Source organism: Apis laboriosa, unplaced genomic scaffold, assembly GCF_014066325.1.
Source record: "Apis laboriosa isolate Shangri-la unplaced genomic scaffold, ASM1406632v1 scaffold11_cov152, whole genome shotgun sequence".
Taxonomy (NCBI): domain Eukaryota; kingdom Metazoa; phylum Arthropoda; class Insecta; order Hymenoptera; family Apidae; genus Apis; species Apis laboriosa.
Genome location: NW_025221020.1, coordinates 3,360,517 through 3,866,608, shown reverse-complemented (window position 1 = coordinate 3,866,608; position 506,092 = coordinate 3,360,517). Strand labels below are relative to the sequence as shown.

The following is a 506,092-nucleotide window of genomic DNA, read 5'->3' as shown; positions in this document are numbered from 1 at the left end:
TTTTTTTTTTTTTTTTTGAATCATTATTGATTATCTTCTTCCTCTTGTTATTGAAGATTGCACATTTAAATACCTCGCGTGTACGTAATAGAGAACAGAAGAGTGTGGACGGTTAGGGTGAAATAAATTGGTACGACGAATTCTACAGATCTAGTGAGCGAGACAAAGTCGCCGAAAGATTCGAAGCCGCCACTGCCAAAGGTCCATAGCACTCCAAAGAAAACGTCTACACCGAAATCGGCGGAGATGAAGAAGCCGACCGAGAAGCTGGTGAAAAACGCGAAGGCTTCGCCCCGGATAACCCCGAAAGTGACACCGTTGCAGAGTCCTGGCGCCGAGAACGCTCCATTGATCCGCGGTAGTACCGGCGAGATAATAAAAAGCGAAGGGAAGGAGGATAAATTGGAGGATAAGCACGAGGAGAAGAAAGATCAAGGCAGCGAAAAAACACAAGTAATTAATTTTCTCGTTCGTTAACGAGATGAAATACGTGGTGTACGACGCGTTCCCCGACCAATGATCGATCGCCGTTTATATTCTCGTTTCGTTTAATTAATTGCAGCAGGAGATAAGCGCCGCGGAGCAGGGTAACGACGAGGTGAAGAAGCCGACCGTTATAGAACAGTCCAATATCGTGTCCAAGCAGGCGAAGGACGAGACTAATTTGAATCAGGAGAATCAATCGGCTGTGCGATCTCAAGAAACGCCTAAAGCTGCCAAGAAGGAAGCCGAGGCCAAGTCTGAGAGCAATGTCGAGGAGCAGGTCGATATGTCTGGTAAGCTAAGTTGTGAACCCTTTGAAAATTGGAATATGAGAGGATTGAGGAATAAATTTTTTCTTTCTTTTTTTTCTTTTTTTTTTCCTTTTTTTCTTTTTTCTTGAAATTTCTTTTTTCCAGCATCGATGATAGCAAAGATCCGGATCACTACGGAAGAGGAAGCTAAGGCAGCTATAGCTGAACGTAGAAGATTAGCCAGAGAGCAGGCTGAACGGGAAGCCGAACTTGAACGCCAACGACAGGTGAGGTTTTAAATAGATCCTCCGTATGAAAGATCGCATTGTTCGTGGACGGCGAAGGAAGGAAATTTCATAAAGAGATTTCTGTATCCTTTTACAGGAGGAAGAAGCCCGTTTAGAGGCCGAGAGATTGCGCGCCGAAGAAGAGGAACAGCGACGTTTGGAGGAGGAAACGCTTCGTTTGGCTAACGAAGCTCGAGAAGCTGAAGAACAGAGACTGAGACTGGCGATAGAGGAAGCGAAACGTCGCGAGGAAGAGGACAGGAGAAGAAGGGAAGAGGAGGCTCGTCAGAAACAGGAGAAAGAAGAGGCTGAGCGGAAAGCGAGGGAAGAAGCGGAAAGGTCGGATGATTTCTTTGAAGTGACACTGTTTTGTATTATCCACAAAGTGTTTATCGATTAAATGACGATCCGATGTTACAGACAACGGATCGAAATGGCAGAACGTGTTAAGAGAGAAGAGGAAGAGAGACTTGCTAGACGTAAACGCGTCGAAGCAATTATGCTTAGAACTCGTGGCAAAAATCAGAGTAACACACCTACGAAGGTGAGATTGTAAATTTATTTGTAAAATTCTTGTTGATTAATTTTTTTATCGATGAGTAAGGGATGTTTATGTAAGTGTAATTCGTAGGGTGAAGGTGGTGATGGCGATAAGTTGAAAGAAGACAGTCCTAACGATGAAAATAAAACAGCACCAGTTAATAAAAGCGAGGATGTTATGACAGCCAGTCTGATATCCGAGGCGACTCAACAATTCATTAGCGGAGAGCAGCGTGCTCATCATACGGAAAACAATACTACTACGGACATTGTGCATAACGGCACGCATAGTAATGGCATTAATGAAAATAAAATTGTATTGGATAATAATCAGGGTAATGTGGAAGGAGAACTGAATGGTCATCATACAAATCATGGAAACGGTATCAACAGTCAATCAATTACACTGGATAATGCCACTGTGTAAGTATAACAACTTCAAAGTTACAGATTCGTAACGAGCATTTATATTAGCGTAAGAGTTATATACTGACATTTACCAACCACCATTAAAAAAAAAGAAAAAGTCCAAGATATAACTGGATTTCTCATCGATAATAAAAACTGAAAAATAACATCGAAGAGCATCTCAAAGAATTGTAAGTTCATTTGGTTTTTAGATCATTCGACAATAATATAAATATTATGAATGCCCGTACAAGGCTTATATCAGTTTAGCGAACGTTGCTAAAAACTCCTTACACAGTGTACACCCACGCATTAGAAATTTTCATAACATTTTATGAGAATATATTTATTTCATTTTTTAGTTTTTTTTTGTCGCATAGAATAAGAATATTTTTTCAAAAAAAAAAAAAAAACAATCTTTTTAATCCGAAAAATAAATAGCGAATATTTTAGAATATCATTTCTACGAAATGCATATTTTATCTAGAATTTTGTGCGAATATGATATACAAATATATATATATATATTTACTAAACTTAATTGTAGTTTCGTTTAGAAAGCAAAATTATGGCTAATATAATTAATATAATATAAATAATTGCACAATACTAGCCATTATAAAAATAAAAATATTGACTGATTTTTAGTGCCGTTCATAAATATGTATGAACGTATTCGTCGTATAAAATATAATTGAAAAAAGAAAAAAAAAAGGTTAAAATGTGTTGAAATCATTAAAAAGGAAAGAAAAAAATCAAAATATAATAAATCTGAATCGGAATACGAATCATATGTAACACTACAAGTATCATGAACGTACATGCTAACATAGAATAATATGTGAAAAGTGCATTCGTAATCATTAATACTAAATGTATTCTTAAATCTTGATTTAACACGAATATAGGACAGTTCACATAATGAATGATTCAGGGTACCGCTCTAGTCATTTATAAAAAAATAATAAAGTTGTTTATAGACTCACAAGGAATTAATAGACACGCACATGCATACAATGTGAACTATAAATAACAACAATTTTTAAAATTTATTTAATCAGTTATTCTATATTCAAATTACTGCGTAATAATAATATTGCTTTTATCTATGTAACTCTATCATTGTTGTTGCAGATTTAATATTATTATTTTTTATCATAACCTTCCCTTTTTTCAACTAGAATGTTAAACACTGAAAAAAAAATGGCTAGAGTGTGAACATTGTTTTCTAAACGAATATATATATATATACATATACATAATAATAAAAGTAAAAAATGTGCCACATTAAATACACACATAATAAGCATAACGTATGATTTTTTGACCATAAAACAAAAAAAAAAAAAAATTAATAAATGCATTGTTTGATTGTTCTAGAAAAGAACAATTAAGAAATATATGTTGAAAAATCATAATCCTGCAATATGATTATTCTGAATTATAAAGGCACATGGTATGTTGAGAATTAATATGAGAATCGTTAATATGTATATAATGAATTTTGTTGTTTGAGATGTTTTTTGTGATACCCGTATGATAACGGAAAAATTAAGTTTGAGAATATATCTACGCTATATGTACACTATACATAGTTATTTAAATAACAAAAATTTATTGCGCTTTATCCATGAATCACATCGGAAGGAACTGCTTATAAAATTCCATTTAGCTCGGTAAAAATTGCTTTATAATAAACTATCATTATAATGCAAACGACTTTACATACTATATTGTACATTGCAAAAGTAGTCAGAGCAATGGTTGACAAATATAAAAAAAATATTTATAGCAATTATATATTGCTAATGAAAATTCACCTAATCGCACGACTATATTAATATAACTAACAAATTATATATAATATTATAATCATCGGTAACTCGAGAGGTATGAGGAATGTATATTGTGTATTATCTATTATACTTATATATATTTTATAATTTATATTTAATCGTGTGCTAGTTTAAAAATATACTATTTTTAGGTAGACATCTAAAGGAATAATGAAAAATTTAACTTATATTGTACGCCGATTCTTTTTAGTAATATGTTAATGGCATAAAAAAAAATGTAATGTTATACAAAGCATGGAAATGTTAAGAAACTAACAGAGCTATAGCGTTAAATATCAATTAATCAATAATAAATTCAGTGTACATAATGTAAAGAAGGATAAATAGTATAAATTTGACTCATCTAAAAAATTTTGTCTATAATTTTATCACAAAAGTTCATCAAAGATACACTGTTTCTATATATTATTATGTTTTCATATATTTTTATATTTACAGTGTGTAATCTTTGGTGAGCTATTACTTTATCTTTCCTCCACTACTAGTTACCACTCAAGCTCAACGTGTATGCCTTAATTAATGTTCGTATTAACATTTCTTCTTATCGACTTTATTACCACCATTGCATGTTGTGAATTAATTGTATCAATATGGTGTGGCTTCTACTTTTCTTTGCTCTACTTTGTACTTGTTCTTTATGTTTGCGTTGTATATCATCCAGCAGTACGTGTCAACTTACTGTCTACTTTTGCTATGTACTATCAACCTCCACACATTTTAAAGTTATTTTTTTGTTGTAAAAAAAAAAAAAAAAAAAAAAAAAAAATACATATATATACATATATATATTTCACACAATCCATTCCACAATCCCTATAGGAAGTTAACTATGCTGGGCATGAATGTTTTTCATCTTATTCTATCTATGAATAAGAGAAAATAGGAACTACATGATTCAAAAATCATTATCGATAAAACCTGCTGTATGGTAATCATCTATTTATATTACTTACTGTATAATTTTATCGAAAAGAGAAATTCTTTTCTATGTTAATTGTGTTTCTTATACAATTTACGTTATGCCATAAAATTTTTTTGTAAATTCTCAAATACATAGAAATGCTTTTTTTTATAGCTGCTTTACAGTATCAAAGTAGCTGCCTTTCAAAATATTAGTAAGATATAATAGTGCTGATGCAAGATTAAATATTATCGCAAATTAAATCGATTGTAAGATAAGTTTTCAGGATTAATGTTTGCTTTCAAATTTTTTTTATAATTATAATTTGATACGAGACGAATAATTTGAAAAGATTCAGTACATAGTCTGTTAATTCTTTATTTCTCCTTCATTCGTTCGCTAAAATCTTTTAGACGTATTAGACATTTAAAAAATATATATATATATAAAACTTTTAAATTAAGATATAAAAAAATAGTTATTAACAAATAATTGTACGAGTTATTGCACATATTAATATTAGCAAAATAGTTTCTCGAACTACGAATCGCCTATGATTGGCTTGATCAATTATTAGTGATTATAATTTTTATCTTAGAAATTACGATAACGCTGATGCGGTAGTATCTAGTATTAATCGCCTATTATTTAGTATTTGTATGTTTCCTTTCGCTGATTTTATAGCAAACAAAACAACGTGACCAACAACCTGTTAGACCTAACGGAATTCGACTCTCTCAGTAATAGCAGTAGTGGTCCAATACTCCAACTGACATCCAATTTGGCCAATGAAGACACCCTCAACTCGAACCTAAATCCAGCAGCTATACCTTTCACTCCAATGGCAAACACGTATATGCCTACCGCTGCTAATGCCAATGTAAATCCGTTCCAGGATTCTTTTATGAACAACAAACCACAAGATAATAGTCAAGTACCAGGTACGTTTGCGTATTATTATCGCGATACTGACCTCTGATGTATACGATGTGAATGTAACACACTGTTCTTGATCTACAGATCTTTTATCATAATGCGCGTATTAATCATTCTGGTGAAAGGAAGAAGAGAGCGATTGGATTGAAAAAAAGAATTGAAAAAAAAAAAAAGAATTAAAGAAATAAAATACCTGTGCTTTGCAGCGAGCAACGGGTATATAATATTCGAAACGATGTCATTTATGAAATAATGTAAATAAGCGCTATCGATGTGTAGAAATGGAGACCTAAGTAGAGAAAAACGGGGGGGCACTACGTCAAAAAGAAAAAGAAAAAGAAAAAGAAAAAAAAAAAAAGACTACTTTGTCCTTAAACGTCACGAGAAATGTAAAATAATATATAATGTTAATTATTAATATTATGTAACAGCAAATAGGCAACTCAGTCCGTTATCGTATGCTATTAGGTATAAATCTTTTTAGAAGAACCTTTAAAGGGAATAAGGCCTGTTTATAAAATTATTGATTTGAAATACGCGTATATATTTTATTGTATTAAAAAATTTCATTAAATTAATTTCACGCGTAATTACAATTCGCCCATAACGTGTCGCGTTTAGAAAAGTTTTTATCGAGAATTGTAATGGAACGAGATTTTATCGAATTTTGACGACGCGAACAATCGGTACAATGAAATCTTTATACGTAAACGAACGTGTAAAACGGCTTGACAAACAAGATAGCACAAGATATGATGAATTGGTTGAAATATTTTACTGAAACTTATATCTGCCAAAATGACGTAGGAGGTAAGCTCCAATGATTGTCCTTATATAAGAGATAGTATAATATTACCTATAGAATTTGAGTATAGAAAACGAATATATATTATATACATATAGTCATATCTAGTAAGATCTTCTGCAGATATGATGTAAAGAAAAAAAAAAAAAAAAAAAGAACACATTTCTTCCATATTACATTTTGGGGCGTGCGCTCACTAGTCAAGCAATTTTACTGTTTTTATCATATTTTCCTTTTTTTTTCTTTATTATTATTATTTTATTATTATTTTTTTTGTTTTTTTTTTTTTTATATATATTAGAAAACTCACCTAATATTGGTACTTTAGGTATCCACTAGATTTCATTACTGTTACGTTTTCGCGAATCTAACATAAATTTTCTAGCTGTGATGATGACGACGATGACGAAGACGACGATTGCATTGTGAAATAGCCACTGCATACGTTTATAAAATAAGGAATCGATAGTATCGTTACTTTGTTTGTAAATGATGTTTTTGCTAGTTACGATAGAAAATGAAACACAAATCTACGGTAAAATGTTTCAATAAAAGATGATACATTAGCATAATCATGATAGAAATTTTTTAGCAAGGAGCTCGAACATTCGTCGAATATTTCGTGAAAATTGTGTGAACAAAATTCCAAGCTCATATTGCGTTATTCCATATATATCCATTATCGTAGTGGCTATTCATTCTAGTGGTATCATACTCTAGTATACAGATAGAAGATGATAATTTTAAAGCCTGATGTTATTGAGCAAACATTGTAATTGGTGTCTATGACATGAGTTTATTTGTTACTATTGTGGCATATTATTATGAAATCAATTAGCATGCTTTGTGTTTAACACTTTGCAAAAATTGCAAGTGCGTAATATTGTCCCATATACAAGGTGGTTTATACGAAGGATAATAATGAAGTATAAATTTGAGTAACTTGGTTTTCAAGTAGCAGAGATGAAAGAAAAAAAAAAAGTCATCGACATGAAAGGATATCACGATATATCACGATCTATATCCATGCAAATATCCATGTACCGTTTGTTTTCTCTTTCTTTTCTTCTTTTTTTTTTTTTTTTTTTTAACCTTTTCATGTTTGTGCTACGTACAATATTAAGAGTTCTCTTATGAATTCTTTCCGCATACGTTCTATTGCGATCGATTTAAAAGAAATTTCACGCTGCATGCTTGTTACCGATTTTTTTTTCTCCCTCCCCCCTCAAAATTGTTTAATTTAAGAACGTCGAGCACATACATATATATATATATATATATATATATATATACATATATATATGTATGTATGTAATGCCGCAGTGTTTTGTATCCCAAAATGATTTCTCTTACGCAAAACCTAAGAATTAATATTTTAACGATAATGAAAAAAAAAAAAATATATATGTATTTTTATCGAGAAATTTTAGCACATTGCTGTACAGAAGCATTACAATCCTAAGACACTTTAATCGCCTAAGCTTCTTAAGCGCGTAGTTAACGACATCGATACGAGGATTCAAATCAGTTTTACGTATCATAACTCGATAATCCACGCGGATTATTTTTAATCATAAAACTATGTCGTTGCTTTCCGAGAAAGAATTTACGCAATGACTTTATATTATCGAGTTTATTTATTCAAACTATTCTATTCGGTCTAACTAAAACTATTCTATAAGGACACGTAATAATAATAACTATAATAATAATAACAATAATAATAATCCCAATACATACGAACAAATGTTTCTAAACATACAAATACTGAGAATGCTAAATATCATCAGTCATGTCTAAAAATACTTCGTATTGTATAAATGCTTGTATGTAATAAATACTTAATATTGAAAATAAAGGAAATATTATTTAATAAACCTCCTTTGAACATGTTCCATTGTTTCGTAGCTTTTATATTCGTGTCAATGTTGTTCTCGCATTGTAAAAACTGTAAAATGTGATTGTTCTATCGTACATTCGCACGTTTCATCCCTTTAAAAATCGTTATTCAAATTCAAATCGGCGTAGAATATGTTAAAAGTCGCACAAGTGTCTCGTATATATTTTTCTGTTCATTGTTGCCGTAAAAACACGTGCGACATATATTTTAATTTTAAAGCGTAAGAACTAACATAACCCTCAACGTAACGTATCCGCGTGTTGAAAGCAACAGGGTATGAAATATGGAGCATACCTGCGAGCATACCTGGTGGATGAGATTCGTCTCTGGGGTGTCACAATCGTAAAAAATAATACCCCCTGTCTGTGAACATTTTCTTCGTAGTTATCTGACTGACTGGCTACTATATTTGACTCGTTTTCGCGTCAACGAATCGAATCCATAGAAACGTTTTTCATCGAAAACTTTCCAACCCTAATCCCACGTTATTTTCTTTCTTTCTTCACGTCTATCTCGACCTTATTTTTGCCCCTCGGTCTCCTTTATTTTTTTCGAAATACGAAAAATATTTCCACGGCGAAGCGCGATCTACCGTTTCTATCTCAATTTTAATAAAACCTTTCGTAATTTTTATTTTTCCACGCGAACGAGCAACAATTTAGATATCAAATTAGAGAAAAATTTACGTTCCAATTAAAATTATGACTCACCTCCGCGTATGGTCCTACTTAAGAGTTCCCATCAAGTTCGTACGTAATTTTATACCGCTCCCCAGTAAGGGGGCAAGTAAGGGTCGGAACACACACATACACACACACACACACACACACACACACACATTTTTTTCCTTCCCTCCAGGCCCGTTACGATACCTTTTAAGACGAGGTCTACTCGAGAAGAACGAAATCGTTCGTGAGCCCGGTAATCCAGTGTTGCGCCTGGTGTAAATTAATTAATGAAACAAGGTAATACCGCGAGTGCTCTCCGTGCCGCGTTATTACGACCGAAAAGGCGAAAAGGATCGCCGGTGGAAAATGAGGATTTCAGATACGCGCGCATTTCCAGCGGGTGCATAATTCCGGAAAATTAAACCGCAGCGCGAGATTACACGGCAAACTTTCCGCCTTTTCCTTCCCCGCGCTAATTTTTGGCCAACAACTTGACTCCCTCCTTGCCCCCTTCGCCTTAACGCAACTAGCCTGGCAAACGTTTAACGAAACTCGATTCTTTACGATGCTTTTTTCACCGTGGTGGAAACGCACCACTTCCTCTCTCTCTCTCTCTCTCTCTCTCTCTCGTGCGAAACGCGAAATTTAATCGCCGGCCGGTGAACTCTAAATTCAACCGGTCCCCGATCTATCCTCATTAACCGGGGAAACTTGGAAATATTATTCGCGTCGCGATGTTATCCGGCCGATTAAAGGAGAGCCGCGGAGCGTAGTAAATCATCGTTTGGGAAATCCGCGGGTGTAATTCCGTAATGAATTTCCGCCAACTTTCCGCCGACGTGAACACGGATCGGCCAAACGGGAAAGGACGACCAGTCGGACGAATAAGGCGTAATTTATGAACGGAACGGGCACACACGCGAGTCAACGTTTCACGTCTTGTTTAAAGCAAGTACGTTAAAAAAGTATTTCCTGTCCAGGTTATACGATCACACGATCGTGGAATCGTCCCTCGTACATATATTCGCTACGAAAGAAGATTTTCGCGCTTTAAGAGCTGTCGATGATCGTCTAACGCCAAACGGCAGTTAATATCCTTCTCCCTAATTCATCCGTGGAAACCCGGATCGTTTCGTTTTCGAGAAGGGGAGAGCGGTATTTTCTGGCGGAAGGTTTCGAACTGTTGGTGTAATCCAACGGTCTTGGGCTCGCACATTCACGTGGCAGGAAAGGGTGGTGGTGTAATTTGCGGCTTGTAATACCGTGGCCGTCGTTTGTAACCTGTTCGGGATACGCAAGTACGGTTGCGGGGGAGAGAAGGAGGGAGAGCGAAAAGAGAGATGGGCACAAGGAGGAAACCGACGTAACCGCATCGAGGGGGATGGTTTTCCACGACTGAACGTGGGCAAAACTACCCCACGTTCATTTTCTTCCCGTCTTCCCGGAAGATACACTCGTCCATCCCTTCGTTTCACAGGTTTCCTACAGGTTTCCGCGTCCCCCGCATCACCTGACACGCGCGTTTTAATCGCTCTGTACTCGTTCTCCCGGTAAATTTCCATTTGCCTCCTCCGAAAGAGGAGGAAGAAGGGAGAGGAGGAATTCTCTTGACTTCGGTGCAATCTCTATGTAAATAAATTTATCAAGCCCCGTTGCTCCCTATTTCGGTAAAGATAAAGAATAAATAACGGGAATGGGAAAAGGTTGAAAGAGGTGGAGAGGAGAAGGAAGAGAAAGGCGAAAGATTCAAATGAAATTTCGTATTTCGTTTTTACGGATACGCTCGATTTAGCGGATGGTTCAATAGAGGTGAACCCCACGAACGCGGAGGATGAAAAGGATGCAGCCTGTGAGGGGATGCATTCATTTTGCACGGGTCATAAGACCTTCTTGCGATGTTAGAGAGAGGGTCCGAGAGACTCTTGTGCCGAGGTTACTGCACTTCAGGGACGAGTTATCCTCCTCATCGACCACCAGGAATTCTGGCAGAACAAATTTCCCGACAAATTTTCGTGGAAACGTACAATTTCCGAAGGGTTTCTCGCCGGTGAAAGCGGCCGTTGTTCCCTGCCGATTTATGCCTGGAACGCGATTATAAATTTTTGCCGCGCGCAAAACTCGGTTTCTTCGGGGTGGGCGTAATTTCTCAAGGTATCGTAAATAATTTCATCGATTTTACCACGATGTTTCGACGAAATTTTCGTGCAACGATCAGGTCTCGTTTAATAAATATTCGTTGGAGAAACGATCGACGATGCGAACGATGTTTCCCTGAATATATCCCATAATCGATACCGAAAGCTGATTTCACGTTTCCCAAGAAAGTGGAACGGGCAAATTAATAAAAATCCAATTCTGGATATATATATATATATATATAACGTTGGGAAAATAGCGCGCGAAAGCATTCCGCGGACAAATTAATTTTTTCACAGAGGTGCACGATAAGATAAATAATGAGGTTGAAAAAGCGACGAGAGAGAGGATCGCGAAAAACGAAGCTGGAAAAAAGCAAAGCTGTATCAAAGAACTTTTTCCTATTACGTGTGGATTCATTCGTTTAATTATCTTTCCGGGCGGCATCGCGGTTGGCAAAACATTAATTGTTCGGTTGATTGAAATGTCTAACGAACCCCTTCGAACTTCTCGCTTTATGAACGTGTCTAAACTTTTTAATGGATCCGCATTTCATTTTTTCTCCCCCGCCCCTCTCTCTCTTTCTTTCTCTCTCTCTCTCTCTCTCTTCTTTCTCCTCTCCCATTTTCATCAAGGTAATAACGAGTTACAATACTATCTCTCCTTCGTCCAGAGACCACTCTCGCCACCCTCTCTTAAACACGGGCCCGTCTCTATCGCCCACCGTCTATCGATCGCCGGTTAAATCGGCGACAAAACAAGCGAACGTGCCGATTCAATTTGCTCCCGGGGAAATATTTTAATCCTTGAACCGTCCGGATAAATTAATTCACCGCCACCTCTGGGGTCACGAATCACGCTCCATTTCGAGCATTCTCCAATCGGTTAGATCTCTCTCTCTCTCTCTATATATATATATATACATGTATACACATATATATATATATATATATATATATACATATATATACGTTCCATCGATTGTCTCGATTTGACGGATTTCCGGATAATCCGGATAACACGATCGTACCCGCGCAGAATCGACGAGGCGGGAGGAGGATGGGGGAAGAGAGAGAGACAGAGAGAGAGGGGGGAGGGAACTTAGTTGTATTGGATGGAAGCCAATCCGGACTACTGGCGATTGACAATTGGCGGTGTGGGAATGATTTCCGATGAGCGAGGAATCGAGAGAACGATGGTCGATCGAAGGCGGGCCACACCACGAAAGAGAACAATGACGCGGAACAGCGCGGATATTAAAGGGGAAAAATATGAATAGGTTCACCTTCCTGCAAACTGGACCGCCGGCTCCCTTCCCTCTCCCTAAAAAAAACTCCCTAGCCCTGGTTTCGTACCTCGCAGAAAGAGAAAGAGAATGGAGAGTGAGTGAGTGAGTGAGAGAGAGAGACAGAGAGAGAGAGAGAGAGAGAGAAAGAGAGAGAGAGAGAGAGAGAAACTTTTCGAATAAAACTACTTGTAGGATGCGCCTTCGGGGGGAACGGGATCGTAAACGACACTGCGTCATCGGTGTATTGAAAAAAAAAAAAAACGGCTGTCGGTGACTCGAATATAATAATACATTTGGATAAATCGGGCCACGGGAACGATTAGACGTCAATTATATCCATGTTCCAAAAGATAAAAAAATATTACGCGTAGCGGTAAGGCGCGATTAACGAATTCGAAGTTGGAAAATGTTGTAAATGTCGGACTGGGGGATTCGAAGGAATTCCTTTATCCGTGATGCTTTTCGAATAACGGAGATAACGCGTTTGCGCCTGAGCCAATCCGGTGTACCACCGGCTGACAATTGGCGGCGTGGCAATGATTTCCGATGAGCGGGTCGAGAGGAACGAGCGAGAGGGGGAAAGGGCGAGGGGTGTAACCGAGGAAATTTGACGGGAGGGGAGGAGGGAGAGGAGGAAGACACGCGCGGATAAAGGGAAAGAGGAAAGGGACGAATATATTCGTTCGGCATTTGCGGTTAGCCGCGCACGGATTGCACCCGATTTCCCTCTTTCTATCCAATAATTTTGCGAACGGCCATTCAACCTTCGTTTGTCTCGCTTCTCGCGTTCTCCAACCCTCTCCCCAGGCCCAGCTTTCCGCTAGGGCGTGATGTTCGCGCGCTCGGTTCGCAGCCGTTTAGGGAGGGGGGGGAGGAGGAGGAGCAGAGAAAAATTCTGTGAGAAGAGAGCGTGGAAATTTTTTTTTTTTTCGCGCTCGCGTGTTTGTAGCGTTGTCGCGTCGATACCATCGGCGTGTGGTTAAAATCGGAGATAAAAGCCTGGTTGATAGTTTGCAAAAGATTTTTTCGTACAACGTGCAGAGGGTACAGAGCGTTGTTGGTGAACGCGTGGTGGGATTAATCAAGCGTATATTCGCGGATCGTGGGTTCGTTCTCCTCCGATAAAACTGAAATATACACGCAGGATACATCAGCTACGAATCATCTTGCGTGTTTACAGTACGAGTTTCAATTAATCGTGCAACATTTATCCTATCCTTTCGTTCGGAGGAGGAAGAAATTGCGTCTACTGAATCATTAACTCGCCTTTCCGTTTCCAATGAATTGCGCTATGCGTAGGATAATAAATTCCAAAATGAATTCTTAAATTCATTCGGAAATATGCGATTAATCAAAGCGAATTGTTAAAACGTGAACGATTCGATAGTTTGAATTGAACATGTTAATTTTGAATATCGTGTTGGATAAATGTCATGATGATAAAATCTCGGCCAAGATATTATTATTGTTGTTGTTGTTGTTGTTGTTGTTTACGATACCGGTGAATTATAAAGGAATTATACCAATCTTGTATATCAGACGGCTCCAATTCGGCGGGGGTTTCGAGATAAATCCATTTACGGAACAAAATGGGTCACCCTATGCGCAAAACAAGCAGATCCGTTGGCGTAATTACACGTCTAAATCTTCCTTCCCGGCTAGATGTTGGCAGTCTTTGTAACACAGCGATAAAGCTTATTTCGAATCGTGGGCCGGAAATGAATAGTGAGTGGAGGGCGAACTCGTCTTTAAATTACATTTTTTGCATTCTCATCGTGGCCGCCGTAGGGGTTTAAAATAGGATTGGCCGGAATGATAAATTCATATCTCGGCTTCCGCCGGTTACTTACAACTGCGGGATAAAAGCGGGATTGGCAATTAAGCTCGATGGCGCGATAAAAAGATCCTGACTGAAAATTTGACCTGTACTTCTTACTTACTCTCCCGACCGAATGATAATATCTCGCGAGAGATCGAGGCGGCGGACGAAGAGAGAAACGAATCCGCTCGAATACGCGTGAAATAAGTAACGAGACATCGATTGGGGTGGGAAAACGTGGCCGTAAATTTAAACGCGCGTTCAAATCCAGAGCTAGAAGCGGCGGAAATAAATTCAAACAAAATGGCCAGCCTGAAGGCGCGGGATTGGAGAGCGAAGGTTCGACGAAACTTTCTCGAAGGGAAAGTTAGTTTCTCACGATTAGACTTTCACCTCCCCTTCCCCTTCCCTTTCCCTACTACCACTACTTTCGTTTCCTCTAGCTCTAAACCGCCTCGAGGATCGAGATAGAGGAGCTCGGTCTGGCCGAATGAAATTTTAATTTTTGATAAGACGCTCCCCTTACCAAACTTGTCCCTCCACCCTTTCCGCTGTAACAGCAGTACTGTTCCCTCCGACTGTTTCCTGCCTCTTTCTCGCTGTACCAAGGGTCGGCATCGGTTTAGAGATGATATTAAATATCACCTAGACGCGCAACGATTTAGGCGAAGGAGATATTCTCAGAGAAGAGAACAAATGTTGCGAGTGTTTTAGATTGATTGCCGAGGAAGGGATGTCAGGTTGCGCAATTATGCAGAAAGAGATATGCATCTATGAGAAGGAATAAATGGGTACGAGTAGTGCCGCGAAGTTTAGTTCAGAGAATTAATTGTCAAAGCTATGCGCCAAAGATAAAGCGCTTTTAATTAAAGGAATAATCGATAATTTTTTTGGCGTCTAGAGTTTTTAATGAACGAAATTGTTCATTAACGAAGTGTATTTCGAGGAGATATTTTCGAGATTTTTGCGCAATATTTTTAAAAATAAATAGTTCGTTCCGACAGCTTTTTGATAAATTAAGACACGATAAGCCGTCACAAGACAAGTCTATCCATCATTGTTCGCGTTCCTTCCTTCATTTCAACGTAACCTCTTAATGGGGCAAACTCGGGTCGACACTTCACGCGTAGACAACGGATAAACGGAATTCCTAATGTCGATCACCCTCGAGTAAACGACAACAAATCTCGCGCGCAGGCCTAATTTCTCGCATCACCGAATCTCTTAGTTATATCCGCCAGCCTATCAATGTCCTCGAATTCAACCGAAAATTCCAATCAGTCGGTGACTACAGGTATGATTGCGGTTCCATGAAGGAAAGCTGGTGTAAGGTGAAACCTGAGACGTAATGAAAGAAGAAGCTGCGCGGAATGCTGTCTGTTAAATTAATGGAGCAAGAAACGAGGAGACGACAGAAGGAAACAAAGAGGCCAAATGAGAAGAATAAAGAGAGAGAAAGAGAAAACAGAGAATTTTTCATAGATTGTGTAGAATAGATATGCGTATGCTGGAAGGCAAAATACATACGGAGAAGCGATGTGACGTAGAGGGGTGGTAGAAAACAGGGGTGGTAGGGGGACATGCGTTACGTCATGTGTGAAATTACAATCACCCACCCTTAATGCGCTTGCCTTGACTCATCCCATTCTGTTCAGGTACAATGGTGTGAGCGTGCACAGTTACATCCGGGTGTTAGGTCTATTTCTATAAATATATATATATATATATGTTATCATTGCACACATGCAACGAGGCACGTACGTATATGCACGTGTCTCGTATACGAGTTACACGTTCACGTTGTTTGGTATTCCGGGTATAGGTCTTTATACGCGAGATAATGAACACAATGTCTGCGGGAAAGTGTACGCCATAGGATGGGAAGGTCCGGTGCATCGGCCCTGAAGAACCTTTGGTAAACTTTGACGTGTAAACTAACTAGGACCCCCCCCGATCAATGTGCTCGCTTGTACGAACCGACTGGAAAATATAATCGTTTAATGTCCGTGGACGGTTTCGAGGCGGGCAGGTGAACCTAATAAATTGATAGGCCGAACGATACAATGGTTGTTAATTCCCTTGTCGAACACAACGGGACGTTAATTAATTATGTGCAACTTTAATACACTCTATTTGCTTGTTTATGTAATTATTCATATAATGTTTACAAAGTTCTTAAGCGTTTTACATAATGGCTCACAACGATGCACAATTTGTTCACGACAAATAATACGGGCAATCGCCAAGTATCGGAAAATTGAATTGACGATAATTTAAATCAATTTGTATATTTTTGTTGGATAAAAAAAATTCTTGGGAAAGTTTTAAATTGGATCGATAAATATTGGATCGAGAAAAGTGAATTCGATATCACGCTCGGATTGTAACTAACTGAATGTAAAGTATATGCCAAGAGCGGTCAGCACGGATGAGATTAATAAATATTAGAGGGACACGGAGATACTCGAGGGATGCGCGTGATTTAAAGAGGTTCATGCCGTTGAATGTTTTAATAAATAAACGACCGCCGAAGTAACAGCACACAAAATTGCTTGGGAAATTGTATTTTTTCACGAGTCGACGGGTAATCGTTTCTGTCCGACCTACCGACTTGGTATAATTAACACGTCTGGAATCCTCGAATGTTTGTAATGCCAGAAGCAAAGATAGCCGTACATAGTAAAATATAAAGTAGAATATGGTATTATTTCAAATTTCTACGTGTTTTATATTTATGAAATGTGACGTGTTCTATGAAATTTTTTTTTTTTTTATTTCAACGACGAATGATAAAAAGTAATTTTAAATGACCTACTCTATACATCAAACGTACGACTTAATCACGATGAACCAAGCGTCGAGTATCTCGAGTTCAACTTTCCACGATATTGCGAGTAATTACAAAAAAAAGGGGGAAAAGATGGAATCATTTAAATTAAACGGGCATACACATGTATATATATATATATATATTTGTGTTAATTACTTCATGATATTTTCTCCTGATGATCTAATGAAAATTTCCAATTTAATTCAACGTAATTCTAATGTGAGTTAACTAGCCTCGTTATTTTTATGGTGTTTGAATTTAATACAGTTTAACCTCAACTTCTGAAGATTCGCGGTCGGATTTGCTTAGCGAATAACTACGTGATATCTCAAACCATTTCCTAGTTCATACTTATATGAAATATTACATGATGGTTTTATGTAAAAAAAAAAAAAAAAGAAAAGAAAATGATGCAAGATATGCGCAAATTGCGAGTACACGTAACCGTTCGTATTGATTTTTGTACGCCTGTCGTAGGAAACGTGTGCCACGACCCTGCAACTCACTTTTGTAGCCCTCCCTTCTGGCAAATACACAATTACACATACTGCTCGTGCCACGCTTCCTGAATCCATTGTCTATTATAATCATTAACGGGATTTCGATTATCCGGCAGAACGCCTTGCCAGAACGAATGCACACGTAAGCTTTTTCATTTTCTGATTGTTAAAGATTTTATCGATTATTCGCTCCCTCGTCAAAGGTTCATTCTGTGCTGAATGCCTGATACAAATTATCATTCAACGATAGCGATATCTGATTTTATTGTATTTAGCGAATCATTCTAAAAGTTTTTACAATTTTAACTTTCATCACTATGTTTCTAATATCTTTCTTAATATAATTTAATTTTTATATTATATAAATCAGATTATAGAATTATAGCGTTATTAATAATTTTGATATAATTTTGAATAATCATCAAATGACATTTTTATCTTGATGTTTTAACATAACCTTGATTTGTTTTCGAATAATCTTAAACGACATTTAGCCTTAGTCATATTTATAAAAGTACATTGAACTGAATAAAACGTTTGATATAAATAAAATATTAAAGTTCAGGTAAAAATAAAATGGGCAATTCAACAGTAAGAACTTTCAACATGATTCCATATAATCGCATGAGATACGATTAAATCGGAGCAATCAATAAAAAACATTTGAAATTACTCACCCATTTTGAAGTTTTCGTTTGTTTTCGTGAAGTAAATAACAGACTATTTTTGAGAAAAACTTTATATAACGAGAAAAGTCTTGTACACATATTTTAATAGATGTATTCAATCCTTTATGTTGAGAAATCGTAAATTTGAATACATCGAACAAAATTTTCGAAACAATACTGAGTTTACATTTACTTAACAATATCGAATATATAACATATAAGTACATATCATTGTTTTCGTTAAAAAATCATAATTTATTATCACAAAATTTTATTCACACGTTCACTATTTTACACAATAATTTAAACATTGATAAATGACATCGATCTATTCTATAACGTACAATCGCCATTGCGATCAACTAACGCTTCAATTTTTGAGAGACTAAATATATTTTAAACTTTTCAAATATTTCAAAGAAAATATGAAATTGAGAAACAAAAATAACTATAAAAATTAAATTATCTATTTTATCGAATAATTATTCCTTATAAAAGTTGTATTTATTCGAATCAAATCAATTAACAATACTGCATATGACTAACGAACTTCTTGTTTGAACTTGCATCCAATTGGGAGCTAACTTCAAGGATTGCTTTTCTAAACTAGTGTTAAAAACAATGGTAGTTAATGAGTACGTATTCTCACGAGTAAAGTGAAGTGTATAGTGTATATGCATAGATATCAGTGGCCGAAATTTCGGAAAATCGTTCCGATAGTTGTTACGAGGGCAATCGTAGAAATTAGCGAACAATACGGACGAAAACCAACATTCCTGGATGTTGCTTGTTGGTGGGGATTGGAGGGGTGGCCAATAGCGTTTGCGCGGGAGAAAGGTACAAAACGGGGGACATATTCGTAGGGGGATCATAGGAACGCGGTCGTATCGTCGCTCGGCAGCGCCGCGACGCCCTCGAGGCGAACTAGACGTAACATTCTGTGCTCGACACTACTGAGACTTTTCGACGTTTCTAACCTTGTCTTGGCGCTGTGTGCTGTTCCGTTCGTTTATACAGTAATATAGTGTCGTGCGTTTTCTTTCACACTCTTCTTTTACAAGTCAGTTCTTTTGGTTTTGTGATTATCAGTTCGAGGTGAATCATTCAATTTTTGGACAAGAAAAAGAAAGAAAAATCTGGTGACGCGAAACGATTGTACTCGTCTTAGGAACGAAATACTCTAAATTTACACGGTAAGTGTCCTTTCTTTTCTTAAATACGAACTTTTCGAAGGTCAATTGCATCTTTCGCAATGGTTTTAAATTATTGTCAGTTGTCCGCGTCTTCAAACATTTAAACGGAATTCTCTTTGAATCAAATCGTTCCATAGGTCCATTCGCATGCTGCCTATTTCGCGCGAAATTTTTGAAGAAAAAAATTGTATATCTTGCAATATTATAAATTATATATCGATAAATAATTGTGTTTTATAATCGGTACTTTTGGTGAAAACGATAGTTTGTTCGTTATTAGTTTGTTAGGTCAACGAGGACATTAACGTCGCGCGAATTCGTGTTTAAATTCTATTCGAATGACGCAGTTGGCAATGTTGTGTATTGTAATATTTCGCTCGTAATACTTATGAATAACAAAACATTGAAGTATTATATAAACAAGATACGAGTTTAACGTGCCCTGAGATAATTTACTATTTTTATATTACGTACACGTTACAAAGATAAGAAACTAGTTGCACTTTAGATGAGCAAATTATTTTTCTATAGAGGGCAATAGTGTAATTTTCTGTGCATGGCCTTGACACAGTTGATTTGCCTGAATAGTCGATAAAATAAACTGTCTATAGTTTTAAGAAAACACATCGAAAATATTTCTCGTCAAAAATTTTCCGAATAGTTAGAAGATTTTATATTATATTTTATATTATATTTTTATTATATAATTTATCAATTTTACAAGTACTTGCAATTTATTTTTACGATTAAATTTTACACGAAACGAGGATTCCACAAAGTGACGATCAAACGACGATCGATCCTCTTGAATAATATTTAAAGACATAGCTAAAGGTCGGCCAACTTGGCTGTTAAATTCCCTGACACGCTTTTCTCCTTGAAATTCTATTGTATATTATAGATTTTACGGTTCATGAAACAATATCTTCGTGACTTTATGTTTATTATTTCTCATTTATATTCTTCGATCGTATTATTCTTGGTATTTAAAGATTTACCATCAAACATCTATCCCCAAACGCGAGACTAAATAAATCGTTTAGAAAATAACTAATGACGATGCCGACAAAGCGAGAGAAGCGACAAAGGGAATATAACCACAATTTCGTATCCCACCAATACACCTCTTTTTCTTTTCATTCTTTCGTTTCCATTCTTTCGTTTCCATTCTTTCGAAGCATCGAACGTGTTCCTTGCACAAACGACAAAACCTCGCTCTCTCCGTGCATTATTTTTTGCTTCTTCCCTTCTTTCTTATTTTTTTTCTTTCTTTTTTATTTTTTCTTCTTTATCGCGACACCAAGGGTGAAAAAATTAGCCACGGATGTTTTTTTTACCTTGCTCATCTCCATCATTTCTTCTCCCGTTCTCATTCTCGTTCTCGTCCTTCGCCTCTCGCTTCCCATCTTCTTTCCTCTAAGCTTTTCCTTTGTCTCCCTGGAAACCTTGCGGTAGTTATGCGACGTTCAGCCCAGCCGCTTGGCTGGTGGGGTTGGAAAAAGGGGAAGGAGGTGACTCGAAGTTGCGTGGGTGGGGGGCATCGGGGTTGAGGGTTGAAGGAGGAGAGGATACGGTCCTGAACGTGACTTGGATGCAATATTTAAAAGCGGCACAACGTCAATACTCCACTCTCTCTTTCTCTCTCTCTTCTTTCTCCTTCTAGTGCTGTTTCCCTTCTTTTTCGGCGACATCTTTGCGATCCCCTTTACGATCGGTTACAACAAGACGATCCTGAATCGTGGTGGTTCGGTCTGATCTTAACCCGACATCCTCCCCTTACCACTAAGGGGATCGTTGTTCGGTCTGAAGGGAGCTGGTCTAATGTTTCCTGAAATTCGTTACTTCGTCCCTCTTCGGTACACCACTGACCGGTAGCCGTTTCTCCAACCAAATTCCTCCGTTTAACTTTCGCATTCCTCGAAAATCTTATCCCCTTTGCATCGGTAACAGGAAATTAGCCAAGGGTGCGTGAAGAATTCTCGTATATTTCGCGATAAAGAACATGAAATATAAGAATGAGCGCAATTTATCGTCCGGTAATTCATTCGGGACGACGGTTAAATTTTAGATCACTCCGACCGAGAGTTATTGCCGTACTCGTCTTTCCTAATATCGCTAAAATATTCCGCTTCGGGAATATTTTATCAATTTTTGACGCTGCTCGATAATTTATTTCTAATGTCTTCCTCTGTGGCGGACGGGGATACGGGGGGAATACGGGGTGGCGAAACGGAGAAAGAAAGAAAGAAAGAAAGAAAAAAAAAGGAACGAGCGGCGTGATATAAAAGGGCGAGAAAATGCAGGAAGTTATGACAATTATGAGAAGGGGAGGAAGAAACGTCTAGGTGTGCGACGGCTCGTGAAATGAAATCGGGGACGGGAGACGATCGTTTATAAGTTCGACAGATGGAATTTCTCTTTTCATCCGTTTCTTTGCTCCTTATATTTTTTTCCTCCCGCGTGGAACTACGGATCATTCGATAAATGGGCCCCCTATGATCCAATTAAGACGAGGGAAAAATGGAGGAAGCGTACATTCCATTTGATTTTTGGGAATGTTATTAAGGGAAACAAAAATCTTGCAGTTCATTCGATTATATCGAATTCGGTTCGACTTCTTTTCTGAGTATTTTTCCCTTTCTTGACTCGATCACTCACAATCTCACCAGTTCTTTGCCAGTAAGTCCATCGGGAAATTTTCAAACGACATTTCCCGTCGCATGGAAAGTCATGAAAGGAAAGAGAGTTTTAATTAAAAGGAAACTAGACAAAGTTCGATCGTTCTATTCTTACATACGTATTTTTCATTCTTTATCCTTATTCGAATTTTTATTATTTATTACGATATATTCGAAGATTGTATAGAATTGATTTTTCGTTTCATTTACGATTATTCGATTAAAGTTTTATTAATCATATTTCCAATACTATGATTTATTCACGAATTATGTCAAGCTTGATGCAGTTTCATTTCATTTCATATTATTTCGAAGGAAGGATACGATATGTTTTCTCGCGTATTTATTAAAATAAAATGCACTTTATAGGTAAAAATTTTTATTTTGATTAATGCTGTTAATTTAATATCAGTAATATTAAATTTAATCACGGTATATATCGAATAACATTAAAGTAAGGCTTTAACATTATCGTATTCTATCATCTGCATAATCACTTTATTAGATATTATTTGTAATTACCAATGTTCGATATCCAGATTTAATTTAGATTTATTTGAAAATCTCGTATTTAAATATTACTTAATTTAAAAAATATTCGAATTCCTTATCGAGTTTTAATGTCATTATCGTGCTAATCAATAACGTAAATTTCAACAAATATTTTGAACTTTTGTTCTTTCAATTGGCGATACTTAACTATGATCGTAAAAAGTAATTATATCATAACGTGGATATAGCCAAGGGTGGAATAAATTTACGATGACCTTTACGAAACTCTGTTTCTCAGAATTCGTAAAATTTAAAGGCTTATTTCTTTAGCGAACCGTTAGAGAAAGCGAATTCTCCGGCAGAAATTGGCGAAATAGCTGGTAAAACGCTAACACCCTCTGTTCGACCTTACTTTGCACCCTCTTGCGCTCGGTTCGCCATTGTCAGTAATTCTCGGATATCGTTTTATCTGAAATTTAATCCGAGGTCAAATCCCCTTATTTACAAAGAAAACACGGGAAACGAGAAATTATTTTCATCCTCCGGGGATATCTGGAAATTATTCGGAAAATTTATTCGAATAAGAAGGATGGAAAAACGCGTAACTAACACGTGATGCAAAAATTGCATCGAACATTGAATTACTCTGATCCCATCGAATTTCTCTCGGTGGATAATGGAACGTGTTTGAACTCCATTCCCATTCTACGACCGTTTTTTTTCTTATATTTCGTTTTATTCCCATGCTCTTGCCCTTGACTTTCTCACCCTTACCGTCTTCGAATATCTCCTTATCCCGAGCTTAATTCGCGAAAGGAACGGTCGATGGAGGGCGTGTCTGGATGTTCAAGAAGAGCAATTACGAGGAGAGAAAAATTTCACGCTTCACACGGGAGGGATGCTCGCTATAATAACAACATATTCCATGATTTTTTTTAAAATCAACTCGACAATTTCCAAAGGGACGTAACGGAATTTAAGGAATTTATGTTCTCGAGGTATTTCTATTTCTCGAACTTTGTTAACTTTTTACGTATTCGTTTTTTTTTCAACATGATCGTATTAAGTTTTTTTTTATTCGATGGCACAACTTACACCCTCCGCCATTATAAATGATGCATATTCCAGCTTATTCGCGACGCTTTAGCCAAGGACTATCTGTAATCAATATTTGCGTGTCGCTTTCACGTACAATACTAACTGCTATTGACCGAAATGCCACTTGGTCTTGAACGCCGCGCCGTTTCCTTCGATAATGACCCTATAAGGATTCCGAAAGGGATCCTCGAATCTATAGATTTACACTTAATTCTGATACGTTCCCCATTCTGGAAAACCCGTTTAGATAGTAACTGTACCGTGATACCGGATTTATGAACTTGCCACTCTCCTATTAAATTCAATAATGGCGCGAAGGGTGATGATTTACGAATCCTTTTGCACCGATCGAACAGCCTCGATCGAGAAAATTTAACGGAACGGAAATTCTAACAGAAGAAGTGGGAGGGAAAGAAATTCGTTCGTTTTTCCTTTAAAATCGAATCTCGGCGTAAATAAATTTCGTACGTGAGATCGTTAAGCGTAAAGAGTATAAGACAGGACTGGTAAAATATTTATTTTCTAATGTAATTACGTATTGCGCCCCAGCAACGTTTAATCGTTGAACGTATATTTATACGTCACAGCGAAAGCTTTACGAGCTTGTTCGTTCGTTGCAACGACTCGCAAGAAAAATTGTAGCGAAAAGATGATTTAAAGTTAACCGTGTACGGATATAAGTTCGAGTAATGCAGAAATCTTAAATGAATGAATAAAAAAAATAACATCGCGAGAAGAAAAGAAATCCAATCGTGACGCTTTCATCACCGCAGAAACGTAATGAAATTATTCGTGGCGCAAAGGCGAACCGATTTTCATCCACGTCAAAGATACTAATTTCGCGTAACTCATCTCGTAACTCGCTCCATCGACTCGCGCAGAGTTTGTCTCCTTGCTTCTTGGTTTACCAAAGAAACCATTCTCTTCGTTATATAGCGTTACAACGTAACGGTGGAAGTCTCTGGAGAACTTTCGATCTGGAAATTCAATTTCCATCGCGAGGTTCGTAGTAATGTTTCGCGACTTTCTCCCTTTTTTTTTTTTTTTTCCCCCTCTCTTTATTTCTTCTTGCCGCTTATTCGCGCCCCCACCCCCTCCCCTTTCACGGATCTTGTCTCACTCACGGAGAGACGTGGAATACCTAGACAGACAATTTTTGCATCTTTTTTTTTTTTCCGCGTATCAAGAATGAAAAAGGGTCGTGGGGTGGGGGGGAAGATATTCGAGGATGTAAGGGTAGAAAATGTGCATACGTGGGCGATAAGAGGAACGACAAAACGAAGAAGAAACAGCCCGCGTTTCATACGGGCCTCGAATCGTTTGAAAAATTCAGAAACATTGCTTCTTATGGATTTTATTTTACGATTCGTTCCTAGGTAACGGAAAAGGAGAAATCGATTTCTCGCGTAACTTTATGGTTGGTGTAATACAAACTGGATGATAGTAAGCGTTGCCACCGACAGCTGTCAGACGTATAAAATGCCTTCGACTGTTGCATTCGATACATCACGTATATAAGTTTTAAAGTCGCGACCGTTCTCCTTGATAGTATATACACACACACACACACACACACACACACACACGTGTGCTCTTTGAAACTCGTTTCTCGTAATAGCGTAATGTATCGATCGCCTCTTTGTACTTCTATTATCCGGATTACACGATAATATTTGAACACGCGTATCCACATGTTAATATCTTAAGTTAGATTGAGCGGAAAGGAAGGTCGTATCTCATACACCTGTTACACCGTCGAACGGATCCCGTCCACCCGTAGATATGCATATGCATGTCCGCAACTCGCAACAATATAATCGCGAACGATACCTCGCACGTTCACCTCCAAACAAGAGAGAATCGCGAATTTTTTCGTGCCCTTTTCTATTTCGAATAATTTTCAAAACAATTTTAATGAGACGAGTAAAAGAGTTTCGCGCAATTTGGACGCTTTCATTGAAGGAAAGATAGCGTTGCAGGATCGCGGTTTATCCCCCTTTCCACCGACAATATTGAGGTTTGTACCGTCCACGGTTCAAGGGTGATGCTTAAAGGCTGATGTCCTATCGCTATCCTAGTATCTCGGCGAGACTAACTGGCAGAAAGGGTCGTGGCAGCGTCAATGTGATGCGGTTGTACGCATATGTGTTGGTCGCATAGATGTGTGTCACGCGCGTGGGTGTGTACGTACACCATCTTTACCGGAGAACCAGCTACAGAGGGATAACACCACTTTATGTCCTTGGGAGGTCGTAAAGATACCTCGGCAGACATGCTTTCGCCGTTTTCTCCCTCTTTCTTTCTCGTCGAGGCTAACGGACGGAGGAATCCATCCGTTCGTATATACGCGAAGAAAACGTGCGGAACACAAAATCAGACGCAACGAAATTGCCTCCCCCCTTCCTCCCCATCGACCCGTCTGTTTCTTCGCGCGTATAGAAGGAAGATCGATCGATTCGTTCATTAGCCAAGCCAGAAACGCGATAAATAAGAGGAGGGAAGCGAACGGTGGTGTATTAACTTTCGAAACGAAATCTAGCGTCTCGAAATCGAATTTAAAAGTAAGCCATCGTGATCGATTAATGTTATTTAGGGATAATCGCGAGACCGTTGAATTCGCCTTTTTTTTTCTTTTTTTTTTTTTGCGCTATTTTTCTCACTCTCCATCGTCTTTCTTCTCCCGTTATCCGAAAGCTGGTGGTGGTGGTGGTGGTGGTGATGGTGGACGATGCCGCACTTTATCAGCTAGGAAACGCCAGAGAGTCGCGCATTGTGACCGGTCGAGATTAAAAGCTATTGTTTTTCGCGCTTGCTCGAAATCGAACGATGATCGAAAGGAAGGGCGAGAGAGAGAGATAGAAAGTTTGTTTCCGAGTGTTCATTTGTTACCACGCTGCTATCGTATACCACACGTATACGCGAGCTTCGCTAATCTCTTCGGTAATAGAACTTTTCCTCTTATATCAACGAGCTACTTCTGTTAGTGGCCCTCTCGGCGATGATAGGATTTTATCGATGTTTGAACAGTTATCCGTTTCATCTCGTTATTGTTCGAACGATTCATTTTATTTTTGCCCCACCGCTCGGTCGAGTGATCGATACTTTGCCAACTGATAACATTTAACTGCACAGACTTTCCTGGTTATTACGAGTTTCATCCCAGTCGCCAGTGTAAACTGTGCAAAACGGATAAAAACGATCCGCTTTCTATTGAAACCTATTTTCGTTGTAAAAACGAGAAGAGCGAGGATCCCGCGCGTGCACACCGTTTTCGTAATGGCATCCCCACGGACGGGGTTGCGCATTTTTCAACGTTACAGCGGAGAGAGAAGAATACGTGAAAAAAAGAAGGAGAGAGAGAGAGAGAGAGAGAGAGAGAGAGAGAGAAAGAAAGGAAAAAAGAACGAGTGAAAGAGCAATTTGCGAGGGGATCGTTCACGATGCGGATACCGGTGTCACTAATTCACGGATTGACAAGAATAGAAATGACTTATTCCCTATAATCTGCCAGGGATCCCTACGCTCTCTCGCGAAAGTTTCGCCGGCTAAATGAACCCTTAAATCACTCGGACACGATTTATTATCGTTATTACGCGTCGTCGCGAAGTGGGAGGCCGCCAGAAGCGGAGAAACGGACAAAAATCGAAAAACAGACGGACAGCGGGAAAAAGGGGGGGAGGGGCGGGATGGGATTGGCGTTAGTGTTTACCGACCGTTCCCGCGGGAATCAACCGTTGGTAGCACTGAATGGCACTATTTACTTCACCCCGTTCGCAGCGGCAATGTTTCAAACTCCTTTTTTTCTCTCTCTCTCTCTCTCTCTCTCTCTCTCTCTCTCCATCTCTCTCCTCTACCTCGCTGCCCGCTCTCCACGTTTCATACGTTCTTGTTTCACCGACGTGACGCAATCTCAAAAAAATTCTTTAATATAAATCGTGTTAGATGGTTGAAATGAAATTTTCCATCGCCCCACGATTTGCATTACATTCGCATCGCCGATAACTGTGCATTACAAGCGATAGCTTGACGATCTTCGAACGAGAAGCTTTTATCCTTCGTATGAATTCTCTACCTTTAGATAAATTTGGTAATAATTCCTCCGTTATATTTGAAATCATAGTTTTCGGATATCGGCGAGGGGAAAAGGTGTCAAATTTTCGAGCTATGATTCGAGCTATGATATTTCCTATAGTCGTTATTCGCAGTGCGCGCGTGTGGTATTCGTGTGCGGACGTGGCGCTGACGCGGATTATAGGAAATTGTGCAAGGGAGAAAATCAGTGTACGTAATCGAACGAGCGGCGGAACGAAAGAGACAAAGGAAGAGAAAGAAAGGAAGACGCAAAGCTTGTGGGAAGAAAGAGAAGGATGACTCTAGCAGGAATACCGAAAGAGAGGAATCCTTTCCAGGGCGATGCCTAGCTCCTAATTGCATGCCAGAGAGTGACTGCATCTCTTCCTCTCCTTCTCCCTACCATTTTCACCGTCTCTATTGCACTCTCGTTCTTCCTCTCTCGCACGATGAGTATTTGCAAGCTCCAAGCTCTCCCTGCCCCCAACAGTACGCCACTCCGGAAACGTGGCATAAGAAACGTTATTGCGCCACTCCGTGAAATTTCCTGCTACGACCCTGTCGCTATCCCCCTCCTTTCTCCATTCCTCCTTCCTTTACCCTCGGCGACGTGCATTCGGGAAAGGCGGCGAGCAAGTATATTACGTTCCGGGTTGACGTTCTTCCGGTATCCTTTCAATCGGGACGCTAATATCGTCGAACAAGAAAGAAAGAGATACACGGAGAAGAAGAACAAAAGTAATCCGAGAGGGGTCGTTTTCTTTCTTTTTAAACTTTTTACCTTTTATATCCGTGTTGAAATTACTAATCGAAGCTTTATTTTTCTTTTTCTATGTATGTCCTTCAGTCAGAATATACTTTTCGTCGAATAATTGGTGATCGAATGAAAATTTCGATTAAAAAAAATGAAAAAGTAAAAGCGAGAAGAATCGAGTTAGTCGAGAAGGGGATTTAGACGACAATGGTGGCAAGTATTGAATGTCTATTGAAGGGGGTTTGATTTATTGCCGTAGCTCCAGTCAAAAACAATCGAATTCGTCGGGTATTCCGCTGGTAATATTCCATTTAAGAGGATTAGTTCGCTCCGTAATTTTCAATTTACTGCATCGTTGTTATCGCTGCCCGTTTTAATTAAATCAAATCCAACTTCCGCCTCGCCTCTTCCATTCCGAGTTGTCGCCCGTTTATATACGTATACGCGAGATGTTGAAAACCATCAGTTTTCCCAAAATTTTACCCTCGATGAATAAAAAAAACTTACTCCCTGTGAATTCTTACACGTTCGTTTTACGTCCGACACCCCGATACGATATTTCCACCCGCGTTAAAGAACGACGGTTCTTCTCGACGTAGCCGAGGGATACTGGTCGCCCCCCCTGTACCTGTTGATCCCTTCCTCGTCCTCGATTCCATTCCGCTCGTCCTTCCATCCATCCGAAGATGGAAGGGAGTAAATAACTGATGGCGGTGGGGTGGAATTATGCTAGCTTCTCGAAAAGCGATAAAATAAATCATGCCACCGCGAGGACACGCGCGTTACACGACGCGTCTGTGTCTGCCCACTCCATCCTTCCACCTATCTTCTCAGTTCGATTCTACCTTCGATACGCTGGAGAAGAAAGCCGGCGAGCCGACTTCTCCCACGGGAAATCAGAGAAAGATGCACTACGACGCGAAGAACTCTTTCCCCTCGTCCACCACCCTCGAGCCACCCTCTTTCTTCTTTATCGTCACCCCCCCTCCCCTCTCGCTTCCTTCTTCTTTTTTTCTTCGAACACACGTGTTCGCGAAAAACGACCACGCACACCATTTTCGTGTCTCGCGCGCGTCTTCTTTTCGTCTTCTTTTTTTCTCGCCAGTGGAACCAATCGGTCTTGAATCGGTCGGGATAAGAGAAAGGGAACGAAAGAATAGGCGATGTCGATCAACAACGCTTCCATGGGGAAAGAATTCGAAACGATTTATATTTGAATCATATATAATCAACCATACTTATCGCGGAGATTACACGGATAAAACAATTGGAAAATTGATTGTTATCTAATTGCCTCGTAAACCGATAAACACCGAGTTTATACATCGGGTTTAATAGTTAAAAGAACGTAATATCTGATATCGAGAACCGGGAATTAATTATGATTATTTACATAGCGAAGGTAATTTTGAAATACAGAGAGGTCCATTATTGAACTTGTAACTAATTAATTTTCCGACCTATCCAAACCGGAATGTGAACAAATTTATACAATTTTTGTAAATATTTTATTATTTCATCGCGTCTTCTCTTTGTATCACGAACGATGGACCACTCTGTAACGAATTATACATTTATTTATCGAAAACACACACGAGCCTTCCATCACCGGTTTATCGTTTCTTTCCACACACGTTATAAACGATACGATATACATATAAAATATAAAACGTGTATACACACACACACACACACACACACATACACACAATTTGACGCAGTTATGTGTACATAGCAATAGTGAACACGGGAAACCACTCAGGAAACTCGTTCGAGTTCCTACATTCTGAGACACGTGAAATAGACCTGCACTCGGCGCACTCCCATAAACGCTATTCGTCTCCTATTTTTCTTTTCATTTATTTATCTGCTCTTTATTTTTACGTAACGGAGACGATCAATCGAAATCAAAGAATCATATACATGTATATATATATATATAGATATTTCTCTCGCGCTCTTTTTTCTATCGATTCGTTAACAACAAATATACTCCGCTGTAACAAGATTCGATTGAAATGAAATTAAAAAGTAACAGCAAAATTTTATTACCACTTATCTCTCGAAGATAATGTATCGGTAAGAATATTACGTAAACGCAAACGTTGCTCCTTTGCCATATCGAATTTTTCTTAAACATAAGTAATAAAGATCGCAATAATAATCAATCTCGAGCTTTGACTCGACGTGTAATTTTTCGATAAGGCTTCAGGCTTCCGAAATGAGTACCCAACCACCACCAAATGGCGCCGACAGGAAATAAGACGGCGACAATCTCAACGGTAGTTGCATTTTCGGCGAAACTTCGAGTTTGTAGTCTTTTATCAATGTAGCCAAACAACTCTTCATCTGCAGCATAGCCATTCTCATCCCTACGCAAATTCTTGGCCCCTCGCCGAAAGGAAGGAACGCCATCTTTTCTATATTTTGCTTATTCTCATCGCCGAATCGTTCCGGATCGAACACCTCTGGATTTTCCCAGTATTTCGGATCTTTGTGCAACCCACAGATCGGTATCACTATTTCGGTGCCAGGTTTCGCGCGATAATTCAATCCATCCGAGCCTTGCAATTCGAACTCGTTGGTGCACATTTTACCCAGAAAGCCTAGAGCCGAGAAACATCTTTGGGATTCGCTGATCACTTGATTCATGTACGTCATGTCCTTCACAGCCTCGAACGTTAACGCGCCTCCGTGTTTCTCGATCGTCGATCTCACCTCCTTCCTCAACTTTTCTTGGACGTCTTGGTGAATGGCCAATTGACATCCAATGAAATTAAGCGTGACACTGGACGTTTCGACCCCGTCGAGATAGAAGGAGACCGCGTGAGCCGCCACACTCTCCTCGTCGATCTTCTCTCCCGTCTGCTCCATGTCGATCATCAATTGGATGAAATCGTTTCTTGGTATCGGATCGCTCCTCCTCAGCTCTAAATTTTTCCTCACCACTGTCCTGAAGAATCTGTCGTGCTTCTCAGGTAGGAATTTTATCTTCAATATCTTGGTAAGAAAGGGAAAATGCATGAAGATCCCGATCAAAAACGTATCCAAGAAATCGTTATCGTTGAAGTTGGTGAACATGGATTGTACTTCGCCATCCTCGAAGCAGAAACCTTCGATTCCTAAACCGGCGTTCGCCACAACCTCGCTCGTAAATTTTAAAAACAACGACTTCAACTCGACTTCGTATTTCTTACTCGATTGCAGCCGCCTGTTCAAGAAGTTATGAAATTTTGTACACACCTCGTTCACGGCTGCGAAAAGGATTTTTAATCTCGCGTTGCTGAACGCATAAGTCAAACGTTTCCTTCCGGTCTGCCATAATTCTCCGTAACAGAAAAATGGATTTTTCGCTAACAAAGGGTCCAATTTTGAATCGATTTTAAGCGCATTTTCATGGAATTTCGAGAAATTACTTTGCAACACGATTTTAATCAAATTAATATCGCGAAGAACCAGCACTGGTTTCGTTCCTTTGTACATTCCAACCATACTGTGATCCGAATAATCGCGATATACATGTTCGATCACTTCACTGTAACTTTGTTTCTTGATTATCACGGGTAGGAAATGGCCGATTATCGGGAACCATCCTTTACTGCACGGAATCCCATTTCTCTTCCAATACGTGTATTTTAAATAGAGGTAGAAGCACAATAATAATAACGCGCCCGTGACGAGCGTCAAAAACGCAGAAGCCATTTTCTCAGAAGCGCCGAGAAAAAAACTTGTTAAGAAAGAAAAAAAGAGAAAAGAGAAAAAGTTGGCTATTCACGATTATCCTGATAGTTTCGTACGCACGACACGAAGTGGTGACCGTGTGGAAGAACAATCCAATTTAAACTCTCATATCATCCCACTCTACTTGTTATCATTATACGCAGTTACACTTGTCAGTAACTATGTAAAAATATGAAACGGAGGTCATATTAGATGGATCGTGTTCATCTCTTTTTGCTCCTCTCTTTTCCGCCTTTCATAGCGATAATAGATGTACAAAGAACGCAAATAATCCATACAAATAACACGTTAGCTATAATATATTAATATATATCAACACGACTTAGTATCAATAAAAATGACGCAACACGTTATATTAATATAATTAAATATTGTTTACGAGACTATAAGATAAGTGTATCAACTTCTCTCGATAATTAATACGTATTAATTAAAAAACGAAACTTTTATGTATTGATCAAAAAAATATTCGCTCAAACATCTTGTGTAAACATGGGAGATAAAACGACTTGACCTTGAAAAAAAACGATCTAAGCTTTGAAATGATCGTAACGATATCAACGATTATTTAATCATTGCTCTCCCTCGTTCACGTTCCATTTTATTTAAATTGTATATCGCAGTATTTCCTGTTACAGCTACACTCTGTTTAATGCAGCGGCCTTCTCGAAGCGGTAAACTTTATGAAAACTTTGGTAAGTACTGTAGAGATTCGTAATTTATCCTCCTTTCGCAATGATACATCCAGAGAAAGAGAGAGAGATAGATAGATAGATAGAGAGAGAGAGAGAGAGAGAGAGGGAGAGAGAGGGAGCGAGCTAGCCTTACCTTTAGACTAATGGCTAGGCTCTACGAACTCTGTTCGTTTTCACACTAGCCAAACTATCGGAAAACTGTTTTGTTTTCCGGCAAACTCTTAGCCTGTTCCGTTTCGTGATGCAGCACGCGCGTTATGCGAGAGATAAGTAACAAAAGTACATCAACGAGGATGCTCGAACTTTGCGAGCAATTTACCCGGCAACCAGTGTTTTCTACTTCATCGCGGATCAATCGATACGAAAAATACATATAAAAAAAAAAAAAAAGAGAGAGAGAGAGAAACGTGCGTCGAACTCGTTCGTTTCGACTCCTACTCTTAAAATTCACGATTATCGGAATGACTTTGAACCGTGAACCATGTTTCTCGGTAAAACTTCTTGGTGTTCGTTTCGACGAAACTCTTAAATTCACGATTATCGGAATGACTTTGAACCGTGAACCATGTTTCTCGGTAAAAATCTTCTTGGTGAAAAATCAAATATCGCGATAATAATAAATTAACGGAACGATTAAAAGCCACGAACGATTTCTCGGCGAATTTTGCGCTTCCGTGGAAAAAGCCTGGTAAATGGAGCTTAGATGTAGACCGCTTCCGATAAGGTGTCCTCTCTTTACCTCCCCGCTCTCTGCCAAAGGCAGCCTCTGGTAATTAAGTCGAGCCCACAGCAACGTCGCTTCCATTGTGCGAGGCAAATGGGCTGTTTAGCCCGGATAGGTACATGACTCCATCCCCCTGTTATTGTGCATGTACCGACGCAATCGATCACCATCTCTGCTTTATTCTTGCTTACCTTCTACCTCCTCCTGCCCTCCTACCATTCCCGTTTCCCATCTCCCGTCTTCTTTCCACTCTCCACCGATTTTCTTCCATTAGGCCATCTCTGGCCTAATTCTGACTTTCTCTTTCCCCTTCGACCTCCCCTTCGTCTCGGTGGATCTTCGAATCGCAAATCGCGTCACATTAGATACGAAACCTGTTTCAACGAAAAAAAGCAATCCGAAAATTTGTTCGCGTTGAACGTGATATCGCGATACGAAAGAGACAGAGAGAGAGAGAGAGAGAGAGAGAGAGAGAGAGAGAGAGAGATACTCGTTTCATGGCGAATGACAAAAACTGCCGTGTCGGTCTTTCGTTCCGAAACCTTAGAAACATCCGGGAGGAGGATTTGCAAGAGAACGAGTTTCGAGTTCGAAGCGAATCTGGCCAAATGAAACCCGATTCCGTCTGTAATACGTATCCACTCGCGCGTGTGTGTGCGCGCTGTGTGTGTATGTTTTCTCTTCTGGAGCGTGGTATATATTCGGGCAAACAGAGCGCGGGCATCGGATCACGCGAGATAGGAACGAAAATATTGTTCCACGAAGTTACATTTCGTTTGTGCCGTGAATGCGTGACACTCTTGTCGTCTCTCTTTATACATACGTACGTACACGGGAACGATCGTGTCGAAGCGCGGCTGACTCGAGGATAGGAAATCCAGTTGAAACGAATTCAGGAAAATCCTCTCTGGGGAGTGGACGACTCGTGCTGCTTCCCCTTCCCCGGAAGAGTTTCTGCGAACTCTTTGACACCGGGACACTTTAAAAACGTGCGAGGAATATCTGAAGCGCGCCACTTTAGCGGTAACTACTTGCTCGGGAGGATAGAAGGAGAACATTTTTACCATCCCTCCCTCTATCGAGATGGAATTACCTCTCGTTCAAGATCATCCCTTCTTCTTTCGACCTCTCATTCCAATCTCTCGTGCATATTTATATCGTTGTCACTCGGTCTCTACCAATTTTACGTGAGTGAGTTTAAATGTTCCATTGGTTCCATTCGACGAATTTTTAATCCTCTCGTCGAAATTTATTCAAATTTGTTCTGCGCAATTACATTGTGCAGTTTTTTGTTTCGCCTTGACTTTCAAACTTGTATGTATATATATATATATATATAGAGAGAGAGAGAGAGAGTAGAAATATAAGAAACCAGTCAGCTCGTAACTTTCGTACCTTTCGAATTTAGTTTCACGGAAAACTTGGGCGACACTCGGGTGAACTTTGCCGACACGTTGCGAATATTTCACACACGCGAAAAGAATGGAGAGACGCGGCTGATTCGGGTGTGTACCCCCCTCGGTCGACAAGGGTTGAATCGGCCGACTCGATGACAAACGATTATCAATTACGATCGACCACGTTCGATTGTCCTCGTGTAAGACGGATATTGGGCGCCTTCCCCCCCATCCCCGAGTCGATGGTGCCCTTTGTCATTAAACCGCGTTTCTATCGATCAGGCGTGGTTTGGGAACCACCTGACGCTTCGAGGATCTGCCTCGTTCCTGAGGAATTACACCATGTTCACCGCAGATGCACCGATCCTTCCGTGAGTAATGGCTTCCCGAACTGCGGAAACCTTGTCACGGATTCTTAAGGCGATAAATCAACCGAGGCGGAATGCAATGTTTCGACAACGTGAATTCGTCAAAAGGGGATGTGTCGAAGTGGATATTAATTGGGAAGGGAAAAGAAGAAAATATTGTTTTTCTGTAAAATGAAGTATATATCGGTCGACGTAACGTCAAAATCGTTTTTCGAAAATTGTTTCGATCGAAATTACGCGATTTTAGGATTAATAATGGAATTATTCACGGTCGACGATTTGTGTCACGCTCTTCACAAAATGTAATAGAGCAGACAGATGGTTTTCAATGAGCGGTGGTGAAATGTTGGTGACAGAAAATAAAGGCTAGATGGCGCTTGTATTTAATTTAATATCATTTATAACAGGAATGTTTGTGTACGGGGAATAACATTTCGAGCGAAATATCAAAAAATATATAAAAATTGCATTTTTTGATAAAATAAGTAAGATAATCGTATTCCTTCTAATAATCGATCGATAAGATTTCTTCAATTTGCACGTTTTTTTTATATTATTACGATAACATCGTATAATTAATCGATTTCTTTGCCATGTTTGAGAAATGTCAGCGAATGTTGTTGCATAAATCTTATTATGTAGAAAAATCGTTATTTTTACTATCTATGTATAAGTATAAGTATTTATGTTATTTTATATATTCTCAACACTTTATCGCTTAATTTCAAACATTCGCAGAAGAATATCGTACTTTGAGATACTCGTTGGAAGAATTATTGAAACATCTAAATCTACATGGAAAACGAAATTAACTCGAATGGAATTTTCTATCAAATTGAGGATCATTGCTCCACATTATTCGCATCGAATACATTTGCATTCCTCGGACAAATGTTTGCATGTTTGTACTCGGCATCCTCCTCTCGAAAATTTCGAGAAACGATTCGATAAATTCACATCTATCCCTCATACAGATGATTGCATATTCCAATTAAAATCGATCAAAGATTGGATCAATGAAATACTTCACTTGCTGGAATCAATATATCTCGAGAAAGACGCTTCAAAACCTTCTTGGCGATTTGACACGCGGGCTTTAATTTTCCTACATCCCGTTCAATGGCTATTATTATTATCCTAAATAAAGGCACAGATTGGCGAGCAGCCTTCGAAATTTATTCCGACAGACAATTCCGTGACATTTTCGGGGTTGGCCTCTTGGCCACGCGAGACTCACGGTTCCTGAGTTTTCCCTCCACGTACGTTCTGAGAACCGTAAACTAGAACAAGCTGCTGTGCCCTCTCTGTCTTCCCTCGAGTGTGACGAAGTGGTCTAGAGTTCACTCCTCTCCTCTCTTCGCATTCACAAGTCTCTCTTTTTCTTCCCTCTCGTCCCCTCTTCTTCCACGACCGTCCTTCTCCCTCCGACGGTCCACGATTTTTAAAATTACACCGAGGTCATCTCTCGAGTGGCTCGCGCTCGCAACAAGTTCTCCGCTACTCGAAAATCGATCGGTTAATTCCAGAGGTGCTCAAACGACGACTAAGGAGCTAAGAATTGGTAACGAACGGAAGAGGGGAGAGCGAAAGAAAGAGAAATGAATTTCCACGAGAGGAAAGGGAGGGAAAAAACGGATCATCGGAGCTCGTATGTATATATAGGAGCGAAACGATTTTCGAAAGGCACGGAGGAGGGGCGGAAGTTAAGTTCGAAAATATTATCGTTGGCAGGCGCGACGTCGTATCGCGCCACAAAAGGGGTGGACGAGGGTCGAAGGGCGCAGGAAGTGGGGTCAGTGCATTTTATCGGGGCGGTATTTTCACGGAGTGGGAACACGAGCTCGCGGCCAACGGCATGAATGTTTGATGGAGCGAGTCGGATCGCTCGGAAGTAGCGGCGTCGCCTCTCTTTCCGATATTAGCCGTGATAACGTCGCTCGTCGATCAAATAAAAGGTTCACCCCGATGGAAGCCGGTGGAAAGGGAAAAAGATCGAGCGAATAAGTGATTGACGGGAAAAAGGTGGATTAGGAACGATGGGTTGAACCCGTGATTCACAGCGGTGCCGCTGTTTTCAACCGTTGAAAATTCGATTGTTTCCATATCGAATTGTTCTTTTTTTTTTCTTTTTCTTCTCTTCGAACTCGTCGCGTTCGAATCGAACAAAGAGGGAGAAGAGAAAAGAAGGAAAAAGAAAAAAACGAGCGTTAATGCGAACACCGTAATAATAGCAATGAAAATTCATTCCAAGGCGCATTTCGTTTCCTCCCATAATTACTCCGGATGTATTCGTGTACCGTACGAAGAAATTACGAAGAGTAGTAATTTTCATGGCCGTCATGTGAGATAAGTAAGCGAGGACAAGAGGCGCGTACCTTGGTGGCGCCAGGTTGAGAGACTCTGTGCTGGCGCCAGGTTGGCTGGAACCTGACACGCGATCAATCAACCCGCTGCCCTGTCCACTAGCAGCCGGGTTTACCTGCTGGTTTACCTCATCACTTTAGTTTGAATTCGCGCTCTAAATGCGCTGCATAATTTCTGCCTGCAGAACGGAACTAAACAGAAACTTTTAATTAAAATAGCGAGCAGTTTGTTCGTCCAGAAGGCACGGCGAATTTAACGAACGTAATTGTGTACGAACGCCCCCTCAATTAAAAACCGTTCTTTCAACGATTCTCGAACGAATGAAACCGTTTACGCGATGCGTTTATCGGACGAGCATCAACGATCGTTATCGCTTTACCTTCCATATCTTATCGCAACAGCGACTGGTAAAAAAAAAAAAATTTCCATCGCAACTCGTTTCTCGTTCAAAAGAACTACGTATAAATATTTATCCTCGCGTAAATTCTCCTTCCGTGAGAATAACCTCGACTCATTGGTAAATCCTATCGCGCAGGTATCGAGACCCAGTTGCGTGTGACGGGCCGTTGTTGTTGGTCGTCGATCGAAAGTGCGTTCGTTCCTGTATTCCTATTAATTCCTCGGATATTTGTCGTTGTGCTTGGAAGCAAAATGGAGTCGTGCGCCAGCACAGCCGTATTCCATTCTTTCGTTTCGTCGTCCTGTAACGTTCTTACATTCTCGCTAACTTGTTTTCCTTTCTGTTAACAAGAATCCCCTCCCCTCTTCCTCTCTCCCTCGTTTCCCGCGTCACAGGAATGTAACGTTAGATCGGATAAAGGCAAGTTTTCCGTGGCAACGTCTTAAAGAAAGTAAAGAAAGTAAAGGGGGAGGAGTGAAGGGAAAATGCAGTGGGGAATATGGTTTATGCGAGTTAGATCGCATAAACCTTTTTATTTTCATCGGCGGCGTAGTTAACGCGTGTCGCGAGACGAACATCTACGCATGTAACCTACGTATGTAACCTACCTGTCACGAGGGAAAAATCTCATTTGGCCGAAGGAACGAAAGGTGTATGTGTGTGTGTGTGTGTATATATATATATAGGCGCGACCAGACGGGATAAAATTACATCGAGTTTGTCGTCTTTACGAGGTACGGCACGGCGACAGGACGTCGTACGACCGGTGTAACAAGCAGAATCCAGTAAATTACGTCTCGCCTTACCTGGTTGTGTTGCACACGGGCGAAATCCATTTCGGCTCGGTGTGTCCCTTGACCCGAAAGCTTCTCCCGAACCTGAAATCTTAATTCGAGTAGAAAGCTTCGAGTAGAAAGGCGATGGGATTGAAGGTGCCTCCACATGTCGTTGTCGTCCCCCGACGAGATTGGTAACGGTAACGGGGAAAAAATTGAAAGGACAAAGGAAGAAAGGGGGAGCGAGAAGGTGGATGGGTCTTATTATCGTTTTACACGAAACTGATTACAAAAGTTCGAGAAGGATTCGCCTCGTTTTCAAGTTTTTCTTCATCCTCGCCTTTGCAGGGAAATAAAGTCGATTTACATTTACGCGAAAAACATCCCCAAGGGATGAAAGCGCACCGGAGAAACTAGCAGCCTATTTGCATTCAAATCAAAAATCTTAATGACGAGATTCTTCTGTCGGGGAGTGGGGAGGGAGTTCGTCTTCGATTTGGAAGATTTCGTTTCTTCTTCGAGTTCAGGGGGAGGAAGGAGAGAAAGCAAATGACGTTCGTCTCTTTTCTCTCCCCCTCCCTCCTCTCTTAAACTCGGTGTGCAGCGAGATAAAAAAATTCGTTCAACTTTCTCATCGCTGGAATTTCTATATCTCTCCCTTTTTCCTTCTCTCTCCTTCCTCACCTTCCACCCTTCCCCACCTCTATTCCCCACGTGCGTTCGCAAAGTACGCGCGCGATATCGCGCGAAACCAACGGGTTCGAAAACGACGCGTCGCCTTTTTTACGGTCACACGCGCGCGTACTTACCCGTATAAATATTTTAGCATCGTATACGTTTGATATCCCTGGTTCCGCTCTGATTGATATTTCCGTAGGTGTATACACACGTGTGCAAGCCTCGTAAGCCACGTTATAAAACGTACGGAGTCCCTATCCTAGAGCCTCGGGGTATAGTAGACTCGGGGGTTGCAGAGGGTTGCATGGAACGAGCGTCATCGCGATATCGAGGCCGAGTTTGCCACCATATATGTGTGTGTGTGTGTGTATAAGCTCGACGGTTCGACGACGTCACGATTTTCCGCCAGGTGATATCGAGTCCCGCCGGATTTTCGCGGGCACAGGCGAGATTGGAAGCCGGTAACGACGCGTCGACGATGTTTACCCAGACACGGAAGGGAGGGGAGAAAACGATGGAGCGGAATTCGATGTATACACACGTGTGTGTACGTGACGCTCGCGAGTGACAACTCACCGAGTCCTGTATCGGGGAAACTTGGTACTCGTTTATATGACTATCGACCCCGGGCGCGAGAACTTGGACTGGTACTTTGCGAATGCGGCAAGAGTTCAATGGCCCTTGGGAATCGAAGCGGCGGGGAGGGGAAGAGGAAGAGAGATTCGTAAGCTGGAAACAACGTCGTCGAGTTTGAAAATTCGCTATCCCTTTTCCGGACCGACGACTTAGGGGATCCAAGAAATTGGAGGAAATTGGGACGCGAAATTGGTCGACCGGTCCGGCGCGATATCCTCGTTTCTTCGTGTATGTGTGTGCGTGGCACGCGAATCGTGATTCAAATTCGATCGATTCAAACGGATATGATATGAATAAATCGTGGGAGGAAGTAAACCGAGGCGGCGTCAAAAATAGCAAAAATGCCATGCGTTGACCGATCGTAGTCCCCCCTTACCTCTCGAGGTTTAACGATCCGTGAAACGAGCCACGGTGAAGATACTGCTATAAATCACCGCGTATTTAGCGGCTAAAAGCTGCGTTTAAGGTTGTTTTATGAATGGCCACGAAGGTGGAACGAATATCTCGTGCCCGGTGCTCATACGTTTCGTGCTTTAAAGCCGAGCAAGGGGTTGTTCTAGTTTTGGATAAGCCGTTGAATAAAGGGTGGAGTGGCGAGGGTAGGGGTGGCGATGGCGCCCGTTCGTCTGCCGCTCCTGGTCGATGGCTTCCTTCAACCCCCTCCTGCTTTCCCGGTTGTTGTTATCTCCCAACTTTTCTCTCTCTCCCTCTTTCTCTCTCTCTCTCTCTCTCTCTCTCTCTCAGTATCGGTATCGCGATATTCGTAGCCGGCCATGATTCATTTATACCGGTAACGGTGTAATTCGACGATCATGAAACGTTGCTCGAATCACGTGCAATCGGAGAAAAAGGAAGTCGAACGATCAAGTTCCGCGAAGCGAACGCTTCGACCGCGTAAGTTTTAATGCCGATATCGATTCGATTTCGTATCCGCGTCGTTTATCAATTTTGCACGTCTCGATCGTTTTATCATCCCCCTTTTGACGCATCGTAATGTAACGACGTATTTTATCATCCGACGAGGAGAGAAAAAAAAAAAAAAGGAAAGAAGCGGAATCGCTTTGTTATTCGTTGAATTATTGTTTTTTTGCTTAAAAAAAAAAAACCCACAGGAGGAACATTTGTTGATCGTTATGATGCTCGGTGAAACACGAAGGCAAACATGGAGCAATGCTGACAGAGAAAATGCATTGTTAATATTTGCACCTATCGCGCTATTAGCGCTGATCAATTCGAAACTTGTTACGCGATTGCAATTGAAACGAAATTTAACGTAGATGATGGAAAGTTGTGGATACGCCCTTCGAATATTAACGAACGGATTTTGCAAATTAAAAATATTGGAGAAGGGGAAAAAAAAAAAAGAAATATCCTTTCTCGAACATACGTATATCACCTATTAAATTCAGTATAGATATCGTATATCTGCGTTATATGCGCATGATCAATTGGAATATCGTTTCAATTTTAAATGGAGGATATAAGCTACACGGTTCATTAATCTTTATAACGATATCATTAAACGAATTATTGAAATTTATCCATACGATGCGTCACTCCCCATCGAACGGAACGTTGTTTCTCTCTCGAATGATTTTCCGAGTATAAATTCGCGGATCGAATAGGTCATTGTCCAAGATTTCGTAACGTTATTTTCGAACGAATATTCCGTTCGCGTATACAGTAATAATGCACACGTTCAAAAGATCGTTCTTCCTTCCATGAAATCCAACAGTTCTTGCAACAGCTTTTTTTTTTCTTTAAAAATTAAATCGTTTCTTCGATACCAATTCTTTTCCATTCTCTCTCTTTCTCTTCGTCCCTACGTTCTAATAATCTTTACGATGGAACGTTATACTTCCGTGAGATCGAACGAAGCTGATGCAACGTTAACGAAAAGTGAACCGACGAATGTATATTCCAGGTTGTAACGCCTATTCTATTTCAGTCACGCGTTCCACAAATTGCGTTACAAGTTTGCCCCTCGCTCTTATAATTTTCAAAGCAACGATGATGCAGATAGAATCCCTTCTCGTTTTCAACCGTTTCAATCGGCTCGGCTACGGATAACACTGAATTTACAAGGCGCGAAACGAGAGGAACCGATAGGAATATTCAGTGAACATTCCCCCCCGATGTTATTTCCGAAAATAGACACGTTGAAAATTGGTAATCGATCTTGGGTATATATTATATATATATATACAGCCAGCGCGCTGTGTTACGCCAATGCACGCTGCACACGCTCGAAATTCCGATCAGGAATTTCTGGAACTCGAACTCTACCATGATTTCTCGCGGTGTAATCCGAATTCCCATGAAATATGTATGTCGCGGATAGCCAGATACACACACTCGATCGAATTAACGGCAGATCATTTGCCTCCGCTATTTCTCGCATCTTCGATACCACAGCTACAGTTCGAGAAAGAGATCGGCGCGCCACGGCCGTATCAACGTCACGACACCACGTTTCACGAGATATTCACCGTTTCATCGAGTCGACTCTGTTCCCGACAATGAAATCGTATTAGATATTATCGTCTCTCTTTTGTATTCCTCCCCCTCTCGCGTATATTTCAGCGATCGACTTTGTTTACGCCGCGAGCTACTTCCCAGTTTTTCGAGCTCGGTTTCGCGATGATTTACGGCCGCGATAACGCACGAGATCGAACGCACGGCGGCGGCCGTGCGACGTAGGTTGGAGGAAATTGTTGATGCGGCGAACGTGAGATCATCCAGCGTGTCCACGCCCACGCGATTCACCAGTGACGTCATCACTCAGACAGCACGAGCGGCCGGCTCCACGGGAATGCCTTCGTTGCCTGTTGGATCGCTTCTGGTTTTCTCCTCGTCACAGTCCATTTACGCCGGCTCTCGAGCTCGATCCACTCCTTCTCGCCAGAGTATTTTCACGCTTCCTTCTTCTCGAATTTTCCAACATTCGAACGCGGAGTGAAGCGCGGAGATCGTTGCGCGGTGGGATGGCGCCGGTGAGTCTTCATTTTCGCCGTGTGAAAATCGAAATGAAAATTTTACCATCGCACCACGTGTCACCGCGGAAGAGTCGCCGAATTTCCGCATTTCCCCCGCGCGGATATAATAATTTCGATGTGAAACCGTGTCGAATCGAAGCGCTCGGTCTTTTCTTTCTTTTTTCCTTTTTCACGAGCGAACCAAACTCCACCTTCGAATATTATGCGTGGTACGGTTCGTATCTCGGCGGTGTGTGTACATGTGTGTGTGTCGCGTACACGAGAGAGAGAGATATACGGGCGTATGTGCGCGTGGCATTAATTTGCGTGCATTTCGCGATAATTGTGCGGGATCGTATTGTTGTCCGAGGCTGTGTCCAGCGTTGTTGTGCCAACTCTTTTGTTATTCGAACGGTGTTCGAGTTTTGTTCTGAACGGCGTGCAACGTCTTTCGTCACGGCGCGTTATTCCATTTTTCGTGGTCGGTTCCTCCCGAAAGAGTAACGACGTTAAAAGTTACGCGACCACGCCAACGCCGATTCCCGTGTTTCTTCGAACGCGATGCATATATTCGCATTACTCGATTATTCTCTTCTCTTCCCTTCTCTTCTCTTCTCCTCCGTTTGATTCGAAGAGAACTGGAATCGTTCGAGATATGGTTTTAAAAGGAAAGGAAAGTTGTGAAAAAGGTGGCGATTTAAAACGATTACCTCCTCCTGCCCCCTCTTTTTAACTCGATCCGGGCCAAATCCGCGTAATCCCGCGACTTGGTTTAATCCGCAATCTCCGTTGAATCTGTTGACGCAGGTAGTGGGCATCGAGGCGTTGCCAAGGTCACGAGGGAGGAGCTGAGGTCATCGCTGCACCTATGTTGTGCGGCGAACTCCTGAACGGTGGCTTCGTGAGTGGTGGAGCGGTACCGGTGATTCCCTACGGTCTCCTAGGATTCTGGTTGCCCGGCTGTTTACGCGCTACCAGCCCAACCTCTCTCAACTCGTCTTATCTGACCCTGTTGGCCGAACTTCTGGCCACGGGCCACCAGGATCGTCGAAACGAGCCGATGGACCTCGCAAACAGGAGCCACCAGGCTCCCACCAACGGGGCGCTCGACCTCGACCTCGACCTGCACGCCGACGACATCGACGAGAACGTGTTTCTCGGTGAGTAATCGCCCTTTTTCTTCTTCGAAACGGGCGACGGCGTTCCGTAACGGGAACGTTACGTTCCCCGTAAAAATATCTTTTTAACGAGCCTCGTCGCGATGAAACGAGTCGAAACGAATCGATATAGGACGAGTCGGTATAATTAACAGTTTCGAGGTCAAGGAGATACCGTTCCTCGTAAATGCATGCATTTTAACAAAGGCGGCTTGAATATCGAAACGCGGACTACTTCCAACGTTATCGCGATCGAATCGATTCTTTTTCTCGCGGAACGTCGGATTTCTTTGTCTTCTCGGCGCTTTCAACCGACATCCCCTCTCGAAACCTCGATGCCTCGATACGAATATTATATCGAATTCCGTTTCTGCCCGAACGATTGTCCGAACCCTTACTTCGCTACATACATATATATATACCGTCGCACGAAATACGATACACAAGTTATATCGCGATCATCGCGATCCCTTTCGAACATTCCTCCAGTAAATCGACGTAATTTCTCTATTGCGTTAACGGGCAATACGCCGTCGTGACGAAAGTAGGCGTGCGTTGGCAGAAGTGAGCGGTGGCGCGGCAGGGAACGCGATTACGACTACGGATAAGCGTGTCGGTGTTTGGAACACCGCTGTAATACCGCTCGTTTTTCATCCAATCTCTTGGCACGAATGCGCCGTCGAGCGATCGACGTTGCACGACGAATATTTCGAAGCTCGCGTATTAAATCCGTGGAAAGAAGAACGTTTTCGCGAGATGACGCTGCTCGCCCATTTGAAATCGAGAAAATATAGAGAGAGATATATAGGGAGAGGTTTATTTTAAAACCGCGACGTATTCGAGCCGGGACGATGCATTTCAATCATCCCGGCGACAAAACGTTCGCGGCGCGGCCCCATCAACGATCCAGCTTTTTGGCGATCGACGGCATTCAGAGCGAAGAAAACCTTCGAGTCTGGCCGGCATCCAACCTCTTTTCTTTTCTTCCTTCCCTTTTTCCCCCCCTTCTTCTTCTTATTCCTCTTCTCCAACGTTGCTGGCCCGCGAGAAACTCCACCTCTCCTCTAAATAATGGAGGAACGTTAACAATCTTTGCAGCTGTTTATCAAGATTTAGACCCTAACGGGTCGTTAGGCGAGTACGTTGCCGCGCTCTACGTTCTCCTCCCGTCCTCTTGACGAGAATTTAAGGATGCCCCCGTATTAACGGGAGACTTCCTTCTGGCCAGACGGATCGTGATTCTTGCCAACCTCTTCCTCCCTCCGTTCATTACGCCCGTCTGTCGTCGGCGGCGCCACTTTTAATTCCCTCGATTCGTCTTCGAGAAGAATCGCGCGCGAGGAAACTTTTCCTTCCTTCCCGCGAACGAAACGGGTGGAAAGAGATTCGTGATGGGATCCGTAAATCTGGATTTTCTCAGAGAGCAACAAGTTCTCCATACTGTAAACAAAATTTTTGTCGATCCTCCGCCTCGAGATTTACGTCCGTGTACGTGCCCGCGACCGAACGCTTCGCCTTTAGCCGGACTCTGCGGGGTATTTCAAGCTTCCGGGTCCATCCTCCTTATCGGTTCTCGGCTGAAACCGTGCCTTTCGATTTTTCTCCCTTCTCCTAAGCTTTCATCTTATGGGGATCTTATAATAAATCGTCCCGTGACTCCAAACTCTCGAGATGGTTGGTCTCTTCTCTGGAAGAGAAAGATGGACTATCGATCTTCCGATTGAAAATTATTCGATCCGGTATTTCGCTTCTTATTTTTTAATTCATAACGCGCTTTTATCGAGTTATATCGTTTCACGACAAACGATAAAAATTTGTTCAAGAGAAGGAAAAAACGAGACTGTTCGAGTATCCATTGCTCTCGCCAAATTTTCGTTCGACTTGGAGTACCGTTTATTAAATCAACTTATCGAAAATCCTCTTTTCGCAACTCTCTTCGATAATTTTACGAGATCGTCCAAGGAAATTTCGATCTTGTACGGTTCGCTGCAGTTACAGGCTTGACATAATTCACGTAACAAACTCGTGGGCCCATTACGTGGTGGCGAGCAAAGTCTCCTTTGTGCTCCACGTTCCTAATTGGAATACTATTCCCCATCCGTCTTATTCGACGGAATAATGCATTATCGGGGATATGAAGCCCAGGCACCAGGCACGAAAGTGGATTTTCGCGGCCGCCCCGAAACCACTTGTCCTCCATTGGCTGCAAAGTGGATGCGAGTTTGATGACAACGTCTCGTTTCGTCATCGCCGCCCCAAACTTGGCGAAATTGAATCGAACTTGCCGGCTACCAAGTCGTTTCCCACTTCTTAAGCTTCGATTCGGCGGCGGGAACGATAAAAAAGAAAAAGAGATACGATTCTGAATGAAAGAAATTGTTGACTGGGCAGTGAAAACAATAAATAAAAATGTACGGGTTTTAATTGAATGAATATATTTAAGTATACGTGATTGCGCGTATCTGTTTACAAAACATTTGAAGTACGCGTATCGAAGAAAAACGAATAGGTACCATTTATGAAATAGTGATGTTGGCAACATTCAATAATAAAACCACGTATAAAATTTTAGTGAACTTTAAATATATAATAATCTTTATAACAGAAATAATTGTTATTCGAAGATTTCTCACGCGATATTTCGCATTCCTCAAAATAAACTTGAATTAAAAAGAAATTTTTCCGTGGATCGCGATGTGATCGAGAAGATCGGTCCTTTATAGAAAAGATACGCAAAAAAGGATGGAGCATAGCGTGGTTAATTATATCCAGAGCCATAGAATAATAATTGAAATCAGAAGAGAAACAAAAGCGAGAGCAAAGAGCGGGTCCTTTTCGAAAAACACATTCTGTGCGAAGCGGTTCCGAGTGTATTCGAAATATAATTTAATTATACGGGAAAAATGAACGAAAAGGATAACCATTTGGTGGAATATATATCTTGGCATTCTCTGGCCATTCATCTTTGAGAAATATTATTTTATGGACCAAATAAATTTTACTCGGTGATAACAGAAATCTCGTTAAAGGGAAATAATAATCGTACTGGGTTTTTCAATTAAATTTCGATCTTGCGATTCCAAAAAAAAAAAAAGAAAAGAAAAAAAGGTTTCTTATTAAGAGAGATCGAATCGAACTCGCGGGTTTGTTAACTCTTATCGGTTGAACCGCGACAGTTTGCGAGCAGACCTTGGTCACGAGAGGTCGTAACGGCTGATAAAAATACGACGAAACGTGGATGACGCGGCAAAGATATATATTTCTTGATTATCTCGAGAGTTCGGGTGAAATAATAAACGCGAAACGGAACGAAGCGGGAATAAAGAAAGTGGAACAAAAAAGAAACGAAGTGAAATTGAATCGAATGCTTCCCGATACGAATATTACTCGGCAAATTAATTCGTTTGACGAGGCACCATCACGAGGGTATATACCATTTCGCTGATGTGATCCGCGCGGCGACAGATTGTTCTCCTCCTATCGATCGAACAAACGTTTCGATTCTATCCAAACGGTTCGTTGGTTCGTTTTGTTTTTTCGCGCTTACACCTCGCGAAGAAGGGAGGGAGGGTGTGATTGAACGCGTAAACGAACGAAGAATGGAAAAAGAAGAGAGAAAAAAAAACTGGGTAACAAAGATAAAAAAAAAAAGAAGAGAAAGAAAAAAGAGAGAAAAAAAGAAAGGAACCAATTTATAAACATATATATATATTTCGTGTACGGGGTTAACACAATCACGCGATTCGAGGTCGCGTGCTCGGCGGGGGATAAAATTGAGAAACGAGTCGGAACCAAAGTCTTTGAAAGCGGGAATCGAAACATGTAAATAGAATTACAAGTTTTATTACACGAGACCGATCAAAGTGGGAACGAAACGCGTTGACTGATGTTGCAGAAAAATGAGAAGGATATCCGGCTTGATAAGGCAGTTAATAAAATTGATCTTCCCTACATGCGATACCAAACGAAAGCCGTGTAAACGCGTTAGAATATTTTTCATCGATCTCGAGGGAGGAAGGGAGAGAGAGAGAGAAAGAGAGAGAGAAATCGAAATTTTTATTCGATATATCGGATATATCCGAAAGGTGGACGAGGGTTTGTCGAATTCAAACGTCCCACGCGTTAACGTCAAGGATGAATGCGCGGGATGCGCGTCGTATCGTGGAAAAGGGGGAAAAAATTGATTTATTTCGGCGAGAAAAGCGTCGCGACACAAAGCGGTATTACGGCTCCCTTTCCCAGTGCCGAATAAATACTCCAATCTGTCGCGGATAGCGATTCTCCTTGTTCCACTCCGAGAGCCGGCTAAAATATGTGAATACGTGTGCCGTTCGAGGACGACGACCACGACCACGACCGCGACTGCGAGGACGGCTGCGTGGAGAGAAAGGGTGGGAGGGTGAAAAAAGAAAAGAAAAAAGGAAAGAAAACGAAGAAAGGGGAGGGGTGGTGGCGGGCGAGACAGACGCGCGGGAAAATGCGCGGGAGAGGAGAAAGAAAGAAGGTGAAGGGAAATGATGAGAAAGGTAAAAGGGAGCTAGCGAAACTCGACAATGGGGAAGGGTTCCTAGAACAGACCCCCGATGTTAACGGGAGGGGGGAGTGAATGAAGCGAGACGGAAAAGCAAAACGGGAACAATGGCCGCGGTATTATTTTCTGTTTGCTGCGTCAGACCAACTACCACCCGCACCCCTCCCCTCCCCTCTCCCGACTCGTCGGTGCTCGTCCACCCCCTCCCCTTCCTTTCTCTCCGCCATTCTCTCCCATCCTCCCCCTCCCTCCTAATATTTCTCCGTTCCCTTTCCCTCCGTCCTTTCCCTGCTTCCCGTTTCCGCTTCTTCCCACGTTGTTGCAACGCCACTATTCCAGAATCCAAGATTACGGGCTCGATATTTGCCAAATAAAACGAATAATCCCCGCTTGGCTCGGCCGTTTCGTTCGATAGACCGGAATAAATCAACCTTTGCTTAATTTCTTTCTGCCCGACTCGATCCCCCCTATCCCGGCAAAAAGGACGTGCTTCGTTATCGTATTTATACCCGAACGTCGTCGTCGCGAACGTGTCCCTCCAATTAAAAGAAATATCTACTCCATTAACTCGTTGCGTTCGAACTTCACCGCGTTATATATCCTCCGTGGAAATCATCGTACCGAATAGAAAATATTTTCTCCGGTGAAGAAGAATTTTTTCATCTTTCGACCGAAGCGTTAACAATTGTTAAATCCGCGTTACGTATTTTTTAACCGCGCAACGTTGATAGATCTCGTTACCCGTTTAAGGCCTGGAATATCGTATTTTTACGAGGTTCGTGGTACGCACGCGAAACATGGTTGGTGGGGTAACGAACGCGATGTTTGTCGAATAAACGAACGATAAATCCCCTCGTATCCCGATCGTTTAATCCGTGGGGAAGGGACGGCTCGTAAACTACTCAGGTTTATCGACAAACTTCGTCAAAGCGGCTGTATCTCGAAATTAGTGGTACGTACGTGTCGCGATCGATCTCCTCGTCTTCTTATCTCGATTCCCACGGTGAAATTAGATATCGCGTGGGGCGCAACGACACGACCAATTAATCGGCCGATCGATAATTAAAATGTTTCCCATCCGAAACCCCCGCCCGTTATTCCTCCGCTTTCATTTCGTTCCAGATTTATTTCTCCTTTCGTTCGTCCGTCTCTGTCCCGATCGCGGTGGATCCAACCGAGACGCCTTTTGTCGTTAATCATTTCCGTGCTCCTCGTCAGGGCCGTCTGCTCCTCCCTCCCTCCCTCCCTCCTTCCTCCAAACGAAACTGTTCTCGCAATTAAGCGCATTCAAAGGAAAGACCCCCAGCTTCCTGCGGAGCTCTCCGGTACACGTGCTTCCGCCATTCCTCGTTTCGCGGCTAATTCTCGGCCCTTTTCCTCCATCGATAATATCCAAAGTAGGACGCCCCTTTCCACCCCCTGTTGACATCGATATTTTAATATCCTTGGCAAAACGAGTGCAAAGACCGGTCACGCATTATTCCATTTTCACATTTATCGATATCGAACACTCCACTTTGCTTGTATATTTTTCTCTTCTTGTACATTATTGACGCGTTCGCGGATAGACGAGTATTTTTTTCATAACGAAAACTTTTCATCCCGTACGCGACGTTCGTTTCGTTGGTCGGAGGAACGATATTCCCGGTCGTTTATTCGTGAAAAATAGAGCGTGGCGCGTTTAAATATTCGACTTCCCCGCCGATATTTTATCAATTCCGGGAAAAATCATTCCCGATGGAAGGAATGGGTGTGGAAGATGCGTGTGTACGTGTGTGATCGCGGGCGAGGAAGAGTTGGAGGGGAGTAAGAGGGCGGGATTCGGGTCGAGTTTTCGTATAGAAACTATGACTCCGGAAATCACCGGTAGGCTTTAAAACGAGGACGAGCATGCAAATTGCACCTCGTGGATGGGTATATGTACGTACATATACATATGTATATATATATATATATATATACTCATATATATATACGTGTATATATAAATGTCTAGATACGTAGAGGGTGAAGAGACTCGTTCCGTGCCAGTTTTGCCGCGGGGCTTTGGAAACGCGGCGCAAAAGTCCTGTCGGGGGATCGAAGTGGCGTATAAGGTTTCCCTGAAAACTCTGCGAATACGAAGCGAGGAGAGACGAGAGATCGAGCTCGCCTCGCTTCCCTCGAAGCGAGATTTTCAAAGTGCGAGTAGAGGCGAATGGCGAGGAGGCATTCACCGCTCCTACCTCGCCCCTACCTCGTTGTCGTCTCGAGTCCTGTACATTTATCTTGCTCTCGTTTCGCTCGTTCCATTCGTTCTAATTTTTCTATCCTCCCATCGGTCCTCCTCGTCCCGATACACTCGATTAACGTTTCGTTGAACTTTCGATGTTACTCTCGATGCCGAGAGGAGAAGCTTTGGGAAAAACGAACGAAGAAATTTTTTTCCACGCATCGATCGAGAGCGAGTTGCCTCGCGTGCAGCTTGAATTGCGGCGGGAATCGCAAATTGATAGCTCCGGATAAGCTAATTAATGCTTTCGGAAGAAATTACGTTCGATGTTATTCGGCCGGTGTACCAGCTGTTAGAGAGGAGAGGGAAAAGGAAGCACGAAGGAAGAATCGAAAACGGGATAATGGACGCGGATAATGAGTGAGGGGTGGGAGATCGAAAGCCTCCATTTCCTCCTTTATCCTTTTTTTCTTTCTTTCTTTCTTTCGATCCATTCCAATCTTCTTCTCCGGGGCTCGTCATTTACGCCACGCGAATCAACTATTCTTCCTTGTAATTAAATATTTGTCGTTCGCGGATTCGATGGATAGGTATTTACCCTCTCCATTTACCGTCCGTGATTTTAACCACTCGTGGATTCATTTTCGAGAAAACACAGTCGCACACGGTCGTACACGGTCTTACACGCCAGATAGAAACTCGAGGATATCCAATAATTATCCCTTCGTTCGAATGGGATTCGAAAAGCGTGGAAGAAGTAAGTAAAGACGTCAGACGTAGGTCGGTTGAGATTTCGTCAAGTTGTCGGATGTCGAGGAGGGGAGATGGCATAAGAAGCAATTCTCGTCGGATGAATTTATGGGTGGTGAAGATTAACACGGTCGGTTGTTAATAAAAGTCACGAGATTTGGCCAATTCTTTGGCCGACCGTGTTTTATCCCCCTTCCCTTTCTTCCGTTCTTCTCTTCCGTTCGTTTCCTTGGCTCGAAACGAAGATCCTCCATCATGCTCGCCGTCTTTATCCCCGCTTCAACCCTCTCTCGCGCAAGTTTCGGCGTTCAAAATGATTCTCTTCTTTATTTCACGATTTCTTTGTACCACCCCATTTCTTCGTCCGCCTCCTCATCCCAGACTCGGAGGAGAGAAAATAAAGAGAGGAACGAATACTATCTTCAAACCCTCTTTTCGCGGCGAAAGAACACCGCAGCCAGGCATTAAACCACCGGAATATTCCTGTTTTCGAGGCACTCCGACTCGCTTCTCGTTCGCTATTATCTCTTTCTTCTCTAGCACTTTTTTTCTTGACGCATCGGATAAAAAAGGCTGGTGGGCGTGACACAATACGTCCTTACGGGCGGGATTGGTTTCGTACGAGCGGCGAGAACGCGAGCATTTACCGCGACAAAAGGCGAGGAACAAAGCAAGAGCGACGATTAACGAAATGGAAGTGGGAATGGAATGAATGTATCGTAATTTACGATCGCGTTATCCGTTAAACGAGGACGACTTCTCCGGGGTAAGAACAATAAAAAATACGTCCAAGATGTAATCATCGATGACGAGCGTGATAAATGAACTTTGACGATCCAATCGGATGAAACACCCTAAGCGAGATCCTTTTCTTCCTTAACTATTTAATTCCACGGAGAATGATTCATCATCGATCGAAAGATTTTCGTGAACGAGCGATTCCCTCGATAAACGTATATGTCGGCGAACGCAAATTCAATTCTCGATACCACTCGGCCCGACCACTTTGCGTCTTATTCTACTCGAGAGTTTTCCACGCAACACCGTACGCCCCCCAGGAAGTTTGGAGTTTCCTGCAAGGAGTTGGTACGCCGTTAAAACCGGTGTACGCATACACACACACGCAACACACGTCGGCAAGTGTATGTCGAAGACATTCGGATCAGCGATTTCCTAGGGAGGGAGGGAAGGATGGTTGCATTCTGGTTACCCTGTTCTCGGTCCGCGCAAATCTTCCTCCTTCCTCCTCCCTTCCCTAACGTTTTATCAGAACGAAAGCCGGAAATACCGGCGCAGACGGAAATATCCAGGCCGCATTCCTCCGTATCGGGCCGTCGCTTTGCGAGAACGCGAAATGGAGTCCCGGAGAACCTCTTTCAGTCGGATATGTGATCGCGTAATGGACATAGTTCCTTCCCTACGAGAGGAAGACTTCTTCGCTCTCGACCCGGCCGATCGATTTAGTTCGATTTTTCCTTTTTTTCTTTTTTTTTTTTTTTTGGACGAGACGAAACACGAAATAGGGGTGATTAGACGAAAGGATTAGCAATTCGACGTTTCGTCTCGGTCTTCATCCTTGACACTTCTCCTCCCCGCCGAATAATAGGCCGAGTCCAATCCATGGAAGACGTTGGTCTCGTTGTCGCTCCTCTCCCTCGAATTCCCCCGTTTGCCTCCTCCTCGGTTTCGTTTCATTTCGTCGAGCAGCGAAGTTGAAATCGCATTTGGGACAGGACAACGGGGGACATAAGACAGGGAAGAAAGAGAGAAAGGGGTAGGGAAAGGGGTGGTGGACGGGTAACCGGAACGCGTCGCTAACGTAATAACATTTCAATTCGAGGACGGAAATTGCCAGAGGGCATGGCGGCACGTCCCCCGTAGTTAGGAGATGGGTGAACAACCACCTCTCTTCCTCCTTCGCCTTCCTTCCTTCGTCCAGCCTCGTCTCCTTCGATTCTTAACGGAATCTCCGCGAGCGAGTGGGAGAAGAATTCGCGTTGCGTGGCGAATCGAAAGCGAAGCGATCCTCGGATCGATGTATTTAATCTTTTCTTTAAAAGAAGGTATCGAAGACTCGCGATTTTTCTTGGTTTCTTTTTTTTTTTTTTTTTCAAACTCGCGCGAAAAAATTTCCACGTTTAAATACGGCGGGGCGTTAATTACGGCACTGGCACCACCCTCGGCCTGGAATAATCCCGAAAGAAGCGTGTCACGATTTTTCCGAAGTCGCGACACGCGAACCGAGAAATAGGAAAGAGGCCGCGCGATGGGGGTAAGGAAACGGAAAAAGGGAACAAAAATAAGCGAAAAACAGGTTGCTCGGTGAAAACGCGAGGCCCCAAATGAACCCACCGCGTCGCGCAACCCCCGTAATTGCGTTCACTGTCGGCGTCGCTTTTAATTAATGCGACATACTTTTTTTCATCGCTAAAAAGTGCCACATCCTCGTAATCCACACTTGCCCCTTGCCCCCCTGCCTGCAGAGAGTACGACCGGTGGGTGATCGTTAAATGGATGAAAAAAAAAAAAAAATATGCAAACCCTCCAGGCACCCTTCTCTTTTTTCCCTCTCCCTTTACCTCCTTTCTTCCTTCCCTTCCCCTCCCTCTCCTTTTCTTTCCTTTCACCGTTCTTCTCCAACTCTTCCCAGTTTTCTCTCCCTCGCTCCCCATCTCTTTCTCCCTTTTGTCTTCCGCCATTTCTCTCCGCCACACCATTCCTCCTTGGGGCGGGGAATAAATCCAATCGAATCGACCCCGCTCTTTTCCTTCTCTTCTTTCCGACTTTTCGAACCTATTTTTCTTTTTTTTTGTTTCCTTTCTCCTCCTCGCCCGCTTTCTCTTCCGTTTTCGTCACCAAAGTTCCATCGTAACTCCACTCCCTCTCGAGAGTATTAATCCGCGTAACCTACATGCGACTGGGGAAGGCGTTGAACGAACGATGAAAAGGACGACGATAAAAAACATCCGTAGAGGACTGTAGATGCAAGACTCGTGCCACGATCGTTGTCGTTGTACGGCGCGTGTCGTAAAAATACGATGGCCGCCACGCTACGATTTCTTCCTTTTCTCTCTCTCTCTTTCTTTTTTTTTTCTTCCCCTCCGGTCGGAGAAAAATCCTAGAATCTCTTAGCCGACGTACCCGACAGCTTGATCGTTTAATTCCGGAATAAGTCCGTGGAGACGATTTCTTCTTGGAAGAGAGAGAGAGAGAGAGAGAGAGAGAGAGAGAGAGAGAGAGAGAGATGAAATATCACCCCCCTTTTATAGCGTGAATTAACGCGGTTGACGTTTACGCCTCACTCGTCACTTTTATCGCGTCACTTCTCTCGTATTTACTCTGTCCCCTTCGAATCGGCAAACATCTCGAATTTCAAACAGTTTGTACACACGTGTCCCGCGTGTTCGTTCCACGATTGATACAGTTTCTTGATCGGTGGACCAAGTGTACTCGGTTATTGCTCCATTGACACCTACACACGAGTCGATTTTTTTTTTTTTTTTGCATTCCTGTCATCCACAGACAGCCGCCTATTCAACGGCTACGCGATACCGTTCCTAGGGATGATTTGTGTGGGCCATCGGCACGGCAGATGTTTCGGTCGGTGCAAACGACGATGAACAGATTCACAACTCGTATTTTGCAGCGAAAGTGTTGTTCGATCGGAAGATCATTTGTTCACTCTATTTTTTATTAGTAATAGTCTCGATTCCGCGATATCGACTTTGATTTATCGATTGATTCTTATCTGCGTAACGAATTATCTGCGAAACGCGCGTGTAACATGTAAGAAGAAACATAAATTCGCAATTTCTTTTTTTTTTTTTTTTTTTTTTTGTTTAAAACCTTCGAAAAGAAAGGTTTCGCTTTTGTAAAAGCGGAGTTTATTATCGATGAAGCGCGATTACGTTTTTCATCACGATAGGGGGTGGCCATTCCGAAGGGATCGTAAATTTATAACTGTTCCCGGCCGAGCTGGAAAATCGCGGATATTCGCGCGGAATTCACGTGCAATGACACCGAGATAGAGCAATGTAAAAAAAAAAAAAAACGCCTCCCCTCTCCCCTCAAAAAACAGTTATATAGTTGGCAAAAAAAAAAAGAAAAAAGAAATAGAGGGAAATCGTGGCGCGTAAAAAGGTTGTATTACGCATCGATGATTCTTAACGCGATGGAAACAGCAGGGATATCGGTTGTCGAACAAACATGATTTGAGCAAACTCGACTCGATTCTCCTCGAAAGAGATCCTCCGTTCGAGGATCCTGGCCAATCCGTGAACGATCGCTCGAGATGAAACGTAATGAAAACGAAGGGATGTTTTTCTCCTGTCTCTCCTCGAAGAAAAAATGATTAATCTCGTTACAAGCGCGCGCGTCTCTACTCTCCTTTTTCTTTTTTCTCGATCCTTACCCCGTTTCACGTTCTCTGCGATAGAGGGCGGATTCGAGCGGGTCTGGAAAAACCAATACATTTGCAGCGGTGGGAAACGCGCGGTGAAAAGAGCGGCGCAAAATGGATTTGAAATTAAATTGCGGCGCGCGATTATTAAGTGCTGGAACGCGCTTTTAATTACGCGTCTTTCCCCGAGTTTGCTGCTCGCTTTTGGCGTATCCAGGTAGAGAGAAAGAGAGAGAGAGGGAGAGAGAGAGAGAGAATCAAAGGAATGGCAACCTCCATGCCATTGCCCCGGTTCTTTGTCCCGAGGAAAGCTACCCACTGACCGAATGCTAGTTGCAAATGAAACCTCGAAGACGGAAAAGAACAAGGAGAGAGTGGAGGCGCGAGAGAAACAAAAAGAAAAAAATAGAAGAAAAAGAAGAAGAAGAAGAAGAAGAGACGAAGGAGCGCGTGTTTTTCGTTCCCATTTACGTTTCACGCGGCGAAACTCACGCTCCGTTTCCCCGCAAACGTTGATTACGCGGCACGATGCCGGAATTTAATTTGCTATATGGATTCGATGAATCAATTTCATTAATGCGAAAATTACGAGGTGCAGGGCGCATCCTGCTCGGTTAATAACCAATAATTACGTTCTGCTTATAAACGTCAAGTTTAACCGGTGGGTGGGTCGGCCGCGATCGGCCACCATTCGCCACGCCGGGCCAGCGGCAACGCTCGCAAAACGCGTATCACGCGTATCGTTCCCGGGGAATCGAAGAAACGTTTATATTCCCAAAACGTTTCTATCTCCATCCATAAATCAAAGCGTATGCGAACGGACGTCGATATATCGTCAGATTATACAGATTTTTCCCGATGCTATCGCGTTCATTGCCCTTATATAAAATAATCCCGATCATCTCTATTCACGCGAGAATATCCCCTGTTAATGGAGTCATCGATCGTCCGGATGACGTTTTCGAAACGGTGGGAAGGCGAGAAGAGAGAGAGAAAGAGAGAGAGAGAGAGAGATCGTCCAGTTCCTTTCTTCCCGTCCCTTTGCCCCGATCGCGTTATCAATCGGTTTCGAAATTCGAAATTGGGGAAAAAACTGGATCGAAGCGAACGAGCCGAATTTCATAATCGATCATTTTCACGGCGAATAAGCAAACAATTTTGCGAAGCGAAAAGCGAAAAGCCGACGTGTCGATTGTTCGTGGCCGCTCACCTCGTTTATTCATCAACTGTTTACGCCGCGGATTAACGCTCGCGTTATGTCGAGCCGGGAGGGGCGAGGGTTAGCCGGGGAGAAAAGTCGGTGGAGAAAAGCAAATAAAAGAATGAGGAGGAGGAGGAGGAGGAGGGAATGGAAAATTTTTACGACGTACGTAAGATTTACGGACGAGTTTTTTTTTTTTTTTTGGACGCACGTAAAAGTTTTCCCGATAAATCCACATCTGGCAGCGGTACCGATCCACCGGGTGACGGTTGGAATCGCGCTGCCCGCTCGGCGTTAAGGCGATTTTCCCGTGGAAATTTTTCGGAGGAAAACACCTACACGGTTGATTTACCACCGGCTTCACGCGCGCCTCGTCCATTTCCCTTCTTTCTTTCCTCGTTTTCTTCCTTCTCCCTTTCAATCCCTTTTTATGGTTGGCGGAATTTCATTTCAACTAGAACACGGCCACGACGACACCTCGTGGCGTCACGTTGGAAAAACCTTTCCCCGAGCGTGGAATACAAAGAGGAAAGTTTTCGGCGCTAACCTATTTCCCGGGGAGCAGGGAAAAATGGTGCTTGGCATGCGTTGCATCGTGTCGCAATTTATAGGGGCGCCACCACCGTGTCACGTCCCGTGATCTCTTTTAACGAGTCGAATCGAACGTTTCCAATACAAACGCTCTCGTTCCGAGAATACCTCTAAACGGATCATCTTCTCTACGTCGCGTTCTTAATTCTCCACGTACTCCACGCGAAAACTATACTTACCTTTTTCTTCTCTCTCTCTCTCTCTCTCTCTCTCTCTCTCTCTCTCTCTTTCTTTCTTCCTTTATATTTCTATCATTATATCACTCCCGCGAGCACGTAACAGCGTTTAAACGGTCGGATATCGAGGGGACGCAGAGAAAAGAGAGAAAGAGAGAGAGAGAGAGAGAGAGAGAGAGAGAGCATCGCGGAAAACATGAAAGGCTGTTTTGTTCGTGGACGTGGTTCCCCGGTACTTTAATCTTTCCCCGAGGATCGGAAGGATCGACAGTCCTGCCATTGCGTCACACATCGTCCCGAGATCGAACAGACCGCACCAACACATCCATCCCTTCCACCAACGTCTCCCGAGATCCGCAAATACGCGTTCACGGCTCGTTGCCCGTTACTCGCTGTGAGAACCCCTGCGGATGACGTCACCCGGCGCATGATTGGCCGAGCTAACGATCACGTGACCACTCGCTTGGCCAGCGTCTGGGGGGTTGTAGAGCGACTAAGGGAGAGGGTGGAAGCGGGAGCGAGCTCGACGAAGGAAAGGAAAGAGAAGTGAAGAGGTGGAGCGTGGGAAAAAGGGAGAAGAGAAGGAAGAGGAGCTAGGAGGAGGACGGTTCTCTCGCGTGTACGAGGATCGGGGGAAGAAAGGAGGAAGAAAAAAACGGACAAACTTAGGGAAAAGAGGAGAAAGAAGAGGAGGAGGAGGAGGAGGAGAAGAAGAAGAAGAAGGAGAAGAAAAAGAAGAAGAAGAAGAAGAAGAAAGGGTTGGAAGGAAAGGAGACGCGAGACGAAACGACGGAGGGATGATATTTCGAAGCGCGAGAAAAAGAAGGAGAGGAGGATATATAGAGGTTGGGGGGCACATGGTGGGAGAAGCGTGGGGATGCGAGAGGGTGAAAGAGAATCGTTGGAAGGGGTTAGAATTGGTGGGGGTAGCCGCGAGTCTCGCCAGTCACTGCGACGACCGCGACGCCCCAACGTCTCGGGGTGCCATTTGTCCGCTACTGACCTTAAAAATCGTCGTAATTTTCCTCCACACCTACTTTACCGATTCTCGAAGTCTATACTACGGGACACTCAACGCGTTTCGCGGTGTTGCGGTGTTTGTATTTTTTTTTTTTTTTTCGAAACGGATGGTCGTCGGATGGAATCGAACTAAAAGCGCCGTGTTTTCCAGTAGCTGTGGCGAGTTTCGTTTGTTTCTCTTCCGTCCTCTGTGATTTGTTATTCGCGTCCCTATCGGTCCCACCGATACACGCGAAAAAATGTGTTAGAAACTGTTCGCGTATTTTTTTCTTTTTTTATTTTCCCTCCGTGCCAATCGAACGGGGATTACTTGCATCGCTTATCGTTCACCCGTCCGTGAATTTCGTCCGCGAGGAAAAAAAAAAAAAAAAAAAAAAAAAGAAGGATGAGTTAACCTCGTGAGAGGGTGGAAAAACACCGAGCCGTTCGTGCACGAGTTTCGCTTCGGGAACCAGTGGAGCTATCGAGGACATTTTTTATAGTTGCGTAAAACACGACCACGATGGTCATCCACGGAGTGAATCGTAAGTTATGCGTCCCCTGATGCGTCCTCCTTTCGAGCATATTCCCTGACTTTTTTACAAACACCGCCCTCGCGTAATCACGAAAACTCGCGTCAAATCAAATAATCACGCGCAACGCGCGACCCACGGATCTACCCGTGCTACACGTTAACGGGCTGATTTAAAAGTCATCGAATATGCTTCGCTCGTCTTTCTTCCTTCCCAGTCGTCTGTTGTCGATTGTGCGTTGTAAATGTGCAATTTAGCGAGCGAATGAACAACTCCCCCCCCACCCCTCCTCCCATCCCGACCAGCCGCTGCTCGTTAAAAAGATAATGCGTCCCTCCATGTGTCTGCATTTAAATGTGATCCAGCCGAACGCATTCTCGATAAGCCTGAAGCAAATCCCCGCGCTACTAGTTCGCTTGACAAACCGCATCCCATCACTCGTCTCAATTATCCCAAGATTATTCGTAGCCCCGATTAATCGCCTTGTTTCGACTGATCGACATCGCATCAGGTGTTAACAGCTTTCGTTTCCACTCGAACTCGAGCACGATCCCTCACTTTTCCGTGTAAATTTTCCCGACACTTTTTTCCTCGTATCGACCCTGACCAAACGCGCAGCCAGGATGGAAACGCACGAAAAAAACGTGGGACGCGCATTTCGCGTGGAAGGGTCGAGGAAGGGCCAGGCCACGGCTCGTTGCAATCTTCGACGATGACGAATAACGAAGACGTTGGCTGGAAATCACGACGATGTTTGATTTGTATATACTTTGATATATATATATATATATCCGGGCGTAGTTATCGAGAAGAGAAGCTCGTTAAAGACGCAGATGGAGATGACCTCTCGACGCGTCCACGCGAACGCGTTGTCGGTTGGACGAGGAAAATAGTATCGCTGGTCGATGGCGACGACGATCGTGGAAATTCCTCCTCACCTGGTCGCGGTTCGATGAGTTTCAAAGGCAGCCAGCGTTAAAAATACTCGAGAGGCTTCCTTCCCGATCGATTAACGACTGACTTTTACTAAGAATTTACGAGCCGTTGTTGAACCTGCCCGACACGCGATCCGACCGCTCGTTTCTTTTTCATGGCTATCGATCTCGTATCGGACGACCGATTGGTGAAAAAAAAAGAAGACTGTCGAGTAGAAGACGCGAGTGTGTAAACTTTATTACGAACCTTTCGTTCTCGCGTCGAAAAGAAAGGAAAAAAGAGAGAGAGAGTTAGAATTATCGACGGGACGAGGACATCCGGGGAAACGAATTTTACGCAGCTCGTAAAAATTCGCGACCATGCACATTAGCTAATTGTCGTATCGATACCCGATCGATCTTCTCGATTCGTTCTCTCCGTTCTTCCTCCCTCTTTGTTACCGTGGATTCTGCTGCTCTTTTCGTATATAGATGTCACGATGATTCAACGCGAAGTCTTCTTCATCGCGATATTTTGATGCCTCGATAGATAATAAGATAGCCAGATTGCGCTCGTTTCCAATTCTCTCGATTTCGAGCCTAGTAAAGAGGTGAGAACTAACTCGTGGATGACTAATCGAGCGAAGATACGATTTTTCTTTTTTTCCTTCTTCACAATTTCGCGACACGGTGAGGGGAAAAACTAATCTTTCCCTTGGAAAATTGCGTATACGCGGTGTATATGGGTCGGCGAACTCTCTCGCCTATTTGTTAATTATCGTATCCAATTCGTTACTCATTTCCGTTCGACGCGCAATTCCCACCGAGAATTGGTCCCTGACCGGAGATTGGCGTAAGTAAATTTGCCTTCGTAGTAGATATCGACGCACTCTGTATCGGAGGTTACAGCTTACTCGAAAAGCTATTTCCATCGCGGGAAATATCGCAGACGCAATTAACCGAGTAATAATGATAACGCGTCTCGTTATCTCGTTCCTGAAAAAAAATCATTAAAAGAAAAAAAAAAAAGAAACGGAAAGAGAGGAACTCGGGCGATTTCGTTGAACGTGAAAGGAGAGTTTCGCCGAGAAGCTTCACTGTTGCACACGTGGCAAATTAAGTTCCTATCTGGTAACGCAACCGTGGTAACGTGACTCGTGGATTATCTCGATTCACAAACAAGAATATGGGTTACGAAATAATGCACTCTTATAGGATAAAAGAGTTTCGCAATCTGCATACAATCTGCGAACAAGGTCACCCATCTTGCGGATCTAAACGGATCGTTACCGAAATATATCGTTATAAATCGAGACGTTTTTTCTTTCTTTTTTCTTTTTTTTTTTTGCTTGGCCAACTCGTCGCCAAACGATCCGAGTTGGATCGTTTTAAAGGACGGTCGTTTAAAGTTGAACGGGAAAGAGTGTACTCCCGTGGCGAATTCCATCTAAACGTCGAGTCACGAATTTCCAATGGTTCTCTTCTGTTAAAAAGCAGGGGGGAGGGGGACGATGGTGGCGGTGGCTCGAAAAGCTATCCCGGGATGGCGTCTTATAAAACACAATTACGAGTCTTAACCAAGTTTCGACGCACTTAATTACTTGAAAGTTAGTACTCTGTTTCGACTCTGTCTTATCCCACCCCTTCCATTCGCTCCATCAGCCGTGACATCGTAGTTCCTACGGTGGTTGGGCCTTTTCAGACGCTATAATAACGAGAGAGATGGCTCGCATAGTCCGTCTGTCAACCTGCTTTAGAGGCTGGCCGCACCCTCGAACAGAGATATCGCAATATCCATGATATTTGGGGAAAAATTTGAACGTCTGCAAGATATAATCTTAAAACTCGCTATAGTCGATCGAATTTTTTCCTCCTCTGCTAATTAATTAATTGATTGTACTTATAAGAATCCGGAGAGAACTTTCATCAAAAATCTTTTAATATTCGATTGCACATATTTTTCACCTATTATTTTTGCGCAAATTTCGTTAAATCTTTCGATGTGCCGAGAAGGAAAAATGGCTTGCTCTCTCTCTTATCTCGTCTGAAACAAGCTGGAAATTTCTCCATCTCCATCGCTCGTTGTACGAAAATGGCGGGCACAGGTTGGGGAACGTCTCAACGAGTCGACCTTCGAAGGTCTCGGACCCTAAATTTCCATCCCTCACCGCCCGTAAATCGTCCGATGTAACTGGAGGTATCATGGCGGCGTCGCAACAACGATACCCTCGTTGAAATACGAGCGGCGTACGCTGGCAACGGATCCGCGTACATGCATCAGACACGTTGTAACGCCTCGTAGATTTGTTCTGCGCATCGCACGACCGCATGCAACTCGCATTCCGTGTATAATGGCAACCGAACCGGATTCCTTGGGATGCATTCGCGATGAGCCGCCGCGATTTCGATTTTGTTTCCCATCCTCGACGAGGATCGATCGATCGCGCCCACCGTGAAAAATTATCAACATTGCTCGACCTTATTTACTCCGCTCTAATAAAGTAAATATCGACAAAGTATCGCTTCGTCCACGTATCGAGACGAGAAGCGTTCATCGTCGCTTCGAACGCAACGGAGTTAGTAGGGTTAATTCGTATTAAATTCGGGCGAAATGCGGGCACTGCGATGCTCGAATGGGAGCAGTCTTCACGCATGATAGAACGATTTCACGGTATATTGTGCACGCTTCCATTTGTGGATGCATACCGGTTTCATCACGCTCAAGAATGAGATTCCTGAGGCGTATCCACGATGAATAGTTGCGCTCCTACTTCTTCCAGCCAAGCGTTCCAATATATTTTCCTGCAACTACGATTCATTCGCGTGATTTTTCGCGAAATTTTCGTATCCTCTCCTCGCATCGATGTCGAGAAATTTCAACGAGAAATTTACCAGATCTCTCCTTAATAGCTCGTTCTTTCCACTTCCACATCAGAAAATAACCATCACGAGGGTCGAATCTGAACAAAAAAAAAAAAAAAAAATTATTCGAAATTTCGCGCGAAGGATCCGGAGAGAATGGATTCGCGCAAAGGGGATGAGGCAGAAGAGGTAGAACCGACGAAAAAACGACGCCTGTATCGTGATATACGCGAGAGAATGGTCCGCGGAACGGCATATGGAACGACATTCCCCCCATTCGCAATATCCGACCGGGCAAACAAAAATCTAATACATATTTGTGCCGCGGCTGCAGCTCGCATAACTGGCTACGGCCGTGAAGGGTGAATGGAAATGGAAGTCTGGAGGGGAGGGAGGGCAGAGGTCACGATGGCCGGGCCTCGATCTGCCAGCGCGACGACATTATCGGTTTCGCATCAACCTTAGTTTACTTCGACTGCATGTGTCCTTCTCTCCCCTCCTTCTCCCGCCATTCGCTCCTTCCGAGCTTACACGTGTATCGATGCGGCCTAAAGGCGCGTGTGTCGCCTATAAATTCGCCTCTCTCTCTCTCTCTCTCTCTCTCTCTCTCCGCCAGAAAGGAACAACGTTAACCGGTCGTCGAGGCAAGATTTGTTCTCCTATGGTGGAGGAGGAGAGGGCTGGAGAAGGGAGATGATCCAAGGGTGACGTATACGCGGCGTAAAAAGCGGGGAAACGGTTGCATTTAAACGGAGAGTTCTCGGGAAAGGTCGCGGTTACGCTTTTACGATTTCCATTCCGCCCTTGACACACGGCCAAGCCCTCGAAACACGAGGGGCTACTTATTCAATATCGTGCCCGTGTTTGCCCCGGGGCCAGTGTTTGCGCTCGCGAATCATATTCCGCTTTTCATACCGCGATAAAGCACACACGGATCGCAGTCCGAGGGTCACACTGCGCCCTGCCGAGGAATCGCCAGCTCGAACACGTGCATGGGAGGATGAAAGGAGGGACGAGCCTTTATTCGATGCGTCGACTTATCTCTGCCTCCCTTAATTCTGGGTGAGCGAGGATTACGCGTTATTCCGACCTTCACCCCAACGCCGACCTCGTAAGTTGACCCGCTCCTATCTTTGAATCATCTTTCGGTATTATAGGAGAGGAAAGCTGTAAAAATACTCGTTTCGGTTACTAATATCATTCCACTTGTCCGCCGAGTGAACGAGCGTGGTTCTCTTCTTTACCGCGCTCTCTTTTCTTTCTTTTTCTTTTCGCTGTTTCCTGTTTCCGTCGAAAGGAGGCGTCCGAGTCGGCCGTTTGACGGCTTGACGTAAATTCCGGGCGAGCTCTGGAAAAATTTCCGCGATACTGTCGCGGTAATATTCGAGAAAAAAGAGGGATAATAATTCGGTGGTTGGTGAATCTCTGGGCGACGTCGCGGTAGAAATTCGGACGAGGACGAAGAGAAGCGAAGAGATGGGCGGGAAAAAAAGTCGAAAGAAAAAGGAGGAAGAGTATATATATATATATATGCGGAGCGCGAGACGAGTCGAGTATCTCGACGACTTACTCGACGGTTTTTCAGAATGTGAGGAGGATACGAGGAGCACGATGGGAACGAACAATCTTGCAAATTAACGGATCGCCCCGGTGAAAACAGCGTTTACGCTCGGAGCCGTCACTTGATTTCCGGAGCGAAGTTCTTCAATTAACGAGACAAATTGGCTAAATGAAAGAGCTTCCGCCGGGTTAACGAGTGACGGTACAATTTGTCGCGCTTTATTCGTCCGGTTTCCCGGGGAATTCCAAGAACGAAGGCAAAGAAATAGCAGGGGAGGGGGAGGACGGGGTTTCCTCCGTGAAAGAGGAGATTCATCCGTTAACTCGTTTGCGTTAGAGAGTCTATCGGGCTGAACTGGAGGTGGGCAGGTGGCGCGGGGGGTAGCGATTTTTCGAATTAATAGACCTGGGTTAAAGAGAGGGGAGGGAAGGAGAGGGGAGGGCGAAGTAACAGAGCCATGGGCCCGGCCTGTTCATGCATAATACATGCCACGCGCGGCAATATGTCGCCCTCGTTGCTTCCCTTGTTTTATGAATCCTTCTTGTCCCTTCAGACCGGCTACTTTCAACCGTTGCCGCAGTTTTTTCACCGCCCTAGGCTTTTGGGACGAGATTCGTCGTCATCGTCGTCGTCCTTGTTTTCTTCGCAGAAGCACGCTTCTCGAGATCCATCAACTCGTCTCCTTTGAAGATTATTTCTCCACTTCCGTAATTGCGCAACTCGAATTATTATTTGAAATCGAGGTGAAAACATTACGAATACGAAAAAATAATACATATAGGCGGATCATCGTTGAATTCTCGATCCGTTTCCGCGCACTCGTCTTCTTCCTTGGGAGACTTGCCCTCTAACCGAGAGAAAATTTATGGCAAATTGTTTGAACCGTCGGCACGGTGGTAGCACCTGGTGCACGAAAATATATACCGTGTTGGCGGAAGCAGGCGTGGTTGTGCAGCAGATTTTGCGATGTCCCCTTTTTTCGCGCGGCGCCGCACGCCAGGAGAATTCGGCCGAAACAGGAAGGGAAGGAGGGGGGAGGTCTTCCTTTATTAGCCGACTTACACCTGGTATTTTCTCCATCTATTAAATTCCGAAGCTGGGCGCTCGCGCTCGACATCGTAAGAGGAGAAGACTCGGACAATTACTGGAAGCTGGAAGCCGTAATCCTATTTACCGGCTCGCAAAATTATGATCGTCGTAAAGTTAACGCCGGGGTAAGGAAGCAAAGAGAGCATCGCGGAGGAAAATCCCGAGGAAGAAATGAAGGAAAGCTCGGGTTGCGCCGAGGACAAAAATACTTTCCGTCTTCTCCGTGGGAAGGAGAAGAAAAGGGGCCGTACGTTTCGCCACTTTATTACGAGGCTTAGTCGAGTTTCCTACCTATTAACTTTTGTGGACAGAGAGCCAGGAGGTAGAAACGAAAGAGAGCCTGCATCCGGCTTCAATTCCTCTTTTTCCCCCCCTCTTCCACCCTCTCTTCTCTCTAGCACCGTATCTTGAAGTTGAGACGAGAGCAAGAGGAGCGGTTGGAACGAGAAACAAAAGAGGGAGGTAAAATAGGAAGAAGAAGAGTAAGAAGAAGAAAGAAACATGCTGGCGCGGAACAGAGCGGGCAGAGAGCGTCGCGTCCCCCTCCCTCTCGCCTATTTTTCTCTCTCTCTCTCTTATAACAACGGGCGAGTTGTTGAGCGGCGCTACCGCGGGACAAATAATTATAATTCGCCTAACGTTCGAATTAATGCGCGCGTTTAAAATTTTGGCACGCGTTTCGAACTGCGAGCGCGAAACGGAGGGGAGGGAACAACGGCAATGCGTCTTCGAACGCGATTTTTAATTACGTTGAAACGCGTTGTTGAAACGGTGACGCGCGGCGGAGTTTATAGCGCGGTCGGCCCATTATTTCTGGAACGAGGCAAACTTCATTGTCGTCGGGAGGCGGAGAGCGGCGGCGATTCCCCGCCCCGCCCCGCCGTTCCAGAAGAGCATTGTGCGATCGCCACGGCTGCGGGAGCGTCGCCGTTTCAATTGTTGAGACAAAAACCCGGATTCCTCGAGAGTCTGCGGAATGTAAAGCTGTGCGAGAGCGGCACGCCGAAACGGAGAAAATTGAAACGCTCGGAAGTTCTCGAATGACAAAGATTCTCGAAGAAATTGGAGCAGAAAGTGGTGGCGCGGGAGGGATGTACAAAGCGTGTTTAGCCTGGATAATTGTAAAACGAGAGGAAGAGAGAGAGAGAGAGAGAGAGAGAGAGAGAGAGAGAGAGAGAGAGAGAGAGGGAAGAAGAAAATCGTTTCCGCATTCTTATAAAGCGTCCATTGCGCTCGATGCGTCCGATATACGATACGTGTACGATCGCCTCTTCGATACCATTTGGAATATTGCGCGAATATTGGGGCGACGAGACGCGAGTTATTTACGATTTATTCGCTCGGTGTGGCCGGATAAACCGACATTAAGCGTTGATTTATAACGCTTAAGAGGATAAGAAAACGCACAGGCGAGCTCGTATCTAGCTCATTGGAAAGAAAAATGGACGGCGAAACTGCGAAGGAGAGGGGTGGTAACGTTTGTTCGTTAGAAGCATGGCGTCGTGAATGGAATGCGTGTTTTTAGGAAACGAGCGACGAGTTTCAACAAATCGCTTAACGAAAGTGATCCTCGAGATGTGGTTGCTCGGTATTGGTCCTCTCAGCAGAAAGGTTACGCAGCCGTAGAAAGATATTCGATTCGTGTATCTCGAGATAGACTACAAACGTATCTATATAGGTAAATTATACATGTCCGCATATATATATAGTATATTGCACGCGTATACGTATTACCTCGAGAATTTGGTGGATTAGAGAGAGGAAATGGAAGCCCTACGCGAGTGTGTCGGGACTAGAAATGTACCCTTGGAGGGTTACATCGACCACGGAATATTAATACGCTCTTGCCTGGTTCGCGTCTCACCCACGCTTGGAAATCGCTCGAGCTTTTTCTATTCGAAGACGAATTGCGGCGAAATTTGTGCTCGTCCGCGTGACGTGTTGCGGTAAAAGGAAACGTCGGTAAAATAAGGACAGGGCGCTCGGTTCTCGGAAGTGCCGTTGGATCGCGAAATAAAAGGGAATAAAAGGGCCGCGAACGAGAAGGAGAAATCGAGTTTAAAAGGAAATTCAAATTTTTCTCCTCGCTTCGGATATAGAATGCATCGCGAGACGTACGCTGTTTACTTCGTTACCCGTATACGTAATAAGAGCGTATTTTTCATCTCGGCGAGGCGCACGAGTTTAGGATGTTGGAGTGACCCCCTTCGCTCCTTTATTATTCCGCGTTTCCGCGGAACGAGAAGGCTGAATATGCAATAAAGTCCGGGAAGAGCAGGTCTCGTGACAGGAATGACGTCCCGATAGGATTCTTCGGGGAAACGAAAGAAAAAGACGAGGAAGAGAGGACGGCTCTTGTTTTCCGTTTTTTCACGCCTCTCCTTCAATCGACAATCGACTTTTCCCCTGCCTTCGTCGCCTCCCTCCTCGACGTCGCGCAGTTGGCGCAATCCCGTGCAAATGAAATTACCGCCCCACTTTTCCGTTGCATCCACCGAGATCATCGGCCTGGTGGTTGGTCGTCACACTGCCTCTTTCGTCTCTTTCGTGTAACGCAGAGTTGGTCACTGAGGTAGATACGCGCGCGCGTGGGAGAAATCCGCACACGCGCGAGGTAAAAGCTTAACGCATCAAATGGAAACACGTATTCGCTCTCCGCCTGTCGCGTGCAAACAACCACGCGTGAACGTGCCTGTAATACGCGCACCATCCCGATTCCTCTCTCCGCTCTATCTCCATCAACGCTCCTCTATCTCCCCTGTCTTCCTTTTGCGCGAGTTCTCGCCACCGAGTATCCGCATCCCTTCCTCTCGAACCTTGCCACCTTTGTCCACTCCTGCCCGGCCTTCATCTGATTAACCCTCGACGAAGGGTGCGCCGACGAAACACGCGTCCCCCCAAATCCTGGAGAATTAGTCAGGCCTCGAGATAAGAGCCGTCGACTTTGATCTCTCGATCGACTCGGCTCGATTCCCACGCCCGCTTCTTCTCTTTCAACGAGAGAGAGAGAGATCGTTTTTGACGTTTTCGAGTTCGAACCGGCGGTTTATCGAAGGCTCGTCGATTAACTTGTAAGGGTGGTCGGAAAGGTGAACGCGGGGTTTGTCGGGACAAAGGAAGTGGGCCGTTGGTGGAGGGGACGAATTCATCTTGGGAAATTTGCTGGAAAAATTTGGACGGGCGGTCGGGGCTCCATTGTCATTTCGTAATTACCATTCCATTGTCGAAATGGGCAACTCACGGGGCCGGGAGCGGATTCTAGTTAACGCGGTTGGCCCGCGGGCTCCCCAGGGTTTCGCCAAAGTATCGGCCGAGCGTTTCAGCGTTAATTCGAGACAGGTGGAAATCGGGTCCATTGTTTGCGCTATCGTGGCTCGGCCAAGGGAATGGAGAATGGGGACGGCCATCCGCCGGTTAACATTCGGTCCGCCGCATAGATTCGCCTCGAGGGTCGCGGACTCTATTAAAGCGGGGATAGTCTTTTGAATTCCTTGTCGGCGGATCGAGAAACGCGAAGCTCGAATGGGAAGGGAGAGATGGGCCGATCTCGCGTACGATTACGTCGCGACGCGAAATTGCGCCGGCTGGAGAAAAGTATCTCGTTCGAGGAACGAGCCATTCTGTTATTACGAGAACGTTCGTTTTTCAAAGACGAGAGATAGTTTCTCTAGAAAAGTATTTTTCTACGACGCTCGTCCTTTTGTCGCGTTTCTCTCTTTCTCTCCGAAGAAATGGAAGATGCCGGTCGAACGAACGACAAGAACGAGGTCACCGATCCATTTATAATAAACGCGAGTGAAACAAGAGACAACGCCTCTTCTCGTCGGTTTCTCGTCATCAAAATGGAACACGGTCAAGCTGATTCCTTAATGGACCAGCTCCCAGACTCGCGATTAAGCCAGTGAATAATATATAGGAACGCCTATTCCCGTCGCTTTCTCGTGGGAGCGTTGAACAGGTTGCCTGCCCCTATTTGTCGGAGCTAATCGTAACCAATGGAGCACGGAGGCGTCTCTCTTTTCTTGCGTTCGCGCAAAGGCCAGGGACTTTGGTCGGAAACTTTAATTCGAACGATTTCTTATCGATAATCGTCCCGCCGGTGGTGGAGCGATAGGTTAACGAGGCGGTTCGCCGCCCTCGACGATCGATAACCCAGAAATCAACTTTTCATCCTCGAAATATCCGTAATCGTCCGTGAATAAATTAAACGCGTGGTCGAATTCGAACGATCGATCGAAACCGAATTCTTAACGCGCGATTCTCGTTTCGTATTTGATTTCGTCGTAACGCGAGCGTAATAAGAAGAAGGGAGAAGAGAGAAAGGACGTCTCTCGTCACGAATAAACTCACCCCTTCGGTAATTCAAGGCGCTCCTTTTTTTCATCCGCCGTTGCACCGCCCGATTGGGGATGGAGAAGGGATTAAGGTAATCAGATTCGGCCCGTTGATCGAAAATGCTTGCAATGTGAAAAGGAATCGTTGCTTCGATACGGAGGAAAGGAGGTCGGGCTGTTTTCTCGAAAGATTTCCGCGTTGGAGATAGAGGCGGGGGTTCGGTGAACGATTAGGTGCTCGTTCGTAGACAAGCTCCTGCGGATTAAGAGGGGTAGGTATCGCTTGTAACAAGATTATCCCGAAGAAGAAGCACGAAGTGGGCGAGGGAAGGGACAGGGTCGAGTATAGTGGTAGACTGGCACGAGGATGAATGTTGGCGAGAGGGTAGAACCCGGTGGTGCTCTAGTTGAAGCCCTATCCGTATAGGTGTCTACCGTATAGAAACGGTACGCTGATCTCGTTACCGTCTGAAAAACGCACAGGGAAGATTCGCGAAAGCGCGTGGAAGGAAGCGGTGAACCCAGCTGTTTCCGTTCTCGCCCCCGATTTCAATTTGCTCCTCGAGTAGGGGCTCGAGCGGATTCTTAGAAAAGTAGATCGCGATAAAGAGGGGCGTTAAACTTAGATCTCGTCAAGTTATTTCGAAGAGCGTTAGAAATTATTCGCGAAGCACCAACGTTGATTACGATACTAAAGTTCTAACTTATCGACCGAGTTTTTCAGTTTCTGCCGCTCGCGAGAATCGTGACTTTTTTTTTTTAAATTTTTCAGAGGATTTTAAGAGACCGTATCGTCCGGCTTGCTACATAATTTATCCGCGAGTCGAATTCCACGAGGGGATTATAGACTGCGCTTCGTCTCTTATCCTCTCTTTTACATTCTTTTTTCTCTTTCACCGTCCTTCTTTTCCGCGAAACTTAATTCGTCGATAATAGCGCTCCCCCCAAACTAATTTTCTTCCCTATTTGCTCGATCTCGTTTACCGGCCATTCCGGTTATCATTTTCCCTCCCAGCTTCGATATCACGATCGTCCGTCAGCCATTTCGCGAAACGATCGTTCGGAAACGTCGTTTGGTAAACGATTCTTCGACCAAGTTTCCGTCGATGGACGCGGCTCGAAACACACGTTCGACCGTGAAGAAACTTTCGTTCCCAGGAACAGAGAATACAAACTTCCTCCCCGTGACTGGGAAAGTCGATATCGAGAAAGGATCTCTCCAAGCCTTCGAATCGCGACTGAAACTTCCAACTTGGAAACCTCCCCACCCCGCGTCTATCCTGGAATTTGCGTGTATCCATTCTTTTTCTTTCCTTTCCTTTCCTTTCCTTTCCTTTCTTTCTTTTCTCTCGCCTCGAGAAAAAAGTCTCGCCCCCCTTTCGCCTCTTTCGTCTTTATCAAGCAACGCGTTCAAGACATCTCCTTACGAGCGGTGCTCGCTCGAAAGAACAATTTTCGACGGTGGACGCGAGGCGGGTAGGCGAGGTTCCTTTGTGAGAAACTCTCGGTTCGTTCCCTCTTGCCAAAGGGTTTTTTTTTACTGGCCTTGTTTCTTTAATATAGCCGGTTATACTCGAGCCTTGTGGAACAATCCGCACTTTCGTACGCCTACCGGAGCTCGTTCACCCACTCGACGAGAACAAGGAACGGAACAAAGTTCTTGCTTGTTCCTCTTTCACGGCCACTTATTATAAACAAGGGGCGGGACTGGGCAGCGGAAATATTCCGCGAAATATTCCCTCGACTTTTTCCTTATCGCGCGATTCGAGTCGCTGGCCAAACAACGCCTCTGATCTTCCGGAAACGAGCCGTGGAAAAATTCGTCGAATCGTTGTTTTCCTCGTCTCGTTGAATTATATTATTTCGTCCTCGAAACGTTTGTGTCGTTTAAAAGGCAACAAGATTCGCTTTACTCGTCGTCGTTTCATTGTGTTTCGCGACACGAGACGAACTCGTCGAACTTATACTTCTCACTTACTTAATAGATATTTTCGCGATTTATCACTGTTATAGAATTTAAAGTTCATTGAAATTTTATACGCGGTTTAATTATTGAATGTTGCCAGCAACATCACTATTTCATAATTGGTATTTGTTTTTCTTCGATACGCATACTTCAAACGTTTTGAAAACGGATACGCGCAATCACGTGTAATTAAATATATTCATTCAGCTAAACCCGTGCATTTTTATTTATTGTTTTCACTGCCCAGTCAACAATTATAGTACAGTTTAGAAAATGTCGAATAAAGAATCGAGATAGGCGCGAAAGGACAAATATAACAGCGGGGTTGGGGGATGTAAACGGGTATAGGGACGCCCACCGGTTTGCCCTTTTCCTTTTTCTCGTTTCTCTTGTGACCGAGTTAGTAGGGAAACGGTTGGGATGGGACGAGACGAGGCCCATCCGGCACGCAACGAAGAATCCATCGCGCGTCCCATCGTCCCCGAAACGGAGGAGGGAAACGCGACAACGCGAGCGGAATTAATTAACAACAGAACAGGTAATTTCCTCGGATTTCAATTGCACGGATTACAGAATACGGGGCAAACCCGTGGAACGGCGTTTACCGTATTTCGGTAAACATTGGTGGGGGCATCGTTGTTGCCACGGTTAACAGTGCATTACGCTCGAGCACACGTGGGACGACGCGCACGTACCGTGCTGTACCGTGGTCGTGTGTGCTCGACCTTCGACGCGTGCACACACGCACGCTCGCTTATAGGTGTACCGTGTAAATACGGAAAGGCGTATCGGGCCTGGGCCATTTATAGGCGAGATCGAGAGAGAGAGTGTTACTTGGCCTCTCCCTCTTTATATACCTCCCTATTAACCCGCCGTAATTACGATACAGGCTTGGGCGGCCGTAAACGGAGGGGAGTAACGAGGCAAGGGTGCTCGTGTCCGCGATGCTGACAAATATCGGCGATAAAACGCGCTACGATACGATGCCCGTCTCCCATCTTTGGAGAAGGCGCAATTATCACCGACCGTTGTTTCATAAATTCGACGGAGGAGGACGTCCCTTCGTTATTTTCATATCCGCCGACCTTCTTCGATCGACCCTTCTGCGCCCAACCGACCATACGGACCAGATTATCCCTGTTTATTCCGGCGTTAGTCTGCGAATCGTGGTGGTGGATACGCGTTGTATCGTAATTGGTTGCTCTGTCGTTGCGCTCGAAAATCGGACGGTTGGTCGCCACAACGGAAGAAAATCTTCCCTGGGAGATTTCCCCGTGGGAGTAGATTCTCGCGAAATATTCAGGGGCAAATTACGAGCGCGGTGCATAATCGGCGGCCGCGAAACGTCGGTGATATATCATAAACTACGTGAATTATTAGCGCAGAAAACTCGGCTCGGTGAATTAACACGCAACGCGGTTTATCGTTTTATTGAATTATTCATAAAGGAGGGGGGGACGAAGCGATAGGAGCGTCTCGTCCCTGTTCCCGTTCCTATACGCGATATTTAACGCGTCGGTGTCCTTTAACGAATTATTCATTAACGACCGCGCCAATTCCGTTAACGCTCTCCGAAGGCTTGCTCTCGTCTCGCGGCGATCGACAGCTCTCGAAAATTCGTTCGGTTTATCGGCGGCGGGGCGATATGTTTCGCGCCAATTTTACCCATTGTTACCCGAGTAACAAGCTATATCTTGTCGTCGATACGCTCGATAGGACGGATAGAGGGACGATTTGATGGATACTCGAAGGTTATCTCGCTCGAATCTCCCGAGACAGGAGGAGGAGGAGGAGGAGAATATACACGTTCATCGGATAACACGGGGTTTTGGTCGAATCGGAGGGAGATTAGACGATCGAAAGGTGGAGGCGAGGCGAACGAGGAGGGTAGGGGTGGATAAAAATAAAAGAGCACTTTTCTTTAATGATCGGGAGGCCCGTCCATTAAAATCCTGCTTACTCACCGAGTGCTCCCGCCATTGTCCTAATTACTCACGAATTCCTCGAGAGCCACTTTCCCTTCTTCTCTCTCTCTCTCTCTCTCTCTCTCTTTCTCTCCTTCTCTCCGTCCTCTTTTTTAATCTTCCCCAGAGCCTCTGTCGCACGTCGTCTCGGTCGCCGACTAGGATATCCTGCCAATTATTTCTTTCCTCTTCGTCTAATAGACCGGGGATCAAATTGCTGCGAACGAAAGGTATGATAATCCGGTTGAATAACTCGTTCCCTCTTCTTCCACTCTTTCGACTCGATTCGAAATCGTTCGAAAGAGTAATTTTTCTTTCTCTAGCGGATCTAGAAATTTAGAATCTTTATCTCGGAATTTCGCTTATCTTCCTTTCTTTTTTTTATTTTTCTCTCTTTCTCTTGCCTTTTGAAGTTTCAGTGGAGCGCGACGACGTTCGTTTCCGCGTCTCTGTCGACGCGATTCACGGTCGAAACGACGACAGACGGTTCCCTTAAATCCCATCCGGCCTCGTTTTCACGAGCCCACGCTGCAGCTTTCGCTCTCGTAAATGTCTCTATCATCCTCGTATCGCTTTACGCTTTTTCATACTTTTATCCCAACGTAGGACCCCCGTCGGTCTCTCCCCCTTCCCACCTCCCTGTTGTACCGCGACGTCGTTAAGGGTTGCTTGTAACCGGAACTTACGAGATCCGTAGGCGAAGATGATGGCTGTTCCATTCCTAAGGGGAGGTTGGATATCCGCCTACCAAGTGTCTTTTAACTATTTTCGTAAATGGATTTACGCGCGTTATCCCCGTCGCCTCCGTATCGGAAGTGATTGTTCCCGCTTTCCCTTATCGTTCACCGCCACCCTCCACATTTTCCCTTCGCTCCCTTCTTTTTCCTTTTCTTCTTTTTTTTCTTTTTATTTCGCACGGTAATATTTCGTGGAAGAGCGGCAATAACCTGCTCTCATTACCACCGCTTATTTATAGGCCTCCTCTTTTTCGCAATGTACCCGATCGTATCTCTCCATTCAATCTTCCCGCTTTTATTCCCCGTTATCGCGCGCGTGTACGCACGCGCCTCTCGTTTCCACCGCTACGAAATTTCCAACGATTAATTCCAAGGTAACACGCGTCTGTGTCGAAAAGAAAAAGAAAAAAGAAAAGGATCACGTCGTATGGATCGCGCGCGCTCTCTTCGAAAGCGTGGAGCTTTCGAAAGGAGGGAAGTTTTCGAAAAACGAAAAAGCTGGAAACGAGAGAGAGAGAGAAGCAACGTATTGAGAAGCAACGCTAACGATCACGACGACGTCGTCTCGTGAAAACGAGAACGGGGGAAGGGGAGAAGTGACGGGGCGCGCTCTTCGCTCACTCGCGATTCGCGGGGAAATTCGCCAAGTTGGCCGCCGCGTCTGGCGACGTCTTGGCACAAAGAGGGAACCGCGACTGTCGCGTGACAGCTCGTAGGTATTAAATTGCGGAACGAAAGAGCGGAGAGGGAAGAGCGAAAAAATGGAACGGGCGAGGCGAGACTTGCGTCATATTTCAGGTTGCACGTTTCGCGCATCACAACTTGTCTACGTGAAACGTAAATAACCGATATGACGTTTACTCTTGCGCGCTCGACTTTTGTGCCCGAGATATCTTTTATCTCGATATGTATATATATCTTGTTGCTTTTTAAATCGTTCCGTTAGATTTTGAATAGAAATTTTATCTTACTCTTATTTTTGAGATGAGAAAATCTGTCGGATATCCGATGCTATAAGAAATTTTCTTTTCCTTTCCTCCGTATTATCCCATTTTCGATCTCGACGATACGTGATCCGAACAGATTACTATTAGGATTTAGCCGAAAATTTCACTCCCTCGGAGAATGTTTCAACCCCTTTTCCCCCACCACTTGTTTATTTATATCCCGATGTATCTTATTCTTCTCTCGAGAACGCTTCCTCTCGAACATCGTATTTTCTCGATTCGTCTTCTCTTCCGATTTTCCACTATTTACCATCCCCTTCGATTCCTCGCTCTCCTTCGCCCTCTTACGCGTTCATCTTCGACGTAAAAACGGCGAGGTTAATCGCCGAGAGGGTGGAAAAAAAAAAAAAATAAAAAGAGAAGAAAGGAAAGAAAACGGGTCCGCGATATCGTAGTTGAAATATTGAAATATCACCGCACAGGGAGAGGATCGTGGGAACGTTGAACTATATTAATTCGAGCTAATTAATTAGCGGCTGGCAAGGGCGCAGTTCGCTCTTACCGCGGAGCCGTCTCTACTTATCGGAAATAATTAATTGCTTGGCAGGCGATACGAGGTACCGTCAAGTAACCGTTTGTGCGTCTGTGCCATCGCATATAAAATTTTCAACAATTAATTACCGGGAAATTAATACGATTGATTGTTATTTACGCGACGTAATATCTGGCTCTCGCTCGAATTCCTCTCCTCCCCCCACCTCCCGTTTCGACCACGCGCGACAACCTCGTCCGCGCGTGCACACGCCGCGTTCAATTTCGAAAATTCGTTTTCAATTGGTTCGAAAGGACGACGATAGTTGTCGACCATCGAAAATATACGAATTCCCGCCCCGTAATGCGTAATAAATACGTCGCACCGCGTTTTAGAGTTCGCGATTACATATTTAATTACGCTTTCGTAGCTGTGTATACCGTTGGACGACATTGTGGTTACCGTCGCGTTTATAAGAAAATACGAGACACGAGTATTCCGAGTTGCCGCGACCGGCTAGCAATAAATTATTAAAAAAAAAAAAAAAAAAAGAAGGAAAGAAAATAAAGAAAAAGAGAAGGGAGATGGCGGAGGACGTAAGAGTTAGAGGGGTGGAAAGAAAGATCTCTCCGGATAAATTTACGAGGAAATATAGCCGCGAGCTGGTAGACAAGTGGCGCGTCCACCTCGTAAAATCTATGCCTCTCTTCCCTCTCCCTCTCCCCCCAACATTCCCCTTTCACTATTTCCATCGTTCTCGCGCCACTTCGGAGTTCTCTCTATTTTCGACCAGCATATAAAGTCCACGGTGGACTTTAGCGGGGCGCGTTTACAACCCTTGGACTCGAAAGCCAAAGCGAGTGTATGTGCACGTTGATTAACCCCCTTGTAATTCCACCCTCGTAGTTACGTTAACGCCACGTACCATCCCCTCCTCCTCCTCCTTCCCCGAGTCCTCTTTCACCCTCCTTTCGTTGTTGTACCTCGTCGTGGTTGTACCTTGTGCTAGTTACCGACCGGGTTTTTTCGCTTTACCCTGTCCTCCTCTCGCCGACGCGAGAGTTAAACGCGCCGATTTTCTCCTTTATCCCCCCACCTCCCCTTCCTCTTTTCTGCCCTCGATACGCCTTCTTCGATTCCGAACGAACGAAAACCGAACGAACGAACGATTTTCCATCGACTCGACGCTCGTCGACCTAGCCTCTGCCACCTTGCGTATCCTCGTCCATCCCTCTACCGCTCTCGCGCTACCAATATCCCCCCTCGACGTTGCTTTCGCTCAGCAGTTTTCTCCCCAGTTCAAGTTATTACCTCCGGCTACGGATACGAAATCGTCGACTAAACGCGCGCGCATCGCGTTTAATCGCGATGCTCAGCCCCGTTCCGCTCGTTCTCGTCGTCGATGTCGGGACGAGAACGATTAATGGCACTCGAAGAGAAGCGACAGAGAGAGAGAGAGAGAGAGAGAGAGGGAGAGGGAGAAGTTTGGCGCGTTTCAGGCGAAATTTCAGGCCGGTCTATTAATTAACGCCGCGTCGCATTTGCATATCGCTCATATTTTATTTAACATCTCGGCTGAACTCTCCCTGCCCGAATGCACAGCGATTCGCGGGGGACGCGCGCTAATAATTCTCCATAACGCGGCAACTTGGTTTTTCTCCCTGCCCCCCCCCTCCTCTCCTCCCCCTCTGGCCAGGGAGGAGCAACGTTAAGAGAGACTTACGCGTGCACTTACCTCATTACCCTCGGCTATTTACGTATTCCGCTACGCGCGATTATTATCGCGACGCGATTTATGAAGGTTTTCGCGCGGATGGAAACGGCCACGCGATTCGCGCTAAGGACCGCGAATAATTTGCGAGGCACGGTGTTTTGCGTGTTTCGCAAGAATACGCCCTTCCCTCCCTCTTTACCCTTCTCTCAAACCGACAATTCCCTTCTCTGGCAAATCTCTCTCTTTCTCTCTCCTCTCTCGTTCGAAACCCCCTTTGCTCGTTTCCCATTTTTTTAATACGCACGGTTGGAAGGCGAGGGTGACGGGAAGACGAACTGTTTCGTTTAGTGTTCCATCTTGGAAGGTTGCACGATGGAACAAGCGTGTGTGCGTCTAGCGAGCTTGAACAACCGCATAACACCATCGATCGATCGGGGAACGTAGAGCCGTTTCGTGACTGGCCGCGGGAAACTCGCCGCCCGCTTTTCGCCGCCGCTCGGCCTTATTGGCGGCTGGCCACCAGCCAGCAAATCTTCTCTGCAATTTCTTCCTCCTCCCCCTTCCCCCCTTCCGGACCGGACCAAACACACATAGTAGTCTCCGTAAGTCAATTATAAGGTGCGAGAAAACGGGGGGGGGGGTGAAGGGAGGGAGAGAGGTGTCTCGCAATAACGGAACGGGTGGCCGATATAAAAGGACGCGCCGGTTTCGTGACGTAGTTACGGAAACTTCGTTGCTTGGGGAGTTTGCCAGAATGCTTTGTCTAGGTATCTCTCTCTCTCTCTCTCTCTCTCTCTCTCTCTCTCTCTCTCTCTCTCTCTCTCTCGAGTATCGATAGAACGACTACTTTATGAAATTCTGAGGGGGCATCGAGGTGGCAAAAGGCATCTCGTTTCGTGGCTTCTTCGATGCGAATCGTTGGACTTTTCGACTTTCCAAGTTTCTTCTTTTTGTTTTTATCACACTCGCGAGAGAGAATACGCGAAACGAATTTGGGGAGGGGAATAAAAATCCTTGTTGCCACCACCATTGATCTATCTCTAAAGAAGGAAGGCGTTCGAAAAGGAATATCGGAGCATGGTTGGCTAGCGGTGAAAACCGCTAAAATCTCGCCTGCTCCTCCTATTGGCGATTGGCGACTAGCCAACGATACGTCTCCACGATTCTGAGAATTGTTCGAACCCCGAGGAAAGGCAGTCGAGAGGCGAAAGGCGGGGGGATTGGCGGTTCAATTAAAAGAGACGGCGAAAGAGAAACGGCCGGTTGTTGAAGAGGTATCGGGAAGGGTATACGAAGAAGGGTATAGAAGAATTAAACGACTAGCAGCTAATATCGCGAGAAATACTGTTATTGCAGCTAATATTTCTCTCCACCGGAGGGAAATCTCTTTATAACCCCTTCCACAGCGAACGGTACAGGCGTCCATATTGCACCTCGTTTCACCTGTAACGCCTGCTTCTCCCAACGAAGAACAGACAATTCTCCCCAGATTAAACGGAATATCAGAGGCGCCGAAGCGGAGAAGTTACCCTTCCCCTTCCTTATGTTTGCGTAAATTTTCCACGATTCGAGCGAGAATACTGCTCCATAACTCTGTAATTTCGGGATGCGAATCTTATAACACACACACATATACATACACACACACATATATATATATATATTCTCTAGAAAAACAATCCTAAATTAATAAGAATCGGGTTGCCACGAACTGAATGAATTCCGTCCTAGATATTCCCTCTTAAAAATAATATTTTCCTCGATATTTTTCCAACCTCTGCTTCGTAAGCGAACGTAAGAGCTATCGCTCTGCGTATCCCCAATATCGCTGAGAGACACAGTTTATTATTGCGGATGGTATCCGCCTCGGGAAATCTCCTTGTAACCGGTTCCTTCCGCTCGAGCGAGGGAAGGGTTGCGAGCCGTGTATACCAGCCCACCTTCTTCCATCCGCGCGTAATTCATGAACCCGCCAAGCCAGACAAAATTCACGGCGAAGATCCGGAGGGAGGATATTTTTCACGCGCGAGCTTGTTATTGTCTCGCCACTGAAATTTCATACGAGCCACCACCACCCTGGCTACGCCTTTTCAAGCGTCGCCCTCGTGCGGACAATACGGAAAATCGGGGGAAGTTTGCCTCGTTATCCCCGATGCGCCGCGTTTTTAACCGGTTTAGAAACCTTCGCGCAAACTTTTTTAACCAGCGTCCGTTAGCGGAGGGGAGGAGGGGGAAGAAACGGAACCCCGCGCATTTTTCGATTCTTCTCCTCCTCCGAGCATCTCCGCCGTTAATCGAGAAGTTTTCCTCCCCTTCCGGGCTAAAACTTTCCCCTTACCTCGAGACCTCGAGCCGCGATAAACCGCGCGGTTTATCGCTACGCGTATCACCCTTGGTAAACGTTTAAGAGACGGTAGCGCGATGGTAAAAATGAAATTTTACATTATATATATGGAATTTTAAGTTTATCGTATGTAGGGGAGGATCACCGATACTATTTTTCCGTATTTGGAGGACCGCTACTCGCGATCAATCGAATTATCATTGTATCGTTCATTGTTATCGTCCAACAGAGTAGTTGCAAGTTTTTGGAAATTTGGCGAAGCATCGAATCGCTTCAATCGTCCATTGTGCAACTGAGTAGTCGCAAGTTTTTGCAAATTTGGCGAAGCATCGAAGTCGTTTCACGCTGGCGAACAATCGAATTACCATTGTATCGTTTGTCCAAGCAACAGGGCCGAATAGTCGCAAGTTTTTGCAAATTTGGCGAAGCATCGAATCGCTTCAATCGTCCATAGTTTATCCAACTGAGTAGTCGCAAGTTTTTGGAAATTTGGCGAAGCATCGAATCGCTTCAATCGTCCATTGTTTGTCCAACTGAGTAGTCGCAAGTTTTTGAAAATTTGGCGAAGCATCGAAATCGCTTCGGCCAGATGTTATCGCTGACGAACAATCGAATTACCATTGTATCGTCCGTTTGTCCAAACGACAGGACCGAACATAATCGCAACGCTTACGTAATTCGTTAAAGTGTGCGAGATAATCAAAGTAGTTTCGGTGAAAGCCGCGTGTTGTAATCCAGGGATAGTTTCTTCGTCGAAGCGCGGCCTCGGTACTCGACCCGCGTTTCCCCCTGTAATCCCGATAATCCACCGGTCCCAGAGTCTATTACGTTCTCTTTACATAATCTATAGGATCGGGCGTGCCGTGGGGACGGGCCATAAACAAACGCCTAATACGTGTACGAAATGAGTTGTTGCCGGGTTTATCGGTCGTTCGAGGTGGCGCACTTTCGAAACGACAGAAATTATTTCGCGAAATTGATCGTAGAGGGAAATTCTCGAGGGTGATGGTAAACCGTGTCCGAGAAGAGGGGGTGAACGGGAATCGATAAAAAGCGACGTGTCGTAAAGGTGGCGGGAAAACTCGGCTCGCCCCATAGTTAAGAGGATTAGCCGAGATGGCATCTCGCGCACGGATATCGGTTCCCCGGTAAAAATTTCAACCGACGCAATATCGGTTTTACGGGCGTACTGTAAAAACTCGAAAGACGCGTCTAACCTGTACGACGCGTACGTGCCGCTCGATGGACGTCCAGGGTTTAAGGTATACGTACAAAGGTTGGGGAACCGGACGAGAACCGAGTCTTTTCCACCTTCCTTTCTTTCGTTCTTTCGATCATAGAGAAGAGAATACGAGAAGTATTCTCTTCGAAATAACTCTAAATGGATAGAGGCCATTTTTATTTACTCCGATAATAAAACTAAAAGTATCGCGTATTCACACGCGCAGAGAAAGTTTAATACCGGAGAGCGAGAGAAAACGGGCGGATTTCGGTACGTAAAAGGTTAAAGGCGAGTTGATATATGGGCGCGCGGGGGGGCGTTTTGGGTGAAAAACGGCGATCGAAAGTACTACGGTAGATATATCCTTCTCCCGCTCGTACGTAAAAATGGCTCGATCTCGCGTCGCTTAAGTACGTGTGCCAACACGATATTCCCCGTGGACGGGATCCGAAACTGTATAACCGCGACCGCGAAACGCGATAAAGCTTGGAGATCGCGGAGCGAGCACGTATCCTCCTCCCGTTAAAAAAACGCGTTAAAATCGCGATCGAGATTTATCGGTTTCCGTTATCAAATTAACGGAAACGCCTCCCCTTTGATCGTATTTTTTTTTTTTTTTAACTTTCGAAACTCACTCGAAATCGAGACGAAATCGGTCGATTTGACGTTTACGCTAGATTTAGATCTTCATGATGGGTAGGATTTCGTGCCCGAAGAGAATCTTGGACATACTTTCGAATTTCGAATATCCAGCAGTTGGCAACGCTGCGGTTGCTCGAAATCGGGGCCGCGCGGAATTACGGGGCGGAGAGGAGTTTTGCCCCGCGATCGCGGCACCGGGGAGGAAAAAATGATGACCAAACTTAGGTTATTACCGCGGCACCGAGTTTAATCTAAATGCGAATCTAACGAGGACGAGACTCCCCCCTCCTCGCTCCGCTCACGGCGCACACTCCAAGTCGTCGCCCTGCATTTCTACTTCTCTCTCGTCTACGCGTTCCTGGTTCGCTCTCGTGGCGCCCGTGTACATGCGCGATTCGCGCTCGCGCGAGACCGACACCTTCTCCCGTCGCCGGCGACGGTATATAACCGTTCTCTCCGATAACCATGCCACCACCTTTCCAACTTTCCAGACCATCCTAAATAATTGCACGAATAATTCAATTCTTTTTTAGTATCGTTCGTTTAAGTGGCCGATTCCGGAATCGAGTAAATAAATAAAAAGAAGACGTCGAAACTCGGATACTTTTCTTTTCCATTCGAATAACTGGGAATTATCCGCCTCCTCTATACTCCATCGAACAGATACGAGTTTTATTCGACTAATCTAGGCTAGAAAGACAAAAAAAAAAAAGTTCTCGCGATGTTTTCCTCTCTTTCCGTCCTTGGCCACGATCTTCTTTGATCCTACTACGCTGGTTAATTATTTTACCGTACGACGGTCCGTCCTTGAAATATCGATTCGCATCCGTCGGATACTCGGAACGGTTTCAAGATGGCGGTTGACGAACGTAGCAGGCGTAGAGAAAGACGTAGCGGGCAAATTAGATTATCTCTACCGTTTCCGGAACGTTCCCTCTCTCTCTCTCTTTCTCTCTCTCTTTTCTTTCATCGCGCTCGACGAATGCACGAGGACGGGCAAACTTGGATTCCTGACTTTCGTTGAAATGCAGCTACGCTTAACTTGGACGCTCTCGCATAAATTTGTATAATTCGTCTTAATAGCGATAGAGCTTAGGAATCTTTAAAAGGGGATCCCTTCTCTTCGAGGATTCGTCTCGATGGGGAAAAAAAAAAAAAAAAAAAGAAAATCTCCATCGAGTCGAATCTTCGAAAAAATTGTTGCCACGAAATTTAATATTTTCTTTAAATATATCCGTTATCGATCCAACGAAAATAGAAGCGGGCGAATCTCAAAATTATTTTCCACCTGGTAACACGATCATCACACGGGGTAAGCTATTATTATCCCGGGAAACGTCAGAAGTGGCGAAAAATCTTGCATCGGACGAAATTGCACAGTGGCCTGTCACTCGCCACTCCGATCTTGATCGAACGTCAAAACTGGCGGTCGATCGGAATTACCTCGCGCACGGAAACACGCTTCTAGACAGAAGAGAGGGAGAGAGAGAAAGAGAGAGATCGATAGACGGTGGAGCGACGTATGGCTTTGCGCCAGACTCGGCTCACTTCTGTTTTGTTGCCGTTTTTAGACCGGCCGGTGTACAGACTCCGCACACCGAGATACACACCACGTCCCTTTTTTCCCCTCTGTCACGGTGTGTCCTTCCACGAGCCAGCGAACGGGATGCTCGCCTATTTTCACCCCTCGAATCGAACGTGTGACGAAGCACCCGTCATTGTCACGAAGAAACCCATTTTGTCACCGATCCTCTCGCCGTATTCCGAATTCCCCTTGTCCCAATCTCGCGTCACGACTCTCGAAACTCGAGACCCGCTCGATGCCCCGCCGAGATATCCTCCGTTCGCTTCGTTCACCGACCGTGTAAGAGATATTCAATTTTTCGACTCGCCGCGTCTCTCGAATGCTAAATACGAGGCAACGCTGTACACGCGCACGTATACTTACATATACGTACGTTTCGAGAGCGAGAGAAGAAAAATATTCCGTGAGAGAGAGAGAGAGAGAGCATTGGTTAAATCGCGCGCTAACGCATCGGCAAATAGCAATCTGGAAAAGTAGCCGTCTGCGGTCGTAAACAAGCAGGTTGGACGAGATAGCAGAGAAGGACGGATTGAAAGAGATAGCCGGGATCGCGGTGGTGTATACTTTGCGAATTAGACTCCTCGCTTATTCATATTCATCGGGCGTCCCTACTTTACACGAGTCATAAACCAGCGGCGAAGTTTTAACTACCGACCTTTCACCCTCCTAGTGCCGCTACGACGTTTAAGTGAAAACGGTCGACGTCTGGACGGACCCGTCTTACGACCTTTGCACGCCCTTATCCCCATCCATTTCGAAATTTCGATCATTTTCGCGCGTGAAAATACTCGTTTCTCGCTCTCGCATTATCGATTAACGAGCTGAGAGAACTCGCACGAGCTGCAATAATTCGATGCGATTTAAATTTTCATCGGTCGCTCGTGCCGTGCGGTGGTTTCCCGATCGCGTTGGTTTTATTTAAAAAAAAAAAAGAAAAAAAAGAAACAGTTGACGTTTTCCGCAGCGTTGCACGCAGAAGCGAGAATGATATATCGTCGGTCAAGAGTTGTGACACCCATGCGCGTCCAAACATCGTCGACTATCGATCGCGATTATCCGATAATAACGCGATCAATTTTATTTTTTAAATTTCGAATTCTCGAAGAAGAAGAAGAGAAAGATGCTCGATCCGATCGTCGTTTTTTTTTTTTTTTTTTTTTTTTTTTAATCTCGTAACGCGAAAAAGATTATTTGTATTCGGTCCATCCCTCTCCCCCGAATGAGCGAGCGTTGAACGGTATCGAGAAGCCGGATAAGATCGCGCGGAAGGGGTCGATGTTGTTGTTGGTGAGCCAGAATCGGAGAGAAGTCAGAGGTGGCACGACTCGGCTAACAGCGTTCAAGGGTTGCGTGCGGCGCCGTGAGCGAATGGCGCCAGGACGTCTAAGCGGCGACGGATCGTGTTTCGATCGCGTCGTTGGGTGGGGGGAAAAAATAGGCATAAGCATCCTTCAGCTCTACGTAACATCTACGTCCAAAGTTACCTACGAGAAACGGTGGATTGTGGCGAGAAAAAGCCTCGAACGAGATCGTAGGTTGTTCGACGAAAATGAACGGGGGGGAACGGGAGGAGGCTCTCGTTCTTCGATTCTTTTCTTCTCTTTTTTTTTTCTCTCGTCGTTCCTCTTTCATCTCGAACAACCTCTACTAAAAATACGATGGGACAGTAGTCCTCGCAGCTGTTTGCATTCGATCTTCCGCTCTGAATATATCTTGACTCGTCTCGCCTCGTCGAATCGGCCCGTATCGTATATGTATACGTGTATACGTGTGCATGCATGCACCAGCGTTCGAATTTCGAGCAAATTTGCCTTTTCAAACGGTTCCTTTAACGAACACTCGGGGGAGCGCCACTTTTCGTCACTTTGGCAAAAAAGCGCGACCGTGAGGATGGTGAAATTCGAACGATGGAGAAGGAGGGGGGAGAGAGGGAGGGAGAGAAAAAGGCAGTGTCGGGCGCCATTACCTGAAAAAAATCTTGACCTTTTCGAAGGGCCGCCAACATTTTCGGACCGCCGTAAAGCTTAACGGCCGGTTTTCAAATTGTCCCTTGCCTTTTCTCGCCGTAACGAGACACGGGGTGCTTGGGCTCTTCGCACCCCATTCTCTATGGTCTCCCGTGCGAGAGACATTTAAGACCGTAACTTCATTGTTACGGAGGGGAGGAGGAGGAGGAGGAGTAAAGGAAAAAGCTTGGGAGAGAGGGTGGCGGGCAGCATCGACACCCGGCCTGGGGCATGATCGCAAGACCGGGCTCGAATAAACGGGTTGAATTCCGTAAAAGGGGTGACCATGGGGAAAAGGGAGAGGGGGGAGGACGAGAATCGCTTTATTTCTCGGCCCGTGAAGAATCTTATCGCGGTGAACCGTGAACGAGAAGAATGGAACAACGGTCCGCCAACGATTTCTCCGCTGCTATTTTGGATTACGTAGCGTGAAATATAACGAGAATCTATCTTCGAAATAAAATAAATTCGCGTTACGTATTCTGCCTCTCTTTCTTTAATCGAATTTCGTCTATCTATCGGGAAAGGATAGGAACTGGAAGGATGTTGGGACGAGGCGTTGGATATTTAAATTACAACGTCGATCGATCCGCAAAGAAGATTAGTTCGCATGGCGTAGCTCTGTTAAAAAATGACTACCACCCCCGCACTAGAATGCTCGACGGAGTTGGTCGATCGCCTTCGGTACTTATGAGATACGTGACCTCCGCAATTCCACGAGTAGCGACAGAACGTGGTCGAAGAGGTTGCTCTGCGCTCATGAAAGTTAATATTCCGTGGAAAGGACTTACACACACACATACACACATATATACATATATATATTGTACACACATATATATATATGTAAAAGGACGTCGACGAAAAGAGAGGGGTAAAGATGAAGAGGCCAAAGAATAGAAGAAAGAACGACGAAAGAAAGGACGAGAAGAAGAAGAAGAAGAAGAAGAAGAAAAGAAAACGAAGAGAGGTACTCGTCGGTGGTAAAGAGCCCCTTCACCCCCTAGACTTCATCTAGACTCGGCCGAGGAATCGATAGGGTGACTCATCGAGGGGCGGTGACGGAGTTCTCTCCCTCCCTTCCCTTTATTCCCTCCTGTCCTCCTTGTTCAGCCTTCCCACGCCCTTCTCCTTCTCTTTCCGCCAACCTTGCTTCCGGTTCTAACGCCGAAAGCGTGTCCAAACTTTCAAACTCTCGTGCACGGCCTCCGTTCCTCCTTCCTCTTCTTCCTCTACTTCCAGACTGCTCCCCACACCCCTTCCCTCCCAACCGAAATAACGAAATGCGCTGCTCGGTGGCCTTCCTCGCGCCACTCGTACTCGCCCGCCCGCGGAATTCGCTGACTCGACGCTGCTCTCCGGCTTAAAAACTCGCAAAAAAGGTGAACTTCCCCCTTTTCCTGCCCTTTCCTCCGCAGTGCGGTCTCGTAACCCGAGTTCGGATCGTTTGGAAAGCATCGAATCGATGCTTTTGCCCGAATTTTGGGGCAAAGCACGAACAACATAACACGTCGCTCTTCTTTCCTCCCTCTTTCCTTTCTCTTCTCCTCGACTGGAAAGTGGAAGCACGAGAGAGAGAGAGAGAGAGAGAGGTTGCTCGTAAGTGTAAAGTTCCAAGTGTTCGGATATACTCGTAAGACGGAAAAGTTTCTCGCGCGAAATAACGAGAATCCGTTCGAAAAGAAGCAGCAGCTCGCGGCCGCGAGCATATCTATAACAGGAATGCGGCAACACGAGCACGTCCCCGGCCAATTTGTCGCGCACGAACGATCCACCCTTCTGCTGACTCATCCGGCCTTCCCTCCTGAATTAACGAAATCTTTCCATCTTCCGTCTTACCTACGAATTACGCCACCCTTCTTTCGCCGTTTCCACCCTCTTTGATCTTTAAATAATTAACCGTAATTTCCAAGGCAAATTGATAAATTATTCGCAAAATAATTCGCGGAACAAGTTAATGGGATCGAAACGGAGTACAATCTCTCTCTCTCTCTCTCTCTCGTCGACTCGGACACCGTCGTAAACTCGATCCGAAGCTTTCAATTATTCGTCTCACGTTGAGCGAGAAACCTTTCTCCGTTATTTCCGCCGTTTCTTCTTATTTCCTTCGAACGAAATAACGAAACGCATTCACCAACTGAACGCACCACTACCGTCACACGTGTAACGAGCGCACGATCGCGATTCGTCGCCCACGAACGCGTCGCCCCTTCGCCGATTCGTCCCTCGGCCTCCCTCCCTTCCCCCGGAATCATCCAACTTTCGTCGAATTCCAGAATAATTATTATGAACTCGAGTGGGTGGAAAAATTAACGAACCCGTTTTTCCCCGTCCCTTCCGAAACCAGACGTACTACTCTTTGAGCGGCGATCGTGGTATTCCCGACGTGGCAGCTCGTAAAATTCGTACGAGAAACCGAGGGAGAATTACCGATTACCCTTTTTTTGTTCGATCCGGAAATCAGCGTCGATGGCCGATGGTCGACGGTGAAAGCGATTGGCGAGGGTCGCGACAAACGTCGAATTAATCTCGAAAGAGGTAGCGTCAAAGGGAGGACGGAAACAAGTTTGGTTCGCGTAATTCGATCGATTAATTACCTCTCTTCTCTATTTCTCGTGGATGAGCCTGTTGTTTCGAAAGAACAACCGTGTGCCGAGGAAAAGACGGGAAGGGAAAAAACGGTTTGATCTCTCTCTTTGGAATCGTCCTTTCGAACAGACGCGTCGTTAAATCCACTCGATTAATCCGAATTTTTTCGAATCCGAATTTTATATCCTTTGTTTTCTCCTCTCCTCTCACCCCCTCCCCCCCCCCGTCGTTCGTAAATTTAATCCAGAGATAAGTCGAGGAAGAGTAATGTGACGCGGATCGTAGCGATTAATCGCGGTTTCTGACAAACGACTCCGGTCGTGCGCCAACTCCGCGTCCCTTTGACCGAAAGAAGCTCGAAGCAGGGGGGAGGGGGGAGAGGAGAGCTTAAAGCTCGCGGTTCTTGAATCAATATCAGGGGAGGGAGAGGGACAGAAGGGAGATAGATACACGGTGGAGGAGATAGGAGTGTCAAGGATAGAAGGAAGGAAGAAAGGAAGGAAGGAAGGAAGGGAGGGACAAAGGAGGCCAAGGAGATTCGTCTTAGACACCCTCGCGTACACACACACACGTACACACGTTCCTCCGTGTATCACGATCTCCTATTTACACAGGGTGTATATGTATATACATACCGACGTAGCTCGTCGTTGTCGATAAGTACATGGAGTTCTTCTCTGTCAACGTTTCACGATTATCGGCCGAGATTTTTTTAACAATATGACCGGCGTCAACTTGGCATGGATGCGTTCTTTCGATTTCTGTACAACGTTCTTCTAATGATTGTCGTCTTGCTGAGGATCATCAGTGAGTAGCGTACACCGTGATTAATCAGTAATCATCGTAATCATCGATATCTGTCTCTCTCTCTTTCTCTCTCTTTCTCTATCTCTTTCTCTCTCTGTGTGTCGCAAGCTTGAATTTCACTCATCTGCGCTTTTCAGCTGATACGAACGGTCAATGTTTTCAATCCTCTTCTTCCTTCGAGAAGAAGGAATTCCACTTCTGCTATCTCCTCCCCCATGAGGATTCCGAAACTCGGATCGTCTCAAGTCGGATGACGTCTCCTCGCGATTGATCCACTCTGCTCTTCGTGTTTGTCGCTTCGTGGACTTTATTCTTTTTCTTTCGCTGCTTTTTTCACCTCGACGTTAGTATCGCGTCGACGATTGGCTTTCGCATTATTTTGACAAATAGTTTTATGTAAATTTCTTTGTCTCTCTCTCTTTTTCTCTCTCTATCACGCTCCATAGCTATTTTTTCAAAATAACAAAGCGCCTAGTTTCCCTACACTACTCCAAATATTGTGCTTTTGTATTATCGTCGCTGTTCGCCTATCCTAAACCTATCCTAAACTATCACGAGAGTGGTAGTGAATCTTGACGTCTGCTTCGCTTTATCCACCAAGACAAGTATTTCATTATCGACGACTCACGACAGCACGATAAAGTAATTCTGCGAATTCGACTTTAACCATTCCTTTCGCTCGCGTCGAACTCGATACGACTCTTAAAAATACATGAATCGATCCGAATGTTAGGGAAGGAATTTTTACCGAGGCTGAGAAACGAATGTTTGTTACAGAAAACGGTCTGCTCTCTTTCGAGAATCCGAATTACCACTTGGACCCGGCTCGCCTGGACGATGCTCTGAACAGCAACGAGAACGGGAGTTCCCTGTACGATGAATTGTACCAAGAATTGGTCGGGAACGGTGGCAGAAGCGGCGAAGTGACTGGCGGCGGCGGCGGCGGCGGGGGCGGCGGCACGAGGGTTCAAGCGCGCAGAACGTATGCCACGTTGGATCTGGGCAGCATGGGGGTTGACGTCACCCAAGGTCCTCTCACCCAGGACTCCGTGACAGAGGACGCGCAGGACAACACCGACAACCATAACCTAGGGTGAGTAGACTAGCCACCACGTATCGTTAAATATTCACTTCGTTGTAACAATTACAACGCGAATAATAATCCGTCGAGCGGATCGCGATACGCTTCGACTTTGAATCGAAAAAAAAAAGGAAAAAAGATGGATTAGAATAAAATAGAATTTGAATAGAAAAAGTTTGGGAAAAATTGAAAGGTTCGGATACGAGCGACGCGTATATACGATCCAGCGAGAAAGAAATCAAATGATGACTTTCGCACGACTTTTATTTTCACCGGGATATTATTAAAATTCTGGTTTTGACCGAGTCGAACCGAGTCTCGGATATTCGGAATTTTTCCCATACGTAATATACTCGGGCGGAGATCGAAAGGGGAGGTCGGTATAAAGGAGAAATCGGCTTGGAGAAGCGAAATCGAGGAATCGGCTCGCCGGGAATGTTCCTCGTTCCACGTAATATAAGATCCGGCGAGGCGGAGTCGTTGATAAAAGTGGTTGGAAGCTCGGACCTCATCGGACTAGCGCATAAAATTTCAATAAATCCGGGCCCGTGAAAGAGAGGTTGGACAGAAGGAACGAATGGCCTGGATGGTACGAGCAAGTTTCCAACTTATTCCCGACTGTTACACGGAGTCAAGTGGGAAGAAGAGATATCCGTTCGATCGGTCCGACTTCCCCTCGTTCGCCTCTCCCAAAACTCCTTTGTCCTTCCACGCCGTTATCCACGTCTGATAAACGTTCGTCTTAAAGGGAATGGCTCCTTTCCCCTATTTTTCCAAGCGAGAACGTTCCCTCGGATCGATCCTCCGAATTCTCGCATCCTTTTCGAAGAATTCTTTCGAATTCTTTCGAAGAATCGGAAGAATTAATTTTTCCAAACTATAGAAGCAAGAATAAGACGCGAGTCGAAGGAAGCAGAGTTCGCGAATTACACGAAACGCTCAACGATCTGGAATTCTCCTCGTCTAGTTCGACGCTCACGCCCCGCGTTCGCCTCCGTCTCGAGGACCTTTTGTCGGCGATGTTTGGAATTACCCAAGTCTCTGCCCTCGTTAATCTCGCGAACGAGAGCTCTCCTCTCGTCAACCTCGATCGAATCTCCTTTCCCTCCGCGTCGGAATTAGATTCCAGATCGATTCCATCCGCTCCCTGTGATAAATTAAAAAAAAAAAAAAGAAGGAAAAGGAATATGCTTCCTTATCTCCTTATCCGCTTCGTTATCTGCTCTCCCCTGTCTTCCTCCTCGTTCGACGTGAAAATTCGTTCCCGAATCCCTATGGATAATTATCGAAGACGGAGTTTAACGAGACGGAAAAATCGTAGCACTGCGCGCGCGCACACGTCGATCCCACACACAGGTCTGGGCCAGGTTCAATCGAGACGCGCGTTAATGGAGGGGCTTCTTCTCCAGGCGCGGGGATAATAAACTGCTCTCTTCTCGCCGTTCCATTTTCCTCCTTTCGTCTTTTTTCCGCAGCTTGGAAATCCGGGCGAGCATAAAAATGCAATTAAGGAAACGCCTGGCGTCTGGCAGAGGGTGCATACTTCTGTTCTGCGCGGTGAAAGGTGGCTTCTTCCTCCTCCTCCTCCTCCTTCTCCTCGTTCCAAAGACTTCCTTCTGTCCCACCCTTCATTACCCTCTTCTCCTTTCCGCCGCTCTTCCTTTCGACTTGCCTAAATTCGGTCTGCGATCGAATGAACGCAGTCCCTGGGATCCGCCACCGTGGTATCGTTGCCTCGGAACGATCGAGTTCAATTAAAAACTTTTATCGCGAAAGGGTTCAATGGGCGATTAACTAAAGAGAGATCCTTCTTGATCGCCGTTGGTATTTCGCTGTCCTTTCACCATTCCTTCCCGCGCTATTATTTCGAACGGGACAAAAGAAGGAAGTTCCCTTGGAAAATTGAAATAGATAGTAGCCACAAAAATGAACTTTCTTTCCGCCTCGAATAGTTGGGCTTGGTCTCTGGAAAGAATAGAATTTAGAAAAGCGAATCGAGATCTTTATAATCGCGTAAAGAGACAACCTCGTTTCCGCGAAGTGAACAATACGACGAGGCAAATATTTGAATATTTTGGGTAGTTATTTCAGGGTAGTCGGATCATCGGAGGAGCGAACAATTGGGATGCTCGGTCTCCGTCACCGACGACTCCGTCGTAGCAAGGTAATGAAGCCATCGACGAACGACAATTCGTCGCAGCTGATCGAATTTTCCGCTCGATGCATAGTGGAAAAGCGAATTTGGGCGGGTGCGGGGCCGTGGTGCAGCTTTCATCGTGGTGCAACGTTAACCTCGTTTGCGCTGATGCGCCTGAAACGTACGCGGCGTTACGTTGTTAGGCACTTGACGTGCCCGTATAATTCCATGCATGCATCCGAGATGGCTGCGCCGTCATCGTCGGGAAATCGGTAATCCAATAACGTACTCGATTATTCGTCAACCGGTCGCGGTAATTGCCGCTCGTCAAATCTTTTCCGCACCATCCTTTCCTCTTAACTTGGTTTACGCGCGGAGTAGTTGTCCCGAGATCGGTTAAATGGATTCGAGGCGAACGATGTACCGGTACGTCTCGTCGGAGAGAAAAATTCGCCGATCGAAATTTTTCGAGGGTGGAAGGAATCTCGTCGCGATGTAACTTTCTTTAACTTTCAAATCGATTTTTTTAATCTCGATTTTTAATAAATCGATTTGATTTTTGAGTTTTGTAAATTTGAGATTTGTAAATTTGTAAATTTTGTAAATGGCAAGCGTTACATGATAATTTTGATCTCGTATGTTTGCTTCCGTTATCCCCCAGCGAGAGTTGCAACTAGTTGGTAACTAGTCAGAGATGGCGCTACTGTCTGTTAAAGGTTAAAGTTAGAAACAGTGGCAGCCGCTGTAGTATCGTGATAAGTAAATTGATCGTAGCAGTATCCGGACGAACGAGCCAAGTTCTAGGTTTCTCGATGGCGAGTATGAATCTCAACTTTTAGGTGGAAAATCCGTCGGTCGTCGTCGCGATTGGGAAAGTTTAGCGGCGAAAAGTTTGCGAGGTATGGATCTGGCGACATCGAATCGACAAAAATGTGTTGGAAGACAGTCCATGCAATTTCGAGGGACGGCGGTCACTTTGTCAACGTGAGAGAGAGAGAAAGGAAAAACGAAAGTTAGCCGAAATGGACGAACTCTCTTTCTCTCTCTCAAAGAAATAGGGAAGGGAAGCCGGAGGACGACGGGTCTAGACAGACGAAGCGTGCCGATATTTCGTCCCAATCTTGTGGATATTAGACGATAAGTCCGCGAAAAAGGGAGGTCTCTTCGTTTGGACGGAAGGCTAGGATTGCAACGACGATCGCCTCGCTTCGAGATTGAACTTCATCCAAAGTTGCGACGAACTTGGCTCCTACTCTCGCCGCTATCTCTCATACTCGTGTCGAATCTCCGCCTACAACCCTTAATCTTATTCCGCTTTGATGGGACGAGTGTTGGAAAGGAGGGAGAAAGAGAGAGAGAGAGAGAGAGAGAGAGAGAGAGAGTTAGGTGGCGAGCGGAGAAACCGAGGTCGCGTCTTGGTGCCGCCGGTTCAGAAGGATGTTTCCCGTCGTCTCTTTGAAGCCGAGGGAAGGACTCAAAGGATATAATTCGCTCGCGAAGGCGAAGGAAACGGAAGTTGAGGGAATCTCCTTTAGGTTGCTAAAAAGAAATCGAAAGCTACGTGTTTCACCGCGAAACGAGCTTGAAAACCGTCAAAGTACAAATGAAGGGTCAGATCTAAAAGGAACGGTATCAATTAACGATCGTTCTTTCGTCTTTGGCATTTTGGCTCTAACGAGATTCCCTTTGACGAGCTCGTTTTCTTTCTTTCTTTCTTTCTTTCTTTCTCTTCTTTTTTTCCTCTCGAAAGAGGAAGAGACAGGAAAGAAGAAAAAAAAAAATAAAAAAGAATCGATACAGACAGGAAAAGATGAAATTCGACGCGTTGGAAATTCGAATGAATGGCGTTCGAATTGGCAGACGCGCGAGCGGACGGAAATTTCGAAGCGGACGGAAGGAAGAGGCAATAGCGCGGACTGGAACAGAGCCGAGCCAGGCTGGACCACGATTCACCACGGATTATACATTTTCCAAAAGCGTGGCGAAAGCTGGAAGAGAATGGGGACTATCCGACGCGCTTAATAACATCCGCATTATTCTTTATCCTCGGTCATGGCGCGCGTATTCGCGATGAGAGCGATAAGGACAGACAGGGCAAATAGAGGAATAGATTAATGCGATCCGCATCGATCTTCGTCCATCGGTCGATGGGCCGTCTTCCCTCCTCGAGGAAAAGCAACGGGCTCCCCGTTATTATGCGTCATTTTGCTCTCGTTTTTCGGTCCTCTCGTCGCCGAGCCAGCGCTCCGTCAAATCGACCGATTATCCTCGAGTGGCTGCCGATATGAAACATCCATTGCTTGCCTCCGTAATTCAATTTTCATTCTTCTTCCTCGAGCCGGATACGATTATCCTTGGTCCACGTTATTAGAAGTATAATACGAATTCGATCTCGCCGAGAGACGATTATCATTAGAATCATCTTTTCATTTTTACCATTATCGGTCGCGACAAGTCGACACACGTACGCATAATCGCGGCTTGGCGGGCACAACAGAGCCTTCCGCCTCGTAACTATGCTCTGATAAACTCGCCCCCGCGGATCCTACCCATTCAGGAAGCGTAAACCCGTAAGGAACGACGGCCATCGCCGTCGTTCGCAGCGAATCACGAGTCCTCGTGTACAATAACGTCGTCTCGAACGGAGGAAGAGAGGAGGAACGTCTTAGCGTCGTAAGCTCTCTTATTATCCGGTTATCGCGGCGACGATACGTTTTTCAAAGAAGAAGGGAAGCCATCTTACGAGATATTATTCTACTTCTATATTTTTGTTGATCGTCGAGTTTTCAAACGATGTAGAAATATCGGCCGATACTCGATAAAATGGAGGAGAAAGGAGGAGCGAAGATAAAGAAGTTTTCGGATAATTCACGCGCGAGCGTCGGAGGAGCGTTGTAAGTCACTCGGACAACACCCTCCGGAGTAGTGAAAGGCGCGCACCCGTGAGAACGAACCAACCATTTTTCGAGGGTTTTGCGAGAGGAGAAGAAAGGAAGGAGGAGGGTAGAAGTGGCGGAACTCGCACCTCGCAAGGATAGGTATCTTAACGATCGTGTCTGAGGCGGGAACATATACATTGGGCGTGAAATAAGGCGCCTTTGTTAGGGCAGCTTTTCTTTACAGCCGGCTCTCGTCCCCCTCCCCAAGCGTGCGCCTTTAGTTTCCTCCGTTCCCACCCTCGCGAACCGCAACCTACGTCAGGATCAACAGGGAACAGAGGGTCCGCGCTCTCCGATTCCGTAGTATTTTCCCTACTTTTCGTCTCGCGCGAAAACAAAAAGATGAGGAACGAGTGAAACGGCGACACGCCATCTTTCTTCTCTCCTCCGGCCGTTTTCGTTGTTTCGGAAAAAAAAAAGAAAAAAAGAAAGGAAAAAATATCGTTTGATCGAACATTCCTTATTTCTTCTAGAATATTCTCAATGGATGAAGATCTGTTACTCGACCTTCAAACGAAATCCGATCGACGAGATATCGTATGCATTTCGCACGAGACCGTCAACTGTATCTCGAAACCCGTCACGTCTCGCGCTCCCCGCCATACGCCATGGAAATTTACGATAGCCCGCCATCCTTCCTCTAATCCCTTTTACGGTTACAACACGCTCTTACTTTCTTTATTTCTACGGGATCCGGGGAATTTGGAGCCGCGACATTATCGTCGATCACGCGTCGAATAAAGAACGCGATCTGGAGCGGAGAGGACGTTTCACGAAAACTGGAGCGTCCCTCCTCCAAGATTTCCAATTGATATCCGCGCATAATCTTGCTATATATATATATATATACCTATATCCGTTCCCTCTTCGAAGGTCACGCGCATTATTCTATCTTTGATCCTGATTCCGTATGTTTGCTCTAACCCTCCCCTCCTCTTCCATCGATATAAAGAAAAAAAAGAATCACAATCGTCCTTACATAGCAGATAAGCAAGGTTTCTGAAAACGGGGAAATAATGAATTTGCTTCGAAATTTACTTCTAACGTATCGGGGTGAAAGGGGATAGAGCTTGGAAGACGGTTTAATCAGGTAGTTTGCTAATGAACTCGTAGGGGCGCGCAAGTAGTAGCGGTCAGTACATAGCGAGACGGCGCGGAACTTGAGAAACTTGGTTAATGAGAGAGCAGGGCAGGGGTAGGAGGGGGGATTGTGAAACGTAAACATCGTGGACGGCGGCTAACGAAGAAACGTCCACGGCGAAGCGTGATAGAGCAAAAGGTAAACGACGCATTGTTTCGCGATGCTGGATGGGAATATCGAGTACGAGGTGATATACTCGGTCGGTAGAAACCTAGTGGGCAACTATATAATGCCAAACGTTTAAATAATGCAACGAATGCATCCATAGACCGCGCATACGCGGCTCTGCATTTCCACGACGCGGTTTCACGTTGGCCGAGTTTTCTCCCCCCTCCCCTCCCCCAGTTAAAACTTTCACGACTATCCGCGGATCGAACTTTTATTGCGGCTTATCGATTATCTGCCATCGACCGTAATTGGATGATTTCTCTGCTCGGGACGTTGATGCTTTCCTCCATCCGGCCCGTTTGACTACGATGAAATTGAACTCTCTCTCTCTCTCTCTCTTTCTTTCTTCCTTCTCTTTTTTAATCTTGCCGCGTTCAAATCGATCCCCGATCGTTTTGACGCTCTTAAATCAAATCGAGCGACACTTTTGTCGAGCCGTTCGATAAGGACGCTTCTAAAATTTATCCCGTGCCGTGGCCGTCCTCGAACGCGATTTTAAAAATTAACAACGCATCGAAGTGGAAAAATTCCAGCCTGCTTGTTGCTCGAAAACAAATTTTCACCGGATCGACGCGTTCCATGATCGGAGACGTTACCAAAATTTACCGTCGACCGTGTGTGTGATATACTCGAGGATAAAGAGAGAGAGAGAGAGAGAGGATGGAATTTGCGGAAATAGCATTTAACATCGAGATCGAGGTCGTGCAAAAGGTTTCTCTGGAAACGTTGAATACGCTCGATTCATATTATAATAGCGCGAAACGAGAAATTGCTCTCCTCCTCCTCTCTCTCTCTCTCTCTTTCTCTCTTTCGTCTAGGAACGCTGCATTGCGGAACACCGTATTGCGACGCGTTCTCCATGCGGTTCGTTGGAGTTCGTAGATGGATCCTCTCTCTCTCCTACACCTACTCCTTTTGTTACACCCGCTTTATACGCGTCATACCTGGCCATCTTACAATAGCCCGACGTCCAACTATAAACGCGTATCGATTCCACGCCCACCGAGATAAATACGGCGTCGCACGGGGGGACGGAATGTCGCGCTCACTCCCCCCGTCCCCGATACAAATACGATCTTCGAAGCAGCCGTGGCGAGAATGTGTGGTGAATGCATGACATGTATTTTTTTTTTTTTTTTTTTTTTTTTTCCCAATCAGATTTAATCTCGACGAGGCGCGTTCGACGACGATTCGACGGTATCGAGAGGATAGGAAGGAAGGTAGAGGAAAGAGGAGGGAGGAGGGGAAGAAAACGAAAGCGTATCGCGTAACGGGATCTCTCTCTGGAGGCGATACCTCCACCGTGAAAAGCTTCGATTCCCACCTACGTGAAATATACCTATATTACGCCTCTCAATCTCGAAATTTCCATCGGGAGGATCGATAATTATTTTAAATCCGCGAACGCGAATCGAATTTCATTCGATTCGAGAAATTTTTAACGACGAAAGTAGACAAGCGAGAATGAATTCGAATTATTTGTTTAAATATGAATAATATCGGTGGTATACATATTTGAATATATGTTTATACAAGAAGATGAAACAAAATTGAAACAATGGGAAAAAGAGAAATCCGGGATTGCATCGAGAGGATAAGGATTCGAATCGTAGCGGATTTGCCGAATCACCGATATTTCTTCAACGGTGGTGGGTGGTCGAGCGGAAGAAGAATACTCCCGACCCATCGATCTGGGTGGCCGGAAAAATGTAGCCGGTCGCGGCTTATTCACGCACGAGGAGACGCGGTCGGTCTCTGAAAATTTCAATCCGCGATTTCCATTCTAACGAGAGGCGAGCGTCGATCGCGGCGCACCGCCAAGAGGCTTTCAATTTCATGCAAATCGACGACGGGCATCGCTGCAAGAGGCGCGCCAACACATCCCGAGGCCGGTGCGCGCGTCGCTTGCTTGTTATTAAAATGCTTACACCGGCCGTTGGCTCGCCGAAATGCACCGGATATTGCGGATTTTTCGAGCGCCGCAACACGAAACGCTCGGCCGTTCGCGAAAATTTTCTGTCTCCGAATGTCTTTTTTCTTTTTCTTCTTTTCGACGTACAATATCGCTCCTCGAGCTTATGAAAACCGTCCTACCTTTCTTCTCTTTTTTTTTTTTCTTTCTGTCGGCCATCTCGATAAAGGAGAACGATTTCGAGCTCGAACGTTTCTTCCCTGCTCTGCGATTTATTCTTTGTTACTCGAGAATCTCGAGCTGATTCAGGGATCGAGACGAGTATTTACGTTACGTAAATATTCGGGATGTTGAAAAAAATCATTCGAGATTCATAGGGCATGTCGTACTGAATAAATATAAAGATGGCGTTTACGATCGTTCTTATGTTGGCATCAGTGATTGATTTGGTTCCTCGATATTTACGGAACAAGATGTTCCGCGTGTTTCTTCTTCTTACGTTTCCGCACATCTTTTCTTCGAAAATTCCAGATCTCCGGCTGAAATTTGATATTCGACAAACATGGAATAGATTTGATTTGATTTGAAATCGTTTGTATCGATAAAGTATCGACAGTTCGCAAAGTATGAATTGAATAAGAACGAGTGGAGAAACAGTTAATATTAAGGAAAATAATTCGTGTATAAAAAGCAATAGTAAATCGATTATAACAAATTAATAGTTTTTTTGAATGTTCCATGTATTGGATTTCACGAACACGAGAAAAAGATTGCTCGAGAAAATTTCGTTATATACACGGCAATAAATACCGACTTTTTATTTTATGCAAATTACTAGTTACAGGCGCGAAACTGACTGGCTTCCCTTCAACCCCGTATAAACGCGCTTCCGACGCCTGTTATTAAAGCGCTTATGGCGGACCCGTAGTTCCGCCAAAAAGAAGCATGTTTGAAAAGATGATGAGGGAGGAAGGGGGAAAGAGGAAAAGTGAAAGAGGATGGGGAATCATAACGGGCAGAAATAGGGGTGGGGAGTAGAAATTTTAAACGGACCTCTTCGCGAACGTTTCTCCATTTACATTCCATACATTTATAATCGCGCTTAGTTATTAAATTATAGTAGAAAATATCGTAAGATGGCCTCTGCGACGAGTCAGCTTTAAATACTTAAAATAGAACGATAGGTCTTTTCGCGGATAGGAAGGACGGACTAAACGACTTTTCTTCTCGTACAGATAGAATATAGAACGCTTCTTCAAGTAGTTGGAACGAATATTAATATTTGATCCCGCTTGAACGCGTTAAGCTTTTCAACGATCTTTTCACCTTTTCACTAAAAAATAAAATCTTGCGTAAACTTAATTCACGTACAAATGATTTTGGTTCTTACTTCTTACTGAAGCTTCGTAGCCTATCGCCATCCATTTTTTCACGTCGATTCTTAGTTATTAAAAAATTTAAATCCATGATTTTGGTCCTTATCTCTTTGCATCTAATCATTTCTCGATATTGATTCTGAGTTGCTAAAAAATTTAAATCCATCGCCATCGATTTTTAATTACCGAAGAATAAAATCTCGCACGTATCTAATCTGAATCCATAACTTTGCTCGTTATTTTCACGAGTAGATGTCGCCAACGATTTCTTGGCATCGGTTCTCAGTTACTAAAAAATAAACTCTCACTTTGTATGTCTAATCTAAATTCATGAGTTCGATTCCTATCTCTTTATACTCGATCTATTATTATGTAACATACAAACGCGAACATAAATAAAAGAACTGGACGCAAATTGGATTCACAACCTGGCGAAACGAAGCGGAAGAAAAAAAGAAAACGAAGGATCCAGCTTGATAATACTCTTTCTTTCTTCTATTCCAACTTGTTCCGTATTCGTCGACAATTTTCGCCGCACTGCGCAAAATGTCGATAAATCGCATTATCCCGGGCCGCCACATTTCTCTGCCAGATTTCGATTTATTCGGCCACGCGTTAAACTCTCTCTCTCTCTCTCACTCTTTCTCTCTCGTCTACCCGATTTTTCCATCGTGGCACGATTTCCCCACTTTACGTCCAAAAAAAAAAAAAAAAAATATTTACGCAGCGGCGCGTTTATTCGAGCTTATTAAATTTGAACGCCTCCTCCGCCTGTCGGAGGCGTCAATAAGTCGGTGCTCGTCGGATCGTAAAAGAAAAATTGCGTACGGCGCGGTAAACATGCCTGTAAAATTTTCCGTGATAACAAGAAATTGGCCGCGTAATAGACACGCTAGTGCGGTCCAAAGAACCTGTTTCCTGAATAATTAAATCGCTACCACTCGGTCGAAATTCGTGCCTCCTTTTTTCGGGACTCGGTCGATGTACGAATGTCCGCCACTGTGCTAATTTGGCACGCGAAATAGCCGAGTTGTCGAGAAATTAGTTTGCCGTCGGAGGGGGTCGTAAAACGGGAAAAATTCTTGAATGGGCTCGTGTGTTTAATAAAAAAGGACGAAGGCCTTGATAGAACGTTTCGAAAGGGAAATTTTAAAATACAAGCCTCGTCTCCTTTATGGGAAAATTTTGTCGAAGAAAATAACTTATCTTTTCAAATATTCACCACTCGTCGCGATAAACATTGGATAAAACTAATTGACGGGAGAAAAACGAAATTGGAAATCCTCCCTGTTCAACGTCTACGAATGGCGAGAGAGAGAGAGAGAGAGAGAGAGAGAAAGAATAAAAAGTTTAAGAAGGTCGGCACAGTGGAATACGCTCCGAGTCAGGCGTAAAGTTAGAGCGTAACGTTTGCTGCGAATCTCTTTCCATCGATGCGCCTTAATTGCGATTGCGCTCGTCGAGAGAGCTCTCCTCGAATTTATGCGGCGGATAACAGGAGCATCGCGAATGTTCCACCAACCATCGTAAATCGAAGTTCATAGTTCGACCGACATCTCGAAGAGTTCTTCGAAATTCACCAGGAAGACGAATAACCTCGAGAGCACCCTCCTTTCAAAATTGAATTTCCTTCCTTCCTTCTTTCTTTCCATTATTCCTCCTCCCTTACAAATTACCGAGTACCATTGCCTTGGCGAAACTAAGTACATGCAAACATCCGGTTTCCCCCCTCCGGTTGTTGGAAGAGAAGAATCAAGATGCAGGACGGATAGAGAAAGGGGTGAAAACGCGACGGAGGATGCACTTGGCACGAATCGGTTTCTCTCCTCTCCTCGCCGGCCTTAATTGTAGTTACTGCTCCGTCCAGGCTATCGTCGAATTTGCCCGTTAATGCCGATAATGGGAGCACCGACTCGGGTAGAAGTTGCGGCAAGTGAATGTGCGGCCGGCGCGCATCTTATCGCCGTTCCTGGCACCGTGTAAACGCCTCGAGATAACGGCCGATCCCGATAATTATTTTCCGGGGATGGCGTTTAATGTTCCGCCGCGGCGGCAACTTTCACCTTCCTCCTCCCTCGCCTCCGACCTTGCCATCAACTTCGATAAGTCGTCCTCAAAGGTCCTCTCTCGTTAATTTCTCTCGTCTTACGACCAATTTCAATTTTTCGCGCTTTATTACGCGCTTCTCACGTTCTCTTATTCCTATTATTTCTTTTCCATTCTTTGCCCGCTCTTCGCCAACCAAGAAAAAAATCCGTTAATCGTTGGCACCGATAAACGCAAACGTTTTTTTTCTTCTTTTCTCTCTCTCTCTCTCTTTCTGCATCGATCGATAAAAAACCACCATTCAACTGCCAGTCACTCGATTGGAGAAAACCGAAGCGAGTTCATCGGGAATTTCGTACCTCCACCCCCTTTCCCTCCCTGGAAAGAAACACGGGAGGGCGGATCGAAATCGGCTTTGGTAACACGTTGGCATCGTTTTCCGGGCACAATGCAGAGCGACGCCGGGGCAATCCTTGGGAACGGCGAGCGCATTTCCCCGGGACACGTTATTTCGTCGATAAAACGGGCTCGGGCTCATTGACATTCTGGCAACGGTGCCGGATTGTACCATTGCTCCCGCTACTTCCTCTCGGCGGGGTCCCGTATCGGCCATCGCATTGTACCGACTCAATTAACGACGCCATAAATGATTCATACCGATATATTACACGGAACGGAAATTACGAGAGTGGAATTGCCCGGTGTACGTCTGTCCCTTTTACCCCTCCTCCGCCCCCGCTCGTGAAATAAATTGGCCGGGAAAGTTGCAACTAATGACGCACGGCCGCGATGAAATCGCGCCAACGCTTCGATCTCGCGCCGATCCATGTTTTCCGGATTACCACGCAGCAGCCACGCGATCCCCTATAAAACAGAAATAACAGAGGAGGTATTGCTGCGTGTCGCCGGATAAAATCTGTTCGAATATTTTTTTTTTTTTTCAATCTCGATAATTTTTGGGGAAAGAAAAGAAGGGAACAGAAACTACGTGTAATAAATAAGTTTTCACGTACGTTCAGAGGGAAGAAAATATCGAACGTTGGAATTTTAAAAACACGAACGCTTACGCGAAGAAATCGTATCTATCTATACGTGGTCTGGTATCCTCTGGTATCATATCTACGGGAGCAGGGAAAATTTGACTTGGAGAAGAAGGGGAGGGGAGGAGGGCGCTGTTCGAATCGATACAAGGAAGAATCGTTTCCGCGAACGAAGAGTATTCTCTCCTTCCCCAAGTAAGATGTAATCGTTGGGAGGAGGAGGAAAGGTAGCGTGCACGTGCTATACTCCCGTAAGGGAAGAGGATTCCGCGTGTTGCACGTGCATGCAACACGGCCGAAAACCCTCGATTGGCATTCACCGGACCGCCGGTGAATTTCATTTATATGCTAACTCAAAGCCACGTTGCGATCCCTGTTTTCCACCTTGAGATCCCTGCGAGACGTGTCGACCCTATCTCCCACGTTTCCACGGGACCACTTACCCGCCACCGCCCGTCGATGTCGTGAACGCGCCCCCACGAATAATTGATCCATCCTCGTTTTCTTATCTGCCGGGGACAGCGCGAACGATTGATCAACGCTGAATTCGGACGAATAAGATCGAACGTATTCGTTTCGTGTTCGAATACGAAAATCTTCCCCGATAGATAATTTTAGATAGAACAGATGTTCAACAATCGTTGGACAATCTACGTTGTCCAATATACAATTGTATCATCTTTCGAATTATTTTTAATCATTTTAATCGTTGAGCGAGGAAGCGGAAAGGTTGTTGCAAGATGGCGCGGCGCGGGATAATTTGAATCGATCGGCTTAATCGCTGCCGTAATTAACACCGCGCGATAATTAAACGGCCACGAGAGAAGGACATCGTTATAGCGTAGAGACGCGCCTCTCTCTCTCTCTCTCTCTCTCTCTCTCTCTCTGTCTGTGCGTCTCTGTTTCTCTCCGAGAGCCCCCTTAAGCGCGATAATTCGTCCTGACGCGGCCGTCGTCCTCAGAACAGGCGTCGCCGCCGAAGAGGGACGACGACGACGACGACGCCCTCGTATAACGAACGTTGGCCGGGCACGGCTCGTTAGTGGACGACCGGCCGTTAATTGAGAGTTAAATTTCTGTTCTTCGCGGCCTTTGTTTATCGCGACGGAAGGTGGAGGAACGCGCAATACGCTCGCGCGAGGAGGAGAGCCGGTGAAACGCGTGAAACGAGTCGTTGCTTTAATTAAAATGATTACGCGAGTTTGCTTTCATGCAAAAAGTCGAATGTATTTTCGCCAACAAAAATTGTCATATCTGTTTTTCGTTAATTATTCGGAATTATTCGGAAAATCTTAACCGGGGAGATTAATCGGGGAGAAACGAACGATTTTGGTGGATCGATCCTGTTGGCCGAGATTTAATCGATTAAATTTTCAAATTACAATTTTATCTATTCGCTTATTATTTAATCATCCTTCTTATTTAACTGATCATCTATCAATTTTGGAGCGTATCCAAAGATACCTCCAAAGATGAATATATTTTAACGCGAAGATATATTATTAGAAAGGAAATGCATGGATAAAGATAATATGGATAGATATTTTTATTCCTTTAATCCTTTTTAATATTCGTTAATTCGTTTGGATCGGATAGTTAATGCGTGACGCGTGTCGCGCATATTGAAACGGAATAAGAAACGAGACGGTTTATCACGCGAGACACGCGCCCGGTCGTAAACTTTTCTTCTCCGTCGTTCCACATTTCCTCGGTACACACTCGAGAAAGATAGGTGAGGAGAAAAGAAAGTTCTCGGTCCCGTGTCGGCGCGTGTTATGAGAACGAATCCCACAAGGGCTGCTTTTCCGCCTCCTCCAACTACGGTTGGTCCAGGAGGAGAGGTGGTGAAATCGGCCAAGTTTTCAACGAAATTTTCTCACTCTTGAAAATATGGAATTACAATCTCCTCGGGGAGGGGGATCATTTTTGCGTAACGCGCAATAGAAACTCGGGATAATCCTCGATATTTCGATGGTAATTTTCCCGTTAGGCGACATCGAAACTTTTCTCTTCGGTTTCCACCGTTATTCGAAATGAGAAGAGACAAAGCCAGATATTTTTTTTTTTTTTTTTTTATTGAAAAGCGTCTACGCGAGATTAAAAGAAGAAAATCGGTAGAGATAGAAAAAAATGTTGCCAGTTTCCAGAGATGAAAGTCGATGATGCGTGAGTAGCTTGATGTGTAGTGTCCACTGGCATGGAAGGGCAGCGTTTTTTCTACGAAAAATCTACTACTATCTATTTTGCAAAATTCTAGCGGAACAGGAAACTGTTTTCCGAAATGTATGCAGTAAAAACGCATATCCCTCCCGTAAGAAGGGTAAACGAGATGCGCGCGTAAAGACGGAACGGAAAAAATATGAAAAGCGAGAGAGTTTTCATCGGAGGATCCGCAATCTACTATACGTAAACTTGCTACACGCATGGACAAGAAGGCCGTAAAGGGTACGAGGGAATTTTGCAATTTCGGGTTCGTTCAAGCCTTTGGCTTTGAAATTCTGAGAGGGGGGGAAAAATTTGGACGGGACTCGGCGTTCCTTCGAAATTCGTGTGCGAAAGAACAACGATATATATTTCAATAAACTCGGCGAGGTAAAAAAATTTCGATACAAAAATTTTAAACGAAAATAAGGGAATCCATCCCTTCAAGGTTTTTTTTCGCTCGAAACAATACGACACGTACTAATATTCGCTCCGTGCAACGAGATTGAAAACGAAAAGGGACAGAAGGTGACGACTTCCGTAAGGCGTAATCGTGGATCGTCTGGCGAGAAGGAGGGGCGCGAATGGAAAATAAAGTGGCGACTGAAAGCTGGCTGGTAGTAGGGGGACGAGTTTCAACCGCAAGTAAACGCATACGGACAACGCAGGTTGATAGTAGGTGGCTGCACGAGGGGTAGGGGAGTTGATCGAGGGCCAACGAACCCTTCTTACCCTTTGACCCTTTCGTACACCCTTCTCCCCCCCTCCCCTCCCCCTGACTGGTAGGGAGTCGCAACCGGGAGGATCCTCTCGGCCGGAAGTGCTTTGCAATGCAAGTCGCCGCCACGAGTGCGCGAAGGTCTTTGTAGCGCGGTGCATCACGATGCTTGTAACCAAGCGTAGCGGGGAATCGATCGACGAGGCGAAAATCCAAGGAAAGAGCGAGCGAGAGGAGAAGGAAGAGAGAGAGAGAGAGGAGACACGACACTCACGCGAACAGCTTTTCATCCTTTTCCACGTTTAAATAGCGTAGACTTTAAACCACCCACCTTCGGGGTTAGTCGATACCTTTCACTTCGCATCGAATACGCAATCGTGTTCTTCTTCTTCTTACACGCTTTTCATTCTTATCGATTTTCCCTCCAACCCTTTTCGATTTTCGTTTCATCAAGAATCTTCCCTTTGTCGCCCGTACGATTCGTTCGTTGGGGCAGAAAACGTTGGTTGGGAGGAACAGGTTCATCGACCGTTGTTTTCATCCGCTTTCGCGTCGAGACACGAAACGGCGACAATCTTCCGGTTAATAAATCGCCTCGCTTACATCGCTTCTCGAATGGAATCACGAGCGATCGCGTCGACGAAGAACGCGTCGCGTCTGATTGTGTTTACGTGCGCGCGCGCGGGCGCGTGAATTATTCGAGCGAACGAACGTTGTGTAGAAGCCGGCTGCCGATAGTTCACGAGCACCCCGGTATTCGGGATGAAGTGGCCTCTCCTCTCCTCCGGTCCGACGATTCGCGCAAGTCTGAGTGGAGGAATCGAGTGGACGCGGGCCGTGGCTGAAAAAACTATGAATAAATATTCGAGCCTCGTCTACCCTCCCCCCTCCTCGTTTCTCCTTTCTTCGAAAAAGAGAGAAAGGAAGCGGAGTGGATCCTCGAACGCGGCACGAACTTTCTTTTCTCTTTTTCCCCGCTTGACGAACTTGCCTCTCTCTCTCTCTCTCTCATCCCGAGAATCTCTCTCGCTTACACCGTTACCTTCGCTTCTCTTTTCGTAATATTCGATCCGCGAAACAGAATCGCTAAAAGACATCACGTTCTGAAAAAAAAAGGGGGTTGGATAATCGTAAATGTTATTTTCGTTGAGAAAGGATGGGTATAAATACACCATCGCGTTCCATATATCTATGTATAGGACAGGACGTTTTCGTGTCTCTCGTTTTATCGTTCTATCTTATTCAAAGAGTTAAACCAGCGAACGAATTAGCCGATTAATCGTGACGCATGGCTCGAGCTCGATGAACGGAGCCAAGGGGTGAAAATTTCGCGGCGAGAGAAATATTAATCGAGCGATCGATACCGGGCGATGGAAATGTAGGTCGGCTGTCGCGTCCCCAAGTATATTTTTACACGTCGAACACGGGTAACGAACTTACGAGGGACAAACGATTCGGAAACATTCCGCTCCTTGACACGACGACGATAAACCATGTTAAACGATTTACGCGTCATCCCTTGTTCCGTCCATCCTTCTCCCTTCGTTTCTCTCTCCTTTCGTTCTCTCTTTCTCTCTCTCTCTCTTTCTCTTTCTCTCTCTCCGTTGGCCAGCGCGATAACGAAATTTCACGAGATCCAGCGGCAGCCGCGCCGCTTTGAACCGTGATAACTTCCGGTTCAGCAATTTCATTGCTCACGCGAGTCTGCGCTTAGCCCCCGGATTTAATTTATCGTCTTCGTTGGAGCACCACTCGGGGGATCCTGTTCCGTTCACCCTTCCCGTAATTTCTCTATCCATCGTTATGGACGTGCGCCACACTCGTTCCCTGCCTGCGAACTAATTCTCCCGACCGATTCGTCCGACACCTATGCATCGCGTCCGACGTATAAAATTATCCTTCCTTCTCTCCTCCGTGAAACATTATTCTGGAAAGGAGAATTTCCATCCGCTCGGCCATCGTCGATCGACTCGCATCCCTCCTTGTGTCTCGTTTCCGAACGATCGCGAGGAAAGAATATAACGAATATATTTCGTGCAAAGATCGAAATCGTTATTCCGACACGATGAGTACAAAGTTATTACCGCGTGTAAATGAAAGGGGTGTCGTTTAATCGACCTTGAACCGACCTTAACCGACCTCCATAAAGTCGATCGTAAAACGGTATCGTCTAGATGGTCGAGGGTCGTTCAACGTTCGACGAAGTGATTTCACGCGGTGACCACGGGGAGAGAGAGAGAGAGAGAGAGAGAGAGAGAAATTTTGGTGGCTAGTTTGGAGAGCGACGCGCCGCCACGGGCTTGCGGCGATCCAAGAACCGCGAAACTTGGGGCCGGGGGGAGAACTTGTCTCGAAAGCGTCGATAAACCTGGCAGGTGATTAGAAATTCGATCTCGGGACTCGAGGCCGTCGTTGGACGCCCTTATCGAGTTTGCAAGGGTTCTCCAGGTCGCGTGAAATGATTAACTCGCGCAGTTATACGAAAATGATACGCTCGATGATTCGCGAGGCGTGCAATCGCGATAATGGACGTTATCGAGGAATCATCCGCGACGTTTCCATTCCAATCGAATCGAATCGAAATTTTGAACGTCGAGATTGTGGAGCAATTTACATACGAGCTCCCGAACACCGATTATCGGCCATTCGTGCAAACCTACTTTCCAAAAATAGCGGGGCAACGCTGAATAAACGTGGTGGAATTAAAGGGAGTGGCTATCAATTACAGAGGCGGCGGAAGCCAAGGTGAATATCACGGTGAAACGTTGCTATCTACGAGCGAACCGGGGGGGTTGGTGACGAATGAATCCATAAAATTCCACCCCCGGCGCAATAGCTCCGACGGGATAGCGATAGTATCTGCAATTATGCTTACGAAACGTTCGAGCTATTTTACTCGTACGTACACACCATCATCTTGGCCACACTCTCTCTCTCTCTCTTTCTCTCTTTCTCTCTCTCTCTCTCTCCACCATTGGTTAGTTTCTTTTTCTCGTGTGTCTCGGTTCACGCACCAGAGAAGAATGTCGCCAATAAAAATGCTCGTCTCGACCATTTCGCATGCAATAACGTTTCTCCCTGTATCGCTGTTCAATTTCATTCCGCCTCTGTAATCGACTCAATAACGAAGCGACTCCATCGAGCAACAATTGCAGTTACGTTGAACTCCAGCGGGGTGGCGTTTCCTAAAAAAAAAAAAGAAGAAAGAAAGAAAGAAAGAAAGGAAGAGAAAACCGCGCGCGGCCTGTCGATATTTCTCCCTCGAACGCATTGTCTCGATAACAATATCGTTATCGCGGAGCGAGGGTCGAGGGGAGGAGTCGATACGCGGTGAGATTGCTGGTCGATGGTTGGTCGCTGCTTTATCGGTGCGGTAATTTTACAACGGGGCGGACAATAACAATTCTCTCCCTCTCCGGGAAGGGAAGAATATCGGAAGGAGAGAAGAGCGGAAGAAGGAGCGAAGAAGTCGCGCGCCCCCTCCCCCTCTTTTGGCCCCGACGAGTCTAGCCAGCTCTCTCCCACGGGAGAGAAACGGGTTGGCCCCGTTCGCGTTATTATCGGTTCGTCATCTTTGTCTCGATCGTCGTTGCCAACGACCGCCACCAGCCACCCTCTTCCTCCTCCTTCTTTCCAACCGTTCCGTCGGCTAGACGAGGGTGGAACAACCTCCCTCGCCGTCGTTTCGGGGCGAAAGCAAGGACGACGGAGGAAGGATGACGAAGCGGCCGGCACTTTGGTCACGTGGACGAGAATGCAGCTCGTTTCGGAGGAGCGGCGGGAATATAATCTGGCATCGGGAGAATGCACTCGATAAGGCCGGGGCCAGTGTACTCTATTGATTGGGCTGCGGCATTCTGTGTCGAATTCTGTGTCCCGTAATCTCCGCCCGCGTTGCACGCACACGTGCGTTCCCCCTCCCTCCCTCCCTCCTTTTGTTCCAAACGAATCTGTTAATTCAATAAATCGGGACGGGACAAAGGAGAATAACCAAGTATATATCCCCGACTATATGATTCGTTTTTGCCTCTGCTACGCCTTTCCTTTCGATCGACTCGCAGCACCCACTTACGGATACACAGAGTGAATCACCGAACGAGAGGATAGAAGGGGAGGGGGGAAATTTTATTTTTTTCTCCTCTCCTCTTTCCCCTTCGCGTTCATGGCTTCGTTCGTATGCGAGGGAGGTAATGGAACAGGATGTAAATAACATTTTCGAAGGACGCTGTTGTTCTACAGGTTTTTTCCACGGCAAAATCGCCCTCGAATTCTCGCACGCACGCGATATTTTCTCCCTGTTTTTTTTTATTGTTTCGCCGTGGAAAATATTTAATCCCCACTTTGGTAATGGATTCGATGCGATGAACGAATAACTTGTTCGCGTGTATTTTTATATCCGCGTTTTTCCTCTCGCTGTTTTCCCGAAAATATTTATTTTTCCGCGTTCGCGGTGCGCGATTGGGAAAAATTTCGCGTCCGAAAAAAAAAAAAATCATCCCTTTTAAATTCAATGGATTTCGATCGACATCGATATAATCCCGATAAAAGGTTCATCCTATCTGAAGATTTCCGGGCGTTGCACCGCCAATCACAGTAGTGGCTGTACAGTCTCGTTTCTTGCGTAAACAAGTCGTTTCTACTGTCGGCAACTTCCATCTTATCTCACTCAATTAGACAAACTACTACTTGCTCGTCGGCAAACAGAGTCGCATTTGTTCGCGTTTCTCCGTTTCGTTCGTCCATTCCGTTCGTTCGGCCGGAACTCGGATTCGTGGCACGTTTTCGTGTGCGTGCGTGCCACGCCAAACTTTCGAGCTTAAACTTTGCCGACTTTTATACCCTTCCCGAAGGTAGCTCGCGTTTATTAAGAGCAGGGTGAAAAGTCCCGTGAAAGTGGGAAAAATTGGAAACCGATGCTTCGATGCTCGTTTCTTTCTTTTTCTTTTCTCTCTCTCTCTCTCTTTCTCTCTCTCTCTTTCTTTCGAGATTTCTTCTTTTTATCTTGCTTTCAAATTTTTTTCTGGAAAATCGTATCTTTGTCGTAATTGAAAATCAAACTTTTGAAAAAGTTGATTGAAAAAGTGAATGATGCAAGTGTTGAACGAGCATGCGATACGTAAGGATTACGCGTACTCGTTGTTCCACGATTCCCTCCCGGTCATAGATCACGCTATCGTGATTGAACTGATTTAAAATTCGCGTGATCCTGACTAATGTCACCAGCTCTTGTGCACGTATCGACCGCTTCCGCCATAGACAAAAGGTTCATACGAAAAAAGAAAAGGAAGATTGCGCTTTACGCTTCGCCCCTGTATACTTTGCTATACTTTTTTTATATATCGCGTGTTGACTGGGATTTAATACATCGGTGATTTTCGGTACTTTATTTGAATATTTTAAAATCACCATGATTTTAACTCGAACAATCCCTTAAGCACGGGAGGGAGTAATTTGTAGTGTGTTTGGAAAGGAAGTAGTAAGGGTCAGCCGAGTAGCCGACACGTCAAACGTGGCTTGATCGTAGGCGTTTCGAAAGTATTCCAACAACGGCGGAAGCGTCTAATTCGAATGCAAAGTTTTTACGGTGTTTTACATTCCAACTCGGGCGGGGAAAATTCCAAGAAAAGTGGTAAGAAAAAGCACAGAACATTTGCAACTGAAAAATATATCCACCTGCGGCGACCGCAAGGCGCCAGTAGTATGGGCACGCGATGGTACGGCAGAATGACGTCATGGCCCATGCCGAATATCGCCGAAGAGACACGAAGTTGCGCGAAATGTACCGCCTCGTTCTCGAGCGCCGCTCAGTCTATCGTCGACCGTCGCGAGGTTGTGACGTTTTCGTCGCCGTGTTTTCTTTTCGTATATCGCATCGGGCTAATTTTCTCTAACTCTCTCTGTCTATCTTTCTCTCTTTGTGTCTCGTTTCTCACCCTTCCTTCCCTCCCCCTCCCTTTCTTTGCGCTCTATACATATGAAATATCCCCTCGATGAATCGTTCGCGTGAAAATCGAACGGTAGTTTGTCGACTGGTTGCTCCGGCGTTCCGGTGCCGGTGAAGCGGAACGTTTCCCCCTAAATCGTAACGAACTGGTACTGATAACGACGCGTCGAAAATTCGAAATCGAAATCCGACTGCGGTGCAACGACGGAATCTCCCTGGCCGAATTAGAAGGAGGAGAGTATTGATTGCACGCTTCTAAATGAATAACAATCCCAGCGCGGTGGAGGTCGAGCTCGTGCCGCGACTACCGTTGCACGCTGATCTTCGTGGCAGCTGACTGTAAGTGGTTCCGATGCCCGTTTTAAAGTTCGTTGCCCTCTGTATTCATAGTGACGAACTCGCTCCCCCTCCTCCCTTTCTCTATCCCCCTTCTCTCACTCTCTTTCTCTCTCTCTCTCTCTCTCTCACTCCTCGCTCCTCTTCGCCGTTGCTCGTCGCACCCGTTCGCCACCCTGCTCGCTAGACAACCCTGCCTATTTATTCGCGAACGGGCATAAGTAGACGACGTGGAAGCGTCTGGAAGCGAGTGGCGGCCGGTAATCGAAGTTTAAAGTCGGTGGAAGAAATATTGATTCGCTCCACTGCCGTGCGAATCACGACGCTCCGCTGGATCCCCCGTCCGACCGGCCCCGTCCGAAGTTGCATCGACTCGTTTCTCAACCGAGGACCGTGTCGTTAGGAAAAGGAAAAGCGTCTCGGTTCCTCTTTCTTTCGCGATCACTCTACGTACGTATTCAACTCGTATGCTTTCTCTGTCGTTTCTGTGTTCCGTGAATGCACCGTAGAGTTGTCACAAGCGTCACAAGAACGAGCAACAGAGCGATGATGAAAATGGATGCACGATGGAATTTTTGACACGGATCGGATCGCGATCGAACGACGCGGACGATTGGAGGATATTCGATTCCTGTCGATCGATCGAAGCGCGCCGTTCGGTCAGACGCGATCGATCAGAGCTCGGTCGAGCAATCGTCGACGACGATGCGTCCTCCGCACACGCACACGCTTCGCTTGGCGGAGTGCGTGTCTCCGTTGCACGGCGCAAATTCTCGTCGGAGGTTCGCATTTTGTTCACCATTGCGTGAAATGGATCGGTTGGCGGAAAAAAAGTTATCGAACATACCCGCTGACCCGCTACCGTTTTCACGTTCAACTGTCTCTTTATTTTTATTTATTTACTTATTTATTTATCCATTTATTTTGTTTTTTTTTTACGTTCCCTCTCACGCGAGCGAGTTTCCATCATTTTTTGGCCACTTCTTTCAACGAACGTGCGAATCGTTGGAAATTCGTGCGCGATAATTTTCGAAAATTCACGGATTCTCGCGAAACGGGAGAGCGAGAACGGGAGATTCGAGTCTCCTTGAAGAAGACGACCTCGGTCTCGAGAGAGTTCTTCAATTCGAACGAAGAATCTCTCTTTCTCTCTCTCTCTCATCCTCGCCGCGCGGCGACACTTTCGGCAGAAAGAGAGCCACAGAATTTTCCATCCACTTTTTCTTATCACTCACTTAACGCTTTGCCGCCTTTCAAATCTCGCACGGTCAAATTTTCACCGCGTCACTAGCCTGTTCTTTTTTCTCTTCTTCTTCATATTTTTTCATTATTTTCTTTTCATTGTTTCGACGAAGCGACTGAGGGGGAAAATAAAGAAAAATACGCGATGCGATATCGTTAGATCGATCTAACGCGATGGTTGAATACATTATAAAATTTAAAGGGGCAGCGGTCCGTTCGCGCGAGTTGAGCCGATCCGCGCCGTTCCTCCGCTCGAACGTGTTAGGGGAGGTCGTCAAAGTGTGTTCGCCCGGAAGCCTAGCCGCATGAAAAAGAGGCTGTCGGAGGATTCTAGGGACGGATAGAGCGTGCAGGGGGCAGGCTAGGAGTTGTTGAGTAGACGCGAAGGGGTGGTCGATAAAAGCTACCCTCGCGTGGCTGCGTTATTACGTATAAAGCGGGGGATCGCGCTCGATGACTGCACTTCGCTTCTCGCGTGCACGCGCTTCGCTTCTCGTTTCGAGCGTCGCCCGCTCGATAATCACGATCGAACGAACGATTAAAACCGCCGTAATCTCGCCCCCGCATCGCGAATTTTCGCGCTGCGCCGTTGTTATGCGAATATCGATCGCGCCGCTACCGAGAACCGCGATCCCCCAACCCCCTTTTCTTTTGGCGCAGCCTTCAACGCGCGCGCTCTCTCCCCGACCCGAACTACTACTACTTGATCTTTAAACTTGCCTCGACGAGTCTCTCGCCAGGCGTATCCGTCATTTTTACGGATCGTTTGCTCAGCGATGGGTCCACGTCCGCGATGGACTATTTGTACGTATGTATGTGTACGTACGTACAAATAATATTTTTCTCGAGGAGGATTTCGTTCGGGTTTAGTGGAAATATAAATCGTTCGTGGATAATGCCTCGCGGACGGACGTGATCCGGCCTCGAAATGCAAACAGAGGAGAATTTATATAACCCAATTTACGAATATAACTCTCTGTACGAAAGATATATCTAACCGATAACGACTGTTTTAAACCGATTCCACTTATAAACACACGAGGGTAATAAAGTTACCGTGAATTATGCCGAACGAACGAAAATTCGAGGATGGAACAAGAAAGAACGGGGAATGCGAATTATTCACGCTCCTCGATACGAATCGATTGGCCGTGTTTAGAGGTCGATTCGATACCATTAACAAACGTTACCTTTCTCATCTTTTCCAAGGTAGATACGTGGTCAACTGAGGGTTGGGTTGGAATTTAGAGAGAAAGGAAAGGGATCGAAGGGACAAAGAGTTTTTTTTTCAGGCGGAAAGCGATTCTGCTGGCACAGTTGAAAGGGCCTTTTCCGCCACTCCTCCGCGACAATCGTTAATCAAAGCCGAATATCCAGCGGAGCACTTGCACTTGCACTTGGGATCAGCTGGCTCCGATCCGCCGCCCTTTTCCTCCCTTTTCGCAGCTGGAACGTTCAATGCCTCGTTAATCGCGGCTCGCCGCCGGTGAAATGGATTTTATACCGGGGAGAGGCCGCGATTCGAGTATAATCGCTTTCAAGGGGGATCTATAAATAGAGGCCGCGTGGCATTCCGAAGCGGAACGCGTGAAAATAAATTTTCACGCGGCGTTCTCGGATACGAGCCGACGCCACGTGACGCGTATTCCAAATCTGTGGATACTTTTTATCTCCTGCCGAGTTTATTCTCGGATTAATTAGTCGTCGACCATTTCGATTCCCATTCGGTATGAATAAATTGGACACGTAATGATATTCACACCGAACATCGTCTACGGTTCGGCTGCAATTTCGATCGAAAAAAAGAATTCTGTCCACGAATTATCAATGGAAAAACGTAAAAAAAAAAAAAGGGACGATTTCCAGAACGAGAAGTCGAGAAGAATTCCGGTGTTGTTTGCACGGTACTCGTGAAAGTGGCGAGCATGTCGTAATCGTATTTCATTGCAAAGCTGTACTTGAACGCGCTTTCGTATCATCAACGGGCTGGCTCTGTGATCATCGAGACACACGGTGTCTCTCTAAAATTAGAATCCACTTCGCCCGTCCTGCTCTCTCCCTGCCACCTAATCATCTCGCTCTTCGCTCCTCTTTGATCCTACCTTCTCTCCCTCTCTCTCTCTCTCTTTCTCCTTGTCTATATCTTTCACCACCATCAAGAGGATACATCGGGTGGTGGAAAATTCATGCGCAGGTAAACATTGCCTCGTTGTGTCCGTGAGAATTTCAAAGAATCGAGCCGGGAGATGTTTCGTCGAAACTGTTTCCCTCTTCTCCGCGAACTCGTCTACTTCTCTACCAGATGATTCCTCCTCTTCCCCTTTCTTTTCCCGTGGTTGTTTGCGATCGCTGTTCGCGCCAACGTCTCTTCTTCATTCTCAGGGATCAATTCTGGACGAGCCACTCCTCTTTCCAAACTTATATTCCCCTGTCAAGTGCTTTAGGAAACAATTTTCAAACTTCTCTCGCGTTTTATAACCACTCCTTGTTTTACCAGTTTCCACTTATTCTTCGAAAAAAAAAAAAAAGAAAGAAAGGAAGGAAGGAAGGAAGGAAGAACTCGCCAACCTTCTTCTCCGACTTGCGCTTTTGTAGCACTCTTGGAAAATTACGAAACGATGATATTTCTCGAGGGGTTCTGTAACGCGTTAAACAGTTTGCAGCGACAACGGAGTTTAATTGTACGATCTTTCGTAGATAGGTAGGATAGGGTAGGTAGGTGGGTAGATTCGACAAAATTTAACGGTCGATCGATCCGAAGCAAAGAAGAGCCGGCGATTACGGAATAATTTTATTCTCCCCTTCCGTTACGATGTTGGAATTCACTTTGCCCGTCTAATTCCGCTGCATCTGTTCCACCCCCTCCCCCAGCCACGCTTTCGTTACACCCATCCCATTTCCATTTGCTCGTGAACACGATTCCAGCTTTAATATTATCCGGAAAATAGTTCTAAGGAGTAAGGTTGCGTAACATGCTCGATACGAGGAGAATTTCACCACGCATTTTCGCCACAGCGAATTTCTCGCCCCGATGGCGTTCGAAAGAGAGGAGGCCTCGATAAACAAATCGCGATTCGAAATCAATTTGGACGATGTAGTCCCGGAAATATCGTTAAACAGGAGAACAATTCCTGCGGAGTGTGTGGACAATTCGCTAATTGAACAATTCGTGCAAAATGCCGTTAATCCCCAGGACCAATTATAAGTTATTTCAACGCAATTGTTGCAACGAACGAACGAACGTTGGAACGCATAAGTTTTTCGTCCTCGTTCGATCGTCGATAAATAAAAAGTGGACGACGTAGAGTTCAAAGTGTTTAGAAAATGGTAGACGATTCTTCACCTTACCTTGATCTTCGTAACGTTGCAAGTTGACGATTTTCCTCGACCCATTTGTACCAGCTTCTAACGCGTCCATTTTCCATTACCATCCACCAGCGCCGCCCGTTTTAATGGTAATAGTAATGGAGCTCGTTCCGCGCTTAGATAACACAACGTGCTCCTCCCTGTGTACCTGTCCTCGGTTAACCAATCGTTTTGCAGGACATTCGTTGAATCGCTGGCTTCGAATATACCGCAAGTTTTCGCGATTAAAGATGATGAGCGATTAATTGCGCTCAATTGCGTGACGATGACGAAGTAATATTGATTTATTCGTAAAATTATTTTTTCGTAAAGAAAGATCATTTCTCTTCTGTCTAATTAATTCGTGAAATCGCGCGCAGTAACGTCCAAAGAACTTGCTCTCTCGTGAACCTCTCAACGCTATGACAGATTTTAATTTTTCAAATTCGTGGATGAAAAATATCCGTTTCTTTTTTTTTTTTTTCTTTTTTTCTTTTTCATTGTCTTGACGATAGTTGGTCGCAAGTAGAGCATCCCAGTCGAGGACAGACACTAGGATTCTAAAGGCCTCGCCGGCAGCATGAACTCGTTTCTTTCAACTAGCTCGGGGCGGGGAGGAAGCTGGCTCGTTACACCATCGAAAACGTTTCGCCTAAAAATATATCCTTTTAAGACCCGCGATAGAGAGCCACCACTCGAGCGCACCAAGTATTTTCGTCTGTCTCTGTATTTTCGCCACAGACGTGCTTTTAATGATTCGCGGGAGGCCTTCCAGCCATTCGAAAAACGAGCAAAAAAATTCGCACGATATCCAGACGCGTTTCGTAGAAGAACGATCCTCCTTCAAGAAGGAGGAAACAAAAGTGTACAGAATGGGAGGATCGGAGTTATGTCGTCGTGTCATCGAAATATACGCAACGTACGACGATCATGTGCCCGATCGTTTCTTGGAAATGTTACATCCACGATAAAATTTTATCCGCGTTGAAATTCTCGAGATCATCCGCATCGTGAATGATATTCGCCATTTCTCGCACTTCTCGTCCCCAAGAGACAATGCCAAGAAATAATCTCGAGAAACAGTCGACGACTGATCGTTCCACAGACGATCCTCCGCGTATTCTCGTCGCGGATCGTGAAACGGATGGACAGTCGTCGTTTATCACGAAGAAATATATTTACGGATGTAGATTGTTGCACCGGAAATTACGTATTCGTGCGTCGTTCGATCCGAAAAGAAATCCGAAACTCTCGCACCTGCGTCGACAATGGCAGCTGCGAGCTGCATTCCTCGAAAAAAGAACACGCGAGAGAAGAAGTTGTTCGCGCAAGAAGCATCGATCCACCATCGTATCCACCGCGAGGTAAAAATTTATATCTCGACCGACGAAATGAATTCTCGACCAACACGTAGATAAAAATTCTTCGTATTTATAGTATCCACGCTTGAACGACAACCCGAAATCTCTTTATTCCCCTTGGAAAAGTATCCTTGTTCCAAACACCCACCCTGTGTTCCAAGTGAGACACGGTCCTGGAAACGCAGAGATAGGCTCTTTCATAAGGATTCGTGGGGCTGGCCTCCGACAAACAAGGGACGAAGGGAAGGGGGAAGAAGAAAGCGGGAACGGGGCCAGCCGGCGCGGGACAGCTGGCTCGCAAACGTCCCCGTTTCTGGATTTCAGTTTAGCCCGATAATCTCGTCTCGGTTGGAATCCCAAGCAAAGGCTCTTTCCATTCTATTATATACTCTTTCTCCTGTCCTGCGAGAGCCTCCATCCCAGTGTCCTCCTCCGCTTCCTCCTCTCTCCTCCCCGCGCCACGCGAGAAGACTTATCAAACACTCCGGCCAAACGGATCACCGATTACTACGTCCACCGAGAGGAAGAGGATTCGCGCGAATAGGGGGAGGGGAAGGGAGGAGAGAAGGGAAGAGAAGGCAAATGGAATCCCATCCCGAGGATTTATAAGGGATGCCACGCGTGTATTCGCGCCGTAGTAATTTCTCAACGTTCCGCTCCCATTTTTCGAATCTTCGAGTAATGGGTGTTGATCGAATCCGTACATCCATTGTAAAAGATGAAAAAGACTTTTTTCTCTTTTTTCGTTAGCTAGAGACGTGTTACGCGTTTTTTTATCATGATGGGTGTATGGATAAGGGAAATAGATTTGTTTGTTTTTTTTTTTTTTTTTTTGCCTCTATTAACGACAAAGATAAGTTTTAATCTGATATTTCCATCTACGGAAATCAGTCGCAGGTTGAATTTTAAGCATTGGAACGTTGGTCGAATATTGATTGTTGGGAGGGGAGGCATAGATTACATCTGAAATATTCGATACAGCGAACACGCTGTCGATATTCCTTCCGCTCTTTTACCTTCCACTTTTTCTCATCTCCGAATAAAAAGCGCGCACGATAAACGCGTGCGATCGACGTGTAAAAGCTTTAAATATTCCCCTTTATATATATAAAAGTAACTCGGAATTTTCATCGAATATGTTTTTTTTTGCGGATGATCGTAAAATCGACGAGGTCAAAAGAACACGATCGTCGTACACCATATAGCCGCGTCGTTGGCCGATTTCTCCCCATTTCTCGAGCCCGTACGGTTGGATTAAAATCTCGTTTCAGAAAGGATGCGAGGAGAGGATGCGAGAAAATTGTCGGGGAGTGTTTGGGGAAGACGGCGAGGGTGGAACGCCAAGCCTCGTAAAAAAATGAGCTCGTAAACCGGAGGAGCGGAGGGGCAGTGAAGCTATCCGAGGTTTCACGAAGCTGCAAGTTTATTAACCGCGGTGCGCCCGCGTCAATCTCGCGATGGAAGAGAATGCCGGATTCGGTGCCGCTGAAATCATAAAGCTTTACGATCGATGGCGGAAAACTTCTCGCGCTTTTAACCGTGACTTTGCCGTTTTTTTTTTTTTTTTTTTTTTTTTCTTTAGAAACAGAATACTTCGTCTCGACTTCAGCTTCGACAACTTGGCGGAGAATTATACAAATTTTAAACGAATCAATATTGGTTTTAAATATATTATTTGTCATCGATATCGCATTCAAAATTTATAAATTCGGTTTCACCGAATTATTTTCTTACCTCTTTTCTTCGTAATAAATAAATATAACGAATGTGATGTGACAATGGGGAAGGATATAGGAAGGGAGGGGAAAGTTGCATAGCTCGTAACGACGTCCGGCCACGCTGCTTCGTCTTTCTCACGGATATGAGTCACCTCGACCAACTTATCGAGCTGTTTCGATCGTTTATCGAAACTTTTTTGATTACGAAACTGTCGTAACTTCGCGATCGTTTCGACCCGTAATGACCCTCTCTTCCGCTCGCGTGGTCCCTGCAAATCCGCTTATTAATATCTCGCAACGCGTGTTCGACCTGACCGGCTGCATTGTTCTCGATTTAACCCGATCTCGTCGGACGGAGATCCCGTTTCGCGACTCGAATATCGTAGTTGAAAAGTAATCACGGTTGCCGATTTACGCGGAGATGAGAAATACTCTCTTGCAGAGTTTAAATTCGAGCCACGACTTCCGTCCCTCCCCCCATACAATATTTATAGAATTTAATCTGAAAACGGGAAGGAAGAGGGGAAGGTCTTGCCTCCTCGGCAAGGGGCAAGCAACCGTGTTTCCGAACTTCACAGCGGTTTCCTTCCACGGCTCTAAACTTAATTACCTCGGCTCGCTTGCGTACAGAACCCTCTGGAAGGGTACCCCGCAAAATCCGCGGGGGAATACGTTAATCGGCTACCCTTCTTGCATCATCTATTCGCCTGTATTGTAATTGTAATTGGCAGGACGGTCGCGTCTTTCTTTCTATATCAACTCCTTTCTTCGAGGAAAAATTTAAAATTTAATCAAAGACATCGACGAACGAACAAAGAGTTAAACGAAAATGTTCGAGCGCGCGACATCCCATGATGCAGCGATCCCAACGCTTTACTGTCCGTCGATATAATCGATACCTAACTCTCTCGTTTACCCTCGTCCAATGTTCCGACACTCTTTCAACGCGAACTGGTGAAACGCAACCATCTACACAATCTCGAGAACCGAAGCGAGCGTTTCATCCGAACAAACCGATCCCGAAATCCAACCCTCGTCTGTTCGAGTAGAATAAATGAAAGCGAAACTCTCCCTCTCTCTCTCTCTCTCTCTCGTAACAAAGAATAGAGCCCTCGACGAAGAATGGAGAGTTGGCCTCGAATACGGTGAAACTCGCGCGCGTGGGCTGATCGGTATTTTTGGTGGCGCGAGGCGATAAGACGCGTACAGCTAAACGACACCGGTCTCTCGAGCATCTGAACCGACGATAGCGGTAGGGGTGGTTCGAAATGGAATGGGGGGAGGGATATGGTGTCAGGGGTGAACGAAATGGACGAGGGACGGCGTGGGACGCGGAGGGGTTGCCGGTAGTGTGTATTGATCGAGCTAGAAGAGCACCCTTCCCCCCCCGACTCCGCTGTACTTCGTACGAACGCCCACGTACGCGGTGTTTCGCTCGTGCACCATTCTTTCTTCTTACACGTCGTCCGTTTCCATTTCGCCCACCTTCGTTCCTCGCCTCTTCCTCCTCCTCCTCCCTCCCCCTTTCCAAAGCTTCTTCCCTATCTGCGAATCTCGACCCCTGGCGGAACGTGTAACGGATTACGCGACCGCGCGCTCGATTAATGGTCCACCTGTGTAATTCTATTTGGCATTCTCTTGCTCGAGAAAATTGATGGCTCCGTTGGCTCGCCCATTCGTGGAAACGACGGACTCGGATTTCCAGATCGATGCGCGTATTTTGAATCGAGTCGTGATTGGCCGAGAATGGTGATTAAATCTTGTGGAGAGGGGGCACGAGGGGGAGGAAGAAATCGTGGGGTTGAAATCGACCGATTCCAAGTTTTGAATATTTTTCGTCGCAAGTCTCGAGTAGGTCGAGGCTCGTGACGATCTTTTTCACTTCAACCGTTTACCGTAGCAAAAAATTCGTGACGAGATCTGCCGCCCCATTGCAAGTTCGCTCACGATCGATTTAAACCGATTTTCCTTCCCTGAACCGCGCGAGTTTCGATCCTTTTTCCCCCCCATCGCGCTGTTTAAATAACAGAGACGAATTCTTCCACCGCTCGAAAAGCTGTTACACCAGCTTTTGTGTCTATTGGCTACGAGATTTATCGAACGATTTCACGTTCAGGAGGGAATCGCGCGATTACCAATCGAGTCACGATTCTTTCCGGTGGAAAGAAAGAGAGAGAGGTTTCTTTTTTTATTTAGCTAATCCCTCGTTGCGCGAGATCACCGCCTAATCACCCTCTCTCCTATATCGGGTGCCCGTTGTTCAGCAGCCAGAAATTGCGAGGTTCCGTATACCGTGATCGCGGTTGCGGTACAGAGACCTGGTGTAATTTACGGTTCAGCCAGGTGCGTCACAAGTTGCTCACCTTACGACCTAATTGGGTTTAATTACAGCTCGCTGAAAGTTACGGCGGCGTCCTTATACACAGGGTGGGTTACAATTACGGAGCCGCCGACAGCTGATTTCAGTTACCGCGATCGGCCTTATTACGCCCTGTCCGCCTATGATTCCCTCTCCCCTCTTCCCACTCTCAGCCCGCCCTCGACCGGCTTCTAGTCTCTGCTACAATTTTCTCACCGTCCCCTCCCCGCCTCCTTGTCTCCTCGACACCCCCCTTTCGATAACGAGGCGGTTAACAGTCGCTTCTCTGATCGTCCGCTTGTCTGAACGCAATCACAAGCGGGGCAAACAGAGCGGTTAATCGATCATCAAACCCGGCCTAACGTGACTCGATCCGCGCTTTGATTAGAAGGATACCGTTACGAGTCTCTGCAAACGAGTCCGCAAACGAGATGGTGGAAATCTCGCGATATGTATCCCTATCGATTCGATTAACATCTCGCCTCCTCTCTCTTCGCCAAGATATCGTCCCGCGACGTGTCTAATATCGGGGGTAGCAGGCGTAATGTTTTGGAGGGAGGAGGGCAAAAGGCGCCGCGAGAATTTCCCTCGAACAAAAGAAACTAAATATTGACCGTGGCGGTGGCGGAAACGTTCTCGTCGGCCCTCTTCACCACGAGCTGCATTTCCGCCTGGACTTAGGTTCTTAGAGCCGCACGCCTCGATTAAGAGAAAGAGGGAACGTAACAAGAGAGCTCTGAGCGCGCAACTCGTTGCGCTCGGAAGTCGCGACTCGCGGAAGAAGAGTTGTTTCCCCTCTGGTGCGAAGTGGTGAGTGGAAAGTGGAGAACGAAGGTGGATTGAACGAAGAATCGGCCGCGTCGCGGAACACGTCGTCGCATCGACGACGATCGATAGAGAATTCCCGCAAAGGTATTCGGCTTAATCGATCGCCATCCGCGGTCCGACCGCATTTATGCACGTTGCCTTTCTCTCTTTCTCTCTCTCTCTTTGTAATTTTTGGCGAATTTCCAACCCTTTGCTAACCCACATACTTGTTTTAAACGGTGTTATTAACTTTCTGGACAATGGATCGCGCGAAACTTTCCAGAAACTCTCCCCTATCTCGCTAATTTTCATTGTTTTCCTCTAAGACTAACCGTTAGTTCTTTTTCCTCTGTCTGTTATTCGTAGCTCGACAGAAAAAAGTCTCTCTTCGAAACGTACGATAAAAGGGAATATCCACGATGAATCGATGCTCTTTAAAAAAAAGTCCTTTCCTCCATATGTATATAAAATTATGATTCTATATATATATATATATATATCCCTGCGAAACGAAATACGTCAAGATTCTTTCTCTGTTTTTGGCGGTGAAATGGCTTCGTTTCCATATTTTCGATTGAAACGAGCCGACGTTCAAAGAGCCAATTAACGACGCGCACGAGAGAAATTGCTATGCTCGTTGGAGGCTGTAATTAACGGTTACCGGTTGCGTCCAATGAAACCGGGAATTAGCATTGCGCAATCCGCGCGATGACGTTTCATACGTACGTTCCGAGGCACGCCGTTTATTAGAGTTCGATGGCTGGTCGCGGATAAATGGGAGTGGCGATCGGAGTAACGTTGGGAAATTTAATATTCCGAGCCGGGCGAGAAGACCGTGACAGGCCGTGTCGTCTTAAAATATGGTCGAACTGGAGGGAGGGGGAGGGGGAGGAGAGAGGGATAAGTGTCATTCAGGGTCAGCCACCCGGTCCCCGGATAAAGGATCGAGTTTCTGGCTGTCAAAAGGGATCGCGAAACCCTCGAATAATCTATCCGTCCCTTTGCTCCCGCATCTTGATACGCGGTGAATTAATAACCTATTGCCACTCGATAAGAGATCATCCCTCGACGTGAAAAATTCAACGTCGAACGGTACCTTTCCAATATTTTCCCACCGAACGGTTTGTTACCACGGCGAGACGCGTGGTAATGGATCATGAAGGGGGAGGAGAGGGGGAGGGAGAGAGTAGAAGAAAATGTTAAATTGGTATTTCAGCAAGAAGTGCATCAACGTCGCGTTTTAAAGATCGAAGACCACTTTTCTCGAGCTGTATGATGGATAACCCATGATCCATACGAAATCGTATCGAAGCGGTATCGAAGGCCGCCGCGCAGTTGCAAGAAAATATAGTGATACGTCATCGTTCGCGGGAAGAAAATTCATCGATTCGAAATAAATCATTGGAAGAGATGGTTACAACGAGTTTTCTACGTTCGCGATAGATCATCAGAAAATCTTTTCGCGAAAATGAATATGAATATTTTTCAGAGACTACTAATAATATTAATACATTCGAAGGGAAGAATTTAAGAAAACGAATTATAAATTATAAATCTAATGTAAAAATATTAACGTTTCTTCGAGAGATCTCCCTGAAATGGAATCGGCAAGTAACTGGTCGATACATTTGATCTGAAAATGTACATTTGATCATGCCCTCCGTTTCGAAGAAAATTGGAATCCGTGTGGCGAGCCGGGATTAAAAGTTGACCGATTCGAGCTCGAAGGAGACGACGAAGACTGGGCCGAACGATGGTGAGGAGAGGCGAGCGGCGTTAGTCGGCAAACCGCTCGGCTAATCCCCTAATTACTTCGACATGGTTAGCGACCCTGTACTAACCACGTCGGTGCCTGGCTCCGTTCCCCGATCGTTAATTAAAATGGCATTTCCTTGCAGCCGCGGCAATTTCCAGCCAACGCGCCGCGCATAAGTCACGACGGTCAATCGAGCTCGTCTCCGAACCGTTCTCGATCCTTGGAAAATTTATCACCCGCTCCCCCCCGCCGAGAATAATTTCGTTTCCGACGTTTAGAGAGAGAAGGAAGAGCATTTGTCAAATATCAGCTTGTGTCGATTCTTCCAAATGGACGGTGAATTTAATTATTTAAACTGCGATAATCGTTTCTGCCGGTAAGTTATGGACCAATATATTTTCGCCAAAGTGTGACAATTTTGGAAAACATGGTTTCCAATTTCTTTCGATTCTCAATCTCTAAGCTAGAAGCTAGAAAATCGCTAAGTAGAATCAAATGTTCTCGGGGCGAGAGTAAGAGTCAGTTTTAGGGAAACGAGGTCGATTTCCAAGAATTTCGTTACGCTTTTTCGCAATTTTGCAGAGAAATTGAATTCCCTGGCGACTAGCTACGTGGTAAACTGTGTTTTCCGAAACATTTATACGTGAAACGAGAAATACACTCGATTCAATTTATTCCGCAACACCGTATTAACGGTCGATTCGGGGCAAAAATATCGAGAAAATATCGCGAAAAACTTATATATAAATACTGGCTCGCTTATATATAAATGCCACTAAATTGAAGTTTAATTATGCAAAATGCCGCCGGCCCAACAGTTATCCGCTCTGATCATAATTATCCCCAGATTCATGACTTCGTAATGATCGCATCAATATGATAATGCGAACACCGCCATTCGTCGACAACGAATGCGCTCGTTAAAAACCATGTTCACGTTCGATTTCGTGCCATTTTCGTGCCTCGAAAATTCTCTTTTTTTTTTTTTTCAAACGTCTTAACGAAAAATCCATCCCTCCCCTTCCGATATTCGAGATAAAAAGAAATTTACGCGATAATAGCGGTAACCAAGGAGCGATTACGGACCCATGACTCGAGCCACTCGAATTCGCGATTTTTATCACGTGGAACACGAGAAGTATGAGAGAGAACGAAACGAGCGTGGTCATCGACTCGATCGATTCTCCCCCTTAAGTAATGCGCTCGGCGACGTGCTGATTCAGGTACAGCAGCGAGGGTGTTGCGGAGTCTGCTCTGGTCGACGACACCCTCAACGGAAATCCTCGATCTTCGTCGTCATCCTCCTCGATTCTGGCTCCCGTACAGTCAGCATCCGCGGACACGGTCGACGCTGCGAATCTATCCGATTCGAGAAAGTACGTACGATAGAATTACTCTCGTCGTACCATCCTTCCCCCACCCTTAAATCCCCCTTTAGATCGCTGCACAGTTCTTTATTATCGAACAAATTATTCTCTTGCTTCACATCTTGTTTGTTTCATGTTTCTCTATATTTATATACATATATATATATATACGTATTATATATGCTGTTGTTGATTGTTGTTGTTGTTATTATTGTTGTTGTTGTTACTGTTGCGTTACCGCTGCTCAGCTGCTACACCATTTCGTTCACCATTTCGTCCAGCAAGTAACCGCTAGCCTCCGGTCACTTGTTTATATCCCGAGTAATTAAATGGATGCGATTTCTAATAATAACAATTGTAATCGCGACGCTTTTACTTAGTAGGCGTTTTACGATGCTCCTCGCTCCTCGCTGCTCCGTAGGAAACTCGGTAAACCCGAGTTGTTGTTGCTTATCTTTCTTACCTTTCTCTCTCTCTCACTCTCTCCCTCCCTTCCCTCATGTATATTCCGCTGTACTGTAAAGTTGTTGGCTGTTGGACGCGTTCGCATGCTAGATGCAACCAGCGTAGGTTTTTGAAAAACGTGGAACGAAACGTGATCGATGGATCGTGATTCGAGACGACTCGCTCGATCTCTCAATCTTCCAAAGGTATACAAAGTTGGTTCGAGCAAGAAGGAATTAAAGTTATGTAGTGAATTGGGATCAAAGTTTTTATCTATCGATCGAAGGTTGATTAACCAAACACGGAGGGATTTCCTCGACGAGGAAAGAAAGAAAAAAGAAAAGAGAAAAGAAAAAAGGGAGGAAAAACACGCGGGGAACGAGTAAAAATTCCGCAGAGGCAGACTCGTATCCACGTTCTTCTCTCTCTCCACGGTTCTTGCATTAGAAAGTAAAACTAACTTTTCCTCGGGTGCGCGTCGATCTTTCGGCCTCGCCTTTGGACGCGGTAGAAAGTGGCCGCGTCTCGACTGCCGCGTCACCACGGCTCAGAAAAAAAAGAACAGATTTTATTCGTTCACGGAACGAGAACTTCTTTTCGATGAAGATTCACCGCCGTTCCACCGTAATTTTAACGCAGCACTCTTCGAGCATCCGTTTGTGCGTCTCTCGTACATTATTATATCGCCATTGAATTGAAACCAATGAATCGTCGTAAATACAGGGGAAAGAAAAAAAAGGAAAAGAAAAACATCAGCCTGCGCGAGAACGAATAATTCGTTGGATCGATTTGATTCGTGGTTATTCCTCGTGGCAGTTTCTATCCTCTCTCTAGCAGTAACATTGATCGCGAATCACGGGCCGCAGTCAGTAAGTTCTCTCGATGACGCTGGCAATCAAGGAGAGCGCGATTCGTCATTGTCGAGTCGGGCGATCGATAAAACTTTACGAGCCACTCGATGGCCAATTACGCGATCCGATTCATCATAACGCGTACGCGCGAAAAGCATAAGTAAATGTTAACGATGCCCATCCATCCATAGCTGGATGGATACACGAGGCTGCCACGCTTAACGTCCAATCATTCCACGATAAATCGTTGCGGAATAACGTGGAGTCGCGCGACGTTATCAATCGTTTTCGCTCGCGTTTTGACGCAGGCGTCGAGTAGACAATGTCGAAATTATTAGCATCGTTGCTCACCTCTCTGCTTACCTAATCGTCTAACGTATCGTTGGCGCGATGCGAAGAGGGTGATCAGAGGATCGCAGGGGGGAGGATAACAACGAGGATAACCTTGGACGATGGGATATTACAGTTATTGCGAGAAAGCGGATAACGAAACGACAGAGATGGGAGGCGTTCCGCACGTGGAGGGTGGATTGAACAGCGAGCTGTACGCGGTCCCTGTGAAGCGGAGGCAGCCCAAGGATCAAAAGAACAATGCCGCTGTGCAGAACAATAGCCAGGAGAAGCCCGCTGAGGTAGATACCACCGATTCCGAGGACAAAGATGAGAATCTGCCACCGGGATGGCAGAAACACGAGGGTGAGTATCCGAGGGAATCGATATCGTAATCTATAGACGGCTCGCGGTGTCACTGTAATCCGTGGCGGCAATAATTGAAATGAACGAAATGACTTTCCTACAGACGAGAACGGACCTTATTACTGGCACGTAAAAAGCGGGAATATACAGAGAGAGCCACCGGAAGCGCCACCGCATTCCAAGAGGGAGTCGCGTAGAAGCCTGATCAAAGACAACGATAGCGTAAGTGAAAATTTCGAAAAAATCGAAACGCGACGGATGGATTTTGACGCATTGAGACACTTTCACGATTCGATGATGCAGATAAACAACTTCCACACGTTGAGCGGCATGGTCAATACCGTCACCCGCAGTAACACGAGCTCGGCCTTGGATCAAGAGTTGGAAAACAAGAGAAAAGTGGAGCTAGCTCTCAAGTGAGACATATTTATCGATATATATATATATATATTATCGTATCCAATTTTTCTTCGATGCAACGCTTCACCCTCTTTTTTTTTTTTTTTTTTTTTTTTTCGCGTTTCAGGCGAAGAAGCTATCCCGCACGAGCGGACTCCGAGGGCAGGGACAAACCTATCAGATTCGCCGTACGTTCCCTCGGGTGGACCGAAATCGCGGAGGAAGATTTGACGCCTGAAAGAAGCAGCAAGGCCGTCAACAAATGTATCGTAGACTTGTCCTTAGGAAGAAACGATCTTCTGGACGTGGTTGGGCGATGGGGCGATGTTGGTATCGATCGAGTGAATCACTCGATTCCGATGCGGGATGGGAAGGATTATTAATCGGAACGATTGTTTGAAATTTTTCCAGGGGAAGGACTTGTTCATGGATCTGGACGAAGGCGCGTTGAAGCTAATAGACCCGGAGAATCTTACCGTGCTCAACACACAACCGATTCACACGGTGAGGGTGTGGGGCGTTGGCAGAGACCACTGCCGGTGAGTGAATCTTAACCAACATTTTGAAAAATCAATCGTTTAACTCGATTCGATTAAAATCAACTCGTTTATGATTTCATGCCCCTTCTTCGATCCCTCGATCTACTGAAACAGCGAAAGGTAAGGTACTCGTTCCTCAACAATGGCGTTCATCTGTCTTTCGCGATCTGTGTTACGTACACGCGTGCGTCAATTCGTGTTCTTTCAGGGACTTTGCGTACGTGGCAAGAGACCGATCCACTCGAAAACACATGTGCCACGTGTTCCGTTGCGACATTCCGGCGCGCACCATCGCGAACACGCTTCGCGACATTTGCAAGAAGATCATGATCGAGCGATCGCAACACCAGAATCTGGCGAAACCGGTGGACATCAATGGGCGAACGAGCCTTGCCACCAGACCGACCAATCTGCCCACGGAGCATCGACGTTTCCATAGAAACGGACAAGCGCTAGTCAGTAAGTAATCGAGAGTAAGATTTCCAGAGATGGAAGAGAGGAACGAGTGAAACCGTTGACCCGTTTTCAGCGCAATCATTCCCAACACCGATGGAAGAACCGAAGAAGGTGTTGCGAGCACAATATCTCGGATCCATGCAGGTTTCTCAAGCGACTGGAATGGAGGTTCTCAACGACGCGATAGATCACATCGTTGCCAACACGCCTATCAATCAATGGCGAAACGTGAACGTGGCCGTCGCGCCCAGTATGATCTCCATCCTTACACCGAACGTAAGTGGGTCGATTAAGTAAATATCCTTTATTCGTCGGCAAATAGAAATGACAACGTGTCCGTTTTAGGAAGAGAAACTTATCACCGAGTGTCGAGTGCGTTATCTGTCGTTCCTCGGAATTGGTCGTAACGTGAAACAATGCGCCTTCATAATGCACACAGCGCAAGATCTTTTCATCGCACACGTTTTCAACTGTGAGCCTAGCAGCGGAGCTCTTTGCAAAACTATTGAAGCTGCTTGCAAGGTGGTCAATCGTTAGATTTTTCAATTTTCTCCATTCTTTGGTAGTTTACTTCTAGATTAAGTTTTTATATAAGTAATTATGCGCGCAGCTGAGGTACCAGAAATGCTTAGACGCACATCCTCAAGGCTTTAGAAACGCTAGCAGCCTGAACACCCCGAGCGGAAAAGGACTTGGCGCCACCTTGAAATCTTTGGTTGGCTCTCTGACTGGGCGTAGAAATAAGCAGGGTGAGTCCTGAGACGAGGCTCTCTCGCTGCAGGTAAATGAACATTCATAATCGTTGAAATGTTATCCGTAAAATAAAATAAAAAAAAAAAAAAAAAAGCAAAACGATCAAATAATACATTCTTTCACGTTCGATGAACGATACGATCGCCAATCATAGAACACTGTGTTGTAGTTGATTCCTTCGCTCGTTCCTTCACAGGAACTGTGGCCGCTGCCTGCTGAGCGAGAAGTGATCAGACACAAGCATCTACAGTCACCTCTGACCTTGAAATACTTCAGCGGATCGCCACCCAGTGCATCTCTCAGGTCACTCCTTTCGCCCTCTCTGGACAACAGGCGCATTCAACTGGCCCGTTGGGAGAGCAATCCTTAAGTGGAACACAGCCGCCACAGGTCAAGCCAACTAAAGAAGAAGAAAGAAAGATGAAAAGAAGAAGAAGAAGAAGAAAAAAAAAGAAACAAAGAATCGTATTCTTACGTTAATCGACTGAATCGTGAATTCTGCAGAGTGCTATACTAATTACCACAGCTATAGTGGACTACGCTTACGTGTGTCGATATGATGTTATGTATGTTACACGCAGTGTCAGACAAAAAGAAAAAATAAAAAAAGATAAAAATATATCGCCGGAGAAAAAAAGGCGTGAAAGTTCGTGGATTGGGGCCACGAAACTGGAGGCAGGATTCGCGTCCCTTAGGCGAATCCCTTAGGCGAACGGGATAATCCTTAGAGAGGAACAAAGATCAGCGTAGATCAGCGTCTAGATCGTGTTGCGAAAGTACGTTTCAGAGAACAGAGGGAATCCTGCAACGATTTGGGATAGAGATAGAGCGAATATCTGTATATATACGGAATGGTAATTTATCGCGCTAAATTTAATAAATTCGCTGGATTTAAAGGAAGTCCAGAGGAGGAGTGAAAGGGGAACGACGTGCGTGAGTGACGGAATGACTGAAGTAACGTTCTAGCGTATCCACGAGGCATTCGAAGATTGAAAAAGAGAGACAAACAAGCTATAGAGAGCTTAAATGTATAACTTAAATGTGTATTCTCGGATGTACAGATTAGAGAAACGAGACGAGGATGACCAGACCACACGAAATAAACACGTAATACACGCATTATATAGAAGAGACACGTATAGGAATTCACGCGATGGAACACACGAGTACTTACACGTGTGCATTATGTATATGCATACATTAACACAGACGCGCGTACAGATACACGGACACTTACTTACACGAGCAGGTAATAGGAAGTTTATTTTTTATGGTGAATTATAGAAGAGTTTGCACCTTTTTGAAACGAAGGCGATTAAATGTATTAGCGCGACCGTCCTTTAAATCCACGGGAAAAAAAAGATCGAGACGAATCTACCAAGCTATCGATTTTGAGATCGCAATAAGAAAACAGTATATATAATATATACATATATTTATATACATACATATATATATATACATATATATCTGTGTGTATATAAGTATATATTATTGTACGCACAATCGTTGTGCAATAACGCTAATGCCTACACAAAACGATTAACAATTTCATTCTGTTGAAACGGTGTAACGACTCGTTATCGTCATCGTTGCATCGTTGTCGTCGTCGTTGTAACGCGCCTCGCTGAACAAATTAATTATCGCTGAACTCCATCATACGCCCAGATACTGCAATGGCGTGAAAATTTTTAACGATAATAATAAAATTCCGTGTTTGAGAAAAAAGAATGAAAGAAAGAAAGGAAGGAAGAAAGGAAGGAAGAAGAAGAAATAAATACAACTTGCCAGCAGGGAGCTTATTCACCGCCACGACGATATCCCGTTCTCCGGAACGGTTCGAACGTTGACGCTTTGACTCTTGCACGCGTGTGTCACGCGATCACAGAGAGAAATAAATATATTGCGTACACGTATTTATTATCCGCAAACTCATTATTCGCACGTGCACAGCGTCGAATGCATATTTTTCACACGCGACGAACGTTTTCAAAGATACCTGAAAACTTGGAACCGACAGAGTTTTCACTTCCTCTGCACGTTCTTGTCAACGGAAATCGTATCACGTTTTCATAAAAGTTACGCATCAACGTATCCTGCGAATCATTGTGACAATTCTCGGAATCATTGTTCGCGAGATATACAAGACCACACACACACACACACACACACACACGAGCACGACATTCGAAAGGATACTCCAAGTTTGTACTCGCCACTGGGTCGAACGTCGAATCGTCGTCGACGAAGTGCTCGCGATGCCTAATGTCAATCAGTAGCTTAGAGAAACCCGTGAATAATAATTAATTACCCGTATGTACGTGTATCATCGTGCGCCGTTCGGTTCGTTTTCTATCGTATTAGCTTTAGGCAATTTTCCATACCAGCGCCGAATTTTTGCAGCAAATCGCGGCGAATTGTACAGAAGAAGAGAACGAAGAATAATGTCTACTTCGTCCGATCCTTGATTATTTTCGTACGATTACCTCGCGATTAGACACGTGACGATGTCGCGAACCGACGTCTCATCCACGAACGATTATATACGCTAATTGAGAAACAATGACCATCGTCTAGCTTTCATTCGCTCGTTCAATCGCGCTTCTCGCGTTTCACCGAAAACGTTCCTAAGAAAATAGCGCTACTCTGGTTTGGCTCTACGTTTGGTGCAAAAGAAATATCGCGACGAATAGAATAGGAGAAAATATGAAGGTGTTCGACAAATTGCTGTGCAACGATCCGGAACGAACCAGAGAGAAACAAGACGAAACGGGACAAGAAGCGGCAAAAACCCGTCGGCCGTTTACGTAACGATATATGTACTGTCAGTAAGAAAGTTAGCAACAGTAGGTCAGTGTTAATGTCCCGGAACGAGAGATTATTTTATTCGAAGGGAAAACGTTTCCGTCAGGCAGAATAAAAATCTCTCTCGTTGTCTCTCTTCTCGAAAGAGAGAGAGAAAGAGAGAGAAAGAGAGAGAGAGAGAAAGGAAGAAAAGAGAAAAGTTCTGATGACTCTCTTGCTCGCAGTGCATCTTGATCGTCCATCGATGACGGCCACACGTCGTGGGAGCCATCGTCATTGCAAAAGATACAAAGTTGTGCGGGACCCAGAACGAAGAGATATTTCTATGTAGCGTTTAAATAAGAAGGATATAGGGAAGAAGGTTGAGTGAATAGAGCATGAATGTGTAGAGAGAGGATGTAAGAAAGAGGAACGCGTGCGTGATGTAGAGTTGCTTGATGAGGGATTTTCATGTGACAATTATATCTAGATGAGGATGTAAGAGATAAGGGACAGAATCGCGAAGATGATTTTCATTCTTTGTATATAAGAAAAAAAAAAAAAAAAATACACGTTACGAGGATCACCTGCCTTTTACTGTAAAGAAGATGAGGAAGGAAGAAAAAAAGAAAAAAAAAAAAGAATGTGGAACGTTAACGAATGTTATTAAACGAGAGATGATAATTACTGCGTTCACTGAAACGCCTCCGTCTCTTGGCTGAATGTTATAAATCGGAAGAGAAAGTCTCCAAAAAGGGGGACAAGTATTATTGCACCGTGGCTCTTTTCGGAAAATTCCCTTTCGATCTATCCGCAGCTTCGAAATTTCCTTTCACCCCTTATATCTTTTTTGCATTCCTTCCGTTATCTGGTCACTCTCAATCTCTACGCGGATAGACTTGAGAACCATGTCACGAACAATAATTGAACACGGAATATCGCGCGACGAGGCCTCCCGTGCGACCCTAATTCCGGAAACACGGATCCCCTATTTTACAAAAAGAAAGAACCAGCAACGTTTCTTCTGCTATTGATATATCGTTGATACGATTTCTTGCTTTGATATACATATAAATATATATATATAAATATATATATAGTTGTTGAATTTATATTATCGTAACGTTAGATCGAGCGAGCGATCGAGGGTGGCACGAGACAGCCTCGAGGGCGCGGCGTGTGAAGATATAATGTGGTATGGATGTAAATATTATTATACATTCTCGTATAAAAATGTAATAAACCAAAGAGGCGAAAAGAAAGATCGAGAAGAAAGTTAAGGTTAGCATCGTTGCACCTATAAAAAAAAAAAAATTGAAACAACTGCATATTATTCAGGAGTATACTTACATACATACATACATACATACATACATACATTCATGCATACATACATATACACGCAACACACAAGCACATGCATTACACATAAAAGAAAAAACACATATTCACAAACTACACGTAGCTTAACTGTCTCCTTAATATAGGTGTTGACATGTCGCCAGGAAGGATACGAGAGTATCGTTGAAAATACCACTCGAGGATTGAAAGAAATGAAAAAAAAGGAGGTGGAGGAGGGTAAAGGAGAAGGGAAGCCACTTATAACTGACATAGAATAGTGCAAACCTAACTATATTTACTGTGACATGTAATATCCTTAATGACAAAAAAAAAATGCGATCTACTTGATAGGAGAGTTGTTCTGCACAAACACGATGCTTCATTGATAATTATAGTGTCTCTCTCTCTCTCTCTCTCTCTCTCTCTTTCTCTATCTCTCTATCTTCAAAAAATACGTACCTCTCTATACCTTATGGCAATTAAATGTATCCAACACGATATTTTCGATCGACAATTCGTTTCGGGAAATCGAGAACGAACGCTATCCGCGTTCGAACGCGAACGACTATCGTTTTACTCGATTCGAGCTCATCAAAGGAATCACGCATAGACACGCATCATCGAAGGATCATTCTAATTGTAATCACGATCATTATCATCGCCTCGATACAAGTATAGGGAATTCACAGTCATCGTCATGTCGCGTTAATTAATAAAAAAATAAATTCTAAAATGGAAAAAGAAGATATCACTATCACTGACTATCAAAAAAATGGAAAAACGAAGAAAAAAATATGAGAATAAGAGGAGAAGGAGAGGAAAATAATATATTCGTATAATAATGCTCGCGTGACGATCGGCTTTTGGAACCGTCGCGCGATCGATTAATTATTGTAACGTGGACGATAAAAAACGATCGATTTTTCCGTCGACGTTACGAAAAAATCCCAAGCGAGCGTCGTTATTAAGAGCAAGCCAACGAGATTCTATTTGGAACATTTTAGCCAACTATTTTACGTTCTTTCGTTTTTCCTTGGAATAGAATCTTGGTGTGCGCGCGTATCTTGAAACGAGAACAAGTTCTAAAAGGAGTGAGGAGAGAAAGAAAAAAAAACTGAACGACGCGTTTCGTTATATTCGACGAGTCCACGTGTCATTTTTAGAGCGTACGAAAGAACAAAACACTTTGTATGCACCTCCCGCCCCCCTCCCTCCCCCATTGTTCATGCCCATTTGTATTGCGTAGATGGACCGATCGATAATTATAAACGAACGTGAAAATACTATTATATATATAAATATATATTATATATATATATATATAAATATATATAAATATAAATATATAAATATATATATATATATAAAATATATATAAAAAAGCGACAGAATGAAACACTACTGTAACTACACCTGCCTCTTGTGAATAAATGCCTATTTGTTTCTTTTCAATCTCGTTGTTACTTACGCATCGATCGAACTTTTAAAAATTCGAAAAAAAAAAAAAAAGGATAATTACCTAATGGATCTAACTTAGCGGATATCATTTATTAGGAGACAATATAGATCCGTAAAACAGATTTTTATTAAATAAATATGTTGTCATAATCGTTCAAATGGAATCATACAACTATCGTACAATCTCGACGAATACAAATCGTCGATTACTAATTTACAAAGAAGGCTACTTGCGCGCGCGCGAATTGCGAGCACATATGCTGCGCAAGCGCGTTAAGTGATCCGCGAGCAACCGCTTCGTTGTTACTTAACACCGATCGTTAATTAAAGCTAAGCGTTCAGACTGGTTATGAAGAGAAAGAATGTCGAGGAACATCGTTGCGGTTGACCGACGTAAACGCGGGTGAAAAAATTTTTCTAGCATGTTATTGCACTGTCGTTGTGTAAAAGAATGTTAGAACTCACAGATTTATGATCGATTTCCATCGCTAACTGAACAACATCTTATCTTCTTACAATTTTCGAATCGTGTTAATTGGAATTTTCTGGTCCATTTGGACGGACGGACGGACGGTTGATGAATGAACGGTAAAAAGGGTTTAAAGCGAATTAAATAAGAAAAAATAAAACTCGAAAATATAAGCTTAAAATTCCCTTTCAAATTTCCAAAGTTCAATTTCATTTTCTTTTTAGTCGATTATATTATCGCCAATAACGATAGTGCCATCTTATATAAAAATTTATCGTAACAATGATAAAATGTACATATATATACTATATATATATATATATCCATATCACAATCAACGATAAAAGAAATTTCATTCTCGTAAAATCTAACGTAAGACACACGATTCTATCACAAACGTTTTAATATATTTACAACCACGAATTAAAAAGGATAGACTCCCTTTAGGCCGTGCCATTGCATCTCGCCCGATAAAAAAGAAACGGGAACGAGAATGCCGACTATAGTTTCGCTTAAACGTATCGCTCGGAATAATGATAAGTTTGTACCCGCGAATCCGGAGATCTTTACGAGAAGACGCCACTAGAGATCGTTCTTACCGTGGTAACAAGTCGTTCCACGATTACGGGAATGACGAGACGTTCACCCAAAGGGAAAAGAAACGTTCGCTAAGATATACTAAGTAATTTAAGTTTAAGTTTGCCGACTGGCGCTATTCTTCTTTTCTCGATCGTATGAACAATCCAAGAAGAAGAAACTTTCTTTCGTTGTTTCGAACACATACCGTGATATTTTATTTTTCGAGATTTAAATAAAACAAAAAAAAAAAAAAAAAGTAAAGCGATATATCTATCAAATATATATCTGTCAAATACATTTAGGAAAGGAAACATAATGCGAGAAAATCTACGCTAAGGAAGATAAAAGTCTCGAGATCGAAACACGATCTCGCGATCTTGCCAAGTAAGAGACGAGTTTTCTCATAAACTTGTCAGTTGATACAAATCGTCGTGAAAAACGATGCACGCAAAGCGCCTTTTATGGCGTGTTGCCGCTCGACTACGGATCCGATCTATCCGTTTCCAAACACGACGAAGAAATGAGCGGACGAATGGTCCCTGATACGCTAGCGCTACGATGAAAAGTATTGGAAAAGATCCCTTTTCGAGCGCAGTCTTCTTCTCTCACCGTGCAACGGCCTTTCTTTATTTCCATTTCGCGCGACAAATTTTTACGCGAATAGTCATTTTCGTCAAAAGAGACCGAACATCTTTTTCGACGAGCCGGTACTCCGTTTTTTCCTAGCTGGTGCCACAATTTCTGAATTTTCAGAGTTCGTAGCAGTGATAGAGCTCGTGACAGGCATCAATTTGCTTCGAACGTGTTCGTCGAGAAGAGATTGCATGTCCATCTGCCATTGTTCCAACTGTTGACTCAGTTCGATCTTCTGTTGGATAGCTTCCATCAGTTGGCTGTTAGCCTGCAGGACATCTATCCTCGTCTTCGCCAACTCCACCTCGGCCCTGTTCTTCCTGGCCACAGCTTGATCCCTGACCTTGTAAGCCTGCGTCAAAATTTCGTCCTTCGTCAACTGCGAGTGCTCCATATCGTCACGAGCTCTATCGCGTTCCTCCTTAACACCGCGCAATTCGGCCTCGCTCACGCTCAACTTGCTCGTCACATCGAGCAAAGCCTCTCCACGCCTTTTAAGTTCCTCTTGCGTCTGCTTCTGTTGATCCTTCGCGTTCTCCAATTCTTCCCGCACCCTGTGAAGTTCCACGGCCAAACCTAGCTCGCCGGGTGCCCCTCTGCCGGATAGAGCCAAGTTGTATACCTCCTCGACTATGTCCAACAAAGCACCGGGACAATTGGTCTGCTAGAAAAAGAAAAAGAAATGAATAAATAAATAAAAGAACCACTTGTGAGCATAATGCGCATTGAAACTCGGATCGATCGTGGAGAGATATCTCTGTCTCCCGGCAAATTGCAACGAATCTTATCGGAGCAGTGCAAATGAAAGCGACCGTGTAAACGAAATAAAAATACAAAAGCAAATATAAAGCGTTTTATAACGCTCGGAGGCTTGACTATCCGAGAAACACGCTCGATTCGTTATCTACGATCAGAGCGGGTGTTCCGATCGGTGAACCGAGCACGTCTCATCGAGTTTTCGTGGGCGTTCGACAGAGGTTCCCTGTAATGCGTTGCCGGAAACCGGAAGTCGGAACAAAAGGAGCGTGTTACGCGAGTCCCTTACCGAGCTGGGGAGAGTCTCTTGCCCGTTGGTGTTCGCCTCCTCCGCTTCCGCAGTGTTGTTGTTCACGATCACGAGCATGGACTCGTCGCAATCGCTCTGCAAACCCGAGTCGTCCTCTCCCCGCCTCAGATGGACGCACAACTCCTTCAACCGCTTCACCGCCCTCGCCACCTCTGCACGCAAATCCTCCTGTTCCCCCAACGAACTTCCGCTCTCCTCGCACTCCATCTCGGCCTGCAGGGACCTCGGTGGTTTCCGTATCGAGCCGGATCTGCCTCTCCTTTCCGCCTCGATGACCGCCAATGTCGCCGCCAGTTCGTCCCTGTGGATACGATCCATTAATGATCGAAACGTCGATCGTCCGCGTGATAAATCCGTTTTCTAAAAACCGAGCCAACTGATTCGATCGATCCGCCCTTACGTTTACACACCGATGTTTACCGCATACGGCGAACGATAAGCTCTCGTAAGCCGACGAAAGAGACAAACAAACGCGATTAGCTTAGAGAAAAATCGATCGCCCGCCACGACGAAGGTATAATATACCTTCCTCTGTTTCCTGGGAATATATTTCCTAGTACACGAATATTTTTATCCTCGAAAATGAGAAAAATTGTCGCTTGGAAATAAAAAGAAAAAATGCTCGCTGGATCATTATGAAACGAGATACGTATCCGAACGGATATCCAACTACTGTATACAAATATCGTGCATAAATTACATGATAAATACTTCTAGAAGATATTAAGTGAGAAAAATATTAAACCTCACCTTTCCCTTTCGGCTAGCTTCGCCCGGTGTTCCGCTTCGTGACCGAGCCGCTCCAAGGCCGTGGCTCTATCCTCGGCTTCTTCGAGGGCCGCCATCGCTCTCGCCCTCTCCTCCCGCAGCTCCAAGGACCTCCTCTCTAATTCTGCTCTTTGCGCGGACACTAGCTGTACCTGGAACACGCCAAAAACCCGTTGCGTTTATCCGACTCACCTCTTGTTCGATTTCCCTATTACGTATATCGTATATCGAGCTCTGCCAATCACCTTACCCGTTCCGTTCATAATTCCGCATATCTCTACTGTACACGTATCGCCGCATTCGCTGACGCTGCGCCACAGCGTCGTACACGTGACACGGCCTTAGAGCGCGTGCTTCCGGTTCTTTCGTAAGAAGAAACTGAACTGCGTGGCGCACGTACGTAATCGACGACGGTGTGGGATTCAATAGTATGTTAATTAACGGAATAGAGGTTTTGGGAACGGCTGGTGGCTCGATATCGGTAGCGTCACGTGTGCCTCTCCTTTCTGTATATACTTTCGACCTTGTAATAGATACGTGAAAGGGAATAACGAATCCTTCCTTCCTTTGGAGGAAAAGACTTTTTAACTTCCTGCGAGATTGAACAATTCCAAGGTCATCTCTCTTCTCGACGCGATCCAATTTTCCTCACGAGAATCGATATCAATCGACACGAATCGACAATAACGCGGGTAACGAGTAGACGGTTTTACACCGTCCAATGAGAATTGGCGAGCGAAGGGCATTTCCTGAAATTCGAGTTCGCGCCGTAAGTAAGAAGAGACGAAAGGGCGCAGGAGCGAAGGACGAGGGAAGTTAAGTCGATCGCCCAGGGTCACGGCTCGTTGTTATACGTTACTGCTCCCGTGACGCGGTGCATCGCGATCAACTTCTCACGATCGAATCGAATTAAGCGTACACGGTTCATTGATAATCGCGAGAATCATACATATTCATATACACGTTCCTTTATAACCGCCGGCGAACAATATCCATTAACCATAATTGGAACGGTAGAACGAGCAACACGGTTCCCAGAATAATTATTTATCCAACGACGATTCGTTAACGATCTTGGGGAAAAAGAAAAAAGAAAAAAATAAACAAACGAGGTTCGGATAATCAATCGTTGGACACGGATACACGTCAAAGTTAAGGGGAGGGTGGTTGCGTAATGAATGGCGGAGAACGGAAGGGAAACGGAACGATTGCGAGAGAGTGGATCCGCCGCTTAACCACGCTGCCAAGGAAACTATTAATTTACCTCGTCCCTGAGAACCTCCAAGCTACTGACGTGATCCTGGAGCGTGGTACTTCGGAGGGCACACTTTTCCCTCAGCACCTTGACCTCGATGAGCAGCTGCTCTTCCTGCTTCGCGGCTTCTCTCAGCTGATCGGCAAGCCTCGTGTTTTGCGCTGTGAGCTCGGCGACCAGGCTCGCCTGATCTCGTTCCGCCCGTCTCGCGCGCTCATTCTGCTCCTCCAATTGACTCCTCAGCGTCTCCACATCCGCCTGCAGCTCTAAATTTCTCGCCTCGTTTTCGCTTATCACCTCCTCGAGCCTTCGACGGAGTAGATGCCTCTCTTGTTCCAGACTCTGCGACACAACAAACAGCGGGAACGTTAAGACTATTATACGGGATCGATGAAAGCCAATTAGCAGGATATCCCGGTGTTTCGTCGTCGAAACTTTTTTTTTTTTTTTCTTTCTTTCTTTTTTTGTGTCACGTGTCGAAACACTGGAGCAAGTTTACGCTATACGTATCCACTAATTATCTCGGATACCTCGATACATCATTTCGTATACATCGACAAAAAATACTGCTGTACTTTCTCGATATCCTCGAAAGCTGCCGTTTATTCACGCAGGTTGATTCACGTAATAACGGAGAGAATATACGGAGGTTTTTTTGTGCAACTTATGGTTTCTTGCATATTTTCTTCATTATTCACTCTTCGTCTTTTTATCTAAGTCAGTGTTTTTTCCTCATCTTTTTCCTACATTTTCTCAAAATCTCTTTTTCCTCGTTATAAAATCGATCAATCGAATTTTAATTATATCGATGATCAGATGACGAATACAACAAGGTTATTTTCTTAAATAAAAAATTGCCTGTCGAAATATTCAAATTATTCCTCCCTCCGTGAAACGTTCACCGCAAGTTGGGAGACACTGAGTTAAACTCTCACGGACGTGGAGCTTCCAACTCCAGGAGACCAAGGGAAGAAAAAGGCATAAAAGCCTCGACGATATTGAAATGATAAAAAGGAAAGAAAGAAGGAAACAAACTGCGACGGCGGTCTACCTCAACGCCTGTTTGTAAAATCGACGACTGGAATCGCTTGGTTACCTTCGACCTCGAAACATCTCGATCGACCTACGAAGGCTATCCGCAAACGTCCCTGAGTAGAATATCGAGAAAGAGAGAGAAAAAGAAAAAAAAACAGGATTCTGTGGCGGCGTCTCCTTTCTCGAAATTCTCGTCTCGTTTCACCGGGTCCGCGTCATTCGTCGAATTTTAAAAAGATTGGCGATGATTCACCGTCTCGAACGAAACTCTCTCGCCTACTTCTCTCAGGTTCACTACTGCATGACTGCGGTGTGACTCGAGACCTACGAGGAGATCCGTAGGTGAAAGGACGATGTTTGGCTGTTTCGTAACGGAGCAAAATCTTCAACACTTTCATCATCGCGGACGTCGAAATCGTTGTCACGAATCTTTTCTTTCCTCCAATTACTTGATAATTCGATAATTTTCTCCGTCCGAGAGATTAAATTAATAACCACGAAATCGTATTATAATCGAAATCATTCTACTTTAACGATAAAGTAATCTGATTTATCGATTGGCTTCCACCTAAAATCGATAACGAATTAATTAAACGCCACGCATTTTGATTGATTTCCCAGCAATTACGAGCCATAATTCGAATTCTAATTACATTATAATTATCGTTAATAGATGTTTGATGCGCTTGCGTTTTTACGAAAAAAAATTTTAATTTGACTGGATCCGCGCAACGGTGGTGTATAGTTTTGCGGTACAAAACGCTATTGAGAAGGTAGCCGTAATGCAGGCCTGTACGTAACAATCGCACGGTTCGATGTCAGTGGGGTTTATCGAGCTAGAAGGTACGGCCTTGGTCTCCCGTGGTTATTCATCGACCTATCGTCCGTACAGCCACGTTGCTGCTCGATCGTTCAAAAATTGTCAGAGACTGGGGAATTATTATCGCCAGAATCAAGTCGTTAAATCTATCTTCGTAATCATCAATTCGCACGTGTTAAATTTATAAAAAACGACGTCGATCGTTTCGCGAACATTAATTGAGACTTTAATCTCAATTGTATCCATATCGAATATCTCAAAGTATTTTTTTTCTTTTTTTTTAACACACGTTGATACGTATATATATATATTATATATAATGGATTAACGATCAATACAACTCGACACAATTCAATTCGTACCTGGAAATTTGACAAGCATTCCATGGAATGTTTGATACAGTAATGTCGCTGTGAATGCCATTTTAACAATGCCCATTAGAGGCTATGTAACATACACAACAATTTTATTGTCCTCTCTTGTGAAATAACCTTTATCTTTTCCGGTTTTAACTTAAACGGTCGAAGCCCCACCGATTATATCCGCCTCGAGGTGGCTAAACTCTCTTCTCGAATGCGCAAAGAAAAAGAGAGAGAAAAAAAGGAAAGAAGTGGAAAGACGAGATAAGTGCATGCGCGGAGAGGATACGGCAAAAGGGACAAAGCACGGACGGGACTGAAAGGCAAACACGTGTGTGATGCATATAGGAGACGCGTGTGCACGTTTTTTTTTCATAAGGTATGTAACAACGGCCGGAGGCAACTAGCGGAGATCCATGACTCACGGATCTCCATCCCGTTCCCTGCGAGTGTTGCTCCGATTGCGCTTTTTTTTTGTCGATCACGCTATTAATAAACGTTTTATTTGCTTTCGCGCAATTTCATTTTCTAAAATATTTTTATTTTAGCCGAAAATATTCTTCGCTTTTTTCACTAGTCTTCAAGAATTTTTCCCGCTCCAGATACGCTATATTATGTACATTTAATATTGTATCTTATCGTAATTCTTTTTTGTATATGATATTAAGAGATCGATAACATCGATATCCAACGAGTACGCAATTTATTAATATCGCGTGGGATGAATCATAGATAAACGGGAATTACAAGTTTTATTAGTTATCCATCTTGCAAATTTAAACATCTATTACTTTCGATTAATTCTATCTGTTTGATTGCAAACTACACGTGTACTATTATCCTCGAGCATACCGGCATGGATAATTGCAAACACCTTGTCTATCATTGTGAAAACGTACACGTGACACGTGTGTACGTTGAATCACGAACCACGTTCGACGTTTCAATCCTTCTCGTTATAGACGTTTCTAATGTTAACTAATGTCGTTATCGATGAGATACCATCCTTGCGAAATATTTTTATTAAAACATAAAATTAATTGACAGGAGACGCAAGAATGATTGCTTCGTCTCTTAAACGCGTTGCATCTTGTGTGAAACATTTTTAATCGAGTAGAAAATTCTGATTAAAACGATCGAAAACGCTTGCGTGTAAAACTTGCAAGAGTGTACGACAGAGTCTTATCAATAACCTATCTCGATCGATTAAAACGATCCAAGATTTCGTTTCAAAACGAAAAATTCGATTTCGAACTTCTAGATAAGAAATTTTGTCGAACAAATTTTGTCTCTCCGAGGTATAAATAACTCGGAGTTACAAGTAATATCATCCACGAAAAGATGTTCTAATTATATACTCCATGGCCGAGCAATACATCTTCCGGCACACTTTATCGGACTTCTAATTTAATGGCTGAGCTCCTGTCGCTTTCTGCTCGAAGAAACAGACATCCGCTCCGATGGAAAAGGAAATAACCGAAACGAGGAAGCAGAGCGAACAGCGACTGGTACGAATGGACGCGAATCTTCGATTTATCGTACCTCCACCCGAGGTATCACGTGCTCATCGTTTCCTCCCTTATAATATGGAACGACAACCGTCCATCACGTGGCGGAAACAATTTCGTCGATCCTTTGAGAAGAAAAAAAAAAAAAAAAAAAAAAACGTGTAAAAAACACGACTCGGGCAAAAATTTTGAAATGCTGAAACGCGCACTTGCACCTTCTCGCCAACGAGAACATTAACGATCCGCCAATTGCGAAAACGAAATGACGAGCCGTGTTTTTCAGCGTGTGGCAATCCCGCGTATTTCCTTCCTCATTGCACAGGTAATCCTCGCACTGCGTCTAATTTAATTACACGGGTAAGGCCTTCCCCACGACGGGACATCCTTCGTCCCGCGTTTCTCGGTTCCGTTGTACCGTTGTAGGAAATAAAAAAATTAAAGAAAGAGAAGGAGGCAGGCAAACCTCGCGACATAATTGCGACGTGATCGTCGAAAGAAACGAATCGTGGTGACACTAATCGTGACTTAATTACAGGAAGGAGACAAAAGGTTTAACAATTAACAACTGTAATGTGTTTTTTTCCTTTTTTTTGTCAGCTATGATATCGATACGTGTTTTATCAAGAAAATTTTATTAGTTTTATCGTTAATTTCGCGATGGAAAAAATAGTTTGAACGGAGTTGAAAAAAAAAAAAACTTTTTTTTGCATTTGGATTTTCTTTCCTTTGGATGGAAAAAAAAGGAAATCATTTTCTTTTGTCATCTAACGCTTTACGAGCTATTGCACTTCCATAGATAAACAATTCTAGATAAATATCGATGGACTTGGTTCACGATTAATCGAATATTATCGATATTTTCTCGCTCGCATGCCACGGATATAAGTCACGTTTTATCGGGAAAAAAATAGCTAGATTATTTCATAATCGCGATTTTCATTGGTGGAATATAAAGCAGTGAGAAATATCGCGATAATCGCGATTTAATTGGCATTGCACTTCGCGGTGACGCATTGTCGGCTGGCTTTTGGCGTTCACTTTCCCTCGGAGAAGAAAACGATTATGCGAGTTGAACCTTCTCGGAAAGGAGGAGGAGAGGTAGGAAAAGGCTTGTAATAAAGAGGCAATGGCCCGTGACGAGCCCGGCAATGATCGTACGTAGTTAGTCGCGCAACAAAGTCCATCCACGTGTTGCGCGATCTGCTCTGGGCCGGTGAATTGAAAATACGTAAAAATGGAATTGGATAAGTATTACGCTATTTAAAAAATCGCCGCCTTCCTTTCACCGTTGCCCTTTGATAGACTGCATTGACCTTTTACGCTTCGAGCGGAATGTATGACTAATGTTTCTATTAAAATTATTTATGAGATCTCGTAAGTAAAGCGTCCCGTTTAAATCGATCCAAACGCACTATATTAGCTTGGAATCTAAATAAAACGAAATTAAACGACGTGAAATTCAATACGATAATCCGAACGATTATTTTTTCGATATCGTCGAGTAGATTCGAATGGAACACCCTGTACATGTGCAACAACTTGCTCGATGGCATAACCGGTTTTCCGTGCCTAAAGAATTTTTTTCAAATTTTGTCAACCGAACTATCGTTTCAATTTGGCGCGCAAGAAGGCGCAGTCTCAATTTCGAAGAAATTAAAAAAGAAAATAAAAAAAAGAATGGAGGATGAAATTAATAAACGGTCGCGATTCTCGCGTGACAATGGCGGCCGGATAATACCATAGCCGGATATGTCCATAAGCATTAACACGGACGAGAGGAAAGGAAACCCGTGGCGATCGGTGTAAAGCGTTGTGTAATTTCTCCCGGGTCTATTGCGGTCGGAATATCGGTTCATCAGAGAAAGAGCGGCTAATTGGATCGAAGCGTGACTCTTGTTCGATTGCATTCGACCGCTCTCTCAAGAATGTTTCCACAGTTGTTGCTTCAATTCCTTGGTCGCGATTCCTCGCTCGAAACCTCGACGGCAAGGGGCACGCGATATATTTTCGTTCAAGACGTACGCGGACGCATACGTTCTCGACGTGTAAGGCGTCGTGTAATTAGAGCCACGTGAAAAACAGAAGCAGGTGCGATGCGTCGTTCGAACGTAACGATTGCTTCATCGACACTCGATAATCTAGGTGGAAACATGGCTCGACCCGTTGCGTTGTTTAATTGCGCGCACAATGTACCTAACCAACTTTGATATCGCGTTATCGTTTTACGTAAGCGACCGCCTCTCACCGATCTGCTCCAAGGTACCACGAAACTCGCCTCCAATATTCACGATCGAATATTCAATCCGGTGTGACGAATCGCGGTAAAATTTTACTATCTCTTAAAACATTGCGCAATTTTACTAGAAATCGTAGGTAAGTAGAAACGATGAAAGTGGATATATTTGGCGAGTTTGAAATATAAGTTGGAGGGAAAAATAAATTTCCAATGTTCCGTTTTCTGCTTTGCCTCTCAACGAGCTCGTATCTATGTATCTCGAAACTAGATACACAGTCGAAATTCTCGATATCTGTACGTCTATTCGGTGGCGAGGAAAATTAAATTTCGCGTGGAAGGAAAGTGGATCACGAGATCATTGCGGGAATGCGAGCACAATGCTTTATTAACGACTATATTCAACACAACAGTGGCGAACTCGTAGCAATCTGCGCTCGGAATCGAGGCTGTTATTAAGTCATTACTGGAAGAAGGCTCCCGTGGAAATTGCGCAAACCGCTTGATAAAGGACACGTACGAATAGCAGCGCGTATTACGCGAGCTAAATTGCGATCGATGATCGAAACTCGTTGGAAATGATCGAACAACAATGTTTGAAATTTTCTTTCTTTCTTTCTTTCTTTCTTTCTTTCGAAAAATTTCACTCCGTTAAATTCCGATTAATCGAAGATATTTCGTCCAGCCAGATTGGGATCGTGATCGAGGCTGGATTCGAGGTTAAGAAACACGATGTCGGTGGTTTAAAACCGCTTTGGAGTTGGAAAAGTAAGAGTGGCGATTATCTGCTATGGAATTCGTGAAAGTAGAAGGTAAGTATGCGATTAATAAGATTAGAGGTAGATTACAAGAAACTAAAAGAGGCCGGTGTGTCGTAATCGCGTCACCGACGGTAACTCGCCGCAGCGTCCTTTCGCGGCTATTATTATTGTTTACAAAACTTATGTGACTCACCGGCAATTAAAACGATATTGAGTAACAAAGAGTTTGCGGTTCGTGCACCTTTCGAAATGTATCAAGGCTGCCGCGATACTGGAGTACGTCCGAAGCTTTTATCTTGATTCTCTCGGATCGATTCCCTCAGGTTTCATCAACGTTTGAAATTTTCCGAGAATTTTCTGCGTTTTTTTTTTTTCTTTCTTTCTTTCGAAAAATTTCACTCCGTTAAATTTCGATTAATCGAAGGTATTTCGTCTGAGCCGATTTGGATCGCGATCGAGGCTGGATTCGAGGTTCAGAACTAAGTCAACGATGGTGTGAAATATCATCTAGAAGAAGAAGCAAGACGACACCTGACGCTTCTTAGGTTCTTTAATGCCACTCGCAAACTATGTGATCGTAGATAAATCAACCGCTCGAGTAAAACGAAATAATCGATACGATGGTACGGAAACAAAAAACAAAAAACGACGACGAGAAGAATAATTCTCCATTGAAATTGTCAATGATCCGTTATTCTTTCACGCGTGATCTACACGCTTCTGTATGCTCATCTGACGTGGTGGCGCCATCGATTGAAATCGTGGGAAATGAGGAAACAGTCACAGAACCGAAGCGACACTTCCACCGAGAAAAATCGGTCTTATCTTATTTTACAATGGTCCCTTAAGCGGTAAACCGCGTCTCGAGAAACGAGCGTACCGATCTCCCGTTTCAAATCGTTATTCGACACCGACAGGTGAGAGTGCACGCACTTTATAATACACGCATCGTACCCGTGCTACTATATTATGAGAACGAAGGAAAAACCGACGCGATCCGAGCATGTAACCGCTAAATTTTCCCTGTCGTCAAGTTGGAGCGCGCGCGCACAATTGAATTAACCTAGAATACGAAGAAAAAGGAAAAGAAAAGGCGATAATTAAGTACCACTTCTTCCAGTCCAAGCTTTCAGAAAATTTCTACCGTGACTGTTCGTTTTTGGAGAGCATCTGAAACATCAATATGATTTCTTATTCAATGATCGATTTTCCTTGTAATAATTTGCTTTCTCCAAACTTAAATATACATAATCTACCTACTTATTATCCACGTTGATCCTGAACCAGGCGTGAAATTCATAAACCAAAATAACGAGAAACTTATGAAAGTTCGTCTAAGTTAAAATCTTAGAGGAGACATCGACCTACCATCGCTCCCGTCATTTTCACGTAGCCTCCAAACCCGTGTGCCTTGTTAGAACGTCACGGTACATTTGTGGTTTGGCGCAAATTCACCGTCAAATCAATTTCACTGCATCTCGACTCGTTTGCAAGGAAATAGCTCGTGGAATGGGCGCGCAACCACGCACATTCGCTCACAGTTCGCTCGTTCCCCGATCTCTACGAGCACCCACTCCCGAGGAACAATGGGGAAAGATAACGAACGAGGTGTAACAAGATTAAAAACAGACAATTGGAGTTTCCGACTAACGGTAGAAGAAGCTCTTAACTAGCCTATTTCGTGACAAACAGCGGTGAACTTCTTCTTCTTCTTCTTCGCTGTTTTAATCTTGCCTCTATCCGTGTCTCTATCCTCGCCTCGAGTTTGCCTTCTCGTGCCAACCAATTGTGTTCGATTTGTACTCCTGCTAAATTCTAAAGAACAATATCGTTATTTTATGATCCGATATATAAACGCAATTGATTATGCCAGCTTGCAACGAGGAATCATCATGGACGAACGAGAAAAAGGACGAACACGAATCCACCTAGATATCAAACTAACGGTATTTAATGTTTCTCCAACGATTGCGTGATATTTCTTTGAACGATATTTCGACGAAATCCTTTCGATCCCGTGGAGATACAACGTTAGAACGTTAACCTGATTCGAACGAAACGCCTACGATACGATCGTTTCTCGAAAAAAAATTTCTTGATCGTTTAGTTGAGTGTTTTCTTCGGACAGAGAGCACGCGACCGAGAAGCTCATTTAAAACGAGCTGTTGAGAACACGAGTGCCCTTTCGACTCGAGTTTCAATGGTGTCGTTAAAAAAAACTTTCACTATACAATCGCGCCGTTACTCTAAATGCTCGAAAACTCTAAGACAATGTTCGTCTCGCTGGAATTCATGGGAAAAATATGTAATATTTATCGATGTTTCGAATGAACATTAATAACATGAATAATAACAACGATTATGGATCGCCCCGAACGAAAATGAATTATCGTTTTTCGCGTGCATTTGCACAACGAGAGATAACAAGAGAGAATTAATAATACTAACAACAATTTATTTACGTTCCTTTTCATGCGCCCGTAGGTAAACAAGCCGAGGAAAGAGGGTAGAACGTTCCTCCAAGTCACCAAGAAGTAACGGTTCGTTTTTTCGAGGACTTCCGGTTCTTCGCGTCCTCCTAGGTTTCGAATCGCACAGCTGCAAACGATTTCTTCTATTCTATGGCAATTTCTGCCTGTGATCTGGGAACCATCATTGTAACGCAATGGATATTTATTTTTCCCTTCGTGAAAATTATACGTATCTGTCTTTGAAAATCACTCCGCTACGAGTTGGTTCAATGCTATCTCTCGGCTGCTAATCTCCTCATTTGAAACTAACTTCTTCGCCAATCCCTGCTGGGTCAACCGTTCGGAACAAAGCTGGAAATACCCTTACTTAAGAAGGCTGGCTCACGACTTCGTATGAAAAATGAGTCCTTTGTCGAAAGCGAGTTTTCCTCGAGTCATTTAGGCAAAGAAATGGTCCCGGATCTTAAACAGATATATAAGCAGTCGTAGCAATCTACCTGAGAACGCAATTGTTGAAAAGTTGGCCGACGCCAGCCGTACTCGGCAAAGGGAAACTCATCGAACTTTCAAAGGGAATAAATGGGATAAATGTTTAAAGGGAAAGGCAATGTATTCGCGTATAATCGTCAAACAACGACGATCTCACGACGCATTTTCCTGCCAATATTAACCTTATAGTGCTAAATTCTAAAATACTCGACGCCTCTACTAGGAGCGGAGCCGTGGCTACCTTCGTTTCGCACTTTCTCACACGATTCTTGAGGAATTGTATAATGGACCGTTGAAATTTCCCATCGAATCGGGGAACAATGAGGCTAATTATGTTACGTTGTTGGAACGAATTATTTTTAATGTTTACCATTTAAAGAGTTTCGTTAAGATTAAATTAATTTACTATCTGTCGATAATTACGTGTCTAGACAAATTGTGTAATATATATATATATATATATATATACATATATACACAGTTGTTACAGACGATGTACGTAGTATATTTTATTGTCATGACTTCTATACATACCATTAAGCGTGCAAATTAATTCGATATTGTTTAAGAAAATATTAATATTTTATGTATGGATCACGGTAATATTATTAGTCGTTGCAAAATATTCTCCATTATTCAATTCTAATCGCGTGAAATTGCGTAAAGGCAAATGACTTTCCTTCAAAATTATCATCGCTTAAAAATATCTCGGTTTAAGATGAAAACGAAATGAATCTAAAAATCTTTCTCGTTTATTCTTCCATCATGAATGCATAAAGGATAAAAAAATGTCTGGTATCGAAAAATCACGAAGGCTGGAGAAACAATTTATTCATCTCGCGGGATGAATAAATCTTTAACAGATAGAACAACGCCACGAGTAAACAGTCGGATCGCTTAATTCGCGCGAGCACTAAATTCTCGGATCACCGGCTGCGAGGAGCTCGTGGAATCTTAGCTTTCTAGATCTTGGCTGTGCCAACCGTGTAAGTGGCGTTTTTTATTGTCGACACGGTGCCGCGATTATTCTGCCACCGCTTTCAGACCACCAATTATACAATAACGAGAGGTAAACTTAATGGCTCGATTTCATTGCTACTGTAACCCACTTTTTTTTCTTTCGACAGTATCCGTTGACAATGGATCAAAAATTCTGTCCTTGAATTATCACACCATTCGTTTTTTTCTTTTTTTTTTTTTACATATATTTTTAAATTAAGTTCAAATTCTTTAAATTTCTACTCATATATATTTGTGATTATTTATTACTATAAGAGTGAATTGTTATATAATTCTACTATATATAACACAATATAATATAATTCTTGAATCAAATTTACGATGTATCGTCTGACCAATTAAAGTGCATATTAAATTCGTTAAGCGAGCTCATTTTAATCATTCGTTAATAAATCAATTTTTTTACCATTGTCTTTTAAAGCGTAATCGTGGGTAAATTAACGAGACTAATTGGTATTTGAATTTCAAAATTTCAAAAACTCTTCCGTGACTAAGTGGCGGCGTTTCAACGCTTCTTCAACCACACGCATTCATTACCTCTCTTTTTCGCTATTAAAATTCTTTTCCCTCGATTATTATACTATTTTTCGTTGTTCAGACACGGAAAGATTGCCATAGAGTTTCGAAAGCATTGTTATTGAATAATCGCATACCTCAACGCATCGACTGCCAATTGGTCGTCGAATTGTGGATAATTATCAATCGTATATAATTATATACATATATATATATATATATAAAACTTCATATATATATATATGAAACTAATTGATAAGATTTCGAAAAACCAATAAACGGGGATTAAAGTTGAGAAAGTGAATTGATCAAAGAAATCGTCATCCGATTATTAATTACTAGTTAAAATGCTTTCTAGAGGCTTTACATAATCGAACTTTAACGATACGTGCGATAATACCGGATACAATTGTACTCTACACCTGTAAAAGTAACATGAACGAGTCTAATTAAAGTATCCGGAAACGCAACATCATGCCCGTTCGATCAAACGCATGCCATATAGGGGCGTCATGCGAATCTTTTTTTTTTTTACAATTCTTAAGCACACTTGTATACCTACGCCTGAACGTATTCGCACGAGTTTGTGTACGATCGTTTACAAACGAGAAGAGAATCGTGAAAGTGAAACTATTAAGGTGGCGGAGAGTTAATGAAAGAAAAAAATTGGAGAAAAAGAAGAGAAAAAGGATTGATGCATGCACGATTTTATTTTCTCGACTGAGTATTCCTGAGAATGTACTTTAACATTGTTAATTTGTGGAATATTCGTTGACGTGTATACGTTAGCATAATGAAGAGAGAATAGGCGGACAGCCATTTAACGATACGATACGATTGTTTTTTTACAATGATGACGATGTTTCTTTGTCGCGAGGCCTTGTTACGTTTGCATAATTATCGGCACATGAAATATCTTTTGAATATTTTTTTCTTATTTTGGGGAATGCAAATGCATCTTCGCGGAACTTTCTGGCGCGAATAATAATTATATCCGGAAGGAAGGCGGAAAACACGTAGATCCGTTCGAAAGGAAGCACACTCGTTTCTGGAATGCATCACGTAAAAAAGAATCGCGAAGAATCTGTACTGTTCGCATGTTTTGTCTTTCTCCAAGCCCCCAAAATAACTGTGATTTCCTCGAAATAAAATTGGAACAAAAAAAAAAAAAAAAAAGAAATCGCATTCCGATATCGAAATTTTCCTAAAAATATTTCAATAAACGAAATTCTAAATCCCTTGTTTTAAATCATTCGACGTTATAGTCGTTTACTTTTTAATCTTTTAAAAACGTTCCTTCATTCTCAATCAAGCGATCAAAAAAATTTCAAAATTCCAAAACGACGAAGTTTTGTAGTAACCCAGTGAACTGGATCCCGGTTTACAAGCGTGAACAAGGCGCCATGTATAACCGAAGCATTGTAACCAAAGACAAAAGAAAAACAGAGGAGTGCGCTCATGGCGTGTTCTCCGGAGGTCAAAAATACGGTGACAGGTAAAACGCGGAAAGATAGGCGAAGAAGCGGGTACGCGGGCAGGCAGAGCGTGATGCCGGGCATTGTCTTTGACGTTACGTTGCCTAAGTGACTTGTTTCCACGCTTTCGTGGCTTTCTGTCCACGTACGACTACCTACCTACTTATTCCAACTCGGCACGTTACATGTCGTCACAACACGCGGAGAACTTATTTCGAAGAAGAAGAGGATTAATAAACTTCTTAAAGATAATTGGAAGAATTGATTAAATGAAATATTATGTGTTCTCGAGTAATTCAATTTTATATTTTTTCGATCTCAAAACGATTGCGTATAAATGCAACGATCACGCGTTGAATATTTTATGCAAAAAGATTGAAAATGATATTATAAAATCAAATAAGATGCTCTAGAAAGTAATAAATATAATATAGAAATATTCGTGATTATAATATATTTTCAACTACTTCGCGAATATTCAAGTTTCTTTCCTCAACTTTTGATTGCTCGAGCATTATTTAACAGAGTGATGTTAATGAAGTTTTCACAAGTAATGCATACGAGAGGGTGATTCAACGATGAATAAAACTATAAATAATGAAGAACTTTTAAATTCTATTCTGGAATTTCCAACGATGTTATGACAATTCGTTGTAACATACTGCGAATATTTTTTTTTTTTTTTTCATTTTTTCCTCTATATCATATCGATCACAGTTATCGAAAGTGAAAAGTAACGGCATTAATTTCAAAATAAAAGCATCGTTTCGAACGTGAAAGCGACGAGATGAAAAATGAAATCGGGGAACGATGTAATTTTACCAACGATGATACGATTCTCAGTGTCAGCGTTCCTATTATTTTTCGCGGATAAATTTATCGTTGCCGCGATCTGGACCCCATCATGACGCTTGTAAAAAGTCCATTTGTAATTCAGAACCGTGCCCCGTGACCCGATTCCAGCGAAATCCGTGGAGAAACGTCTGTTCGCGAGCGAATGTACATTTCGACTTTCATTTTTCTTCGTTTTTCTTTTTTTTTTTTTTTTTCCTTTTATTTCGTTTTATTTTTCAGAGGACAAAGCATGAAAACTTCCTAGCAAAGTGAGGAAGTGAGGAAAACTTTCAAGATGTATACACGCAATACGAATCAGTGATTATAAATAGGTTAATAAATAAGTTATCGCTTGAGTCGGCTACTTCAGGAACTCTAAACGTTTCACTTGGTTGTTTCAGATTAAAAATATACTTCGAAACAAAATAAATGATTATCAACACAGCCATTTTTTACTATCAATTGTTGTTATTGTTACACATTTGGAAATAATTTTCATCCAAAATCTATTTTAAAGGTTTACTTATATTATATTATTATATTATATTATATTATATTATATTATTTTATGTTATTATGAAAATTTGTTCTAAAAAGTTTTTATTTTATTTTCAATAATCAGGTTAATATTACACGTTTATCGTAAAAATACGCGCCTTTTCAAAATCATACGCAATGAACACAAGAGTGTTAAGGTCGTTTTTATGATAAGAATTAGTAGTAAAAGATTACTACTTTTTTAGAATGATCTGGACTTAGTATAACTGAGATCTTTTTTTAACGTTCTACGCGTTTACTCGCATCGTCATATAATCTATTTATAGATTAATTAAAAATCTTTTTTTATTCTATTAATACGAGATGATACGGTGACTCCCTTAATGCGAGTTTTCAACGTAATGAAACGGTGTGTAACCAGTCCGTGTGAGAACTATAGAAGCAAACCACGCCTCCATGATTAATCTAATAAAATCTTTCTTTACGCAATGCGAATCTGCCGTTAATCTTTCGACGAACTGTTATTAGTATTACTTTCAATTACCGTCGATTTCATTGAAAATTAATTTATCAAAAGAAAATAAATTTTTCATCCTATATAAATTCATTTTCATCAAGTAAATTATCGTATATTCATCAAGTATCTTAATCGTATCTAATCGATTATCAAATATTTTATTTATCTTTCACGACGCAAATTGATATAATAGATAACAAATTATGTTGCGTGTATTGCTCAAAATTCTGTCTAGCAAATATAATGGAAATAAAATAATAGATTAATATCAAAATGAAGAATCGTAAAAACTTACCTCTAATTTTGTCGAGTACTCTTCAGTGAGGACTTCGCTCTGTCTAGTTAATTCTTGATTTCTTTCCAAAAGTGCTTTACCCAATTCCGCAGCTAAAACAAGATCTCTGTCGCGTTTTTTTAGAAGTTCCGCTGGATCTTCGAGATCTTCTTGATCTAGGGAATTTCGTCGCGCCTGGAGATCGGATATCATATCCTCTAAAGCATACGACTCGGGATGACCGTCCTTTTTTGGTAACATCGTGCTCGCGAATTGTTTCACGTTTGTCAATTATCGTTCTAATGTCACGTGTCACGCTGACGCGTGACTTTTATTATTGTTCGTAATAATGACCCATGTGAAACCAGGTGACTAAATGTCTACACGTCAGAATCATTTATAACGTTCGAATGTGAATACGTAACGTTCGAATTAACATGGATAACTCGAAAAAACTCGTAATATGAATTGAAGACCGCGATATTCGACTTGAGATTGATTGATATTAATAAATAAATACATATCTAAGATTTCATTTGAAGCTTGGCGTCATCAAAATATGTTCTTTCTATCGAAATAAATCGAGAATAGAAACATATGGTATTCAAGGTTGAACGTGTATCAAGTTCTCAACAAATGATATAAATTGTTTAAGCAAGATTTTTAATTCTTTTTTTTTATATGATTAAAGATAACGCTTATCGATTGAATCAAAAATATTCGGTTATACATCGCTTGATTATTACGCACATTGATTTAAAATTTGTTTCGAAAATGCAATTAAAAGAATAAAAGAATTGATCACTCATTCGTAATTCATAACGTTCACTTTTAAATGAATTGCACATCATGTGTGATAATAAGAGCTATGTAAAAAATCACTTTTTCTCTCGTCCCAACTCGTACGCATTATCCAAACAGGTTTTCTTGTCAATCGGTGAAATCTCATAACCGGAAACGATCAGCTGTGATCACACTCAGCAATATAATCGTTTATTGAATATGTTACTTTCATAAATTGTATCCGATACACGATTCAACGCATGCACGCACATAAAATCAATTCACTTGAAAATATTCAAAGACAGCGTGAAATATGTTGCGACAAAATTGCAGGTTAATATCGATCGATTTAATAATTGTTATCAATCGATTGTCAAATTAATATCTTCTAACATGAAAAACTAGGAGAATTGTTACGGGACTAACTAATTCCGTTGTTCTGCTCCGTTTCCTTGTTACACGCAAACATAAAGACAGCAACGATTCCTTCTTCTCCGATAGAAAGTCAACAATGTAACCATGCTTCAAAATTAACAACATGGATATAATGTTCAGATGTAGCTTCTCTATTATTTTGTTTACGATTATTTCCAAGTATAACATACATATAGAAATTATCGCACTATTCACTACAAACACGTAAATAAGTGATCGCTATCGATGCACGAATCGCACTTGACTGCTAATAAAATTTTCGATTTAACTTGCATTATAGAATCCAATGCTACACTGATATATCAAAGTCAATAGTGGCGTCTGTTGATTGCACATATATATGGATATCCATGAAATCTTCACAACGTAACAAATGCTGATACTTGTTTTGAGTTGTCCTTATATAAATGTGACGTCAATGATTGTGTTTGAAATTCGAGATACATTAAATTTGATGAAATTTTCTTGTATTTCGTGCTCAAATATAAATCGATCGAACGAAAATGATTTTCTTTTCAGCAATAATTATCCTTGAATTTCCTTTCTGTTCGGCAATCTTGACTGGTTCAAAGCGTCACTGTAAACTCACTTTTGCAAGAAACACATGTAAAAGGACACAGACACGCGAGGCGACCAGCTCGCCGCACCGTGGTCGGCCAGGTAGTGACTCACTAGCCGCCAGTAGAAAATAAATATTACGGAATCGTGCGCCGTGCTTCTCAGCCAGGTAGATCCTCCCACCTCCGAGGCTTCGGTTGAAAGTTCTACTCGTTCCGCTATGAAAACGTTCGCTCACACTGTTAAATTCGATCCACGATGCAATTATCTCAATTTTGGTCGTTCATATTGCCACCGATGCGATTAATTATCGTATTTGATTTATCTTTTGATTAATTTACGTATATCTCGCATAACATACAAACGATATTCACTTTTTTGAAAAATAATAAGTACATAAGCAAAATAAAACGCGGGAAAATAAAAAAAAAGTACAACGATTTACGAACACGAAACAATCAACCTATCGACCTTTCCTTCTGAAAGCATACTAACCTCTCCTTTGACTGTACCCACCACTAACGTTATCCCCACTACTTGACCCACCTGGTCGAACCGCCACCTGACTCGATCTCATGAAATCTATGGATCGTGTTTAACATATGATCCTCCTACATTTTCTATTGTTATCGATGTATTATATTAAAATAAATATTTTTTAAAATTCTTTTAAATTTTGTCCATTATATTATTTATAATATATATATAATAAAATGTCATATAACAAAAATACAATCAAATTGTACTATATACAATTTTAATACCACAATATAAATTGTCTATATCTTTTCGAGAGTTAGAAAATATTCATTTCGTGCAAAATCATTCAAATTTCACTATAATTATATAAAAAAAAAAAGGTATTTTTACGAAAAAAGAAGACAATATTATTATAAAGCATTTTACAAACTGCATAGTAATCAAACGATTAAAGAAGAAGTGTACATATAATAAAAAATAAGTAATATTAGAAGATGTGCGATATTAAATATTCTAAGTAAATATTTATCAATTTAAATGTATATACAATATAATAAAATCACTTATCATCAAACGACATACATATTGACTAATATCAATGATTTTCCAAATAATTAATTTTATGAGGAAAAGTAAATAATTACATTAACAGTTAACATTAATTTTTCCATAAATCATATTTTTCTCTCTTGGACATTTAACAATTTTTTGCAATCATTTTTATACAAGTTATATTATATAAAAAAATCATTTAAAACATTTCATTAAACATGTAAAAAACCAAAATCCTTGTTATTATACATTGAGAGAGTGCTTGGCAACCGAAAGAATCAACAAGAACGCACAGATGGTAGAATTATACAGGGTGGCAGATGTCTTTCTCAAATGTACTCGTTGAACGTCATCAATAGTTACATTGGGAAAGTGTTTTCCACTCCTCCATCGATCCTTAAGATTATTTATGTGAACAGTGAGGAAGATATGAACGAAGACGTTGGCATCTTCCGGAAAAATCTCTAATCCATTGATCGTAACTTTTCATAAATGTTTAACAAATAGTGAGTCACATTAACCTTTATACTTAGACCTCAATCGATAAAAACAATCTTATACAACAAGTAGTGTATATATATCTAATTTGTAAGAATTTATAAATTAATTGTTCAATAAATAAAATTTGAAAATATAGAGGATTAAATATAACATGTCTTTATTGCATTTTGAAAAAAAATAAAATTTAAAATTTAAATAAGAATGATATTTGAACAAAATTATAAATTATAATTTAAAAATTATAACAAAATTATATTTATATATTTTAAAAGGTTATAATTAAAAAAAGTAAAGCTTAAAAATGGCTCGTAAAATGCAACACATGTTAGACGAGACTGAGCTTGAGACGATAGCTCAAAATGAACTTTCAAGATTAAAAAGACAATTTAGGATAATGGAAAATGATCGAAGTGTTTGTGCAGAAGATGCAAAATTACAACTTCGTAAACAAATAAATATGATTAATCGTTTGGAATATGAAAAGGCAGAACTTGTTCTTCGTATTAAAACTGCCAGCGCAAAAACGTTCACTCGTAAAGAAGAAAAAATGGAAGAAAAGCTAAAGTGTGTTTTAATATCGCAAACACAATATGATGAAATGATAAAGAATGAAAAACAGGAAATAGGAGAAATCGATGTTGAAATTCGCAAGGTTTATTAATTTATATTAATTTCAAGCATTAATATTTCAAGATAAAAATTATTATTAATACTAATATTGTTTTCAGTTATCAAAAGAAATAGAATTCATAAGGAGAAAAATTAAAACAGACGTTCAATTAAAAGAAATGTACATACGAGATGAAAATATAGTTTATATGTTGGAAAATCGGCTTGAAGTAGCAACAAAAAGATTTAACATTGCTGTTGCTCTTAATACAAAACTTCGAGATGAAATTGAAGATAGACTCAAAGAAAGATTGCAGTTTACAACACTTTGGAATAAATTAATTCACCAATTAAATACTGGAAAGCAAATTATAAATGATTTAGTAGAACAAGCTACTATCGCATTCAATCAAAGGGATGAAGAATTAAATAAAATTCAAGCTCTTCGTGAAAGGTAAATTTGAAATTTTTAAATTAATTTAGATAATAAATCTATAATTTATACTTCCAATTATTATAAAATAATAAATTTAAAACTAATACTATTATCAAAAGTTTTATGACATTTTTGTGCTAATCAACAAATAATTGGAAAAATTAGAAAGATTGAATCGTTATTCCTATAATTCTGAGAATTACATTAATAATTTGAAAATTAATCATATTTTATGCAAAATAAGATATTACATTAAAATCAATCGAAATCGAGGATATGATTAGAAATCAATAGTATATTCGACAATCTTGCTTTCAATGATTATTTAATATTTTATTTGTTAGATCATTAATCGATTTACATTTTTGTTAGTGATTAACAATATGTAATTTTGTGAATACAAATGAATGTTTATTTTTTTTAAGGGGATTAAGAGACTTAAGAAATCATATCTCAGAAATGTGTGAATTACAAAGAACAATGGATAATGAAATGAAATTACAAGAATTTCTTGGTGTAAAAGGACAACATCGTGAAATGAGTGATTTAAATGAAAAACGTGCAGCTGAAAGAAAAGCTTCAATGGAATATAAACAATCCAAGATTGAAACTTATAAGAATATTTTACATACGATTAAAGAATTTATTGGTACTTATAGTTTCTTTATCTTTTGTACATACTACATGTACCGATACATTTCTCATTTATATAAGATAATTAATATTATAATTATTATGTTTTATTTTTCTTTTTAATTTTATGATTCGTTTCTTTGTTTTTTTTTTTAATTTGATCCTTTAAATTTTTTTAAGATAAATAAAAATATGTAAAATAGTAATTTAATCTGAAATCTAAAACTTCATAATAAATTATAGGTGAACAAAATAATGATAAACTTATAGCAAAATTTATCAAACAAGAGGAAGAAAATTTTGCCTTGTTCAGTTACGTAAATGAATTAAACGATGAATTGGAGAGTCTTAATTCGAGAATTGATCAATTAACAATAGCTATACAAGAGGCACAAACTTTAAATGATCGTATTAGTTACGAACAAACTCAGACATTAGAGCAGCTCAAAACAGAACTTGAACAGCAAACCGCACTTGCTGATGCGGCTGAAGAAAATCTGGCACAGGTTATATTTTATTAATTTTCGAATACTTAAAATTTACAGTATCAAATTATGAAATGAATTATGAATGAGCTATTTTTATTTAAATAACTAATTTTTTTATTTTTATATATTTCAGTGTGATGATGTACTAGAAAAACTATTAAAAGGAATAGATTCTCTGTTTAAAGCAATTCGTTGTGATAATTCTCCAATTTTACGATTATTGGGCGATAATGAACAGATAACGATGAGTAATGTAATGCTATATTTAGGAATTATTGAAAAACAAATTACACAAATGTTCCACAAAGTATATTGGCTGGATAGAGCTACGAAAACGCAACAATTGCGAATTGACGAAGAAAGAAGACCTAGATTGAAAGTGCCTCCTATTGAATATATTGCTCCCACTCAACCTTGTGCCTTGTAAGTCCTTTCATTCCATCTATTTTTCTCTATTTCCTTTTCTTATTATCCTTCTTTTTCCTAAAAATATTTTTAAGTTTCTTTTTAATATTTTTTTTTTCAATACAATGAATACCTGTTAAAAAAAATCATCAAATCGTATAGATGCGTCGAAAAAGAAGAATTACAAATTGTATCCGAAGGTTTGGAACAGCCATTGACGCGCGAAGCAGCTGCTATAAAGTTAAAGCAAAGACTCGATGAAGATTACTCAGAACTTTTGCATAATATATCTGGTTGTCATTTACCGGCAGCTAGAAAAATCATACAAAAACGATATCAATAAAATAGTAACACAGAGTCTGTAATACACAATCATTAATATTTATGAACTACATACAAGATAATCGGCTGAATCTTCAACATAGTCATGCAATTCATAAAACTGGTAAAAATACTATAAAATAAGTAATAAGATATTTATCAATATATTTTATTTCTTTAGAATATTATTTACACATAGTTGAACAAATAATTTCAAATAAACTGTGTTTCTTATTTTGTTACACGTTTTTTTGCAATTTTCATGATCGATTTTAATTCAATAATTGTTCGTTTAATTTGATCTAATTGTTGTTCGATATCGTCTTTGCTCACAGTTACGGGAATATCCTTTTTCTTGCAGATTTGTTGATATAGATTCCAGCAACATGTTTTCACTTGTGTATGCTCCAAATTTTTTTCCATCGCAGTTACTTTTATTTCAGCAACAATTGATTCCCATTTACGAGCTTGTACTTCTGCTTTATCGCGTCTTGCTTGTAATTGTGCCAACGTGTTATTCAATCCTAGAATTTGTTGTGCTTTTGATTCTGTCATATGATGCTATAAAAAAAATGATATTCATTTTTTTCGTTGTATTATTATAAGTGAAAGATTAATAATATATATATATAATAATATATATATATTAAAAGAATACCATTTCTGTTCCTCTTTCTTCTAATAATTGAAGATTCTTATTTTGATGTTCGGTTAAAATTGATCGTGCTTCTATTAATGTTTCGTATCGATTAAAAATCTCAGAAATTGATTGAAATTCTCCTGTTTCGATAATAACTCTGTCTAAATAATGTGAATATTTTTGATATTCTTGTACATGTTTCTTCATTCTGTCTCGAACATCATACATGTGTTTTAAATTTTCATTTATCTGTTTTATCTGAAAAATATGTTCTCTGCTAAATAAATAGAATTATATTTATATATTATATATTATATATTATAAATAATAATTTTTTATAAATTTTTTTATGATATATTACTTCTTCTTGTCTAATCGTTTGACGTTCACGTTCTTCTTTAATTTTAATATCAGCACGATCACGTTTCTCTTGATTTTCCTTCACGAATCTATTGAATTTTATAAATGATTCCCGGAAGATCAATTCCTGATTTCTCATCTGCTGCCATTGCTCGTCCATAAGCTTTCGTTTTTTTTGTTGTTCCAACCATTTCGCATGTAATCTAGCTTCGGTTTTTTCTAATTCACAACGCGCTCTTACTACTTCGAATGCTGGGTAAACTCTTGGCTTATCCCATTCAGGATACTTTCTAATACATAAAACACACAATTCACATATCTTTGGAGATATTAGCTTTTTTTTTTTTTTAAATTATATAAAATAAAATCATAAAAGAAAAATACTTTCACAACCTTTTTCATAGAATTTTACATCAGTTTCCTAATTGTTATCGAACTGAAAATAAAAGAATAGACAGAATATACTTGTAATGTATCAAAAAACAATTATATGAAATAATTTTTTCGTTACTTAATATCACGGTCTTCTTGCTTCGACAAGAAATATTCCTTAACAGCTTCTTGCGGATCTGTTGCAATAACAGCACGTCGAACAAAATCTTTTATTTCTTCTTGTATGGTAGTCATTTTGATTCTTCAAAATGGATTTTAATAAAAATAAGTATTTTAATATTTAATGAATTTTTAATCTTTAAAAAGACGAAACGATAGTAGATGCATGTATAATGCATTGATCAAACAATTTGAAATACAAGTTTGTCTCTTTAATATAAAAAAATCCCTAGATTTTTGTAATATATATTTTAATTTAATATTCGAATTTCAATCATATAATAAATTTAATGATAGGTTATATATAATTAGAAAAATTATATCTAAAATTAATTAACCGTATTTTATTTATTTTACATTTTTACAAGGAGCCAATAACAGTAATGTAAAAAATTACTATATACTATAAGAAAGTAGAAGATTAATATTTTTTCCAATATTCATCGAATAATTTATAAATTTTACGAATGTACTTCTTGCCCCAAAAGAGAAAGTTGTTTAAGTAATTGTTTCGCATTTATAAATGTTGTTGAACCATATGTGATTCGTTTATTAATTCCAGTTCCACTTTTCTGTTTTACATAGTCCACTAAATTTTGGTATTCTATGTAATTTCCACCACCAACAATAAAAACAATTACATCTTGGAATATTGGCCTGTTCTTTGGCATTTGTTCTGTATGTTTTAATTGTTTAGGATCTAAATAGCAGTAATCATCTGTTTGAGATGATTGCTTTGATTCCATTAATTCATCAACTATTTTTGTAACTGGTAAATTATGTTTTTTGACAACTAAATTTTTTACTCCTTCCATTACAAAAGATGATCCTTGATTCATTAGTTTTGAAAACATGCTAACTGTTTTTGTTCCACCACCTTCATAGTTGTTCTGAATTTCTGCTATTCTAGTATAACTTCTTAATCTTTTTATATATATCAATGGATTTAAATCACATCCAGCAGTAGATAATGCTGACTCAAGTTTACTATAATCATTATCTGACATATTTGTACAAATATAATATATAATAGCAAGACGTAATTTATCTTCTGGAGTACCACAATCTGGATCACTTATTGTTTCTATTACACTCCTATCTAATGTTTGCTTGCTCATTATCTTTTCTTCTAATTCAAAAAATGTATCAAGTCTTCTGGATTTTATAAAATTTAAAATACCTGTTGCAATTGATGTATGCATATCTATCAATCGTTTCATTTCTAATAATTGTGGTAAATTATTAACAGCATTTGTTAAACGTGCTGTATTATTAGAAACCATAGATAATGCTACTTCACTATCATTGTCAATACCCATAGATGATTTGAGTTTTTTAACATCATCTTCAAAAGTACGATACTGTTCTAATTCTTCTTGAATAGCTTCGGCTACTCTAGGAAATGGACTACCTTTATGTTGACACCAAAATCTATCTTTATTATCTAATTCATAAGCTCTAGTCTTTGATCGTGTTCCTCCTGCAGGAGATCTTCCTACATTTTCTTCAACAACAAGTCTGTTTAGTGCCATTTCTAACACATCATGTGCTAATGCTTGATAAGTCCAAGTATGATGTAATGGTGTGGCCATATCTATGTTACGATCCAATATAATTAAAAGTGGTCTTTGAAAACTATAATGCCCAGTTGTTTCACTTTCAAATAAATTATTTCTTGTATCCCAAACATTTTCTCTTAGTTTTTTATCAATCATTTTGGCAACCATTTCTGCAGCATTTCCTCTTGGACATCTTATAACTGGAACAGTACCCAAAGTAACAAATACAGAAAAAAGACAATCAACTATAATTTCCATTACTGATTCCATTTCAGTATCTTTTACTTCACCCCGATTAATTGCATGATATGATATAACATCACTATTCTGATGTCTAAGAATAAATAGATCATCTTCTAATGATATAAAATTTAAATATTGATCAAATACTTTATGAATATTTGACACAACACCTCCGAGTAATGCTGCAGCTGCTAAATCTTCCATTTTTTGCCTAGTTATTGGTGATATAAAGTTTAAATGATAAATATCATATAATCCATTTTGTAAATCTTGACCAATTCTAACAAGATTTTCATCTGTTGGTGCACAAAAATAAATAGCTGGTACCTCAGGAATAGAATCTCTATCAGAATGTAATTGCATATGAAGTGTAATACCAAGTTCTCTGAGTTCTTTTACAGATATTAATGGTGAAATAATATCTTGTCCAAGTCTATCATAAATTAATACTTTCCACACTGGTATTGCTTCTTCCAATTTTTGTTCTGATTGATTCAAATTTAACATTAACTTTAAAGCATTTATTTGCCTATCACGAAGACTCGTCATGGTTAACTTGATTGTTGAAATCCTTACTTTTTAAAACTTTCCTCACTTTAATAAATATTTAAAATTTCATAAATATAAGAAAAAATTTTTTAAACAATAATGATTAATATTTTGAGACTACATAAGAAAATAAAAGATTTAAAATACTGTGTTACATATAAATATGTCAACATTCGATATTTAATTCTAAATTGTCAAAAAATACCTATACACTATATATAATACTACTAGAACTTATAATATAGGACACATCAATAATTCTTTGAAATGACGTAAAATCTCTAGATAATTGTTAATAACTTGTTTGACAAATATTTAAAAATTATAAAGTTATAATAATTTAATTATAAACTTACAAAGTATATCAATACATAATATATCATAAAAAAATTGTAATTATAAATTTTTTTAATTTATATGTAACACATTATTATATAAAATAATTTTAAGTTTCTCATGGCCTTTTATTGGTAGCATTGGCCGGCAACAAAATGGCGACCTCATTTTACTGGGAAAGTAAAATCAGAGAAAAGTTCGATGTTAATATCAGGCTATTGTGAGTGACATGTAAATAATAAACGAGATTTTGTTTATATAATACTGAAAAAACTAATTTAACCTTTAAAAGACAATATACATTGAATATTCGATGAGTTTTCGGTGATACGTTTCTGACAGCATGTCGACAATGGCCGATGACTCTACTTCTCTGCCAAAAAGGCGTCAATTGGTAAACAAACCAAACATAACTTTTTAATTTAATTTTTAAATTCAATAGTTTAATATGAAATTTATATATAATTTTGCCAAAAATTTCATATTTATCGTAAATTTTATTATAGCGGGAGAGAACTCGAAAATTATATACAGATGATTGGACTATAGGCGATGAAGAAATCGAGGGTCGTAGGACTTTTCAACTCGATGAAAAAATCGAGTGTGATAGGTATAATCTTAGCAATTTCACTGGATTATTTCGTGAAATGGCTGGTTCTGAACTAAATTTAGCATATTTGCAAAAACATGGTCTTAGCATACCATTACTCTTCAGAGATAAATCTGGATTGGGATTACGAGTTCCCAGTTCAAATTTTTCTGTCAATGATGTCAGGACTTGTGTTGGTATGTTTAATTTGTAATTGTGTATTATAATTATTATAACAACATATTTGTTTTCTTCAATATATGGGATATTGAAAAATATTCATTATCTATGATTTATTAGGTTCAAAAAGAATATTGGATGTAATGGATGTCAATACACAAAAAAATGAAGATATGACAATGAAAGAATGGCAAAAATATTATGAAGATTCTAATAAAGAACGATTGTTAAATGTAATTTCATTGGAATTTAGCCATACCAAATTAGAAAATTATGTACAATCACCTGAATTAGTACGACAAGTTGATTGGGTAGATGTTGTATGGCCAAGACATTTGAAAGAAGCACAAGTAGAATCTACAAATCTATTGGAAGATATGATGTATCCAAAAGTGCAAAAATATTGTCTCATGTCTGTAAAAGGTTGTTATACAGACTTTCATGTTGATTTTGGTGGAACTAGTGTTTGGTATCATATTTTAAGAGGTGGCAAAATATTTTGGCTTATCCCTCCTACTGAAAAGAATTTGAGCCTCTATCAAGAATGGGTATTGAGTGGTAAACAATCTGATGTATTCTTTGGAGATATGGTAGACAGATGTGGTAGAATAAGTTTAACAGCTGGTATGACTTTATTTATTCCAACTGGTTGGATTCATGCTGTGTACACTCCTCAAGATTCTTTAGTATTTGGTGGAAATTTTTTACACAGTTTTGGTATTGAAAAACAATTGAAAGTTGCACAAGTAGAAGAACATACAAAAGTTCCACAAAAATTCAGATATCCATTTTTCACAGAAATGTTATGGTATGATAAACTTTTTAATAATTCTAAAGAAATTTTTTTTATATCATATATATAGAGATTTCTTTATTACAGGTATGTTTTGGAGAGGTATGTTCATGTTCTTCTAGGCAGAAGTCACTTGGATATTTCTGAATCACAACGTCAACATTCAGTGCCACAGCATCATCAACATATACATCTAACACCATTTGAGTTGCATGGTTTAAAAGCAATAGTTATGTATTTACATTCATTACCTTCTACTAAGAAGAATGTGCCTGAGCTAATTCGTGATCCTGTTGCCTTAATTCATGATGTTCGATGTCTAGTAGAACAACATAGACATGATAATCCAGAAGCAGCTGTGACTGGGAATCCTGTTTTACCTCCTCCACCTGCTTTAACAATTGCTGAAAGGGTATATAAAATATTAAATTTTATCATATTAATTATCTATTTTTTGTTTAATATTTATACATATTTTATTTTATTGTTATATAACAGGAACGAATGAGGATAACTAAGAAGAGTTTTACAAAAATACAAAGACATCACTCCCAAGAAAAGTCTGAAAGAGCTTTCCCGCGACGGAGGCGTACTAGGTGTAAGAAATGTGAAGCATGTACAAGAACTGATTGTGGAGAATGCATATATTGTCAAGATATGGTAAAATTTGGTGGAAGTGGTCGTGCCAAACAAACATGTTTAATGAGACAGTGCTTGAGGCCTATGCTTCCAGTTACTGCAGCTTGTAAAGTCTGTCGATTAGATGGCTGGGGCCAACCACCTGCACCATTAATGGGTATTAGTTTATTTCAATGGATTTATTCATTATTAGTGAATAACTAGAAATATGTCATTTTTCTATTTTTGATATAGGAAAACCAACACCTACAGCTCCATCGAGTTTAGTTGAGTGCTCAATTTGTTTCGACATTGTACATCCTGAATGTATAGGATTGGACCCCCAAACTATAACCGTTAGCGATGATTTACCGAATAGTTGGGAGTGTCCCCAATGTTGTGAAAGCGGTCGGAATCTAGATTGTAGGCCACGTCAACCTAAGGCTCGTGCTCGAAAACTTTCAGTATCTAGTGCAGCTTCGTCAGCACCTACAACAGATTCTGAAAGGGCAACTACACCAAGTAAACGTTCAAGACCCGATCCCAGCGATGTAAGTCCCCAAATGGAATCTGAAACGGTCTAAGAATACGAATCATTCATGGTTTATATACAAAAAATTCCAGGCATGGAATGACAGAGAACCGGCTGAGGGTGAACAGCGAACAGCTTTGCGTACACAATTAGCTGTACAATTAACTGGTTCAAGTAGTAAGTCATTGAAGAGGCCCCACGTGGTGGTTAGGCCTGTTTCACTTCCGCCTGTTCAAAGACCAGGGCCCGATTTTAATGGACAATCTTTAGCATATGACAAGACAGCATTACTTGCTATTTTTAGATTTTTAAATGCAAAGGACCTGGCGAATTGTGCCTTGGTTTGCCGTACATGGGCCAGATATAGTATAGATCCTAGTTTGTGGAGAAAATTGGATATGTCTCATTCTCATCTAACAGCTTTACATTTAACTGGTATAATACGCCGCCAACCGGAAAATCTGTCTCTTGACTGGACAAATGTTACTAAAAGACAATTAGCTTGGCTATTAAGTAGATTACCACAACTCAGAACATTATCTCTACAAGGTTGTACGTGGACTGGAGTCTGTGCTTTAAGAACTTGCACTTGTCCACCACTTGTTACCTTAGATTTAAGTCATGTATCTGGACTAAATGATTCAAGTTTAAGAGAAGTTCTCAGTCCACCTACAGATTCGAGGCCTGGTCTAATTGATAAAACTTCAAGACTAAAACATCTTAAAAATTTGTCTTTGGCTGGATGTGATATAACTGATATAGCTTTGAGATATATAGTTCAACACTTACCCTATCTTGAGACATTAGATCTTTCTTCTTGCGGTAGAGTTACTGATGCTGGTGTAGCTCAATTAGCAACTCCACCAGCACAGGCAGTAACAAACTTGGCATCATTGAATTTGGCAAACTGTAGATTACTTACAGAAACAACATTAGATCATTTGGCAAGATGTAAAGTGCTTAAACGTTTAGATCTCAGACATACAACTCAAGTTTCAACTCAATCTGTAATTAAGTTTGCTGCAAAAAGTATCCATAATTTGCATGTAACTGATGTTAAGTTAGTAGAAGAAAAAAAGTTTAAAGTAGAAGTTAAAGTTACGTGAAAAAATATTTTTTTGTTTCATTTTGTTTTTGTATTTGTTACGAAGATTTTCGGCAAGTGCAATTCGGTTACCATATAAAATATGATAGACAATGCATATAATATCGGATTTCAATTAATAATTATATTATCATAAAGATCCATTAGCACTGTATCGCTTCTTCATAATATAAGAAAATGGACCTGACTAGTATAGGATTTCTATTTGATAACATTCAGTTTTACCAATGTCACTGTGCGGTCTGGGCAGAAAAAAACTGCTTGTATATGATTTGAAATGACCAAGAAATGTTTTACTTTTTGCTTTTTGTTATGGTAGACGCTGTCTTCCTTTATGCCTGGATAGCTCTGTGCATATTTCAGAAATATTTTAACGAATACAGGATATTAAATAAGTAATGCAGATTCTAAAATAAGAATATCTAAAACAAAGCTGCACTAGGTGAATCTAAGATATATCGAAGTATAGCAATGGTTAGCATCCCTAATATTAAAATTGTATAAAAACGAGATGTTAGGTTTCACTAACCTTGCAACCAAAAAAATCATTACTCGCTTAATATTCAGTATTCCATTAATTTGAAATGTAATACTTACATCGATATGGAAATTTTTACTGTTGCATTGCTAAAAAAAAGCAAACGTACAGTATTTATTTTGTAATTCTATATGGATGTAAAAATATAAATGCGGGTAAAAGAAATGAGTATTGACGTGTTTCGCGAAAGTCTCAGCAGATTATTATATCGACGATATTATTTGCCGATATATCAATACAAAAAAGAGTATATTTATTTGTATGTGTGTTTGGATAAATTTCCAACATAAAGATTATTAATTGACTTGAAAGTCGCAAAACTAAAACAGCCTATTGACCTTGTAAACTCATACCCTAATTATAAAATCAGAAACGCGCAATGAAATATATTCGATTATACTATTTCATAATATTAGATAGATAATTAACGTTATACTGAAAACATGTATATCATACAAATGTTTTAATTTTCGACCTAAAGTATGTTAAACGTAACGTCGAATGTTTTTATGTAAACGAATGTACATATGACTTTTTTTTTTATACAATTACTTTTCAGTTTTATTTTGTTATTGTACGTAATTTGATAATAATACCAAGCAATAAGAATTTATTATCTGCACCTTGAAACTAACGTTAGTATAATTCAAATATCTCACATTATTTGTATTATCTCTGTGAAAATGTATCTTAGAGAACATGATCTGCTCGTATTAAAATTCAGCATATTTTTCCAACTGTCAGTGTAATCAGTTTCGTTACACTCGCTATTAAATTGTTTATGGCGAAAACATTTTTATAATTAATACAAGGTATTAAAAACATTTAAGATACAATTAATGTTCAAAAACTATGACGCTACTGTATAGAATATGTAATTCACAGGAAACGATAGTGATATTCTGATTTTCAAATATAATTTTAAATTTTAAAAATACCGCTATTATATTCGCTCATTTATTTTCGAAATATTTTCGAAATATTTCGGTTCCTTTTTTCATTGTATTATCAATAATATCGATACAGCAAAAAAAAAGAAAATTATTCAATAAACATGTAATTACAAAACAAAGATTTTATTATTTGTTAACAACGATAAAAATATACTCATAATATAATATACTATATGCAAATAAAATGTTTGCGACGCCAATGTAAGAAGCATTACTAGGGACTTTATGATACGTCATATGTGCGTTTCTTTTCAAACTACTTTAACGGGTAGTTGTAGTATTTTTAAAAACGTAATAAACATAGTTACTTATGTTATTGTGTATTCTATAATAATAAAATAAGATATCGTCGTTGAAAAATAAAGCTTGTACATTCTGGAAAAATCTGTTCGTCGATTAATTTCAATTGCAAGCATGTGAGTGTTATGTTAATAGTTTTAGTTTATATAATAACCTATTAGAAATTTTATCATTAAGTAATAATTGTCTTTATTAAAAAATATTTAACAATATATTTAGCAAAAAAGCAATATTGATAATCTTATACAAAATTTTTCACTTTTGCAAAAAATATTAGATAAATATATGAAGCTTGTGTAGAAAATTTATGTTCTGTCTTTTGTTTTAATCGATAAATATGTTTTGATGTTTCCGTTTTAGTTCGTTACTCATGTAAAATATTTACCATAGATACTAAAAGAAACAAATTAGCGTGTTTACTAGTCGATACTATAAAACAATAACTATGTATCTTGCAGTTGATTGAATAAAAATTCTGTTTAAGTGTAAGATTTTCTACAAAAAGCGTTTAGGTAAGTGTGCGTGTATATAGTTTACGTCTGGTTTTTCAGACATAAAATTTTCTATATTTTCATATGTAATACTTATATGTGTATGTATACAATTATTCATAATAATTCTTAGATCTCTTTACATGAACTTAACCTAATTCTGCTAACACGGAGTCAAGATCTTCTTGAAGAGTAAGACTTTCTTCTCGTTGTTTTGCTAAATCATCTTTTAATCTATCAACTTGAGCTTTAAGTAGATAGTTACCCTTCCTTAATGCTGCTAAACGTCCTTCATGCCTTTTAGATTGTTTCTGTCAAAACATATATAAAATAAAGACAACTTCATTTATCTAATTTTTTATATATGATATGTGAATATTTACCTGTAAAATATTTCTTTGACCTTCCAAAGATTGATCTTCATCTTCTGTTTCAGTTTCTTCGTCTTCAGATTCTTCAGATTCTGATTCTTCAGAATCTGTTTCTTCTTCTTCTTCTTCTTCATCATCTTTTTCATCATCTTCGCTTTCTGACATTAACTTTGCCATTTTGTCCACTTCTTTTTGAAGCTGTTTAAACTTCTTTTTTTCTTCTTTTAATAACTTTTGTTGCTGCTTAATTTGATCTTTTAATGCATGTCTTTCCTTTCTAGCATTAATTGCTTTATCTCTATTAATCAAAGTATTATTAATTTTCATTATATATAATATTATATTTTATAAATTATTACTTACTTGAAATTTCTTATCTTTGTTGTCAAAAGTTTAATTTCTCTTTGTAACCGTTTCTCTGATGCTTTTGGATCTTTATCATCTTCTTCTGAGCTTTCTTCTTCTTCTTCTTCTTGTTCTTGTTCTTCTTCTTCATCACTTTCACTTGGCTCTTTTTTATCTATATTTTTTTGAGAAGCAATTTTTGCTACATCTTTTGCACTTGGACATCCAGCCAGTGCCATTCCTGAAACATTGTACCAAGCTGCTTCGTCGCCATCATCTGCTAGTTCAATTATTGGCTCAGGCTCAAGCTCTTGCTCTAATTCGCAAAGCATTTAATAAAGAAGCAAAATTAGTATAAGCATAAGCAATTCAATACTATTAATGAAGGACTAAAAACACATTAAATCAGAAATCCTTCATTAAAGTTTTTGTTATTTGCATTGTTAGATTGATTAAAATTTTTCATATTTTTGCATATATGACATATGCAAATAATTTTTGAATAGCTGCATATTTTAATCTGTTCATACCAGCTTTCATTCGTTTTTCTAAAGCAGCATACATCCTTTTCATTTCTTCCAATTCATTTTTGAGTTTATCTCTTTCTTCTGACACATTGATATATTCTCTCTCGAATTTCTCGGCATCCTTTCTAGCTTGTTGAGTTTCTTTTTTTAATGATTCTGTAATTTTCTCGTCATACTTCCTTTGTTCTTGCACACTTTTTTGGGATTTTTCATGCTCGAATTCAGCTTCGAGATTTAAAATTCTTGCCTGCAAAAATCATTTGAGAAAATCAATAATAATTGTTATTTTTATTAATCTTAACAATGTTTCGAGCAACATACTTGTAATCGTTTGTTTTCTCTTTCCAAAGCTTCCTTATTTCTAAGTTCAATAGCAAGCATTTGTTTAGTACTTTGTAAATCATCTCTTACTGCATCAATATCATCCATGTCATCAGAAATAGAGTCATCCGTGGGTTCTTCAGCCTTTTGCATTTGTTCCTCTATTGTCAATTGTCTTCGGAATTTTCTCAGACCTTCTAGTATCGGTTTCGATCGATCATTAGTTTGCACTTTCTTTAATTTTACACCTTCCTGAATTTGTTTCAGCAATTGGTTATGCATGTTCGATTTTTCAGATTCGAACACAAAATGTGCCTTCCCTAGTTAGAAATATTCAATCAATATAACTGATTATACATCACATTATAAATCATTTACAATATAATACAAGTCGGAGACAATTTTCAAACAAATCTTCATGATTCGTTTTGATCATTTAATCTTCGAAGTCAAGTATTCAAAGTAACAAATTCTAAAGTTCATTTACAGGAATACAGGAATAGGAAAATAAAAGAGGATGTCGATACCACTAAACACGAAAACAACAGTTAATTCAACGATAATAATATTATTTAACTACAAACAAGGAAGGTTCCCTCGTAGGAAACTGGGGGATCAGAACAATAATGATTATGTGTACTACAAACAGGTCATATCACAGTTCAGAAACAAAAGGTGATCGAATCAAAGCTCATTAACAATTTAATTAATTACACTCGTTGGCCCTCCCCCCCCCCCTTTGGATCGACATTCACAAGGGTAGAAAGGTTGAAGGGGACGTAACAAAACAAAAGGTTTTCTAATAGCGACTAATCGACCAATACGATGAAATCGGTTCCTCCTAAGAGTATTGCCCAAGGGAAATCTGAGTAGGATCGAAGTTCGATCGACGATCACCTGCTGGATCAGCTGTAACCTTGTTCACCCTTTCGATCAAGGGCGCACTCCTATCGTTGCACTTCACATGCTTCAAGGTCTTTCCGCTTTCAACTTCTTTCATCATACTCGCCCAATCTGGACGTTTTCGTGGTCTCTGTTTCAGCATTTCGAGCTTTTCTTCTTGGCTCTTGTTTAGTGGCGGAAGATCCTTCAGGATTGTTCTACTCGGAGGTGGTGGTGGAGGTCTTGGAGGTGGTGGTGGCGGAATCGCTGCTCTCGATGAGCTTTTCGATAATGTCGGCGCTCCTATTTATAAGAAAACTTTATTTTTATCGTGGTCAAGTGGTATCATGAATATTTGTGTTTCTTTTATGTTTTTATTAGAGGATAATTTACCATAAGTAGAGGTAAGTAATTTGAAATATTTATCAAGTAATTATTATTCTGATAAGATTAAAAGTATCAATTAGATTCGAGTAAGAGAAATTTAATAATTTTATAATATTTATACGTATTACATTCAACATTTTTATCTTTTTAGGATTTGTTTGGGAAGGTTTTGCGGAGAGATTGTTACCTGTGGTGTTCTCACTCTTGGAGAGTGGTATTGTATCACCTCGAGATCGAGACCTCTCGATTCGAACCTGTCGTTCGAGCTGTGGCCTCGAATTTGGCTCTTGTCGTCCATTCTCGCGGAGCTTCGCCGGTATCGGTTGACTGTTCGTATTCTTTTCGCTTTTAGGCTGTGACGGGATTATTGTGATCTTGCTCTGTTTACGCGGCTGTGCATCTGTCGAGGATTTCGCTTCTGGTTTCGCTACACTCTGTAAATTGAATCACAAACAATCTTATTTTAACTTCTTTGCATTTTTCATACATCTATTTTATCAATGTTATTTTTTTTATTATTTTTTTCTATTTTTGAAACCATCTTTTATCGTTTTATATTTTCGTAATATTTTTTTTCTGTTTTTTTTATATTTAAAAATTATAAAAATAATTTCGATCTATTTCAGGTGATATTTCTACGTTCATCGTATTAATATCATTTTCTTGCCAGTTGTTCGCTCATGTATATTCAACTATAATCACTTCATTGTTTACGATCAACGAACACTTACATCTACAATTTTCATATCTTAGATCAGGCTGTTATAATCGTAAAACTTAATTACAATGCGTGTTAAAGAAATAATATTTTTTTGAATAGTATTGTGAAAGATAGTTGTGCGAATTGAAAAGTGAATAACAGAAAAAAAAGACTGTACACCCCCACTTAGTATCCTTCGATCCTAAAGAAAGAAAGTCTCGAGAATTCTCTTGGCAAGTATCAATGTTCATGCGATCATCTTTAAATAATCTAAATCGCATTTCCTTTGCGATCGTTTTAAAATTATAAACTTTGATTTGTTATTTTTACGATATTGTGTTCCTTTTTCTCTTCTCTAAAAAAAAAAAAAAAATATCATTTATTCGTTAATTTATTGCTTTAGGAGAAAAGTTACGGTGTGGAAAATTTATAATATGGTTATCGATACATTCAGATTCTTTTAATTAGAATTTGCAAATCCAGCATAACTTATCATTTGCGCGAAAGCGTATGTATAAACTCGTTAAGAAACTGGCGGAAGACGCAACTGGCAAGACATTTGAAATAGAAACTCGTGTTCTTTAAATAATCGTGACCCAGAGGCTTATATGCGAGAACCTGAGAGGCTAACCTTCTGTCTGATCTCTCCCGTATCGAGAAAGTGATATTAATCTAATCTTTTGTTGCAACATATACAAATAATTCGATAGTTTTAATCAATATTTCTTCTTACGATCAAATTTCATAATTTACGGCCAATTCGTTAAAATCAAATCATTATTTGTTCATTGTTAAAAAAAAAATTAAACAATATTACCAGAGAGAGGCAAAAGCATGCTCCCCATATTAACTTAATTCGAGATTCGAAAAAAGTTTAACGCATGATTTGCAGGGGAATGAATAAAGTGATATTTTTGGAAATTTTCTGGATTTCGTATTTGTTGGAAAACTTTCAACTATAAATTCTACTTTAAATTATTGATTCGAAAATGGAATCACGGATCTCTCATAAATTGCATTCAAATCAATCGATGATCTAACTGAGCGCGACAGTTGTAAACAATATCGTGACGTGAATGTTCATGACGTTCCCACGTGTCTTCGGAACTTCGAAGTTTTCGCATTTTTGTCGAATCGAGGAATCCATTCGCGTTCACCATTTTCGCGTGGCTCGTTGCCAAAATATCGAAAGTATGCGTTTTCGTATCGTATTGTCGTATGACGACAAAAAAAACGCAAATAAACAAAACAATGACAAGAATGAGTCGAATAAGTGACGTAGATGATTTATATAAGTAGAATCAAAGGGTGAATGATAAAAATTTTCGTAAATTAAAACGTTAAAACATCTTCTCGAATCGAAATTTCGTATTTTTAATAATAATAATCGCTCGATTAAATATAATTCGAACGCAACGCATTTGCAATCTTCTACTGTCGAAATGTTTATAACGCAAGAACTTGTTACATGACACCCACGCGAGTTATTAATAGTGAAGTCTCTGGTGACTTTGAAACCTAATATCTGAATGGAAAAAGACTGCACAAGCATCCTTCGATGTTTCTAGTAGAACAAGTACGCATCGGATCGGACAATGAGTTAGTATCTCTAAAGATTGAGAATAGGAATGAAAGTAAATTTATATGGAACGAAAGTAAACAAGTAGCGAAAATATAGAACATATTACATACAAAATAAATTCAAATTTTGTTGTTTCAGCAAGCAATTGTTATCGCATCATCCCTTCAAAATATCCCCAAATATGATTAAAAAATTTTCATCACTTTTGAGAATGTATTGAACACGAGCATGATATCAAATAGGAGGAGAAAAAAAATAAAAAACTCACTTTGAGAGTAACTTGGGTAAATGGAGGCGGTTCTTCAACTTTTGGTTTCGAATCTCTTCTCGAATTGAGGGCCCAGGGTGCACTAGGCATAGGTAAAGGCGAGGGACCATCCTTGACCCAGGGTGGTCGGAAGGTGGTCCTTTGCGGTGGTTGACCACCGGCACCAGGCATTCTTCTTTACTCTTCTCACACAACTCTCTTCTCTTGTTAATTTCGACTTTCGTATCGATATCCACCTGCCGTGGGTGAACGTGGACACAAGAGGCACAAGGTGTTGCGTACAAAAAAAAAAAAAAAGGACCACGAGAGCCGTGCGAAACGACGAGGATCCTCTCGAGGACGTGTACGATGCGCCACTGACGGACTCCTGGACGCAGAAATGAAAAAGGTGGGGATCGGTTTTACGTGGGAGAGAGCCACGACCCACTTCTCTCGAGATGTTTCACGCACACGGGAAATCTTCCGGATTGTCCACGCGGTTCCGTTGGATCAAAGGAGGAGAGCTGTGACGAGTCGGGATCCCCTTTTTCGATCCGCGAACGATCGATCGTGGAGAACTCGTGGAGAGGAGAGTATTATCGAAGAGCGAAGTGATTGAGAATTTTTGGGAGTCTGGGAAAGATTGAGACCTGGACCACACATCAGGGCCACACGACTGCACCTCCCTAACCGCGTGATATTTTCGTCGGCGTGACGTCATAGAAAGACGAAAGCTCGAAATAGAAGACGGTCCTCTTCTTCTAGGATGCTTTCGGTGACTCTCTCTTGATTGAAACGCCTCTTCTCTGATGATCCTACGACGTATCCCACGTCTGTTTACGATGCACTTGTGCGCCGATCGGATCGGTGCGCACGAAGGTCGGATCAATCGTCACGCGAGAAAGAAGTTGACGAATAAAAACTGGTCGAATCTCTACGATCTATTAACGATTGATCATGGATCGGTGATATAATAGCGACGTGATATATGCATAAATTGTTTCTAGAGAATATTGTATCAATAATAAAAATATGATTTTCCGATTAAATAATAATGAATAAAGTTTCGTTGTCGTAGTCAATGTATTTATTTAAAATTTATTTGAATTCTTCTCATTTCTATCAGATTCAAAATATAATCAAGAGATCATCAACGAAGCTTGTCATTTAAAGGGTGGGACGATATCGAGAGAGGCAGTACCAGTTAGCGGCGCAGAAACACAATCGGCAGTGTCTCAAGTACGATTATTATCAGCAAATTGCCAAATACTTCGAGCGCGAGTGTCGAATCGCCAAGCACTATGATTCGTGGAATTACAGGACTTTAGATCGCGAAAGCGAACTCGAGAAGACTAAGAAAGCGGAAAGGCTAGAGGCCAGGAGGAATAAATTAAGAAATCTTTTGAAAGAGGAAGATGAAACGTATAGAAGGGAGTTGGAGGAACGAAAAAAAATAAAAAGTCGGCCGGAAGAGATTTCTTTAGAGGTATTAAGACGAAAATTGAGAGAAAAAAGGGCGGAACAGAGCTTATATTTGCCTAGAACTTGTCGAAGATATCAATCGTATTTTGTCTGTCCCACAGAAACTAATGCGCCAGGTTGGAATACGCTTAGAGACACCAATCTTCAATATTCTCGTGCCTGTAGAGAGTCGACAAACCTTATTCGACAAAATTCTTATAATAGAAATACGAAAATGAGCGAAAGTAGTAGTAAAACTTCCCAGGAACAAGAAAATATAGACACGCGGCAAGAAGAAAAAAGTCTTCTATCGTCGCAGAGCTTTGAAAGTGAGAGGCCTAAATCGAGATATTCAGCTCGTTATGCTCGCAGAAGTTTGGAGAATACCAATGTGAGAAACGACGATTTTGTGGATTCGCCAAACAGAGCAGCAAGTACGTCGTCTTTTACTTACGGCTCTACTGCCTCTACTGAAAAGTTGGTGAACGAGAAAATTCTTCTTCGTGGGGACGATAAAGAGAACAGGACAGAAGATACGAAATCAAACGGTTCTCAAAATGGGAGAATAACCGAAAGATCTTCCTCGAGCGATGGTAATCCAAAGAATCTTGCTCAACAAGAATTTATTCCTCCTCAAAAAAATGATGAAAATGATTCCTTAAAACAATCGGATCGTTTAAGCGATAACGCGTATGATACACGTAGATCGGAACACAACGAGAAAGAATATCAAGACACAAAAAAGAACGACACTCGACAGTTCGAAATTGAGAAAAGTTTGCCTTGGCTGCGAATGGATCCTAGCGATAAGAATCTCTCAAAAGAGATGTTTTTATACTTGACTCACAAGGAATTGAAATGCAAGATCGAGGATCTTGCCAGAAGAGAAATGCACGCGTGCAACAAACAATGTTGGGACGAGGCTTTACGGCTAAGAGATATGAGAAATAAATTGGAATTAATTCGCGAAAAGAGATTGTACAATATGGAAAATCTCGAATTGGACGAAGAAGCGAGAAAGATAGGATTGGTTAATATCGATAAAAGAGAAGCGGAACTTATTGAAAGAGAGAAGATTTGTATGGATTCGATGATGTATAGGTGAGTTTTAAACAACTTATAAATTGCAAGTTAAAAATATCACGTTTATAGCCACGAATATATCTATATGAATATATTGAATCGATTTGTCAAGTTTAATTTAATATTCATGACTGGTCGGATTCGTTGCAATACCGGTATGCGACCGTGAGCGATGTTAAGGGTCTAGGACGACGAACAGCACCTCCTGGTTCTCGAATTAGTCGAGATCCGTCGATGTTGCAACCGAAAGTCATGAGTCATTCACGTCTCTCTCGGTACATCTTACTCGCATCGAGTGTTTCGTAAATACACGCCAAGATGTTCGTCATCCTGCACGCCCTACATTCGTTCCTCTATAGATCGCAAATAGGAATTTCTGAGAATGCGAATTGTATAGGTGACAAAAAGAAAAAAAATTAGAAATTTCTTTACGTTAAGTATCCTTATAAGCAATCCTTATAAGCAATCTTGAATTTTAATAATCTTTATAAAAATATTTTCAATATAATATAATTTTTTATTGATTCTTTTCTTTTTATTGTTTTTAGCGAAGAAGCAAAAGCTTTATGGAAAAAATGGGTACACGAAGATGAAAGATTCGTAATTAAGGATGCTCGCCAAGAAAGGGAAAAATTGATGAATAATTTGGAGAAAGAATGGCAGAATCTCGCGATTCGTGAGAAAGAAAGAATCTCAAGATCATACCAGAATGTAATGAATGAATCTGCTCTGCAAGAAGAGCACAAATTGGCTGCGGCTATTAACGCGGCAAGAATAAAACCCCTTTCAAATTCCTTAAAATAAGTCTAAATAGAATTTCAAAAATTCGCGTGCTTGATTTTATTATATCAAGCTTAATAATTGTTTGCATTTCAATGTTTTTAGAATACAATTTTTTGCAAATAATAATGTTGCAACTGTTGGATGCATTTCAAAAAAATTTAGAGAAATGTTTAGATCTTAGTAAAATATAATTTAAAAAAAGAAATAAAATAAATAAAAGAAAGAAATATATCTAACAGTTAGTAGTTGTTAACCGTTATGAAAGACTGATTATATTCTAATTAAATTGGTATTTAAAAAATGTTACCGAAATTGTTTCAGATTAATTACTGTATTTTTCATTATTTTAATTGCTTGTTTGTATAATTACTGAATTCGTACTCCAATTTTATAATTCTAGTCGTTTTCTAATAACAATCACGATATCGATTGTTATTATCACGATCACGATTGTTATTATCTATTATTATATTAATTTTTCTATTCACCATTAATTGCAATTTATTTAATTGTATCACAACTGTTTATAATATTTCATCAATGAGATTACTATATTTTATATTATTAACTTGGAAATAAAGTGATCGCATTGAATATTCTTTTTTGTGGATATATTTTAAAGTTGAAAAAAACTTTTATTATTTTATTTTTATTACTTATGCGTATAATAATGTAAAATAATTTCAAATTTACCGCGAAAGATTATACGCCGATAAAATTTGAAGTCGTTTCCTGTCTATTACGCAAGATGGCGCGGCAAGGTTAACAGTTGATCTGCGCAGATTGCGCGCAAAACTTGTGCTTATTCGTAGAAAATCATGTTTATTCATAATTATTAGTGTTGTCAGGTTGTGTACAAGTAATAATTAGTGTATTAATTATCGGAAATACGAAAAGATTAACTGACTACTTAAATACATCCATTTAATATTCATTTTTATACTTTACATAAGTATTTATGACAACTTCTTCAGTTTTTCAAGTAAGTGCCTATATTTTTTTTTATTTTATCATACGATTTCATATATATCATATAATAAGATTTCTGCATATCATATAATTCATTATTATTGCTGTTGTTAAAATGTTTAATTATATGATATAGTATTATATTTTTTGAATAAACATTATTATGTATTGAATATATAAGTACATATAAATGCGTATAATGTAATATTTTATTTTATTGTATATCAACAATATCTAACCTTAAAACAAATATATACATATTATAAATATCATATTATCTATACTAAAGTACGAAAGTTACGAGATGTAGCACGTGTCTCGAGAATAGTATATATGTATCAACAAAGTTCATAATACTGGGAATTTTTTTTTTTTTTTTTGATATATACTTTCAATTACGAGTCGTTTATACGAGTGACAAACAAATAGAGAATAACATTAGCACTTTATTATTGTTTCTATTCGAATCTGTTAATTAAGAGAACACTTATTTTTCGTTTCGACGAGAGTTCTGGGAAAGAATTTCCAAGGAATTTGCAGTAGCATAAAGTAGGTGGTCGCCATTTATTCTCGAGCATACCCCATGACAACGACCAAATTAGTCGACCGATCCGTCAAAAAGAGCATTTCCGTGGTAGGCGTGCATTATATCCGCCGTGGACAGAACACATGGCACTTCACGCGCAGACACGCCTGCGCATTCACCTTCGGAATATATACATAACGGGAAATGTGTTTACATATAGTACAGTACTATTTAAATGTTATCACGTTAACGCTTCATTTTTTAAATTATTCCAAAATTATTCCAAAAAAAAAAAAAAAAAAAAAAAATACAGTTCAAATTATTAAAGTAAACGTTTAGTGCGATTATATTTTTCAAGTTTAGAGTTATGTTTGATATTTTTTCCTTAAAAGCTTTAACTAGATTATCATAAATATTAACTAGATTTATCATAAATATTTAAAAAACATTTACATTTACATTTTTTTTTTAAGTTATCCATTCATCCATGTATATAAACAATTATTAGGAAGGATAGAATTAGGAAGTATTAGAAAGGATTTTTATTATTTTTAGTCAAAATAAGATACACGTTCGTAATATGATTTTGAATCACAGTTTCATTATGAATAGAATATAAAATGGCATCAGATATTTATACATAAATTTAAAACTATAGGTCAAAGAAATCCAGTTATTATTCGCTTTCCAATATCTTTCTACCGAATTACACTCGAACAAAAACTCGGCAAATACAAATTCGAAAAAGAATATATCTCTCAGAGTGATAAATCCTGACTCGATCCACAGGCAAAATGGATCAAGTTCAACAAACTACCCATCATATGTTCCCATGTATCCTTAACGACCGTACAAGATGCATCCGCGTTGTATTTTTCAGCAGGCCATCGATCTCGAATTTTCGTGTTAACATTTAAATCACACCCACACTGTACATCCGGACCAAGCTAAGTCCAAACCAAAGAATAAGAGAGAAAGAAAGAAATATATATATATATATATATTTGTAATACGTGTATCGTGTGCGCAATGGCCCGTGAAAGCTGACTGTCTGCTCGGCACCCAAGAGAAGAGGGATGCAGCCATGCCAGCTATGTTAATTAAACGCGTTTCTAGCCCCCGCATAGGAAATCAGAGAAAAAAGGAGATGAGACGAGCGATGCTCGAGGAGATGGGGCAACGTGAAAGAGGGTGCCGGCTAATAACACGTCCCGTACGACGAACGCACGCCACACGCCCGTCTTCTTCTTCTTCCTTCTCCTCCTTCTCCTGTCTTTCTATCCTCATTCTCATCCTCCACCTTCTTCTTTCTCCACCTCTTTCTCCGCGTGCTTTTTCTTTTCTCGTTCTCCTTCCAGTATTCTTTTTTTGTCTTCGTCCCTCACTTGTCTTCTTGATGCTCGAATGTCGTAAGTCCGACCACCAGTCCGACAATTATCTTCCTTGATATTTTCGAAGATATAAAAAAAATTGCAAAGGACAAGATGAAGTTATGTAACGGTATTCTTTATCCAGTAATTCAGTAATTCATTTCTGAAGAAAAAGAATTTTGCATTTATTTTTCAAAAATTAAGCTTCGGATAACGAAGAGTCTCGACGCACGTCGAATTTCTCTTCCAAGTTTCAAACTTTTATATTCGCGTTAACTTTTGGGAACGCCTCCGTAGTAAACAGTGATTTCCTTTACAATGATAATCTCTCAACAAGTTTCAATTATACTGTGAATCTCATTATGCTCTTAATCGCTTAAAAAAAAAAAAAAAAAATAGGGCATCGATAAGAGGCTGTCCCAACAACGATTAGCTGAAATCGCGATAAGATTATTGGTTACCACGGTTACACGGAAATTACGCTCGTCACGGTTTGACGCGTGCACGTGGAAAAAAAAAAAAAAGAAAGGAAAAAAAGAATAGAATGAAAGCAGCGTCGACTAGACGAAAGGAGGGAAAAAAAAAAAAAAAAAAAAAAGAAAAAAAAAGAAATATATAGTTACTTTAAAGGGACAGCTAAAGTTGCTCCAGCGACAAATTAGTCGGCCAATAACGGGTGTGAGGGGTTGGTCGGTTTCACGGAAACGCATACACGGACCACGTGGCTCCCTATACATAGGGAAGCAATGAAGACGGCATATGTCTGACAAGCGTTTAATCATCGGGGAAAATTTTCTGTCGTCGACAGATTAGCCTTTAGCGGAAACTACTTTTCGTTTCGGCTCGACTTCTAACGCTTCGATCGTTCGCCCGTGTTTCGCACCCTTGTTTCCCTTCCGCGATCGAACCATCGCTCCTTTACGATCGGATTCCCCGATCGCAATTCCCCGATGTTTCCTTGTCCTTTTTAGAAGTTCCGCTAACTTTAATGTTTCCGAGAAGCGTCGGGTGAATGGGAACACCGTTCGCGTGCAATTAAGTATCGATTCGCGGCCGCGGAGAAAAAAGCCGGAGGAACGGGTGGTGGAGGGGAAGGGGGAGATTAAGGGAGCAAATTGTGGTATAATCGTCCGGAGCAGTTCGAGTAAAAATTTCGATCGCAATTTCGGCCACTTTAAACTCAATTTGCACGCGTCCCGGGTAAGCGAGGACGAGTCGAAGAACTCGCGGAAGAGTGTAACGAAACGCGTATAAAGTTGTTCGAGCATGCACGTCGATGATGCGTTAATTCTTTTTTTCTTTTTTCTTCTTTTCTTTTTTTTTTTCCCCCTGCCCCTCTCCCTTCCTTCTTCTCTCACCTTTTTCTCCCTTTCTCGCTACCCCCACGCCTCTGTCCCTCTCTCCCTGGCGGGTACGTACGTACGCACAGGGACGGGGGGGAAAATTGATTCGATTATTCGCGACGAAACGAAGTGAACACCGGTGGTATTATGTAAATTTTTGTTCATTCGATGTTTCTGCCCGGAAAGTTCATTATACGCTCTATGAAACTTGGCCGAAATGCGAACAATAAATCGCGATTATTGGCCAGCGGTATTAAATAACCGTTAAATAAAATAATATATTATACGCGGCCTGTTTACGCGGTTCCTAGTTACTCGGTGGATTTTAATCGCGTTATCGATCCGATAATTGAATACGATAAACGAGTCCGATGAAATCGATAGAAAATGACACGGGGTCAGTCAGGATGGTGGATCGTGCCTTTGAACGCGATATCCTCGCGATATCCTCGTTCGTTATTCGACGGAATCTCTCTCTGGGCGATCGCGAACGCAGGAGCGACGCAGTTTTCTTCGATCCGAAGACGAAACAGAAGAAGGCGTAGTACGGTTTCTTCTTTTCTTTTTCTTTTTTTTTTTTTTTTTTTTTTCTACGACAACGTAACAACGAAGCAGTTTTGCTGAAAAGTTGCCAAGACCGAAGCTGGATGATAAATCTTCGTAGGAAAAGTTTGCACGCGCGTCGAGTTCCGTAAAATCTATTCCCTTCGTTATCGTAAAGTTTCGCGTCGGCCTTGAACGTTGATCGCGATCCTTTTGACCCCGAAAAACGACCGTAACGATAATCTTACGTTTACGAGAATGGAAAACCGTATGCTACAAATAGCTCGAAACACATCGAGATACGAATAATACAATCTCGAACTCGAATAACCGAATGGTGTAAAATATCGAACGTAAAAACCTGTGCTCTTCCCTCGAGCGAGGTTTTCAACATAAAATGAACGTTCGTTGCTTTGAAACGCTTCAAACAAGTTAACATTTCGGTGTTTTAATCTCCGTTTCGGTGGCGATACTTTGGCAGAGCAGCGGAAAAGAGAAAAAAGACAAACTCTTTCTGTCTGTTTCGCCCAAAAAGATTTTCTCACGGTGCTCATACCGTGATAATTAAACCGTGTCTTTGAGGACACTGGAATGGAATGGAACGGAATGGAAATCCATGCAACGTGATTTTCGCGAAACAGTTTGCGCTCGGATGGATCCGGTCGATACTCCTTTTTAAACCGACCATTTTTTTTTTTTCCGTTATTATTATTAGAAAGATTGGCTGTTGGTGTTCGTAGCCTCGAAATTATTTTCCGAGCTAACGAGTTCGAGGACGATTTCGAGTACTCGGTGGTCGCGCTCCCACGCAACAGAAAGATTTTCCAATCGGTTTCGACGAATAACGGACAGGAAACAAAAGCTCAATTTTTCCTGCGTATTCGCAAAGATTATAATTACACTTGGAGGATATAAAGGACAATTAATCGTAGGGATTATGATTAATCGCCGCATCGATAATGATTCATTGTCATCTCATCTAACGATACTTCACGGATAATATCTTTCTCAAAGCGGAAAGCTATAATTACATGGATGAACGCGGGACAGTGACCCGCACGATTTCGAGACTCTTTTCAATTTTCGGATAAAGAAGCCTGTCGTCCACGCGACCCGAATTATCCGAAACGGACGAAACAAGTTAACAAGTTGATTTTTTGAAATAACACAAATTAGAAAAATATTCGCTATATTATATTTCCAATTGGGAAATTGAAATTCCCAAAGAGGGAGAACAGAAGAATTTTAGAGTCTCGTGTCGTAAAGAAATATCGCGCTCTGAATTTTTAAAAAAAACATTCGTATCAAGTTCAAAATTCTCTTCTAAAACTGGGCACCACGAGTATAAAAACACCGAGAGGAAATGTCCCGATCGTTACGTATAAACTTTAACACGAAGCTACCTTCCAGGATGTACCTCGTACGCAATCAGAGTTGGTACGTGCAGAAACGCGGCGTTACGTGCAATCTCATCAACTAAAATCGTCGGAAAGCTGTGGCGCAAAAGGAGAGGCAATAGTGGTTGCGCGTATATATATATATATATATTTGTATACATATATATAGAGAGAGAGAAAGAGAGAGAGAAAGAGAGAAAGCGCGCGCTCAAAGAAAATATATTTATAAAATTCATGGCAGACGTCTGGCTCGGTTAATCGGTTTCCCGAGGACGTTGATCAATTTCGCCTAGAAAGAGTGGAGAGATATAACGCGCCCTCCGAAACTTCTCTATCTCACCTTCACCCTCTTCATCATCGCCTCTATCCTATCCCCCATTTGCAACGACCGATCTCTTTCCCTCGCGCTGCCCCCGTTTTCGTTTCCCTGCGCACCCTTCTTCTCCTCCTCCTCCTCATCCTTCTTCACGTCCCTCCTTTTCGAGTCGCCAAAAAAAAATGCCCCTTCGGGCAGAACTCTCGTAGCTTCCGCCGTTCCGAGATACTCGCCGCATTCCCGCCTCCGCTTCGGCCCCGAATCCCCACGTCAATGCCGCGCCACCGCCACCTCCGCCTTTTCTCTCTCGAGCGGTCTGCTCTTTCTGCTAAAGACACGGGGAACCAAAGTGAGCGCTCTCTGGAACTCTCTCTCTCTTTCTCTCCCTCTCTCTTTCTCTCTGTCTCTCTGCATGCTCGTGTGCAAAACCACGCGCTTCGTCCTCTTCGTCGTACCTGGAGCGCAATATCGGTGTGCATGCATATGCGGGGAGAGAACGATAGATAGATAGAAACGATAGAAACGCGGAGAGGAAGGTGGATGGAAAACAGGGACGGAGCGTGGCGGCATAATATACGCGAATATACGGATGCATCGGCATTGCACACGTACGGGTATAGGCTTGTACGGGTTTTCTTCTCTCGCACTCGCGAGCCTGTTATATAGAAAAATAAGTACATGGAGCCACCTAGGCACCCAGCGTGAAGAACAGAGGGAGGAACGGAGAAAAAGGGACGCGGCATCGATGGAAGGAAGAAAGAAGGAGAAAAAGAGAGAGGGGGAGAGAGAGAGAGAGAGAGAGAGAGAGAGCGGAGTCCTGCACTCTCGGCCCGTTCACCACCTCTCTCTCGGTGTGTCCTCTGCCGTGGTTCATCCGTGTGTTCGCGTGTATCTACGTGTTTCATGTTAGTGGCCCGTACGCTCGTCTTCGTCGCCCGGCTCGCGCCTCTGTCTGCGTGCACGTACATTAGGTACCTGCACGTATATATAGGTACCTATCTATAGGTACCAAATGGTAAATGAGAGGGTAGACGCGAGGTCCGGACGCCCGCAGCTAGCGGCGACCCAAAGCTTCGTCTACCGCGGGGCTGTATGTGCCACCACACGTAACGGGTGAGCTTGAAATCCCGACTTTTTATCGCTCGTCATTCTCATGCCTCGATCATCGTCGCGATCATCGATTTCTCGAACATTTTATCGTACGAATGAACGACGATTATTCGGGATCGAATCGAAGGTAAATAAGGATCGTGAATTTGGCGTAAAAGGAACGAAGTACGAGTGAATTTTTGCCAATTTTTTCGAGTAGAAAAGTTATGAATTCATTTTTCTTTTTCTTTTTCGTTTCTTTTTTTTTTTTTTTTTCACGTATTAATATTACACGATGTGATTAATAATAAAAGGAATTCTTTCTCGAGAAGGAGAAGAATCTTTAGCCTCGATAGTCGATCGGTTTTTTTTTTTTTTTCTTCAAATTGAATTTCCCTCCGAATCGTATAAATTAATTCCACGTGATAATAATATTCGTCCGTTCGAATTTATTGGTTCGTACGTTTTAATAAGCGGCTGGGAAATATTTTCTGGGCTGATTCATAAAGCCGTTCGAATTGATGGTTTATCGGCCGGCGTGAAACGTTTTTCGAAGGCAGCGAATAAAAAAAGACGACGGCGACGACATAGAGGAAAAGAAAAAAAGAAAAAAAAAAAAAAAAAAAGGAAAGAGAGGGACGAAAGGTGGAAGGGCGTGAGAGGCGCAGGAAATGTTGTAAAGTTCAGTTCTCTCGGTGTACATCGCGGTGAGAGATGAAAAATTTTCTATATCGCCAACTATTATCGTTGCTTTAACTGTATTCGGCCGCCGCGCTTTTTCAATCGCGCCGCCGGCTGTTGAGTGTATTTTGTTCGCAAATCGGAATGAAACTGATGGGGGACGGGTGACGGGGGAGGGGAGGACGGGGGAGAAAAATTGCTACGGTTGCACGAAATTTCATATTTTCCCGCCGTACAATAGGCGATAATTCAGAAGCAGACCGAAAGGTGCATCGCGTGATAACGATAACGTGATAACTCGAGGAAAATGGAGCAGAAAGTGCATTTTAAAAAAAAGTTATGTACTGGGTGAACGGAAATTATTTCGCGATTACATCCTATTTTCGTCGAGAAAATATATCGTGCGCGTTATCATTTAGCATAGGCGAACGGTATCGAACGGTTTCAAGTTTTGCCAAACTGTTTGAATGTCTATTGAAGAGGCTCCTCCGTGGCGAGTCCTCCGTGGGCGTTGATATTTGCGAAGTCGTACATTCGAGACGACGAAGCCCCGGAAAATTTCTCCGGCAATCGGCATTGTCGCCATTCTACACGCACACGCGACAGTGCCGAGGGGTTTTCTCTCGCGCGACCAATGAAACCCGTTGTCGAAGCACTAACGTGTAATCTGCTCGGCCGATCTTCCGAATCGCCCCGGTGATTCGAATTGATTAAGTTCTCCTACTGGTTTCTGATCTCTGCCGTTCGCCACGTTACGGTAAAACGTTTGTCATTGAATTCCCATTGACGATGGATACCGTGGCTATGTACAGATATACGAACGAGATCAATTTTCCTTGCTCGAATGATAAAAATAAAACATTTTCATATCATTATTATTATTTCGATTCACGAATTACGACAAGAGTGAAATTAAAACGTTTAAATTTCCCCGAACGTAAAATGAATTTAAACGGTTAGATAATTATTGGACGCGTGTGATCGATTCGTTGATACGAGATAATTATTTTCTTTCTCTATCTCTCTCTCCCTCTCTCTCTCCCTCTCTTAATTAACTCCTAATTACAAAACCTGCACACCCGTTGTGCATCGTTTTTTCCCCTTTGTTACGAAGCAAACGCGTCCGTACCGCGATGTAACGTAACGATGACTCGAGTCCTTCGAGTCGAGATCTCGGCAGCATCGTCGGGACGTTGCTTAGAGAAGATCCTTTTTCTCCTACTCGAAACGGACGGTTCGCGGTGATTAGCAAGAACTCATCACTCCGCCGCTCGGCTGTGACGTGCTCCTCGCACGTGCACCTCGATTTCGCATTCCCGGCTATTCCAGCGTCGCTGACTTCAGCCTTTGGCGTTTCAGAATCCGAAACAATTAACGACGAATAATAAACTTGCCTCGTCAAAGGAAAGAAGCGAAGCTAACGATGCTTCATCCGCAAGCGCTTCCCGCTCTCGCTTACGTGATTCCAATCTTTTATAGTCACGCGAAACTTATCAAAGGAACAGATGTTCCTTCCTTCTTTCCGATTCTGCTTGTATATATTTTTCGAAACGGGTATAAGTTTCGTTTTTCTCTCTTTTTTTTTTTTTTCGATTGGAGAGAAGGAAAAAAATAAATAAATAAATGAACAATCGGAAGATTTTTAAAAGAATGACGCGTCGCGAGGCACGATTCGCGCGGAAATTCTAATATTCCTCGGAACACGGTTGGTGTTTCCGCTGACGGCCACCAGCTAAACACCTGTTATCAGTGGTTCCGCACTGTTCGACTATTGCACAGGCCTCTGTTATCAAACGCAATGCTAGGCGAATCTCGCGGCACTTTAAATCCTTGCATTGGACGTACGTAGGGTTCGTCCGCGTGTAATTTAAATTGCGACGCGGACGAAAGGCGAGGCGAGGCTACCCGCGACAAAAAACGCTCCTGCGCTCGTTCGTTCATCGTGCATCGAATCATTATATTTTTGCGACAATCAAACGCGGGGCGAACAAATTCCCGAAACCGAAGCCAAAAACACGAGCCTCCCGCACGAAAAATCCTATTCTTCCCTTCCTGAATCCTGTAAATAATAGTTCAATTTCTGTTCAATTATAAATCTTTTTCGCGCGAGTAATCCGGACCTATGCGAACCGGCGAAGAAAGCAATTAATCGGTTATTCCTTTTCGATAACTCCAAAACTTTCGTTTCGCCGTTAAACATCTCCGATCCAATGTGTCTAAATTTCGATCGCACGCGATGGAATCGAGAGAGAGAAAGAGAGAGAGAAATTGGGCAATGCACGGTAGACGAACGTCTCCGATGTCCTCGATAGAAAGAGGAAAATCCACGAGTCGTGAGTGCGGTTCTCGAAGAAACACCCGGTATAGAACGACCCGTGTTCCCGTCCACGAACACAGCCGAGGCAGGCCGCGGACTATATCGGTGTAAGAACGGTCGGTCGATGGGATGAGAGAGAGAGAATCGTCGTCCGGAGCTCACGTCTACCCACCGAGTTGATAGGTTGTTCGAGCGAGAGAGCAAGAACGAGAGGAAGAGCGACAGAGAGGATGGAGAACGAGGGTGGGACAGAGAGCAGTGACCGCGGATGCCGTCGGTGCAAGAGAGACGCGGATAGAGCGCGAACGAACGAGGCTGGGAGTGGGAGCGAGAGGGGCGAGCAACGAGATAGAATTAGAGGAAGACGGAAATACCTTTGCCTCGCCGGTGTTCGAGGGTTGAAGAGAGAGAAACCGCGAAAGAGCGCGAGATATTACGGAGAGAAGAAGCGAAAAGAGAGAGAGAGAGAGAAATCGAGAAGGAGCGTCGGAGTAAGAGGAGAGAGACTCTTCTTTCTCTCATAGAGGAAGAGAGGCCGCGAGAAAGAGCGGCAGCCGAGTGTGCGTATATGCAAGAGAGGTAGGAGGTGGAGCGAATAAGAGAGAACCGTGTTTCGTTTCGTTCGGCTCCGGCTTTACCTCGGCTTTCGTTCGGCACGAAACCTAGAAGGGTGGAGAGGATGAGGTGTACGTGGTGGAAGAAAGAGAAGAAAACGAACGGAGGGATGGGCCACGTAGAAATCGTCCTACCGTACCCTGCTACTACCTGCGATCCTGCGGTGAATCCGCCTTCCAGGATCCCTTCCTTCCTTCCTTCCTTCCTGACGCGCTTCTTCCTTCTTCGCTTCGTATCTCTTCTCGTCCTCCCTTTGTCGCCGCTGCTGCTGCCTGCTGCCTGCCGCTGCTTCTTCTTCTGTTTTCTCCTCAGTTCCATCGACAAAGAACAACCCTATTGCTTTGCATCTCCGTTTCGTCGTCCGACTCGGCCGTCTCCTTTTCTTTCTTCCTCCTCCTCCTCCTCCTCTTCTTCTTCGTTTTCTTTTTCCCTTCTTCCTCCTTTCCCTCCTCCAACTTTTAAATTTCGAAATTGGAATTTGAATATCCGTCCATTGAAAATTGAATTTTCCTCGCCCGGAGAAGATTTTTCCACGCCCCAGTTCCCACTTTCTCGCGGTATCCCTTTCGCGCGTTTCTTCTTTATCCCCTCCCTCTCCTTTCATTTCTTCCCTCATTTCTTCCCTTCCTTTTTTTCTTTACTTTTTCGCGCTTATAACTTCAAAGCTTTCAGATCCCACTTCCCATGGTGTATCCACCGGCATATCCATTTTTTCAAGATTGAATTCGCGCAACCACGCCATTCTCCTCTTCGCCGGGTTTTCTCCTTCATTTTCTCTCTCCCTCTCCCTCTCTCCGTTTGAAACGACGCGTTTTTCCGTTGCATCTTCGCATCGCACCCTTTGAAATCTCGTTCCGCGCCAACCTCTTTGTTCGCGGAGATTTCAGCTGGAAATAACGGCCGTGGAAAAATCCTGTCTTCCCCGCGAAAATAACGTTGCTCGTTTCCCCGTGCGAGATTTCGAGTGAAAACGATTTTCATTCGCGTATTTTCCCTCCCTCTTCCCTTCCATCCTCGCTCCTCCGCGACTTCATTCGTATGCCTATCCCGTGCCAAGCGTCGTTTTTTATCGATACCTCTAATCTCCAGTCGCGATATCGAGGACAACGTCGACACAACGTGACCCAGCGCGCAAACTTTATTACAGCCGTCTTTTTTTTTCCTTTTCCTTTTTTCTTTTCTTTTTTTTTTTATGCCCGTCCACCGTGGTCTCGTACCACTTACACCTGCCTCCGAATTTCGCCCTTTCGTCGGGCGATCCGCTTCGAGAGATCCGATCATCCGCTCTCTCTCTTTCTCTCTCTCTCTCTCTCTCTCTCTCCTTTCGTATCCTTTTCTCGACATCACGATTTTTCGCGCCTTTTTTCACGTCGCCCTTTTTGTCCTCGTTGAGAACAACAAGAGAACAATCGTTGAACGACGCGTGCCAGAAGAAATCCCGTTTTCCTTCTCCTCTCTCTCTCTCTCTCCGTTACCGTTCCCTGCTTTTTCCGAACTTTCTCCTCCTTTCTCCTCCTTTTTCCTCCTCGAGATCTCTCCTCTCTCTTCCACTCCCCTTTAATCGTCGTCCCTCCCCTCACCCAAAACGATTATTCCATCTTCGTGCGTTCGAGTAACTGGAGTAACGATCTAAGTTTCGAGCTTGACCGAAAGCTAGAATCCGGAGGTGAAAGAATCTGGAGGTCGAACGAAGAGTTTCGGTGGTTGGTCGAAACGGTGCGCCTATTTCATCACGAGGACTCGGCCGGCCGGCCGGCCGGCCGAGTCGACTGTGAAAAACGAGATAAAAAGGGTGGAGCTGTTTTGAAACGATCGAATCGCGTATACGTCGAGTTGAAACTCCGCATGCCTCCGCACGATTAATTGTCTTCTTTTTTTCGGCGTAACACGTCCGCGCCACGAGAAACAAGAAGCGAGAAGGTGGATCGGTTCGGAAATAGTTTATACGTAGCACCCGATCGAAAGGAATCGCGTGAAATCGAATTCGCACGCACGTACGACACGCAGGAACGCGAGGAAGGGAGGGATGCCGGGGTTGGGAAGGGGAAATAAAAACGAGCCCCGAGGGGGAACGGCGTTGGAACGATCAAAACGCCCTCGATCCTTCGCCCGTGTATACGTCTCCTCTCGATCCTTTGCCACTTTGAGATCGCCGGTTGCCACGATGACGAGGCTGTTGCCCATCGAAGAAAGCAAATAACGCCACCTCTTATCGAACTCTGTGCAAACGTGCATCTCGTTTGCCCGATGATTTATCTGAAAAATTTCATCGTCCGCGAACCAGAAACTATTTGCGTTTGTCAAAGAACGAGCGCGTGTCATTTTTTTGCCGAGTAACAGCCAGCCGCTAATGCGACGGTCATGCTTTCTCGAATTGATCGAATTGTTTCGCTCCACGTCGAGAGACACGAATGCGCGAGACAACGACAAATTTTAAATATGTATATATATACATATATATTTCGTAATATATCGACCACTCGATTTTATTACACCGGTATTTCCGATCGCGGTGATCGCGAGTCAGTTCGAAATATCGAAAAGAAAGATCGAGGCGAAGGAAAATCGTAAAATCGTAAAATATTCTTCGGGTCCTTTGTGGTTCTTCCTGGTGGTGTTCCCTTCGAGCCCCACCCTCGATCATTTTTCTCTTTTTTTCTTTTTTTTTTTTTTTTTTCCTCTCGTTTCTTGGCTCAAGCCCGAATGTTCCTCGAGCGCCAATTTCAAGCATTGCGTAAGACGGTCGTTCGTAAAGTTAAAGGCGGCGAGGCGATAATGATTATCGTTAGCCGCAGATCGGACCACCGAGTTCGAAAGGTAAAAAAGCGACGCGACTCGTACGGGATGCCACGGGATATCGCTATCCCGTTCGCTGCTTATCGGCTAAGGATCGAATGGAATCTCAAATCGTGCGCTCACTTTTATATTCGGTATTCGATAATTGGTGAAAAATTAATAGACGTCAACCATGTTACCGATAACGGAACACGATCGTCAGATTCCACGGTTGATTTGATTAGAATTAGGGACACGGGAAGCGACGCTAATTACCACTATCCCCTCCCCTTTCCCCTCCCTTCTTCCCCTCCACTTCTGATCATACGTTCAGTAAAACCGATGTTTACACAGTTGCTCGCGAGAATCGAATTGAATAGGAATTCCTCGAGTTTCGAACCGAGGCCCTTTTTCCAAATGCCATTTTAATAATCGTCCACCCTTTTCTAGAAAAAAAATCAATCGGTTGGCGAGGAATCAAAAGATCAACGAGACGCTTGATATTTATGCAAAAGTAATCTCCGCTTCCTCCTCGCGCTCGGATCGCTCGATTTCCGGTATTGCATAAACCCGAGACGATTGTTCGAAGCCAAAATGCGCGGCACCGATAATAACGTTAAATATTATCCTTGGGCGAAAGGGCGCAGGGCCAATGCGCAATCGTCGTTCGTCCCGATCCGCTCTTCCCCAACAGGGGAGGAGGAAAAAAGCACTGTCCGAATATTTACCGAAGTTTTCCTTCGATTGAAATCCGCGCGCGCCCGCGGCTTAATTTAAAATTTCGCGCAATTATAATAAGAGCCGGGGCGGCACACCGCGATTAATTCTCTCTCTCTCTCTCTCTCTCTCTCTCTCTCTCTCTCTCTCTCTCTCTCTCTCTCTCTCTCTTTCTTTCCACGGGGAAATGTTGATTTTTCGGGGTAGGCACGGAAATCGTTCCTCCTCCCGTAGGCGGTGGAAGAGCTATCGTTGATTTTTTAATGACGCCGGAAAATATTTTCGCTCCGCTGCGAAGATTACGCGCGGAATGCGCGCGGAGAAAATTGGACGGCGGCTTTCTTCGAAATGCAGGAAACGGTGGAGGAGGGAAAGAGGATTCTATCTGCGTTTCCTCGAATGTCGAATCGTGCAGAAATCACGACGAACGATGCAAACAATCTCTGTCGTTTCTGCGAAACGTTCGCCGCGCGTTCGTCTTATCGTTCCCCCGTCACATACGTTTCGACTCGACCACGAGTTACGCGATATCGCGTATGATGTTATCGCTAATTGGTATCCTCTCAATTTCTCGATTCATTGTTTTTTAAATCGATCAACGAGCACTCTTACAGTTAGATTCGTAGAGTTCGAACGTAACAATTTAATTCGCACCCGAATTGTGCCGAATAATTGAACTCCTCGCGAATTTTGTACGGACTCGATAAAACGTCCCTTAATAATTTCACAAGTCGATCGATCGAATCGATATAATCGATACTCGCCGATACGATCCTAGCGGATTTTTCACAAAAGTTTCGAAGCGGAAGAATGTTTCGAAATTATGCCTCGAACGATACGCGGCATAATTTCGTTGGCGCGTAAAAACTCGATCGTATCGCGCGCACCCATGGCGGAACTTAAGCGCGGAACTTAATTCACACTCCCCCGAAGAATCCCCCGCCGAGTGCACGCGCTATGCGTACCTACGACGAGGTCGGTTTTCCGTTGGCGATCGTGTAGGGCGATAACGATCGTGGCCAATTTGTTCTCTCCGAGGGAACGCCTCGGAAGATGATACGATTGATACAATTACGTTGCCGTAATTATGATAATGATTGTTGTCGTAAAAAAAACGCCGCTTGCGATTTTAGCCACGAGTTAATTAGGCCGCCAAAGGCGGACAGGATTTTTCCGATTTTTTTCCCGACTTTCGCCACGGTCGAAACGGTTTGCTTTTTGAATTTGCTTTCAAATTGAAATGTCAAGAGGTTCGCGGCGTTAATTGCGAGCTTCTGCTAGACGCTCGTTCGTTATCACCCATAAATAGGATATTTATGTACGAGCACGAATTTACTTATCGACGTGATTTTAATCGATCGATTTCAAAAGATAGAAGATACAGCCGTGTATGGACAAGTGCATGCACGTATGTATCGAAACGCCGATGATCGTTAATCGATCCTCTTCTCCCTCCCCCCGATAAAGAATCGTAACCGCGTAGTCAAAGTCGGTGGACGGATCGGCCGATTTTTGGCGATGTTAATTTATTCGATTAATTAGAATACGGCCGCGTCGTGTCGCGTCCATCTCCAACCGCAGAACGTTGAAACGTTACAAAATTCCCTCCCCCTCCCCGAAATGGAGGAATCCCGCCTCAACGCGTCGGAACACCAATTTATTTTTCCGGACGACACGGCGTCGTTGGTTGGCATACCGTTTTAATTATTTCAACATTACGAAGGGAAAGCATTGAACATTATTTAATGCATTCGGGACACGCGCGTATGTAACCGCATAAAATGTGGCTTTGTAACCTTTGCAAAAGCTTCGCTCCCAAATATTGGGTAACGCGCGGGGCTCGCATTGGGAGCGGAGGAAACAGTGGCAAATGTAGAGAAGGAAGGGTGTAGGCAGGTTATTAATAATTCTGAACGATTTATGCTGCTTCGAAAACGTTCGTGCCTACAATTTTCAATAGTTTCGGGAGGGGGGGTTAAAACTCGAATGCAAACGGTGTATATCGGAGGGAGGGGGGATGGGGGAGGGGGTAAACTGTTTAGCTTAGCGCGAACAAGCAACGCGGCTGACAAACGCGGTTGAATTCAAAGAGGCACAATAGCTTGGACGAAAACGGCGTACAAACCAATTCGTATTTTCGTAGTCTCGAAGGATTTAAGTTAATCGTTTCGCAACGTTAACACGGAGGACGAAGATCGATGGGTGGACAGATTGGATGGTGCGTCTGTTGGCGGCGTGGCGAGTTTTGGATCGGGTTTTTTTGGATCGGGGAATCGGCGATTCGTCTTCCTTCTCCCTTAGAAAAATCTAAGTCGACGGCCCGATTTTAATTATTCCAACAAGAAATCGCAACAAGTGCACGAAACGTTATTTAATCTATTTCAAAACGGGGCGTGTGGGGACACATAAAATATCGCTTTGTAACTGCCAAAGGCTCGACTCTCGAAACGAGGAGGGCGTTAATGATCGTGACCAATTTGTTTTCTGCATGAAACGCTTTCCCGCGGCGACTCCGCCGGTCCCGGGCGCAATTTTTTTTGTTTCTCCCGTTGCGCCGCATTGTTCCACGCCCGTGTGTATCCTCCGCGAGCGTGTACGCGCAATCCACGTCGCGCAAACGCCGTGAACACACGCGAATAACGCTTCGCCGCGTTAACATATTGTTAATCATTAAACGGCTTGATTATGAATTTTCCACCACGCACGATATAATTTGAAAAATTCCAAGAGTCGAAGGATTAAAGTGAAGCTCGCGCCAAATTACGTAATTAATCTCTTCTTTCTTCCGCTCCGCATCTTCCGATCTTGCCGCGCCCAACATCTTCCATTCCTTTCATCCTACACCAATCTACGCAACTACTGCTAAACTCGAAAGTATTATTTGCTTTCCACCGATTGATCTTCGATCGACAATCACAAGCGCGGTTTACTTTGAAGTTTTCACCGTGCCAGTATTTTCCGCCGTACCGCCTCTTTTTACTTCCACGCAACCCTCCGTACCGAAATACCGATACTCGTTTGTCGCGCGTTCGGTGAAAAAATTTTTTCCGCGTCGAAAACGCGTACGCGGTCGTAAATGGTCCTCGCGTTTCGTGACTTTCACCCCCTTTTGAACCACCGCTCGTGTCCGCAACCGTAATCGTAATCGTCACGAATTTCAAACAGACCCAATCTTTCCCAGATTCCTCACGGGTAATATCAAGCAACCGTTCGAGGATAAATCTCGACATTTCTTCGAGCTATTCGCGCGTCCTCGTTTGTTCATCATCACTCTCGGTTTCTATGCAAGTGTGTGCGATCGTAGCTAAAACCGTTGAAATACATTCTTGGTTATTTATGATCTGTTTATGGTATTGCGATAAGTGCGTTTGACACGTATTCCAACTGTAATTCCCATGGCTGACTGAACTACGACCATAAGTCTCCTTTAATGTGACTTTCTCGAGTTCTCCTTTCCTATCGAGTCGATATTTCCACCAGAACTATTCCAATACACGCGCACGCACACACACGTGTATATACATATATATATTCGTCTTCTTACAAATATACAATATACAGAGGAACATCTATTTCTTAGGAGTTCGAAACCACACGTGGACAAGAGCTACCAGGAATTCCGGACGCGTTTCAAGAACGAGCACGGGCGACACACCTAACAGCCGTTTCGATCCTAATCTCGAGACCGTTCGAGGCTGCTCCTCTTCTTCTCCTTTTAAAACGGGGTATCCTGGTTCGTTCACGTGGGCAGGATTTACGCGCGTTACACCCTAGAACGCGTAAGTTTCCACTGTGGTAAGCTGCGTAGAAATACCAATCGTAGGGATTCCCGCGTAAATTACGATACGTACCGTAACGAGCAATAGATGGACGCGAGGATTAATCACGAGACGCGAATTTTTTCACGTATTTTCTTTACTCGTACTCGACGATCGCGCGAGATGAAACGGAAGAATCTGAAACGGTCGTGGTAATTTTCGTGGAGCGAAAATTTATACGTAGCTAGGGACGAGTAGTTGGGAATAGGAAGTGGTCGAGCAGCAACAAAGTTTCCTTCGATCCTCTTCGAACTTCGTTCGCTTCCATTCATTTCGGTCCCCCTCTCCGTTCGCTCCTTTCCCTACCGGTAATAGCTACGAAATTATATCCTTTCAAACGGCAAGGCTGCCGGCCACCCAGTATAATTTTCGTACGACCAAATCGTCACTTCGCATTCCATTCACCGGATACGAACGAACGGCGATACCGCGGGATACTTTTCCCCTCCTCCTCCTCCTCCTCCTGCTCCTCCTCCCATTCCCTCCCCCCCTTCCCTCTTCTAAAACGGACGAAAATATGGATTTCGTTATCTTAATGAGGCCATGTGAACGAGACCACGAGTTGCACGAACACGGCCACGGTAGCATTTCGAAGCCAATCTTAGGAACTCGAGGCTCGCGAGCGTGACATCCCCGATAAGATTACGGTTTCTTTATAGGCGCCATCGGTCGACTCGATTTAATTAATTCGACATTAAGGAACGACAACCGGTCAGATAACCGGCGCTGTTTCGAGATTCGTCGATGATTCTTTTTCCCCTTTAAACCTGCCCGTTTAAAGGATTATCGGCCCCGCCACCGATGTAAATTATTTCTCATTACGATTTCTAAGTTCGGGACCGTAAAGATAACCGCGAGGAGCGCCGGGCAAACACTTGGTTGCTTATCGACGGGTTAGGAGGAAGTAACACTTGTAAAATATATTACAACACCGTTCTCGCGTATATTGAAAGATACACCGATAGATAAAGGGGGAAACTCAAGTTCCAAATAGATTTTTTCGCGGTTTACGAGAGAAGAGAGGAGGAGGAGAGGGAGAAGAAGAAGAAGAAGAAGAAGAAGGAGAAGAAAAAAATATGAGCGGACGATCGTAATCTAGGAAAAACGTAATCGAAGTTATACGAAGAAGTGGAGGGAATCGGTGGTACGTGTATGCAACTCGGTTCTGTTTCTGCCGACGCCTCTTGGTTTCGTGCTCGATCTACGCAACACGTTGCTGCAAGTCTATCTGATAACGCAAATCGCGTATTTATATGACGTTGTAACAGTATATAATCCGACAGCAGGATTGCCTAATAAAGCCTTCTCGTTGATGGCAGTGGGCAAAATATATTGCCGTTTTCATAGGTATTTCAGAATTTATGTGTAATTTTCAGAAATCTTTTCGAAAGATAATGCCTCGTTTTGATAGAGTTGTATTTACCTTCGCTATACTCCAGGTCTTGATCTTTAATTTAATTGTTCGTGATGCAATATAATCGTGTTATACAGTCGTTTTTTTTTACACGTTTTATTATCAGCAACCAATAGCTCCGTAGCTAGCTTACTCGTATACTTTACTTTAATAGGAAACGAAGAAAAAGATAGCCCAATATATCTTTAAGTTGTCGTACAATAAACATAAGCAAGAATATGATTACAAGTAGCATAGGGGGGGGAGGAGGGGAAGGCTTGACACCTTTCGTCCGCGTTTCCGCTAACTTAAGTATCAATTTTTATTTAAAAGTTCGTTCGTAATTCCATTCACCGGACAACTCGAAACCATTCCGCTTTATGATCAGTCCCCTTTGCGAACCGATTCCTCGTAGAGAAATCTCAACGTAGAGAAACTCTATTGGAGCGTACGAGTCACGACTCGATGCGCGAAACGCGAACGCGTCATCCCTCGAACGATATACATACATTATTATTCGTCGATGGGTAGGCTTTATTACGTTATCAAAACTCGAAAATGCGAGTAGATCGCGGAAGGGTGGAACGTAACGAGTGAAAAAAGGGAGGAGGAGGAAAAAAGGAAAAAAAAAAAAAGAGCGCAACGACGGCACATAATTGTAGGCACATAGGTAGATACGTTGCTAGGTTCGCGGGTCACCGACGACGTGGCCACGATAAAAAGTCGGTTTTCGTTCCTTTCTCTCTCTCTCTCTCTCGTCGATTTGCCTCGAGTCAAAAGTTACGAACGGACTGACGGACAGGTGACGCAGACGGATGCCGCTCATTTGTCTCGCTTCGAGATGAACGACGAAAGGAACGAGAGAAAAGGTGCGCTTGGCGGTTGGCGCGAAAGGGATGAAGATAGAAGGTGCTCGGAGCGAGGGATCGGGACGGAGAAGGATAGAAGATTTTTTGGGCAAAGAGGACTCCCCGTCGCGTTCGGCTTCCCGCTGGCACCGGTCAATTTGCTGCTCCTTTTTTTCCCCCTCTTTTTCTTTCATTACGCCAAACTCTCGACCGCGAGAATCTCTCTTTCTTTCCCTCCCCATCTCCCTCCTCGTTCCACCATTCTCGTCCGCCCATACCTCTCTCTCTCTTCCTCCCTCCCTCCGTCCCTTCTCTCCCTTCTTTCTCCCGATATTTTTCTCTCATCCCGTATCTTTTCCCCTCGTACTCTCCTCGTTCCCGTTGTCTTTTCATTTTTCGTTGGATTTTTTCGAAAACGCGGCGCCGATCCATCACCAACTGCGCAACCATAATAATGCAACCGGTGCTGTCCGACCGGCTCTAAAAAATAGATCCCTCTTCCAGAAGCATTCGTCGTCGCCGCTCCCCTGGAACTCACCGTTCCAGATTCTACGCTCGACGATCGAGTTTCTTCGCGAATCGAACACCGGCCGATCGTTACCGGTTTCCTCGAGTTTCTTCGACCAAAACCAGACAATTTCTCTTCGAATTTCGACTCTCGAGCGATAAATAAAAATGGCGTACGTTCGTTTCTCGTCCAGATCGATCCGGTCAAAAGAAAATCGCGACAATCTGCTTTTGTTGTTTCGCGGATGGAAAGAAAAAGAATCGCGGAACAGAGATCCTAACGGTCCGATAAGCTATGAAATTTCTCCTCCCTTTAAAAAAATCCTCGGTCCATAATGTCCTTAATCCGACCACGGGAAAGCGCTTTCCCGCAGTTCCTTCTTCTCCTCCTCCCCCAATCCCCGTTCGACTCCCCGCTCCACTTCTTGAATTTCTTTTCTTCCGCGCGAAACGACACGGCCGAACTTGGTCCTCGTTATTGCGGTACGAAGGAAGGAACGACTCTTTTTTATTATCGCCACCTTTTCAAAGGATTCCCTAATGGCGTCTCGTCTCGCCGATAACACCCCCGCCACCCGTTCCCTTGTTGTCGCAACTTTTTCCTCTTCCTCGGGTTAAGGAGAATGGAAATCTCTCGCGGAATTTCAAAATGGGAAAAGTGACGAAAACGCGTCGATTCGAGGGAAAGTTTCGCAACCGAGCCTCTTCGTCCTTGACGAATCGTAAAGCGTTGTCGATAAATCTTCTTACGAGATGCACCTTCGCGGCGGATATTAAACCGTTTAAATGGGAAGTTATTCTTATCTCCAGGAATTTCATCGACGTTTCTCTCGACACGTTCACCTACAGTTAGACACGATGTTTTTAAACGATGTTTCGATCAATCGAGCTCGCCGCTTCTCCGCCGATTCACCGATTCGAAGAATCGGTACGGGGATAGAATCGCCCGAAGAATTACCCGTACCTGTTTATATATTTTATAGATCTGGATATTCGTTTATCTCGGATAAACACGGATGATTCGTGACGTGGAATGGAAATCGAAATCGATCCTCGATCCCGCGCAGCCACGAAATCGAAGACGCGTTTGCCCACGTTCCGTTTCTCTTTTTTCACGCGATCAACGCGGCTACTCGCACGTGAAATCGCTCGCACAACCGTGGCCCACCTTCTACTCCTGCGTTTCACGAGTCGAATTAAAAAAAAAAGGAGCGCGCGCGCGAGTGAGTTCCTCCCCAGAGGAACGTATCGGACGTTATTTCTCCCATTATGTTTACACACACTTATTCTTCGCCGCTCGTCTCTCTCTCTCTCTCTCTCTCTCTCTTTCTCTGTCTCTCTCTCTCTCGGTTCACGTGGCTCGCACCGCGAAGAAGGCGTTACGAGCAATCCCGTTTTCTCGAATACACACCGCGGCTCGCCGCTTGACCAGGAAACTCGTCCCGATCTCGTCTTCGAGAACGGGTTCTCGATTCTCCTCGGTTCGTAAAGATCCTACCATCCCATATATCTAACACCACGCACCGCGGACGCCTTTTCTTATCGATTTCTTCCATTTCAACGTAGCCGGCTATTTCTATTTACCCTAACTCGGTTAAAATCGATTCCATCCTCCCCTATTGGGCCGCTCCGATTTTATTTTATCGGTCACCTCGATCGCCATCGCTAATTAGTAGTTGAAACGGATTAATGTCGGGACATTCTCGTTGCGCGATTATCGTATCGGCGGAGGTTGGCCACGGTGGCAACGCGTCCCTAATCTAATCGGTCGATCGTCGCAGCGATTCCATNTATATATATATATATAGTGATCGGATGATCTTGGATATATCGGATCGGGATATCGTTTTTTTCCTTTCCTTTTTCAAAATCGACGACGAATCAACGACACTCGGGCGTATACCAACCTTCTCCCCACTTGCCCTTTCTGCTCTTTCTGCCTTTTTCTCGTGTTTCACGTCCTTCGGTCCAGCAGCGGGTCCGGGGTCCGAGAGAAGGAAGACCGTGGCGGCGGTCTCGTCTTTCTCTCCCTCCCTCCCTCCCTCCCTCTCTCTCTCTCTCCCTTTTTCTCGCAGGCCAAAGACTTATGGATATCCATAGCAACGAAGTCAAAGCCATTAATAACTCCGGTGGGAACGCCCATCCTCATCTCGTGCCTTTTCTTTTAAAGTCGAGCGTGTGCAACAAACGCTCGTCTCACGTGAACGCGCTCGCCCGCTCGGCTCTCCGCCGCGCGTATTTGTACGCTATTTCGCGTTAACCAGAGAGAAATGGAGAAACGGAGGGAAAAAGGGGAGGAGGGGGGGGGAGGTGAAGGAGGGAAGGGAAGGGAAACTGGGAGCACGGAAAGGGTGTGCGTGCGTGCGAGAGCGAGAGAGGGATAACGGGCGAGGGTATCGAAGAAAGGAGGGATCCTCCTCGGGAGACGTTAGGTCGAGGGAAAAGGCGGACAGGGTGAGAGAGAGAGAGAGAGAGAGAGAGAGAGAGAGAGAGAGAGAGAGAGAGAGAGAGAGAGAGGAGGCGCGGAACAGGTAGATACGCGGCGCGGAATATATTGGAATACCTGAGAAATTTAGTGGCGGGGCACTAAATTTCACTGCCGTGACTTTGCAGGAGGCGATGCTCGCTGCAGGCCAGCGAGCCACCGGGCGAAACATCTCCCTCCCTCCCTCCCGCCCACCCCCTCGGTAGGCCTCGTGGCGCTCACCGTGGATCGGTCGGTGGACCTCCAGCGGCCAGCCCAAGGAATCGTCCGGGATGCGAAATTCGCTCGCGCATTTTTTCCACTAATTGCACGGCTCGAACGAAAAATGCCAGCAAACCCGATGACATAAATCATTGCCTTGGTTTATAAGATTTTTCTTCACGTGGACGCGTTTTTAAGCTCTCGCCAACACCTCTCTTATCGCATGCCGACGATCCGCGAGAGAAACTGGAAGTCCCTGGTAACCTATACCAGATTTCCATTCAACTTTTCTAGAACGTGCTCCTCGGGACCGTCAAGATTATTAGAAAGCGAATTTTTCCCATTTGTCTCTGAAGGATTTCCATCCCGATCCACGTTAACGATCCCGACTCCCTGCTTGCGAGAGATATCCTCTTCTCCCTCTTTCTTTTTCTTCTCCTTTTTTTTTACGTAAAATATCCCCGTTTCATACGGAAGTTGGAAATATCGGGGATAAAAATATCGTCTGGAAATATCACGATGTTGTCGACATTTTTTTCTCTCTCCTTCTCTTTCTTCTCTTTTTCACGGTACGATCATCACGGGAGGCGGAGTAAGTAGAAAAAAGGGGAAGGTAAAAAAAGAAAAGAGAAAGAGAGAGAGAGAGAGAGAGAGAGAGGAAATTGACGGGGGAGGTAAAAGGAACGAAGTAATCAACGGGGAAGAGTGAAAGGACAGCATCGCAAGCACGGAAACGACGACTCGACGATGTCGAAGGAACGAATTTTCATGGAAGCGTTTTCGCTCGCTCGAAATGAAAGTGGCGAGGAAGCCGGAGGTGGAGGAGGAACGTGGGCGCGCTTGCACTCGATTACGCGTTCGATAGACGTTGATTATCGACAAAACACGTTGGTTCGACAGCACCCCTGACGATGACGAGCGGCCCTCTACGTGTGTTTGCGTATTTCACGTGGGTGACGATGCGTGGCGCGACTTCGCGATAAATAAACTCGTGTCTCCGTGAATCGCTATTTTCATCTCCGGTGAAATATTACAGAGAAGGAAATTCGCCAAATTCGTTCGTGCTTCGTGGTCAATAAGTAGGTCGTTTCTCTCTCTCTCTCTCTCTCTCTCTCTCTCTCTCTCTCTCTCTCTCTCTCTCTGGAACTACCTACATTGCATTTACGGCCTATTTATCGAATTGGGAACGAAAGAGAATGAAAAGAAACGAAAGAGACGAGTTCGAATAATTCTTAGTACAATTTACGTAGTATTTAGTACAACTTATCGCGCAGGAAGTTGACACGAGGCCATTGACTCATTTACTCACGTCGATAATAAGAAAGCGTATGGGATATTTCCCATAAAATTATCATTACGAGGCCAAACCGACATTAATCACCGATAAAACTCGTCAATACGAAAGCAGCGAGGATGACAAACGTGAACGTGGGTGCCGATGCATCGTAGGGGGTCGACACATCGATGACGCGTATCGTTCTTTTTATGGGGTGTCAAGATGTCTTGTCGTTGCAATCATTGCCTCGCATGGGTCTCACGGGGCAGGTGTTCCGGGTCCCCCACGGTCCTCGCTCGTTTTCTTCTTCTTTTTTCTTCATTTTGCCTCATCCTCGGTTCATCTCGTTCATCTCTTCAATATCTCGCGTAGTAAGTACGAGATTTTTTTTTTTTTCCTCCCCTTCCCATTAGGAAATCTCGTAATTAGAAGAATGATCCCGGAACGAAGAGCGAAGAGAAGCGTTTAACGGAGAATCTAAAGAATGGAAGGAAATATCTCGCGATGTGGAAACGGGGCCGACTATTTATTGGTCATCGAAGTGTAAAAGAAACCGCTTGATCGCGAGAAAGGCGAATGAGAAAATCCCAAGACCCGATTCCCAGAAATCTCTCGCTTACCGGTTAATACGATTCCGGATTGTCGCTGCGGGCCACGGCTTCAAACGCTCGTCTCCCTCCCTCCCTCCCTCCCTCTTGTTTAAAGGCCGCGTGCACAGTGTCAAGGGGAGAAAGGAGAGCGGCGCTTTCGAGAGAGGCGCAATTCCGATTTCATTAAAAAATGGAGATGGAGCAGCTTCCAGGTGGAGAAACGGACGGAAACAAAGAAAGGAAGGGAAAGAAAAGGAAAGAAAGAAAGAAAGAAAGAAAGAAAGAAAGAAAGAAAGAAGGAGAAAAGGTGGGCCGTGAGCAATAGAGAAACGAATGGGAGGGTGGGAGTCCTAGGAGGCAGCGTGTGTCGTGTGGCGTGGCCTATCGTGTGTAAAGGTAGCCGGTCGTCGTCGAAAGAGCCCGCAGAAGAAGAAGAAGAGGGCTCAGAGGCCAACTGATCATCGCATGCATTTAAATTGGTTCATTAAAGCCCCACGGTCCACCCCTCTCACCCCCTCTTCTGCCCGACTAACCCCCTCCTCGGGAACCCCTCTCGCTCCCTCGTGACGGCCAGCCTCCAACTCGCCACCGGACGACCCTATGGAAACCCACAACACACGCTTCTCTTTGAGTATCCGGGCGCACCTCTGTCTGCATCCACCGACTGCAACCACCAAAGTGCGCCATCCTACTTATCACGCCGACACCGGACCAGATCTTCCGCCGTACGTGTTAAATCGTCGATGCAATTACTACTACCGCGTCCTCCCCTTTCCCTCCATTTCTAAACTTTCGCCACCTTGATATCCGAAAACAATTTTTAAAAAATTTACAATCTTTTTCTTTTTCTTTTTCTTTTTCTTCTTTTTTTTTTCTTCTTTTTTTTTTGAAAAGAAATAGTTCTTTCTCTCTCTCTCTCTCTCAGAACTCTTTTTTTTTAAGCGATTGAATCATCACCGATCACGGCACGGCTGAGTGAAAATCGCAACGACGTTCGATGCTTCTTCCGATTCACATGGAAAAAGCGTTGTTGTTCCTCCCCTACGTGTCCACCCCGAATATCTAATTCCGTCGTTCCTCGTAGAAATTGTAAATAATCCTACTTTTTTTTTTTTTTTTTTACGCGATTCGAACGAAAAGTATCCGCGAATTCGCGGTATTGGCGATGACGTAAAAATCGACGGGCAAGATTTATTTTCGCGTGTTCGCAATCTGGCGATCTGCGATCGAAAGGTTAACGCACCCCTGCAGCACGTCTGATTACCAACTGGAAATGTGCGTGCGTGCATCACGCCCAACACGTGTGTTTTCCACGCGTGTGCACGAAACCGCCGTGGTGAATTTTTCAGTAAACCACCGATCGGGTTAAGCCCGATTCACAAGGTGCAAAACTATCGGGGGATGTCGGTTAATTCCAATTCTTGGAATTGGAAAATTTGTCCCGAGGATCAATCTTTTACTCCCTTAACTTCGTCGCTGCGCGATTACTCTCGTAATTCATGCATCGAAAATGGCCGCGATATCGATTAATAAAACGGCAAACGTTATTAAAGCGGCAACAATATTCGTTCCGCGCGTACGAGAGCAAACGTGGAATTTATTTATACGCGGTTTGTTTACGCGCAGCAAATATGACAAATATTTTGTCGCGGGTTGATGATACGAATACCCCCTTTGAAGGGGTGTTTTGAAGGGAAGGAACGAAAAACGGTACGAGACGCATCCTGTTTTCGTGGTCAACGCCATTGCCCGCCGCAATTTGTTAAAGATGGTTAAGGACGAACGCTTCTTGTACGTCTCTGCCTCCACGTTCCTTCGTTCGCTTTCCCATTAAGATTCCATCGGGATCGACGAAACTTTTTGTATATATATATATATATATATATGTATACAGGTCTGATGTATACATATGTACATATGAAAAAGAAAGGTCTAGGTGCTTCTTCAAAACCGATTACACCCGAATTGATCCTTCGAACCGTTCAAGGTCGGACATAATTCGAGCAAATTAGCATCGACTCGTCCGATGCTCCCCTTTTCGGGAGCACGGTCGGCTTTCAGCAGCTCGTGCATCGCGTTGACATTTTACCGTTGCTTAAAATCGTTAACTTTTCCTTTTTCTTACCTTTAAAATTCCTATCTTCTCTTCCTTATATAGAGATCGACTTTTGCGGTATATTACAACTAATCGAAGCACGATAAAATTTGAAACGATTTGTTAAAAATACGAAGATTGGGGAGGGGAAAAGAAATAATAATCACGATGAACATGTGGCCAGGGAATAATTTAACGTATTACAGCGTATTGTCGGATAAGATTGCCAGGAATATCGGTCTTCCTATGTGTCGAACGGTGTGCGCGAACAAGAAGAAGCATTTGCCACTTCATCGCGGTTAATTTCGTTGGAATTGCCTTTTCGATGCAGTCAAGGTCGCGCGTAATTCGCGTACATTAGTCCCGAATTCGACGATCGATGACCGGGAATGGGTTTAGAAACTGTGTCGACGTCAATTTCCGATATTACGCGTTATTACGGTCTGGTGAATCAAAAAATGGGGAAGCGAGAGAGAGAGAGAGAGAGAGAAAGGAAGGTAAAAATATGATACAGTTCGTGATACGTCGATCATGTTTATGCTCACCTCGCGGAATCGACGATGAGGTAAAAGTTTCTACAGGCTGCTCGCATTATCCCCTATAAATCACGCAACGAATGGCCAGGTGTGCCAGGTATGGAAAGGAAAAAAAAGGATACGATACGCTTATGTTAATACCCGAACGAAATTATGTTAGTGGGTCCCGAGGAGAGCGGGATTTTTCGATCGACGTGATTAATCGTGTCATTCGTCATCCTTGTACGCGGCCAGTGATAACATTATCGCGTTACTTCGCAAATTCAATTTATCGGATTGAGAGTGGGCAGTAAGCAGGAAAGTGTTGGAAGTACGCGATCGGTGGACCGCGGAACGGTGATGTTGATGATGATGATGATGATGATGATGATGATGATGATGATGATGATGATAATGATAATGACGACGACGACGACGATAATGATGATTGTGATGATGAAATCTTCGCAGGGGGTAAATCTATTATCTATCATTGGTCGGAAATCGCGGGAGAATCATGCATCACGTGCCACGGCTATCATTATTGTTCCATGAAATATCTGTTTCGTAAAATGAAACGATGGTATCGGTCAGCCCAAGGCGCAACATCGCATCGCGCACTCGATAATTGATAATAATTGACAGTTTATTCATCGATCCCGGGCTACGGGTACTACGCGTACCGACGATCACCGCCGCCCGTTCTATTCGCCTGCCGACCGGCCGTACGTCACTTTCGAGAAAGTAGGATCGGAACGAGAGACTCGCTGCGTTTCCTCGCCCGTCTTGGACGTCGGCCGCGGTGCACAAATTCGTGAATCGCGGTCGCGTTTGACTCGTGATCGGCCGAAGACGGATCTCGTCGCTTATCGCGGCTGGTTACGATACAAACGCGGCTATAATCTCGTTTGCCTGTAAATCGGAGGCGAGCAGATCCGCCCTAACACGCAAACAAATAGGATCGAGCGTGTAAGGTGTCACGTCACAAAACGATCGCGCGACGGTAGGTGGTTATCCCTGCCGCTAGGGTAGAAGAAGATGGAGCGGATGGAAAGGAGAGTTTTCCAAAGAGACAGGCGCGTGACCGTGGTGTGCAGGCCGTGTGCCGTCGGGGGGCTGTCCGTCATGCCAAGCCCCAGTAGTTACCGTCACGCGGTCGTCCCTGCGATCATCCACGGATCCACCACCCCCGTCGCTATCGCCCTCTTCTCTTCCTCCCTATTGTAGCCAACCCCCTGACTAATCCCATTCCCTTTCGAGAGTGACGGTTGCACGTATAGGTGAGCACGCGATGCACGACGTTTGCACCGAGCAGCACGTGGGAAACACGAAGTGTGCTCGTCCCCCCTCTCTCTCTCTCTCTCTTTCTCCCTTCTTCCAACCCCTCCTACGCTCCACCGTGCTTTCCTTCTTCCGTTTCCGCGGTACACCTACGCCTTTCCTCGTCCGTCCGTTTCCGCCTACGACTCCCTCTCTCTTTCTCTCTCTCTCTCTGTTTTTCGCGCTCTCCTCTTCCTCTTCCCCCGTTTACGGGGGCAAAACATCAACGATCGAGCTAACCACCCTAAACAACGAGCACAGGGCCTCCCCTCGACGCGAAGAAGGAGGAGAAGCGTGTAACTGCCGCGAGCTGGCCAAGTGTCGGATCGGGGGTGGAACGATGGGTGAATGCGTGCACGGGACAGGACGCATTCCTGGTCGGCGTGGGGTCGCCGTCCAAGCCGCAGGAATGGTCTTACGGTGTTTGTCCATCACCCTCCGCCAACTTCCACCCTTCGTAATCGTGACGCGGAGTAGGTTGCTTTTCGTTGGGATACGTTGGTTTCGGTGTTAGGGTCGCGTGGAAAGGAAAGAAACGATCGGAAAGTGTATTTGGGACTCGAGACTTGGGATCGGGCGGGTTCTTCCTGGATTTGAATTTAATTAAGGTAGCTCGTTCGCTAACGCGATATCGCGAAAGTCGAAATTTCGATCCTCGATGAAAAATATTTCCCCCTCCAGTGAAACGGAAAGAAAAGTTTTTCGGGTTAGAAAAAGTTTGACGAGTCAGCACGGAACGATCAATCGACTCCCTTCCTTTCGTTCTCTTAGTATCAACAATTGATCGTCGCAACGTTGACTCTCAATTATCGCAATAGCCTGCTCCTAGCAAGTTACACTTGCCGCTCCTCGACAACGAAAATATTAGTAAACGAGCAAAGATAGAATGGTTGGAGAGAAAAAGGCAGAGAGAGAGAGAGAGAGAGAAAGATATTTTGTGGGTCGATCGACGAGCAAGAAGGGACGAAGAGGTGGCCGAGGAGGAGGTCGAAGGGGGCTCCACACCGGACCCCTGCTGCGCAGTTTTGTACCAGAAGAGGCCTTGCGCCCGAAAGGGGAACCCCCGTAGTGATAATTAGGGGGCCAAGCGAGTGTTTCTGGCCTTCGTGAAGGTCCTTGAAGTTTCGCCGCCCTGATCTCGAAAAAACGGATCGCCAGTCATCGTGTTTCACCATCGTCTACGTTTCTCTCTTCCATCTCTCCACCGGTCCGCCCGCTGTCCACCACCCCTTCGATCCTCCGGGGCGGGTGGAACCAGCGCGGGAACATCAATTTTTCAGTGCCTCGTCCGACGTACGCCTCTCAAACTCTCTCTCTCTCTCTCTCTCCTTCCTTCTCCGTTTCGTGGGATTTCCTAGGTCATGGCTCTGTCATCTGGTGACCGACGTTCCACTTCTTCTTTCTTACGACTTTAAGAACCGTCTCGGCGGTGTCGGTTCCTTCCCATCCGTGCATCACGGCACACGCCGTGAAAACGCGCACCATCTGTCTTCATTCGCGAGTATCGACAGTCTCTGGCAATTTCCCTGCTTCCCCTGGACGGATAAAGCCCTCCTCGCCGAGAGAAAGAAAGAGAGATCCGGGGATTGGAAGAGGAGAGCTGCAACGCAGATGACGTTACGTTACGAAGATTGAAAGGGGAGGGGGAGGCGGTGAAAGTTGGGGATAAAAAGATTCTTCGACCTTTCGAAAATCTCGAGATTCTAAGAAAATACAGCTCGAGCTTCGCTGCCAATCCATCGAACGAGCATAGACAATCTATATATCTAATAGACGGAACACGGTGACGAGGTTGTCGTGGACGTGGTATCTCGACGAAATAACGAGAACGCCAGAAGGAACGGCGCGGCACCTGCACGCTACTATCGCGTAGGTGCCGTCCGTCGCTCACGCAGCCAGTCTGTCTTCCGCGCCCTTCGCAATAACCGGCAGACAGTTCCACTTGATTAACCCGATTCATGCGTGCAACGTAGCCCGGCGTGCCTTCTACGCCCTATAATGCACGATCGAAACCACTGTTGCGCGCAAATGATGTACACTTATACATACGGCTTATACGCGACGAGGCGGTGCCGCCAAAATACGGCACGCACCGTGCTCTATTGTCCCGCACGAGTTTTACGCTCGTTTGCCGGTGACCGACCACCGATACGCACCGGGTGTTACGAAAACAAAAGGGATCCACGCTCGACGCGATACGCCACTCCAAGCTGAAATCCAGACCGGGGCGGGAGAGGAGGAGGGGGAGACTCTTCCTCGAAAATTCTTCCGATCCGCATTCGTTGTTTCCATCATTTTTTCGTTTTTCTCCTTTCTTTCTAATTTTTCTTTTTTTTTTTTTTTTTTTTATTTTTATTTTTATTTCCATTTTCTCGTTCTCGGCCAACGATATTTTTTCTCACGGCTCTCCATCTTCTCCGCGCGCGCACGGTACGAATGTGTCACCACCGAAGGTATATTTTCCCGCTTCGGAGAGAATCGATAAAGGCTGTTGGTATCTGTTCCAGTACGAGTATCTTGTTTCTGTATCGAAACTAACGCTCGAGACGTCGTTGCATCGCATCTTGGACGACCACGCTGACGCCCACTCCAGGAACGTGCCTGCCTCCGAATAGAATTTCTTATTTGTACCATCGATGACACCGTGAAATTATTATTATACCGTGCTCCTCGTAACGCGTAGCGCGGCTACTTTCGCGAAAGGCCAACGACACGTGACCAAAGTAATCAGGCTGCGGCTCGACGAACCCATTTCCTTCGTTCTGTCCCATTAGTTCGAGGCAGCGCGAAGGAAGAATAATCGTAGCGTTCGTTACGAAAACGCGTCCGGTTGGAGGAGCGATCGACGCTCGGCAGCCGTCTTCGATTCGAAAAATTTTCCTTCCCTCGCCCCCTCCCTTCCTCGAATCGGTGACGGGGCCAGTCGAAGCCGGTGGAAGTTTGGAAATTCGTGAGGGCGATCAGTCACCAGTCGGTGAGATAAATCTGACTCATAAGTTATCGGGGAGCTCCCGTAGGCCAAGGGTGGCCGTATCTACGGGGGTTAGCGCGGGAGAGGAAAAGAGAGGCGAAGAGCAAGAGGGCCTCGATGTAGCCCGTATCAAGATCTCTTTGCATCTCTGCCAGGCGGAGGACGAGGGAGGGGGAGGGTGGGCGAGTGGGCTACGGGGGTGCTTATCTCCGCGTTATTCCCGAAGGGCGAACCCCGTCAGCCTGGGACCCGACAGATAACGTTTCCCCGTTCCGTGCTACACCCCCTGCCCTATACTGGGTGTCGAAGTCGTCGAATTCGCTGCGTGCGCTCTCGCCCTTTGGCCGAGATGGAAAGAGAAAGAAAGAAAGAAAGAAAGAAAGAAGGGGAGGGGAAGGGAAGTATGTATCGAGAAGAAGGAAGGGAGAAATCCGGTGGCGGGTTTTCGAAGCGAACGATTTTTTGCCGCGGCAAAGGCAAATATGAAAAGGAAAGAATGGTCGAAACAATGACCTCGAAGGGGATGGAGGGAGGGAGGTTTATTGTCACCCGTAAACGCGTCTATTGTACGATCCACGGTACAACCTGGACGCGTTCCGTTTTCAGCGGGCGTAGTGAAAACTGCTGGCGCTGTCACTGGCTGATATAAGCCCGTCACGAGCTTAGACCGGCGAAAATGCGAACGGATCGGGGAGAAAGATCTCGCCTATTCGGATAATTGGCGCGATATCGTTCGGATGCTCGGATCGAGCGGATGCAGCACACCCAGTACAGGATGATCGAGTTTCGCTTCTGTACCGAGCTGCTCCTCTGTGCTGGCTGCTTCCAGATAAGCCAGTTTCTCCGTCTCTTTTTCCCGCGTGTCTAAGAGGGGCCGCTGCGGGGGCGGTTATGGGAGGGATAGGAGAAAGCGTGTGCGGAGACACGGAGTCGAGTAGGGTGGCCGGTCGTTCGTGAAATAAGCTCCGCAGGGTTTTGGTGGTCGCGCTTTGGGGCGGCTTAGGGGCGCCTACACACTCGCCTGGAACGACCGACCGCCGTTGCTCCCTTCCATCCCCCTTCTATTCGCCAAAAATACAGGCTGAAAGGGCCCCCGCGATCCCAGCTGCCGATGATGTTTCCACATGGGTACCCGCGAGGTTCGCGTGTTTTCGACGTTACCTCGATGATTTCGATTTTCAGCTCGTGCCACCCCTTTTCTTCCGCGCTCTCCCCCTTCCTCCTCCTTCTTCCTCGGACGCGCTTTCCACCACTTTCCGCTTCTCCAGCGGCGAGAAAGTGCCGTCGTAGATGGACGATTTCGCGCGATTCGTCGAACGCCACGCCGTGCGACGCGAGAAATCGAGAAGAGAGGGAGAGAGAGAGAGAGAGAGTATCTTCTCGGAAGAAGAAGAGGAAGATCGGGAGGAAGCGGAGAAGAAGAGCGCGGAGCATGCGGAGAAAGCGATTGTTGGCGAAACGTGGCGTGGATTGGTCGCGAGAACCGTGTCGATCCGGATGGACGACGCGACGAGACCCGTCCGTATCATCGGGGCGATCGATCGTATATCCCGGCGTAGATCGGTGGCCGATATACACGTGCACGGTAGCACCACCTCGGGCTCAGGAGGATCGCCATAAGTGGTCCTCGACGAGACATTCGGAGGCCTTCCACGCTGCAGGGGTCCCGGCTACGAGATATGCATCGACACCCACTCCTTCGACACCAAGTCGAATTTCTAGCGGGCGCAAGAACTTGTCCTCCGTGCGGTGGCGACAAGGTGTGGTTCGTAGGGACGTAACCTGGCCCTGTATATATATATATATACGGCCGCCGCGCCGCTCTGCCCAAGCGGTTTCCGGCTTTTTTCGATTTATAATCGGCCAACGATTACCCGAGGTAGCGTTCTAGGGCTGGACTTGGCCGCCTACTGTTGAGCCTTTCGGCCCGAGGGGATGTTCGATTATATATACCCACCTTGCTCTTTCCTCTCCACGAGGCCTCTCCCCCTCCCCCCTCTCCCCCCAATGATGATCTTTATGGATCAGACATCGTCCGCTAAATTAGCACCTCTTACGAGTCAAGGACAGGCGGGAGGGGGAAAAAATAAGAGGATATATACCGTCTGTATATCCAGGAAGTGCGGCGGAGAGAAATATCCACGACGCGGGGGAAATTTCTCCCTCTGTCTTTTCGAATAACATATAACGAACTTTCCACTTTATTTCGCGTTTAAATTAAATTAAAATCCTCGAGAACGTGTACCTACATATATTATGCGGTATGAAAAGATTAGCATCATAATTAACACCGGTGAGAGGCAAAATTTTCAGCGGGTATAATAAATGTTTTTTAACGTATTTTATTCAAAGCGGTGAAGATATTGACATTTATATTTCTCCAACGGTGTTGGGTCGGACGAGACAATCCATCCGACGTTGGCAAGGTGTGGTTTCACCGACATAACTGCCATATAAACGCCACACGGTTTCGGACGTAAGTGGTTTCCGGCTTTTTCGGTTTATAATCGGCCAACGATTACCGAAGTAGCGTCCTGGGGCCGGTCCCTGGGTGCCTACTGTTGGACTTCCCCCCCTGATTCAGGCCCGACGGGGGTGTACGATTAGAGGTGTAGGTTTCCTACGCTACAGGCCTGTTCAGCGATGATCAGATATCCACGATCCCGTATACCCACCGCGACAGACACCCACCTTTATCCTCTGTATCTGGAACGGTGCGACACTTTCGACCATTGACAAATCGGGCTCGATCGAAAGAAAAGAGAAATATTACTAGGAAGGTGTGTCCTGAAATTCGCTGTTATTCGTCGACGACGAGCGAACCACACCGGATCAGGAATCGTCGCGTTTACGCTGGAAATGGAGAATGAGAACGGTCCGTCTTGAGTTTTTCTTCCAGTTTTATCAATTTTCTATTAAAAAAAAAGAAGTCGCGAATCGTGTCGTTGAACGACATTATCCGAATCCGAAATTTCGAACGAGCGAAAAAATTCGGCCACCGCTCGAGTTTCCCTCGCTACTTTTTCCGACATTTCAACTCAACTCGTCCACCGTCTACCATCGTTAGATGGAGTTATTGGAGAGAGAGAGGGAGAGAGAAAGAGAGAGAGAGAGAGAGAACGGGTGGACGGAGAAATCATTGCGACGAAACGAAATGTTGCCGCGTGGCGAAAAAAAATCGGCTTTGATCGCTTTGAACGGTCCTGTACCGACTCCTAACCGCGTTCACCCGTCGGTTACCCGTGTAGGTGTACAGTGGGATAGAAAGAGGTGGGGGTAAAGGTCGGGGGAGGGTGGTTTAATCACGGGGGCTATCACAATCCCTAAGTGGGCTTCCTGCCCGCTTCGGAATTATAGATAATGTCAGATAATAATAACACACCCTGTAGGGGCAGGCCCCGGAGCCCACCAGAGGCAATAAGTATAAGGTAACCCGTAGAAGAAGAAGAAGAAGAAGAAGAAGAAGAAGAAGAAGAAGAAGAAGACGAAGAAGAAGAAGAAGAGGAGGAGGAGGAGGAGGAGGAGGAGGAAGAGGAAAGTGGGAGGGGAGGGAGAGGCGGTGGTGGTGGCGACGGTGGTGGTGGTATTAGTAGGAGGATAAGTATAGGCTGTGAGAAGGCAAGAAGTGGGTTGAGGTGGACGGAGAGGAGAAACGAGAGAAGAAAGAAGGGACCCGTAGAGAGAGAGTTCGCTTCTTCAGGGTTAGCCTTCTGGTAGAAGCTGGGAGTCAGGAGTCGGGCCCAGCAGTCTGGGGGCCCCATACGTGCCGGGCCATGGGGTCATCCGGGACCCCCGTTTCCCAGCCCCACCCCCCCGCACACCCCCTTGCTCCACCACCTTTTTCTTCCTCTTTTTCCGTACACCTTTCGCGACCCCACCTTTCCAACTGCAACGCGGGATATCGCATAACGTACTCCCTTCGCACGCTCCGTCCCTTTCTTCCTTTCCTCCTTTTGTTTCTTCCTCCTCCTCCTTCGTACCCCCTCGATATCCCTCCACTCCTCTCCTCCTTCCCTCGTCCCTCGGATACGAGATTTCAGCCCGCAACGTTTAGTACACGCACGGGGCCCGTTAAGAACGCCTCTCACGCTCGAATCCCATTCAAAGAAACAACGTATCGATAACCCGTGGAGCGAGATGGAGGAGAGGTCGCGGCGATATCGCGTTATTTTCGTCCCACCTTCTCGTCCCTCCTTTCTCACCCGGCGCGGCCCCGCATGGGAAAACACGGGGCGAGGATCGAAACGAAAATTAGTTCACTGGGTACGTACCCCGGCGGCACTCCCCGTCCTTACCAACCACGCTAGAATCCGCGTCCTTTTCGTTCCACCATCGTCACGGAGATAAACTTACCTCCTTCCATTAATTACCACGCAGAAACGTGATTACGCCTTAGAGCCGTGACGAATCCCACGCGTACGTCACGTTCCACCCTTACCGACCATGTAACGCTACCATAACATGGCGTGAAGAGGCGATACGACGTTCATCCTTTCCCGAAACACCCACTTCTCCGCAGACACCTGTTCCATCTTTTTTTATTTCTTCCACGCGCGACCAAATACACACACGCACATATATATATATATATATATATACATGTATATGCGCGCCGCGTGTATAAACGAGTTAGAATTTTCAAAGAGACGACCCCTCGATCGCACCCCCTACGGGTTGACCCCGTTCACCCCGTTTGAACGCGTGCCATCGCCTCTATCGAATGGGAGGGAAGTGTTGCATTCGGCCGAGGGATCGGATCCGAGAAGGGTGGACAGATGGGGGGCGTATCTTCGTCGACGCCTCTCCGCATATCTCCGCAACGCTTTTCCAACCCCGTGCACGCGTTTACGTAAGTGCCTGTATGACCACCGGTGTCTTCCTTAGTTGCGCCGATTCGTTTTCTGCCTCCTCCCATGCGAACACCGCCCACTTCATAGGGGGAGAACCGCTAAAGAGAAAAATTATAGCAATAAACCAAACCGGTGCACCGTGTCACGCGGGGGTAATCGTCGCGGAGTCGGTGTTACGTTTGTGGGATGGGCCCAATAATAACGTATTATTATTAGCCATTGTCGTTACGCGACCAGTTGCGCGACCATAAAAAATGCTTTTATCGGCGAGCTCCGCTCCGATGTGTTTTTCTTTTTTTCTCTCTCTCTCTCTCTCTCCATCTTCGATAATTCTTCCCTCGAAACCGTGGCCAGAGAACGCCACTCCCCCTCCCTCCCTCGCCCTCGTCCTTCCCCACGCGGAAAATAAACGCGTCGAAATCAGTTTTTGATAACGAAAATAACACGAGAGAAACGAGGTTCGTGGTTCGAGTTTGAATTTGAATTTCCTCCATCCGGAAATTCCAGCAGCATCTCCCCCCCCTCCCTTCGCCCGACATTCGGCAACACGCTGATGAAATATTTTTCCAGTGGCGGTGACTGGTTCGGTATATATATATACCAAACTCTGGCAAACTATGTTAATTCCCCTATAAGACCTGCTAACGCAATTAGGACAACGCGAAATGTAATTATCCACGGGCGGAGAATCAGCCCGTGGCGCGGCATCCTGGAATTACGGAATCGACGGAACACGAGGGCGGGAGAGAGAAAGAGAAGCGAGAAGCCGACACGAGGGAGGAAAGGAAGAGATACACCGTCCGTCTCGTCCGGTCTGACGCGATCTAAGGCGATATCGCGGCGCGGATCGCGCGCGAATCGGACGGGGAGGAAAAAAAAAAAAAAAAAAGAAAAAGAAAAAGAAAAAGAAATTTCTACTGCCCGATTTCGATTGCTTCGCACGCGCCGAGAGTCGATCGAAATATATACGCGTGTATAACCCCCCGTTCGATGATCCCACGGCAAACTGAAATATCAACGCGTATAATATTTACCTAGAAACGTGCAAATAAATGGACGCTCGACATTGAAATTGCTTGACGCGAAATCAAATTATTTGACATCAAAGTTAAACGAACGGTTTGAAATATCCATTGTGCGCGCGAAATTAAAAACGAAAAGGAATATTAAACGAGAGCGGCAAACAAATTTATACGTGGAAAAAAAAAAAAAAAAAAAAAAAAAANGGAATATGGAAGGAAGAAACGAGCGGGGCGGGGAGGGGACATTTTAAAACAAAAAACGGCAAACAAAAAAAGGTAGAAAATTCGTCGCTACGTTTTTTTTTTTTTTACCCGGGGAGTGAATTTATTTTCGGCGGCGAGGTCCGATCGAAATCACCTTCGAGGAGGGATAGACACACACGGTCGGTGATTTTCGACCTATCTATCGACGACCCTAAGGGCGTCGGTCCGCTCGGGAATCGGCGTCGTCATCGTACCGATGGACCGTAATAGTAGTACCTGTTGTTAATAAAAACACGAGGTCAAACGTGGCGTAACATCATCAGCTAGGGAGGGGATGGGGATGGGGATGGGGGAGGGGGAGAGGAGTTCCCCGAGCGAAGTGTGATTTCACTGGAGTGTACTCTGTCATGCGCCAGGTGCCGGAGGATGGATCCTCGTGTCCACGGGGGGTGGAGGAGGGCGAGGGCGGTGCTGATTGCAACGCTAGGAAGTTCTAACGGGTGTTGGCGAGGTTCATCGCGAGATGAAGTCAAGTGGGGAGGGGAGGGGGGGGGGCTTCCGTGAGGACCGCCACTTGTAGCTAGGACGTCGGAGGTGTGCAACCCGGTTATTTTTCGGGCCTGGGTTCACCCCAATCGGGGTATTAAAGCTCGCTTCAACCCCGTTTTACGGTTTCGACCCTTTCGACCGTGAATTCGACCCCCGTGTACGGGGTCGGCTGGTGGCCCGCACACAGGCGCCCCAGTGAATCGAGACGCCGCCACCCACCAAGGATTTGAGAAGAAATATGAACGGAGAATGTTTTATGAATGCGCCCACCATGGTAAAAAAAAAAGAAAGAGAAAAAAAGCGGAGCAAACCAGCCTGCCCCTTCTCCCTTCTTCGTACGCGAGAATATTTTGCAAGAGCGCGTGAACGTGATGCGAAAGGAAGCGATAAAAGTAAAAGGAAACCGAGCGATCGATGTATCTCGGAATAAATAAATTCTCGACGACGAAGTTCGATCGAAGAAAGATCGATCCTCGGATCGCGAGAAGTTATCGCGAACTTTCGATCTTAACCATCCACTAGAGTTACGATCGATCTCGTAACTCCTAAGTTTCACCCTCAACTTCTTGACGCTCTTTCGTCGGATTTCGTCGTCGTAAATCGAAAGAGTGGAAGAAAGAAGCGCGAACAACGATTCCTCGGGAACGAACAGGTTCTCCACCTGTTCGCTCGCGATCGCATCCTCTCCTTCCTTTCCAAAAATCGAACGTTAACGAACACGAGGGCCTATAATATTAGGCGAAGGGAGAGAGGAGAGGGTGAAAATCTAGCGAAGGAGAAGAAGAAGAAGAAGAAGAAAGGGAGAGGGTGACTGGTCGAGATTGCGTGCGTTTACAAAGCAAATGGCTTGAAAATAACCGAGCGGTGTGCCCCGTGGGCTCCGCGGGGAGAAAGCTTTCGATAGACGTACGAGAGGGTGGCCGAGAGAAAAAGACGGGGAAAATCGAGAGAGGGATGGAGACACGTTGTACGACAGAGTCAGGAAGGGGGAGAAGGGGGGGAAGTTGAAACCACCCACCGGTGGCAGAGAATCGAGAAGAGGCCCCCCCCCCTCCTCCCCGTAAGGGGTGAGAGAAACGAGAACGAGATGGAAGTGAGACGGAAGAAGTGGAGGGGGAGGGGGAGGGGGGTCAGGAAGGGGTGGTATAATCGATGCGGACATGTGCAGTTCCCTCGGGGGTAGCAACCCCTAACTCGCCAAACCTATTTATACAACAATACCCGGTACAACCCCCCATAAACCACCCTCACGCTGGACCGCCGTGGCTGCTGTTGCTGTTGCTGTTGCTGCACACTCCACCGCCCTTCACCCTCGTCCTTCCCCCCCCACCCCCCCCCTCCTCCTCTGCTCTCGGTTTATAATCAACCCCTCTTTTTCCCTCCCTCTCGTTCCCTTTCACGCCGTCTTTCACCCTCCTAGATGCACGAACAGTTTATCTTGGGGCCCACGCGGCGAGGACTGGTATTTTAAATAGCAAATACTTATCTCGCTCCCGGGCCAGGGGTGGAAGTACCGATAAGCGGGTTCGAGAGGGTAGATACGCGCACGCGACCATATCGAAAAACGCAAGACGAAGAAACGCGCGACGGGAGAGAAAGAGAGAGAGAGAGAGACTCGGTGTTACATTCAAACGCGGAGGGACAAGGTTGAACGATCGTATTTATAATCTATCCGATTAACGCGGTATCGCGATAGAGAGAGAGAGAGAATTGAAAGGTTCGTCGCGGGTGTCGAACTTTCGAAAATTCCTCGCGTGTTTGAAATTGACGCGCGTGGAAACGCGTACACGCGTTGGGTACAGAAATACTCGTACACACCTACGCTTCGCGCTACGCGCGAGATAAAGCGATCCATTCGGTACGTGTTATTTACATACGTCGCCGAGTGTCTCGGTAATAGGAATGCCATAAGAACTTCCGTTCCGTGCAGACGCTCTTATAGACGCGTGTATATATTATTCTCGTGCGCGCGTGATTCAGCAGATCCATCGGATCTGAAACCGGTGGTGGACAAACCGGAGCAATTAGCATAAGTATATTTATGAGGATCGTTCCTACTTAGAAAGAAGGAGGCGAGGGAGATAAAGTTGGGAAATGCGAACGGAGGGAATCGAAACCTTGTTTTTCCTCGAGCCACGTAAATTCGTACGGATCGAGGGATCGAGAGATCGTTAATGCGGCGGAAAAAATGCGCTATCGCTGTTACACGACGGTGGCCCGGTAAGACTGGACCAGCTGAGGCACGAGTAATCCGGATTTCGGATTAGCCTAAGCCCGGCCTGAACACCGGGAGGTCGTTCCGGACACTTCTGCCGTCCGCCCGGTTGAAGCGAGACAGTGGAAAATAAGTTCTTGCCTGCTACACGCCACGAAAAGACACGTTCCATCCGTGCTCGTCGTTCTTCTCGATCGGTGACAACGGCCGGTAGACGTTTCCATTGTGCGCCTGGTGTTGGTCGTCGTCGTCGTCGTCGTCGTCGTCGATTCGACCCCTCGTCGAATTTATATGGTTCCAGGAACGGTCGGTTCGCGGAACAAACGAGCCACGCGTGTTTATACGACAATACTTGGAATCGAAAGGGTTTTTCCACAAAGGAGCAGAGAAATAATGCCGCGCTTATACTCAATTACACGTAATTAAGACGTTGCAATTGCTTCGGTCGCATCGTTCCTCTTATTAAAACGATACAAAGGGGAATGGGGGACGGGGATTGAGGCGAAACGTTGCGGGAAGCTGCACAACGGTGCAACAATCGATCCTGATTTCCCGAGGAAACGACGGCGATCAAACGGCAATGGCAAGGGTTAATTGGTAGCTTTGCCACGTTGATTCGAGGCAGCGACGAGCGGTAGAGTTGGAACGTGCGCGGTAAGCCGGCCACGATTTGTAAGGCCTCCTTGCGTAATGATAGGAGAAGAACGAGGGGTTTGCGCGACAGGGGCTTGTCTCCCGACACGTGCTCCGCCACGTGAATGTTCGAAACACGCTTTCCACGCGATCCCCTCTTTCGGATTTTCAGCTTCCGAACGCATCTCGCATCTCTCCCTTCCAACCGGACAAATCTCTCGCCGATAAATAAATCTCTCTCTCTCTTCGAAACATTTTTAAACATCGATAAAAAACGAAAAAAAGAAGTATCCACTTTATGGTCGAGAAAGGATCGATTAATTTGTCGATTAAGCGCGATTATCGAACGTATCGAAATGGAATCGTGACGCGATTCGTTGCGCAAGAATTCGTCGATGGGTTTAAGAACGCTCGTTGAGCGAGGAGGGTAACAAAAATGATACGGTAGGGTGTATACCGACCCGCTGGGACGGTTTGTCTCTGCAAGACTCCCGCGAGACCCCCGTGGTAGTTCCTGGGGCGCGGAGGCGGGCACGCATCTGTCGAATCTCCCGATGGATCTTCTGCAAGAGATCCGTCAGGACACGTATTACACGCTACACCGACGCCCTTCGTCCTCCCAATCACTGTTACAATGTACACACGGTGTACTCTGGTCGCCACTCTATCCGGTTAAATTCCACGATAAACTCCCGCGAGGACGCGGCTCCGTAGCTCGTCGGGGGATCGAGCCGATTTAGAGGAAAAAACGATCCCAACGATCGTCCGATCTTCTCATTCTCGTGGAAAATTTCAGCGCAGATCATAGACGCGATCGAGAAAAATTAATAAATAATAATCATCGAACGATAATTTTGATTTTTCGAATATCGATTTTTCTCGCAATAATTGGTTCGAAACATAGACTGAGAAGGATTGTGCATCGAATGAAAAAAAAAAAAAAAGAAAAGAAAAAGAAAGAAAGATAGATAGAACACGTTCAAACGCGAGGAGAGAATAAAAAAAGAAGAGCGGGCGATCCCGAAAACTCGTCAAGAAGACAAACGGGCGGGTGCAATATTAAAAAGGTGGTCGGCCACGTTTTCGCGCCGTTGAAAAATACACAGGTATCTGGGGACGCAACGGTAAACTGCGAGGCAGCGCTACGTACGTACTTAAGGGAGGAACACTTGTCGGGAACGATCGTCGAGGGTCGATATCGCGTGTGTACACACGGTTGTATCACGCGTGTAACACACGTAGCAGAGAGACGTAGGCAGCATCGTTCCTGCCCCCAGCGGGACTGTCAGAGATACGGGAACGGCGATGCTGAAGCCCCGAGGAAGCGTGCAATCCCCTTCCCCTCCCCCGTAGGGCAGAAACACATCAAAATCGAATTCACCAGATGTCCAGGAAAACGAATCTCCCGCATCCCCCCCCTGCCGCCGCCGTCGTCGTGGAAAACGACGTTGCACCCGTTTGTTAACGATGTTAGGCCAGCGCCCCGAGTCGCAGATGCGTTTGCGGACACCGATTCAAGGGGGCGATGGGGCGGGCCAAAGGACTCGTCGAGTACATATCGATAGTCTCAGGTGTTTATCCCCGCTGGGGGGATGAATGAAAGAAACCGAGATTTCGACTTTCGGGGATGGGAAACGTGTCGGGAATAAATCGGTCCCGATTTCGAAGGAACAGAAGCGCGATAAATAAGAAAAAAATAAGAACGTTATTAAAAATACGAATTTCGCGCAATTTTATAAATTAAAATGAGATTTACTTACCATTTTTAATGATGATCTTGATGGCGTTGGTTTAATTCTTTTTTTTTTTTTTTTTAGCGTGTGGAAAAAGAGAGATAAAAAACGAGAGAAAAAAAAAATGCACACAACTGTACGTATACGGAAATACGAGGTGGTTTATTATAATAATATTTATAATCATTATGCATCGAGGCGGCGTGTCTCTTTCTCTCGTGTGTGACGTTTTTTTTTAATGCAAGTTACAATTACAGACACAGTTCGGTGACAGAACTCAGCCAACTGATGGTTTTTCGCGCGCTTCTCTCGCAAAAAAAAAAAAGACAGATTTATTTACATCGATCGCCACCTTAACAGTTACAGGTTACACATTCCTATTTATATTTATACTTTATTGATAAATAGTACAGCGGTTTCTTTAAATGTAGAATTTACGCATGTGTACTGAATGTCGCCTGTACGTGTACCTGTTGTATTCTGTTTCGTATTGTGTGTTTTTACGTATTTTAGATGTAACGTTATGCCTTTTCTCTTTTCCGATGATCTTTTTTTTTCTTTTTCTTTTTTTCCTTTACGTGTTTCCTTCGCATGTATTTCTCGGGTGTAGAACAGCAGATATCTACAGGATTTCTCTTAAAATTAACGTCGAAAATTAATCAACAGGGAGGGTATAATATTACACGATAGGACATTTCGAAATTTTATACACAATAATATTAATAATAATATTTAATAACTCATAATAATAATAATAATAATAATAATAATAATAATAAAAATAATAATAATAAAATAGTAACGTTGGCGTTGGCCAACGACAATAATAATAATAATAATAATAATAATAATAAAATAATATTATTAATAATAATAATAAAGATAATAATGTTAATAATGACAATGATAACCGTGAAAGAAACGAAGCTAAACGATCGATCTTCTTATCGTATGCGTATCTTACAGAAACGTACAAGATGCAAAATCGACCTGGCTCGACTCTCGCGCCACGTTCGCTTCGCGGGCAAAAGTCTTTGAAGCCGGAACAAAGTCGTACGATCTCCCCATCGGGTACGCGCGATTCTTCTTCGTAATTCGATCGATTTTTCGCTCGGTCGATGGAAAGCAACATAAACACGAAGAAAAAATAAACGTTAATTAAAACTCGTACTACCAGGCCAGCCCTTCGCTCTGCATCTGGTGCGGCTCCAGGAACCCACCCCCGCCGCCGCCGCCACCTGGACCGCCACCATTCCCACCGGCACTGGGATTACCCTGTGCTCCACCTGAGAAATACCAAATCCATCGAAAACTATTACAGAGAAATATTGAGATTCGAAGAAAGAAAGGAAAAGAAAGAAAGAAAGAAACCAATCGTTCCTTCGAACACGTACAAGTTGTTAGAAAGGTTTCGATCGCACGATAATTTTGTGCGCGAAAACTTTCTACCATATCGATACTCCGCATACACGTTACAATTTGTCAAAGTTTCCAACACCCCACACCATTACCCCCCAGAGTCTCGTTAACGCAATTTTAGCGTATTAAATGATTAATCGTGTACATCGAGGAAAGAGAGAGAAAACGATTGTTGCGAAAGTGAGGTAAAATAAAAAGAAAAAAAAAAAAAAAAAAAAAAAGAAAAAGAAAACGTTCTACCGACAGAAAGGCGGTAAAACCTTTTTTCGAAAGAATTTGGTCCGTACCTGAAGGTGCTAGGAACTCTCCAGGACTGCCGCCAGAAGGTGCAGGGGGCCCCTGTCCAGGAGGGCCCGTGAGAAATTCCGGAGGGCCGCCTCCCGCACCCGGAGGTGGATATTCCCCTGTCACCGCCACTGCGGCCGCCATACCCGCTAAACTCGCCGGGTCCAAACCTGTCAGAAACAGATTACGTGTACTATTCAGAGAGGATCGTATCCGGCCAGCTATCTCCGAACCCGGCTGTCATAATTATCGCGACCTACCTACCCGCTACGATGTTTATTATAGCCGCGATAGAACTCGAGACAAGGTTCTGCTATTCGATATAGCTAATATCGGATAGGATCGCGTGCAACCGAGTTTGAATATCGTGTACACGTTGCGTTCCGTTTTAACAATTGTTACGATCGTTTCGAAATTCTTGGGTCTCTTCTCTATCGCGATGATGAAGGGGATCGAAAGGGATCGAAAAAGGAGTCGAAAATCGGGAAGAGTTAAGAGTTCGGAGAGAAGAGATCGAATTCCAGAGACTCACCAGGATTGCCTGGTCCGCTGAAGGGCGGTCCATGTGGATGAGGGGGCGGATGAGCACCAAAGAATTCATGGTGAAATGCCACGGGCCCGCCGTAACCGAATTCGAACTTCTCCGCGCCGAAATATGGAAAACCGGGCGGCGGTCCGTCCTCGCCGCCCAAAGCACCGGGATTCAGGTTCAAGGGGAAGCCCCTCATTTTTCTAGAGCCGCCGAAGAACGGGCTCCTGCCCATCGACGTCAGTTGTTTTAACCTACGCTCCTTGCTCCTCTTATTTTGAAACCAGACCTGGGAACACCGTTACGCCCGGCTGTTTTTCATTCCGTTTAATTGGCCGCCTGCTTAGATTAGGATTAGCCTTAACCAATCTCTCTTCGATTCGATTTAATTAATTTCGCTCGTCGAATATAAGAAGATAATTCCGTCCCTACTACTCGGTGAAACAGAGGTGAAGTGAAGTAGTGGTGTAATGAAAAACGTGTTATAAACCTGTATCACTCTCATCGGCAATCCGGTCTCTTTCGCTAATTGTTCCCTGATGTGCCTCGTTGGTTTCGGGGTAGACGAAAACGCCGACTTGAGAATTTCCAATTGTTTCGCCTTTATGGTAGTTCTCGGCCCCCGCCTCTTGGAACCGGCACCACCGTCGCCGCTACCACCACCGGCACCACCGTCTGGACTTTTGTTCTCCGTTTGGCTATCCCTCGTTTCGGGATCGCCGTCCAGGGAACCTTGGACCAATCGGCAAACAAACCAGTTTAATAATCGATCCCTCACCGCGGGGGTAAACGCACTTGTTTCGTGAGAAACAAATGCCCCGAGCAAAGCTTCCCCTCCCGACGCTCTCGACTTTGTTCAGCCTAATTTCACCGCGCGTCAATTTTCCAATGCACGCAGTCGCGCTCGATTAGAATTCAGAGGTAACGAATATTTTTCCATCCACGAAATCCCCGATGGGGAATTTCGCTTTATACACACACACACACACACACACACACACACACATATATATATATAGGCCGAATAAATAGCGAGCGTTTTTTCTTTCTTTTTTTTTTTTTTTCCCTCTCTCTCGACGGACGGTTTCTTAACAAGCTCTACACGCAGACGCGCGTGCATGATATACATATCTCGGAATCTTGATCGGCTGGATCGAGGTAACAACAATCGAAGCCAATCCCCCGGAAGCGATGCGAAACCCCCATCGGATTATCGTGGCTGGTCTACGCTCGAAAGCTACACTCTACAAAGCACGCGTGTGCGTGTGTGCGTGTGCACGTACACGTAATGCAACGTATACGCGCGCCCGCGCGTAGTTTTGGATCCCAACTCTTCACGATAATCTATATATATACCCGGGGAGGTCTTAACCACGGGACAAAGAAAATGTTTGGACAGTGTCACACCGCACTACAGGGGCCACCCTTCGCGAAGACACCCCTCTTTTCCTCTTTGCCGAATAGCATGGTATAGATGCTTGTATACCCGGTGTATAGCTCAGTTCGAGAGAGGTAAAAGCGAGGGGTCATTGTGTTACGCGCGCTCGTGATAAAAGAGCAGAAGCGAATAATAGAGCGGGAAGACCTGACGCGCTTAGTAATTCGTGGTGACGTTCCAGGTCAAGCCACCGAATTTCCTCCCTCGTTTCGAGGAGGGGTTCCACGAAAGGGCAAGATTGGCCGTGATTAAGTCGTTGGTCGATCTCAGTCAATCGTTTCTAAATCGAGTTTGTGCTGGCGACGATTCTTTTTTCTTTTTTTTTTTTTTTTTTCTTTCTATGTCTTATTTGAAAGTTCGATTCAATTTTTTTTAGCGAGATAATCGATAATAATATTTGCGTGAATCGTTTTTCGAATTTTCGAAACGAAAGGTAAAGGTGTATAAAATTTGTAGAAAAAAAAAAAAAGAAAAAATGTTAAACGTTAGAGTTAGAGTTCAAAGTAACGTGGACCTACCTTGATCCTCGGAGTCTTCCTGCTTACAAGGATCGCTTCCAAGAGGTAGATCGCCAGTATGACCGACCGTTTGGTCACCGGGACCACCTGGACCCAGATTGTGAGGCCCCAAGTGAGGGCCACCGACACCACCGTGATGATGGTGAGCACTACCGTCCTCGTCCTCGTCTTCCGATCCTGAACCCATCAACGAGTCTCCTCCTGTCGACAGGTTGGACGATTCTGCTCGTGAACGATCCGAATCGTGTATTTTAATCACATCGCTCGTCGAATCATTGACTTCGAAAAGAGCACCAGTCACTTTTCTGTTCAATGATTTTGTGTTCGTTACAGGCTACTCAAAGCTTCGAATCGCGAAAAGAAACCCCTGTTAAATTTTCAGGAAAAGGGAACGAATTTCCTTTCGAAATCAGCGATTCGATCAGGTGGTCGAGACATTCGTTCTCTGCTTTCCTCCTCTTCCCCTTCTTTTTTTTCCCCTTCCCCTTAGGAAAAGACCTACGTTTGTCTACGAATCGTAGACAATTTTCCTCGAAACGGACCTCTCGTCGAACGACTTGTTATGATAATTATGGTAAAACGACGCGAGAAACGGTATTATCGCGTGGCTAGAAAAATTTCGTTGTAAAATAATTGCATCGATCAACGTCAACTTTAGATGTACGGAGCGGCGAAAATATCCGCTATAGTAAATAGAATATAATTTATCAACGGAACGAGTGAATTTGTCGATGTTCCATACGAAATTAGCAATTAAACGTGATTACGGTTATTCGCTCGTGGATCTACACCGCGTCATACCGTGTTCATTTTTTTTTTTTTTCCTTTAAATTTCGCAATTTCCCTCCCCTCCTCTCTATGTCCGATCTACGCGCGTTTCCGCGTCGCAATTTCGCGACAAAAGATTCTAAAAGTTTTCAATAAACGTTGCTGATTAATCGACACTCGTCGCGTAATTGCTGCGCTTTTCGCATACGCCGCAGACGATCACCGTGAATTCGACAACTGACAAATGGCTGCACGGTGATAGAGATTAATGTCGGAATACGCGTGGAATATCCAGACGTCACGATGTTTGATCATCGAAACGAGTAATCGTTGTCCTCCTCCTCCTCCTCCTCCTCCTCTTCCTCCTCCTCCCCTCCCTTCCTCGTTCTATCTATACTTTTCGCGAGCCTTGGTTCCGTCGCCTCTTCGAATTCGTCTTATCGAAAGGAATAGGAGGCCGTTGGAAAAATGGCGCCTCGGCCGATAGTAGATGTACGATAGATGCCGAGATAGATGCGTTCGCCGAGTCGTCGAATATTTTTTTCGCCCGAGTCTCTTCCACGCGAAAAAGAGGGGAGGAGAGGGGGAGGGGGGGGGGGAAGAGGCAGGCGGGCGGGCGGGCGAGCGAGGGGTGGTCGCGAGCATCTCGAGACGTGGAAGGGAAACGGTCTGACGCCGCGTCGCGTCGAAATTTGCATTTGGAAGGAGAAAAAGGAGAGACGCGGCGCGCTCCCGTGGCGAAAGAAAAAGGGAAAAGAAAACGAGTCGTCGGACATTTTGCGGTTTCGAAGCGTCGGCATCGAAGCGACAAAAGGTTTGCCCCTGCCTAACGACCTTTCGGTTTTCGTTTCACGGCTTACACACCGGCGAGAGATCCTCGTGAAACCGAGCTGCTGCTCTTTTCCTTCCCTCTCGCTCGCTCTCGCGCGCTTTGCCCCTTTTTTTTTTTTTTTTTCACCTCCTCCTCCCTTTCTCTGTTTCTCTTTCGGCTGGTGGCTGGCGGTCGGTTACATGCGCGCTGTTTTCACAGCTTGTGCCGTTCCAACCGGGATAAAACCTCCGTGAAAAACCTACCCCCGGCCTCCCTTCTTTTTTTTTTTCTTTCTCTCTCTTTTCTTTTTTTTTTAAACCTGACTTCGTGAAATCTCGGACGCATCGGGCGCGTCGAACCGTGCTCTCCCTCCCCCGTGTGACTCTTCCAGCCTCTGCGATCCCTTATTTGTCTTCGAAAAAAATTAGAAGAAATCTCGGACGTTCCGTGATCGCGCTTTATCTTTTTTAAGCGAATTTGACGTCCTTCCGACCAGGCGTGAATTATTCCCTATCTATATCGGGAGGGCTAGTCGGAGGAAAAATGGAAAGCGAGGTGAATCGCGGTGGAGTTTATTTTTTCGAAAAAGATTCGTTTTTCGGAAAAAACGATTGAACGTTGAGGAGGTTGGGTTGGCTCGAAGGACGTAGCCTCAAATACGATGCGAATTACGGAGCGATCGCGAAACGAATCCGTAACAACGATTTGGTTTACGCGCAGGAGCACATGGATGGGCATCGGCTCGGTTTCCACGGCTAAAATTACGATCGTTTTAAATCGCGCCCGTTCATAGAACAAACGAGTGGGTATACAATCGATAACATGCCGCTAGCCGGCAATACCAGTATAGTTCCGCAAATCGGATTCCGGGCAAACGAACGGAACAAAGCGACACGCGGATTGTCTCTGTCTCGCGGTGGTGTTTCTCTTCGCGGTGGATAACGAGGGACAATGACACTTGTAACTCACCATGATGACCGTGCACGTGATGCGTGTCCGGCAGCGGCTTGCCCGACAGGTAGTCCTGCTTGCAGACGAACTTGTTGTCGTCCAGGACATAGAGCTCCTCTCCGGTGCTCATCTGCTTCCGACACACCAGGCAGGTGAAGCAATTCAGGTGGAAAACCTTGTCTCTCGCCTTCCTCACGAGATCCTGCGGGCTTATCCCCTGGAGGCAACCGCTGCATTTCGTCCCGTATCGCCTGCAACAGAACGCCGCGCAACGAACCACGTGAATAACGACAAACGAAGCAAGCAAGTTTTTCTTTTCTCTCTTTCTCTCTCTCTCTCTCTTTCTCTCTCTTTTCTTTTTTTTTTTTTTTCTTTTAAGTTCGTCCTCGACCAGGAAGCGCTGAAACATCGGATAACGAGCGCACGCGTCACCTCGCAATGATTAATCGTTCGAAGAGGTTTTTCCGTTCGTCGCGAGTTTTCGCGCCTTCTCGAATCTTAGCTTTTTCGCCTCTCTCTCTCTCTCTCTCTCTCTTTCTCTCTCTCTCTCTTTCTGCTTTTTTTTATCTTCGTTCAACGCCCGATATGACGTAAACGCGAGGCGATACATAAAATTCACTTTTCTCCCGATTTACGTTCGTTCCAATAGTCATAAGTCTTCGCGTTCTTTTATTTTTCTCGCTGCTCTTTTTCCTCTTTTTTTCCTTTTTTTTTTTTTTCCTCTCTCCTCCCTCCGTGATCAACAATCGCGAACACGTGGACACTCGTCGACGCGACTCGGAACGAAACGAACGAAAAGGAAAGTCAATGTTGTACGTCGACGACGTTTATTGGACTCGAAACTTACAAGTCCTGTCATTAAGCCGCTCCACTCGCAAACGTCGATAAAAGAAATATGGCGCTTTTAAAGAGATGGGACTTTAACGTCCCGATAGGGCATAAAAAGTTAAAACCCTTCGGTGCTGTAAAAGCGCAACGTGGTAACCAGCGCCAGCGCCTGTTCGATTTTCCTTTTTCTTTCTTTTTTCTTTCCTCTCTCTCTCTCTCTCTCTCTCTCTCCCCCTTTTATTCCTTTAATTCCGCCGTTAATTTTGTATTAGCCGTTCTTTCTTCTCCCTCCCCTTCCCCTCTCACTTTTTTCTTCTTTTACCTAATCGTTCGTTGAACGAGATCGTTTCTTTGTCGTAAACCGCTCCGTTTTCCCCAAGATCGATCGGGGGGAGGGAAAAAAAAGCAAGGAAAGAAGGAAGAAAGGAAGGGAAGAAAGAAATTACGAGGCGCAAAATAGCCGACGATTCGCGCGAAAAAGGAACGGGTACGCGCCCTTTTCTTTCTTTTCCTTTCCTTTTTTTTCTTAAAAACACGCGTCGTAACATCCCAACGACACGGCCGCAACACGTTTCACGCGATAAATCTAAACCGAAAAGGATTCGTCCGTCCGATCCTTCCGCGGCTGTGTTATTACGGAAGCACCGCATACTTTCCACCTAGTAATCCCGTAATCTTTTTAATTACAGGAATCGCGCGATTAATTATAGCAATTACCCCCGTGGTCCCTTTAGGGCTGCTGCTGCTGCTTTCGAAAGTAAATATACATCTCAATCGATGGCCGGCACTCGAGGTAGGCGAGGTTGCTCGCGGCGCGAGTTTCACCTCCGGCCGAGCCGCGACCACGCGCTGCCTCCGAAACGCGTGTTCGCGTTCAAATCCCCGGTGGGGGTGGATGCTGCTCCCTCCCGGAGAGCCAGAATTTTCCCGTTGCTCGCGCGTGCAATATCGGTTCACCGCTATTTTATTATCCCGCGCGTTTCCTCGACCGGAAACTCGCCGTCGAGTTTACTCGCGCGATCACCTACATCGCGCCAATCTCGTCCATTCTTACTAATTTCGTATTATTCCTTCTCCCTTTCGAATCTTTTCGTTTAACACGAACGAAGAAAATTCGCAAGATTCCTCGCTCGTCGTTCGTGAGAAAAATAAACGAGGCAAGCGTTTTTTTTATTTTTTTCTCTCTCCCTGTCTCTCTCTCATCGTCGATCATTTCTACTCGACGACCGATCGTTTCGTTACAGTGGAAACACGACGACGGGCGCGGAACTTTGTTTGCTTAGAGCAAGGGGAAACAAGCGACGAGGATCGAGAGGAGGAGGGGGGGGAAAAAGAGCGGTACAAATTACAAGGATTCCGTTTTGTCGATCGACGCGATCATCTATAGATATTTACGCGGAATATCCTATAATCAACCGGCACACTTTTTCAAACTATTCATCAACCTGTCCAAATTAGCAGTCCTACTCGCAGTTCCTAACAATCTTCTCACGGAAGCAGAAGCCGGAGATATTTCTCGACCAACGGTCATTACGCTGCCAGAGCTTCTCCCTCCCTTCTCCCTTTCTTCGCACTCTCCCTCCTCTCCCCCTCCCGTACCATACCTATCCTTCCCTATCCTCCGCCTTCCTCCTCGCGCGCAATCCCCCTAAGTCTAATTACAGGAATTATTTAATTAATTATAGCAATTAGCCGATCCCGTGTCAACTTCCCCGAATGCATACGTCACCGAATCACCGACTCCTCCCTTCCCCTCCCTCCTTCCCTCTCGTCCCACGCTTCTTCGCCGCCCTTTCGTCGATGGACGCGCGTCTGCCCCGACCGATTTTCTCGTTTTTTCGAGGGCGCGCGAGGGGCAGCAGCCCGGTCAGGTCCTTTCTTCCTCGTGGAAGAAAAAGAAACGGAGGCCGGCCGTAAAAATCATTAATAGAAAGGCTTACGTGGTGCTTTCGTGGCTCGTTCGTGTGTGAGAAAGCGGTTCGATGAGGGCGACCCGCCGTCCCAAGAAGAAGGGGGTGTGGGCTTCTCGGGCTCCCTTAAGGAGGAGAGCGTAAAGAGCCAGGAATTCTGGCGTGTAGCAAGAAATATAGGACAGCGGGCCTCGGATAAGAAAAAAAAAGAAAAGGGAAAAAAAGGGGGTGGGTCCGGGCCACGATTTGCCACGGAGCCTCGAGTTTATGTATGCGGTGCGTGCTCGGTTCTCCGCGTCGTCCATCCGTGCTACGATGCGCGCAGTCCCTTTTTTTCGATACAACTATGTGGAAGCTGTTCGTTCGTCGTCGCGACTTCTATCCCAAACGCTTTTTCACCTTCGATCGAATCCATCGAACGAACGAAACCGGGAGAAAATCGTCGACCGCGATCGATCTCGCCTCGCCGAGAAATCGACGATGAATTCTCCGATCGAAACGAAAGAAAAATCGGGAAACGAATCATTTTTTTTTCGAGTGGAAGCTCTCTCGATTTTTCGCGTTTCTTCGCGAACTTCGATCGTGATCGCTCCCATAATTTCCATCTCTCGAGTTGGTTCCCATCAGCGCACATGCGCCTACGCCTCGCTATAAAGGATACGCCGATAAAGGAAATAAACAGCCGCGAGATCGCTCGGGCGGCGGAAGTCTAATTAACCGAATCCAATTAGCGGCGCGGGAGAACAAACGCTCGTTTCCGTTTCTCGAGACCGATCGATTTCTTCCTTCTCGCTCGATTATTATTCTCTCGTCGGAGAAGCGACAACCTTGGAGAGCCGACACCTCCTTTCCTTCATCGCCGACTCGAGCGCGACTCGCCGGCGCGATTTTCACTTTATCGCGCGGAAAGATCGTAACCCGGTTGCAACCCGGTTGTCGGGACCAGTTTCGAGCTGGCGCCGATTAATTCCTGAAATATCGCCGATTACCAAACGGGGCGAAGAGAGGGTGAAGGCATGGCTGAGAAAACGGTTCATAACAGTTATGCTAATGGGTCGGCGTTGGCCGTGCGACACACCGTGAAACGCAGCGCCGTTTGCATAAAGTCCTTTTCCATCTTCGTCCTCGTTCCTCATCGAACTTTCGCGGTATCGGTCCGGTGTCCGTGCCACTTTCTCCACGATTCGCGGCTAAATACCAAGCGTAACGAGATGACAAACGATCGTTAAACGAACCCGCGCCACGACTGCGCTCGCCACTTACGTAATCCCGATTAAACTTTTGTCACGAGGACCCGAGTGGATAATTGATAAAAAGATTGAAAAAGGAAAAAAAAAAAAGGTCGAGAGAATGAGTAAGAGTAAAAGAAGAAGAAGAAGAAAAAGAGGAGGAGGAGAAGGAGGGAAAAAAGAATAATTCGACCACGTATGGGCCGCGTACGACGTATGACAGAGAACAGGGTCCTGTCTCGAGAGTATGACGCAAGAGACCGGTGGTTGGCAAAAACGTTCCCTACGTATGAATACGCATCGCGATATATACTATTGCCGTACCTTCCTGGAAGGGAAACAACTCTGTACCCCTCTCTCTCTCTCTCTCTCTCTCTCTTTCTCTCTTCTTCCCTCTAACCCCTCCTCCCTCCTCGCTCCCTCCCTCTCTCCCTCTCTTTCTCTCCCCCGTTTCTCTTTCTGTTCTCGACCGCGCCGGCCCCGTCACGCCCAACAAACTTCTCCTACGGTTCGTAGCGGGCGTCACGCCGCATTTATAATGTTTCCACGTTCGAGTTTCGACGGGTCTCTACTCCCGAGGAGGCCAACACCGCGGGTGGAAAGCAAGGACAATGGGAGAGGCCGCTCTCGTCGGCGCCCTTTCGAACTCGAGAGAAACCCCGAGAAAAGCTACGCCGATCTATGATCGATTTCGATCGTTTCCCCTTGATTTCGAGCCGGCGTCCATCGCCCAGTTTCTGTCTTCCGCGCTTCCCCTCTCTCCCCGCGGAACTTGGCTCGCACCAGGCTTGGAAACAGGCCACCGTGGCAACGGCAGATTCAGAGATTCGGACTCCAAGCGTGTTAATTGATCCCAACTTTTCCATCATTTTCCTCGTAGAGGATATCTATTCTCTATCCTAGATACCACCCTTCGAGAGATCGAATTTCTTTCGGAACGGAAAAAAATGTAGGCGAAATTCGATTCGAATGGGGAACGACGAATCGTCGTGATCGCGTTATTAAGATTATTAAGATTATTCGTTTATCGCTCGTTCTATCGACGAGAATCGAGATCGAAATGCACACGGTTGCAACACCGCTGGTTATGATTTATTTCGACCGAAAGAAAAATGCTCGCGAGCCGGCGCCATCGATGCCTCGATAAATTATTCCCGCGTGTAATTGGTGGAATATCACCCACACAAGGCACTAGAGATCGCGAGAGAACTTTTTCGAAAAACTGGGGAACAAGTTGGAATAAGCGAAAATCCGGTCCCTAACCGACTCTTGGCGGATTATTATGGCGACAAGGCGCTAGGAGTCTCGAGTCTCTCTCCGTTGACACCGCCACCATCCCCCTAGCCCCGAGTTAATGTTTTCATCGGGCGTATTTCGACGACGTGGTGGACCATATTTTAAGGTAATAATTTCTTGGTGGGTACACAGAGGGCCATCGACCGCAAGCTACGGCAGTCGAGGCGGCGCTGAAACGGGGACATCGGTTCTTTTGATCCTGGACCCTTTCGGGCCCCCATGGGCCATTATCGACCTTTAAGGACCTTGCTGCGACTCGTAGAGCCGGTTACCATAACCGTGCGTACCGTTCCTTCCAACCATACCGTGGACCTCCCGGAGGTGTTACGCTATATTCCCAACGGCGATTCCCTCGTAGCGGGAGGGGGATAGTTCGATCCGAGAAACGACATCGATAGATTCGTCCCTCCCCGTCGTCGTCGTCGTCGTCGTCGTCGTCGTCGTCGTGGGAATCGATCGGCCTCTTGCCCTGCCTACCGTTTCTCTTCTCCGTAGACTTCGTTTCTACGGCTAGTTTCGCGTTTTTTCTCCCCCTCCCCCTTCTCCGTTACGCGAAACAAACTCGACGCGGACTCGAGATCGACCGATTTGAACGCACTCCCGATTTCCCGCCGCGTGACGCGCGAGCGTTAATCCCAAGAGGCGATTTAAAAGAATGCGTGATTGCCGATCGACTGTTCGCGCCGCGTGTAACGGTAGCAAAGAGGATAACGCTAATTAACGGGACGCCGGGGATCGAGTTATTTTTGACCCGAAAAGCTTTTCTACGCCGCTCGAGCGTAGCCAACCGTTCGTCTTACATCTAATGAATTTTTCATCGGGATGAAATGCAAAGTGGCTCGTAAAGTATACAACACGTTCGTTATACACTCGTTCGTATAAGTATCAAAGGGCCCCCCTTTAAACACGCCCTCCCCACTTTCCGCGTGTTCTCGGGTCCTTGGCTACAAAGGGGATCGTTCATCGCTTCCAGAAGTCGCGAAAGGAGAGACGACGGAGAATCGGGAAGGTGGATGATTTTATTTCGTGGTAAACAAGAACAGTCATCCCTATTGTCGTTTCAAATTTGTCAATATTGAGATATCTCCATACTCTGTCCATTTCTTATCGTGACATTTTAATATTATATTTCACCCTCTCTTTTTATCCCTTCACTCGAATCTGCCTCGAAACACCGTTCACGTCAATTGCAATATTTTCAAATATCTATATACGATTAGAATAATGAAATTAATTGTTTCTACGCAAAATCAAAAGTTTCTTCCTCTAACCTTTGTTTTTAACGCGACTCTCGCGTATAATCGAGATGCAAGCCCTTCGTCATTCGTCACACACTTTTTGCAATACTTTTTTCCCCCCTCCCTTTACGATTCCACGATTGTACCCTCCGTTAAATATTATTTAACAGATATTTACATCATTTTCAACTTTATAATTGCGAAAGAAAGAAAGAAAGAAAGGAAAGAAAGAAACGAAAATTGGAAGTAGAAACGATCAACGCGCGGATCAACGATGAAAAATCCAACATTTCTTGATAATTTAATTCAACCGATCGACGCTATTTCTTACCACTCTTTAATCGCTTCTCTTTACCTCTTCCTCGAATCCCCACGACAAAATCACCGGGCACCGGCTTGAAACGAAGCGGATCTCGACCCATCTTCACGCTCTTCAGATCGGTTTTTCACGCGAATGTCAAGGTCCAGCTGGACGAGGGGCGCGGACGACTTCTCGCGAAACCGAGAAGACCCGAGAGAAAAGTTTCCCCGAGGATCTCGCTCGCTTAAACATCGGATATTTCAAAATCACCGATCCGACTTGGTTCCCGAGTCACTTGGGATCATCAATTCAAACCGCATCATAAATATTCCATACCGAACCACGTTCGTAAATCAATACGTTCGCAATAATCTTCCACGACGTGACTGACGATCCTCCTTTAAACGTTCCCTCGTTCCTTGTCACAAGGGGGGAAACAAATAAGAATCGTTAGTTAGTTTACGATTTTGCACCGTTTATTTATTTTTTTCTTTTTTTTTTTTTTTTTTTTTTTTTTTTTTTTTTTGCTTTTTATTTTTCAGATAAAGACGTAACGAGAATCGTATCGCATCTCGCCCGATCGAATAGATCGAAAGGGCGAATTATTGAACGGGCGAATTCCTTTTCAACGCGGTCTCGTTAATTAGAATTTTATTTCCCGAGTGATTTATACCGAAAACTTCTCTGCGCAAAAGGGCAAGCGAGAGAGAGAGAGAGAGAGAGAGAGAGAGAGTGGGCCGTTCGAGAGGTTGTTTCCATTTAACGCGTCTACTCTCGGCGTGGAAGGTGGAAGGTGGCAAGAAACCGGAGTCTCGAAGTCTGTCGAATCGCCACCAAGAAATCGACTCTCCGGCCATAGGATATACGATACGACTAACGTCGGTGGAACCGCGTAACGAATCGCGATAGCGGTGGCGCGTTTCGTTCACGGAACGGCTTTCGATCGAGCGAGAGATTTTTGCCTCGGAAGCTTGATCGAATGAAATAACGACGGGAGCTGTCTGGGAAAATGTCAAGGCCCTCCTTTCCATTCGTCGCTCGAAATGCTTTTTTTTTTTTTTTTTTTCTCGCCTCGCCTCGCCTCTGCCTCACCACCACCGACCCACCTATCAACGTCTTCTAATCGTAAAAAGCGACGAAAAAAAAAAAGAAAAAAAAAAGAAAAAAAAAAAGAAAGAAAAATATCGACGGACAACAAACGTCGCCGCGATTGTCCCCCTAATGCATCGTAAATCTTTCGATTTCTAGCGGTTCGTCGCCTGCTCGGTACCAGTTGTGACACAGCCAATTATTTAATTATGCAAACGGGAAATAGTCGCGATGCCGGTACACGAGCTTCTGCTCGATGGAAAGGGGAAGGGGAAGAAAAAAAAAAAAAAAAAAAAAATTCCGCGACATCTCTCATAACGAGGACTGATTTAAGTTTTATCGACGAAACGAGCTCGAACGATAATTATTACATAGAACTGGAGGGACAAGTTCGTTTCGATGAATTACTAACTAATGGCGTTCGTACCTGTTCATATTGTTTCGACCAGTAACTTTTTACCCCCCGCATCGAGCGCACTCGTATATATAGTCAAAATAGTTGATCGATTTTCGACTGTTCGGTTTGAATTGCAATTACAACTTTGATTCGAAATATCTTCATAATGTTTCAATTTTAAATTAAAGTATTTGGAGAATGGCGAGAACGATAAATTCTCGTTTCCTCGATTTTTTATGAAAAAGTCAATCTCGAATAGATGAGAATCAACGTAACGATACGTTAATGGAAGAAAATAATGTCATTCGTGCGGACAATCGGTATCCTTCGAACGCGTCTCTAATCATCATCCCTGGCCAAACTCGGCAAACTCAAATAGCCTATAATTCTTCCTAATCTTTTTTTCAATCTCAAGGAAGAGAGAGAAAAAAAAAAAGAAAAAGCAAAATGCAAAAGTTGATAGGAACGATTACTTACCTGAAGAAATCCTCTCTGCAAAATAGCTTCGCTTCCCTTGAGAAACACTTGTCCTGCAACGTGGTTCTGCAATCGAAGCAGCGGACGCACTCGACGTGCCATGCTCGGTCCAAAACATTCAGCAGGTACTGATCCATAATTGGTTTCTCGCATCCTGCACATGACAGGAGCATCGCCAAACCACGTCTCCCTGCTTCGAAAAGAAAGAGAGCATCTGTGAATACAGAGGATTTAAACGAGACCGATTAACGTAGTTTAACATTATAAAACACAAATATAGATATATACATATATACAACAAATATAAATATATATATATATATAACAATTTTAATAAATACGCTCGCGTTCGATTTATCGCGCGGGGGGAAGGGGATGGGAGGAGGCAGAGGCAGAGGGTTTTCTCGCGGCTATTTATACGATCGGTGGGGGGAGGGGAGAAAAAAAAAAAAAAAACGAGCGAGTTTGAAAAATATCCATAGAAGCGAAAACGTCGAGCGTCGAGAAAAGTTGATGGAAAGCGCGCGGCTGCGACCTGACGAGGCGTTTTAATTTCGCGCACGTTCGAACGCGCGCGTCATCGTGCGAAAAACGAAACGCGGAAAACGAGGAAATTTCTGCGACATTCTGTGTATTTCAACTGTACACAATAGTTTCGATCGTGTGTATATATGTGTGTGTGCGTGCTTTGAGATTGTCCTAGTTCCGCGTTGCATAACGTTCTCAAATAAAAACGGAACTACAATGTTTCGATCGATCCCCCTCTTTCGAAAAGGGGGAGGAAAATTTTTGAAGAAACTCTCTCTCTCTCTCTCGAGCGTTGAGAAATTTTCTTGGCGCGAACATTTTAATCGTAGGATCGTTAAAAAAAAAAAAGGAAAAATCCGAACACGCGCGGATTCGATTTGAAACATTCCTGATTATCGATTAGATTATGAACTGAAAGGAAATCGGCCGTACCGGCGGTGATTACGCACGTGCATAACGAACCGCGTATTGTACAGACATTTTTTTATCATTCAAACGCTTTGATTACCGTGCAGCCTGTCAAACTATACGAAATACGAATCGAAAAGAAAACGTAATACCGCAACAGAAATGCAATCTTCTTATTGTTAATGTCGAAGCAAGCTCGTCCAAGTGCGTATCTCGAATAAATGAATTTCCCCTTTGAAAACGAAAAAGAAAATTAAACGTTTCAAGATGATCGATAATGCGATGCAATAAAACGGAAAGAATACACGGTAAGATAAAAACTTAAGCTTGTCGTGCACGTAACTGTGTTATCCACACCGTTCGAAACGAATTTTCTTTTTTTTTTTTCTCTCTCAGAAAAAAGGAACAAAAAAAAAAAACTAAAAATGAAAAATCATCCCAAAGTTATAATAACACGGTTAAGGTTGACCGTGTATAACACTTCTGTTTCAAGGAGCAACATAATCTATTATGCCATCAAATTTAATGATCGCGCTTGTATCTTTATGGTATCATAATTGTTTGTCAATAGCCATCAAGCGAGTGTGTGCTCCGTCGAACGAGCCGCTCGATGATTACAATTCGTTGTTAATTAACATTCGTGGACGAGATTGCCCTCTATTACGTTTTCTTCGCCTCCCCGTTTGCCTCCAGTTACCCACGGGTCTATCTCCGTCTATTTCTACCTCTCTCGCACCCTCCGACCTCCGACTTCTTTTTTCGCCATTGCTGAACCCTCTAGGGTTCACTCCTCTCTTTTTTTCGCGGTTTCCGCCAATGGGCGGAGTTCCTCCCTGCTAGCAGGGTTGTCAACCTAGCAACCCTTCTCCCACCCCTTAAGGTCTGACCTTGCGCATCTCATCTCCCTCCGTGCTGCGGGAGGGCGAGAAGAAAAAGGAGAAACGCGACTCGACCCGAGACCCGAACCACCCCGCGGTTACCTCGAGATTTAAATCGTTCCACGCGAAATCGACTTACGAGTAATTCCTACGGCGAAATTGTGTTTCCCACGGAATATTTTCTAGTTGGACACTAGGATCGGTCACGTCGCGTTCAATTCGCGATAAAGACGCGATCCACGTTTCTGATAAACTTTAAACTTTCATCCTCGAAATCTATCGCAACTAGATAAGATTAATAAGGAAAGAAAAGTTGACGAAGTTATAGTACACGTTATAGTTATAAGAAGTGAAAAAAAAAAAAAAAAAGAAAAAAAAAAATATCGAGATAAAGAAAGAGATAAATCTGTCTCTGAAATACGCATCCTTCTAACGGTGGTCGACCTTCCATTCGTTAAATCAGATATCACGAGAACCGATTTCACGGACGTGGCGCGTGAAAAAGAAGCGGAGGACGCAATGATTTCCCTTGAATCGTTCAAACCAGATTAGACGTACGTGAGACGAAAATCTGAACGATCGAAAACGAGGGTTGATTAATCCGATTCATTTCCATCAATCGTGCGACGCGTGCCACACTTTCCTCGAAAATCTTTCTTTTATTAAACCGATATCCGGATACTTTTAATTTTCCTTTAATCGCAATAAATAATGCTTTATATAAATATTTAACATCGATATAAATTTAATCGGGCAAATTTATTCAATTGAAAAATTTTCATTTCGAATTTATAAGCATTTCTTAGTCGAAATGTAAAAATTCATAACTATCACGTGAACGTAAGTCATTGGATAGGTAGAATTATAATGGGAACAGTGGCAAGAGGGTAATTAATCGGTTCAACAGTTAACATAAAACGTTACGTAAAGTCACGGTGAATTAGTAATCAATACGATTGCGGCGCTACGCAAATCCACCAAGTCGAACAAGTGATCCGATACCTTTAGTGTCAATATTTTTCTTCCAGCCACCCTTCGGAATATGTTAATGCGCGTTCTTAAACTCTTCCGCAGTTTTGTTTTCTTGCATTGTCTCTCTGCGAAGGATAAGAACAAAGAATGTGCCTAACGCATAATGACCTGACGGATAAAAAAAAAAGAGTTTGAGGAAGAATTTCAAAAGAAATTGAATTAATTAACGGCGAAGAAAGAAGAAACGATATGGGACAGTTATCGACAATTTTTTATTTTCATTCGATAACGCTGCGTTGATACTAGACTTAATAAAATATTGTTATTTTATCGCCTTGTCGTTAATATGTTAACGCACGATGGATATTACTTTTCCGTCGCTACGATTCGATATCCGTATCGGCCGCTTAAAATCGATCATACTTCCATGATTTGTAGCGGATATTTCTCACAGAAGTCGTTACTTTTTTTCTTAGCTTAGCACAGTTTGATTCCTCGAGTTCGTCATCGTTCATTAATTTTTGCGAGTAACAGTGCGTTTTTTTCCTTTTTTTTTTTTTTTTTTTTCTTTCAACCTCTATCATTTTTTCACGGTTAGAAGAAGGAAAAATCCGTCGAACAATCGGCTGCACGTATAATTCTGTTTACATTTGCATCGAGAAAGATGACGATTTTCTCCAATCCGATTATTCGTTACGCACAATGACGCGTATTTCGACGAGTGTTCAACCCTGTCTGAGGTAAATTTATCCTCGTTAGATTCGAAACGCGGGACAATCCATCACTACGGATAAAAAACGCGCATTCCAATGACACCCAAATTACGGTACGATCAATCAAGATAAGCGAACGAACGGCATTTCTTTCTACTGTCTACGAAAAAAGAAAAGAGGAAAAATATTATAAGGAAGGAACCGATTTCTCTCGATTCGAATTGCGAGGAATCCGAAAAGAAAAGCCTTCGATCTTTCGCGATATTATACGTGAAGCCAATCTGGCGCCGGCGCTTATGAGATGTTAAAAACCAATGTTACTCTTTTATTGTTTACAATCGAAATATTTCCTCATAATAGAACGCGAAATGTTAATTACTCTTAAAAAATAAAATTTCTATTCTTAAAAAAAAACGCAATCGGATTTACAATGGGATTGACGAACAATCCCATCAGTTACAAGTAAAACTTAAATTTGTATCGCTAAATTTGTATATACTATACGAAATAAATGAATCCAATAAAACTATCTCTTAACAATCACGTTAAGAGAAATCTTAACCTCTTTCGCACTTTCAATCTTGGTCTTATATTGAGTGAATAATTCGGGTAAACTCATCTCGTGAAATATGAAAAAATCATTTCTCCCAAAAGGAATTTGAATTTTTCGCAGAAATTTCCTCGAAAATCGCGTGGAAAGGAATTATGAAAAATATAATGAAAAATAGATTAAAAGTGAAATATGATCTACTTACCTATGTTACAGGCTTGGGTGACGGGCAGGGGTGCGCAGCAGGGCCCGCTGAGGGTCGCGACCCTTATCCGGGGGGTACCAACCCCCCCGGGGCCCCCTCCCCCGCCCCCGGCGCCCCCGTAGCCCTCCACCTCCCCAGCCGCGACTGCGGCCACCCCTGTCCCCACTCCCTTGCCGGGCCCGGGACCACCACCAGGCCCACCTTCCACGGGCCCGTATCGGCCGAACGGTCCCGAGGGCCCCAGTGCACCCACTTTTACTGCGGTGTTATCCCAACGGCCGTTAAATCGCACTTCTCACACTTCCCCCCTTGGCTGCCAGTTTTTTTTCGTCAGCACACACTCGATATTTTGACAATTCGCTCCTCTTTTTCCTCTATATTCTATTTGCCTCGAGTTATCTCGGCGTTCGCGTTACTCTCGTTTGTATAAACCACGTTTCAGTTATCACTTTGTTATGGACGATTTTTTGATGTAATCTTTTCGCAGTTAGTACGGTTTTTTCTTTAATTTTCTCAACTCTCCGTCTCAATGTTTTTCTTGGTCAGATTCTATGATAGAATCACTGATCATTTGAATTCCCAATTTTGTATTTCGATGCCGTTTTATCACCGTTCGTGTATCTCAGCTGACCAGCCGGTACCGCCGGCACATCGTAAAACTTGGTCGCGTTAAAGTCGTTTTCCTTTGGATCTACACACTCCGCGTTGGATCATGGCGCCGATGAGACCGGTATCGCGATAGATCTTTCAGACGCGACGTGCGCGTCCGCGCGACGGACCACATTAAGAGATGTCTGCTTCTTTTACTTCTCCGCCAAAATCTCGTTACTATCTATTTTTCGCCGTACCAACAAAACTTTACCCAAATTTCTATAAACAAATTATAAGAAATCCGCACTCTTTCTCTTTCTTTTTTTTTTTATTTATCTTTCACGAATCGAAGTAAATTGCAACGGAAAAATATAACTCGAAATGATGAAGCGACTCAAGGAGAACGCGAACGAATCGAAGAAATAAAACCGGTTAAAAACGGTGTGCTTTACCGAACAACACGAAACATGAAACACAACGATCCCGAGCACGCTCGCCTCGAGTTCGCCAGCCAACTGGCTGCACCTGTGACAACCGCGAGGGCCCCCCTCTACTTCGACCAGACGTCGCGCGCCTCGCTAGAACGGGCTACGCCCATTGGACACGACCACGGCGCGGGACCTTCCGTGCTCCGTTTCGATTGGCTGGCTAGGCCCCGCTCGGGCGTAGCCAACCCCGTGCGCCGGCAGACATGGCCGTGGAATGGCTGCGGATCTCTAGCGGCGGACGGGACGCTTCTGTCGTTGCTACTGCTTCTGCTGCTTCTGCCGCCGTGTTGTTGCTCGAAATAGCCTGCCGCCTGATTCTCCTCGTCTCTGACGCGCTATCGATCCCCCTTCGGCGTATACCGAAGAGAAGAGTGCCTCGCGAAATGCCACAGGTTTCAGAGAATCTTTACCACTCGCGCCCGCGAAATATTCCTCTTTTCTCCTCTCCGCCCTTCGCTTCTCACTTCTCTACCTTCTCCTTTTCCCTTTTATTTCCTTCTCTTGCTTCTTCCCATTTACCTGATCTCAGGCCATGGCATCTTTCTTCTTTCTTTTTATTTGCCGCTTTCCTTTCCGCGAACATACGTCAATCTTCTTTCTCGCTTCCTCTGTTATTCGCGCCGATAGCATACATACCTATCTGTGTACATGTATTTATGCGCCCTCTGTCCGATTCACGAGACATAACCTTATCGCGAGGCTCGTTTTGTGACGAAGGCGTATACCGAAGCAACGCATTGCTTTCTATCGATTAAGGACTTCTTTGCGCTATTGTTCGATGTTTGGTTTTAAGAATCGATATCAATAAATTTTTGTTTTATATATATCATGAAATATCGTCAATGTCGTTCTCAAGATAAACATTAGGCGATTAGTATTTTTTTAATACGACTCAATTCTGATCCGGATTCGCGCGTGACTTTCATATTGTTTGACGAGTATTATTTGTTCACTACACAGAGAACGATTCAAAGGAATTATACATATATTTCACGGTGAATTTTTTTTTAAATATATACAATAACAATTTTAATTATATTTTTGCATTAATTATTTTAAAAATTCTATTTAATTTTAACATACGAAAATGTCAAAAAAAAAATAATAAAAATAACGGTCATCCGCCACCATAATTAGCCGTAAACAAGTAGCTTCTATAAATTACATTGGACTGGTTACAAGACTATTACAAGACAAACTTATTACAAGACTATAGACTATTGAAAAGCTGCCAAGATTATTATAGGGTTTGAAAAATCCGTGAAAAATCTACCGTTCTCTGAATATGACAATTTGTAACATGATATTTGAGTAAGTAGATATTCCATTGATCGTGTATTTTATTCTCTTTTTATACATGCACATTCTAAAAATTTCCTAAAATCAAAATTCCTTTTTCTTATTCTTGCATTCTTATTTATCGAACGATTAAAAGTTAAAAGAATAAATTCAAAGAAACATCGATTGATAAAGTATAAAAAAGTAGTTTGAATCTGTTATATAAAATTATTCTTATTATCTAAAATTATTCTTGACAACTTTATCAATTTCAGTACATGAAACTGTTAATGATCAATACGATATTCGCGATAAAATGTTATTAGTTTTACAAATTTTATTGTTACACAATTTACACAATTACTAGCTGTTGATTGTACATTATCATTGGTATCAAAATGCTTCCGTTTCGATACATTCCGTTATTATTATGTTGTAAATTTTACAAAATAGATACATGAAATTTCACAATCCCGAAAAGCGTTGTACTTTTTTACATGTTTTATTTGCAGCTCGACTAATAATAAATCGTATTGCATTAATATAATATGCAGTAAGTACATAAGAAATAATTAATGAAAAATTGATATCCTTTCTCAAATTAAATTCTACTTAACCTCTAAACATTTCGATTGTAACACGTTTCAATAATGTAAGATTAAATGTCATTCAAATTTAAGATAATAATTAGAAGGTAATAATTTTATTTTAATTTTTATATGTAATTTAAATAGATATATGATTAGCTGGAAAAAAAAAATAATCATAATCAAAAAAAAATTCATTTCAGCTTATATATATATATATATATATATATATATATATACTTAAAATCATAGTTTGAACAAAATATCTTACAAAATCACGATATTAGTTCCGCGAACAAAGAAATACGATCAGTTTTTCTTCTTGGTTGACATGGTGATTGTACTTGTGACGAAAAAAATATATGTCACAGGTATGACAGGCTATTCGTTCCTACGCAATGTCGAGCTATTGTTCTGTGGTTGGCTCGTCTGACCCGACAAGACGATAAATGGGAAAATGAACATGGCTATGAATTACGATCTTCCATGTAATTATTATTGATTTTCTAACGAGTCATTTCGGTTTATTTATCTTATGATTAATTGAAGGAATCAACATTTTATAGAAAAAATTATCAAATACTTACATTATAGATATTTTAAAAACTTTCAATGTTAATTCATTTTCGTATTTTTTCAATTATATTTTTAATATATATTAAATTATAATTTATTCTTTATTATATATGACAATTTGATATAATTGATATTTGAATATATGATAATTTGATATAATTTGAGAATAAGCAATAATGTTTGTTATTTATTTAATTCAGTCTTAAAGGACGTCTGACTATATACTTGACAACTCTACTTCGCGCATTCTAATTTTGAGCTACAATACTGACATTAGGATTATAAATGTATATGGGAATAGATTATTAAAAATTTTGTTGTGCGATATTGAAAAAAATTATAATTATGTAATTAAAATTTTAATATTGAAAAAAATTTATATATTTACATTTATTTTTTTTTTTATTGTGAACATTATTTTTAATCAGCCTGGTATATATAAAGGATAAAATTATAAAAGAAAATAAAAATATTAATAACACATTTTATTTTTTCTTTTTTATAGCTATGTTTTTAATTTAAAATATATGTTTCAAAGCATTTTCTATATATGTGTATCAAAATAAAAATATTCAACTTGTACAATAGTATAATAAAATAGATATAATTGTATTATAATTTTTGTACATATATAAGTGCAACATTTTTTATTTCATTTGAAAACTGAATCAATTCTCAGAAATATTTGATCTAATTATACTAATTATAATATAATTTTTGATTGATGGTCATTTTGGATAATAACGTATCCATTTTCTGTATGTAATATTCATTATTTCTTCTACTAAGTTATCTATAGGATGTATTATAATAGGTATAGCTGCTAAACCAATTAAAGTTGGAATCCACCTATTTTTTAAATGCGTATTATTGCTTTTCTTTTGTATAAATTGTACAGCAGCACAAACTCTGTTTATTGTGTAACCAGGAATAATTACAGATGCAAATGACTGCCATAACAAAGTGTCTGTCATAGAAAGTAAAACATTTTTTGATTTTGTAGTAACAGTGTTCTGAAATATAAAATGATTTATATAGTAATATTTTTATTAATATTATATATTCAATATATAAATATTTTCTTTTACATTTAACTTACTGAATAAGTGTTAAAGCCACTGTTTATTGTATCTGCAAGAACATATCCACTGGCTACAGTATAACTAAACCATACAATTGACTGTGGAATTATAGGCCTAAAAGCTTCTCCAATTTCATTTGCATATCCTAAAAAAATAATTAATAATTAATAATATATAATATATAATATATAATATATTACATTTTTTTTAAAATAATGTATTATTCAATTTACTTAAGAGAACAAAAATTATTTACGAATAATAAAATAGATAACTTGATTTTTTTACCTAAATATCTAATAGGAGTATCACGATATATATTTATTTCTTTTATTTCGTTCATGATATAAATTTTATTTATAAAATTTCATAGACTTATTAAAGATAACCTACGTCAATTATTTATATCATGTTATTAAATAATATACATAAATGACATAGAATTGATTTATATAAAAAAAAAACAAAAATTTTGTAACTTAATGCTCTGATAAATTAAAATAAATTAAAATAAATAATAATTATAATGCAATAATTTAACAATAAAAGAGAGAAAAGATTCAAAGAATTTATGATCAAAATTTTGAATATAGGGAATTTTATTTCTTGGTAATTCTGTTAAAATATCTGCAATTAACTTACGATATTTAAAATAATAAAAAGATAAACTTTCATAAATCAATTGTATATTTTTTTTTATTTATTTATAACAAAAAAACAATTTTATAAATAGTAAAAAGATCGTTTAAAAATTTATTTTAAAAAAGGAACTTTTTTAAATATTACATGAATTTTTGTAAAACGTAATCAATTATGTCCTTGTTAAATAAAATCTAATTTTATGAAAGAGAATGATAAGTATTGCATTAAATAACAAAAGTTATATAAAAATGAATTAAAATTCAAGCATATTTATTATGCGATTAAAAATTATAAAAAAATTCAAATGTTTGATATAAGGAATATCAATAGTTACATATACATAGGAAATAAAGAATGTTGAAAAAGTAAAGTATTTTAATAGTAAAATAAAATAAATAACGAGCATTATAATAGTGTATTTATAAAGAAGCATGGCGTCCAATCCTATTATTTCGTTTGTGTATAACATAACCTATCTAAGTTCTTTAAATAAAAGAAATATTATCTCAAATTTTAATGGAATAGCGTGTTTTTTCAAAAATATGACAGGACCATAATATTTGTAAGTGGAAATACTTTGTACATCATTCAAAATGATAGATTTCAATTTAATTAGGGAATATTTAAGTATGCAAGTTAATGAAATAATTTGTTGGTGGTGGTTTTACATCAATGAAATTTCATGGCAGTTATTAATAGCTATTACTGCATATCTTTGCGTTTGTATTTTTCTCTATTCAATTTTGAAGAAAGTTAGCCACATAGCGTGGCAGCTTCCAGGTCCACCTGCCAGAATATTGTTAGTCACAGCACATCCTGATGATGAAGTCATGTTTTTTGGTCCATTGGTATACTGGGTTACAAAATCCAAGGCTAGTGAAATTTATCTCCTCTGTCTTAGTAATGGTATGTTTATTGATCTCTTATAAAAATATTTCAAGAATTAGAATGTACATGTTGTTTTAGGTGGTGATAAGAGAAGAAAAGAAGAGTTATGGGAATGTACAAAAATATTAGGAATTCCTGAAGATAATGTAACTATAATAATGTAAGAAATTACTTAATTTATTTAATGTACAAAATAATTTATTATTAATTATTTGAATGTACAGTTAAATATTATCCTTTTAATCTTCTATCTTAGTTCAATAAATACATGTGTAGGAGTACAGAGTTACCTGATGATCAAAATGTACAATGGCCAACAGAGATAGTGGCAGAATTTATTTTACAATATGTAGAAAGTTATAAAATCAATGCAGTTATAACATTTGATAAACATGGTATAAGCAGACATAAAAATCATATTTCTTTATACTTTGCCATAGCTGCATTATGCATAGAAAAAAAAGTACCATATTGTAAGTATTATTATTTATTGAACTATTTGATATTGATAAAATTTTAAATAATTTAAATTTGTTTCAGATTGTAAACTATATGTTTTAGAATCTGTAAATATATTTAGAAAATATGTACAACTTTTAGATTTACCAATTAGTTTATTGACTGCTTCATATTGGTATTTAATAACATATAATCAAAAAAAAATTATAAAAGTAAATATACAATAAATATAAGTTCTAAAATATGTGTTAATAAAAATATATTTATTTTGTTCATAATTATTAACATAATTTAATTATTTTTACAGAAAGGTATGATTGCACACAAATCTCAATATGTTTGGTTTCGAAAGTTATACATGATATTTTCGCGATATACATTCATCAATACTTTTCAAGAAATGAGTGCTCTTGATCTGGAATTGGATCTCCAATTTGATGATGAGTAATCCAATTAATATATATTACTGTACAAATTGTAATTAATTGTACATATTAAAAAATAATATTTGTCTATTAATATGTAATAAAACAATTACAGCATTCTCAAAGTAATTTTTAAACTATTTTTAAAAATTAAATATATATGTTGTATTAGAAAATATTTTTTATTCAATCTTACAGACATATATAAATAATTAAAAATAAAAATGTATCTAAAAAATTATAATTATAATAAATTCATTTTTTATTATATTATTATATTATATGTAATTCGTGCGTCAACTTTTATTATAGTATTATTTTAATTCGTGTAAAATAAAACGCATTTTTTAATTTGATATGTATTTTTTACATATAATGTGATTCGTTTTTAATTTATTGCATGCTCAATAGAACTTTGAACTATTTTCAAACAATTTGAGCAAATATGAAATTATTGTAAATTAAATTTATTTTGAGAATATAATTTAAAATTTGTCTCTCGGCAAATAATATATATTATATGTAACAATTTTTTTATTGTTTAAGTCACATTAAATTTGGCACATTTAAAATTTATGCATAAAGTATAATTTGAACTATTTTTCTATTGTCTTTAACATTTTACAATAAATTTGATTTTTTTCAAACAATTATATAGAAAAAATAGATTTGTGATATAAGATAATTATTTATGCTGAAAGAAATCATAATTATTTATTACAAATTCAATTAGAAATAAGAACATAAAAAATAATAATTCTTAATTTTTCCTTCAGCATAATTAGAATTTTTTAATAGCAATATACAATATTAATAATTTCCTTATCTTATTTTAAAGAGGTACAAAAAAGTTGAATATTTTAAAAATATGCTTATAAAAATAATATTAAACACAATATAATAATTTGTGTTAATAAACAGTCTTATGAATATAATATTAAAAAAATTTGTAATATAAAGTAATATATTACTGCAAATAAAAATTTGTTTATGAATCAAGTATACAATATATATCTTTATATAGCAAATAGTTTATAAAGTATATTCTTTGTGCGTTTATATTTTGCACGTTTATAGTACTATACAATTTTATTTGAAATATAATAAAATATATTTAATTAACAAATATGTATGAAGAATGAAATGTTTTTATATAGTTTTTATATAATTATACACTAATGCTAGAAGTTCAACAAATAATCAAAAGAATTAATGTTACAAAAGATGAAATATTTTGTTTTAGTCATAATAAATTCATAACTTTAAAAAAAATAAATGCTAAAAACAGTCGCAGAAAATGGACGGCATAAAGTGTTCCCGCAAGATCCTCGATCAGTAAACTACTATCATATTAATTAATTAGTAGAATACTGAGTATAGGTACGTAGAGAAGAATAAGATTAAATAGTCAATTTTTATAGATATTTTCAATGTTTTATAAAGGATTCATCGCGAAGATCTCGCGGGCCGTATCCTAAAATCTATCCTTAGCACGATGCGAACTCAAAGTTCCCATACCAGGTTGAGGAGAGTCTGGATCCCCTGGATCTTGCAGGTACTGAAGTTCTTGTAATTCTTGAAACTTTTCATGATCTCTAATGTGTGCATAATTAGCAGATAAACACATCAAATAATGTATGAGACTTAATACAACCAACATAGCAGCTATTGTTGCCAAAATAAACATAATCACTGCTTTTTCAACAAAATCTTTACAAAATAGTTTCACTTCTTGTGGTCCACATACTTTCATATCCTCTATTCTTGTATTATTTGGGAATATAAAACCTAAAAAAAAAATTTAAGTATAATTATATAAATATAATTTTTTTAAAATCTCTGATTAATTAAAAAATATATAAAACTATATATTATAAAAACTAACTATACAAATTATTAAATAAACAATAACTTACTAAATTGAGTAAAATCAATACATTGATCAAGTGATTGGACACGAGGATTGCTGCATAAACCCCAGAATATAGTAAAAATCCAAGCAATTATAACTAAGAATGCAAATATTAAAAGCCAACCTAATTGTAATATATAAGTAATTGTCATGAACTAAAAAATATAAAACATATCATTTTTTTATAATCTTTCATACTATGATAATATAACTAATAACAGAAATTACATACAACAGCACAAGAAATACGTCCACCAACTCTAGATCTCCAAGCTCTATATACTTTATGTCTTGTAGCTCCAGTTGCAAGACAACCAACGCATAATATCATAAAGCCTAAAGCTGCCATACTAGCACCAATTGTTGCAAAAATCAATTGAACAGCTTCTAACCATCCAAGTCGTAAATGAAATACCTTGTAATATATGATTATTAATAATTATATTAAGAAAATAACTAACATATCACAAAAAAAGTTATATTGATGATTTACCTGATCCATCATTAAAGAACCTAATGTCACACCTCTATACATTGTACCACAAAATATACCTACTCCTAAACAACACATTATTGTTGCAATAAGAGTTGCATATGGTACTCTAGCCATACAATCATTACATATACTTCCTACAAATAATAAAAAAAATTTATTAGTGATTTATAATATATTTAATAGTGATTTATTAATATATGTAAATAAATATTCTTATATTAATTTATAATGTAGAAGATTACCGATTGTTTTAATCTTTATTGTTACATATAAGTTTATATTAAAAAACTTACTACATGATCGATTATCAAAATAAAGCCCGTGAAGACTTTTTTCGGAAAATCTATCAACACTAATATTACTTTCAAACCGTCTACGTAACGGTAATATATCACCTATGTCTTGTTGATTTCTCATTTTTAATTAAGAATTTAATATTCAATATTCATTTTAAGTCTGCCGTAAAACTATGATTGAAACGATGAATGAGTAATCTTATATATGATAGATAAGATTACGATGTGTATCTTATGTGATTATCCGGTGTATTGAATCATTACTAAGAAATATTACTATTCGAAAAAGAAACCTTTTTTCATTTTATAACATATGTAATAAAAATATTTTGCAAATTTTTTGCTTACCCATTTTTTAGTTTTAATGTTGTTCAAGGTTAAGTTTATTTTAATAAATATTGTCTGTTGTTGATTTTGAAACTACAACTCTAGAATTCTCTCAATTAATGTCGTAATTGAATGTCATTCTATTGTATTAGTGAATAACATCCCACATACTTCTCATAATTACGCATCCGCACATTATATACCACTGGTTTATAAAGACTATGAAACTAACAGACTGATATTAAATCGTTCATTAAAATTAATTAAAATATCTTTTATTTTATATATTTAAATAATTTAAGTTAAGAAGATCAATATACTTTAAAATATTTCATACAACAATCATTAATTTTTATATTAAATATTCTTTTTCTCGGAACATCGCTCGTTTTATAGTAATTCTTTAAAAGAAACCAATATGGCGACAAAAGGTAAAAGCAAATGGAATCATTGTTTTCTTAAAATATAGAATATAATAAATTATAACACAATATTTTTTTTTAGTTAATAAAATTTTATGCTGAATAAAATAATGCTATAATAAATTAAATAACTAGCATTACTAAGTTAAATAGTTTTATTTTAAATTTGATGAAAAATCACATTTGAATTTAAATTTCACGTGCGCGGGCATACACACATAATAATATAAAGATATTAAATTGTTTACATTATAGAATTTTATAAATTAAAATTAAAATGTAAAAATGTAAAAAAAAAAAAAAAATAAAATAAAATATATCCATTTTATTATATTCAAAAAATCCGTTATATAATTCATAATTAAAAAATATGTAGTAGATAATTGTATAAAAATTATTTTACTATTATTATAATTATACTACTTTAAGTGGTCCAAAAAATATTTCAATTCATTTTCTTTAAAACTAATGTAAATATCATTTTAGATTTTATGTATTTAAAAAAAAAAAAAATTAAAATTAGTATTTGCACTGATTTTAAAGAAAAACTGTTTGGAATACATTCGAACCACCCTATATATTTTATACAAAATATTTTATGTCTAAATATATAGTTAAAAAATTAAAACTACCGGATATTCTTATGTTTCGGTTGAACAAGATATTCAATAACTGTTGGCAGATGACGTAATTTTTCTTTAATAATATGTGGTACTTCCACATTTTGCTGATAATGCAGATTATATCTTCTAGCAGTACCATTACTACTTTCATAAATTATATCACCGCCATTGTTGACCTAAGAATAATAATTTTTATTAAGTCATATTCTTAATAATAATATTTTTAATAATATAATATAAAACATTTTTATTTACAATTAAAGAAGAGCCATCTTTATAATTAATATGGATATCTCCAGAAGATAATTGTGTTGCGGTACATATATCTGGAATAGCTATTTTACAAATACTATTATTACTAGTATTTCGTACAGAATTCATTTTTCGTGACCGTGATGCTACTGTTGAAATAACGGAACTCGCATCAAAAGATGGCATCTGAAATATTAATAAATTGAAAAATATCAATATACATGTAACACATTATATGAAAATTTTATATTAATTATTTACTACGGGTGTATTATTTGTTGCATGCGAAATATTTTCTTTCCCTTGTAAACAAGGAGAATCACTTAAGGCCGAACTAGGCCTGCGTCCAATAATGATAGGAAAACACGAATGATCTGTAGCTGCTTCCAAAGATGTAAAAGTAGATTCTATCAACAAACAACGTTTATAACATTCTGAATAATGTTCGTAATAATCGTCTAAATACGGTGGAAATTCACCCTCGATATAAATCGGACCATCACTTCTTTCTGTTATTTTTACAATACCATCAATACGTTCAACCTGTAATAATACAAATTTTAATTACTTTAATATTTATTATAATTCATTTTATTTATCATACCTTCACTCCATTATAAAAGTGAACTTCACAATTTGGATGTGGTCCATTTTCCATAAATAAACATTTTGATCGTTGAGTATATAGAGTTATTTTTGGAGTTTTTGCTCTTACAAGTTTTATAAAACGAGAAGCGTATATATATTTTTTATGATGACGAGAAGGTAAATTTTCATATGAATAAATACTGTCTGCTCCACGAGCTGGTAATGGGAGTGGTTGATTACCAACATCTGTTGAAGATGTTGGTTTATAAAGAATAACTCTTAAACCATCATTAGATATTCGACACACTTCACTTATTTTTTCCTAGAAAAAAGATAATTATATATAAAAGATAATTAAAATTTATATTTTTTATACATACTATGCCATTTTTACGTTTAATAAATTCAATGCAAACTTCTCCATTATCTAAAATGGTAAGAATTGTATATTTCGTTTTATGTCTAGTAGGTTGTAATCTTTCTGTAGACAGAGGTGAAATTTGTAATTTTCCTCCATTGTCGGTACTTTCAAAACAATTTTCAGTCTTTTCTTTTTTTCTATACTTATCATTTTTATGTTTGTCAATCTCTTGATTTGTATCACAATTGCTATATTGTTCATATTGAGAAAAGATTTTGCTCTGTGGCGGTAATGGTATTCCGGCTAATACGGAATTTTGTTTAGCGCGATAATCGATACTATTTGTTTTACGTGAATACATTCTTATAATAGGTTCAGATAAAGGTTCGCTTTTTGTACTAATCATAGGTCCAAAACCATTAGACATAAGACCATTAGGCATTGTTGATGTTCTTTCTTCCGATCTAGAACGTATTCTTGGTCTCTCATATGAAGATAATGTTCTTCCAACTCCTGAATCAACAATACCATCTCCTAACAATCCTTTATTCATATTCTTTTCCTATTAATATAAATATTTACAATAAACAAATGAATAACTTTCTTAATCATTTTAGTTGTTACTTACACTGTGTAATTTATTTTTTTTTAAATTAGCTATAAATGGATGTTTTGGAATATCACGTAAACGAATTCTATCTTTTGGATTTTTTTTTAAAAGTTTATCTATTAGATCTTTAGCATTATCTGATAAATGAGCTGGCATAACATAATCAGCCATAACTACACGTGTTAAAGTACTTTTAACAGCATCTGTATCAAAAGGAGGTTTGCCAACTAATAAAGTATATAACATGCATCCTAAACTCCATACATCTGCTTCCAAACCATGAGATGATCTTGTTGCTATCTATAATGATATAAAAAATTCAATAAAGTAATATGAATATATCTTTCTAAATGTTTATATATTTCTAAATCATTTAACAGACCTCAGGTGATATATAATTAGGAGTACCACACATAGTTAAATGTTTTTCATCAGGCCTTGTTAATTGAGTAGCTAGTCCAAAATCTGCTATTTTCTATCAATAAAAAAATAATTGTTTTTAATACATTCAATTCAATTATAAAATTAAGAATTTACAATTTTACTTACTACTTGCATATCTCTGGTTAAAAGCAAATTAGATAGAGACATATCTCTATGAAGTATGCGATGTGAATGTAAATATAATAATCCTTGTACTACTTGTCTAATTATATGACCAGCTAAAAATAAAAAATATTGAATAATAATAAAAATCAAAAATTTATTTGTTAATACCTTGTTCTTCAGGCAATGCACGAGATCCTTGTAGCTTAAGAAAACGTTGAAGTTCTCCATTGTGACATAATTCTAGTACTAAATAAACATAGTTAGCATCTTCAAAAAAAGTATATAATTCAAGTACAGCTGGATTTTTCAATTTTGAATGAATTGCTACTTCTTGATGTACTCTATCCACCATCCCAGCAGCTTGCATTAATTTTTTGTCGATCTAAAATTATTTATAATTATTTATAGAATAAATATATATTCATATATGTATATATATTTAACCTAAAAAGTTATCCAAATTACCATTTTTATTGCAACTTCTATACCGTTGCGAAGACATTTTGCTCGATATACACTTGCAAAACCCCCTTTTCCAAGTAAATTTAATACTTCGTAATCCTAAAAATAAAAATTATTAATTAAATATTATATAACAAAATACTTCGGGTGACAAATTTGAAAAGCTAACCTCTATCTGTTCACCGAAACCTCCCGATAGATGTGGCATTACCAGCGTCCGAGTGATAAAACTGTATAGATGTCTCAATCACCACAGTTATTAAATTGCACTTTTTTAATACATTTAATCTTTTTAACATTAAATATATTTACAAAATTTGTAAATAGAAATGACATGGCGTGTTTGCCACATATAAATTTATTATATTTTTCAGATTCAATAGATGGCGTCTTAAAAACGTACCTCAATTGTCAATTTGAAATGTTTCCAAGATGATCAATTTTATTTGTAACGACATATATAAGACTACTACTAGATAAAGAATTTAGTGACATATTTTAAATTATTAGTGATATCATAATATATATAAAAAGATATAATAAAAATTTTTTTTTATTAAAAAGAACAAATTTTTTGAACTTACCATAAATGTTTAAATTTCTTACATTATAATATTTATTCTTTTATTCTTTATTCAATCTTTATTTTTATCTAATGTAATTTTGTATTCATATTTCAAATTTTTTTTAAATTTCACCACTATCATTTAATAATGCTTCATATCAAAATTCGCATATATATTTTATAATAATATATTAGAAATACATTAAAGTTGAGAATATGACATGTGATATATATTTTTTATATTAAAAATTAAGATATTCTGAAAAAAAACGATAAAAATTGATTATTCGTACTTCATCTGTTACGTATTCAAAGCAAAGAAAACTAATATTAGAAGGATAGAAATAAGATGAAATATTGAAAAACATTATCATTTTCAGAATGTCGCAAATGAAAAATAATATAGAAAAAATAGAAAATAATAGAAGAAAAATAAAAATAAAAAAAAATAAGAATAGACTATCAACACCATCTTCTGAGTATCAAAAGAAGAGGCTCAATTTTCAATTTTTATTCTATTTTATCTTTGAAGAAATATCTCAGGCATTCAAGAGATAGTAGTAATTAATTTTTATTTTATCTCTATTCTTCTTCTATTTTGCTCTCTTTGTTTAATATTTTTTCATTTATAGTACTCTATAAATAATATTAATTCCATAATTTTATTCTATACCTATTCTTCTTTTATCATTTAATCTTTTTGCTTTGTATGTGATCACAAACCGAGAGAAATTAATTGAACATATTTTTATCATTTTCTTTTAAAATTATTTAAATATAAAAAAATATATGTACATTAATATTTATTCTATTCTATGCTAATTATGTACGTTTGTTGTATAACTTAAATATAGATAAATAATAAGCACTCATTTTTTGTGAATTTAAACGTGTTTTCGTTTTTCACAACTGTAATTCATTCTAAATAACTGTAATTACAAATTAATTACAAATAATATACAGCACAATTTTTACATTATGCATTTAAATTGTATTTTGTTTTAGCGAAATTGGACGAAATATTGAAATGCTGCACAATCTTTTGACATTAGAGCACATGATTATTCTCTATAATATAAATACTTTGATGTTTCTTATAATAAATATCTTACTTTTACATTTTTTATTATTAATTTCACTTTCACTGTGTAAGGAAATAATTCATACTATAATTGTACATTTATTACATTTTTCATTTATGAATTATTTGTGGCACAAAATTCGTTTACATCACGTTTTAATTGATTGACCTATGATATAAATTACCATACATGAAAAGTATGGAGTATTTTTTTCTCATAAGGTCAGTCTTTAAAAACAACACAACTACAGTTATTAAGTTCAGCATCATTCAGTACTTTTACTAAAAAAAAAAAAAAAAAAAAAGAAAAAAAAAATGACTGACAATACATTAAAGTATGGAATTATTTTGAGTATTTATAGGCATAGAATTCTGAGATCGTTGAGCCGGAGGTTGATAAATAGGTTGTGTGCTTCTTTGTTGATTACGTTTTTTATTGTAAACAGCTTTATTTCCAGGAACAACACCACTTCCGCCTCTTCGAAATTCCATACCTACTATGGAAATTATTATAAATAACTTGTATTTTCATATATTTCATATAAATAATCATAAAAAAATTATAAATTTACCACTTATATGATTTTGAGTTTGCTCGTATCGCATCTGTCTATTATTGAATCGTTGATCTGTTTGTTTTTGATCCATAACATAATCTTGAACAACTTGATTCTATAATAAAATATAATTTTTAAATATTATTTTTAAAATACTAAGAATATATGTATAAATTACATACATCGTCTGTTATAGGTAAGCAATCCACTTGAAGCACTTCTTCATAATTTTCAAATCCTTTAAATTGAACAACACATGTCCTGTCTGATACTCCAGTTACTTTCGCATTATAATACTATATTTTAGAAATATTAATCAAGATTAAACGTAAATATTATAGTACAAAGTTTTATTATAAACAATTGTATTATCTTACTCTATTATCTTCCCAATATTTAGCCAAACATTTGTCACCTACGCGCCAAACCCAAGTGCCAGTAAGAGAAACATGTGTATTTTGATTACTATTATACTGACTTCTTTGGCTGTTAGGTCCTAAAGTTCCTTTGCCACCAGAATTCTCATTTGGTTGAAATCTGTTCAGTTGGTTTTTGTAATTTTTATCAGTTGTGTTTGCAGGATAAGCTCTATGTGTTCCATCTTCTTGTGCTCGATTATGCCTACCGTAAGAAGCATCATAAATTTGTCTATTCCTGACATCAGTCTCATAGTGATTATAATTCCTGCCACTGAAGTGTTTTCCTTGTTGATCTTGTGGAGCTTTATAATAATTACTATTCATAATGTTCGTTCCTTCTGTACGTATTTGTACATTAGAATTTCGAGTATCATTTAATTGAGATTTTTGATAAGTTTTATGTAAAGAATCTTGTTGTGTATAACTATGATTATCTTGATTTCTTTGAAATCTCGGTGGTCGATTTTGTTGAGAATGATTTCCTCCATTATATTGTGAGTATTGAGTTGTAGGATTATTAAAATTTGATTTTTTACTATTTTTATTTTCTTCTAGTCTTGGAGGAATTTGATATCCACGATTTCCTTTTTGAGATCTACAAAAAAAGTTTTTATTTTAGTACATATTATAATTATAATTATAATTATAAAAAACTTTAGTAAGAATAAAATTTACCTTCCACTTTTCCCACTTTGTGATTCGTTATTTTTAAGTTCAATTTTTTCATAATTATTTTCTGTATTTTGAGTGTAATTATTTTGGGATAGATTGCTTGATTCCGTAGATTCAGATTGTAAAGGTAATTTATCTTCAAGAAAATCAAAAAGGGAGATTTTTCCGCTACTTGGTTTACCTTCTTCGGTTTTTTTATCGAATCGTTTATTTCGAGGTTCACGCGATTCTCGTGATTCTTTAAATGTACTGAAATAATAGAAATAAAATCGATAATCAAAAAGTCACATTAATTTAATATATTGAAATAAAAGAAAATAGATATACTTATGCTTATTATCTGCTTTCTGTAAACTTTTTAAAGCTTTATCAACATTATTTCGATTAACTTTTAAGGCATATTCTGCTTGATCTATAGAAAAGCCTTGATCTACAATTTTTTGTACACTATGATCTAAGAGCTGTAAAATAATTATATTAGAATAAAATTCTTTTAAATTTAAATAATATAATAGATAATTAATAGAATGTACTTGTTTATTTCCTCCTCCAAAAACTTTTTTACTGCCTTGTTTAGAAGCTTCTGCTATAGCATCTTTACGTTGAGCTTCAAATTCAGCATTCTCTTTACTAGATTTTTCTTTTTCTGCTAAAGCTTTAAAATTTTTGTCTTGTTCAGAGACTTTTATAATTTTTTTTCCAAATGGTATCCATGGTGGTGGACCACCTTCTTCTGCAGACCTCATTCTTATATGTAATGCTAATTTCTATTACAAAGAATATGTTTCTTAGTTCTATACATACTAGAATGAAATGATATACATACTTTGTTCAATTCCCATTTTTCTACAAGATTTGTTACTTTTCCTCCAAGTACTTGTGCTATATTTGAAGGTCTTAATAAAATAATTCCATGAGAAATTGGTAGATTTCCGCAACCAATTAATATTTTTGTACCAGGAGGTGTATTTAAACTATAAACATATAAATTCATAATATAAATTGCTTGTGAAAACTGGAATATAAGGATAATTATTATTTATATGTAATTAGTCAAATTTTGAGGTACCTTAAAAATGAAATATGTTCAATTTCTATAGCTTGAAAATTATTTTTACCATCTGTTAAAAAGAATTTTAATAAACGTGGAGCTGCACGAGACTCTTCATTATTTTTAGGAGCAGCTACATTACGTATTTTTTGTATTTGTAATACAATATTACCCTGAATTATATCTCCTTGACCACTACCAATCTCTCTTAAATCAAGCTATATAAATAAAAAAAATTAAAATATAAAAATATCATTTTTCTTTTAAAGAAAAAATTATAAAATGCTAATCTTACATCCAATAATCGTTTAATAATTTTTTGTATATCAATAACACTTCCAGAATCACTTGCACTATTGTAACCATGATCTGTAATATACCTAATTCAAACATTTATAAATATTTATATGTTCAAATTTAAAATAATATTTGTTTTTAAAAGACATTTATAAGTGTGACGAAATACATCTGTTTGTATACGCACCACCCCTTATCTTTTAATTTTTCCATAATATGCAACGTCATTTTGTTCTCGAACGAGATTTTTCAGAATGACCGTTTTGATTTGGCAATCTTTTTGGATAAAATTTTATGCACGTTACATGCGTACATTCAAGTTGTACATAAACATGTGTCAGCTGACGTGTAAACCAATAGAAAATAGATCATAAAAGTATCAACAATTTCAAAATCGAAATCAGCTGTTTTTATAGATATTTAAAATCGTTTATTATGCGCTACAATGTCACTTTGCCTGTCCAAATAACGAACAAAAGGAACCGCGCCTATTAAACCTTGAATTCTTTGCCACCATCTTGACGATTTGGTGTACTGTGATTTTAAGATCGATATATCGCTACTGTGTATGTAATAGACTAGATATCGATATATCGTTCATTATTTGAATACAATAATATTACAAGTATATTTTAAAAAAATAAATTATTTTGTAACATTTTATTTTATTAGATACGATATTTTATTACATTCTTAAATCCTTAATATATATCAAAGGATTGTGAATATTCGTTTACTTATATTTTATTTATAGATTGATAAATAAAAGTAATACATTAATTTTATTTATTTATCTATAAAAAATATCAAACATTAAAGTAATTTATAAGTTTTAAATCACAATATAATAGCATATTATGGGATAAAATAATTAATTTTTATATCATAAAATAATTATATTTAAATAGAATAGAATGAAAATTATAACATTTGTATATATAAAAATCTTAAAAGAAATTTATTAAAAAAAGTCAAGTATTAAGATAAATATATAATATTGGTTAATGTATCATTATTTACAAAAATTATATATGAATTATGTAGAATTATGTAGAATATAAATATAAAAAAAAATAGATTCAACCGTATATTATTTCAGTGATATAAACTTTAAATAATCTAATAAATAATTTAACATATTAGATTGTGATTTATTTTCTATTAATGTATATTGTAATATTAAATAATAATCAATAATCTAAATATTTATTCAAAATTTTATTTTATTTTATATAAATTTGTAAAATATGTTATGTGATTTGTAAATTATGACTAGTGAATTTTATTATTTAAGTTTATTATCACTTACAACCCTTATGGTAGCAAAAAATAAGAAAGGTCTCAACTGCTGATCGGTTCAATTTGAGTTGATGATTATTACTCGGGTGGAGCCATCGTTTGAACAAACGATGAAATTAGATCAGGCAAGAACTAACTTTGGAGATGACAAAATGCTATAGATGAAGAATATGTCCTACCCATATTGCCAATAATTTTGCAAGAATAGGATCTATACAACCATAATTGTCATAAATTATTCATTCAATTTTTTTATAACAAATATTGACTAAAGATAAATTATTCTTTATAAGTTTATTTAAAGTTAAATCATTCTAAATCATTCCATTTTTTTAAATCCATCAAAAATGTAACGATTATATATAAAAATGATTATATATAAAAATTCTTTTAAAAATATTTTATATTTTAATTATATTGCACAAACACGAAAAATATTACTTTTGCATTATTAAATCATGTTTATTAAGTAAAAAATAATTAGAATGTTAAAATGCATCAAACTAAATATAAATATAATTTCTTGCGAAATGAATTTATCATTAATAATCTTTGTAATATATCAAATTAATTATTCGTGTTACTTAAAATTCCAAATATAAGTCATTATTTGTAATATTACATTCTACACTAATTGGTATATTTCATGAAATTTCTAAGAAAAAAAAATATGTATATATATATTTCATTATCACGAAAAGAGATATAAATATTCATTCGGAATTCTAATAGATTATAATAGACGGTTCATAATATTATTCAGAAATTTCATATACATAATGACCTTTCTTCTATTAAAGGAGAAGAATTCATTAATTAAATCTAGTAATTCTAAGAATTCAATTGTTATATTGTGTTATTCGATCGTGTATCGTGCATTCATGTTTATTTGTTTGTTGTATCAACTTAGGAATGATACACGACTATTAAATAAGTTTAAATAAATTGGACCTAGATTACATTGACGTATATGGTAATAATCATACATACTAATAACTGGTGACACAAAAATTTATTGAATCTTGTTTCTTGTGATTAATACAGGTTTCTGTAAATATACATATATATATATATATATATATATATATATATATATATATATATATATATGTATGTGTAGCATTCCGACATCATACTCCATCTGGCACGATGTGATATAAAAATATAGGATCTATCTCATTGCATATACATATATCTGCCACGCAACGGTCAAAGACGTAGTCGTACCCTACTTTCGGTAGCTCTGCCCCTCTCTTTGAAGCATGGATTCTCCGAGCATCGAATCGCACGATACACGCAGCATATGTAGAGACAAGGATTTGCGTTGAGTATGTCAGGTATGACACAAGGACACTATAAACGATAGCTCATGGTGGAAAAGAGAGATTTAACTAACACAGAAGAGGAATGGAATAAGAAAAGAGAGAAAGAGAGCAAGAAGAAGAGAGAAACGAAGAAAGAAATAATATGAAAGAGAGAGGGAAATAATCAGGGAGACTGAGCAACACGGGGAAGGAGAGAGAAAGAGAGGGAGAAACAGAAGGGAGCAAGAGAGAAGTCTTGTCGGTTTTACCATTTCAGTTTCACTCAGACCCGGCCTGAAATCGCGCGTGTCCACGCCGATACTCGAGCCGTAACTTCGTGCCTGAACTAAAAGCGATAATTATCCAAGTTATCGAGTGATTATTATTAGTAAATTATTTAAGAAAATTGTGAAACTAATGATTTTTGCATTTTACTGTTGTCAAAATAATATTATTTGATCGTGCTACGTGAAACGGTGTCACGTTTCATTGGTGAAAGAAATTGTTTATTTTTCGTTTGCTGCAAATATCGGTGACAACGAAGGAAAAAGACTAACATACGGTAAAATCAAGTGAGTAATGTTCTTTGATTATCTTTCCCAATGTTAATTGTCAATTATGATCAATTATATGTGATTTTAAGCTTTACCGAGATAAAATTGTATTTGATTGTCAATCTTATTTTTAATTATGAATAATCAATTATTATTTGTGATATTTTTCTTAATTTCAATCACAATATATATTTAATTATTCGTCATAAATTTATTTTATCACAGCTTTTATTTTATGATGAAAAATAAAATATAGTAATTACAATGTTTCATATAAATGATAAATGTGAATCTATCAGAAAATTCAATTTCATCTTATCTAGCCAGTTGATGGTAATATTCAGATTAATTCATATTCACAAACACGAATTCTAAAAAATTATAGTGATGTTGCAAGTAGTGATAGTTTGAATTACGATTATGATTGCGTTTCGCCATATCGCACGAGCAATTTCGATTTCGAATGATCGATCGTGATGAACGATGTTTTCTCGCAATGGCGCATGCGCGGTACATACGTTTATAAATTTATACGATAATAATCATAATAAAATAATTATATTACATAATTATATTAATTGAAATACATTATTACAGTATTATATATTAAATAAATTCATCTCAAATCAATTATGACAGTCAGGAATTTTCCAGTATCCATATTGTTACAAAGCATGGCATTGTTGCGATCGTTTGCTTTATGCGTCGTTGCAAGGTAAGCCAAGGAAAGAGCGCGTAATTGTAGACGCGAGAGCATCGTGAATGCGAGTTCTGCTTATCGTAGAAATACTCTGTAGACTGTGTAAAACCTGTTGACCTCGGTTACAACATAACTTTCGACCAACTGATCGAAAGGAAGCCTTCCTTTAATTTTTTTTCGATCCTATTAACTTTTTTTTTCTTTTCAAGTTCGATAGTATATGTGACGTATTGTGATGTATTTCGATATCGCGTGTAACTATTCGATTCTGTATAATATGTATACAAATGTCTGATTTAATCTTTATTGGCAATGTGCCAAATCTTTGAACGCTGACTCATTTCTTAGTAAATAACTAACCGAAAGCTACAAATTAATTCGTAATATTGTGACGCATGAATTCAGTATAAGAAACACGTTTTTAATTGTTGATTTAATCTTCGGTTTTATTCGCTAAAATACGCTCAACGTTTTACCAACATTTTACATTCTTAAGATTCTTCATTGTCGCTTCATGTTTTCCACATAAATCAACAAATGTTTGTTTCGCCACTGTTTCCGAAGAAAAATGATAAATAACGACTCCAGAGTGAAACGCATTGCTGATCACTTAACATAATAGTTTTAATAGATTAAAATTTCGCACGATTCCTCGATTAAAATTTAAAAAAAAAAAAAAAAACTAATTACAATGTGAAGAGGATGTTTTAACTATTACCATGAAATTATTAGTAATTATTCTACATCAATTATTAGAATAAAAAAATTTTTTATTTCTTCTATTATGAATATTTAAATAAATTAGCATCGATTTATACATTGTTATATCATAAAAAAAAAACATTCTATTTTTTGATGACGAGGGCGATGAGACTCGGACGAAATGTGATCAATACGCATTGAAGTCGTTCAAACGGTTGCAATTACGACGCGGAAAGGAAACTACACGTCGTCCTAATTAAGTTAGTATCGCCCGGTTACTCGTCCAGGATGAGGAAGGAAGCATTTCGATGACGTCATATACTCTTTAGTTGCTTTAGGTATTATTTTTATGTTTTATATTGCTCGTGGATTACTTAATGCGAAGGGAGACGGAACTTTCTCTTTCGGATAACGTGTCTTTGAGGCAGTATGTCGATGCGTGACCGAGCCTACTACTCTCGAGAAGTAGTAGCTTTATAGCTTGTTGCAAAACCGGTGTTGTCCTTCCAGCTCACGATATCGTAGCACTACATGGTGTCGTTACATAACACTTACGCGTTTAAGTTGATTCTTAATTGTTGTTCATCGAATCACGTCCTGTTGTGTCAAGTTCAAGTAAATTATTGTCGTGATTGATCATGGATTATTGGATCTAAGCTATAAAAGAAATACGAAGTTAAAATTTTAAGTTACAGATCAAGTTACGTGGCATATTACGAAGTAAAACAAAGTAGGTTTGCCCATGGTGACTGGTAAAATATAAAATCTATAAAAAATATCGATAAATGCGAGCCTAATTATATATGTATAGTATACACGCGATATTACGTGATTTTTTTTCATGATGATAAACATGTATTAAGATATAAGTTTAATTAAATAAACAAGCGTGTACTTATCTAGTTACCAGTTAATAGCACGAAAATATAATATAACGTAACTTCCAAGATTCACTTTTATTATCTTCAATGAACAATGATCGAAACGCTATTGACAATTGTCAAAGCTTTCGTGCGATTCTATCAGGACAATCTCTTGAATCGAGTTTTGAAGAGAATATTATTTGTTGATCCTCTGAATAACCTTCTTTCGTATAATATCGGAATGAATAGCTTCTATGATGAATGATATAGGTACCAGCATTCTCAATCAGCATTAGCTATTACATCATCATTATAAAATGCGCGGTATTTGACTGTAATAGCCGATGGAAATAACTAATTAAAAATTGAGAGAAAAAAAAAACAAGAAAAATAATACAATTTCATAATGGATAAAATGAATAAAATGCTTTAAAAGCACCAACGTCATTGTTTCCTTGAAACACGATAAGAATCGCTATAAAGAATATATGTAATTAGTGAAAATTTAAATATTCCTGCGCACGCATGTGCCCAGGAAGATGTGGATTTACGTGTAAATAATGTTCTTCTTTTTCCTTACATCGCCTTTGATATTGTTCGAGTTTTCTTCATTTAGGTCAAATCCGTTGAAGGAAATTGCGCGAGATTACGTGTAATAATTGAATAATTCTCGTGATCAGCTAAGAATTCACTTCCTCAAGATTCAAGATTGCGTGCCTTTGAAATGCCACGATAAAAATCATAAACAGAAAAAAAAAATATCACAGGGGATATAATGAGAATTTGAAAGATTAATCCTATCTTAACGATTCTATCTTCTCTTAAGTGCTTATCACGAGTATATTAAATTCCCTCCTTCTCTCTCTATCTTTTTCTCTTTAATGCATTTTCGAGTATATAAAGCAGAATCTAAATTAGCTTCGTATATAATTTCCATATCGATATACACGATAAAGAATAATAGAATATTAATCACCGACTTGAAATGACCTATTTCTCTTGGCCTCAAGAGAAGTTACCGATATACCCTCATCTGAACGAAGGTCATCATTCATAGCGGTTAGCAGGTGCGAAGAGAACTCGACCGATATTCCATCGTCGAGACTTTTTCGAAAGGTTGAAACATTGAGGAGAGCTCAATGCTCACGACATACAAAATCGATCGTGTGATCTCTTACGTCACGTGAAATAAATTCATGAGTTAGTTATGAGAATAATGGCGGGCGTGATATAGTACCATGTTGATTTAGTACTATATGATTTCCTTAACAATAGAAGGGAATATTAGTCATTGTATCAACGTATGATCTTGAAAAACATGACGCATTTAACTGTGGGGGAGGAATTTGCGCGGTTTATTTAGAAATTAGTTGTATCTAGATTATTTTTTCTGAATGATTCATTCGATAATTTTACATAAATGAATAGGAGTATGATGGAGTAAAGTTTTTTTTTTTCGTTTTGAAATTTGAAATTACGTATTACATACGATACAAGCAAATATTTCGTTATAAAGTGTTGAAACAAAAATATTTAAAAATCAGTTATATTCAGATTCGCTGAAAAAATCATAATATTGCATTTGCGAATGTAGCAAATATATATTCGAAATGTTAGATTATATCGATTTCGAATACAATTTTACCTTTACACATACTTTTCAAGTATACATAGTGGCATAATTACGGTCAATGACAAAAATGTGGGTCGACGGAAGGGAAAAGTTGAGGACGAGTTTTATGAAATTATAAAAAATATTTCTAAGATACTGCCGTGACATCAGTGTGGAAATAATTACTAAATCGACTAGCCAACGTCTGATCAGACGTCTTCGAGAATTATAATGACTAAGATTACGCGATTGTTCCTTATACAGATATAGAATCACTGTTGCACTTGCAAAATAACATTCCGAGGCTTTCCAAGTATCACCACCTTGATGAATGCTTTGCATATTTTCAAAACGTTTATCTAATCATTGATTCACAGTGTCAAATGTATAGTTTTGCAATTATATCCCAAACGGATCGCATTCGAAATTACACGTAAATTAGTCGGTAAAAGTAATTTACACGTCGATAATTTACGATTTCTACGTCTCTTCTTTGTGTTTATTTTAAAACTTTACATTCACAGTCTGAGTATTTAAATTGATATTTATTTATTTATTTTTTTTTTTTTTTTTGATCGATTGCAGAATCGAAGAATAAGGAAAAATGGGATACGGCACGGAAATGGATGGCTGCGGTCGTTGTATGAAATATTCCTTGTTTTTTATGAACTTGGTAATTTTCGTAAGTATTTGAAATAATTAAATTATGGTTAAAAAATCTTTCTAATTAGAGATGATAATAATGTGCAAATAACTTTTTAGATCGGTGGAGTGGCGATAATTGGATTAGCAACGTGGGCTCTGTTGGACAAAGTACCATGGATAGGCGAACTAGTAGGAAACGATTTGTTAACAGGTGCTATTTACGTTCTATTGGTCGCTGGGATCATCGTTGCTCTAACATCGTTCTTCGGTTGCTTAGGTGCATCTCGAGAAGTTAAATGCATGCTTCTCACGGTAAATTTGATTATACCATGCTCCTACGCTTTTTTAACAAACAAAACTTTATTGATTGAATTATGTAACGCGTAATCAAAAAAATTGATTTCAGTACTTCATCATCGTGTTCCTTCTGTTCGTAACCATATTAATTGGCGGAGTACTCGCGTACGTGTTCCGTGAAAAACTAATGAACACGCTTGAAAGGGAAATGTCGAGTTCGATGAGACTTTACGATAGTCGTAAAGCAGTTAGAGAGGCCTGGGACATGACACAGTCGAAGGTAAGCGCGAGATAAGAAATACTCTTGACTCGCGACAAATTTTGAGTATCATGAAAGATATTCATCTGATTTAAGACTAATATATCTTTTCCTTTGCTCTCATAATTTTTTAGCTCCATTGCTGTGGTGTAAATGGTTGGAGAGATTGGGGACTCACTATACCGCAGAGTTGCTGTCGCGAGATTCAACCTGGACAGGTAAAGATTAATTTTCTTAACGAGCTCGTTCTCGGAGTCGTCGGCGAATCCGTGCATATGTAATTGCAGTAATTAGTGATTTACGTGGGATACTCATCGCACACGAGCCATCGTTATACGAGTCTAGCGTTATTACCTTGATGAGATTCAATGATATTTCAAGAATCAAGGAAGAAAAAAAATGAATCTGTCTGGCGCTCGAATATAATTGCTTTCAATTTGCGTCTATTTGCATAATTCATGAGCGAATGGTTTACAAACAACGGTGTTCACGCTCTTTGTCGCGTAAATCATGTATTCTTCGCTAAAAAAAAAAAAGGGAAAATCAGAGAAAAACAATTTTTTATATTCATTTTTATTTAAATCATATTCGAAAAACAATGGAGAATACCAACAGTCGATTCGGTAGATACCTACCATTGTATCGACCAACGATAAAAATTCATCGACTTCGAATCTCAATACCTTATATTTGCAATTCGAAATGGATCGTTAGGAAAGCCCGATTCAAACGATTCTCTACGGAATTTCGAAACATCGGCCACGACTTATCGATTATATTCAGAAATGCAATAACCATTCCATTGGTAATCTGTTAATCGGACCTCGAGTCTGCAGCTTTGCCTCTCACGCTTTCACATCGATTTCGATCGACTTTCTCAAACCGAATTGTTTCTCATGGTGACCCGATCGATCTTATGTTGCAGCGATTCAACTGCAACGCTGGACCAGACACAGTGAACCCCTCGAATGCCTATCTCGTCGGTTGCATCAATGGAACACAGATTTACTTGCAAAAGCATGCGACAATCATGGGTGGCGCTGGTATTGCAGTCGCGTGTTTGATGGTAAGAGTTTCGCCGTTTTCATTTGCATTTTAATGCAATTTTGACGCAAGTGAAAATCCATTAACAAATGCGTTTCCATTCAGTTCTGCCAATTCGCGAAGAGAAACGCTTTTCCTTTCTTCTTACTTTCGAATGTTGCGATAATTATGATTATGAACGTAACATCGATCTAATTACATTCGATGTTCGAGAACACCCGTCCTTTTCATTTTACATCTTTCTTGGTAAAAATTAGATATATGGTTATTTTTTTTTTATAATTTCTAATATTATTATTTTTAATGTTTCTTCATAGTTTTTCGGCATGATTTTCTCGTGCATTCTCTTCAAGTTGATAGAATGACAAGAGAGTAGTGTGCTTTAAAAGACAACTTCATTCTTCGTGTCTAAACTAACGAAGAGGAAGAAGTGGATGTCAGCCGTCCTCGACCAACTCATGAATTCATAATCAATGTCATCGTCATTGAGTGCATCTAAGCTGAAGTAAGCTGAGAATCAAAATGCATCTTCACGCGCATCTTTCCAATGTACAGTTCTCATTTTTTCTTCTTTTCTTCTTTTTTTTCTTCTTTTGTTACATTTAGTATTACACTCGATGTACCTTTATTTCCAATTTTGTAAATTTTTAAGAATAATGCGTTGAGTATTTCGATATATTTAATACATAGTGTATTGTATGGTATATATATATATATAATTTATATGGTAATACACTATGTACCTTATACGCGTAATAAATATAAAATCTATATACAAATATTCGTATGAGTTTATATTTCGATTATTTCATTGTTATTTTTAAAGGAAATTGTGAATTATTTTGTTGATTTCTAAATCGATCGATGATTGTACACACTGGTACTTTTATTGGAATAACAAGAAATTCGATGAATTTCGCGTCGGATAATCGCGTGTCTTTCCTGAACGGATATTCAATCGTGTTTTTAAATTCGATTAGAGGAACGTGCATGCGTCAGAATGTTTTCTCCTTGGAAATCCTATTCAAACGTCCCCTTTCGCATTCCCCATATCCTGTCTATCCAATAGCACGCATGAAATGGTTTATAGGGATTTGTCACCAACTTCTGGTTGGTCGAACGAATGTCGAAAAAAAATAAATACACTTAAAAATCGAAATGGATTTTTAAATATCCTTAAAATAAAGCAATTTTATCTCTTCGTGTCAAAACACTTCATTCTCGTTAATTCAAGTTAATTTAAATAATTTGAAAGAAAACCTTTGTTAAAGATCAATTTGCGAATTTTCATCAAAATATAAAAACACGATGGGCCAATTTGTAGGAGAGCGATGCAAGCTGCGCGTCGATATTCCAGACGGTCATTCGACGTACAACGGAGACAAGAAATTTTTGTCCAACACGTTTCGATGTTTCTCCCCTTTCGTTCAAAGAACGTATAATTTTTTGTCGATAATTTAAATCGAGTTGCAATACACGAAAATCGAATAAGTATCTCGATGAGTTTGTTCAAATCGAGGAGTCGAGTGACAGTAGTATACGCACAAGACTTGCAAAATAGAATTAAAATGGTAAACTAAACGGCTCGTCCAACCATTGTCCGGACGCTCTAATCGAAGTTTAACGTTTGAAAGTCTGCGTGTTCAATAACGGCTGCCTTCCGCTATATGTTTGCCCACAGCTTATTCACCCCTTTATTGTCAGGCTGCAAGCCTCCTTGCATTAAAGCACGACGGGTTCCCGTAATCCAGGCGTCTCGCCAAAATAAACCTTCGTCGCATTCTATCAGCCTTGCTTTTTATCTTCCGTTTAATTATCGAACGACGGTACAGTCTACGACAAAAGAGGTCCGCGATGAAAATACACACGATTTATGAAAATACGTATCGTATCCAGGCATTTTTCGACGTTTCTATATTTTATCCGCCAACCGATTTTACTCGGCGAAGAAATATCCGTTTTCCGTTGCGTTTTAAAATATTCACCAGAGCACGTGTGCGGATAGTTTCTGCCAAATTTCCCATGGCCCCAGGGCAAACCGTACAGACGGAGGAAAAATTTTCACGGATTGGAGACAAGGTACAATCCTGTGGAAAATTTCTTCTACGGTTTCAATGTCTATCGCATTCGATCAAATTTCCATTATTTATTGTCCAATTGTCCGTTTCTATATATATATCTCGCGATTCTAATTATTCGTAATAAAATTTTCCACTTGTGTATATCATCGTACTCACGTCGTCACGTCCTTCCTTCCCTTTAGGTTTACTCACCCGGCCAGTGTGAGTGCGTCACCGACCCTTTGCGCCAAAGCGTGACTGGCTGCCATTCCGAAGGCGTTCCAACGACCCGTATGTGCGTCCCGTATACTTTTCCATTTAACCATCCTCCTTATTTTATACCTTCTCTCACTTCCTACGTATCGATCTTTCCAATCTGTTGCATCGATTGGACATGTTGTGGTCAACAGATAAATTATTTTTTTCCTTCTTGTTTTTTTTACGAGAAAGAAAAAAGGAATATCCTTTCTCGAATATCGTTTACCCTCCAACTGGGGTAAACCCCTGGTAGCTAATGACTCATCGCCCAAAATCGAACAAACGAAAGAACCTGGAGCTATCCAGATTCATACCACCCTTTCCCCTCTCCTTCCACATATATTCAACCGTAGATTGAAACTTCTTCCGCCCGATTACTGGCGCGAACAATTCGCGTGCAATCTTCAGAATCGCCCGCTTAACCGCACCTCCAAAAATCCAAAAAGAAAAGAAAAGGGGGGGAAAAAAGGAGAAGAAACTCCCCGTCAGTTTCTCGGTTCGTTTCTTCTTTTCTATCCCTAATTCAAACTCGACTCTCACCAGCCGATTTTCCATCCTCCTCCTTTCCATTATTCCATCGGCCCTCGAGCTAGATGCTCGTCGCGGGCCACACACGGCGCGATTAGTTTTCACGCCGTTTTGCCATTCTGGATACGCATTCTGGAAAATGCTGTAACCGTGTCGTAATCCCACGCGCGCGTGCGTGCACGTCACACGTACGTTCGTAACCCGTTCCCCGCGCCGAATAACCCATGTGTACGAGTCATTCTCGCGCGTTCACCACAAAGGGTCCTCGGACAATGACGAATGAAAGGCAACGCACTACCGGAGCTATAATACTCACTCGTACTCGTGCTCCTATCCCTGCGAACGGTAGCAATGCGCGTGTGTGCGTGTGCGCCGCGTGCACACTTCCCTCCATTCTTTTCTCGCGTTTCTCGCGCCTTGTCCCACGTCGGGACAATTGAAAATCGTCGAGGAGAACGATTGGAATCGGTCGACTAATGCGGCTCGTCTGCGCCTCCCGATCTATGCCAACGTTCGTTGCGAAAAGCGCGAGAATAAGTCTTCTCCCTCCTCAATCAAGTGGTGAATCGAATCGTATTCGCCACTTTTCAACGGGCCACGGTAAAGTTTGCGAAGTTTTAGTTGAATCTCCAAAGATTCTTGTTACGAAGTTGCTTATTAGTTTTTTCTTTTTTTTTTTTTTTCTTTATGGAAACGGGAACGTTGAAAGAGTTTCAACGATATAATCGAATCGAATAGGAAAGAAACGTTATTTAGAAAATAGGAAATGGAGGAAACTTGATTTTATATATCGGACAGGTTCCGAAATCGATTCGAAACACGTTTGATTGATTCGACGCGGCTATCTTTGCATGTCTGAGTGGGTTAAAAATTGGATTTCCTGCAGCGTGTTCCCTCGTTTCTTTTTCGTTCCTTCTTTTTCTCTTTATTGACATACTTTCCGGCCTGCTGACTCGTGGTGGTCCCTCGTCGGGAGACGAGACGAGAACGAGGGAAAATAAAAAGAAGAAAAAAAAAAAGAGAGAAAAAAAAATGAAAGAAAAAGAGGAGCATCGGGTGTGGATGCGAGCAGTGACTCTACAGCGGCACTCGCGGTAGACGAGAGATATCTCTACGTATTGATTTCGTCTCGAGCATTAAATCCGGAATAGAGCGGAACCGGGGGAGTCGTCCAGGTGAAACCGAGAACTCCGGTGCCACTTGAACGCTGAGGCGCTCTTCGCTTGCAAATTAAATTGTACTCGAACACGGGAAGGCAGAGCTGCGAGTAGGCCAATGCAATTGGCCCGATACCAACCGAACTATTATGCAGGATAACGTCGTCGCGCAACCATTGTACTCGACGAGACTGTTTTTGCTTATTAAACTATCACTGACAACACCGAATCGAGCCATTACGACAGCTCAACTTGTTGCAACGCGTCGAATAAAATTGGCTTCACTCTACGAGTGAACTTAACACTTCGATTAAGAGCTTGTATCCCAAGTTACAACGACTCGAGATTAGACGAGAACTTCCTGCCTCTTTCCACTGGAAACGCCTACGCGCAGGCAACCGGCACGGTCAAGTATTGACGTATTCGACGATCATTCGACGTATATTTATGAGTTTTTCACGAAAACAAATAGGAAATCGATATTATTACTCGAAATACCATAAGAGGAGAATTCAAAGTGCATTTAACCGACACGAGAAGTGGTTAATTCATCGGTGGTGAGCGCGAAACGGGCTCGGACACGCTTTATTCGGCATGCCAATTAATCAGCCGGGCCACGAGGGACGTTTTTGTTGCGTGTATATACTCTTGGCAAATATTTGCGTTTCACCGTTACTCATCGCAAAAAAATAGAAGCGGCGTTAATTCACTCGGCCGAAAGCATTCGCGCGCGCGACGTTGGATCCGCGGCGATTCAATATAGCGATGCATTCTTCGTTCCGAGGCTGGAAATCTCGTGGACTGGAAAGTGGAGCAGCGGAACGAGGCGGCGCGCGCGAGTCCTGAACACCTCCTCCTCCTTCTTCTGTTGGGGTCGCGCAAGGGAGTAACCATAACTGAAGAAACGAGCGAAACGAGGATGAGAGGAGAAGATGGAATTAAATAGGAAGGGAAAGGTAACGAACGAAAAGAATTCGAAAGGAGAAGTTGGTTGGCGTCTGTTCGCTTCGACTTCTTCCCTATGCGAGAGATGATGAAAAGGGCCGTTGAAAAGGGTCGCCTGATGAATGGAGCTAGAACACATGCGCGCACGTGGTATGTTACGGTAGATCTAGAAGGATTACACGGACAACGAGCGAAGAAGAACGGATTCTCGGATGGAAGGAGAATACCATGTGTTGCGGTGTGTTTTAATTTCGTCGAGATTAGGCGAGTGTTTTTGGAGGTAAGAGGTAAGAGCAAGAGATGAAGTTTTCAGCGAATATTTTTCGTGTAATGATCGGTTGGGTCGAAGGGTGGGTGGGTGGGTGGGTAGGTTTGGGAAGATGATGAAGAAGGGGAGGAAAGAAGCGTAGAAAGGAGGCTGGGTGCATTAAGAAGCTGCATTTTAAGCTTTCTTCCTCGTTGTAGACGACCCGTTGAAGCAAGAAACGTTGCTATATATAAAACTTTCTTGTTATTGTTCCGATTCCAGCAAGATTTTTACGCTCTATTCAATACCGTAGATATATTCTACCTTTACGGAGGATTTACATTGTCTCGAAGGGAAAAATACCCGTTCTTTTTTTTTTTTTTTAACTCAAGATTTACTACAACTCGATTCGATCTTGGATAAACACGACGAACGGAGGAGATTCGCGTAGACGCAGGCCTCGAGAGATCCATTTATCGATCTTCGACGATCGCGTGTTCACGGTTCGCGGATTGTTGGCTCGATGCACGAGGGTAAACTCAGCTCTCGGGATGAAAAAAGGCAAAGGAAAAGGGCGGATCGTTTTATAAGTGATTACAAGATCGGCGATAGGTAGGAAGGGCGGGCGGAGGAAAATGTATTTGCGTGGTTTCGCTATCCCGATGCTGCAACCGTCCAACGCGCCCACAAGAAAGTTATTAAAGTTCAACGCGCGTGCTTAGTCTTCGAAAAAGGGAACATCGTGATCGCTTCGAAATAAATTACGAGCTGCCCTCGTAATTTTTTCGAATCGAACATCCGCACAGATCGTTAAAGATCCGTTAAAGAGGTCGAAATTAGAATGACTCGACGTGTCAACAATTTTCAATTCGAACGCAATTCGAAACGTACAAAGATGTACAATTACATACAATTTGAAGGAATGAATGAAACAGTTGGACGAAGAACTCCCCCGTTCGAAACGAAAAGGGTCACGCGTGTCTATATAGTTGGAAACTGTCCGGCCATCATGTGAACAGAACCTTAGGTTCCGCGGCATCGACACCTGGTTGTGAACGCGCCACCAGCCAGAGCCCGGCAGACGGTCTGTTCCGTCAATCCCCACCACGGGCACAGCTACCGGGCTCCTCCGCTGCGCCACCACCACCACCACTACCACCACCACCACCACCATCGGCCACTACCATGGAAACCGACGAATGCGCATTCTGACTTCAGTTCAGCCGACGGTTTCAACCTGCCAGGTCGTGCAGGTGTTGGCAAAACGGTTGTTGCCATCCACGGACCGATTTCATCCGCGGATATTCCCTCCGGGGAAACGAGTTCGCGGAATAAGTTAGACGGAGGATTCGTGGATAGAACTCGAGGATCGACGAGGATCGTCTCTCTCTCTCTCTCTCTCTTTCTCTCTCTCCCCTCCCTGTATTTTTCGCAAAGGGGAAGGTATTTTTCCACCGGTGCCACGGCGGGAAAACGGGCGTGTGTTAAAAAACCGTGTTGCCGGAGAAGGGCTGCGATTTATGGAACCACCCCATGGATAGTAACATGTCGACTGCCGCCTTCATGCACCGGTATGGGATTACTTTTTAGATCGATAACCGCACTCACACGCGTCCCACGCGGGGTAACCTCGCGTGTCTCTCGCACTCGTCCCACCGTCCATTCCGATTCCCCCGAAAATATTTTCCACCAAAATGTTCGATCGATCGGTTTGTTGCTATGCAGCAGAGGAGGGGGATTGGCTGCGATACCCTGTGTGGTCGCAGAGTTCGTCAAAGTGTCCTCGAGGAACGGCGGCAAGAAAACCGGTGCGGTTTCGAGAGACCCGGCATCGCGTCCGATCCTCCTCCTATACTCCACACTGCTGCTACGATTTTCCACTGTTCTACGCGACCAAGAAACGCGCCCACTTCCCGTGCTCCGCCAATCGATTTCACCCAACTTTTCAACGTTCTTCCATACAGGGGGGATTATTTCGCGGAGTATACACAGGAGCAAGTTTAAATTTTCCCCGTTTCGTGAGACACCGATATATCTGTACGTGTGTGTGTGTGTATGTATATATATATATATATAGAGGGTGTAGCGCGAGAGCGAAGGGAGAGGAAAAAAAGAAAGACACGCGATGGCATTTTCATCGAGCGATCGTTGTTTGCACAGGGCGTTGTTGCCCGCCACCTCACCGATGTAATCGAATCTTTCGATTCTTTCGAACGACGAGAGAAAATTACCCCTCTGTCTGTCTCGCGTATGTGATCGATAACTCTCCCCGCCGCGAATCCACGGATAATTATTTATTCGAGTTTGCGAAACCACTCGTGATCGGCCCGATCGAATCGAGATTCCTCGAATCAATCCGTTATTATTTCCAATTATCCGAGTATCGGCGATTCGATTTTTTTTTTTTTTTTTTCATTCGAAGAGAAAGAAGAATCGGATTCCTTCGCTTCGTCGTACATCGATATTTCAAAATATCGTCCATTTCGAAACGTCCATTCGAGGAGGACGTTGCGCGCGTGTGCCGCAATTTCAACGGCATTCCATTAACCTGCATTTTCACGAGAGCGTCACCTGTTCGGTTTCCCCGTGAACGACACGATGTCGAATCGGACCAGCCCGCTTTCCTTGAACCTGCGGATACCGCAGCCATTGACCGAGGAGGCTTATTCCTCCGCTCCGTAACGAAAGGACCTAAGTGCGGTCATTCTCTATTCCTCTTCTCTCTCTCTCTCTCTCTCTCTTTCTCCCCATACCCCCTCCCTTTTCCTCTCTCACTCCGACTCCCTCTCTCTCTTTCTTTCTTTCTTTCTCGTTCCCCGTCTCTCCCTCTCTCTCTCCCCCTCTGTCCCTCGCATTCTCGTGCTCGTCGCTATCTTCACCGCTGGTGTCCCTGCCTCATTTGAATATCAGACTGACGCACTCGATTTATCGAAGGCCACGAAAAATGATTACAAATAACGGCGGTAAGACGCGTATTTCAAGTTTATCGGGTACCCGTATTGCGTATCGGCCGACATTACGTACGATACTTTATTTCATTGTTCGGTTTCGGATCGAACGCGCTCCTATCGTATCTGCTCTTTCCGTTTCAACGTTTCCAACTCTCGTTGAATTATCCGTTGAATTATCCGCGCTGTAATTGGAATTGGACCTCTCTCAATTCTCTTCTTATCTTATTCGAACCGATTTTTTCGAATTCGATTTTTTTTTAAATATATATATTCCATTACGTATAACGAATAACGGGGAGAGGTATAATAATAAGCGAGCGGAAGTAGACGAACATCGAAATGAATATTCACGGGGAGAGAAGATAATCATCTCTTCTTCCATGATAAACAACAAACTCATAGAGAAACGCCCGTAGCAAACCAAGTTAACGATCCGACGTAACGCGGAATCACGATGGGAAAGAATAAAACACAAGCCGTGGACTGTGAACTTCCTAGTGGAGGAACACGCCCTTTCGAGCCGGCACGCCGCGTCGTCGTATCGTATCGTATGCCTCGCATACCTCGGTTGCCCGTGGCAAGACGTCGAAACGACGAGGAGGAGATACCGTGAAAGGGCGCGGATTACGTAACGGAGCGCAAGAGACATTGAAAATGTTTATAGGAGAGATGGACGATGGCGGTAGCAAAGAGAAATATATTTTCTCGATAGTACACGGGCTCGTACGTGGAACGCTCGTTCCTGCCGACCAGCCGCTTAGTCATTCCGCATTAATTCCAGCCGCGTTACCCTCGTATCTTTGATCCCTCCACGGCTTATCCAAAGTGCATCCTCGTGTTGGGAATGGCCCCGCGTTGTCCCGTGTCTCGTATTCCCGCTGGAATCGATACCGTACCGACCTCGCCATAATTCTCGCCGTCTGAAATTCGGGGATTGGCCGATCTCGGCAATTGCGCGCCAAGTTTGAAAAGTTCCTTTTCTTTCTATCCCACGTATTACGTATGGAGAGTTTATGGAAAGATGCGTAATCGAATTTGAGAGGAACGATTCGATTCACGATTCGAAAAAAAAATCATGGTTTATTCCTTGCTTATTTTCGATTCGTGACAGATCAGGATTCCAGGATTCCGTGCAACATATTTTATTAACCGTCGAGAGTGTTTTTTTTTTTTTTTTTTTTCAAAATATCGAACGTGACACGAGCTTACGAACTTACGAGCGCGTACTCGATTTTATATCTTTTGCTTCCTCGTCCTCTTCTTCTTTCTCCTCTTCCTCCTCCCCTCCCCCTTCTCCTTTAGCTGTAACGACGACACGTAACAGAGGAACTCTGCTTTAGGCGTGATCGAGAATCTCGATACGAGTCGGAGCCCAAGCGTTGGTATTTCAATGGAAAAAACTAGATGTTCGATATGAGTGGCGCGAGGCACCTATAGAAAACGGGATTACGAGGAATTTATCGACTTTCGTTCGCGCCTACCACAGATATCTCCGGTTGGCGATCGTGTGTCGCCTCGAATTCTATGGACGTTAGACAGCTACCGCGAACGGGACGGTGTGTTTCGTATGACTTATATACCGAGAAAAGCCTACGATTCCTGTTAGGTGGTATCGTTAAGAACAGTTATTTTTTCGATGACAATGGACTTCGAAATGGGCGCTCGTCTAACGTATCGTGCGTGAGCACCATGTTCGAAGGGTAACGAACGAGACAAAACTTTCGTTTCGTATCGCGATCACTGGTCGTCGTTTAAATCTCATCGGGAGGGCTCGTTCGAAAATATCAGCGAAGAAAGAGAGAATTGGGATATACTAATTTTCCAAGAAAAAAATTTTCTGAAACGTTTCAAGCGGAAGAGGAGAAGATTGTGTAACTGGAGCAACCGATAGGGAGGGGGGGAGGGGGAAAAAAAGGGGAACGCGAATACCACTTGGCAACCGGTCGTCCTCTCTATTTTTCCAACACAAGCGTGACACTTGGCGAAAGAATAAGGCCATAGTCGTGGTCGTATTAGGGCACGGTGCGTTGCTCGCGTTGTTGGAAGCGCATTCACACGCGTACGAGCGATGCGTACGTTTCCCGTGTGTACCCGTGACAACGAGCCACGCGGACGAGTCCCGTGTGGTAACGGCGAGTGCAAAGTGAAACTCGCCGAAGGTTTCCTATAGGGTTACACGGCCATCCACGAGAGAGTGCCCTGCCTCTCTGTCCCCTTTATGCTCTACCGAAACGAGTTTTACTCGTTGCGCGATATCGGTTACCGCCGAGTCCAGCATTTGTTACTTGCATGGAACCCGGAAGACCGATCGATCGGAAGTGGCCCACGCGAACTTGAACGCGAACGCGTAACACGGCGCTACCATGGTTGGAAAATCGGCAACGAGTCAGCCTTGAAAATAATTTTTCGATAATTTTCGAGAGATTTTTTTTGAAGAGGTAGACTCAGTTAGACGCGTTTACGCGGAGTATTATATGGATACAACGGTTGGAAAATAAGTGAAAAGATCGCGCGCTCGATTTCTAAACAACCGAGATTCCCCGCGTTTAACCGATTTTTCGTTAACGATCGGAAGAATGCGTTGGGAATCGGTTTTCACTTCGCGATACTTTCACGATTATCGCAGAAAGGATCGCGCTCGCTTCGTGAATGATCACGCGCGTCGAATATGAATGAAGAAGAAGCTCCCATAGAGCAATCTTTTTCAATAACGTTTACGGACTTATCCGGGAGAGAGATCGGCGCGGCCGCCGCTCGGTTTTGCGTTCCACCGAATCGAAACTAGTTTTACTAGTCGGGTCGTTACGGAATACATACCGGTGAATCGAGCCGCTCGCCACTTATGTGGAACCCGGAAGATCGAGTGGACGGAAGTGATGCGTGTAACGTCCATTCTATGTTTCTTCGTAAAACGCGCGACGGTAATTAATTGCCGTTCAAACTTTAATCCCATCTTTGCTCCCAATTAGATCAGATTTCCAATTTCGAAATTACTTTGAGACTCGAAACGTTCGATTTGATCGCTCAATCGCGCCGATTTATAAGTTCAACTCAACAAGATATACGAACGCGAGCAACACGAGCAAAGCGATATTCTCTCGAAAAAAAATCGGTAATAAATTCACATCGATAATTTATAGGAAATAAGTTCCGAGTTTTTCTTCTAACGGAGAGAGAGAAAAAGTCTGCATAATACGGTTTAAAACATTCCCTGGATCGTAAAACATCGAGACATATTTACATAGTACGCTCGGCGATACCCGGAAGATCCACGCTGCTACAAAAAACGTTCGTGGCGCAGGATTTATCTCGTTTTACGATTGTACCGCGATATTGGCGGAAGTGTTTTAAAATATCGAATCGAGGGATCGAAACGACGCAGTTTCGAAAAATCGAAGCAATTTCTCTACGATCTAAAATTTAAATTCCGAATCGTACGATAACCGTTCGAAACTTCGGGAGCACGTGGTACACTCGGACGGGGGGTATCCCTCTTTTCCTCCCTCTCTCTCCCCCTCTCCTTCTCTTTCTTTGCTCGCACACGAGAGCGCATTCAGCGCACAATGGAGAGCCAGGTCTCGTTCTACTCGAGGAAACGATATCGGTTACGAGCATTTACCGTACGAACCCGGAAGATCGATCGAGAGGAAGTCGTTGGCGAGCATAAAACCCACTTGCCCTCCTTTTTCATAAACGTTTTTACCACCATTTCGAGTTCCTCCACGTATCCTACGAACCTCTACCGAAGTCTCGTTTCCAAGGAATCGATCAATCGCAAACTCGAAGCGGCTTTCAACCGGCTTTCAGAGGGTTTCATCGAGCGGAAGAGAGCCGTTCTCCCTTTTTTTTTTTTTTTTTTCTTTCAAAGATCTAGAAGAGCTCCTTCCCCGCTCGAAACTTTATTCTTTAATTCGAAACCGCCGTCGATAAGAAGCGCGCATCGATTATGAAAACACGATGTACATAACGAACAGCCCGCAACGTCGCGTCGGTAGGCACGAGAGAATATAGGGGAGCGATAAAATTTTACGAGGTTGCACGCGTCGTTCCAACTGCGGATTATCGCCGTTCCTAAGAATATTCGTTTCTTGCTTATCAAGTAGGATTGACATTTATTAATACTTCGTACAAATTTATTTCTTCATCCTGTTTCTCACTGATCTCCTTCTCCCCCTCTTCCTGCCCCCTCGATTTCCTTTCCCTCCTTCCCTACGCGCGTGTACGCGTACTATTTCCGCTCGCACAAACACTTTGCAGCGTTCTTGTCGACCACTTTCCTTCCCTTTATTCTTACGCCCCAAGTCCTCGAGCCTTAATAACAATTACCCTTCAAATTATATCCCTCTTATCTCCGAGTATTCCTCGTATGTATTTCTCCTCCATTGACCCACAAATTTTTCCCTTTCGCACACCTCTGTCAAATCCTTCGCTTTTACCAATTTTCCGCGAACGAACCACGCGATTCCCGCGTTTAAGCTCGATATCCGATGCATTTGTTCGCGGCAACATTGAACGGGGCGGATAACGATGCGCTCGCGGTATCATCAAGCCACGAAATAAGCCGAACGTTTTCGTGGTAAGCGGTGTTTGACACGGATTAACATTCATCGATTCAAGTGTGTTGTTTCGAGGCGTACGACGACAAAGGAACGGGATTATGCGGTGGGCACAGTCATTATGCGATACACGGCAATAACAGTGCATTAAACCATAGTGTCGTGCATTGGGGAAGACGATAATGAGAGAGCCACGTTACACGCGAGAATCGATATTCCTCGCTTCAACGGTCCTGTGAACTTTTTTTTTTTTTTTTTTTTGCTCCTTCACCTCGTCGACCACCCTTGGAAACTCGAACTTGTCTTTTCGTTTGTCTTTTGGCCAAAGGGAATTTGTTCAAATATACAATTCGAAAAATTTTATATCGCTTTTATATCCTCTCGTGTCTAATCGACGCGACGTTGCGGATTGTTCGTTATATACACCGTTGTTTTATATAATCGATGCGCGCTTCCTATCGACGACGGTTTCAAATATATTTCAAATATATTTTCCTCGTTCGTTTCGTCGAAATCGCGATCGTTTCGTGTATGCTAATTTTCATGTATCCAAGCATGAAACATGATTTTTCGCGGAAACACGAGTGGAAGAAAGAAAGAAATAAAATTCTTCGTTTAAAACTATCGATTTTCTGTCCGGTGGTATATAAATGAAAAACGATGCGCGAAACGGGTGCTCGCGATTTCAACAAGATACGGATGGATATTCTCAGGTATATTATATTCTTCCCGAGAAAAAAGAGAAGTGCAAGATAAATAGAGTCGTGGCGTTTACACGCATCGAATGTTACCGGAGCAAATTCAGGCCAGAGAAAAGAATAAAGGAAGAATGATGTCCTACTTGCATCGTTTTCGAAGAAAAACTTGAGCGTGTGATATTCCCCGTTGCATCGAATGCGCATGTGGTATGTGGTGGTGGGATCGCGAAATTGCACGGATCGGCATAAAAAAAAAAAAAAAAAAAAAAAAAAATGAGGCGATTCTCTTTAATAACTCTCTCTCTTCCCTTGTAATGATTCTCGGCATTAACACTTGATATTTCGAATTGCCAGAAATATATGCATAAATGCATACTACCCGACACGAGTAATTATTCTTTAAAAAAGATAATTCGATTAATCCGTGATATTGAGTGAATAGAGAACTCGCTCGTTTAAGCGAGTCTAACAGAAATTTTCCCAGCCAATTGATTATCCGCGATAACACGCATTTACGTATCGTGTTAATTGAAAGTAAACACATCTCTAGAACGCGTAATGAATATCTATCCGATCAAGGTACATTGGTTAACGCGCGTATTACTAATAATTTAAACCAGTTAAACCAACACTTGACCGTGAAACGTAGATAGAGAATGTGAAAAATTATATGAAACTTGGATAAATCGTGGAATCTCGTGATGGTAGACACGATGATTCAGCCGCGATGGAATTTCCTTTCGTTCACCAACGAAAACGAAAACGTTTAGAATCGACGATCGGCGAATGTTCATGACGAGAGCAAAATTTTTTCCCCCTTCTTATCCGAACAAAAGAAAAGAAAAGAAAAGAAAAGAAAAAAAAAGAAAGGAAAGGAAAGGAAAAAAAAGCCTCCTTATGGCTGGAATTGCGGCGTACAAAGAGAAGGAGAGAGACGGAACGATGGGTAGATTAGCGCGATGCAATTTAATGCAACATCGTGGCCGGCCTCGGTGCAACCACATATCGGTGGCACTAAACAAACGAACAAGAAGGCCTGTTGCAGTTCGTAAGTCATTATTAACCCACGTATAATTATACACCGGTGAACCGAGCTTCCAACCGGCCTAGGAAAAGAAGCCACTATATACCGCGGAAAGGTATTTAAATTGGCTTAGTATAGAGATACGTCGTCCTTTAAGAACTCGCCGCGCGATTATCTCGAGCTGCTCTTGATGCGCCTGTACCACGGATACGCGCGACCGTTGGTACCGGTATGCGCGTTCCGAGACATCGGCCTGTCCGATCGAGAATTCCTTTCGACATTCGGATGTTGGACGATCTATACCCGTATATCCAGATACGGGGAAAATTTTCCTCGAGCGAGGAATGACTCGGTGTAACGAATGGCAATGATCGGTTATGGTGGACATTCCATTTGTAGGAAGCAAAAATTTTAAATCAATCGAAATTGTCTGATTAAGCGAATTTCTGCTTATTGGATTCACGCTTACGCGAACGCGAATTCTTAATATCCTCGAAATTAGAAATTTTAAATAATAGGAAGAATCAGCGAATTTTTGTTGACAACCGATGAGAAATCGATTAAGTCGATAATCGTAAAGCAGTTTCTTATTAATTTAAATATTTGGTATTTTGATTATTTATCATCTGTTAAAAATTGATATTTCGGTTGGATTGGATCAAAGTTGTAAAAAGTTTGAATTTCATTTTCTTTCAACGATCAATATAGCAATTAACAAGAGTAATAATGTTTAAACGAATTGAAATTGAAATTTTTCGAAAGGTTTATTTGAATACAGCCAACCATAAAATTAATGCTAGTTCCGTGATCTATCTCTCATGCTGTAGTTTCCATGTTTTTTTTTTTTTTTTTTTTTTTTTTAATTAACGATACAGCGATAACATAACAGTTAAGCATCGTTCGTTAAATTCTCAAGATTATTACGGAATTCTAACCCAAACACCATATTCCCAACTTTGCGGTCGTTTTTCTTGAAACGCGAGTTAATACGTGGTCGAAAGGAACGGGTCGTGTAAAATTTTATCGCGCGCAATTACGACATAGCTCTCGCTTTTGCCCGCGTACGGATGACAATAATGGCTCGCGTATATTTCATTTCGTGGACGAGGGACGTTGCTCTTTCGACAGAACCAACGAAAGTCCCAGTGAAAGTTATAGTTTACAGTCGCAAATTACAAAGGCCACGCGAACGAATGGCAATTTCACTTTTATTTACTGGCGCCACGGGCACCGGATATACATGGAAAAACAGAACCAATTTTCAAACGACGATTATCGAAAGTAGCCGGAGAATGGATGCGTTTCAAAAAAACGTGCAACGATACGGGCCATAAATCGAATTATGATATTAATCTAACTTAGATCCCTTTTTTTCTACAGATTTCTAAGAACCGAGTAGAATTCTTGCTTATCATAAGTAAACATTATATTTTCTCGTCTAACTATCGTGAGATAGAATGTTGATCTTATGGTACATTCGATTTATACCGATTTTATGATCAAATGCTTTTTCCATAAACTACGTTAGCTTGATTTAAATGGTTGTTTTAGTACAGGAATGTTATTTCTTTTTCTGGATCGTTTCCATTTATTCGATTCGTTTGTATCATGCACTGTGATGAGATAAAAGCAAATAGTAATCCTTCTGAATGAACTAATATTTATATAGCTATATTTTTAATCTATTGAAATAGTTTCAAATAAATATTTGAAAATTGAAATCTCTTATTTCGTTAATTGCTAATTTTTAAAATTTTTACATATATATTGTACGTTTGTAAACAATATTCTATAGATTTTATTATTAAACAAAAATTTTCATTTAAGTATCGTATTCTACGTTTATATAATAATTTTTTTTTAATCTTCTAATGTTAATGAATTAGCAATTTTTATTTAAGCAAAACTGAACACCAATGATGGACAAATTGAAGTTCTTTATTCGTAATTAATACCCGCGCATGCCTGTACTCGGTTTTCGCAATGAGACATACGCCGACACAATTCTGGGATTTTACCATTTCTAGTTCTCTAGCATAGACTTCCTTCGAAATTTTTTCGACAACCGTACCACCACTTATGCAATCAAGCATTGTCTTTTAACGATAGCGAAAGGATAATAGGAGCACAAAGTGCGATACGATAAATGTTGAATTTGATTAATCGCGATCTAATCGTTCGACATACGTCGTGTCTAGCGCGTGTCGCGTCGTCTGATTCGCATAGTTCAACGCTTCCCAATATCAAGAATTCCGAGAGCGACTCTCAAGGTTCGCCATCGAGGTCGATCACCTCATTTGTTTACAATTACCGGCTTACCTACTCAAGGCTGAACCACGTAGGCAAGAGAAAAACGATAAGAAACACATACGATTTCTTTGCTTTTAAACCTAACCTATGCGTTTAAATGAAGTTCCTTGTGCATAAAAGTCAAACGATAAAAAAACTCAATGTTTGAAAAATAGTCTTCCCTCGAAAATGTTTAAGAAACGTCTAATAAAGAATCCATAAATCTTTGTTTATTGCGAGAGAACATTTGTGCAATTTGTATGCGTGAATGCAACGCTCGGTCAATAGGGGATCATTAAACCAAACGATAAATACTGCGAATATTTTAACGTTGCAAAACAAGTGCCAATAGCGTCTTGAAACGTAATGTTGATTCGCGTGAAAACTTTATGCGTGACTTTCCCATAATAATATACTGGTATTTTTTGAAATGATAAACGTTAGATGAATATATTTCGTGTTCAACTCACGTTTTCGATGCTACTTTCCCATCGATCATCCGATTGATGCCATCAATCGTAATCTGTCACCTTTCGAAATCTTATCATGGAATGTTTCGTGTCATTTTAACACGTTGCCTGTTACTTGAATCACGTCTTTTTTTTTCCATGCATCGCATTCCGAAGAAATACACACGATTTGCCCGGTTCGTGTCAGCGATACGGTCACAATCGCACATAACCTGTACGTGGCAAACGAAACGAAACACCGCGTAACACGATCGAAGAAACGCGAACGCGTGTGCAAAGAAATTCCGAAGACCGTGTCGTCCTTGTACGTGTTTCAATGTCAATCGGGACATGAAAACTCGAGACAGGTTCGTGATCGTTATCGTTTCGTTGTTACACAAGACGAGAGTGACACGTAACTCGATGTTTGAAAAATTGTTTCGCGAACGCCGAATCGAAGGACCACGAAAGTCAATTGACAGTTACAAGTTTAAAAATGACTCTGCAGCGCATGCGCGAAAAAAACCTTCAAGTTTTGAAATAACACACGCCTCGTTCGATTTTCACTCGTAATCGTATCCTGTTGTTACTAAAAATGGAATAAAATTAAAGTTAAAAAAAGAAAAGTAAAAAAGCGGTAAAACATTTCCGCGCCGAAGAATAAAAACATTTTTACGTTGATCCACTTTCCCGTGGAAAAACAAAGGGAATAAAGAAGTCGCCACGCAATCGGAAACATTGAATAAGAAGAAAAGAAGAAACGCTGGCACGTCCTTCGTGACTAGATTGCAGTTGTAGAAGCGGTAGGCGCTAAATAGCGCGCAAAACGTTGGAAATGCCGCGATACCAAGCTTGGCATTCGGAAACTCAGGTGCGTGAGAAAACTTACTACTTGCCGTAGTGAGTAAACCGAGAGAACATATCGGCGAGAGATATGACTGGATGAAAGAAGACGAAGAAGAAGGTTGCATAATTAGGGATTGCGATGTCTGTTACGTGGTGGCTAACCTCTCGTGGAAGTGAAGCAAATACGCGGGCTGCCCCTCCTTTTCCATCGTCCTTTCTATACGCGTATTTTTCTCCCCGTCTCGTATATTATACGTCCGTAGCAGAAATTCTCAAGCGAATGCCATGACATTTTTACGTTTCACTCTTCAACGGAGAAATTGAAAAACGCTTATAATGAAGTTGTCGATAACTTTTATTCTTCATCGGTTTATTCTTTTATCCTTCTTTCAACAAAACCTATTGTGGCCAATTTAACCATTTTTCTTACGTCGGTTACAGGGAGAAAACGGCTTCGTTCGTGCGACTCGCGCAATTGATGGAATAATCGTCTTAAGACCGAAGACTTTGAGATTCGAATCCCCGAGTTCACCAACCCGATCGTTAGATTCACTTTCTATAGTTACGAGAGAAACGAGATTCGTTTTATACCATTGGTATTGATTATTCGTATCTTTGCTTTTCTTACAGCATCAGATCTCGAATCTCGTATCGAGTTGGAATGTTTGCTCGGTAGGCTTAAGGGGGCCGCCATCTTCAAATATTGGACAGAGGGAAATGATGGAACTCTGAAAGTTAAGGTATCAGTTTGCGGCGCCATTAAGACAGATGTAGACAGATTTTAACTCCATTAGAGAGGATTACTCGGAACGTGTGCGAACGTAAACTAACAAATACATACTTCGATACTAGTTATTTATTCACAGACTGAAGCAACAACGCGAGCTCGCGCACTTGTGGCATGGGAAAGGTCATTTAAAAATCTTAGCTCGCTCGACGAGCTAGTAACATTAGCAGAATAGAATCGTTGTATTACGTCGTATTACGGAAGAGACAGGTTGATACTTGTTCCATCTCGATCCAGCGCGATCTCGGGACGATAAGACTCGATGGGATGCTCTCGCGTTAATGAATTAATCTTATTCTCGAAAATGAGTAAAATCGTTCTGAATGGGGACGAAGCCGTCGTAAATCAGTCTCTAAAGAAAAATGGAATGTTATTATACGAATATTTAAAGTTTTATCGCACGATTTGACGAGTAAGTGGATTACGGATTTCGATAGTCATAGTAGAGATCAGGTTACACCTTTCCATAGGTGTTAACTCTTTACGATCCATGAGTGTAAACAGTCGTGTTCTTCTTTACACGAGAAAGTCGATGTGTGTATAAGTCGCGCGATCTTTATGTGTCAATGACGTTGCATTACCATTGAAAACCAGCCACGTTCTTCGTCTTACGATACGTTTCTTACGATCGTGTACCTGTTCTAATAGAGCGTCAGAGAGCGGAATCATCGTTAAAGGAAAACAACGTAGCCAAGGATCGATTAATCGGAACAAACGAGCCGACGTTTAATGAATTTCAAAGTCGAACACGAAGCGCGATCGCGATCACCGGCATCGTCGAGTAGCGAGAAGTTATGTCACGAAACGTGGTTGGTGATCTTGAGAAGCTGGGCCCGGTGAATTCTCGCGATCGCGTATCGCATATTACGCTCGACGATTATAACAGACAGGCATCGTTGCGCGTGACGTATGAGCGTGTTACGCAACCACAGCCAGGCCTGTGGTACCTGCATATCGGTTTGAAAAGAGTTACGTGTACACATTCTAGCCCGAAGAGGTTGGATTAACGAATTGACGCCTGTAACTTTCCTTTCCTTATAAGACAAACCGGAGAAAACGGAGCCGGCCGTGCTTAAATTAAGCTCCCTTCTCGTCATTAAACGTAAAAGGAGACTCTAGTTCCCGTTCGTTCTATAACATCCCGTGCAGGATTACTTCCAGTCGGTTATTCAATCCGTTCGAAAATATTTTTATTTTTTTTTTTAATCTTTGCGATCCACGTGAGATCGATTCAACGATGATTCCTGAAATTCTGTCCTCTTCGTATTTATATCCATCGTCGCCAGGATTTTGTCTAGAAATGTTGCTCCAACGATCATATTAGAGCGTTAAAAATTACGCTCCATCCTGACACAGATTCCATGCATAACTGTAGTTCCGAACAATTAATTTTCACCCAGTCGCTTCTCCTCCTGCGATGAATGCATCCCGTGCGCATCGAAGCAGCGCGAATAATATGTCGAACAAAATAAAAGGAACCACGGTCAGACCGGAACTCGTCCGTCCATACCAACCGTCCCCCCTCCATTCGGGGGGGGATACAACGACGAATTACACCGAAGCGTTCGATGCTCGTTAAAATCGGACAAAACTGCGGTGGGTCTAGACTTTCACCGAGCAAAAAACTCGTTGTGGTTCGGTGAAAATAACCGATAGAAACAATCGTTCGATAGCAAAACGAGAAACGGATAGCGATGGACAGCGATATAGAAAGCGTCAGGGTGGAGCAGCTGGTGGATTTGCGGTTTTGCGGAAAACCTTTGCGCGACTTATATTATTTTCGCGAAATAAATCGTCCGCGAAATAATTTTTCACCCGTGTTTCGAACGAAATGTTTCGGCTCCGTTCCCAGAAAACGATCGGTCGGAAAACGGATCGGAACGGGGAAAGCAGAGGGTTCCGATCGAAACCCTCGTCGAGCCTGTAATTTGCCAATTTGCCACGAGACGCGACGTTTCCAATGCTTCGTGCCGATTTAGAAAGCGGCGCAGAGCGTGGCGCTCGGCCGTGAGCGAAATGACTGCAATTAACGCGGCCGATCGATCGTCGTCGCGCGTTTCAAAACCGAACGAAACCTATTAAACGCGGAATAATCTTTTTCGTTTCTCTAATTTATCGAGCGTGTCGAATGAGAAATATCGATAAACGATCGTTTCTATATATATATATATATTTAACGTCGTTAAGTTGGAAAGTCGAATACCTACGTACGGGAATATGCATCCCGTCGTGTCTGACTCTCGCGCTTTATAGCGTATATCACTGCGTGGGTCGCGTTTGAACGAAAGTGACCGTGTTTCGAGGCAATGGAAATTAACGAACGAAATCTAACGTATCTTTGAGATTTCTTCTTCTTGGATGGCCGAGGTCGGGGAAAGTTGTCCGCGAAAGAAAATCATATTTAATCGGTTGCGTTCGATCGATAAGGCTAATGGTTACTCTGTACTTCGATCGTGGTGAACGGTGCAAGGTCGATAACCAGCAGCTAAACATCGAACTTTGTTGCCGCTAATGGGTGTCACTGACCCGGTGACACACTCTTCCGAGTGCACGCGCGTTTCTTGCTCGCCTCGCACTCTTATACCCGCGGATAGTTTTTATAGTTTAGATCAAACGTATGTCAACGGCCGTATTCCGCGCTCGTCGATCCGATATATCCGATCGCAAAAGAAAAAAAAAGAAAAGGGAAAAAGGATCGTGAAGGATCGAAAGATTTATCGGTCCTCCTCTCGGCCCCATCGATCAGCCGCTAGTTGATTTTTATCTATGTACGTATATATGACAGGATAAAAATAACGATGAAAATAAACCCGCGTGGCGTCCGATTCGATCATCCGAGATTTATGATTTTTAACAAGGATATCTGTCTATCCCCCAGCGAGCGGACACATCGATTACCACGTGTGAGAAATAGTTAAACAGGAGGAAGGAGGGGATTCTACTTTCACACGCGGAGCGATCGCCATTTTCTTGACATTTTCTCCGCGTCCGACCGATTCTTTCGCTTTAATTATTCCCTCCCCGTCCTCTCCCCCGCGTAATAAGAATAAAAATTAACGAAGAAGATAGAATCGGAACGTCGTAAACGCGTTACTTTCTACGCGTCGCGTGAAAGCGAATCTTAGCGTTTCGTAAGTGGAAAAAAAAAAAAAAAAAGAAAAGGAAAGAAAAGAAAAAATACCAGAAGCGGGAAGAACGGTGTGTTACAACGCGAGTAATTGTTGAGCACGAAAAAAACGTATCGCCAATCGTGACCTAGAATGATCGAAAAGGAAAGGGAGAAGAAGAAGAGAGCGTGCAATTTTGGCGCGTTGCGCCAAGAAAAATTGCATCGTTTCGTTTCCCAATTCGCAAAAAGGGAAATCGATCCTCGCATTTTAATCGGGGAACGTGCAATATATTTTCCCTCCGTTTATTTCACGCTGTTCGAAAATAGAATAATTTTGCAAACGTTTCCTTACCTTCGCGACGATCCCGTCGCTTCGATTGTTTGCCGAGAAAACGTTGGCGAATAAATTCCTCGACACAGGATGAAAAGCCAAGTCCCCGCTACCACTACTGGAACGCGGAACGAAGCGACAAAAGCGAGCGTCTCTTAAGTTAACGAGCCAACAACAAGTTGCACCCTTTGAGACTCGGTTGACCCTCGAACCACGAGGACACGGTTTTCACCGTAACAAGCACAAATTGGTGAACAACGAAGAGGCTCGAACGCTAACGAGAAAATATTTGCCTCTCTCCGGAATACATTTGCATTTTATCAAGTTTCGAGAGACGAGGCGCCGCCACCGCCACCGCCATCTCCGTCGTCGTCGCCGCGAAAATTACTCGTGAAAATTATAATCAATCGACCCAGGTTAGACGTAGTTCCCGTTAAAATAATTTACCATTCCGTCGACACTGCGCGGCATTAAACGGCCATAATCGGCCGTCTTAGAGACGAGCTGAAAAGTTTACGGCCGCGGGACGATCACCGTTACCGTTCACCGCAAACATGGCAACGAGTCATTGCGCGCCTCTCCTTCGTATCTTTCGACCTTCCTCCTTTTTCCTCTCGAGTATCCACCTTTGCGAAATGGACGCAAAGATGAGGAAAAAGAAACTGGTAACGAGGCCCGTAAATCGTTCGCCGAAAGAATGAAAGCGGAAACAAAACGATCCGTAACATTCCTCTTTCGCTTGTGAAGAGGAGAGAGAGAGAGAGAGAGAGAGAGAGAGTCTTTTGGTTCTTTGATCGATACATCGCAATCATTTATCATGATTGGACGTTGGACGTGTTTGAAACGGTCGGTCATGGCGTCGATCCTTTTTCGCTCTTCTTACTTCTCTTTCTCTCTCTCTTTTTTTTTTTTATTATTCAACGTGGAAGATAAACGTCGATAACAATGAATAAATCATGGTCCCCTTATCGAGACTATGAAACTCGATTAAATCGTTCGTTAAAAGGCGGATCTTAAAGTTTTCGCTCGATCGTTAAAGTCACTCGACGCGGAGAGGAAGAATGACGAAACGGTGAACTTTAAAAGCGATCGCGGCTCGCCATCATACTTTTCCGCGTGGCCGTTCCCTTGTTGCGTTCGATCCGGCGCATCCAATAAACGGGAATATCGGAAATATCTCAAGGCCAGGAACGGCGTCGTTCAATATCGAGTTAATTGCGAATAAAAGAACGCGGAGGGAGAGAGGGAGGGAGGGAGAGGGAAACTTGATTACAGTAATTCCATTCTTTGATCACCGATATCCGGTTTATCGACTTCGTCGGCCGTCCGAGGCGCTATGTAATTTTTCACTCACCTCGAGGACGATTAGCAAAAAAACAGAGAAATCGGTTTAGTTTCATCATCGATCGAAAATTTTTGCCGTCGACGCGACACTTTGTATCTTTGTATCGTTTGTTCTTTCGATTCTCTTCGAAGCGAGGAGAAGAAACGATACGTGGAAAAAAGAAAAGGAGGAAAGGAGAAAAAGAGAAAGAAAAGTAACGAGATCGAAAATCGTTGCGTTTCCGTTTCGACGTGATGGTGGAAACGGCGCGCAGAATGGAAGTTGAAAATGGCATGAATGGATCAACGACCGTGGACGGCGAGGATCGATCGGAGGCGCGGATTCTCGAGATCGAATGGAACGAGATCGGTGGCGCGTGAAGGGAAGAAACGCGAAACACGCCCGATTCCGAAGCGTTCCCCGTTTTTTCCCCTCTTTCTTCGTTGCCGCGATCTCTATCCGCTCTCCACGCTATTCTCCTCGAGGCTCTCCCGCGCGGCTCGAGCATAGTTAAAGCGGCAACTCGGCCGTGACGAAAAATGAATTTTACTCCGTTCGAAATTGTGACGCGACGCGTGATCCACGATAACGGAGCCGGTTGTGCCTCGGACAGGTTAAACTGGAGACCAATTTCGTACACTTGGCGATATCAATTACATACGTCGTTCCAATCGTCGTTGATGAACCGATATCGGCGGCCGCCAATTAGCGAGCACAATGGGGGATTACTTTCGAACCTTTGTTTCGTCGCCCACTTAGCTTTCCACGCTAATTTATCATCGATCTCGAGTCTCTCGATCGCGAGAAGATCTTATACGAAAGGGAAAAAAAGAAAGAGAGAAAAGAAATTCTTTTCGAAAACTGTCGATCGATAGTGGGGTCGTAAAATGGCGCGCGCGGATGGTCGCCGTTTCGCAAGTGGGGAGAGTGATACAGCGAATTAAGAGTAGATAATTTATTTCCACGATTAATTTCGCTCTAACATGATGTTCGGCTATTACTCTGCTTCAAAGTTCTCGAGCGTACCGCGAAACAGGAACCAGAAAAACCTGTAATCGCGACTTTTCTGAAATACGAGTTCGCTCCATCTTGCCATTAATCGCGGGCCTACGCCGTTCATTACGCTCGCTTATGCGCAGCTACGAGCGCGCGTTAGCGGTATGAAAATTCTTGTAATCGAGATAGCGGAACGCGAAACGTCAATTAGGAAACCGACCAGATTTCCTCGTTATTACCGGAAATCGGTTAATCGTTATTAATCCCTCCACAGACGTTTACGCCGTCCTTTTACATAACAGGCCACTTCATTCATAAAGCGATTGGAGAGACGAGTCGACGGGAAACGCCGATATCGGTTTCCATTCTCAGTAATTTGTAACGAGCTATTTCCACGCCAAAAGAATCGTCGTTTTATCGGACGATTCCACGATAGATACGCTCTCGATACCTTTCGATCGATGCGCCACAATTCGATCACCCAGTGGAAACAGGCTTCGTCCGTTTCCCTCCAACGGAAAACAAAATCGAAATAATTTACCGTACCCACCCGATCGTGAATATTATCATCCTGACCCGTACCTAGCGATGTTTACGACCGTCCACGATTTTTCACGAAACACGAGGTAAAAGGAAAGTGGAGTCGAAGGCTCCGCGGCTCGATCGTGACCCGATGTCTTCTATCGCGAGGAGGGGCGAGGGACGGGGTTCGAAAAGACGGGAATACTCGTCAGGGCGTGTCTTTTCCGTGTCTGTTCCGTTGCATCCACTTTCTCCGTGCATTGTTGGCGCGCTGGACGTTCCGAGCATCCCTTCGATCGGGCGTCACGGGGGGGAAAAAAAGAAGAAGAAGAAGAAGAAGAAGTGAAAACGTGGCCGAACTCGAGTCGATGATAATTGCGCGACCGTTGTCCGATCGGTTACACGCGCCAACAACAATAAAGTTTTCGCGGTAACACCGTATATATACCCGTATATCCCTTCTTCTTTCTCTTTTTTCTTCTTTTTCCTTTTGTTCTTTTCGAAACGGGCGGCTCGGGTCGGTCGTTGCTTTCTCTTGGTCGATGAGAACCCAGACTCCCTTCGCGCATCCCATCCAATTATCATAAAGCGTGAACGGAATCCCTGGTGTCGATAATTCGTGGGTCCTGTTATATTTCGTTACGTTTACGCTCGCACGAATGACGGGTATTCGAATGCACGCCGCTCCTTCGCCATTGTAATCGCAGCGATGATACAACTTGTTCGATTCGAACGAGCGTTCCGTTCCAATCCAAGCGATCACGCCGATAACTTTTTTCCTTTTCGACGATCATCTACACCGCGAAATTCTTTCGAACGAAACGAGATTCGCCTCGCGAACCGTATCGTATTATACCGCCGTAACATCGCGGTATATTATTAACGAAACAAAAATAATTCGATCGAGAAGCGTGAAATAAAAAAAATGGTAACGCTTTCCCTCCAAAAGCAGTCGGAAATATTTACCCGATCCGAGGGAATTCCTTTCCTTCCTCGTCGAAAAAAAGGATAAATTATTAATAACGAGCGGAAATTCGAGGCGAAATAAATATTCGAGGCATAAGCGATACGCTCCTTCTTTCGGAAGACAGAAGAAACGGCGTTGTGAGGCGTGGAGAGGAAGAACAGTTCGTGACACAGTTCGTAACACTTTCACGACCGAATCGTTAAGTAGCGATATCGACGACAATAACGGTATGCCGCGGGTGGAATATGTGTATCGATGCCCTTCTCCTCGAACGACGCTCCTTCGCGATCGACGTCCATTGTCCTCCTCAGATTGCATAAGAGATTGCGAGTCTTGAAATCTTTTTCAACGGAGTTTTTAGAGATCGATCACCGAGGGGTGCTCGTTATCGCGTGATCGCGTTATCGGCATCGGGCCGATGCTTGCAAGATCGAAAGGAAAGATTATCAACGGAGTACACCGACTCTTTACGCTTTCTTCGACAATATATATATGTATATACATTGGATTTATATTCAGATACGTTGGCGTATGTGAAGTCATCGAGGAAACTTGGCGTATACGTGCACTATCGTTTTTCTTTTTCGGGTCGAACGAACGCTCGTCCCGTGTAACCGTGTCTTGGATAAGAAATACGGAGCGGTCGAGGAGAAGAAGGGACGTCGGGTGAACGAATTTTGAAGAGATGCTCGGGAACGAGGGCGAAGGGAGCCGCGTTTACCGAGCTGTCGAGAAGTGGAGGCAAGCATCGCGCCGAGTCGTTGAACACCCGCGCGATACGCTCGCTGTTTCTCGACGCGTCTCTCTGAAAAGAGCCCGGATCTTTAACAAAGCAGCTGCACGACTTCCTTAAGAAACCCGGTCGCGAAGGAACAATTTTAAATATGCGTTAACAGCTTGTAACGAGTACCTTCCGTGTCGGTGATGAGAACGCCCTGAGAACGACCCTGCTTCCTCCTAGGTGTCGTCGACGAGAGATTTCGCTCGAGAGTCGTCGCGAGACGCGAATCTTATTTACCATCGGATAAGGAAATTTGCAATTTTCCGATAATTAGGAATGCGCGGTTGCTGGAATGATATGAAAATGATAATAAGCGTCGTAAATAACGGCATGCAAATTGGCATAGAAAGTATGCGGCCTCGGAGTCTGACCGAAATGATATCCTCTTTAAAGGAAAGGAAAAGAAAAGAAAAAAAGAAGAAAAGGAAAGAAAGGGAGAGAAACGCAGAGGCCCCGAAGGGATGGAAGGAGCAGACGATGGAATTCCCTTTTGCCTTCGGTTACATTTGGAATGGGAGGGGCGGCCGAAAGGTGGAAGAAAGACGGAAAAGACGAGTCGGAGGCCCTCCAGCTAGGCGGAGTAGTTTTAAACTAGCGTCTCGTTCTTTCTAATGACTGTCATTTACCTGGTGTCATCCTCGTGTTCCACGGCAGCGGACAACCTACGACGGCCCTTCATACCGCGCGTAATCTTTTCAATGTCCGAGACAAGACGGATTCCCGGCGTCATTAGGGGACATAAAGTGTCTTCCTCTCCTTGTCTCGTCCGCTGCCCCACCCAACCACCGCTCTCTCTATCTTTCGTCTTTTTCGTCGTCCGCGCTGGAATTTGCCTCGACTCCTCCGCCGACGATTGCGCAGGCCAATGGTGCGCCAGGTGTGGTCATTAATTTCGCGGCGCGCGCTGCGGAAAAAGACCGCGAGATCCGAACAAAGATTGCTTCTAGCTCTGACTGCGGCTACAAACACGGCCATTTTTACAGGGCAATTATCGTTGAAGGTGAGCCACGTCGTTGACACGAAATTACTGTAATTCCTCTTCCCAGAGTGGACACGAATTTCCCCGACAGTTTTGCTCCTCCTCCTCGGGGAATCGGGGATACGGATTTCTTGTTTTAATTGCCCTCTCTTGCGCATCGCGTTGCAAATTGCGCTTCAACAATTGTCGAATAATTGGAATATTTGGAAAACGCGTTTCCAAATATCGTCATTGATCGCGAAGAAGTCGAATCGAACTCTTCATCCAATTCCTCGGAGGAAGGTATATAAACACGTAGGATATGCGATTACCCAGGCGGTAATTACCCGGATAGCAGTAGTAAAATCGAGAGGAGGCGGAAATCGATGTGGAAAGGGTTCAAACCACGAGCGTCGCCGCCACCCTCCCCCGCTCAAGATATCCCAAACGCGCGTCGGTTTCCACCACAGATATGCGACCAATAATCCTACTCCATATTATATTATGTAGAGAGATAGGAGGCGCGTAATTGGAGACGGTGAAATCGAAGAATCTGAATGTTCGTTCAAAGCGAAAAATAGGACGATTTTCGTTGCAAATATATATACATATATATACAATCTCTATATAATTATTAGGGAGAAAGACACTGGTTGGTTCTCGTGTGATTTCACCGAATGTGGAACGCGTATAATGGATTAATACCGAGAAAGTAATGTTGTTGCTTTTACGTAACGTAAAAGAGGAGGCTAATTAACGCGGTTGAATAAAATTACATCGCGGACATACGCGAATTCATTCCGTTAAATTAACCGAATCGCGCTCCACTTTTCCGCCCGGATTGCCGACACGTCGATGACTCGTCGCGAACGACGGCGTTGTTCTTTTTTTTTTTTTTTTCCTTCTTTTTCTTCTCTTTCAACCTTCAATATATTCATCTCGTTAAATTATATTATATACGCGCAATCGAAGATTGAAAATCATCGGGATCGAGGGAAATTGAATTTAAATTGGATTTTGTTGTTCGTAGGTCGGGTGGTGCATCCGGCACGGCGAGTGCCGGCATGGTTCCATCGACCGGTGGAGGTCCTGGAAATCCAACAGGAGGCGGCAGGATGGCCGTCATCGGTGTGACCAGGAATGTCAGACTGAGGCGGCGTGGAGCGTCCGGATTCGGCTTCTCCCTACGCGGTGGTAGGGAGTACGCGGCCGGATTTTACGTGAGCGACGTGCAACCAGGTAGCGAGGCTCACAGAAATGGATTAAGGGTAAATTCCAAATTCAAGAGTTACGTACACGCGCAACCTCGTGCATCGCCGTATAGTTTCGCGAATTTAAACATCGAACGGATGCGGATCGATTTTTCAAACTCGCGAGAAGGCGGTTTCTTTTTTTCTCTCCCATTTCATCGAACGATTTTAGTTTTTTTTCCTCGGTTTCAGGTCGGCGATCAGATCATAAGGGTGAACGGGTATCCGGTCGAGGACGCTGTCCATCAGGAAGTTGCGCTTCTGGCAAAGAATCAGCAAGTGCTCGTTCTCAAGATTCGAAGTAATTATTCATTTTTTTCTTCTCTCTCTCCCTCTCTTTTTTTCCAAAATAATTCTTCCAAATAATAATAATAAAGGAATAATTAGGCAAGTATTCGAATTGATCGCTCGCTTGTTTCGTTTCAGGCGTGGGAATGATACCGGTGAAAGAGTAAGTATCTACGTGTCGATGATTAAAAATCCCGCGACGCATTCGCGTCCGTTTAAGGAGCGTTCCTTCTTCGCGTATATAAAAGAATACTTTATGATTCGCAAAGCAACCCGAACGATCCGGTCACTTGGCACATGGTGCAGCAGCAACAGCAGCAGCTACAGTACAACGAAACTGGTTTGGGTAGCGTGCCGAGCACCGAAGTCAGGATTCGAATTCTCGTCGGCGAGAAGGGTCGCCTCGGGTGTGGCGTTTGCAGAGGCATCGTGCCAGGCCTTACCGTTCAGGTTAACCATACCTGACATTTAATACTAATTTCGTAACGCGCTCCACATCCATTTTCCTCCAACATTGCTTCCTCCAATTCTTATACGTACACGTAATAACGAATCATTATTTTTTTTTTCTTCTCCGCGTATACAAAAGAATAGAGAAATTTCGAAAATTAATTTTTCATTAATGAAAAATCGAAGGTGAAACTCGTTTTCAGGGTACAAGAGACGACGGGCCGGCGAGGGCAGCTGGTTTAAAAGCCGGCGACATTATAATTTGGTGCAACGGTCAACGGCTCACCGATCTTCCATTCGAGAGAGCCATCGAGGTGATGAGAAGCTCCGCGGTTCTCGACCTGATAGTGCAACGACCCACACCGAATCACCTTTACGACTGCCCCGAACCACTGTGGACCCGTGGCTCGAGCGGTTACGACTCTGAAACGTCGAGCGTGGCTGCAGCCAGCCCGCAGCCGCAAAATCCTTCCTACTCGCCCCAGCACCACCACGATCCAAGGATGCATCATCGATATCCTCGGGACGATGCTTACAATCGAAATGGAAGGTTCGTAGAGGAAGATCGGAACGGTACGATCTCTCGCGTCGTTTCCTTATTGATTGGGAGAACTATGGAGAGCGACGTCAGAAATTTGTCTCGCTTCCCTCCCGCGATCAAGATGAATACTTGTTAGAGAGAAGCGTCGGTATAATTGAATCGCATGCACGAATCTGACGTTAAACGGCTACACGATCGTTATCGTAATCCATTGTGCACGTAATTGTAATTAACGACTATCAGCCAAACCGTCCTTTGCCCGCAGACTCGGGCAGAGGGTATATATCTCTTTTTCACTCGACGCTAGTTATCGCGTGACATCGACGAATTTACACCGGGAGAAAGTCGGTCCATTAAATGGGATATCGGGCGATAACGATCACCGAGTAGCACGACGAATAATACCTGACCACCGCGTTCTTAACCATCCTCTTAACCTAGCTTCGTAACTCGGTTACCATTATCCCACCGCTTCCTCACGACATTCTTTAATTAGGGATTAGAAAGTTACCGTCCGATGGAAAAATTATCGGTAACGCGTGGCTCCGAATAATTCCAGGATCTGTTGCCCGCTTGCTCTGTCCACCAGCAGTTGCAGTTCCGCGGAATGGCCTCACATGGATCAGGTAAGGAATTTTTTTTCACTATTTTTTCACTATTAAAAGAAATATATATATATCGAACGTATAATAAACGTATCGAACGATTCGACAGGCCCAAGAGTGGACACGTAAACCAAATAACACGACGGTGATCCGTATAAATCAGAGCCAGAACCAAAACCACAGGTACCCGCCCGGTCGTTTGAATTCGCGAAGTGGAAATTACGAAGACGACATCGACAACGAGCCGCTCTACGACCCGGTAGCGCCGAGGATCGATTACGAGGTCCACGACTTCGACGCGAATCCGAGGGACGAAGCGAATCGCCGCTTGGCTTATCGAAGGGACAACATTCGACAACAGGACGTCATTTATGATGGGCCCGCCGATGACATTCCTCCCTATCATGGATCCAAAGTGAGTCGCCAGAGCGAGAGAGAAAGAGAGAGAGAGAGAGAGAGAAATATTCTTCGTCGATAATTAAATATTCTCCCCGATAATTAACGAGGTTTATTTATTTGAGTACCTTTTACCTTTCGAAACAACTTCTAATCATCCCATATTATCCGATCGAATTAGCGTAACGATCGGCGAGGAGTATGTTTCGTGTCTCTTAAAGGGGCGATTTAATTAAGGAGAGAGAAACGATCGTAAAAGCCTGTACCGATTCTAATTCTTCCGTACGATAGATCGTAAATGGTCGTTGTTCTTTTGCAGGAAAACGGCGCACAGGAAGGAGATAGGAAAACGATAACGACCGTGGAGATCCACCAAACTGTCTGCCCACCGGCGCCACCGCCCCCTCTTCCTTACAAGTGGTCCGCAGGTTCGCTGAAATAATCTCCAAACGATTCTACACCAACGCTACGATATCCGATAAATTGCATTACGTTTTCCAAAAGAAAAGAAAAGAAAAGAAAAGAAAAGAAAAAAAGAACTCGCACAATACCTTAACCTTCCTTTCTCTTGACTTGAGAAGAGGGAGGAAAAATAAGAAATGCGTCGTAAACAAACGCAAACGCGTTTCAATCCTTACAGATACGAAGCCAATGAACGCGAAGGGTATGCAAATGGGCAGCACGATGTCGATGGGCAGCACAGGCTCGACCGAGACCGAGTCGAGCCTCGAGTCTTCCTGCAGCAAGGATTCCGCCTCGACCTCCTCGTCCTTATCGACGTCCTCCTGCGAGCCACCGTCGACCGTTTCGTACGGCTCGATCACCGCCACCTCGGCCGGGACCAATAAAACGAACGACACCACGGCACACGCAACGTCCCGTAATTGCGCCACAAGGACATCTCCGATCGCCTGCACCGATCTCAGCACCGCCATCACCCAGGAATTGCAGAGGCGGGCGCAGCAGGTAGGAGAGACGAGCGATTTTTCCTCCTCCTCCTCCTCCTCCTCCTCCTCCACCTCCTCCCCTTCGTGATACGAAATAATACACCGACTGGATCGCGTTACCCGCTTGTTTATAAGTATTATCGTACGCGTTACGTACGGAATCCCGATTTTTCTTTTTTTTTTTTTTCTTTTTTACATCGTATCGATCGATTCTTCGCGAGAGATCTTTTTTTTTTTTTTTTTCTTCTTGCAAAACAACAACAGCGATTCTAGATTCTCTTGCGGCTGAACTGGCGCCCGTCAGACGAGACGATATTTCGTCGCTGTTTGAATTGGAATTTAGACGCTCGTACTTCTTTTTTTTAATACCTATTGTTTTACGAGCAATTTTGCCTCGTGATTTACGATTTACTAGTCCGAAGAAACGAAGGGAAAATTTTTCGAATTTTGGATACGATGGAAATTTAAAATTATTATATAGAGGAATTCCGAGTATGCGATTCCTCTCTTTGCGTATCTCGTGCGTCATCTTGAGAGATAACGTTAACCTCGATAGATAACGTAATTCCTGCAAAATAATTTCTAATCTATATCCAATGGTGCAAAGTTTCCTTCTTATTTTCACAAAAACGAATTGTGCTTGTGTCATTTGAGTTTGCACAATATTCAAAAGCATATTCTCTTTATCGATATGACTCACGACCATCGATATTTTCTCACGTTATGATTAAATTCGCCTCGCGTGATAATCCATCAATGATTATCCACCGATGATACGATAGATGATACACATATATATATATAATGTATACACGTTGATCCCTTACAGAGGAATATGAACAACGCCGCAAAAACGGAAGCAGCGAGGGAGAAGGCCGCGGAACCGCGGAAGCCGCAAAATCCGGAAGCTCTGAGGGCGCAGGAACAGAAGGTTACTCACGATAAGGTAGTCAATATTTGTACGTGCACGACGATAAGCAAAGCTCTTCCTCTTTTAATCTCAACTTGTCCCAACTTGTTGCGTGAAAAACAACGTAACGCGAAAACCGGTCCAGATCGTTACGCGCGATTCGAATCGAGACGAAATGCCGATAAATTTCCACGTTCCACGCTCTTTCCTCCGTGACTTTTGAACTTTAAACTCTAAAAACCGTCGAACTCCAACTGCGTTTCCAGCGCACTCGTTTGCAACACGTTTGCAACGCGTTCCGTATCGCCAATTCTCTCTCGAGATGAGAACCCGATTCTCGTATCAACGACACCCACTCGATTCCTTCCGCGCTTATATCCTTCCAACGCTTGTCAACTTGTGCTGCCCAACACAACGCAAGTTCGTTCACTTCCAACCATATATTCCCCAATATATATTGGAACGATAATTGGATAATTGCTTCGATAATTATTAATCATCGATCGAATCAATCAAATCGGCGTTACGTTGTCTCGAGTCGTAAATATACTCGATACTTTATTCACGCGCGTTTTTTTTCACCATCGGGACGAGAAGTGAAACGAGAAGGTGTATAAAAAAGAAAGAAAAAAACAAAAAGCGTAATTAAAACGCGAGCAGATGCTGGAAAACCGCGCGGTAATAATGAGTAGAGAGAGAGAGAGAGAGAGAGAGAGAGCAGGTCTAATTAAAAATTATCGCGCGATGTTGCAAACGATCGAAGTTTCGTAGATGAGCGTTCGAACGACGATTCACAGCCGCCTCATCTAAGCGGTCGCGAGTTCAGTTTGCGAGCGTACGCGGATCGAGTGGGTCGTAAATTTCACCGCGTGCACCTCTTTGTTCTCCATCCGTTAATCCTCGTTTAATCTTCGATCGAGAGGAATAACGTTAATATTAAAGAGGACGAGATAAAGAGAGAGGAGATAAAATCACGCGTTTTTTTTTTCGTTGTTTCGCAGCTGATGGAGGAGTTCAAACGTGCCCACCGAAAGATGTTCAACAGCGCGCAGCAAAAAGTCCATTTCTCAGATCAGGTGACGGACCAGGTAAGAGAGTTAAGATAAGCTTATCGACGAGCCGATTGATTTCATATTCTCGAATATATACGCGATTATGTATCTTCGTCGGATGATATTCCTTCGTTGTTGTTGCTGCAACGATTACGATTGTATCTTTGTTGGAATCATCCACCGTGTTCCGACTTTCGAGAAATTTTCTAAATTATTAATGACCGCGTGTAACGAGCGAGGTGAAGTGGAGAGAGGCGTTGATTTCTTCATCTCTCTGATCTCTTTCAACGAATGTGTTCTATTACAAACACCGTAAAATACCGTAGAGCCAAGTAAAGTTTACTATTATACTTTCACCGTTTCCTTTCTTCGACGGTGAAGACGTTACAGCCTTTGATTACGCGAAAAGATCTCGATTGGTGGATAAAATTCCTGAGGTGCGAGCACGAGTTGATCAAAGAGTTGGAACGTCTTGCTTTATTTATCGCCTCGACAAAAAAAAAGAAAAGAAATGAAAAGCGGAACTGAGAACAACATAATTGATTAAAAATCCTTGTTAAGCCATCCATTACGAAATTGAACACGAATCCCGAACATCTTGCTTGGCAACCAACAGAGATTCAATAGCGATATAAAAAAGAAAGGGAGAAGGGAAAAGAAGAAGAAGAAGAATTGAATAAATAATATAAATAATAAATTTCGATGCATCTTTCGTGTTCTCGAAAACGTTGTCCCCGTTGCGCTGTCCCGTCTCGCTTTTAATTACACAACCTTCTTTTCGAATATCTGGCAAAGTAAATAAGATAACGAGACGCGTTACGAAGAATTTGAAACCGATCATTGTTTGCGAGTCGCGAACATGTGTGCAACACGCGCAACGCTGCACCTGAATTTACGCTCGATATACGTATTTACGAGCCACGTTTATTAACTGTTATACACGCGCGCGTTATATATCGTTCGAATCGGCAAGATAGAGAAACGATCTGCCCTCTCTTATAATCGCGCAACCCGCTACGTCTCGTCTCAGTCCGAGTGAATCCGCCGCGCGATTCGAGGCCTGGATCGAGCCTTAATACGGCGTTAAATCGCGCTCCCCTAATTAAGAATCGCGGTTAACTAATTAAGGTTGACAATTGATTACGAGCGAATCTTTCTAAATCTTTCGAGCGCTAATTAACGATCCCGGTTAATCGCGTCGCGATTGAATAAGAAAAAGGAAAGAAATCGCTCGAATTTTTTTTTTTTTTTTTTTATTCCCCAACCGATCGCGACGTTGAACGACGTTCTTGAGAAAATTAACCGCGAATTCGATGAATCATTATATAATCCGGTTATCGGTGTTGTTAAACGTGGTTAATAAACGTGGACGGTTCAACGGTTCGTTGGAAACAGTGGGTGCGCGGTGTTCGATCCGTTCGAGTGTACGCGCGAGTGACCGCCCCCTCGATCGTTCGTCGTTTCACCAGGTGGACGGTGTCGGTTCGCTTCTTACGAATTGCGGCAGACGTGGAAAATAATAGAGGTTACATAAGAACGAGTAACCGCTCCCAACTGTTTTCAGTCGGCTCGAATCGTCGTTGTGCGATCGGTTTCAAGGTGGTCGGCGCAAGTACAACTGTCGTCGCGAAATAGGAGCTCGCGGAGCGATTAACGAAAAAGCGCCATTTAACGTAAAACCGCAGCCAATCAAGACGAAGACGAGTACGACGAGTAATTGGGAGGGAAAAATAGCGAGGACGAATATATGTATATATATATATATATATATATATATGTACGTATAAACGTTCGACCTCGAGTTCCACGACCGTGCGCAAAGTGCAGCACTTCTCCGAAAGGCTGACCGTACGTTTTAAACGAGTCGGAAGTGATTTACAAAAAGACGCTTGAAATTGAACCGTTATGCGCCGTTGCTGTCCGTGCTCGCAGCAGAAGGAAAGTTAATCGAAGGAAAAATGCTCTAGACTTTTGAAACCGAAGAAGCATGAACGGTTTGCTGAGCAACGGTGAACGGACGAGCCGCGTGTTGGTTACCATCACGCCATACGGTGTTAGTTATCGAATTTTTATCTCACCAATTAGCATTTTTAACCATTATAATTAGCATTCTCTTTTAATCTACGTGCATCGTTACGTGGAAAATTTTTACTCGAATATTTAAAACGTTGCGTTCGGGCAACGAGTAAACACCGGTCTCTAGAGAAATTTAAAATATTGCGTCTCGAAGCGATCTTCGTCATACTCTACGCGTCTAAAAATAAATCGTAAATATCATCGTTTCTTTTCATCGTAAACAAATTTACCTGTTAAGTTTCCGCAACGTTTTTTTTTTTTTTTTTTCTTTTTACTCCTGTTTATTAACTCTCTCGTTCAACCGTGCGACCAGGAGCAAGAGAAAAGGGTATTGAACAACGCGACGTCAACGCCACCAACAACAACGATACCAACACCACCGAGCATACCTCCTGCGCCTCCCGCACCTCCGGCGCCCCCAGCACCGCCTACGCCCCCGTCTGCGCCACCGGCTCCGCCGCCGCTTCCGCTTCCCTCCAAGCCCAAGTGTAGCGAGGATTCCGTCGAGATGCAGAGCATAGAGTCCTTCAAATTGAAAGAGACGCCGAACCCGGTGATTCCAAAGCCCCCGCCTACGTACTTCCCTATGCAAAATTCCGCGGCCGTGTCTAACGGAAGTCCGCGACACGGGGCCGGAAACAAGGCGCAAGTGAATGGGAAAGAGTCGTCGTGCTCGTCGTCGAGCCCGGTGTCGGAGCCGGCGAAAACGGCCGCGCCTCCTCCGCCAGCCACGAACGCGCAAAATGTGAAACCACCGAGCGGAAAGGTGGCCATTAGGATAGGCGCGTACGAAGGGGAAGCGAAACAACCGTCTAAACTCGACTTCCTGTCGCAACAGCCTCGCGCGGATAGAAACGGCACGGACGAATTGGCGAACGGGCCAGTCGTTTCGAGACTGCAGAACGAATTGGCTGCCACGTTGCAAAGATCGAATCTAAGAAGAAAGACTGACGGGGTGAGTAAAGATAGTTAATAAAAATTTCGAATAAAGTTACTTTAAATAATTGCTTATTATTAACACGAATAACTAATTTGTTCGTTATTTGTTAGTTATTGTAGTTGATTCGTTTTTCGTATAACCTTTGACACTACAGTACTTCGGTATGATTATTATTACATTATAAAGGAAAAAATTATTCAAGTAACTTTATTCGTAACTTCAACTATTATAAATTTTGCCCATCATTCTGGACGACGCTCGTTCTCAAAATATTAATCAATTTCGGTTGAATAAATCGAATTATCTCTCTTTAATTCAAAATATTCTTTTATTCAGTTTTACGTTATAATTACGTTATAATAAGAGATGTACATAAAGAAATTTGATTGGAGTTAGGAAATAACAAGTTTTTGCTTATTGTTGTTCTGTTCGTTTCAAAAAAAAAAAAAAAAGAAAAAAAGAAATAAACGAAGATCAGTGTGTAAAAAAAAGTTATTATTATTATATAGTTGGTAGATAAGCACAACGCCGTTGGGAATTGTACATGTCAGGTAGTACACGATAAAGGCAGAAATTAAGTTAATTATACGTGTATCGCTAAACAACGTGATCGTGAGGCGACGAGCGAGGAATTTCAAGGAAATAGTCGCGTATATATAGCTCGAAAACGTTTCACTTTGTGTTTCAGGAAGCACAGCCAACCATTAAACCGATCCCCGAAAACACAGCTGTGTCAAACAACGAGACAACGAACTCGGAGCCGGGAAAGTTGGGTCAGAGCAACGTCGAGAAGCTCGCGTCCGCTCTGAACAACAAAGTCACCATCAAAGTGAACCCGGAGCATAATAATCGATAAAAAAAAAAAAAAAAAAAAAAAAAAAAGTTAGCTTTCGTTTATATAAAATAAAAAGGAAAAAAAGAAGAAAAAAGGAAAAAAAGGAAAAAAAGAAAAAAAAAAAAAGAAATAAGTCGAAACAAGTCGTTTTTTAGAAGTCCATCATGTACCTCTGCCACTTTGTACATTTTTGCACGCTCTTTCAACTTACATCGACTTTTTTATTCTAGATTGAAAAAGCGCTCCCCCTATTGGCGAGCTTCTTTTTTACTTGTCTTTTATCTGTATGTCTTTTTTTATATGTTATTTATTATCGTATTGTAGCGAGTAAGGAGTAAAAAAAGAAAAAAAAAAAAAAAAAAAAAAAGAAAAAAGGAAAAAAAAAAATAAAGCTAAAGTACTCTTAATTAACCGAAACGACAGGCACTGCGACACCTTTTACCACGTAGGCCCGAGTCTATAAAAGAAACTTAGTCCCCTCCGTCGCCGACTAATGTACAGGTCGCGAGACTCGATGGAGGCATCGAACTGAAAAAATAAAAACGATGATACCCAATGGAATTAGATCGTTTCTTCGCTCTCTCCCCTTTCAAAGTGATCCTAAAGTTGTATCGTAAAGAAAAGAAAAGAAAAAAAAAAAAAAAAAAAAAAAAAAAACCAATATCGTCCATGACACAATGATATAACGATTAATAAAGTTTGGTTCGATTGATTCACTTTTGTGACAACTTGAATCTCGTCGACGATGCTCCGTCGAAAAATTACATGCAAACACGCCCTCTAACAAAAGTGATCGGCTTACATCACAACTTCGTTCGGAAGTTATTAACCTCTCGCGAGCGGATTCGTCGTACAAATCGATGGTCGTGTCAAAAAAAAATTAACCGGTCGTGTATCGAATCTTGTGTAATTTTTTTTCTATATGAATAAAAGTTCGACTCGATGCACCAAACATGTAAAATCAAATCTCGTCATCGTACGAGGAACTCCGAGGTGGATCAAAACAGGATTAAAAAATTATTGGCCTCCGAGTATTCAGACTTCTCCGACGTTATCCTCGTGGAATCCCCGTTTGCCGAGACGACCAGGAACGGTCGTGGAATTCGACAAGTTTCCCTCGCTCTTACGCCTTCGAAATTAATCGTAGCTGCCGACGTTTTCAACGAGAACTCGCAATTCTTCTGCCCACGTACCCTCGATCCCAGCATCGAAAGTTTCGAGCTTATTTCAGTGTATCCTTTACGATGCGTCAACCTGAGCATATTCAGCAGAAGACGTCGAAAAACCTTAAAGGCAAGGTAGACATTTCACGAGAGAAGGGATGAGAGAAAAAAAAATATCGTCGCACAAAAAAGCGACAGCTTTCACAACTTTCGCCAAGTATTTTTCACGAGTGTAACGTAATTGAATTGACGCGTTGACCGATAATTAAATACCGATTTAGATTTATCGACGGAAGGGTAAACTATTACGAGCTCGGAGGTATACAGAGAAGAAACATTTTGTGGAAGAAATGGTGCGAACACGTGGAGAATTTGCTCGCGAGCAAGATGAACGGGAGCTCGTTGTCGGAGACAACTGCTGCAAGTTCATCGAGCAGTACAACCTTGTACATCCTTTCCTCGGAGATCGAGATTCGGAAGAACTCGAAGAAAAATGGGAAAAGAGCAGTGTGCAGGTGATATTAACGAATTTAATTTTCTAAATTATTTTCACCTCATTTTCTTTTCTTTATCTTTAATTTCTTATCTTTATCAAGTTAAAACTATTACATCATATCTAACGTGATTCACGAATCGAAAACAGAATATGGACTCATTACGGAGGCGCAGGTGATTACGCGCCTCCGACGTGGTGTCAGAAGGATTTGTATCTCGGGCCATCTTACAACGAGTTGATGGACGGTCGATACGCCCCGATTCCCATAAGATTCGCCGGTGCCAGCCTGGAAGATATCAAGACCGAGCTGGAGGATTTCTCACCGATCAAGATCGAGAAAATGACGCGTAGCTGGCCTACGTGTCGGTGTTTCAAGGAGAAACACAAGAACGACGTTCTTTGCGACGTACTGTTCATCAGAGATCACAATCGGAAATATTACAATACGAGCAAATTCTACACGACCTGCCAGGGTTGCCCCCGTAACCACTTGCAAACGAAGATATTGGAGGATAGAGCGATCGAGAAAAGGAGCGTGTGGTACAGGCAGGAAACGTTGGACGAGGCGCTCGCGAAAGAGGAGAGGGAAGAGGCGAGGAGTCCTAAAAAGGGTCTGACGAGAAGGATATCCCGATTCGGTTTCGGAGTGCCGGAGAAATGCCACTCGGGATTGGTTCTCGGCCCGATTAACGCGGACCGCGAGTTCACCACGGATATGAGCGTGAAACAGGCGCACAATTTCTACGCTCTGATGGAAAACGGTGTAAAGGTTTGGGAGGGCAAGAAGAAGGGTCGATGCAAGTCGTTGTATTGCAAACACTTCAGGAGATACGGTATCTGCACCGCGCCTCATTTTCATTACGCGCTTGGCCCCTGGTCGGTCCAACCGGGAGAACGGTGCACCCTCCAAGGTCGAAGATCGTTCAGCTTGGTCACGATACGCCGACAACCGATCGACTCGGAATTGAAACTTCCCGTTTCCCGCCGCCAATTGGCGGCCAGTATCTCGTACACCGCGCTTCAATCGGGTAGGTTTGGGTCGATCGGAGCCACCACGAAGGGCCGTATCGTGTTGTTTTGGACACCGGAATATTGGTACAGACCCAAGCCCGCCTCCGCCGCTTACAGGTAGTAACGAAAGAGAACGGTTGGAATAGGGATTTAAATCATGGTTCGTTTGTTCGAAACAGGGAGGTGAGGCAACACTTGACCCATTTGAGAAATTTTCGCCAAGAGAAGGAACGGCCGTCCAAACGGAAGTTGTTCGGCAGGCGAAAGAAATACCAATACGAAGATTCCATCATTGTCCCCGAGGAGAAGTACAGTTTCCTGGAAAGGATCTTCTCCGGTAATGGGTCTTGCAAGAAGAAGAAGAAGTTGGAAAATCAAGAGAACAGTACCAATGATCAGTTGAGACGATTATTGAGAATGGATTTCAGAATAACAATTTGGGATATAAACAGCGACATCCTGGCGATGCAGTTGACTTTGATCGATCGCGATCTCTTCGTTCGTATCCCGACGGAGGAAATCGAGATATTGGTATTTCAAAGGAGTTCGAGGAACGCGCCCAACTTGGCGGCGTGGATAGCGTTCAGTCATCGCATATCTTGCCTGATGGCGAGCGAAATTCTGGCCGTGAAAAAATTACCCATGAGAAGCAGGATCGTCGCGAGGCTAGTGAACGCGGCCAAGAAGTGTTACGTCATGGGAAATTTTCATTCGTGCAGATCGATCTTGGCCGGATTGCAGGCGCCGCCGATTTTCAGACTTCGAAAAACGTGGAATTACTTGCGCACTCATCACGCCAATAGGTATATTTAATATCGTTATATCGTTTTTTCTTACTTACTAATTTCCGTTACAAACGTATTCGACGAACGATTCTTTTGATCGATTCAGATACGAGACCATGGAAAGACTTTGCAAGATTTACAAACATCCGTGCACCCAGATGTATCGGCAAGCTTGGGCCAAAGTTGAAACTTGCAATTCGTCCTTTATGCCATACGTGGGCCACCTTTTGCTCAGACTTTTGGATCTGAATAATTCGAACAATTGTCACGATACCGTTGTCCACGTGCACGATGGAATAAAAAATGCAAACGATCTTTGTAAAAAAATGTCTATAGGTATAATTAAGGACACGACATCGAGTCGTGATCAGAGTAATAATTTGGAACAGAAACAGGAGTGTAGAAAGAATATCTTCGCTTCTATTCTAACGAGAATGAAGAATAAAAAGGACGAAAAGACGATTTACGAGGAGAAGTCGGATGGAACGTGGACGATCAAGGAACAGGATTTAGCGTGGAAATATTTCTTTCGTTGGTACAACGCCGTTTTGAAGAGGAAATTTCGTCACAAGGAAGAGGAAAGATTAAGGGATATGGATCCGAGGATGAAACGAGTTATAGACGTCGTGACTTGGATGGTGGATTGTCAGAGACGGGCTCAAGGATACAATTTTCCAGGCCACTCGTTCACGAAGGAATTTTTGTTGAAGACTCGATACAGGGAGGATCGGGAAAATTTTTTCATCAGCTTGAAATTGGAACCCTCGATGATAACTTGAACAAAAGAATTTAAGGAAACTTGGCAGTTTATTGTCAACAATAAGAGAAAGGAAGACGAATAAGAGAGCGGAATTTTTAAGTTATTATTATCACTCGAGTATTCGTTAGATCGTCGAGATAGAATTAGAAACGTGTTAAAAAAAATGTATAAAAATCATTTGATAAATAGTAGTGATTATTAAGTCTTCCTTACGAATGGCTGAAGTTTTCAATGCAATTTATGTAGTCCTCAAACGGCATGATTAATCATCGTCATCGTCGATCAGGAATAAGTTGTACGCTACAATATAACGGTGGATTAAATAAAAAAAAAAAATAATAAAAAAAGAAGAAGAAGAAGAAGAAGAAGAAGAAGAAGAAGAAGAAGAAGAAGAAGAAGAAGAATAACGAGAAAATAAAACAAACGTAAAAGAATTGTAGAAATTAAGTAAATTTATATATACTATATATATATATATATAGATATATACATTTTTATATACATCGATCATTTGCTGAAACAGTGTATCTACATGTGCTTTGTACTTACATATTTATATATATCGTTTTAATAAAAATTTCAGATCCACTTACAATATATTCGAACATCATTGATTAAAACCATTTTCTAACAATTACAACAAAATAAATATCTTTTTTCATCATGTTTTTTTATTCTGAATATAGATATGAATATGTATGTATATATTCTGAATATAATGCACACAAAATTGTTGCTATACATGTGCACATATTGTTTCTTCGATAAGATTTATTCAGTCGTAAATTTGAAGAAAAGAAAAGAAAAGAAAAGAAAAAAAAAAAAAAAAGAAAAGAACGTTTATAACGATCGGAAGAGTATAAATCTCTTTCAAAAACGTAAAATTCTTCCACATCAAATTCTTCTGACTAGACACAACTATCGTATATATACAATTGTAAAATTGCAGTCGATTCGATTTTAATAATAATCAACAAAAACAAAAAGGGAACGAGAATAATAATCGAGTAAACGAGTACGATCCACAATGTTCTTTTAACACCTAATATCACGACAATCGACAAAACGCTATTTCTTACTCAATAAATATTACGTATGATAACTTTTTCCAAATACTTTCTCATTGATTTGATAGCATATATTTAGAATATACGTGTGTTTGTATTTCTGTTCAAGAATTGAACTTTGTGTCGCCTTACGTATCGCCGGTCACACATCGAATCGCATCAAATCATTCCATTTCGTCGTTTGATTTTCAAGTTTTCGATGATAAAAAAAAAAAAAAAAAAAAAAAAACCAAGTTCCCTTTGAACTACGAAAAACGGATTATACATTCGAGGTATGTATATAATAATTATCTAAGACATTCCAAACTAAGATAAAATGCGTTTAGAAATGCAATGCATCTAAATGCACAAGACAGCAACGATAGTCATTACAATGATTATCAAGAATATGAGTTTTTATATAATGAAGTTCGAGATATATAATAAATATAATAAATCTCATAAGAGTATCAAAAACAATTATCTAGAGCAATGGTTCTCTACTGATGATACATATACTATTCATGATACGTCAAAGGCAGCTAATTAATATCCACTTATAATATAATGATGAGCTGGACAATTTGGGCAATATACAATTCCGTATAAAGATTTATATCGTCCAAAAATTTATTTTCATGATATTTTGTATATGGTTGTCTCAATTCTGAATAACTACGGAGTAGTTTAAATGAAAAAATACTGACTTTGTTTTTTTTTTTTTTTTTTTTTTTATAATTTTAGTCTCCTATCTTAAATTTATATACCTTGATAAAGTTTTTAAATTGATTTCAGAATTTATGAAACAGTTGAGAACCGCTGTTCTAGGATATATTTATTAGTATCTTTTATTATTTTTATTTGCAAGTGATCTTAATGATTGAAAAAAAGGAATATTTCCTCCTTAGAATTGTCCTTTGATAGTCTTTCTAATACTCTTTGTTACAAGGCCCATCGTTAAGAACCGTTCAAGATTTTCCTTGTTTCAAGGAAAGAAAAATCGAGATGTTGAATCAGTCGTGAAACAAAGTTATTCAGACAGGCGTTACGTAGGGCTTGGCGAGTATCGAATTCCTAGGAAAATTTTTCTCTTCTTCTCTTTCTCTCATTTTTTTTGAATTTTTTTTTTTTTTTTTTGTTTGTTTTATCAGTCGAAAAAAAATCTATATATAGAATATACATCTGTGTACTATTTCTAGCTAGTAGAATTAAGATCACATGCCGCCAGGTTTCGGAAGATTTGTATCGTAAGCTCTGATCACATCCGTCTGAGTCACCGAGCCTCCTTCCTCTTGAGAGAATGCAAATCCATCTGCATCGCGCAGCATGTGCAACAACAAAGATTGCAACCTATTAATCTCTGTTACCACAACATTAAAGAATCAAAACACATGCAATTTGCAGGAAGAAAGGATTAGTTATAATTTGCTGTAATCGATATTTATTGGAACTAAATTACTTTTGTATAAACTACGTTTTGGAACTACGTTTGAAGATAATGTTCAAGAACAAATAAAGATTAGTAAAAGATTTACAAGTTACAAAGATATTAATTAGTGTAACTTATAGACTAATAACACAGCGTATATACACTGTTAAGGCGTATGCACGTGCCAATATTGTGAGAAAAATTGCTTATTTTGAAGAATATTTTTCTTTATATTAAATAGGCGGAAGCCGTGAATAAGCGCGTGCCCTTAACAAATACATTTGTTAGTAACAAAGTATTAGTAGAGAAGAAGATACAAACTGATGAGCTTGAGAAGATAAAAAATTCTGTACAAAAGAATTGTTATACTTGTTTTTCTTTCTCTTTCTCTCGATTGCAGCTCATCGTTAAATAGATGGCATAACTTACGTGATAGTTCCACTTCGACATTAACTCTGGAAGCGGCGTTTGATCGCCTGGTGAAAACACTTTTTACGTTTTTCAGTAGCCGCGCCGTCTCCGTCAATCTGGAAAGCCGTGCATTCAAAATTGTTTTAGAAAGACTCGTTTGATTGGTTGTCCTCATCCTTATAGTTCATATTCGATATTTTTTTTTCTCTCAATAATATTCGATGAACCGTATATTTCGCGTGTAACCTTCTCTTCATTGGCTATCTAATTGTTATTTATCTCTAAAATGATTCATGCGGTGCTATTAATAATATTAACAAATATCGGTGCGATTCTTTTAATTCGTGATGCCTTTGGTTGTTCTAGTATCTATAATCTATTAAAATTTCTAAGCTTGTCATCAAAATTTGGATACAAATCGCGTTCCTCGAAAACGTAATTCTATAAAAAAAATATTTAATACCGAGGATCAATACAATAAAGATGATATTTCAAAGTGTTAAAATATTAATAAAATATGAGAAATATCTTCTACGAGGTCATAGCTTATTTCCATCCAACTTTCGACACAAAAAGAATATTAAAGTTGCATTAAAAGATTTCGTGATACATGTATTAATAAGATTCGTACTGGGTGCCATCGCAAGCGAAATGTCGAACAATCATGCAATTTGATTAATTAGCAGTGCTTTTGTTTAAATATAGAAAATTGCAAAAGCACTACGAGTTTCATACTACTTGGGGTACTTACACCTCGCGAGCTCGGCGATGGCATGCACAGGCCTTCACGGGATACCGCGAATAAAACATACCAGAAAACCGCATTAACGAAGAGAGTTTTTACTTCATCATATATGACGTGATTTTTTTTTTATGATCTGACAACTAGAGAATTAATTTACTCTCGAAATATTCATCTGTTCGTATTATCATTTATCATTTTACGATTACATTTTATTTCAATATAAATCTAATCGTAAACCATATTACCAAAATACAAAATGACTAAAATTAGTACAAAGAAAAAAATCCAAGTTCCTCTACGTTCATATGTGCGGTATTTTTAAGGAAATCTTGCTTTTTTGATACTACTACTTATGCACATAAAATAGTCACTAGCCCATATTGCAAATTATTTAATAAATTAGAAAGAAAATCTCACTTAACATTAATACAGAATAAGATGTGAAATTAAATAGTGATGAATTGAATGTTAATAAAAATGAAAATTAATGTCAATGATACAAAAAATGTATGGTTAAATAGAAATACGTTTAATGAATATTTTTATTTTTTTTTTTTTTGTTAATATATGATGTTTAAATTTATGAAATAATTCTAATTTTCTAAGAAAACAAAAAATATATCTTATTTGTATAGATATAAATATATATGTTATATATATTAGATTTTATACTACATATATGTTACATATAAAAGAACAGCATATTCATAATAATCTGTAAATATAATACTCAATATAATGAAAATAAAAAATTAAAGATAGTGGAAATTAAAGAGTGGAAATAGGATAACAGGAAAACTAGGAAAACAGGTAAGAAATAAAAACATCGAAATGCTTACGGATTTCAAAGTGGACAGGAATTTGTAGAAACGTGAATTCGTTAAGGTCATGGAATACGAAATGGTGCAGTTGAGACATGCTCTGCATGGTTAGTGAACCATAAATCCCGTGCCACGAGCGCAATCGGGAAGATTCTGATTTTATTTCGCCTTCGTGGCGACCAGATTGAGGTCCAACACCGAATTAACCATCGCCTCTTCGAATACTTCCTGTTATAATTTTTCTTTTCAATTAAGATGATTTAAAATTTTAATTATAATTATTGTACGATATCTAATATAATAATTCATCATTCGATTTTTGAGAAAAAAAAATAGATGCTACTGAAGCAAATTAAATTAATATCTTTTTTAAGAAACTGTATACTGCACTATATGCATGCATCTAAGTGATTAGTTATTTTTGAAAATTTTGTGAGAATTGTTATTCATTGTTATGTATCATAATAATGAATGTTTTTAAAATTCATTAATATTATTTTACTATGAAGTGATGTTATTAATATATTACATTCAACAAGCCATGCATATTGAACATTATTTAATATAATTTTGTTTTTAATAATCTAATTTTCATGCAATATAAATATATCGTTATATGTTTATATATGAATTTATAATTTCTTGCAAAAATTAATATTTTAAAAATTATCGATATGAATTATTAAAAGTATTGCTTCATCATGAAATTTTGATTTTTAACTAATAAATTTCTATAAAATACAATATAAAAAAATATATATAAAAAAACTTACGAGCTTCTATAATCGTGACTATTGAATACATCTCCGGGGTCAGATTTTCGAATCTCATTTTCTCTAGCTGCCGCAGTTACGGATTTCCAAATTGTATTCTTGACTCTAAAAAGATATATTTCGAAATCTATTAATATATCTAGATATAATATGTTAAAATATTTAATGCATGTATACTCACGCCTTAACTGTAATATCCATAAGTAGTACTGCTGATGGTATAAGTACCAAACCCAGCCAGAATACAGGTGAAGAAAACAACATTCTATCGTTGCCTAACATTACTGCACCCACATTTAGAATAGGCCAAAAATTACTGAAATTACATTAATAAATATTATAATTTAATATTTTTTCATGAGGATAAAATAAATATATATTGAGAAAATTACCTATATATTAAAATAAACAAAAACCAAAGCATAATAGATCCCCACATTGCACAATGAGTGACCCATGTCCAAGAGTTAATTATTAATCCTGCTTTTCCACACACCGTTACTACAACATACTATTAACAATAAATAAATAACAATGTAATTATTTGATAATTGATTTCATTAACAATTAATACATACTGTGTATACAAAATTTCCTAAAACAATATAACCACCATCTCGGCCATTTGCCCATACTATTCCTTCTTTTAGAGCCAATAATGATAACCAATAAAGAAGAGATGAATGTATTAAAGCATTTGCAATCCATATCCAAAATACCTGAGCAAATAATATCAAGACTATAGTATAAAAATATATATATCAAATACAACTAATAACATGAAGAAATATAATACTTTAATATTAAACGATGATTCTCCAGTATTTTTTGTGGCATATAATGCTGGATGACTTAAATGAGTTTCCGCAGAACATACTTTATCAAAAAGTCCCATAGCTAATGGAGGTGCTGCTGTAAATACCTAATGTAAATAATATATATACAGTATGTGAAATGATTTATATTTTAATGTCAAAATATAAATTTATATCTTACAACATTGTAAAGACCAATCGACCATCGCTCAAAAAGAATTTGACCACTCCAGCCAGAATAAATAGCAAACCATAATTCAATGACATAAAGACAAATATTTTTGTAAAATGAATAAAGTATAAGTTTGCACATCCTACTATAATTCCATGATCCATGAACAAATAATAAGCGTTTTAAAAAACGAAATTGTGCAATAGAATAATCCGAAGCACAAGCTGCTTGAAGACCTTCAACACCAGAAATACCTAAAAATGATAAAAATTGATAATATATCTCTTTTGTTTGTTAGAAAGTTAATGAATAATAATAATCTTACCAACACCAATATGAGCTTTCTGGATCATTGCTACATCATTTGCACCATCTCCAATCGCAAGTGTTACAGCTTTTTTATTACTTGTAATCAAATCAACCACCTAAAAATTTCTATTAGATTATTATTTTTGTTAAAAAATAATAAAAGAAATTATATAAAAAACTTAAATATATTTGAAATAAAAATCACCTCAGCTTTCTGCATTGGTGAAACTCTACAACAAATAACAACTTTGCAAGATGAACATAAATCTAGAAAATCCATTCTAATATCACAGGATAATGCATATTCTAATGTATTTCCATCTATGATAAGAGCTACATCATTTTGACACTTTAAATCAATTCCAAAATCAAGACAACGCTGTATTATAATTTCTCTTGTTTTCTGTAAAAAAATATTGAATTTGAAAAATTTTCTTAAAAAAAAAAAGAAAAAAAAAAAAAAAGAATAAAAAAAGAATAAAAAAGAAAAAAATAAAAAAATATTATTCTCAATTTTCTCTTACATCTAAAGACGATTCATTAATTATGTACAATGGCATTCCATGTGTAATTAATCTACAAGAATAGCCAATATTTATAGCAGTTTCTTGTTTATCACCAGTCAATACCCATACATTAATGTCAGCCTGTAAAAGAGCCTGTATTGTTTCTGGTACCTACAACATTATGAATTCTCTTTTAATTATTCATTTTCAAAAATGAATACAGAAAAATAAATATCATACCTGATCTTGTAATTGATCTTCAATAGCAGTTGCGCCTAATAATCTTAATTTTGTTTCAATAAGATTTGCGGCATTTTCGATCATATTTTCACGATTTCCTAAACTAATTATTGCATTATGATAAGTTTCACGCCACCACTATTAAAAAAAAAAATATTGTATCAATTTTATTATAAATAAATATAATATATTTAAGCAAATAATAAAAAATATGCACCTGATAAAAATTGTCAGGTATATCTGCAACAGCAAAACAAAGTGTTCTTAAACCTTCAGATGCAAATGCTTCCAAATGTTCTAAAGTTATATCTCGGAAATCATCCAAACTATTTTGTTCAGGATCACTATTCTCTAAGGAAATTGGGCACAATCTTTCATAAATAACAGAATCAGCTCCTTTACAAAAAAGTTTGATTTTTCCTTCTGGTGTTTTCACAATTACTGACATTCTTTTTCTAGCTGAGGTAAATTCTATTACATTTAATATTTCATAACGAAATCTTTCACCCAAAGTTACTATTTCCACATAAGCAGGTGTTCGAGTATCAAATATATAGTTAAATTTACGTGCTCCATCTACCAGCGCTCTTTCATCTATTTAAATAAATAAATATAAAATTAAATTATAAATGATATCAAAGACTAAATTAAAAATAATATTAAAGAAATCTTGATATAATAATATATTACCTGGAGATGCAGCATGATAAATAATAGTTTCGTCAATTTTCTCGGGAATAACAGTATGACACACAGAAAGCATAATCATAAATTCATGTACTACTTTTGCATGATTTGCAGCCTTTTTATCAACACGAGAAAGATCTTGTACTGATCTTCCTTCAATAATATCTTTAATTAATTCGGTATTGATACTAATACCATCTTCGTCACCATTTAAATTTGGATTTGGTAAACTATAAAACATTTTTTTAAATCATGAGTTAATATATTAAATGATATTAAAATAAAATACTCACTCATATATTTTGCCACCAATTGAACATCGTTTAAACTCCATTACATTTTTTGTAAGAGTTCCAGTTTTATCAGTAAAAACATAATTAACCATACCAAGTTCTTCATTAAGATTACTTGTACGTGCCATTGCTGGTGTATCTGTATCTGCATGATACATTTCTATATCCATGTTAATAAATGTAGCTTGAATATATCTCACTACTTCCAATGTAACTTGCAATGAAATAGGTATTAAATTATTAAATAAAATAATAAATGTTAAAAGATTAAAAGCAAAATTTTTAGTCATTTCCTCTGAAACATATAAATAATTATCGTATAATTTTAAAATAATTTATAATAAAATTAAAAAATAAGTTAGTTTACCATTTAAACCTAAATACCATAATCCATCACTATTAGCTTTAGTCCAAAGAATGTTAAATATTGAGGATAGAAGGCACAGCAAAAGAAGTATAAAGAATAACATGAGTATTTGTGTATTGGTCAATCGATCTAAAGTAGATCTTTTTAAAGGTGCAGTTGTAGTATTATTTTGCATTAATTTTGTATCATGGCCTGTGTAAATTACTACACCAAATACCCAACGTGTATTTCTTAACATTGCACCACGAAGCAATACTTGATCAGGTCCCAAAGGTACAGATCTAAAAATTGATTTATAGATTTCTTACATTTTTTGCATTTATAAACTTTTTCAAATTTTTACAACAAATATTCATACTGTTTATTAGATTCTCGCAATACTCCATTAAATTCATACAAATGTCTGTTTGGTGGTTCACATTGAATATTTGCACGAAAATTCATTAATTCAGCAGTATCTAAGAGACTGGCAGTGTCAGGATGGGCTTGTCGTATTTTCAAATTGGTCTCTCCATCCAAATTGGCAGTCTCTATGAAAGACATACTCTGTGGCTCCGATGATGATAATAAGATCAAGTCAGCAGGAAAGAAATTGTTGTTGCGGACCTATGCATATTAAAGAAAGCGATTCTAGCAGGAATACTAATAATTACCACATCCATGATCTTGAAGAAAATAGGTGCAACCTTAACCACATCACCAACAGTAATTTTCCTCCATTGTATCCATTGCCAATGACCATCTCTTAAAACTTCTACTTCACGCATGTTAATTTCATCATCTGCCCTATGCCTTTTCTAAAATATTATAATATTTTGTATTATAGAATGTATTATAGTATTATAGAAAATAATATGTAATTAGATACTTACAATATCTTCGACTATTTCCTTTAATGCAGATACACTAAGAATAAAAATTAATGGAACCAAAGTTGTATATCGACCGGTAGGTGATACATCCGGTATTTGCTAAAATTAAAAATAAAATATTATTTACTTAAAAAAAATAAAAAATAAAAAAAAGATATACATATTTAAAAAAAAAAGATGAAATTTAGTACCTGCATGAGAGCGATGAATAAGAAGAAACAATTACTATATCGACGAAATTGTTCAAAAAGAAACATAGGTATAAACGAAAGACATGAGTACTTCGCAGTTGTAATATGATTGTTTCTATATTTCGCTGGTTGATGAGGAGCATTTATAAAAACTACTCTTTCTTCACTGCTATCGTGTTGATGTGAAGACCGTTGATCGTCACCTTGGGACCCACCATTTTCCGCCCTTACAGGACCAACTACGATAAAATATATATCATTTTATGTTATTCTAATATTTTCTTTTTCATTTAAAGCCTAACAATTTAAAATATAATTTGAATGAAAAATTTATTAATACTTTTTCATTTTATCAGTTTTCAATAAATAATATCAAAAATATTTTTTATCCCGTTTCAATAATGTAAAAATAATTCACGTGTTCATTTATATATATAAATATGATATATATAGATGAAAATATAAATTATTTTTATATATATATTTTTTTTAATATTTGACTTACGATTTTGAGCGTATAGATAAAGATGAAACCGGGATCTGAGTTCGTTGAACCATTGTATCACTTTTGTACCAGCTATTTCCATGTTGTCGTTTATTAAATGAAATGTCTTTCACTTTACTTGTCTTTGGCACTTCGATTCATATTTAATGCATAATAAAACACTATTATGAACGAAATCTAACATGTCTGATATTCCATTAATGATAATGTAATATTATTCATAGGTTATAAAACTATTAATATGTTGGATTTCTTTCTATTAAATTATATTAAAGATAATTTAAATTTGGATTATAAAATCCAAACTTGATTTAAAAATGAAAAAAAACTTAATGATTTTACTATATTATTTAAGAAAATGACGTAGTTCGATTGTACTATCATCTTAGAGGTTATAATTGCATATCTAAAAAGAAATTCTATAAAAAAAACTTCTTTATTCGGTCAATAAAAACGTTGAACAATAAAAAATTCGAATATCACTAACATAAAATTATCATTAAATTTTCATTTTAACTCATATATATTAAAGATTTTAAAATAAATTTATATTAATTCATAACTTTATAATTACTACTATAAAATATTAAAACAAAACATTAATGATAAAATTATAATACATAAAAAAATAATAAAAAATTATCATATTATTAAAAAATTTTGATCATATATTTATTATAGAGTTAAATTTTTAAAAAATTTACAATTGATATATACATTTTTAAATATATTTGATAATTTGTGAAATTCGTAAAAACATTTTTTCAAGGATAGCCGAATATATCTATATTATGAATAATAAATATCTTGATGTAAATATTATTATTTCTGTACATACTTTGGGAATATTAAATATTACCAATATTTACTACATTCAGATCATATTATATACAATAAAAAGTATATAATATGAAACATTAGACATGAGTATTGAATGATTATTCTTTGATAATGCACATACATTATTTCACGACATGCGTGTACGCAAAATATTTGAGCTTATATATCCTATGGTTTCTCAACACCAATCATGTAATAATTATTTCCGGTGATATATTATCCATCGCACTACTAAAACAGTTGTGTAACAAGTAGCTGAACAATATCAAAATAAAAAATAATGAGAGACAATCTATTTAATATGATGAGATTATTAAATTAAATATCAATAATGATTAAAAAATAAAGACACTGAAAATTAATCAATATTAAATTTAAAAAAATTTTAAATATATATGAATATTTCAATTGTTATAATAAAAAAATAAAAAACAAAACTAATTTATGGTGACATTTTTTAATATATTTGACATTTTATAAGCGGCAACGAATTTTTTCAATTAATAGAAAAAAGTAATACAGGCAATCAATATTTTATGAAAATCTACACACTTTGCATAAAACAGTAGTTAACATACACTGATCGAACACTTTTCTACTCGAAATAACGATCGGTTAAACAAACTACATATCTGCGTCATTGTGACAGAAGAAGCCTCGCGCTTACCGCCACACCCCTACCGATCTAATGGAAACGTGAATTTATAATATAAGCTTATTTAATTAATCTACATAAGATTATTATTTAGAATCAAAAATACTTCACAAAAATTCTCGAATTAAGAATTTCCGTAACCATATCACGCCTGCGAATTTTCGGGAGACACTGAATTTACTTCGTAGGTGGCACTGGTCATCATCGGTTTTTCTACCGCGGTATATATAGTCTACTAGATTGTCGACGATTGAATAATTTATACATGCTAGATATTTGGATGATTTTTGGTTTAAATTAATATTCAAATTTTATTTGTAATTTTAAAATAAATGAAAAAACATAACAAATATTAATATAATTAAAAAAAAAAAACAATTTTGAATAGGAATATAATTTAATAAATGAATATACCTATATAATATTTTATATCTATATGATATTTCTAATATATAATATATAATACCAAAAAAGTTGTTACTTGAATTACTAAAAATATAAGTTCCTAAGTTTAATACACTAATATCAAGAGGGTGTTCGCAAAATGTGACAGCCCTGTACACGTGTTACCCCGAAAACGCATGCGCCTGCTACCGGCAACAAGTTGGCGTCAGCACCGTGCTGTACTCCACCAGTATTTTCCATGAATACGGAGATATGTAAGGTTGCATCAATAAACAACCTCGGTGCTCGTAGACTATAGGCCAAGGACACTTCCGCTGGGGTGGGTTGGAGGTAGCTCCGCACCACTGATATTATACCTTATTGGACAATCCGTTCATGCTATTTTGATGGAAATATAACAATGCATGTGCAAAATATGTATAAAGACGGAAAATCTTATTTTCATTTTTTTTCAATATATTAAAATCAAATTTAAAATCAAATTAGAGCAACATTTGAAATATTTATCATGAATATCTAACAGTATGTATAACAATATTAAAAACACTGAATAAATATTACATAATTTAAAATCTTGACATTTAAATGTGCTGCCATATTTAAGTGCCATACAAAGTTGCATTATGTACGTTAATCCAACACTAGGTCTAAAATCACAGGTATAACTTCTATCGATCTATATTATTTTTATGTTTTTTATTATAACAAAAAAATAAACCTTTTAATTAATTATTACAACCATTTTACAAGCATTTATAGATTACGTTCTATATACTACCTCCATTACTGACAAAAAAAATCTTTTCAATCCTTAATTATATAAAATAACAAAACATGAAGACATCTTACCTTCAGAACTCGTTTCGTGCGCTCCAGCTTCCTGCAGTTCGATGTGTTCACGTGTCCTTCGATGTCCAGTCGCCAGGGAATCTATATGTAGGCCAATATTATCGACGTTATCGATGTTGCCGAGGTCGATAGGACTACCGATGATATAAGGCCCGGATTGTTCTTGGATTCCATCGTTTGTTCGACCAGTTACAGATGATGAACTGTTACGAACACCACTGTTTTGTGGGGATGTACTGTCCATATGAGGTATAGAAGAAAGATCCGTCGGTGTAAATGGACGTAACAAGCCAGGATTGGGAACCTGGGGGTTCCCCCTGGCACTTGGTTGCATTGAACGTAACGGAACCTAAATCAGATCAAATGTATTAATGTAACTAATAATATCTATGCTGATTGTTTAGTTTCGAGACAAAAATTTGTTAAAAATTTGAATGATTCAATTACTTAAATATGAAAGAATGAAAATTCGAATTTTTATCTATGTAATCTATTTAAAATTAAATTTTGTTTAACTAATGATGAATAATATCGATTATTAGAAGTCGGCTATGTTTTTCATATGATAAGATAATATCATAGTAAATTATTTCAAATTCTCTAACTTCTGAATTAATATAGTTGGCATAACTTTTGGATCAGATCCCAAATCAACAATGCATTTTCTTCTGCGGTATGCGATAATATAGCAAATACTTAAAATTACACAAATATATTTTGAAAACGAAACGAGCGTAAATGATGATTATGATCAAGTATTAAAATATAATAGTTTTTGACGAATGAAATCCACAATGATGCAATGCCTTCGATGTTAAAAATATCTACAATATCTAAAAACATGTATATTTTAAATTTAAACTGTTTTTAAAGAATCATATTTCCATAATTCTGATTTATGTCAAAATTTGTTTACTGATTATATTAATCATTTGTAATATACAAAAAAAAAATATTTTGGAGCGTAACAAGAATTAACATAATTATGATTAATTTGATTATTTTTTAAAAATATTTTCTGGATGCTCTAAAAATGTTTGTATATTAACTTTATACATTAAAAGCGAAAGCAAATATTGATATCTTGGGTGTGTACAAATGCATCACTGTTAGGTTTTGCGATAATTAACAGTCATACGATAATTCATGTTTGTATGAGTGTAGTTAGTCTAGCAGCAATACGATTATTAGTGAATCAATAAAAACCTATTAAAAGAAAAATAATTCCAATAGTAATGGAATAACATTGAAAAAAAATCTATAATGTAACAAAAATTTTTTTTACAAAAAAAAATAAAATGAAAAAAAAAATATTTAAAAATTCATGTAAAATTAATTTTTGAATATTGATTTTTTTTAATCATTATTATGTTCATTATAATATAAAATAATTTTATATTATATTTTTTTTATTTATAAAACAATATATCTTAAAGTAATATTCACATACTAGTATCCAGTTACTCACTACTTTTAATCGAGTAGGCCAAGGTGATTTTCTGACGGTCGTTCTTCGACCGCGTTCACGAATTTCAGCCTTCGAAATTTTGTATCACGTTTTACCAGGCCTTTGCTAACGTGTGCATGTAAAAATAATTTATTTCATCTAATCTTTATTATACATACACTTTGTTGTAATTTTAAGCGAAACTGTTAACGATTCATCGATATTTTAGTCTTATCTACTATATTAGCAAGGCACTTCGATACATTATAGAAAAAAATTAACGCAATTTAAGTTTAATGGAAAAAAAAATATATATATATATATAACAAGATCCTCATCTATGTAATGAATCTCTACATCAAAAGTTTCAATTTCGTCACGGTCACTTATTCAACTAAGATTCAGTAGTAAACTCTATTCTCTAGCCAGACAAGTTGTAGAATAGATATCGCAATTCTTTTGCAGAGAAATAAAATATTCGAAACAACTCGAAAAATAAATTCACCATAAATAGATTGCGTTTATTACGTTCAAATAACGTATAGATATATAATCACTTTATTTTTTAAAGCTATTCTTTTATTTTTAAGCTGTTGCGAAGAAAGCGATTGGTTCAAAGCTGATTTCGAAGATTATGCACAGTCTGTAATATATCGATGAAAAAAACACCTTATCAATAGCGCATTGTAGCAAATACTGTATATAAAATACGTTTATACTTGTGAAATCCTCCGTTACATAAGAATTCGATTTTTTCTTGAACAATTAATCATTACTCACGATAAAATCACTCAATTTTTTTTACAAAACATAGATACGCTATTATTGATCAAAATGTATAAAAGATATAAAAAAAAAGCAATTTTTTGGTAATGTTATTAATTATCAAAAACTACATAAACAATCGTTTATAAAGAATAAAATTTTTTGGAGTTGTCATCTATGCACTTTGTTGCAATATCAAATATTTGCAACGAAAAAAATAAATAAAAATCGATCAATGAAACGTTCTAATTGTTCTAATCGACTGATTTTATTAATTCATACATGAACATACTGTTATATATATATATATATGTGATAGATTTTTATGAATTATAATATACGAATGGAATATATCAAAACTGTGATAAAAAAGAAAAAATAATCATATAATTTTATTTATACTACTACGAATGCAAATTTCAACGATGACATAGATTGTCTATGTTGAGTAATCAAAACACTTGAAATTTATATCTAATCAAAATTAACGCAATCATGATGCATCGTATCTAATTAAACATGAAATAAAATTTTCAAAAAAAAAAAAAAAATTAAAAAAATATCAATAGCGATTGATGAAACCGTATACGTAAAACTATACACGTGAAACCATAAACGTAGTAAGAAAATTTGTATATTTTTCAAAGAACGGCCAAGTTCTCAGGAAAATATTTTCTTGGCATGGCTAGTTGTCATAAAATCCTTATTTCAGATAAGAATTTCGTCTGGTAAGAAGCACCACGACATATTATAAAATTTTACACTGATAAGCTTTACGTATTCACTTCATATGCTTTTATATCCCGCATCTAATCTATTTCACACAAAGATGATTCAATATTTTATTACGATAATTTCTCTTTTATTTAAAATTTAAAAAATATATATTTTGTTAATTCAATTTTTATCACATTTAAAAATTTCTAAAAACAATTGAAACATTTTTAAGTTACAATAAGTTTTTTAAGTTACAATAAGTATCACGAACCAATAAAATACGTATCGAAACACTGTTCTTCGAAATAACCAATCGCTGAATACCACAAGCTAGATAACGGTAATAAATTCGTGATTAGTTTAACAAGGACGTTTTATGCGATAAAATATTGTCAAATATATGCAACGCGCGTTTATTATCCATTAACTTTTCCATTTTTCTCGATGTCCCTAAGACTAATACGCGTACACGTGTACTACTTCGTCTCCCTTCCTGAACGCGGGTTTCCATGTCGACGGGACGACGTACACTATTACCTGACAGACGTGTCGGCTCTCGTCTCTCCCAGATATAAACCACCTACGATCTTCTGCGCGTGCCATTTACTCGCTTCGACTTAGTCATCATTCGATCGCCAAATTAAGACAATAAAATCATGTTTTAAGTATGTATTATTGTATTTTTACTAAATTTCTAATGATTAAATACGAACATTTAGATAAAATAGAATAGAGTTAATAAAATCAATCGAATTATTCTGATATATACATAAAAATTATTGCAAGTTTTACAAATAGATTAGAGAGTAGTTTCCGTTGTGTAGCAGCTGCAGGAAGTGAATTTACGTCAAACTACTGTTGTTATTCCTCACGCATATTTTCATGTTTTAATTAGTATGTATTGATAGTGATAAATAATTAGATAGAATAAATAAATAGATCTTTGTATCACGATGCTATAAAAATTGAGTTGGTAATATAAAAGGCTTGAAAATAGTTTTTGTTGCATGTCAAAGATAAGAAATAAACCTAAAGATTCATATCATTCGCTACTGTTTATATCAATTAAAATGAATTGATGAATATCTATTAAAATATTTAGCGATATATTAAAGTTTCTTATATGTTATATAGAATGCATTAATAAACATAAAAAATATTATTTATTAATATAAATATAAAACAATAAGATGAATATAAAAATAAATTCTCAATTGATTGATAAATTGATTGAACTTATACACTCTTGCTTAAAGAAGTAAATAAAAAGATGTTTAATAATCCTTAAAATTAAAATAGTTAACACACATTATCTATAATATTTAAAATACATATAATATTATTAAAATATATATATTACTATATTAAATTTTTAGTAAGTAAATACTATTCTTTTTAATAAGTAAATTCTATTCTTAACATGTAATATAATACAAAACGACTGCAATATTACACTACAATTACAACAAATTAGATCAAGAATTTTCTTTAAAAAGTTTTTGATTTTTTCTAAAGAATTTTTAATCCCTTACATTATACTCTTAATACTTTATTGATGTATAAGAAATGACATATATTTTAAAAATCGATTTTCCAATACGAATATGGAGATGATTCATTAAATTATACTTTGTAAGGGGTAAGTATACTTTGTACATTTAAAGAATGTTTTGATATTCGAAATCGTCCTTCACTCACAACCTATATTCCAGATTAAATATCCTATCTGTTTCGCACGGTCAACACTGCATCCACATTTATTACATTCTATGCAATATGCACATGTTGTCGCTGCGTTATTACCACTCTATTTATCCTACAACTGCACGTTCATATTATTATCATTGAAAAAATGCAAAAACTACATGAACATGAAACATTTGTCAAAGAAAAAGAAAGCTATCACCTGTATAACATAAAATAGTCATACTGTTTTTAAAAAATTATGAAAAAAAAATATATATAATTATGCGGTTAAAATAATAATAAATAAATCGATCGAAAGGTTATTGAATAATTAAATTTCATGGATTCGAATATAATTACATAATATACTTAGAGTTTGGGAATCATAAATAATAAGAAACATAATCGATTCTATCTAAATCCCGTTATTACCAGGAATCGCTCTTTAACGGAAATGGATTGCCGAGACTCGCAAAGGACATTACACTTTTAACCTATCCATGAAAATGTTAATCCTCCGGAGTGCTTTTATTTTTATCGATTTTCAAGCTATATACAATTATACGATTATATACATAAAACGTTTCATTTTTTTGTTTATCGTGGTACTGTATTAGGTGGCTACGATTTGCCATTATTTACACCAATGACGCACCCACATATATTAAATTACATAGAAAATTCCATATATAAATAAATATATCGAGAAAAATTATATCGATCTAATTACGATGGAAAAGAGAATATATTTAATTATGCAAAAATTTCAATATTTTTTAGAACCTATTTGCACTGAAGTATAAATACCGAGGAAAGCTTACTAAACAACTATATAGATGATGAAAAAGATTGCGTGATTTCTATAATTAGTACATAGGCATAGTAATTTTTTGAAACAGAAATAAAAGCGAAAAAGAATAATCGAGGAAATGGTGTAACAAGAAGGAGCGGCTCTTTCTATTGGTTCGTCCAATGGGTGCGTATACATAGTTATATCTAAGTCTGTTTATTTATGAGGTTAGCTTTCGTGTTTGCAATCGGCACGACGTTGATGCCGAACTATAGGATATATACATTATGCCACACCCTACTCAAAACGAGATTCTAGTATATTTTTCTTATCAATAAATCGGAAAATAAATTAAAAAAGAAAATAACAGAACTGTAATATAATCGATAAAAAAAACGACTTTTTTGATTAATTTATATGGAAGAATCGTACACGAATGATTTGATTCGCGTGCAGATGGAACAACGAAATCAAATCCTAGTAGTTTTTAATATTTCATGTTACAATCAGGGAATCTTATTGAATCATTTTGAATGTAATATCTAGATATCGAAAATAAAATCAAAATAATATATGTTATGGAATCATTTGTCAAAAATTTATTACATTTATTAAATTTATATATTTCTTTGACAATTGTTCTTAGTATTTAATGAGAAGTTCTAATTGACAAAGTTATATTTAAAAATATTTAAAAATATTTAAAATTACGAGAATTTTTCTATTTTTTTATGTTATAACGTGAAAATAAATTGGTCTAAATAAACATTTCTCTAATACTATATTTAGACAAAGGTAATTACATAATGAACTAACATGTTAATTATAATATTACAAAATATCGTATTATGAAAATATTATGTTGCAAAAATTCGATTTAATATTCATTTATCGACAAATACAATATTAGAAACATTTTAGCACTAGTGAATTGCATTTTAATCATGCATGTAGGCAATCTTCCAAATCACGTTTTTGTAATTGGCACTGGTTGAATTTTGGTTGTCAACGTGATCATGTATCTACAAACTGTTCTGAAACAGGTTGTCTTTAGAAACATCTGTTCCGTACACGTGATCGAAATGATATTCCTTCCATTACGAATATCAAGCTACCTGTTGATGTAGACACAGATTTTAAATTGATATTGAAAATAAAATTGAGTTTCGAAGTAAAATCATCTCTATTCTTAATAGCATTATTTTGAAGATGTATATTTAATAAATAAATCTTCGATAAAAATAAAAAATTGTATTATTTTAAATAAAAAAGTTCAGATTTTCTTTCAAACTTCTTTCAAAAAAGTTTACGATATGATCAGTTGGTGCAATTCATTTAAACATTATTCAATATATAGGAAATAATTTTATAATCGGTGATGAAATTTTTGCCAACTAGTTTTTTATGAGACTGACATGGATTTGTGAAAAACCATTCTTCTCAAAAATAACCCTATGAAATTGGGACGAACGAATTGAAAAGCTGGCTGATGTTCAGCGACATATGTAATTCACGTGAGAGAAAATTTGTTCCGCGTTTCATAGACTAGCTAAACAAAATGCACGCATGATGGACTGTCGAAATAAATTAGTACAAGAATAATATTTAAACAACCTTAAAACAAAAAATCTAATTATAAAAAATATTGTATACATTGTTTACATAAGAAAAAATATGAAAATCAATTAAAGATATATTTAACAAAATCAATGACATTTTGATATTTCAAAAACAGAGAGAAAGAAATATAGTTAGATGATAAAACCTATTCAGTATTAACACGCTAACCGCATATTGATCATTTGCGAAATTATAGCAAGGCCATTAGTCCATATTGTTGAATGAAAGAAATAAAACGTATCGACTTTTCATATAATGGAATACTAGAACTAGTATAGTATATATATCGGGTGTCGTGTTAAGTTGTGTTATCGTCATGCAATTGTTTCATGAGCACACACGTGTAATGCAAACGAGCAACTGCATAAAGATGTTGTACAGTTAGGTTAGGTCACCAAAATCGATGCATTATGCAACAAGTAGTCAAACAGAAGTGCAATGCTCAACCTATTCGCGTGAAAATTCAATAAATATAATTAGTTTATATGTATATATCAATTTTACTAACATTGTCGATGACATCGATATACATAAAGCATTGGAAAAATAATTTTTATTATTTTTTCTCATGAATAACTGTTTCGTCCTTGTGTAATCATTTATTTTAATTAGAGATGATGCGAGTACTTATACGACATAACGCGTAATATCGAGTTAAGTAAGATTTCAATTTGAATTAAATATAATTATTCTCATTTAAATTACATTTCATTAATGATTTCTATATTCACTATTCTAATTAAAAATAGAAGAAAAATTATAAACGAAAAATAATATTATTGATATGATTATATGATTATATGATTATATGATTATATGATTTTAATATTAGTATAATTATATTCAGAAATAAATAAATTTATAATTGAATAAAGCAAATTATGTATAAATTTTTTCAATAATTCTTATTCTCTACTTTACAATGAAAAAGTTGAATGAAAATGTAATGTCTTAAATAGAATATTAACATAAATTAAAAATTGGATATTAAATTTATATAATGTAAAAATTTATATATATAAGTAAAATATATATATATATAAATGTATAAATAATTCATATTATATTTCTATTGTATACATAATAATAAATTTTATAAAATTTGTAAATAAATATTATCCATTTATAATGCATTTGTATTGCAATTATAGTTTATTCTCTACAACAAATGTAACATTTACAATTACAATATAACCTCTAATGTTATGTACATTTCAGAATAAAAGAATAAAATATTTAAGTATACTTACAGGTACTGAGCCGTATGTCCGTATCAACTATGCTGTCATATGCATGTTGCCAGCTTGTCAGCATTTCACAGCGTTAGAAGATAAATCCAAGCAAACTCCAAGAAAATTACACAGCATGCACTAATACACGAATTATAACCACTAGTATATTCGTTTCGCACCCAGGAAAAGTGGTATAAAAGAAAACGTCTTACACTTAACCTTAACAAAAACATACGATATCCAACTATAGTTAACAGATTATCAATGTCAATACAATGGACTTGTCCTGTGCTTACTTTTAATTTTTGACTTTTTCTTTCTTTTTAAAACGTTTCAGAAATCTGCTCGAATTCGTAGCTCGAAAGCGATACTTCGAAGAAAATAAAGCCGCATATGCGACACTATTGAGATCTACGTCGTCTGTCATAGGCGCTGCCTAGATTCTAAGGACTAGAAGTAAAGCACGTAGAAGTAAAGTACATGTGATGGAATCGGTTATTTATTATTAACCCCCAGGCCATGGGCGCGAAACAACGTATCCCTCTACAAGTATCATGGCGCCATGCGCTCAGAATAGTTCCATTTTCATTGTTAGATGTCGTTATATATCAGTGCAAGCGCTCTCTATGATAACATAAAAATATCTAGCAACTAAATATTAATATATCGGTATTTTAAATTTAATAGAAATATTTTTTAAATTTAAACATTAATATTAATAAATTATAAATTTTATACTTATTAAATATTAAGATTAACTTTAATAAATTTTATTATTTTTAAAAACAAGATATAATAAAATATAATTTTATGAAAATTATTAATAAATAATATTTCATATAATATTTCATATATATAAAAAAAAATGATATATTTTTTTAATCAATGTTTAATCAAAGTCGTAAATATTAATATTTATTTTAAAATATATTACGTATATAAATTAAAAAAAAAATTAATGCAATATACTATAATATTACTATAAAAACATTATTTTCATATAAACAATTTTTAAACAATAAATCTAAGCGCTAGATTTTGTTAATGCAATTTATATTTACTAGACATGTCAAAGAAGTATTTAAAAATGGCCGCATCTACGAAGTAACTACGAGTGATTTTGAAATTATAATCGATATATTCTTAAAATCATCGTAGTAAATACGTCAATGGCCTAATTTATTTATAGTATCTAATTCTTTTTATTAGCCTGCCAAGTATTTTGACGCAAGAGCCTCGTGAATACCAATTCATACTTTTACATTTCCGCCTTGTCGAGACGGTTTCTGAATCAGTCGTGCATTATTTATTTGAAATGCATCTTTTCGCACAATCGGCTCTATAATACTTGCAGGTAATTGACACTTTTTTTTTTCATATAAAATCTCGTTTTTTAAAAGTTGCATTGCAATTAAAATTGTGCAACAAAGTTAACTGTGAACAGCCAACAACCAGAAAGATACATTTTCAAGAGTGTAAGAATTTTGTGCAAAGAATATGTCGCCCGGTGTTAACGATGGTTCACGAAGCACAGGCACACTCCCAAAAAGCAATAGAAGAAATGATAGAAATAGAGAACGATCTGCTGCTAATCAATTTGCAATCCGTTCTGCTTATCATGGATATGCACAGCATTCTAACAATTTGGTAAACTAATATAAAAATATGAATGATAATTTTATTTTTAATGTTAATTTATATAATATCTTCTATTAAAATATTTATTAAAAAATAAAAAATTAAAGATAAGTTTTAATAAATTTAAATATTTTGTTATAATTTAATTATAATATAGAAACAATTTCCATTTAAAATCTTAATAATATCCATTTAAATCTGAATATTATTTCTATTGTTAAATAATATTCAGTATCATAAATTTTATTATAGATTAAATATAATATATTAAATTAACTGTAACTTGAACTTTCCAAATGAAAACTTTGTACAGCAATCTGTATATAGTAGTTTAAAAGATAATCTATTAATAGATAGCTGAATAGTGGGGAAGTTCTCTCTAAGAATACATATCCAGATACAATTCTATCTTGAGACAGTAGAGTTTTAGTATTTCACTCATCATTTCTAAAAAATACAAATAATTATTTATATATATAATTGATTTTCTTTTTTATAAATTATATGTAAGTATCAGTTGGATTGGAAACCAGTTGTGGAACAGGAACATTCAAGGATAACAAAGAATAGTAACACAAGATCAGTTTTTTCAGCACTATCTAGTTCTTATCAAGATATACCTGAATTTGGTATATAATTAAATTATTTTTATATTTTAATTTTTATAAAGTCTGTTAATAATTAAAAAATTATTATTTTAGTATCATTTAGTAGTCGACAACCATATAATTATAGTGCAGAAGAATATTCACATTGGCAGAAGATGGTTCCACCAATTGATTCTCAAACTCAATCTCCTCCAAGACTTCAAGGAACAAAACCATCAAATGTTGATAAAATGGTAATATAATCTTTAATTACTTAATATTAATAACTTGATTTATGATTTTATTTATTTAATTTTTTATTTAAATTAATAAATTATTATTTCTATTTAATGTTTATTTTGTAGCCTGATAGAAGTCAAGTAGAATCACGTTTAAATCAAATTAGAGATTATATCAGAGTTACATCAACTATGATGGATTCATTGAATCAATCTAGTGATCCTGTAAGTATAAATATTAGTCATAATATAATATTTCCTTTTTTTTTTTATAAGTTGAATATTTTTCTTTCTATATAATTGTACTATAGCGTGCACAAGCCCAAAATGAGAAGTTGAGTAGAATGGTAGAGGATCTTCATGACAGTGAAAGAAAACTAACTAAACTCTTGGAACAATATCAAAATCATGGAATATTTTGTGAGGTTAATAAACTTCAAGAATTATCATTTATTAAACTATAAAAGCTATACATATAATTTTTTATGCATGCTTCTTTAATTTGAAATCTAAATCATATTTTATGTTTATTAATTTTATGCATTTACATTATTTTTTAACAAGAATTAATAATAATAATTTTAAATTATTTATCTTTTAGAATGGTGAAAATAATAGAGAGGAAATAGAAGAAAATGATGTAAGTAGAGAAATGGAACTACGTAAGAAGATGGAGGAATCTCAAAGAAAACTTGCACAATTACAAGAACATCAAGCTAGTTTAGTTGGAATGCAATTGCGTGTTAGAGAAAGATTAAATGAAGCACGTCAAGCTCAACAAGCTCTTTTACAACAAGAAAATCAAAATTCAATTGGTTCAGCACTACCATTACCTATGAATATTGAACAACTTGAATCTGAAACAGCTGCATTAAGAGGAAAATTGGCTCAACTTCAAACAAAGAAAAAAAATATGGACCACCTTGTAGCAGAATTACAAGCTGTAGAGATGTCTGATAGAGGCAGTTGTGTCAGTACATTTTTTTTTTATTAATTTTATTCAGTTGAGTGATACATATAGTTATGTTTTTTATATTTAGAGTTCTGAAGGAATTATTCAAGGAAAATCTTCAAGAAGAAATTCTTCAAGAAATTTTGGAAAAGACAAAGCTGCTGAATTAGAAGCTATGAAAGCACAACTTGCTCATTTGAAGTCATTAATGGAAGAAGCAACAAAAGTACGTGAATGTCTCGATTCTAATTCGGATCGTGAAATGGATGTAGATGCAAATGGTGAAACATCTGGTGTGGATGGAAATGAAGATGAAAATGGAACAAATATTTCATTTGAACGTCAAAGTGATACTGACGAAACAAATCATGAAAAAATCAGAAATACTGGAGACAGGCCAACTGTTGAAGAAATTCAAGTATAAATACTAAATATAAACTAAAACTACATATTATATCGTTATATTTCTATAAATTAATAAATAAAAATTCTTTACAGGCTGTTACCCGAGAACTTCGAGAACAATCAGCTTTATTACAAACTACTAGGGCAGAATTACAACGAATAAAACAACCCTTATCAGCAATGCATTCTAATTCTACATCTGTATTTTCGACTTCAACTCCTCCTCCATCACTTACAGCATCAACTGGCTCTGATAAAAAGCAAAGTAATACTAATAACTATGAAATTCAATCTGCTCAGGAAAAAAGACGTCAAATCGATGATATTATGCGAAAAGTATTTATTTTAAATTTTTATATGCAAAAAATAATATTCAATATTTATTTTATTATTTATATTTTTATTAAAAAATAGGAATCATCTCAAATAAATGTTAATCGAGATATAGGAGGACCAAATGATTTAAGTAGTCATAGAAGTTCTAGTTCACATATTAGTCATATAGGTACTCCTGCTAATGCTTGGCCACCTTCGGCAACAATGGGTAATTAAAATATAAGAATATTTATAGATATATTTAATATAAAGTTATATTTATTAATGTTATATTTTGATATGTAGGTGGATCTAATGATCAAAGTGTAGATGGCGTATCTTCGGAAAATTTAATGGATATTGGACCTCAAACGACGGCGATTGAAAATGGATTCAGTGGAAATTGGTGGACATATCCACCGCCTCCGTTAAGTCAATTACAACATGGTAAGATATATTTGATAAAAAATATATATAAATTTTAAATTAAATTTTTTATTCAATATTTATAATAAAATAACTTTCAAATATATTTTATAGGCTCAGCAGAGTATTATCGACAACTCTTATTAGGTTCTCAAGCGCAACAACTTCAAATGATGGGTACTACGATACAACAATGTTGTCAACTATTATGGTCTCAACAACGAGAATTACAAGCTATGCGTGCAGCTATTACTCAATTACAAGCTCATTTGAGACAAACACAATTACAACAGCGAAATAATAGCGAAAATAACGATGAATATTCTAATTTAAGTCGCAATATTCATCATCTTGGTGAAACATTAGATTCTGCATTACCACCAAGTTCATCTTTGCCAAATCTGGTATCATTACCAAATTCTTCTCCTGCATTATCTCATATTGCTACAACATCTTCTGTTAATTCTCAACATCAGCAACAACAATTGAATAATCAAGTTCCTCCTGGGAATAGAGCAAACAACTACTGGGATAATTTCAGAAGGTAATAATATGTACATATATATGTTAATGATGACATGAATTTTATTATTATTTGTCTTAGTGCAGTAGAAATGTTATTGTTATTGAAACGATTAATATAAATTACATCATACATTAAATCGAGATTTTTAAGCATGTAATCATTTAGTACAAAGATGTATTTGATAAAATTTCAAAATATTTGTTTTATGATTTATGGAATTTAAATTTATAACTTTTTCTCTATATGAAATTATTTGATGTTTTCTTTTTAATTTAATATCATTAAAAAAACAAATTTTTTTTATGACTGTAGGTAATTTTGTATTCAGATCTTGTGCATATTCATCTCCCATCTTTGTATAAATCTAATGTATCATTACATAAAGTAATAAACTTCACGATCTATCTCTGCACTTTTTTTTATTGTATTTCTTACTTATTACTACCCTCGTTTAAGCTATATCACAAAAAATCAATATTAATTTGATTATCAATCTGTAAACCAAAGATTAGTAAATAAGAATGAGGATAGTATATTGGTACGTAAATTATGGGTACGTAATATATATTTGAGAATTATATAATGAAATATTTTAACTAACAATAAGTATTTAATATAATAATCATAACTATTTTTCTGTGATATCTGTTGTGTTTTCTTTTATCTTTTTAAAGTATATACTCAAAATTGTTTTTTTATCATTTTAATTATATCATATATCTTTTCAAGCATGGTATGAATAGTTTGAATAAAATTTTCTATTTATTGATTTGATAAATATATATTTTTTAATTATATTTTCAGTTATTCCAGACAAAATTTACTCTCTGGAAATATAAAAACAATGACTGATACTACTTCTGGGCCCATTGCAAATACATCTGGAAATACTATATCAAGTGTTAATACTTCTCTTATGTACGTAATTATATAAATTATTTTTAACAACTATTTTATCTTTAAAAACTAAATGCAAATTTTAACATATTGTTAACAAAAGGAAGGATAAACGTAATCGAGATCAAGGAACTGATAATATACCTTTACCTGCCTTAAGTGTAGCAGAAACACAATATTCTTCAAATTTGCAACTACAGTCTAACTTGCAGCAACAAGAACGAGAAAATACCGTTATGCGTAGTAATATCTTAACAAATGAAGTATCTCAACAACAAGTTGATAATCTTTGGGAAGATACACATTCATCATTTCGATTACCATCTGTAATAAATGATGATAATCCATTTCAAAATTTAAGGTATATTTTTTTGAATTATTTTTTACTAAGAAAAGAAATTTAAAAAAAATATATAATGAAATTAAATTTCTAAAATTTCTAAAATTTTATGTAGTTCTGAAATGAAAGAAGTATTAAGTTCACTCATACATGTGAATAAAAACCGGCCCGATTATCTTGTTATTATATTAAGAGAAATCAAAGCCATAAGCGAAGATCATAGATTGCGACCTCGTTTATGGAGATCATTGCGTGCTTTACAAGATACACAATCTCTAAGTAATCCATTGGTTTGTATATTCATAATATATATTTATATATATTAAGTATCAAATATTAAGTAATATATATCCTCTTGATAATTTTACAATATATTTATATGTATTTTTAAAGAATGAAACAACTGATCAAACTGCCAGTGAAAGTTGTCAATCTAGTGATGAAGATTCCGAGGTAGATGTAGTATTAGGTATGGGAACAGAAAATCATTCTATAACAGAACTATTTGTATCATCTCAAGCAGGAACTTCATCTCCTACAGCACATATACCTTTAATAGATCATTTAGATATACCAGTAAGTATTATTGTGAGCATAATATATTTTTAAATATTTAAAGAAAACAAAAATTTATATTTTTCGTATATTTTATAGGGAACATCTTCAGCTGATTCTGCAGGTATTCTGCCTTTAACATCTATTAAACCAGGTTACAATGAAGATTTAGCAGAAGCAGATCAGTCAAGACCCGAATCTTCTGGTAATCAACAGGTATTTTAAACATATATTTTAAAGTTATTTGATTAAATAAAATAAAATATGTCCAAAATATATGAATTATATAGCTTCCTGACAATGAAGAAGAAAATGAAGATCAAGGTGAAGTAGTAGGTCATACTGAATCTGCACAAGCAAGATTTAGTGGTGAAGGAGATTTAGAAAGTTTAGCTGCTAAAGCTGAAGATGAAAGGAATGAAGATAATGCAATATTTTGATATTGAATTACATTAAAAACTATCTTTAGTTGTATACATAATCATTGAATACATACTATAAGATTAATACATACCTTTTTTTAATTATATATAATATATTATAATGCTATCAAGAGCATATTTTATAGTACTGATTGAAATTATAATTTCTTTTGTAAATTGTTTACTTATTTATATACTAATTTAAATACTTGTCAATATTAATAATTCAAATACAAAAATATGAAATATATGATACAATTTTTTTATTTATAATGTGATTATAATTAGTTATAATTAGTTTATGGTAGTTATAATTAGGTTATAAGGTCTGATTTAAAAAATATATATATATATATATATATATATACACATATATATAAATATTTATTTTTTATTATACATATACTAGAATGTAGTGACATGTATAAGTGCATAAAGAATGTATGTTTTGTGATACAAATAAAAAAGAATATAAACATTAAAAATAATTATCTATATTCTATTTAAAATTCTGTGCAATCATTATTATCTAATTGCAAACGATAAAATTGATATATCGAACATCCATGTGTTTCAAATAACATATTTTCATATTCAACAATGTTTTCAAGTGATTTATGACTATCATTGAATAACAATTCTTCACAATTTGAATTATTTAAATTAATATAACTGTCTACTGCCCAATTCTTATTTTTAATCATAGATTGTTGCACATTATTATCAATAATATTTACTTCAAACGCTTCTGATTCACAAGATGTAATGGTTGAGCCATAGTCCTTTGTTGTATCTTCATGTACATGGTCCTTACCACCGCCTCTGAAAGGAAACCCATTGCCTTAACTCTTAATTTAACCGAATACCTCCTATACCATTTATTGTTTTCAGCAAATTATATCCTTACCATGAAAAAAAGACCAAACTTACTAAGTGTCATTAGTTTATGAAAAAATATAAGCATCCATGCTTTCCATTGCATACCATTATCCATGGTACAGAAGATGACAGGATGCATTAAGCTTCAAAATAAATTTAATGCCAGGATCGGATGAAAATCTCTGTGATCACATGTAAATATACAACTCTTTTCCCCCCATAGGAAGGAAAACTGAATATTCATATATTTTAATATTTATCATTAGCGATATACTAATAGAATTGAAGCAACAATAAATAAATTTCACAATGATATTCAAATTTAATATTCGAAAAATATTGTTACTATTACTATACTTAAATATTACGTACTTTTCATAATAAATATTTTTCCGTGCTTAAAAATTTCCCGCTTAAAAATAAGAAAGGAACAAACAACGACCTCTAACAAGATCTATTTAAAGTATATACGAATATAAATTAATGAAACCGCGATTTTGTATAATTAATAAATTGATAATCATAATATTCTTATTAAGTTTTTACCTTAAAGAAATATAAAAAAATAGAATTATGAATTTTTTCCTACCTCTTCGTAACTTTTTCAGTTGACTTGTGGGATTGAAATCGCTGTTGTGTCGCTTCCGACTTCTGCGTTGAAGCATATCCGCATCATAAGTTGTTTGTTGTTGTGATTGTAATTTGTCACTAGTTTTTAACTGATTTTGTACTGTTGCTTTTAAAATTATAGAATCGTTGTTCAAATAATCAGACGTCATAGAATAATCACATCCGTCTTCATCAATTTCCATAAATGTATCGTAAGAGCAACAATCGATTAATGATGGTTTTGAAATTCCGATATGTTCAAGCATAACGTTATGTTGAGTTTCTTTTTTACAATGTTGTACACAACCATAATACATGTTTGACGATACGAATGATGGAGCAATGATTCTTGATTGATACACAGCATCATTTGTTATAGCCATTATTATTTTCTTTTACAAATGATTTTTTAATACTAGAATGAATAATACAAAAATATGTTTTTATATATCACTTAGAATGAACTTAATCACATAAGATTGCAAGAAAACATAAAACACTAATAGACACAATGTTCACAACTTTCCAAAGAAGAGTAACGAATATTCGGGTCAGAAGCCGAATCCACTCGAGTAATGAATCGGCAATTTTCGGCTTTTCTCGCCCGATTTAGTTAGTTTCTTTAAATCCCCACCAATTTATTTTCAACAATCGATCTATATATGAAAATTTATATTGCTTATGTCAGAATCTGACTCAAGTTCTTAAAACAATTTCTGAATAACAAATTTATTTTTAATTTGATTTTCAGATATTCAAAATAGAATCATAATATTTCCATAATTAATTGCTGTTAATTGCTATCGATATTATGATTTAATATATGTATAATGAATCTTTGAAAATATTTTAGAGATAAATTTTAGATATAAATTTTTACTTAAGTAAAAATATCAATTATTTCTTTATTATTTAAATGATTTAAATTTTGTCTAACATATCACACACACACACACACACACACACACACACATGCACATATTATATATTACCAAATATGTTACGAAGTATAATCATAGATAAAACATAGTATAGACTTACCATCTTATAAAACCTTATACTTTTTGTTTTGAAATCCATAAATATCATTGTATTAAATATGTTCTATACAATTTATAATGATAAGTATAGGAATTACATTTAATCTATCGAAGTTGATATAGAAAGTAGAAATAAAAATGTCGCTTTTTTTTATATTGTTATATATGTATATGTAATACAATATAATTATATTACATATACATATAATACATATAAAAGAGATACAAAATAAATTTAATAAATATTTCTTTTTTGTTTCATGAATTTTTTTTATCCCATGCTTCAAAAATATTAAAATTTCATGTCAATTTAATATTATTTTCAATGCTTTAAATACTTAAGTATTTGTATTAGTATATATTAAAATATATTATTGATCTTTTGGAAGATAGCTATTTTATACATTGCAAAACCAAGAAAATTATATCTACATTTTTTATATATATATAAAAAATTATATTAAAAAAAAAAAATTATATATATTATATATAAAAAATTAAGAAACATTATAATTTTGAAAAAGACGATAAAAATGTGTTCACTTAATATTTTGTATATTTATTATCTGTAATCATGTGCCAAATTATATATATATAAATAAAGAAAAGAAATAGTGGGAAAAAAATAGAAATAAAGTAAAAATAATATATAAAAAGAATAGAAAGTGAGAAAAAAAGAAAATAGGACAAGAATTGATTGTCAGTGCCATCTTTTGATTAAAATATTTTTTCAAAAGGTAAGATAAAATAAAAGACTAGCGCCATCTATCGACAACTGGTTAAACAAAAAATGTTAAAATATTTGAAGAAATGTCTTTAGCGCTTAAGAGATGGCGCTTATTGTTTATTCTTATCTCTATCTTTCTATCTCTATCTTTTTCTCACTACTTCTTATCTTTTTTATATGTTTCATTTGCGCCACTCTGAAGATGGCGTTAATTTCAATATTTTTATCCTATCTCTATCTTTTTTTCGCTATTTCCTCTCCTTGTCCGTATGAATTTTGCAAAATTTATATCCTTACTTATCCATTTTTGATATTTGATTATGTTTTCTTTGTTTAATTTATCGATTAATAATATTATTGCAATCCATTTTTATTTTCAATTTTTACATATCTATTATTTTTTTTTATTTCGTATATTTTATATGTCATAGAATATAAATTAATATATTATATATTATATATTATATAAAAATATGTATAATATATAATATATTAATTTACATATTAATTATTTTTATATACATTTTATATATTAAACAAAATTCAATGCAATAACACAAAAAGTTTCATTTTTACGAATATCTAATGTTTTGTTGCTTGAAATAAAATTGTTTAAAATCTAATCTACAGAATATTTCAAATTTAGAAAATATCTTCTTTGAAAATTTTCAAATTTAAAAAATGCCTTTCCTGTTCGAATACATTTACCTGGGGAAATGAATTACACGTTGCAGTGCTTTTGCCCTTTTTTGCCTTTTCAAAGAGCCCTTTCCGGATAATTTTGGTATTTATGGGATTAATGTTTGTGCTATGAACAATATACACACATACACACACACATTATATATATATATGTATAAAATGATGGGTTTTCGATAGATCGACAGGACAGCTGTCGTGGACACACGCCGCTAAGCAGCTTATGTCGATTCATGAAAATTTTTGCGCTTTTTTGGAAAATCGATCTCTAATCCGACAGGCATTAGAATTATCGGTAATTTCGCCCGAATGAAATGATAATTGATTCGAGGGGGGACGTTGCGGATGAACCCTTCACAGAATGGCGTGTGTTTGCCAAGGAAAAAGAATTTTTACATACGACATATTTTTATCGATAAACGTATCTAAGATTCTCGAAAAAAATTCTCATAATTTGTAATATGAGGATTGATTTAACAAACGGAAAAAGATTCCTACAACAACGAACGATTCGACATTTTTCTATTCGACGATTGAAAATTTGTTTATTTCGACGAAAAACGAATTTCAAATTCATATTTCATTCACTATTTTGCGTGTCAATTGTTACAATGTTTAACATCGTTAAATACTCTTATCTTTGCAAATAAGTAATTAGATTAACTCGAAACTCTTTAAATAACGTTTAAATAAAGAAATTATGGAATTATGGAGAATGAAATCGTTGTTCTGCAACGTCCACGTTCCAACATTCGAGATGTCCTAATTCTGAATTATGTCAAACGTATCGTTGAAGATTACAAGTTACAAATGAGACTCATATATCGCCGGATTATATCCCGTTTGATACAGAACTGAAAGAGGAACCGCAGGCCTGAGTAAATAAGGTGGATGGTAATGGGTGGGTTCTTGCCAATAGAGAAGAACAGCTTGTCCTCATAGAGAAATCGCAGTGCATCATGGTTGATACGTGTGAACACGTGAAAATGGCAGCATATGCTCGCAGAGGCAATCGCATAACTCACAGCAATGTCATTTTCAAAATGGGAATGACCGAAAGGATCGGGCGAAGATCGGTTTGTAATAAGAATTATTGCGAACAGAAAATATTATATGTACTTATATAACGAGATAGAAAGAAATAAATAATTCATCGATGTATAATTAAACCGTTGATTATTGAAAATTCGATTTGGGCGAAAATGGACAATGATGTAATTCAACGAGTTATTGTAATTAATTGTATCGTTAATATCGTGCAAATTTTTAGTTTTTTAAAGAATCGTATTTAAGACTTTGAACTCAGAAAAGTTACTTATTGTTTTATGATTATTTTCATGGATAATGATATTATCTCTTATTTAGCGATTTTGTTCTACGGACATTAAATAAATGTAGATGAAACTAATTAATGAAAAATCAAAGGATAGTCATTATTATTTGTTGAATTAGATCAATCACTTTATTTATATTGTAATGTTTCTTCATCATTCGTATTTATCTTTAGATAATACCTAAAGTCATTTAAAAATACCAGATATTGCAAAATGTAATTCCTAACCTGTTAATAATGATTGATTGAATTAATTACAAATCATGTTACTTACGAGAAAATTTCTTCGCAAAAGAATATTTAAATCACGAGTCGCGAGTCAATATTTGGCGCGAGGATGCGATACAATGCACTTTGAAACGGAATTTTCGATACATAAAACAAAAAAATAAGAAAAAAAAAAAAAAGAAATCCAATACTACGCTTCACTTTTTTTTCATAGATGTTGTTATTTTAGGAATGCTTTGACGAATTTATCTACTCCGTTCACAAGTGTACTCTTCGTATCGGACGAGTCGGCGAGCGAATAACGCGATGTAATAAACGCGATATTTCTACAGAACAATCGAACGAAACTTTGCTTTTACATCAAAATTTAATTTCCCTTCTATAAATCCTAATAACTCCACGAAATATCGAAACAACATAGAATTATTATCTCGCCCGTAATTTTTTCGCTCACGCTCATCGTGAGAACGCGAGTTTGTTTCGACCACGCTCTACCGTCTATGCTCTTTCCGACGGGATATAATTTATCGCGAAGTACAAGCATTGCGTAACTAACACGGCATAACTAAAGACGAGCCCTCGACGAGTCGGCGCTCGACGCCACTCGAACACACAATATCGAAATGCTGAAACGGTGTCTCTCTCTCTTTCTCTCTCTCTCTCCGTGTCGTTCGAGTTTACGTTGGTAAAAAGGAGGGGGGGGGGGACTCGACATTGTCAACGTTTTACGAGCGATTCGATCCACGTTTACGACATTGGGGAGAGGCGTAAGTAAGTAGTCGAGTATTTCTCTTTCTGTATGTTCTCGTACGCTCCGTTATTTTACGATCGACGAAATACAATCGTGAATTTAATCGAATCGGACGATAATTAATAAGTCGAAAAGTGGGCAATGTTGATAAATTCTTCGATTTACTTGGCAAACTGATTCAATCTTGGATCTCGAATTTAGTCTCATCCTATATTTTCGACTTTTTTTTTTTCGAGAAGATTTCTTTTTGATTAAAGACTCTCCTCTTCGACGTATCGTTAAGAAATCGTTCAATTTTCTTCTCCTTAGCGAAACGCGGACGTAGCACTCCATTAGCCTTTCTCGATGAATCATTTCCGGATGGATCGTTCCTCGATACTTTTCCTTTCCTCCTAATGTAATTTCGATATACCTCGTGAAAAATTCGTATATAGATACATATATATATATACACACACCTATTTGCTTCGATTAATTAAATAGTAAAATGATACTTTATTGAATTATTGAAAATTATACAGTTTATTACCGTAATAATTAGTTAATTACCACAAGGGTAAGGGAAAATTTTGTATTTGTTATGAACGAGATATGATATTTCTAAATGTTTCAAGCTGCAACGATCAATTTTTGCCACGAATCCTGTGAATTTATCCTGTGAAAAAAAACGCGAGGAATTATATACATCGCTCCCACAAAAATAGATCAAAAATTCCCCTTTTGGAAAGAAAATTTCGCTCGAAGCCGGGACCGGTTCGAGGTTTATAAGCGGTTTCACTTCGATTTAAGCGAATGCTCCACGATATAAGCTCCACGATTTCTCGATTATTTCGACAGAAGTGTGGAGCAACGGGATGTTTTTTTGTTCCGTCGGGGGACAGAGGAAGAAGAAGAGAAAATCAGTCTCAGCCAGTTGCAAAGTTTCCAACGAGGGGGGAGGGGAGAGGAGGAGGGTTTGGCGCGGTAACCGGACCAAATTAAACTTCCGTCTGTGTTTCAGGAACGGAAAACCGAAGAGCGGGGTCACTCTCGTCATCGATTTTCTCGCCTCCCCGCGATATTCCGGTTTCTGGAAATTGGCACGATAAATCGTGATACGTTGGTTTAACGATGTCCTCGATGCCTCGAAAACTGCGCGGAAGTAATTTTAAAGCAGTAAACGGGTAATAGTTTCTAGTTGCCCTCCATTCTTTCATCGCTTCCATTCCTCCAAGAGAGATAAAATATACACTTGCACACCTATATATATATATGTACACGTACACGAATCGTCCAACATCCCATGCAAGCTATAAATTATTGTTAAACGTATGTAATTATCTGGTGTGCAAGTCGATGGTAAACCCGTTTGCAATAGGCAGGGAAAACAGGCAGCTTGATTAATATCGAGGCTCGTAAATTACGATGATACGTAATAAAACGGAGACCGTTCGAGCGGATGGGATACCATTATTCGTGAACGTGAATCATCGCGTTATTTAATATAAGAATCGCGCGATTAACCGCTTCCACCGTACCAAAAATGTTCTCCGTTCTCGAATGCGATCACGGGCCATTGATCGTTCAATGGGACACACGTTTCTTTCATCGGGAGAGAGAGAAAAAAAAAAAAAAGCCACCAGAATTGTGCCCTACCTGTTTTTGTGGAAATCACTGGAGATGTAGAGAGGAGTGTCCATTGGTCGATTGTTAATCGAGTGGTTTTAGAGGTGTCGGTCGAAACGAGCGAGAATCGAAGAAAAAGAGAGAGAGAGAGAGAGAGAGAGAAAGAGAGGGAGAGAAAAAATGAGTGTCCTTCGGTGTGAAAGGGCGGCGAGGAGAGGGCGGCGGGGCGAGTGGAGGGAAGGACGGATATTTTCCGACACCTGGTAACACGCTGCATCCGTACACGATTTCATCGGATCGGAAAATTGCCGTAAAATTGCCGCAAAAAGTGATATTTTATTCCTTTCAGTGATGGCTCACGATTTACCAACCGCGCTCGATACGTTCTTTGGGATTATTTATGGGATTTTATGGACTCGTGTCTCCTCCTCGTGCTCGAGCCTCGTGCACCTGGCTTACTCGGTGTCAATAACGGCGACAATTATTTCCATATGTACGATACCTTTTATCTTCCTTCTCGATGGATCCGTTTCGACGAGATTTCGATTTTAAACTCCCGTTCATTGTATATATTCTATATATATATATATGTATATTTAACAAAGCGTATTATGGCGAGAACAATGCGGCCGAGCGATGGCGAAACGCGAGTTCGTTCGTCGGATGAAAGAATACCGTTGGTCGATATCCCCTGCGTACGCGTGCACGAATAAAGCATTCGATGAATTGATATTCTATCGAACCTATTGATATCATTCGCGATATTGTTCTTCTTCACGAAGAAGATCCGTTTTTCCGACGGGCAGGTAGTGGAATCCACGACAAAGATTCGCGAAGGGGAAAGGTGCATTATAATAAAATATTGTTCCTCCTTCGTGTCGTTCTCCTTGATCTTGAGCTTACAAATAACCGAGGAAATAGATTTTTACGGAACGATTTTTCACCAGGATTTTTCCAAACGGAGGACCGATGATCGATTCGCGTTGATGAATATCTCAACTCTCGAACACGCGTATTATACCACGAGCGTGTTCTTCCTCGTCCCGGAATCAATCGCAACGAATAGAAAGATGGATAGAATAGAATTGTCGCGCGTTTAAAAGTTTCAATTTAACCGGGTGCAATCGCGCCCATTGGCCTCCCGTAATCCTGTTTGCCGCACGCCCGTCGTTCGCGTGATTTTGCGTTTTCGAGGCACGTCCGCAATTCGTAAAACGTGGCCCAACCTCCGACGGCTTTGTTACATTCGAGCTCGGCCGTGCACGCCACCCATAATGGGATTAATCACGACGGGATTGACGCGGGGCCGACAATGAGCCAGTTAGCGCGACGACGTGGCCTTCATCAACCGGTGTCTTCAGGAATTATTATCCTGCCACGCGCTTATTATGCGCCACGTGATCGGAACCGTGCACCCGCGGCACGCATCGAAACTCAGTTACGGAGCAATCTATCGTCCATTGTGCAACCCATCGAACAAAGTTTCCTCGATCGGTCGGAAACGGTTTAACTCGGCCCACTATTTTCACCCTTCGCGACACTCTTCTCTCGTATTTAGTCCCGGTGATTTGCCACTTGTTTATTTCGTTTCGATATCGCAAAACGGAGTGAGATAGAACGTTACAGGGTGTCCCAAAAAAAGGGTGTTGCAACGTCCGTAAATTGGAGGAGACTTCTCAGGTGATTTCGAGAAACATTTTTCTTTCGTTTCGCTTTAAAGGGTTTCGTTAACGAAGTTATTAACAAGGAAAATATGTCAAACACGAGAAAATGATAATATTCGACGTGCCTTGTTCGACGTGTATTGCTTGGATTTTGTTCGTCGACACAACGAACTCAGCAATGCTAGTCTCGTGTCTCGATTTACGGCCAGTATTTTTCGTTAATCTTAAACTCGTTGGACAAAGTTACGTAACGAAAAATTTTTGGAAAGAAGGGAAATCACCTCGGCAATCTCTAGTTTTTAGGGATATTCCAACATTTCCAAACGGAAACATATATTTCGGAATAAATAGATTCGAGAATTATTGTACTCAGTCATCGTATTTGTCGAAATAATAAAGATGCTGCATCTTAGGCGCGAGTTAGCTATTCACAAGTAGGTTGCGAGGATGAGATATAACGAGGGTAGATTTTCGATCACCCTTTCCCCCCAGGTTTTATCCTGATGAATTTATAAAATGATTCAGGATGAACAGATAGAGGGAGAGAGAGAGAGAGAGAGAGGATGCGGAGGGAAATTGCGAGGACGAAGAATAGCTCTCGTATCGCCTTGTCATCGAAACTTCATTTTTCGCGATTGTTATTCAAGGGTGAGGGGATGATAGAGAGAGGGCTACCGCGGGACGATCAACAATGCATCGAACGAAATACACAATAACCCCATTTTCTTCAGAAACGTAAGCTCCAAATCTGGAACGTCTCTCGCCCGGATCTCTTTCGATCCGATTTTTCACGAAATTACCTTGGATGAGATTCTATTATCCAATCGACGTTCGCTGGAATCGTCTTTTTTTCTTTTTTTTCAACTTTATCCCTGACCCATTTGATACACGCTTGTTTCGCAAAATTTTAATAACTCTTCAAATAAAAGGGAATAAAGTCTTTCGAGAATAACGAGAATAACGAGAATAACGAGCCGTCCATCCGTTTTAACGTCCGTGATTTATCGAAGTTACACGTTGTAGTTACAGATAGACTACGACGTAGAATAATCGGCTTCGAAATTTCAAGTTCGCGGGTTTTAATATCAGCATTATTCCGAGGAGAGAATCCCCTTTCTTCCTTTAAGTAATTCATTCTCTTGCAGAGATCTCGAACAGATCCGTTGCAAAATTCAAGCTCATTAACAATTAACCGTCTCTTTTCGATTTTCCGCAACCCGACCGAGCTCTTTACGAACAATTTTACATCTATATAAATAAATTTCCCGAGACGAACGTTGAACGTATCGTCGAATTCTGTCGAATCTATTCACGCTTTAAAAAGGTGTAAAACTAGAGAACGCGTGTAATTCACACGAGCTTCCTACACGGAAAGATCCTCTACAAAATAAATTCCTTGTACGCGTTCCCACTGTCTCGAGAACAAGCTCGCTTTTCGAGACCTTTTATCCGAAAAGATACACGATTTTCCAACGATTTGACCAACGGACGGATAGAGTCATTACGCTCTACGATACTCTCACGTCCGTTCAGGAAACGGAGAAGCGAACAAGAGGAAGATACCGCGATACGAGGATTCACGGTGTTCAGGAAACCGTGGCGTATCCATGCACAGCGAGGCAAAAATCCGAAGCTGACCGCGTTACTCGTGAAAGCTTGCTCTGGGCGCGTGTCGAAACGCGGGTACCAAGGCGGAAAAAAAGAAAAAAAAAGAAAAAGAAAGGAAAAAAACCGGTAAGAAGATTGACGGTGGAAGAGGAGGAAAGCTAGCGAAATTATCGAATGATCCACGCTACGATGATTATCTCGATTCCCTGGTTGTTGGCAACAATGGCAGGCGAAGCAGCGAACGGCCGACCGACAAAAAGGTCATCGATACGGATACGAATACTATGAATTTAAAAATCCATGGATCCTCTATAGATCCTCTATAGATCCTTGTCTTATAGGGGGATAAATCTACGGATTTATCTAGATGATCTTTTTCCCATCTTTTCTTTCCGCCAACAAGTTTACGAGTTCGGCAAAAAGTCATCGTTCTCTCGCGATCTTCCTTCCCTTTTCTTTCCTTCCTTCGAGGAACAAGTTATCTCGCTACTCGATTGCGGAGCACGAAGTAGCAGCTTTATCGAGTTGCGGAATGTCGAGTTCGATGAAAGTTGGATATCGCTATGCAGTTAAGTATATACTACTTACGTTAGTTGGCGTGTAGATAGATAAGGGGGTTTCGCGGTCCGTCGGATAAACTTTCCTCTCCTCTCCGGAATAGCGGAGTTGACGCGGAACTTTTCCTTCGAATATAAATTCGTTATAAGATTTTCCCGCGTATCGACAACGATACAAATTTCATTTGCACGATCGATCGATCACGGCCAATCGATCTCTGGAAACTTGGTCGTCCTCTTGGAAACAGTTATATATAGTTGTTCCGTCCATCCGACGGAGATAGAGATATATATAAAAAAAGAAAAAAAGATCGGGAAGAGATGGTTACGAGCGATATAATTGTACGTCGGTGAGAGGGAAGAACGAAGGGGGTAAGACCTCGGAATAAAGGATTTCCGCCAAAAACATCGCTTTTCGGCCCGAACTATATATACCCGAATTATTCCCGTCCGGATAGCACGGGAGAAAAGGAAAGATCCGAAATCGTATTTGCCATTCCCATGATTATTATTTACCTCTACCCGCCACCGTTTCATTCTTTCGTTCCTACTTTCTTTTTCTTCTTCTTTTTCCCCCCCTCCCCTTCCCATTTCTTTCCCGTTCATCAGCCTTCCCTTTTATAGATGACCAATAGCGTAGGTTGAGGTCGTGGAGGATGAATAGGATGCTCCTTTGGGATCCTGCATTCCGCCTTCCGAAGAATGCACTTTTCCGCCCGGGTGAAATGAGCCGAGCTAATTTTCAGATCCTTGCCCCGAGATCGAGAAACGTTGAGAGGCCGACTCGTCCCCGGAACGAAACGGCCGGTGGCCGATTGGAAATAATGGAATTTGGAAAAGAAAAGGAGTAAGTTTGCCGAGCGCGACGTCACGATTCTCTCCTCGCGATTCCCTTTCATCCCGTTCGATTTCATCCAACGAGATTCTTCGTCCAATCTCTCGAAACGCAGTATCGCGCTCGATCGAAGAGCCGCGTCGAGAATCGAAGAGATCCGATTCGTGGGGATCGTTGGGATACCTGTCGCCATTACGACACGCTTTATCGCGTTAATCTCGAAGGATTTTCGCTTCGATCGACCCGAGGATTATTCCTTGTTTGTTTGTCTGTTTGCTTGTTCGTTGATGTCGTATTTCCTCTCGAATTCGGTTTTCTTTTTTTCTCGGCTCGAAATTTCGGCCCAATTTTGATTCAACAGGAAAAAACGCGACGCGGTGTCGAGAGAGAGAAAGAGTTTTATTTGCCCGGCTGGGCAATTTAAAAATTTGAAATCAAATCTGTGTTGAATATCGGCGGTGGCTCCCGGCAAGCGATTTTTATTCTTTATTATTTGGAAAATAAAGGAGGGAGAGATTTGAAATTCATCGTGGCAAAGGATTGCGTTTTTTACGGCAAATTTATTCTCCGTTCAATGTCTCAAGATTCCGCGATGATAAAAAGAAAAGAATTAATAATCCTTTATCTCGCGAGAGAAACGATCGAAAATAAATGGAAGAACGCTTTATCTTTTCCTTCGAAACGGCCAAATTTCACGATCGCAGAAGAATCTGTTCCGGAAGAAAGTTGCGAGTCGAAGGAAAGTTTTACGAGTTTAATATAAATTTGAAAAAATCGTGGAAAGAAAGAACGGGTTCGATTAGCGTGAAATTTTTATTACGATCGATGAAAACTTATCGTCTCTCGACTTTTTCTTAAACATCGTCGAAAAAAATGGGAAATAATTGGCCTCTTCCATTTCTAGCTTTCCTCTTTTCTTCCAGCTTTCTTCCTTAACCCCCGTTAAATAATTTGGTTCATCGTTGACCCCGAGGCGTCCCGGTTTACGCGCCAAGAAACTTGGAGATCTGGTTGCCAACCTTGGGTAATCTACGTCGAGGAAGAGGGGGGAGGAGGAACTCATTAATATCCGCCGTTTAATAATTTTTTGGCAAATGTCCAAATTTATCTCGAGATCAGTGCCGCTTGCTTATACTCGATGCGTGGCACGTCAGTATAAACCAGTCCCCCGGATATTAACTCAAAACTATGTTACACGATACTACGAATTTTGAAACTTTGTTTGCACCGATTATACGACGAGTTGCCCTTAATCCGTCATTGAAAACTAACTATTTTATCGATGAAAACAGGTTTTCAACAGTTTCCCAAAAGTCGAAAGCTCGCGGATCGGATAATTTTCAAATATTTATAAAGCGGTGAACTGAGAATTGAAAGTTGCTCCACCTTTAAAATATTCTTACTAATATCGCGAGCATTAGAGCAGCATCGTTACTCCGGGAAGAAATACACGGAGGAAGCTTTTAAAACTAGGTCACGAAGGTTATACTAGGGTATTACTAGCTGGTAAAGAAAATTGAAAAATGCCCAGCTATGTATGCCACTCCTCGAGACCGTACTCTTTGAAACTTTAGCAGCAAAGAGATTTGGAAGAAGAAGTGGAAAATTGAATTAGAATTCGAAGCTTGGACGACGATTCTTCTCGTTGTAAAATTTCTTTTCCATCGTCCCTTTCCCTTGTATTATCGATTACGAAACGGATTATTGTATCGCGTTACGCGACGTTTACTTTACTCGACATTAATATCCATTTTCAATCAAGAAATCGGAGATTCGAGTCAAAATATATATATATATATATACATATAAAACCTATTCTTCTTCCCTCCTCCACCTCCGTTCGAACATCTAGTCTCGGCGGTTCTCGAGTCTCTTCCTCGAGATTGGGATACGCCCCAAATAAAAAGGGGAGCCAATGGTGATGCCCTAAAGGAGGGGTCCCACGTGAAATTAAAATATCCTTCGGTCGTAATGATTCGGTGGTAACAAAGTACGCTGCATACGCGCGTCTCTAACTTTTGTTTGCGATATTCGATGTTTCGTTGTCGGAAGGGTGGCGCGGATCCAACCCCTCGCAAGGAGGGTGCGGGCAACCCTTCGAAATCAGCCGGACATATGCTGGAAGAGAGAGAGATACGCGTATTGTATTATTCACGAGCGGCTCGTGATACAACGTTACCCCCCTCGATTTTTAATACGGGGTGGTTCCGGCCTCCTCCTCGCCTTGGTAACATCGTAATGGGATTAGTCGCTTTATTAGAGGTTTAAAATCAAGGGCTTATGCTCTCTCTCTCTCTCTCTCTCTCAATCTTTTCTCAAACCGCCTTCGTATCGCGTTTAATTCGTTTGCCTCGAATGCTCTAAATGGATTAACGCGAACTCGCTAACGAAGGGAGCAGAATGTTAAATTGTTCGACGTTGTTTCGAAATTCTCCTTTATCGTTTCCATCGGCGGAGATATCGTTTCCACGTGGAGCAACGTGGATGATAGAAAAGGGCACGAATCGTTACAGATACGAATCGAGCTCGTCGTTAACGCTGTGCGAATATTGTCGTCACCATGTTATCGTCGACACATGACGTGGCGATTCTCGAATACGAGCCGTGCATTCGTGGAGCAGGTGGCCAAGAGTCCAAGTACGTTCGAGTACAGGAAAATGTGGCACCGAGCGACGAGGCGAAAACCGTCGCTGAATATACCCGATACCTCGAAAAGAGGTTTTCGACGTTAAATATTAATTTTCCGCTTCCTGAACACACGCCGTGGACGCGCTCTCCGCACGCGACACGGTCGATAAAGCAGCCACGTAGTAATCAAAAGATTAGCTCGGCGAGCAGCAAGATACTCCACTCTAATAAGTCGAAGTGGAACCAAGTCCGTCACTGCGTGTTCGACACGGTTCGCTGTTTCTTCGATGGATTGAACGCAACGTATCGGGTTGCCAACGGATACAATGAAACTCGAATTCGTTGGCAATTTTCGGGAATAACGCAGTTATTTTAGCGAATTATTTCACGAACAAATTTAATATTCCTCCATCCTACTCCTTCAAGTCTCTCGAAAGTATGCGTATTCGTGGAATTATTGAGCGAGCCGCGTCTTCGAAGAACGATAACTGGAACCTGCCCTCCCATTTTCATCGATCGTGCACGTTTAAGAGTTTGCATAACCGGGATCGTTAAAATTCTCGGAATAGGGAACTGAGCGATAGCCCTGTTTTAAAATTCGTGGTGTATCGATGGTTTGACAAACATTTATTTATTTGTCTTCGATTCTTCTTGATACGCGAGCGAGGCCATTTAAAGATATATATAAGGAATAATTTAACGACAAATGTGTGGAAACGAAATTAAAGTAATCAAACGGGAGAAAGGAATCGTTGAAAACGGTGGCAAAGGATTTTTGCAGAGTTGGTAGGATTATTATTATTCGTTTGATCTAATAAAACCAGCGGCAAACTTTATCGGAAACGTAAACGTGGATCGTGGAATCCAGATGCTTTCCGGAATGGAAATTGTTCGATGGAAGAAAGAGAGGAAGAAAAAAAGCTGCTCGTTCCTCGGATTCGATTTGGATCTTTCAAGTTATTGAATATCGATGCCGAAACACTTTTCTGTGTAGAGAAAGATGAGATGAATTCCTAAGAATTTTCTTTTTTTTTTTTCTCCTTCCCCACTTAATCGACAAAACTTTTCGATGCTTTCAACGAAATTATTTATCGCCTTTGCTCTCCTTCTTCTTCGTTTCTTTTCGTCGGAACGTAAACCGATCGAAAGTTTCGTACGAAGGAGGAAGCGTGCGAAGGAACCGAAAATTAAGGAACGTTACCTGGGAAATTTTCCCTTCGTGAATGTTTCCACTGATTGGCGTAAAACGTTCTCCAATTTCACCCTCGAGGAAACCACTAATGACGCTTTCTTTAGTCACGTTGGATTACCACTGTGCCGTCTCCTCCCTTCGTCTTATCTCGATTGGCCGACCAGATTCTTCGCGAAAAAATAACGGAAACGAGCATCATCGCTCTTGTTATTCCTATTATTATTCCTCTTATGGAAAAATAATTAGTTAGAATATCAAGTCAACTCGAAAATCGTCAACTAAAACAAACAAACAAACAAACAAACATATTCACTTTAACCGAACCCCGCGCATCTAAACGTATATCCTCCGGATTTTGCGCGTGTTTCCGCCAATTTAAAATCATACTTCAAAATCATTGCGAGGAACGAATGCGGCCTCGAATAATAAGGAGACGTCGCAGAAGGGGGGGAGGTTGGAGCGTGCGGCGCAGGCCAATAATAGCGGAAAGATGGGAGTATACGGGAGTGTATAAAGTTTCCGGACGTATTAGCCACCCGTCGAATTAGCGTTGCGAGAAAATGCCCTACTCGGTGTCGATCCCAGGGGAGGCGATCCGTTTGGTCCCCGTGCGCTGTTAGGGTGAATCGAAAAGGGGGGCACCCTCGAGGAAAGGGCGGGGCCCTGTACAAAAGGGGGCCCCAAGGAAACCAACCCCTGGGTGGAGTTAGCAACCCCCGTCTATATATATATATCTTGAGCGGTGCTTTGCCCGGGGTGCAGAGAACGGTTTACCATCGAACCGCGAGGATCTCCGAGTTTCTTTATTTTGAAAAAAAATCTTTCTTACCTTTGCCCTCTCGCATCGTTCCCTAGTTAAGATTGGATAAGATTGGAAAGTAGAAAGAAAATTATAGAAAAGTGATATACGTTCACGAGCAGATGAAGGATCGAAGCTGTGAATCGAGGCGGAGGGATCGTGCGGAAGGACGGTTGAGTGGTTTCAGGATTTAGTGTTTCAATTCGTAGGATCTCGGGGTCGAGGAGAAGACTCGAAACGTGGAAACTTGAACTTTCGTGAGGTTGTTACGTGTGAATCGAGCGGATAAATTAAACGGTATGTCGCGAAGTTTCCTCGTGGACTCGTTAATCGGCAACAACTCGCCACCCGCCTACCCTTTACCGTATTACGGCAATCAATTGCCCAGTTACATGTTCAACTTCTTCAACCTGGGGTTGGGCTATCAACCGATAAGGCCGGTGCCGAGGCCGCCCGCGATGCCCGTTCCGGTTCCGATTAGCCCGCCTGCCTTGGCGAATTTACGCCCGATACCTGGCCACAGCCCTCCATCCCCTTTAAACACCTCTGCGAGCAGACTTTCCGGTAAATCTCTTCTCCACCCTCTCCAATTTATTCGCCAAAAGGACGAGCGAAAAGTTCTCACCGCCAATTTTATTCTTCTGTTCAGACGTTTCAGCGGCAGGAGAGTCGCCCTCGCGCAACAGCACCCCGACGCCGCCCCCCAAGTCGCCCAATTCCATCAACAACAGCTCGAAGAGGATTCGAACCGCGTTCACCAGCACCCAATTGTTGGAACTGGAGCGGGAATTCGCCTCCAACATGTACCTGTCCCGGCTAAGGAGAATAGAGATCGCGACGAATCTGAGATTGTCGGAGAAGCAGGTGAAGATATGGTTTCAAAATCGTAGGGTCAAGTACAAGAAGGAGGATCTTCCCTCGGGCCAGAGTCAGAAATGCTGTTGTCTTCGAACGTGCGGGAAGAGGAAGGAGGGGGCGTGCGGTGACGACTCGTCGACTCGGAAATGCGAGCAGGATGACGAGGGGTCGATCACGAGAAACGCGGAGAAATCCGTGGACGCGATTGGCAACGAGGAAACGTCGAACGTCGGAATGGCGGATCGTTTCGACCGCTCGTTCCCATCTTTCCCGGGGGCGGAGGAGGGATTGAACGTTGCGGGGGTGATCGGTTACGAGAGGGACGTTCACGGTTTGTCGAGAGGGTCGAAGAGGAGGTTGGACGGGGTCGAGGAGGCCGGGGAGGAAGCGGAGGACAAGAAGAGACGGGTCGACGGGTCGCCGTCGCTTTATCGGAACGCGATTCAAGACACTGCTATCGCGCCTGTGTTCAGGGGTATAGGATGCACCAAGCACACCGTGGAGAGGATCGTTAATTCGTAGAAAATAAGATTGGAAGGGAGAGGAAGAAGGATTCGCGTTGTTTTCGTTGTATCGTATCGTTATTGTGTACGCGATCTACGTAAGTCTTGTAAATAATGTATATAATATATTTTTGTACGACAGGAGGAGAAGAAAAACGCTGTATACGTTTCGAGGAAAAAAATAAAATGATTGAAATTGATCATTGAAATTTGTCTCGATGCGATGCCATTTTGAATACCCTCGTTATGGAGTATTACGTTCCGTAATATCGCCGTTACTTTTTTACAAGATAAATAACGTCTTATGACGTTTCCCTCGTTAGCTCGTTTACGTATATACGGACGTTTACGTATATACGAACGCGATCGATGGTGTAATTTCATTCGAAATTTATTTCACGATAATTTTCCAACTTGAAACTTGATAATAAATAGCAATCGTATGTAAAATACGTGTTAATTTAGAAGTTTATGAAAGAATTACGCGTTGAACGAGCGGCGATATTTAAATATTTCATAATGCAAAACGAGATAATTCGTGCCAATTTCATCGAATCGTAGCGTTGTTGCTTAAAATTCGGCCGTCAAGCAAGTGAATCATACGATTATATCGATTCCCCTATTACAAAAATTATCATCGAACGAAAAAAAAGGCAATTTGATCCGATCTAGTTTGCACAGCACAGCGTGGATAGTTGTTTATATCTATCAAAAAAAAAAATTGGAAAATGGATCGAAATGTTTATCTTCGTGCGTCTCTCATTTCGTACAACGCATTGGCAGAATTCGAATGAAAGAATTCGTCCGTTCCAACAAGTAATAAAACCGGAAACAAATTTTCAATTTTCAACCAGCAGGGGATCTATAAAAATTCACGAGCTACAATATTTTCATCGTGGATTACTCGTGATAAATAAAACACGGATACGAGTGGAACGAGTTAACGATCATTAATTAGTAAATATGGATACGTGAAACGGGATCGTTGCCAATTACCCCGCCCACTTTCCGATTGTTAAGCCGCGATTATAAAACGGATTAAGAGAGCGAGAAGAGTCGGACGAAGGATGAAAAAGGAGGAGGAGGAGAAGAAGGAGGAGGAGGAGGCAGCAAAAGGTGGCGAGGGACGTGGAAAAGAATCGGCGACGAAACGGGCGCGTCATTGTCGACGTGAAATCGGGTGTGATGCCGTAAATCCTGGAAATTTGTCAAGAGGCCCCCACTTTGGGTCAAATTTAAGGTAAAACGTAGTTAATGGTGTTAAGGAGCGACGACGAGGACGACGACAATGGGCGGAGGCACTCTCGCATCCTCGTCGATCGACAATGGGACACTTGTGAGCTACTCGCGCTGCGGGTGAGCGAACGAATGAAAACCGGCTGTCTTTTTTTTTTTTTCCTCACCTCCGCCACCAGGTTCCAGGTCCCATTCACGAATCCTCGAGGTTTCGTACTCGGGGGCCTCATTCATCCGCGGCCAAGAATGAGCGACCGTTTAAGGGAAAAAGTCGGAATCAAAAAATTCAGTCAGGTTCGCGCGCCTCGCCTCGCTTTCCTTTCCCTCTTTCTTTTTTTCTAGGGAGAGAGGAGAGCGGTGGTTTCAAAGGATCGGTTTCCTCTTTGATTCATAGGTTTCGGGTTAACTTACCGCTCCATGTTTTTAACGTTATTTTATATACCTCGAACATTTCGATGGAACTCGAAATGTTCGAATCGACCGAGCCTCGAGGTAACGTTTCGCTATTTTCATCCGAGTTTCCCCGATTAGTTGAAAAATTACGCTCCTCCATGAGAGGAAGGAAGGGTAAGAGGTTTGGAGAAGAAGTTGATCGGAATCGCGGAGGGAAATATCCGTATTTCGCGGTGCGCAAATAACGATCGAAGCACTCATTCCTTCCTCTCGTTCGTGTTTCGTTTGTTCGCCACAAAGGGAATTGTTTTTCCTTCCTCGCGCGCCAAGCTAAGAGATGAAAGGGGTATGTACATCAACGTAGTCGTAATCACATTATCGCTTTGGCATGCAGCGAATTTCGTCTCGAAAATACGATTTTCTTGGGGCGCAATCTACTTACTTAACTTACTCTCCCTCCTGCGAAACAACGACGCGACGTTCGTGATCAACGGATCGTGACGGAAACGCGACACGTTATCTCATCGAATAGTAAACTTTGAAATAAAGATTACTTTCGACAATTTTCTCTCGTCAATTTTTCCCCTTCGTTCTTTTTTTTTTTCTTCTTCTTCTTCTTCTTCGTTCAAACGGAGCACATTTCCATTTCTAGTGGCGAATTCGAGCGAATTCCGTGTATCGGGGCAAATGATTCTGCGACTGGCGGTGGCCTGAGCGGCAATTCAATTTTCCGGACCCTCAGGCGTGTACAGGCCTCGTCATTCGCATCGAATTCAATCCGATCCTAATGCACGATATGCAGATACGAGAGAAGCCAGTTCCTTTATTACGAATCTATCTCGACGCTTCGATCAAAGTTTCAAAGTCGACTATGTAGATAGACGAAGAGAGGAAGAAAGAGGGGATCGAGAATTTCGGAGCGAGAAATGAAAATGAAAATCAGGAAATGGACAAATTTGTGGAAAGAAAGAAGAATTAACGAAGAATCGGAAGGATCTTTCGTGGCTTGACTCAAAACTCGGTGAAAATTAATCGATTCGAAGGGAGGAATATCGCGTTAAAGAGGGAAACGTAGCCTCATTGGCCTTTATTACGCGGTGTTGATTACTATTGGAATTGTAATTACGGCCCGTATCGATGCGCCGCGTCGAAAACGATATTGGAATCGATTTGGAGCTTGTCCCCGTCTCGAAATCGGATCGTTCGAGCCGGTTGAACAATTCAACCGAGAAAGATGTTCAAGAACGTGTTGCGCGTTTCGTTGGAACGCGATCGTTGGACGGGTTCGTTCGCACGACATGCTTCCATTCCATTGGATCGCGCGTACGAACGTGGAGAAAAATTGAAGGGAAACCGCAACGGTTCTCGCGCGTGGAAACGAGGGAGAGAGAGAGAGAGAGAGAGAGAGCGAAAGAGGAGGAGGAGAGAGGAGATGGGGCGAGGAGGGATTAGAAAGGAAGGAGAGGAGGGTGAAGCGAGGCTTTCCGGTTCCGGAGCGCTAATTCATTTCATCTTATGCGCGGTGAAGAGGCGCTCGATCAAAGTTGAAAAGAGTGAGCGCGACAGCACTCGAGTAGCGGAATGGCGGGGGTTGCTCTCGTCGAAGGGGGAAGCACTCCGGGTGGTGGTGACGAGACGAGAGAGTAGAAGCGACGGCCACGGCTCGGCTCGGTGCGGGCACTCGAAAGTTGAAACCGTTTTCTCGTGTTTGCCATTGCGGGGGGACAATGGCGAGGCGCGCGGTTTCAACGGTGAATGCAGGGAATCCCTTTTTAACGTTGTCGCGCCACGAGTGCCGTAACGAATTTTTTCTTCCCCACAAAGGGCGCGCTTCTTCTCCGCGACACGCGGACAGAATTCCACCCGTTCTGGAATAACGGGCGCTCGCGTTGTTTGCGCTCACTTTGGAATTTATTCGACGCGAGCCTGATACCGAATTTTGAATACCTGAACCCGGGATTATACGAGGATTATACGAGGATTAATGCCTCGTATCTCGGGCGGATTTTTATCATTTTCGAAGCGTATACAACGTAGCCAACGACGAAATCATTTCTCTCTTCCTTTCTTGAGAAAATCGTTAAAATATTTATTGTCGTTAAACTCGATTTCCTTCCTATCCGCGACGTCGAGTAACGAAAAGTTCTTCTTTCGTCGACGTTATTTTTTACCAGATCTGGATTAAAACTCGTGTCACGTCTCACGAGTGAACGAATACGAATCTTTACAAAGAACGAATTATTATGGATGGTTGGCGCGCTCACGCGCGCTCCATTTTGTCCCCTCCGTCTTGAGGAAGGCATTTCGCCGCCTTACGACGATCACGGTGCACAAAACGTCTAAACGTTTCAGGGAAACGTGGAGACGAACGGCGCAGCTTTCTCATTGTGAGGCGGCCGCATTGTCCGATCGACTGCACTCGCCAACAACGTAAGCCACCGCAGCTACGCGCACTGTCCTCGACCAATGACACGAGAATAATTCCGCTGCACCGCCCACAACAACGCGACACGGGCGAATCTTTTACCTGAATTCGATTTAAAAAACTCTACACACCTCGATGACGTTCAATTCGAGGCGAGGCGAGGCATACGCGGCAACTTGTCGTCGATGCAAACCAATTTCGATTCGAATTGAAAAAGAAGCATTGGATAATCATCCTCCTAAATCGTCGACGTTTATCTTTTATCCGAGTTGATAATTAATCGTTCGCCCCAGTTATAACAATGTTATTCTACTTTTCTGTTATTATTATTAGCGGAGAGGAATTTCATCTACGAGAGAGAGAGAGAGAGAGAGAATTTGTTCAATAAGCGGGGATCCGTGGAAAAGCATCAAGTTTTGGAAGGTGACCCGGTTTCCCTCCGGTTTCTAGAGAAGAATAATAGAGACACGATTCCGACGAGTCATTAGGGGATCGTTACACGTGGCAGGTGCCTTATCGCTCTCCTCGAGCGCCGTTTGATTTTCTTATTAAACCGTGAACCACGCACGCGTGTCCCACGCATCTGCCTTCGTCTAATTCTGCCACGCAACTTTCAGGAAATTAAGCTTCGTCGATTCGATTTACAACCGTAAAACGTGGCCGAGCGTGACGATCATCCTGGCTTCGAAGAGTTAACGGTGTCAATTCCACGAAAATGGAAAGGAAAAATAGGAAGAAAAGATCATTGCGGCGAGTTTGAAGAGAAAAAAAGGAAAAAAAAAAAATAGAAATGAAAATTTAATTCGCATTTTAATTCTTAGAAAAATATATAAATATTAAGTAAAAGAAAAAAAAAGAAGGAGAATAAATTTTGAATTTTCGAGGTTTCAGATTCGAATTCAACTCATGTTTAAAGATCGTTTGTAATAATATAAGGATCGACGTAATATTTCCATTTGTTTCTTTTGAAATTCGTCCTTTCGATTCCGTTTGTTACGATCCGCTTTGTGTCTACACGAGAAACTCGAATAGAAATTCTATCCTCTAGGAAGAGAGGATGTAAACGAGACGTCTCATCCTTTTTCATTTTAATCGTAAGTAGAAATAGATGCACAAACGGTTCGTACGTATATATATATATATATATATATATATATATCCCTGGTCTGGAGATGAGTGTTTGAAAGTTACGGGATAATGAAATAATAAAATTGTAGAAATGCAAATGAGAATCTGCCGTAACGGATGATATACGAGGCAGACTGTTCGTAATTGTTTACGAGTCTCATCGTGGTTGGTTTGTACGCAATGATACGCGAAATATTCGTAAATTGTTACGAATGCTCGACGCGTCTAAATTTTATGCGTAATAAATGTAACGTATGCGGAGAGACGGATGCAATTTTGCATATTTATATATATATACGTAATTTCGCGAGTATACGTAGAGAACAAATATTTTTAAAACTAATTTATATTTTTAATAAAAAAAATAATTATTAAATAAATTATTCTTCCGTTTCCTTTTTTTTCTCCTCTTTATTTAACATTCGCACGATTCGAATGTGAAATAATTCAATTTGAGAATGGTCGCAAAACAATCCATGTTAAATTAAAAGCACGAGCCAACTTGATGGAAATAATGAAAATTCATTCGCGTGACTTTTTTAACGTACTCTTTGACCGTAAAAAAAAAAAAACTTGTACTTTTAATTCGTATAAAATGTAATCGTATTACGTTTGGCGGAAGGGATAGCATCAGAAAAAAAAAAAAAAAAAAAATACATCGTCGAATGAAAGGGGAGGAGAAAAAAAAAACGGGCTCAGCCGGGATTTGAACCCGGGACCTCTCGCACCCAAAGCGAGAATCATACCCCTAGACCACTGAGCCTGTTGTGAAAAGTCTCACTTATTACGGCATGTAACCGGTTCCCGTAACACAATTTCGCGGTTTGAAGATTAAATTAATCTCAACGTTGATTGTGGTGTTTCGAGTTATGAAATGAACTCTCTGCATCGATCGATCTTTTAATCATCGTAATTAAAATCGCAGCTTTGACGTGTAATTTCAATTTCTCTGCGGTTAAACGTAGATACCTATGCGTGTATATGTGTATATATAAATGAAACATCGAATCGTAATATCGTAACAATTATTTGATTAATATTATAATTAACGTTTCTACCGATCGTCCGTTCCGTATTATTTGTTAATATTTCGTATACACGTATATTCGATTGATTAATCTTTTCGTACACGAAGATTAGGCGTAAAAATAAAGAGAAAGTCGTGAATGAAAGTACGAAGCGCGGATCTTTTCAAATTCGAGAAGATATTCTGATGCGCTTAGCAACGAGTAACGGTGCAATGAACTTTCGAGTAAAAATATACTTGCAGCGCGTTTTATATCACGCGTGTCGATAATCGCACGTATCAAGTGTCCGATAATCTTTTTTACACTAATCGATACATCATTGTCAGTTAGATCATTCTTATAAAATTCATCGGAATAAAATTGATAATTGAATATCGAATAATTTGATTAAGATCTATCTTTAAGATGTACCTCGTTCTTTTTCTTTTTTTTCACTTTCGATTCCATCGTTATCGCGATATTCCCTATTTAATCGAACAAGATTGGATGAAACATTGGTGGGAACTGTTCGATGCTTCAATTTCTTAAGAAACTAGGTCGAATCGGTTGTAACGATTGCGAAACGAAACGAAGAGAAACGGAACTCCGTTTCGAGATTAATAGCGAGATCGTAAACTCTGCCCTATTTGTCATAATTAGCACCATGAAATAGCCACTTAATTTCCATCTCCCCTTTCGTGAAAGAACATTCTCTCGTTGTGTCACTCGCGGTGATGACACAAAAAAAAAAAAAAAAGAAAAAAGGAAAAAAACGCGCGTGTATTGTGCGTGGCCACCGTGATGACGAACCAACGCGAGAACACCCTTTTCTGAACAGGCTACGAACCCGACCCAGCAACCCGTGTACAGCTGGTCACGAAGGGGTCGGGAGATTTGTAGTCGTTCCATGATTACACACCGCCTCGCCCGGCCGAGGCAGAATCTAATCCAACCAGAGACTCCGCTGAATCCGTAGTTGTCTCGATCCCGATAGAGAGGCAATCGAGAAATCTACAGATACAATACCTATGAGAAGAGGACTACTACTACTACTACTATCCTGAGAGAAATGAGAGCTTCGTTGAATTTTCTCTGGATCGATCTCCATCGATTCGCCATTCCTTCTTTCGCTCTCTTCGCGTAGAATAGAAATAATAGAGGAAGTATCCACCATGCCGAAGATTGTTTCTAGACTGTATCCAGTCCGAGTATCGATTTCCGAGATGAACTGTGAGAAATTCGAGAGATAAAATTACAGTGACGCAAGTTTTATAACCTCTCGGGAGGCGAGAAAACTCGTTCCGATCCGACGGTCACTCTCTCTATCTCTCTCTTAACGAGTGACCACCTTTTAACGTCACTTTAACAGGTTCAGATACCGATCTACCCGGCGCTCTTCCCTCGGCTGGAGGGAGGGTTTTTCACGCGATGATTCCCGAATCGGAAATTTGATCGAGATGCACGATTTGGAGAAAAAAGCTCGGAGGACAGCTCGGTTGATCGGGTTCCGTTCCAGGCTCGAAGACAGGGAACAACCTGTCCTTAAATCTCGTCGAGTCACCGCGCTAATCCTTATTTAACCCTCCTCCCCCCTCCGGTTTATCGGCACGATCGAGCAGCGGGATTAACTTAACCGTTTCAACAACAATGGGGCACACGAGAAGACACCACTTAGCCTACCTACACCTTCCTGGTAACCCAACGGTATCTCTCGATCGAAGGCTGGAACCGGTACCGAGAATCACTTGTAAAGTTGTCAATCCTCGTGTCCAGATACGCGTCAGCGGAANAGAAGACACCACTTAGCCTACCTACACCTTCCTGGTAACCCAACGGTATCTCTCGATCGAAGGCTGGAACCGGTACCGAGAATCACTTGTAAAGTTGTCAGTCCTCGTGTCCAGATACGCGTCAGCGGAGGAGCCATTCTGTAATGGAAATTGAGTAAGGAATGCAATTAGCGGGGAACATTTCGGGCATACGAAAGCGACAATTAGTGGTGACACGCTTGACAAGCCGCCGGTACTTAGACAATGCGATAATAATGATCGTTATCGGGCGGAATGATCGTTAATATCGGGATAATATCTTCTCCGTGTATCGATGTCGATGCCGTGTATTAATTAATCGATCGATGTGATTTCATTGTTGTAAAGTTCAAACGCGTCGAGTCGCGTTTCATTTTTTCTTTCTTGAAGAAATGACGAGTAGCCGGGATCGGTCGAAGAATGAATCAACGAATAATCGATCGCCCTCGTGTCGTAATTATTATTCGCGGTGGCGAAAATCGTTATAACGTTTAAATCGTTTCGAGATTAATTAAACGAGGCATTCGCGTCGCTGGAACGGACAAACGTTGAAAACGTCGTCGTGTTTCAAATGACGGCCCGTTAATGAGAGATTTGCATAACATTAGCTACCCTTCGACGCCGAATTAACGTCCCTCTTCGACGGTGACATAATAGCGGGACAATGAGGTTCGACAGTGCAGAGGGTTGCACGATGCGTTAACCGATGCTATAAAAAATCGTGCCCACTTATGCCTATGCTAATTTTATCCGCTGGCGTGACCAATCGAGCCGTTGTATCGACCAAATGCGCCATCCTCGAGACAAGAGTTAATTGGTTAAGGATTGCAACGTACAATTGCCGGCAATCAAACCTATTTTTTTTTTATTTCTATAGATATTATTAATAGATTCGAATAAGTGAGTTTTAATGCGAGTTAAAGATTTAATAAGGTCGATATATAAGCGAAAGTAGCTCGATTTCTTTTCTTTTCTTTTTTTTTTTTTTTTTTCTCTCCCCATTAAAGTCCTAATTAAAAGTTGAAAATGGCAATGTTAACTCGGTAGTTGAAAAAAAAGTTTTTGGTCCAATTGCGTGTTAAGTTTGAACTGGGGGCTGGGTTTGAAAGCATCGACCAGAGGCATGATTTTGTTTATTTTTTTTATTCCCGTTTATTTGGTCGTTCCTTTCCCGCGAAACCGGAGAGGCAATTTAATTAGCTCAGGACCATCCGTTGAATTCATCTTTCTCGAAAATAAAACCACGACCGCAGCCTCAAACGTCACGACGCCCATACAATTACGCTTCTCTTCTTGACTTTTTGTTCTTTTTTCTTTTCTTTTCTTTTTTTTTTTTTTCCCCCACTTTCCATTCAAAGCTTGGCTGCCACTGATAATAATTCCCAGATAATAATCACGCCTCTCGAAGCCTCGCCTCTACTCCGCCTCCATTCTCTTTTCCTCTCTTTCGCGAGAAACATTCGAGTTCCTTGGGAAAAAAATCTCGTCGATGTTGTCCACGAGTGTTCACCTCGTGAAGAAACGAGGCACGAGATAATAATCGTGGCGGTTGAAAAGCGCATTCGAGTGGAACATATACCCGTCAACTTGGAGATTTGATTAAACTTTAAATTCGATTTTTGATCCATTTCATCCGGTGCATCTCGCTCTCGTCACGAATTCTGCGAATTTTTCTTTCTTCGAACACGCGGAACACGTGTGCCGGATTTTCCGAAAATTTTACCTTCTCTCTTACATCCTCCACTCGATGGACTACGTTTATTCCAAATTTTTGGAAAAAAAAAACAATCAGAAGCAATCACGTAAACAAACAAACGAACAATGGTCCACTACTCTACGTTCGTTAGTCTCGCATTTCCTTTGTTCGTATGCTTTAACCACCCCAAACGTTTCTCGTATCCTGTTTATTAATCGCGCTGGAAGACAGTATTATATCGCCGGCTATTCGTTCCCCGCAAAGGGGACAAAGCTGGAGGCACGCGTGATTTACAGCACGATGGAAGTGCCATTATTTCGACACAAGTTCGAAAATGGTGACGATCGATAATTTCGCGATCCGCCGCCGCCGCTTGTAAACTGTTTTTTCCGCGAAATTCCTCCCCAAACTTTATGATTTCCTCGGGGATAAACGCGTACGATTTCTATTTATTGAAGAAAATATGTTGGCGAAAGTGCAAAATTTGAATCGTTCGATACAAAACGAGTTTAGAGTGAACGAAGAATAGAAAACGATCCAAGTTTACTTAAAAGCTCGGATATTAGAAATTTGTAAGGACAACTTTTCATCTCTCGATTTTCGTGATATTAGACAATCGCAAAAATTTAATAATTTCCTTTTTAACATCTCGAACTCGTTTCTGTTCTATCGTCGTTTAGGGGTTATTTGGTGTCGCGTATACATGCCGCCTCCTCATAGCCCCACTGTTTATCGTAGATTGCTTTGCTCCTGATAGCTTATCGCGTAGCTAAGACGGGAGGAGGCCCGGGTCTACCGGCGAAACGATGGTCGATCGACCTATTTCCCTCGGCTCGTGGGGTCGGAAGGTTGTCTCGCAAGGTCGCGCGCCTTTCCACCAAATTCAACTTAAAGAAAACGGCTTAAGACCTCCTTAAATCTCGTCTTAAAGACACCTTTGTTTTTTGAATCGTACGATTTCGCATATGCTCGTATCGTGATGTAATATACGTAACAAGATTATTAATCCAACAAATTTTCGATCGACAGATTTTTCGAAGGTCACTCTCCCCAAAATCAACGAGAGAAAATTTCTTTCGTACGAGTGTGCTATTTGTTGCGAAGCAAGCCTTTCCCATCCGTGGAACAGTACAATGGAACAATGGCGGAAAGAGAAAAGGGTCTGATTTCCTCGAGGCACATTCTTATTTACGCGGTTAATTTAATACGACAAAGAGGGAGTTTGTATAACGTGTCCTTCCATTCTTCGAAATTACTTCGAAAGGTAGGGTCTCGTCGAATCGATATCCGTGGCGTGTACGTGTATCGTAGGAGAAACGTGTTTGGCCAGCTAGCCCAGCTGGAATTCGCGGCATCGACGTTCATCCGCGATTCTTCCGCATCGCGTGTAAGTGGCACTCGTGAATCACTCGAGTAAATGCCGTGGCGGTATGAATTAACGACGAGCCAGGTACCTCGAGCGGAGACTGATCGCCCGATTTTCTTTTCACTCGAAGTCGAGGAGTCCACTTAATTAACGGTCGCCCCTTTCCGTCTCCGCGTCTTTTAACAGCATTGTTACATGTGACGTGTGTTTACGGATGGGGGTACACCGCGTTTGAGGGTTCGATTCCGACGATTCGACCTGGCAAGTGAACCGTTAAAGCCCAAGTGCCTCTCTCTCTCTCTCTCTCTCTTTCTCTTTTATGCAAACGAGACGAATATGCATCGAGCCAATTCACCTTTCTGCGAACCGTGTACGAGCATTCTCGAGTTTAATCGATGTCGAGAAGAATTGCTTCACGATATAACGAATCGTTCGTTCGAATTATTCGATTATTTCGTAATTGGACGGTTTAATTTTTCGTTGAGATGGAAATCGAAGAAATCGAAAATGAAAAAACTGAGAAAAAATTCTGACCATCGCTTGATCCTGCTTCTTTTTCGCCGTAGTGGGATAGTGGTCGCTTTTTAAACGTCTCGTTAAATCGATACGGATTGATACGAATCGAAAGATATATGAAATCCGATGAATTAACTTCGATCCCTCGGGGGATTCTTTTATCCTTCTCGTGGATCGGTTTTAATTTAACTTGTTTAATCCTCTCGGAGTACGGAAATTTTACAGACGCGTTTATCTATGGGATAAATATTTAAATGATAATTTTCCTTGATTACGCATAGAGAAATGTACGTGAAATATCTTGTAGATTTTTCTCCTATTACGAACTCGATAACAATCTGCGATGATTTATGAATACAGATATTCAAGTATTCGATATAAGGCAAAAGGGACGAACCGTTCTCTTATTAGTATCTTTTTTCTATGCTACTCTTCCCTCGTAAAATTAAAAGTATATACTTGTACAATAAATGTTAAAATATATTTCTGGCAAACCCTTTATGATCCTTTGACTGCTTCTCCACTCCATTATAACGAGAAAATTAAACTTTTAAATATGCGGGATATTTTTGTCCCGAGTATCTTTTACGTACAATCAAATTGAGAGACGTGGCATCTAAAGGGGGAAAAAAGAAAAAAAACGTGGAGCGAGAAAATTCCTCGATGATGGATCGTATAACGAACTTTCCAAGACGCCAAAAATTATATAAAATTTAATTCATCGAAGTTGTAACTTTTTTAAGTGGCCATCGCGTCTCTTTCGAACGACACAACCCCCCTCCCCCTCGACTACTCGCGAAATGCAGTTAAACGTAGCTTCTTGAGTACAGACGTAACCCAATAAAATGGTGGTGGCGACGAGAGGGTCAGCTTTTCCATGCCAACCAGCCACCACGGGAGTTCTCAAGTTCACGCCCGTAGATATTTGACGTCGACCCTTTCGAGAGATCCTTCCTCGTATTTACATTTCCATGTCGTCGTGGTGTGTACAAGGTTACCCGATTGGCCGCGTTAAACGGATTAAAGGGGGGCGTACGACCGACCTTTTCTCATTTCGACTCGTGCACTGCCGATTCCTCGTCCTACTGTCACCGCGTGTCCACAAACGCGCGCGCGTGTGTGCGGTTTTACGTGTCGTTACGCTCAACCACGCTTTCCTCCAGGCTGTGATCAACCATCCATTCGTGAGTGCGCACGAGATTAACAGTGTGTTTCCTCCCCCTCCTCCTCCTCTTCCTTTTCGAGTTCGTGGATTAAGCGGAAGCGGTTTTTTTCGAGAAGAATTAGAAACGCGGATATAACGTATAATAACTGGGAATGGGACGTGAGATTTGGGATTGGAAGGGACCGATTTAAAAGTGGAGGATTTGTCTCCATTTGTCTCTGGAAAAGATTGAAAAACTAGTTTCGTCTTTGTACATTTTGCGATCTTTGTCTAACGCGATCTCGACAACGATAGCGATTCGTTCGAAGGATCGCAAAGAGGATCGAAGATTGGTGGTGGATAGAAACGATTGGTCAATTTTCGAGAGTCAACCGCAGAGGGAACCTTTCGCCTTTTCTCTCTTTAAGGAGAAAGGAAAAGGAACGGCGAAAAGGAACGGATTGACAGTTGGAAAAATTGCACGTCCGCTGCTGGATTATTTTTCGTTAAAAAGAAGGGAAAATAGACGGTATCGTTTTGAAAAACGGATGGTTCACTCTACCGTAATTTCATCGATTAATATTTTACATTAGGCGAGAATAAGCATTGTTTCGAGCCGCCACAAGCGTGTTTCGAAGAGATGTCAAATTGAAAAATTCGTTATTAAGAAGCAGTGGAAGCACTGTCAGAGAGGAAAAATGGCGGAGGAACACGCGAGTACACGTTCCACATTGAAGCATTTGAAATATTTACGAGTTCCTGTTCTTAATCGGGCAGAGAAATGATAAATCGAGAGAGAGATTACTCGCTAGAGCACGATTCGCGAATATATCTAATATATCTATAAAAATATATCTATAAAAATTCGATACTTTCGACGAGGATTTGTAGAAAAATTTGACGCAAATTTTAGCGCATATTATTCCGCGACGTTTGTGCGCAAACAACTGCTCGATCTCGCGGAGAAATCGAGGAACGATCGTTTAATGGCTCGTTTAAACGAGCGGCCATTGTGCGAACGGTTCATTCGCTCGAATAAACACAGATCAAAGTTATGATGCTCATCCTTCCAGCCCGTCGATTATCATTTTTTTCTCTTCCTTCGTCCATAAGGAGCGAAATGAAACTCTCATGCGAGCCTAAGTAAACGAAATCGAAAACGGTGGCCTGCAACTCGTTAATAAGGCCGTTGCATTTTACCACGCTCGCTTTCCTATACATAGCTCTCTATTCTTTTCATTGCTCTTTTATCGTAAAAGATATTACTTTTTATGCGAATACGTTAAACTATAATTTTAAACACCTTATTGCACGCGCGATCTTCATAATGTTTCGATTGAAATAATATACACGCGTATCCAAACGTGTACGTGTAATTTAAAAAAAAAAAAAAAAAAGAGAGAAAGAAAATTGTAAATAAGCGCAAGCAGGAGATATTAAAATCGATATGGCAATATTTCAAATATCGTTTAACGGCCTTTACAGTCCGATCTAATATTCGGAGCGGAGGGGTCGTGGAGGGGTTGTAATAATTCTCCGTTCGATAAACACACAAATAACACGGATGATCCGTGACCTGATATTATAGGCATAAAGGGTCTCGAGTGAACCGTGGTACCGCGATGAGCCGAAGTGAAAAGTAACCGACTGCGATACACACGTTTCTTTCACGTGTTGTGTACGTATCGCTGGCAAAAATTGTGGACGCGCGTTTGATCGAGAAGACACGACCCATTATGCGTCGATAATGCCTCGGCAGCATGGTCGAACCTGGGGCCCGTGGGTGCTCCCATTGTTATCCATCCACGATGGATACCCTTGGCTGTGTACAGAAGTGCTTAATGCAATAATACACTATAAAGATACCATCGGGAACTCGATGGCCCGTGTTCTTTGCTCGGCTGTTACACACCCTGACCTCCCTCCCTCTCCCGTCCCAACGAGATTTTCCTTCCTATGTAGGGAACGGCGAAACTAATAAGCGACTGCAACACTTGTATTCTCGTCATCTCGACTCTCGATCTCGTCGGTAATTGCTCGAATCAATTGCGTCCCACATTGGTTCGAAAGATAGGGCCTGGACAAAATTATTTTTTTTCAGCTTATATTAAGGAGATTTAATTTTTTTTTTTTATAGAAAATAATACTTTTTATATTGAAGAAGTTAAGTGATGAGTGTTCGGTTGTGTTTGTACGTATCATGGCACGGCTGTAAACAATAAAGTAATTTTATAAGTATAGTTTTGCAAAGTTTTGCGAATCGAATATGGCAGTGAAATAAAGTAGAAAGTTTCTATTTTTTATTATATATTCAACTCTATAGAACGACGTGGAACATATAAAAAATCATTGACAAATCATTGACAAATTACATTTGTGAATGTAATTCTAACATGAAGTAATTACTTGATTTTAAAGTTTAAATTCCAAAAAAGAAAAAAAAAATAATAATTTGTAACGATTAAAATTAAAATAGATGTTTTGACATGTCATGTATTATAAAATCGAAATTTAAATGCTTTTTAATAAATTTTAATGAAATTTACAGAATATTTCTCAACTATTGAAATCGGTCAATTATCGATTACTTCTCTCTCTCTATATACGCGTATTTTATTTAATGTAAAAGAGTTTTAACGTACGGTTATTATACATCGAAACGATTAATTTTTTTTTATAAATTCGAAAATGAATTTCGTCCACTTTTAAATACATCGTTCGAACATGATCGCTCAGGTCTATTAATAATGAAATCCGTGACACTGGTATTACGCCATAAGAATCGATCAAAGGGGTAAGGCAATTTATTTTTTCGCGTGCTCATTAGAGGCGAGATGGGTCGAAAGTGGGGGATTTATCGTTTCGTATATACGCTCGGTCAGATCACCGATCTCGAAGAACACGTTTCGTGACCGAGCCGATCTGGCACGTCGGGCTATTTGCCGCATCATGTTCACGATTTCACGAGCGTACGAATAATTAAGTGGGTCAGGTCAGCTGCCACTTCGCCTATGAAAGTCGTAAAACCCAAAGGAGTCCAACGGGTAATTCTAGGTTTACGAGGCTGCACACAGGTGCTCAATGGGATTAAATTTAATCGAGATACAGATTTATCGGGTATAATGGAATACCGATGATGTTTACGGTGAGTTATCGCGCCGTTTTTGGGGGCAATAAACGATTTCGGTTTATTAAATATTTAATCTTTCGTTTCTTATTGCGACACTTGTACGAAAATAGATAGTAATTGATTCTCGATTCGTGTCAAGTGGGTTTAGGGGTTAAGGAAGTTGAAAAGTGGCAAAGGAAGATTAAACGACAAGGTTTTTTTTTTCTTTTTTTTATATCCATCGGATAATATATTTTAAGTTTTTCCAAGAGTTGTGTCGGTCACGCTGATGAAAAAAAAAAAAAAGAAAGAACGAAGAGGGTTAGAGCGCGTATAACAGGGCGACCAGGTAAATTACGTCACACCCCGCGGTGTTCAGGTATCCACCAGGTGTCACCAGCCACTACCCAGTCAGCGAAACCATTAACCATTCCAATTCTTCCCTCGAAAAACCTCTCTTCAACGAACGCTCCCACTCGCTTCGAAACTCCTGGCCCTATGTTTTGCCACTGTGCGAGAGCAAAGTCGTTCGTTCGTTCGTTCCCGACAATTCAGCTTTGTCGGTGGCCGCGATGTCTCGTTGCTTTTCTGACAAATTGGGGAGACGAGGGTAGCCTCGTAACACGGTTTGAAAACAAATTTGTCCGCGCAGGGTCATTGATGGATCGTGTTTCCTTCCAATTTCCCCATTTTTCCCTCCTCCCCCTCCCTTACGAAGAACGATCTCTCGATCAATCGCGCCATCTCTTTCTTCCTCTCGCGCGAGACGACACCCAAAGATCCTCCTTTTCGTAATTTCAAATTTTTAAATTCAAATTATTCCAGAGATACTCCTGCCCTTTCCGCACCCCCTTTTAAAATCTCAGCTTCAAGGACAATTGGGATCCAGTGGAAATTGATTATCGACGAAACCGGCGAGTCAGTGGATTTCGCTCCACTCGAACATCCTTTTCTCGTGTATTTACACGGTGTGAAAGAAAAGTGTGTAGGACGTCGAGGCGGTGAAGAAAGGGCTTTTGCGGCAGCTGCGCGAGAGAGGCTCGTTGCACGCCGATTTCCAACGACGGGGCCGGGACGATTTGTCGAGAGTGGGTTTGAAGAGACTCCGTTTAAATTTGATACGCCGGATTTGGGGAAAGATCGAGGAACGCGGTATGGATCGAAGAGCATTTCACGCCTCTCGAGGATACACTGCCGCCTCTTCTCCGTTCGATCATCTACTCTTGGAGCCGAGGGAATCGGGAGAATACACGCGTGCTGCCGGTTCGGGAAGGAAATGGGCAGAGAGGAGGGTCGGAAATCGGTGAATGCGCGCTCGAGTGTCCTCCGGCGTTCCGTCCATTTTGCGGAGAACGCGTGAAACCGGGAGAAATTCACGGCGGACCGCAGATGCGGACCTATTCTTCCTCTCCCTCCCATTTTTTTGCGTCTTGCATTCATCTTCGTTTCGCGATCCTTCTTCGATAGAATTTCGATTTGGACGATAATGTTGCAAATATCGTATGATATATCGATATTCACGAGTTCGAGTATCGCGATCGATACGGGACAATATTTAAATTGTTCGTTAAAAAGTAAAATAACGCGAATATATATTATTTAATATATTCGCGTTTCAACCGAATCGTTCATTTCGTTCGTTTCATTTGGGGAAAATTTTAACGGTTGAAGTTAAGAAATAAAGTTACTTTGACCAGAGGTACTTTGAATAATTTATTATCGAATAAAAAGTATCGAATAATCGCGATTAATCGTAGGGCCGAAACGATCGACGAGTAAATTTTATTCGAGCATTTTAAATATATTACTTGAAAGTAACCTTGTTCAAAATTTTAACCAATTAATTTTTTCCATTAGTGGCCGATTCCACCATTCGAGAATCATTCTTCTTTGTTTGCGAATTATTCACAGAGTATGGGCGTATAAATTTCTAATTTTCTCTTCGAGAGTTTGATCCATCAGTGATCTAATACTTCTTTCCAAGGATGGAAGTAATATCCTATCTATTCGATTCGTTGTCTTTCCATTTCATCAATCAATCTAATTGAATTCATCTTCTTAAATAACTTGTAACCCAAATGCCATCCTCAACTCTTTTTATGTCATCTTCTCTTTTTTATTTTCGTTCGATACTTATTTGTAAATAAATTTCACCAACAATTATTAAAGACTTAGTATATAGGTTTAATGCACTGGGTTGGATCAACGAGCTTTTAATGCGGGTCACTCACGGAGGAAATAATTAAGGAAACGACGATCATGAGATCATTTCGGTTGAATTATCGCAAATATCGGAAAATTCAAAGCGAGCTCGACTTATTCGCGGTTCATGAAACAAAATATTGGTGCGCGAAGGAAAAGGTTAAAGGCACGTTAAAGCGGATAATATACCGTTCCTCGTTCCATTTTTTCTCGATTAACGTCCGTAATTTCCGCTTTATCGCGGCCGTGTTCTTATCAAAAATATTCTTTAATGCGATATGCCACGAAGTGTATTAAAGCGTATATGCTTCGATTCTGTTGAGGAAACAGTTTATTGCTACAATCTGAATTTTTCTAATAATTTTTTTATATTGATAATTATGTTATAAAAATTATAAAAATTAAGTTGATTACGCGAAGACTTTAAGATTTTATTAAATTCTTTTTTGACTTTATACACGTCTGATTTATTTTTTATCGGTATTGAGTAGTTTTCCAATTTTTCCGATCTTTTCTTTTTCTACGTTGAGATAAAGGCAGCAAAGAGAATTAATGTTTCTTATTCTTTATAGCCTTTGTCCTCTTCGATTATTATTTCTTTCTCTTTGAAAAATTTAATTCTTTTCGAGTGGAATCTGAAGCCTATCGTTGAATCAAAGGAGAATTAAAAATAGAATCGTAAAACATTAAAAAAATAACAAATTTACTGAATTCTTTAAATTTTCTAAAATTTGATCGTGCTTTTATCCATTATTCCATCATTTGAAAGAACGTATCATTCGCAAAATGCTTCAACGATCGAGAAGACAAAAGAAGAAAGTTTCTCTTTCGATAAACATTTTTATTGGAAAGTCGCACAGTCGACGAGGATGCCAGACGATTTCAATATCGCGTATCGTATTGAATAAAGATAGGTCAGTATTAACAACCTGGGAAGCGATCGTGACTTTATTACGATTCAATTCGCCACGAAGACACGAAAGAAAAATACCTTCGAGCTTTCTCGTTGCCATTTGTCTGTTGGCACTTCAACAATCTGATCGATGACAAAAGGATTTATTTCTCTTTCACGGAAACTGCTTATAGACTGCTTTGCTCGAAAATCGATTCGCCCAGACTTCGAGAAAATTGCCGTTCCACACCTTTCCGTTCGAACGAAAAGCTCTCGAGGATTTAGCTTTTCTTTCATTCGAAATCCTCCGTTTGTATCGATCGAGTTGATAACGATTCCAAAGCGTTTCCTCTTATTCTTCCAAACGTTGTTTCCCAAACACACGAAACACCCCCGCACGTTTCCAAACGCGACGTGCCAATAATATCTTCCTAAAAATATCTTAAATTCGAATTTCTCTTCAAGAATTCAGATTCGATTATACTCGATCGCTTCTACGTTTCAGTTTTTCTAATTCGAGATCGTAGAGATCGAGGTGTAGGCGTGCAACAACTAGGTCACGATTGCTCCACCGATTGGCCACGATAAATTCAACTTAATTCCGTAATTCGCCGATAATCGGGCGCATATCGTTAGCGGTGGATTAACGAGTGGATCGATGGAGTTAAATTTCCAAATATATATACATATCGAACAGGATAGAACGATCCTCTTGGATTCGAGCTATATCCATTCGATATAGGATTCGAACGAGAGGAAAATCCGTTGGCGAACGAACGATGTTTTCACCGCGCGTCGAAATATTCTCTCCCCGTGACACGCGCGAAAGGGGATGAAAGAGGGCTCGAGAGGCTCGTGGATTCGAAGATAAAGCTTCGTGAAACGCGATGGAGATTCTCGATCGACGGCGATATCGACGTTTCGTTCGACGGAAAAACGGGAAAAAAGTGCATTTTCTCGCAAGCGAATTCTCTCTCTCTCTCACCTGCACCTGCGCTCGCTAATACGAAATCGATAGCGCGACGACTCCCGATAGCTCGTGGGAGAACGCGACACGCGGAGAGGAAAGAAAGAGAGAACGAAGCCGAGTTGCTCTCGGTTCGGCCGATTTTTTCCTCATTGAATCGCCCAGGGAACACGTGTCCCCGGGGTCCAGGTCAAGCGATACGGGAAGAGAATCTTCTTCTCCGTCGCAGGGTGTCGCAAACCGGCATAAAGGATGCAAGAGAGCGATGCTTCTCGAGGCTGGAGATGCTCGAGGCTCAATGATCCCCGTGAGGCCATTATTATACTCGTAGTAAGTCGGGGACTGACCAGATGTTAAGGCCGGCCCTTCGACTTGGACCGGTATAGATTTCATTCACAAGACGCTCGGCCGACTCCTCGAGTCGAGGCCCATTGTGACTTGGAGTACCTGTAACCTAGAAGATCCTAGAAGGAATGGGAGGAGGCTGGTGTACAAGGAAGGGAAAATTTAAATTTCTCGCACGGGAGGGGGGCGAAGGCGAGAGGCTCTCATTGAGAAACGCGGAACAGTGGAGCTCGAGGTACACAATGATAAAATGGCGAGGCTGGGACGAGGGGAAGAGGATCGTAGGAGGAACGAATGGGAAGAAATGGAAACGAAGGAGGATAACCTTACTTGCTTCGGTTTAGTTGCTCGGTAAAGACGCGATAGGTAATAATACCTTTCTCTCTTTCTCTACGTCTCTCGAGGGTGTTTTCTTCCCTTTTGGCGCGAAAGCCAAGTGCCTCTTTCCAGCTTCATTCACTTCTTCAGAGAGTCGCGGGGACTGAATGGAAACCGAACTGGTGGGCGGTAGATGAGAGGTAATGTCATTGGAGAGGTGTTAGGCTCGACGGGGAGTTTCGGATCGAATCCCAGAAACCTCCGAACAAGGGATGGTTGAAGGGAAGTCAACGATGTTTTTAAAGCCTTTGAGAACGATTAAACACCCATTCGAGGAAATTGGATCCGAATGTTAAAGAATTTAAACTTCACTGAAATTTTATTTTTTATCATTGAATGTTGGCCAGCAACGTCACTATTTCATAGTTGATACCTATTTGTTCTTCTTCACATACTTCAAATGTTTCGTAAATTGAATATATTTAGTTAAATCCGTACGTTTTATTCGTTGTTTTCACTGCCTCCCTCTTCACTCAATAAATGCAATTTTACTTTCCACAATTCCTATACATCCAATCAATTTACCCTCTTTGTTTTCTTCTTTTCTTTTTTTTCGTTCATCGAAAATGAAACGCGGGTAAGAGGCGTTTAAATACCGCGTGAAAGTTGTATGGGCCGCGCGCGAGAGGTAAACTGATATTTTCTAAGGGAGGAGCGGTTACGTGATTAGCGAGAGCTTCTTCGAGGAGGAGGAAGAGGAGGAAGATCGATTCTTCGATCGAGGAAAAGTGAACAACGCGAAGAGGAAATGAAGCGAGGAAATCGACTCGAAGGGACACGAGTCGTCTCCTTACTCCTTTTAGCCTCGTCCTTCGGAAAGGCCTTCGATCGCTTTGAAGAATACGTTCGGGTGACGTACCGTTCGAAAACGAAGGACAAGATTTCGAAGGTTGAGAGATTAACCTACATATTCTCTCTTTCTCGTTCTCGCTTTCTCTCTTTTTTTCCTCCTCGACACGCGTGAAAGAGATAACGAGACGCACAATCACTTACCATACCGTATCGTGAAGCGTATGTCGAGTTATTTTGTGTTCGACGTGCACGTTTCTTTAGCGCCGAGTGGTTGAAAGGCGAACGACGATATTTTTTTATCGGAGATGCGAGATTTATTTTCGTTATCCGGGAATAAACGGCACAATAGGGATGAATTTATTTATTTTTTTCCCCTTCTTATTAATAGAAAGGGAAGGGGAGTAAAATTCTTCATTTTCCCAAATTTTCTGATAGAATAAAATAAAAGCAACGTCTCTCCCCGCCTTCAAACAACAACTCTGTTTTAAGAAATTGAAAGTTTACCAGTTTGCGGTGCGATGTTTGAACAAAATGGCGTCAAACCATTCGAACACGAGTTGGTTGACAACATAAACCATAATCATTCACGTTGTTGACCGTTGGGCTCGTTGGGCGTGGGCACGGGCCAGGGTGTTCAATTATTAATTAAGCGCAAATCGAGCCACTGGATGAGCGTTAAGTTTACTCTTGTACTTTATAGGTCAATGGATCCTAATTGAGATATCTGGATGGTTGTAAGCGCGGCATAACCCGATTCGCTAATACCGGGCGCATAGTTTCCGCATAGTAATTTCGTTTCGACCGTCTCGTTCCGGCGATCATCCAGAGAGATCGAGAAATTGAAGCGAATTTGCGATATCCGAATAGCCATCCTCCCGGCATTTCGAAGGTAAACACGTTTGATTAAGAGAAACGAGTAGAGAAACCATAGAGAGAGAGTGATCGGTCGTTAAACGAACGTTTGCGGTAAACGGTTTACGACGTTCTAATTTTATAAGCGATATGAGCGAGGAGGGGATCGTAAGATCGCAGCGGCGGCCTCTCTCAGCCGTAAATTTTGATTTGTCAGAGTTTCTTAAGCCCTGTTTGCAACACCTTGCTCCTTCTGCTCATTCTTAAGGCAAAAAAGGAAAATGGCCTGGTGGTTGCTCGTAATTTTTCAACGAGGTCCCTAAATGTCCCTACCACCGGTTGAACTTTTCTCAGAAATTGCATCTCGTTCGTGGATCACTCGGTCTAGATTCGAATACGATCGCTCGTAAATTTTCTTTCTTTTTCTTTTTTTTTTTTTTTTTTTTTGGGGATTAATCAAAGCGGACAACAAGAATAGTACAAGTATTCCAGAATATTGCGTATTCTTTTGCGAATTATTGTTTGCCATATTTATAAGAAATAATATTGGACGACAAGTTGAAAAATCCCTACGAATTATTCGAAAGATTCAAAAATGCGGTATTTATAATTTCGCGAGGGCCGTTACATCGCGTTAACGTTGGCCCCCGTATTTCTCAACTTTTATTCATTTTTCGTCGCAAAGAAAAATGTGTTTCGCTCGGGTGTACCGTTATAAATTTTTATTTATTCAAGTTCCACGAACCAGTCGGACGTTCTTACTTCAGTCGCGGCGATAAAACTTTGCAATGGCCGTCGAAGAAAGCCTCTTTTCATCGCGTAATTTTTATTTCGCAAAAAGTTGCGGATAAGTTCTCATAAAAAAGGAAGAGAAAAGATGAAAACTCGGTATTCACGATTTTGAAAGCTATAATATTTATACTTGATACTTAATATTATAATATTTTTACGAGCGAATAAAAATTTCGTCGATGACACGATTAAATTATTAAATTATTAAACGAGGATGAGATTCGTTTAGCGAGGATGAAGGAAGACTGAATTCACTTTGACATACCTACGAGTGAGAGTAGCAAAATAATCTCTCCCCGGCATCGTCGTCCTTTTCAGGGACGAACCGCAACCCCAGCCTCGCTTCCTCTCCAGGCGACGTTTATTAAATTAGAAACGAAGGGAGCGCGCTAGATGCAACTAGCGCGAGGGTACAGCTGGGCTGGAAGCATCTGGAATACGTGGCGAGGAATCTTTGCCCGCCGTTTTGATCAAAATCTTGCGCGAGAACGGCTGGAATTCATCTTTCTGTCTTTGTTCAGTCCACCTACCCGCCCCTCGATCGATCGAGAACTCGAAATCAATCTTTGAGCACGTCTAAAAATACTTTCATCGTAGATACAAAAACATCGAGCGGGGAACGAGAGTAGAGACGAAGGAAATAATTTTCCAAGGCGAGTATATTCCAAGGTGTTTTCGTTGAAAGCTTCGTTGAATCGAGCTTGAAACTATATATATATATATATATTTATCGTTCGATTCGATTTCCAATTGCTCTTCGATTAATATCGCATCATCGTAGATTCATCGGTCTGAGAACCCGCAGATTCATCGGATGGCGCACCGGTATTCGCCGCATATTCATCCTCGAAAACTAATAATTTCACGATCGTTATACGACTAGGTATGGCGACGGGTGGCCCCGAATCGACGATTAATCTTCCCGTTCGAGTTTGTTGCCTTAATAAACGCGTGATGCGACAGTTTCGAGCACGGATCCATTGTGGCGATCTTCCTTCCTTCGGTGGAGCACCTCGTTACGTCGAGCACGCTGTACACCGCATTTCGTCGAATCACGCGATGGCCGTCCCACCATCTCCACGCAATTTACATTGCAACGATGCACTTCAAAACGAAACGTTTCCATCCCTCCAGGGTTTGGCCATTAACTAAGTTGAAAAAGTAACTAGTTAAAAATTTCGAATAAACTTACTTTAAATAACTTACTTGTTAAAATAGTTGAATAACGTTTATTCGTAGTTGTTAAATAATCAGCTAAATAACAACCTCACCTGTTTGACATTACAATTATTTCCGATCGTTATTACGTTTTGAACAATAAATTATCGAAACAGTAACTTATCCAAGTAATTAACTTCGACTATTAAATTTTACCCATCGATCCTATGATTATCGTCGCGTTCGATTTTCAATTCGCGTGAATCAACGATATCGATGAGAAATTATTCAACGTTCCATTCCATTCCAATGGAAGATAATATTTGTCACGATTTGTCGTCTATCAATCAAGAGTTTCTAGTATGGAAATTTCCTTGGCGGAGATATATACATTTATAGTTATTTTAAATAACCTATTAAAGTGTTTGAATAACATTTATTCGTGATTATTATCCGCTTTAACCTCAGCCGTTTGTCACTTTCGATCGTTATTACGTTTTCAACAATAAATTATCAAAGTAATTTTAATTCCAAATATTAAATTTTACTCATCATTGCTTCCAACAATCCTATATCGAACTATCGACGTCTCGTTCGATTTAAATCTACGCGTACACGATATCGATGAGAAATCGGTTCGATCGATTCGACGTTCCAATGGAAGATAATGTATATTTGTTCCAATTTGTTGTAACGCGGAGATATATATGTATATATACATTTATAGTTACTTTAAATAACCTATTAAAATATTTGAATAACATTTATTCGTGATTATTATCCTTTTCTTATAACCTCAGCCGTTTGCCACTTCCGATCGTTATTACATTTTCAACAATAAATTATCAAAGTAATTTTAATTCCAAATATTAAATTTTACTCATCACCGCTCCCAACGATCCTATGTCGAACTATCGAACGTCTCGTTCGATTTCCAATCCGCGTGAAACGACGCGAACACCATATCGATGAGAAATTATTCAATCGATTCGACGTTCCATTTCATTCCAATGAAAGATAATGGATATTTATCACAATTTGTTGTCTACGATCAAGCAAGAGTTTCGACGGTGTATGGAAATTTCCATACGGATATATACACGTACGTATATATATATATATATATACATCCTTGAAAGGTCTCCGCGTTCAAGCGCCATCGCATCCTTCACTGTCACGCACGATCGCGTTTCCGTTCCCGGGTAAACAGAGAGGGTGAGGAACGTAATTTGGTCGTATGCCGCGGCGCTGAAGGCGATCGCTCGGCCGCGAAATCGGCGAAACGTACGTGGCTCGCAAAAGCGAGCTCGTACGCCGAATTGTGTCCCCGGTGACGCGCGATATATCATAATTTTGTAACCGGTCTGAGAAAAAAACCGGTCGAGGGGGACCTAGTTTGGGGAGGAGGGGGCCCAAGATTGAATATGTTTCGTGTATTCATAACCCGACAATGGCCACTTGAACCTGCCTTGTTAGATGGGAGCGGTGAAGCGAGAAACTGGGTGGAGTCTATAGGCCGACTATAGGTCGTTTCAAGATCCGTTGAACGTTATTGATGAATATATATATATATATATGTATGTGTCTGTCATATATGTGTGTGTACATTCGGTTTCTCGATCAATGATCGAATAGCTCGACATCGTGTCACTGTAACGTGCACGATTGGCCATCGACGATGGTGTGTTTACCCGATCGATTCAACTGGAGATCGATGTGTAATTTCACTGAATTCATTGATATCGATCTCGATCGAGGATCGTGTTCGTGCGCAAAACGCGAAGGATGCGTATACGATTTCTTGATTTAACGAAAGCGAAAGGATCAATGGATTCCGATGGATTGATTCGAATGGAATCGTACAGCTAGATCGTTGTTGCGATTGTATGAGATTGTATGGAGGTTGGAATGAATACACGAGTCGTAAATGTGACGTGATATATATATAAAATAATATTGGAACGACACGATTCGACGAATATTTATCACGGTCGACGATCCTCATCTCGTTTGACGTAATTTCTTCTTTACGCCCGAGGAACGCGAAGAATGCAATTATTTGTCGCCCGTAATCGCTCGTGAATTCTCGGAAGATACGACTCGGAAAGGGTGGATCGATCGAATTTGTTCCGCCATTGGCCCAACTACGCAGCCAGAGACCAATATATATATATATATATATATTGCGAAATTTAATTCTTAATTAAAGCACGAATCGCAGAGAGGACGATTCGTTACGCGCTATCGAGCCACCCTAACGCACCTGCAACGCCTATGCCATTCTTCGACACGTGGAATCCGTAGAACGTTGAAACGAATAGCGAGCGAAAACAAATACGCGTCACCCTGGACCAATCCTCGAACCTCGTCCTAGCCAATATGTGTCCTCCACCCTAAATTGTCGAGTTGAAAAAGATGAGGCGACGCGAGTTCGATCATGCAATGGCGCAGCCAGTTGGGACAACTTATTTCATCGACAAATTTTTCGAAATTAAAATTTACTCGAATCCTTTTGGAATAACTGTTTCAAACGCGCCAATTCTTATAAATCATTCTTCCAACAACTTCGAAACTCAATCGAACGCGGTTCAAAATTTCTTTTAAATCTAAAGAACAGCAGAGACGATCGAGCAAGCGATTCTCGTAATTTTTCGTAGGCCACGTCTCGATCACGATGCATCCTCGTGTTTTCTTTCTTTTCTTTCTTTTTTTTTTTCCTGGAACCGCGACGCTACGCATAAGAGAAATCGAAACTAAAATCGAAACTACGTTTTTCATAGCGAGCCAACACTGGAACAATTTGGATTCGTTGGTAGCGGCGCCATTGGAACATCGAGACACGGGGTTGTTTCGGCACCCCCTCTGCGCTCTTCGATGCACCGTGCACGTGTGCCATCCCGCGATTCGTCATGCTTCTGGTTTCAAATGCGTTCTACGATCACGCGTGTTAATACACGTTAATGCCCGTTATATATCCACGCGGTGTTTACATTGTGCACCAGTTACAAAAGATATCGCGATCGTTTACCACGTTAGCCGTACCTTCATTTCTCTACGCATATTGAAAGCGGGCGGAGAGATGGGCCTGCGAGTGCACAACCAAAAGAGAGAAAAAAAAAAAAAAAAAGAAAGAAAAGAAAGAAAAAATCAATAGCCTACGAGAAACCATCCATCCATGTTTGCAGTTTCGAAAAAAAATCGTGTTTACGTGCACGATCAATGCGACTATAAAAAAAAGAAAGAAAGAAAGATGAAGAAAAAAATTAATGATCTTTATCGTTGCTCGATGACCCGACGACCGTCTGGATCGGTCGAAGAGAAGCGACGGAAATGGAATCGTCATCGATTACACGGTTCACAGTGGACGACGCTGCGACAAATTTGTATTAATGACCAGGCAACTTTCCTTTCGACCAGTTTTTGCATACTCATCCACGCAATATGCGTCGTGTAACAGTTGGCAGCGGATCCGACCGAGTTTCTTTTATTGTCGATTTCGATTTCGCTTCGCGCGCGATCATATGTCGAAAAGGAATGGCGTGAACGTTCGCTCGAACGTCTGTCGCGAGATGCGGCTCCTTGAGTTCGAAGGGTGGTTGGATTCCAGTTCGATTCCACTGTTCGACTTCGAGTCTATAATTAATTTACAGCCAGGGTTCGTCGTAACGTCACCGGCGAGAGGGGATCGCAAATTTACATTCTTCTCTCTGGTATTGTAAAGTAAACAACGGTCGATGAATCGTTATTTGCTCTCGAATAATTACTTTTACTTACCAAAGCCAGGCGATATATACTAATTCTCGTAGAGAATTATCGATCGAAATTGGACGACGGAATTGTTCTCGAATTTGTTCCAACATTTGTTACATTTGGAGGAGCTTTATCGCGGCAACGTAAACGAGAATATCGCGTAAAAAAAAAATTCTTCCTTCTTTCGTCTTCACATTTCCTCGTTTAAATAATCAATTCCCAAGATGAACCCCCCTTCGTTCGACGTCCATCCGAGTTTAAAACCAGCCAAACTTCCTGTTTGCTACTCGTTATCTCGAGAGAGAGAGAGAGAGAGAGAGAATTTATAATATTGAAGCAATCGCGATGCCTCGTCAAATATAAATACGCGATTTTTGCTTCCCGTGGGACGATGTCCAAATACACGCGTACACGTACGCACGCGTGTACGATAGGTGGGGAAAAGCGGAAGAGGAGCGGTCGATGCACGCGTCTTCGGCTTTGATGCACAATCAAGTGTCTCTCGCGTTATTGTTCGCGGTTATTTGCCCCGCGAAGCAGTCAATGAGGAGTGATTTAGTAAACAAGTAGCATATTGCCGATGGCCGCCCGTTCAACCGTGTGATTTAATGGTTGGACGGGACGGCGAGCGGCTAACCGATCGATTCGTTCGCCACGAACCCTCTTATCGGTGGGAAACGGTGCCTCTCTCCCGGTCGTCGCTGTTTTCCCATTTAAGTGGCCGCGATTCGTTAAATTTGGATGGACACGCGTATCAAGTTGCGCACGATTTCAGCACCAATTTCGATTTCGCGTTCCTGCTGGAAACACATTTTCACGCGATTAATTAACCGATTGGTCGACGTGTTTCTTTGCTTCGATTACGTTGATTGCAATTTAACGAACAACGATTAAGGGCACGATTTGGCAAGAAATATTAACCTGGTCGTCGATCGATTATGTCGTACTAGTTATTGTGGATAATAGATGATGGATGATTTGTTAATCGATCGTGCGTTTGTCCTTTGATTGTTTAATTGCACGAGTCGATAAACGTGTCATTGCTTGGTTGGACAATTGCTGGCGTTTCGAACGAGATGTAGAAAAAAAGAAATTGACGATTGTTAAAAGAATGTTAATAGAGCAGCCTTGGAATCAAAACGAGAGGAGAGGGTATTAAAGAAGTTGGAAGAAGAAGACGCACGTTTGAAGGCCTAGTTCTTTACCCCGAAGAGGGGTAATGCGAGTATTCTGGCAATTTTACGGAACATTGATTCTCTACAACGCTAGGACTTGGCTAGAAGTCGCAGGAAGTTGGGTTAGTTTAACGTCTATTTGCGAGAACGATCCAACACTCCTATTCGTCCATCATCTTTCACCTCGAAAGGTATATTTTTCGTGGTGATACCTTCGCCTCCAGCACGTTCCAAGAACATATGTCGATCCTTTGTGCGAGATCCAGAAGATTTCCAAAAGTTTTTTTCCTCTCTCTCTCTCTCTCTCGTTCTCGTACCCTCGACACCCTCTCAGCCGCCATTCGAACGAGCCATTGGCGCGTGGTCGATCCCGTTAATGACCCACGCCCGTGCCAAACGTTCTTCCCCCCATCCTTCCTTCGCTCGTAGTGAAAGTTTCACGAATCCAGGTATTTTTTCCTCGAAGTCTTCGTTTCAAAAATCTTTCGAATCGATGTATGTTTTCGTCAGAAGTCTTGGTGATAATCGGATACGACATTTGGAAAACAATTATCTCTCTCAATTATCTCCCTTTCGATTAAGGGATAATTAGCAGAATGTTGGTGGAATCACGATAAGATCGATTTATTCACAGCTATGCTTTTTTTCTCATAAAATTCTGAGAAGAAGAAATTTCTATGAATATCTTAAAAAAGAAAGAAAGAAAGAAAGAAAGAAGAAAAGAAGCGACGATCCAATGATTAACAAAAGAGCAGCGAATAAAGGAGAGGAAAAGCGTAAATGATCCACCGCCACCTCATTTCCTTTAATCCAAAAGTTTCAATTCGATCGACACCCGATCTCATTTCCGCCCGAATTATCGAGATCCGGTACGCGAATCCGCTGCAAAAAGCTAATTAACTTTCGATCAAATATTACCGCCGATTTCTTTGACTGCCGGATCGAAATTAATCCGTCAGCCGTCCATCCTTGCGATACTTTTTGGGAGGGGATTAATCGATTGCGATTAAACGCGACAGTTTTCCAGACGTTCGTCCGGGGAATAAAAATTGGGAGCCCCTCGTCGATGATCCTCCCATAAGATCACGTGGAGGGGGAATGATAAATTCGAAACGGTACGAATGTCAAGGTACGGTTTCCACGATTGGCTCGATAAATTGGGGCGAAGACCGGCAAGTGCGACGTCGTATGAAATTCTGTGGGCCACGTGTGTGACGGGGCTTCCTCTTCCTTGGACCACGTTAATTGGGCAAATAAACTCGGCTCGCTTTCACCACGGATTCCGCTTCTTCCCAAAGGATTAGAGAACGATTCTCGAAGGGGCGAATTCGATGCGAATGCTTTGCTCGTATCGTTGATCTGCTTCGTTTTAGGTAAGATTGCTCCGATATGATATTTCGCGTTATTATTGAGATCGAATAAATTTTAATCGGGTTCTCATTTCATGATCAGATTATATCGTTATTTTTCTCTTTCTTTCTTTTCAATTTTGAATCTCGATCTTTCTTTTATTGTGAAAAGGGGAGACGGTCGTGTAAAGCAAAAACAGATACGATTTTTTTATATCATCTGTCTGAGATTTCAAGCTCGCGTTATTTCGAAATAACGGGATTGAAATTGGATTGAAATGGCCGACCGGAATTTAATCCGCAATACGCGCGGTTTATTCGAGATTCGCGCATAAATCTGCCCATCGACGTTCAAGGGCAAATTATGCTTGCGTGTAATTAGACGTAATTAAACGTGGCTAAATTGGCTAGTACTAGTTTCGTTGGAAATCCGCTTTTTGTAAGAAGTGAATTTTCCTAAATATTCCATGAAGAGCGGATGGATATATTTGTGTAGATACTTGGTGTAACGTAACGTAATTCGGGAAATCTTTGCGCAACGCGAATAATTTACATAGGATTTGCATTTGGTTTGGGAATAAATCCAACTAACGCGGGAAATAACGCGTTACCTTGGTGGTTAAGTATGGCGCACGAATTCGATTACAACGCGTTTCTCGAGAGGCGCTGCCAACCGGCTTTACTCCATCCGACCAAACAGACAATGATCCTCGACGTGGTGAAATAGGGCTACGCCTTCCCTCGAAAATCGATGCTTTCTCGCGCCGGCTGAATTAAACCAATATTTTATCCGCGCGAAAACGAGTCGAAATCCGGATGCGCGAATTAAAAATTGAAAATCTAAATATTTTCCTTGTCGAGGATACTTTCGACGTTTCGCGAATCGATGAAAGGAAGGAGAGGGGGAATTCTTTGCGGTCAAACGAGCCGATAGCAAACAGATGTGTTTCTCCGTGAAGAGGGGAACGAGTTGACAGGCGCAACGCGGGGAGTTCTTTCTCCGCGTGTTTGACGAAACACGGTGGATAACGCAAAAATGGAGCGCGCCATTTCACGAGAAGAAAGAGTGAAAAATATGCAAATATCAGATGCTACGTACGAGAGGAAGAAAGAGTTTCTGGTCGCCGAGTTTTTTCCCTCTAACGCGCTATCCGAGAGACCAAAAATATATTCAGTCGCGCACTCGTCTTTCTTTTATTACGTTTCATTTCATTTCTCTTCGCCAAAGCGTCGCGCTCTGCTTTGCCGTGGGAACGAATAGTAGTAGTAGTAGTAGTAGTAGTTTTTAATTTAGAGCGTAAATATTCTATATTCGAATTTTTATATATCCCTCGTGTGGTACGTATGTAATGCATTCGTGGGTGCAAAAAAAAAAAAAAAAAAAAAATAGGGCACGTTCTTTGAAAAATCCACGTATAAAGATAGATAGAGAGAGAGAATAAAATGATTTTCGTTTGCAGGAAAGATTGAAGAAAGGTTTGAAAAACGTGTTTTACGATTCTTCTTCCGAGAAACGATAATTTCCCGCAAGATCCCTGCGTGGATAAGATTTAAATTAACTCAAAGATCCTCAAAGATTTTCACTGGTCGGCAGGAGAATACACAAACGCAAACATCCGAGTGACGAGTTAGAAAAAAAAAAAAAAAAAAAAAAAAAAGGGAAGGGAAAGTTTCTTTTTCCTGTGGAGGATGGAATTATGGTTCGAGAGAATTATGGTTCCATCGTTCGCCTCGCGTGAGAAATTGCGGTTCCCTCATCGAGGCAGAGATATCAAACTTCTCCTCGTTCCCTCACAATTATCCCTCCGCCTCTTCCTCTCGTATCCTATCCTTTGTCCACCGATTCTTCGCCGTAGGAACAGGCGTCGAAGGAGGAAGGGAGCTAATGCCCAGTGATAGCCACCCTCCGACCGCGTGCCAGAGAACGAAATCAATAAAGCCAAGTTTTACCGCCGCTCTTTCTCTCCCTTCCTCCTCCCTCCACCTCTCTCTCTCTCTCTCTCTCTCTTTTCTCTCTCATTCTCTTCGTGTCTTCGCGTTATCCCGATTCCATCTTTCCATTTTTTAGTTATTTTACGCACCCCTTATTTTCCTCGCCGCTTGCTCGCTTGTTTCGCTTCATAGAATCGTTAGAGACATTTCTTCCATCCAGTTCACAGCGTTAATCCTCCAGCGTACTTGGAAAAAAAGGGACAGATTTCCGGGAAATGAAAATTAGCTTCGAGTAGATTTATGGAATTTTTTAATTCGAAAAGTGTAAAAAGGCACCTTTGGAATCAAGCTGAATTTTTCCTATATAGGTTTTATGTGGAATGCGAATCGAAACGTACGAATGTTGATAAATGGAGGGATAAGGGTAGGTAGAGAAATTGTTGTTATCGCGGTGAAATGCTATAGCGATTGCATGCATGTAACGTGGAAATCGTATTTCACCACGAAAATATCAAATAAAGATTGAACTTTGGCCGGTTAAAACGGCTTGTTTTTTTTTTTTTTTTTTTTTTTTTAACTCGCTTATCTACAACAAGGTTTTTTTCAAAGAAGCGCGTTTCCATGGGGAACACGTTTTGCGAAAGTACGTTTCGCGCATGAAGCCAATTTTAATAAGGTCACGGGGATTAAGTTAGAAAATTTAATTTGCATAAAAAACGTTTTTATCCATTGCATTCGGAATTATCGAAGTTGACGATGGACCGAATTGGATTAACCGCTGCCTCGTTATTGAATTAAATATATTAAAAAGTGAATATTTTGATCGAGTTATGGTGAATCTACGCAAAACGGTTCACGTGAATCACGGCGAACATATTTATTACGCGTGACAAATGACAATTATGTATGTGAAGAAAGGGATCTCTGGTCAATTCTGTTTCTGAATTGATTGACACCGGTAGTCTTATGTATCTCGTTTATAAGATAAACGATTAAAAATATATAGATCATTTTTTTAATTTAATAAAATAAGAATCTACAAATGGTTCAAAATGGGCAAAATGGTTCACGACGAACATATTTATTACTCGCGACAAATTGTGAAATTGCAATTGAAAATGAAGAAATGGATGTGAAGAAAGAGACCTCTCGTGGTCTCGTTTATAAGATTAAAAATATATAGATCATTTTTTTAAATTAACAAAATAAAAATCTATGGTTCACGTGAATCACAACGAATATATTTATTGCTCGCGACAAATTGTGAAATTGCAATTGAAAATGAAGAAATGAGAACTGAAGAAACGAACTTAGAAAGAAATTAAAAATATATAAATCATTTTTTTAATTCAACAAAATAAAAATCTACGGTTCACGTGAATCACAACGAATATATTTATTGCTCGCGACAAATTGTGAAATTGCAATTGAAAATGAAGAAATGGGAATTGAAGAAAGAAATTTAGAAAGAAATTAAAAATATATAAATCATTTTTTTAATTCAACAAAATAAAAATCTACAGTTCACGTGAATCACAACGAATATATTTATTGCTCGCGACAAATTGTGAAATTGCAATTGAAAATGAAGAAATGGGTCTAAAGAAAAAAACTTAGAAAGGAAAAAAAATATATAGATCATTTTTTTAATTTAACAAAATAAGAATCTACGCAAAACACGACGAACATATTTATTATTCGCGACAAATTACAATTGAAAACGAAGAAATGGGAATTGAAGAAAGAAACTTAGAAAGAAATTAAAAATATATAAATCATTTTTTTAATTCAACAAAATAAAACTGGCAATAACGTTCTCTCGAATAAATTCGTTCTTTCACGTAGGAAAACATGAAGGAGGACGGACTATGATTTAACTGCGTTTCACAAGAGATAAGGAACGATGAAGGCGCGAAAGGAAAGACGAATCATGGTCACTCCGGCAATATTTAAACAATTTTACACGCATCATTGTTGCATCCAGTGTCTCGTTCAATTATCCCCACCACGTATGCCCTATGCCTTCTTCCTCTCAGGCAAATGTTATGTCAGCTCCCTTTGATCGCATTCAAAAGATACGATACGTGCAGGGTGCGACAATGGGAAAGGGGATTGTTGCGGTCTTGAGGCAAAGACCGCGCGAAAAGTTCCGGTTTGTCTCGGGATCCGGTTTTTTTTTCGCGTCGCTCAACCGTGCGTGTGTATGGACGTATACGCATCGCGCACGGTGGGCGTGCCGCGCTCGACAAATCGCCTTTCGATGTATGCCTGAGTGATTTCGAATGGAATGGAAACAGAGCCTGGAGGAAACAAGGGGGAACCGTAAATATCATTTCTGTCGGACGTGGTATCATACCGTTGGATACTGCCTTGTCTCGTCTTTGCGACAGATTTCGAGAGGAAAGGGTTGAAATGTGGAAGCGCCTGGATCTCGAGTGGAACGAAAAAAAAAAAAAAAAAAGTATTCGTTTTTTTTTCGGATTTCTCTAACGATGAATTTTGTGAAAATAATTTTGGCGAATTTTGCGCGTGTGGAGGATCCGTGATTTTGGAAAGCAAATGCACGAAAATTTACCTGCCAAGGAGATCCTGCAATGGGAACGTTTCCCGGACGAAGTTTCTTCGCCCAAACGGTCGAGACATTGAACGGTTCCGAGCGTGAAACATTGATTTCAAAATTAATTAGTTAGTTCGTTGCAACTCGTGTCTTCGATATATCCGGAAAGAGAGAAGCGCGATCGATATTCGCAGCCGAGCCAAAAACTTTCGGCCGGCAAACGGTTCAGTGGCGGGGTGGAAGAAATACGTATTTAATGTCGTTCGCAATCAGTCCAACTCCAACTTTAATTACATCCTATCCTTGAATTTTAAAATTATTAATAACGCAATACGAAGCGGGCAATTTTAAAAGTTTCGGGATAAATAATTCTTTCGTTTCCTTCGTTTTTTTTTTCCTCTTCCCTATGCAAACAATTTGTTTCCATCCGCTACCAATTCCGCGTAAAACGAATTTTTTTTTTTTTTATATATAAATTTCGCTCAATCGATACGTTCGCGTCTCGATTCACAATACCCGCAACGCGTGCGTTTACTTTCTAAAATAAAAAAAAAAAAAGAGAAAGAGAAAGAGAGAAGAAAGAGGGGGAAAAAAACCTCTGCGTGTGTGTGTAAATTCAGTTCAGCGGGTAACAAGCGCGGATGCAACGCGACAATGGAATGGTCAAACTAATGGAAACTTGGAATGAGACGAGTCGGTTTGGGCAAACAATCTGTCTGGATTCTAAATTCTGTAGTTCCAGGTCAATCGATCTCGATTCAATCTTGTCCCGGGCAAAAGACGCGTCGATTCGTCAAGCCTCGTCGATACGACGATACAATGGAAACTATGAGACAAGAGCGAGGCATCATCGTCGATGCAATATATTCGTATAGACGATGCCTTTCACCCGTTCCTCACAATGCGATCCCATCCCAAGCAAGGATCGATCCTTTTCGAAAACGTTCCTTTGAAAACGGGCGCGGATCATGCCATCCCTGTTCCACTATCGACGTATCGAAAAGGTTAAACGCAATCGCGTCGCCCCATCTGGAGAAAGTTTGGGGAAAGAGAACGGTCGGATGAGAGTGCACCGCATCCACCTCGATCCGAGAGGTTTAATTCGTTTTGACAACGCTGTTTAACCCCCTCCCAACTGGATCTCCGCGCCTCCTGTTATTTCCTCCTTGAATTAGAACGTTGTGCACTTCGGCAGATGCCAGATATTTTCCGATAAGCCCACGAAACGAACGAAACATATTCGAACTAATTCGACTCGATCTAATTCATCGATGACCGATGTCGACGAGCAAAACTAGCTGTCTTTTCATCTCCTCCTCCCTCTCTTCCCCGTTATTCTCGTGGTAATATCCGGAGTTCGACTATTTGCACGTGATCCCCGAGAAGAAAAAAGGATCGTGGAAACTTTTAATTTGCCGGCGGGGCCCAAAGTTTGCGTTTCCAATTTGCATGGCTTTAAACGATAAAAGATTCGGAACGACGATCGCCTAGATTAACGAGGAAATGTCGTGAATTGAAATTATCGAACGAAGATGCTTCTTGCGTAATCGTGGTAAATAGCTTCTTTTTTCTTTTCTTTTCTTTTCTTTTTTTTTTTTTTTACTTTCCTTCAGTTAGTCGAACAATATAATTAGTTAGATGGGTTTATAAAATAATCGAATACATATTTCTCTCCAAAAAAAAAAAAAAACCAAATATCCAACGAGGGGAAGTAATAGGCGTTCGTTGTAAAGTATGCCGTGCGTGAACAGAGTTAATGGTCCACTAAAAGATCCATAATAGAAAAACTTTGCGCAAAATGCCGCTTTATCTAACGGAATCGGGTTATTGCGCCGTTTGTTGCGTCCACTCCAATATGGCGGGTAATACGACACCGGGCAACGTTGCCTCTTTAATCATAACCTCGAAACTGTACAACGTACGCGCGTTGAATATGGGATATTAAATTTTCGCGATAAGATCTGACCGGCTGTTACGCGCAAACGTTTTTTTATACGTTATGAAAGAAAATCATTCGATTCTGATTACCTCATATTTATCGTACATATGTACCCTTAATAATGCTTGTCTCTAGCTCGAAATATATTCTCCCCGAATAAGTTTCTCCCGACCAACGGTTAACGATTGTCGCGAGCGGTTCGAATACAGACGATTCGTCCAAATTCCGTAGCAACTCGTTATCATTGTTATTCGAAGTTTATTCGGGTCGCTTAGACTTTTACTCGAACTCGTGGTTTCCAATGATCCGCCCACCGCTGCTGATACTCGGTTGACTTTTAAGGCGAGCTATCGACGAGTATTCCGCCTCGACGTATATAAATAAATTCCACGATATAATTTCCTCTCCCGATCGAAAGGATCCTTAGTTAATCGGACAAAAAGTTTCGCTTCGTATCGATTACTTTCGCGAGGCGTCCGTTTTACGTCCGTTTCCGGGGATTCGAAGCGTTTAAGCGAATCGTGTAAAACGATATATATATACACTTTTATCGACCTTGACCGCCATTTCACGCGCGGCAATACATTTCCATAATCCGTTTCACGGAGTTCAATTTTTCGCCCCTTTCGTCCACAGGTCATTAAAGTTTCGACTAATTTTGTCTACGTTGAAAATACAAATAAATTCGTAACAATAGACGAGGTTTTGGATTTTTATCTTACAATTTCACGACGAAAATATTCCTTTTTAGACACGATAATATAAAACCAACCGAAGGATTTCGGTGCAAAATTTCAAAACTCTGTTATTGTTCGGTTAAACGCGAAATTAACGGAGAGAGAGGGAGGGGGGAGAGGAAGAAGAATAGGACACAATTTACGCGCGATAACGTCGATCGATATATCGATGAATCCGTCGATTCGAATCCATCGTACGATTTCCGCCGATATAACGGACGACGACAATGAAATTGCTCCGTCCGAAATTATTCGAGCCGTTCCGTTCAATTTAATCGACCGCAATCAGGTTTAGGAAGGACGGATTAAACGGGTGGCAAGAATGAATGCGCGATACATATGTTTAAGCATTGTTACACGTGCGCTCTTCCTCGGCTCGCTCCTCCTTTTCCCTCCTTTTGTCGGGATCCTTCTTTGTGGATCGTGTGTCACGTGACGAGAATAGAATTGCCGTGTGCGGCTCGAATAAAAATCGTCGCGTCGTCAAATGTCAACCCCAAAGTGCAGCCACTCGAGTTACAAGGCAAGGGAAACACGAGTCCAAAAAGGAAAAAAAGGTCAGTCTTCAGCCTCGATTGTTGTCGATTGTCGACAACTTTTTGAGAGGGAATTTTCGCGCCTCGATACTTTACCGATTTTTGTGATTCGAGCGCGGATCTAATTTCGCGACGAAAATTTTCCACGACGATTAAACCGCGAGAATTCTCTCTTCGCGGGAAAATTCGAAGATCCCGAAAAAATTCGAAATCAGAAATCGGGAAATAAAATCGTAAGAGAGAAGGATCGATCGATTCGAGAAATTATGCATTGATGAAAATGAAACGGTTAGATACGTGGAATAGAATATTCTTGGTAATAAGAGGCGAAATAAAGCTTTTCTCGCAATTTCGTTCAGCATTCGGGGCGTGGATGTTCTCTCGTCGGGATGGAGCCTTTCTCGTTATTTTCTCGCCATTTCATCGGCATCCACGTTGGTAATCCTCTTACTCGCCACGATAAAACGGCCCGGTGATCCTCCGCCAATGGAATTTAAGAGCTTTACGCCGGATCCACGAAGAATCCACGGAGATCCGCGGCCATCAACTCCGTTTTCCCATTTTCGAGGAAACGTCCGGCAGGAAAAGAGCGAGAAAAAAGATCGAATTATTTCCCTCTCGCGTATCCACCCCATCGAGACGACGATTTATCGTTTATCTGCGCGGATGAGAATTTTCTGCGCCGAGATACGGTTCGACGAACCATTCGCTTCTTTTCGATCGGTTTCGAAAAGAAAAAGAGAAAAAAGTATCGCTCCAGAAAAATTCACGCGGGGAACTAAATTCGCTCGGTTGGAGAACTCACGCTCCACAGGATTTCACCTTTCCGTTGTCTCGCGTGTTTTCCTTTTCTCGTGCTCGTCCTTCCGGAATACGGGCCGACCTATATTTACATTTAGATTGAATTTCGTATTTTCCAACAGCAAGTTTGGAGCATCGCCTGGACTACGCTGATTTCTGAACCGACGACGAGAAAGGATGCATATTACCTTCGCATTCCCTCCTCTTTCTCGCTCCCTTTCTTTTGCGACGAAATTCAGGTCCTTCCTCGTCGCTGAGGAATATACGTGACCGAATTTAGAAATGGAACGCACACACCCTGATTCGAGTAATTTTTGACAGCGAATTTGGGTAGTAATTTTTCTCAAAAAGAGGGGAAAAAGAAAGAAAGTTTAAAATTTCGTTCGTTCGATTACAATTCCCCAAACACCGTGCTCGATTGCTGGTTTATATTATCGACAGGGACGATTGTCTTTTTCGCGAATCTCGGTCATCCCCTTCCCATTCCATTCAATCGTGTTCATTAACGACGCGTAATTACACAGGAAAAGTTAAATTTGGGAAAGCTCTCTCTCTCTTTCTCTCTCCAATGCAAATTTCTCTCTTTTTCTAAAAAAAAAAAATATCTATCTATAAATATATGTAAAAATTTATCCTTCCTTTAAATCAATCTTTTTCGAAAATTGTTCGAGATATCTTTTGAAAATTTTACCTCCATCCATTTGGCGAGTTCTTCCATACGAGGTTGGTTGAAAATGGCGAGACGATGGTTCATGCGGAGTGGCACGCGTGGCAGGGGACGGGTATGTGAAGTACGAAAATGGATGGCGATTCGGGTCAAAGGAGTCGTTATTCATTGGCTGGTTAAAATGTAAATAGTGTGTACCACGTAGACACTTTTATTCCCAGTTACTCGGCGGTTACGTTATAAATGGGTCACAATATTAGTCCATCATATCGGCTTATAATTATTTCGCTCGCAGATGATGCAAATGATGTAATATATCGCAAGTGATCGATTAAACAATTTCTTTCTCCTCGTTCATTCGCATCGTTCATTTTCTCGATTATTATTATTTAACGCGGATCCTACGTTACATGCTTGCGCCATTCCATTCTTGTTTGGTCGCACGTAATTGGATATTGTGCCTTCGATATTGTGAATTCGATAATCGTGTCGATACCGTAGATATTTCGGAGAATCGTGCATCGCTCATCATTGACACGTCGTTTCGAAAAAATAAAAGTCTCGAATTTTTCTTTAAAAAAGTAAAACGTCGAAGTGAGATTCTTACTCATTTCGAACGATTTCTTCTGGATCTATATTCGTCGAGGCGCTGTTACGTAGTTCCCTCGTAGTAATAGTAATGGAAACGCGTTCTCCGTTTCTTTTCTTTTTCCAATTTACCGTTCGCTATTTTATTAGCACGACGAATAGTTGCGCGCGTCACGTAAATGGAATGCGACAGAAAGATTCTATCGCGGTCGGTGTTTGATTAGCGAGCAGCTGCGAGAAAAGGGGGATGGAGACGGGGTGATAGGCCATGGAAGAGGAACGACCGAGTTCCTCCGTTCCGAGGGTGGTTTAATTTAACGAAACACGTCGAGGCTCACGATAAGCTGTACACCGTATTGAGCGTACGGTGTCGCGTTCAACCCTCGCTTGCTGCTGGCTGCTGGCTACGTGGAGATAATGCGTTCGCAATTCGACGTCCAATTTATTTTAAACGGCCGCCGCCGTGTATTGACGGAATCCATTAAATCGCGGTTATACATGCCACGTTTTTCTTTACCGAAATAAAATTGGAATTAATTAGAGACGAAGAGTTAACGGGACTGAAAAATTAATCGATTAAAGTTATTTTAAATAATAATAATTTTATTCAATTCAATCTCTTCGTAACCCGGTTTTAATTAATTAATAAATTAAAAATAAATCGAATAATTCGATAAATCAATCGACTTATTTTTATTATCAACTTTAAACCGTTAAAATTTTGCCCATCTCCGATTTAGGAATATAATAACTTAATATTTTAGAGAAGCGACAATTTTTCATCATCTTCAACACGTCGGCCGTGTTAAAGTATGACTCGACAACTTCGTAGACGTGGCGTATAGTAAAGTAAAGTATGATGGCACAAAAACCAGTATATGTACCGAGAGATACAAAATATAAAGAGCAACTCGTATCTGTCACGCGACACGCGCAACACCGGCGTGAGAAGAAGCGTGGTGGAGAACGCGTTTCCAAAAGAGAGTTATTCCACTCGAATCGATGTAAGCGCACAAACACTCGCGCAAGAATTGTGCCGTCGAAACGACGACGCGTTAAAAGAGCTATCGTTCGCAGCACGGAAAAATCAGTGGAATCGCGCTGAATAGCGGTTATACCGTCGCAACGATTTCAATATATATATTTAATTGATAATATCGCAAGTATCGTCGATTCGAAGATGTTGCCGTTATAAGTTCGCTTCGATCGAGCGAACGTATTCCTCTTTTCTTCTCGTCTTTCCTATAAAAAAATAATTCTCGATATGCTCCATCCAACACTTCTGATCTCACACACTTCTTCGAGACACTTCTTCTTCTACTACTTCACTATTTCGAAATCGACGATACCTGATTGGCCGATTTTTTTCTCTTTTTTTGCTCGCCGATTCGAGCAGAGACGTCACCAGCAGAAGTATTGGACCCTTTTTTTCGAAAAAAAGTTTTCGTCGTGGATGGCGGACGCCAACATGTCTCCGACAAATCCGCGGTACTCTCTTCCCTGGATCACGATCGTCGTTTCCATCCTTCGCTCGACGGACGGCGTGCAATTTCGTTCCCCCTTTTTCGGCCGAGGCGCTGAATCGTGGATGCGTGGACGAGGCGCCATTACGCGGTGGATTTCAATTTGTTTCAATTTCAATACGACGAGTGAACGAACGCGTCGAACCATGTTCGTTCAACTCGATGATGATCGGGCCCCGCGAAAGAAACTGTTCCGTAAAGGCGAAACTATATTTTTTGGGGAATTGTGCGAGCCGAGGCGTATCTCGATCGAACGATAACGGTATACTGCCACTACCGTACGTAGTTTTTCGATGTCAATTTCGCGCGCGACCTCTTCAAACTTATCTAAGTATGTACAGACCAGTACGAGGTATATCTATATATCTGTACCGATGATACAATGACGTCGTAGCTTCAATGGGGGGGTAGCGCAAATAGCGTAGAAAAATGTGACGATGGCAAGGTAGATCGGTGGATAGCGGTAGAAACCTTTCCTTTTTTCTTTTCTTCCTTAACGAGGTTGCAATACAGCCGAGATCGACGATGCGACGGGAAATTAGTTTGGGGAACGTCGAAGGTGCGATAAGACGAGCGAGTTGAAATGTTTGTGGACCGCAAGTGGTCGTTGGGGAACGGTTTCCACCGTTATTTCCGGTACCGGTGGGGAAGAGAACGGCCGTTCGAACGTGTCGAACGACGGTGAACGTCTACGTTAAAGCCTGGACCAGATTCGCGACACAAGCGCGTGCAAATCATCTCTAATTTCTACTAATCGTTAGTTAGGTTTTTTTTTTCTTTTTTTTTTTTTTTTTTTTTGAGACACACGTCTAAACGCACATCACCCATCTCTAAAATTCGAATTTCTCGAGAAACGTTGTACACATAATTTACGTAAATACGTGATGGATTTGTACGCGGGAATCTAATTGAAGGAGCAACGAGGGGTTGTTCCGTGGTTCAAATCAATCGTTTGAAAAATCAAACGCACGATGGAGAGATCGTAGAGTCGCGATTACAGTGAAAAATCGGGGATAAACGAGAAGGTATCGGGCGACAACAATCAAGTTTCAGCATCTCCCCGCCGCTGTTCAATTAAATATATATCGGACGACTATCGAACGATCCAGTATAAAAATAAATAAGCTCTCTATTCTATGTAAATCCAACGTTAACGCGTTAACATTAGACGTCACAATCAACACAATCGCTTACGTGCTATCTTGCGATCAAAGAGAAGAGAAGATCGCGAAAGAGAAATAGAGTCTCGATTCCAACCAAGTATGCGTATTTGCTACGGCATACGAAGTAACGAGATTTCCCTTTCTCGATACGAGAACAGATACATACATATATATTACATCCATTCTATTGGGAATCGTGGAAACGTTTCTAGTCAAAACGCTAAACTCATTCGATCGATTAATATATTTGATATATTTGTATTATATTTCAAAAGTTTCTCCATTCTATCCATTCTGGTATCTCGTGTTTCGTTTTCGTGGAATATCATCTCTCCCCCCGAAAGGAATAACGAAACGATTATTCTATTCGTCGATTCGCGCATTATCGAAACGCTTTCGATTCGAACATTTTTCATTCGTCCCTTTCCTTCCGTGATTTTAAAATCGAAGAACTTTATTTCCTTTTTTTTTTTCTTCGAACGCTTTCCATCCATCGGTCGACATTGACGAGAAACAGAAAAAGAAAAAAGAAAGAAAGAAAAGAACAGAGATACGTTTTCACGATTTCCCTATCGAGTTGGGGATAAATAAAGTTCTAGCAAATTTAGTTGCGGATAACACATTCGCGTGTTTGCATCGTTCACGCATCTCGTACACACTCGCTCGCACACGGCCGTGAATTCGCACGATTAACGAAATAATCGATACTTGCAGATTATGCTCGCGTATGAATTGTCATGGAACAGCGGCACACGAGCAAACGATTTTCGTCCTACACTATATCAAGCTAATTAATTTAACCACACCGTGATTAACTGGAATTGTACGTTTCGTTGACTCGTTGGTTTATGATTACGAACGAATATTTATCGACGAAAGTTTTATCGAATATTTCGAATATTACGAATATTTCAAGAGTAGTTCGAATGGTAAGGAATGTGCGCTTACGTCTGCGATTTTTACCGTGACGCGACGTCAGTAAAGAAATTATCGCGAAGAAATTTATTATTTCGAGCAGTAAAGTAAATAAACGTGCTCGCGCTCGAGAATAAAATTTCGATTAAATTTCCCTTCCCGTTGGAAGAAATCCGTCTAAAAACGAATTGTCACGTAACAAATTTCAGACGTAACCGCACATTTATTCAGGTCCCTTTTTCGTTCGTGTCCCTCTAAATTCTAAAAAAAAAAAAAACGTCATCGAGTTCGATCCTATCGCGTTTTTTTTCTTTTTTTTTTCTTTTTTTTCTTCTCTAATTGATCCGTTGTTCCTTCTTTGTACTTCGTTGTTTGCACACGGACGATATTCATTCTGCATTCTAGACCTATCTATTTGTTGTTTTTCGTTTTTTTTTCTTTTCTTTTTTTTAGAGAAAATTCTAAGGTATCAAAGAGGTTTTCAAATTTCTCTCAAAATCTCGTATTTTTTTTTTTTTTTTCTTGGTTCGTTTAATTCGGTTATATATCGAGCGATTTTTCTATATAAGTCGATTCGCCGAGGAGACAAATCGCGAAGAATTTTGCATCTCGTAAATCGCAACACGACACACGTACACGACGTTTGACAGTTAGGAAATGAAATTTCCAGTTGATTTCAGCCCAGCAGGCATGGGAAAATTTCGAGTGAAATCGTGATTCCACGTCGCCGATTTAACAGATTATCCGCGTTCTCAACTAAGCGTCGTAAATTCGTGAGTCGCCGATATAAACACATATCATTTTAACAGCACAAATAAATATTTTCTCCTTTTATGCGTGTATACGCGTATGTGCGCGTGTGTGTGTGTGTGTGTGTGTGTCTATGTGTGTGTACGTATATGTATATCTACAATAATACATCTTTCTTCCTTTCGTACAAGACACTCGAAACGTATTTCAAACGATTATCTCACTCGCCTCTTTCTCGATCGCGACTCGGAAAAAAGACGAACGCGATTAGAGGGATACAATTGTCTAACCAAGTGGTTGGTTCACATACATATTTTGTTTCTTTCTTCTTCTTTTTCTTCTTCTACATCGACAAATTTTATTGATTACAGATTAGATAACATTTACTCGGTACGGACGATTACAAGTATGGACCCGTTTTCCAAATCCACGCAATCATGGACGTCGAACGTGTTGAACCTCTTCTCTTATAATTATAATTCTCATCTGGATGGAGCACGCGTGAAACGAGAAAACTTGTACGTTCGTGTACTCTCAAAATATCTACTCGAGCTTTTTCTTCTTCCTCCTCCTCCTCCTCCTCCTCTTCTTATTTTTGGTCGATTCGTTAATTTTAATTATATAACAGATACAACGTACGTTTACAGATATTTATATATGTACATATACAGAATATGCATATACGTGTGTTTCTCTTTTTTTTTTTTCTTTTTTTTTTATGTATACACCAAACCGTGTCATCGGCCGATTTATTTCACCGGCTGACGAAACGAAATTTCCGAAACTGCGTTGATTTAATTGACACTTATTCATTTTATCCTCTTTCGAGTTCGAGATTCTCTTCGTATTTGAATAGTGATCGGGATATCTGTCGGACACGCGTGGACGTTTTTTGGACTCTGTAGATTTTCAACGCGGCCTCAACGTGGAAGGAACGACGTCGATATATTTTATATCCTTAAAATAATTTTAACAAACAGACGTTCCCGTTTAAGCTTCTCATCATCCGATCAGCTCCGTTCGTCGTGCTCGGACAACGAGACACGAATAAAACATACACACATGTCATATTTTTTTTTTGTTTACACTATTTAAAGGCGTTTGACGATTTCCATCATCTCGTTGACAATGGAAAAATGACAAATCAAATCATCACGATTCCTTTCTATTCTTTCGATCTAATCTTTCGACGTCTCGTGATTTCTGTTTGCTGTTTTCAAATCTATATTTGAAAAAAAAAAGTTCACGAGATTCCCGTTTCAATGGAATGGAAAACAATAGTTGAAATAGTTTATAGAATAAAAAAAAGTTGGTGTATCGTATCAAATTGAATTCAGGATTTACTGCTCGTAGTTTCATCAATCTCATAATCGCCGATAAAAAAAACGAAACTTGTACAACGAAACTTTTTTATACGGATGTGACAATAAAACCAGTTAACCATATATTACGCGATCGTCAAAGGAATTTGGAGAAAAGTCGACATTCTCCGTTTGGTTAGAAACTTCATCGAGCGCGAATTTTCGAAACGTTCGAAAATGTCGAAGAAAAGGAAGAAAGAAAGAAAGAAAGAAAAAAAAGAAAAGACAAAGGCTTACCTTCGATCCCTTTGATAAATATTATCGATTTATCAAGCTTCCTCTCTCTGACGAGTTTCTTTGCGAGATCCTCTATATGTAAAATCTCCTCCGGTTAACCGTTTAGTTTTCTGTAATCCTTAACGTATAGGCAAATATAGGGAATCTTTTGATCTATTTTCTTCTTTGCTGCGCACTATTCGCGGCTCCTTTCTTCCAAATAATTCACAAGAGGAACCTCTCGTTCCCCTTATGGATTCGATGAATTAATTTCGGTTTAATCGAATGGCAGCCTGTCTCGCGATCGACTTTGAATCGACGAGACTTTTGTTTATCATCCTTTCCTTTATCATTCGTTCTCAAAGCGAATTCAAAATTTATTAATCTCCCCCGTATCACGAAGGCAAAATTTTCTAAACGCGAAATCCGATAATACGATAAACAATAGACCACGTTTCCACCAAGTCGTAGTCTCGTGGATTCTGAGCAGATGGAACGCACCCACGTTTAATTAGCCAGGAACGTATATCACGTTTATTCTCTTCCGTTTCGTGGAATGGGAATTTCCGTTTCATCTTGGCTGGGAAACGTTCGATTTTTCCCCGAAATTCATTCTTCTTCGTTAACGGTTTTGATCAAATCGGTAAGAACGAATTAATTGCAATCAGAGAGTCAGCAAGGATAAATCTTTCTCGAAAGGTTTCCCCCCCCCCCTCCCTCCCTCGAATCTAGGTAACTTTAGTCAGATTTTACGGCGATATTGTTTACGATCGACAGGATCCTCCTCCTCTTTGAAACTCGATCCTCGCAAGGTTTGCTAAGTTACGAAGCGCCGTTGGTCGCCATTGCTCGAATCGACGTCGCAGCCCAAGCTCAATCGAAAGTGTACCCCTTTTCCATTGGACGGGGCGAGATCACGATCCGACAGGTTAGATTTATCGCGATTAATCTCGTCGTTGGAAACGATGTCGCCGTTTCGTTGTTTCGCGCGATACTCGCTCCCCTTTATGACACCCTTCAGAAGTTGCCCTTGGACGACGCTCTCCGGCCCATCCTTCGCCCGCCCTTTCTCGCCCACCACCTCTCTTACGCGAGTAAAGAACTCCTGCGGTTATTTGTATCTGGAAAAAGAAGTCGACACGAGTCGATGATAAAACGTAGATTGTACGTACTTTGTACTATCTCGCAGATAAATAAATTGACCGAATTGAAAATGACCGCGAGAAAAGGATGTTTCAAGGAGTCTTGGAAAATTTTTGACAAAGATTTTCGAAACGTTCTTCTCTCGTAGGGTATCTCCTTCGAGGGAGGTGGAACCGAAACGACGCCACCATGTGTCCAATATGGACAACGTGTTCGCGTCAACGCAGCAAGTTTTTATTCAAATCTGAAACACGAATGATCGAAGATGTTCGAGAGATATTAAAATTTTATATAGGAAATATCGGAGGAGTATCGAGCGCTGGTGTAGCAGTTTACCGCTACTCGGTGTAATTCGTTTCACGCCTCGAATCGTTGCACACGTTCACGATATTTCTTCACGGTCTTAATATTTCACACGATTATTTAACATTCCCCTTGATCGATGGTTTTTCGTTACGAAAGGTTAGCATCGGCCATCTTCTTTCCGCAGCGACACTCTATTTCTCCAAGAAACATCACTGTTTTCCGTCCCCATAAATTACGCTCTCCTCAATTCGTCATATCGAGTTACACGCTTCGTTTTTATCCGAATTATCCGTAAAATTGTCTCTCTCTCGATCCAAGACCGAGAGAGATTAGCCGATAAAATCGGAAAATCGCGAATTTTGAAACAATTTTATCGCCACTTTTCCCTCGATCCTCGAGAGTTACAAGTAATAATAACAGCTGCTCCGACTCGAAACGGAAACGCAATATATCACCGCTCGTTAAGATCGATTCGAGAATCTGAAACGAGGACCCTGCAAGCTCGCGTATCGTTTAACTAAGGTATGCGTGTCGCGCAATTCTTTCCCCGATCGATCTGCCCGACACGCGAACCGGCGTTTAGCACGGAGGAAAGACACACGAGGAAACGGGAGATGGGAGAAAAGCAGCGGTGTTTTCCACGCAACGCAAACGAGAATGTTCGGTTCATCGACGCGGCCATTTCTGCACCGTGGCCTCCTCGTATTTACGAGCCTTACCAGCGCCGACACGCGACCAAATTCGTTGACCTACTATTTTGCACGTAGATCCAGTTAGCGTGCACGTGTACGCTGGGGCGGGCTGATTGCTTTCCGGGTATAGAATATTTGGCTTTCGCGTCGCATGCATGCGAAATACCCTCAGTACATCTACGCTCTGACCCAATATCCTAAAATACCTCGATTACACGCGCGGGAAGGGTTCGTCTCTTGTTGGGCCGAATTCGATAGGGATTAATCGGTGTCCAAAGCGACTTGACTTTTCGCGATACGAATTTTTTGAGATTGCCTTTTTTGAAAAGATTCCCTAGAATATCTTAATTACAACGCGCGGGAAGAGTTCGTCTCTTGCTAGGCCAAATTCGATTCAAATTAAGACTTGATTTTTCGCAATACAATTTTTAAATTTTAATCGAATGGCAATGTACAAAACGATTTGACTTTTCGCGATACAATTTTTCTAAGATTGCATTTTTTCGTGAAAAGATCCAATACCCTAGAATACATCACGCACAGAAAAGATTCGTCTCTTGCTAGGCTGAATACGATCCAAATTAATTCAAAGCGACTTTTCGCGATACAAGTTTTAAATTAATCCAATGGTGGTGTCCAAAGCGACTTGACTTTTCGCGATACGATTTTTCTGAGATTGCCTTTTTTGAAAAGATTCCCTAGAATATCTCAATTACAACGCGCGGGAAGAGTTCGTCTCTTGCTAGGCCAAATTCGATTCAAATTAAGACTTGATTTTTCGCAATACAATTTTTAAATTTTAATCGAATGGCAATGTACAAAACGATTTGACTTTTCGCGATACGATTTTTCTGAGATTGCCTTTTTTCGTGAAAAGATTCCCTAGAATATCTCAATTACAACGCGCGGGAAGAGTTCGTCTCTTGCTAGGCCAAATTCGATTCAAATTAAGACTTGATTTTTCGCAATACAATTTTTAAATTTTAATGGCAATGTACAAAACGATTTGACTTTTCGCGATACAATTTTTCTGAGATTGCCTTTTTTTGTGAAAAGATTCAATACCTTAAAATACACACGCGCGGGTTCGTCTCTTGTTGGGCCGAATTCGATCCAGATTAATCGGTGTCCAAAGCGATTTGACTTTTCGCGATACGATTTTTCTAAGATTGCATTTTTTCGTGAAAAGATCCAATACCCTAGAATACATCAATTACACGCACAGAAAAGATTCGTTTCTTGCTAGAATACGATCCAAATTAATTCAAAGCGACTTTTCGCGATACAAGTTTTAAATTAATCGAGTGGCGGTGTACAAAGCGATTTGACTTTTCGCGATACGATTTTTCTGAGATTGCATTTTTTCGTGAAAAGATCCAATACCCTAGAATACATCAATTACACGCACAGAAAAGATTCGTCTCTTGCTAGGCTGAATACGATCCAAATTAATCCAAAGCGACTTGACTTTTCGCGATACGATTTTTCTGAGATTGCATTTTTTCGTGAAAAGATCCAATAGAATATCTCGATTACACAACGCAAGAGTTCGTCCACGTCTCTTACTAGGCCGAATCCAGATTAATCGGTGTCCAAAGCGATTTGATTTTTCGTGATACAATTTTTCTGAGATTGCATTTTTTCGTAAAAAGACCCAATACACACGCGTAAAAAGGATTTGTCTCTTGCTAGACTGAATACGATCCAAATTAATCGAATGGCGGTGTCCAAAGCGACTTGACTTTCCGCGATACGATTTTTCTGAGATTGCATTTTTTCGTGAAAAAAATTGAATAAATGATATTCCGTACTATTCATTCATATATAGAAATTGAGACAATTGATGAGGGGTACAACTGTTAATTATTCGTTGTACGATCTTATCAATTACATCGAAACGGAATCGGTCCAATTTTGAATAGAATTTTGCACAGATGGAGATGAATCCGTGCACCACGCTGGTCTCCGTTTCGTCCCGTTTAATTCTATTACACATTTCGAGCGTAAGCCACGGCCGCAACGAACAATCTCTGCAACAAAGAGCGTATCGAAGTATCAATATTGATGGAGCTTCGTAACCCTTGAACTTTCGCTTCGAAGCTTCTATCAAGCGAATCCCACGGAAAACAGAGGGAGAACGGTTATTTCTATCTATGCTCGTTGCTTTGAAACGCGCACAACTTTTCTCCTTTTTTTTTCCCCTCCCTCCACGTTCCACCTCCTCTCCCCACGTTTCGACGTTTCACCTTCCTCGCGTGCGGTTTACGCGCACCAGAAATTCCTATTTCGATTCGATTTGCCGAACGCGCACGTACGAGCACAATGGGAAGCGGCGGTTTAACGCATCGTTGGCTAACAATCGCGTCGAATACCAGTAGCTTCACACAGTGATTTCACGCTCCACCCTGCGTGGATCCGCGGATTCGTATCAGGGTGAAACGGGTGTCGGATCGAGCGCCACGAACCACGGACGACGGGTTCCACGGCCTCGAGCTTACCTTTCCGATAACGGGCAGGCTAGGATTCTGAAAGACGCCAGCACGGTTACCACGAGTAGCATGATCCCGAACGTGATGTACATCACGCCGAGATGCACCAGGGAGAACATGTAGAGCGTTTTGTGACAGTGGTCGTTCGGAGTGTGCAACAGGAACGTGTACGATGGCCACATGATGTGAAGTATCCAATAATTCCCTGCGACAGAAATTCGTGTCGTCACGGATCGGTCGTCGATCGTTTGGAAAATGTGGAGAATCGGCGAAAGGATCGAGTTTCCGCCAAAGAATTTCTCGCGTACGAAACGTTAAACGAGCATGTCACGTTCGACTCTATAGCGTATGGAGAAACACGTAAAGATAAACGGAAACAAAAAAAGAAGTTAAAGTTGGAGGCTCGCCAGTTTTTTTTAAATGGACGCAATTATGTTTGTATATATATATATATATATATATATACACACACGTTTATAACTAGGCGCGATCACGAACGAAAATTAGGTTACACACATCGGAGCAGCTTACCAGCACCAGTGTCTGGTAATTACCGTGGCGGAACACGATCGATCGTTTTTGCTCGCGTCGTTTCGCGAATGAAAAAAAACAAATACGCTCGCTCGATGTCCGGTACGATGAGAGAATCGGGAGCATTTTATTATCCGAACATTCTTTAACATTCGTTCTTTTTTTTTTTTCCTTTTTTTTTTTTTTGTATTATTCGAACAGAATCATCCTCAAAAAATTATATTTCCATCGTGAATCGCTTTGAGCGTTCTCTCTCTCTCTATCGAATCGCGTACGCGGTGCGTCAGTCGTTAAAACGTCGAGACTCGTCGTGACAAAAGCATTAAAACACGGGGACGATTAAGCGTCACGTGATCGATCCATTCCTCTCTATATAGAGTTGGTCGTTCGAATAAAGTTACATTAAGCGATTACTTATTAAAACGTTTAAATAATATTTATTCAGCAGCTATTATACAGTTGATCCGCTTTTCACGTAACCTCGACCCTTTCGTATTATTATTATTATTATTATTATTATTATTATTATTACGTTTCCGTACAATAATAAATTATGGAAGTAGAACTGAGCAGAAGTAAAACTTTATTCGACTAACTTCAACTATTAAATTTTGCCCATAGCGAAGCAAAATTTAATCCAGATATATCAGTATCCGCACAAGCGTGGCGTGTTCTCTCACGAAACGAAGGAAAAATTTCTTCCTCCGACTCACCCATCACGAACCAGCCGAGCAGGAAGCATGATAAGACGATGATGATCAATTTCATGAAGGAAATTTGGGGCCTGTTGGATGGAACCGGGGGCATTTCCGGCCTCCTCGACTGTATCTGCGAGTAGATGAGCAACATCATGAGCATGGTTCCGAATGTTCCACCGATCACCAGGTACATGGGTATCCTTGGCTCCTTTGGACAGTCTTTCGAGTAATTCCAACCTGCGGGAAAAGGAAATTTTTCTCAATTCGCTCTCGTGTTTCGCGTGCATTCCCGTCGGAATCCCAATCCCAAAACTCTTTTTCCCGGTTACTTATCGAATTGGCAAAACGGATGGATCGATATCAAAAAGTTTTCGCGCTTCCCAGCTTGAATAATGCAACGAAGCTCGCCTGACTTTCGCTCACTGTGTCGCGTCCTATTTCGATACTTAACTAGGGTTGCGTGCCAACCATCGCACGCCCGATGCATTCTTCGCCGTTGCTCCCTCTATCTTACGATTATCATCTTAATTGCTGGTTGATCGTAGATGGACCACAATGCGTCGTGTCACCGTGTGCGATCTTGATTTTCACGCATTTTCAACACGTACGTTCGACAATAGAAAAGAATTATTCCATCCGTAATAAACAAGTATACGAATAATAACGATAAATAATGAAGAAAGGCATTTCGTCGATTCGATAAAAAAAATTCTCATTCCTGAGAGAACGTGACGATCGCGTAATTTTCTGTTGGAGCAAAAGTTGCTCGTTAGAATCGCGGGATAACGAACCATCGATCAACGAATCATCCTAGGTTTCCAGGGGCTTTCGGTTACCGCAACGCGGCTATAAATCTTCTCTTACGTGGTAGAAACACGTTCACCGACACACACACGTAATTTTCCCGCTTCTACGAAGCAGCAGCGTCGTTTTTATCGATTCTAGGAACGTTCTACGCTCGGCGAAAAAGGTGAACGTACCGTGGGCGATGTTGCTCGCGATAAACGCGGGTTGGTGGGATCGTTGGTGAGCCGCGGGGGGAGCGAGGGAGTACGTTTCGCGTGTCGTAAGTAGCGCGCGGTTCGCGTGTCGCGGGGACTCAATTAGCTTGGGAAACAATGGGGGCGCGATTCAGAATCTCGGGGAGATTCGTGGCTCGAATCGTGACAGATCCTTCGATCACTGTTTTCAAATTCCAATCTCACGATCCAGTTTCTTGTTATTCGCATTTGGGTTGGCTAATATTCGCAGTTTTCTTTCCAAGTTGGAGGGAATTGCGTGTGTTGATTAATTTTGATTAATTTTCGAGGAGCGGGCTTTGGTCGGTCCAAGCTTTGGTTTGACGTAGCTTCGTTACGGTTTATCGAGTTTAGAGAAGGAGTTTAATACATGTGTCGGGATTTTCGCGGTTTCATTTTTCATCGTTCTCGCGTTTAGAATAGAACGGATGATCGAATTACAAGCAGGAGGAATAGGGAATCGCGTTAAAAGGGTCATCGTGACCTACGTTAGAAATTAATGCGAACCAAGGTTAACAAGCTGCTTTCACATCACCGGCGCATTTCCACTGCATTAACGTCGAATCATATGCAAATTTCATGTGTTCTATATATATACGTGTATATCTTTCGTGAAAGTAATTTACGAATCGAGAGGTTTTTGTAGGTAGGGGAAAAAAAATAAATAAATAAAAAAAGATCCTTCGCGCACGCTATTTCTATATTATCGCGATTCAGTTTGCGATATGAAAACGGGGAGTTCGAGAGTTTCGAAAAATGGATTTTCCTCGAAAGAATGCGAAACAATTTTTCTCGATTTTTCATTCATCGATGCCCAAGGATGAAGAAACTCTTCGCGACACTCTTAAGATCCTCTATCAAGTTGATCGTTAACAAAACGTAGCATAGGTGATAACGTTACGAATGACGACAGGTTTCTCCAAGTTTCGCTTCGACTAATTTATTGATAACCGCTTATAAGCCGAGTATCGATTCGACTCGACTCGTAACGTGGAACTTGCCACGTGTTTGCTACATATTTTTTTACATATTTTACGCAATTCAACTAAGCTTTTCTAAGACAAAAAAATTTCATTTCCCTTCCCTCGGCCCGTTTCTAATTTGAATCGAAACGACTCGCCCTCTTCCAATCGAGTTGAATCAAGGCCCAATGAAAATATTTCAAGGATTCGAGCGGGCCCAACAGGGGATGGTTGTTCAATTTTCTTCACTCACCGTAAATCAACATGAGGATCGGGACTGCCGACAGGCAGAACAGGCACACGGTAACGACCCTCGTCCTGCACACGACCCTCATTCCGCGGAACACGAAGTCGCAGATGTTGTTCGCCTCCAGGTTCGCGTCCTTCAGCTGGAACACCACGGAACCGTAGGTAATCACGCCCAGATTCCTGTTCTCCGCCGTGTTCTCAGCCACTTTGGCGCCGTTCGCGAAAAGACGCCGCGACTCGTCACCTGAAAACTGAGCGTCGACACGGGTTAACCGACGGGTTCCACCTCCATCGTAACACGAGAGGAGCCCACTTCAATTTCAATGTTCCAAGTGCTTTGTCGACAAAGCAAGGGGGAGGCAGGGAAACCGAACCGATTTTCCGTGGTTTCGAAGCAACTCAGGAGCTGGATAAGCCGCAAGCTTTTTCGAAATTACGACGGAAAAGGTGAAAATTTGTACTTTAAATTTGCACATCACTCGCGTTATCGACTCGCGAAAGTTGAAAGAGTTCGAAAACTGGCTAATTGAAAAAAAAAAGATCGAAGCGAAAGATTTTTCGAATCGTCGTTTTTTATATTATATTATATTATTTGTTATATTCGATTTATTCGAATAACCAGTCGTTTCGATCCAACGTGCGGCCCGTATGCTTTTTACGACTCGGTTATTTCTTTGCCCCTGTAAGGGGCTGGCTGGCGCGCGCACGCATACACACATGCACACGCACGACACGAGCCAGTTCGTTATATCGTTCGTAAACCTTCTCGGCCAAGAAGATGGGACATAAGATCGCGAAATATGCGACAGGATGAAAAATACGCGGTCGTATCTCGCGGTGAAATTGCCGTACGTATCGTAGCATGTTACCCTGCTAAAATTCCAACGATGTACATCGTTCTTGCTAACGAAATTCAATAACCGGGTCGACGATGCGGAAAAAGAAAAAAGAAAGAAAGAAAGAAAGAAAGAAAGAAAGAAAGAAAACGATTTTCGGGCGGTGGTGCGCGCGTGGAATATTTTATTTCGAGTGGTATCTCCGCGTTGATACCATGAATACCCCCTCGTAGTAGAAGCGGAGTGAAATCATCATTGGGAAGGGAGTACACGAAACATTCTGTGCAACGATATTTCACGTAGAGATGGAATAGTGGCGTAAAACGTTAAAAATTAAATTAATAGAAATTAAAAAAAGAAAAAAAAGAAAAATTGTTTCGCGGAAGAATACCGAACGTATTCACAAACTGCGAACAAAGGCTTTCGAGAAATTGTAACCGCGTTGTACTCGTACTTTGTCTAACGAAATTTTCCTAAAAAGGAAGGTTTTTCGAGGCTTTCAAGAGGTGCTATTATCTCGCGCGAGGAGAAAAACCAATTTTTCCACTTCGTGTTCTTTCTTTTCGAATATTTTGTTTTTTTCTTTCTTCTTTTTTCACGCGCAATAAATATCGGATGGCGCGCGAGGGAAGGAGAAATGCACGTCGTACCTGGGACACGGAGCTGCTGGCCCGCCTGGAATCCTCGAACGTGTTTGGCCCATATCCTAAATTGATCTGGACCGTGCTTCCGCGGGATTTGACACTTCCCGTGTTCACCTCCTTCCTCTCCCGAGAAGGGGAGGAATTTCGATTCCCGTTTACTCCTGCACAAACATTGCCGAAATCTTGAAATATATATATATATATATATATATGTTCACCGGTGGAAAGAAGTCTCGAGAGAGGCGCACGAGTCTGTCTGTATTCTTTATTTCAAACGCTGCTTTTTCGAAATCGTAAAAATTATTTTCATTTACGAAGTTATGGATCAGGATAAATATTCAAGAATGAAACATCTTCGAAACTATAAATTATCTTGATATAAGATATTAATATATAATATATAGTACGTCTAGTTTATTCGTGTACGCACAATTACATTTATAAATTAAACTATCGTTGTAAAAAAATTTGTATACTGATATAATTTGTATATTGTATATACTGATAATTAATATAATATAATTTGTATATTGTATATACTGATAATAAAAATATATTGTATATACTGATAAATTTGTATATTGATAGCATATTGTGGAATCCAATGATGGATCGTTCAAAATTTAATAGTTATGAATAAAGTTTACTTCGATATATAGCTAGGAATAAATATCACTTAGTAATTACTTAAAGTACTCGTTATCCGAGATTTTAATTACTTTTTCAACGGGTCGATGCCCAACTCTGCCCCGGATTCTATACCTACGTTAATGCATCGAGGTTTATATATAGATCGTCGTTTTGGATTGATATATGGGTTGATCATGAAACAGAAAAATAGGCGTGAAAATAGGCACATTAATCATTAATCGGATTCCTTTCGCGAGACTTCTTTCCACAATAACAGGTGAACAATACCTTAATCGCAGGGAATAAATAATTCTTTTTCTATTAAAAAATAAATAGAGCCTCTGACGAAACCATTCTCGTCTTACCCTCCCCTCTCCCATTTTTTAATCTACCAATCGTGTTTTGAATTCGCAATCCAGTGAATTGCTGCCCGGCATCGGTGCAATAAAATACATCGGAATAAATCGAAAGCAGATATCACAGTTGGAGAAACACGAGCAATTTCGAGCGATTCGCTTTATCCTCGGCACGACAAAATCCAATTATTAATTTTTCCCCTGTTAACTGGTTGGCCGCTTCCTTTCCGTAAATCGTGGCTCTCGTTTCAGAGAGAACTGGCGTTTCCAATCCGGCCGGAGAGGAGTCGATTACCAAGAATGCCGTTTAAATCCTTAACGCGTCGATGATTTATCACTTTTCAAAGATATAATTCCGGAGTAAACTACTTTTATCAACGTAACCTTTTCGAGATCATCGTTCATCGAATCGTTCAACGAGTGGGCGTCCGATTATCTATCCACTCTCTTTGTTAGAAAGTTAACTCTAAACTTTTTCTTTTTTATTTATTTACTCATTTTTTATTATTTTTCCACGAAAATATTGCAAGCTCGCTATCAAAGGAAAGAGAAACGTAGAAGTTCGCGTTATACTCGTGTCGCTCATTCGTGGTTCGACGTGGTTTGAGGCAAAGTCAAATATCAATAACAGCTAAGATGCATCCTGTTAACAATATTCATAGACGAACGGTGCGCGATCCACGCGATGGCTTTAGGCCCACCTAATTTATACAGCGCGTATCCCGAGCTAAACCGTGCTAGTAGTAGTCTAGTTGTCTCGAACTGCTGTGTACACATTTGGGAGATTGGCTCAGAAAGCTTAATGCGGTTGCGTCAAAACCGATGAAGCCACTGACGCTAACTCGCTCCTATCGTTATCCGTGCCGCATTCGGCCGTAATAGATCAGACGATCAGCCGATATTATTCGGTTCATTAAGAGAGTTCCTGCGTTCTAACGATCCGAGCCAATGCTTCTCGAACTTTCCTCCAACAATCGATTTTCATCGCGAAACAGAGAAATTCGTCATTATTATTGTCATTATTTTAATCGATAATTGGCTAACGATCGAATTCGAGCTTTCCTCCGCTTGGATTACCTCGCGAGATCGACGATCTAATGAAATTCTAGCCTAGGCAAAAATCTATGAAATTTACGGCCCCCTTGAGATGTCGCTCTAACGAGGTATCGAGTCGAATCGAGCTATAAAATTCTGAATGAATAATCCTGTTTCGAGTTTGCGGCGTAGGCTGGCAATTCTCCGGATCCAGGGAATTAATTATTTTATCGGATGTGTAATGCACCGCAGCAAGACCCGACGCGGTGCAACGATTTTAATTTTCACGCCGGATGAAACTCTCTCTCCCCTCCCCTCCCGTTCTTTCCCAACGTATCCTCCCCAGTTTAGAAACAGAAATCCAAAAACGGACGCGAAAATGAAAAATCCAACTCGACGCTGACACCTCACGGCTCTATTCATCTTCCAACGATCTTTCCATAATAAAAATAAATACGAGACATGAACACGGAAATTCCATCCACTGTTCCTCCGATAAGAAAGATTCTCGTATACACACCTTGATCGGCCGAGCCTCTCCTCGGATCCTGCGCTATCAGGCTCGCCTTCGTGCCTCTCCTCTCCTGCAATCCGCTCAGGCTGCCCCTCGGCGTCCTGTCGATCGCGTGCTCGGGATCGATGCCGCGACGCGGGCTCCTCGCCTCCTCCTCGTTCGAGGCCCCGATCGATCCTCTGTGCGCCGCCTCGTTCACGCCGATGCTCCCCCGCGACGATCTCTCGTAAGCCGGCACGATGGAGCTTCTCGGGCTCTGATTCAAGCATTCGGAGGCAATGGACCCCCTCGGGCTCCTCTGGGGGCTGCGATCGACCAGCTCCATGTTCGTCACGCTCCCCCGCGGGCTCCTCGAACAGTTGGGTATCAAAGAGTGGCGGGGGCTCCGACTCGAGCCGAGGTTCCCGTTCTCGGACATGAGCGACGTCCTCGAGCCGGTCAACGGGACCAGGCTGTTCCTGGGGCTCCTGTTGTGAGTCACGTCCGCCACCAATGAGTTTCGAGGGCTCAACGGGGGTGGGTCGGGGAGCAACGAGTGCCGCGAGCTGTAGAGCATGTCCGGCCCAAGGTTCGCGTCCGGGATCAAACTGTTTCGGGGGCTTCGCGTCACCCCTCCGTTCCTGGGTGCTCGGTAGTAATCGTCCGGGACCAGAGAGTTTCGAGGGCTTCGTGCCATCTTCTGGTTGAACACCGTGTTCCTCGCGTCGACATATTGATCCCGCTCCGGCAGAGGCTTGTGGTTGATGGCCTGAAAGGTGAACGATGTCTCGGCATTCTCCGACGTGGGGGAGAACGTTGAGAGAAAGGGAATCGTCGGGATGTGTGCGTACGACATTGGCCAATTTCCGTGCATCGCGTGGAAAGAAGAAGTAGGTATCGATACGATCCCTATTTTTCGTCCTCTCCAATTTTAAGGTCGATTACGTTGTGGAGAGGAAGAAGAAGAGGAGGAAGATGTTGGAAAAGAATTCTCGAGGAGGAGTAATTTTTGTCTCTGACGGGGGTCGCAACGGTTTTCCAAGATTGAAGAGGAAACTTGTTTCGTCTCGAAGGTTTCGAGATATTTCGGAATGGTCGTTACTTTGATGTTCGAGCTTTTTTACCCCCTTTCCCCCTCCTCTGAGATATTATTACAATCCGCGATATTTAGAGCAGGTTTGCATCATCGTTATCGTAGTTACGCGAAGAATATACTACGAAATTACTACGAAATTATATATCGTCAAGAGGGGGAAAGGAGTGTAAGTGGGAATGAGGAGTGTAACGATTAATCGTGAAACAACCTCGACGCCGTTTCCCATATCGAGAGCGATATCAGGCACGATGCTGCCCCGTGGCGAACGTTGACGTTCCATCGTTCCTCTGAGAGTCGTCGGTGGCAAGTCGACAGGTTTGTCGGTTGCCACGCTGGCGCGCCTCCCCCTTGGTCCGGCGATCGGCGAGGTATGGCCGAGATTGGTCATGTTCCGCGATGCTCTACAGCGCCGCGATGATGTGCTCCGATGCAACATCACAGAGGCATTTTCTCATCCCTGGAAAATCGAAAAACAAAACTTTTCTCGTTTCTCTCGTTTCTTTGAAATGAAAAAGGAAGGAAAAAAGGAATTCATTCTCAACGAGGAATAAAACGTCGTTAAATCGATTAATTCTTATTAATTATATATTGCTAGTTGGTTTCTCTGGATCGTGCGAAAGGTTAAACGTCGATTCCATCGAATATCTTTCAACAAAATTGCTAATTCTAATTAAATCGTTAACGAAGGATTAACGAGACCTTGGGGCAAAAGGTCTCGAGGAAACGAGAAGCTAATCGGCTTAATACTTTATTTTCTTTTTTTCGTCGAAATATTTTTGCTCGGCAAGCATGCAAAGTGTCGACGAGCATGAAACGCAGAGGTCCTCAGGTTAGCCTGGAAAAGATAATCAACAGTATGGAATCAATTTCTTCAAGCAAGGCAGAGGACACGCCAGGTACGTAATAAACCGGCTTTTATAAAGATGACCCAGATACTCCCCCTCCCCTGGTACAGGCATCGAGCTCATCGAGCTTTCGATCCTCCTTGATCGCGACGAATATTTTCACGATATCTTGGGGGTGCGACGAGGGTAAGCGAGTTCCGCTCGAGCAACGATTAATCATGAACGTGAGCGAACGATATGGTGGAAATGATGCCGTTATTTAATGAAACGCCTTCGTAGGCGAATGATTCGTAATTGAATTTACGCGCTGTTACTTTTCATTCGATTCGTCTCCCTTTTTCGTCCAACGAATTTCAAATCTCTGCTCGCAACAATTGCGCGAAAAGTTTCAAGCTTTTCCGTATTTTTAAGCGTTAAAGTTTTTTTTTCAACTATCGTCAGACAAAACAGTAACAAATTACGAAATAGTAGTAACTGTGTATTATAAAGTTGGATCGTAATGTAATTAATAAATAACGATAAATTTCATTTTGCAGAAAACTTTTCGTCACGTTTTGCTCAATTTCTCTCGCAAATGATAAAGAGCGCGAGGAAAACGTCTCGTACGTTTCCTCTCCTTCGTCTTCGAAGCGGACGAATCACGCGAAATCGAGTGATACGCGCGAAAGAGGCGCCTTTTTTTCTCTTATGGGAAAATTGGATTCCTCGCCGGGCATCGGATATTTAATAGCTTGGCACGCCAACATTAAGCTTGACAGAGGATGCGCGGTCGCTGATAATTAATGTTCGCGACGACGGGGAAAATGCTCTTCACGAAGGGGAAAACGGCAGTGTCTAACGAATCGAACGGAAATTGCACGCCTTCCGTCCCGTTAATTCTGTAACTTTTCTGGAATGTTATGTCTGCCGCGATAAAGGATGGAAGAAAGGATGGATTCGTAATTCTCTCTTAATTGCTACGAATTAGAGGAACATTGATCTGCTGCGAGGAAGAAATATTAATTTGCTTCACTCTTATCTTCCTCATCGTTTTTAAATGCGATTCTAGATTTTTATTTATGTAATATAATGCAATATAATGTAATTTATAGATAGATATATATATATATATTCATAATAATTATTTTAAATTATTTATTTCATTATTTTATATCGCATCATTCAGTCAATCTAATTTTCGCGCTTTTTCAATCTCGTTTCACGCTAACTAAAGCAAAGGGGTTTAATCCACCGAGTATGTTCATTTTATTGATAGCGTCGAGTTCTCGAATTATTAGCCGCGATTCGTTTAATAAAATTGAACGCCATTCTATTAATCAAATTCGCGTTAATCATCACATATAAAAAGTGTAACGCACCCAGGCGTTTACCTCGAGGAGGTAAAAATTGCATTAATAAATAAATAACATAAATAATGCTTCTCTCTAGAGAATTTCATACTTAACGAATCTTTTCTTTTCCAAAAGGAAAAAAAGGTGAAATTTCGAAAGTTTCCCGATCAAATCTAAAATTAATAAAGCTCGATCGAAATTTAATGACAGGAATAATGGAAATTGAAAACGCTGATTCTCGCAACAAATACACGTGATAATCGACTACGCTCATCGATCTATCAATTTGTCGTCGCAATTCCGCACAATTCCGCACGTTGGTTCACGTTTTTCATCGTTCGTTAATTGTCTCGATGTTTACGAAGTCGGCGTATAATTACGATCGAAGAAGGAAACTAGAGCGATTCCATATATCATTTCCAACGTTAGAAGATTAGATATTGGACACAGCTTGAAAGAGGGTGAAGAATGAAATATCGCGGACAGCAGTGATTCGATTGTTAAACGAAACATGTATAAGTACAGAAAGTGTTACGGTTGAACGACACGAATCGTTTACCTGTTAACGCAGATAACCAATCCAACGAAATCTCTCTCTCTCTCTCTCTCTCTCTCTCTCTCTCTCTCTCTCTCTCTCTCGATTGCAGTCGACGCAGTTACAATTTTTGCGTAACACCGGATATTAATTAAGCAAAAGCCGTCAATTGCTAGCGTTCCAATTGCTAATCGTTTCGATAACTCGTTATTACTATTTTCCTTTTATTCTCGCACGTTATCACGGCACGTTTGTATAATGCTTTTTCCAATGTAATCGCGTGTCGGATAACAAGAACACGCGATCGTTGTTTTAACAGAGTTGAACATTTGATCAAGCTTCACTTTCGTTCCGATCCGAGCGACAATGTTTTTTCTTTTAATTTATCAACTCTTTGCTTTTTTTCCCTGTTCATTTACACGCAAGTTTTATTCGTCATTATATTGATGATAATTTAACGAGGGAAACGACGTAAACACTGTTCAACTTAGTTATCGTTCTATTTTATTTCTCTTGGAAAAGTGATCTTTTTCTTGCTTCTATCACAGAGAGCATTAATTTTATATCGATCGTCTTGACCGTTAGAACGAGAACGTTATTGAAAACGTAAAATTTTAAAGAGAGCAATAAAATACACGCGCAAAGCGAAGGAATAGGAATGTCTTTCTTCGTTGGGGATCAGGTTAATATCTTAACAGTGTCTGTAAATTAATCGTTCTATATCTATAAGAACACAAGGAAATTTAGAACACTCCTTTCAAGGGATCGTCACCGACTTTCCAATTCCCTTCTCGTAACTCAAATCGATACCAATGAATTAAGCACCGAAATATAACACGCTTTGAAATTAAAATATCGTCTCTCGCTATATTAATATTATCTAGCTAAATTAAATTCAAATAGACTTGCAGACTATTTTAATCTCCTAAAAAACATCAAATTCGGTCACCAAGAAAAATCATTGTACGCGAAATTGAAACATCCAGTTTCAACCCACCCTCACGAAAATATTATTCCACCGGAGAAAATTAGTCCAATTAGAAACCAACGACCACATCCTTCATCCTTCATCCCTCATCCCTCGTGCTCCACCCACGGATGGACGGAGCTGTCTTCCATCCATTCTTTCCCGAAAATTCATTTGTCTTCGTCCGCGACGGAGGCGGAGGGAAACAAAAGCCGACGAGTTTAACGGGGCGGAATCAAGGCCAATCTCGAGCCCACCTCCACGCGATTCTCCTCAATTTCTATCGCGACGAGATCACCCCGAAGGGGGAATTTTTCCACCTGGTTTCGCCGCGAAAGCCGGTGGATAAAAGGGGAGATGGAAAGGGATGGAGAGCGTGGAACGGGATCTCCTCGAGAGGCCTCGTTACAGGAAGAATCCGAGAAGACGCGTCTCTTTTTTCAAGATCGATGCGCCCCGAGTATCGTAAACGTCGTTACCGGGAAAATTTCTCATTTCCTCGGACAGAGGAACGGAATCCAGTTCGCGGATTCAGCTTCATCGTTCATCCCAAGATCAAAGTTGTATTTCCATTGATCGAGACGATTGATATTTTCATTCAGGATTGGGAGGGGAGAGGAGGGTCGTTGGGAGAACGAGAGGTGTGAGAACGATCGTTAAAGGTGGATTAGTCGTTCGAGGAGGGGGAGGGTGTTAAAGGATAGTTAGGAAATTGTTCGAGGGATGGAAGATGGGACGAAGGAGGATGTAACGCGACTACTTCTAGCCGGTAGGAAATTTATTCGAATAGGTTGTTGGAAATGAGCCTTCAACTTCTCGCCGATATATAAATTTCGAATTCGAATCGATGGAAATTTTACTAGAAAAAAAGAAAAAAATTTTCGTAGTTGTGTGGCCCATCTTTCGGGTGTTGCGCAACAACGTTTTATTAACCAAGTTCCCAGGACAGAGTTTGAAAAATTGTTATTATTATTTTCCGAGGATGGAAATTATATCACAGACACGCATAGGTTGTTCATTCAAAAGAAATTTCCGACAATAATGTAAAAAAAAAAAAGGGGGGGAAAGAAATATCGAGAATGGAGGGAGCGATATTTGAGCGTTAATTGCTTTAACAAGCAACGATCGATCAACCGAATGTCATATTCTTGACAACAAAAAAAGGAAAAAAAAAAGGAGAGTTCCCTTTGATACAGAACCTCGAAATAAACAATTATAATCGATAACATTTCGGCCCACCTTTATGTATTCCTTTTACTTATATAAATCTGAATAGAAGAAACACTTTTATTGTCTGACATTTACTTTTATTTTCAATTCCATTCCCAGTTTTATTTCATTCGGTGTTGTATTTTTTTTTTTTTTACAACTACGATTTTAATTTTCGTACGATAAGATAAGAAACAAAGTACAAAAGTTGTCGAAATGAAATTTTCGAAAGGGAGAAAAAAAGAGAAAAAGAAGAAGAAGAAGAAGAATGAAAAGCAGAATAACGAATATTCGGCGTTGCCGGATATTTATCCGACAATGCAAATGGAATGCACTTCGTGACAATCGAGAAAATAGTTGCATTCGTGAGGATAAGTTACGTGCAATCGAGCTTCAAGTTTTGAAGCTGTTGTTAAACGCTCGAACGCCATTCTATTCTCTTTTTTTTTCAAACGAATGACCGGGGTATCTCGCCTAAAAAAAGTCTCTGGAATGCACTTCGTTTAATTTTACACCGTCAGTTTTTTAATTCCGAGTGAGAAGATGAAAAAGATGCATATCGCGAACTCCATTTAATTCTTATTCTTCGACGTCGATTCGAATCGTTTTAACTTTTTAAATCAAAGATACACGTTTTTTTTTTTTATATCAAAAGATCGATTTTTAAATCCAAATCGTCGTTATTCGATATATTCGTTACCAGATTTCATAATAATTTTTTTTTTTTACAAGAGAATTATCGAAATCAAAAGTCGAAGGATGTCAAAAATTTTTGGATACGTAAGAGTTAAGGAAATTAAATTCTCTGAGATTTTCCTCTTTCTATTCTCATTGCTCGTAACTCAGACATCGTGCAAATCATGCGAACGAAGATTCGAATACAGATCTTACAACCTATCCGAAGAAACGGGTAAATCAGTAAATGGAGCGAAACGAGATCGGCGAAGTTGAAATGAGAATCTTAATCCTCGTCTCCATTGTTCGTCCCTTTATTTTGCATTCGTAATATTCTTTGGGTATACATGGGATGAAAAATTCACGACGGAAATTGTATTCGAATTGCATTGTTCCATCGAGAGTCGAGTATTACGACGTAGAATTCGGACTACTTAACTTCATGAACACGGTTGAAAATTCATAGGAGAGATTCCGTTCCATTAATCCACTATTTTCTTCGGTGTGCAAATATTATACACGGTTTATAAATAATTCCAACCGTTGCCATTCAATCTAATCCATTGTACAACATTGGTGGGTTCATCCACGGGAATTACATCCTTGAATATGGAATCCGCCATTTGTTGAGGAATATAAGCGAAACAATTTTATTGAGCATTTAATCTTTTCTTAAGAATTGTATAATAATAATTTAAAACCGGTATTTCGAAAACTCGGATCAAGCGGGAAATGGATTCAACGAGGGAGGATAAAAATTGTGATAATATGTTGACAAAGCCAGTTATGCTAATAATAATCTCGAACGAAACGGGCGTGAACGGTAATCACCTCGGCTGAAACTCGTCCTTAATTCCACTAAATTTGCATAATTTGTTTCAGACATTCTGGAATTATCGAGATGCACATAGGAACGTGAATTCCTCAACGTCAAGGTATTGCAAAGATGCAAATCGGTTTACAGTCGGGCGAGACCTACCGAATTTTGATACTACATATTTATCGCGTGTTTGTCGAAAGCTATTGATAAATTTTTAACACGAAAGTTAACACTTATTTTTCGCACGAGAGAATTTATAATATCGAATTTCGTAATAATATCATGCACAATATAAATAAGCCGTATTACATAAACATAACACAACGAATTTTCCTCTTTCATATATTTGGAATCGAAAAGAATTTCAATTTGTATCAAAATTGATAATTGTAGAATAGAATTGCTTTAAAGATTCGTATTCTTTTTTCTCGTTACGATAGATGCTGAAAAACTTGCGCAATTTACTTATCAGACTCGTTTTATTCGTGGAAAATATTTTCCGTATCGTTAATTAGCATCGTTCTCGTCCATTTCAATTTGAACCGCCACGGAAAAACTATATGCGGAAGAAGGAGGATTCTCGAACGTTACTTTGCTCGGATATAGATCAAAGTTTCCAAAGATAGAGCGAAAATTGATGCGTTTTGGAACGAAGCATTAATCGGCTGCTAATTACGCGGAGGATGCGGGTTAAGTTTGCTCGTGTGCAAGATTCCACGTTCCCGCTCGAGGGAAGATTTTCTCTTTGACGCGGAAAATGCGAGCGATAATCGTGCTACGATTAATCGCAGCACAATGACGTAATGTTTAGACTTATTTAATACCCCAGAAATCCCGTGATTATTTCGCGAACGATAAAATTCACGAANAAAAAAAAAAAAAAAAAAAGAAATAATAAAATAAAACAAAAATTCGAATCGCACACGATAATTTGAGGGCGCAAAACATTTCAAGCTCAATTTCAAGCTCCCTTCGCTAAAACGAATATTCGACGCCCGGCGCGAATTTTAAGTCGGTTAACTAGGAAAACGATAGGAGGATATCGAAGAAAGCATCGCGCGCATCGATTCGCCATTCGCTGCTTGTAAACGCGATACGTGACTGACTCTGTACAATTTCGCTTATTAACGATTCGCGATCGATATCGTGGAAACAAAAATAGAACGTAATGCGCTTATTTTATATCCAACCGATTGGACGATTGGCCAGACACGACAGAACCTTTAGATCGAGAAAGCGTGTCCCTGTGGCGCAGTAGTACGAGTCTTTCACGTGTCAGACGGTGTACGGTGGAACTTGCATACAACTTGATGGTAGGCACGTCCAAGGTATCTGGTTAATTGTTCAATTTCTAGTTAACCGATTTAAAATTCGCGCCGGGCATCGAATATTCGTTTTAGCGAAGGGAGCTTGAAATTGAGCTTGAAATAATTGTTTCTTCGGATTTAGAATTGGTGAATAAATATATATAAAAATATATGCTTGCTTTCACGATCAATGAAAAATTCTTGACGGTACGAGAGATGAAAAATTTCGCATCGTTAAATGAGTGTATCGTTACCCATAAAACGGTAAGATGAATAATGAGGAATGAGTAACTAGGGTTTTATTTGCTATATACGAGAGTCTTAATTATGCACGTGAACGAGTTATTTTTTTTTTTTTTGTTGTACTATTCTTAGTCGATAATCAACGCGAAGAATAATATGAAGTTGCATGAACTAGTTTTCTATGGAGAGTAAATTATGATTGTGACGAATAACGAGGTGTTATTTTCTAAATTAATAAAGAAGATACGCGGGATTAAAACTTTTGAAATTGCGCATACGTACACGTGGATTCTCGAAATTAATGAATTCCACGATTTTTTTGATTTTCCAGAAATAGAAAGATAAATGTTACGAATGATAATATTTAAACACGAAAGTAGAAAAACGAGGTTGTGAATCTTGTTATGGAAAATGTTACAAAGTCGAGGGAATTTTAGTATAATTTGTATCGTGGGATATTGATGCGTATCTCAGGGATGTTGAATGATGCTGATGGCTGAGATTCGTTGCTTTGCATCTCATCTTTACGACGAACTAAAAAAAGAAAACAGAAACGCGTTAATAGACGTTCTTATCGAGAAAAAGAAAATCGATACATTTTGACCTTTTTCGTCAAAATTCAATTCAATGAATTTTAAATAATCTGTAAAAAATTTTGAGATTAAGAATGATCGCAAACCAAACCTTTCTAATAACGAAGATACTGAATTTTTCCCCCTAAGAGATCGATTAATATATTTTCTATTTAAAATTAATATACCTATTATAGTTTATATTTTAAAGAGGAAACTCGTTAATCGTATTAACATTAATTAAATTGTTGCTTTTATTTTCCTATTAATGTCCTTCTTTGTATGGAATAAGAAACGAAGATAAACGTTTAACGAGAACATTAATGATAGTATTATTAAAGAAATTATTATCAGATTTCGAAAGGTATCCTCGTGTAAAGAGAAGAAGAAAGAAACTTTCGTTATTCTTCAAAAACGAGTTCGTACAAAAAGGAAAGTTGGATCAAAAGATCGAATGAAATACAAGAAAGAAATTTCCTTAAAAAAGAATTTATATAAATTTATATAAAGAATAGCGGTTGATCATCAAAAGTATTTTAAAACTCATAAAGTCGCAATACACGCGATGTGGAACGCGCGTACAGATAAATGTTAACGACTGAAACTCTTGAAAAAACAAAAAAAAAAAAAAAAAAAAGAAGAAATCCATTGAAATGTCCGCGTTTCTTGCGCCGCAAGTACGATTAAAAGGATGTTCCATAATCGAAATTTTATTCCTCCGCGTGCCACGCGCACGCTTCGCAATTAAATCCAATTAGCCACTGCAGCGGGGAGAATTATAGAGGAATATCTCCGCGCTATCACGTACGAAGAATTTCCCAGAAGCGATGCCACGATTTCACGAATTAAATTTGCATTATCTCGTGTTAAAATTATCCTTAAATTTCCTTCTTTTAACGTCGTGACGAAATCCTCGCCTGCATTGTTTCGCACTCCGGCCAATGGAACAATGAAACCCGTTCGCGTTCTTGACCCACTAGCGCGCCCAAATTAACCAACCGCGAAAAATTCTCGATTCCACCGTTGAAAACTTGAGTCAATTATTAATTAACTATCAATCAAAACAGGGAATATTTCTATCGTAGAACCGGAGGGTCAACGCCCAATTATTCTCTCTGTTTACAAACGTCTCGAAAAAGAGGCGTTTTTCCTTTCAGAGCGCGTACAGAGGCGTAATTCCAGGAGGTTTGTAGCATTTGTATATATTTTTTTTTTTTTCTATTTCTTCTATAAACACCATTTTCGTCCGTGTCGTTCGTTTGCGAAATTGTTTTGTCCTCCAGACCAGCGGCAAACGAGGCGTTGAAACGAGCGATCACGGTATGATAGAGTTTTAAAGATTGCTCGGCCGGCTCGTTTGAATTATTTACTCCTTTCCGTTTCCGTTCTCTCCGTGTCAATAACATCCTCGCGTTAAGTCAACACCAAGTGTCGCTATTGTCACAATCGATCTTTCGTTCTACGCCACACAGAAGCTTTTTCATTCGATACGTGAAATACGTAGTTATATTACGTTCAATCGTACGTAGTTTCCAAATTGTTTTGTTTCATACCAATCCCCGCGTTTCGAAATATCCGACGTTGTTTCTCACGTCGCCCTCGTTGCAACGAATTAACGCAATCGAGCAGCTCTTCGAGTCCAGCTCGAGTCTCGATTAAAATCCAGGAAAAAAGGAGCGCGCGAGGAGAGGCTCAGAGTTCGTTGTGAAAACGAATCGTCTTAAAACCGATTATTTCGATCCCGGCGAATCACGATCAAAGCGCAGAAAAGGGAAAGAGAAAGAGAAGGAAGCATGCACGAGGGACGAACTTACTCGATCGACTTACCTCCGTGTACAGAAACGGTGGTAACGTGTTCACGTCCACCAAAGAGTACGATCGCGAGGTATCCTCCTTTCCCGTTGGTATCATATGTTTAAACGGTTTTCGCTCCGAGCAGCGAACCACGACTGTTCACCCTTCTCGCTTCAGACGAGAGACGGCCTCGTGTCGAGACGCGAGACCAGGCCGACCGTTTCAGGAAATATATTTGCCGGATAGATTTGTTGCTCGTCGTTTATCTGTAAAAATTGTAACGGGGCAAAGATACACGGGAGAGGAGCGAACACGTAACACGGTTTGTTTTCGCGTTCGTGTTGGGTGCCGGTCGCGGCGCAAGTTGTCGCGTTCGCGGCTTGGAGCAGACTGAACGCGCCCCGCAGCTCTGGCCAGCGAATAGCGTGACGCGCAGATCGGAGACGCTCTCGGTGATACGCCCCGTGATTGTGGGCTCGACCTTAGCCATCACGATCCTACTACGATTCCGGTTATATCGTATCTCGAGTTAGTTGTTCGATTTTTTCTACCCCCGATCGATCTCGAAGGATACGAAATTGTATGGGGGAGAAAGCTTTTTCGAACGTTCCCCGTGAAAGGGAATTAAAATCGAGAAGAAGATTTTGATGGATTTTACTTCGCTTGGGATTTTTCCTCGTGGATGGATAAATATTTGAAGCGACGATTTATAAAAGAGATTAACTCTGGTCGAAGAAAATTGACGCGATTGGTTTATATCATATTGGTCGGGGGTTTAACGACACCTAGGTGTAATTTATTTTCTCGTTATTAAGAGAAAATTTCCTTTGCTTTTCTATCGAGGCAATTTCGTATTCTGATTCTCGTAAACTCGTGGTACAAAAATAGGCGATTTGATATTAGAACGAGGATGATATCGAGGGAATATTTCACCTGGCGTCCGTTTAGAGCTGCCGTTGGAATGTTTGCCCTTGCAATTATCGCTGCACCACTTCCTGCACGTTAAATCGTGTCCGTGATTATGGCTAATTGATTTGCCCTCGTTCTTCATTTTCTTCTCGGTCGACAATCATCCCTCATCCCCGTGAGAAGTTTCCAATGTTCCAGGGCAGAGGGGACGATGAAACTCTTTTACTTAGTCACGCCAGTCGTAAAGAGTTTTCGAATGTTTTAATACCTCTTCCTTCTTCCCGAAGAAGAGATACGATTTTTTTCCGTATTCCATGAACTTTTCATCCACTATGAATTTCTCACGTCGTAACTCGCCACAGTTTCGAATTCCTCTGGTGACCATCTTCGATTCGAACCGCTTTGCAACGGCTTTGAATGGACACTTGTGAAAATGTTACGACGAAGTTGCGTTTATCTCTTTTCAAACAGATTTTTAGAACAGTGGATGGTTTAATTTTAGATTTAGACGAACTTGGCTCGAACTTTTCGTAACAAATATTTTACCGAAGAAGAAATACTTGCCACAAAGAAACGTGGGAGTAAAATAATTGAATGTGATAAAGGAATTATTTTTAAGCGATTTCCAAAGGTCGATTTCCCTTCTTTGAAAAAAAAAAAAAAAACTATGCACAATCGATGAACTTTTATGAAATATCGGAGATAATTACTTATAAAATATCAGAGACATATGTGTAAGAAGCGGAAGCAGCGAAATCGAAATAATTTTAATGGATTTAAATTTTCCTTGAAATTTTTAACCCGCTCAATCTTTATTTATGGCCGTTTGCGATAAAATTAGACGATTATATTTCACATTTGGCTGTAACCGCCACGCTTTTTCGAATCACACGTTACGCCAATAAACGAAGAATTCCACGAAAGCAAATGTTAATCGCCTCTTTTTAATCTCTTCCAACCCTCTAAAAAGTACGAACAATCGCGCGTTGTAAATTTTCTCCACATTTTCTACAATTATTATTTCCTTCGTTATACCATCGTGATTTTACTGCGGGAAAAACAGAGGAAAAGGCTGCAAAAATTTTCATTGCCCGGAGGAATTTTATAGCACCCGTGTTCTTTGTAAAAATCTCGCGAGTAAAGCCTGATCGAGCAAAAAAAGAAAAAAAGAATACTTCATTTCCCTTTTTTTTTTTTTTTTTTTTTTTTTTGCATCTCCGCTATACAACGTATATATTTTAAACAAGCCGTTGATTATTATTTGCACAACTATGTTTCTCTTCATATGCACCAGTATTTTTTTTTTTTTTTTTTTATACAACAAGAGTAAATATGCTCAGCTTTTTTATTCGTCGATGAAAAGATTTCATGTATAAACGCGAAAAATTACGCGTTACACGAGCAAGCTTGGTATCAAGGTAGGAGTAAGTTTTCGCGATATCTTTGAGAAAGAATGCGATAGTACTTACGGGAAATTCGAATCTTGATGTAAAAAGTTTGCGATATAAACGAGAAAGAGAGAGAGAGAGAGAGAGAGAGAGAGAGAGAGAGAGAAAGAGAGACTTATCCTTTGTCTGTCATGTCTGAAATGCCCGTGGAAGGAGCAAAGAAGAATATGTTTGTTCTCTCGTGATGTTGCATAAACACACGAATCTTATTCGGCAAAAGGTAAGGCATTTCTATCGCTCGAGGGATCGAGAATGCGCAACTTCTGTTCTCATAAATATTCGCTATCAAACACGTTGAATATTCATATTTTTTTTTTCTTTTTTTTTTTTCGTTCTCGAAACATGAATTGAGCATTGAGCATTTCCTCTTTTATTTTGTTTTTAATTTGTTTTTAATCCTCTAAATCGAATATCAATCTGTTTGTTATTTTCACGCATAATCTCTGATGATGGGAAGGAAAATTTTCCACGGTTAATCGATCTTTTCGAATTTTAACGGGTAATTTCAACGCTTAATTGAGTTTCGCGAAAAAGGAAGTCGTTTGTCGAGTTTAAAGAAAGATGTGAATAACCGTGTACATGTTAACAACACGCTGCACTAGATTTAGATAAAAACATTCTTTTCTTTTTTTTTCTTCTTTTTTTTTGAAGTTAAAAGTTTCACGTGTAAGTGTTATTTTTTTTCAAATTCTTTAAACGCCAGCAGAAATGAAATTTCACGCTTGACTTTTCGCTTTGTACCGCAAAAGTGAATTTTTTTTTTTTTCGAATTATCCGCATGAAAGTTTAAAATATATATATATATGAAAATATCAAAGTTTCTCAAATACCGTGTAAATTTTGTTCGCAATTTTATCAGCCGAGTGAATGGGGAAGGATTAAAGCAGCGTCTTTGAAAAACATTTTTCAAACCTGGGGGTAACATGAACTTCAACCTTAAGTGAAGCGATGATGAGGAAAGCGAAAAGCGTGTTTTGTATCGTGTTACCACAAGCGTTATCTCCTTCGACAAATAGTCAATCCCCTTTATTCGAAAATCTTCAATTATCTGCCTCTTAGAGAGAGAGAGAAAAAAAAACTATACATACAATAAAAAAATAAAAATGTCCTCGTGAATTTTAAAGGATTTAAAAAACAAAAAAAGAAAAATAGAGGAAAACGTCTGAAACTTCGTAAAAAATACTACTTTTTCTTTTTTTAAAAATTAACGTTAACCGCTTTATCGGATCGATTAATTTCACCGTTTAACCGGAATATAGAAGTTTTCTGACCTTATTCGAGCTTCGAATTCGTACTTTGAAACATGAAATTAATTCAAAGTTGGATTAATCGGTGGCAGAGGTTCATTGTCAACTCGATCATCGTGATTGAATTTCGCGAAAGCCGGTCCTAATCGTGGAAAAGACATGTTTGCAATTCCTGGATGTTCGAGTAATTTTGAGACAGTAATTTTGCCCATGTGCTGCATGTGGATAAACCGTGACGGTTAAACCGTCATTCTAACGATTTCTTTTTTTTTTTTCCGATTTGCTAATCGAAATCTCGACGAATCTCGATGGAATCGTTTGACACTCTCTCGCTGCGCTTTCAGCATTTTCACGAAACGAGTTCGGATTAAAATAACGACTCTCCTATGCGATATCTTAAATAAGCGAGAGGACAGGAAAAAAAAGGAATATGGCTGACCGTGCGCCATTTTCTTTTTATTTTTTAACACCAATCACTTCGAGGCGAGAATCGGCAAACGAGGGGCAAAAGATAATTTAACGAACGTGACTATCGATAATTCTCGATAATGAACCTGTTAATCAAAAGCGTGCTTTTAGCTAAATCAATTATGCGATAGTGGTGGTAATTCGACACTGTTGAAAAAAAAAAAAAATCAATTGATCCGCGCTTTCGAATCCTGTAATAGACAAGTTGCAAAAGATATCGAGTGATACGTCTATTACGTCCTCGAATCTACAAATAGAGCGTTAAAAATATCACAGGGTTAGAATATCGTAAACTCGGTCTTTTTTGAATTTTTTTTTTTTTTTTTTATTATTATTCCTTTCACTGCGCGATATACAAAGATAAAGATATCCATTCTCAGATGGTATCTGGCATCGTGCGATTGTCGTGCAACGATGTTTTTTAATTATCCAGGACATTTATACTCAATCGCCGCGACACGATTCCGTAACCTAAGAAGCGTTATAACGTTATAACCGTTCCAACGCGTTTATTATCGACTGCGCAAACAGTCGAAACCTCATCGATCTTTATTATCTACAGGACGGATCTAACGATTGCTTTAACACTAATTAAAAGTAGCGTTGAGGCATAGTGGAATGATTCAAACGCGACCTTCGTGTTGAACGCGAATCGTAATTATAAATTTCCCGGTGTTATGAGCAAATGGAATTTGTAAACTTTGATGAAAATAGGCCGATCGCATCAAAATATGCGGTTTCCTTCCGAATATTAAGCGATCACTGTGGATTAATGGATCGTGAAATTCGTTTCAAGGGCAACTTGAAAATCAACTCTCCTTTCTAACGTGCCTTTCCTTTCTTTCTAATTTATCATTATTTTTTTTTTTTTATAAATTCGAATCAAATTTTTGCAAAATTTAAATATCCGTGAGAGGGAAAAATCGAACGCTACTTCACTAAATCCCACGTCTTTTCAATTTACAAACTTGTTTCTCTTATATATATGTATTCGAATAATTGTAGGGTAGCTCCATTTTTCAACCTTCTTTTTTAATTCTCGTTCGCCGTACGGACTCCGCAAGTACGATACCTCGATTGACTACAATCGTATTATACTAGTCACGAACTGAGTGTCGAAACGCGAACTTCTTATTCTCGCGGGATTGCAATCAACGTACTAAGAGAACGTCTTTCGAATATCAAAAGTATTCGGAAAAGAAAGAGATTAGACGGCGAAGAAACTCACTCTTTCTTCTCGTAGCGATTCGTCACGAGATCGAGATTAATTAAAGTCATTAGATAGAATTGTGGAGGTTGGTTGATCGAGACAAGCGAATCAGCCTGGTCTTCGCTTCGTCAACGTTTCAATTTTCTCTCTGCAGCTCAACAACTCTTTTCAAACAAAGCCAGTCAAGCGAATTATCATATTCCAACAGCGCCGTTTGTAATTTCGCGATCTGGGATTGCTCGTTATACCGTGGCCGGCTCTCTTTCGTTTGCAATGCAATGCACACATGCGATCACAATGGAGAGGCATGGTACAACTAGAGAGGCGTCGTTAACGAGAACGACACGCGTGATTCTTTTACACGCGTAAAGCATGAATTTTGGATCGTTTTTAAAGTGTTCGTCGAATCGAAAGAAGGAGGAAGGCAAGAACGATTTCTTCCGATAGGATCGGAAATCCGTGTTGCGATGTCACATGCTCGATATCGGTGTCGAGATCGAAAATATTTTTCCCTGGAAATCGTCTTCGTTCGATCTTCTTTGGACTCGAATTACCATACATATTGCAGTTAATAGAATCGAACTTGGCGAAGAATGACGTAGGAGAACGAATCGTTTGTTACGCCCTCTAAACAAGTTTCATTCTTTCCCCGAGATCGAATTTCGATTTCAATCAAAATGGCATTAGCATTGGCCCGCCGGCGAGATATTTGCCATGAAAATGAGCTTTCGAATTAAATTCCGTCCAACACGAATGAACAATCAATTTACAAACTGTATTAATGAACTGTTTAAAAGAATCGATTCGAACCCCATCATCATCCAATCAGACGTCGTTCCAATATTTTCTTTTTTTTTTCTTATAGATCGCTCGCCAAGAATAAACGGATGGAGTTATCAGCAGATGAATCGATTTCCATGGATCATTTCGTTTTAATTATGTTAATTCTTCTTCGAGCAAGCTATCTCCTTATATATATTACACTCGAATTCATTCTTTTTCTTCTTAAAATGTTTCTTATCAGTAGCTTTCGTTCGATTCCAATTCTTTAATTCGTTTCTTTCCGTTTTACTTTCGCTTCGATTTAAGATAAAAGAATATCGATATTGATATCATCGTGAATTTTCCAAAAAAAAATTGGAATTGCGCTATAATTGCACGAAATTATTTAATTTAAATATCCGTCTCGATATCTAATCATTTCGTATTAGTGGATGTTTGATCCTTAAAATTTCGATCGTTATCTCCTTGCAACGAACCGGGAAGAAAGTTCGGTTCCTGTTTCGTTCGAATCAGGAAATGTCAAGGACGGACCATCTCGAAATGTTGGCAATATCGGGAAGAAGTCGCAAACTATTATAACGACCATCTTATCTTGAGGCAAACACACTCGATATTCCTCGGGGAATAATAGAATACCATCTATTTTTAATCATATTCCATTTTATTTATCGTGAAACAGAACCATGCCGGATATCGTTTCTACCTCTTTACTTTTTTCCCCAATGTTGTTTAGAAGTTTTATTCAAAAATTCCAAGGAGTTCCAAGGAAATTGGTGGAAAATTGGACGCGAATCTGGCTTCCCTTTCGTTTTACTTTTTCGATCGAGGAAAATTTTTCGACGATTGTACGAAATAATTTCTTATCCCTTCTCGAAGAATTTTTTTCTCTCTAGAATTTCTTCTTTTCTCGTGTTTCCCTCCCCCCCTCCCCTCCCATTAGATTATTTTTCTTTTCAAAGGGGTAGTAAGTATCGTCGGAATGAATTCCCTTTTAAACTTGCTTGTTTCGGGGGGAAAAATTCAAGCGATGTTGCACGCTCGATTTCCCTCGACCACCACTCGTAAAATTGTAGAAATATTTGTTTCGCGATATATATTCGCGATGGGCTCGAAGAGCTCACCCTCGAGAGCTTACCCTATTCTTACGTGTATGCGTGTAGTCGATAAAGACCGGGTCACGGGTGTGTTGTAGATATTAAAGAGGAAAGGATGCTCTCGCGTCAGATTCAATTCGCGGCTTCGATCGTTTTCAAACTCGACGATTTATCTTTTGCAGTTGGTCGCGATATCGCGCTTCGTGGGAAGGATAATGCAGCGCGAAGTATAAAGTAACATTTTCGTGATGTTATTCTCCGCGATGTTTTTCTTCGCGTCACTTTGACAAGTATTACGCATCCTGGAGGATATAAGAAAGGAAAAGATGGCGGAAGATTTTTCATTTTCCATGGCGATGCGAGGTCGCGAGATTGTCATAAAATTGGGACATAAAAATTTTCGTTCTTTTAAAGTATTAATATCGGGGATAGGGGCGAAAAGAATAAAACGGAGAATGGAATTCTCGTGTACCGACTAACTAAAAATTTTTTTTCTTCTTTTCTGGGGGGAGGAAAAAAATCTGCGGCAATCAATCTGCGGTCAGTTTCCAGTTTCTGAGGTAAAGGGACAGAATTCTGATCGATCGTTCAGACCCGACGTACGTACGTAGGCTCGAACTTTTAACTCGTTCCATCATAAGAAAGAAATGAACGCATTTCTGTAAAAATATCCTCTCGTCATCGGTTGTTCGTTCATCGAAAAATTCCAAATTGATAATTTTCTAATTTGAACGAAACGTTTCAAAATGGGAGAAAAGCGAAACTCCGGTAATTAATCTTAATATTAAAGCTTTTGAAAGTCGTCGAAATTAAATAGACTTAAAGAGATTCAAAGCTAGTTTAATTCAAACTTATGCAGCGTTAATTTTCTGAATTCACATTGACCGTTAATTAACGTAATATTATATCGTTTCCTCTTTTTATTTCTTTTTTCTTTCCGCTTAATTATCGTTCAACCGTAATAATTATTCGGAAATGAAAAATATATCAAAATCGAGGAATTCTTTATTTTTATTACGCTACGTGGACTTCGCGTGAGAGTACTTTGGCTAAATCTCGATTGAATAACGTTAATATCTTAATAACTTTTATTATTTTTTTTCGTTCGAAAATTTTTTCACTCGTGTTTAATTTAGAGTTTAAGATTAATTTATCGAAATATCCTTCAATTGTATCCTTCATTTATTGAAATTCGTTCTTATCACGGAGAAAAGTTTCCCTGGAATATTAATAATTTGCGTTTAAAAGAATTGATAAAACTTGTCGAGAAATTTTGCAAATTTGCAGTGACGGTTCGTTTCACCCTCATTTGTAAATTAATTTTTAAAATGAGATATTAAAAACGATGCGTTTCCAAATAAAACTGTCTTCGATGAAAGAATTAATAAGTATTAAGGAGGGATTATCGGATTAATAAATGAAAAAATTTCCATTCAATCGAATTCTATCGAACTATTAAACGACAGGTGGACATTCCAGCACGTTCCTTTCTTCTCTTCGTTACGCGTGAAAGGGAGAAGGAAATCAACGATAAAAATAGTATTACAAAGATATATCCTAAGAGAATTTTTCTTCTGAGAAGTTGAGTCTTCGAGCTCATTGATTCAGTCAACCTGAAGAAAAAACTTTGATAAAGAAACTTGGGACAGGATAATCTTTATTCCCATGGTGGAAGAAACGTATTATACTTACAAAATTTTAATCAAGCCTGTTTAACCAACGATATTCTTTCCCTTTCGCTAAAATATCATCGTCGATGAAACTATCGACGAAGAGAGAATTTTGGAGAATTTTTTCATTATCCGATAGACGAAATTAAAAATGTTTTATGAGAAAACATCGATCCTTCTAAGATCAACGAACGCTGTTCCATCGAGTGACTTGTGTTTGCAGTTATTTTCACGATCAATCCAATAATAACTGAACGAAATTGTGACCGGAAATAATGATTTTTATACCTTTCCGCCAGTGGATAAGACAAACGATTGGATTAGGATAATAACCAGATACGTTTAAGACGTCGCTGGACAAAAGAAATATTACGAATTTTTCGTTCCCAAAATCGAAGGCCGAGTATTTGCCATAACCTTAAACTTTTCCACGTGTACACACTACGCGAGTCAGTGAACCTCGAGGAGTGTCGAATCAACCAAGTACCACCGGGTGTGTCGACTATTAAATTGGAATTTCCGGTCTCTGACCTTTTGTTTTTAAAGGTGGATTCTTGCCACGATTCTTGTAGATTATCTCACGGGTCACGGGATCTAGGACGATAATTAATCTCTCGAATCAGTTCAAAATAAAAATTCAATTTCGATAAAAACTCGAATGAAAATTTTCAAAACTCGTTATGAAAATTTTTATTTCGGAGGGTAGGATACAAATTTTTTTCCCAACGAAAAAATATGTGAAAATAATTTTTCAAACAATCATCGAAATCTGTAAATTTATAAAAATAATAAACGCGACGAATTAATTTCGGAATTCGACGAATGTGAAATTTTGCCCGTTGAATTGGGCGCCGTGAGCGCGATGATATTTCATCACACGCGCAATTGAACTGGTAATTAAAATTAGTATTCATAATTTCATATTGTCGCTTATTCGCATGAAATTATGTATCAATACGAGAGGCATTAATAGCCGCATTGATCTAGGGGCGCAATAATATTTCATCGACAATTGAGTATCTCGTATGGGACGTGTAATAGAAACGTGTCCCTCGTTGTCTGACGAGTAATGGCCTTTACTACTGCCAACTATTCAACACCGATATTCAATGTTCTAATGCATCTGCGCTGTTACACCAGGCTGATCGCGATGTGAACACCGCGATACCGGTATGGCTGAGCGAAAGTGATGGGCTACATGTCGCGTTATTGTAACTTTTATCCAAGAATGAACGTGTTCGACACGTGGACCAGTTATCGTTAGTCCAGAATTCGATATCACAGGAGGAGAGGAAACGCAGCTCTTCGAAGATCCGTGAATTTCATTGATTTTTCCATGAATAAAAATCTTTCTTAAAAAAAAAAAAAAAAAAGAAAAAGAAAAAGTACATACGTATAACGATCGATGAACTCATGAAATAAAAGAAGAATTAAGCTTCTTTCTTCTTCTTGAATTAATTCAAGAAGATCAACTTGAATTAATTTCGAAAAAAAATTAACGCGAAACATTCGAACGAAAGCGAACGGTCTTCCTCTTTAACAACGTCTGATCAATAATAAACCGTACCACTGTGAATTACTGTTCATCGTTGGAATCCAAGGATATTCGTTCGCCGTGGAATATTCTCATTGTATTTTTAAAAAAAAAAAAATCGTCACAAGGATATTTCTATGCAAATACTTTAATGCATATGATTCGATTCAAGGGAAACTTGATCAACAAAAGGAATATTAGAATTTTAAACAAATGGACAGTCACGTAATCGCTTTCAATTAAATGGTATCACCTTCGTGAAGCTTGCCGTTCTATATTTTCTCTACGTGTCTTTTCTCGTTATATACACACATACGATCAACAATAGAGATTACACGAAGGAGACAGTTTGTACACGAACTTGTAATTGCAACCTTGTACGATACATTGGATATACCTCGCGTTCTTGCGGTTAACACGTATAACTGGCAACTTTGCCCATTTCTCTTGGGGATTACATTAACTCTTTTATGAATAAATTATGTGATAGTTGCGCGAACAAAAGAGAAGAGAAGAGAAGAGAATCTTTCGTTGCGCAATTGTAATGATAATAATTATAAAAGATATATTAGATTTAAAGAAATTGTTGTTTGAATTATAAAAATCAATATCGAGTTAATTTGACCCCTTTCAGAAAGTTAGAAGCATACCATACAAGCGAGCTTTAATTTGGGTAAATTTGTACACGAAAACATTTTATATGTAATAATATATAAACAGGAGTAATAAGAGAAGTAATTTAGCAGTGGAAGAGTGGCGAATAAAACGTTGCCTTAGACGCTAATTAAACGTTTCGTGTATCACGGTTCGTTGAGGAATATCAGAGAAATTCAACGTTTAAATTAAAATTAGATTTGCTTAATGGCTATTGATAATTTGAACAACGATTTCGAATGTGAACGATTAATCCAATGGTTAAGACTACCGGAAAGAGGATAAGATTATAATTAATTTCAATTCGTTGCAGCTTAAAACGAAGAAAGAATCTCTTTTTGTACCGTTTCAGAAAATCGTCGGAAATTGTCGCAATAAAAGCTGCTCTTTAGCCTCCTGTGGACAAACGGAATCTCGATTGTCCTTACCGTTAATACTCTAACAGATTCAATTTATGTTTTATTGCTTTTTACTTTTCATTTTCAAACTTATGTAAGTTTGATTCTTGTACAATTAAATTGATATTACGAGACAAAGGAAATTATAGAAGTTATTTTTAATCTCGAACTTTTCCATAACTTCTCCCTCTCCCCCCCCCCTAAGAAAAATCTTATCGCTCCTTCTATGTTGGATATCGGATATGAAAACATGTTGGATATCGATTTACCTCTCAAATCTTCCTCATCTTTTTTCTTTGTACCATAATTCAATCGGTTATCCATTTTTTCCTCGTATCTTCATATTTTGTTTGTGCACATTGTACAACATTAGTCGCACTTGAAACTTTTACAGTTGGGAAAAGATAAAACACGACGGGATATAACATTGCTCGTTTTTATATCAATTCTCCCAAGAGATCAGGAATCGATAATGAAAGATTGCAAAGACATTTGGTTGTATCGTTAAATCGTTTAATTTTCGAAACAAAAACACCCAATTAGAAATTCTTCGAGACATACGTATTCCTGGATTTTCGTCGAGAGAGAGGGGGGAGAGGTAGAGAGAGAGAGAGAGAGAGAGAGAGACACACACATACGCATATAAAACGTGATATATGAAACTAATTAAACTTATAAGATTGGAAATCTCTATTTCGAAGAACATTACTATAAAATTTTCAAGAGCTTTCTCAAGTATATGAAGTTGAAGTGCATTCAATATTTTTTCCCAAGGAAAAAAAAAAGACGAAAAGAAAGAAACAAATCAAGGATTGCATGCTGATCTATACAGGAAGAGCAATATCGATACAGAGGAAAATGATCGAGGAAGATACACATATATTTCAAGATTTTTCGATTTATAAGTGGGTCACTGGCGCCTCAACATCGCTCGATTTTTCTTATGCGGAAGAAATATTGCATTCCGCATCTCTTTAAAACGAGGTCGAATGCAGACTTGGAAGTTACAGAAAATGTAAGTTCCTTAGATAAAGTTATTGTTATCCTACTGAGATTATAGTGGATACGTAATAAAGTGTCATGAATCGTGAATAATGGTCGGAACTAACCGCTTTGATAAAAATGTTGTCAATTTCGCATCGGTTGAAAAAAGGTTCTGGGATGAAAAGTTTAATTTTATTTTGCGGAGGAAGAAAGGGATTAAAAATTGTTCTAGCGTAAATACGAAAAGAATTATCGATAATATTTGCACAAATATTTTATGAATTGAGGTATGACTGACGAAAAAATTTATATAATCCGGATTAAAAACAATTTATTTAACAAACTATTAATGTGAAATTTATAGTGTAGTTGATGATATCGTCTTTTTTTTTCTAGATTGTAAAAATTTATTTCAGAATAACAAATTTATGCAAAATTTATAAGAGATTCTCTTAATTATTCTCTTAATTAGTTTCAAGATATTCAAAAAATCACAAATAATTCTTTTCGTCAAACTACCGAATAATTCTTAAATATAGTATAAGTTTGTTCACGAAACCTAATTAAAATTTATGTTTCTTTTTAAGTAGCTTTATAGAGAAATTATAGAAGAAATTCCTTTTAACGATTTTACACGAAAATACTAGTCAAATAAAAAGGAAAGTAAAATAAATCCTTTCAGAAGTCGAATCGAAAGGGTAAAGAGTTTCGAATATTTAATATCTTTGAGGTTTGGATAAAACCAATATCTCTATTTCTGTATCATTCTATTTTTCTTTTTTTTTTATTGTTTTTCTTGTTTTCTTTGTCATTTTTTTTACGCAAATTGAATTGAGATTTTTCACATTATATATATATATATATATATATATATATATATATATATATATATATACACGTATCCCTACATGTTTAAAGCTTAAATGATGTAATAGATAAATTCTAGCATTAAAAAATGATGGTTTGTATATAAAAATATTTTTAAGGCATTGTTTCATTCCTAAAATAGTGAATTATTTATCCTTCGTTATTAAATTATATAAATCAAAAATACTTATTTCATTCGCATAAATTTGATTATTTCTTCATTTTGCAATTCATCAAGTGGATATTAAAAAATTTCCGCTTTAAACTAATTTTATTTATATTATAGTTAAATATTATTCTTATTTTCTATTTATTTTGAGCTGTAATTATATTACACATATACTTACATTTTTTTTATTTTAGTTTAGTTTATCCTGTAAGTATTATAAATCGATTACGTAGAAATAATATATGTATATTTGATAATCAATCATATAATGACAAACTCTGTATACTCTATATATGTATGCATTGCTTATTTTGCATATGCTAAGTTGAATAAAAGAACAATAAAATATTGACATCAATATTATCAATGATGTTCGATCGTAATTTTTAAATTTTAAATTTTAATCGTTTATTTTATATAATTATAATATAGAAAATTTTTTGTTGCTATATGCAGAATATTTTAATTATGTATTACGATTAAAAAGAACACAAAAATCGATTCCATCATTTTTTATTCATGTTCTTTAATAAAAAACAATTTTTTCCTTATTAATACAATCTTAATGTTTTTTTTTTTTTGCTTTATGTTGAGTATAATTAAATATTTTTTGCTAAATTATATTATTTTTTTTATTGAATAATATTAATGAATAATATTAATTAAAACTATTTGTTTATTGTAAAAAATATCAATAGATGATTCAGAAAGCAAATCATTTTATTACATATTTAATTAATGTAAATATGAAAATAAGTTTGCATAAAATTACAATTACCTTACATCATGAAGTACTTCCTTTTATATACAATCTGAAGAAAATAAACACTCTACTCCTTAAAACTGAAACTAGCAAGTATTAAGATAAGCCGCGAACATAAAAGTTCAACTGATGTACAACTATGATTGGAATCATTTGATCTGAAGATTGTTAGTCATCTCGAAATTATATTTCGATAATATCGAGAAAAATCGAAATCGAAATTATTTAAAATTGAAATTTCGAATGATTGCTAGTTTTTGGTACTCTATTAACATAATGGTTTTATTTTAATTTAAATAATTCTCTAAAATATGCGTTAACAAACATATCGCAAAAATTATATATATTTTATATGCAAATTTGACTCTTACAAAAGCATGAATAATTATTTACAAAGAGGCACACATTCTCCGATTTTTCGATGATCTTAAAATATACTATCAAGATTAATATCCTGAGTAATTTCACTTATAGATAATAATTGCCGCTCGGCCTTAGTTTAAATAACTACTAAAGTATTTTAAATTATATTTCTAAGTTTTTAGATAGATTTGGTTAACTTTAGGATATGTTCTGACAAAGACGGATTAGATTAGGTTTATTTAAGAGATATTTTCCATCAAATAATTCTATTAATAAATGGAAAAATGAAATTATCAAAATTGATTTTAAACCTAACGTCAGGCAAAGACTGATTTAGTCAATATTATTAATATATGCATCTAATATATCTAAATATATATCAAGATATATAAACATTTTAAAAATAAAAAGAAAAATCACATTAAGTAAAATTTAATTCATTTGGATTCATTTGAGTCGGACGATGAAAAAATGTGAAAAAACCCTGTCATAAATTTTATTAAAAAGAAATGACAGAACAAAATGAGATTGTAATAGACAACGTATACTTTCAACAATTTCAATTCTTCTAATAATAGCATACTCTGGTATGTATTTTCGTAATTGTCAATCCATTAATCGTAATTGTCAATCCATGATTGTATGGATTTAATTTCAATATTACTGCAATATCTTTTTAAAATTAACGTTACTCTATCTAATCTCTGTCTCTGTGGAACTAGAATATATTACTTAATAGAGCTTCAGCGATTCCGAAACTCAACAAAATTGTCGATTAATAATATCAAAAATGATTAGCGGCTACCATTCCCTGTCAAAACTGTATCTGTAGAGCTTCATTCTCATATTTCTAAAGAATTATGACAGTATTTAAAACCGCAAAACTGTATATACCAAAGCTTATATAATATTTTATTCTCTATTTAATATACTTTATACGGCATAATTAAGCTAAGTACTACAATTGGTACCTGTAAACAAAAAATCTGTGATTTCATATTCTTCATATTGTTAACCGACTTATAAGCTTGTCTAAGCTAAAACTTATGGTCATCATCTTAATGTAATAAATACAAATATTTCAAAGTTAATTTTATTCACTTTCACTTCCACCTCCTCGATCAGTACTTGAATGACGTGAACCAACATCACTACCTGAAACTGATTTTCTAGATTCTGGAGTAGCAGATCTGAAATAAAATAATTGTAATATATACAAATGTTATGAAAGCCATATTTTATTTATTATAAATTTTTTTTATTATAAATTCATTTTAATATTATTTACCTTGCCGAACCACTTGGACTACGACTTCGAGAGCCACTTTTTGATCTTGAACCGGAACGCGATCTTGATGCAGATTTGGATTTTGATCGACTTTTACTTCTTGATTTACGTTCATCTGATTGTGAACCACTTCTAGATCCTGATCTTGATCTTGATCTAGATCGCGAAGCTGCTTTTCTAGAACCACTAGGTGATCTTGATCTTGACCTTGCGCTAGCTGCAGAACCTGATCTTGATCTTGGTTGTGATCCACTTTTTCTGGATCCACTACGCGATCTCGATCGTGATTGACTCTTTCTTGATCCTGATCTTGATCTAGAGCCCGATCTCGAACGTGACATACTCTTCGCTGAACCGGATCTTGATCTTGATGGACTTCTTGATCGTGATTGACTCTTTGATTTTGAAACTGAACGCGATCTAGATCGTGAATGAGATACAGATCGAGATTGGGATCGAGACTGTGATCGTGACCGGGATCGTGAACGTGAAGTACTTCTAGAACGACTTCTGGATTTTGATCTGGAACGAGATCTAGAACGTGATGCACGAGAACCTTCGGAGTCAGACATAATTCGTCTACTTCCACGTGCACGGCCTTCATTGCCACTTTCACCTCTGAAAAATATCATTAATTTTACTATGCATTATATACTATTGAATATTATATGCTCACGAATGATTCTTACCCGCTGGCAATTTTAAGACCACCTGAATCACTATCAGATTCGCTAGTCGATATTGTCTCTTTCGATAAAGGCATTTTACCTTTTGTAGTTTCACTTGTACTTTTTCGAAATCCTTTGTCTTTCTTGGCTCCACCTTTTCTTCCACGTTTCGGCTTAGGCCGATCACTTTCTGAACCTAAATATTAAAAATTAAAATATCTTTCTTTTTCTTAACTTTCAATGATTATTTACATAAACGCTATCTCACCACTTTCTCCACTCGCCAATTCTTTTTTACGTTTTCCTTTACCCTTGCCTTTTCTTTCTTTGCGTTCTCCACTTGCTTTTCTTTTGCGTTTCTTTTCTCTAGGAGCTTCCTCTCTACCTTCTTCTCTTCCAGACCCACCACTGTCACTAACATATTGATCAGTACGTACTCTTTTTCCTTTCTTTCCTGGCTTTTCTGAAGGCATTTCGCCAAATACTAAAGCATTCTTTGTCTTTTCAACATATTCTTGACGTTTTTGCAACATTTCCTCTTCTTTTTGACGGCGCATTTCTTCAAGTTTCCGTTGTTCTTCCGTTTGTCGCATTTTAAATGCTTGTCTATAAATTAATTATTATTATAATATAAGTAAATACCGATTATGTTCAAATCATTACCTTTCTTCTTCTTGTTTTCTTCTGAGCATTTTTTCTTCCTCGTCTAATCGTCTAGCTCGAGCGACATGATATTGTGCTTGTGATAATAAATCTTGACATCTCCTTGCTTCTGCTTCTGCAAGTTGTTCCATTCTATCACCATGAGCTGATAAATATTGGAAATATTTATGTGAAAGTCCCAATTCATGAACCGCTTGGAGTACTGTCGTCAAAGTTGACTTTTCATCTTTTAAAATTTGTGTGGCTAAACGTTGAAGAACAAGTGCAATATTGTACAATAAAACAGTATCCTGTGGAGCTACTCTTCTTGCCTAAATATTACAAATGGGTTAATTAGATATTTAATGAGCAGTAACAATATTATAGCAAATATTGTTTTGAATTACCTTTAATAATGTCAATTTTGCTTCTTTCAATTTACCAGCTTTAAAATAAGCCCTTCCAAGATATTGTAAGACTTCAACATGATGATATTTATAGAATTTGCGAAGACAATTTTCATACTGCAAAAATAAATATTTATAGACAATTATTATTTTATTTTTTATGATAGTAAATATAAAACAAAAATTACCATTTGAATAGCGCTAACAAATTGTTTTTGTTCTACATAAATGTGTGCAATATTTAACCAAACATCACAAAATTCTGCTGTTGCTTCTCGAACTTGAGCAAAAATATCTCTGGCTTCATTTACACAACCCTTATGTGCTAATACAGCTCCAATCCCATTTGCAGCCCAAATATTTTTAGGATCATTTCTTAAAACCTGAAAATTTCAACATGTATTTACAAATATAAAAAGTTATGTTTTATTATCATACCTGTTTATACATAGCTAGTGCTCTATCTTGATGTCGTTTTTCTCGGTCCTTATCTTTTCCACTTTGATGCAATGTTTGAAGCCAAATATTACCCAATGCAATTAACGAATAGGCATCAGTACTCGTTGTTGGATTTTTTAGAATTCTTTCAAATTTCTTTTGACCTGGACCCCATTCCATTTTGGCTAAATGTAAATTACCCAAAAGAGACCATGCATCTGGATGTTCATTATTTATTCTTAAAGCATCTTTAAACCAATCAGATGCTTCATAAATTTGTCCCTTATCTCGAGCCATACAACCAAGTCGTAAATAACAATCCACGTAATTTGGATGTTCTTTTAAAATGTCTTTGTATAATTTTTCCGCTTTATCAAATATACATAAAGCTTCGTTTAATCGAGCCAAATTATATGTTGTCGTAACTGCTATTGAATTATAATATACAGAATCATGTAAGGCATCTGCTTTAGAACGTGCTAAAGATTCTTCCAAATTTTTTCTAGCTTCTTCCAAATTTCCAAGTCTATAATAAGATAATAAATATTAATCTTAACAGTACTACTTATACAATAATAAATTTAAAACAAAAAATATGGAATATACCTATAATGTAAAGCTCCAACGTTATTTAGAATTTCAGGCGGTATATCCGCTTGAACTTTTTCTTTTAAAATTCTAGTTGCAGTACCATATGCATTTAAGGCTGCGTTAAGGTCACTTTGTTCTAATATTTGAGCCAATTCAATCCAAGCTTCAACATCATCGGGAAATTGTTCAGTTACTTTTCGAAGATGGTTTTTAGCGATGTCGCGTTTTGATTGAGAACTTGAATTTGCGTATAACGATCCAAGAATTTTCATTGTTTCATAATTACCTGGTTGAGCTTTTAATACTTTCTCGAAACATTGTGCTGCCTATAACAAAAAAATTAAATTAAAATCTATTATTTTTATTCTTTTACATAATAGAACTCGTTATACTTACATTTTCTGCATCACCTCTATAGACATACATTTGACCTAAGCCAAAATGAGGTAATACAAATACTGGTGGTGCAAATTGTGTTGCCTGATAATAATATTGAAATGCTTGATCATAATCACCCTGAAATAATTTAATTATTTGTTAGAACTCACAAAATATTAAAAAATATTCTATATTAAGAAGAAACTTACTTGCACATGAAATGCTCTAGCTAATTGATAGCAACTCTCAGCACGCATAGCTTCATTTTCAGTATTATGAAATGCATGAAGTGCCAAGTGTTGTACTTTGTTATAGTCTTTTTTAAAGAAAAAATGATTTGCCAAATGATTTAAAACCATAGGATTTGTTGAATCAATTGTATAAGCTTTAGATAACATTTGCACACCAGTTCTGATACTATCAGGTTGTTGTTGATTTAATTTCAAGACTGAAAGACCAACTAGTGCTCCAACACATTGACCATCTAATTGCAATGCTCTTTCAAATGCTAAACGCGCCTTTTCTTGATTATTTAATTTCATAAAACAATGCCCCATTCCCAATCTCACAGCAGCTGGACAATTTGGATTTGTTCTTAAAGCTTTTTTATAAAAAGCAAGTGCACCTCTATAATCTTTCTTGTTAAATGCTATACATGCTTTTCCAAGTAAAGAAGGAATATTATTAGGAGATTGATTTAATACAAAATTAAATTGGGCATCAGCTTGATCCATCTTATCACCCTCCAAGAGACAGAAATAAGCTCTACCAAGTAAATGATTCTATACACAAATACATACAAATATTATATATAAATAAATTTTTTAAATATTTTTTAATGTTAAATAAATTATTACAAATATTATTATAAATAGTATATACCTGATCATACATAATAATTTTATCTGCAGTTGTGTACAATAAAGTAGCTTTTGTAAAAAGATCTCTTTTCTTATCTTTATTTTTTTCTCTGTTGGCTTCCTGCACATAATATGCAGCCAACATATCCAATGCACGCATTTGATCTTTTTCATAGTCACGATAATCAATATTAGCATCAATTCGAGAAGATTCAAGTATTTTAATGAAATCATCGATTTTATGTTGTTTATAATATTCAAGCTGTAATAAATACCAATATATTTTACTTCCTATCATTTTTATACCATACATATTATATTTTATAATACATACGGCCAAATTGACCCAGATATTAAGCTGTGCATGTTCTTGACGTAAAATTCCAAGAACTTCATCACCTTCTGGTAATTGATCAAGATATAGTTCAATTACCTAATAAAATGCAATTTTAGAAATTAAAATAATTAATCAGTGATATGATAAAAAACTTAAATATATAATATATAACAAACATAAAAAAATTGATAAAAAACTGAAAAATTTTAGTTAACAAATAATATTTAATATTTTGTTAGACATAATATACATATCATAAATGAATAACATACTGAAAATAATATGAACAAAATAAGGTTAATAAATCAAATTAAAAATTATATAATTAAAACAAATAAAACAATAGTAATTTATAATTTTATATTCTAGAATAAATTTTATTTAAGTAACATTATTGATGATATAGGCTAATGTACACAATTTATTTTATAAACATATCTGGTGTAGAGGTTAGGCATATGAAAATTATTTTTATATTTTGAGTATTTAAAGAATTTGAATTTGTGCACAAATCACATATAATAGCAATTGTTTAGACTACTTTTAATCATTTAAAAATTATAAAATTGAGAATTAAAAATAAAAATATTCACCTCATCTGTATCACGAAGCGGAATTTCTATGGAACCTGCCATTGTGGCATTGTCACTGATCTTTGCAAAGCACAGTCAACAGATGTCGTATTAAGTGAATGTAACCATAGCGTATTTGCTATATTGCTACAGATAATATGTAATACTCCCGTCAAAACACTTATATATCAAGATGAATATTTTATGAGATAATCATCCTAAAATTATAAAATAACAAAAATATAATATTTATATTTTTTCCATTAAAAATTAAAATACATTATTTTGAAAAAAAATAATAAAAATGTGTTCAATTGATATTTATCTGTCACGTGCTAAAAGAAACTATACACAACAACTTTACCAGATCAAGGGATTTAAGAGATTTGAGAAACTTGAAGAGAAGATAGTGGGAGAAAAGACAGTAGTGGGAGTTTAGCAATTGTTACTTACTGTTTAGCAAGATATAATATATGCTAGATATAATATAGATGGTATAAGTGACAATGGTACTAATAGTTGGATTATGAAAATAGCCTAAAAGGAAAAGGAAGGAAAAAATCCTTTGTTGAAGATTTCTCTTAGTAATCTTGATAAAGAGAGAAAATATTAGAAGAAAAATAGAAATTAGGTTAAAAATATTTTCAAGATATCACAAATGATAAATAAAAATATAAAATATATAAGAAAATTATAAAAAATTATAAAAAATAAAAATAAGAAAATTATAAAGAAAACAAAAAAGTGAGAAAAAGATAAATATAGAATAAAAATTGACTATATGATATTTCTTAAATCAAAAATTATAGATAACAAAATAGAAATGTTTTTTTATGATACAAGAATTTAATTATTATCAGGTAATATTTTTTCATAAAAATAAATATATTTAGAATTAATTTATTCACAATGAAACAAATATACAATAGTTTATTACAATCAATTTATTTTTTTTAAATTTATATTTTTTTCTAAATTTCTTTTTCAATCTATTTATATTATTTATATTATATTTGTTTTTATTTTTTGTCTATATTCGAAGAATAAATAAATTTCTTATAGCCTTTCCAAATTGGAAATTCACTTTCATATCATATTCGATTTATCGAATTATACGAATATATTAAATTGAATATATTCTAATTTATAATTCGATAATCGTAACATGAAATGTTATAGTATCAATAATTATCACGTTTATTCATTTTTTTTTGAGCTGTATGATTTATCTGTTGTATATTTACTTTCATAATTATTTTTTATCGTTTGTATCAATTTTTAATTATTATATACTGTAATTATTATATACTATATTATTACGTATATTATTATATTAGCATGTAATTAATATGTTTCTTAAATTTATATATATTTATATTTTTAAATTAGAAATTTTTTAACAGCTAATGCCTTTTTTTTACTCGTTTAACGATTAAAATTATAGATAGTTTATATTACATTTTTCTAACATAGAACTTGGTTTTTATTTTATTTTAATTTAATTTTAATTTAAAATTATTTTATTTTAATTAATTTAATTATTTTTATAAATTTTAGATATTTATTTGAAAATTTTGATTTTCTTTTGTTTAGGTTATTAACTGATTACTTTCGGGAAGGCGGGAAAAATTTCAATATGGACGCCATGAAGAAGTGATTGATTTAGATTTTTTTGACAACATGCACAAAATAACAAAAAATTAAAATATATGTTATAACAAAAAATATATTATATGTTATTTCAATTTTCACGATAATAGGACGACTAATTGTTATTATAACTAAGTACTGAAGAACATTAAATAATTTCCTATTGTAAAATAATAAGTCATAGTCAGTGATAATTATTTTTATGGTTCTTGTTACCTTTGTTCGTAAATGCATTAGATTGTATTTGTGGATTTGAAATAATCAGCAGCTTTAAGTAACTAAAAAATTACTAGATTCAGATATTTAGACAAATTACTGTGCATCATAGTAAATCGATCTAAAATTGAAAATCATAGTGATAGGACGTATTTCATCGGTTAAGATATTTAGATTATATTATACTATATGACGTAAAAAATACTAATTAAAATTAGAACATGTGATATAAAGTTTCGTAAGATTTCATATCTACTTTGTTTCTCGTATCGTGCAAAGATATTTTTAAAGCAACGTAAAATAAGAATTGAATATCAACGCCATCTCTTAGTAGTTGTGAAAAGAAAAATTTAATAGATAGTATTGAATTTCTATTATTATTCTAGTTTCTTAGAGAAAGTTTCAGTATTCAAAAGATGGCACTGATGGCTTGATTTTACGAACATATTTTTACTATTTCTGTTCCTCTCTTATTATTTCTTTATCTATACAAAAGTCTGGAAAATTTATATTCAATTTCGATATTTGATTAATTTTGTCTTTTTTTATATAACCTATCTTAATGAAAAATTTTAATAAAGTCTACTCTAATTTTTATATATCGTAAGTAATATCAAAAGTTTATTGTGAGTATCTCTTGTGAAGACTAAGAAGAAAGAAAGGAATAAAAAAGGATTAATTTATCATTCGTTTATTAATTTACTTCAAAAAAATATCCATACTACGTGAAATAACATTCTGACAAATGGATGGACGATAGAATGTAAATACAATCTAATGCATTTACGAACAAAGGTAACAAGAACCATAAAAATAATTATCACTGACTATGACTTATTATTTTACAATAGGAAATTATTTAATGTTCTTCAGTACTTAGTTATAATAACAATTAGTCGTCCTATTATCGTTTACAAAGTATATTGAGCAACAAGAATGTATAGTACTTACATTTCGATAAACAGTTAAATCAACAATGAAAATCGCGTTTATCGCGACTAATCGATATTTATGAATTATTTAAATTTTTAGAAAAATCACTAATTAGAACACTGTATAACGCGTATTATAAACTTATTGATCGACAAAGAGATCTATTTATTTTTACCTATCATAGAAAACGAAAAAATGTCTTTTTCTTTTGAATGATTAGTCTAAAATTTCGTGTAAAATTTCAACAAGAACGCACACATGGCAAAATTTATTTATTCCTCGGCTTGCTTTACATCTTCCTAAGATCCTTTCTCAATCGTAGTAATTTCCATAGAAAGAAGTGAAAGCTGTATCAGAGCTAACACTCGGCGGCAAACTCGTAGCGTCCATCGTTTCCTTTTCACTGCCAAGGGTCGATGTCCTTACGTCGAGAGTACCACTTACGCCAGACATCCCTGAACTTGTAGCCATTTCCACTTCTCCAACGTCGGGATGAGACATATGTCTTAAAATGACGTCACTTTAATCCACGGTCAATCGTTCGTTAATTTCTTGTCAGGGCAGTTGGTAAAAAAAGAAGAAAATTTAAGTAAAAATAAAGAAATAATATTATCAGAAATTTTGCGATTAAGTTTCGTGGAAATGTTTCTTGAAAAATTAATTTATTCATTATTTCAAAAAGTACGTCGCGTTGAAAAGAGAAAATGAAAAGGACATTAAGACATATTAATTGCATAATCATATAGAAAAAAAATTTTTAGAATATGAAGTACGTTTCAATATATTTTTGCTTTTTTAAGTCTGTAACAAATATATATAGTGCCTGAGAAAATACAAATTGTCTTGAAAAGCGATAGATATTATTTTTGACATTTCATTTTTGATCATTTTTTTTTCTTTTACGTTCTCCTTTTTATTCAACTTTTTTAATCAAGTGTACTTTTCGAGATAGATCTACTTGATAATTAAAACAGGTTACATTGAAAAACATTTCGTGAACATTACCTGTAATCTGGAGCAGAAGGTTCAGCTTGCTGCCTTCGCGAGTTCGACGCCATTGGTGTTCTCTTTATCGCGTAAATATATATACCTGTCATTGTGAGCGTGTATGAGACGAAATATAATGCGTGAAACTGGAACAACGTGGAAAAAGCTTTATTATTATATAGCATATGTGATTGTGTATTGTTATGCAGCTGGAATAAATATTTCTATATACAATAACGCGTAGCTCTAAATACATACGAAGAATCAGAATAATCCAGATATTATATTCTTCGTTTATGATGGCGGATATTAGGAATTTATATTTTATATGAAAAATACCTTATATTGATGGACCAACATGCCAGCTAAAACGTTGAAAGAATCTGCTGTCAACAATGATAGTTGTAATGCAGTTGCACCAGATTCATATAATACGACAGGCACCAACGAAAAAAAGATGAATTGCGTGATGCAATAAACTACCAAGAAAGTGATTACTGGTGTATTAATCCACTGTAATGATTCTATCTTTAAACTCTCCAATATGGCCCTGAAATCATGCCAATCAATTTATACCATTTTACAAATATACAATTTTACAATTTTCTTTTTTTCAATGAAACTTACATTTGCAAACAGCACATTATAGTACCGAAGAAACCAATCATGCCTAGATACTCGATAACATCGACCGTCTTCACTGCCAATTCTTGTATCACCGTTGTTATGGAAAACAATATCACGCCTCCGAGGCACAACATATCACCAACAAGATGATTCTTTCCTTCGCACGAAAAATTGAAATTAAAAAATTTAATAAAAATAATTAAATTCATTAATTAATAATTATTATTAATTTTTGTATAGATTTCAATACTTAATCGTCGAAATTATCAAACAATTACCTGCGGAAGGATCTTTATTGTCATCGATTCCTGCCCAAACCAAACATCCCACTCCCATCAATGAAACGGAAACGCCGACTATGTGCACCATTCGATATCTCACCCCGAGAATCAAACATGATAATGCCAATGCAACCGGTATAGCGACACAATCGAGCAGCTGAAACAGAATTACTTCCGGTTAAACACAATTCGATTCTTCGAATCGTTAAAATTTCAATGCAGAACGGATGACGATGACGATGTCCCTTATATTCGCATCGCGTTCGATTAAGAATAGCCGACGAGGGGTGAGTGTACCGGGTCGAAGACCCGGCATTCTCGTTTCGCTGGTGGTAGTGTGTATTCGATACAATAGTTGTTCCATGCCATTCATCCAGATCACGAACACTACCTCGTTTAATTGACGGCTGAGCTATGAAAGATGCATCCTGAACCGCATATAGATCGTATGATGTTCTAGTTGATTTCTAGTTGTGCATCTTATTCCAACAAAGGAGAATTCTGTGCCAATATTCAACGCACTATTTTTGCATTAAATAGGATCTTTCTATTATATAAATATAACTATAAATATCGAACAAGCACATTGAATTTCATATAAATTTATACGTATTAAATAAAATAAAATTAAATAAAATAAAATTACGAAGAAAATACGATAAAAGAGAAAATAATTTTTATTCGTTTAAAAGAAATGAAGAAATTTATTCAGTTGGATATAAATATCTCGTTATGCAATTTCTACGAAATAATTCTTTTGTTAATATTTTTTTTTTTTTTTTTAATGTAGGTCATGCCAGAATGGAAATAATTAATGGCCTACTTCCGGTGTATGCTGCACAAAAACTGTCGAGAACTTCATCATCGTTGTTTGTGAAAGTCCCCCACGTAAAAAAAGTAATCCCACGTGACATCATTAGCACGTACCTGTATGCCAGCGATGCTGGTGAATTGATGCGCGGATGTTATAAGAGTACACGCTTCGACGTCAATGAGTGCTACCAACAAATACCTGAATCCACGGGCTTTTATAACTGAAATTAGGCCGTTCCCTACTCCTCTGCAGGACATCCAGGTTGTGTATACGAGACACATCATAATGTAATGCGGAAGATTTTGTCCTATTTCATGCAAACAAATTTACACAACTCGTTACATCGTTATATGATGAGCTTTTCATGCAAACTCATTAATGACTTACCGGTCGGGAATGAGAGTTGGTATGCTGTGTTGATGTGATGATTCGCGAGCGTCATGAAGCATAACACAAGGGACAAAAATTGTCCCAGTATTATCGCTTTCCATACTGACCTATTAACGTTGAAAAATACAATTAAAAATATCAAGCTTTAATCAAATCAAAATTTAAACCGATAAAATGCCAATAAATATAACATTTCTAAGTAAATTGTACGAAAAATTATCCACTTTTTCAACGAAATAATACGTTTTTCCGCACGATATCATATTAAAATCACTTTCGATCGAAAGTAAACAATTGGAAACAAACTAACGTATGCTCAAACACAAAAGAACACGGGATCAATGAACCGAGACGCGATGTTTTTCCACCCACACGAATGGAAAAAAATTGGTCGTAAATACCCGCCACTTTTATTCCCGATGTTCCCCTTCCCCTTGACCGAGTGGAAGCCGGTTCGAGGGCGGATCGACGTTCGGTTTCCCCGTCAATGGATCACCAATCAATCTGGCTTACGCTTACCATTGTCCCAGATCCGATATGTAATTCTCGATCTTGTCGCAGACCCCGTTCCTGGCCTGCATCACCGTATTTTCGCGACGATCGCCCGCTGACACTCCCATGCCAGGGTGCATTTTCACCCCGAGGCTTTCACCCATTGGCGATGCAAGAGAGGCGCTTGCGCGACCTCTTTCCCTCCATCCGCTCTCCACCAGAAAGGACCGGTATTTTTCGTTTTGCGGACACGATGATGAAACGATGCGCGTAAACGCGATGGAACACGGTGTTCTACACCCGTCTTTTCTTGTTCCTTCTTCCGTTCTCTCCGACTTCGGATCGATCGATGAGAGAGGTATAGGTCCCTCGATTGTGCGTGCTCTCGGGACGCCAACTTTGGCTAAATCGATCGATCGTTAAAGATGAATGAATTTCGTTTGAAGACAGCATTGTGATTGAAGGAAGGAAACTCGTTGACCTTTTGATGAGAAGTTTTGAAATGGAAAAGGGTGGAGAGGGTATGAATAGTGAAAAGGTAAAAGATCGATCCATTTTGAAGCGCGATTCTATTGAAAGGATAATTGATCAAGTTGGAAATTATTAATCGATAATTATTTAAGAATTTATTCAGATTATTGATCTATGAATTTTGGTTTAGGATTAAAAATAGAAGAATAATAATGTAAAGAAGTATGTCTTTCTTTATTCTCAGGTAATCTTGTTTTGTATAGATCGTTATTTACACTATATTGACATTGTTTGATTAAATTGCGATTTCAGTCGTCAATAATCTTTTTTTTTTTCTTTTAAAAAAGTTTCCACGTAGTCGTAGAAACCTATACATTTGATATAAACTTTTAAACATCTTCAACTTACGTAATAATCCTTATAATATCTCAAACATTACATGTTAATGAGTTAAATTGTTATGCGAAAAATGTGATCATTTCCGACGTATGAAAAGAAGGCAATCGCAACGTTTATGATTTAATGTAGTAAATTTGTGCAGTCGGTTCACTTGTCGATGATCAACAACACTTTGTAAATTATCTATCTAAGGAGGAAATTGTGTCGAATATACGAATATCCAGCCATCTTTACAAAGTTGGAAAAATAAGTTGGAAAAATATTTTGCCCAGTCTCCCGGTTTGTTTCACTCGTTCACGCGTGATCGAAATCTGTTGCGCGTGCAACTCGCGTAATTTCTTCGATAATAATCTGCATTCCAATCGTGTGTCGAAGAATTCGTGTAAAAGTTGGAATAACGATTAGATGTCGAATGTAAAAGGTATGCATTCAATGTTCTATGTAGTTTATCTATCGACAGACGAGTGAAAGTATAGCGTTTTAAAAATTGAAAATGGTACGTTCGCGACGATTTAACGCGCCATATTTTTTTGCGTATAGAAATTACAACCTACGATTATCGAAGACGATTCAGGAAAGAGATTTTTCCTTAGTAAATTGTTTGATTTTGGTCAATTATATGAAAAGTGACATAAATACGAAAAATTTTCTTTATTTCTTCTTTGCCTCTTCCTCCACCGCCTCGTTCTGCTTGCGGAAGCAATCACCGACCGGGAAGAAATCCCAACACCTTTGCTGATACATGTTCCACACGTACGTTTCTTGACCCGTGTATTCGGTGTCTGGTTTATTGATTAAGTGCATAAGGAAGAACCTTGAAAAAAATTTAAATCATTGCAGCTAATCGGTTGACGACTTATTGATGAAAAACGAAAATAGGAATTGATCTAAATAACTTACATGTAATTAGCAAGATTGTGCTCCTGTTGGACATGAGTATCGAAACCATGTGGTACCGTATCGAAATATTCTTTTCCTAAACCACAAATGAAACAGTTGCTTTCCATATTCGTTTTCACGTTCTCAAGTTGATCTCGAAGTTCACCGAACGCATCGATAATCAAACCTAAGATAGAAGGAAATATCAATTAATAAAATCATAGATGTAAAGAAAAAATAATGAAAGTTCAGATTCAAAAATTTTCCTCGAATTTACCTTGAATAATGGCCAACAGGATAACAATGACGAAAAAGAAGAAAGTGATGTCAAACATGATACGGTAAACTTCATAATCATCGCCATCAGGTTCACCAATTTCGTCACCAATACCACCACCAGCTCTGACACCTTTGTACAGATGGAATACGAAGCACTGAAACACAAATATCGATCAATTTATCTTTATTCCAAGTATATTTCAATTATTAAAGAAAAGAGTTTTTAATATCGTACTGTTAACATGTCGTGGCATTTTTTATCCACTTCATCGTCTTCTTCTTGAATATAGAATTTTCTGAAGAAATTGAAAGCTATGACCGTATATATGTAGACGACAATAGTCAGTAACATTACTGTCAACACCAATTGTTTGCCGTTGTGTGTCACAGACTGTAAGATCGTTCTCAGAGTTTTGAAACCAACTGCGACGTCCAGTAAATGAGCAGCGAAGAAGAAATTGTTATAATTGCCAAGGATTGAAAATGTAAAGTACCATAAACTGTACAAGAATGCCTGCATGGAAAAATATTATAACTTAATATTATTTGAACGAATTAAATCTTCCAAACACTCAATTATTTACTTACGTTATCCGTGATGGTAACTCCAGCTTTCCATACTTGATACCTCCAATCGATATTAACGATGCTGTAATAAAAAATAAAAATTATATAATAATTGTAAACTAAGAATCGAGGTAGGAAAAACAATGTAACTACGCAATTTTACTTACAAGTGTATCAAACCAGAACCCTCTTCTTCCTGTTGACTAAACGATGTCTTTTCCATCCCAAGCAAATTGCTGATGTAGTCGAAATCGTAGGTCTCACTGTATTTTTGTCGAACTTTCTTTTTTACGAACTTATCCCAATAATTCACAGGGAACGTTTTTGCCGATATTACCATCTTATCCCAATGTGCTTTGATATCATCCTCTTCCGGTGTTTCAGCAATATATAAACCATCGAATTCCACGCGTCGCGCAATTTCCTTTTCTCGTTTAAAGATAGCCAACGGTACCTAGGTCGTACATTCATGTTTTACATACAAAAATATTCGTACAAGCGAAATTTGTACATGCAAAATATTCTGAAAATCATACTTTCAAATGATAGTAGGCAACTAGCATAGCAAGAGAAACGATCGCATGAAGAATAGCCATGAGCCTTATAACGTGTGCCATGTAATAGAAATCCTCCGCCACTTCCACATATTCCAGAGCGTACTCATCTTCCTCTTCCTCCGATTCAGCCTCCCCGCTACCGCTACCTATTTCAACTCCACTGCCATTTCCAGAACCAGATGCACTCTCGCCAGACATTTCTGCCAACATGTCCACTATTTGACCACTTCCTTCCTCACCTCCTTCGCTACCCAAAGACGAAACCTACGAACCAATGATTTATAACGTGACAACGAAATGTTAAATTAATATTCATTTTACTTGAATATAATTATACCAATAATTCTAGATAAAGTATCACGCTTACCTTGTAGAACAGCAACATAAAATTGATACAGAAAGCGAGCACTAGAGCCACGTATTTCAGATTATAAAAATTCCTTGCCAAGAAGGAGACAATACGATGTGTATACTCGGAAAAGTCGATAGAGGAAGCTGATGGCTCTGCTATAATTTCTTGTTTCGCTTCCGCCTCGACCGCAGCCATTGCTGCTTGTTGAGCTGCCGCTGCTTCTGCCGCGGCTGCAGCTTGAGCTCTAGCTTGTTCACCTCTGCTCGTAAATAAAATACAAATTTAAGTATATTTTATGTGTTTATGTTAGAGAGATAGAGAGCATAAGAATAAGATAATTATTCACCCTAACAAATCGGCCAACGAAACAGGTGATTCCATGTCTCCACCTCCTTCAGCTCTCGCACTTTCTTCTCCAGTGGCTTCTTCCGGTGTGCTTTCGCCCGTTTCCTCGATACTTGATTGAGGGGTAGATGTAGCCGATTCGTGAGGTGCAATCTTTATCTGTCCTCCTTCCTCTTTCGTTATATCCATTCCGAATGCTTGTACCTAAAATTTGAATTATTCGATAAATTTGTTTATTTCTTTTTTTTTTATCTGATGATTCTAATTATTTTTTTAGAACCTGTAGATTAGACTCATCCGGCGTTGGTGGCAAAGCGGGCAAATGTCTCGATGGTTTCTCCTCCTCCTCTTTTACCTCGACTACGGGCTCTTCCACGTGTGGTCCTTTCATCAATGCTAACAGTAATCTCATGAAATATCCGATTATGCAACCAACGCCGAAACCAGAGTAATAGAACGCGTAGAAAATCATTTTAAAGAAGCCGATAAAGAGTTCCAAAAATGTCATCTGTTGCATCTCAGCGATCTTGTTCTTGATGTTGCTAGGAGAGAATATGGAGAAGAAGAAGTAAATGCTGTCCTTAAACGTTTGAATGCCTCTTCTGATAGGATCCTTGTTTCTTTCCTCGTCGTCATCCGTCATGTAGGTATAGGAAGATTCTCTGGCCTTTCCGATTCCTCCACTTTCTTCCACTGCCATCAACGCACTCGCGTGTTGCATTTCAAAGATGGCGTCTTCGCAGAAGTTGATGAAAGTCTCCAATTTTTCTTTCTCTCCTGCCTCTACTACGGTATTGTAGAAATATGTCCTCTTCGACTCTTTAATTTGTGGTTTCTCCCATTGTTCGATGTTTGATTCCTTGATCTCAAAGTATACGCGTTCGATCTTCTTGTTTCCACCGAGAATCTCGATTCTGCCAAGATATGGCTCGAAATAGTTCAATACAGAGCCTGCTGTTTCGAGGAATCTCGCCAATCTGGGTTCATTTGGCATATGCTCCGATAAATTGGTTAACAGAACGGCAAGATTGAAACCGATTTCTTTAGCCGGTTCGTGGAAACGGTCCATGAAAGCCACATAGTCGATTTTACCGTCGTGGTTCGTCTCGCAACAAGCCAATAAGAATTCGATTTCCTCGCTGCGAAAATTTCGTTATGAATTTTTCGTTAATCGTCATGGAAGCATAAAGAATAATACTTACTCGGTATAGCTCTTCTGTTGTTCCATTTTTTCTTTAAAATCTTTCGGATACACCCAGCCATCGCTGTTCAAATCCACCTCTAAGAAGCTAGGAGATGATACGAGATCTTTCAATTTCAAGAACATGTCGAAGTATTTGAGAATCAACTCGACATTGCCTGCAGATTCTACCAATGTGTCCACCATCTGTTTTCCAATAGTTCCATTTACGACATTACCTGCAATAACAAAAATTGTGAGACATTCATAAAAAAAAAAATTAATATTATCGAAGTTCTTGATCAAAAGTAATTACCTTCCAGCATAGACAACATCATAGTGATCATATCTTTTTGTAAATTGAGCAACTCCTTCAATAAATCCACCTGACTCGAATGTTTGGACAACTTGTCTTGCATATGAGAGAAAAGGAAAAGGAATCCACCAACCGCGTCCCACAATCGAGAATGTGCCAGTGCTTGTTGATTCTGTGCGCAAGGTCCTTGAATTACCTCAGTGAGAGTATTGAACACCTGACTGGCAACGCCAATAGCTTTGAAAAAATTAGCCTTGCCGGCAGGGTCGATGAGTTCCTTGCTGGAATAGTGCCAATAGAAGTCCATGATGGATTCTTGGAGTCGCAGTAGATAATCGACGGTGCAGATGACTACGTTCACCGTTGTTGTGTTGCCAGCTTGCGTTCTTAAATAATTCTGCCAATCTATTGATATCGAAAATTACACAAATTTATTTTTTCTTTTTATTATTCAATCATTTTGAGGAAGATTATATCGAGGATGAGAAACTTACCAAGATTATGACCCTCGCAAGTCAATTGGATAAAACGAAATAGAGCACATGTAAATTCAGCATCGTGCATGTTCTTCTCTCCAGCAGCTCCCTCGGAACCGACACCAAGACCTTCCGCTTTCGTGTTCCTTTCGAACGCATCCAGGTCCAGTACGCTGCAGGAATTCATGAGACCGGCAATCGATGTGAAGAATCCTACGTCCTTTTTTTCTTTCAAATGGTTGAGCATTCCTCGTTGAATCTCTATATTACCGCCGCGTAGGATGGAGATTCCCAATTCCAAGGTCTTCATCACCATCTCGCTGGGAACACCTTTGCAGGCTGAGATGTGAAGCAGTACCATCTCTGCCACGCCACGATTCGCGAGTCGTGCTTGGTGGAAAAGAAGCTTCTGCTTTTCCATTTCTTGTTCCTAGATATGACAGATGAAAGTAAATTTTGAAATTGAGAAAGTTCAAGGATTTTAATTTCTATTTACCAAGTATCTTACCATAAGTTTGTGCATCGGTCGCTTTAGGAAGAGCGTTAAAGAAAGCATCATAGAATTGATTATTGATATATCGGGAATATTTATGATATATTGGGTTCTTGGTTATTGATATCAGCAATGTCTATGATATTCTTCGAGAAGGAAATATAATGATGTGGAAACGAAAATTTTTTTAGAGAGTGATCAGGAAACTGGCTACTTTTGATGCAAGCGTATTTACATATTTGTACTCATATATGTATATGTGTGTTCGAATAGGAATCAATTTTGTTTAATCAGATCAACTACGATGAACGAAATTTTTTGGATCGATCGATACTGCGACGAGCAATGGTAGCAATCGGATTTTTTAAGTTGAAACGAAGTCAATTACATATAAAAGCAATTGAATTTCCACAAACGACTACGTGTCCTTACCATAAGTGGCTTATGGCCCCGCTTCTACAGGGTTAGTACGCGAAAAAAAGATACGAAATTGTTAATAAGTTTCAAACATATTGTTAGTCTCTTTTCTTTAAATTTTCCATTAAAAAAAAATGTGTAGTATCAAAGAGTATTTTAAGAAAAAAATTTTCTCGATATTTTGATATCGGAGAAAATACTTACGTGAATCGAGGCGCCGCCTTCTTCTTCACCTCCTCCGCCTTCATCTTCACCTTCTTCCTCCTCTTCACCGCAAGATTTCGATATAATTTGCGCGTAGCTCATGTACAAAGGATCTTCTTGAAGCGCGCCAGATCGTTCTGTCATAGCGCCACGACAGAACGTTGTTACGAGTTGTGTGAGCGGATCTGGTTTTCCTTCGTCCTCGTCCTTGTCCATTTTCTTCAATTCCGCGTCTTCAAAGGATTGCTTTGAAAAAATTTTTAAAAATATACACCGATTAGTGAAGCGGAAAATATGAAATAAAATATTTGTATGAAAGAATATTGAGTTTGATATTTCTTTTCCTTACTGTTAGGTCTTCAATCATCACTTCTTGGCCAACATTCTCATCCTGCAACCAGAGCTCGTAGTATGTTCGCGCGAAAATATTTATAGCCCGATGCCTGAAATAAAATAGAAAAATATATAACAGTTTATCGAAAAGTTGAAGTAACATTAATCTTTTTACCTTCGTAACTTGTAAAGTGGCTCGCTACGCAGACATGCGATCGCTGCCCTCTTTCTTGCTGCGCACAACACACGCTTCCATCCATCCCGAGATGGTGGAGGTTTCGTTGCCTTTTAGCAGCATGCACACACAACTATGGTTGTTAGATCACTAACAAATAATCACAAGAGCCATTAGTGATGGTTAATTTTTAAGAAATGGATTGATGGTTAATTTGATGGTAACAAGTTGAAAATATACACGAAACTCAAATCAAAACGTGAACATAAAGTTAATCAAAGTTATCAAACGATTGATTATTTTATTATTGCCAGGAACGAAACGTATATAACGCGATTGAAACCAAAACAGGATACCTGGGCAAGGAATGTAGGGAAGTTTGACGGAAGCAAGCAATTACTGCTCGTTTACGTTGTATCGATACCACGGATCGATATTGACCCTTGCTCTGCTGTTGCGGATGATCTATCTACTCGAGAACACAAAATTACTTAGAATAAATAAGCTTCGATTGTTTAGAAAATAATGATCACGGAGTATTTCAGGAAACAATGATTTATTTTGTTCGAAATGATTCTTCACTTACCATGTGTAAACCATAAAGGACTTTAGCCATGTCGGTGATTCTCGCAACCACATCCTCAAGCTGTTGCGCTTTCACTGGTTCCATGGAGTCCTTCTTTTGACCCAACTTGGAGTACAGATAGTGTTGCCACGACATCTCGTCAGCTGGATCGATCTTGTCTGGTAAAGTCAATTGAGTCTTGGCGAATTCAGCGATTTCGTATTCCGGCATCTTCTTCAGGAATCTGTCCTTGCAGTGTTGTACTAATTCTTGTTCACGACCGGCGAATAAATTGAGACCAACTGGGAGCAATCTTTTCAAACATGCTACCATCAAAGAAGCTTGCACCTCTTTGTCTTTATCCCTCTTCTTGTCTCGATGTTTCTTCTTTTTCTGTTAATCGAATCATTAATTAAAAATTTATCTTTTGATCGAAATACCATTGATACAAACCTTGCCTCCTCCAGAAGGTGCAGTTCCATCTGAGATGGCGGCAGGTCTTCTGGTCGCAGTAGGCATTATGAGTACCATATTATCGATCTCGTTTGCAGATATAAAGTTCTGTTCCTCTCTCAAGAAGTACTGAGATTTCGACCAGATATTAAATATCGCTGCCACGTGATTATAAAGATCTTCCGCTTCTGATATGTTATTCCTTAACCAATGATTCCTTTGCAAGTCAACGTACTTGATCAAAAGAGGATAAAAGGAATAGATGTCACGAACCAAAAGTTGCCAATCTTCTTGAATCTGTGCTTCGACTTGAGACGTGTCATCCGTCGACGATTTGATGAAACCACGAAGAGATTCTTCCTTGTGAAACATAGTATCTGTACGCTTTCTGACACGTTCAGCAAGCGGTAAGAACGGATCCTTCAACAGCTCCTCCGACGAATTGATGATGATCTGTTGAGTGTAAGCCGCGATACGAGTCATCCAAGGTGCATTCTCGTTACCGATGTTCTTCTTGATCAATTTTAATACATTTTTCAGTAATTGATTCATGTGATCGCTGGTAACCATACTGACATACATTCCTTCGGTAGGATTTACGTTGTCCGGGCCCTGGGCCCACCAGAAGGGCAGATAAGAGCAAAGTAGAGGAAGAATAACGTCGACCACGTGAGGAACTTCGTTGTAAGTTTTTTCAGACTCGACGAATTGATCGACTTCCGTCAAAATCGTCTCGAGGGTGGGCATACTCGACTCCATTTTCGTCATAATATCCTGTGCTTCCAACGAGTGATCGGCGATACGATTCAGAAGAGAATATTGATTGTGTTTGTTTAAGTGGGGTTCCAAAAAGGCTACGGGGAAACAACTGGAGAAAGCACCTAGGCAAGAGCCTAAATTCGGTTTGTGACGCTCGATTTCCGTCTTCAAATATTTTCTATCGTGCGTCAACGTCGCGTCTACGCCCAAGGTGTAAAGAGATGCCAGCATTTTGTACGATGCTACCTGAATCTCGTCCACTAATAGAAGAATAAAGTAATGAATTATATTATTCGTGTTAAAAACTCGGATGTATTTTACTTGAAAATTGTATACTTACGTAACAAATCGCTACCATACTCGCAGGCAGCCAAATGATCGAACATGGCTGTTAAAACGGGCAGAACTACGCTATTGATGTACGATAAAGACGTGGAAGTCTTCAAATGCGTTCCCCTCAGATGACTGTACTTGCCCTCTTGTAAATTCAGAATCGTGTGTCCTAGATCATCTGCGGTGTTATTAAAGAAAGTCAACATGGACGTTCTGATGAATTCGGGACAATTCTTCACTAAACTCTTTGCGTCTATGCCCTTGACTAATACTTGAAGGCATCTGACAGTGATCCTAACATCTGGTCCAAACGCAGCCAATCTAGATCTCAATAGACTTGCCAATTTGCAAAACAGAGCCGCGACCATCTCTTTCTCCTTCAGAGATGCAGCTCCAATGTTGTTGGTAGCCGTAGCCACAGCGATGAAGTAATTCTTGTGCGTGCTGAAATATTTTTCCATCAATGGAAGAACGACCTTGCTGAAGAATTTAATGTCCCTCGTGGACGTCTTGAAACTGTTTCTACGGCTGAACGTGTCTGAAGGTTTCAACAATTTCATGTTGATGGTAGCCTTGTCCAGGTAGGCTATCAATTTTTCTAGCAACGAATATGCAAATCGCAACTCCACCGAGGCCCCAGCTGTCGCAACTTCCGATTCTCCGCCTCGATTCGGTTTGTGAAGCTTGTAACCTTGATATTGCAAATATTTTAGGAATTCTTGGGAACGTTCGCGGTCTTTTCGTTTCTCCTTGTCTGTCAAAAGATCATACGGGACTAGCTGAGGATGAATACCTCCTCCTAAAAAGGACACAAACATTATAGATCAAATATTTTACTTTTGAATTTCAAACGAAATAATTTATATCGATTCTTCGTTGACACAGACCACAAGTGATAAGTTCTTCTTTCTTCTTCTTCGCCCAAATATCATGCGCATTATCCGCGAGACGTTCCGCCATATTTTGCATTTCTCTGCTCAAAGTCAAGTTGGTCATGTCAACTGGATGAGGATTGTAATTGAATGGATTCGCTGAATCACCCTGAAATCATTCGTATGACATATAATTCAATAATTGTATTCATAGAAATGTGTGAACAGGATTTTGATTTACCTGACTTTTCGATGATCTCCTCATTGAACTACGATTCGTAGAGGGTACATCCACTTCTGCGTGTTCAACGCTCCATCCTATAGCAAGCAAAGCTTTTAAACTCTCCCTAACTGGCTCTTTATATCGTTCTCTCTCGTAATCGTTTAACATATTATAAGGCTTTAATCTCGGATGAGTTTTGTTCATGTCAGACCACTGTTCGCCATATGTCCAACCATTTTCTAACTTCCTGCTGGCCCAAGCATCATGATAATGCTCGGAGAATTTCTGTACTATCTGATTAAGATCATTATTAAGCACCACACTGTCAAATAATAAATCAATATTAATTCCATATTATTATGAACTTTTTGATGGTTCTCGATTAAAAAAAATATGATACCTGGACGTGTTAATAGGTTGAGGATTATATGGTCCATCAGGCGACTGTGCAGATGCAGATTTACTTCCGTACCACTCGTCGTCGTAATTTTTAGACAATGAATAGTCAGGTGGTAACGCGCAACCGATAGCTGTGAGACAAGGCAAAGCTTTTCCGAACAATTCTGGATCATAATCCATCTTGGACAATGAATCGAATATGTTGCTGAACAAAACCATAGTCAAACGTTTCTCTTCATCGCTCGATGCACCGTATGCACCTTGTCCGCCAGTTGAACCGTAATATTTTGCACAACGATCGTAATGCAAAGTCAGCAGCTATTGTAAAATTAATTTTATTTAATTTTTATTCGTTTTTTCTCTTTCTTTTTTAATAATAATAAAATAACTTACCCTTAAAGCGACAGTCGTGTATTCAGATAATTTGGATACGTCCACGGTCAACTTTCGAAGCAGCTTCAACAGCATACTGGGCTGCATTTGGCTAAAAGAAGAAAGAAATTAGGAATGTATTGTAAAAAAAGAGAAGAATCGAGGGTAATGTAATCTATAAGCATCGTTACCCTCATAGCGTAAATTTTCTGACTATAATCGAAGGCATGAATTAGCAATTTAGAATAATATTGTTCGAACTTACGAGACATTTAACTCGTGGACTTCTCTTGTTAAGCAACAAAACGATTCCGTTAATCATTTCAATTACGTTTCTGAGAAAGATCGTGCTTACCTGGTCAATGCCACGAGGAAATCCGAGACTGCTTCTCGTTGACCCTTTGTCAGCATTCTGTTCTTGCTCAATCGGTACACAGTATGTAACGTGGCGTCCAATAAACTAGCGTAATTGTCTGCCTCGTTATAGAACTTGGAATGCTTGATCAACAATGGTAGAATACTGTTCCCGATATAACGATTCATCGCTAACGCCATATCTGATTCGTATCCATCGTTCTAAAACAATTGACAATTGAGATCGAGAATAACACAATTTTCGTCTATTTTTCTTGATTCAAATTGAATTTATATTCTATTTTACCCTATCCAGCATAGTAGCAGCTCTGAGATCAGGCAAGAAAGCTTCCTCGAGTATTTTGAAGAACAGTTCCCGAGTTTCGATGCCGTAAACGCGTTCCAGAAACAGAACGATGCTCTGCTTGTGTCCAGGAATCAAACCAGACGGCATATCGCTCTTTGGTTTCTCTTCACCTGCTGCTGGATTCAGTAAGGTGAATCTTAAAGACAAGACACCTTGTAAATCATCAAGAGGCACCAACGATCGAAGAATGGCTCTCGCTCGAAGAGACTCGTTCTTTCCTGAAAAATTTACTTGATGTAATCTCGTTCATAAAACGAGATCGTTAAAGAAACGAAAAGCATGATTTTGTATATATTACCGACAGATTCTGTAGAAGCCTCTGTTGCTCGTCAAAAAAATAAACAGTGTTATTAGACTTAAAGAATTTTGAAAGTAACGAAATAGGTAGAGGAGCTCGCGATGAATTGGAAATGAAAGAGAATGGCTATAGATTGGAAATGAAACTAACCTCGCAAATAGTTTGTCAACTCAAAATAGCGAAAGTAGTGTGTATATAAGTGTGATGTTCGAGTCGGTGATACTTACGGATGTATCAGATGATATCGTAAATCCAGGGGAAAGGGACTTTGACTTTCGACAATAGAAGAATCTTACCTTGTTCGATAACGGAAGAATCTGGAGCGCAGCGGCCTAACAAATCCACCAAAGTACAATAGAAATTCAAGATGGCGGCTCCCGTGTCGATATAGTCTTCGTCGTCGTCTGATTCTGGAAGTGGATGCTCGAATTGCATAACCGTTGAACCCTCCGCTTCGTCGTGTACTTTTCGTCGATCCGCGATTTTTTCGGACATCTTGTTGGCGTCTATAATGGCTCTTAATAAACCTTCGCCTTCACCACGAAGAGCTGGACCCAAGCATTCTGGTCTTCTGATCAGCAGACGGATCACTAAGTTTGCATTTTCCTCGACACTTTCACCTAAAAGGAAATTGTAATTATTTATGTGCAACTTCTTTAAATCTTAAGATAAAAAGATAAATTTTAAATTTTACTCACCATTAACCCAAACACAGAATCTCAAGAAGTCCAAGTATCGTTCACCTTCCACTGGATCCCAACCTAGATCAGGATAACCTTTTTCAACCAATTCCGAATTCGATTGCAAACCGCAACGAGACAAGTAGATGGCAATCTTTTCGAGGTAATGTTCTCTCAGTGCTAAAGCAAGCTCCGTATTTTCCATAAGAGAGGAATAAGCCACGTCCAGTGGCGTCGAACCTCTTAACGATGGCCTCGACAGTAAAATATTGCTGTTCTCTAAGAGGAAGTCGAAATGATCGAACATAGCCTTCTGATTTTGCCTCGATGTTCGACAAAAGTAGCACAGAAATCTACAGCATGCCACCACCATTTCGTGAGAAGTATCCTTCTCTTTGGAAACTGGTTCTCCTTCGGTTGTCTGCGGTTGTGTTTGAGCGTCCGACTGCGCCTGTGCACGTCTGCCCAGCGTATTCATCATGATCGCCATCACGTTCTCGTGAATTCTCAATACTCTGATCAGATCTGGATGCTGGAAGAACGTGTGATTGTTCACTAATTTCCAGAGTCGTTCTCTGACCAGTTCCTCCTCCTCTTGGGACATTTGGACAGGCAACAGAGCACGGATCTGGCTCAAACCGACCCACATCAAAGCAACATCGTCTTTCGTCTTGCTGTTGATCACGTAAGTCTTCTCCAAGGCTCGAATTAATTCGCCCACGGTATCGTATTGACGGACAAGCAAACTAAACATTTCTCGAACCAGCTTTGGAGTCTCGATCTGGGATTCCTCGGCCCAGCTGACGATAGTTTTTATGAGAACTTTGCGGAATACCTCTGTAAGAGATAATGAAAAAACGTGAAGAAGCAACAAGAAGAAATAATTTATTCGTTAATTTAATTCTTCAAACCTTCTGGAGTCTTCCTTTCAGGTTCCGGTTCAGGTTTAGGTTCCTCCTCCAACTCTTTCACCGCGTTGATAAAATTGAACAACCTCTTGATGGCGCCAGGTTTCTGAACCTCTTCCATTGACTCTGCCAAGGCATCCGCTGCTTCCTCAAGAGCGTGCAAGGACACGTAAGACATGAGATTGTTGTGGAATTCGTTCATCTTGCTTATCAACTCTTCTCCGCAAGGTATATTCTCGGGATCATCCTCGAATTCCATATTCTTGAAACTTAAGATCGCGTTCATCTGTTCTCGAGGCGGACATCTAAACTCTCTGGTCTTCTTGGCTGCCATCGCCGATGGCAAATCGGACTGTTTGATCTCGATGTAACGTCTAAGTTGATCGGATTGGAGATCGCCAACGAAATCGTGGCTGAACGCGATGATGGACTCGACGCGATGTCGAAGCTGGATGTCGTTCAGGTGATGGAGAAGATAGCACATCTGCAGCTTAGCTCCCTCGGCCATTTTCATGTGAAGCAATCCCTTCTTGTGCTCGTCCTTTCCCTCTGCAATTGATTTTTACATTTCTCTCTCTTTTTCTCACTCTCGACTCCCTCAAAGAAATGAAAATTCACACAATTTGATTCTCTCACCTTTTTCAAACGTTGGGTCCCAAGTCTCGGGATGGATCATGATCAGAAGCTTCATGATGTCTTCGTTCCTGAGCATTCCAACCAAGAGCAACCTGTCTACAAGTTTCAAAAGTGGTCTGGAACAAACAAAATTCATCGTGAATGGAAGAACAACACGAGAACAACGTATTCTGATTCTGCAGAGCTAAGCAAATTATCCTGAAAGCGTTATCTTCTCCTTCTTATTCTGCTGACGAGCACGCTAAATATGCGAGGATTATGCCAGGCGTGCGCGTATTCGTTGCGAATTTTATTACATACAAGAAAAGATTCTCATTGCTGCCTCCGATTGGATCTCGATTGTGAACTTGATTGATCTCGACAGCCTCGTTCAAAGCGGTCATCACGTAATCCCGCACCACGTCGAGAGGGAAGTGCGGGCTGTATAGGTTCCTTATGTTCTCGATCGCCTGGTCGCTGGAAGAATCATCCCTTGATGTCGACTATTAGTCACGGGGTTCACATTTAATTTTCGATTCGTTCTATTTACCTGATGTCTGTCATTTTCATCTGAGGTCGGACCGACTCGGTCTCCAGATACCTGAGACTGTGTTTCATTTCTTCGTTTTCGTACAGTTCCTTCAATTCTTGACCTGAAGGAAAAGGATAAGATTCGTTACGATACGATGGACGTTCATTCCATTCCGCTTTGAAAGAAAAGCTTGTTAAGCCTCACCTAAAGGAATTATGTATTCGTTCTTGCATACTTCCATCGTAGTCGCGTGTGATTCGAGATGCAACGCGATCAACAAGTCGTAGAATCCTTGCCGTAGGGGTCCAGACATGTATTCCGCTCGAATCGCGTACAACAATTGTTTCTGATCGACGTGCTGACACAGAGCGTGTGCTGCTCTGTAATTCGATTGGTAGCACAGAGCCGCGTACAGCGTCAGAGTATGCGCGTGGAAACTGGAAATACGATCGAACAGATCGAGTCGATCCTCGAAACACAAGGGGAACGATAAATTTTTCTCATTTATAAAAATTTCAAACCTGAGTAGCTTGTCCATTTCGATCAATTCCAAGATATCGATACACCTATCTTCTTCAGGAATGTGCAAAGCCAGCATCGATATAGCGTCCTCGCATAACATGGACCAACCCCTGATATCGGACAACTTTAACGCGTGCACTTGGAGGGACTGATTGGGAACTCTGGCCCACTGATGAGGCTTCAGACATTGAACCTTCAGTCTAGGCGGAAACTGCGGTATCACGTGACGCTCAGAATTCTGCAACACCGCGGCGGACAGTGGCAACGTCGTAGAAGTTCTTCCGAGCTCGATTTGAAGGATCTCTTTACTGGTAGCCTCCACGAAGATGGCGGGGAATAGTTTCGTGTCAGGTTCCATCTTGAACTTGTGACTGGTCTCCTTTCCCTCGCACGTGAAGGAAACCCAACCAGTCGCCGTGTCCACGAAACATCCGACGAACATCCCTTGAGACGCGCCCTTGCCCGATGCGTCTTGCGTCACCTCGTTGTAAAGCTCGTCTGCTCTTACCATGTAGCAACTTTGCCTGTCAACCCTGGCGACGAATGGCACACGTTACGTTATATCTTTTCCAACATTCTTTCTCGTTCGAAAGTGCAATGGAAGAAGAATCGAGAACTCACTGCTCCACCGGACGATCGTAGTCGTCCGTGATAACCACGGAACCCTTCCTCACTCGAGAGAGATTGAAGTCCTTGGTGTGCAAATGGTACTGCGAGGTCACCCATCCTACGTAAACGTGAGTTGGATCCTGTCCAGGGAATACTCGTACCCCGTAGAAATATTCGTTCATCAATTTCAAGCATTCCGTATCGAATATCTCGTTCCCAATCGCCTCGACGCCGCTCCCCGTCAGAACGGACATTGCTTTGGGCGCGTTTCGTTCTGGGATCTGGGGCGGTACCACTTTCAAGTCCGTCTGTGGGGGAGGGAGGAAAAAAGTTTCTCTTTATATTTCGTGCGCTCGAAACGAAAAGATTCGTGACGTGTTACGAGACGTGGACGGACGAACAGACAAACGAACAAACAAATAAAAATAAATAGTTTTACGTTTGATATACGAATTTGGGGAGGCCGGCTACTTGCTTTGTTCATCGACAGTGTCTTAGTGCTTTTGTCAGAGACGTCGGAGCGTATCGGTGGCTCGGGCGTTTTCGATTTCGCATCCGGAGACTTCGCTTTCCGCGAGAAGAATCTGTGGAACATCGTCACGTATAGAATATCTATGGATTTTTATATTTTTCATATATATATATATATATATATTCTTCGACACATATGGATACATAAAATATATTTCAAGACGCGAGGTTAGATTTAATTCGAAAACTTACGGGGCATCCTCCATCTCTTTGCTAAGTTTGCTAGGAAATATAAATATCATTTCCATTTATCCCGAGAGAAGAGAAATATTATAGAAATCGAATTATACTAACCGGAACGGCGAACGCCCACGTTTCTTCTTATCGTCTTTGATATCGCCGTTCATGTCGCCGTATCCGTTCATGTCGGCCTCGCTAATCGCGTTCTCCATGTTTCCCGTCCGCGATCCGTACAGGGAACCTTTTCTCGGAGGCCTCGCCGGTTTGTTCCTCTGCATAGGAATCGGTGACTCTTTCATCATTTCGTCGGCTTCCACCGCATCCTCCGAATAGTTCCTTTGCAATCCTTCGGAACGAATTTCAATTTAAGATTGAAATTTATATTAGAAAAAAATGTTTACACATCACAGAATATCTCACCTTTGATGTCGCTCATACTGAAACCAGATTTCATGATCTGCTCTATGTGAGCAGAGGGCACTTGTTGAGCTTGCTCCATCTGCTCGGACAACAATTTATTCTGGCGCATTTTGATCTCCTGCCATCTTCTCAGTTTCTCGCTCTCCGAAATGAAGATCGATTGACATATAACTGGCAACGACAGTCGAAGAAATTCCCAATTGGCCTTCTCCATCGTTTCGAACGTGTTGTGGGAGATCTTCAAACATGGCGGAGTGTCGGAACCCGCTGGAATCCTGGCCACGTCTATCCTCGTGTCAGCCATGTCGTCCGTGTTCTCGAAAATCGGTTGATCCTTGGTGTACCAGAACGTAACCGGTCGATTCATGTTTCTGTGCGCATCGAAGATTATTTTGTAACGTTCAAGTCGAGGATTTTACGGATCGAGTCGTGCGTCACTTACACGCAGAATGGCTCGTATCCCTCTTGCAAACCGCAGGTGGTGAAGAATTTCAGGGTGTTCACGTCCTGTCCAAACGTTAATTTCGCTTTTTGACCGACACCGAGAGTGAAAGCTGGCACGAAACAGTCGCCCTGCACGTCGGCGAACGAGGTTTCACCACCCAACGCGTCCATCAGCAGTTCCCCGTTTAGAGAAAAGCCTAAACGGGGGGGGTGTTCGTAGATTTCAGATCGCTTACGACGGAATTATTATTAATATTACGAGACAAAATTAATTTTAAAAAGGGTCGACTAAAAAGTAGGAATAGATACAAGTAATAATTGCGACTAGCAATATTTGAAATTTTAAAGAAGCATTATCGGTTAATAGCGGCATACAAAGATTAAAACGGTAGATAAAATGCAACTATGTACAATTATGCGAAGCAAATGTGAAAATTGTGGAAACGGAAACGAATGTTAAACATGCATACAGGGGATGGGTTTACGTAAAATGTTAAAAAGATAAAAATAAGTGGACGATGTTATCGGGTGAATCGATCGAGGAAAAATAAATAAACAAAATTTGATGACGAGATTTGTAAAAGGTAGAAGGGCATTTCACATTTTTGATTTGGTTTGGAAGAATTTTTTTAATCGAGACGATTTCAAAAGCCGTTCTTCTCAAGGCCGTTAATTCCTTTTCAAATTTCAACACCACTCTTGGTTTTTTTTTTTTTTATTAGTGGTTAGCAAATATGAATCGTATATGAGAAATATGACAAGCATTATCGCTGTTATTTACATTGAGTAGAATACTGGATACGAAGAAATACAAGAACAACACACATGTGAATGCTAATTGGCATTGTGTATGATGAAAGTGCACGAATTGATTAAGGAACGAGTGAAAATCTAATAATATATATATATATATGTACATGAAAGCATTGCCGGTGATTGACATGACAAGATGAAATTGACGACGATAATAACGAACATTTGAGCCGTTTCGCGAAAGGGAACGAAAATAAAATAAACGTGATTCGCTTTGCAAAGTACGACCGATCAAACAAACGACGACGCTCACATTGGACCAGTGCAAATTACTCGCGTGCTTATCAATACAAAGAACGTAACAAAATAAAGTAAAAAAAAAAAAAAAGCGAATAATTAAAAGTATTCATTCGAATTTCTCCAACTCTGTATACACTCTGTTTCAGAGAAATGTATCCAGTAATCTATCTCTATTGGATCAAATTATAATATGTATGTATAGCTTGAAATGGCAGCTGAAGCGTTCGCTTGAAAGATTCCGTCTTACTAATCGTTCTGTCGATTAGATCCAGGAAAACCCCGACAACGTCTCCAACCTGCCATTGTTTGCCAAATGTCTCGGCTGTTCCCGAGTATACTTTTTCCTCCTTTAAAACAAAATTTCACCAATTTCAAATTCTCTCGTTTCTGATTCGTATCGGGAAACCGTGACGCGATTAATCGTAATTGTAATCGTACGTTTAAATCGTGGAACGTTCAACGTTTCATGTTCCGTTTCTTTTTAATGTTCTTGTTCCGCGCGTTTGCGGGTATACGTGTATACGTGTGTTATGCGCATGCGCGCGCGCGTTCACGAGATTTTTATAGATACGAAAGGGGACAATAAGAAACGATTTATTTTGACTCTAATCGATAACACAATCGGATAACAGTTCCTCGCGAATTCCCTCGCGGTTGATAAAAAGAAAAAAAAAAAAGAAATGTCAAGCCACACTTCGTCGAACGAAATCCCCCATTAATTTCGTTCGATGTTTGGACACAAGGAAAAAAGAAACAATCAAGTCAACATGGAGAAAAAAGAACATAGACAGAGACAAAGACAGAAACAGTAGAAAACGTGAAAAAAAAAAAGATGATAGACCTGCAAATCGAATTATTTTGGATATATTCTTGGGAAAATCTTACTGATCGTTCGGTCCGCGACGTCAATGAAACATCCAACAATGTCGCCCACTTGATATTTGTGACCAAATGACTCGTGGGTACCGGCGTGTACTTTAGTTACCTGACATTCACGATTGGTATCATTATGATTAATCCTTATCATCACTCAACACATATCGATCGATCAAGAATGAAAAATTTCAATTTTCGTGACAAACCTTACCTACGCGTAAAATTACTCGCGCACAAATCAACTGTCCAAACCAAAGTAATAATAATTCCTCGTACGTTTTATTTCTTTCTTTCTTTCTTTCTTTCCATTTTTCTCGCGAGTTTCTCCGTGTTTATTTTATAATCGAATTTCTCGACGCGTATAAAAATCACGTGTAATAAGCTATGGACGACACTCACGTTGTAACCGTCGAAAGCCCATGTGTTCTCGTCGCTTCCCAGCATGCTTCCGGGCATGCAATCCGCCTTCGCCCAGCCAACTCGCATCGGGCCAGCCGTCAAAACCTCGAACTCGAAGTACCACTTTCCATTGCTCACCGCGTAATGCTTCTCGACGCGATAAGTTCTGAATGACAATTGACGTAACCTGCTGGCCTCCAATAACAGCGCTGCAGGGAAACGAGCAATGCTATTGAACCAATACACGACCAACGCCACTCTTACCAATCCAATATACGTATATATATATATATCTTACCTTCGTGCTGTTCCCCGGTAGGCGGTTCCAACATGTATCCGTAGACCAAGAGCGTCCTCACCGTTTCACTGGCTGTGTCACGATTGGCTTTCTTGATCGCTTCGTCCACTTTCGGATATGGAACCAAATGGGGGCTCCTTCTCATCTCCGAATCCTCGTTCAGGCCATACGTCCAACCCTGACCGATCCTTTCCTTCGCCCACAAATTGTGGGTGTTCTCCGCGAGTTGGTCGACCAGCTCCTCCATCTTGGGCGTGAGGTTGATCGCGGTGAGGTCGAGGGGCGCTGGCTTGTAACCGCTGCTCTGCAGGAAGGGCTCGTTCGGAAGCCTCAAAGTTTTTATCCTCGACGGCGGTTTATCTATAGTGATGTAATATCCCAACGCTAGAACGGTCTTGAGAGTCTGCACGGCCAGCTGAGTGTCGTAACGTTTCTCCGCTGCCGGTAATCTCTCGAACTGAACGATGCAGGGATGAATCTTCCTCATGTCGTCCCTGTGCTCCCCGTACATCCATCCGGCCTCGATTTTGTTCATCGCCCACATCTCGTGGATGTTCTCGGCCAGTTTGTCCCTGATTTGCTCGACGTAGGAGGGCAGGTTGATCATGGACGTGTCGACCGGGCCCGGGACGAAAGCCGTGTCGTCCTCGACCAGCCAGGGGCCGGCGAGCACCACTTTGTTCATGTTTCCAAAGTAGAAGCACGGATCGAGGGACAATATTTGTTGGGGCAGCAGGCTCTCCACCAGGGGTGAGAATTCTTCCGGCGGTTGGAACTTGAGCCGGCCGTGGTCGCCGCCTAACAGGAATCTGCAGGACAATTTGGACGAGCAGCTGATGGCGGGGAAGAACATGCCGTCCAGGTTGAAATTTCGAAACGAGCCCGTGATGGGCGCTCCGTTGAAGGTGAAGGTGATTATGGGTATCGTGAGATCCAACGCGCAACCGATCACGTCGCTCTTCCTGATGTAAGGCTCCGCCACGTTGTGGACAACTTGGGTCTTTCTACCGCCCGTCCACAGATAGGCACCGTCAAACCCGAACGAGTAGAGGTCGTCGCCGACACCGTTTCCACCCCATTTCTCGCCACCACCGGGATATGGCATGTACCTTTGGAGACAAGAGAAGAAAGAAATGAGAGAATCTCATCGCACGATCTATGTATAATCGTTGAAATCGGATGTACCCGGAAGTGTTGGCCCATCCTATTCTCAAGTGCGGCATCATGTGCGTGGTCTGCTCTATATGATCGACGGTGACTTCGAAGTACCATTTTTGATAAACGGCCGAATTTTCGACTCTGCCGACGAATATGTTCGGCCTTACGCTCGCCACGTGGTCGACCAGCTGGGTTTGGAGGAGTAGATTCTTCCCGGGTAGCAGGAAATCGCAGATATTGTTCTGCGACGATCGGACGGCGACGCCGTTACCCACGCATAGCGAGCAAAGAACGTCCAACACTTTTGGATCCCTTCCGTGTTTCTCGAGCAGGGAAATTATCACTTTAATGTGCTCGTCCTGCGGAGATTAATCGTATTAATAATCAAACTTGGCGATTCCAAGAATCTCAAAGATGGAATTCACTCTGGAATTTCGCTTACTCTCATCATGTTCAAAGCCTCGGGCGAATCGATGAGGACGCAATGAAGCACGTCCAACATCCCTGTGCCCTCGCTCGAGGCTTGCGATCCCAGACGGCTGAACAACCAGTTCAATCGATTGCTGTTGGCAAATTGGGCGCAATTCGTGTGATTTCCTTTGATTATTGCTGCCAATAGTTGATACAGGTATCCGGATATTTGATCCCAGGCTTGGCCGCTCTCGTCACCCGAAAGGGCGACGAGAAAACCTTGCGACGTGATCACGTTGATCTTGTCGATCGCTTCCAAGATCAGATTCAGTATACCTTCCTCTTGGAACAAGTCTTGACGATTCCTCAGGGCTCGGAATTTGTTCTGTTTCTCCTCGTGTTCTACGTGGAGATATATAATAATAATAATATTATTCGTCACGAGAGAGAAATTACGTTTCTCTTACCCATGTCGTCTTCGGGTTGAGCAAAATAATTAATCAAGTCTTCCAGACACATCACCATTTCGTTCAGATTCACGTTTTGGAAGAACATGGACGCTCTTCTATCCACTTGCAGCGTCTCTAGGCCTCTAAAATGTATTCGCTCCTTTCAATCCTTTTAATTCGTTAATTTATCATTCGGTTTTGTCACGGCACAAACTATGTCCAAGCTATGTCTGCTCCGTTTCTAATCTCCATATTTTAATGCAAGTGCGATTGAACGATGATCATACTCACGTGATGAATTGGGTAAACAGACTGCTGCATTTCCTAATCACTCGAGCTGTCCTAGACTCCTCCTCTTGTGAACGGGAGAAGACCAAACCGTCGTCCATTTTCCCTTCCTCGTGAAGGACGGCTTGCTTCTCCTCCACCTTGCCCACGCCCTTCTTCTTCGTCTCGTACGACTACGGGGATAATAAAATCAGGGAGCAGATTTTGATTTTCTATCCTCCAAGGGGACGAAGGGGAAAAATATAAATTTAACGAGAAGCATACTTTGTACGAGACCCAGAGACAAGTGGTGGCGTGTTGCATGATAACGGTCGAGTCGCCGTATTTGATGATCGGTGTACCGATAACCTCGAGATCCTTGTCCTCGAGAACGATCTTTTGATCGTCCTTCTCTTGCCGCAACGAGAACGTCGAGGTCTCGATCGTGGCCTCGTTCCTTCCAACGGACAGGGGGAGAAAAAAGGAAAAAAGAAAATTCATGCAACTTGGTTGATTATCGGCCTGACCCTTGAACTTTACTAATAATAAAATACCTATCGACCAGATACAATTCGTTGTTTTCTTTCACCCCGAGATACCGGCCTGTAGTCAGGTGTCTGATTCTCATCGGGTGCAACCAATTGATGAAACCACCTGCCCACTTCGTCCTCGCCAGCTCCAACCTCCATAACGATCGTGCCTGGCTCATCACGCTCCCTCCCTCGTAGATCACTATACTGTGTGTAAACAATTAATTATTATTAAATACCGGAATTAAATATCGGAAACCGTGCGTGGTTTCAATCGTATCGCTAATCGAATTATCTCCGAAACAGTCAGATTCACGAAAAATGAAAAAAGAAAAAAAGGTTTAAAATTTCCTTTCATGAATGGATTCGGTTTCTACGTTTACTTTTGACTGGGCGCTGTGCTCCATGTTGAGGGTATGGTGAGACACTCGTCGCCACCGTGGAAGAATCGAAGAACGTCACCGCCAAACACGTAACCGACGTATTTCATCCGGCTGATTCCTGTACCGTACGGTTGCACGGACCAGTGGGTCACGTGGAACGAGGCGTTCACCACCGACAAATCGTTCTCTTTGGTGGTGTGCTAGGGGAAAAAGCGGATGGATTGGGATATTTCGAAGAGTTTAGAGGGGAAATATTTTAAATTTGTATCACTTGGCTGGCATACCAGGTATCTTTCGGTGGCCACGGATACCAGGATAAGGTCATCGCCGACTCGAACCTTCTCACCCTCGGATCTTTGCTTCGATGCTGGATGCACCGTCCACCAACAGGCCTCGCCTAAACGATCAATCGTATCAGATATATGCGTATATGGAAGCACGACAGGAATTGATATCGGTTCCATATTATTAAATTCGATCGCGTTCCATCGGCTAACCTTGAGAATGCTGTTGGAGACCCACGTCGAAAGCCAACTTGTCGTTGGACGAGCTGGTCGATAAACAAGCCAAATACTGTGAATGAGACGATACCGAGTTACTTATTTCCCTGTATCTGTGAAAATTACGATTTTACACGATTTTATATATTTACCATGTCGCTGTTCTGATGCCTTAGTAAAATGGCGTTACCGTACAATAAAGTTCTGTGTCCAGATCCTGTCCCCTTTCCCTACAAATGCACAGAGATATAGCGATTGAAGCTACATACTTGGAGAACCTAAGATATGTGAATATGTGAAAATTGGATTAAGAAGAAGAAGAAGAAGAAGAAGGAAAAAAAAAAATGTAAATGAAAGTTCACAAGCGTTACCGATAAGAGAAGGCCATAAATAACGATTGTTAACGAATAATAAATTGAAATCGGCAAGCATGTTTATACGTGCTTTTGTGATGGAACAAATATTTTTAAATCGATTGTTGCGTGTTAATCGAACATAAAATAGGGAAAAAAGAAAATGCATTCGTAGATCCGCGTGATCAGCATACAACATAACGTGAGCGTTTAAACGTAAAATGCACAGATACAAGTAAATCAAGTAAAGAAAGTATCGAACGAAAGTGCAAGAGCGAAGGAAGAAAAGAAAAAATAAATAGAATGGGGAAAAAAAGAAATATAAAGATATGAATTTACGACATTCAAAAGTACGCAAGCAAATGACGTTACTTACAAGCGCAGTGAACGTAAACGGTGTCTTAGAGTGATACGAAAGATATACTTACTAAATTTTCTTGCTGCTGCAAACAGAAACATAAGTGTTGTAAATCTCAATTTTTCTGTTTTGCCAATCATGAATAGATAGATAGAAAAAGAGAGAAAGGAAAAAAAGAGAGAGAGAGAGAGAGAGAGAGAGAGAGAGAGAGAGAGAGAAAGAGAAAATGAAAAGAAATTCGGTGAACACGCCTAGAATGTCGATCGATAGGTGAAATGTATTATGTACATATATGTATCTATACGTGCGATTTTCACGCATGTGGATGATTCTCGTATTGCGATGAGTTGCAATTGCGATCAGTGCAGACGCAACAAAAATTGGACATAAACACGAGGGACAAAAGACAATACGGACAAACGAAAGACAATTTGAGACGTGTTACACGGATGCTACGTGGATGCATGCTACAATTATTGATTGGACAGAAAAAGGAACGAAAAAAAGTGCGGATGCATTCAGAAAATTATTTCTTTGCATCTTGTTCGAAGGAAAAAAAAAAAAAGAAGAGAAAATAAAGAGAGAGAAAAAAGAAAAAGAGAGAAAAAGAAAGAGAGAGAGAGAGTCAAATGTGCTTGACAGATTTGTCGAAAAACAATATTGACTCGATTGGAAATCGCGAGTATCTACTACTTTCTAAGTGCATCGTTCGGTTTTAGTTGGCAACGTTCGCAAAAAAATGGAAAGAAAAAAAAAAAAGAAAAGAAAGTATGGAACAAATGAAATAATCGATTAATCCTCTCCTGCAGAAATGAAATCAAACAAAATTTTATGGCCCACTCCTATGCGGGTGATTTACGTACTGAGATCGATTTACGTGAACCTTATCGATCCTTACGCACGATGCGGAGGAGAGTTCCGTTCTTTAAAACGCATTTAAAAAAAGAAAAAAATCTTGCAACTTTGTCGTCACGATCAAGCAAAACTGAAAAATAAAATGATGCGACGAGAACGTCTGCACAGGAAAATAGAAAAAGAGATCACGAGGAGGGATAAGCGAAATATTATTATAGAATCTAAATATATTTTTCGTCGTCGACGAAAAATTGCTTCGTAAACGTTGTAACGATATTCTCCATAATATATATATAGTATATCGTTGTACAGTGTTTACGAGTGATAAAGAAGTGGTACGTTACCGTCTCGGAACCGGCAGCAGTGACCAATTCCTGCAAAGCTCGCACCGAGAGAGCCTGCTCTATTACGAATACGCATTGCGACAGGTCGGGTGGTATGTTCTGCAATTGTAAACAAAAACGTGCAACTTTTTCACTTTCCGCCCGTTTTATTGTGAAAGTAGTACGGGTAAAGAATTGGGCGGCCATTCACACGTTAAATACCTTACCTTATCCGCGATATTCTCGAGGAAACAGTGTCGATTACCAAATCCCTCGGCTGCCAGGCACACTCTTTCACCGGTTGCCGTGCAGGACAGACATACCATATCCTCCTACGAATTTCAATTCCATATTCGATTCAATTTCTTATTTCTTATTGTTCTTCGTCTAGGTTTAAAATTTATCGATAAGAATTTATGGTAAGAAGTGCAAACGTTGATCCACTTTCGTAAATAACCGTGCAATTTATTTTTTTCTTTTTAAAAAGAGATTTCGATCGCGGAGTTGAAAAAAAAAAACGATTCATTGATGCGTTGGAGAAATAGTAGAGGAGAGCAACGTCGACCTTTGCGAAACGTTGAAATATGATGTGAGCCAAACAGCAGATGTTACACACTGTGCCAAAACCAATTTGGACCGTCTCAAGAATGTGCGCCACTAGTTTTTCACGAGCGTATACCGTTTTCGAAGTGTTTCGAAGCGGCGGATTTGTCAGTTGAACGATGCCACCGTGTTTTTACCTAGACACAGGCCTTAAAGTGTCGCTCAAGCGAGTAACATTCTTTCTCTTGTACGCGAGTCACTCTTATTCGATCGATTGTTGTCACGAAATTCTTTACACGGGAACGTAAAATTCGCAATTCGCAGTTTTTGAAATCAAGTACACCGCGAATTCTCGAAACATTTCTCATCGATTTTAAATTTGGACTCGATCTTTGCGCCCATCCATCCGGGATTAAAACAGACGTACATTTGTACAATGTCGCGCGTGTACAATGTAGCCAAATAGTTTTAAAATTACGATCGCACGGCAAATTTAGAATCTCGAACGGACGTGAATTCCAATTTCCATTCGAATTATAACTTGGGATCGATCGAGTGGAAAGTGTTATAACTCGGATCGGAATATAATTGCGATCGACGAGGAACGATATATACTACGTAACAAGATTATTTCTATCGCGAGTATGGTATTGGCTCGTAAAATTCCGTGACATTTCTCAATTTACAATTTACACCAACGTCGAGACTAATGACGGTTCCGCTCCATTACTTTACAGGCAAATATTTTTCACGCGGATAAACGGCGCACGCATGCGAAACGCGTGTAACACGAACATCGTTGGGGAGGAAAAAAAAAAAAAAAAAGAAAAAAGAAAAAAAAAGAAAAAAAAGTGAAACGAGTTCTCGAATTAACATAACGCGTTACTGGGTTATATGGAAAAGCACGCGATAAATCGTGTCTCATCTGACACGATTTACAATTTTTGCCAATTCATCGGATTCGGAAAAATCGAGAGAAATTTAATAATAAGAATATAAGAGTTATCGATCTCGATCGAATAATTTATAAATTTGGATCGTGTTTTACTCGATCATGGAGTTACTCCGATTGCTATTCTGGCGTGGCGTCCATCCGAATGAGCGAAAGTAGAAGGCGAATAACGCTTTCGAATAAATCAATTATTTCCCTCGCCCGCGGAATTAAACCGCGATCGAAGCTGCAACGTGTTGCAACCTCGGGTCAAGGGTGTGTCTGTATTTTCAGCGTCCGACAATCCGGCGCGATTTCGTTCGAGCGGATACTAAATATAAATCACATTGACTTTTGGATATGAATCGGCAAGTTATATTCGCATTTCGCCATCTTTTTCGATATTTAACGATATTTTACGTATACACTGGTTGCCAAGAAATATATACATAATACAACTGCTTCGTTTACCATGGAATTTGAGGAAAAAGAAAAATTGGAAGAATTCGAAGAAAATTTCTTGCCACGTCAATTTATTTTTCTTAATCAAATGATGACATACGATTAAAACAACGATCCTAATTATCGATCGAGTCACTTGCAAATTGAAATTGCCGTGAAAACGTCAACGATACGTTCTTTCCACTCTTGGAATATATAATTCAACCAGCAGAGTGAAACCGAGCCTGCGTTATTAACGCACGGTCGGTTGCTTTTCGACGTGAAATCTTTAATGAAGAGCCGTATTGATTACACGGAACAATGTAGCATCGATTGCTAAAATTAACTGTCGCCACATCGCTCTTAAAGAAGAAAGGGAGAGAGTGTGCTAGGAGTGGCTCGGCTCGATTTTAAACGACCAACGATTTATTATTTATTTTTTTAATTACCAGCGTCTCTTTTCCTCGTGGCAATTCAATCATCGTTGCAAATGGCAACACGCGAAGCGAGCATTGGACGAGCCGCGAAAGTGCGCGCGATAATTTCGAGTGGCGCCCAACGATGCCAACGGTTGTTCACTTAATTAATGATCATTACGATGCAGCGAACCGTGTGCACCTCGACATAATTTTCCACCAGACGTCTCGAACGTACTTGTCCTACTGTTTTCGAACCTTGTTGTTTCATCGTCGAACAATCGCGATTAAAAGTAACGTACATTGCCCGAAATTATTATCTTTGATTGCTCGAATTATCGATTTTTTTTTCAAATTGATGTAAAAAAGAAAAAAAAAGAAAAGCCTGTTATTGATAAAGGATTATTGTCTGATGGATATTTCGATATTTTCGATCGATTTTTGAACTTTCACAATCAATTTCCGAGATCGAGAAAAACGGCGCGAGGGAAACCGAAAGTCGAAGAGGAACGAAATTACGCTTCCTATTTCCGAAGCGGGGGGGAAATTGATTTAATCTCGTTCTCGTGCTACCAAAGCCGCCAATAATTATTCGAGCAGCGTTTCTTTCATCTCTGAAATGGTTGATGAACGAACGAACGCGTATCGCATTGTGATTTCGATTCGATCGGATTACAAACACCTTGCAAAACGAGAACGAAGCGAAGGCTGTCCGAGATGAACGAGATAAATGAATTATGCAAGAAATCGCTTCCCTCGATCGATGTTCGATTACCAATACTATCGATACAATTCTCGTGCACTATACAACGCGAACATAGTCGACAAATAGTTCAAATGTTTTCAACCGTTTGGATATGTTAAGTTTGGCTACATATATCAAATTTTCAAGTAAAAATTCAATAACCAAAGACACAGCAGTACGACATGAATCGACCCCTCGGCTATGAAAATCCCAACGACGACAGGTGAGGCACGATCCGTCCCAATAGGCTAGAAATCGTGTTGGAATAGAGAATCACTTATCCCCCTATGTATCGACACGATCATTTCCATTGTGAAAACTCTGCTTTGACACTCGTTCCGGTAACTGGATCATCCCTGTTCAAATTTCATCGTGAATTCTACGCACGACAAACCTTGCCTCGCGATTTCACAAATGAACGAATCGAGCGTTTCGCGGCCGATGGTCCAACTTAACCCAAATGAGGGGAGGAGAGATGGATCGTTAAGAGTGTGCTCGTCTTCGAATTTGATCGATATCAAATTACGACGATTAGTAAATTTTCATTTCAACCAATTGAATGACCAGCGAACGTATCAAAGTGTGTTATCCTCTTAGGGAGAGGGGACGCGAACGCAAAGTTTGGATCGACGAGATTACCACTCGTTTGAGCAGGTGCATATTCGGTTATGTTACCCAGTCACGAACGCCACTTAACAGCCACTAACAAATACTTGACTAATTTCGAGATACGCGATACGGTGTAATTAAATTAACCGTAGTAATTTTCATCCGTTTCCTCTTTCGTGATTCTCGTTCGATCAAACCTCGTCGTCTCGCCATCGTCCACGATCGAAAGGAAACGGGAGAAAGAAACGTAATTACGGCCGTAATTATTGAGAGGATCTCTTCGAGGTATTCCCTGCCCTGTTAATGATTTCCTCGGAGACCTCGCGACTCGGACGATTACTTTCTCGGAACAACGAAATACTTGCTCGAAATACCCCTCCGTGATAATAACTTGTAATTCTCGCCGACTACTTAACACTATTTCAAACACGATATTTAAAAAATATACGCGTGGAATCGGAGGGCGTTGTTTCGAGGAAGCTCGAAAAGGATGGTGGTGTTCATTTGAATTCGTATGGCCGATTTTTCGACAGGAACGCGATACTACAGGATGTTCAATTGGAACCGACTCCAAACGTGGACACGGCTGTGATGGAGAGAGGAAGAGGATGCCGCCCCCGCCGCCGCCGTCGTCGCCGTCGTCGCTCGAGGAAGGGCAAGTGCATTTGCAAACCGCGTAGAAGAAGGCGAAGGCTGATCCTGTCCTCGAATCCTTTCATCATCTTCTACCTGGAAATGTACTTCAAGTCGCCCGGGGAACGCGTGACGAAAGTGGCTCGCAAAGCCGGCAAGATGTGGTGCGCCCTGCCGGAGAGTTCGAAGAGGAAATACATTCAGTTGGCGGAAAAGGCGAAGCGAAGAAGAAGATAGGGATAAACGAGAAGTCTGTCTATTGGTGATACCAAAGCTCGTACGAAGAGGAGGACGGAATAAAGCTTCGAAAGCTTTTTCTCGAACGCGTTCGTGCGAAGAAAAAGCGATGCGTGTTCCAAGACAAGTGGCGATCGGTCAGTCGCATTCGAATCGCGAATCTTCGCGCAACGATGACAACAACAACAGCAACAGCAACACTAACAACAACACCAACAACCATATACATATTTATCGTTAAAATCGAAACATAAAGTACAAGAAATTCGTATCGAGAATCCATTGTTCGACACTGTTGTCCCGTGTCCTGTGTGTATCCACTCGTAAAAAAAAAAAAAAAAAAAAAAAAACGCCTTTTGTACTGTATGAGACAAATATACACTTGTTTTTATATATAGGTACGTTACATTGCCAAGTTATTGCGGAAAGGAAAAGGAGGGACGAGCGAATAACGCGGGAAAGGTCTAAACATGGAGGAAAATAAAAAAAAAAATCGATGAACACGCGTGTCGATGTTAACATTGTGGCTGCGCTCCGTTAACAGGACTGCATCAGAGATAGAGAGAGAGAGAGAGAGAGAGAGAGAGAGAGAGAGAGAGAGAGAGAGAGAGAGAGGGATGTATTTTTACCAAAGGGCGACTATTAAAGAGCGTGGAACAGAATCGGAAGCGCGTGTGCAGCTTACGGAAGCTCAAGGCCTGTAGCCTACCCTCTCGGTCACTGTGTTACCGCTTGATCCTTGCGGGTTCGAACGAGGTCAAGGTCGTCAAGTATGGGAACTTTAAGTGCTTCCACGATTCACCCACCAATTCCACCATTCCCCCTTTCCAACCAACCAAAATCGCGTTCTAACGTGCAAGAAATAGGGTTCCGCGTTCCGCACACGTACACACAGGTGACAACAGCAGTGTAAACAAGGTACACACACGCGCGGAATCTAACTTTAAACCGCCACCTAAGCGGATTTGCTCGACATCGATGCTCGTTTTTCCCTATATCCGATCGTTATACATATATATATATATATATCCGACCCTTCTTTCAAAAACGAAAACGTTCTTTCATCCGTTGGAACGCGGATTCTTCAATAACATCGCGCGCTTTTCATCCCCACGTGATAGCCTCGATTGTTCGAGCTTATCTGCGCGCGGCTTTTACGCGAGAACATCGCGTGATTAAACGTGGCTCGTTTAATATTCAACCAACATTTTTTTCTCAACGTTAGATCAACGTTTGCGCGATATCGAAATAAAACAATTTTTTCCTTTACAAAAAAAAAAAAAAAAAAAAGAAAAGAAAAGAAACAGTATTCCATCGATCATTCATACGTACGATACACCAAATATCAATACATTTAACATTAAGAAAATTTCCATTCCATAGCCGGAGGAGCCGTAGAAACGTAGCTCCGATTGGAATGGATGAGAAAAAAAAAAAAAAAAGAAAGAGAAAAGAAACGAAATACGTGGACTCACCGTGCGAAGGAAGGATACGTCATCCTGCTCGGAGCCACCCTCGCTGTCGGCCATCCCGTCGGCACGTCTTCACGTAACCTGACGTCGAGTCACCGCAGTTCACCCCTTTGTCGCGTTATTTTCCTCTCCCGCACCGATTCTCACTCCCCTGCCCACCGTCCCCAGCCTCGATAGCGAATAGGGCGAAACTTGGTCACACTTGGCCGCTCGGATGATCCGACTGCATGTTTCGGCTGCACACGCTACGGCTGCCGGCGCTGAGAACGTTTCCTCTCGGCGGTGGCCGACGACGACGACGACGACGACGAACACCAGCGGCAGCGGTGTCGGCGACGTCCTAACCTCCGATGGAGCACCAACGATCACCCGCTACTGGGGAACGGGGTGGGTGGGTGGTTAGCGCGTACCTCGGCACAGACCCTCGCGCAAGCGCCCGTTTCCTTCAATCAAATTCCGCATGCTCGAAATTCCGTCGTAGCCAATCTATCCTCTGTGTGTAATCCGCACAAAGACACACACACACACACACACACACACACACACACACACACCCTCTCTCCTTGCTAAATTGTTTTTATTTCTGCAAGACGAGTAATCCGCTCGTCTCGATCTGCGGCTCGAGTGCGCGTAAAATTTCGCCACTCGCCAAGAATTTCCGATTTTCCCCAGGATTTTAATGTTATTAAAGGGGAGGAGGATCGTGGAAATTTCGCGGAGAAATTGGATTACCGAAAATGGTATTCGAAATGGAAAGAATTTTTGGAATTCGTTAGAAATGTATCGCAACGTTCGGTGTCTATGTCTAGAATCGTAAGAATGGATTACACAGCCAAGGGATCTTTGAAGAAGGGGGGAGAAAGAAATGTCGCGACTTGGAGCATCGATTATCGGGAATTAGGGGGAGAAATTTTTCGTCTCGAGAGAAGAGAAGTTAGTTTAACGAGGAATCTTGTTTCCATCCTCGAGGAAAGTAATTATCGTGACCTAGAATATTTCAGAATACATACAGTTAATATCATTTAGCGAGGATACTACACGGAAGATCGATTGCTTTCTTTTTTTTTTTTCTTTTTTGATTATTCTTTTCACAACGAATCACGGATAATTAATCGTCGCGTGGCTGTGTTAATTGCAACAATGCGTCGATATTATTATTGTTAACGATATTATCGGTTTTCTTATTTACGTAATTGACCGATGCGTAAACGTGCGTCAATTAAACTCGGAAAGCCTCCAGAACGGAAGAGTATATTTATACAGTATATTTAGATGCGGTAGATTGAACGGTATGACGGGTTCAAAAGTTTAAAAATAGTTTAGACCAAGTGGCCACATCCCCCTTGTCTTACTTCCGCGGTGGTGCGGCGATCTTAAGGCATCACAATCCAAATTGCTTTCCGCTAATTTCGCAACTGCGCTTCCAATTTGTTGAATCAGGTTTCTGAAACCTGTATCTATATAAGATATATTTGCGCGAAAATCTAATTTACTCGCGGATAAATCCAATTTGCGAGGAACTTTTTCGATCAAACGCGATCTTCTTCGTCTCGATCGATGATCCAAGAAGGAATATCGACCGATCGAGAATGACAACGCGGCGTTGGATCGAGAATGACATCGACGCGAGGAGGAGAATCGGAGAATCGGAGACCTATTTCATTCTCGAGTCTATTTCCAGCGAGCGGGCAGAAATAGACGCATTTACAACTCGGCGGATCGAGCGAAGATCTCCACGCTTGTTCCCGCGGAACTCGAATTAGAATATGGTAACGAGCGATCGATCGAAGGTTAAGGATATCGCCAACAAATTTTGGAGAAGAGGAGGAGGAGGAGGAGGAGGAGAATCGCGATTTCGGGGGAGGTCAAAGTGACGATCGAGAAACGGAGCGACGCGACGACACGGATACGTCGATAAATCACGAAACTGTTTAACTGGCAACGGATCAAACGAAAATATTGTTCCCGTGCTAAATATTTCCTCAGCCGATATTTTCTCGCCGCCCGACCGAGCTAAGAGAAAATACACCAGGGATGAAATACACGGCGATGTTACTACCATTCGTCTCGGTGTTTCGCAATTTTTCGAAAATTCGTTGCCAAAGAATATATCGATTCGTAAGGAGGATCCAAGGAACGACGAGCGTTTTTTTCGCTCTCGAATTAATCTTTCTTCTTCCTTCCTTCGTGTGCGTTTCGTGTATACATATATATATTTCTAGATACGCTCGATCTCGGATCGATCTCGATCAACCGGTAAACACTATGACATAAATGTAATTAAAACAGACACAAAACATTCGAGAAAGCTCCCTGGTATCGCACTCACACTAAATTCGATGCGTACATCGAGGTCGATTAGTTTCTCGAGTGTCCGCAATGCAACCCATGCCGAGAACCGCACGCATTTCATCATACGTTTTTTTTCTTTTTTCCAATCACTTCATCGCGTGAAACGCCACACAAGAAAACGATATATATACGGATGAGAAGAACTTCGATTTCGAAATTTTCACGTCGAAGGGAACGAAGGGAACGATGTGGAGAAAAACGATGTGATTGCCTTACTTCCACTACCGCGAAGAAGCACTCACTTCGATTCGGAGTCGATTTCCGGATCGACCTGGCGGGGGGGATGGTTCGATCGATCGATTGAGGCTGGATCCTTGGTCGGGACCCACCACGACGACGAAATTCGTGTCGAGGCTCGAGCGATTCTGGCGGGCCGCGCCGAGCGGAGTGAAGCGAGCTCTCTTCGGCTATTTTCAGCCTCGAGCCGCGTACGCCTCTTCTCACGCGATCGCCACGTTCCTCCGCTCCAAACGCACCGTGTTGCTTCCCAACGAGTTTCGTCTTCGTTTCGTTGATTCATTATGGGCTATATTACACAGAGGAATATGATAAAAGGGATCGTTGAAAGTGGAATTAATTACTTATTATTATCACTTAGCTTATTATTATCACTTTACGATTATTTACGATCGTACGTTTTTTTTTTTTAGAATTTTAGAATTTACGTGCTTTATAACTCTGCGTCCTCGAAATAATACGACACTGTACGTGTAATATTGTTGCAAGAGAACGTTATTTATTTACCATCGTTGCGTATTTATGCATATTCATGAGTTTCATCGAGCCGATTTAACGTAATTTCGTAATTTATCTCGCCGCTGTTCACAAACGTTTGCCAAATTTACCGATATCGTGGAGGATATTTCGACTCGAAGTGGTCGGGCAAAGCGTCTTCCGATAAAACTACCCTTATCTCGCCCCACCGACCGAGAGTAAACGGGGAGGTATCGATCAGCCTGGACAGTTCTCGGCTGTTGGTATCCTCTCTGCGTGTCTTCCAACGTGGCCGCAGCGAATAAAGTAGAATGGAATTGGATCGGATCATTTCGTGTACATGGGACGCTAGATGGCGAACACCTTTAATGCCTGTATTTCTGAATCGTTCGAAACGAGAAACAGAAAAAAGAATATCCTTAAAATTTATTTTTAACGAAAGATCGATCATCTTTCGATTATCTTTCGTTAATCCGTTGCAAAATGATCGATGATAAATCCGTTAATATCCGTTAATTTACATGCGATACACGTTTACGCGATCGAGACTGGCACCAGACTCGCGATAAATCTTCTACTTCTGTTTGTTTCGCCGTACCTGAGCTACTGGTTGATTGACTTGCTTTTGATCGATGGTCATCCCAGATTTATTGCTCGTCAAAAGGGGGAGGCGGGGCTTGTTAAAATTCTCTCCACGTGATAAATTCTTCCTGAACGGGAGTGTGCGAATCCTCCTGCAGGAAGGGGAAAAAAATAAAAGAAGAATAGATGGAACGAGCGATATCGGACACGGAACGCCATAAAAATTTTGCGCGAATTCGTCCGAGCTCGTCGCAAATTCTATATTGCTCCTCCATCGTGGAAGAACGCGTGTCATTTCTTATCCTTTCCCCCTCCCCCTTGTACACGTCGAAATAGTCACATCAAGAGAGACATAATCAAGGTAGGGATAATCAAACCCATACGATACCATCCTTTTTTCATTTCTATTCTCTTCTCCATCTTGGAGGAGAATAAAATCGGCATTAAATCGGAAGGAGGAATGCTTCTTCTGCGGTCGAGATCGAAATAGAGGACAGCGGAGTCGAGGGGAGCGAGGGAGGCATCTCGGACTCAAAATGCCAGTATCCGAGCGTAAAATATCGTTGACAAATGGCCTTGTCCAAGATCCTCCTCGTCCTTCTCGCGATTCTTCCCCGAGCGGAGGGCAATAAGCCGCGCGTCAAACGCGAGGAATTATTGACTTTATCTGTCCCTATCCTTCCACAACTTCCCCTCCCCCTTCCCTCTTCACAGCGACGTAGCAAATACGTGGCGGTGGCTTTTTTATCGAATATGGCAAACTTACCCGGACGATAAATCGTCTTAACCCGACCCCGCGCGATCCCTTTATTGCCGGGGCCCCTTCGAAACGAGGCAAGATTTCGAGGTCGGCCTCGCGCTCTCTTTCGTTCCTTCTTCGCGCAAATAAATTTGCACCGGCCGACCCTCTCTGCACGCGTTGGAATCTGCCGTGGGGAGGGGGACGTAATTTATTTTCGCCCGTCCGCACCGAAGGCAATTGCATCATTTATATACGGGGACCGCAAACGGGTGAAAATTTCAAATTAAAATCCTTACATTGGACGCTGGAAATTTTCGGTTGCGCCGTTCGACGTTGCACGAATTTTTCACCGTGACGAAGAAGAAAGTGTCCTTTTTTCTTTTTTTTTTTTTTTTTCATCGATTACGTACGAGAGCACGATGATTATTCGATGAAGAGCGCGATCGATAAGGGATCACTCCTTCTTCCTCGCGTGAGAGCGCGTAGGAAATTATTCGTTGAGCAATGATGGGGAAAGGGGTGGGAATTTCAAGTTAAAACCCTTACTTTGAACCGTCAAAATTTTATGTCGTTCGACGTGTTTCGTGGAATTTTCCACCGCGACGAGAAGAAAATAGGAAATTATTAGCGACCGCTAAAAAGTGGAAATATCAAGTTAAAATCCTTACTTTGAACGGTGAAAATTTTAAATTATTCGACGTGTTTCGTGGAATTTTTCATCTCTACGAGAAGAAAGTATGATTTTCTACGTGATAGCGCGTAGAAAATTATTAACGACCGTTAAAACGTGAAAATTTCAAGTTAAAATTCTTATTTTGGACGATGAAAATTTTCGTTGTATCGTTCGACGTGTATCCATCACCATGTCCTTTCTCGATTACACGTGAGAAGGAAATTATTCGTTAAGCAACGATAGAGAAAGGAGCGCGATCGTTAAGGAAAAGTGGAAAATTCAAGTTAAAACCTTTACTTTTAACAATGAAAATTTTCGTTATGTCATTCGACGTGTTTCGTGGAATTTTTCACGACGACGAGAAGAAAGTATGCGTTACCTTTTTCATCGATTGCACGTGATAGCGCGTAGGAAATTATTAGCGACCGCTAAGTGGTGGAAATTTCAAGTTAAAACCCTTACTTTGAAAATTTTACGTTATTCGACGTGTTTCGTGGAATTTTTCACCGCGACGAGAAGGAAATATCTGGTCTTGTTCTTTTTTTTTTTTTTTTTATCGATTACACGTGATAGCGCGTAGGAAATTATTCGTTAAGCAATGATGGGGAAAGGAGCGCGGCCTCCATCTAGTACACCCTCATTATCGATGTATTAAAACTCTTAATGCCTCGGTCGAACTTGTTCAAACGATGTTATATATCGAACACAGTGCTTAAACACCGTTTCAAACTTTCTCTTATAAGTATTTTCAAACGTCGGAGAAATACGAATTCTCACTGGTGTATTTATTAATTGTATTTCCGAAGCGAAGCAAGGATATATTCGATTCGATAAAATGGAAACGAACGAACGAACGAACGAACGAGAGAAATTGCATAAATTGCGTCCGGTGGTTTGGCATGATGCACTGTATCTGGAAAATTCGAGTTTTTTTTTTTTTTATACACATATATATATATATATATCTTCAACCTTTTTCCGGAATTAACATTCTACGAGCGCGTAAAGTATTTACCTGTTGTGAAAGTTAACATTTTAGTCCATTTGTTTGTAAATTATTAACGATTTAACCGTCGAATCTACGGTTATATCGGGCGAAAGGGGAAACATGGGAAAAATAAAAAATAAAAAAAAAAAAAAAAAANNNNAAAAAAAAAAAAAAAAAAAAAAAAGAAACAAAATATACAAATATCGCCACTATGTGTACTCCGTCAATATTTAATTTACTGACAAACCGTTATTATTTTCGAACGAATTAAAACGAGATTGGAATTGTTTATTAAACAATTCGATATATACCGATTACGTGTATACAACATCGTTATATTCGCGGTTTAGGTTTAGAGTATCGTTCGATTGGATCAAACAATGATTATGCTCAAGTAACTGTTCGCAGTGGGGGATACGACGACAAACACACACGCGAAATAATTGACATTTTGACATTTTGAAAATCGATCGGAATTTCCAGCTGAATCGAGAAGAAGTGAAAAGAAAACAAAAAAGAAAAAGAAAAATCGAGAATGGAATAATGGGATCGGTGGAAGGGAAGCGCGGATTGGCGAAAGTGATTTACAGAGAAACGTCATCCTGCGGAGACACGCATCGAGTCAAATCCATTTCACCGAAAGGCCAAACCAAAGTATTTTTCGGATAACGATAAAAGTTACCTGCACACCCGTTTCCACATTGCATCGATGGTTTACCGAGCCAGGCCACGAGACATCGTCCTCGTCGACCTTAATTTTCGACACCCGGGAAACTGTTGCGAGTTGGCAGAAACGAGACGACCGCCGAATCCGCAACCGTGGTTTCAACCCTCCCCTCCCCGACACCGGCATCGGATCGATTCGAAATTCTTTTTTCTTTTTTCTTCTTTCCCCACTCTGCTCCATTCGAAAATAAACGAGATCAGATATATATATATATATTCTGTATGCTCTTTATACGTCGATCGATTCTCGTCTCCATCGAATCTCTTGGATATTTTAATATCGTTGCATGCAATTTCTCTGGATCGACGGCCTCGATCGGTTCATCCAAGTAATCGATTCCCGAAAAGTTATTCGCGCGTGACAGGTTTATATTTTGAAGAGACTCGGCCGAGTTGTCGCGACCAGTTGATCGCAGGCCGTGTAACGCGAAAAGGGTAACTTTCTACAGGAAAAAATGGAAAAAATGGAAAAAATGGAAAAAATGGAAAAAATGGAAAAAATTTCTTGGGAAACTACGAGAGTAGTTTCGTACTTTTGGGATCAAATTTGTCCAATCCCGCGATGAACTTTCGACCTCCCTCCCTTTCTCTCTCCCTTCCCCTCTCCCTCCCCAACCGAGTATAATGCTCGAGTCAATTGTGCAGGGCGTAAATGAAGCGGCAACCAGACTTTGTCGCGAGCGGAGAAAATAGAGCGGTTTCTGGACACAACAAGTTAATCTCGGACTCGTCAACCGCACGGGATTAGCATATAAATTTGTCAAAACGCTTCGTCCACGCAAAGTGTGCATGCACACCCGCCCAGAGAACGCCTCCGTTCGCTAGCGTTCGTTTCACGAATTCGTTTCTCCACTCCCTTCCCTCCCTCCGTTTATTATTTTCCCTTTGCTGATTCGTTACATCATTCGGATCATCATTTCTCCCGGCTCGCGCCAACCCCTTCGGCGGCCGCTCTCGCTTCGTCCGTAACGGCGAGAGAAAGTTCGCCTATGAATAGAAACAAGCAGAGCGATAACTAATCCGGGGAGCCCTCTCGACGAAGGAAATAATGGGTTTGCCCGTTGTTTCGTAATAACCGGAACTTGTACATCCTCGAATATATTGCTCGAATCCCCCTTGGAGTCCGAAACTCGTGTCCGTCATCTTGTATGAAATGGTAATCGCGTTATCGCGTGAGAACGGAATAACGTCGAATACCGGTGGAATATCGGTGGGTTAATCGTCAAACGGACGCGTCAACATGACTCGATTACGACTTAATCGAGATACGATCGAGATACATCCATCGATCCCCACCACCTTGTCCAAGGTGCCATTTCGTTACTTTATCGCGACAGAACTACTCGATGCACAATTACTAATACGTTGGGGGAAGGAATTTCGTTACACCGGATGGCTGAAATCCCCCTTCATGCCGCGCGCAGACGCGGGGGGATTGAATTATTTGACCGCAACCGGCCGCAAGCCTAATTACGAATAGAGGTGAGTTTAGAAACTGGGAGACGCGTTAAAAGTCCAATTAAATTGTTATTCCTTCTCTTTAAACTCCATTGCTTTGCCCCTTCGGCGAAAGGAATTCCCGTTCAATTCAAACGGATAGGAACGTTCAACACGCATCGCGCAATGAATGGAAAATAGGCGAGGATCCTTTCGCCGAGCGTTTTGATTAAATTAATCTCGAACAAAGTTATCCTCTCGCGAGCAATAATCTCGTTAGATAGGACGGCAGGCGGGCGAATGGTTGGGAAGAAGAAATTGGTGGAAAAAGATCTTGTGGATTTCGCGAGAAGAGAAAAACTCTGGGAGATTAGGAAGAGAGAATCAGTTTCCTTGGCCGGATATTTAGTCTCGCGTACGATCTCTGAATCGGCGGTGTTTGTTTCGAAGAAACGATGGCCGCGCATCGAAATGGCTGGCGGTCGTGGAAATGGTCGTGGAATCCTTTCTCGTGAGCCGATCGTGACCCGTCCAGCCCGGTGTTGATTCATCGCGTTCCAAGCTAAAAGCTTCTTGCCCGATCGAAACGCAACCTCGCGCGTTTAAAGACGGCGAGTCGAAATCGCGTAAAATTGTTTGCCCCGTAAATTTTCTTCAACAAAAAAAAAAAAAAAAAAAACCAAGATAACCATAAGAACGAAAGAAAGGTGCTTCTTCTTCTTCTTTTTTTTAGAATCTCGCGATAAACGATCTCGCATGAATAATCGCGCAGAAAATTACCGCCACTCTCTACCATTGTTGTCTCGTAATCTTTGATACATGGAGCCGCTTTTTTAAAGATAAGTCCCACTTCCTTCCCTCGTATTGTTATTTTATTCAGATATTTGTGCGCGCAGCAGTATCGGAGAAGGAGGAGAGAAGGGGAGAAGAGAGAAACAAGGTTTCGAGAGGATTCCTCTTGGCAAAAAAAAAAAATGACGTTTTAATCGTGCAACTTCCATTTCGAAATCGGCGTTGCGTGGAAGAAAAATGAAGGCGAAAAAAGGAAAAGGAGGGGGGGGGGAGGGAAAGGGGAAAGGAATAATCCCCGCGCGGGATTTTGAAAGTTCAATTTTCCGGGAGGGGGCCGGCGTGGCATCTGTAACGTGGCAAATCTGTATGACCTTTTTGTTTCGATTCCGCGGGACAAACTTCAATTCCTAGCCACCGCTGAATATTCATGCGATTTTATTAACCCACGATTCAAACATCGCTTTCCCTCCAAACGCTCTTTATCTTCTTAGACTGTCGCGCGTCTGCCCCCCTCCCCTCCCCTCTCCCGATTCCCCGCTACCTGCCATGAAATTAAATTTCGTTCCGATTGTATTGTGCCGTTTCTCCTTTTACGTGTCGGGCATCGTTAACCATTTGGAATCGCGGATCACTCGATTTTTTCTCCCCTCCCTCCCGCCCGAATTCAAGCCGCCGGATTAGAAAGAGAATCGTACGTATAAATACTGGAAACAAAAGTTATCGATTATTCTCCCCATTTAAATTAGACGCGATCCCCGCGTTGCCTATGATTCTTCTCTCGTTTAAAAATTTAAAAACGACAAAAACTTTTCTCTCGTCTTTAAAAAGCGACTCGAAATCGGTCGAATCGCGATTCTTAAAAATAAAAAATAAAGAACGAATTATCCGCTATTTTTCTTTCTTACTTCTTTTTCCTTTTCTACTTTATCTTAACGTAAAACGAGATCAAGAACGTGTCATAACTCTGCCCGTTCTTCACTCCTAGTTATCAACTTCTTCTTACTAGTTTATCAACTCCGTTTAACGTTAATATGATTATATCACAAAGTACACTGTAACTTACGCAAAGTAGATATCAAGTTGGTACGCACAGACACCCAAAGAGAGGATCCAATTTATCTTGGAAACATCCGCGAACGCGTTCTTATCGAGCTACGTTATAATACGAATAATAATAACAAGGTTAACGAGAATGATCGTAACCATGATTCTTCGTGGCGATTGCTCAAAGAAAAAAAAAAAATAAATAAATAAATATCCTTTCACCTCGTGACAACGCCTCGGCCTGGAAATTTCGTAAATTGGACGAGATATCGATTGCAAAGGTCAGAAGGTCGTGCACGCGATATCGATGCATTTTATACGCATCAGTCAAAATTGGAGGAACAGGAAACGAGATTCCCGGTACATCATCGCGGGACCGATATGTCGCTCGTATTCGACTCGATCTATTCCGCTACCACTGTTCCGCGAATATTTTTTTCCGCGCAGTGTTGTTAACTTTTCGTTCCAGATATTCGTTGTGTGCACAAGCGCTCATGTGTGCGTGTGTATATCGCATTTATATATCCCGCGACGATATACACAGCTTAATCGGAATAAATTTATCGAAAGATGAGCAATTAGAATTGGAAAATTAAATAGCGATTAGGCTAAATGGTTAGAAATTACGATCAATGGTGGATTATTCATGAACCAGTTTCGTTTCGGTTGGCATTAGCCTGCTGGGTAATAAAGGAAAAAGTTGAAGCCGGAAGTGTCTTTGTACTCGAGGGAGGGTGGAACGATGCAATGAAAAATTGATACCGCAATTTATTCTTCTCGCCACCCTTCCTCGTCGCGAGGATAAATTGTAATTTTGTAATGAGAATACCTAAGCTGATATAAGCTGATATTTTTATAAAATTGAAAATTAGAATCTTAGGAACCACGCAATATGAAATATCACGACGATGGCGTTTATTATATTAATTCTCTGTTCGAACTTGTACATGTTTCAATAGATACTCACAGTGTTCTTTTAACGAGCGAGAATAATTTATTGGAAAAACAAAGCGTACACTCCTTTACACCCCTTGCTTATTTACACGTTTCCGCAATTTAAGTAAGTTTTATAGCTTTTCTCCTCGTCTTGAAATTCTATCCGCACTTCGGTCGGACAGTTTGTACCCTTCGTGATCCGGAGGAATGAATTGGCAATAGCGGGGAAAAACGGTGGTTCGAGGTCCGGCAATAACGCGTCCGTATTAACCCCAAATGCCAAGGGGAACAACTGATGGAGAGGGAGAGAGAGAGAGAGAATGGATGAGAACAAAGGGGGAAGAAAAAGAAGAAAAAAGAAAAAAAAAATGTATCGCAGTTCTCCTTCTCCCCGCAAAGTTTCCAGTAGGGGGATATTAACTGTCTGATCCCCGAGGACCCGTTGGAATATATCAACGCGGGAAAATTAGCATTTTATTCGTGGAACGTTTAACGCGATCCCTAAACGTATTGTAAATTGTCCCAAGTAATTGGAACGTCGATAGTGATTCACAAGGCATTGGCAACACGAGCCTTACGATTGTACGGTTGTACCGTTTCCCCGTTTATGTCAATTAAAAAATCAAACAGGATAATTATCTCGCTCCTTCTTGAATAGAATTTCAATGGAACGGCAATTTTCCTTCCCATACAATTCCCTCCGTTTCGAAATGAAGGGAGAGAGGAGGGGAGGGGAGGAGGGGGTGGGAAAGGGGGACAATGATTTCTAATTGCGCGGCCAAGTTTGCCGGTTAGCCGATACGTTAATGCAGGCGAAATATACTCGGCGGTAATTTAGCAGAGAGCACTCTATATTCCATAAATGTTTGTACGTTATCAATGAATGCACAACTCGCGCGCAACACGGTTAACAAACATGTTGAAACGGTTAATAATATCCTGAGATAGACGCGAACGAAATATATCTATATACAGTGTCTGATCAACACGGGCCGATTCGAAATTATATGGAAGGAGGAAGAGGGACGAAATATCAACAAATATATATACCGCCAATTAAAAACGTTGCGTTAATTAAAGCGCTTACGTGTAAGCCGATTTTTTTTTTTTTTTAACGGCTCGCATCCCGTTGATTAACGCGCCGTTTCACTTATCCCTTTCGATTTCGTGTAATTAATTCTTTACGGTATGGCGAAAAGATCGGGGAAGGAGGAGGAGGAGGATATACACGATTGTATACACTGTGTGTGTACAACTTTCGAAATTACAAGTGGAATTATTTCGTTTGATCCGCCACGGAGTCAAACGGGCGCGTTAATAACGGAATTACGCATTTAAACCTTTGTACCTTTTTTGGGTGTCGTTAAACGATTCGAAACGCGGCGGCGGCGCGAAACTGTCGAAACTTTTCATCCGATGCGATTCGAACTTTTCGTGCGGATAATTTATCTCGATGATGTTTCTTCGCTTCCCCTCCCGCTTCGTTTTTTCTCGTTGCTTCTTTGTTTTTTTTTTTTTTTTTTTCTTTTTTTTCTCCCTCTTCCTCCTCGTTCGAATCGAACGAACAAAGCAACTCGTTATACCCGTTCACCAGCGGCGAGTTTCGAAATTTTTCCTCCCTCTTTCGTAGGGAAGAAAATTCTTTAGTTGTTCGGTTCTTTCCGTTAAGCGTTCGTTCGCGTGATTCCGGGCGCGAAAGAGAAATAAGGAAGGACAAAGGAAGGAAGGATCGAAAAGTTCGAGGCAAGTGGTTTTTCGATCCCCTGTCGGCTCGCGATCTATAGCTCTACGCCTCGAATTAACAGCTTCTTTTACGCGATACGTACGCGAGCGATAATTCATCTGGAATATCCGAGCGGAAGCGTATCGATATTCGTATCGATACGTGTAATTCCTTTTTTTGTTAAAACTTACTAACGTCACAAGATTGCCGCCTTCGGCCGCTTCGAGATAGTTTTTCGATAATCAATTTGCCCGACAAAATTATCGGTTTGTAAAATTTGCAATTTTACAAAGAGGAAATGGTGCCGTCGTGGAACAATTTTAGAATATCGTCTCGAAAAGAAAATGGCTCGGTATGCATAAGGAGCGAGCTCGGGCCACGGAGAGCGATGCACGGCAAAGAGATCGAAAAGTTGGGGAAAGTAGATTTTCTGCTTTCGCCGTTTGCAAAGCGAAGCTTTGAACGCTGGGTTAACTGGTCGAGTTTCTGGAACGACGATGTCCGTTGTGCCCCCGGTACTTAACCCTTGGGGCACTTTAGTCAAAGCGAAATTCCGCGCAGACACCAGTTTCTCCCTTTCCGACTGTGCGAAGGCCACGAGATCCGACGAGACTCCATTTCCAATTGATCACGATGCGCGGCAAATTCCTTCCTCGGCCAATAACCTCGAATCGAATCGAACTTTTTCGCCTCGCTTGTCCACCACGATTATCGACATTTATCGGGATTTCACCTGTAAATTACTTCATTACTTTTACTCCCTCCCTACCTTCCCCCCTAACTTATTAAAAATAAACGTGTAACCATACAAGAGATACAATTCGTGTCTTCGAAAATTTCATTTCAATTCGCGTCGAAAGAAACTGGGTTAAACGAGATAACGCAGTTTTACACAATTGCGTTCTTTACAATTGTCTCAGCGGGCGTCATCGGCGCGATGTACGACATTTTCTGTCAAAATTCATCGCGCGTGAAAAATCGTGAAATTTCTCCATTATTTACGGACCTCGCGTCGTCGCGAAGACGATACGGATACAAATAATCCGGCTCGTCGCGAAAATTTCCATCGATATGGTATGGTTGGGATACGGATTGGAAATTTTTCCGATCCTTTCGATTTCAGAGGGAAACGATGGCAAACTTTTCGAAAGTACAAGACTTCACGGATCGGACGATCCATGAATATACAGGGTGGGTACAGGCGATAACTTTGATCACCTTGAATTTCCTTCGCCCGTTATTTCCACACAACGCGAACAAACTTTTGCGTATGAAAGTCGCGTCTCGTAATATAATCCCTTTGTCGATGAACAGAGTTTTCAAAAGAGTTTTCAAGGTTTCGCGCCTCTTCTATCCATCTTCTTTAAACGCAATATATTTTCAATTATAACTCCTCCAGATTATACGCAACCAATTAACCCGCGAATTAATTTATCATCGGCTTTTCCCGATCCCCGCATTTTTCATCTTTATAACATCTAATTGGGGAAAGATTATTAAGCCCGTACATATATATATATATATATATATTTATACCGTCCCGTATCGCTTCGAAATACGTAAATTCACGTCTAGCTGCAACGCTTGTAAATCTTTGCCGCGAACGAAATGTTACTCCCTCGTCGACGTATCCCCGTCCCGCGACTCCCCCTCCCTAAATTGACTCCCTGCTGTCCCCCTAAGCAAATTTTTACCCGATCGAGAGCGAGTTACGCAGGGATTGGGAGGAGTTTGGGGCGCGTGGGAGTTTATTACGTTACGTTCGATCGTCCACGATCGTCGCCAACACGCCGTGGACATTTCGAAAAATATATACGATCCCCCTCCTCCTTTTCAGAAAGCTCGGCGGCCTCGGTCATTTGCCGTGGCAGCCGGCAAAATTGCTTATCGATCGTCCCCCTACGTCCATTGGTTAAGGTTACCACCCCTCCCCCGCAACCGCCCGCCACTCCCGGGGAATTAATAAAACGGGCGATAATGTTAATGAGCCCGTTTTTAGCGACATTTCATTTATTTTCACTCGTATAGCTCGCTCTCCGTTTCGTTTCGTCGCCTCCCCTCCCCCTCTCGCGCGTTTCCCGCGAAAATCCCCGGGCGAGCGCCAATTTTCGTGCGCCACTTTTGTAGGTCAAAAGGCTAGGAGAGCGGAAACCTTTTTCCGCCCCTCGCTTGTTAATAGCAATGTAAACTTGGAGATTACGGTACCCGTAGTCCGATCGTAAATTCATTTACCTCTCCCCCCTCCCCCCTTCTAACCGCGGATATCGAGAATGAGCACAAATCGCAATCAACCGGATCACTTGAGAGTGATTGAAACGCACGCGCGATCGTACGAACGGGAAATGTACGTGTGTATGTGTCGTTGGAAAAGGATTTTTTTATATGGTCGGATGAAGGTGTGTGTGTGTGTGTGTACTGTGATAATAAAGAAAAAGGGGAGGAGAGAGAATATTCGTTCTCTCGATAGTCCTCACCTGGACGTTCTTCTTCTTATTCTTCTTCTTCTTCACTTCGTATATGTATATATATATATATAT

The 506,092-nt window shown here is 40.5% G+C and overlaps 27 protein-coding genes and 1 non-coding gene across 96 annotated transcripts in view; 11 read left to right on the top strand and 17 right to left on the bottom strand.

The window, feature by feature from the left end:
• Nucleotides 1–5,843, top strand: part of LOC122718364 (MAP7 domain-containing protein 1-like) — a 144,831-nt gene extending 138,988 nt beyond the window's left edge. For all 26 annotated transcript variants that reach the window (XM_043943528.1, XM_043943502.1, XM_043943469.1 and 23 more), the window contains 8 exons: nucleotides 149–453; nucleotides 563–776; nucleotides 900–1,021; nucleotides 1,119–1,360; nucleotides 1,442–1,565; nucleotides 1,653–1,984; nucleotides 5,411–5,667; nucleotides 5,747–5,843. In XM_043943528.1, coding sequence (XP_043799463.1) covers nucleotides 149–453; nucleotides 563–776; nucleotides 900–1,021; nucleotides 1,119–1,360; nucleotides 1,442–1,565; nucleotides 1,653–1,984; nucleotides 5,411–5,667; nucleotides 5,747–5,760 — 1,610 coding nt within the window. In that variant the 3' untranslated portion in view covers nucleotides 5,761–5,843. The remainder of the gene's footprint in view (nucleotides 1–148; nucleotides 454–562; nucleotides 777–899; nucleotides 1,022–1,118; nucleotides 1,361–1,441; nucleotides 1,566–1,652; nucleotides 1,985–5,410; nucleotides 5,668–5,746) is intronic.
• A 13,344-nt stretch (nucleotides 5,844–19,187) lies between these two features.
• On the top strand, nucleotides 19,188–136,360 carry LOC122719713 (protein Fe65 homolog). Of its 7 annotated transcripts, none has more exons than XM_043945773.1 (16): nucleotides 19,188–19,469; nucleotides 32,942–32,998; nucleotides 44,124–44,476; nucleotides 90,458–90,773; nucleotides 126,532–126,684; nucleotides 128,437–128,666; nucleotides 128,770–128,888; nucleotides 128,970–129,082; nucleotides 129,193–129,391; nucleotides 129,477–129,604; nucleotides 129,719–129,724; nucleotides 129,813–130,063; nucleotides 130,134–130,336; nucleotides 130,406–130,582; nucleotides 130,671–130,841; nucleotides 131,010–136,360. In XM_043945773.1, the coding sequence occupies exons 3-15, from the start codon at nucleotides 44,185–44,187 to the stop codon at nucleotides 130,818–130,820; spliced, it is 2,337 nt and encodes a 778-aa protein (XP_043801708.1). In that variant the 5' UTR covers nucleotides 19,188–19,469; nucleotides 32,942–32,998; nucleotides 44,124–44,184; the 3' UTR covers nucleotides 130,821–130,841; nucleotides 131,010–136,360. The 7 variants fall into 7 exon arrangements, with proteins under 7 accessions (XP_043801708.1, XP_043801718.1, XP_043801754.1 ...); XM_043945783.1 differs by having other exon boundaries at nucleotides 130,983–136,360; XM_043945819.1 differs by lacking the exon at nucleotides 126,532–126,684 and having other exon boundaries at nucleotides 19,191–19,469.
• LOC122719736 (cytochrome P450 9e2-like) lies at nucleotides 29,769–32,362 on the bottom strand. Its single transcript, XM_043945846.1, has one exon. It carries the CDS (start codon nucleotides 32,262–32,264, stop codon nucleotides 30,771–30,773), a length of 1,494 nt encoding a protein of 497 aa, XP_043801781.1. The 5' UTR covers nucleotides 32,265–32,362; the 3' UTR covers nucleotides 29,769–30,770.
• Nucleotides 136,361–136,507: 147 nt separating the features above from the next.
• Nucleotides 136,508–158,188, bottom strand: LOC122719567 (bicaudal D-related protein homolog). 2 transcript variants are annotated; one of them, XM_043945507.1, is made up of 5 exons: nucleotides 155,998–158,188; nucleotides 141,176–141,508; nucleotides 139,894–140,063; nucleotides 139,123–139,444; nucleotides 136,508–138,741 (listed from the first exon to the last, which is right to left on the bottom strand). In XM_043945507.1, exons 1-5 carry the CDS (start codon nucleotides 156,235–156,237, stop codon nucleotides 138,118–138,120), a joined length of 1,689 nt encoding a protein of 562 aa, XP_043801442.1. In that variant the 5' UTR covers nucleotides 156,238–158,188; the 3' UTR covers nucleotides 136,508–138,117. The 2 variants fall into 2 exon arrangements, with proteins under 2 accessions (XP_043801442.1, XP_043801449.1); XM_043945514.1 differs by having other exon boundaries at nucleotides 136,508–138,738.
• Nucleotides 158,189–159,069: 881 nt separating this feature from the next.
• On the top strand, nucleotides 159,070–162,269 carry LOC122719587 (coiled-coil domain-containing protein 63-like). Its single transcript, XM_043945539.1, has 7 exons — nucleotides 159,070–159,290; nucleotides 159,558–159,937; nucleotides 160,014–160,348; nucleotides 160,756–160,979; nucleotides 161,207–161,469; nucleotides 161,585–161,874; nucleotides 162,019–162,269. Exons 2-7 carry the CDS (start codon nucleotides 159,587–159,589, stop codon nucleotides 162,197–162,199), a joined length of 1,644 nt encoding a protein of 547 aa, XP_043801474.1. The 5' UTR covers nucleotides 159,070–159,290; nucleotides 159,558–159,586; the 3' UTR covers nucleotides 162,200–162,269.
• On the bottom strand, nucleotides 161,777–163,963 carry LOC122719597 (coiled-coil domain-containing protein 42 like-2-like). The gene is made up of 5 exons (XM_043945550.1): nucleotides 163,689–163,963; nucleotides 163,179–163,467; nucleotides 162,836–163,075; nucleotides 162,254–162,738; nucleotides 161,777–162,167 (listed from the first exon to the last, which is right to left on the bottom strand). Exons 1-4 carry the CDS (start codon nucleotides 163,802–163,804, stop codon nucleotides 162,409–162,411), a joined length of 975 nt encoding a protein of 324 aa, XP_043801485.1. The 5' UTR covers nucleotides 163,805–163,963; the 3' UTR covers nucleotides 161,777–162,167; nucleotides 162,254–162,408.
• A 113-nt stretch (nucleotides 163,964–164,076) lies between these two features.
• LOC122719561 (protein sly1 homolog) lies at nucleotides 164,077–166,231 on the bottom strand. Its single transcript, XM_043945494.1, has one exon. It carries the CDS (start codon nucleotides 166,078–166,080, stop codon nucleotides 164,191–164,193), a length of 1,890 nt encoding a protein of 629 aa, XP_043801429.1. The 5' UTR covers nucleotides 166,081–166,231; the 3' UTR covers nucleotides 164,077–164,190.
• A 278-nt stretch (nucleotides 166,232–166,509) lies between these two features.
• Nucleotides 166,510–171,769, top strand: LOC122719543 (jmjC domain-containing histone demethylation protein 1-like). Its single transcript, XM_043945465.1, has 7 exons — nucleotides 166,510–166,810; nucleotides 166,923–167,202; nucleotides 167,306–167,993; nucleotides 168,066–168,390; nucleotides 168,477–168,774; nucleotides 168,852–169,147; nucleotides 169,221–171,769. The coding sequence occupies exons 1-7, from the start codon at nucleotides 166,760–166,762 to the stop codon at nucleotides 170,232–170,234; spliced, it is 2,952 nt and encodes a 983-aa protein (XP_043801400.1). The 5' UTR covers nucleotides 166,510–166,759; the 3' UTR covers nucleotides 170,235–171,769.
• A 79-nt stretch (nucleotides 171,770–171,848) lies between these two features.
• On the top strand, nucleotides 171,849–181,639 carry LOC122719582 (trichoplein keratin filament-binding protein-like). The gene is made up of 3 exons (XM_043945525.1): nucleotides 171,849–172,140; nucleotides 179,051–180,439; nucleotides 180,970–181,639. Coding segments are annotated over exons 1-3 (1,647 nt in total). The 5' UTR covers nucleotides 171,849–172,138; the 3' UTR covers nucleotides 181,226–181,639.
• On the bottom strand, nucleotides 172,568–178,842 carry LOC122719547 (glutamic acid-rich protein-like). Of its 2 annotated transcripts, none has more exons than XM_043945477.1 (8): nucleotides 177,899–178,842; nucleotides 175,536–175,782; nucleotides 174,977–175,264; nucleotides 174,080–174,399; nucleotides 173,762–174,005; nucleotides 173,250–173,547; nucleotides 172,899–173,184; nucleotides 172,568–172,826 (listed from the first exon to the last, which is right to left on the bottom strand). In XM_043945477.1, the coding sequence occupies exons 1-8, from the start codon at nucleotides 178,067–178,069 to the stop codon at nucleotides 172,665–172,667; spliced, it is 2,016 nt and encodes a 671-aa protein (XP_043801412.1). In that variant the 5' UTR covers nucleotides 178,070–178,842; the 3' UTR covers nucleotides 172,568–172,664. The 2 variants fall into 2 exon arrangements, with proteins under 2 accessions (XP_043801412.1, XP_043801417.1); XM_043945482.1 differs by having other exon boundaries at nucleotides 173,250–173,472; nucleotides 177,899–178,831.
• A 154-nt stretch (nucleotides 181,640–181,793) lies between the features above and the next one.
• LOC122718145 (N-acetylglucosaminyl-phosphatidylinositol de-N-acetylase) lies at nucleotides 181,794–251,970 on the top strand. Of its 2 annotated transcripts, XM_043942921.1 has the most exons (6): nucleotides 181,794–182,186; nucleotides 250,819–250,975; nucleotides 251,036–251,117; nucleotides 251,234–251,430; nucleotides 251,498–251,628; nucleotides 251,724–251,970. In XM_043942921.1, exons 1-6 carry the CDS (start codon nucleotides 182,163–182,165, stop codon nucleotides 251,862–251,864), a joined length of 732 nt encoding a protein of 243 aa, XP_043798856.1. In that variant the 5' UTR covers nucleotides 181,794–182,162; the 3' UTR covers nucleotides 251,865–251,970. The 2 variants fall into 2 exon arrangements, with proteins under 2 accessions (XP_043798856.1, XP_043798847.1); XM_043942912.1 differs by lacking the exon at nucleotides 181,794–182,186 and having other exon boundaries at nucleotides 250,338–250,975.
• Nucleotides 226,083–244,899, bottom strand: LOC122718133 (LIM/homeobox protein Lhx5). Of its 2 annotated transcripts, none has more exons than XM_043942867.1 (8): nucleotides 244,826–244,899; nucleotides 240,572–240,764; nucleotides 231,825–232,057; nucleotides 229,277–229,498; nucleotides 227,811–228,052; nucleotides 227,324–227,609; nucleotides 226,794–226,961; nucleotides 226,083–226,373 (listed from the first exon to the last, which is right to left on the bottom strand). In XM_043942867.1, the coding sequence occupies exons 2-8, from the start codon at nucleotides 240,742–240,744 to the stop codon at nucleotides 226,258–226,260; spliced, it is 1,440 nt and encodes a 479-aa protein (XP_043798802.1). In that variant the 5' UTR covers nucleotides 240,745–240,764; nucleotides 244,826–244,899; the 3' UTR covers nucleotides 226,083–226,257. The 2 variants fall into 2 exon arrangements, with proteins under 2 accessions (XP_043798802.1, XP_043798812.1); XM_043942877.1 differs by having other exon boundaries at nucleotides 229,277–229,477.
• Nucleotides 248,917–249,857, bottom strand: LOC122718152 (mitochondrial fission process protein 1). The gene is made up of 3 exons (XM_043942935.1): nucleotides 249,716–249,857; nucleotides 249,445–249,572; nucleotides 248,917–249,358 (listed from the first exon to the last, which is right to left on the bottom strand). The coding sequence occupies exons 1-3, from the start codon at nucleotides 249,768–249,770 to the stop codon at nucleotides 249,074–249,076; spliced, it is 468 nt and encodes a 155-aa protein (XP_043798870.1). The 5' UTR covers nucleotides 249,771–249,857; the 3' UTR covers nucleotides 248,917–249,073.
• An 855-nt stretch (nucleotides 251,971–252,825) lies between the features above and the next one.
• Nucleotides 252,826–255,281, bottom strand: LOC122718140 (neuronal membrane glycoprotein M6-a). 2 transcript variants are annotated; one of them, XM_043942903.1, is made up of 5 exons: nucleotides 254,894–255,281; nucleotides 254,247–254,383; nucleotides 253,986–254,168; nucleotides 253,758–253,908; nucleotides 252,826–253,629 (listed from the first exon to the last, which is right to left on the bottom strand). In XM_043942903.1, the coding sequence occupies exons 1-5, from the start codon at nucleotides 254,895–254,897 to the stop codon at nucleotides 253,316–253,318; spliced, it is 789 nt and encodes a 262-aa protein (XP_043798838.1). In that variant the 5' UTR covers nucleotides 254,898–255,281; the 3' UTR covers nucleotides 252,826–253,315. The 2 variants fall into 2 exon arrangements, with proteins under 2 accessions (XP_043798838.1, XP_043798827.1); XM_043942892.1 differs by lacking the exon at nucleotides 254,894–255,281 and adding an exon at nucleotides 254,543–254,871.
• A 445-nt stretch (nucleotides 255,282–255,726) lies between these two features.
• LOC122717610 (serine/threonine-protein kinase PLK4) lies at nucleotides 255,727–259,158 on the bottom strand. 2 transcript variants are annotated; one of them, XM_043941846.1, is made up of 12 exons: nucleotides 258,909–259,158; nucleotides 258,743–258,838; nucleotides 258,446–258,659; nucleotides 258,278–258,390; nucleotides 258,111–258,203; nucleotides 257,747–258,028; nucleotides 257,138–257,680; nucleotides 256,774–257,079; nucleotides 256,649–256,712; nucleotides 256,431–256,576; nucleotides 256,173–256,355; nucleotides 255,727–256,093 (listed from the first exon to the last, which is right to left on the bottom strand). In XM_043941846.1, exons 1-12 carry the CDS (start codon nucleotides 258,945–258,947, stop codon nucleotides 255,923–255,925), a joined length of 2,250 nt encoding a protein of 749 aa, XP_043797781.1. In that variant the 5' UTR covers nucleotides 258,948–259,158; the 3' UTR covers nucleotides 255,727–255,922. The 2 variants fall into 2 exon arrangements, with proteins under 2 accessions (XP_043797781.1, XP_043797775.1); XM_043941840.1 differs by having other exon boundaries at nucleotides 256,431–256,712; nucleotides 258,909–259,157.
• Nucleotides 259,159–260,468: 1,310 nt separating this feature from the next.
• On the bottom strand, nucleotides 260,469–263,883 carry LOC122717893 (tudor domain-containing protein 3). 2 transcript variants are annotated; one of them, XM_043942392.1, is made up of 11 exons: nucleotides 263,569–263,883; nucleotides 263,380–263,464; nucleotides 263,103–263,302; nucleotides 262,860–263,007; nucleotides 262,567–262,800; nucleotides 262,361–262,494; nucleotides 262,037–262,282; nucleotides 261,320–261,956; nucleotides 261,125–261,238; nucleotides 260,958–261,057; nucleotides 260,469–260,882 (listed from the first exon to the last, which is right to left on the bottom strand). In XM_043942392.1, the coding sequence occupies exons 1-11, from the start codon at nucleotides 263,607–263,609 to the stop codon at nucleotides 260,716–260,718; spliced, it is 2,106 nt and encodes a 701-aa protein (XP_043798327.1). In that variant the 5' UTR covers nucleotides 263,610–263,883; the 3' UTR covers nucleotides 260,469–260,715. The 2 variants fall into 2 exon arrangements, with proteins under 2 accessions (XP_043798327.1, XP_043798337.1); XM_043942402.1 differs by having other exon boundaries at nucleotides 260,469–260,879.
• Nucleotides 263,884–266,154: 2,271 nt separating this feature from the next.
• LOC122717475 (CD151 antigen) lies at nucleotides 266,155–273,819 on the top strand. Of its 2 annotated transcripts, none has more exons than XM_043941575.1 (7): nucleotides 266,155–266,556; nucleotides 271,001–271,097; nucleotides 271,178–271,372; nucleotides 271,467–271,637; nucleotides 271,751–271,834; nucleotides 272,542–272,682; nucleotides 272,978–273,819. In XM_043941575.1, exons 2-7 carry the CDS (start codon nucleotides 271,020–271,022, stop codon nucleotides 273,023–273,025), a joined length of 717 nt encoding a protein of 238 aa, XP_043797510.1. In that variant the 5' UTR covers nucleotides 266,155–266,556; nucleotides 271,001–271,019; the 3' UTR covers nucleotides 273,026–273,819. The 2 variants fall into 2 exon arrangements, with proteins under 2 accessions (XP_043797510.1, XP_043797519.1); XM_043941584.1 differs by lacking the exon at nucleotides 266,155–266,556 and adding an exon at nucleotides 268,128–268,278.
• Nucleotides 273,820–279,092: 5,273 nt separating this feature from the next.
• On the top strand, nucleotides 279,093–311,294 carry LOC122719875 (actin cytoskeleton-regulatory complex protein PAN1-like). The gene is made up of 14 exons (XM_043946104.1): nucleotides 279,093–279,426; nucleotides 301,474–301,711; nucleotides 301,886–301,994; nucleotides 302,120–302,144; nucleotides 302,251–302,431; nucleotides 302,635–302,981; nucleotides 303,532–303,598; nucleotides 303,687–303,992; nucleotides 304,293–304,401; nucleotides 304,614–304,939; nucleotides 305,750–305,866; nucleotides 306,832–306,918; nucleotides 309,272–309,913; nucleotides 310,587–311,294. Exons 1-14 carry the CDS (start codon nucleotides 279,389–279,391, stop codon nucleotides 310,752–310,754), a joined length of 2,760 nt encoding a protein of 919 aa, XP_043802039.1. The 5' UTR covers nucleotides 279,093–279,388; the 3' UTR covers nucleotides 310,755–311,294.
• Nucleotides 311,295–312,047: 753 nt separating this feature from the next.
• On the top strand, nucleotides 312,048–315,752 carry LOC122719881. Its single transcript, XM_043946118.1, has 4 exons — nucleotides 312,048–312,411; nucleotides 312,540–313,520; nucleotides 313,583–314,206; nucleotides 314,295–315,752. Exons 1-4 carry the CDS (start codon nucleotides 312,284–312,286, stop codon nucleotides 314,965–314,967), a joined length of 2,406 nt encoding a protein of 801 aa, XP_043802053.1. The 5' UTR covers nucleotides 312,048–312,283; the 3' UTR covers nucleotides 314,968–315,752.
• Nucleotides 315,753–317,030: 1,278 nt separating this feature from the next.
• Nucleotides 317,031–336,635, bottom strand: LOC122719805 (probable phospholipid-transporting ATPase IA). 15 transcript variants are annotated; one of them, XM_043945994.1, is made up of 23 exons: nucleotides 336,433–336,634; nucleotides 336,155–336,355; nucleotides 327,880–328,228; nucleotides 324,626–324,864; nucleotides 324,435–324,533; nucleotides 324,249–324,359; nucleotides 323,921–324,168; nucleotides 323,563–323,843; nucleotides 323,196–323,490; nucleotides 322,906–323,132; nucleotides 322,433–322,809; nucleotides 322,216–322,353; nucleotides 321,994–322,146; nucleotides 321,675–321,872; nucleotides 321,486–321,585; nucleotides 321,170–321,414; nucleotides 320,970–321,095; nucleotides 320,752–320,892; nucleotides 320,566–320,684; nucleotides 320,355–320,489; nucleotides 320,174–320,278; nucleotides 317,853–317,950; nucleotides 317,031–317,354 (listed from the first exon to the last, which is right to left on the bottom strand). In XM_043945994.1, the coding sequence occupies exons 3-23, from the start codon at nucleotides 328,211–328,213 to the stop codon at nucleotides 317,209–317,211; spliced, it is 3,915 nt and encodes a 1,304-aa protein (XP_043801929.1). In that variant the 5' UTR covers nucleotides 328,214–328,228; nucleotides 336,155–336,355; nucleotides 336,433–336,634; the 3' UTR covers nucleotides 317,031–317,208. The 15 variants fall into 15 exon arrangements, with proteins under 15 accessions (XP_043801929.1, XP_043801912.1, XP_043801921.1 ...); XM_043945977.1 differs by lacking the exons at nucleotides 336,155–336,355; nucleotides 336,433–336,634 and adding exons at nucleotides 329,348–329,564; nucleotides 331,080–331,312; XM_043945986.1 differs by lacking the exons at nucleotides 336,155–336,355; nucleotides 336,433–336,634 and adding exons at nucleotides 329,348–329,529; nucleotides 331,080–331,312.
• A 587-nt stretch (nucleotides 336,636–337,222) lies between these two features.
• Nucleotides 337,223–343,688, top strand: LOC122717039. 7 transcript variants are annotated; one of them, XM_043940730.1, is made up of 18 exons: nucleotides 337,223–337,490; nucleotides 337,581–337,783; nucleotides 338,286–338,403; nucleotides 338,476–338,615; nucleotides 338,727–338,825; nucleotides 338,912–339,025; nucleotides 339,202–339,570; nucleotides 339,641–339,970; nucleotides 340,051–340,293; nucleotides 340,372–340,501; nucleotides 340,579–340,719; nucleotides 340,813–341,242; nucleotides 342,029–342,142; nucleotides 342,225–342,482; nucleotides 342,577–342,751; nucleotides 342,855–343,037; nucleotides 343,116–343,232; nucleotides 343,307–343,688. In XM_043940730.1, the coding sequence occupies exons 2-18, from the start codon at nucleotides 337,634–337,636 to the stop codon at nucleotides 343,454–343,456; spliced, it is 3,261 nt and encodes a 1,086-aa protein (XP_043796665.1). In that variant the 5' UTR covers nucleotides 337,223–337,490; nucleotides 337,581–337,633; the 3' UTR covers nucleotides 343,457–343,688. The 7 variants fall into 7 exon arrangements, with proteins under 7 accessions (XP_043796665.1, XP_043796657.1, XP_043796672.1 ...); XM_043940722.1 differs by having other exon boundaries at nucleotides 337,567–337,783; XM_043940737.1 differs by having other exon boundaries at nucleotides 337,223–337,783; nucleotides 338,292–338,403.
• A 113-nt stretch (nucleotides 343,689–343,801) lies between these two features.
• On the bottom strand, nucleotides 343,802–345,835 carry LOC122718196. 4 transcript variants are annotated; one of them, XR_006347342.1, is made up of 3 exons: nucleotides 344,907–345,034; nucleotides 344,369–344,460; nucleotides 344,118–344,258 (listed from the first exon to the last, which is right to left on the bottom strand). XR_006347342.1 is itself a non-coding variant. In XM_043943031.1 (2 exons), the coding sequence occupies exons 1-2, from the start codon at nucleotides 345,307–345,309 to the stop codon at nucleotides 343,942–343,944; spliced, it is 720 nt and encodes a 239-aa protein (XP_043798966.1). In that variant the 5' UTR covers nucleotides 345,310–345,835; the 3' UTR covers nucleotides 343,802–343,941. The 4 variants fall into 4 exon arrangements, 1 of the variants encoding a protein (XP_043798966.1); XR_006347341.1 differs by having other exon boundaries at nucleotides 344,134–344,260; nucleotides 344,346–344,499; nucleotides 344,907–345,045; XR_006347340.1 differs by having other exon boundaries at nucleotides 344,141–344,260; nucleotides 344,369–344,499; nucleotides 344,907–345,045.
• A 15,056-nt stretch (nucleotides 345,836–360,891) lies between these two features.
• Nucleotides 360,892–361,972, top strand: LOC122718837 (GS homeobox 1-like). Its single transcript, XM_043944203.1, has 2 exons — nucleotides 360,892–361,156; nucleotides 361,242–361,972. The coding sequence occupies exons 1-2, from the start codon at nucleotides 360,892–360,894 to the stop codon at nucleotides 361,970–361,972; spliced, it is 996 nt and encodes a 331-aa protein (XP_043800138.1).
• Nucleotides 361,973–367,826: 5,854 nt separating this feature from the next.
• Nucleotides 367,827–367,898, bottom strand: Trnap-ugg. The gene has a single exon. It is a non-coding gene; the product is annotated as a tRNA-Pro (tRNA).
• Nucleotides 367,899–408,588: 40,690 nt separating this feature from the next.
• LOC122719057 lies at nucleotides 408,589–421,733 on the bottom strand. The gene is made up of 7 exons (XM_043944588.1): nucleotides 421,506–421,733; nucleotides 420,229–420,970; nucleotides 417,694–417,848; nucleotides 416,212–416,458; nucleotides 413,993–414,214; nucleotides 412,758–412,953; nucleotides 408,589–409,239 (listed from the first exon to the last, which is right to left on the bottom strand). Exons 1-7 carry the CDS (start codon nucleotides 421,731–421,733, stop codon nucleotides 409,230–409,232), a joined length of 1,800 nt encoding a protein of 599 aa, XP_043800523.1. The 3' UTR covers nucleotides 408,589–409,229.
• Nucleotides 421,734–446,058: 24,325 nt separating this feature from the next.
• On the bottom strand, nucleotides 446,059–452,545 carry LOC122720136 (RNA polymerase-associated protein CTR9 homolog). The gene is made up of 14 exons (XM_043946633.1): nucleotides 452,359–452,545; nucleotides 451,763–451,861; nucleotides 451,451–451,690; nucleotides 450,778–451,350; nucleotides 450,587–450,706; nucleotides 450,206–450,516; nucleotides 449,600–450,125; nucleotides 449,350–449,544; nucleotides 449,162–449,278; nucleotides 448,776–449,086; nucleotides 448,381–448,718; nucleotides 448,134–448,308; nucleotides 447,445–448,062; nucleotides 446,059–447,346 (listed from the first exon to the last, which is right to left on the bottom strand). Exons 1-14 carry the CDS (start codon nucleotides 452,398–452,400, stop codon nucleotides 447,250–447,252), a joined length of 3,762 nt encoding a protein of 1,253 aa, XP_043802568.1. The 5' UTR covers nucleotides 452,401–452,545; the 3' UTR covers nucleotides 446,059–447,249.
• Nucleotides 452,546–454,740: 2,195 nt separating this feature from the next.
• LOC122720117 (solute carrier family 35 member F1-like) lies at nucleotides 454,741–459,326 on the bottom strand. Of its 3 annotated transcripts, none has more exons than XM_043946602.1 (8): nucleotides 458,755–459,326; nucleotides 458,233–458,342; nucleotides 457,959–458,152; nucleotides 457,029–457,188; nucleotides 456,751–456,907; nucleotides 456,463–456,673; nucleotides 456,142–456,269; nucleotides 454,741–455,656 (listed from the first exon to the last, which is right to left on the bottom strand). In XM_043946602.1, exons 1-8 carry the CDS (start codon nucleotides 458,889–458,891, stop codon nucleotides 455,449–455,451), a joined length of 1,305 nt encoding a protein of 434 aa, XP_043802537.1. In that variant the 5' UTR covers nucleotides 458,892–459,326; the 3' UTR covers nucleotides 454,741–455,448. The 3 variants fall into 3 exon arrangements, with proteins under 3 accessions (XP_043802537.1, XP_043802538.1, XP_043802539.1); XM_043946603.1 differs by having other exon boundaries at nucleotides 454,741–455,641; XM_043946604.1 differs by having other exon boundaries at nucleotides 455,529–455,687.
• An 87-nt stretch (nucleotides 459,327–459,413) lies between these two features.
• On the bottom strand, nucleotides 459,414–493,580 carry LOC122720106 (ryanodine receptor). 5 transcript variants are annotated; one of them, XM_043946601.1, is made up of 57 exons: nucleotides 493,441–493,580; nucleotides 490,850–491,289; nucleotides 485,047–485,151; nucleotides 484,841–484,939; nucleotides 483,712–483,726; nucleotides 483,083–483,160; nucleotides 482,928–483,003; nucleotides 482,715–482,827; nucleotides 482,431–482,630; nucleotides 482,072–482,254; nucleotides 481,803–481,974; nucleotides 481,542–481,711; nucleotides 481,269–481,393; nucleotides 480,833–481,203; nucleotides 480,418–480,749; nucleotides 479,233–480,341; nucleotides 478,935–479,143; nucleotides 478,545–478,644; nucleotides 476,605–476,803; nucleotides 476,163–476,533; nucleotides 475,857–476,088; nucleotides 475,755–475,784; nucleotides 475,471–475,615; nucleotides 475,044–475,339; nucleotides 474,422–474,955; nucleotides 474,105–474,337; nucleotides 473,919–474,021; nucleotides 473,690–473,845; nucleotides 473,390–473,505; nucleotides 472,757–473,302; nucleotides 471,864–472,682; nucleotides 471,462–471,785; nucleotides 470,808–471,085; nucleotides 470,502–470,722; nucleotides 470,168–470,258; nucleotides 469,776–470,092; nucleotides 469,394–469,697; nucleotides 469,168–469,321; nucleotides 468,288–469,079; nucleotides 467,189–468,207; nucleotides 466,757–467,128; nucleotides 466,527–466,639; nucleotides 466,012–466,105; nucleotides 465,663–465,908; nucleotides 464,567–464,978; nucleotides 464,073–464,477; nucleotides 463,779–463,995; nucleotides 462,857–463,715; nucleotides 462,578–462,780; nucleotides 462,247–462,490; nucleotides 461,859–462,143; nucleotides 461,490–461,776; nucleotides 461,344–461,404; nucleotides 460,991–461,269; nucleotides 460,754–460,910; nucleotides 460,498–460,663; nucleotides 459,414–460,411 (listed from the first exon to the last, which is right to left on the bottom strand). In XM_043946601.1, exons 2-57 carry the CDS (start codon nucleotides 490,901–490,903, stop codon nucleotides 460,249–460,251), a joined length of 15,354 nt encoding a protein of 5,117 aa, XP_043802536.1. In that variant the 5' UTR covers nucleotides 490,904–491,289; nucleotides 493,441–493,580; the 3' UTR covers nucleotides 459,414–460,248. The 5 variants fall into 5 exon arrangements, with proteins under 5 accessions (XP_043802536.1, XP_043802531.1, XP_043802535.1 ...); XM_043946596.1 differs by lacking the exon at nucleotides 478,545–478,644 and adding an exon at nucleotides 477,907–478,006; XM_043946600.1 differs by lacking the exons at nucleotides 475,755–475,784; nucleotides 478,545–478,644 and adding an exon at nucleotides 477,907–478,006.
• Nucleotides 493,581–506,092: the final 12,512 nt, after the last annotated feature.

Coding starts and splice junctions, on each gene's coding strand:
- LOC122717475 (XM_043941575.1), top strand. CDS start 271,020: ATGGGATACGGCACGGAAATGGATGGCTGCGGTCGTTGTATGAAATAT. Junction 271,098..271,177: donor TTATGAACTTGGTAATTTTC/GTAAGTATTTGA, acceptor ATAACTTTTTAG/ATCGGTGGAGTGGCGATAAT. Junction 272,683..272,977: donor TTGCAGTCGCGTGTTTGATG/GTAAGAGTTTCG, acceptor GTTTCTTCATAG/TTTTTCGGCATGATTTTCTC.
- LOC122719057 (XM_043944588.1), bottom strand. CDS start 421,733: ATGTTGCATCGGAGCACATCATCGCGGCGCTGTAGAGCATCGCGGAAC. Junction 416,459..417,693: donor CCAGCAGCTCCGTGTCCCAG/GTACGACGTGCA, acceptor GTCGACGCTCAG/TTTTCAGGTGACGAGTCGCG. Junction 412,954..413,992: donor GCTCGGCTGGTTCGTGATGG/GTGAGTCGGAGG, acceptor TTTCTGTCGCAG/GGAATTATTGGATACTTCAC.
- LOC122717039 (XM_043940730.1), top strand. CDS start 337,634: ATGTCGCCCGGTGTTAACGATGGTTCACGAAGCACAGGCACACTCCCA. Junction 339,971..340,050: donor CAACTGTTGAAGAAATTCAA/GTATAAATACTA, acceptor AATTCTTTACAG/GCTGTTACCCGAGAACTTCG. Junction 342,143..342,224: donor AGTGTTAATACTTCTCTTAT/GTACGTAATTAT, acceptor TGTTAACAAAAG/GAAGGATAAACGTAATCGAG.
- LOC122718837 (XM_043944203.1), top strand. CDS start 360,892: ATGTCGCGAAGTTTCCTCGTGGACTCGTTAATCGGCAACAACTCGCCA. Junction 361,157..361,241: donor CTCTGCGAGCAGACTTTCCG/GTAAATCTCTTC, acceptor TCTTCTGTTCAG/ACGTTTCAGCGGCAGGAGAG.
- LOC122719736 (XM_043945846.1), bottom strand. CDS start 32,264: ATGGCTTCTGCGTTTTTGACGCTCGTCACGGGCGCGTTATTATTATTG.
- LOC122720136 (XM_043946633.1), bottom strand. CDS start 452,400: ATGGCAGGTTCCATAGAAATTCCGCTTCGTGATACAGATGAG. Junction 449,087..449,161: donor CAAAATTGACATTATTAAAG/GTAATTCAAAAC, acceptor TGTAATATTTAG/GCAAGAAGAGTAGCTCCACA. Junction 448,063..448,133: donor GGTCTTAAAATTGCCAGCGG/GTAAGAATCATT, acceptor GATATTTTTCAG/AGGTGAAAGTGGCAATGAAG.
- LOC122719713 (XM_043945773.1), top strand. CDS start 44,185: ATGTTGTGCGGCGAACTCCTGAACGGTGGCTTCGTGAGTGGTGGAGCG. Junction 130,064..130,133: donor AAACGGACAAGCGCTAGTCA/GTAAGTAATCGA, acceptor ACCCGTTTTCAG/CGCAATCATTCCCAACACCG. Junction 130,583..130,670: donor CTATTGAAGCTGCTTGCAAG/GTGGTCAATCGT, acceptor TTATGCGCGCAG/CTGAGGTACCAGAAATGCTT.
- LOC122720106 (XM_043946601.1), bottom strand. CDS start 490,903: ATGGCCGACAGCGAGGGTGGCTCCGAGCAGGATGACGTATCCTTCCTT. Junction 482,828..482,927: donor TCTCCAACAGCATTCTCAAG/GTTAGCCGATGG, acceptor TTGATCGTTTAG/GCGAGGCCTGTTGGTGGACG. Junction 469,698..469,775: donor CAACCTATTAACACGTCCAG/GTATCATATTTT, acceptor ATTATTTGACAG/TGTGGTGCTTAATAATGATC.
- LOC122719875 (XM_043946104.1), top strand. CDS start 279,389: ATGGATAGTAACATGTCGACTGCCGCCTTCATGCACCG. Junction 301,712..301,885: donor CTCACAGAAATGGATTAAGG/GTAAATTCCAAA, acceptor CCTCGGTTTCAG/GTCGGCGATCAGATCATAAG. Junction 303,599..303,686: donor AATGGCCTCACATGGATCAG/GTAAGGAATTTT, acceptor ACGATTCGACAG/GCCCAAGAGTGGACACGTAA.
- LOC122719561 (XM_043945494.1), bottom strand. CDS start 166,080: ATGACGAGTCTTCGTGATAGGCAAATAAATGCTTTAAAGTTAATGTTA.
- LOC122718133 (XM_043942867.1), bottom strand. CDS start 240,744: ATGCTCCTGTCATGTGCAGGATGCGAGAAACCAATTATGGATCAGTAC. Junction 229,499..231,824: donor TCACGTGCACGGTCATCATG/GTGAGTTACAAG, acceptor GTTCACGAGCAG/AATCGTCCAACCTGTCGACA. Junction 226,962..227,323: donor CAGCGGACCAGGCAATCCTG/GTGAGTCTCTGG, acceptor TGTTTCTGACAG/GTTTGGACCCGGCGAGTTTA.
- LOC122717610 (XM_043941840.1), bottom strand. CDS start 258,947: ATGCCACATCTATCGGGAGGTTTCGGTGAACAGATAGAG. Junction 258,839..258,908: donor GTTTCGGTGAACAGATAGAG/GTTAGCTTTTCA, acceptor TTTTATTTTTAG/GATTACGAAGTATTAAATTT. Junction 258,660..258,742: donor TAGAAGTTGCAATAAAAATG/GTAATTTGGATA, acceptor AAATAATTTTAG/ATCGACAAAAAATTAATGCA.
- LOC122719547 (XM_043945477.1), bottom strand. CDS start 178,069: ATGCCTGGTGCCGGTGGTCAACCACCGCAAAGGACCACCTTCCGACCA. Junction 174,400..174,976: donor GGTTACAGCTGATCCAGCAG/GTGATCGTCGAT, acceptor ATTTCTAACTAG/GGAAGGCACATTTTGTGTTC. Junction 173,548..173,761: donor AGAAAAACGAATGAAAGCTG/GTATGAACAGAT, acceptor TTTGCGAATTAG/AGCAAGAGCTTGAGCCTGAG.
- LOC122718196 (XM_043943031.1), bottom strand. CDS start 345,309: ATGGCTATAACAAATGATGCTGTGTATCAATCAAGAATCATTGCTCCA. Junction 344,259..344,906: donor ACTGAAAAAGTTACGAAGAG/GTAGGAAAAAAT, acceptor TTCCTTTCAGAG/GCGGTGGTAAGGACCATGTA.
- LOC122718145 (XM_043942912.1), top strand. CDS start 250,663: ATGATAGATTTCAATTTAATTAGGGAATATTTAAGTATGCAAGTTAAT. Junction 250,976..251,035: donor TCTCCTCTGTCTTAGTAATG/GTATGTTTATTG, acceptor ATGTTGTTTTAG/GTGGTGATAAGAGAAGAAAA. Junction 251,431..251,497: donor AGAAAAAAAAGTACCATATT/GTAAGTATTATT, acceptor AATTTGTTTCAG/ATTGTAAACTATATGTTTTA.
- LOC122717893 (XM_043942392.1), bottom strand. CDS start 263,609: ATGACGTTGCATATTATGGAAAAATTAAAAGATAAGGGGTG. Junction 261,239..261,319: donor AATATTGGGAAGATAATAGA/GTAAGATAATAC, acceptor TCTAAAATATAG/TATTATAATGCGAAAGTAAC. Junction 260,883..260,957: donor AACTCAAAATCATATAAGTG/GTAAATTTATAA, acceptor TAATTTCCATAG/TAGGTATGGAATTTCGAAGA.
- LOC122719805 (XM_043946014.1), bottom strand. CDS start 328,213: ATGCAACCAAGTGCCAGGGGGAACCCCCAGGTTCCCAATCCTGGCTTG. Junction 324,534..324,625: donor TATTCATCGCTCTCATGCAG/GTACTAAATTTC, acceptor TTTTAATTTTAG/CAAATACCGGATGTATCACC. Junction 322,810..322,905: donor TTATCATGCTGCATCTCCAG/GTAATATATTAT, acceptor TTATTTAAATAG/ATGAAAGAGCGCTGGTAGAT.
- LOC122719582 (XM_043945525.1), top strand. Junction 180,440..180,969: donor ATGGATTCGATGATGTATAG/GTGAGTTTTAAA, acceptor TATTGTTTTTAG/CGAAGAAGCAAAAGCTTTAT.
- LOC122718140 (XM_043942892.1), bottom strand. CDS start 254,666: ATGAGAAATCAACAAGACATAGGTGATATATTACCGTTACGTAGACGG. Junction 254,169..254,246: donor GTTCTTTAATGATGGATCAG/GTAAATCATCAA, acceptor ATATATTACAAG/GTATTTCATTTACGACTTGG. Junction 253,630..253,757: donor TATTGATTTTACTCAATTTA/GTAAGTTATTGT, acceptor TTTTTTTTTTAG/GTTTTATATTCCCAAATAAT.
- LOC122720117 (XM_043946602.1), bottom strand. CDS start 458,891: ATGGGTGAAAGCCTCGGGGTGAAAATGCACCCTGGCATGGGAGTGTCA. Junction 456,908..457,028: donor CAATAAAGATCCTTCCGCAG/GTAATTGTTTGA, acceptor TTTCGTGCGAAG/GAAAGAATCATCTTGTTGGT. Junction 456,270..456,462: donor TGTTGGTCCATCAATATAAG/GTATTTTTCATA, acceptor ACGTTGTTCCAG/TTTCACGCATTATATTTCGT.
- LOC122719567 (XM_043945507.1), bottom strand. CDS start 156,237: ATGTTACCAAAAAAGGACGGTCATCCCGAGTCGTATGCTTTAGAGGAT. Junction 140,064..141,175: donor TGGAGGTTCTCAGGGACGAG/GTAAATTAATAG, acceptor GGCGTGTTCCAG/GTACAGCTAGTGTCCGCGCA. Junction 138,742..139,122: donor AAGAGACTCTCCCCAGCTCG/GTAAGGGACTCG, acceptor TTCTTTTTCTAG/CAGACCAATTGTCCCGGTGC.
- LOC122719587 (XM_043945539.1), top strand. CDS start 159,587: ATGGCTCGTAAAATGCAACACATGTTAGACGAGACTGAGCTTGAGACG. Junction 160,349..160,755: donor ATTCAAGCTCTTCGTGAAAG/GTAAATTTGAAA, acceptor ATTTTTTTTAAG/GGGATTAAGAGACTTAAGAA. Junction 161,470..161,584: donor CTGAAGAAAATCTGGCACAG/GTTATATTTTAT, acceptor TATATATTTCAG/TGTGATGATGTACTAGAAAA.
- LOC122719543 (XM_043945465.1), top strand. CDS start 166,760: ATGTCGACAATGGCCGATGACTCTACTTCTCTGCCAAAAAGGCGTCAA. Junction 166,811..166,922: donor TGCCAAAAAGGCGTCAATTG/GTAAACAAACCA, acceptor ATTTTATTATAG/CGGGAGAGAACTCGAAAATT. Junction 167,994..168,065: donor TTTTTCACAGAAATGTTATG/GTATGATAAACT, acceptor TCTTTATTACAG/GTATGTTTTGGAGAGGTATG.
- LOC122719881 (XM_043946118.1), top strand. CDS start 312,284: ATGAACGGGAGCTCGTTGTCGGAGACAACTGCTGCAAGTTCATCGAGC. Junction 312,412..312,539: donor GGGAAAAGAGCAGTGTGCAG/GTGATATTAACG, acceptor AATCGAAAACAG/AATATGGACTCATTACGGAG. Junction 314,207..314,294: donor CGCACTCATCACGCCAATAG/GTATATTTAATA, acceptor TGATCGATTCAG/ATACGAGACCATGGAAAGAC.
- LOC122719597 (XM_043945550.1), bottom strand. CDS start 163,804: ATGACTACCATACAAGAAGAAATAAAAGATTTTGTTCGACGTGCTGTT. Junction 163,076..163,178: donor AAACGATTAGACAAGAAGAA/GTAATATATCAT, acceptor CATATTTTTCAG/ATAAAACAGATAAATGAAAA. Junction 162,739..162,835: donor AAGAAAGAGGAACAGAAATG/GTATTCTTTTAA, acceptor TTTTTTTTATAG/CATCATATGACAGAATCAAA.
- LOC122718152 (XM_043942935.1), bottom strand. CDS start 249,770: ATGAACGAAATAAAAGAAATAAATATATATCGTGATACTCCTATTAGA. Junction 249,573..249,715: donor TACTCCTATTAGATATTTAG/GTAAAAAAATCA, acceptor TTATTTTTTTAG/GATATGCAAATGAAATTGGA. Junction 249,359..249,444: donor GTGGCTTTAACACTTATTCA/GTAAGTTAAATG, acceptor TTTATATTTCAG/AACACTGTTACTACAAAATC.